This window comes from Homo sapiens, chromosome 7 (assembly GCF_000001405.40).
Source record: "Homo sapiens chromosome 7, GRCh38.p14 Primary Assembly".
Classification (NCBI taxonomy): Eukaryota; Metazoa; Chordata; class Mammalia; order Primates; family Hominidae; genus Homo; species Homo sapiens.
In genome coordinates this window covers 50405660-50952798 of record NC_000007.14, presented here as the reverse complement: position 1 = coordinate 50952798, position 547139 = coordinate 50405660, and the positions used below count along the sequence as shown (strand labels likewise).

Here is a 547139-nt window from a genome sequence, read left to right as displayed (position 1 = left end):
AAAAATCAGCTCTCTAATGTGCATGTGACTTCTCATTGCTTAACAGAGCACTTTTTAAATAGTGAAAGTTTGTAGTGAGCTTGTGAGATTATCAAAATACAAACAATAGGAAACAGTGAAGGGGATGGTGAGGGCTTTATTCAGCTGGCATCTTCTCAGGCGTGTTTGGCTGCATCTACATGGGGAGTCCTTGACAGGCCTGGATTAAGTAGCAAGTAAAAGAGGTAAATGAACAATGCTGGCATCAGTTCCTGTCACACAAAAGGCTCAAGCAGGTAGTAATGTCCAAGGCATTCCAGCTTGACCCTGAGTAAGAGAGTTTCTACCTGCACTGAAACCAAATTTGCAAAAAGAAGACTTCCCATGCATTACTTCTTTAGTCCTCAGTGTCTCTACAAGCTAAGTGGTAGTCGATGTCCCCACTTAACAGATAAGGAAATATAGAGCACACAAATACTGCCTACAACCTCATGTTGAGTAAAAGGCAAAGCTGGAAGCAAACCCAGGTCTACCCAGCCCCAAAGCCTGTGTTTTTAATTGTGAAGGACACTATTTAGAGGTTACAAAGCCTTTCACTTGCAAAAAAAAAAAAAAGGACTGTTTGCCATTAGAAACAATTTTTAACTCAGGAAAATTGTTTGCTATGGTAGAAATTCTAAATATTCACATCCAGGAATAATTTCATAGTAAAGGGCAGGGTTTCATGCCAGTTCTCTTCTTAGTAGATTTTTCTAGGAAAATTAGGTAGGGGAGTCTTTGAGAAGGATGTTCTCCCTTGCTCTCCTTATCTGTGTCTGCCCTTACCAGGTGGAACTTGGCAAATTGTGAGAAGCTGTAGAAAAGTCAGAAAATTTTTTCAGAATTCGTGTCTCTTGTCAGCACAGGCATTCCTGTGACCATATTTTTCAATTAAGGATGTCTAATTAGTACTTTTTTGCATACAAAAGTATATTTATAATTTCTATCTGGTTTTAGTCATAGTTTGGATTATTATGTATATCTACAGTTACAACTCTAAGCAATTCCAAAAACTCACGTTGAAGTCTTTGTCAGATTATTCTTTTCATTTAACCAAAACTAATTTTACCAAGTTGAGTTGATTATCAGAATTTTCTATTGTGAAATTTGCCCAAGAGTTTCTAAATTTTTATTTCATACACATTTTGAGTTGGAAAGATTTTCTCTCTCTTTCCCTCTCTCCTCCCCACCTCTTCCTGTTTAATAAATTTGTCATTGTCCTTTTCTTGCCCCTTGATGGTCCCAGTCCAAGATCCCATAGCATGCTAATGGTTCAAGACTTCTGCTGGTATTGATAATGGAGAAATCTCTGATTCAAGAGCTAGATGACAAGTTTCTTGGTTATTCCCGTGTGTGTGTTTTATGTGTGTGTTCTTCATTATTAATAGGCATACAGCTTCATAAGTCAACTTTCTCAAACCTATCACATAAACCACCCCATTGTTAAATAACTATTTTAAATTGCCACTCTACTGTCCTAAAATATAATTCATCAGTAATGCAATTTACAAATAAATGTAATTAAAAAAACATGTACATGCAGCTTTATTTCTGAGTTTTCTATTCTGTTCCATTGGCTTATATGTCTGTTTTTGTACCAATACCATGCTGTTTTGGTTATTACAGTCTTACAATATAGTTTGAAGTCAGGAATTGTGATGCCCTCACTCCTGGACTTTTTTTAATGTGAGACTTTATATTATATATTCTCTCTGATTACTCACAATTGGTCTGTTTAAGTTCTTTATTTCTTCTTGGTTCAAGCTTCGTAGGTTGTATGTAACCAGACATTTATCCATTTCATCTAGGTTTTTAAATTCATTAGCAAATAATTGTTCATAACAGTCTCTAATGAGCCTTTATATTTCTGTGGTATCAGGTGTAATTGCTCCTTTTTCATTTCTAGTTTTATTTATTTGGGTATTTTCTCTTTTTTCTTGGTTATTCTAGCTAGTGATTTGTTGGTTTTATTTTTCCAAAAAAAACACAACTTTTTGTGTCATTGATCTTTTGTTTTGCTTTTAGTCTCAATTTCATTTATTTCTTCTCTGATCTGTATTATTTGTTTCCTTCTACTAATTTGGGGTTTAGTTTGTTCTTGCTTTTCTCTAGTTCCTTGAGATGTATCATTAGGTTGTTTATTTGAAATCGTTCTACTTTTGTTGATGTAGGAGTTTATTATTCTAATCTTCCCTCTTAATACTGCTTCTATTGTATCTCCAAAGTTTTGGTAAATTGTGTTTCTATTTTCATTTATAATAATTTTTAAAAATTTCTTTCTTAATTTCTTCATTGACCCATTTGGTGTTCAGGAACATGTTGTTTAAATTCCATATATTTGTACATTTTCCAAAGTACCTCTCATTGATTTCTAGTTTTAGTCCATTGCAGTCAGAAAAGACACTCAATATGATTTCAATTCTCTTAAATGTGTTGAGACTTCTTTTGTGGCCTACCATGTGGTCAATCCTGATGAAAGATAGACCACATTTTGCAGTTGTTGAATGAAATGTTTGTAATTGTCTGTTCGGTCCATTTTGTCTACAATGCAGTTTAAATCCAACGTTTCTTTGTTGACTTTCTGTCACCTGTCTGATGCTGAGAGTGGGGTGTTCAAGTCTCCAGCTCTTATTTTATTGGAGTGTATCTCTGCCTTTAGATCTAGTAATATTTGCTTTATATATCTGGGTGCACTGCTATTAGGTGCATATATATTTACAATTGTTGTAGCCTCTTGCTGAATGAATCTTGATCATAGTGCAATGACCATCTTTGTCTCTTTTTACAGTTTTTAATTTAAAGTGTTTTATTTGATGTACATACAACTACTCCTGCTTGCTATTGGCTTCTGTTTGCATGGAATATCCTTTTGCATCCCTTCACTTTTAGTCTATGTGTCTTTTCAGCTGACATTTCTTTTAGGCAGCATATAGTTGGGTAATTTTTAAAAATCCATTCATCCAGTCTATATCTTTTAAGTAAGGAATTTATCCATTTATATTCAAGGTTATTACGATAGGTGAGGACCTAATACTGTCATTTTGTTAATTATTTTCTGCTTGTTTTGTAAATGCTTTGTTTCTTCTCTCTTAATGTTCATCATTGTGGTTTGGTGGTTTTATAGGAGTAATGTGGCTTGATGGTAGTAATATATGGCTTGATTCTTTTTCTCTTTGTGTAACTGCTCTAACAATGAGTTTTATACTTGTACATGTTTTCATGGTAATGATTATCATCTTTTTGCTTCTAGTTGTAGGATTCTCTTGAGAATTTCTTGTAAATCCTGTTTAGTGGTGATGAATTCCCTCAGTTTTTGTCTGTGAAAAACTATTTCTTCCTCATTTCTGAAGCACAGCTTTGCCAAGTATAGCAGTATTCTTGGCTGACAATTTTTTTTCTTTCATCACTTTGATTATCTCATTTTCTCCTGGCTTGTAAGGTTTCTGCAAATAACTCTTCTGTTAGTCTAATAATTATTCCCTTGTATGTGACTTGACACTTTTCTCTTGCTATTTTTAGAATTTTCTTGTCTTTGACTTGACAATTTGACCATAATATGCCTCAGGAAGGACATTTTTGGGTTGATCCACTTGAGGATTTTTCCTTTTTCTGGATCTAGACCACATCTCTCCCAAGATTTGGAAAGTTTTTAGCTATTACTTTATTAAATAGGTTTTCTATGTATTTTTTCTTATTTTATCCTTCTGAAACTCCCATATCATATTTTGGTTTTTTTGATGTTTATTTAATGGTATCTTGTAAGTCTTGTAGGCTTTCTTCACTGTTTTGCTTTTCTTTTACCTGACTAGGCACTTTCAAACTACCTATCTTCAAGTTCAGAGATTATTTCTTCTGTTTGATCAAGTATGCTATTGGAGTGCTCTATTGTATTTTTTTTATTTCATTAATTGAATTATTCAGCTGCAAGATTTCTATTTGGTGCTTTTCTATGATTTCTATTTGTTTGTTGAATTTCTCATTCATATCATAAATTGTTTTCCTGATATCATTGAGTTACCTATCTGTATTGTTTTGCATCTTGAGTTTCCTTAAGATCATTATTTTGAATTTCTTTTCTGGAATTGCATTGATTTCCTTTTAATTGGGGTTTGTTACTAGAGAGTTATTATATTCCTTTGGTGATGTCATATTTCCTCGCCTTTTCAAGTTTCTATGTCCCTTCATTGATGTCTGTGCACCTGGTGAAATAACTGAAATTCTAAAATTTCTAGAGTGGCTTTCATAGAGAAACACTTTCACCTGCAATTAGGTCTTAGTGTGCCAATTGAGAAGGTTGTGCTGACTCTGTTTTCAAGTAGGTGCAGTGGTATAGTATTTGTGCAGATTTGTTGGCTATGCTCAAGGTCAACAATAACTGTGGGTGCCTCAGTGGCCTAGGCTGTAGAGGTTTGTGGCAGCAGTGGTGGTAGCATAGGTTGTTGAGGTTCTTAATGTCATGGCTTTTGTGGTCCTCCTATTCTTATTTTTCCCACAATGGGGACTTAGCCAAGGAGATCCATCTTTGCATCAAATCTAACTTGTCCTACAAGCAGCTGTAGTGGCTCTGAGTTCCAGGTGCACGTGCGTGAAGTGATTATGGCATCAGCATCCTATGCTCTGGGTTTTGTGAATCTATTGTGGCACCTGAGTCTTGGAGAGCAGGTTTACTCTCTGTGGCAAAGTTGGATGTGGGTTGCCTAGAACATCATAGGATCTGTGATGTGGAGGCACTCCCTAGCAGCTCAGGACCAGGAAGCTCGGTTATAGCTCAGATTCTGACCCTGGGGGCAGGACACAGCACTGACATGGCTCTGGGGAGGAAGAGGTGCCTGGAGATTTAGGCCCAGAGAGCAGAGGATGCTTGCAATTTAGGAACCTGAGCCCATAGAAGTTAGTGGCAACTTGGGTCACAGGAAATGAGGCTTGCTGGAGTGGCAATGGTAGACTCTGGGATGGTGGGACTTGGCAGTGACCCAGACTCTTTGAGGCCAGGTGCAGCAGTAGCAAGGACCCCAAAATGAGAGCACAGATGTCGTTTGGGCCCTGCAGAGAAAGGACTAACGCAGCTATGAGTACTCCCCAGGAAGAAGGGTGTCTCAGCAGCTCAAACTTTAGGGGGTGAGTCCAGCTCCAGGAAAGTAGGGTACTTGAATGGTTTGGCTATAGGGCAAGGGTCTCAGCTGAGCCACTGCTCTGTTTCTCTGGGACATAGGGTACTCCATCAGCTCAGCCTTGGGATATGCAGCTGCTTAGCTCAGCCAAGGGAACCAATTCCCTATGGGGCAATGCACTGTTTCAGCTGAAGCCTGTGGGGTATGACTGCTCTGGGCTGCCCAGGCCCATTTCCCTGGGATATGGTGCACTGATTCAGCTTTGGTATTGTGGTGCATGACCACTTTGGGTGGCCAAGACACAATTTCCTGAGAGGCAGAGCACTGCTTCACCCTAGGCTCCAGGGAGGCATGACTGCTCTGGGTGGCCAAGTTATTTTCCTTGGAGGCAGGGTACCACTTCGGCTCAGGCACAGAGAGGTATAGGCAGCCACAGCACCGTTTCCCCAAGACACTAAGTATCGCTTCAGCTCGAGCACGGGAGGGCAAGGTACAGCAGTGTCTACTAGGGGTATGTGGGGATCACCAAATAGTACCCTTGGAGGTTTCAGCTTGAGTCCCATGGGGCAGGACACAGCTGCAACTTGGAGAGGTTTTCGGAGCAGCTCCGCCAGGGCACTGTTTCCTCTGGAGGCAGTGTTCAGCTTTAGCTCCAGTGCCCAGGTGCAATGGGAGTGTGCACCTTCAGCTCCAGCCTGAGGGGTTAGGGTGCATTCATGACTGGGAGGGTGAGGTGGAGCAGCTCTACCACTGCTCGGCCTCACAGGGAAGGGTGTAATTGCTGCTTGCAGCTCAGCTTGGGGATGTTGGGCCACCAACAGAGGTGCTTCAGTGGCACCTTGGCCTCAGGGATGAAAGGGTGCCATGGTCACTCACAGCTGGAGCAAGACATCCTCCAGCAGCAGTTCCGTTGCCAAGATGGTGTAGCACAGTAGCTGCATGGGACACAGGGGATGGGCAGTGTTGGCTCCTTCTCTGGGAGGAGCACAGCTGTGTGGACTCCAGGCAGCTCCCTCAGCTGAGCTTAGTGCCCGTAGTGGTGAGAGCTGTAGATATCTGATACAGTTTGGATGTTGTCCCTGCCCAAATCTCATGTGGAAATGTAAGCCCTGATGTTGGAGGTGGGGCCTTGCGGGAGGTGTTTGAGTCATGAGGACAGATCCCTCATGGCTTGGTGCTGTCCTCATGATAGTGAGTTCTCACACCATCTGGTTGTTAAAAAGCATGGCACCTCCCCCCACCTCTCTCTTGCTCCTTCTTTCGCCATGTGACATACAAGCTCCAGCTTCACCTTTGGCCATGACTAAAAGCTCCCTGAGGCCTTCCCAGAAGTTGAGCAGATGCTGGCACCATGCTTGTGTAGCCTGCAGAACCATGAGCTAATTAAACCTCTTTTCTTATAAATGACCCAGTCTCAGGTATTTCTTTATAGCAATGCAAGAACAAACTAATATAACATTCAGGGTGTTGACGGGGTTTGCTGGGATCCTCTTGCTTACTTTTTCCCTGCAGGGAGAAGATACTTCTGGGTCCCAGATGATCCCAGATGGGGCATGGGTGCTGAAGGCTGGGTGTGTCCTTCCATTCTCCATTCTGAGTTTCTGTGCTCTCACCAGGGTTTCTGTCACTCCTTTGATGTACTCTGGTGCTCTCCTCCCATTATTTTCATCAAAAAGTAATTGCTTATTCATTGTTTTAGTTGTTTTTGTGCACAAGACAAGCAGTAGGGCTTTCCAGTCTGCCATCTTGCTCTCATAATCTGAATGTCTTAGTTCCACAACTTCTAGCCTGAGGGCAGCCCCTGTCTACATGCCACAGAATGGCTAAAACTCCAGTAGAAAACCTTCATGCCAGCTTTCCTTGTTTTTTTGTTTTGTTTTGTTTTTTGTTTTTGTTTTTTTTGAGATGGAGTCTCACCCTGTTGCCCAGGCTGGAGTGCAATGGTGTGATCTTGGCTCACTGCAGCCTCTGACTCCTGGATTCAAGCTATTCTCCTGCCTCAGCCTCCAGAGTAGCTGGGATTACAGGCACACGCCACTACGCCCAGCTAATTTTTTGGTATCTTTAGTAGAGACTGGGTTTCAACACGTTGGCCAGGCTGGTCTCGAACGCCTAACCTCATGATCTGCCCTCCTTGGCCTCCCAAAGTGTTGGGAAAAAGGCGTGAGCCACCATGCCTGGCCCGTGCCAGCTTTCTAAGGAAGAACCAGAGGGTAAAATTCAGGACAACCAGGGCCGTTGGAAAGTGAGAGGGTATGTCAGAAAGGAGAGAGCCAGAGAAAGGGAGCCGCAAACCCTGTTCTGGCCAAGTCTCTGGCTGACCCTTGAAGCACATGTTCAGGACAGACTTCAAGGAGTTCAGCCAGGTCTGAAAGAACAGACCTGAGATGTGAGTTGCTTCACAAGAGATAGTTTGCAGGTTGAATTTAACGAAGTTATTTACCTTCTAAACAAAAGTCAAGTCTTTGAAGGGATATAAGAAAATTCAGGGTCTTATATGTAATAAAATTCAACATAACATTCACAATGTCCAAGCTATGATACAAAATTACTCAACATCTAAAGAATAAGAGAGAAAAGACAATCAGCAGAGAGCAGCTCAGGACGACCTAGATACTGGAATAAGTGGGTAAAGGTATTAGTTATTATAACTCTCCTCAATTACCTAAATGAAAATATGATTATAATTAATTGACTGATATGAAATCACAGCAGAGAAATAGAAATTAATTGTAAAAATAGAAATTCTAAAATGAAAAAATATAATATTTGAAATAAAAGTAAACATGGGATAAACTTTACAGCAGAATAAGAAATTACCCAAAAAAAGTCATGTAACTTTTAAATAGATTAATAGAAATTATTCAGCCTGAACATCAGAGAGGAAGAAAAGATTGAAAAGAAAATGAACACAGCCTTAGGGACTTCTGGGACAATATCTTGGAGTATTGAAGAAAAGCAGTGAAAGGATGGGCAGAACAAAATGTTTGAGAAAAAGTTTAAAAATTATAAGCCATTTCTGCACAAGAAGCACAAGAAAAGGAAACAGTGGAGATAGGATGGACACAGATTAAAAATAATCGACAGGATAAGTAATAACAGAGCACATTTGTTTGTATGGATGGAGAAAAGGAGGAAATTATTTTAATTACACTGGTGAGAACACATCAAGACAAACTACAGACAGTCAAAGTGAAAAAGAGAGGAGCACCATGATATTCTCACGAATGGGCTGGGCCTTGTTAGGAGAAAGTGTGGAAGTCACTCCCTAAGTGATGGTATGGCATGGAACAGCAAGGAGGGTGAGCACACATGCTCTTTTCCTTCCACAGCTGAAAGCAAATACAGCCTCCAGAGTAGCTGGGATCACAGGATTACAGACAACATATTTATTTTTTAAAAAATGAATAGATGGAGAGATACTTTTGCAGGTCTTGAAGAACTAAGCTGTCATGTTGTGAGTGAGCGAGGATACAGCCAACCTCTACGAGTCAAGAACAGGCCCTGGTTAACACTGAGCAAGAAAACAGGGATCTCAGTCCTACAACAGCAAGAAACTGAATTTGAATTTTTCCAATGACCGTATGAGCTGGGAAGAGGACCACAGACTCTGGAAAGGAAAGCAATCCAATCACCTCCTAGATTGCTGACTAATTAGATTGTGAGCAGAAGACTCAGCCACATGGTACCTGGACTCTTGACCCATGGAAAATAAGAGAAAATAACTGTGTAGTTTTAAGCCACTTAACAAAAAAAATTGACAATACTTTTTTGTTCCCACATAAGCTTCTCTTTTCCTAACAATCTTCTACAACATCGATGGAAATTTTATCTTATAAAAACTTTTCTGTATTATCATATTCTAAAATATCATCAATTTCTAGGTATAATAAATTTAGTCTGTTGGGACATTCAGAACAGATCAATTTTGCCGATCTGTGGGTGGCAGAAGGTCTAGTATTACTTGCTCCTCTACTTAAAGACTAGAGGGGCTTCCCCAATCATGACAACCAAAAATAGCCCCAATTTTCAAGAAGGCCCTGGCATGTGTCAACCTCTTTGAGAAGGAACAACAGTCCAGCATGTAGCAGAGGTCTCATAATTTTCTCCTTAATAAGAGAGGTCACTTCAGACCTCATCTCTGGTGGAGCAAGTCTAGCTCCCTGCAGGGATTTCCTGAATTTCCAGCCACATCAGCCCACTCTCAGACCCAACGAGCTGTCCACCCTCCACCACAGCCCTGCTCAGCACTGCCATGCTTTGCAATTCTCTGTCTGGGGTTTTGTCTATTTTTCTGGTTCATGAAAATATTTATCTTGTTTTGAATTTGAATGTTTTAGTTTTCTCTTTTTACATTTCATCTATCCTTACTAGAAATTTGGAACACAATGGGTTGTGGCAAAGCGTATATTTTACTGAGCCATCTTGACCAGATGCTCCCCTGCCCCAAACCCAAAAAAAGGATCAGCAAACTATGGCCCTCAACCAAATCTAGTAGATCATCTGCTTTTGTAAATAAAGTTTTATTGGAATATAGCCACGCCTGTGCATTTACTAATGATTATGGCAGTTCTAGAGCTACACTGGCAGAGTTCAGTAGTTGAAACATTGACTGTATGTGGCCCACAAAGCCAGATATGTTTACTCTGGTTCTTTACAAAAAATTTTTGCTGCCCCCTGACCTAAAACTCCTTTCTTATACCTGACATTCACCATTTGTGGTTCTATCTATGTGTCTTTCTTTTTCTTTCTCTCTCCCTCTGTTTCTCTTTCTCTCCCTCCTTCCTTCAACTTTATTATTAGACTTGTCAAGGATTTTTCTATTTTATTGATCTTTTCAAAGAACCTAATTATGGCTTTCTTGATCAAGCCTACCATAATTTGACTGTTCCATTTCATTACATATGTACTTTTGGCTTTGTTTTATTTTGTTGTTCATTTTCATAGCTTCTTTAGTTAAACCATTAGCTAACTTGTCTTCATTATTTTATAGTTTTGATTTCTGCCCTTTGGAGGGTATATTAAGCTTTTCTTTGTGGCATGGTAAGTTTCTATAAATATCCCATGGGTAAACTCTTTCTCTGTTGTATTATGTTCTAAAAATACATGTGATAAAAATATAAAATTTATATTTTTTCCTGATTAGATAGTTCAGATTGTAGATATAAAATTTAAAATTCTGTATTTTTACTTATTTTTATCTAACAGCTTTTGAGTTACTAGATTTCAATGTCATTGTGTTGGGTGATTAAAGTTTTATATATTTGGAGGAATATCACTTTCATCAATAGAAAATATACCTCTTTGATCCATGTAATGTTTTTTGCCTAGATTCTACTTTTATGGTTATATAACTTTAAGCTTCATTTTCTAAAACATTTGCTTTTATATCTTTGCCCATCCCCATTTTTAACCTTTCTGTGTAATTTAATTTTGATATTTGTCTTATAAAGAGCACATCATTAGACTGTTTTCACACCACATTTGTGTCTCCCTTTGTTTTATGTTTACTTCTAATATTTTCACAAACCTAAGACCACACATTTTGTTCCACATCAAGAATTGATCATAGTTGATTATTTCCTCTACTCTCCAAGAAACATAAGAATCTTATCACACTTTTCCCTTTTCCCACCCCACTTAGCTTGGGAGTATTGCTGAAATTGTCTACAATTTTAGTGCTCATGTTTTTCTACATTATGCCTTTTTCCACCTAAGAAAAATTTCTTAATAATTTTTCATCAGTGAGTGTCATGTATTGCCAAATACAGATACATACCGCTCTGGCTAGCCTGAGCCTAAGCTCCCAGGGAGCTCCCATTGCATTCGGGAAAGCTGGAGAATAAGGTTTGGGGTTCCCCTCACTTCCAAACATAATTTCCTAACTGCTGTTTCTTCCACAGTCAAATCCTCATCAGGAGAACCTGACTGGCCAATCTCCTGTCACGTGACCATACCCTGGCTGGCATTCTAGGATTTTTCCTGCATTAGATGATGGGGAAGGTGTGAGTGTAGATGGGACCTCTTCTCCAGTCTCACTGAGAAGGGGAGGTCCCACTGCCCTCCCCAAGATCACCAGGGTGGCCCACACCCCAGCCCAGCCACTCTTATCCCATCCCCCTGCGCTGTGTTCTTTGTAGAACTCACCACCCCTGAAATGCCTCACGGGAGTGTTTGTTCAGGAGACTGTCTTGCTCATTGTTGTCTTCCTGGTGCCTGACCCAGAATAAGCACACAATGGTAGCTGCCGAATAAATCAGAGTAGGCGAGTCAACAGCCAATCAGTACCCTCACTTGCCAGTCACCTGGCCAAGCATCTAGATCCACCTATGGCCCATTTAAAAACCATCGACATCCTTGCTCTGCAGAAGGGGAGGCTGCACCTTGCCGAAGCCGGCTGTGTGGAACAGCCCCCAAGACTCAGCCTCTCCTCTATCGCACCAGCTATCTCCTGTGCACAGGAGGCTTGAACATCATCTCTCTGCTTTCCTGGTGGAGGCACCAGGGCCCAGAACCATGCCACCATATCTGTGGATGAAGAGAGGAAACGGTGGGGAGGTGGGGGGTCCCTGGCATCGTGGTCAGCACATCTTTCTGAGGCCTGACACTGCTAGGCTTCACAGTGAGTCCAGAAAGAAGAATGTGGCAGGCCCATAACTAAAGTCAAAGCAAAAGGGCCCAGACTCTAGGTGCAGCAGATCCAGAAGGCACAGCCACGTGCCTCCCTCTCTGTCCCCTACTTGAAGACAGGGAGCTGCAGTCCCCATAATTCAAACCTTCCCCTTGCGTGTGCCAGAGTTCACAGCTGCAAAACACGTGCCCACATTCTTGACTCCAAAGATAAAATAACAGCCGAACGTTTTGTGTCTTTGCTATTTCAAAAGCCACAAATGCCTTGAAGGCTTCTCTTTGTCAGGGGAGGAAGCAGGCATCCCTGAACTGGTTACTAATCTGGAGGCACACTGTCCATAAAACAACAAGAGGAGAGAGGCCAAAGAATCCTGAAATAAGAAGGGGTGGCGATTGGCAGGAATCAGCAGGTTTCTCAGAGACAAAATTCCTCAACATAGAGCCCTGCTGAAGCCTGCGGGGAGCACAGGGGCTCCAAGCCCCTCCCACTCTCGCACCCCTTCAGCATCCAGGGTGCCTAATGAGGCCTCTCTTTCCAACTGCTGCTCCTAACCCCCACCTGTCTGCCCATGGACCTCCTCTGTGCACCCACCTGCTCCTGACCAAATTTACACTTCCACTAGGAAGAGAGAGGGGTCTCAGAGAGCCTAGACATGCGATTGCTCTCTCTCTCTGCAAACCTCACATATAGAAATAGAAGTGAGGCAGGACCAAAAGATGGAGAAATTTGGAACTCCCACTCAGCCATCCTTACTATGCCATTCCCTGGGACCAAATTCTGCAGCAAATCTAAATTGATGGTGGGCAAATTCAGGGAGATTTTTAAAAATGTTTTCTTTAAAAGGGGCAAGTTGGCCGGGTGCAGTGGCTCACACCTGTAATCGCAGCACTTTGGGAGGCCGAGGCGGGCAGATCACGAGGTCAGGAGATCGAGACCATCCTGGCTAACACAGTGAAACCCTGTCTCTACTAAAAATACAACAAAAAAAAAAATTAGCTGGGCATGGTGGTGGGCACCTGAAGTCCCAGCTACTCAGGAGGCTGAGGCAGAAGAATGGAGTGAACCCAGGAGGCAGAGCTTGCAGTGAGCCGAGATCATGCCACTGCACTCCAGCCTGGACAACAGAGTGAGAACCTGTGTCAAAAAAAAAAAATGACAAGTTTACCAAGTATTATTAGATAGATTCCTGAATAATGGTATGATTTACATGCAATTTTTTTGCTAATGTATTCTATAAAATGGACAATATCTATGAGACATTTTTGGGCCAAGAGCCTCCTTGGACTCTCCTGGGACTCCACCCATTGTTTCTTTTTGTTTTGTTTTGTTTTGTTTTGTTTGAGATGGAGACTCGCTCTGTCGCCAGGTTGGAGTGCAGTGGCGTGATCTCGGCTCACTGCAACCTCCACCTCCCGGGTTCAAGTGATTCTCCTGCCTCAGCCTCCTGAGTAGCTGGGACTACAGGTACATGCCACCACACTCAACTAATTTTTGTATTTTTAGTAGAGACAGGGTTTCACCATGTTGGCCAGGATGGTCTCAATCTCTTGACCTCACGATCCGCCCACCTTGGCCTCCCAAAGTGCTGGGATTACAGGCATGAGCCAGCATGCCTGGCCTCCTCCCATTCTTAATTCTGCCTTTGCTCTCTCAGGGTTTCCATCAGAGAGCACAGGTTGGCAGCTCTTTTCCCTGAAGGCTCCTGGGCCAGCCCACCTCACTCCAAAACTGCTAAACAAGGGCTCCTCTCAGCCTTGACCACATCCAGAGTCAGACGTGGCTCAGTGCTGCTCCACAGCTGCTAGCCTCCAGCTGACATGTCCCCACTCAGAGTCGAATTTCAATTCTGTGGTCGTGGAAAACAGCTGGTCTGCAGGACTCAGCAGACTGGCAGCTGGAGAAACTATTTTCAATTGCACATAGCACTAATGCCTTAAAACACCTAATTCTTATGATATGAACAAATGAGCACTCCAAGAAATGAGATGACACCACGCCCTCACATCCCTGGGACAGTGCCCTGCCAACCTCGGTTGGGCAGGGGCGCCGCCGAGGTGGGGCCATGGCTGGAAATAGAATTTCAAATTATGGTGGGCACTGCTATAAAGGGGGATAAAGACAGGGCTTGTTTTTGTAAATATTGAAGCTCAAAGAAGTGTTTTATAAAAATTAAAACTTACCTTATCTTTTAAAACAACTAATTTGTGTTTTATTCTAAAATACATAAAAGGATAAAAATACAAATCAGTAAAGAGAGAGACTAGAACAAAGCCCAGCCCTGAAACCTTCCAGTCACCTCTAAATCCCAGCAGGCAACAGGCAGATGCAGCTTTTAAAAACCACAACCTTTGGGATTTTAATTATATCCAATAGAATATGCTGAACCATCTTCAGCATCCTTCATTATTTATAATAGCAAAAAAAAAGCATTCAAAATCAAATTGCACCCTGACATTCTGTAATTTGTACTTGCATCTATCTCTAAAGTAGATTTATATTAACAATCACTACCAAACCCTGGCCTGAGCTGTGCCGTGAATCTTAAGGCAAATGTGATGGAATGCCTGTATTATCAAAACCTGGCTTTGAAGCCTACAATTGAATGTGAACTAGAAACTTTTGGCAGTTGTTAGAGACAAGATGCATAAAATCAGATATTCCTGTCAAACCATGATAATGCTCCCTAATAATTAGAAAAGGAGATGAGAACGCCTAAATTTTTCAGGTTACTGAGCATGTGTGAGAGGATGAAGACAGCATCAAAATTAAAGCGGCTACGTGTAGCTGGGAAATGTCTAATTATACCCTTGCTATCTAGCACATTGGAAAAGCCTCTGAACCCAAGTATTTCTAACCATTAAACAATGGTAGAGGAGGCTTTTTGCCAGAGCTAAAGTAAGGTGGCCACTGAGCCTGGGCCCCAGGTATCCCTGAAAACCCTGGGCTTCATCTGCTCACTTTAGCCACAAGTAGATGGACAAGAAGGGCCTGTGTCCCTGACCTGTCCACCACTGCAACCTGAAGGTGAGGACATGATCATTCCAGTTTGTCATGGGGCTCAGTGTTGACACGTGGTAAGTGAAAAGATGAACATAAGGGTTGGATGAAAGTCTGGGACATGTGGTTTTAGATCCACTTAGATCACTGTTGAGTACAGGGACCTGCCACGAGTCATTACTGAAACACTGAAGTGTGGCCTCACTGATATGAAATGGAGAGCTGGAGCTGTGAGATACTGGAAGTTGCATGGGTTACTTCCAGCCTCATTGTTCATGTTGAACAAGTACCTGCAATGGACTACACCAGCTGACAGCACACAGGATGCAGGCACTGTTCTCAACCCTTAGACACTTATTTGATACCCACAGCACACAAACAGATAGATACTCTGATGATCCCCCTTTTATAGATGAGGAAACAAAGCACAGAGGGATTAAGTAATTTACCCAAGTTACACAGCTATTAAATAGCACTGCTGGAATTTGAGCCAGCAGCCTGTGAACTTAGTGATGGCACCGTACTGCAAGTTTGCTGCTTCACAATCATTCAGGGGTGAGATTGTCACTGAGCATCCTGTATGTGCAATGTACTCTGTAAGGCCGTGGTTACGCTAGTGAACAAAACACACACATTCTTTCCCTCATGGAGCTTCCAGTCTAGCAAATGTGCAACACTAAACCTGGCAGCATCAAAAATTAATGAATAAATAAGTTAGAAGGCAATTATAGCTCCTTAAGAGGATCTTATGGCCAGGACTGAGTTTTTAGAAAAGATTTCTTGAACAAATGACACATAAGGTGAAACCTGACCCTTGTTAGGCAGGTAGAGAAGTATAGGAGGGGTGTTCTGGACACAGGAGAAGCACTTGTGAGACACTGAAGTGGGAGGCTTTAATGCCTCTGAAGGCTCTGTGAGATAGCCGTAATGACTAAAGAGCAATGAACAGGGAGAAGGCGACCCTTTGAACAAATTTCAGACTGCTTTTCTGTAGAAGTGGGAATGTTCATGACATGCAGGACCCTGTGGGCCATGTCTTAATCTCAAGAACAAAGAAGAAAGCTTCAGGAGGTTCTGAACAAGGATGTCAACCATGAAACATGAAAGAGTTTGAGACCCTAGAAATCTGCACAATGTTCCCATTATTTTGCAGATGAGAAAACTGAGGCTTCCAGAAGATATGGGAAACTCCATGGTAATTCTCATTCAGCTGGTCAAGAGCTGCCTGGATCACCCTTCAACACTGGCAGTGGATACTGGTCATTTGCCTCCCCAGCATGTCTTCCCCTTCTAATCATAATATTTTAATTTTAATTTTGAGTTCCTCTCCTGCTCCACTTCCATCCCCGCACTCTAGAAAGTCCACACTAGGAGTGCAGCATGTGACCAACCCTAAGTTAATCAAAGTATTGCAGTCCTGTAGCACGGTGATGGCTTTAGAGATAAGTCCATGACCTGAGCCTACGCAATCAGAGTGAACCTTAGAATTATTTCTTAAATCCCAAGTTAAAGATGCAGTCTAACTCTGACAGTAAATTTAAACCTAGAAGGATATGACCCTAGAGCAGATTTTCTTTCTTAAGTCACTTGGGAACACATTAATGGCAGGTTTTTACGAAATCGGAATCATGTTAACAAATAGTATAAGCACAAACATAGTATGATTTCCATTCCATCACCTGAGGAATACCTGTTTACCCTCCCATGATAAACAACTAGAAAACTGGACAAAATGTATGAAACAATTTTGTGGATATTGATCAATAAGCAGAACCTATGATAGCTGGGAGGAGAAGAAGGAAGGTAAATTCTTATAATAACCTTGGTTTTTCTGCATGGTGGATATTTTCAGACTGTGGCACAGGGAGGAAAATAAAACAGCTTGGCAATCTTGCTGAGTAGAAGAAACAGATTAAAGTTCAGGGAAGTCAAAGTAGCTAGAATTTTCAGAGCAAAGTACCAGGAAGAGGGGAGCTAAACAGACAGAGTCCACTTTTGTGGAGGTCAAACATCCCCCTAATTTGTTGTATCAATAAAAATTCAGGCACACATAAATGAAATTTCTGGAGGCCAGGCAAAGAAAAACAACTGAGGAAACAACTAGGGAGCTACAAGCCAGAAGATTTCCAGAACTCATACAGTGCTCAGTTCCCATCAGCCAGAGTAGCCAGATCTTGAGAAATATATGGACATTCAGGAGAGACTCTGAAAGGTTCCTGACTTAAAAGTGGTGGCAGAATTCAGTTAAAAAATTACTGGACATATGAAGTAGCAAAAGTACGTGTACTAGAATCAGTCAGTAGAAACAGAACCAGAAATAACCAAAAAATATGAAATTAGCAAACAAAAACCCTAAAACAGCTATTATAATTTTTAAAAATATACTCAAAGATTTAAAGGAAAACATGAACATAATTAGGAAAGAAATAGAAGATATAAGAAAGAACCAAATGGAACAGCTAAAAGGAAAAAACTACAAAATATGGAGTACAAAAATCACTAAGATTTTAAAAATTAAAAGCAAATTAAACCCTAAAGAAACAAAGACCTATCAAAAGTTACTTTTTGTGGGGTGGAAGTTTTTAAAATAACCTTTACCTACGTGGGCTGTTTTGGAAAATAAAGAAAAGACCACACTCAGCAGAGGGCTATACCCCTTAGTATAGTTCACCACTATTTTGCAGCTTATATTACATAAGTGAAAAAGAAAAAAAAGGAAATAAAGATCAATGAGCCTGAAGTCATAGCAATAGAAAGGATTGAAACTAAGGCAGAGAGTAAAAAGGAAAAAACAGGGAAGACAGAGGAGGAGGAGGGGAAGAAGGAGAAGAAAAGCTTCTGTGGCCTGTGGAACAACAGCAAATGTTCTAACAGCTGTGCTGTTGGAGTTCTAGAAACTGAGAAGAGAAAGAAAGAAACATAAAAATTAGTGAAAGAAATCATGGCCAAAACATTACCAAATTTGATGAAAACTATCCACCATAGATCCAAGAAGTTCTATCAACCCAAAGCTAGATTTAAAAAAAAAACACACATAGACACAAAATCAAAGTAAATTATAATTAAATTGATGAAATCATTGATATAAAAACCCTAAAAGCACCCAGAAAAAAATATACAGAGAAAAAAATAAAAATTTACAGATTCCTTGTCAGAAACTAATGCAAGTCAAAAGATAATAAATGTTACCATTAAAATGTTTAAAGAAGAAAAAAAATCTACCAACCTATCAATCTACCAAAGCTATACTCAGTGAAAATATATTTCAAAATTGAAATTGAACAAGATCGTCTGTAGACAAACAAAACCTGAATTTCTTTACCAGCAGAAATAAACAGCTTTTAAAAGAAGATCCTCAGATCGAGTAAAAATGATACTAGAAGAAAGTATAGTACACAAAGAAGGAAAGGGTGCTAGAAATTTTTTCTCATTTCACTTTTCTTCTTTAAAAAATTTTTTGGAAAGTTAATTAACCATTTAAAGCAGAACTTATAGCAATATCTCTTGGGATTTATAGCTAGTAGAAGTAAAACGTATAACAACATAAAAAACAGAAAGAAGGAAATAGATTATACTGCCGTAATTCTTACATCATACATGCAGTGGCATAATATTATTTAAAGGTAGACTGTGATAAGTTAAGTACATGTAACCCTTAATCAGTGGTTCTCAAACATTAGTGTAAACTAAAATCACTTGACATTTCCAGTTCAGTAGGTCTAGAGAACAGCCCAATAATTTGTGTTTGCAACAAGTCAGAGATCATCAGATTTGATGAAAAATCCAGATATTATGTTAATTATCTTGACTTAAGTATCTCACAATGTATATATATTTTTAAAACATCACATTGTACTCCATAAATAAATAACATTTTACTTATCAGTTATATATCTTTAAAAAACCTGAAAAAATCAAGATGTAAGTTATGTTACCTACAAAAACCATACTTAAATATAAAGATACAGTATGTTAAAAGCAAAAAAGATGGTAAAGGAAATGCCATTCAAACACTGACTGTAAGAAAGCTAGAGTAACTATATTTACATTCACAAGATAGATTTTAAAACTAGACATAGTATGAGGAGGCAAGCAGGGACATTACATAATGATGAGGGGTCAATTCATCAAGTCATTGAATTCTTAAATATATGCAACTAATAATAGAGTTTCAAAATACATGAAGCAAAATAATAACAGAAATTATGGGAGAAACAGTCAAATTCAGTCATGTTGGAGATTTTATCATTCTACTCTGAAGAACCAGTAGACATAATACCAGTAAGATACAGAAACATGGAAAGCACTATAAACTAAATACATTTCTTACAAAGGGTAAAGAATAAAAATGACACTGACTCCTTAACGGCAACACCAAGGACTAAAAGATCAAATTTCTCAAAATTCACTAGAATTACCCTCCTATTTATAATGAGTAATACTTGGATTAAAACTATCTCACCAAGAATAACTATCAAATACAAAGTCAATTGTGGATATGGAGATTTCTTAAAGAACTTAAAAGTAGAACTACCATTCAATCCAGCAATCCCACTACTGGGTATCTATCCACAGAAAAAGAAGTCATTGTTTGAAAAAGACATATGCACATGCATCTTTATAGCAGCTCAATTCACAATTGCAAAGATATGAAACCAACCTAAGTGCCCATCAACCAATGAGTGGATAAAGAAAATGTGGTATGTATATGCCATGGAATACTACTCAGCCATAAAATGGGATGAAATAATGTCTTTTGCAGCAACTTGGATGAAGCTGGAGGCCATTATTCTAAGTGAAGTAACTCAAGAATGGAAAACCAAATATTATGTGTTCTCATTGTTCTCATTTATAAGTGGGAGCTAAGCTATGAGGATGCAAAGGCATCAGAATGACATAATGGACTTGGGGGACTTGGAAGGGGAAGGTTGGGGCGGGGCAAGGGATAAAAGACTACATATTGGGTACAGTGTACATTGCTCAGGTGATGGGCACACCAAAATCTCAGAAATCACCACTAAAGAAATTATGCACATAACAAGAAACCACCTGCACCCCAAAACTACTAAAATAAAAAAATTGTTTTAAAAAGTCAACTATGGAAAGCACTAGAGAATAAGAAAAGGAATCAGGATTTGAAAAATCAAGATCTTTGTAAGAAGAGAAAAAGATTGAGGTAAGCCTTATTTGCTACAGTTTTCTCCTCGCAGCTCAGGGCAAAGAAGTTGAACCCAAAACTGTGTCCCAGAGCTTGCTGCAGACCCACTGAACAGGGAAGAAAAAAATCGGAGTTGAAGGCTAATAAGAAGCCCAGACTTTAGGTAGCAATTTGCTAGAAAAAAGGATATATTTTTATTTTTAAAAATGAGCTAAGATACTCTGTATGAAATCTCCTCTAAAGGCATTTGCCAACTCCTAAGCTGTATATTCTAGGGGTAAGACAGATCAAACCAGAATAATGGCTTCTAAATCTGTGCAGAGAAGTTGGAGGTCTCATAGTGCTGGGGAGAAAAAAAATCAGATTTCAGGGCCTGCTAAGAAGGAAGAACACTGGTAGACACTCTAGGATTTCAACAAAATCCAAGAAGAGCTACACTTTAGAAGTAAGGGCAATATGGAGACAGACCAGCCTGTTTCACAGTGATCTGCTCATATATTATCTGCCAGCCAGAAGAAATTAAATTGTCCTTAGAAAAGGATAACAGCTTCCAGAGCCTCAACAATTCTTTGTACACAATGTCCACTATTCAATCAAAAATTACCAGAAACAGACCTGAGATGCAATTATTTTTTATTACATGTCATTCATGCAATTAAAAATAACAATAGTTATGATTATAAAAATAGATGAAACTGGTTTTAGCAGAAAAATTACCAAAATCAAATGAAAATTCTAAAATAAAAAAGTACAAAAAATGAAAAAAACAATTCAGTAGATAGGTTTAAATATCATACTAGACACAAAAGAGAACATTATTGAAATATGTTAGATTAGTAGAAGTTTTCAGATTGGGGCATGCAGAAGAAAACCCCAGGGTAGAAATTACACACAAGATGTGTAGCACAAGATGAATAGGTCCAATGGATGTATAATTGAAATCCCATAAGGACAGGAGGGAAAGACAGGGTTAGAAGACTTGTTTAAAGCATAATTGGTCAAAAATTTTCCAAAATTGACAAAGGACATCAAGACACAGAATTAAGAATTTTGAAAAGCTCAAACAGGATAAATACAAAGCACACATGCACACACACACACATACCTTATAGTTAAAGAGAAAATCTTGCAAAGGAAAAATAATTCTTAAAAAGGAAAAAGCAGGCTGGGCATGGTGGCTCCACACCTATAATCCCAGCACTTTGGGAAGCCAAGGCGAAAGAATTGCTTGAGCTCAGGAGTTCAAGATCAGCCTGGACAACAGAGTGAACCCTGTCTCAAAAAAAAAAAAAAAAAAAGAAAAAAGAAAAAAAAGTAAGGAAGAAAAAGAAAGAAAGAAAGAAAGAAAAACAAATCTTCTATTCAGCCAGAGAGAACTAAACATCTTACTTTCAAAAAAAATGACCAAAAAAAACCTGATAGCTGAATTTTTAACAGAAACTATGGAAACCAGAAAATAAAATCTTTACAAATGTTGGAAAAATAAAATAATCCTACCAACAATTCTAAACCTAGTGAAACCATGTACACTCCAGGAAATACTAAAAGGAGACGTTCATGCAGATGGAAAATGATCTCCATGGAAGCACAGTGACACAGGAAGAAAACATCACTGCCAGAGATGGTAACTATGCTGGTAAGTACAAATGAATATTAAAGATTTTAGTAAGACTAGTAATATACTAAGTAAAATTAAAATATCTGATAAATATCAAAAAAGGTAAAAGAAGCATTGGATTGAAGTGTTATAAGATTCTTATATTTTTGCCGGAATTGCTAAAAGCACTAACTTAAGGTAGAATTAAATATGCATATTGTAATCTATGAAAACAACTAAAAGAAGACTAATAGAATTCATAGGAGTATTCAAAATAAGAGAGGAAAAAATAAATAAAATGTACATGATTAATACAAAAGAAAGAAAAATAAAAGGTAGAAAGTACAGATAAGACAAAAAATAGGAAGACGGTAGATTAAATCTAAAGATATTAGTAATTACATGAAGTATAAATGGAAAAAATGCTACTCATTAAATAATAAGATTGTCAGACTGGATTTTTAAATATCTTATAATGGTACTCAGAGACATACCTTAAACAATAAGGACACAGAAATGTTCAAAGTAAAATGATAAAAAAGGTATATTGTACAAACCCTATACCAATTGCATACAAGGCAGGCTTTAAGTTAATACACATTAAGAAATTAAAGAGGACACTAAAAGTGTAGAACAATACTAAATTTGCATGCATTTAATAGCATCAAAATATATTTTGAAAAATTACCACAACTAAAAGAACAAATCAGCAAATTCACAATCACAATTAAAGACTTTTACAAATCTTCTCTGTGACTGGATAGAACAAGCCAACAATCAGTAAGGGCACAGAAGCTCTTAACACTTGATCTATTTGAGAAACTTGATCTATTTGACATATATGGAGCACTATAGCTCCAAATTGCAAAATACACATTCTTTTCAAGGACACATAGAACATTAACTAAAATAACCATACACCAGGTCTTAGAGGATTAAAGTCATACAGTGCAGATTCTCTACTGCATTAGAATTAAGCCAGAAGTAAAAAGTAGAAAGATAACCAGGAAAATACCCAAACATTTTGCAAGAAAGCAATACTTCTTTATAACCCATGGATCAAAGAAGAAATCAAAATGAAAAATTAGAAAATATATTGAACTAAATAATAACAAAAATATGATACATCAAAACTGGTGGGATACTGCTAACATAGATTTAAAGGGACACTGATAATCTTAAATGCTATAAAAAGAACGAGTTGTTAAAAATAAGTCAGATTGATAATCAGTGATCTAACATTTATCTCAAGATGCTTGAAAAAGAAAAGCAAATTAAACTCAAAGTGGAAGGAGCCAGTACCAATAAAAGCAAGTACTAAGAGAATAGGGGGGAAAATGCATATAACAGAGAAAATCAAGAAAGTCAAAATATTTGCCAATAAGACTAATAAAATTCATAACCTCCTAGCAACATTGATCGAGAAAAAACAAATTATTAATATCTCTATGTAAAAGGTATACTGGAATTAAGATTCTGCAGGTTTTACATAAGAAGAAATATGAACAATATATTTATAATTTCTTCCAGAGCCTAGAAGAGGAGTGAATAATTAATAACTCCTTTTCTGAATCCAGGGTAATCTTGATAACAAATCCAGACCAGAGCATTACAAAAATGGCCAATCCCCTTTGTAAACAAAGTAGCAAATATCAAAGCTGCCAATATATTTAAAAGACTAATATATCATGAGTAAGTTTCTGGGAATAAAAACTTGGTTTCACATTTAAAAATCAATCATAACTTACCGCATTAACAGGGCATATGAAAAAAATATATAAACATCACAATTGATAAGATACAAATGCATTGGCTAATATTCAAGACCTATTAATAATTAGCTTTAAAAAATCAGCAAACTAGGATAAAAAGAGCTTTGTAAATCTGATAACAAGTACCTACCTACCAAAAAGAGGAGAGAAAAAACCTACAATAAACAACATATTTAATCATGAAATACTGAAAGCTTTCTCCATTACATAAGGAATGAGACAAGAATATCTACTGTGTTATGGCTCTCTAGGGAATCAGAACCAATAAAATGTATATACACATACAAACATATATCTCTATACACACACACACACACACACACACATAAATATACAGGGAGAGAGAGAGATTGTAAGGAATGAGCCCACATGACTGTGGAGGCTGGAAAGTCTGAAATCTGCAGAGCAGGCCCGCAAGCTGGAGACCAGGGAAGCGTTGACGTTACAGCTCAAGTCCAAAGGCAGTCCAGTGGCAGGGCTCCCTCTGTCTTGGAGGATCTCAGTCTTTTCTCTATTAAGATCTTCAGCTGTGAGGCCCACCCATTTTTAGGGAGGGCAAACTGCTTTACTTAAAGTCCACTGATTTACATGTTAATCACATCTAAAAAATACTGGCCAGACGCAGTGGCTCATGCCTGTAATCCCAGCACTTTGGAAGGCTGAAGTGGGTGGATCACCTGAGGTCAGGAGTTCAAGACCAGCCTGGCCAACATGGTGAAACCGCATCTCTACTAAAAATATAAAAATTCGCTGGGAAATTAAGGCAGGAGAATCGCTTGAACCTAGGAGGTGTAGGTTGCAGTGAACCGAGATCGCGCCACTGTACTCCAGCCTGGGTGACAGAGTGAGACTCTGTCTCAAAAAAACAAAACAAAACAAACAAACAAAAAAAACCTTCTCAGCAACATCTAGAGTGCTGTGTAAAAAAAAATAGGGTACACTGTGAACTAGCCAAGTTGACACATAAAATTAACAATCACAGCCACTATCCTCACTTACCTTTGGTATTTTACAAGAGGCTCTAGCCAGTGTGATCAAGGCAAAGAAAAGAAAAAGGTAAGTGAACTGGAAGAAAAGAAGTTAAACTGCAATTATTCACAAATGATGTAATGATATATGGGAATAATCCAAAATAATTCACAAACTATTAGAATTAATCCATAAATTTATTAAAGTCATTGGATATAGTACCAATATACAAAATAAGTGGTTTTTCTATATTCTAGCAATAAACAAACAGAAAGTAAAATTTTAATAGTATAAAAAAATCAGCCACCTAGGAATAAATCTAATAAAACGTGTGCAAACCTCTACACAGAAAAAGACCAAAGATTACTAAGAGGAACTAAGGACCCAAATTTAGAGGGAAATACAATCAATTCTTATTATTCACAGTAGTTATTCTGTAAAGTCACCACTAACACTGAATTAGCAAATAATGACCATCGCTCCTAGGAGAAATAAGAGTGTTAGGTTCCTGTGAGCCTCTGGTCACAGCATATTTGTCAACTGGTCAATATATAACCTTGTTTCACTTGTGCTTCTGTTTAAAGACACAGTATTTAATCTATTTCATTAATCCAGTTTATATTGAACGCAGAGCCAGTGGCAGTATAACTTGTGCCTGAATGGAACTTAACTGACAGGTCTTTTCTTCATAATGCAGATGGAGAAACACAGCCTTCTTATACTTAGAAATTCTTACAGCCTTCTTACACTTAGAAATTCTAAACATCACCTCAGCACTACACTTGGAGGCCATTTTAAACAGAAAAATTATCATTAAAAACCACAAAAATGAAAAAAGAACAAACTATGAAAAAGGACATTTGTTTACTGCGAATATGAGAGCTGGAACAAGAAGGCAGGGTGTGGCCTTGTTCTTCCTCAGCCAGGAACATGCCTGTCAGGCAACATACATTCTTCACAACTATGTGTGTTCACAGGTACCACAAAAGTGCCACAAGTATTGATTCTGAGGTTACACAAATAAATTTTAGCAAGTAGGTGAATTCAGAAATACAGAATTCATAATAAGGATCAATTCTACCTTTGAGGACTGAAAGACTAAATGAACATCAAACCATTTGATTTGATTATCCTCAAATCAATCTATATGTTCAATGAAATCTCGGTTGGTATCCTAGTACACTTTTCCAAGGAAATTGATAAGATTCCAAAATTCAGGTGGGAATGCAATTGACTAGAAAAAGCAAAGACAACCTGGAAGAAACACATTAAAGCTGGAGCATTGACACCACTGGATCACAAGACTTTTCCAGAGCTACCTTAATTACAGCATTGTGATATTAATGCACAGATAGAAAACTGTACCAATGGAAAAGGTAGAGTTCAGAAACTGATCCACACATAAATGGTCATCCAATTTACAACACATACATCATTGCAATCCACCAAAGTTGACAAAAAAGATACATAACCTAATCAAAACAGGTAAAAGATTTGTCTAGATCCTTCACAAAAGAGGATCCAAATGATCACTACCATGGAAAATCCCAAGATGGAATCTGTGTAAAAGACCTAGCCAGCTGGGCTAAGGACCTGGACATTATTTATTAGCAGGAAAACACAAAATACAATGGTGAGATACAAAATACAACCATCAGAATAAGTAAAATTTTTTAAACTGGGACAATATCTAGTGTTGGAAGAATGTAGATCAATTGGAACTGTCATAAATTGCTGATGGAAATATAAATTGAAAAAAATCAGCTCAGAAAACCATTTGGCAGCATCTATTAAAGCTGTAAAAGTACAACCTTATCACTCAGAAATTCCTCTGTTAGTTCTATACCTAATAAAAATGCCCCCAAATTCACTAAAAGACATGTACAAGAATGCCCATAACAGCACTGTTTATGGTAGCTCAAAATTGGAAACAACCCAAATGTCCATCAAAAATAGAATGGATAAATACAGTTTGGTATATTTAAGCAATGAAATGTATAGCACAGAAAAGAATAAATACAACAAAACACCATGGATGAATATTGCTGTGGTTTGAATGTGTCCCCCCACCGAATTCAAAAATTGAAAGCTAATTCATAATGTGGTAGTATTAAGAGGTGGAGGCTTCATGAATGGGATCAATGCCCTGATTAAAAAAAAAAAAAGCCTGGGGGGACGTGTTTTCCCCTCCTGCCATGTGAGTATATAGCAAGAAGGAACAAACTTTGTAGCAGAAAGCAAGCCCTCACCAGACACTGAATCTGCTGGCACCTGATCTTGGACTCCTCAGCCTTCAGAACTGTGAGCAATACATTTTGTTTGTTTATAAATTATCCAGCCTAAGGTATTTGGTATAGCAGGCCAAATGAACTAAGAGAAATATGACTAATATTTCATTGAGAGAATGAAGATAGACACAAAGAATTATGTATTACATGATTTCATTAATAAAAATGTATATTAGGTGAAACTGAATTATAGCAACATAGAATAAAGGCAATGGTTAAGGGGAGGGTAATGGCTTGAGGGGGTGGTAGGGTGGTTTCTGAGGTCCTGGTACTGTTCTAGATCTTGATTTGGGCCGTGGCCACACAAGCGTGAATGTTTGGAAAATCAAGTTCTACACTTACTTTTACTACAGTGTACTTTATTATAAATGCTTCAATAAAATATGTATTCAAAGTTTCTGAGAGAAACTATTTTTCAACCTAGAAATCTCTATCCAGCCAAACTGGCAATTATGGGTGAAAATACAAAAAACAGTTTAGGCTTTTTAAAAAAGTCTAAATGTCTAAAAATGTTTAAAATGTCTTAAAAAAATCTATATATTTTTCTCTGTAGCCTTTCTAGAAAACTGGGAGGATGTGCTTGACAAAATGATAGAGTAAATCAGGATCTGGCAAAATTTTTCCATTAATAACCAGATGGTGAATATGTTAGGCTTTGTGGCTGTACTGCCTCTGTCTCAGTGATTCAGCTTTACCACTGTGGACTGAAAGCATCCACAGACAACACACAAATAAATGGGCATGGTGGTGCCCCAATAAAATTTTATTTTCAAAGACAGATATGGGGCCACAGTATTCTGACCTTTGGGTTAAACCAGGAAAGAAGCAGGCAGGAGGGACAGGGAAGGGAGTAGGAATGAAAATACTTAGAATAATGAAAAAGAAAAATCCCAAGATAGAATCTGTGTAAAAAATCTAGCCAGCCAGGCATAGTAGCTCATGCCTATAATTCCAACACTTTGGGGAGGCTGAGGTGGGAGGATCACCTGAGGCCAGGGATTTGAGACCAGCCTGGGCCATGTAGCCACCCCATCTCTACAAAAAAAAAAAAAAAAAAAAATAGCCAGGCTTGGTGGCATGTGCCTGTAATCCCAGCTACTTGGGAGGCTGAGACAGGAGAATCAGTTTTGCTTAGTAGTTTGAGGCTGGAGTGAGCCATAACTGTGCCACTGCACTCCAGCCTGGGCAACAGAGCAAGACACTGTCTCAAAAAAAAAAAAAAATCTAGCCATCAACAAATCCATATTGGAGCAAACTAAAGGCAAACAGGACAGGAAAATTATTAACTCCAGGAAAACAAGACTTTGAAGGAATAGAAAATTATGGTATACTACATAGCTCAATCGTCCATAATATTTATAAAATCATAATAATGGGAGCACTAAATGTTTATTCAACCAAAATTATGGTGTAACTGTTGGGTAGATAGTGACATAGGAATTATGCACCTACGTAGAGGCCAGAGTGAGACTAAATCCTCATCTTTTGTTTTGGGAAGTTAATAGGTAACACCTAAAACTGAAAAGTCATTAGTAGCAATACATGCCTGTTATTTATAGATGTGGATGCAAATATCAAAAGAATTGGAGGACGGGCGCAGTAGCTCTTGCCCATAATCCCAGCACTTTGGAAAGCCAAGGCAGGCGGATCACTTGAGGTCAGGAGTTTAGTTTGAGACCAGGCTGGCCAACATGGTGAAACCCCGTCTCTACTAAAAATACAAAAATTAGCCAGGCGTGGTGGTACACGCCTGTAATCCTAGCTACTCGGGAGGCTGAGGCAGGAGAATCGCTTGAGCCTGAGAGGTGGAGGTTGCAGTGAGCCGAGATCATGCCACTGCACTCCAGCCTGGGCAACAGAGCAATACTCCATCTCAAAAAAAAAAAAAAAAAAAAAAGAATAAAAAGAATTGGTAAAGAAGTTAAAAGTTATTTCCTCTGGTGGATGAGGACATGGTAGCAGTAGAGAGAGTAAGATTATGACAGTTTTTTATAGTAAGCCTTGCAGACCTTATGAATATCTTACCGTTTAATCCTTTTTCTATTTGCCCAGAGAATTCTCATGCAACTTACGGCTGCAGCATTGACCCCAAAATAACTTTGTCACAAAATATCTCGCTTTTATTATTATTTCACATCACTCTAGCATATCGACTTTGGAAACAAAAGTTTTGGAAACAAAAGACATCACCCTATTTATAGCATTCTGTATTTAGTGGGTATTTCCATTTACAAAATATAGTAATTCTTGATCACTGAAAATGTCAAATCCTGGAAAACGTAGCATTCCTATGCATGATGTTAAGACCATTCTCAAACAATCGTTGGCCAAAGATTCATTCATTTGATGAATCTGATTTTTCCAAAATAGATGATTCTGATGATTCAAACGATTCTGATGTTAGTTCTGTTTAGAAATAACTCCAAGAACAATTTTTATATTTTACTTTCACATTGAAAATCAGTCAGATTTGCTTCAACCTCAAAGAGTGTGTTTATGTAAGATTAAATGAGTGCTGGCAGTGAGCTGCACTTTTTTTTTCTAAACGAGATCAAACCACATGCATGTATAATCTTGATAGTAATAAAAACCACACAAAAAGTAGAAACTGGATGGGTAGCCCCAGGATACGAAATCATCTGAAATCAAACTCAACATGGGTTGACACAGCTTAAAATTTCTTTGAAGTTTTATCTTAAAAATTCAGTGTTACGCCCCATTCTATTACCATGATGTTTGTGCTTCAAAAGATCTAACCCTTATGTCACAAATAGATCTAACCCCTATGTCTAACCCTCATGTCTTTCTGTAGAAACACCTGTGACTACAGAAAAGAAGTTATACCTTTCATTTTTATATTCAAATTATGAGATGGGGGCATCACACTTTTATTTCTGAGATATTCCCATTTCGAATTAATACAGAAATGGATCATTTCTTGCTATCTCCCTTCTGTATTTGCTATTCATTTATTCAAAGAATATTATGCACACACGATTCTAGGCACTGTGGATTCGTCAGTGAGTAAGATGAAGAGGGGCCTATTCTCACTGAATTACATTCATAGGGGATGGGCGTGGCCAGTGGAAAGAGAACACACAGACAAGGAAGAGCTCCTCCATCTTAAGGGAGAAGCTTAACCAAACAGGCACTCGTGTGCTCCCCTGCAGAAGCCACGTCTTTGCTGCTCTGTTGTCAAAGACCATTTATGAGGCAGTGGAGCCTCCAACACAGCTGTCCTACTGCACGAAAGCTTCCTAGTCTGCGCCCAAGAAGTGGAATCTGCTCTTCCCTGGGCTTAGAGGTGGAGGTGGAAAAAAAGCCTTCCTAATTCTCCGAGCACTACCTAGCCTGGGCTGTAATGTTGAAGGAGATTTGCTAAAGGCTGGAGGTAGAGATTTAGACACAGGATCCAATGTTCCTCACCAGAATGGCTCTATGCCATGCTGGGGGCCTCAGCTCAGTCGCCAGCACCGAGGGTTGCCTGGCACCCCGTGCTTTGGAGTCCAGGTGAGATCCAGGTAGCCACATGTAAGATGCCAACAAGGAGCCCAGCCCAGGGAATACTCTGGCAGCCCAGGCTGGCCCAGATCCACCATGTGACAAAGAACACACAAGGCCTCTGGTCCAAGCAAACCCCCATTTCTTAGAAACAAAACACAACAACAAGCACGGAGCAACAAAATTGCAATAGCAAGTAGCACACTGCCAGCCATCTCTACAAGAACGCTGAAAGTTAGAACAGCCTAGGTCTAGACTTGGAAGGGGTGGGGGCATGTTTCCATGAAATATTTCACAAACTTGAGTCATTCAAGACAGAACCTCACAGATTTTCCGGATCCATTGTGGTGGACATGCTGATTTCTCCGCAGCATCCCATCTCCATTCCTCTTGCTTTACACGATCCTGCAATTCTCAGCTGGGCAATGTTGGCCACCTTGGTCCCACCCTCAACTCCAGGGTGGCCAGGGGGATTCGTTCCTGAGTGTGATGCCATCATCCTAGACACAGGTTAGAGAAGTGTTGGAAACACAGGCGTAAGCCAACAGATGCATCGCATATTGTAAGTATCCAGTCAGAAGGGTTGGAGGAGAAGAGACTTTGTTTTCTATTTGGGGGAAGTTCTGGATGAGGCTGCGGAAGCCGTGGCCCTCAGAGCCCTGGAAGCCATCCTGCTCCCAGGAGGGAATCATCTGTGGAGAGGTTGGGGCCCAAGGAAGGCAGGGCTGAGCAAACCTCCAAGACAAAGGTGCCTCTTTGATGAACACACTGCCTCCAGATCAGCCCGTGGCTGCGGCCTCTGCTGTTCCTGGATTTTCAGTTTCATAAGCTACAAAATTGTATAAAATAAGCCAGTTTCAAATGGATTTTTGGTGACTTGTGGCAAGCATCCTAAGTGATATCTCCATGTGACATAAATCATGTGCTGTTTTTCTTTGAGTACACTCACTTTTACCTAGATCTGTCCTACTTAATAGCATTGATTTCTTGGGGTTAATGTGCAAGATACTCCTTTCCTAATGTATATAGTCATCAAAATAAAACCATTTTTTCATGCTTATCACTTCATGCCCAGTTGAACCAGCACGTCATTTTGGCAAACACTGTTTGAGTGGAAATAATCGCAAGGCCTCTAAGCCTAGTGATTGACACTTGGAGCCTGAGACACAGAATATCTGTGCAATCTTACTGCCATCTGGATGGGACCTTCTTTTAGATTTGTCACTAAAAGTTCTGCTCAAGGGGATAATGAGCCCAAAAGCTAATTCCTTTCTCCACACTAAAAGGCAGGGCTGCTCATACCTTTCACACATTTCAATCAGGCAGTTTCATGTAAAACCACAATCAAGCACCACAGGTACATGTAAAAAAGGTACTGTACCAGTTACATTGCATATCTCCCCTCCTCCAACCTTGGAGTTCAATTGATCTCTGTAGAGGCTGGCTCTCCATTTCACTCCCACGCTCCCCACCCACCCTACATGACTCACAGGAGGTAAGCAAATCTTGGCAAAGCAGGTTACACCTGCAGATAATTATCCTAGCTTATAGTGCTTCAAGTCACTTCATGCCTTGCAGCAATGACCCCCTACAAGAGATCGGGAACTCTTTATTCTTATTTTTTCATAGCAAATTTTAAACTAAGTCCCAGTTGATTAGGGATCTCGGCTAAAATCAAACATTCACTTGTATAGTGACACACGTACAAATAAAACTCAGGTCCCCTAAATCTTGGTTTTGCTCTATCTCCATCTCTCCAATATGAGTGACATGAGACAGGCACTATGTCTGTCTAATTTTTTTAACACTTTACCCTCAAGATCTTGTATGGAGCCCCCAACATACTTGGCACTCAATGAATGTGTCGTGAAGGGGAAGCGGAGGGGAGGCAGGGAGGGGAAGGGGGAAGGAAGCATTGGGGTGAAAGAGGTGAAGTGGGGGGATGTGGGGGGAAGGGAGGAGAGTGCGGAAAGGAAGGAAGGAAGGCTGTTAAAAGTTGGCATCTATTTACAGAATGAATAGCAAATCCATAGTGATTTACCTCAAAAAGTCTTCTCTCCATTTTTCCCTTCTTCCTCCTTTTCCCTTGACAGGTGAATTTTATCAAGTCTAAAATCTGGCATCAATTTGTCATTCAGTTGCTACGTTCTCTTTTCCCTCATCCCACCCTTGTTAACCACAAGAGAGGCAGTTTGGTTTTGAAGGAGCTGGAAGCATTGTATTATTCACAGAAACAATCTGGAAGCAGCAAGAGAGCCTGTCATCCAAATCTCATCAATTATAATATTTCAACATTCCTTATCATCCCAAAATCTCACCCTGTGCATCACAGACGCTTCAGCTTCCCTGTGAGCTTCCCAGGTCAGGCTGGCAGGTTGTCTGGGCAGCTGGAGTTTGAGAACATTTGTTAGTAAGACCTTTGGGTTGTGGTTTACTTGCTGTCCAAAGCTTTCAGTTACAATCCGGTCATTCTGTTTTGACCTCTGAAAATGCAAGTGTCTTTCTAGAACATGAGTGGCACCTGAATACACCTGGCATCTTGTTATGTGAGGCAAAAACCACATCCAAGAATAGGTTGAGACTATCGTTACCGTTAAAACTGCCGGACAAGCTTCTCATAGATCAAGCCACGTGGTTTTTCAGAGACCATGTTCAGGTCTTTTCACCCTTTACCACAGAATGATTCTTCTTATTCTCTCTTTTTTGTTGTTCATCACATACTCTACTGTGAAAACTGCAGGATTTCCCAACTCCTGTACTACTAATACCCTGGGGAAGACTCCCCAGGGTCGAGGTGCATATGTGACCACCAGCTTCCAACAGTCAGCAAGAGCCCACAGCCCTTTTGTCATCAGCTATAGGCTGTAAGGATGGATTCACATACTTTCCAATGATGGCATTTTGTCTAAAAATCTGTACTCAGATCTACTTGTCTATGTCATGAGTAAACATGGGAAAATCGCAAGGTGAAATCATACCAGAATGTCATTTTCTTGTGACACTAGAACCTCAGCAATGTATCTTTTATATTTCATCTTATTGACATCATCTAAGAACCAAAACGGGATTTAAGGATCAAAAGTGAGATGACTAAACACTGTGATGGTTGAGTTCGATTATGCTGATATTAATATTTAATGGAAAAGTAGACACGTTTTGTTTTATGAAACAGTAAGCCAAGTCCTGAATAGATTAACCCTGATGGTAGGATGAAGGGTGCACTTGGATTTGAGAGTCAATGACTGGGTAAAATATGGGAAGAAAGGAAATTTCTGAAGCAAACAGAACTGTATTTGCAATGGTCATGAAAACTGATTGAGAAAAAAAGTGCATATCTTTCTCCCACTGAGTGTTTGCATTTCCCTCTAGCTGACTTTCTTCAGCCTCGATATCACTGTGCTCTCTGAAGAAAAAGGCAGCAAAAGGGGCTGACCCTCCCCTGGGGCTTTGTCATTGACCGTGGCCAGAGCCCAGGGGACATGTAACAAGCAAGAATACCCAGCCCTGAGGAGGAAATGCACTCTAGGAGCCAAGGCTTCCCACTCCAGACCACACAGCAGAAGCTCAATCACCTTTGCTTCCCCTAGCCCCACCAAGATCAAGGTTCCAAGACTCTGGGGGAACTCAGGCACAGGTATCTAAAAAAAATCTCTCAAGCAACTTGAATGTTCAGCCAGGGTTAAGAACTGCTGAAGTGGAGGATGAGATTTGTTGGTCTGACCATCCATGGGACCACCCATAGCCTCAGTTTTCTCAACCACAAAATGGGATGACCATAGCAAATATCTCGTCATGGTCTCATAAAAATTAAATGGTATAATTGTGCAAAGTGCTCAAACACAGTGCCTAGCAAATATAAGTGCTCAGAAGCCACCTCCACTGGCTCAGGGAGTCTGGGGGCTTTGGGAAGGTACCCGGACTCTGGGCAGTACCAGTGTACAGATGAGCAATAGGTTGCCTCCTTTGTGAATGGGAGTCCCTTGAAACTGTCCCCAAAGCTGGGTGCTGGAGGGGCCATCGGCTTGTGCAGGTTGTGGACAACATCGGCTTGTGCAGGTTGTGGACAACATCGGCTTGTGCGAGGATGTCACCCACAGGAAAAGCTTCTGGGAGGGTGCTGTCCAGCAGTGTGTGCAGGCCTTTGCTTATCCCACAAGGTCCCAGGAGAGTCCATCCAAATGTCCTTCAGCATCTCTGGGACAGGCGCTGCTCCTCAGCCACATCTCAAGGGCTTCTTTTAACTCTGAATAAGACAAAGTTGACTGTTGGAAAGTGATTGAGCCCACGCTCCACTAATGAAGACACGACCCAGTCATCAGCTATTTGTCTCCTCTAGACGCTGCCTTGACACGCAGGGTAGAGCTGAGTCCCGCCTGGCTCCAGATGGGCCATCCCCATCTGGAGCGTTGCCCCTGCATGGAGGGCTGGGACTCACAGAGCCGTGCTGGCCTTGCTGAAACTGGGGTTGGCCACACTTTGCCAGCACAGGCCCTAGACTGTGTAGACTGGACACAGGGCCTCCCCAGTTAGCTTCTGCTGCTACAGCTTTTCTGATGGTCTTTTGGTGCAAACTCGGTGTTAGATTCCTCATTGGCCAAGGGAGCACTTTGTTGATGTGTTCTGCAACAGGGCTGCAGAAACGCGTCTTCCATCCAGGAACGGGCTCTGAAGCTCCCTGGCGGCTGCAGAGAAGGGTGCTTCCTGCGCCGTTGATATGGGAACAGCCTTGAGTGTTTTCTAATGCCCTCAGCGTTGGTGACCAATGCTCTGGGAAGTGATTCCTCATCACTCAGAGGGGTTGGTGATCTGGTGACTTCCTTTCTCCTAGGATCAGTCACCCTGCAGCAGCAAACGATGAGAACCTCAAGGCCAGCACTGATGAGTCTGCTGCTCACTAAGGTTTCAGTGTCCATATTTCACCCTTGCTTCCATGTAAATTACACAAACTTGAACCGGATCCCTGAGCTCTGGGGTTCAAGGGAGGGGGTCAATACTTATGGCTTATAAGTCTTGAGTAGTCCACTCCTCTCCTTGCTAGGAAAGATGGGGAGGAACTGATGTTCACAGGGGGCCCATATGTGCCGGGGACCTTACACTGATGACATGACTTAGTGTCCCGACATGACTTAGTGTCCCAACATACCAGAGGTGAGTGTGGCCATCTCTGTGACAGAAGGAAACTGAGGCTCAGAGAGATGATGTGACGTGTCCGGTTACATACAAGCAGGGAGTCCCTTCCATATATGGCTGGTTGGGGGGTCCCTGATCCTTCCACCTCATCACTTCCTCCATGGAGCAGTTGTATCCCATCCTCCCATTCCTCCCCACCCACCCAGGACAAAGAATAAAAATGTTACCAAAAAAGAAATCTGAAGAATTTTTAGGTGCCTTCAGAGATGAGTAATTTTGTATAATGACTATTATGGAAATGAGACCCTCAGAGACCAAATCCATCCCTGATATCTCCTGAACTAAGCCCCCAGCCCCTTCCACGGAGAGTTCCCTGCCCACATTTCTCTGCTGAGGGGCAGCATTCACTCTGCAATGCATTCTGGACCATGCTCCCCTTCCTTCTGCCTCACAACACCCACATCTAGACTAAGAGACCAGACCCATGGAGCTAACCCAGGAAGCCCAGGCAGGGTGCAGGGAATGAGACACTAAAGCACTGGTCAAAGAGATTCCCTCTTGTAGCTGTTTCCAGTTTGTGTGGCATCTCACTCATATTAACTCCTCAAAGGGCCACTGGCTCCATCTAAAACATCAAGCATAGCGCACCAAAAATTCTCTCATCTGCTTGCCTTCCTTTTCCCCTATAAAAAATAATTTATGGTTGGGCATGGAGGCTCACGCCTGTCATCCCAGCACTTTGGGAGGCCAAGGCGGGCAGAACACTTGAGGTCAGGAGTTCGAGACCAGCCTGGCCAACATGGTGAAACCTCGTCTCTACTACAGACACAAAAATTAGCTGGGTGTGGGGGCGGGCTCCTATAATCCCATCTACTAGGGAGGCTGAGGCAGGAGAATCACTTGAACCTGGGAGGTGGAGGTTGCAGTGAGTGGAGATCCAGCCACTGCACTCCAGACTGGGCGACAGAGCGAGATACCATCTCAAAAGAAAAAAAGAAAAGAAAAGAAAAGAAAAAGAATGTATGGAGCACTTGGCCTGCACTTTGTATTTTACAAGGGACTAGTGATTTTACCTACGAATAGGACATGGCTTATGACCTCAGAAGGATCACTATAGAACCAACAAGATGAACAATTTAATAATTCAGATACATTGCTACAGATGCATAGACTTGTGAACAGGGTCCCAGGAAGGAGGGTATGAAAACAAAGACATCCCAGAGGATGGAATCACAATTGTCTTGGGAGATTGTGAGACCATTTAGCTGCTTGTGTGTCCCTAATGGTGCATGGGAAAGAGTGGAATTGTAGCAACATTCAGGGCTGAAGGGTACCCGTAAGCAAGTTTCAAAATCAAGGATCTTTGATTATGTCATTAAGTCTCTGAATTAGCTAACTCTGAGGCCCTTTTATCTTCAGATCTCTTGTCATATAAGATAATAAATTCCTTATTGTTTAAACAAGTTGAGTTGAAGTTTTCTATTACAAATAGCTGAAAGAATCTAACCTTATTTGGGAAAGAAAAAAGAAACACAAATATAGAACTTCCTATCTAAGAAATGTCAATGCATAGGGACATATTTCCATATAACTTTTTGGTAAGTGCCAGAATTTTGGGACCAATTTGTGTGAAATGATTCACAGGTCCAGAGAACAATCAGGAAAAGGGAACTGGGGCTGGGAGCTAAGAGCAATGGTGTGATGGCAAGAGGCTTTTCAGACAAAGCTTGGAAGAGCTTGGTACAAATAAGTGCAAGGAAACATAGTTCTTGGATGCAAAACTGAAATGTGTGCATAAGGTGCCAAGAACACATGTTTTGCCACCAAGTTGTCTGACAGAGCCAAGAGGAGATGCTGGTGCTTGTTAGGAATAACGATGTATGTTCACCCTTGCTCTGTGCAGGGCCCTGCTGTGCATTTCACACTCGCCATCTCCATCAGCCCTCGAAACAAGGACAGGAAATGCTTGCTGCGATTGCCTCCGTTTTACTGACAGGAAAACTAAGCCTTCTAGAGTACACTTGGTCACTTGGCTAAGGAAGCATAGGTTGGTGGAGTTCTTAGGACTAGAACTCAGATGGTCTGAGCATGGATGCCACACTGTCACCTCCAGGAGATGGAACCGGATAAGTACCTACCTGGTCACCAATGCTGAGGTTGTTAGAAAACACTTAAGGCTGTTCCCATATCAAATATCCAAGTACCAGGCCCTCAGATGGGACCCAAGAAACAGGAAGCAAAAATTCTGATTCATAACACCAGAAAAATATTGAATATTTTGATGGGGGACCCCACACATAGATGAAAATGCCTCTTACTACGCATATTACCTGTATCAGAGCAAAAATGTGGACAAACCATCTCATTGGAATTCCTGGGGCAGTGTTTCTAGCATCTCTGGCAAGTAAGGAATCTTGAGAAAGTAATTTTACAGAACTGTTTGTTATCCATTTAAGATGGGAAGTATCATTTATCATCCCTTTCAGCATTCTGATTTTTTACTGCACATAATTAATATTTATGAGGACTCCTCGTCTGTTTTCTCTGGAGTTTAAGCATGTCAGTTGCAAATTCTCTCCCCATCAGGTTTTTGACTAACTTACTTTTGCTGTTGGTGATGGACTATTGTACATACATGACAAAATAAACAGAAGCCACACCTCCAGAAATGTAGTGAAAGAGTGCTATGTAGGTGGAAATTATTAGATAGATTAAACTAGGAGGAGACCTGTGGAATTATTCTGATAAAGATGCTATTACAGGTAAAACAAAGATCAACCAACCAAAGGAATTATCTGAAATAGTTGAGAACTTAACTTGCCAAGGGAATGAGACAAAATCACAGCAACAATGAGCTTGTTGTTTTAGGCCTCAGTTCAGCTTGGGAGTGTGGTCTGGTCTTATCTGGGAACGCCACACCTGATGAAGAGATGACACAGCAAACCCTTCCCTTGGCCTTCAGTTCGAAAGACAGAGAGAGAGAAGATGCTTTTAAATGCTATGCATAAGAGACCTGTGATGTTACTCAGTATGCTATTTCCACATAAAAGAGCAACGAACTTTCTATTTACCAATTTCTGACTCACTTCATCAAAGGGGCAAAAGTGGAGCAAATAAAACTGGAAAGTTGTTCTTGCCTGGTTTTCCTAACATCATATTTTCCAGTGATTCAATTCAATTCCCATGATATTGTGTCTTTGAGATTGTCCCCAGTGAAGCTCAGCATAAACACAGCTCTCAAAGTTGAGCCAAGAATGCCAGTGGAGAAACCTGCCTTTCTGATATGCGAGGCAGAAGAATCTGAATAGCGGAACATTACCTTTTAATTAGATTCAGACTCTTTTATTCATGTGCCATGCTGCGGTGAATATCAATTTCTAAGCTTTAAAATTCAAACAATAGTAAGTAGTCTACCAAAATAACACGTAACCTTTCGGGAATACCTCATTGTTTTCAGTGGACATTTTAACATCTGTGGACCCTGGTTTTGACCCTCAAGCTAATGCCACCATATAGGCAGCATAGTTATTATGATACCCGCATTACAGAGAAGGAGGCTGAGGGTCAAAAACACTAAGTAATTTTACAAATTCACACAGCAAATAAATAGCATAGCCAAGAACAGAATCCACATCTCTATTCTGGTATGTTTTCTTCTCTAAAGGACAAAGACACAGAAAAGTGTTATCAGAAATTCTAAAGCCAAAAAGAAACTGATGCTCAGAAATATATTTAGGATAGTTGGGTGGGATGTGTTTTCAGTTATGTTTAAAACAAGAAAAAGGAATAGGATGGGCAAGTTGATGGGCTGGGCTTGAAGGTGTGAATAAATGATGGAGAAGGAAGCTGTTCTGCCTCTCTTCCCTGCCCAACTTCTCAGTCAGTGACTCAGATTTTTAAACTGGGTATAAATAAAAAAAAGGGGAAATTCAAATCAAGTCCAGAGATAAAGGGAAGGTGAGCAAGTCATCTGGGCAGGGCACCTCTAAAAGATCCTTGAGCCTGTTGGTACAGCCTGAGGAACTGGAGGTACAAAATGATGTGTGGGATGAGAAGCTCTGGAATACACATTCTCAACACTAACAAAAAGAAAGGGGAAGGAACTTCTACACAGGGGCTTGGGATTGTAAAGTTCATCTGATCAAGATTCCAAAACTAATTTCCTAAGGATCGTTTATGTACTCAATAGACTCGAAATCCCTTGAGATTATTTTGTCTTCCTGGTGATGACCACAATGACTTACATATAACAGCACTCAAACATTTGCTGAGCTAACCTAAACGTAGAAAACAAGGTGGTGACCATTAGCAACCCCACGCAGCTTCACTAAGAAAGCGCAGAGAAGCCTCAGGACTTTTTGATACAATTCCTAGACTGGTAAATAGTCTGTATACTTGGATTCCAACAAGACTTTGGAACAAGGATATCATATCTCTATAGGCAAGGTTGGGAAGAATGGCTTGGGAAATGAGTCAGCTATATGGATTAAAAATGGGTTGAAAATGCATACTCCCAGGGTGAATAACTGAAAAACATAAACATGAATTCTCTAGGACCATGTCTTTAGCCCGGATTTTTTTTTCAACTTTTTATCCTTCACATTGATATGAACGTTGCAGATGATTTCTGCTCTAAATGGTGCACAAAGTTAGTTTTCAGAATTACTAGCATTTTTCATGGGATTATGTTACCTTGCTTAATTATACTCCACAACTCTTTTAAAAATATGTTGTTTTGTAAATTAAGACTTTATCTTTTAGAGCAGTTTTAGATTCACAGCAAAACTGAGCAGAAAATAGAATTCCCACACCTTCCTTCCCCCACCCAAACACAGACACCCCTGTCGTCAGCATCCCCTTGAGAATGGGACATTTGTAACAATGGATGCATCATTATCACTCAGAGTCCATAGTTTACATTGAGATTCACTCTCGATGTTGGAAATTCTATGATTTTAACAAAGTATAATGACATGTATCCACCACTGTAGTATCATACAGAATCATTCCACTCACCTGAAGTCCTGGGTGCTCTACCTATCTATCGTTTTACACCCCCAACTCCTGGCAACCCCTGATCCCTTTACCGACTCCATAGTTTGCCTTTTTCAGGATATCATTTGGTGGAATCATACAGCATTTGGCTTTTTTAGGTTGGTTCCTTTCACTTAGTCATATACATTTAAGTTTCCTCTGTCTTTTCATGGCTTGATGGTTCATTTCTTTTTAGTGCTGAATAATATTCCATTTTCTGAATGTAGCACAGTTTATTCACTCACTTATTAAAATAGATCTTGTTTACTTCCAAGGTTTGGCAGTTATGAATAAAGCTACTATAAACATCCACATGCAGATTTTTGTGTAGACCTAAGTTTTCAGTTCATTTGAGTAAATACCAAGGAACACAATTGCTGGATCTAATGGTTTTGTAAGAAACTGCCAAACTGTCTGCCAAAATGGCTGTACCCTTGTGCATTCCAGCACGCAATGAATGAGAATTCCTGTTGCTTCACATTTTTGCCAGCATTTTCTGTTGTCAGTGTTTGGGATTCAGTAGATGTGTAACGGTTTCTCATTATTTTTTTTGTGTGTGTGTTTCTTTGTCTGTTTGTTTGTTTTTTGAGACAGAGTCTCACTCTGTTACCCAGGCTGGAGTGCAGTGGTGCAATCTTGGCTCACTGAAACGTTCACCTCTCAGGTTCAAGCGATTCTTTTGACTCAGCCTCCCAGGTAGCTGAGATTACAGACATGTGCCACCACACCCAGCTAATTTTTGTATTTTTAGTACAGATAGGGTTTCACCATGTTGGTCAGGCTGGTCTTGATCTCTTGACCTCAGGTGGTCCGTCTGCCTCGGCCTCCCAAAGTGCTGGGATTACAGGTGTGAACCACCATGCCTGGCCTCATTATTGTTTTAATGTACAGTTCCCTAATGACATGTGATGTCAAGCATCTTTTCATGTGCTTATTGATCTTTAAAAAGAGAAAAAGATGAAGGACTTCTTTTATCAAATTTCAAGACTTAACTGTAGGATTCAAGATAGTGTGGCATTGATGTATTGACACATGTATAGACCAATGGAACCAAATACAGAATGCCTAGAAATAGAGCTTCACTTATATGGCCAATTGGGCTTTGACCATAAGGATAATCTTTACACAAAATGTTACTGGAACAATTGGATATCTGTATGATAATAAATTAACCTCAACATTTATTTCCACCACATTAAAAAAAAAAATACTGACCTTAAACCTAAATATAATAGCTAAGTTATAAAACTCCTAGAAGAAGTCTGGGCGTGGTGGCTCACGCCTGTAATCCCAGCACTTTGGGAGGCCGAGGCAGGCAGATCACGAGATCAGGTGCTCGAGACCATCCTAGCTAACATGGTGAAACTCCGTCTCTACTGAAAATACAAAAAAATTAGCTGGGCGTGGTGGCATGCAGGTGTAGCCCCAGCTACTCGGGAGGCTGAGGCAGGAGAATCACTTGAACCAGGAGGTGGAGGTTGCAGTGAGCCGAGGTCACATCACTGCACTCCAGCCTGGGCAATAGAGCAAGACTTCGTCTCAAAATAAATAAATAAATAAATATAAAACTCCCAGAAGAATACAGAGGAGAAAAATCATTGTGACCTTGCATTAGGCAATAATGATTTAAACAGGACACAAAAAGTCAAATCACAGAACAAAATATTAATAAAATAAACTTCATCAAAATTAAAAATTTTGCTTTAAAAAAGGAGGCAAGAAAATGAAAAGATAAGCCACAGCATGAGAGAAAATATTCAAAGAGCATGTATTTGATAAAGGATTTATATCCAGAATATATAAAGCCAACAAATACATTAAAACATATACAAGATCACTGGTTATCAGGAAAATAAAAAAGCCACAATGAGATACTGTTACACATCCATTAGAGTGGCTAAATTTTAAAAGATTGACAATATCAAGTGTTGATGAGGATGTGGAGCAAATGGAAATCTCATACGTTCTGTTTAAAACGTAAAATGACACAACAACTTTGGAAAACAGTTTAACAGTGTTTTATAAACCTAAACATATACCTATCATATCATCCAGCAAATTCCATTCCTAGATACTTATCCAAGAGATAAATGAAAACATGTCCACATCAAATATTTATACATGAATGCTTATAGCATCATCATAAACTAGGAACATCCTAAGGGTTCATCAATAAATGAATGAGTAAATTACAGTATATCACACACACACACACACACAAAATGGAATACTTGTTCACTTTTGTTTTTGTTGCCTGTGCTTCTGGTGTCATGTCCATAAGATTATTACCAAGACCAATGTCATTAAGCTCTTCCCCTATGTGTTCTTCTAGCAGTTTTACATTGTCAAGTCTTATGTTTGTCTTTAATCTATTTTAAGTTCACTCCTGTGTATGGTACAACACAAGGGTCCAATTTCATTCTTTTACATGTAGATATCCAGTTTTTCTGACAACATCTGTCAAAGAGACTATCCTTTCCCCATTGTTTATTCTTGGCAGTCTTGTCAAAGACTAGTTGACCATAAATGCATGAATTTATTTCTAGTCTCTCTATTCTGTTCTATTGGTCTATATGTCTGTCATTATGCCAGCATTGATTATTGTAGCCTTTTGATATAGTTTGAAATCAAGCTATTGTAATGCTTCTAGCTTTATTCTTCCTTCTCAAGATTGGTTTGACTAGTCTTGATCTTTTGTGGTTTCATATGAGTTCTAGATTTGTTTTTTCTATTTCTGTAAAAAATACCATTGGAATATTGATAAGGATTGCACTGATTCTGGAGACTGCTTTGGGTAATATGAACATTTTAACAATATTAAGTCTTCCAACCCATGAACACAGGATGTGTTTACTTTATTTGTGCCTTCTTTAGTGTCTTTTCTCAACAGTTTGTATTTTTCGCTATACGAGCCTTTCAGCTTCTTAGTTAAGTATATTCCTAAAGTATTTTTGGTGGTATTATAAATAAAGTTACCTTTGTAAACTTGCTTTATAGATAGTTTATTGTTAGTGTATAGAAATGTAAATGATTTCTGCATGTTGATTTTGTATCCTGCAACTTTACTGAGTTTGTTCAATAGATAAATTGATGTTGAGCTGTTAACATGTTTTTTAATGGAATCTTTAGAGTTTTCTATTATATCAGATGTTGTCTACAAACTGAAAATGTTCTAAATTGAAAAGGAAAAAAGTCTGGAAAGGCAATGTACAGAATGGGACAAAATATTTGCAAACCATATGCATAAGAGATTAATCTCCAAAATATACAAGGAACTCTTACAACTCAATAGGAAAACACTAATAACCAAATGTAAAAATGGGCTAAGAATTTGAACAGACATTTATCCAAAGAAAACGTACAAATGGCCAACAGACATATAAAAAAATGCTCAACATCACTCATCCTGAGGGAAATGCAAATCAGAACCACAATGTGATGTCACCTCATATCCATTAGTATGGCCATTATTAAAAGAAAAAGACAACAAAGATATAGAGAAACTAGAAGAACCATTGTACACTGTTGGTGGGAATGCAAAATTGTGCAACCACTGTGAAAAACAGTATGGAGCTTTCTCTAAAACTTAAAAATAGAACCACCATATGATCCAGTAATCCCACTTCTGAATATTTATTCAAAATAATTGAAGTCAGAATCTCAAAGATATATTATCACTCTTAAATTTCCACTGACAGATGAATAAAGAGAATGTGGTGTTTACATGCAAAGGAATATGACTCAGTCTTAAAAAAGAAGGGACTTCTGCCATATGTGACAACGAGGATGAACCTAGAGGTCACACTGCTAAGTGAAATAAACCAGAGACAGAAAGACAAACACTGTGTGATTCCATTTAGAGGAGGTAACTAAAATAGTCAAATTCATAGAATCAGAGTGGAATTGTGGTTATCAGAGGCTGAAAAGGGGGGGAAATGGGGAGTTACTAATCAATGGACACAAAGTTTTAGTCAAGCAAGAAGAATAAGCTCTGGAGAACTGCTGTACAACACTTTGCCTATAGTCAACAATAAAGTATTTTTTTTTAACTTTTAAGTTCAGGGGTACATGTGTAGGATGTGCAGGTTTGTTACATAGGTAAACGTATGTCATGGGTTTTTTTTTTTTTGGTACAAATTATTTCATCACCCAGGTATTAAGCCTAGTACCCATGAATTGTTTCCCCTGATCCTCTCCCTCTTCCCACCCTCAACCCTCCAAAAGGCCCCAGTGCGTGTTGTTCTCCTCTATGTGTCAGTGTATTCTCATCGTTTAGCTCCCACTTATAAGTGAGAACACGTGGTGCTTGGTTTTCTGTTCCTGTGTTAGTTTGCTAAGAATAATTGCCTTCAGCTCCATCCATGTCCCTGCAAAGGACTTGATCTCATTCCTTTTTATAGCTACATAGTATTCCATGGTGTATACATATCACATTGCCTTTGTCCAGTCTATCATTGATGGACATTTAGGTTGATTCCATATCTTTGCTATTGTGGCTAGTGCTGCAATGAGCATACACATGCATGTGTCTCTATAATAGAATGATTTATACTCCTTTGGGTGTATACCCACCAATGGGATTGCTGGATCAAATCGTATTTCTGCTTTCAGCTCTTTGAGGAATTGCTACACTGTCTTCTACTATGGTTGAACTACTTTACACTCCCACCAAAAGATTAAAAGCATTCCTTCTCCCCTACAACCTTGCCAGCTTCTGTTATTTTTTGACTTTTTATTAATAGCCCTTCTCAGTGGTGTGAGATGGTATCTCATTGTGGTTTTGACTTGCATTTCTCTAATGATCAGTGATGTTGAGCTTTTTTTCATACGCTCGTGGGCCACATGTTTGTCTTCTTTTGAGAAGTGCCTGTTCATATCATTTGCCCACTTTTTAATTGGTTTTGTGTTTTTCCTGTAAATTTGTTTAAGTTCCTTGTAGACTCCGGATATTAGACCTTTGTCAGATGCATAGTTTGCAAAAATTTTCTCCCATTCTGTAGGTTGTCTTTTCACTCTGATGATAGTGTCTTTTGCTGTGCAGAAGAGCTTTAGTTTAAATGGCTCCCATTTGTCAATTTTTGCTTTTGTTGCAATTGTTTTGGGCATCTTCATCATGAAATCTTTTCCCGTGCCTATGTCCTGAATGGTATTGCCTAGGTTTTCTTCTAGGGTTTGTTTGTTTGTTTGTTTTTGACACAGAGTCTCGCTCTGTCACCCAGGTTGGAGTGCAGTGGCGCGATCTCCCCTGACTGCAAGCTCCGCCTCCCAGGTTCATGCCTTTCTCCTGCCTCAGCCTCCCGAGTAGCTGGGACTACAGGCACCCATCACCACGCCTGGCTAATTTTTTTGTATTTTTAGTAGAGACAGGGTTTCACTGTGTTAGCCAGTATGGTCTCCATCTCCTGACCTCATGATCCACCCGCCTCAGCCTCCCAAAGTGCTGGGATTACAGGCATGAGCCACCATGCCCAGCCCCTTCTAGGGTTTTTATAGTTTTGGGTTTCACATTTAAGTCTTTAATCCATATTGTGTTGATTTTTGTATATGGTGTAAGGAAGGGGTCCAGTTTCAATTTTCTGCATATGGCTAGCCACTTATCCCAGCACCATTTATTTAATAGGGAATACTTTCTCCATTGCTTGTTTTTGTCAGGTTTGTCAAAGATCAGATAGTTGTAAGTGTGTGGTCTTATTTCTGGGTTCTCTATTCTGTTCCATTTGTTTATGTGTCTGTTCTTGTACCAATACCATGCTGTTTTGGTTACCATAGTCCTGTAGCATAGTTTGAAATTGGGTAGCATGATGCCTCCAGCTTTGTTCTTTTTGCTTAGGTTTGCTTTGGCTATTTGGGCTTTTGGGTTTTTTTGGGGGGGCATGTGGGGTTCCATACAAATTTCAAAATAGTTTTTCCTAGTACTGTGAAGAATGTCAATGATAGTTTAATGGGAATAGCATTGAATCTGTAAATTGCCCTTGGGTGGTATGATCATTTTCAAGATATTGATTCTTCCTATCCATGACCATGGAATGTTTTTCCATTTGTTTGTGTCATCTCTGATTTCATTGAGCGATGGTTTATAGTTCTCCTTTTAGAGGCCCTTCACTTCCCTTGTTAGCTGTATTCCCAGGTATAACAATAAAGTATTATACACTTAAAAATTTGTTGGCCAAGTGCAGTGGCTCATGCTTGTAATCCCAGTACTTTGGGAGGCCAAGACAGGCAGATCACTTCAGCCTGGGAGTTCGAGACCATCCTGAGAAACACAGCAAGACATTGTCTCTACAAAAAATACGAAAATTAGCAAGGCATGGTGGTATGTACCTGTAGTCCCAGCTACTCAGGAGGCTGAGGCAGGAAGATCAATTGAGCCTGGGAGGCAGAGATTGCAGTAGGTCAAGATCAGACCACTGCACTCCAGTCTGGGTGACAGAGTAAGACTCTATCTCAAAATAATAATAATAATAAATATATATACAGAGAGAAGATAGATTTCATTTTAAGTGTTCTGACCACATAAAGTATTATTTTTTTAAATGAAAAGATATATATATGTATACCCTCAGACTAAAGAATATAGAATACTACTCAGCAATAAAAACAAATTATTGATGTATGCAACAACATGGATAAATCAAAAACATTGAAAACATTATGCTACATGAAAGAAGTTAAAGGCAATAGATTACATACTATATGATTGCTAGAAAAAGCAAAGCTATTTATTTTTCATTTCAACTTTTGTTTTAGATTCAGGGGGTACATTTGCAGGTTTGTTACCCAGGTATATTGTGTGATGCTGAGGTTTGAAGTACGATGGACCCATCACCCAGGTAGTGAGCAAAGTACCTAATAGGTAGTTTTTCAACCCTTGCCTCCCTCTTTTCCTCCCTCCTCCACCCATAGTAGTCTCCAGTATCTGTTGTTCCCATATTTATGTCCATGAGTACCCAATGTTTAGCTCCCACATATAAGTGAAACCTTTGTCAGATGCATAGTTTGCAGATATTTTCTCCCATTCTGTAGGTTGTCTGTTTACTCTGTTGATAGTTTCTTTTGCTGTGCAGAAGCTCTTCAGTTTGATTAGGTCCCACTTGTCAATTTTTGTTTTCATTGCAATTGCTTTTAAGGATTAGTCATAAATTCCTTGCCAAGGCCAATGTCCGGAAGGGTATCTCCTAGGTTTTCTTCTAAGATTTCTATAGTTTTTGATCTTACATTTAAGTCTTTAATCCATTTTCCATAAATTTTTGTATAGAATGATAGATAGGTGTCAGTTTCATTCTTCTGCATATGGATAGCCAGTTATCCCAGCACCGTTGCTTATTTTTGTCAACTTTTTCAAAGATCTCTTGGATGTAGGTGTGCCGCTTTATTTCTGGATTCTGTATTCTGCTCCATTGGTCTATGTGTCTGTTGTTGTACCAGTACCATGCTGTTTTTGGTTACTGTAGCTCTGCAGCATAGTTTGAAGTTGGGGATTGTGATGCCTCTGGCTTTGTCCTTTTTGCTTAGGACTGCCTTGACTATTCGAGCTCTTTTTTTAGTTCCATATGAATTTTAGAATAGTTTTTTCTAATTCTGTGAAAAATAACATGGCTAGTTTTATAGAAATAGCATTAAATCTGTAGATTGCTTTGGGCAATATGACCACTTCAACAATATTGCTTCTTTAAATCTATGCATATGGGATATTTTTTCATTTTTTCATTTGTGATTTCTTTTTATTTTTTTATTATACTTTAAGTTTTAGGGTACATGTGCACATTGTGCAGGTTAGTTACATATGTATACATGTGCCATGCTGGTGCACTGCACCCACTAACTCGTCATCTAGCATTAGGTATATCTCCCAATGCTATCCCTCCCCCCTCCCCCCACCCCACCACAGTCCCCAGAGTGTGATATTCCCCTTCCTGTGTCCATGTGATCTCATTGTTCAATTCCCACCTATGAGTGAGAATATGTGGTGTTTGGTTTTTTGCTCTTGCGATAGTTTACTGAGAATGATGATTTCCAATTTCATCCATGTCCCTACAAAGGACACGAACTCATCATTTTTTATGGCTGCATAGTACTCCATGGTGTATATGTGCCACGTTTTCTTAATCCAGTCTATCATTGTTGCACATTTGGGTTGGTTCCAAGTCTTTGCTATTGTGAATAATGCCACAATAAACATACGTGTGCATGTGTCTTTATAGCAGCATGATTTATAGTCTTTTGGGTATATACCCAGTAATGGGATGGCTGGGTCAAATGGTATTTCTAGTTCTAGATCTCTGAGGAATCGCCACACTGACTTCCACAATGGTTGAACTAGTTTACAGTCCCACCAACAGTGTAAAAGTGTTCCTATTTCTCCACATCCTCTCCAGCACCTGTTGTTTCCTGACTTTTTAATAATTGCCATTCTAACTGGTGTGAGATGGTATCTCATAGTGTTTTTGATTTGCATTTCTCTGATGGCCAGTGATGATGAGCATTTTTTCATGTGTTTTTTGGCTGCATAAATGTCTTCTTTTGAGAGGTGTCTGTACATGTCCTTCGCCCACTTTTTGATGGGGTTGTTTGTTTTTTTCTTGTAAATTTGTTTGAGTTCATTGTAGATTCTGGATATTAGCCCTTTGTTAGATGAGTAGGTTGCGAAAATTTTCTCCCATTTTGTAGGTTGCCTGTTCACTCTGATGGTAGTTTCTTTTGCTGTGCAGAAGCTCTTTAGTTTAATTAGATCCCATTTGTCAATTTTGTCTTTTGTTGCCATTGCTTTTGGTGTTTTGGACATGAAGTCCTTGCCCATGCCTATGTCCTGAATGGTAATGCCTAGGTTTTCTTGTAGGGTTTTTATGGTTTTAGGTCTAACGTTTAAATCTTTAATCCATCTTGAATTGATTTTTGTATAAGGTGTAAGGAAGGGATCCAGTTTCAGCTTTCTATATATGGCTAGCCAGTTTTCCCAGCACCATTTATTAAATAGGGAATCCTTTCCCCATTGCTTGTTTTTCTCAGGTTTGTCAAAGATCAGATAGTTGTAGATATGCGGCGTTATTTCTGAGGGCTCTGTTCTGTTCCATTGATCTATATCTCTGTTTTGGTACCAGTACCATGCTGTTTTGGTTACTGTAGCCTTGTAGTATAGTTTGAAGTCAGGTAGCGTGATGCCTCCAGCTTTGTTCTTTTGGCTTAGGATTGACTTGGCGATGCGGGCTCTTTTTTTGTTCCTTATGAACTTTAAAGTAGTTTTTTCCAATTCTGTGAAGAAAGTCATTGGTAGCTTGATGGGGATGGCATTGAATCTGTAAATTACCTTGGGCAGTATGGCCATTTTCAAGATATTGATTCTTCCTACCCATGAGCATGGAATGTTCTTCCATTTGTTTGTATCCTCTTTTATTTCATTGAGCAGTGGTTTGTAGTTCTCCTTGAAGAGGTCCTTCACATCCCTTGTAAGTTGGATTCCTAGGTATTTTATTCTCTTTGAAGCAATCGTGAATGGGAGTTCACTCATGATTTGGCTCTCTGTTTGTCTGTTGTTGGTGTATAAGAATGCTTGTGATTTTTGTACATTGATTTTTTATCCTGAGACTTTGCTGAAGTTCCTTATCAGCTGAAGGAGATTTTGGGCTGAGACAATGGGGTTTTCTAGATATACAATCATGTCGTCTGCAAACAGGGACAATTTGACTTCCTCTTTTCCTAATTGAATACCCTTTATTTCCTTCTCCTGCCTAATTGCCCTGGCCAGAACTTCCAACACTATGTTGAATAGGAGTGGTGAGAGATGGCATCCCTGTCTTGTGCCAGTTTTCAAAGGGAATGCTTCCAGTTTTTGCCCATTCAGTATGATATTGGCTGTGGGTTTGTCATAGATAGCTCTTATTATTTTGAAATACGTCCCATCAATACCTAATTTATTGAGAGTTTTTAGCATGAAGGGTTGTTGAATTTTGTCAAAGGCCTTTTCTGCATCTATTGAGATAATCATGTGGTTTTTGTCTTTGGCTCTGTTTATATGCTGGATTACATTTATTGATTTGCGTATATTGAACCAGCCTTGCATCCCAGGGATGAAGCCCACTTGATCATGGTGGATAAGCTTTTTGATGTGCTCCTGGATTCGTTTTGCCAGTATTTTATTGAGGATTTTTGCATCAATGTTCATCAAGGATATCGGTCTAAAATTCTCTTTTTTGGTTGTGTCTCTGCCCAGCTTTGGTATCAGAATGATGCTGGCCTCATAAAATGAGTTAGGGAGGATTCCCTCTTTTTCTATTGATTGGAATAGTTTCAGAAGGAATGGTACCAGTTCCTCCTTTTACCTCTGGTAGAATTCAGCTGTGAATCCATCTGGTCCTGGACTCTTTTTGGTTGGTAAACTATTGATTATTGCCACAATTTCAGCTCCTGTTATTGGTCTATTCAGAGATTCAACTTCTTCCTGGTTTAGTCTTGGGAGAGTGTATGTGTTGAGGAATTTATCCATTTCTTCTAGATTTTCTAGTTTATTTGCATAGAGGTGTTTGTAGTATTCTCTGATGGTAGTTTGTATTTCTGTGGGATCGGTGGTGATATCACCTTTATCATTTTTTATTGTGTCTATTTGATTCTTCTCTCTTTTTTTCTTTATTAGTCTTGCTAGCGGTCTATCAATTTTGTTGATCCTTTCAAAAAAACCAGCTCCTGGATTCATTGATTTTTTGAAGGGTTTTTTGTGTCTCTATTTCCTTCAGTTCTGCTCTGATTTTAGTTATTTCTTGCCTTCTGCTAGCTTTTGAATGTGTTTGCTCTTGCTTTTCTAGTTCTTTTAATTGTGATGTTAGGGTGTCAATTTTGGATCTTTCCTGCTTTCTCTTGTGGGCATTTAGTGCTATAAATTTCCCTCTACACACTGCTTTGAATGCGTCCGAGAGATTCTGGTATGTTGTGTCTTTGTTCTCGTTGGTTTCAAAGAACATCTTTATTTCTGCCTTCATTTCGTTATGTACCCAGTAGTCATTCAGGAGCAGGTTGTTCAGTTTCCATGTAGTTGAGCGGCTTTGAGTGAGATTCTTAATCCTGAGTTCTAGTTTGATTGCACTGTGGTCTGAGAGATAGTTTGTTATAATTTCTGTTCTTTTACATTTGCTGAGGAGAGCTTTACTTCCAGGTATGTGGTCAATTTTGGAATAGGTGTGGTGTGGTGCTGAAAAAAATGTATATTCTGTAGATTTGGGGTGGAGAGTTCTGTAGATGTCTATTAGGTCCACTTGGTGCAGAGCTGAGTTCAATTCCTGGGTATCCTTGTTGACTTTCTGTCTCATTGATCTGTCTAATGTTGACAGTGGGGTGTTAAAGTCTCCCATTATTAATGTGTGGGAGTCTAAGTCTCTTTGTAGGTCACTCAGGACTTGCTTTATGAATCTGGGTGCTCCTGTATTGGGTTCATATATATTTAGGATAGTTAGCTCTTCTTGTTGAATTGATCCCTTTACCATTATGTAATGGCCTTCTTTGTCTCTTTTGATCTTTGTTGGTTAAAGTCTGTTTTATCAGAGACTAGGATTGCAACCCCTGCCTTTTTTTGTTTTCCATTTGCTTGGTAGATCTTCCTCCATCCTTTTATTTTGAGCCTATGTCTGTCTCTGCACGTGAGATGGGTTTCCTGAATACAGCACACTGATGGATCTTGACTCTTTATCCAATTTGCCAGTCTGTGTCTTTTAATTGGAGAATTTAGTCCATTTACATTTAAAGTTAATATTGTTATGTGTGAATTTGATCCTGTCATTATGATGTTAGCTGGTGATTTTGCTCGTTAGTTGATGCAGTTTCTTCCTAGTCTCGATGGTCTTTACATTTTGGCATGATTTTGCAGCAGCTGGTACCGGTTGTTCCTTTCCATGCTTAGCACTTCCTTCAGGAGCTCTTTTAGGGCAGGCCTGGTGGTGACAAAATCTCTCAGCATTTGCTTGTCTGTGAAGTATTTTATTTCTCCTTCACTTATGAAGCTTAGTTTGGCTGGATATGCAATTCTGGGTTGCAAATTCTTTTCTTTAAGAATGTTGAATATTGGCCCCCACTCTCTTCTGGCTTGTAGGGTTTCTGCCAAGAGATCCGCTGTTAGTCTGATGGGCTTCCCTTTGAGGGTAACCCGACCTTTCTCTCTGGCTGCCCTTAACATTTTTTCCTTCATTTCAACTTTGGTGAATCTGACAATTATGAGTCTTGGAGTTACTCTTCTCGAAGAGTATCTTTGTGGCGTTCTCTGTATTTCCTGAATCTGAACGTTGGCCTGCCTTGCTAGATTGGGGAAGTTCTCCTGGATAATATCCTGCAGAGTGTTTTCCAACTTGGTTCCATTCTCCCCATCACTTTCAGGTACACCAATCAGACGTAGATTTGGTCTTTTCACATAGTCCCATATTTCTTGGAGGCTTTGCTCATTCCTTTTTATTCTTTTTTCTCTAAACTTCCCTTCTCGCTTGATTTCATTCATTTCATCTTCCATTGCTGATACCCTTTCTTCCAGTTGATCGCATCGGCTCCTGAGGCTTCTGCATTCTTCACATAGTTCTCGAGCCTTGGTTTTCAGCTCCATCAGCTCCTTTAAGCACTTCTCTGTATTGGTTATTCTAGTTATACATTCTTCGAAATTTTTTTCAAAGTTTTCAACTTCTTTGCCTTTGGCTTGAATGTCCTCCCGTAGCTCAGAGTAATTTGATCGTCTGAAGCCTTCTTCTCTCAGCACGTCAAAGTCATTCTCCATCCAGCTTTGTTCCGTTGCTGGTGAGGAACTGCGTTCCTTTGGAGGAGGAGAGGCGCTCTGCATTTTAGAGTTTCCAGTTTTTCTGTTCTGTTTTTTCCCCATCTTTGTGGTTTTATCTACTTTTGGTCTTTGATGATGGTGATGTACAGATGGGTTTTCGGTGTGGATGTCCTTTCTGTTTGTTAGTTTTCCTTCTAACAGACAGGACCCTCAGCTGCAGGTCTGTTGGAATACCCTGCAGTGTGAGGTGTCAGTGTGCCCCTGCTGGGGGGTGCCTCCCAGTTAGGCTGCTCGGGGGTCAGGGGTCAGGGACGCACTTGAGGAGGCAGTCTGCCGGTTCTCAGATCTCCAGCTGCGTGCTGGGAGAACCACTGCTCTCTTCAAAGCTGTCAGACAGGGACACTTAAGTCTGCAGAGGTTACTGCTGTCTTTTCGTTTGTCTGTGCCCTGCCCCCAGAGGTGGAGCCTACAGAGGCAGGCAGGCCTCCTTGAGCTGTGGTGGGCTCCACCCAGTTCAAGCTTCCTGGCTGCTTTGTTTACCTAAGCAAGCCTGGGCAATGGCGGGCGCCCCTCCCCCAGCCTCGCTGCCGCCTTAAAGTTTGATCTCAGACTGCTGTGCTAGCAATCAGCGAGATTCCGTGGGCGTAGGACCCTCCGAGCCAGGTGTGGGATATAATCTTGTGGTTCACCGTTTTTTAAGCCGGTCTGAAAAGCGCAATATTCGGGTTGGAGTGACCCGATTTTCCAGGTGCGTCCGTCACCTCTTTCTTTGACTCGGAAAGGGAACTCCCTGGCCCCTTGCGCTTCCCAAGTGAGGCAATGCCTCGCCCTGCTTCGGCTTGCGCACGGTGCGCGCACCCACTGGCCTGCGCCCACTGTCTGGCACTCCCTAGTGAGATGAACCCGGTACCTCAGATGGAAAGGCAGAAATCACCCGTCTTCTGCGTCGCTCACACTGGGAGCTGTAGACTGGAGCTGTTCCTATTCGGCCATCTTGGCTCCTCCCCCCATTTGTGATTTCTTTCAGCAGCATTTTGTAGTTCTTGCAGAGATGTTTCACATCCTTGGTAAGATATATTCCTAGCTATTTTTTTTTGTGGTTACTGTAAATGGGATTGCATTCCTGTTTGTCACTCAGCTTGAATGCAATTGGTGTGTAGAAATGCTGCTGAAGGGCTAGGTGCAGCGGCTCATGCCTGTAATCTCAATACTTTGGGAGGCCAAGGTGGGAGGATTGCTTGAGGCCAGGAGTTTGAGACCAGCCTGGGCAACGTAGTGAAACCCCATCTCTAAAAAAATTTTTTTAAATTGGCCAGTTAGCAGGAATTTCTGACGTTAAAAAAAATTAGCCAAGCAAAGTGGTGCATCCCTTAGTCCCAGCTACTCAGGAGGGTGAGGTGGGAGGATCGCTTGAGCCCACAAGGTCAAGGCTGAAGTGAGCTGTGATCACACCACTACACTCCAGCCTGGGCAACAAAGTGAGACTCTGTCTCAAAAAAAATTTTTTTACGGATTTTTTACATTGATTTTGTATCCTGAACTTTACTGAAGTTATTTATCAATTTCAAGAGGCTTCTGGCAGAGCCTTTTGGGTTTTCTAGGCATAGAATCATATAATTAGCAAAGAGAGACAATTTGACTTCTTTTCCTTTTATTTCTTTCTGTTGCCTGATTTCTCTGGCTAGGACTTACAGAACTATGTTGAACAGGCGTGATGAGAGTGAGCATCCTCGTCTCGTTCCAGTTCTTAAGGAGAATGTTTCCATCCTTTGCCCATTCAGTATGATGATGGCTCCTATTATTTTGAAGTATGTTCCTTCAGTGCCTAGTTTGTTGAGGGTGTTTATGATTTTATGAAAAGTACTTTCTGTGTCTATTGAGAAAATCAGGTGGTTTTTGTTTTTAATTCTGTTTATGTGGCGAATCACATTCATTGATTTTGTATGTTGAACCAACCCTTGCATCACAGGAATGAAGCCTACTTGACTGTAGGTGAATTAACCTTTTTTATGTCCTGCTGGATTCAGTTTGCTAGTATTTTAGAGAGGATTTTTGTGTCTATGTTCATCAGATACTGGCCTGTAGTTTTCTTTTTTCATTGTGTCTTTGCCAGGTTTTGTTATCTGGGTGATGCTGGCTTCATAGAATGAGTTAGAGAGGAGTGCTTCCTCCTCAATTTTTTTGAATAGTTTCAGTAGGCTTGGTACCACCTCTTCTTTGTACATCTGATAGAATTAAGTTGTGAATTCATCTGATCTGGGGCTTTTTGTTGTCGTTGTTGGTAGGTTTTTTAAATTATTGATTCAATTTCAGAACTCAATATTAGTCTGTTTACGGTTTCTTATCTTCCTGATTCAGTCTTGGGAGGTTGTGTGTTTCCAGGAATTTATCCACTTCCTCTAGATTTTCTAGTTTATGTGCATAGAGATGTTCATAATCACCTCTGGGGATCTTTTGTATTTCTGTAGGATCAGTTGTAATGTTACCTTTGTCATTTCTGATAGCACTTATTTGGATCTTCTCCTTTTTTCTGTTAACCTAGCTAGTAGTCTACAGATCTTGTTTATCCTTTCAAATAATGCAATTTTGATTTCCTTGACCTTTTGTGTGGATTTGTGGGTCTCAATTTTGTTCAATCCTGCTCTGACTTCCTCTAGGATGTGATGTTAGCTTGTTAATTTGAGATCATTCAAACTTTCTGACATAGATGCTTACAGCTACAAACTTTACTTTTAACACTGCTTTTGCTGTGTCCCAGAGATTTTGGTACATTATGTCTCTGTTTTCATTTATTTCAAATATTTTTTTAATTTCTGCCTTAATTTCATTGTTTACCCAAAAGTCATTTAGGAGCAAGTTGTTTAGTTTCCATGTAATTGTGTGGTTTTGAGACACTTTCTTGGTATTGATTTCTATTTTTCTTTCACTGAGGTCTGTGAGCATGGTTGGCGTTTTGATTGTTTTGAATTTATTGAGACTTGCTTTATGGCCAAGCATGTGGTCCATCTTAGAGTATGTTCCATGTGCAAATGAAAAGAATGTGTATTATGTGGTTGTTGGGTGGAGTATTCTGTAGGTGTCTATTAGGTCCAATTGGTAAAGTGTCAAACTTAAGTCCAGAATATCTTTGTTAGTTTTCTGTCTTGTTGATCTAACTCAGTCAGTGGAGTGTTGAAGTCTCCCACTATTATTGTATGGCTAAGTCTTTTTTGCAGGTCTAGAGGTACTTGTTTTAGGAATCGAGGTGCTCTGATGTTGGGTGCACAAATGTTTACAATTGTTTTCTTGTTTAATTGAGCCCTTTATCATTATGTAATGCCCTCCTTTGTCTTGATGTTGGTTTAAAGTCTGTTCTATCAGATATAATCGCGACCCCTGCTCTTTTTTGTTTACCATTTGTGTGATAGATCTTTCTCCATCTCCTTACTTTGAGCCTATGTGTATTATTATGAGATTGGATTCTTGAAGACAGAAGATGGTTGAGTCTTGGTTTTTTGTTTTTAATGCACTTGGAAAGGCAAAACTTTAGTAACAGAAAGCAGATTAGTTGTTTCCTGAGGCTAAGAGTCTGGAAAGGAATTGACTACAAACGGACATAAGGAAATTTTCCTGGGTATTAGAAATGTTCAATATCTTGATTGTTGCCATGGTTATAAAACTGTTTACAACTGGCAAATTTTATCAAACTATACACTTACAATAAGTGATGCAAATTATGCCTAAGTAAACTGGGAAAAAGCAAGCAGTGAAAAAAAAGGTAGATATTTAAATATTCAAGATTCTTAGAAACAAAGAATATAGACATTAAAAATACAATAAATCAAAAAATAGAATAAATTCCAAAGTGGAGGCCAAAAGAGAATTAGAGAGCTGGAAGCTAGCAATGAAAAATTTACCCGGAACTTGTACTAGGGAAATAGAGACTTTATTTTACTTAAGGAACAGTTAAGGGATAAAAAGCATAGATTTAAAGGGAACAATATATTTTTTAGGAATTTCACTAAAAGCAAGTAAAGAGAATAACAGGAACTAAATATTTCATAAGATAATCACCAAGAACGGTTTAGAATTGTAGAAATACCTGATCGCTCAGACAATTTACACTGAATTCGAATAAGGGTAAATAAAAACAAAACCTCAGCCGCACATGGCTATGAAATGGCAAAACGTCAATAATAAAGAGAACATCTTCCAGCTAACACATAAAAAAGATAGATTAACACAAAAGAATAACAAATTAGTAGCAGACTTCTAATCAGCAATAATAGAATATTATCTTCAAATTGCCAAGGAAAACTAATTGTCAACTTCTAACTTTGAACATGATCATTCTTCAAATGAAAGTGCAAACTAAAGACATTGTCTGATTTAAAAGACTAAAAGTGTTTACCACCTACAGCTTACCAAAGAACAAATTAAGAACACTCTTCTCTTCAGCAGCAAAATGAAACCCAGAGGAAAAGACTGAGCTAAGGAAACACTGGTGAGCACAGAAACAGATCATTAAATTTAATTAGCCATTGACTGTGAAAAATTACTGCTTTGTGGTTTAAAATATTAAAATAAAAGTTACCATAAGAAATGAGGGTGGGAACCTCTCCCGTTCTAGAGGAAGATAAAACTAGCACTCAGAATAATGTTAGACTCTGCTGGAAAAATTTATACTGAAACATGACACCAAATATAATGGTGATCATTAAAACAAATTTTATCAAGTGAAAAATCAAAAATGACCAAGCCATATAAATATATGAGATTTTGGTGCTATATCTCCATCTCATTTAGGGGTCTGTGTACTCCACAGACTTAACTCCATCTACCCCAGGAAAATGTCATTTTTAACATGATATTTTTCCCTGGTTCCCAAATTACCACCTAAACTAATTGAAGCCTTTGAAATTTAGCTATAAACCTGGAAGATGAGATTCATTTATAATATATCTGCAGTTTGAATTTAGGTGTTGATGTTATTACATTAGAGCTACAAGTGTAACTGCCTTTTAGCTACTCACTCACCCAACTCTGGCAGAATTACTTTAAAAATTATTTTTGCTATTTTTGTTGTTGTTGTTATGTCTCTTTAGTTTTTCAGTTTCTTAATTTTTTATGACATATCACACATATAGAAGAGGGGACAGATAATAAAATTTTCAATTCAGTTATCACAAAGTGAACCTAATTATGTAAACACCACTCAGGTCAAGAAATAGAACATCACCAGAACTCAAGAAACCCTCTTGTGGCTCCTCCTTCCTCCCAAAAGCTTGCAAATACTCTTATTGCTGTAGTTTAATTTTGCCTGTTACATGGGGTGTGTGTGTGTGTGTGTGTGTGTGCGTGTGTGCAGTTTTATACTATATATTCTATGTCTGGCTTTGTTCACTTCACATTTTTGTGAGATTTGTCCATATTGCCATGTGTTTGTTTTTATTGCTATATAGTACTATATGGAGTGCCTATCGCATAAAATATCCAATCTTCTGTTGAACAATTATACATTTCTTGCTAAATATGTTAATGCATTTCTATAGGGTATTTGATTAGAAGTGGGATTTGGGAGTTTTCAAGTACACGTAGTTCAGCTTTAGTAGATAATACCAGCTTTACCAATAGTCACTCCCACCAACAATGTCTAAGAGTTCCTGTTGCTCCTCATTGTCACCAAGACTTGGGTTTGCCAGGATTTTAAATTTGGGTCATGTTAGTGGATGTAGAGTGACTTCTCATAGGGCTTTTAATTTGCATTTCTTGCGTTACTAATAAGATTATGTTCTTCTTCATATATGTATTGGTCACTTGAGCATCCTCCTTTATGAAGTGCCTCAAAGTCTCTTATGCATTTTTCTATTACATTATTTTTGTTTTTCTTATTGATGTGAAAGATTTCTTTATACATTCTAGATATAAACCCCTTTGTCAATTATACACACTGTAAATCTCTTCTTCCACCCTGTGTTATCTTGATGCTATCTTTCAATCATTTTGGACTTTTAAAAAATGTTTTCATTTGCAATAATTTCACATTTACAGCCAAGTTGCACTAGTACAAAGAATTCTCATATGCCCCATATCTAGATTCTCCAAGTGTTGATATTTTACCATATTTGCTCTACTATTTTCCATCTTTTCTGAACCACTTGAGTATATATTTAGTTAACGTCTAAATACTTGTGTGTATTTTCTGAAAACCAAGGATAATCTCTTATGTAACCATAGTACAGCTGTAAAAATAAGGAAATTTACAGGGGTACTGTACTATTATCTAATCTACAGATCTTATTCAAATTTCACCAATTGTCATAATAATGTTCTTTATAGCAATAGAAAAAGATGTTTCTGATCCTGGATCTAACTCAGAATTATCATGCTTTATGTTTAGTTACCATGTGACACGGTTTGGCTGTGTCCCCACCCAAATTTTATCTTGAATTGTAGTTCCCATAATTCCCACCTGTCATGGGGGAACCTGGTGGGAGGTAATTTAATCATGGGGGTGGTTACCCTTATGCTATTCTCGTGGTAGTGAGCTCTCATGAGATCTGATGGTTTTACAAGGGGCCCCCTTCATTCAGTTCATGAGGACATGAAATGTGAGGACATGAGATTTGTGAGGGTACAGAAGCAGAATGATATGGTTTGGCTGTGTCCCCACCCAAATCTCATCTTGAATTGTAGTTCCCATGATCCCCATGTGTTGTGGGAAGGACCCGGTAGGAGGTATTTTAATCATGGTATAGTTACCCTCATGCTATTCTCATGATGGTGAGTAAGTTCTCATGAGATCCGATGGTTTTATAAGGGGCTTCCCCCAGCTCAGTTCTCATACTTCCCCTTCCTGCCACCATGAGAAGAAGGACATGTTTGCTTCCCTTTCCACCGTGATTGTAAGTTTCCTGAGGCCTCTCCAGCCCTGTGGAACTGTGAGTCAATTAAACCCCTCTCCTTTACAAATTACCCAGTCTCCGGCAGCTCTTTATAGCAGCAGGAGAACAGATGAATACACCATGCCTCTTTAAACTCCCTTAATCTTGGTTTCTCATGTTTTATGTTTCATCACATTGACATTTTTTAAAGAAATCAAATCAATTATTTCATAGAATGTCCCTCTAGTGGATTTATCTAATGTTTTCTTATAATTTAACTCATTAATCCATTTCTAGCAGGGGAAATAAAGAAGTGATAGTATATTCTTCTCGATATATAATATCAAAGGCACAAAATATCAGTTTGTCACAATATTGGTGACCCATTCATTTTAGCCACTGATGATTCTTGCCTGAATCAATTATTACTATAATTTTTGCCAAGTGGTGATTTTTTTTATTATTATTATACTTAAAGTTCCAGGGTACATGTGCACAACGTGCAGGTTTGATACATAGGTATATATGTGCTATGTTGGTTTGCTGCATCCATCAACTCATCATTTACATTAGGTATTTCTCCCCCAGCCCCCCACCCCCTGACAGGCCCCAGTGTGTGATGTTCCCCGCCCTGTATCCAAGTGATCTCATTGTTCAATTCCCACCCATAAGTGAGAACATGCGGTGTTTGGTTTTCTGTCCCTGTGATAGTTTGCTGAGAATGATGGTTTCCAGCTTCATCCATGTCCCTGCAAAGGACATGAACTCATCATTTTTTATGGCTGCATAGTAGTCCATGGTGTATATGTGCCACATTTCCTTAATCCAGTCTATCACTGATGGACATTTGGGTTGGTTCCAAGTCTTTGCTATTGTGAGTAGTGCCACAATAAACATATGTGTGCATGTGTCTTTATAGCAGCATGATTTAGAATCATTTGAGTGTATACCAAGTAATGGGATTGCTGGGTCAAATGATAATTCTAGTTCTAGATCCTTGAGGAATTGCCACACTGTCTTCTACAATGATTGAACCAATTTACACTCCCACCAACACTGTAAAAGCTTTCCTATTTCTTCACATCCTCTCCAGCATCTGTTGTTTCCTGACTTTTTAATGATTGCCATTCTAACTGGTGTGAGATGCTATCTCATTGTGGTTTTGATTTGCTTTTCTCTGATGACCAGTGATGATGAGCATTTTTTCATGTGTCTGTTGGCTCCATAGATGTCTTCTTTTGACAAGTGTCTGTTCATATCCTTTGCCCACTTTTTGATGGGGTTGTTTGTTTTTTTCTTGTAAATTTGTGTGAGTTTTTTGTCTATATCTCTGTTTTGGTACCAGTACCATGCTGCTTTGGTTGCTGTAGCCTTGTAGTATAGTTTGAAGTCAGGTAGCATGATGCCTCCAGCTTTGTTCTTTTTGCTTAGGATTGTCTTGGCAATGTGGGCTCTTTTTTGGTTCCATATGAACTTTAAAGTAGCTTTTTCCAATTCTGTGAAGAAAGTCATTGGTAGCTTGATGGGGATGGCATTGAATCTGTAAATTAATTTGGGCAGTATGGCCATTTTCATGATATTGATTCCTCTTATCCATGAGCATGGAATATTCTTCCATTTGTTTGTGTCCTCTTTTATTTTGTTGAGCAGTGGTTTGTAGTTCTCCTTGAAGAGGTCCTTCACATCTGTTGTAAGTTGGATTCCTAGGTATTTTATTCTCTTTGTATGAATTGTGAATGGGAGTTCGCTCATGATTTGGCTCTCTGTTTGTCTGTTAATGGTGTATAGGAATGCTTGTGATTTTTTTGCACATTGATTTTGTATCCTGAGACTTTGCTGAAGTTACTTACCAGCTTGAGGAGATTTTGGGCTGAGACGATGGAGTTTTCTAAATATACAGTCATGTCATCTGCAAACAGGGACAATTTGACTTCCTCATTTTCTAATTGAATATCCTTTATTTCTTTCTCTTGCCTGATTGCCCTGGCCAGAATGCCCCATACTATGTTGAATAGGAGTGGCAAGAGAGGGCATCCTTGTCTTGTGCTGGTTTTCAAAGGGAATGCTTCTAGTTTTTGCCCATTCAGTATGATATTGGCTGTGGGTTTGTCATAAATAGCTCTTATTATTTTGAGATACATTCCATCAATACCTAGCTTATTGAGAGTTTTCAGCATTGAGGGCTGTTGAATTTTGTCAAAGGCCTTTTCTGCATCTATTGAGATACTCATGTGGTTTTTGTTGTTGGTTCTATTAATGTGATGGATTATGTGTATTGATTTGCGTATGCTGAACCAGCCTTGCATCCCAGGGATGAAGCTGAGTTGATCGTGGTGGATAAGCTTTTTGATGTGCTGGTGGATTCAGTTTGCCAGTATTTTATTGAGGATTTTCATATCAATGTTCATCAGGGATATTGGTCTAAAATTCTCTTTTTTTGTTGTGTCTCCACCAGGCTTTGGTATCAGGATGATGTTGGCCTCATAAAATGAGTTAGGGAAGATTCCCTCTTTTTCTATTGATTGGAATAGTTTCAGAAGGAATAGTAGCAGCCCCTCTTTGTACCTCTGGTAGTATTTGACTGTGAATCCATCTGGCCCTGGACATTTTTTGTTGGTAGGCTATAAATTATTGCCTCAATTTCAGAGCCTGTCATTGGTCTATTCAGAGGTTCAACTTCTTCCTGGTTCAGTATTGGGAGAGTGTATGTGTCCAGGAATTTCTCCATTTCTTCTAGATTTTCTAGTTTATTTGCATAGAGATGTTTATAGTATTCTGATGGTAGTTTGTATTTCTGTGGGATCGGTGGTGATATCACCTTTATCATTTTTTATTGTGTTTATTTGATTCTTCTCTCTTTTTTTCTTTATTAGTCTTGCTAGCGGTCTATCAATTTTGTTGATCTTTTCAAAAAACCAGTTCCTGCATTCATTGATTTTTTGAAGGGTTTTTTGTGTCCCTATCTCCTTCAGTTCTGCTCTGATCTTAGTTATTTCTTGCCTTCTGCTAGCTTTTGAATTTGTTTGCTCTTGTTTCTCTAGTTCTTTTCATTGTGATGTTAGGGTGTCTACTTTGGATCTTTCCTGCTTTCTCTTGTGGGCATTTAGTGCTATAAATTTCCCTCTACACACTACTTTAAATGTATCCCAGAGATTCTGGTATGTTGTGTCTTTGTTCTCATTGGTTTCAAAGAACATCTTTATTTCTGCCTTCATTTCGTTATTTACCCAGTAGTCATTCAGGAGCAAGTTGTTCAGTTTCCATGTAGTTGTGCGGTTTTGAGTGTTTCTTAATCCTGAGTTCTAATTTGATTGTACTGTGGTCTGAGAGACTGTTTATTGTGATGTCTGTTCTTTCACATTTGCTGAGGAGTGCTTTACTTCCAATTATGTGGTAAACTTTTGAAATAAGTACGATGTAGTGGTGAGAAGAATGTATATTCTGTTGATTTGGGGTGGAGAGTTCTGTAGATGTCTATTAGGTCTGCTTGTTGCAGAGCTGAGTTCAGGTCCTGGATATCCTTGTTAATCTTCTGTCTCCTTGATCTGTCTAATATTGACAGTGGGGTGTTAAAGTCTCCCATTATTATTGTGTGGGAGTCTAAGTCTCTTTGTAGGTCTATAAGGACTTGCTTTATGAATCTGGGTGCTCTTGTATTGGGTGCATATATATTTAGGATAATTAGCTCTTCTTGTTGAATTGATCCCTTTACCATTGTGTAATGGCCTTCTTTGTCTCTTTTGATCTTTGTTGGTTTAAAGTCTGTTTTATCAGAGACTAGGATTGCAATGCCTGCTTTTTTTTGCTTTCCATTTGCTTGGTAGATCTTCCTCCATCCCTTTATTTTGAGTCTATGTGCACCTTTGCACAAGAGATGGGTTTCCTGAATACAGCACACTGATGGGTCTTGACTCTTTATCCAATTTGCCAGTCTGTGTCTTTTAATTGGGGCATTTAGCCCATTTACTTTTAAGGTTAATATTGTTATGTGTGAATTTGATGCTGTCATTATGATGCTCGCTGATTACTTTGCCCGTTAATTGATGCAGTTTCTTCATGGCATCAATGGTCTTTACAATTTGGCATGTTTTTGCAGTGGCTGGTACCAGTTGTTTCTTTCCATGTTTAGTGCTTCCTTCAGGAGATCTTATAAGGCAGGCCTGGTGGTGACAAAACCTCTCAGCATTTGCTTGTCTGTAAAGGATTTTATTTCTCCTTCACTTATGAAGCTTAGTTTGACTGGATATGAAATTCTGGATTGAAAATTATTTTCTTTAAGAATGTTGAATATTGGGCCCCACTCTCTTCTGGCTTGTAGGGTTTCTGCTGAGAGATCTGCTGTTAGTCTGATGGGCTTCCCTTTGTGGGTAACTCGACCTTTCCCTCTGGCTGCCCTTAACAGTTTTTCCTTCATTTCAACCTTGGTGAATCTGACAATTAAGTGTCTTGGGGTTGCTCTTCTCAAGGAGTATCTTTGTGGTATTCTCTGTATTTCCCGAATTTGAATGTTGGCCTGCCTTGCTAGGTTTGGGAAGTTCTCCTGGATAATATCCTGAAGAGTGTTTTCCAGCTTGGTTCCATTCTGTCCATCATTTTCAAGTACACCAATCAAACATAGATTTGGTCTTTTCACATAGTCCCATATTTCTTGGAGGCTTTTTTCATTTCTTTTTACTCTTTTTTCTCTAACCTTGTCTTCTTGCTTTATTTCATTAATTTGATCTTCAATCACTGATATCCTTTCTTCCACTTGATTAAATCGGCTATTGAAGCTTGTGCATGTGTCACGAAGTTCTTGTGCCATGGTTTTCAGCTCCATCAGGTCATTTAAGGTCTTCTCTGCACTGTTTATTCTAGTTAGCCATTCGTCTAATCTTTTTCAAGGCTTTTAGCTTCTTTGTGATGGGTTCAAACATCCTCCTTTGCTTGGAAAAGTTTGTTATTACCGACCTTCTGAAGCGTACTTCTATCAACTTGTCAAAGTCATTCTCCATCCAGCTTTGTTCCATTGCTGGTGAGGAGCTGCAATCCTTTGGAGGAGAAGAGGTGCTCTGATTTTTAGAATTTTCAGCTTTTCTGCTCTGGTTTCTCCCCATCTTTGTGGTTTTATCTACCTTTGGTCTTTGATTTTGGTGATCTACAGATGGGGTTTTGGTGTAGATGATCTTTTTGTTGATGTTGATGCTATTCCTTTCTGATTGTTAGTTTTCCTTCTAATAGTCAGGTCCCTTAGCTGCAGGTCTGTTGGAGTTTGCTGGAGTTCCACTCCAGACGCTGTTTGCCTGGGTATCACCAGCAGAGGCTGCAGAACAGCAAATATTGCAGAACGCAAAATATTGCTGCCTGATTCTTCCTCTGGAAGCTTCGTCCCAGATGGGCTGCCGCCTATATGAGGTGTCTGTCAGACCCTACTGGGAGGTGTCTCCCAGTTAGGCTACACAGGGGTCAGGGACCCACTTGAGGAAGCAGTCTGTCCATTCTCAAAGCTCAAACGCTGTGCTGGGAGAATGACTGCTCTCTTCAGAGCTGTCAGACAGGGACTTACTTTTAAGTCTGCAGAAGTTGTTTGCTGCCTTTTGTTCAGTTATGCCCTGCCCACAGAGGTGGAGTCTAGAGGCAGTAGGCCTTGTTGAGCTGCTGTGGGCTCCGTCCAGTTCGAGCTTCCTGGCCGCTTTGTTTACCTACTCAAGCCTCAGCAATGGTGGACACCCCTCCCCCAGCCAGGCTGCCACCTCATAGATCGATCTCAGACTGCTGCACTAGCAGTGAGCAAGGGTTCCATGGGTGTGGGACCTGCCGAGCCAGGCATGGGAGAGACTCACCTTGTCTGCCAGTTGCTAAGACCTTGGTAAAAGCACAGTATTTGGGTGGGGAGTGTCCCGTTTTTCCAGGTAGTCTGTCATGGCTTCCCTTGGCTAGGAAAGGGAAATCCCCTGAACCCTCGTGCTTCCCTGGTGAGGCAATGCCCCACCCTGCTTCAGCTTGCGCTTCGTGGGCTGCACCAACTGTCCAACCAGTCCCAATGAGATGAACCAGGTACCTCAGTTGGAAATGCAGAAAACCAAGTGGTGATTTTCCAATGTCATCATCATTTATTGATTGATATTTTACAGTAATAAATATATTTTCATTCTCTGATTTATTCCTTTTTTATTCATTAGTTTCTATTAGTATGGACTTATAGAATCATCTTCTTCAACAGATGATGATCCATTGCTAACATTATTGATTTGGTTGTTCAAATTGTTCCAGGCTTTGCCAATGAAGTCCCTTAAAACTGGCTATGTATCTTTTTGAAATGTCACCCTGAATCTTTGAGCTATTTCTAACTTTCCTGAACAGTAAGATATTCTGGACTTGTGTTGTACTTTGCCAGTTCCAGTCTTGGAATGAGCTTATTTATCAAAGGAGCTCTGTTTCTTTTTGATGAATAGTATATTTAGAAATGAAGATCTTGGCACTAGGTGTGCTCATTGTTGCTGGGGTGTCATTGCTTTAGCCTGTAGTGGACAGAGCTAAAAAGTAAATACATAAAGATAAACAGGCTGATAATATGTATCATGAGTTTTTTACTGATTCTTTCAATTCCAACATCTAATTACACTTAAATAACATAGGATTCATTCCACATTTTCTTATCCATATTTATAATTGCCTTTTCCAACAGTGAGAAACCTGGTTCCCATTGTCCTCATCTATTTACTTATTGCTTAATCCTAGGATACACTAGAATGCACAGAAAGTAATTTTGGAAATGCTAACCCATGCAAAACTTCCTACCCTAAAGTTCAATCTTTCTTTATAATTTTTGTCTTTAGTCTGAAGATATAGTCAAAATATTGTATTCAAAAATTACTTGAGTTAATATTTTTCTCCTTCAATGGGGTTCTTACATATAGATAAGTCTGTTTGTCTCATTTTGTGTACTTTTCAGGTTTTCTTTTCACATCTTTATTTTATTTATTGTTTATGCAAAATATTAATATAGCTCCAAACATCTGAATTACATAAAAAGGAAGACTCAAAAAGTATAACTCTTCACTGTTCACCCCCCACCTCACCACACACATCATCTTTTCTACCCTGTTCCTCATGATCTTCTGTAAATAAACAGTTTTGCAGTTGGGAATTTATCAACTTCATCTCTATTTTCAGATTCTTTTCATAGAGAGCTGCAAAATAATCTTTTGTATTCTTAAAAACTTCTGTTTCAATATTATTTCCCCCATCATTTCATATTTTGTACATTTTTCCTTTCTCCCCCCTTGTTCTTATTTAAACTAGCTAATGCTTCATCTATTTTGTTCATTTTTTAAAAAATCAAAATTTTGATTAACTAGATGTACTGTTTTCTATTCTCTACTTCATTTAATTTATGCTTTTGTTTTTACTTTTTTCTTAGTTTTGCTCTCATGTAGTTTACTTTGTTGTTCTTTTTCTAATTTTGGAGTTGAAATTTTAATTTGTTGTTATTCTTTTATGTTTATTGGTATATTTAAGGCAACGGATTTTCCTCTAATGATCTTAAATGTATACTGTAGATTCTAATATAGAGTGTTTTTAGTATCATTAATTTTTAGAAGTTATTTGATTTCTGTTTATATTTTCCCTTTTGCCCAATAGTTATTTCATAGGAGCTTTTTTTTTTTTTTTTTTTTTTTCCAAATTTCCAGAGGTCAGGGAAAAGACCCTTTATTTTCTGATTAATTTCTAATTTTATCACCTTGTGATCAGAGAGTGTTATAATATTTATACAATACAAACATCCTGAATCTTTCTTTATAACCTAATATGTCTTCAACTTTGCTCGGTGCTGCATATATGTTTAAGAAAAGCTGTTTTCTCTTTTATAAGAATATACTGTTCATATATAAATAGAAGATCTACTTTATTGATTGTGTCATGTAGGTCTCCTATGGCCTTTTTTATTTTTTTGTTTAATCTGCCTTGTACTAAGAACGCCTATTATGTTCTCCACTCTTAGCACATTTCTATGTCTCATTGCATCTCCTGTAGTTTCTGCTTTATAAAGGTGGTTATTGTATTACTTGGTGCATAGATGTTTATAACTATTATATATTCTTTGTGAATTGTGGCTTTTAGCATTAAAAAGTGTCATTTTTAGTCAGGTATAATGTTTTTGGCTTGAATTATACTTTGCTGACATCATGATTGCAACCCCTGCATTTTTTCTGGCAGAATTTTGCCTATCTCTTTATCTTTAGTCTTTTTGTGCCACTGATTATTTTGAGGTAAGATGTGTTTTTTGTATGCCAGAGCTGTATCTTGTTTTGTGAGCCATGTTTAAAATATTTTTAATAAGTCAGTTAAGCCCATTCACATTTAGAATGACTGCTATATTTGATCTCAACTGTGTCATATTAATTTTGTTATAACTGTACTGTGTATGATATTTTCTCTTTTTGATGTGATGTTTTCCTTATGCTTTAAAAAATATTATTTTTATTTAATAACATTATTTGTAGCTTTGCACTTAAAATTTTACTGTCTAGTTTATCAGCTTTTTAATCAGTCAGTTATATGAGTCCCATCTATTAAATTTTAGCGGTCTAAAATATCAGCATTCCTTTTCAGCTTTTTAAAACTTGTTTTTTAAAAAATATTTAAAATGGATTTTTAAAATGGCTTTAATTCAGTCTTGTTTTTCCTCTTCTGTATTCTATGTGGCTTTTTAAAGATCTTACCTTGTTCTCTGCAAGTCTGGGGGTACAAACTTAAGAAAATAGCCCCACTAGAAAATGATGCTTATGTTTAGTATTTAGGAGGTATGAAGTTATAGTGCATTCTGTTTTCCTATTATGTTGAGAAAGTATGCAAGGTGTGACATTTTTGTCTTTCAAGGTGTGAAAGACAATTTTATTTGCCTTTCTTATTGATTTCTATTGTTTTTGGAGGTAGTGTGGACCACCTGGACCTTGGCTTTTCCAGATGTTCCATCTGTAAAGTTATAAAAGATGGCAGGCTATTGTCCCTGGTCCCTGGATGCTTAGCTACTCTAGTAGAGAGTTGGGGTCAGATAATCCATTTCTCCATATTACTCTGAGGCAAAATTCCATACCCCTTGAGATCATCAATACAATGACTATTCTCCTCCAGACCAGATAAGAAATGAATCCAATTTCTTAGGGACCCATATTCATAGACTGAACTATGCCACCGCTCTTAATTCACTTGTCTTGGGGATTCTCCTAATTCTCAGGAAGATGGGAGGAGACATTGTAATATCCTTACTTTTACTTCACCCATCCATGTGATTTTGTTTCTTATAAGAGCCACCATCCTCAGAAGTTCCTCTTTCGGCATTAAGAAGTCAGTTCTTAACTAGACCAATAAAATCATTCATCATTTCTAGTTAGGCAAGTGTCACATTTCAATAAAATGAAACAAGCATTTCTTTGACTTTCAAAATGATAAAATCTTTCTCACTGTGGGTACCGAAGTATAAGCAGGTGGTCCTAAAGGCTTTTCATAATCTATTCTTGCCTAACATTACACTAGATCCATTATTTCTTTAGAGTAAAAGTGTAGAATTCAGATGATTTTATGCAAATATTTTTATAATTTGGCAGAGGATTCACCCAGATTCTGTCAACTCTATTCATTCTTTCCTGCAGGTTGCAGTTCCAGAGTTCTCTGTTTGCAACTTTGGATCAATAGACAGAATATTCTTTTTGAAAGTTGGAATTCACGTGCATAAATCCCTAGAGGGGGAATAACACTCTAAGTGTGCTCAATTGTCTCTATTGTACTTTTGCTTTCATATCTGGGCCATTACAGACCCATTTGATGTACTTTAAAAGCCAGTGCAGATGGATAGAATTCATGGGATAATGAATATTCATCCTCAAAAACCAAACCAGGAATCTATGCAGTCATGATACTGTTATGCAAGCATCACCTGTCAAATAGCCCATTCATTCCATTTGCTTTTCCATGTGTAAGGAAATGCTCTGTTTCTCAGGATCTCAATCTCTCTCTTTCTGTCTCTGTCCATATCATGATCGCTCATGTTCTCTCTCCCTCACCCTCCCTTCTGATCCCCTCTTTCTTTCTCTACCTCTTTAATTTTCTCTCCCTCTGCGTATTTTAATGTAGTTTTAAGATCAGCTCAATGTTATGATAACGTTTTGTAAACGTGTGGACTTTCATAAGGATTGTAAAGCAATTTTCAGACTTTACCTTACACTTGTAAGTGGGAACTGAACAATGAGAACACATGGACACAGAGAAGGCAATAGGAAGGGCATTCTCACTTCCTGATAAGCTTTCTACATAATGAAAACAACAATGAAAAGAGACGGGGGAAATACATAGAACTTAACAAGTCACTTGAAATCAAACAAAATTTCAAAAATTTACAAATAAAATTCCATTTTTGTATTAAATAAGCTGCCTCTATTGGAAAAAAGTACGATTAGAAAGAAAATACAGAAGTCCAAAATAAGTGTTCGGCAATGTTAGCAATTTCAAAAATTATTTAAAAAGTAATAAACTATGATTTGTTTATCACATTAATGAAATGCTAATATTGTTGAAGACAGCTGGAGAAACAAGCCCTCTCACACGTGGCTAGTGGGCAGGCAAATGTCCCAGGCCACTCTGGCGGGTAAGCGGCAGCACACATCAAACAGCCAAGCCATGCTTCATAGGGCTGGACCAAGTAATTCCATTGCTAGTCTTTCATCTTAAAGAAATAATTGTGAATACGAACAAAGAATTAGCTAATAGGATGTTTATGACATATTAGTATTGACAGCAACGAATAAGTAAGCAAGTAGACAGAATAATCTAAAGCCCCCCAAAGGAAAATAAATAGCCATGCACATTGTACCTTTTTTCTACCCAGTGCCAATTCTGTTCCCCCAAGGATCCAGGTGATAACGTTCCCATCTGTCTCTGCACCAACACCAGCACCCCTGCTTAGAGATTTCCACTTGTCAACTGTCAGCCACTCTTCCATCAGCCACCATGTTCAAACCACTATTCACGAAGCCACCTCTGCTCCAGCCACAGGAAAGTAAACAAATGGGACAGCACCCTCCCGTCAGCCCCATCCCCTCAGTCACCACTGACTCTAAACTCACCCAGGCCATATGAAATTGCTTATATTCAACTGTTTTTGACCCCAAAAATCAACAGTTTCATAAGGTTCAGCCTAACGTAAAATTCCACCATTCTGTCTTCACTTCCCATTAGACATCCCTGGCTGGGTTGTCAGTACATTTGATTGACACTAATATTTTACTTCAATGGGAGGCATTCACTCTGCTGGCAACTCCTCAGCACCTAGCACGAAACCAGAAGCAAAGCGCTCAATAAATACCAGCTCCAAGATTGACAGAAGTAATTGTAAGGATCACCAAGAATGTGGACGAAGAGCCGAAAATGAGACTTGGTGTGCCAAGATCTGACCAAAAGTAGGTGCTGCTGGAGAGTAGTTGCTGGGGAATAAGGGGCAGAATTGTTCAATAAGGAGTGATGGAAGAACTAAGATGCTGGGACAAGGAATTTAGACTGGATAGACTGTTTTAACACAGGAAGAAATACAAGAAAAAAGTGTTTCATTACTTTTTGGTACAAAGTTAATGAGATTAGAGCAGAGATTCTCAGCGTAAAGATTTGGGAGTCTTTGAGAGGCTGGTGAGTGTAGGTTTGGAGAAAGCTTCAGTGTGAATGGCAATTCCCAGAAAATCTGCACAGATGGTTCATGGCTTGAAAATTATATTGCTAAGGAACCAGAAGAAAAGACTCCAAGAAACTGGGGTTCTGGTGGTGCCACTGATGTAAATGGGAAGTTTGGGGTAGGAAGGCTATTTTATAGGATTTGATGAAGCTTCCTGCTAACCCAGGTGTGAGGCTCAGTTTTCTGTGTCAACTCGGCTAGGTTCTACTACCCAGTTAAAAATCAAACACTAATCTATGTGTTAATGTGATTGTGATTGTCAGCTACAGTTTATTGACTTTAGGTAAGGGTTACCCTACACAATCTAGGAGGGCTATACCCAATCAACTGAAAGGCTTTAAGAGCAGAACCGAGGTTTCCCTGAGGCAGAGAAAAATCCCATCTGTGGACTGTGGCTTCAGTTCCTCCTGAGAGCTGTTGCCTATCCTTGTTGACGACCTGCCCTGTAGATTTCAGTCTTGTATAATACCATAAGCCACACAATAATCTCTCTATATATCCATCTATCTAATCTTCCTATCAACTATCTCTATTTATATATATTTATCATCTATCTATATCTATCATCTATCTGTATCTTCTATCATCTATCTATATCTTCTATTATCTATCATCTACCTATTATCTATAATTATCTATATCTTCTATTCTCTATCATCTATCTCTATCACTTATCTTTATCTATCATCTATTATATATCATCTATCTTTTATTATCTATCTTTATCTATCTATATCTATCCTCTATTATCTATCACCTATCTCTATCTGTCTATCATCTACCTATCACCTATCTATATCTGTCATCTAACTATCTCTATCATCTAGCAATACCTATATGTGTCTATTATCTGTCACCTATCTATATCTCTATCTATCTCTATCATCCATTCTGCTGGTTCTCTTTTCCTGGTGGAACCTTAACTGACACACCAGGTCAAGTTATTCTGGACAAATTCTCAGTCCTTCTCTTTTACCAAGGAAACACCATGTTGCTCCCCTCCCCAGATCACTGGTGGTTCTCTGCGTGATTGTAAGTGAAGCCCCTTCCCACACCCACTGCTCTGCCTGGAAAAGAATGAGCTTCTCTGTTTTATAAGACTCTCTGGAGAAGGACACAGAGCTCCTGGGATGTGGGATTCCATACCCTGCTCCCCCTATCCTTGTTTCTCAGAACCGCCTTCAGCCCATAGCCCCCCATAGCCCCCCATAGCCCATCACTCCCCACTCGCCCCCACAACCCTCACCAGCAGCCCTCACTTGCAGCCCGCTCCTCCTGCCAGATAGCTCACCAGGGCTATCACAGTTGTGCAGACAGGCCTGCACCACTGCCCTTGCCCAGCTTCCAATGTGCCCCACTGTTGTGCATCTCTCTCTTGTCTGTCTCCCAGGTTTCTAGCATTTCCTGAAGTTACTGCCTCCTTGCCTTGGGAAGAGAGGGTTGGCATTTCAGTAGCTTCTTTCTGCTTTTAGTTGGAAGGAAAGCCCCTAAACCTGTGGTTTTCAGCCCCTCCAGCACATTCAAATCACCTCTAAATCTTTTCTAAAGCGCTGATGACAGGAGCCTCCCTCAGGAACAATCCAATCAGAATTTCTGGGGATGGAGTCCTGGCACAGGAGATCTCTCAAAGCTACCTGAGCAATTTTAATGGTCACTAATATAAACACTTTTCTTTTCTTTCTTTTTTTTAATTAAATTTAATTTAATTTTAAGTTCCAGGATACATGTGCAGGTTTGTTACATAGGTAAACGTGTGCCATGGTGGTTTGCACACCTATCAACCCATCACCTAGGTATTAAGCCCCACATGCATTAGCTATTTTTCCTGATGCTCTCCCTCCCCCAAACCCTCACTCACTCCATCCTGACAGGCCCCAATGTGTGTTGTTGCCCTCCCTATGTCCATGTGTTCTCGTTGTTCAGCTCCCACCTACAAGTGAGAATATGCAATGTTTGGTTTTCTGTTCCTGCATTAGTTTGCTGAGGATAATAGCTTTGAGCTCCAGCCATGTCCCTGAAAAGGCTTTTTATGGCTGCATAATATTCTATGGTATATATGTACTACATTTTCTTTATCCAGTCTATCATCGATGGGCATTTGGGTTGATTTCATGTCTTTGTTATTGTGAATAGTGCTGCAATGAATGTCACTGTGCATGTATCTTTATAATAGAATGATTTATATTCCTTTGGGCATATACCCAGTAATGGGATTGCTGGGTCAAATGGTATTTCTGGTTCCAGGTCTTTGAGGAATCACTACACCGTCTTCCACAATGGTTGAGCTAATTTAGATTTCCACTCACAGTGTAAAAGCATTCCTGTTTCTCCACAGCCTCACCAATATCTGTTCTTTCTTGACTTTTTAATAATTGCCATTCTGACTGGCATGATATGGTATCTCATTGTGATTTTGATTTGCATTTCTCTAATGATCAGTGATGTTGAGCTTTTTTTCTTATGTTTGCTGGCCACATAAATGACTTCTTTTGAAAAGTGTCTGTTTATGTCCTTTGCCCACTTTTTCATGGGGTTGTTTGTTTTTTTCTTGTAAATTTGTTTAAGTTCCTTGTAGATTCTAGATATTAGACCTTTGTCAGATGGATAGATTGCAAACATTTTCTCCCATTATGTAGGTTGTCTGTTCACTCTGATGCTTGTTTCTTTTGCTGTGCTGAAGCTCTTTAGTTTAATTAGATCCCATTTGTCAATGTTTGCTTTTGTTGCAATTGCTTTTGACATTTTCATCATGAAATCTTTTCCTGTGCCTATGTCCTGAAGAGGGTATTGCCTAGATTTTCTTCTAGGGTTTTTATAGTTTTGGGTTTTACATTTAAGTCTTTAATCCATGTTGAGTTAATTTTTGTATAAGGTGAAAAGAAGGAGTCCAGTTTCAATGTTCTGCATATGGCCAGCCAGTTATCCCAGCACCATTTATTTAATCGAGAATCCTTTCCCCATTGCTTTTGTCAGGTTTGTTGAAGACCAGATGGTTGTAGATGTGCAGTCTTATTTCTGAGATTTCCATTCTGTTTCATTGGTCTATGCATCTGTTCTTATATCAGTACTATGCTGTTTTGGTTACCGTAGCCTTGTAGTATAGTTTGAAGTCTGGTAGTGTGATGCCTCCAGCTTTGCTCTTTTTGCTTAGGATTGTCTTGACTATACAGGCTCCTTTTTTGTTCCATATGAATTTCAAAATAGTTTTTTTCTAGTACTGTGAAGAGTGTCAATGGTAGTTTAATGAGAATAGCATTGAATCTATGAATTGCCTTGGGCGTCATGGCCATTTTCAAGATACTGATTCTTCCTATCCATGAGCATGGAATGTTTTTCCATTTGTTTGTGTCCCCTCTGATTTCTTTATTATTATTATTATTATTATTATAATACTTTAAGTTTTAGGGTACATGTACACAATGTGCAGGTTAGTTACATATGTATACATGTGCCATGCTGGTGTGCTGCACCCATTAACTCGTCATTTAGCATTAGGTATATCTCCTAATGCTATCCCTCCCCCCTTCCCCCACCCCACAACAGTCCCCAGAGTGTGATGTTCCCCTTCCTGTATCCATGTGTCCTCATTGTTCAATTCCCATCTATGAGTGAGAACATGTGATGTTTGGTTTTTTGTCCTTGCGATAGTTTGCTGAGAATGATGATTTCCAATTTCATCCATGTCCCTACAAAGGACATGAACTCATCATTTTTTATGGCTGCATAGTATTCCATGGTGTATATGTGCCACATTTTCTTAATCCAGTCTATCATTGTTGGACATTTGGGTTGGTTCCAAGTCTTTGGTATTGTGAATAGTGCCACAATAAACATACGTGTGCATGTGTCTTTATAGCAGCATGATTTATAGTCTTTTGGGTATATACCCAGTAATGGGATGGCTGGGTCAAATGGTATTTCTAGTTCTAGATCCCTGAGGAATCGCCACACTGATGTCCACAATGGTTGAACTAGTTTACAGTCCCACCAACCGTGTAAAAGTGTTCCTATTTCTCCACATCCTCTCCAGCACCTGTTGTTTCCTGACTTTTTAATGATTGCCATTCTAACTGGCGTGAGATGGTATCTCATTGTCGTTTTGATTTGCATTTCTCTGATGGCCAGTGATGGTGAACATTTTTTCATGTGTCTTTTGGCTGCATAAATGTCTTCTTTTGAGAAGTGTCTGTTCATATCCTTTGCCCACTTTTTGATGGGGTTGTTTGTTTTTTTCTCATAAATTTGTTTGAGTTCATTGTAGATTCTGGATATTAGCCCTTTGTCAGATGAGTAGGTTGCGAAAATTTTATCCCATTTTGTAGGTTGCCTGTTCACTCTGATGCAAATGGGATCTAATTAAACTAAAGAGCTTCTGCACAGCAAAAGAAATTACCATCAGAGTGTCCTCTCTGATTTCTTTGAGCAGTGGTTTGTAGTTCTCCTTGTAGAAGTCCTTCACTTCCCTTGTTAGCTGTATTCCTAGGTATTTTATTCTCTTTGTGGCAATTGTGAATGGGAGTTCATTTGTGACTTGGCTCTCTGCTTGTCTATTGTTGGTGTATAGGAATGCTTGTGAGTTTTGCCCCTTGACTTTGTATACTGAGAGTTTGCTGAAGTTGCTTATCAGCTTAAGAAGCTTTTGAGCTGAGATGATAGGGTTTTCTAGATATAGGATCATGTCATCCACAAACAGAGACACTTTGACTTCCTCTCTTCCTATTTGAATACGCTTTATTTCTTTATCTTGCCTAATTGTCCTGGCCAGAACTTCCAATACTACGTTGAATAAGAGTAGTGAGAGAAGGCATCCTTGTCTTATGCCAGTTTTCAAGGGGAATGCTTCCAGCTTTTGCCCAATCAGTATGATATTGACTCTGCGTTTGTCATAAATGCTTCTTATTATTTTGAGGTATGTTCCATCAATACTAGTTTATTAAGAGTTTTTAACATAAAGGGATGTTGAATTTTATTGAAGGCCTTCCTGCATCTATTGAGATAATCATGTCGTTTTTGTCTTCAGTTCTGTTTATGTGATGAATTACGTTTACTGATTTGTGTATGTTGAACCAGCCTTGCATCCCATGGATGAAACAGACCTGATTGTGGCAGATAAACTTTTGATGTGCTGCTGGATTCGGTTTGTCAGCATTTTATTGAGGATTTTTGCATTGATGTTCATCAAGCATATTGGCTGGAAGTATTCCTTTTTTGTTGTGTCTCTGCCAGGTTTTAGTATCAGGATGATGCTGGCCCCATAAAATGAGTTAGGGAGGAGTCCCTCCTTTTTAATTGTTTGGAGTAGTTTCAGAAGAAATAGTACCAGTTCCTCTTTGTACCTCTGGAAAAATTCAGCTATATTCTGGTAGAATTTGTCTAGTCCTGGGCTTTTTGTTGTTATTGTTGTTGTTGTTAGGCTTTTTATTAATGTCTCAATTTCAGAACTTGTTAATGGTCTATTCAGGGATTCTACTTCTTTCTGTTTCAGTCTTGGGAGGATGTATGTGTCCAGGAATGTATCCATTTCTTTTATATTTGCTAGTGTATTTGCATACAGGTATTTATAGTATTCTCTGATGGTTGTTTGTATTTCTGTGAGGTCAGTGGTGATATCCCCTTTATCATTTTTATTGTGTCTATTTGATTCTTCTCTCTTTTCTTCTTTATTAATCTAGCTGGAAGTCTATTTTATTTATTTTTTCCAAAAAAAAAAAAAACCCAGCTCCTGAATTCACTGATTTTTTTGATGGTTTTTCTCTATCTCCTTCAGTTCCACTCTGATCTTGTTTATTTCTTGTCTTCTGCTAGCTGTGGGGTTTGTTTGCTCTTGATTCTCTAGTTCTTTTAGTTGTGATGTTAGGACGTCAATTTGAGATCTTTCTAGCCTTTTGATGTGAGCATTTAGTGCTATAAATTTCCCTCTTAACACCAATTTAACTGTATCCCAGAGATTCTGGTATGTTGTCTCTTTGTTCTCATTGGTTTCGAAGAACTTCTTGATTTGTCCCTTAATTTCATTATTTACCCAGGAGTCATTCAGGAGCAGGTTGTTCAATTTCCATGTAGTTGTGTGGTTTTGAGTGAGTTTCTTAATCTTGAGTTCTAATTTGATTGCGCTGTGGTCTAAGAGGGTGTTTGTTATTATTTCAGTTCTTTTGCATTTTCTGAGGAGTATTTTACTTCCAAATATGTGATCAATTTTAGAGTAAGTGCCATGTGGCACCAAGAAGAATGTACATTCTGTTGTTTTAGGGTGGAGAGTTCTATATTTATCTATCAGTTTCACTTGATCCAGAGCTAAGTTCAAGTCCTGAATATCCTTGTTAATCTTTAGTCTTGATGATCTTTCTAATATTGATGGTGGGGTGTTAAACTCTCCCACTATTATGTGTGGGAGTTGAAGTCTCTTTGTAGGTATCTAAGAACTTGTTTTATGAATCTGGGTGCTCCTGTATTAGGTCCATTAATATTTAGGATAGTTAGCTCTTCTTGTTGAATTGAACCCTTTACCATCACATAATGCCCTTCTTTGTCTTTTTTGATCTTTGTTGTTTTGAAGTCTATTTCATCAGAAACTAGGATTGCAACCCCTGTTCTTTTCTAATTTCCACTTTCTTGGTAAATTTTCCTCCATCCCTTTATTTTGACCGTATGTGTGTCTTTGCACATGAGATAGGTCTCTTCAATACAGCATATGATACATCTTAGTTCTTCAGCTTGCAATTCTGTGTCTTTTAATTGGGGCATTTAACCCATTTACATTTAAGGTTAGTATTGTTATGTGTGAATTTGATCCCGTCATCATGATGCTAGCTGGTTATTTTGCAGACTCATTGATGTAGTTTCATCATAGTGTCATTGGTCTTTGTATTTCAGTGTGCTTTGTAGTGGCTGGTGATGGTTTTTTCTTTTCATATTTAGTGTTTCCTTCAGAAGCTCTTGCAAGGCAGCCCTGATGGTGACAAATTCCCTCAGCATTTGCTTGCTTGAAGAAGATTTTATTTCTCCTTCATTTATGAAGCTTAGTTTGGCCAGATATGAAATTCTGATTTGGAAATTCTTTTCTTTAAGAATGCTGAATATCGGCCCCCAATCTCTTCTGGCTTATAGGGTTTCTGCTGAGAGGTCTGCTGTTAGTCTGATGGGCTTCTCTTTTCAGGTGACCTGGCCTTTTTCTCTGGCTGCACTTAACATTTTTTCCTTCATTTCAACCTTGGAGAATCTGATGATTACGTGTCTTGCGGTTGATATTCTCATGGAGTATCTTACTGGGGTTCTATAGATTTCCTGAATTTGAATGTTGGCTTGTCTTGGAAGGTTGGGGAAGTTATCTTGGATGATATCCTGAAGTATGTTTTCCAACTTGGTTCCATGCTTTTCGTCTCTTTCAGGTACCCCAATCAGTCGTAGGTTCAGTCTTTTTACATAATCCTGTAGTTCTCAGAGGTTTTGTTCATTCCTTTTCATTCTTTTTTCTCTAATCTTGTCTGCCTATCTTATTTCAGCAAGACAGTCTTCAAGCTCTGAAATTCTTTCCTCCACTTGGTCTATTGGGCTATTGATACTTGTGGTTGCATTGTGAAGTTCTTGTGTTGTGTTTTTCAGCTCCATCAGGTAATTTATATTCCTCTCTCTAAACTGGTTATTCTGGTTCACAGCTACTGTAATATTTTATCATGGTTCTTAGCTTATTTGCATTGGGTTAGAACATGCTCCTTTAGCTCAGCAAAGTTCGTTATTACCCACTTTCCGAAGCCTACTTCTGTCAATTCATTCATCTCAGCCTCCACCCAGTTCTGTGCCCTTGCCGGAGAGGTGTTGTGATCATTTAGAGGAGAAGAGGCACTCTGGCTTTTTGAGTTTTCAGTGGTTTTCATTGATTCCTTCTCATCTTCATGAATTTATCTAGCTTCGATCTTTGAGGCTGCTGCCCTTTGGATGGGGTTTTGTGGAGACTTCTTTTGTTGATGCTGTTGTTGTCGTTGCTTTCTGTTTATTTGTTTTTCCTTTAACAGTCAGGCCTCTCTTCTGTAGGGCTGCTGCAGTTTGCTGGAAATCCACTCCAGACCCTATTCGCCTGGGTCCCTCCCACACCTAGAGATGTCACCAGTGGAGGCTGCAGAACAGCAAAGATGGCTGCCTGCTCTTTCTTCAGGGAGCTGCCTTCCAAAAGGGCGCCAGACCTATCCCAGTGGGAAGGCTCCCGTATAAGGTGCCTGGCAACCCCTGTTGTGGGTTCTCACTTAGTCAGGAGGCACAGAATCCAGGACCCACTTAACAAAACACTCTGGCTGCCCCTTAGCAGAGGGGGTGTGCTGCGCTGGGGGGAGTCCCGCTTGTCTGAACTCCCCAGATTCTTCAGAGCCAGCAGGGGGAAAGACTAAATCTGCTGATCTGCCGAGAGTGTGGCCCCCTCCCCACAGGAGCTCAGTCCCAGGGAGATCAGAATTCTGTCCGTAAACCCCTGGCTGGGGTAGCTGAAATTCCTGCAGGGAGGCCCCGCCCAGCGAGGAGGGCTGGGTCACAGTCCAGCCTAAAGAGGCAGTCTGGCCATGATCTGCCACAGCCACTGTGCTGTGCTGTGGGGAATTCCTCCTGGGTCCAAACTGCTCAGTCTCCCCAGAAGAAGCAGGGAATAATGGCAGACTGTAGCTGTAGTGAAGGCCACCGCCCTTCCCTCCAGGAACTTGTAGTCTTAAGCAGTCTCCAGCCTAGTGGCAGCAGAGAATTTGCACAGCTCTGTGCTTGGGACCCAAGGCCCTGGTGGCATGGGCTCATGAGGGGGATTTCCTGATCTGTGGGTTGCACAGATTTATGGAAAAAGAGTGGTTTCCCAGGTGGGGTAGCACAATCACCCAATGCTTCTCTTGGCTGAGGGTGGGGGCTCCCCTTGCCCCATATGACTACCAGGTGGGCATGGCTCCACCCTGCTTTTCCTCGCTTTCCATGAGTTGCACCAACCGCATAGTCAGTCCCAGGATTCCTCAGTTGCTGGTTCAGGATTCGCTCGCCATTTTCATTCTTCTCAGTGAGAGCCTCTGACTGCAGCTGTTTCTACTAGGCCATCTTAGCCCCTATGCTCAAGAACCACTTTTCTAAATCAAATATTTATAGTTGTGTGAAAGGAAAATAAATCTCAGACCCCAAAATCACTAAATCAAGAGGAAAGTCAAGCTGGAAACTACATCAGGCAAACCTGCCTCCCAATTTATTCCTAAGTAAGATAGCTACAAATATATATATATATTTTTTAAAGCTACATATCTCCCTCGCAATTTACCCACAAGGAAACTCATGTGGGCCTCGAGACCTTCATCCCTAAAACAGTTCTGTTGAATTTCACCCTGGCAATGTAAACTGACAGCTTATCTTCACAGATGCAGGACAGAAAGTCATCCCTCTGCTCACCTGAGACAAATGCATATCTGATTGCTTCCTCTGCCCTATTGTTTATGTGAAAATACAGATTCACCGAGCCAGGCTAAACTGTGTATTCAGGGAAAGGCTGATCAAGGACTCAAAAGAATGTGACCTGGCACTGCCCTGGCCCTGTCCCACCTTTCCAGACAGAACCAATGTACATATTACGCATATTGATTGATATTTCATGTTTCTCTAAAATGTATTCAAGCAAGCTGTACCCCAGACACCCTGGGCACATGTCGTCAGAAATTCCTGGGGCTGTGTCGTGGGCACGTCCTTAACCTTGGCAAAATAAACTTTATAAATTGATTGAGACCTCTCTCAGATATCCTGGGTTCACAGTTGGTACTAACTATTCTCTTCTACCCACATCCTTCTGATGTGTACCCGTCTGATTTCTTTGGTTGCTTATCCAAGTGACCTTAGGTTCTTGGCTGACACATTCCCCGAGCAACACACCTCTCTATGGAGACATACAAGGCGTCAATAATAGACAAATTCTCTTTGTGGAATTCTTGCCCTAGCATTTCACAGCGAGAGATGCCCTCCCGTACCTCCATCACAACAGAGGAATCTGGAGTTCTGTGGCTGCCCACCCAGTTATCATAGGGACCCCGGAAGAACTCAACTAGCTGTCTCCAAATATAGTGAAACCTGGCATGTCCAAGCCAGCCAAAAAGGAGAGACAGAAACAAAGAAATGCTTAGAATATCTTGGGCTCTGCCAGGCATTTGATGTCTCCCATGATGTTTTTAAAACTATACTTAAACATCACCCCCTACTTCTGTCTTTTCTGTTCTCCAGCAAAACAAACCCTATATTCTTAGGAGATCCAGGGTCTTTGTAGGCTTTATAAAGGTGGGTAGGCCATGTGACCTTAAGGGGGCTCCATGTTCAGAGACGTGTTGAAAATGGTTGTGTTGAATTTATACTCAAGTCTCTGCTGTGGCTGCCTCACAGTAGGCAGACCATAATATTGCCTTCCCCTCTGATCTGGTTCCAGTGCCCTTGATTTTAAACTCAAGGCTTCCTCCCTTCACTCTGGACTCTGTAACAGAAAGCACAACAGTTCTTCAGTTACACAGACCTCCATGCCACCCCTTCCAGGATGTGTGACTCCAGGAATAAACTTCAACTACTTTATCTGGATCCACTTCTCAAATTTTTCTGCCAAAATATCTCTGAGTGGATTACACAGGGAAGCCCAGGAGCAGAGTCTAAAACTACAACCATAACATGTCCCTAACTTGCATGTTTTATTGTTCACATGAATTTGGCTTTCTAGTCCATTTGCTTTCATAGAAAATTTTCATTGTAAATTATCTACCCACCAAGTAAAATTGAAGCTCTAGGAAGATATGCCATGATTATACTGGACTATGAATTCATACCTTTAGGGGGAGTATGCATGGTTGAAAAAAATTAGATAAAGCATACAGTTGGTGTATAATAAATGTTGGTTAGTTAACATAGGTAATTTAGACAGTGGTCCAGGAATGGCCCCCCATGGTTGCCCTTATGCTGTCATGTCCTTGGTGCATATCCTTCTAACAGGGGTCCATGAAACCCCTTCCAATCCACTAAGCCAGGGCCAGAGAAGAAGCCTGTTTGCTGTCCCTGTTCTAGGCCCTCATTGGTCACCACCACTTCTATGATCCAAGACAGGGTTCCTATTTCCTGCCTTCTCCCATCTGCAAAATTAGGAGGATGGATTAATTTGTTCTTTTGGCTCCAAATTTCTATCCTGTGCATAGAATAACCTTGTACGAGACTTTCAAGTTTTCTCCCTAGTGGAACTGCTTTAAAAATAGATAAGGATTATTTGTAATTAATTTCCAACTACTTCTATGTAAATAAATATCTGCAAAATGCTTAACTCTCTCAGGTAAATGTTTTTTCTGAAGTATCAATAGTCACTCATTTGCTGAAAAAATCTTTTCCCTTGGTCCCTGCAGGTGTAAATTCCTGCTCCAGTCACCTGTAGAAGTTACCTCCAGTTCCAAACCCATGAAAATTATGCTAAGGAGATATCCCTCTACCTGCATTCGTGACACATGTCATCAGCAAGTCACGACTCTGACTTCAGAAAATTCATGATCAATTTCACACTCTATCTGTTGCTGAGGAGGATTCAATTCATTTTAGGCAAAGCCCAAATGACACTGCATTTTGTCTTTTTTCCCGTTGCCGATGCAGGAGGATTTGGAAGAATAACATTTTAATGGCTTGGAAACTGTTCCCAACAGAATTATCAGAGAGAGAATTTTTCAAGGGTTGCATCACTAAATGACCAAACAAAGACACAGTGTCTGGCTACCACCCACATGACTCGACTGTGAGCCATGTTTTCATAATGATGCAGTGAGATTTAGACACACCTCTTTTATATGTGATAAAAGGAATATTAGCAAGGAAATAAACTTACCTCAGAACTAAGAAGCTATCAAAAAGTAAACCCCACTTTGTGGTTTGTTCTTAATAATAATACGTGCACAAATGTCTTGGGCACATTGAGTGCATAATACACATCACCTCATGTGACCCTCATGCAAGCCCATTGGGATGAGTCCTGTTATTGTCCTCAGTGTACAGAAGGGGAAACCACAGGCTTCAAGAGGCTGGCTAACTTGACCAGCCACCAAGATGAAAGATGGGGAGGAACCCCAGGTAAATAAGACTCCAAAGTTCCTGCTCTCTGCTGTTGATTCGAATTCAGCAAGTCTGAATTAAAAGACTAAATTAAAGAAAAGGCTGAGGTATAGAAAGTACTATAGCAATGAAATGTTGCATTTCTCTACATATAAATGATTTAACTTTATTAAAGTATAAGCTTGAAGTTTTTAGAAAGCCCTTTTAGAGAGATAAAGAGAATTTATTTGAATTAAACAGAACTGTGTTGGCTTTAAGGGCATTTACAAGAGGTTTTGTTTCTTTAATAGGTTACATATTCTGCCCCAGGGCTGTCTCCAGCTGACCAACATAGTAATGAAATCCCCTTTTCTTGTTTAAAGGACCAGAGTTGATTTATTTAAAGCTTGGGTTGTCTCCATCAGCTTCTCTAGGGGAATGAACCTCTCCTCCACCCCTCTTCTCCCTATACATCACATTTCCCTCTTGCCCATCTCAAAGAAGTGTGAACCGATTCACAACAGGATGCTCCTGGGGGCTTAAGACTGACCCTCTCTGAGCAGAGCACTTGAGTAACAGATGCATGGCAAATGTCTGTAACACTCTGAGGAACTGGCATTGAGGTTAGCATTGCAGAGACATACAAAGGCACAATCCCTTCCTGGAATAATCTGCCGCTGGGCCCAGTTTTCCCACTCACACCTTTTGTGACATAATTTTGCCTCTCATTCTGGATGACTGTGGTAGACTTGTTCATTTCTCCTCACAGACTCAGGGCTCCAGTCCCATGGAACGTTTGCTGTTCCCTGAAATCATGATGCGGATCCCCACCCCTTGCCTTTGTTGCCTCTTCTACCTGGGCTGGCTTTTCCTTTGCCTCAACTCTGTTTTGTGGGAAAAAGGCAAGTCCCTAGGAAATGGCAGATCCAGTAGATTATGGAAAAATGTAGCATCCACTCATGGAGAGTGGGAGAGAGGTCCAAAGCACCCTCAGTGAATGAGTGCATATCACAGTTATTACTAATTTGCAAATGGTGTGTGGCACACAGGCAGTATGGGTCTGCATTCCCTTTCTCTTCCAATATGGAAAAAAATGTGTGTCACGCAGGGATTTTTTTTCCACACTGGAGGAGAAAGGGAACGTAGAGCCACATTATGGAGCCCCATCTCATAGAGGAGGCTCCCAGCACCAAGGAGACAGACCTGCTGCCCAAGAAGGCAAGAGCTTCCCGGCTGCAGACCCAGAGACTCGGTTGGCCTCACTGCCTTTGCTGCATCTGCTGCCGCGGTTCCCCATCGTGTCAAGACCTAAAGCCCTGCGACCACTGCCACCCCAGCCCACTGCCATACTTAGCCAGTCAGGTATTGTGCGTCTCAGTCTCAACCGTGCTCTTTTCGAAAGAGATACATCTTAGAATCCTTCATCCAAAAAGCCTCATCTCGCCAGTCAGTTCACAGAAGCCAGGCCATCCCCTGCGCCCCTGGAAGCTGTGTTCCTGCACCCGTGCTGCCTTTTATATGAGCTTTAGGGGCCTCTACGAGGTGACTAGGTCATGGGTGGGATTCACAGTCCCTTCTGAATGGGATCATAGCCCTTATAAAGTAGGCTACACAGAGTTTGCCCCCTTTGCTTTCCGCCGCAGGACGGAAGACACGGCGCTCACTCCCGGGAAGGGCAGCAACAGGCGCCCCTTGGAAGCAGCCTTCAGCGGACACCTGAACGAATCCGAGACTTTCCGACCACCAGAAGGGCAAAAAAATAATTTTCTGTTGTTTGTAAACAACAGAGATTTTTCATAACAGTCCAAACAAACTAAAACATATATTAATAGTTTGGGGCTTATGCTAGCATATCTGGAAGCATTGACTGCTGTATAATGTTATTTCTTTTGTCATTATGTAATGCAACTGATGCAGGCATGTGTGATACAACTTAAAAGAAGACAAAACCTTGGGGTCGGGGAGAGCGTATGGTAGACTCTGCCCCCACCCTCATCCCCGCTGAGAGACTGAATATACAAATGACAATGGCCAGACCATCTATAAAAATAGAATCTGACCCACATCCCCCAGCAACCTGCCCGGGAAGCCAGCCCCAGGGCTCTAGCAACCAGCCAAAAAAGCCAAACAATAGCCAGTGCAACAATCAGTCCCAAACAGTGAGACCTCATTAATAACTGACAGCCTCCTTAATTTTTGCCCCCAGGTCCAACTTAGGACCAACCTGAGAAAGCCAAATTTGCCCAGGACGGCACCATGGGTTTTGGCTGGAGCACAGTATTGCTGTTTGCTGTGATGGGAAGTCCACAGAAGGATCTCTCTTCTCCAGGGCTACTCAGAGTGTAGTCTGCGGAATCGACGCTGGTCCAGGAACTCTTTGCTACTGTATTACACCTTCTTGGGTTGCTGTAAAGAAATACCTGAGGCTGGGTAACTTATAAAGAAAAGAGGTTTAATTGGCTCACAGTTCTGCAGGCTGTACAGGAAGCATGGCGCTGGTATCTGCTTCTGGTGCGGGCCTCAGGGAATTTACAATCGTGGCAGAAGGTGAAGGAGAAGCAGGCACGTCCCATGGCAAAAAAGGGAGCAAGAGATAGAGAGAGGAGGTGCCACACACTTTTAAACAACCAGCTCTCACGTGAACTCACTCATCACCAAGACAATGGTGCTAAGCCATTCGTGAGGGGTCCACCCCCATGATCCACTACCGCCCACCAGGCCCCACCTCCAGCACAGGAGATTACATCTCAACATGAGATTTAGAGGGGATGAATATCCAAACCATCAGTTACCAAGCTGCAATTGAGATGTATATTGACAATGTTCAGAAACTTTCAGAGCAATTGTGGCATAGTTATGGTAATTATACCTATTGAATGTATGTTGAACCTAATAATTAGAAGTTGGGATTTATCATTTGCATCTTTTTTTAGTAATTTATTTCTATTTTACTTTATAAAAAGATTAATCTGCAATGAGTCAAAAATAAAAATCAAACTGATCTTTCACTACAAAGAATTTGAGAACCCTTGTGGCTGTTCTCCTTATAGAAATGAATGGAGTCAAAGGTAGTGGATGACAGTGGGTTATCGATAGATACAATGGAAACTCCTTGCATTAATAAATAAATGTGTGAGTTGAGTGAGAAAATGAATAATTGTTTATCCAATACATATGAGGTCAGCATAATTTTGAGAGGTTAAGATACCTACCCCAAGATTCCCAATGGAAGCTCAGGCCCTTTGTGCTATAGGTTTTTCTGCAATAATACCAACGCTCTTAGGAGCTAGAAAGTTAGTCACTGTAAAACATAAACCATAAGCAATTTAGCCAGCATACTTTATCAGTAAATTGCAGTGGAAAACTAAACAAGTAAAAGGTTTGAATTATGTTTCTGGAAATAAAATAGTAACAGAAATACAGAGATATCAAAGGTATTAGTATCATGTTAGCACATAAGGCTATTTCTAATTCAAAACAACTATTTTAAAGGGAGCAATCTAGCTCCATATACTAGAACGTACCAGGGCCACTCCCTGTGGATCTGGGAAACATTCCCTCAGGATACGTCCTATTCAAAGCGCTGAGCTGGCAAGAGAATTTGTGTAGAAAGAGCGTTTGGAAAGTCCCATTGCTGTACCTGCCAATGTGCACAGGACTTTTACCAATCCTGTGTCCAATTTCAGAATCTGCTTCCTTGTTATTTCCTTAGCCAAAAAAACATTGACAAGAATAATAATGACAATTAGCATGCTGTGAGGAATACCCTGCTAAAAACGAACAGTGTCCAAGTAGCTGACTCAACATTTGCATCAACAGGCCCCCACTCATGTGATCACTGCCATCTCAGGTTCACACCTGTTTCCATCGCGAAGCACGCAGCACTCGTGGTCTGCTAAGCCTGGAGATCTCAATATTGTATCCGCCACGACATGTGATGACGCTTCCTTACAGGACCCCCTGCCTTGGGCAATATGAAGTTTTATAAAGTTATACACAATTCCAGAGGCAGCTTCTGTAACCCAGGAGTATATCACGGTATGCAGGTTAATGATGGGATGTGATGGAGGGGCTATTCTAGTTGTTTGTTAGTAAATCATCCACAAACTTTGGTGCTTTACTAGCATCAAACTTTGCCACTCTTAACAAATGAGCACGACCCACCAGCATGTTACAGCTCTGGGACTGCAAACCGTCTCTTGATTCCTTATTGCTGTGGACTGAATTGCACTCCATCCCCATGCATCCGTTGAAGCCCTAATCCCTGAGGATACTGTGTATTTGGCAGTAGGGCCTTTAGGGAGGCAATTAAGGTTAATGAGGTCATCAAGGGGGGGCCCTGATTCAATAGCACTGCAGTCCTTGTGAGAAAGGAAGAGACGCAGAGCACTCTCTCTCACTGCAGGAACCCAGAGGAAAGGCCATGGGAGGACATAGTGGTGAGAAGGGGGCATCACAGGCCAGGAAAGGAGCCCCACCAGAAACAATTTTCTGTCACCTTGACAGTGGGCTTCTAAGCCTCCAGAACTGTGAGAAGATAAGTGTCTGTTGTTTAAGTGTACCCACTTAGGGGGACTTTGTTGCAGCAGCCTCTGAGGAATGCGCACTGTTTGCTCCTATCCTCTCACAACACAGAACACTTCTGTGACCAGGTGTGTGGGGTTTTCTCCTACACACCAAGCAATTATCCAGTGGACACCAAATGGATGTCCTACAATTCAGTTCCATTCTATCTACCTGGAGACAGCATCAGATCCCATGGGAGAAGGGCTCAGTCCCATAGGGCTGTCCCCACCCCGCCCCAACCCGGCTTCAGATGCCAATCACAAGGCCCAGGCTGTGACCTGTGCTTCTGACCAACATGCTATAAATTAGTGTTCCCATGACTGCCCTCATGGGTCCAATAATTTAGGAGGATGGCTCACAGAACTCAGGGAGACACTTAACTTATGTTTACTGATTTATTATAAAGGATAAAGATAGCCACTGGAATAAAGAGGTACATGGGGCAAGGTCTGGAAGGGTCCTGAGTGCAGAAACATTTGTCCTCGTGGAGTGGGAGTCCACTATCCTCTCGGCACAGGGATGTATTCTCCAATCCAGAAGCTCCTCAAACATCATTGTTCAAGAGTTTTTATTGACCTTAATCTCCAGCTCCCCCAACTTTTTGGAAGTTGGTGGATGGGGCTGAAAGTTCCAACCCTCTATTTTTCTGATCACTTGGTCTTTTGAGTGACTGGTCCCAGCCTGAGGCTACATAGGGACCCCACCCCAAATCACCGCCTGAGCATTATGCCTTTGGCTAACACCTGAGTGTTAGCCAAAGGGGCTCATTATGAATAACAAGAGACACTCATCACTCAGGCAATTTCCAGAGTTCAAGGAGCTGTGGGACAGGAACCTGGGACAGAGACCAAACATACTTTTGATTATACCCCACAGCCGGAGCAGACTAATAGACTTATCTGCAATGATGGTGACACATTCATCAGGGCTTGGGGTGGGCGTGACACCAGAGCAATGGAACCGTAGTCTTCCAATCATTCATTTCATAACCATGCATTCTGGGCCTATTGAGTATTGGACTCTCTACAACATAAGGAAGACAGAAATTGAATAAAACTAGGAACTTTATCCTCAAGAAGCTTGCAGCCAGTGGGAGAGCCAGCTTAGGGAGCCATCAACACATGCCAGTGTAGACAAGATATTGAAAGGTGATAAAGATGCAGGGGTCTCTGTAGACCTGAGTCTCAGCTGTGATGTTTGGCACTTGGAAGCAGAATGTAATTGAAATGTCTGGCTGTTCCACAAAGTATGGTTTTCTTAGTTTCACTTTAATTATATATGTGCCCTTCTGTCCCTAAAGGGCAGAGAAGCTAATTAATGTGTCACAAGGGTAAATCAGGTAAGACATATAGACATTGAAATGACTGTCATGAAGGAAGATATTGATACTCAGAGTTTCCTAGAAGCCGGAAGCATGACACACCATGCAGGTCACATGGGGAAGAACCAGGGTCCACCAGGAGGCCAAAGGAGCTGGGGAAGTGTGGGCAGGGGCCTTTGGTGTGGTTTCCACAGGAAGGAACCAGAAAAACAAGTGGCTTAGGATTGGCTACTTTGAAATTTTTCAACAGATTCTGAGGCATAGAATCTTTTTTTTTTTTTTGAGACGGAGTCTCGCTCTGTCACCCAAACTGGAGTGCAGTGGTGCAATCTCGGCTCACTGCAGCCTCCGCCTCCTGGGTTCAAGTGATTCTCGTGCCTCAGCCTCCTGAGTAGCTGAGACTACAGGCATGTGCCACCACACCTGGCTAAGTTTTGTATTTTTAGTACAGATGGTGTTTCACCATGTTGCCCAGGCTGGTCTTGAACTCCTGACCTCAAGTGATCCACCCTGAGGCATAGATTTTAATTGCCCTTAATTGCCTGGTACCTGACCTGGGGGATGAGGACAGGTACATAGTGGACCAGAGTGTAAGAGCTCGATAAAGAAGGTCTCCATAAAGAAGATAAGGGTTCTGGCCTGGTTGGTTTGCATATGCAAGGCAGGAAGTCATTCCATCTAGCCCTGGGAAGGGTAGTTGAGAGTCACCAAAACCCCAGATGTCAAAGTATCAAAAATCTCAGAAAGAAAAGGACCTGATTAATACAGATGGCCAGTGTCCTTGGTGTGGCTTACCGTCCATCACACCCCTGCTGGCAGAGTCTATCTACATTTCAGGAAACCTGCAGGGGAGAATATTACCAAATGCTTTTTCACATCTTGGAGGATGCAAATGGACACAGTGTCATGAAAAACAGATCCCATCAACTATGTTCAGGAGCTATGAGATCATATTATTTCAGACAACTTTCAGCTAAAGAACCAGAGAGGAAACTTGGATGTCTAAACCATCAATTTTGAAAATTTTGAGGGGATTTGTGAAGGATCTTCATTTCCTTCCAGTAGATTCCACAAAACTTCATCCTTCTCTCCGTTAACAGAGTTGCACCATCTGCCTCCTAAAAGGCTACCGTGGACCCTCTACTCTTCCAGTGACTTCATGTCTATTTCTTGCATTTAATCCTCACAACCACCCATGAGGTGGAAGTCATGTTTATTTTACAGATGAGGAAATTGAAGGGAAAGGTTAAGTAATTTACCCAAGTTTACAAAGCTAGAAACCTAAGGCTCCAGGATTGGTCCCCGAGGGTCTGACTCTACCTTCCTACTTCACAGGGTCTGTCCCGCTGTTCTGATTTGATAAGGGTGTGCTCAAGCTGACACGATTTCCTCCAAGTCTTTTTCCAATGGTTCTTTATAATGCATCATGGCCATAGTGGAAGAGGAGGACTTGAACCTGTCCTATTGATCTGCACCAGCTCAGCAAGCCACAGGGCTCCCTGTTCATTGCATACTTTTATGCAGGACTGTGAGAGAATTCACCATTGGATAACAGCAATGAGCATCTACTTATCAAGTATCAGGCAATGGGCTCCGTGAATAATATGCTCGTTCGCATGATAGCAGTGGGAGGCAGATATCATCTGGTCTAATGTCTAAGAACTCATCCTTATTTCTGGTTTCTGGATACAATCCATAATACTCCTTGATGTTTCCACCCCACTCCTGTTTGAAGAGGGCATTTATATTTCTTAAGTTATTCGTGTGTGTCAGGTGCTCTCCATATATCATCTCATTAAAGCTCAAATCACCTCTGTGAAAAAGGTTGCCTAAATAAGAATGGTTGAGGAGCTTGCCTAGGGTCACACAGCTCATAAAGGTCAGATGCTGGATTCTAACCTGGAAGGGTTGGAATTCTAACCTAGAAAACCATATTCTTTCCGCAGACAAGATCATAAGCTTTAGCATGAGGTATACCTGGCTGTCTGGGGCTTGACGGCCCAACTTGTCCTTTTTGAATTTTGGTTTGCAGCTGCCCTGTGGGTCCCAGAGAGGTGTGAGTGGGCTGCCTTGGCTCTGACTGGCATTGTCAGTATGACACCACAGCTCCTTCCTCCTCAATTTCCAACACAGCATCCCTCAGTCACCTCTCATTGAAGGAAGATTATGTCAACTTCCAGGTAAGTGAGGACTTGCTGTCATCAAAGTTTGTGCTGGAAACAGTGTCCTGGAAGCCTGGGTGGGGACAAGGGAATGAGGAGTGGCTAAGATCTAGAGGAAGATATATGAACCACCGATAACATAATATCCCTTCAAAATGTCACTCCTGAAATATGAGTTCGTTGTGGGTAGAAAGAAAGCAAGATTTTATATTAATATAAACTGCTGAAGTCCTCATCTGCAGAACATTGAACCCTTACACCGCTTCTGTCTCCAGGATTGCATGCCCTCCTCGCCATGTTATGCTGGTTTGACCTGGGTTTCTGGGAAAGCAAAGGCTGAAGCCAAAGTATACATGGGATACTTGATCAGGGAGGACAAGCCCAGGCTGGCAGGAGTTGGGGAGAATAGGAGGGAGGTTGGATTGGGGGAGGACAAATAGGAGATGCATCCCCACATTGGCCACTACTCAGTATCAAGGGCCATCCTTTAAGTCTCACAGGCCACACTCAGAGTAGCCAAGCACCACTTGGTCTCAGGGGAGTCAGTGCAGGGAGATAGGAGAGAGGAAGAGAGAAGAATTTAACCTGCCAACTCCCAGCCCCAGTAGTCAAAGTTCCTAACATGGCAGTTAATATTTCAGACACATTCCCTCTGTGTGCGTGGTGTGGCAGCACCCCAAGTTCCCAGCAGTAATCCATAAGGGCAGTAAGTCCTTGCTTTCCTTGTGAGTTCACTTGAGCCGGGTGGGAGTTGACCTTTACGTTTCCACAGAGCCCTTACTTTGTCCTGTCACCCTGGGGACGCAGTTTCCCCTGGAACCAGGCCTTTTAACCAAGCAGAGCCTGTGTTGACAGGGACAGAAAGCACAGACTCCAAAAGGGGTTCCTGGAAGTGATGGGGAGAAGGATCAATCCCACTTCCACCCCTGACTTCTCAGATGCACTTACTCTAGCTGTTGGGAACGTGGCACCATATGTTGGCCATTGACTGATCTTGGCTCAGTTTTCCACAGGCCATTCACTGTTCTCATAGGCCAGTTGCTTCTGTGTGGAAAGTATATGAAGTACATGGTCAGAGCAGTGGATCCTGCGGTCACGTGCCTATTGTTGCACGTATTTTGCTATTAAATTGATTCATTGGTGTCTTCGTCTGTTTGGGTTGCTATAACAAAACACCATTGACCAGGTGGCTTATAAACAATGGAAATGTACTGGTGGCTGGGATATTCAAGGCCAAGGCACCGGTAGTTTCAGTGTCAGGTGAGACCCTGCTTCCTGGTTCACAGCCTGTCTTCCTGCTGTGTCCACATGAAGGAAGGGGCAAGGGAGCTCTCTGGGGTCTCCTTTCTAAGGCCACTGAGTCCATTTATGAAGGCTCTACCCTCATGACCTAATGACCTCTCCAATTCCCTGTCTCCACATCACCTTAGGATGAAGGTTTCAACGTGTGAATTTTCAGAGAAACCTAGACGTTCAGTCTGCAGCACTTGGTATATTCGTTTCCTGGGGCTTCCCAAACAAAGTTTCATAAATTGGATGGTTTGTAACAACCAAAATGGATTTTTTCCCAAATCTGGGGCTAAAAACCTGAAATCCACCTCTTCACAGAGTTGGTTCCCCTTGTAGGTTTCGAGGGAGATTGTTCCAAGCCTGTCTCCTCTCTGATGGTTTTAGCAATGCCCGGTATTTCTTGTCATGCAATCCCATCCCTCCAGTCTGCCATTGTCCTCCCATGGTCGTGTACCTCTCTGTGTGTCTGTGCATCTTCCCCTTGTCTTATGAGGGTTCTAGTTAAGCCGGCCCACCCTCATCCAGTATGACCTCACCTTTACTTGATTATATTTAGGAAGGTCCTATTTCCAAGTAAGGTCGCATTCACAGATACCAGGGGTTAGGCCTTCAGCATGTCTTTTGGGAGGGCACAATTCAACCTGCAACACTTGGTCTGGAAGGAAGATCATGTAAAGGATTACTCGGTCAACCTTGAGCTGGTGATGCTGGCAGAGATGGTAGGGACTAGAAAGGCAGATTCACACCCACAGTGGGTATGGTGAACATAGATGGGTGCTCCTCCATGGTGGAAGGTGTCCAATGCCATTGACCTTTCGCCAAGTGACTAGTTGGTCTCCTCAAGGCACAATGCCACTGAGGGCCCCGCATTGGCCCTTGCTACTGACAAGTTGGGTGTTCTGCTATAACTGCAGCTGGTTGAGACTTTATGATGAAGAGTTCATGCCTTTGAGCTCACACAAAGCTACTCACGTTGCTATCATGGCATCCCCATCATGGGGAGCCATAGAGCAGCAAGCATGCCTAGGAGAGATACTGGCTGGCATGGCAGTAGGAACAGTCCAGTCCAGCTGTGGTTCAGCAGCTCTTCTGGTGGCATCAACACACAGCACAAAGATGTGTGTTCAGATCCACAGGTGTACCACACAACCCCTGCCCAGCTTTCCTTGTCCCCAGTCTTCCAGTCTTGTCCCTTCCCAGTCCTGTCCAACTCATTTCTTTTCCAAGACCCAGGAGTCCACACATATCTGTACCTTAGGCCTCCTGTCTCACTGTATGAAGCAAATAATGACTTCTGCCCACCTGGAGGACTTTCCTTCATCCCTGTCTCAGGTCACCCTGGGTGGGGCTGCAATGCAGCAGTCACCCATTTCACCTACCAGCAGCATATGGCACAAGCCTGCCTTCAACCTCGGCCAGTTTAGGAAAATGCCACAGAGATGAAGCCAAGAAATAAATCACCGACTTCTGCTCATTCCTCCTCTGATCTCTAGCAGGTGTGAACCGAACTGTATTTCCGGGGGAAGGACAGTCTATTAATGTGGCCCATACTGTCCAGCCTCCTGGAGCACAGAGCAGTGGACAAACAGAGCTGAGTGTATCTTGGGGGCAAATGGAACACTCTATGCATATAAAAAACACTTGCATGTACTCCATAAATATGTAAAACATTATGTATCAATAAAAGAAAAAATCTAGCTCAAACAGTAAACACTCCTGCCACTCCTGAAACTGACATTTCCTTAAGAGGGACATCCAACTGTGACCTAAACACAATGCATCCTGTCCCCTCCCAGAAGCTGAGGTGTCCATACTCACAGAGGGTCCCTTTGACAGCTGGTAATGGCTCCCAGAGTCTCTTCCTGGAAGGCACATTGAGCCTGGCAGGCACCCAAGGGCACATGAATCTGACCTCTCTGGGGATTGCTGTCAGCTGCTGCAGATGGAAGGTGCTGCCTCTGCGGCATCTCACCACGGAGCTCCCATTCCTCAGCAACCCCCCATACCTGCTGGCCAAACTGGGGGAATAGAGACATGAGGGACTTTGACCTGAATCCCAAGTAAAATTACTCCAAAATATTTGAAAATTTGAAACAACAAATCATCCCATCTCAAAAAAAAAAAAGAAAAAAACACAAAAAAACAAACAAACAAAAACCTACCCTTTGAAGCTCAGTCTTCTTCTGTCTCCCTACACAGGAAGGTGACATAGCAGGTTCCTTACAGTCAGGGAGAAATTGGAATGGAGAGAGGGGGACTTGGTTAGGCTATCCTCCGTGCTGGTGGAGACAGCTGTGTGTCTGTGTCCTGTCTCTCCAGTAGTCAGGGAGACACTGCCCCACCAGTTTGCCCTTGGCTGGAGCCACCCTGGGTATTGAACACTAAAGCATAAATAAGGCTAAGAAAGAATTGTTAGCTTGGGGCACAGTAGGCTGTCTTTCCCAAAGATGGCTGTAACAATATTTGTCACTCCAATGCTGTCTTATTGTGTGAGTGACTTGGGCATTCCTTGCAGTGAGGGTGCATCTGTGTCTCCACCCTTTGCATCTGAGGATGCTTGTTGCTGTGTCCACCAATAGCATGAGACAGAAGTGATGAGCTGATCTTCAAGGCTTGTTCAGAGAAGTTTGTGCAGCTCTCTGGGGACCTCTGCTCCCTGGAATGCCCTTCTCTGCCCATTCCCACTCGGGACCAGAATACCACACTCTGAGAATCTGAGCCACATGAAGAGGTCACAGGTAGGTGCTCTGGTCTCAGAGGAGCACCCCCCACCCCCCACCTCAGCCATTCCGGCACAGGCTGTGGACAGTGAGTGAGGAAGCCACCTGGAAAGGGGCCCGCAGCCCTGGCTGTCTGCCTCGTCCCAGGCATTCCAGTCTTCCCAGCTAGCCCCAGTCACCAGGGAGCAGAGAAAGGCCTTCCCAGGCCCTGATTCCCGACCCATGGATTCCTGAGCATAAGGAAGTGACTATCTTATGCCACTGAGTTTGGGGTGGTTTGCATGAAGCAATAGTGGGCTCCTTTCCAGGTGGCTTCCTCACTCACTGTCCACAGCCTGTGCCGGAATGGCTGAGGTGTGGGCAGGGGGTGCTCCTCTGAGACCAGAGCACCTACCTGTGGCCCCTTCATGTGTCTCAGATTCTCAGAGTGTGGCATCCTGGTCCTGAGTGGGAATGGCCAGAGAAGGGCACTCTAGGGAGCACAGGTCCCCTCTCTCTGAAGCAACAAGTCAGGTCTTGTAGAAGCCCCTCTCCAGCTGCAGTTGTTTCTGATATCCCTGGGGTGCTGGCCACCTACAGTGGCCAAGATGAAGTCAGAGTGTGAGGTGCCTGAACTGGGAACTCATCCCTGTGTTCAAGAAACCTGCGGTGGCAGCGGGTGCCATCAATGGCATGGCCTGCAGAAGGAACTGGAGCTCTGGGGCTTGAGGGTGCCACGGAGGAGGACTGTCCTGCCTCTCACCTGGGAGAAGCTATCACTGCCTGGAAGATGCAGGCTGACCTGCTCAGAGCCCGCAGAAGTCCATAGGAACCAGGTCCCAGGGCAGCCAACTTTGTCAGCTTTGTCACTGGAGAGAAAGGGAGTGGCAAAAAAGAGAGATGGGAGCCAAGTTCTAATTCACACAGGTACCTCCACAGATCTACAGGATCTCCAAGGCTGCTTAGACCTGGCTTCGTTCCAGCCCTGGCCAGAATTTTTTAACTAGAATTTGTTTTCTAAGCACCCCAGAGATACAAAAATGAAAGGAGAAGGTCTGTAAAGGACCTGACTTGCCATATTGGAGAGGGGACCTAAAGTCACTGGCTTATCAGGCTGCATTTGCATTCATGGCCTGGTCAAGCCTGGTCCTGTGGGTCACGGCTGCATGAGTGGAACACTGGACGTCTATGTGGAAGGTCAGGCTGTGGACTCAGCTCTGCAACGGAGCAGTCTTGTGCCTATGCACTAGCCCATCATGCCATGATACCACCCAGCACAGACAAGGTTGCCTAAATGTAAGTTGAAGCCCAGTGTTTTCAAAGACTTGCTGTGAGGAGTCCTACCTCTGGCAAACCCGCTCAGTGAGTGACCTGGACTGCACCTGTCCTCTGAGCGGTAGCCTCAGACCTCCAGTGGTCCGCAGCTCTATGTGCTATCATGAGCTGCCCCAGCCTCTGGAGAAGACTCCATTCTGCTGTCCAGCCTGCCTCAGAGGCTGAGGATGGGGAAGGTGAAGGAGCATGCTCAACAGGCAAATCAGATTCTTTCTCTATGAAAAATTTGAACTAAGAGATAAGGGGGCTCAGGACAGCTTTTGATGCTAGCAGTAGCTGGAGGCTCTCGGTCCTTTGGGGCTGTGTGCGCTGATGAGGAAGAGGAGAGCTCTGCTGCAGAGTGAGGCTGGAGGCTATCACAGATAGAGCACGCAGAGCAGAGAGACTAGAGGAAGTAGCCCCAAGGACAGTGCAAGAACTGCGAAAACCACTGCTCCTGTCTCCTGATGGATTTCCACTCCCAGTTCCTGCCACTGGGAAAGGCCTGGAGACCCCTACCTGGACTTCATCAGGTACTCACCTTGTCGAGCTTGAGGGGCTTCTGTTTCTTGTGACCATCACTGTCTCCCTCAGACACCCATGTGTCAGAGCACTCAGAAACTTCTAGGCTGGGCTTCCTGATGTGTCCCAAGAATGTGCAAAACTTATTTGCTCATCATAGGAGGCTGGATCATGGACAGGAGGAAGTGAGGTGGTGGTTGTCTGCTGGGAGGATATAGCATCATTCTTTGGGCCCTGCCATTTACCTGGTGACGACAATCTTCAGAGAAATGCCTGGGCTCGGGATATCAGCAACCCTTCCTAAATCACCCCCAGGATGTTTGCTAAATATAAGGAAACCTGGCAGAACAGGTTCTCCCCATAATCCAACAATCAGTCCGTCAGGCCTAGAATCATCCTTGAGCCACAGCTCACCATTTCCCAGTTCTTTGCTTAGTATGGGAAAACAAAAGAGCACCCAGACACCCCAAAATGCAAAGTGGCAAACTAGCTAAGTTCCTGGGGTGAAAACAGCCATAGGGATAGAAGGAGATGACTGGCCTCAGTGCCGGGCAGCTCAGGGGTGTATTTTGTCATGACTGAAGGGGACTGAGAGGAGTGTGTGTGACATGGAGGGACGTGGCATCTGCTGGCGACCTGCTGTGTGCAGGAATTGTGCTTGGCACTCTGTCATTCCTGCAAATCCTCACCATACCCTGATGACGTAGGTACTACAGGAACCCCAGTTCTGGAGCTCATCTAAAACGAGAGGCAGCCAGGATATGAACCGTGTCTGTCTGCCCCAGAGCCTGTGTCTGTCCTCCTGGGCCACACTGCCTCTATCTGCCAACGGAGTGCACCCAGTCCTCACTTAGCTGTCTTGGAAGCTCCTGGGGCCAGTCAGAGCAGGGGCAACCTCCGAAAGCCTCTGCTTCCCACCTGTCTGAAGTCAAGCCTCTTGGACCATGGACAGAGAAGGCAGGTGTGCCCTGCCTGGACCTATGCTGGGGGCAGACAAATGTCCCAGCCCTGCAGGTGCCCTTGCTTCCTGTCTATCCCCTACCTCTAGGGCCTGCGCTGAACCTGACCTCCGCCCAGGACTGGCCCTTTGTTTCATCTTCACTGTTTCCACCTCTCCATCTTCCTTTTCTTCTCTCAAACATTTATTTAGCAACAGGTAATATAGCAGCAACTGTCCTCTGAAGACATGGAGGTGAACTGCCATTATCTAAAATCAGAAGGTGAAACTGACAGGAAATAGACAAAGAACAGTATAGACAAAAGAGCCAGGGGATGTGGTATAGTGTCCATGGCTGCCTTGGGCTAATCTAGAACACAACCTGTGTATTACAGAAGAATCTCCTGGTGGGGAGGAAGCCTGGTTAAAGAAATTCAGATTCCTTGGCCCTACCCAGACCATCTGCTTCAATACCTCTGAAAACTTGGGAGGATGTGGCAGCTTTACAAATATCAGAAGGACTTACCATAGGGTAGAAGGACTGGACTAGAGATTGCAATGGAACCAGGCTCTGTGGGCAGAAGGAGAAGCAGTTCTTCAACCCAGAGAGGAAAATGCAAACCCAGGCTGGACAGCCACGGTATCAGTCCAGGGGCCCTGGGGAGTGGAGCCACCACCACCGTGAGCATGGTGGAAATGCAACTTGCCTTATTGGAGTTAAGCCTTACCCACATGCTGGGGAGTAAAGGTCTGGAAAGGGAGCCACCAACCAGCCTGCCTTAGAATGGTGTGAGTAGCCATATGGGAGCATGTCAGGAAAGCCAGGAGGCCAATAGCATGTCCAGCCAGCAAAGTGACTGCAGCAGGGAGCTCAGGGAGAAGCTTTTGAGGAGCTGATGCCTCTGGTGGCGGCTGCCCCTCTGGGTCTGCACAGGTGTCTGGTTGTTAGCCTGGGGCACTCTTGGCCAGCAGCGGCTGAAGGCAGGAAGAAGAGCTGGGTGCAGAGCATAGAATGCAGGTGGGAGACACAGAGCATCCTGCATCTGTCTGTCGCCACGTCTGAGCAAGATGGCCTTCTCAGAGTCATGGCAGCCACTTCACTCCTGCCTCTCAAATATCTCACAAGTTCCTCTTTTGTTCACCCTTACCCAAAACTATCCTACTAGGGCAAGAGATTCTAGGAAATATTGTTGCAGCCTAGCCAAGTGTCCAGGGCCCATCCAGCACTCCCACTGGTGGGTTTGCAGGGGTGCAAGAACTGGCAGGAGAATTGGATTGGGAAGACAGATGAGTCAGCCTGAAGCTCTGAGCCTGACTCCAGTGAGGACCCACATTCCTTTAGGAAATTCCTGCCAGGTGGTCCTAAGGGGTGGAAGTTAAGTGAGCCACACACATGCACCCACACACACATGCACACAGACACAAACATAGAGACACACTCACACAGAGACACACATAAATACATACACACACAGAACTATATATACTCACATATACACAGGCAGAGACACACACAGACACAAACACAGAGACACACTCACACAGAGACACACATGAACACATACACACACAGACATATATATACTCACATATACACAGGCAAAGACATGCACACAGACACAAACACAGAGACACACACAGTCACACATAAAGACATACACAGAAACACACATACATAAACACACATTTATATACACACAGACACACATAAAGAGACACACATACACACAAAAACATACACTCAGACTTGCACACAGACATACAGAAACACACTCATACATAAAGACACACAGATAAACACATACACACATACACAGACACACAGAGATACATACATAAATCACACAGACTTTCACACATACAAATCGGCACACACACACACACAAACACACAGATTCACAGACACACTAAAGAGACACACACACCCATAGCCATACACACACTTACACACACAGATATACAGACTCACAGACACACACACATATACACGGACACAGACACAGTTACACACACAAATAGACACAGACACATATAGACACATATACACAAGCACATAAAGACACACATGGACACACACACTTGCACACAGACACACAGGCCGACACACTCACATGCACACCTCTGCTATCTCCCTTGCCCCTGATTTTGTAACTCCTCAGCCCTGCCCTCCTGGTTCCAGTGCCTATCTCCTTTGTCCTCCATTTCCCAACTTCAGGAATCCTACCCAAGAACCTCCTTTGCCCCGCTTTCCACCTGGAGAAGGTCTAGTTCCCGACCACACCCAGCTGGAATATTAGCTCCTGCAGGAGGCTTCCCTCAGCCACAGCTAGCAGAGCAGTCAGTGGCTCCCTGCCAGCACGGACACACTTCAGATGCACCGCCATTAGATCACAACACACAATCTCAGCCTTCATGAAACTCTTCCACCCACCTTTGGCCACCGCTCTCTGAAGGAAAAATTCACTGTATTCATCTCACCCAAGAGAGACATAGTATGTTGTTCAGTAAACGTAGATAAGTGGGTACTTTTCAGGTGATGCTTCTTCCATAGTCCTGTACATTTTAATCAGTTAATTTTAATGTCAGTCAATTATTAACAGCTGGAGTTGTTGGTGAAAGTTATGCCCTGGGAAGGAGTCATGGTGAGATGTTCACGGCTGGAAGCCTCCCCCATGACCAGAGTTTCCACCCCACCTGCTCTCTGGGGTGGGAAGCTGGGGTGGAGACAGATGGAACCACACATATAGACCGGAAAGTGGCAAGCGGCAAGCGCATGATTGAAACCTGCTTCTGCTCTGCTTCCCACCCCCCGCCCAAAAGGGAAGCCTCTCTTTGGTTTTCCATAAGGAGTGTCTGTGTTTGGTCACCAGACAACTCTTACTCATTGAAGGGTGCGTAGGAGTTGGCAGGAAAACTCCACTATGAAACTTCCTAGCTTCGTAAGGAAAATGCCTCCTCTATGAACAGAGGATCTAGTTTAGAGCTTGAAAGAGGCAATGCCAGATTTTAAGAGTAACCTCTGGTTAAATCAAAATAGAATAGGGAATGAACATTTTTTTAGCTTACAACAGACCAGACCTTAGGAATTTTAGCAACTGTTATCTAAGTTAATTTTAATAACCTTATAAATGGCCACAGTTGAGGAAGCCAAGGCCCAGGGATGTTAAATAACTTTTCTCAGGATGGCCAGGGAGAGCACAGCTCCTTTCATTCTCTACATCTCATGGCAGTTTCAAAGACTTTCAGACAAAATTATACACTTGCACGGTATAGGATGCCCAGCAGTGACCTTCTCTTTGCTACAGAGTTGGACTTAACTTGCTTAATAGAACAAATAAGAATTCTTTGAAATAATTTCTAGAAACAAAATTCTTTTTTCATTTTTTTGAGACATAGTTTCATTCTGTTGCCCAGGCTAGAGACACAATCATTTCTCACTGCAGCCTTAATGTCTTGGGCTCAAGCAATCCTCCCCTCTTGGCCTCCCAAAGTGCTGGAATTACAGGCATAAGCCACCATGCCTGGCACAGGAACAGAATTCTCAAGTGACATATTCTTGGGTTTTGCTGTCTTTCAGGTCTCAGGGACATTGACTATAAATAGAGAAGTCATTCATGAAGCAAAATGACCAAGGAGGATGCCTGGTAATTTAAATTCTTCTTGGGAAGAATGTAACAGTGTTAATTTTTTCACTTACTTATTCTTTTCCTTCTTGCCTACCATATTTTTTTCAACTTTGGGTAAAAATGTAATAAGTTGTATTGCAATTTTTAACAAGTGTTACCCACATCAATATTGAAGGGTCAGTTGCTTCACAAATTTACCAAACAATACTCTTCACCAAAACACTATTGTTGGAAAGGGACCACCTCAACTAAGAGCCCCTCAAAACCAAATCCCCAGTGGGTTACATCACCCCATAACCTCTTGTTACTCATCTTCTTCATATCCACTTGTCTTTTTACAATGTTCCACTATACTTGTTGGTATAAAGATCAGTAATCCATGGTTCTAGCCTTTGAGGGGCTTGTGAGAGAAAGACATGGCATGCCATGGACCAACTTAGTGGAGGTACAAGTGTCCCTGGAGCACAGAAAGGGAGGAACTACATCTCCCCAGGGGAGTTCCAGAAGTTGCCACAGACTGTGACCTGGGCTTTGAAGGGTGAGTAGGAGTTGGCAGGGGAAGGAGAGGGGGAGAATGTGGAAGGACTGGGAGCAGTCATGGCCTGAGGGGAGACAGGACCCCTTGGCACAGAGATGGCATCTATGGCCATGCAACTAACTCGGGAGGTCACCTGGGCAGGCTGTGTTGGCCAGAGAAGAGCAATGGGTTCCATGGATCCTAGGTCAATTCAACAGTCAGCAACCACACAGGAGAGAGGGCCTCCAGACTGAAACCTACCAACTGTGGGAATGTGAGGCTGAAGTCAAGTAAAATCAGAACGTGAAGAGGTGAGAAGGGCGCTGGGTGGGTTATCCGCATGGAGGCTGTGATCACCAAGGCCTGGGACAGGGGTAGAGGACGAGAGGAAGACAGGGAGCTGGCCCTGAAATCCTCAGGATGAGGAAGAAGGAGGGTGGTAACAACAAGGAGCATGGAGGCATGAGGGGCTAGGGGTTTTAGAGAAAAGGGAAAGAAATGGTTGAGAGACAGAAAGTGGAGCAAGGAGGACACAGCCCAAACCACTAGGCATTGGCTATGTTGAGTATGAGAAAAGAAAAGGCCTTTCTCGTGTGGGCTTCAGAGAAAGCAGAGACCTTGGAGGACAGAGAAGTTTCTGTTAGGACAGGGAGGGGATATGCAGAGAACAGGCTGAAGATAGAGGGGAATCACTGTTGGACCTGGAATTCCAGGGGTACAGTGGGAGGCCAAGGACATGCACAGGGAGCAGGGCTGGAGGATGTTGGACACCCTGCAGGGCTTGTGTTTCTGCAGGTGGCTGAGGAAGACAGGGATGGGGATGCTGGAGGATCGGTCCTGATTATGTCTTCAGGGAAAGAGGGAAATATTAAGTCCAGATGGCATGGGGCCATTCTTTCCTGCAGGGCCCCATCCTTTCACAGAGAGCTGTTCTCCCAGGCAATGAAATGCTTCTGGCACCACCAGGCTCTGCTCTCTACCAGCACAGGTGGGTCGCAATAGCCAGGGGGTGAGCTGTGCAGTGGAGTGGACCTGCAGGAGCCCAAGCCTCGAGGGGAGGATGAAGGCTTTCGGGATGAGGCATTGTCTACGCTGCATCTTCAATGTATCAGAAGGTGTTAACAAGGCGAAGAGGGTTGTAGGCAAAGGGAAGAATGCCTGCAAAAACCCAGATTCCTGAAATGCCACTCAATGATCAGTTTGACCTCACCAGCTCATGTGTGGAGAGGCGAGTGATGCATCTGGGATGCCAAGGTGAGAAGTGGTCACCTAATAATATAAGGCCCAGGGAGCTCCAAAACAGAGTTAAGAACAAGATGAACAACTCACACATCCAGTTTCTCTTTCACCATTCTCTTCCCTGTAGAGTCACATCGCATCTAAGCCCCATTGGGGAACTTATGCATTCTTGGCTTACACCTGGCAGGGCTGATAAGACTCAAAGCGGATAATTGTGTGTTGCTATGGACTGAATGTTTCCGTCCTCCACCCCCTAAAATATGCTGATGCCCTAACCCCATTGTGACGGTATGTAGAGATGGGGTCTTTGGATGAGGTCATGGGAGTGTAGCCCCTATGATGAGATCAGCACCCTTATAAGAGGCAGAAGAGACCAAAGCACAGTTTTTTTTCTCTCTCTCTCTCTCTTTCTCATTCTTTCCTCCCACCATATAAGCACCTAGCAAGAAGGTGGCCATCTACAACGAGAGCCCTCATCAAACACTGGGTCTACCAGCAGCTTGATCTTGGATTTCCCAGCCTCCAAAACTATGGTAAATATATTTCTTGTTTAAGCCACCCAGTCTATGGCATTTTGTTATGGCAGCCCAAATTGACAAAGACATGTGAATGTACTTTGTAAACCATAAAATGCTATGCATTTGTTTATTATTCATGGTTGGGTGTTTGAGTCATTTCCAGCTTGTAAATACTATATTATAAAGATTCCTGTGCAAATAGATTTTGGGTTATTTTTGAGGTCTATTTTCCACAGCATGATTGCCTGGCTAAAGACTGTGGTCTCTTTTATGGTTAGTGTTTTAGCTCCTACTTTATGGCTCTGTTTTCTTACGTTATCTCAATTGATGTCAAGTTGAATTTCAGCATATTGGTTTATCCTATTTTTACTATAAAAGTCATTTGAGGAAGGAGAGCAGGAAAAGTTGTTTGGTTTTTTTTAACCTGTAACACAAGTTCATAGAATGAGGGCTGAATATTCTGATTTAGATGAGCTTTCTCTAGAAACAATGCCACAAATGCATCCAGATGAATGTAACCATATTTACAATCTATTTAGACTCATTTAGAGCTCAGTACCTTTCTAGCTAGGTCACTTTGAACAAATTATTTAACTTCTCTAAGCCCCAGTATCCTCACTAGAAAATGGAAGAAAATACCTACTTCTTTGAGATCATTTTGAGGTGCTTTTTGATAAGACATTGTGTTGAGTTCTTAGACTGTTACTTGGCCCATAATAAGACTGCTGTAACAACTTGCTGAGGTTTTAGATTGGACTACATGAAGCATCATTTTTATACATTTAATATCAAACATCAGAGAGTTCAAATAGCTCAGCCCATTTTTTTTTCAACAAGAAGAAAGAGTTTAACTTTTCTTTCAGCAGCTCTTTGATACCATCAGAGACCCAGGCTCCTTCGAAATCACTACTCCACTACCCATAATTCTTTTTTTGCTTTTATTATTATTTGTAGTCAGCATATTATAATTGTACATATTTGCATTGTACAATGTGATATTTTGACATGTGTATACGATGCATAATGATCAAATGAGGGTAATTAACATATCCAACACCTCAAGCACTTATCATTTCCTTGTGTTGAAAACAGAAAATCTGCTCTTTTAGCTACTTAAAAATATTCAGTAAATTGTTGTTAGTCACAGTCATCCTACAGTGCTATACAACACTAGAACTGATTTCTCCTGTCTAGCTATAACTTTGTATTCATTAACTGAACTTTGTCAGCCTGTTTTTATTAATCCCAAAATAATCATCGTTTTTGTTGTCACCCACAGTCCATCTTCCCCTTCTCTTTGGCTAAGTGCACCTGAGGCTATGGAATACTCACCAAAGACCCTTGGGCAACCAACTGAAGGGCATTCACTACAAATTCTGAAGCCCTCCTGACACTGATCTTCCTGAGAATGAGTCTAAAGTCAAAGCCCTTGGCCCACATCCATTGCCCCCATCCTCTCACAATGACATTCTCCCACCTTAAAAATTGAGAATTGCATACCCCAAGGTGTCAAATCCTCCAGAACACCAAGTAAGGGGCAATCCAGAATTCTGGTGGCAGAAATCCTGCTTTGATCAAGACACCAAAAGTCTTTGAATCCACCCAAAACAAGGGCTTTGAGATAAAAGTTAACCTTTGTATCTAATAACTATTGATCAACATTTAAAATGTCCATTAATTTGACCAGTTGTGTACTAATACTAACTGTATGTATAACTCAATTCAAAAGAAAAATTTTTTAAACATTTATGGTCACCAAAATTTTTTTAAATTTCTTTTTATTTTATTTTATTTATTTTTTATTATTATTATACTTTTAAGTTTCAGGGTACATGTGCACAATGTGCAGGTTAGTTACATATGTATACATGTGCCATGCTGGTGTGCTGCACCCATTAACTCGTCATTTAGCATTAGGTATATCTCCTAATGCTATCCCTCCCCCCTCCCCCCACCCCATTAAATTTCTATTATACACATACCCAACATTAAAGATGAACTTGCTATGTTTGTTTGTTTTTGTAATAGATAATGGTGGGTATAAAATTATTTGGGTATTTGTATTCCATTTGTGTGTAGGCTGTTTTTTTTTTTTTTTTTTTTTTTTTGAGATGGAGTTTCGCTCTTGTTGCCCAGGCTGGTGTGCAATGGCACGATCTCGGCTCACCACAACCTCCATCCACTGGGTTCAATCAATTCTCCTGCCTCAGCCTCCCAAGTAGCTAGGATTACAATCATGCACCACCACACCTGGCTAATTTTGTATTTTTTTTTTAGTAGAGACAGGGTTTCTCCATGTCGGTCAGGCTAGTCCCGAACTCCTGACTATCGGGGAACCTGCCCCGATACTCACACAGGTTCTTTTCTATCTTCCCTAAGCGTTGGCTGGTTTGAGAAATAAAGGGACAGAGTACAAAAGAGAGAAATTTTAAAGCTGGGCATCCGGGGGAGACATCACATGTCGGTAGGTTGTGTGATGCCCCACAAGCCGCAAAACCAGCAAGTTTTTATTAGGAATTTTCAAAAGGGGAGGGAGTGTATGAATAGGGTGTGGGTCACAAAGATCACGTACTTCACAAGGTAATAGAATATCACAAGGCAAATGGAGGCAGGGCAAGATCACAGGACCACAGGACCGGGGCGAAATTAAAATTGCTAATGAAGTTTCGGGCACCATTGTCATTGATAACATCTTATCAGGAGACAGTGTTTTGAGAGCAACTGGTCTGACCAAAATTTATTAGGCAGTAATTTCCTCTTCCTAATAAGCCTGGGGGCGCTATGGGAGACTGGGATTTATTTCACCCCTACAGTCTCCACCATAGAAGACAGCCATACCCAGGGGGCCATCTATAGACCCACCCCAGGTGCTTATTCTCTTTCCCAGGGATGTTCCTTGCTGAGAAAAAGAATTCAGTGATATTTCTCCCATTTGCTTTTGAAAGAAGAGAAATATGGCTCTGTTCCACCCGGCTCACTGGCGGTCAGAGTTTAAGGTTGTCTCTCTTGTTCCCTGAACAATTGCTGTTATCCTGTTCTTTTTTCAAGGTGCCCAGATTTCATATTGTTTAAACACACATGCTCTACAATTTGTGCAGTTAATGCAATTATCACAGGGTCCTGAGGTGACGTACATCCTCCTCGGCTTATGAGATGACAGGAGTAAGAGATTAAAGTAAAGACAGGCATAGGAAATCAAAAGGGTATTGATTGGGGAAGTGATAAGTGTCCATGAAATCTTCACAATTTATGTTTAGAGATTGCAGTAAAGACAGGCATAAGAAATTATAAAAGTATTAATTTGGGGAACTAATAAATGTCCATGAAATCTTCACAATCCACGTTCTTCTGCCATGGCTTCAGTTGGTCCCTCTGTTTTGGGTCCCTGACTTCCCACAACACCTGACCTCAGGTGATCCGCCCGCCTCGGCCTCCCAAGGGCTGGGATTACAGGCATGAGCCACCGCGCCTGGCCATCATAGGCTGTTCTTGAATTGCTATAAAGAAATACCAGAGGCTGGGTAATTTGTAAAGAAAAAAGGTTTATTTGGCTCCTGCTTCTGCAGGCTGTACAGGAAGCATGGCACGGGCATCTGCTCAGCTTCTGGGAAGGCTTCAGGAAGCTCCCAATCATGCCAGAAGGTAAAGGGGGAGCAGGCATCTCACACGGCAGGAGCGGGAGCAAGGGAGAACGATGGGGAAGATGCCACACACTTTTAAACAACCAGATCGTGTGAGAAATCAGTATCACGAGGAGAGCGCCAAGGGGATGGTGCTAAACTATTTTTGAGAAATCCACCATCATGATCCAGTCACCTCCCACCAGGCCCCACCTCCAACACTGGGGATTACATCTCAACATGAGATTTGGCTGAGACAAATATCCAAATCATATCACCACTGTTACATTTTAAAGGAGAAATATAATTATTTTTATTTAAAATGTCCATGTTCACATATTAGTATAAAAGGCATCCTTTGCCACTGCTTAAACTTATCAAAAAATTTTAGATGTTGACTTAAAAACACACACAAAAGATAAATAGTTTCTCAAAATTCATTTTGAGGGTAAAAAATATGAAGGACCATTGTCCTAGAGAAGCTTGGCCAAAGGTGGGGACAGAGAGGAGGCAAAGCTGTCCTTTCCTTCCTTCAACATGTCCCCTGGCAGAAGCCACTGCTGGTTTGGAGGGAAGAAGTCCAGTGAGAATTCAGCAATGGGGTGAGTGATACCTGGTCTCCCAGGCTGGGGAGGGGAGCCATGAGCTCCCCCAGAGCAAATGGGCAGAGAGAATTCTGGAGTTTCCATTAAGCAGCAGATAAGACAAACAGGGAACTTTGTCCCCCTTCTACCAAGCACTCACAACCAGGGCTGTCTTCTCTTCCCTTGCGCACTTCCCACAGCCTCCCCAGACACCCTGGCTTACAGAGATCTGCTCTCACAAGCCCACACTGTTTCTCAAGTTCTCCAAAGTTTCCAGGCATCCTGTACCCACAGAAAAAAGCCTACGTCCCTTTGTTGAAATTCAAGGTCATTGGAGGCAGCTTAGCTTTCACCAGCCAAACAGATTCACTTGCCTTCTTGCTTCTGACCATGCTCACATCGTTCCTCACACTGCAGCATCCTACCTGGGAAAAGCCCTGCAGGCCCATTGAGAACACTCTCCTTTCCACAAAGCTGTCTGGATGCCCAGCTAACTGGAGTTCAGAGTCAGGCCCCAGAGAATCTTAAAAGTGCATGATCTGGCTTTCTCCGCCATCATGGTGTGGGTGGGTGACTCCATTTCTCCCCATTTCTTCTCACAAGACTTCCAGGGTCAAGCGATTCCTGGCCAAGAAACAAAAGCAAAATTGTCCCATTCCCCAATGGATTCAGATGAAAACTGGTGATAAGTCAGGTGCAACTCCAAGAGGAGACATTGGAGAAGAACCAAGCTGGGTCTGTAAGGAATTGCACATGAGATGGCACACATATTTATGCTGCATCAAGGTCATCATTGCCATGTCAAGCTGAAAATGTCACCATTATCTGGACACTTGGACATGTTTTACTGGGAATATATTTTTTTCTCTTTGTTTATATGTTCTGCACTAGTCAGATGGGTTCATTAATAAATTTGTGAGAACTTTCATTAAAAAAAAAAGTGTACATATCTGTAGGACCTGGAGAAGATGGGGACTGTCACATGAGGAGCAGGGCAGGGTGTGTGGGCTCAGGAGAGGGGTTGGAGGCAGTGCCTTAGGTGGCTCCCCGGTCGGTACTTTGAGGCCATATCTAAGGGATTCCCAAGGCGTCACTGTTGGGAAGGAAGAGACGAGTTTGTGACAGCCACTTAGCCTCCTCCAAACTTTCTCCCCAGAAACCATTCTTTTTTTTTTTTTTTTTTTTTTTTTTGAGAGGGAGTCTTGCTCTGTCACCCAGGCTGGAGTACAGTGGCGCGATCTCGGCTCGCTGCAACTTCCGCCCCCCGGGTTCGAGCGATTCTCCCACCTCAGCCTCCTGAGTAGCTGGGATTACAGACATGCTGTAATTTTTTTTTTTGTATTTTTAGTAGAGACAGGGTTTCACCATCTTGGCCAGGCTGGTCTTGAACTCCTGACCTCATAATCCACCCGCCTCAGCCTCCCAAAGTGCTGGGATTACAGGCGTGAGCCACCGCGTCCGGCCCAGAAACCATTCTTATAGGTGTCACATCATCAGACCCCAGCAAGTTCAAAGAGTTCAGCCTATTATTGTTAATCTGATGATAACCATCACGGTTGTTCTCACCACGACTTGATTATTTTCACTCCACTTCGCTACGCACATTCTGCTTACCAAGAAAACAAAGGCACTGACCTTCCCCTGGCCCCTGTTTCAACAGTCTAATGCAAGCCCTTCTTTCTCTCCCTTCCCCATCAGTTTCAGAGAAACAGGTACACTGCCCTGTCCACTGGGACCCGCAGCCCTGCCTTTGCTATACATCTCTCCTGCTGTCCCTCTGTTATTCCTTGGTTTGCCTTTATATTTAACCTTTTCCTGCCTACTCTCTTCCCTTTTTATAATGAGAAACCCTCTGAAGTCTCTCCCATTCTTTGGAAAACAAAACAACCCTTTGACTTCCAATTCCCCATCTACCAACTGTATCTCTCCTTCCCTTCTCAGCCACACCTCCAGAAGTTCCCATCTTTAGGGGCTGACTTTGCCTCCTATCCTTTCCTCTGCCCACTGTTTCTCTGGAACTGCTGGTCAGGAGCCACTAGCAGCCTCCACACGTCCCCACAGGAATTGTCCTCCTGGGATTCCCACACCGGCCTTTCGGCAACAGCTCACGCACCCCTCCTCTCCACAGCAAGACTGCCTGTCTTACTCATCACCCTACTCTTGGGCCAGTCACAGTGCCTGAAACTGTAGGTCCCAAAATATCTGTTGAGTGAATCCAGGAATGAGTGAATATGCGCCACAGCCTCTTTCTCGAGACTTCTTCCCTTGGTTTCCCCAATATCCTTTCTTTCTGGTTTTCTCTGGCCTTTTCTTCCCAGGATCCTGTGGTAAATCCCTCCTCTCCACGCTCAAGCATCTCTGGGTCTCCTTTCCAGGCCGGACAGTAGCGCACGCAGGGACTGTGCCACCAGACAGAGGGGCGGCTCAGCTCCCAGATGCAGTAGCCACGATCACTTGGGCAAGTTACAAAGCCACTCTGAGACTGCGTCCTTCCCACAAAAATGAAGGTAATCATACCTATCACAGAAGACTGTGGTAAGAAAATGAACTATTGATAATAAGTGCTTAGTACAATGCCAGGCAGGTTGTGAAGTCAATAGATGGTAATGATGATGATGGTGACAACAGTGTCCCTAGACGATCTCCTGCACTCCTGACATTTTACTTTATTTTGTTTATTTTTGAGACAAAGTCTCACTCTGTGGTTCAGGCTGGAGTGCAGTGGTGCCATCTCGGTTCACTGCAACCTCTGCCTCCTGAATTAAACTGATTCTCCTGCCTCAGCCTCCGGAGTAGCTGGGATTATAGGCACAAGCCGACACGCCCACCTAATTTTTGTATTTTTAGTAGAGACGGGGTTTCACCATGTTGGCCAGGCTGGTCTCAAACTCCTGACCTCAGATGATCCACCTACCTCAGCCTCCCAAAGTGCTGATATTACAGGTGTGAGCCACTGCACCCGGCCCACTCCTAACATTTTAGCTACTGCCTCTGGTCTGACAGCTCCCAAATATGTACCATTAGTCCTGACTTCTCTGCTAAGCTCCAGACCTACGTTCAGAATTCATAGGATGGAACTTGTTTTCCTTCTCAAAACTTGCTCTTCACCCTACACTGCCATTCTCAGTGAATTGTACCATGATCTACTCAATTCATTGCCAGAGTGAGTAGTAAGAAAGAAAGAAAGAAAGAAAAAAAACCAGAAAGTAGATTTAGTTCACTTATTGAAGAACTGACTCAAATAGCTATAAAAGACATTTTAGAGACAACTGGGAAAATTTTCATATGAACCGAATGTTCGATTATATTTAGGAATTATTGTCAATCTTCTTGCTCATGGTGGTAGGATGGTGATTATATAAGAGGTGTCCTTGTTCCTGGATGATGTAGGCTAAAAGTGTTTGAGGATAGAGTACCTTGATATCTACAATTTACTTTTAAATTGCTCTGAAAAAATGTACACATATACATATACACACATACACATACAGTGCATATTCTTACACACATGCACACATACACAAACATATACAGATATATACATATATTCTAACATACACACATATGAATGAATAAAGCAAATACGGCAAATTGTTAAAAACTGTTGTTTCTATGTGGTAAACATACAAGTGTTCATTGTAGTATAATTTCAACTTTTCTATATGTTTGAAATTTGTTATAATAAAAAGTTGGGATAAAAAGCAGAAAGGAACTGTTTGAAATGAACACCTGTGCTGTGGTTGACATATGTCCCCAGTAGACTGGAAATTTTTTCCTCATTCTAGGTATTACAATTTTAATCAAGCAGCTGAAGATCAGATTGGCCATTTTGGCAACCACATGATTAAATCTTGCTTACCTGCTGTGATCTAAACCCTAACTCTATTTTTATGCTCATGTGCTGTTCTATAATCCCACCCATGCCAGCCTGCACAAGGACAGTGGGGTGGGGACTGTAGCCCAATAACAGTTGTTCACTTTGAATGATTCTTTTCAGGTTTGTGTTACATACATTTTTTGATATTTGTAACTTCCTTATCTTTCTCCAAATCATTGGGGGAAAAGGTGAAAAGAAGGTCAGGTTTGCGGATATAGCCCTTGCCATAGTCCTAGAAACTTCATTCCAGGATTATCCTTTGGTGCTGAAACCTAAAAATCTACCTGATCATATTTCTGCTCAGAGCATCTCTCCATCTTCTCCATAGAATCTCTCTCTCTTTGTTGTTTTTGAGAATTGCAATGATACTGTTCATTTTCAGTTTCATAGCACCACTTAGGTTCTCTAGGATTCCTTCCAGATCATCCACAGAAGTTCAATGTTGTCAATTTCAAGGTCTCTCAGTCCCTGGGGATTATGTCAGGAGACTTGGATGGATTTAGAGCACTTATATCAGGGATCCCAAACTCAGATGTCTATAGGACCCAAGCATGGGTGGTGGGTGGGAGGGAGACAGTGAGGAACTGGTGACACCCATTGAAAGTTAGCGGCACCCATCCGATTTTGCCATCCAGGAAGAAGTGCCCAACATTGCCAAATTGCCTAACTTTGCAAGAAACACCAGAAATGCCAGGGTTCTTTTGTTTTTGTTTTAAAAGAAGAAACATGTGGATTTTAAAATATTTGGTTTCCACTTTAAACTTGCAATTCCATGCAGGTCCCACAAAACTCATCACAAGGATGCATCCTGAGAGCAGCTGCTTTGGAGGAAGGTTCTCCCTGACCTGCTCGTTCTTCCATGGGATTCATCTTCCCCACACCATGGTGCTGGAATGTTCTGCTTGACTTACGGCGAAAGAGTTGTCTTATTTGTTGTTGTTGTTGTTGTCATCTGGTTTTTGTGTGTGTGTCATTTTCGCCATCTGTCCTGATTGCCCTACAGGCCACAAGCCACAGACCTGCTTCATCCTTGTTCTTCTCTCCTAGCTCTTTTTGTTGCCTTAGGAGTTTCTGTAACCCCAGTACACATCAGGCCTTAGTCTTCCTAGTGCTATTGTCATAAACTCACATGCCTCTCCTATTCCCCAGAGAATATGATGCCATTTCTCTCCGTTTTATTCATGTGCTATTTAAATCTGAGCTCACCAGAGAGTTCCTTGGGCTGCCTTGCTGTTTTATTTTATTGTGTGCCCTGTCCCTGACCTTTTAAGTAATTCTGACTCAAGCACAAGCCCGCCAGGAGCCAGTAGGTGACGGCATTCGAGGCAACAGCTCAGGCCCAGCCCCTCCACCCACCTCCCTTCCGTTCTAAAACTGGCTGCTTCTTGGCTCTATTTCCACCTGAACTCTGAACTCTTATCACCTAGACCCTGGTGCGTATGTCGGGCTCCTTCAACTTACCCATCCTTCCCTATTTGAAAGCGGGCTGTCTCTGATAGACTTGGTCTTGGCTCATTCCTTTAGTGTCTGATGTGTTTGGAAGTAACTTCATACGGTCTTCCTGTTCCCAGAAGACATCAAATCCTGACCCACTCCAAGTTCCACCTGTAAGACAAGTCTCATCTCTTCCTTCTCTGCTCTGCCTGCACAGAGGAGCTAGTGGACTCATCTTATATAACCTCTCCTTTGCCTTCTTCACAGGGAACATAAGAATGAACCCCTTAGCGAGCACTTCTCAAGTGCCAAGCACATGCCTAAGTACTTTACCTGGATTGCCTCACTCAATCCCAAGCTCAGCCCTACGAGAGAAGAACCCTCACTTCTCCATTATGGGTAAGGAAATGGAGTCCCAGAGAAATGCAGTAACTTGTCTGAGGTCACACAGAGAGGACCCCGCTGAACTGAAATTTGAACCTAACTCTTGGCTCCTGTGCCATTTTTCTCTCACTGACAAAAGCTGGCTGTGGAGGCAAAGTACAACCAACCAGCCAAGAGACCAACCTAGATGCTTGGACACCAGGCTCTTGGCCCTAAAATGAACTCCAGACTCTTGCATGTGCACACACACAGGCACACACACGTACTTCTTAGAATGTCAAAGGAGCCAGGAAGAATTCTCCATATTGGAGCCCTTGAGAAACAGCTCAGGAAAGAAGGCACCGATGGCAATGAAGTCTGATTTTCAGTATGAACTCATTCTATAAACATTGACTAAGCGTCAGTGACACGTCCGGCTTTGAGCCGACAATGGGAACAAAGCAGTCAAAAGAGACACTCAGGCCTTGCCTTCATGGAACTGTCTTCCCCGTGCACTGAATGAGCTGTTGGGAAATTTTCTTCACACGCACTCACTCACATCCGCTGCACATACTCCATTCAGAGAGACCGCCTCTGGTCACAGACATCGAGGCAGAGGGAGACCACTTTAGTTCTTATTCCAACTGGATCCCTACCAAGTAGCTCCATTTTCATGGTTCTTTTTAATGATGTCCAAGAATCTTATAACCCACAGTGAGGTTATGTTTTTATAGTCTTTTATGGTCTTACTTCTATGATATCACCACATTCAATTTTGCAGTTTCTTTCTTTTAAACGTGTGCTCGGGGATCTCTGGCAGGCCTTCTATTTCTTTCATTTATTCCCAACCCTGGTCCATGAGCATACATTGAATTGTTAGTTTCCTGATACCTCATTCATATGATGATTACTTTTACAGTTTTCCAGTAAATAGCTCCTGTTACTTTTGCCCGGGTTCTGCTTCCTGCTGTCATACAGACCATTTAGCACAGGTATGGGGCTTGTATAACCTGCACCTACTTGGTTGCAATGAGCTTGGCTGCAGTTAGACTTGAGGTCTTTCCATCTGCAGCTGGACGGGCTAATAGGGCAGGTTGGGGATGGTAGCCTCTCTCTTCTCAGGACATTCATTTATTTCATTCATTCAATTTTTGTTTGCTGACTATGTGCCAGGACTACTGGGGATACAGCACTAAAAGTAGACAAAAGGTCAAATATTCCTACCCTCATGGAGTTTATTTTCAAGGCAGAAGAAATCACAGAAACAAAATGAGCAAGAGATATATGAGTAATATATAGAGTGTGTTAGCTCTATACAGTTGATGATTCCAGGTTAGCTGAGGATAAGTGCCATGATAAAAAAAAATAATAAAGCAGAAAATGGCGAGGGAGGGCTACTGAGAAGGTGGCATCTGAGTGGAGACCAGGGCAGGAAGGGGGTGACCATGCCATCATCCATGTGGGAAGTTAGAGGATGAGGAAAGAGTACATGTAGAGGCCAAGTTGTGGGCACCTACCTGGCATATGCAGGCATAGCAATGCAGAGAGGGATAGGAGATGGAGTCAGAGAGATCAAGGGGTGTAAGATCAAGGAGAGACTTACGAGCCATTGTAAAGACTTTGGTTTCCACTCAGGATAAAGGGAAATCATCAGAGAGTTTTTAGTGGACAAGGGACATGCTACACATAACAGGCCCACTCAGGTTGCTGTGCAGAGAACAGCCTAGATAGACATGAACAAGGGTGGGAGGGAGCCAGCACTCTTACCCCATCTGTGGGTTCCTTCTGTGCCTTCTGCCACAGACACCTGGAAACTGGCACATGTGATGGAGTCCCACCCACCAGGGGGTCTCTCCTGTCAATCACTGCTGGGATTTCTAGGCCAACTCCCTTCTCTTTCTCTGAGCTTGAACCTCCTGGTGCTGGACAGACCTGTCCCTAAGCAAAGCTGTGACCAGGGTCTATGGTTCACCACAGGTACGTGTCCTTAGATGGGATGGAGGGAATTTGAACATGTATCTTGTGCCAGCTTCAGCACATTCCAGGCACCTGACATATGCCATCTGATTTAATCTTCACAAAAACCTATAAAATAATCACCACAGAACAGTTGATGATTCAGGGTGGATTTTGGTATGCAAATTCCACCTCTTGACCGTCTTGTCCTCTTGGGGTCTCACTGGTCTGAAACAAGGCAAAGCGAATGATTAACTTGATCATAGAAGTTCGGCCTCCCTTGAAAGCCAATGGGACTTCACATATAAGTTTTCAGCTTAGACCTCAGGAGCTGATAGACTCAAGATGACCCATTTGGTCACAGGCTAGGCTAAGCCCTACCTCAGGGAGCTGGCCACAGGATAAAGATGAAGCCACTGATGAGTGGAAACTTGAACCCATTAAAAATGTGCCTGAAAGCATGGCAGCATGTCACTGTCATTCTTCCCTTACTTACAAGGCATGAGCAGACACAAGGAGAAGCACCTAGATTCACCTCTTGCTGGATTATTTGGGGTGAGGTAGGAGAGAACGAGGTCAGGTTGGAGGAACATGGCTGTGATGGCTTAAACTCCCACCCAGTCGAGGATAGCCTGGCCCTTCCCTTTGAGATGCTCAATTTTTGAGTGTATGTGGAGGGAGAAAGGGAGACTTCTATTGTTCCTACCCCCCATCCTTCAGGCAGCATTCACTGAAGGTCAGGACAACATGTGTCACCTGCTGGCTGATTCCTAGAGGTCTGGAGGGTCAGTCACAGCCCAATGAACTCTTCCAGCAATGGAGAGACGTTATCAGAGATCTCAGTTCTAGGCTCTGATCTCCCGCGCAGGGAAGAATGATCATGGATCATGACGGTGTGAGCATTCTGAATAAGCACTGGGAGGTGGGGCATCAGTTCACCCACAGGGTCTTGAGGTCACTGTTAAAGGCTAAATTGTGTCCCCCAAAATTCATATGTTGGAGTCCTAATCCCCAAGACCTCAGAATGTGATTGAATTATGGTAACATGAGGCCATTAGGGTGGGCCTTAACCCAATCTGACTGGTGTCCTCATAAAGAGAGAGGTTGGGACACAGACACACTCAGAAGGAAGACCATACGAGGACACAGACAGAAGGCAAGCCAAGGAGAGAGGCCTCAGGAGAAACCAATCCTGCCTGCACCTTGATCTTGGATTTCCAGCCTCCAGGACTGCAGGACAATACATTTCTGTGGTTGAAGTCCCCCAGCTGTGGTGCTTTGTTATGGCGACCAGAGCAAACAAACCCAGGCACCTTGATGCCAATGCTGGAGAATTTGGATTTCTGAGCAGCAGCCTGGCTCTAATGCCCCAAAAGAGATAAAATCTCATATCAACATGACTCAGCTATAGGGTTGTAATTGTGAGTGAATGGAGTTGTGAATATCTTTGCTCCAATTTTATTCCTGTGGCCTTGATTCTACTGCTTAATCCTATCAGCCCTGGTTTTCTCCTCTCAACCACCATGTCACACTCCGCTCCTCTCCACCACCGCAACTCCAGATTGTTCTCTCAGTCCCTCATCACTGGACGTTACACACACCATGCCATGTTTTTTCCAGAATGTGGAGATGTACCCGGCATGAGCAAAAGCCTCATTTTTATTCCATGGCTTTGGCAGAATCTCTTTATCTGGACTTCTTCTTCCACTCTCTATCATTACTGATTTGAATCCTCTTTACTCTTTTGGAATCTGCACTTCCCTATTTTCTGACTGTGTCCATATGGTCAGAACGGAAGCCCTGATCCACTCCTGATTCTGTACCCATGCCAGACATCACTGAGCAACCTGGCATCCCCAGCCATTAAGCTGATTCAGGCATGAAAATCGTTCTCGATGGTGACTCGAGGTGCCTCTGCCAACAGATCAGAATAGTTAAGAAAAGGGAAAGCTTCTCACCTTCTGTGATCAGTATGTGGGAAGAGGGCGAGTTCTCAAGAATCTTCTTCTACTTTAGCTGGGAGCACAGAACACACACACACAAGTACGTGCGCACACTCACACACTCACATGCAATGGGGAGACTTCCCTCAGCAAAAAGATGTAGGCGTCCTGCCTACTGGTCACTGGATGTGTCCACTGACCTTACACACTTCTCCATTGTGTCTGAATGGTGGAGTGAAATTCTTCTCCTCCATGGCTCCCTTCAGTAATTCCCTAATTTCCTCAGTAAAGCCTCCATTCCCTCTCCAGCCCTGTTGGCACTTAGCATTGAGATTTCCTAATGGAAACCACTCTCTTCTGTTGGAATCTCAGGGTGTAATTAGCAGTCTGGGATTTCAGTTCCCTTGCTTTCCTTAGGATGAAGGCCAAGCCATTGCCAAAAATGCTGTCACCGTCAGTGCAGCTCCTCCTGGAAGAGAGCATAGGGGGGAGTTGTTTCATGTTGACTGTCTCCTGTATATTTATTGACTGAAACATTTGAGCTGTTGCTCTTCACATTTGTAATTTTAGATCACAGATGCCTAGCATGTTTAATCATACAGCAAAGCTCACATTAATGAGGAAAATGTCACATATATTGTTATCCACCATAAAAGCTGTGAAAAAATATCTCTGCCATCTGCAATGTGCCTTCTGCTGCTGCCTCTAACAATTTTACTAGTAACAATACAAAATTAACAGCAGGGCAAACACTTAAAAATGGAAACTTATTGAACTTCCTCCTTGCTCTACAAAACCAGATAGAAGTACAGACCACCTCTCAAAGTCATGTTGTGATACCTCGCCTGGGTTCCTGCAGCAACCCGCTACTGGATCTCCCGGCAGCCAGCACCCTCCAAATACATCTTTAACGTTTCTGCCAGAATGATTTTCTAAATCTGAGATCTGGAATATCAACCACTACTTAGAAATGTGGTGACGCCTCTGTGGTCCCGCCATGCCAGCCAGAACACACTGTGACCCAGTCCCATCCTGTCCTTCGGCTTTCCCTCCCACCAGCCCCCTCTCATACCCCACCTTCCAGCCAGGCCACATTGCCAGTGACTAACTGGGCCCACCATGCCCTCTCCAGCCTCCACGCAGTCTCTGACTACAACATTGTCCCCATCCTGTGCCTGGCAATTCCTATGCATCCTGTAACATCTGCCTCAAATGTCCGCTCTTCTGGGAAGTCTTCTGTGACCTGTGCAGGCAGAATCCATTGGTCCTCGTGTCCATGAAGTGATTCGTGACTTCCTCCATCTGGAGGACTTCTCACGGGGAATCTTCATGCTCTGTTTGCCAGTGTCGTCTTCTTCCACTCTGAGCTCCTTTATCACAAGGACAGTATTTCAACCACTGTTGCCTCCCAGCCCAACACAGCCATGGCTGCTTTTGTAACTGATTTGGATGCTACAGAATCACAGTGAATGGGGCAAGATGGGTAAGGATTCTTACCCAGGAACGCGCTCTTTTGACTTTGGCAACACAAAACCTTGCCATTACGCAGGCCGTGTTTATTTCTAGGGTTTCTCTCTGTACTTTAGCCCTTTCTGCTACCAAAAGAAATAACAGCCCTGTCAGTCATAGAGCAATTGATAGTGATAAAAATTCTCCTTTTAGACAGTGAGTTCACTTGTTCTTAAGTCATTCTTTGCCACAAACTGCAGGCTCATTATATGAGGAAAATGTGGTATCTCTGAGAAGCCACACTCTTAGAAGTTTATAATTTACCTCAACTGATGACTAAGGTCTCGAGGTTTTTACTGCTTATTTGAGTGTGGTTTGGGTGGGGAAGTGATGATAAACAAAGCTTCGTCTTACTCACTGGAGCTGGTCTGGAAACCACGGAGCAATACCTGTTCTTTGGAAAGGCACCTACTGCTTGCTTGGGGGTGTGGAGAGAAAAGGAGCAGTCCTCTCAAACTTAATCTCTGCTCTGAGCAGGTGCTCACTGTCCAGGATACTCCACCCTCCTATTCTTGTGCTCCATGCCCTGTCTGCTTCTGAGTTTCAGCCAAGACTTGCAGTTGCAAAAGGCTATTCCACCTGACATGACTTTGGGCAAGAAAAAATGGAATTTTGGGCAGGATATTGGGTGATCTCCACAAACCCAAAGAAAGGACACACGTGCAGATTTCAGATAGAAGTGAAATTCGGAAACAGGGAGCAGGAAATGCAACTCGGGCTGGCTTTTGCTCCCCGCAGTCTCTCCACACCCTCTTTGGTTAAATACAACCATCCCTGAAGCCTCAAGTTCATGGTCCTCCGTTCAGACTGACCAGATTCTCTCCACCCTATTTCTGAATTTCCAGTGCTAATGTATTCCAGAATTTCTCCCAGGAATCCACATTGGACAGAAGATAGGTGAATGTCATATGCGCAGAGCCCATCCCCACAGTGGGAAAAAGTGTGGGCTTCACAGACACCCTCAACGCTGATGGCAACCCCCTGCTATCCTTTCTTTTCCCCACACCATGTGAACAGACCTCCCTCAGCACCCGTAGAAGGAACCAACCCTGCCAACCCGACACCTGGATCTTCGACTTCTCACCTCCAGAACTGCGAGACAATACATTTCTCTTGTTTGAGCCACATGGCTTGTTATGGCAGCACCGTTTGAAGGGCAGCACACTGCCCTTCAAAAAGAGGAGACAGACAAGCTGGGCAGGGCAAAGGAGATCTCCCCAACATTGTAGGAGATCAGAATGGCTTGGCCATCATTGCTGAGGCCATAACTTACCTTTAACATGGATGGCCCCTTAAGTGGAGTATGAGGCAATTCAATTGAAGAGATTTTAAGAGTACATATGTCTATACCTATATCTGTATTTATACAGTGCTCATTAGCCAATGCGACTAGTGGCTACCATATTGGACAGCACAGATACAGAACATTTTCATCATCACAGAAGGTTCTGCTGTACAATAATGCTCATGAGAAGCAAATGATGTGAAAGTCATGAGACTAGGGCTCTAGAGCCCTGGCTGGGTTCCAATCCTCCTCCTCCTCTCCAATTTCGTGTGTGTGTGTGTGTGTTTGTGTGTTTGTGTGTGTGTGTGTTTATCATACCCACGCTTACCATGGAAGTCACTTAGGAACAGAGAACCTCAAGGTCAAACTACTCTTTGCCAAGGCTTGAAATTCATGGCTGTTTTTAAGAACACTTATTTACTTGATCATTTTTATTGTTGATCTTTTAATCTACTTTTCCTAAATTTCATCTTGGTTTTTTTTATTTTAGACAGTCTTCTTTCTGTTTGGCAAAACTATTGGTTGGACACTTTTGTTGAATTTCTTCTTTGTTCAGAAATCAACAAAAAACCCCTCAGGTTCAGAACTTCTTTTCTGTTGAGCATGTGCAGTTCAAGGGTTGAAAAAGACAAGGGCTCTGTCTTCAACAGTATGGAGCTGGGCTGTCCAATATGGTAGCCAATGGTCACATGTAGCTATTTAGGTTTAGGTTTAAATTAGTTTAAATTAAGTATGGAAGTCCCCAGTCACACTGATCAAGTGCTCAGTAGCCACATGAGACTAGTGGCTACCATACTGGACAGCACAGATATAGAAGATTTGTATCCTCACAGAAGTTTCTGCTGGACAGTACTGCTCATGAGAAGCAAATGATGTGGAAGACCTAGAGCCCTGGCTGGGTTTCCGTCCTTGTCTCCAATTTCCTGATCATTCATCTTAGGCAAAACATTTGATATTTTTCACTTTTTTTCCCTCTTCCTACTAAAAGAGAAGGAAAACTAGCTTGCTTACATAATGGACGTAGTTTGTGAAATAAAAGATATGTATACAATTTAGTGCAAAAAATATTTATAGAACAATTACCGTGAGCCAGGTATCACGGTAAGTCTGCAGACCAAACACATATAACACATTCTGCTAGCCTCATGGAGCTTGCAGTCAAAGAAGACAAAAATGAGGCCAAAAATAATTATAATACAAGCAATAACAAATATGCACAAGATATTGAAACTGGACAAAATGATACAAAGGTGGAATGATTAATTTGAGGGCAGTGCAGACATTTGCAGGAAGACCTCATATAGGAAGTGTTTCTGAAAGAGAAAGTTTGGAAGATGAATTGGAGTTTGATAAGTTGCACCCGAGTTTTGTGTATGGACTGTATACAATAAAATTCAGGTCTCTCCAGGCGCTGTGGCTCATGCCTGTAATCCCAGCACTTTGGGAGGCTGAGGCAGGTGAATCACGAGGTCAGGAGTTCAAGACCATCCTGGCCAAGATGGTGAAACCCCGTAACTACTAAAACTACAAAAATTAGCCAGGCATGGTGGCTAATCCCAGCTACTCAAGAGCCTGAGGCAGAGAATTGCTTGAACCTGAGAGACAGAGGTTGCAGTGAGCCGAGATCGTGCCACTGCACTCCAGCCTGGGCGACAGAGCAAGACTCCATCTCAAAAAATAAAATAAAATAAAAAAATAAAATCCAGGTCTCTTCTTTCCTCCTCCATTTCTTTCCTCCTCCATTTTCTTTACTGTGATCACAGCTCTACATCTGAAGTGTTCAAACCTTGGGCCGGGTGCAGTGGCTCACGTCTGTAATCCCAGCACTTAGGGAAGCCGAGGAAGGCAGATCACCTGAGGTCAGAAGTTCGAGACCAGCCTGACCAACATGGTGAAACCCTGTCTCTACTAAAAATACAAAGTTAACCGGATGAGGTGGCACATGCCTGTAATCCTTGCTATTCAGAAGGCTGAGGCAGGAGAATCGCTTGAACATGGGAGGCAGAGGTTGCAGTGAGCCAAGATCATGCCATTGCACTCCAGCCTGGGCAACAAGAGTGAAACTCCATCTCAAAAAAAAAAAAGTGTTCAAACTTTGTAGCCGAGCTGAAGAACACACTATTCAAACAGTCTTATGTGAAAGCAAAATGTGTAAAATGTATAAATGCAATGTAGGGTTCCACTTTGGGCCAACATAGAGTAACAGGTATCACATTTATCCTCTTGATGAAAATAATAACAACAACAATAAAACAAGTTAAAAACACCATCAGCTTTCAAGATACTAGACACCACCTGATGCAGGACAGTGATCACCATGAGGCAGGAAGCAAACCATGCAAGCCTTAACATTGCCCCTCTCTTGAAAGAGCTCCCAGGTAACAGTGCAGAGGGAGGAACCCACATGCCAGAAGACTCCATAATTTGATGAGACAGAGCTGAGAGGTTATATGGTTCCATTTACGTGAGATGTGCAGAAGAGGCAGACTTATGGAGCCTGAAAGTAGACAACTAGTTCCATGGGCTGGGAGGAGAGGCAAGTGAGGAGTGACTGTTAATGGCATTTCTTTTTGGAGTGATAAAAATGTTGTGGACCTAGACAGTGGTTAGGGTTGCATAACTTTGTGAATACACTAAAAAATTAACTGTATTGTACACTCAATAAGGGTGAATTTTATAGTATGTGAATTGTATCTCAATAAAACATTTACAAGATATAGTATTAAAGGCCAGGGAGAAATGAAACTATATTATACAGCTATTAAGTCACCAAGGATGTATTCTGTTATTTTGTTTCTTTGTTGTTTTTATTTCATCCTCTTTAGTAGACATCACTGCTGTTCATCAATTATTTCCAGTATTTTTCACTTCCGGAGGTATGCTAGGCTTGTACCTCTCTGCCCATGTGTTAGTCAGCTCAGGCTTCCAGAATAGAATACCACAGACTGTGTGTGCCTTAAACAACAGAAATTTATTTCCTCACAGTTCTGGAGGCTGGAAGCCCAAGATCAACAAGGTGCAGGTAGTGTCATTTCTGGTGAGGGCTCTTTTCCTGGCTTATAGACGGCTGCCTTCTCACCATGTCCTCACATCCCTTTCCTCTGTCCACACACTCCTGGGGGCCCTTATTCTAAGTCATAATAACTTAACCTGTCCCGAGTAATGCAGCCTCCATAATAAATATCATTATCTTGCTTGAGTTTCTTCATGTTTATAATTTTTAAAAATCATATAACATTTCAAAGAGTTAAGGTTTCACTTAAAAAAAAAAAGACCCCATTGTGGAACACATAAATTGTTTCCCATATTTCTCTATTAAATAATCAGACTGCAAAAAACTTATGAATCTGTCTTTAAAAAAACTTTTTTAAATTCCTTAGGTTACATCCACAAGTGAGATTATTAGATCAAAAATCCCACAATTTTATGGATGTTGATTTGTATAACCTTTTACTCTATTACTTATATAAATGTACCTATTCCACTATATCTTTATGATCATTAGGTTGTAGTATTGTTTTCGCCTTATTAAAGTGATATACAGATAATCCCCAACTTACGATGGTTCAACTTAAGGTTTTTCAACTTTACAATGGTGCAAAAGTGATACACATGTAGTAGAAACTGTACTTTGAGTACTTATACAGCCATTCTTAGTTTCGCTTTCAGTACAGTACTCAATAAATCACATAAGATATTCTCCACTTTTTGTAATAGGCTTTGGATTAGATGATTTTGCCCAGGTGTAGGCTAATGTCAGTGTTCTGAGAATGTTTTAGTCTCAGCTACAATGCTCAGTAGGTTAGGTGTATTAAATGCATTTTCAACTCACTATATTTTCAACTTATGATGGATTTATTGGGAAGTAGCTCCATTGTAAGTTCAGGAGCATCTGTATTTATACTTAGATTTGTGCAAAAATTCATTAAAAATCTGTGTAATTTTGCATAAAGCATAAATCAAGGGTGATTACTAGATTCTAAAAAGTAGTCTTCTGAAGTGCTTTTAAAGTTTGATTTGTTTCAATCAGCATAATGGGTGTGTCTAGGTCAAGTGTGAGGATTATATTTTGGTGTCCATCGAAGTAGGTGGGGTGTAAATTCTATGAAGGGCCGGACTGGCAGAAAGATGTGGTCCTCATGCTAGGTACTTCATGTAGTCATATGCACAATGAGCTTAAAAAGCAATTGGAGTGTCTTGGTCCATGTAGGTGGAACATTGAAGAGTGTCAAGAAGAGCTGGATGGGAGGTGCTGTCATACAGGCAGGGCTCTCTCTCAAGGTCAGCTCTGCCTCCTGTTGTATTGGCTTCTTCTGAAGGCAAGTTCTCTCATGAAGTGGGGAAGATGGCCACCACCAGCTTCCCAGTTTAGCAGCACAGGGAAAGTGAAACTCTCCTTCCCAACATACACATAGCCACCTCAAGGGAGGCCCTCCTGGCCCTGTGGAAATGCATACCCTTTGCATCAGTCCTTCCTCCTGTGGCCCACTGGGGGTGGTGTGCTGATGGACAACCTAGGACCACAAGGGATGGGGAGATGAGTTCTTCCAGGGATGGGGGATCCTGGACAGACCAAACAATAAAAGTCCCCTGTGTCATGCATCCTCATACAATCCTATGGCTGAATTAATAACTGAATTAAGGGAAATTCCAGATCAGCCTGAAGCATCCTGTAGCATCAGAGGACATGCTTTAAAAAATAGGAACACATCAAAAGCACACAGGAGTCATCCTGAAACAGTACCCAATGGCCAAAGCTGGAACAATCCATGAGTCTATGCCAATATAAGTAAACATGTGAATAAGCAAATACATAGGGAAAAAGAGACAAATCTTTCTCACAGAAGCACCACAAGTAATACAGGGGAGCATTGATGCAGCCACTTCTCCAGGAGGTGGGGCTTCATTGCTCTCCTAGTGAGTGTGGACTGGACCTGGTGACTCACTTCCTCTAGAAGGGTATGGAAAGAGAAAAATAGCAACTTCACAATGCAGTAATCTAGCGGATGCCACCACAACCAAGGGCTCAAGGTTAACATCACCAGACTTGAGTCATGGTGAAGTCATGTGCCCCCGAGGCGAGGCAATGAGAAGGGCACTTCACCCCATGGCACTCACCCCCAAAACATAACCCCAATCGATCACAGAAAACATCAGCCGAACTCAAAGCGATGCACATCATCCAGAATGCCTGATCAGCACTCCTCCAAAGGGTGATGGTCTTGAAAAAGAAACAAAGTCCCAGAAATGGGCATAGATGGGAGGAGATTAAGGAGACAGCCTAAATGCACTGTGGGATCCCGGATGGAATCCTGGAACAGAAAAGAGGCATGAGTGAAAAAAACTGGTGAAATACAAAAAAAGTCTGGAGTTTAGTTAGTAGTATTGTGCCAGTGTTAATTTCATAGTTGTGACAAACATGCTGCGGATATGTAAGATGTTAACAATTACAGGAAACTGGATGGAGAGTATAGGGAAACTCCCTGTATTATCTTTACAGCTTTTCTCTAAATCTAAAATTATTCCAAAATAAAAAGTTTGAGAAATTAACAGTGATTACCCATTCCATACTAGGCACTGATTTAAGGGCTATGCATATATTAACTTTTAAAAATCTTAACAATAACATTGAGGTATCTGCTATTATGATTACCACGCTAATTTTATGGATGAGGCTACCAAATCTGAGAGGTTTAGCGACTATCTATAGTCACGTGGTTCTGAGTGTGTGATTAGCGCCTAGGCAGTTTGGTTCTAAAGCCTGTAATCTGCAATCTTTAACTCTACATAACAAACTTTCAAGGAAGAGTTAATATCTGCACATTGTTTTTCCTCTTGAACACCCTTACCTTAGGAGAAAAACCTGTTCTGGTCTGCACAGCTCACAGGGGGTTCCCCTCCACTTATTCCCTTTGCATACACCTTCCTAAGACACAGGCTTTCAGATTGCAAGTGTTCCTAATCCCTAATACCCAGGCCCCACAATACTGAAAATTTCCAGAAAAGAAATGGAGTCAGCTTAGAAAAGAGAATTGAGAGAGAAAGAACCAACAAAAGGGAAATAATAAAATTTAGTGGGGGAAAGTATGAAAAGCAGTGCAAACTTGATTCCCTTACCAGAGTAACTCAGGGATTGAGGAGAAATGGCTTGCTGCCTTAGGTGTTGGTTAGAGACCCCAAATCACCCACGAGAAAAGTGCAGTGGGCCTTCAGCCTCCTGCTTTCACTCACGAAAAGCACCTGTTTTCTGCTCTGATAGAGATCAGTGAATACCAGCCACTGAATGACTCTCACGTGATATGCCTTGTGCTGTTAGTTAAAGCTCGTGCTCCTGAATTCTCACAATATTGTGCGTTTTATGCCCCCGTAGAGCAGGGGTCTCAGCCCAAACATGTCCACCACCTGATTTCATAGGGCCCACGAGCTAAGAACAGTTGTTATGTGACTAAATGGTTGAAAAATACATCTATGAAGACTATTGTGTGACACGTGAAAATTAGACCGAATTCAAACTTCAGTGTTCATAACTGAAGTTTTATAAACATAGCCTTGCCCATTTATTTACATATTGTCTACGACTGCTTTGACACCAGAGAGTGTGACCATATGGCTTGCAAAGCCTGAAATATTTACTATTTACTATCTAGCCCCTTGCAGAAAATATTAGTTGAGCCCTGGTATAGACAAAGAAACTGTGGCCTGGAGAGATTGAAAGAACTCATCTATAAGGATGCAAAAGAAACTGTTTTCTGGATGAGCCCTGGGGCATAGGTGTTCCTTACGGGGCAGGCAGGGAAGGAGGCGTGGGTGAGAAGGCTGGGTGTTTGCATCGTACCCTTCTGTGCTGAGGGTTACTCTACAGTGAGCATGGACTGCTTTGATCTTCAGGGGCCGCAAGTGGTGAGGCATCCTTCAAACCCAGACAGCTCAGCAAAGCCCACCCACTGAGTAAATAGGACTCATCCCAAGACATGAGGTTGAGGACAGTCACTCAGTTTGAATTTTTTCAGATCCTGGGTCATTTTGGAATATGACTGGGAGAATAAAAACTCCAGAAAGGCAATAAACTGATAGAATTGTAAAGGCAATAAACTGATAGAATTGTAAAGTGAAGTAAATCTTAAATGCTTTTAAATAAGTGAAAAGCAACCAAATAAGTCTCAATATATTTTCCCTCCAATAGTTAAAACACAAATTTAATGCCAAAATAAATGCACATGAATAGCCAAAACTTCCTTAAGACCTCGAATTCTTAATGCTCCAGGACTGAACTTATATTCCATGTGGTATCCCAAGGACAAGGTGTGTAAGAGGCATGAAAGAAGGCTTGGAAAAGCAAGGAAAATGTCCCCACGAATTAGAGACCAGTGTCTTGATAGTAGAGGTTTCCTGGATTCGGGATGTCCCCTCCTCAAGGCCACGGTAGAGGAAACTGACTACTCATTCATTCAACAAATATTAGGTAAGGGTCTGCTCTGTTCTAGCAGTTGCTCATAGAGCAAGACTGAGACAGGCAAGGTCCCTGCTCTTCTGAAACTTACATTCTAGTGGAGGAGAAAGGGAATAAATAAGACAACAAATTTTAAAACATCATTTCAGGCAGGAGTGAGTCCATGAAGCAAGCAAGCAGAGTGATAGGACAAAGATGAGGTGTCAGGTGCACTTAGGCTGAGTGGCCCAGGAAGGCTCTCTGGGCAGAGCCCTGAAGAAGAAGATGTCAGCTGTTTGGAGACCAGGGTAGGATTATTACAGACAGAGGGAGAAGGCAAGAGAAAGGCTCAAGGGGAGAAAGAGTAAGGCCTACTCAAGAAATAGGAAGTACACATGGAGCAGTATCAGTGGGGAGGGTGCCTGAGAGGGTGTTGGGAAGGGAGGGAGAAGCCATACGAGTGGGCCTTGGAGGCAAGAACAAAGAGGTCAGTTTTCATTCTGGGTAAGATGGTGTGGTGGGTTTAACTGTGTCCCCCAAAGATAGGTTCAAGCCCTAAGCTCTGGTGCCTGTGAATGTGACCTTATTTGAAGACAGGGTCTTTGCGAATGTAATCAAGATAAAATGAGGTCATACTGGAAACAGAGGGGCCTTAAATCCAATAATGGGTGTTCTTATAAGAAGAGGGAGGACTGGGAGGCCAAGGCAGGTGGATCACGAAATTAGGAGTTCGAGACCAGCCTGGCCAATATGGTGAAACCCCCGTCTCTACTAAAAATACGAAAATTAGCCAGGTGTGGTGGCGCACACCTGTAGTCCCAGCTGCTCGGGAGGCTGAGGCAGGAGAATTGCTTGAACCCAGGAGGTGGAGATTGCAGTGAGTCGAGATCGCACCATGGCACCCCAGTTTGGGTGATAGAGCGAGACTCTGTCTCAAAAGAAAAAAGAAGAGGAGGGGACACACCAGATACACACAGGGAGAATGACAGAGACAGAGATTGAATGATGCAGCTACAGGCCAAGGAGCACAGTGGATGGAAGGGCAGGGTGGATTCTGCCCGGGAGCCTTTGGAGGGAGCGTGGCCCTTCTGATACCTTGATTTTGGACTTCCAGCCTCTGAAACCGTGAGAGAATAAAGTTCTGTTTTTTTAAGCTTCTCAGTTTGTGGCACCTCGTCATGGGAGCCCTAAGAAACTAACACAGATGGGAAGCCACCAGAGGGCTTTACCAGAGGGCATGATCTTAAACCATAACAGGTGTTGTGGCTGTCATGCTGAGAATGGAATCAAAGAGGCTGTGAAGGGGGTGATGGTCAGGGTCAACTCACAGGTCAGAAGTGGCAGCAAACCTTGTCAGGAGCTGGGCTCCCATGGCACAGCCAAAATTCTGTAAAGGCTGCCAGGCACGATGCAGTCACACACGGATGCATCCACCTACATTCTTGAGGACCAAAAATTATAGAACCCAGATTAAGGCAGGAAATTGCAAATACTGGCCCTGACATACACAAAGCTCCCTGGAGAAGAGTTTCTTCGGGACAGATGCCATGGTTTTCCATTGTTTTGCATCTCCACTGATTTTTACAGAGGGTTAAGTGCATAGTCTAGTTAGTCACCAGTTATTCTCATGCATACTCGCCTACTCATGCATACTCTAGTAAAGGCCTGCTGAGTGCTTCTGGATGGGTTGAAGAGAAAAGGTGGAGGACCGAGTCCTAGAAGCCGATCTTTTACACATGCCACCAAGACTCCATTTTCTTTCTCTTTCATGTTCTCCTTCAACCTTACTAGAATTCATCTATTGCACATATTTAAAAAGTGACTACATTTTATCCTGAAATATAGTGGTTGTCAAGAATATATGGGCTCATTCTGCCTTTTACTTGGGATGAGAAAATTTTGACTCTTTTACTTGGAATCAGTGACAATAAAGACCAACTAACAATGACTGGACTATGTTTTGATGAACTAATCAGGGATTCCATCACAATGAAAATTAAGGCCACCTGGTTAGTTTCACAGGGGTGAACAGTAGATGTTCCCATCAGGTCTTGGTATCCATTTCCCTTTAATAGCAAATTTTAAAAAGCTACTCTCGTGGTCATGATGGAGAGATTTACAGATGTTTCAATGAAAATCTTCGTTTGGAATTTATGTAGCAACGTACATATTGACTTTGTGTCACTGAGAATACCAAGATTTATTATTCTTGAAGATAAGTAATAACCTTGACTTTGCCTTGGTCAATATTTATCTCATGAGTCGATAAATCTCCTGCAATAAATGTCAACTAAATCCTAAACTTTCTGGTACTGGACTGTATTCTCTGCTCTTTTTCTTAGGGAACCAGTGGTCAAACCTGTGGAAATATTCTCAGATGTACGTTATTTTTAGTGAATTCAGACTGGTTATGACGGCGGACTTTTATCCAAATAACTTAATGTGGGTGGGAAAATTACAGACTCTGAATCTTTTTGTCTTCTTTTCAATAGTTATGACCAATGAATCTCCTCCCCAGTTCAGCTTTTTCTAAAGCTGATCCCAAGTGCTAACATCAGACACCAGCCTGATCAGGCTGAAGGAAAAGCCTGTCTGCAAATAAAGGCGATATATGACACCGGCCATTTGTGTGCCTGTCACTGCAGGCATTATCTGAGCTCCCCTTTTATATTTTAGCAGTGCATGATCTCATACTAACTTTCCATAAGCTCAAAATACTTTTTTGGTGTTGGCCGGTCAAATAGTTTGTCACTGTCTAAAGCTACAGTGTGCCCTGTGAGCAACCAAAGACAGTTGTTCTCATCTGGCTGGAAGTGAGATGATGGTTCTGTCCCCAGATGACTCAGCTTCTGCAGCCGGAAAGGACCTTTCCCTACAATGACGTTCCAGGCAATCCCCTCTCCTCCACATTCTCCACGTGGAGCACGTACCACAGTTTGTCAGCGTGCACATAACAACACGGCTGACAGTATGCTGTCTCTTTCCTTCTCCTTCAGGGAGCACACGCATAGGGGTGCCCGCTTTCCACATGATTTTTGGACCTTACCAGGTTACTGAAGCCCAAAGGAGCTGATTCACAGAGAAGATTCCTTGGCGTGACTCTCCTCATGGCCCACCCGCTGTGTCTCCTCCTGCTTCGAAGAGGCCCATTCTAATGTGTTGGCAGATGAATCTGCAGATAAAGATAGGCTTTAATAGCCAGTAGCTCTGCACCTTACCACCTGAGATTTTCCATCTAATGATAATTTTAGGAAGAATATTTTTCAGCTGTCCTACATCCACATTTTCGTCCATCAGAAGGCTTTATTGTTTTGTTTGTTTCTGTGTTTCATTTTGTTTGGAGCCAGGTTTATTTGATTTTATTTATTTGTTTGTTTTGCCAGAATTGCTAGAGAAGCTAGGGTTACTGATGAACTTCCCTGGAAAATCTAAAACACACACTTAGATTATATCAAAATGATCTCAACCAACTAATCAATCATTGAACATGGAGAGATATTCCTTAGATATGAGGATGTTTCTTTTCTAATGTTGATGTTGAGGGAGAGTAGCAAATAAAAGCAAAGATTCTAGAGCCAGACTGCCTATATGTGGATCCAGTCTCTCCCACTTACCAGCTGTGTGACTTTGGGCAAAGTTACTGTCTCTTTGTGCTTGTTTCCTCATGAGTAAAACTGGGATCATTGTAGGACTATGCATTAATTGATAATTAATTTAGTTAATATTTTAAAAGTATATAGAATAGTGCCTGGCACCTAATAAGTGCTATATTAAGTGTTTGATAAATACCTACAGTGACATCTTGCCAACAGTAATGACTTTTATTTATTAAATACCTACTCTCATGCAGCCACTTTATGCACTTTATTACATCTAATCCTCATAACCATGCTCCAAGGCATATCATTTTGAAGATGAAGAACCAGATTCAAGAGGTCAGATGGTTTGTCTGAGGTGACAGAGCAGGTGATAAGAGCTGGGATTGGAATTTGGGACTTTTGAGCCTAAAAACTGATCGCATGTTTCTTACAGCATTGCCCCTGATAGGATTTAAAAGTCACTTTTACTGAGTACTTATTATATATCTACCAATTTCACATATGTTGCTTCAAGGACTGCAACAACCCCTCTGGGTTGCTTGCTTCTATTTTCAGGCAAAGAACTGGGGCTCAGGGAAGGAAGGTACCTATGTGAGTAGTAGACCCAGGATTTGAATGCAGGTCTTTTGAGCCAAAGTTTTGCACTTTCCACATATTCCCAAAACCATAAGTATTCACATTTGTTGAACATGTACTCTGAGTAGCTTCCATGTTGTTATCCTCCCACGTTCCAGCTTTTCAATTAGAAAATCGTAAAGCCTATGGAGAAATTGAAAGAATAGAACAATGAATATCTAAATAACCTTCAACTAGTTTCAACAATTATTTTTATAACAAGAGGTTTCAAACATACAGAAAAGTTGCAAAGAAATATTAAATGAGACCAAGAAGGTCATGTTTCAATGATAAAGGGTACAACATGCACTAAGATCTAACTGTGATAAATATGTACACACTTAATAACAGCATCAAGCCGGGCGTGGTGGCTCACGCCTGTAATCCCAGCACTTTGGGAGGCCAAGGTGGTGGATCACAAGGTCAGGAGATCGAGACCATCCTGGCTAACACGGTGAAACCCCGTCTCTACTAAAAATACAAAAAAAATTAGCCAGGCGTCGTGGTGGGTGCCTGTAGTCCCAGCTACTCTGGAGGCTGAGGCAGGAGAATGGCGTGAACCCGGAAAGTGGAGCTTGCAGTGAGCCGAGATCGCGCCACTGGACTCCAGCCTGGGCGACAGAGCGAGACTCCATCTCAAAAAAATAAGTAAATAAAAATAAAAAATAACAGCATCAAAATCCATGAAGTAACTACCATAGGCGCATTAAGAGAACAAACAGAAACACATCAGGTATGAGACTTCATTTCTCTCACCTGTGAAAGATCAAATAAGGATGCAAAACATATGTAAGACTGAAACAAGGAGAGATGCTTAAAAGAGCATTGGGAGCATGGTGGAGGGCAGGGAAAGTCCTAATCCAGAGTGGCCGAGTGGGACAGTAATGAGCGAGTAAGCTTGGAAAGATGAGTATTCCAATCAAAGGGAGTGCTTAAGGACTGTACCTATTGCCTGAGAGAAGGCAATAAACTCCAAACTACTAACTGACAACATGAAAACACCAGCCCTTGGAGAAACTCCTCTCCTGCCTAAGTACAGATTCCCTTTCCCTCAACAAAGTGGCTTCTGCTTAAATAGTCAGGGTCAGATGTCTTCAGAAGTCAGGTAGATCAACATGTAAAGGACAAGGAAGCAGTTGACCGGCACTAAAGAACACAGCTCTGCCTAAAGACCATGTGGGCATTTGTTAAGCAAAGTGTAAGTCAAACAGTACACACCTGGAGACGATATTCTTTTCCAAGGGCCACAGCTTTTGTCCCCTGATTTGTACTTCAGTATTTTTTTTTTTTTTTACTTCTCCGGCCAAGGTCTGAGACAGAGATTATTTGAGATAGTTTACTACGTTGGGTAGAGAAAGAGATGTTTAAGGGGTGTAAGGTGTAGAGGTGTAATTGCATAAGGGATGTGCCAATCCCTGAACTGGATAAGGGTCCATGAGCAGAAATTCCAGGCATCTCTGGCTCCCCATAAATCCAATAAAGTGTTTTATTTGTATGTTCTAAACTATAACCTACAGCCATTAAACACACCCAAATAAAATGCAAGTACAAAATATTATATTCTATTTCAATGAATGTTATGATTTCTAAGTGTGTTGGTACCCATCGCCTTCTCTAAGCCTCACACACTCAAGATGTGAAGTATCTGCTTCATAATTCAGTCCAGATGTCAGCATCATGGCTGGGAGGAGAGTATGATGGAGACTGAATCCTCCGCCAAATATAATTCTCCACCTTTAGTGCCACTGGTGTGCTTGAGTGAGTGAACTAGTAGGGAAGTATGCCAGAGGAGGTTGCAAATCTTTGGAGGAAACCTGGCATGCGGCCACCACAAAGACAACAGCGGAAGGTGTATAGACAGCTGAGCTCATGGCATTTTTCTTGGCTACCTATGGTCTATGTAGTGCATATAAGTGACTCAAAAGTTCCCGGGTACCCGAGTAACACAGTATGCAAATGCTAAAACTATTATTGTAATGACAGAGGCCTGAGGTCATGATAAAGGTCACTACTAATAAGGACTCAAAACTGAGAAAAGGATTTCAGCTTCTGGCCAAGATAGAATAACAGGAACCAGATTTACCCTCCCATATGAAACAATTTAAAAACTAGACAAGATCCATGGAACAACAGCAGACTTCTTGTCGGAAGTATACAAACCAGAAACATTGAAACAACATCTTTTTTAAAAAAAACTCTTTATAGAGTTCCAAGTCTAATAATTTGTTTTCAGAAATAAAGGCAAATAAAAACATTTTCAGGCACTAAAAAGCTTCCAAACCATTCATTACCAGCAGAATCACAGTAAAGATGGAAATCTGTATTTATACAAAGGAATGAAGAGTATCAGGAATGATAGGTGGGCAAATATAAAATAACTTTTTCATGATTTAAAAAAATATTTTAAAAACATAATTGACTATTTAAACCAAAACAAATAAAAATGTTTTATGAGGTCTACAACATGGAGTAAGATGTATGACAAGAACAGCACAGAGGCCAAGAGGGAGAAAGAACGTCCTTGCTGTAAGGTTTGCTGTGCAAAGACACTGGACTTGGAGTTGAGGAAACATCTGAAATCATGGTTTCCTGTGGAATGTGGAGAGACTGTGGGAAAGTCAGGTAACTCTTCTGAGCCTCAGCTTTTTTCTTTTTTAAAATTGTAAATTGACAATTCATAATTGTATATAATTATGGGATAAAGAGTGACATAATGTATAAATACAATGTGGAATAATAAAATCAAGCTAGTGGCCGGGTGCGGTGGCTCACTCCTGTAATCCCAGCACTTTGGGATGCCAAAGTGGGCAGATCACCTGAGGTCAGGAGTTTGAGACCAGCTGGCCAACATGGTGAAATCCCGTCTCTACTGAAAATACAAACAAAGTAGGCAGGCATGGTGGCCGGCACCTGTAATCCCAGCTACTCGGGAGGCTGAGGCAGGAGAATTGCTTGAACCCAGGAGATGGAGATTGCAGTGAGCCAAGATCACACCACTGCACTCCAGCCTGGGTGACAGATCAAGACTCAGTCTCAAAAAAAAAAAAAAAGCTAGTTAACATATCCATCACCTTAAATACTAAACAATTTTTTGTGCTAAGAACATTTGAAATTTACTTTCAGTAATTTGGAAATGTACAAAACTCTATTATTAACTATATTCACCATGCTCTGCAATAGAACTCAAAAAAGAAGAAAAAATACTCTTCCTATTTATCTGAGATTTTGTACCCATTGATCATCATATTTCCTCCTTCTCCCACCCCCAGGCCCCGTAACCACCATTCTAGTCTCTGCTTCTTTAAGTTCAGTTGTTTTAGATTCCACATATAAGTGAGAACATGCGGTGTCTGTCTTTCTGTGGCTGACTTATTTCATTTAGCACAATGTTTTCCAATTCCATCCATGTTGTCACAAGTGACAGAATTTCCCCCTTTTTTAAAGCTAAATAGTATTCCACTGTGTGTATATGTACCACATTTTCTTTATTCATCTGTTAATGGACACTTAGATTGATTCCATAACTTGGCTATTGCAAACAGTGCTATAGCAAACACAGGGGCGCAGACATCTGTTCCACGAACTGACTTCAGATCTTTTAGGTAAATACCCAGAAGTGAGATTGCCAAATCATATGGCAATTCTATTTTTAGTTCTTTGAGGGACCTCCATATTGTTTCTCATAATGGCTGTACTCATGTACATTCCCACCAACAGTGTATGAGGGGTGCATTCCTCCACATCTTTGTCAACACTTATTATCTTTCACCTTTTTGACATTCTGACAGGTGTGAGATTATATATTATTGTGGTTTTAATATGCATTTCCCTAATGATTGTCCATGTTGAGCATTTTTTCATTATCTGTTGGCCATTTGTATGTCTTCTTTTGAGAAATGTCTATTTAGGTCCCTTGCCTATTTTTTTTTTATTTTCTTGTTATTGAGTTGCTTGAGCTCCATATATATATATTGGATATTAACCCCTTATCAGATGTATGGCTTGCAAATATTTTCTCCCAATCAGTAGGTTGTCTCCATACACTGTTGTTTCCTTTGCTGTGTAGAAGCTTTATAGTGTGATCTAAACCCATTTATTTATGCCTATGTTGCCTATACTTTGGGAGTTAACTCCAAACACTCATTTCAAAGACCAATGTTGTACAGTTTTTCCCCTATGCCGTCTAGTAGTTTTAGTGTCTCGTCTTATGTTGAAGTCTTTAGTCCATTTTGAGCTGATTTTTGTACACGGGGTGAGATTCTGTGAAAACTGGAATTCCACATGCAGAATAAGAATTTGAGACTCTGTCTCAAAAAAAAAAAGTCTCTTTTGCTCCAATTTTTTAAAGCAACAGAAATCTCTACCAATGTTATAACTTTCAGATATAAAAATCATGAATAAAATGAGAATTCGTCTGCATGTGGAATTCCAGTTTTCATGGAATGAATGAATTCTTCTGCATGTGGAATTCCAGTTTTCACAACATCACCATTTATTAGAGGCTGTCCTTTTCCTATTGCATATTTTCATGGAAACCTTTTCAAAAGTCTATTGACTATATATGCATGAGTTCATTTCTGGACTTGCTATTCTGTTCCACTGGTCAATGTATCTATTTTTTGCCAGTACCATGCTGTGTTAATTAATATAGCTTTGTAGTATAGCTTGAAATCAGGTCGTATGATACCTTCAGCTTTGTTCTTTTTGCTCATGATTGCCTTGGTATTTGGGGTTTTTTGTAGTTCCATATGAATTTTAGGATTTTTAAAAAATTCTATAAAAATAACTTTTGAGATGACTACTCTGTATTAATCTGTTCTCATACTGCTAATAAAGACATACCCAAGACTCACAGTTCCACATGGCTGGGGAGGCCTCATAATCATGGTGGAAGAGCAAGGGAGGTCTTACATAGCAGCAAGCAAGAGAGGGCTTGTGCAGGGGAATTCCCCTTTATAAAACCATCAGATCCTGTGAGACTTATTTGCTATCACATGAACAGCAAGGCAAAGACCCGCCCCTATGATTCAATTGCCTCCCCCTGGGTCCCTCCATGACATATAGTAATTGTGGGAGCTACAGTTCAAGATGCGATTTCGGTGGGGACACAGCCAAACAATATCATACTTAATGTATAGTCCATGAAGCATTTAAAACATTTCCATTGGCCAGGCGTGGTGGCTCACGCCTGTAATCCCAACACTTTGGGAGGCCAAGGCAGGCGGATCACCTGAGGTCGGGAGTTCGAGACCAGCCTGACCAACATGGAGAAACCCCATCTCTACTAAAAATACAAAAAAAATTAGCCGGGCATGGTGGCACATGCCTGTAATCCCAGCTACTCAGGAGGCTGATGCAGGAGAATCACCTGAACCCGGGAGGCGGAGGTTGCAGTGAGCCGAGATCACGCCATTGCACTCCAGCCTGGGCAACAAGAGCGAAACTCCGTCTCAAATAAATAAGTAAATAAATAAAATAAAACATTTCCAACTCAGGCCCTCCCTCAAATCTACTGAATCAGAATTTTCATTTTAACAGGTTTCCCACGTGACTCATAGGTACTGTCAATCAACGAAAATGACCAAGAAAGTCTCAATCATTTTAGGAGGTTTATTTGTCAAAGTTAAGGATGTGCTGAAAGACATGTCTATGCCTTTCTCTAAAGATGACTTTGAGAGCTTCAATATTTAAATGGGGAAGGGTGGGATATTGAGAAATACACAATTTTCATGTGAGAGGGCAGTAGGGGAAAACAGTCATTCATGCCTTTGTCTGGCTCAGTGAATCTGCATTTTTACATAAGATAATGGAAACAATAGGGCAGAGGAAACAATCAGATATGCATTTGTCTCAGGTGGGCAGAGGGATGTCTTTGAGTTCTGTCCTATGTCTCTGCACCTGTGAAGATAAGCTATCAATTTACGTTACCATGGTGAACTCTAACCGATAAGCTTTAGGGTAAAGCTCTTGGGGCCTGCAGGGAATTTCCTCGTGGCAAAATGTGAGGGAGGTATGTAGCCTTTCCTCTTTGTAGTCATCTTATTCAGGAACCAAAATGGGAGGCAGGTATGCATGACCCAGTTCCCAGCTTGACTTTTCCCTTTTGCTGAATGAGTTTGAGGTCCCAAGATTTATTTTCCTTTCACAGTACCATGAAGATTGAGAATCAATGCAATAGGACTCAGTTGACATGGTGTATAAACAGACACTTTTTAAAACTAAACACTGTATTAATGTTTTGTAATAACCAAGAAAATAGAAACTGGGCATTTCTCATTTATCATTATGATTGTATATGCAATAATTTTTCACTTTATTTTCAGCTTGAGATAATAGGCAGTTTTAAAATGAAAATTATAAAGCCTCAGGATTAACATGTTCATTGCTATTAAGAAAGTCTGGGGGCCGGGCATGGTGGCTCACAAACTGTAATCCCAGAACTTTGGGAGGCCGAGGTGGGTGGATCACATGAGGTCAGGAGTTCAACACCAGCCTGGCCATCATGATGAAACCCCGTCTCTACTAAAAACACAAAAAAATGTAAGCAGGCATGGTGGCGGGTGCCTGTAATCCCAGCTACTCTGGAGACTGAGGCAGGAGAATGGCTTGAACTTGGGAGGCAGAGATTGCAGTGAGCCAAGATCGCGCCAATGCAATCCAGCCTGGGCGACAGAGTGAAACTGTGACTCAAAAAAAAAAAAAAAAAAGGTGTCTGTTTTGCTCCAATTTTTTAAGGAACAGAAATATTTACCAATGTTACACCTTTCAAATATAAAAATCATGAATAAAATGAGGATTCAATCAACTACATCCTTGTTTCCCCAAGTTGGCTGATAATAAAAATAACTGCACTCTTTGTTGGTTTTATTCTTAAGTGTGAGTTACTTTAGTTTGAAACTGCTGTAGATTAGGGAGGGTGGAGTACAAGTAGTGTTAACCATGGGGAAGAGAAGATTCCTTGGCTGTGGCCAGAGCAGGGCCTTCCTACACCTGGAGGGAGCAGAGCAGAAGCTTCCTGCAGCTCCTGAGCTCAGAGACAGCAGTGGCTTCTCTGTGCAGGATGCTGAGTTCACTTCACGGGCTTTGTGAATTCTACAAGGCTACAGTTGATATGTAAGGCTGTCTATTTCTTTTTGTAGCATAAAACAGGAGGGGAACCCTGTGCTCCAGGAGGTTGCTGCTTCCTTTCTCATTTTGAAGGATGAACAAGTGGCCTCTGGTCACCTAAGGGTGTAGGCCTCAGGACCTGATGTCATCTTGGTTCCTGGCCAAGGCTGGGAGTTTCCTGGAATGTGGGCAGGGCCTGGGCCTTGGAGTTCCCATTACTGCATGCTACATGATGCATGGACAGGCAAATTGGGTCTGGTAAGCTTGCTGCAAGTTGGCCCTTTGGGACTGGATTTTCATTTGGGTTATCTTCTCAGGACCCTGGCTATGATTCCCTTGCCTCTGGAGGGGTGGGGGAGGTAGGGAATATTCCACAGTTTAGGGTAGGGATAAAAAATCTACTTATAACTATTGCCCCAGGTAAATGGCCTGCTTGAGTTTCTGATTCAGTAGTCTGGGTCTGGGGCTTGCACTGAGAAATTGCTTTTCCAAGGAGTTCCCAAGTAATCTTGATCCTGCTGGTTGGCAAATCTCACTTTGAAAACAACTGATCTAGGAAGTGATTAACAGTTTATAAAGCCCTTTCATGCATTCTATTGTGACTGAGTACCCCCGTTTTTCTAAGAGATTGTTTAATTATATTTTTCTTCTTTTCCTGTTTCTGTTTCCCCACTTCCTCACCTTTCCGAAATGCAAATATATAGCCTTTTACCCCCGCTCCCCCACTCCATCTCCGTAGGGAGATGCCTCCATCTCCCTAAGGGGGCAAGTTCATCTAACTATGGGCTTCAAGGTGGAACCCCTGAGAGTTAACAGTTGATTTACAAAACAAAGTATCCCCACTAGGGAGCTCTCACCCTACAGGAGGTTGCCTTGAGGGATAACAGCCTGCCCACGAATGCGCTAGCAGTCACTGGTGGCACTGGAGCTGGCATGCAGAGCTCTCTGCCCTTGCTCACTTCCTCCCCTGCCTTTTAAAAGTGGTCGCTTTCTGCTCCAAAAGTGAAGTGGCACATTTAAAGGCAGGATGCCTGTGCCTCTTCCCCTAAGCTAGTTTGAGAATAAATCACTTTCTTTATACCAGACTCTGCATGCGGTAAGCAACTAACCTGCTTATTGCTAACCTGTCTCATTGAATCCAGGTAACTAAAAAAGTATTAAGTTAAAATGGACTGGATTTCAGGAGTGCTGTGAATAATTCTGGTGGGAATACTATAAGACAGAGGGAAGGGTGAGAGTTTTGAATAGCTAATGTTCACTGAGCACTGCTTTGTTCCAGGCGCTGGGGAAACACTGGTTCAGAGAAGTTAGATAATTTGCCTGAGATTGACCAGCTGGAAATAAGAACAATTTGAACTCCAGAAGTCTGGCTCCTAGGTCCATGACCACCTTCATACCCTGGTGTTGCCTTTATTACAAATGACAATAAAATACTTGCTACTCCAAAAGTACTGGTGATAATTAAGCTTAAATTCCAGATCCTGGCACAGTCCAGCGGCTTGTAGTTTTAAAGAACAGTTTCTTTTAGTTTCAAAAAACACAGGCTCACTCAAATTTACCTTGGGTAAAGCAAGAAACGTGTAGACTAAATCTCAAAAGTTGCAGAAAGCAAATGAGCTTCATCAACCAATTCTCTCTCTCTCTCATTGTAGGCTCTTCCTTGTGTTACCTTAGCAAATCTCCATTTTCTTCTATTTTTGGGTTTCCACTGCTTATTCACATGTGATCTCATGACATTGTGTTGTCTGATACCCTCACTGTAAACTAGGTCAGTCCTACCCTATTTCCCAAATAGATGTTCTAGGCAAGAATTAGAGAGATTGGGGGATTGTTTCAATCTTGGCCATCTCACTGGTCATTCACTGGCCTCTGAATTGGCTACCTTGGCTCTGGTGACTATCAATGGCCTAATTAGCTATGGTGGTCTCATTGTATAAATCACAGCAGAGTGCAATAAGTTTGCTCATTAAATGAATTATTTCAACTTTGAAATAAAAATGTTTTGAGATATCACATATACCCTATTATAGTGAAGGCATACTTATTTCCACTAAGCCCCTTTTCTGGGTGCAACCGTGCCTTGTGCTATTTCTGCAGAGCTCAGTGTGGGGAAGGCTGCCAGGGACTCTCCCAAGGTCCAGAACAAGGGACCAAGGTCATAGCTGCCCTCCATAGCTGCTGCCACATAAACCCATTTCCTCAGGGACTGGGACAAATTGCATGGCACACCTACTATTTGTCTAGGAGTGAAAACGTAGTTTATGTAAATATCAAATGCAGTCTTAACCAATGGAATCTGCACCAGGAAATCTACCTGGAGCACTGAGGAGATAGCAATGCTGCAGGGAGATGCTGTCCTGGAAAGTCACAGATGTGTGTCAACTGTTGTCTCCTGTCCTCACAAGCAACTACAGAACCCAACAAAGTCACAGGCCTGGGGAAGTGGTCAAATTTTTCACACATCAGGACATCTCTGGCACTAAGGTAACCGTTTTGAACCAATATCATGACTGCAGTTCAGTTTGAAGCATTGGAGCCCCTCCTTAAAGCCAGACAGGTGTCAGTGCTGGTGTAAAAGGAGAGTGGGATTGAATCTGGGCCCCCAGAGCCCTGTTAGATGGGGAAGATGGACATTAAATAGCCCAGCTATGTCTGGGATGACTTCTGGGTCTTGATCTTTCTACGCCAGTTGTTCTCAAAGGCCAGCATGCCAGAACTGGTTAGGGCACAGATCTCTGGAGCACCCCCACAAAGATCTGATTTTGCAGGTCTGGGTAGGGCCCAGGAATTCACATTTCTACTAAGTTTGCAAGAGGCGTGGATGCTGCTGGGCTGAGGACAACACTTTGAGGAACAGCTCTACTCAGCGTAGCCTGGGGCAGGTTATTCTGCCTCCTGCTCAGGCGTGCAGGTGCAGTCAGTTGTGGCACCAATGACTGCAAGAAGAAAGGAGTCTGGGATGACAAGCTCCATGTGGGACATGCCATGCTTGAAGTGTGTGCAGGGGGCCCGGGGGAAAATGTCTGGAAGGTGGTTGCAAACAAGAGTCTGGAGCTCAGGGAGTAGGCTGAATTGCAGCCATTGGCACATCAGTGGAAAGGAAGGTGGCATGACTCGGGAAGAGTTACAGGGTTCGACAAGGAGGACTCATTCTCATGGTCTCACCCTCCCTCCCCCACACACACCCTGGCCATTTGTCTTCAGCACTCCGCATTCATGGCATTCCCTGGAGCACGGACAGGACCCAGATCGTGGGGACCTGTCAGGCACCTGCTTCCTGAAACTTCTCTTTGTAAGTCTTGCCTCAGTTTGTGGCCTGGTCTGGCCCTGCAGGTGTCCCTCCTGGAGGTTCCAGGCCAGCCCTGGCACCCTACCTAGAATTCCTCAGCCTTGGTTCCTGGGCAGTAAAAATGCTGGGATGGAACAAGGGGACCTGGGGGCAGGTAAGTGGTAGAACCTAGAGGAACAGGGAGGAAGAGGAGGAGGGACAGAGGATGCAGCTGGACAGAATGCAAGTCCTGTTTCTGCAGAGGGAAAAGGCCAGCTTCTGACGTGGCTGAAGACTCAATCTAAGGCCTCTTCCAGGAGGATGCTTCAAGGATCTTTTGATCAAGGATGACCACTGGAGGCCAGCACACACTAGACCACAGGTCTTGGTTTAGGTGGAGGGGAAGTAAATAATTCCATTACTCTTCAAGCCTAGGAAATTCTGAAAAGCAGCTAAAAAAAAGCAAAAGGTGACCTGTGGCCAGGGTTGGAAGCCACCACTGCAAGAGGACATGCATAGAGCAGTGAGCTGGGGATGCTGTGGACTGAGCTGTATCCCCTAAAATCCATAAGTTGAAGCCCAAACCCCAATGTGACTGTATTTGAAGATAGGGTCTAGAAGGTGGTAATTAAGGTGAAAGGAGGTCATAAGAGTAGGCCCTAATCCAACCTAACTAGTGTCCTTATAAAAGGAGATTGGGACACGGACACTCAGTGGGCAGACCCTGTAAGAACACAGGTGCATGGGCTGGGGAGAAACTAGTCCTGCCCACGCCTTGGGCAGGCTTTTTTCTCGGACTTTGGCTTCCAGAAGCATGAGAAAATAAGGGTCTATTGTTTAAGCCCCTCAGTCTGTGATATGTTCTTATGGGAGCCTGAGCTGGCTAAGACACTCCATGGGAGAGACTCCAGGTGGGTCAGTGAAGACCACATTTGTAGGCGGTGCCGTGTGGGGATCACCACTTGAGAACAAGCCTTGAGGCTTTTGTCACTGCTGCGAGATCCATGTCAGGAAGTCTTAGACCAGAAAGAGGGTGGTTTATGACCTGTGAATGTGGTTGGTCTCCCCTAAATTCAGGCTGTTAGGGGAGGCTGCCCATTGATGAGACTGCAGCTGATCCAGGGTGTAGCAGTTAAGCTTGCAGACAAATGCCTGCGACAGAAAACCCCAATATATATGTCAAAGAGGCGGGGCACCCAGACATCTGTGGATTAGTTCTCACCAGCGTTCATAGTACTGGACTGGACAAGCCTCAGCAGGCCTGCCAGGGCCACGCTCCTTCCAGGGGAAGCTGCTGTGCCCGCAGACCTGCTGCTCGGGCAGCTGTGCTTCCCTGTGGTTGCGTGGCTCTTTCATGGTAACACCCCTACTGCAAGGGTGCAAGGAAGGAGATGTGACCGGGGTGGCATGCGGATGCCAGGCCACCCAGCCCAATCCCCCTTCTTCGACGAATGGGCTCACTCTTCCAGCTGCTGCCAGTGTGAGTGGCCAGCCGTGCCCAGTGGAGTCCCTCTGCAAGGCGTGCCTGCGCTCAGGTGCCCTTGCTGGGGGCAGCCACATCCAATGGCTGACTGACAGGGGAGTGGTCATCATGAGAACCCCACCTCTTTGCCCCAATTTAGGAGATGCCAACACAGAGCTGCCCACAGGGTCAGCTGAGACTTCTGTGACAGTGTTGCCATTCAACACCATCTTCAACTCTTACTTTGTTCCTTCCCTCCCACAGGTGATCCTGAGAACACCCTCCAGTGACTGTCCTGTGCACTGATCTCCACCTCTAAGTTGGCTTCTCTCACCTCAGAGCAGACCATCTATGGGCCGACCCTATAACCAGACTTATAACCAGAGGTTTGGGGGGCCAGTAGAGGCCCATTTCACTTCTATTTTTACAGGCACCTGGTATAGAAAAATGAAAAAAAAAAGCTATATCAGGATTACAAAATTTGTGGTACATTTTCAATGTTTATATTAAATATGTTAAAACTTTTTAAAAAGTAGACAAATGTAATATGATCTTGCTATGCATGAGATAATTATAAGGCTTAATAAAAGATATGCATTCACAGTGACCACATACAGAAATGAGACCTGGTTTAAAGTAGTATGTTTAAAGTAGTATGTTTAGTGTAAAGCAGTATGTATCTTCTTTCAAACTTTCCAGGTTTCGTATGAAGTTTCATGCACATGTGTTGTAAAGTGTTAAGGCAACAGCTCCCAAAGCACACTAAGTCACATGTCTGCACCCACGGGCATCACTCTCCCAAACTGGCCAACATAACCCTAGCAAATAAGATGCAGCAGGAGCACGGAGAGCCCCTGGCCACCAGGACTTGCCCTCTCCACCTCCCTGAGACAACGTCCTGCAAGTGCAGGACGATATCCCATGGAGGAACACAGCGGATGTTCCACCTCAGGCCCCCGGCCTGCACACCCCAGCAGGCGGCCCCAGCCCCAGCCCCAGGGCAGGAAGGATCCCAGGGGAGGCCGGCAGAAGCACCGTGCTGTTAGGCCCAGTCTAAATCACTGGTCTAGAAAATTGTGAACAAATTAGATGGTGGTGGTTTTCAGTCACTAAGTTTTGGGCGTGGTTTGTAAAATCCCATTTGGAGATCAAATTTCAGTTGACCCTTGAACAACACTGGGGCTAGGAGCACTGACCCCTGCACAGTCAAAAATTCACACATAACTTTTGACTCCCCACCAACTTAACTACGAATAGCTGTTGGCTGGAAGACTTACCGACCACATAAGCAGTTGATTCACACATATTTCATTACATGTGTCATATTCTGTATTCTAACACTAAAGTAAGCTAGAGAGAAAAAGAATAACATTAAAAAGGCTGGGCGCAGTGGTTCATGCCTGTAATCCCAGCACTTTGGGAGGCCGAGCCAGGTGGATCACCTGAGGTCAGGAGTTCGAGACCAGCCTGGCCAACTTGGCGAAACCCCATCTCTACTGAAAATACAAAAATGAGCCTGGCATGGTGTCGCACACCTGTCATCCCAGCTACTTGAGAGGCTGAGACAGGAAAATCGCTTGAACCTGGGAGGTGGAGGTTATAGTGAACTGAGATCGCGCCATTGCACTCCAGCCTGGGCAACAGAGCGAGACTTCATCTCAAAAAAAATAAATAAATAAAAATTTTTAAAAATTAAAAAATAAAGTTAGAGAAAAGAAAATGTTATTATAAAACTTATAAGCAAGAGAAAATGTATTTATTCTTTGATAAGTGGAAGTGGATCATCGTAAAGGTCTTCAGCTTCGTCTTCACCTTGAGGCTGAGGAAGAGGAAGAGGAAGAGGAGGGGTTGTTCTTGGTGCCTCAGGAGTGGCAGAGGAGAATGAAAACCCATGCCTAAGTGGACCCACCCAGTTCAAACCCATGTGGCCAAAGGGTCGACTGTCAACTAAATTTGATTCCTTTCATGACCGAGCCCTCCTGCCCCATCATAGGCCCTACCCGTGCCCTGGCCTTGTGTGAAATCAGACTTAGACTAAGGAGACAGCCAGTTGAGGAATATGGACTATGGAATCTGACAGATTGAGCTTGCTGAAGGTGGAAATCAACACTGCAAGGAAATCGGCCAGTTGGTGCCGCAGGAGCCACAGCCGTCCTCATGAAAGCCAGTGATGAGGGGCAGACCACAGGGAGCAGGTGCCAGCCAGCAGACCTGGACGCAGGAGAAGGGAAGGGGGCAAGGTGTGGCGGCACCCACCAGCAACAGCGACCCCCCTGCACTCACCAGCAACAGTGACCCCCCTAGAACAGCTGCTGCCTGTCCTCCCAGAAAGATTCCCCTTAATGAGCCCTTTCTGTTCAGTTAGCTGGCATAAGTCCTTTCTTCCTCGACTCTAATAAAAGAAGAAAAGGAAACAGCAATGTTCTAGTGAGATGTGTAATGGATTTGAAAAAAAAAAAATGGCTTGCCCAGGGGCATTTCTTGCGGTGCTATTCATAGCAGCCAAAAACTGGAAAAGGGCCAAGTGCCCCACAGACATGCATGTGGAGGGTGTCAATTCATAGAAAGGGGTGCCTGGAGGCAGCTGAAACCAAAACAGAATGCGAAACTCACTTCTGGCTATTGAGATGGAAACATGTACATCATATTTATTGGGAAGTGGCAAAAGGTTATCCAAATAGTTGACATTTCATGTATTTTTAACTCTTCCTGTAAAGTTGTGAATACAAGGGAAATTTAAATTAAATGATAGCTCTTCTTTCACAGATGGCTATAAAACGAGATGCTCAGTGCCAGGCAGCCTTGCTTCCTCTTTCTCTTTCTTTGGTGTATATCCACCAAAGTCGAGTTCCCCCATCTGGCTCTAGCTAGATGATGCCACAAGGGCTGAATGGTGGACCAGAGGATATGTGTGGTGAGTCCCTGTCAGCTGAGATTAGGGTGCCCAGCTCAAAACTCACCTTGCAGGCAGCCCTGCCCAGCCCTTCAAAGGACCTGTCAACATATCAGGGTGGGAACAGGCACAGGATGTCCTGTCCCATGCACAGAGTACTTACCTAGGTGGTCCATTCCTTGGACACTGCCATCGACTGACCAGGCTGTCATTCTGAGTCTCTTCTTCCCCAGAGAAGAAAGTAACTGAGGGCCATCCCTGGTCAAGCCATTCTCCTGGCAGGATGAGCCTGATGAACCATGGGCCTGGGAGTCAGGAGGATCCCAAGCATGTATTTATGGCTCACCTGGAGGGATGGTCCCCAGAGTTTATTGCTGGTGACACCACAGATCATTCCATTACATACATACAAATTTAATCCTAAGAAGCCACCCTATGGAGTAGGTGCTGTTATTTCCCCATCTCACAGATGAGGAAAGGAGGCAGAATAGGGGTCTCACCAGTGGTCGAGCAGGAACTGAACCTACTCCAGATATTACTAAGTTCCTCCACATGATGGAGGAAGTATAATCCCTGCTGACTGAGTCTTACCATGAGCCGCTATCTTGCTAGGCACTTCAGACCCATGGTCTACTTGATTTTGCCCACAGTAGATGGTCTCTGTATGATAACTGAGAATACTGAAGCTTGGAGTCATTGGGTGGCCAGCCTATGACCCATGGCAAATAAGGGGTGTGGCTGTATTGACCCCCAAATCTGTCCTCTTTACTGTGATAGGATTTCTCAGTAGCCCTTCTGGAAGAATGATTGTGCTTCATGACATATTCCTGAAAGACCCTAACTTGAGCATTCAGTTATAGCTCTGACTCTGGGATAGTGGGGGGTCCCTGAGTAGTGTCTCTTTGGGGGCTATGAAGGCATTTTGGCATCAAGTGTTGGAGAGTTCTGCTTAAGACTTTAGACAATTGATTAAGATGCTAGGAATGAATGAGGCTGACCCTGTTCCCTAAAATGCTTTGGAAAGCAAAGTGTTAACTGTGTAAAGATTTTTTTTTCCAAAACAACACAAATAGAGCAGAGCAGAATGGTAAGTGTATCTTCCAAAACACCCATGCTGTTTCAGGCCAGAGTCTCTGGGGGGAACTATAGGGTAGGGTGAATGGTCCACAGTCTCAGTGGAGGATTTGCACCCCTTTCCAGCCCCCACTCAGAGTTTGTGGCTTCCTGATGCACCTTCCCTGGCTGGGGACACTTCCTCCCTAGAAAAGAGTAGGTTAAATAATCAAGCAGCCCTGCCTTTTTCATGAATATTGGTATACCTGATGCTGTGATGGCAAAATGAACAGCAGCTTCTGTGCAGAAAGGCAACTCCATGATACTGCTCCTCTTTATAGAGTGGTTACCCCATGTTATCATAGTGAACAATCATATTAGTCATGATGCTTTAATCCTCAAGTAAAAACAGTAGTCCATGAGCCAGGTGTCAGGGCATGTGTCTGTAGTCTCAGTTACTCAGGGGGCTGAGGTGGGAGGATTGCTTGATCCTAGGAGTTCAAGAACAGCCGGGGCAACACAGCAAGACCCTGTCTCAAAACAAAAAACAAAAAACAGTAAGGATGTTTATTGACTCTCAGAATGTGAAGTCCAGGGTGGGATGGTCTGTGATGACCTCAGATGCCCATGTTTCCTCTGCTCCCTTACGTTGAGGCCCACAGGGTCAGCTTCCTCCTCAGTGGACTATCCTTAGAGCCAGGGAGGCTGCCAGTGCACCTGAGGTTCCACACTTTCTCATTCATAGCTCGTGTCCTACATAACAAAGGAACGGAAACTCCTTTTCTAGACACCCCCAGTAAACTTCCTCCCCCTCACTCTTCTTTGGCCTGAGTTGATTCCCAGGCCCATTCCTAAGCCAACCACTATATCTCTGGGACACAGGGATGGATGACTCTGATTGCCAGGCATGGTAGAGAAGAGGCAAGCTGGCTGTCCTCACTGCGCCATGCATGACTTACTGACTCATAGTTGTGCAAACAAAACAAAATGATGTTTGTTTTATGCCACTCTATTTGGGGTGGTTTATTATGCTGCATTATATTTTAACTCATTACAGACAAAAGTAAGGTATAAAAATCCACTAAAACAACACTATTAGGTAAGAATTATCATCCTGACTCTACAGCTGAGGAAGTTGAGTTAGGGAGTCTGTGTAATTTATCCACAGTCCCACAACTAACAAGAAGGAAAGTTAGAATTTGAACCTGGGTCAAATTCCTGGTTCCAAAACATATGTCCTTAACTAGAACTGAATGAATATGGAGCCCCCAACCGAATGCTTTACTAGGGCATTGTGACAAACTTCCTCCACAGGTGATGGCCTCTATACAAAAAGTCCTCATGGAGTTTTTCAGACATGCAGACATGGAGGCTCTGAGAGACAGAGCAGCTGCTAACTGCTGCCCTCACCGACTGGTCTCTCAGAGCCCCAGCTGGAACCCTGGACTCTTGACGACCGAGACACTTAGGGCCCCTGGGCAGTTTGGAAAGTCTGTGCATCCCTCCCTGGGAAGAGTCTTTCTGGTATACATCTGCCCTTGTCATCATACAGGCCCCCAAAGAGTCTGTCCCAGCCTCTCAGAGTCCTGTTGCAGGAGCCTTTGTAAGGCCATCAATGCCAACATCTTGACTGCCTCTGGACTGCTTTGCACCTACCTGCAATGCTGCAGGTAGTCAGCATTCAATCAGTGTCTGTTAATTGAATGAGTTATCACTGATGGTCTTTAGGACTTCCCTTCCATTCCCTTCCCTTTCCCTTTCCCTTTCCCTTTCCCTTTCCCTTTCCCTTTCCCTCCCCTCCCTTTCCTTTTCTTTTCCATGGACTCTCACTCTGTTGCCCAGGCTGGAGTGCAGTGGTGCGATCTTGGCTCACTGCAGCCTCTGCCTCCCTGGTTCAAGCAATTCTTGTGTCTCAGCCTCCCAAGTAGCTGGGATTACAGGCACCCGCCACCACACCCAGCTAATTTTTGTTATTTTTAGCAGAGACGGGGTTTCGCCATGTTGGCCTGGCTGGTGTTGAACTCCTGACCTCAAATGATCCACCCACCTCAGCCTCCTCAAATGCCGGGATTACAGCTGTACTAGGCACCTGGCCTAGTACAAGCATTCTGAGTTGCATTACTTCCTTCCCCCTTATTCCTCCTCTCCTCCCTCAAAGAGTCCCTGCAGACACTGGCATTCCTCTCCTAAGGGAATACTGAAGGAGTGTCACGGGGTGCTCGGGGACTCAGGTCCTCTACAGACTTGTTTCCTAGTTCTTGCAGTGGGGCACCAACTTTTACTGTGAACAGTCTTGATCTCCTAACTCACTTCCTGCTGGATGGAAGCCCTATCTTGTTCTTTCCCAGGGACTGAATATCTGCCACTGGACTTCCATCTGTGAGCAGACCTTGCTAGCTCCTTCTGTCCACCAGGTGTCTCATCACCATGAGGGTCACTCATCTGCAGGACATCTACCTCTTTTGCACTTTTTGGATATATTGTCTGGCTGCATCATCACTGACCCAGCTCCACCCACTCTAGGGTTGGCTCTTCCCACCGCCCATTTCTGGAGCTGCCTGTCATGGTGCCATCCCCATCCTGTGGGTGTCTCTGGTCTCCAGGAGGTCAGAATTCCCAAGGTAGCATCAGAGCCAAGTAAGTCAAACTCCCTAACAGTAGGAGGGCAAGGAGGGTGGTTAAGTGTGAGATTAAAATCCCTAACTTGAATAAATAAAAGACTTTAATATCTTCCTCCCATGACCCTCCCCTTCCTCCACCTTGGATTCAGGGACACATGCTTAAATAGAAATGAGATCACATTTTAGGATCCAAAAATAAACGAGAACACCTTTCCTAAAGAGGGAGAACTTTATTATACTGAAATCTAATTGCAGACTTTTGCACAAAAGACATCCCATTAGGTCATACACTTAAATAACTGGTTACATGGAAAATAATCAAATGACAAGAAATGACAGTAGAGACAGCCAGGAATAGTGGGAAGAAGGTAGAAGGGACTGAGAGTCAGACAAAGGGGGCTTCAAATGCCAGCCCTGCCACTGATTTGTTAAGTGACCTTGAGAAGCCATGTAGCTTCCCTGAGTCTGCTTCCTTGACTATAAAACTAAGAAAACAATATTTGCCTCAAATTTATTATGAGGATTAACTGAAATACATATATAAAGTGCCTGGTACAGTGTCTAATGTAAGGTACACATTAAACATATATCACCTGTTTATGCTGAAGCAGGCACTTAGGGATGGTGCTTGTTTTGAGAATGAAGAGGGAGGAGAAGAAAGAGGAGAAGATAATAGCTAAGGGAAGAAGAAGAAAAAATACTGTTTCTCCTAGAAAAATCTGTCACATACAGTCACTCGATCTTTAAATCTGATGAGTCCTAAAAAATAATGACCCTGGGCTACACTTACATATAAATGAATGAGAAGGACTCTCTGCAAATTATTGTAAAATATAATTCTCTCCTGTGCAACTGAACATCCAGACTTGGCTAACAGAAGTGCGAGCCCAAAGTGAATGCAAACACTCACGTGATCGCCCTCCACCTGGACAGGGTTCCTCACTGCTGTAAGTACGAATTGTGGGATATCTAACAGGTTCATCTCCAGGATTAGCTGTTCTATTTTCTGTGTAGTCTCGTACCTCATGCAGGCAGATTAATCCTCTTAAAGAATGTATGCTGACTAACTGAAGCAGCTTCTGGCTTTAACATCTTAAACATTAACTTTAAGGTGCTGTCTCAAAAACATACATTCACTTCCCCTCACACACCGTGCAGGTTATGCTAATACTAAATCCCCAGTAGCTCTAAATAATTTTTACCAATTAAAAGTTTTTGTTCTTATTTTGGATTCTCCTACTAGCTCTGGAACTTTGGTTATTAAAATCATGAAGTGTACTGGGATGGAGATATATTTTATTAAGTAAAGTTTGTGCTACATTCATGGTTAATTAACTTCTAATGGGGTTAAGGTGCTGAAATGATTTTTTTTTTAAGTGGCTGGAAAGGAGCTCGTGTTTTAGAGATATAACTAGGTTTGGATGCCTAGGGATTTAGAATTGCATGCCATCCCTAGGATCCTAATTCCCAGGCTGCATTTATTTAGGAAGCTCCTTCTAAACTAGAGGGGTTCTCAGCTCTTCATTGCCAAAAAGGCCATCTGCTATTGGCCACGTCCTTTTGGTGGTCCATTTACCAGCCACCCCCATCCCTGATCCTTCTTTCTTGCTGGTAGAAGCTGCCCCCACAATACAGAAGTTAAAGATGCGTGATGCTTACATTCTCACCTTCCTTCCCGCTAGGGCACGGGCCTGAGACCATGTTCTAGATCCTGAAATGTGAGAAGAAATCTCCTAGTGGATTCTGGCATGAGGCAAGGGAGGAGAATGTCCCCTTTGTGCCCTTGGACACAGTTATCAGGGGAACTGACGCCTGGAACTGCATCTGCATTGTGATCTTGACACTACCGGGGCAAGCATTAGGCAAAGCCATGGCCCTGAGAATGACGTGGACAGAAATCCTGGACAAGGCTGGTAAGCTCTGCTCTGTTCCCTGCAGCCCAAAGCATCCTAATGGGTGCAGTGTTGTTTCAACTAAGAGGGAGACGTCTCAGCCAGAGTGCCCGGGGGAGGGTGCTGAGCTTGCTCCATGATGGAATCTTCCTGCAGCAACATGGCCATGCGCTCTCCCTGCTCTGTGCCTCCCTCCCTCTGTGCCAGGCACTGTGCTCACTGCCACAGTCTCATCTAAGCCCAGGGCCACCAGAAGGGCAGAGACTTGCTGTGATACATACGTCCTATACTCACCCCAATCTGTTCATTATTGTTCCTCCCCTCTGTCACAGCTCAACATCATCCTCACCTACCAGTCTCCCAACTGGTCTGTTGGCTCCACTGTAGCTGGATCGAGCATTCTAAAACAAAACTGGGATCACCTAACAACTTCAAATCACCCAGTGGGACAAGCAGACATCCATATGCCACAAAAAAGAACCTTCACCCTTGTTTCACACGGTCTACAAAAATCAGTTACAATTGAATTATATCTCTAAATGTAAGAGCCAAAACTATACAACTTCTGGAAGAAAACATAAAAGAAAATCACTGCAGTATTGGTCTAGGAAAGAATTTCTTAGATAGGATACAAAAAACAATCCAGGAAAGGACAAATTGATAATTTAACTTACAAAACAAAAAACTTCTGCTGGCTGGGCGCAGTGGCTCATGCCTGTAATCTCAGCACTTTGGGAGGCCGAGGCGGGCGGATCATGAGGTCAGGAGATTGAGACTATCCCAGCTAACATGGTGAAACCCCGTCTCTACTAAAAATACAAAAAATTAGCCAGGCGTGGTGGCGGGCACCTGTAGTCCCAGCTACTTGGGAGGCTGAGGCAGGAGAATGGCATGAACCTGGGAGGCGGAGCTTGCGGTGAGCCGAGATAGTGCCACTCCAGCCTGGGCGACAGTGCAAGACTGTCTCAAAAAAAATAAAAAAATAAAAAATAAAAAAATAAAAAAACTTCTGCTGTTTGAAAGGTACCATTTAAAAAGTGAAAAGAATGGAGAAAATACTGGCAAAACACATCTCTACTAAAGGATTGGTAATATAAATAACTCTCAGCACTCAATGATAAGAAAAAAACACACAAAAAGATGGGCACATGATTTGAATAGACACTATACAAAACACTGTATATGCACAGCAAATAAGCACATGAAGAAGTGCTCAACATTATTAGCCATGAAGGAAATGCAAATTAAAATCAGAATGAGATACCACTACACAACATTAGAAGCTGCCCCCACAATATCAGGATGGCAGAAATGAAAAAGACAAACAACAGCAAGTGTTGGGCAAGATGTAGAGCAACTGGAACTCTTACACATTTTTGGTGCAGACACAAATAATATACTCACTTTGAAAATAGTTTGACAGTTCCTGGTAAACATATACTGAGATATGACCTAGCGGTCTCTCTTTTAGTTATTTACCCAAGAGAAATGAAAACTTACATTTCCAGAAAAACCTTTACCCAAATACTCATAGCAGTTTTATTCATAATTGCCCAAAACTGGTACTAGCCTAAATTTTCGCCAGCCAGAGAATGGCTGAACAAGTGGATGTACACCTACCCTAATTAAAGTATCATGCTATCCAGTCACTAAACATGGATGATTCACAAGGACATTATGCCAAGTTAACTACTGTGTGATTCCATTCAGATGACAATCTTGAGAGCAACATGGCTGGGTGTGGTGACTCACACCTGTAACCCCAGCACTTTGGGAGGCTGAGGAGGGAGGATTGCTTTGAGGCCAAGAGTTCAAGACCAGCGTGGGTAACACAGGGAGATCTCCATCTCTCCAAAAAACAAAAAAAGAAAGAAAGAAAAGAAAAGCAAAACCTAAGAACTGAAAGAGGATCAGTTGCCTGGAGTAGGAAGGGGGACTGACAAGGAGCATGAGAAAACTTTTTGGGGTGAAAACTATTTGTATTAATGTCTTTACTGGTTCCATAACTATATACCTTTCCAAACTCCACAAATTGTACATTAAAAAATGATAAATTTTCTGGTCAGCAAATTATACCTAAGTAACCAGCCTGAATAAACATCTTTCTGTGAGCCTCTGTTCTGGTTGTAAAGACATTTTGATCCAAGCAACTTCAGAAAAGGAGAGTTGATATTAAGACAATATAAGGAAAATGGGGCCAGGTGTGGTGGCTCACACCTGTAATCCCAGCACTTTGGGAGGCCGAGGCAGGTGGATCACCTGAGGTTGGGAGTTCAAGACCAGCCTGATCAACATGGTGAAACCCTGTCTGTACTACATATATAAAAAATCAGCTGGGGATAGTGGCGCATGCCTGTAATCCCAGCTACTTGGGAGGCTGAGACATGAGAATTGCTTGAACCTGGGAGGTGGAGGTTGCAGTGAGCTGAGATTGCGCCACTGCAGTCTGGCCTAGGCGACAGAGCCAGACTCTGTCCCTACCCCCTCCAACCCCCCACCAAAATCAAAACAAAACAAACAAATAAACAATGACGGAAAATGGAATTCTATGGAAGTTCAAAACAATAGCTGTACCAGCCTGGGCCCAGAGAGACGGGAGGCACGACGGCATCTGTTTGGGTCTTTGTACTTTACACCATCCTTATGCTGAGCCCAACTCGCCGTTCCTCACCTGGTCTCCATTGTGCAGATCCCACCAGTACTTCAAGTTCAGAATCCCAGGTGCAGGCTTCTGATTGGTTGGGTCACCCTTCCGCCCACTGGCCCACCTACCTACAGAATGGGAATCTCTGGGCCAAGCGTCATCCCTGACCAATTTAATTGGTACTTAGGAATCAAGGAAAACCAGGGTTGTGGGGAAACTCTAGACAGAGCAGGGCTAGCTGGGGGGCACTGTGCTGGTAGGCCCCATAACAGACATATCCGGTGCTCTCATCGCCATATAAGCCTATACTTGACAAATAAGTATAAATAGTTAAATATAAATCTGACAAATAAGTCCCTTCTTACCCCTCCAGCTTGGTGTGTTATCAAAACTCTAACCCCAGACCCAGCAGCAACATTCTGTGACTAAATGCAACTACTTGGTACTGCGCCCTGAGGGAGCCAAGGTCTTTCATGGGTTTGGTCTGAGAGACACGCCTGTCCCTCAACCCCAAAGGCCTTTTCTTCAGTTCTCTTTGCCTAACTTACCATCTTTGATGTTCTAGGGTGCCATGGGGGCATGGCAACCACTGGGAAGCCTTCCTTGAATGCTGCCAGGCTCCCCACCTCTAGACTCCAGGGTGGCCTGTCCATCTCGTTTTGGAGTGTTTGGAATACTGGTGTGGATGTAGATCGTGCATCATGCAGGAGTCTATTAAAAATGGGCTGGGCGTGTTGGCTCACGCCTGTAATCCCAGCACTTTGGGAGGCCGAGGTGGGCGGATCATGAGGTCAGGAGATAGAGACCATCCTGGCTGACACAGTGAAAGCCCGTCTCTACTGAAACAATACAAAACAATTAGCTGGGGGTGGTGGCAGTCGCCTGTAGCCCCAGCTACTCAGGAGGCTGAGGCAGGAGAATGGCGTGAACCCGGAAGGCGGAGCTTGCAGTGAGCTGAGATCGCGCCACTGCACTCCAGCCTGGGTGACAGAGTGAGACTCCGTCTCAAAAAAAAAATTGCAGATGAACCCTGGAAGTGTGAACTCTCCAGAGCTTGGGTGGGCCCAGGGATGTGTAGTGCAAGCAGGCTCCTCAGGTATTCTGGGGCAGGCACTATGATTATATTATGACTATAGACTACCCCCTTCCCCTTGCAGGGGTGGGCAGGCGGCTGCTTTCCAGACATGTGCTCGCATGTCCACATGGGCCGCATGGGATGGTGGCTGGGCCGTGTGACTAGCAGTGGCTCATGAGAGCAGAGGCGAGGGCCACTGCTGCTCAAAGCAGTTAGCTGTCAGGGTGCCATTCACCCTGACTACTTTCCCTTTGTCAAGGTTACTGGCAATGTTTGAGACAGTGCCCAGGTCTCAGAGGCTCCTGAGAAATTAATTCACTGGACAGTATTCCCCAGTAATGACTATTCACTTAGTGCCCTCTCTGTCCCAGGCACTCCACCTGCTGGAAGGACACTAGTGAAGGGGCACAGAGTTGCCACAGTCACCATGCTTACAGTCAACAGGGGAAGACAGATGTTAATCAATTCATTACTAATTAAAAATTAGAGTCTATCAGATTCTCTACTTTCAGCTGAAGGAGGCTTCTAGCTCATGTTTAGATAATTGAATTTCTCACTATCACGGAATCCTGTGTCCTGACACCTAATTCCAGCTTATATGTTTCCCCTTGGGGAAGTGCTTGAACTACAAGCCTCCCTGTCTTGCCCAGTATGCTGAGCTCTCCAGGATAACGTATAGGCTGCATGGCTAGATTCCACTGTGGCTGCCACCCTGTTGAGAGGGAGCATTGTGCGTGGGCAGGGGCATCTGGAGTTTGGGGGAAGGGAAGGCTATAAGATACAATCTGTATATAGGATTGGCTCATCCAGGATCACTGCACAGAGGACAGCTGCAGCTTCTGCAGCCACAAGAGTGACAAGTTCATGAACTTGCATCAGAAAGTGTCTCTGAATGGGTTCTGCCCACTGATGTCTACAGAGAGCCAGGAAATGTAGGGAATGAGGGCCTGTCCTAGGAATTCTAGAGACCTATGCTAGCAGGAAAACACTTAAGGACATTTATCTTGATCACTTCTCTGTGAATAGTAATGTCTGAAAACCCATACATTTTGAGACAACTAAATGCAATACCTGACTCTAGACCTCAATAGTGGATCTTGTAACAGAGGGAAAGAAATACTATGGAAGACATAGTCAGATCAACTGACTATACCGGAATATGGACCTAGATTGGATACAAGTATTTTATCAATATAAATTTACGAATTTGGTGACTATTGTGGTTATGCACATAATATCTCTACTCTTAGGAAAGACACATCAATGTATTTAGGGGTAAAGGGGCCATAGTGTATGGAATTTACCCACAAGTGATTCCAAAAGAACATATGTCTATGTATCAAGGAACTTTTGAAACCTCTATCAAAGCCTCCTTGCCTATCAGGCTATCTGACTGGTGTAGGCATGGATTGCTGTTTGGACCTTCAGCAGAAGCTAGAAGGTTCAAAGCTGATGCATTTGTGAGAAGTTGGCTCAAACTGAGTTTTCTGTTCTTTAATTTTCTTTTGAGTCCTTTGTCTGCAACAGGAGTCCTCTGTGTTCCTTTCTTCTAGGAATCTAAAATCCTTTGATATCATCCTCTCTTGATTTTCATCTTACGTGTTTCTGAGCTTGGACCAATAGGCAAAAATTTAGGGAGGTCTGTTTCAGTTACAGGGAAGGATGACCTTTCCATGAGTAACATCTGTCTAAGGTGGAATAACTCCTGCTAGAAGCAGGTGCCTACGAGGGGCTTTGGTACAATACCGTACATGGCTTCCAATCCTTGCTCTGCACTTACCAGCTACTTGACTTTCAGCAAGTCACTTAACCTCTCCAAGATTCAGTTTCCCAGTCCGTACACAGTGGGACTCTAACAGTAACACCTAGAGGGCCACAGTGGGGGTTACATGCAAGGATTCATGAAGGTTTTGCACAAAGTGCACGCTCTATGAAGGCAAGATATTGTCGCAGCTGCGTTTAGAACGCCAAGACCCAGGAAAAGACATACTTATCGTTATGCTATGTGTATTAGAGTTTTGACTCGGTAGAGATATTAAGAATCACACTAACGACAATGGCTTCCGTCAATTGGGGGGTAGGGGAGTCTTTTTCGCAGTCACTTTATGTTCCCAGTATGACCTCATTTAATCCCCAGGACACCAACCCTCAGGCGGGCGTTATTAGCCCATTGTAAAGATAAGGACACCAGGCTTGGCAGCATTAAGAAAAAATGAAGGGCCTCTCACTCCACCCGCACTTCGATACTCATACGCAGATGGGGCAAACTGAGGCTCAAAGAGGTGAGGCCCCAGACCTGGCTGGCTGTGAGCAAACCCAGGTTTCCTTTTCCCAGGCCGGGTGCCTTCAGCCCACGACAGAGTACGGGGCAGCCCCAGCTCTTCCGTCCCGTCCTGCTGCGCCCAGGATAAAGGATCTGGACTGCGCAGTTAATACTTTGTGCGTTTCAAACAGTTCGCTTATAAATTGTCTTTCGGGACAGGTCCAATTTGTCCTTTCACTGGCGAAGCCTCCTGAGCCGCGGCGGTCGTGGTCCCGCGCCCGAGTCCCGAGGACAGCAGGAGGGGGGAACCCGCTCAGCAGCCCGGGGCAGGAACCTCCGGGAGCTTCTGGCCCCCCGGCCGTCCGGCCCGCGGCCCGCGCCCCCGCGCCACGCCCTGCGCCCAGGCCCCGGCTCCTCCCGCGCTGGCGGCCGCCGAGCGGTCCGGGCGGCGGCGGCGGGAGGAGGAGCAGGAAAAGTAGCCGGGGGAGGAGGCGGAGGCGGAGGCGGCGGCGGCGGCAGAGGCGGGGAGGGCGGGCGGGGCCGGGCGAGTTTAAAGCCCATCGAGGGGGTGGGGAGGTCGGGAGGAGGCAGAGAGGGAAGCGAGCTGCGGCCGGGCGGGCTCGGCGCTCGGAGACCCGGTGGAGCCCAAAGTTTCCGCGCAGCCCCTGGGTGGCGGCAGCGCCGGCGGCGCGGGGCGCCCGGGACAGTCTTGAGCGCCGGCCTCGCCCCGCGGGGACCCGCGCCCGCCGCCGGCCACGCCGAGTGTCGCCCGCAGCCACGCGGAGGCGGCGGGGAGCCGCGCGCGGCAGGTACGGAGTTGGGCGGGGAGCGCGGCGGCAAGTTACTTTGTGGTTGGCGTCCCCGCGGGGCCCGGGACGGCCAGGCGGGTCCCCGCGCCGTCATTGTCTGAGCGCTGGGCGGCCGCGGCCGGGGACGCCGGGCCCCGCGGAGGCGCGGCGGGCGGAAGGGCGTCGCCTCCGGGCCGGGGGCTCCGGCGCCCCGGGCCCGCAGCGGGCGGTGCTCGGAGGCGGGACTGGGGCTGCGGGCGCGCGGCGGAGGCGGAGGCAGCCGGGCGCCCCGCGGGGCTCTCCGCGCTGCGTTCCCGACCCCTGGGGGGAGGTGTGGAGTCCAAGCGGTGCATTCTTGAACCATCTTGTCAGACGCCGGCGGCTCGCGGGCTGTGGCGGGGGCTGCGGTCAAGGCCGCGCTCCTGGGGGCCGCCGCCTGGGAGGGTGGGCGCCCAGGCGTCCCTGCAGCCCCGGGTGCTCCGACTGCGCGGCGGGGCCGCGGCGCGCGCGCCCGGGCGTCCGGGCGTCCGGGACAGTGGTGCCAGACACTCCCAAATCCCGAGCCGGCCCAGCCTCGTACGGAGGACCTTTTTTTTGGTTCTGTTGGTGACCCGTTAGCCGCCGCTGGGGCCTAACACCAAGTTGAGGGCTCGCGGATTAGCCGCCCGCCAGCCGTGGAAATGTGATAAGAGCGGTACCGTTTGCAGAAGGAAATTTCTGATGCAACTCTTCGCCTTTGCTGATTGCCTCTCCAAACGCCTGCCTGACGACTGCCTTGGAGCATGTGCGTTATGGAAATTAGGGTATCCTTTACTTTTTATTGTGTGCGTCTTTTCTTGGGATTGGAAGAAACGCGAACTTTTTATGGTTTGCTTTCACCGAAACGTTGGGTAATGTAAGAGAGCCACAGGTGATTTTTACAGGGTCCTGGATCTTTACAATGCGTTTGAAAGAATATTTTCTTGCAAACTTGGTGCCCAGTTTCATTCAAGAGATGGGGGGGAGGGGGGAAAGACCAAAACAAGGAGAGCTCGTGAGTAAATATGCGTTATTGCACAACTTGCTCGTTGCTGCTGTTTAAAAGGCCAGGCCTAGAACACTTTGTTTCTGAAAATGCTGATTCAGCCGTTTGGAGCCCCCGAGTTTCAGAAATGGTGGTCTATTTAAAGTTTCAAGCAGTTTTACCAAGAACACATGTTGTTAGCGCAGCAACCGGAGTTGACTAGGGTTTACAACACAATGCTGGCAATATTTTAACGAGCTGACCCCGAGTTCCTCTCTTTCCAGGAGGAAAGAGTTAGAATCAAGAGTTTCTACAGCAGTGGGACTTCTGGCTGTGACAGCGGTGAAGTGTCTTTTAGGAGAGTATTTTAAGTAAAAGCACTGAAAACCAACTATGTTTCCAGGAATGATTCTAGATGTCTAGGTTTTTCTCTTAAAAATCAAAACTCTAGGATCACTGCATGTAATATTTGAGTTTTACTGGGAGCACTTGAAAGAGAAGGGCAACACAGGCCAATCCCCAGATTACAGGGAGGGAATTTGAGGACAGAGTTACACGCCCAGCAGGCATTGCTCCTGTAACTGAGAAGTGTAGCGACTGATACTTCTGTAGCATTTCACAGTTTACAAGGCACTTTCAAAAGCCTTGTTGCTTTTAATCCCCTCTACAACCTCCTGATCCCCATTTTACAGGTCTGAAAACCAAGGCTCAGGAGGTTAATTGGCATGCCCGAGGTCATACTGTCAGCAAGTGACAAAGCTGTCACTAGAACCTAAGCTTTGGATCATTTTAGTCTTGTGTTTTATTTGCAAAAGTACATCCACTTCTGAAAGGGAAATGGCGTGGGTCAGGTATGTATAGCCTGCCAGTCACACACTCGGAGAATGATGATTGCCTGGTCTGGGGGCTCCCAGCCTTCAAGGTTAATGCCATGTTACCAGAGCATTCTAGATATTTCCTTTTAGTTCACTCACTTTTTACATTTAAATACACATTTATTTTGGGAAGGAATTTTGATATCCATGAAGTCATGAGTTTTGATGTGGTAGTTATGTTTACTGTAATTAGAAAAGTTGTGTACCCCTAAAGTCATCTATTGCATATTATCTGTTTGGTCACTTTTGGGGCAGCGTTGGCCCACTCAAAATGCTTTTCATTTGTGGATCAGGAACCCAGAACTGGGCAGGTTCATGCCAGCTACTTGTCCAGAGCTTTGTATGGTGATGGCCACCAGGACTGGGACCAAGGGCAGCCCTGACCCAGTTTAAAGAGCTATGTCTGTGTCTACTCAGCCTCCAGTAGGAGAAGAGAGCAGAGTCAGACTCGAAGAGTTAGCTCAGAACTTGATTTTGGTGATCTTTCCGGGTACAGGCTATATTATGTGTAGAAATCAAACTCCAGCTTGAACACAGTCATCTATTGTGCCTTCAGCTTCATTTTAGAGCTGTAGAAATTCTTGATTGGTTTATCTGGTAAAACCGAATGCTTTAAAGGTGGCATAATTTAAGGAATGGAATCTATTTCCTTGGAATTCTGTCCGACTCTTAACTGCAAGGGGAAGAGAAACCTACGGGATCGTAGAATGTATTTGAGCTTGTATCTAGGGTTAGGTTGCCAGCCTGTCAGAGCTCAGAGCTAAATGCAGGGGATTTTGGTCCTGCTCCCTGGAGGGGAAGCCTGTGCCTTTGCACGTTTGCTCCGTAATCCCCGCGTCTGTTTCTCAGTTTATTAAACCAACGTGGCATTGTATGGCTTGTGAGGAGAACATATTTGCCTTGTCTTTCATTTGAGTAATCAGTCCTTCAAAGTTTAAATAAACTTTTTTTTTTCCTGGTAGTGGAGACTTTTCTTTTAACCTGTGCTATTTTATTTTTTATATAACTGTAGAAGTACAGAAGTGTGGGAGATTATGGAAGAAATTAAGGTCGTCCAACTACTTGGTGGGTGAGACTTGGCAGACAGGTACTTTGGAGTTCTAGGGATCACTTTCAGAGTTTGCATACTATTAGGGGTATAACTGGTCTGATCCATTCAGCCCCTGGCTGGTATTTAATTTGTGTGAATATTTTAGCTGCACACTTTTAGGGAGCTGTATCTGTTTTCACTCCTTGTTCCTCTTGGCTGGGACACCTTTGCATCAGACTCCCACCCCCAACCTGGACCACTTCTGAACTGATCTCTGAGAAATGAGCTTTCCTGCACTTTTGTCTTCTGGAGGCTTTTGTCCATGCTCCTGGTGATCACAGGGCCTGCTAACTGCAGGGAGATAAAAGCAGTCAAAGCTTAAAACCACCCGCTTACTCGTGGAAAGGCAGGCTGATGGCTCTTCTTTAATAATGGATTGAAAAATGGTGTGATTGTCCTTTGAGATGGCAACAGAAGAAGCCATTTCCTGGGGTTATCAAAAATAATCTCAGAGGTAGAAATGAGTGGTTCTGATTTTTTTGCTTTTAGGATATAGTGACTCTAAGGAGATTTTTTCTTTTCCCCTGTATTAGAATATTCATATTTTTGAACCATCTACTTTACATATGGATTTCTGGGGAGATTCTTCTAGTCTTTTCAGATCCCTAATTTGAGGGGCTTATTATTTGGGCTGGACCCAGCAACAGAGTGGACTTTTTGTTGTTAACGTCAAGCCTGAGAACGGGCGCTGGGGAGGAATAACCCCTCCCACCATATCGTTTCTTTTCTGCTCTATTTGACCAGGGCAGCAGGCACACTGCCTCAGTTGACTCCTGGTTGTACTACTTACTAGTTTGGCCAGGCTGAACAAGTGAACCAACTTGATCCGTTAAAATGGAAGCCATAGGCGTGTTTATCCCCACGGCTTGTTGGGAAGGTAGCACGAGGTGTGATGTGTGTGATTGGCACGATGCAGAGCTCATGCAGTCTTTGTGGCGATGTCTGTAGGCACTTTGCCGTCAGCCTTGTCTTAGAGCAGTTTGTGGACTTGATATCCTGCTTGCTATTAATTTATAAGGTTGGTTAGAAAGGGGACTTGGCTTTTGTATTTTTGTCTTCCAGTGCTTTGTACATGCTAGTTGCACAAAATCTTGTTTGAATTTATCTGAATGTTCTTTGAGCCACAGTCAGTGCTCAGAAGAATCCTTTTGTTGACTGTGTTTAGCGTGACAGTTTGAACTCCTCACAGGTAGAATTCTAAGAGCAAAGATAGCTGGTGTACTGCAGACTTCACTTGGCTGCAAACCATTTGAACCAGATAATAGTGAATAGCAGGTGTCAAAAATTGGTTTCCTTCAACCAGGAGCAGAAGTTGTGAAGACCCCTGCAGTGCGTAAGCTCTGATGGGCAGCAGCATTGGGTGTGGAGACAGATCTCTGGTCTCCAGGCCTGTGGAGCCTGTGGCATTTGTCTTCAGGCCCCCACGGTTGGTGTCTGGACTCTTACAGAGGCACTTATCCTAGCTGGGACTGAAATGACTGTGGACCGCTTATCCTGGTCAGGCTGATGTGCCCCTGGGATGTGGCTCCGAGCTCTATCCAGGGCTGTGCTAGTGGGCAGTCCTGCTTCTCCCTGAAGTTCTTGAAAGGTTTTGTATTAGGTAAATGGAACTGGGCATGAACAGTGGCAGTCTTGCCTATTAACATGGGTTTCCCAAAGTACTTGGCACTTTGGCGTGTGTTGGTCCTCATCATTGTGTCATTAAGGTCACTAGAGCTAATGTGGGGTTGGGGGCTGGGATCCTCATGTGCTGGGTCAGTGCAGGTGGCACTGCGTTGGGGACTGCTCTCTGTCTGGTCCTGTCTGTGAGCTGTCAGGGGTCTCACTCTGGGAGCTCCAAGGGGACGTCTGAGCAATAGAGGACCATGAGGGATAGCTGAAGACCCGCTTTCTACCTTCTCTTGTCCTTTCACATGGGAGTCGAGGGTCAGGAACCTCCAAGGCTGCTCACTGCAAGCTACCTGGGCCCCACTGAGATGGCAGGTCCCCACTTCTCTGATGTGCAGGGCCTTTAGTTTACTTATTTGATTTTTAACTTTCATCCCTGGGAGTATTTAGGCAGTGGCTTCCAGCCTTTTGTAAGTGAAGAGTTCCCTTTAGTATAAAAACCTTTATAATACCACATACCTCATAGAATAATTTTTGGATTCCCTGCTTTGAGAAGCTACCATGAATTGAGTAACTTTTAAATTCAGAAGTTTGTACCACAGCTTCCTGCCCAGGGACAGTGCCTGGTGCTGAGCCTGGGGCCCTGCTTGAGATCGCTGTTCCTAGACGGTCTTCACATCCTGTGGGAAGTTGAGCTGGCTGGGTCATGTTCAGTGCCCTCTAATTGTCCCGTATGGGCTGATTTGAGCCAGAGGGCACCTCCCCCGCCCATCTTTTCACCCTGGCCACACCACCCTGGCCCAGGACAGGCTGCAGGGGTGTTACCTGAGCTTCCAGGTGTCTGTTCTAGGGTACCGCACTCCCTCTTCTGAAGAAAATCACGTGCATCTCACAGAATCCCCTCCAGAGAGGAGAACGTTGAGTGTCTTGGCCTGCGATCCTAGTGAGGTGATGGAGCGACGCAGGAGGGATAAGTCAGGAGGGCTTCCTAGTGTCATTGTCGCCTCATCTCTCCATCACAGGTCTCCCCGGCCTTCTCCCCACCTAGGCCTGCAGGGCAGTGAGTGGACACAGGCTGTCCCTGTCCTGACCCACCGTCCCTGCCCAGGGCACTGTCCCCCTGCTGTCCTTGCCTGTCCATATCACACAGTGTTTCTGTTCTCTTCGTCTGAAGGGTCACCTGGTTTCCTAATTCCTCAACACCCAGAGCAAACTATTTTAAAATTTAGTTTGGATTTTTAAAATCAGAGTGATATGTAGACATAGGTTAAAGATGAAATAATTCCCCAGAAGTAACTTATCAGCAGATTTTTTTCTGTACGTACTTCCATATTTCTGAAGAGGTCTAGACAATAGATTGCGATTCCTGGCAACCTCCTCCTCCTCCTCCTCCTCCTCCTGCTCTCCAGAGCCCCATTTTTCATGTGATTCTTGATTTCAAACTCCATGGAAGGTGAGGATGATGCCCTTTGTCCCATCCCCACCCTACACTCACTCTTGTCTCTTCATCGTCTCTTCTGGTCCATTCAGCTCCATCAGTATGCAGTGTTGGGATGGTCCCCTAATGCTGCTCATAGCTGAGCCATGTAGTATACTGTGATAACTGTGATTTTCTCCTAGGACATTTTGTTTTCTCCTGGAGTTGTTTTTGCCTAGTTTTTAAAATGTACTTACCATTCTTCCCTCCAAACTTACAGAGTTGTGTGAATCTCTTTTCCAAGGCCTAAGGTGATCTGCAGTTTTATCTTTGGAAGCAGTTCCTTGTGTGCCTTTCTGCTTTCAGCAGGCTGGGTTGCTCTGAGGCTCCCTGCACAGCTGTTGTCTTGGAGTCTTTCTTCTCCATTGTCCCAGGAATGCCCCTTTGCCTTTCTCTTGGATCTCATGACTTTTCTTCTTGGTTTATTTCCAAAATTTGATGGAGTACTTTCTATAGAAGCTTCCAAAAAGTGGTGCACAAGATGTCAACTTTTTGAGACCTTGCATGTCTGGGAAAATGTCCATCTACTCTCACAGTTTACGGTTTGTCTGAATATGGATTTCTAAATTAAAGATAGTTTTCCCTAAAACATTTAGAGGCTTCCATTGCCTTTAGGCAGAATGGGGTTGAGAAAGAAGCTCTTCTGATTCTTGATTCTGTGTATGAAAGAGTACCAGAGTGGTTTTTTGGTTTGTTTTTTGTTTTGTTTTGTCATGTCTGGACACTTGTAGGATATTCTCTGTGCCTTTGTTCCGAAGTTCCTTGAAGATGAGTCTTGTTGGGTCTCCACTTTGTGTGTGGGGTATGTTGAGGGCCCATTGAAGCTGGAATCTCAGATCTTTCTGGTCTTGGACATGTTTTTGAATTAATCCTTTCATTTCTTTTCTTCCATTTTCCTCTTCTCTCTTTCTAGGATGGCAGTTATTTGGTTTTTAGCCACCTGGATTGGTTCTCTGTATTTTTTATCTAATAGTCTGTGTCTGTTGTGTTGTTTTTAGGTTTTGGGATATGTCCTCAATTTGACCTTTTAACTTTTCTGTTGGATTTTGTTTCTATTTTCATTTTGAATTTCTTAGGATCTCTCTCTATATATATATTTATATTCTTTTTAAAAAACAGACTTTAGAGCAGTTTCAGGTTTACAGCAAAACTGAATGGAAGGTCCAGAGATTTCCTACATGCCCTCTGCCCCACACACGCACAGCCTCTCCCACTACTGGGAATCCTGTACATTTGTTACAGTTGACTATTGACACATTATTGACATTCAAAGTGAGTATTCTTTTTTTAATGGCATAATATTCTTATTTCATAGATACGTCTATCTCATTTGTAGATATTAATTTTTAAAAACTTTTTGTGTATCGTTTCTTCTCTCCCATTTGTAAATGATTTACTTTTAATTTTTCTGTTTGTTTGTGTCCAGCTTACCCGGAAAGCAGAGCCTATGGCAAAGCCTTCTGTGCTTCTATTGTAGGAGGGTGTGCCAGCCTGGTGGAGGGAGGCTGGAAGGAGGGAACCTGGGTGCAGGGTGAGGCGGGGTGCCCGCGGTGGGCAGTGCCTAGAATTGAGTGAAGCCAATGGTTCCACATGTGGGGCTGGCTTGTGTCACGAGCTCCCAGTCCTCCAGACAGTGCTGGGAAGGGGTTGGGGTGGAGGATGTATCTCCTGTCAGTGCCCGTCACCATGGGCCAGGGTTGCATCTGGGCTACATCCCTGCAGGTGCTGGGTGTACAGGCTCTTCAGAGCCCTGGTAGGAGGAGGCTGTGCTGCAGGACATAGGGGTCCCATCAGATGCGGCTCAATAGAGCTGTGGACAGGGCCCAGGGAGGTGAGGCATAGGAAGTGTTTGTCCCATGCAATTTGGCCACATCTTTCACCTTAGAGGCTTCGCTTAGCTGTCTGGGGTCTTCCCACTTTCAAAAGGACATTGCTCAGAAGCTGACAGGAGCCCTGTGTGAGTGAGCATTTAACTGTGGCCTCTGTGGATGGACGCCTGGTTGCTTGTTGTGGGGCTCATGCTTTTGGGTCTCTTCTCAGCTCTGCAGGAGCCTCTTTCAGTTCTGTTGGAGGTGCTGCTCCAGGAGCTGCTGGGGATGGTGGTGGGATTCATATGGCAGCTAGCATGTGATCCACCAAATCTTTCTGGGACTAAAGGCATGGCTGTGTCTGCTGATCCTGGTCCAGAGACCTGTGTCCCTGCTTCCAGAAAAGAAGTCACCTAGCTGATGGAGCTGGGGAGAGGACCCGGGATGAAATGGGGCCCAGCTATTCCTGACACTTCCGATTAATCTTCTTGTTTTGGACTCTACGTTTCCCATTTCCAGAGGTGAATGGTAGTTCTCATTCCTGAGACTTTCTGGGCTTCCACTGAGTATATCATCAGGCTTCATCTCCACTTTCCAGCTTAGCCTTCATCTCTTTTGCCTTTGCTGTCAGTTACTTCTTGACCACTGGCTTTTATGCCTTTTCAAAGATTCTGTTCTTGTTCTAGTAAAGCAAAATGTGTGTCCTGTCAGCCATTCAGTGAAGGTCTGGCTTTTCAAGATTCCTTGTCCATCATTAGATCATTTCTCTCTTGCTCTTCCCACATCCAGGAACAGCTGCTTCGAACTGGGACCTCTGGCATTTTGTAATAGAGGGGAGTGTGGCAGGGAAGCCCTCTGTCCTGCACAACCTGTTGTTCTAGCCCAGGAGATGGCAGGGTGCGTGGGATGTTCAGGCAAAGGAGTTCACCATCCAGGCTGGGAGCTGCTGGGCAGGGAGGCAGAGGAACACTCGAGCCACCTTTGTGGGGTTGACTGCAGAGGTGGAAGAAGCCACTGTGTCAGACCGCAGAAAAGTCTCATATCTGGAGTCTGGAAGGAAAGCCAAGTTCTCCCAGTCAGTAACCTGCTCTGGACTTTGGATAAGTTACATAATTTCTCCACACTTTGGTTTCTCCCCGAATCTCAGGGTTTGATTCTGTGCTTCCATTTCCCATTCTGTGCCTTGCGATGTTCACTATGTGACATCTTCTCTGAGGGGTGCGCAGTTAGAGTCAAAAGCGCTAACACCTTCAATGTTTCTTGCAGTAGCCAGGCCATATGTGGTCAGCCCGGACTGTGAGAAAAGAAAGCCTTGTGTTACCCTTTGTGTTGTGTTGAAAACTGCTCTTGGCTGCTTTCAGAACCAGCCTTAACTCTGCTTTTGTTTGATCGACTTAAACATATTGGAATTTTGTGGTCATGACCACCGTGGAACCTCTCCTTTTGGAGTGCATATCTGCACTTTTTCCAGCCTCCTCCTCCAGTGACCTTCAGGGGCCTGACCTGGCCTCCGAGCAGTTGGACTAGGGTAGCTTTTCCACTCTTTGAACCCCAGACTGAGATGGGGTTTTCCCAGCGCCCTGCCCCTTAACGTGTGTGAATGCAGTATAGGATCTCAGTTTCAGAATCCATTGTCCACTGTTGACTGTTAGGTTCTTACTGCTGTCTACAATGTCTAGCTTTTCCTACCATGTTCTCTGCTAGAGGGGAGTAGAAAATCTGCTTACTGCTTACTGTGGCCTTGTAAACGGCAGTGAATATCTCCAAACGTTCTGTTTTGCTTCCATCATTGCAGGCTCGTGTGTATGTCTGTGGTGTATGTGTGTGCGGGGGTGGGGGAGTATGTGTGATGTGTGTGTGTGGTGTATGTGTGTGTGTGGTGTGTATGTATGTGTGTGGTGTGTATGTATGTGAGTGGGTGGGTGGGATGTGTGTGGTGTGTGTGTGAGGTGTGTGTGGGGTGTGTGTGTGTGTGAAGTGACTAGCACATAGCAGATGCTTGGTATGTATAGGATCTGTTCTTTCCCTCGCTGACTCTCAGTTTAAATGGGACCCTACTTTGTCCTCGTTGTTCAGTAACGTTATGCCTGTGGCTTCCAGAAAGAGCCTCTCCCTTCCTGGTTCTTGCTCTGACATTTTGGGGAGAAGGGTGAGACGAGAGTGATCCTGGAAGAGTAGAACTGGCCGGCCCTGCAGGTGGAAGGTTGCTCGAGCAGGCGGCATCTCTAGCTTGCCGCGGCCGCGATGTCCCCCGCCTGTCTGCGAATGCGGCGTAGCGGGTAGACATGGAGGGCTTTCGGCATCGTCAGAGTGGCCAGTGTGCGCGTCCTTGCCCATCAGGCGGGGGGGCTGTGGGGGAGGAGAGGAGGCAGTGGAGGGAACAAGGGGTTCTTCAGGGTTGCCATGAGAACCAGGGATCCGGGGATTGGGCAGCAGAGGGCCCCCGCCGGGCGTTGGGGCGTGGCCGCGTCACATGGGTTTGGTCCTGGGATTCCTGTTGTGCTCCAGGACCGGGCGCTGCTCCGTCGTCCTCCCGCTCCTCAGGAGCGCCCAGTCCCTCGGAGGCTGAGTATTGCAGCCGGGCGGCAGCCGGCTCCGCGGAGGGGCCCCCGGGCACCTGCGTGGTGATGGCGCTGGGAGCCCCCGGGCACGCTCGGGCGGTGGCGCGGCATCCCACCCTCGCCCGGATGGCGTCCCCAGAGGCGGCGTTGGCCCGCTTTTCGTGCTAGCGCGTTCGCCTGGCGCGCGGTGGCCCCGAGGCCCCGGGTCGGTTTTCTGCGCCGCAGGCCCCTGGCCGGGGCGGAGCCGTGGAGGACCAGCCCGGCCCGGCTCCGAGCGCTGTCCATGCGGAGCGCTGTCCACGCGCCGGGCACTGCGGGGGCCGGGCCCCGAAGCCCTACCCGGGCCGGCGGCGCACACGCAGCGACCCCGTGCGGCCAGTGCTGCCGCCCGCTCTCCAGGTACTCAGGTGGGCTCCGCCGCGGGCGCTGGGCGGTGGGCGGTGGGCGGTGGGCGCGAGCCGGGGCGGCGGGCGGATCGGCCTGCGCAGGCTGCAGAGGCCCCGGCCGCGGCGGACAGGGCCCGGGAGGGAGGCGGGGAGGTCTTGCCGCGCGGCCCCCTGCCCGCCTGCCGCGGGCTCGCTGCAGTCCGAGATCCCGAGCTTCGTTGCCGCCAGCCATAGGACAGTATTATGTAACCATTTTTAATCTTAATTGTTTAATATTATGTAACGAGTAATAACTGTACCCACGGAAACCCGTGACGACGATTCGAGCGAACCTCGCCCGCTCCTTCCTCGCCAGGTGGTGGGCAGCGGGTGTGGGAACCGGTTTGGGAAATGAGTGGATCTGGGCATCCGGGCTACTGCACCGGCTTTTTCTGTGAAAAACATAATGCTAGAGCCTGCCTGGAATTCTCTTAAACCTGGATGGCATATAGTCCGGTATAAAAAAGCTTTGAGTAAACACGTATAGTCAACGTTGCCTCTTTCTCCATGAAAACCTCTTTCTCCCTGGAAGGTGCATATCAGACAATGTGAATTGAGCAGTGAAGATGTGGGCATGGGGTTCGTGTTCTTGATGGAGTTCAAAAAATTGTGCATATGAACACGTAGGACGTCCTAGCCCTTGCTCTTTAGAAAAACAATCGGATCACCTGTTCCACACGCCAGTCGCCTCCTTGGTCGGCTGCCATTTGTCTGTTGATGGTACAGTCCCTGCCAGGGTGCTGGGGGGACCTCGTCTGCGGAGCCGGCACACAGGTGGCTATGGGCGGGGGAGACTGCAGTCTAAACCCGCAAAGCTCTCCTTCCTAGCCCAGTGAGGGGAAGCGTGGGTGTCTTTCCTCATTGTTCTTTTTAAGTCTGAAAGGCAGCGACTGCAGGGATTATGACGTGCTGGCGGCCAGGGCCTCGGGTGCTGCCTGGAGTCTCCTGCGTGTCTCTGCTCCTTTGATGTCAGCATCGGGGGTGGGAGCAGGGCCCACGCATTCCCCCTTTGGCCTGGGTGGGAACAGGGGAGGTGGTGGGCAGGGCCAGAAGGGCTTACTGGGATTTTCTTTCTCTCTGTCACTCCAGAGAAAGGTGGTAAAGAACACTTGTTTCAGTTTGAGGTGCTCGGCAGCCACGCGCTGAAGGACGGTTTTTAATTGTAGGGTGGGGTGTGAGTGCAGTGTGGTTCAGTCCCCTCCCCATCTTGTGCTACCTGCCGTTGTACCTGGACCTGTGAATCAGGGATAATAGTTACTATCTTGTAGGACTGAGAATGGTGCATACTAACTGCTGAGGAACATGGTGAATGGAGTTATGGTAATTGCACGATTGGCATGAAGGGGTGAGAGAAGTTCCAGATTGGTCGATTAAAATGTGAGTTATTTTTAGTGTCTCCTAAGGATTTCCATCACCAGTTGCTCCTCCAGCCATCATGTAATTACCACCCCAGAACTAGGCTTCCAAACTTCGAGAGAACACTGCATCTTTCGAATTTTGGAGGTTAGGCTCCAAAATTTGCATATTTAGGCCACAGCCTAAATTCACTGACACTTGTGTTCCCACAAAAGCCAGGCAGCTTCTTGGAGTATGTACTTGTGACTTAGTAAGAATGTCTTAGGAAACTCGCTTGGACTAGAATGGTTTTACCTTTCTTTCAGACTTGGGAGGCTGCATTCTGATAATTCTCAGGAGGAAGAATGTATAGGAGAGACCAGGGTTTTTAAGGTGTGACCTCTGAACCACCTACATCAGAGCTGACTGCCTCTCGGTATGTATCCCCAGGCCCCAGCTCTGAGCTACGAAACTGACTTTCTGGGCTTGGGACCTGGAATTCTTTGTCTTTGTAAAGCATGCCAGGTGATTCTTACAAGTATAAAGTCTGAGAACTGATGTGGTGTTCTGGGCCTTGTAACTACTGGGGCTTCTGGTGATTCAGTTAGAAAGTTAGCAGCTCCTGTCTGAAGGGTCAAGGGCAGAATGAGGGGAGGCCTTGAGGCAGTATGAGTCCTGTGGACCCTAGGAGGTCTGGGAGCACATGTCAAAAGAGGCCTTTATGTGGGCCTTTTGCTTCTGTCAGATTAAATAACTTGGCACATCTGGTAGTGGGCATGGCCATGCATCACGTGCAGAACTGGTGTGATGGACCATATTTTCTCATATTTCACAGAATTCACTGGCTGGGCATGATCCACAAAGTCCTAACCCATCCCAAACCCTGGAACCCTTTCCATGACGGTTTATTCTGATTTGTTCAGGAGACACATTTCTTCTGTTTTCATGTGGAATGGGCTTTGTTCCTCTCACGGCCGGCAGAGGTTAAATTAAAGGGGCCAGAAAATGCTGAGCTGTGACTAGGATTGGGGGGCCAGTAGGCATTTATTGGCCCCGTTTGCTTCTTTCTTCCCTTTTTTTCTCTGCCTCCTCGGTCAGGGGGTCCAGGACTATCTCTCCAGGGGCATTTCTGGTCTGTGGAGACTTGCCTGAAGGCAGCTGGAAGAGTCTGGGCTGAACTCTAGATGCCTCAGGCTCAAATCTCATATTAGTGAGGGAAGAAAATTCTAAATGTGTAAATGGTACCTGTAAGTCACCTACAAATAATTTTTTTCCTTTCCTGTGCAGTGTCTGGGAGCCAGCTTCTGAGTGTTGTCAAGGTAGTCCTGGTGGCTTGAGACTGGTGATGTGCCGTTGCCAACAATGGCTGTGTAATTCTGAGCAGTTGTTCAGCACTCAAGTGGGATGAGAATGGCAAGGAGTGCTCTGGGTGGCTTTTGACAAGGGACCCCGCCTGTCATTCACTCAACAGGTGTTTGAGGAGCCAGTCTGTCTCCGTCATCTGTTCCTGCCTTACTTAGATGGAAAATAATGAAATCTGTGTAGGAAGGGAGGGTGAGTAGAGGGATGGCCTGTGTTGACTGAACAATAAAATAGTGATGTTAATATATTTTGCTTATTTATTTTCTTAAAGGGAGCTGGCACGTTTCAGTTCTGATACAAGTTAAATATTAACAATGTCTGAAAATACCACAACTTAAACTTTAATATGCATGGGAATCTCCTGGGGCTGATAATAAAATGCAGCTTCTAATTTAGTTGGTCTTGGTTGGGACCTGAGGTTTTGGGTTTCTGACCAGCTCCCAGGTGTTATGCTTGCAGTTGGTCAGTGGCCCACACTTTGTGCAGTAAGGTCTTAATGCATTTCCCCCTGTGTTCACTTTAGTGTCTTTTTCTCTAGAAATTCTCTGAAGAGGACACTTTACCTGGTAAGAACTATTATTAATAATGCTATTACTTAATCTAAGAATTTTTGTACCAAGAATTTTCTAGTGATTAGCCCTACATTGTTGTAAATGACATTCTTAAATGTGTCCATACTTTATTCCAGGGGCAAATATTTGTACAGTGTCCTGCTTTGACATTTGTTTGGATTCCTGTGGATTTTATTTAGTGGTTTCTCTTTTGTTTATGATGATAGAACACTTTTAGAAAGGTTTGAAACCTTTTGAATCTTGAGCGGATTTGGAAGCCCCACCTGCCTTCTTTTAAGAATGTAGGAATTGTATCTGCTTTGAGCTTGTGCATGCTAACACCCCACTTCTTCCAAGGTCCTTGCTCAGTGCCTTCATGTCTCAGCATCACAGCCTGGAACCTGGAAGGCCTCCAAGCCATAGAAAGAAGCAATAAAGATGTCCCAGTGGGGCTTCTGGCTGGGGCCCTTGCCTGTTTCTGTCAGCGTTAGCCCGACCCTACCCTTGGAGGTAGGGTTGGGTTGTCCCATTATTTCCCTGTCAGGGTAGGTGGTATTAAAGCAGCTTTTGTCTTGCTTGCACTGTGAGTCTGTTCTGTGTATAAGGCTCCACTGTGTGGATCACCTCTACTTAATGCCACCTTTTGAAAAATTCTACCACCAAAGTTCTTCCTTGGATAGCAAAGACATTTTTGAATGTTTGTATTTGTGCCTGCCCTAGTTGATCAGTAAATGCATTGATGGGCTCCATGGGACTTTGGACCCATTCCTTTGTCATCTTTCATTAACAGTCTTCCTAGGCTGGTGGTGATGTTGGGCAACTTAATGCTTCCTGAAGGTTTTAGATACTACAGGAGCTAATAATTTATTGCCAAATAAGTGAGGAAACTTTGGATTAGATAAAGTTGGTTTCTTTATGGCACAACATTTCAGAAAATTTTGTGTGCCACAATGTATTATGACACTTTAAGAGGAAGATGGCTAGACTATGGTGGTTCCAAATTTTGGGGGGTCGGGGTGGAGTTAGAACCCCTCTTGTGCTGATTATTTCATTAGGCTAGTTTTTTCTTTCTTTAGTTCCGGGATACATGTGTAGAACGTGCAGGTTTGCTACATAGGTATACGTGTACCATGGTGGTTTGCTACATCTATCAACCTGTCATCTAGATTTTAAGCCCCCCAAGCATTAACTATTTGTCCTGATGTTTTCCCTCCCCTCAGTCCCTCTCCCCTCCCTGACAGGCCCTGGTGTGTGTTATTCCCCTCCCTGTGTCCATGTGCTCTCATTGTTTAGCTCCCACTTATGAGTGAGAACATGCAGTGTTTGGTTTTCTGTTCCTGTGTTAGTTTGTTGAGGATGATGGCTTCCAGCTTCATCCATGTCCCTGCAAAGGACATGATCTCATTCCTTTTTGTGGCTGCATAGTATTCCACGGTGTATATGTACCACATTTTCTTTATCCAGTCTATCATTAATGGGCATTTGGGTTGGTTCCATGTCTTTGCTTTTGTAAGTAGTGCTGCAATAAACATAGGTGTGCATGTATCTTTATGGGCTAGTTTTTTCATACAGTCCTCTCTTAAAAAAAAAAGCTGTATTGAGGTATAATTCACATACCATACAATTTACTCATTTAAATTTGAAGTATATAATTCAATTATAATTAGTATATTTACAGATATGTGCAATGGTGTGTGTGTGTGTGTGTGTGTGTGTGTGTATACAGATTGCTGTGGTCTGAATGTATCACCCAAAATTCATGTGTTGAAACCTAATGGCCAACGTGATGTTATTAAGAGGTGGGGCCTTTAGGAGGTGTTTAAGTCATAAGAGTGGACATAGATGGGATTAGGGCCCTTTTAAAAGGGCCTGAGGGGGAATGGGTTTGCTCTCTTCTGCTCTTCCACCATATGAGGATACAGCATTTGTTCCCCTCTGGAGGGTGTGGCAACAAGGCACCATCTTGGAAGCAGAGAGAGGCCCTCACCAGACACTGAACCCCAGTGCCTTGATCTTGGACTTCCTCTCTTCCAGAACCATGAGAAGTAAATTTCTATTATTTATAAATTACCTAACCTGTGGATTTTGTTATAGCAGCACAGACAGAAATTGATACTGAGAGTGGGTGTTGTTATAGCAAATACTTAAAAGAAAAGTGGAATTGGGTAATGGGTAGAGGATGGAACAGTTTGGAAGTGTTTGCTAGAAAAAGCCTAAATTTCTGTGAACAGAGCATTAAGAATGATTCTGGTGAGGGCCCAGAAGAAGAGGAGAGCCGTAGAGATAACCAGTGTCTTCTTAGAAACTTCTAAGTGGCTGTGATCAGAATGCTGGTAGTATTATAGACAGTAAAGCCCGTTCTGCTGTGGTCGTATATGGAAATGAATATCTTATTGGAAACTGGAGGAAAGACAGTCCTTGCTACAAAGGCGCAAAGAACTTGGCTGAATTGTGCCCATACTCTAGGGCTTTGGGGAAGGCAGAATTTAAGAGTGACAACCTAGGATATTTGGTGGAAGAAATCCGTGAGCATAGTATTCAGTATGCTGCATGACTTCTCTTAATTGCTTACAGTAAAATGTGAGAGAAATGAATTGAAAATGGAATTTATAATCCAAAGGGAAGCAGAGGCTGGGCACTATGGCTCATGCCTGTAATCCCAGCACTTTGAGAGGCCAAGGTGAGAGGATTGCTTAAGCTCAGGAGTTCAAGACCAGCCTGGGCAATATAATGAGACCTTATCTCTACTAAAAGTAAAAAAAAAAAAAAATTAGCGGAGTGTGGTGGTGTGCACTTAGCCCCAGCTACTCAAGGGGACTGAAGTGGGAAGATCACTTGAGTCTGGGAGGTCAAGGCTACAGTGAGCCATGATTCTGCTGCTGCGCTCTAGCCTGCGTGACAGAATGAGACCCTGTTTCCAAAAAAGAAAAGGAAGCAGAATTTAAGGATATGGAAAATTTTTAGCTTGCCCAGGTTGTAAAAACATGTTTGGGAGAAAACACTAAGGGTGTGGCCAAGTGACCTTTTGATAAGGAGATTAGTATGGATAGAAGGAAGCCAGATGCTATTCATCAAGATAATGGAAGAATGATCCTGAAGGCATTTCAGAGATTATCAGTGCTGCCCCTCCCATCAGAGGCCCAGAGTACCAAGGCCCAGGGAACAGAACTTATGTCAAAGGAGAGGCCTTGGGCGTCTGCAGGACCTCAGCATTCACTGCCTGGCATCACTTCTCTGCTCTCTGCATTACAGTGCAGCCCTCCTTGGATATCCCAGCTGTAGCTCAAGGGGGCTCAAGTGCAGCTAGTTCCATTGCTGTGGAAGGCACAGGGCATAAGCCTAGGTGGCATCCACATGGCGCTAAGTCTGCAAGTATGCAGAGTGCAAGAGCTGTGGATGCATGGCTACCTTCACCTAGATTTGAAAGGATGCCTCAGAGAGTCTTGGGCTCAGACAGAGAATTGCTGCAGGATAGGTCTGCTGCAGAGACTCCCTGCTAGGATAATGCCTAATAGAGCCATGGGGCAGGAGTGCCAAAAAGAGCCCCCACTAGGGCAATGTCCAGCAGAGTCTTGAGGCTGGGGGCACACTAGCGAGCTCCCACAAGGACAATGCCTAATGGAGCTGTGGGGGTGGGGCTGCCCTCGAGAGCCTGTAACTGTAGAGTTACCCGTGTGTAGTGCCAGCCTGGGAGAGCTGCAGGTACCCAACTGCAACCTGTGAGAGCTGCTATGAGGGCTGTGCCCAGCAGTTGGCTGCAGGGCTGCCCAGGTCCTTGGGAACCCAACTCCTGCCCCATTGTGTCTGGAAGGCAGGACATGGAACCAAAGATTTATTCTCCAGCCTTACCATTGATTTAATGTTTGTCCTGTTTGGTTTTGGATTTGGTTGGGAAATGTTACCTCTTTTTTCTTTCCTATTTCTCCCTTTTGTAATGGGAATGTCTGTTCTTTGTCTGTTCCACTGTTTTTTTTTGTTTTTTTTTTTTGGAGACAGGATCTCACTGTGTCATTCAGGCTGGAGTACAGTGGTGTGATCTCGGCTCACTGCAACCTCTGCCTCCTGGGCTCAAGCTATCTTCCCACTTCAGCCTGCTGAGTAGCTGGGACTACAGGCGTGTGCCATCACGCCCAGCTAGTTTTTTTTTTTGTTTTGTTTTGTTTTTGGTATTAGAGATGGGGTTTTGCCATGTTGCCCAGGCTGGTCTCGACCTCCTGGGCTCAAGAAGTCCGGCCGCCTCAACCTCCGACAGTGCTGAGATTACAGGAGTGAGCCACTGCTGAAGTCTGAAGTACTTTGCCTCAGGTTGAAACACATCTTTGAGTCTCACATGTCTGATTTAGATGAAATTTTAGACTTCAGACTTTTGAATTGATCCTGGCCTGAGATAAGACATTGGGGCTATTGGGATGGAATGAATGTATTTTGTATGTGAGAAAGACATAAATTTGGGGGACTTGGGGTGGAATGCCATGGTTTGAATGTTTGTGTCTCCTTATGGCCTTATCACTTCCCCAACGCAACTCTATTAAGAGGTATGGCTTTTGGGAAGTGATAAGGTCATGAGGGCTCCAGTCCCATGAATGGATTCTTGCCCCCATCAAAGGGCTGGAGAGAACTAGCTAGGATCCCCTTTTTGCACTTCTGCATTCTGCCATGTGAGGGCACAGCAAGAAGGCCCTCACCAGACACCAAGTGCTGGCATCTTGATCTTGAACTTCCCAGCTTCTAGAACTGTGAGAAATAGATTTTGTTCTTTATAAGTTATCCAGTCTCAAGTATTTTGTTATAACTGCAGAAATGAATAAACACACACACATACATTGTATATAGTGTTCAATTAATATATTCACAGCTATGTGCAACCGCCACCATAGTCAATTTTAGAACAAAAAGAGACCCTGCACCCTTTAGCTATCATACCCCCACTCCCTGCCATCCCATTGCTCCCCCTGCTTTCCCAACCCTAAGGAACTCTACTTTCTGTCTGCATAGATTTCCCTGTCCAGGACATTTCATGTGAATAGAATCGTCTGTGGTTTTTGTGAGTGTCTTCTTTCACTTAGCATAATGTTTTCATGGTTAATCTATGTTGTAGCATGCATTAGTACTTCATTCCTTTTTATGGCTGAATAATATTCCCTTGTATGTGTAGTCCCAGCTGCTTGGGAGGTTGAGGCAGGAGAATGGCATGAACCCGGGAGGCGGAGCTTGCAGTGAGCTGAGATCACGCCACTGCACTCCAGCCTGGGTGATAGAGCGAGACTTCGTCTCAAAATAAATAAATAAATAAACAAACAAATAAATTCCCTTGTATGTATATACTACTTTTTGTTTATTCAACTGTTGATGGACATTTATGTTTCTACCTTTTGGGTATTGTGAATAATGCTTCTGTAAACATTGGTGTATAACTATCTTTGAGTACTTGCTTTCCATGTTTTTGTATATATGTCTAGATTATAATTGCTTCATTATATGGTAATTCTATGCTTAGCTTTTTGAGGAACTGCCAAACTGTTTTCTAGAGCAGCTGCACCATTTTACATTCCCAATAATAATGCACAAGGGTTTCAGTTTCTCCACATTCTTGCCAACACTTGGCATTTTTCGTTTCCTGTCCTCTCCTCTCCTCTCCTCTCCCCTCCCCTCCCCTCCCCTCCCCTGCCTTCCCCTCCCCTGCCTTCCCCTCCCCTCCCTTCCCCTTTCTCCCCTTCCCCTTCCCTTCCCCGTCCCCTTCCCCTTCCCCTTCCCTTCCCCTTCCCTTCCCATTCCGCTTCCTCTTCCCTTGCCTTTCTTCCCCTTCCCCTTCCCCTTTCTTTCCTTATAGCTGTCCTAATAGGTGTTACATCGTTTGGCTGTGTCCCAAATCTCATCTTGAATTGTAGCTCCCATAATTTCCACATGCTATGGGAGGGACCTGGTGGGAGGTAATTGAATCACGGGGTTGGGTCTTTCCCATGCTATTCTAGTGATAGTGAATAAGTCTCATGAGATCTGATGGTTTTATAAAGGGGAGTTTCTCTGCACAAGTTCTCTTCTCTTGTCTGCCACCATGTGAGACATGCCTTTCACCTTCTGTCATGATTTTGAGGCCTCCTCAGCCACGTGGAAATATGAGTCCATTAAACTTCTTTCTTTTGTAAATTGCCCAGTTCTCTGATATGTCTTTATCAGCAGCATGAAAACGGACTAATACAAGGCATCAGATGATTGCTCATTGTGGTTTTGATTTGCTTTTTGTTACTCAGTTGTAGGAATTTATATATTCTAGATATTAATACTCTTATCAGTTATGTGATACGCAACTGTTTTGTCCTTTTCTGCAGGCTGTCTTTTCACTGTCTTCGTAGTGTCCTATGACGCACAAAAATTTTTAATTTTTGATGAAGTTCATTTATTTTATTCTTTTGTTGCCTGTGCTGTTGGTGTCATATCTGAGTAGTCATTGTCAAATCCAATGTCCATATAAAGATTTTTGCATATGTTTTCTTCTAAGAGTTTAACAGATAATTTTATTTCTTCCTTTCCAATTTGGATGGCTTTCATTTCTTTTTCTTACTTAATTGCTCTGGCTAGAGCTTCCAATACTGTGTTAAGTAGAAGTGACAAAAGCAAGAATTCTGTCTTGTTTCCACTCTTTGGGGAAAAGCTTTCACTATTTCGCCATTGAGTATGATGTTTGCTGTGGAATTTATAACAGACATTAACAGATATTTAATTCCCTTGCCTTGGTGGAATGTTTCGGGAATGATTCTGTATTCTTTGACTGTCCTGGGACTCTTGCATCGAGAATGTGGTCTAGAAGACCAGAACGAGGTGGCTGGGGAGTTGGGAGACACAAGTAACATGATTTTGTTTTATGTTATAGTGTGGCGTCAGTTCACCTTTCTTTCCAGACCTAGTGGCCATTTTGTGGTCTTGAGGGTTACAGCAAATGCCTTAGGTTTTGAGTGTCTTTCAGAGGCAAGGGGGGTTCTTATACCAAGGTTCTCACAACTTTTTTCCCTTTTTGTCTTAAAATGATTGAGACCATAGGGCCGTGGTGGTGTTGAAGGAGGTCGCCTGAATAGATCCACATCCGCATCACAATTTCACTTCGCCTCTTGTACTTCAGTACCAGGTTTAGGGGACACATGTGCCATTCAAGTGAGGTTGGCTTTGTAATGACTTTTCAGGGTGGATTTTGGCTTCCTACAGGTAAGAACTTTCTACCTTTGTAATATCCTGACTCATGAGTTGAAACAATAGATATGATGAAGGCCCATGCCCCGTTTAGAAGAGTAAGTCTCATGTTGCCAGGTCAGAAATAGATCCTCTTTCCTCTTGTTAAGCATTGTGCTGAATCCTGAGAGTGGTAATCCTGCAGCAGGCAGAGAGAGGAGGACGTTGCCCTGAAGCTGTGGGGAGGCCTGGGGTTCATTCCTACTGGGCTGCGGGTTCTGGTCTCTTCTACCAGTTTAAACAAAATGGCACAGATAGCCAAGAGCAGTATCAGTTGAGAGTAGCACGAATCTTGGGCGCTGATGTGTGCTGTTTAGTTTTGGCTCCTGTTTTAACACAGGGAGAGGGCAGATGGTGAAGCTCTGGCCACCTGTGAGTGTTGGCAACCCCAGGGGGGCAGTCCGTCCTGCTGGCTGTACTTTGAACTGGAAATACTGGACATATGACATTTTCCTTCTGACTCTCGCTGTTCGTGTGGCTTATGCAGGAGGCAGGGGAGGAACATTCTAAATGACCTGGAGCTATGCATCTTGCCAGAATCAACAAGCAGGACAAACCTTTGGGGAGAACAGTTGAGCCACTTTTCAAAGGCAGTGACCCTCTGGGACCCCCTACTTCAAACTGGCCCTGGAGGAGTAGACTGGTGGAGTGGACCGGAATGGAATGTCCTGCTGATTGTGTGGAGCAGGCTGAGTAGCACATGGTTTCTGGCCAGTGATGTTCATTTGTGTGGCCAGGTCTCAAATTCAATATTGTTTTTAAGAAAATCTTTCTGAATGAAGAAGTCTCCATGGACTCTTACTCCATAAAAACTAAGATTCTTTGCAGAGTTTCACTGGGCAGCAGTTCCATGTCTAGGGGTGGAGGTTTGGCTTCTGTCAGACTGTTCCACAGGGCACATTGAAGTCCTGGGTGCTGGGCAGGGCTGAGATTCCCAGGGGAGCACCCCCAGGGCTGGGTCCTAGGGCGCCTTGACACTGTTAAAAATTACTGAAGGCCCCAAAGAGCTGTGGTTATGTGGCTGTATATATTGAAATTTACTATTTTAGGAATTGACAGGCATTTAAAAAATATTTTTTCTCCATGTAAAAAGAATATTCACCCATTATATGTAAACATAACATCTTTTATGGAAAAAAGCTGTATTTTCAAAAACAAAAAAAATGGGAAGAGTGTCATTGTTTTGTACTTTTTAAATCCCTTTAATGTCTGCTTTAAGAGAAGGTAGTTGGATCCCCCCATCCCCCTGCCACCTGCAATCAGTCTTATGCTATTTGGCCTCTAGAAAACTCCGCTGTGCATTCGCGACGGAATGCAAGGGACAAGGACACATCGTATCTTACTATCTTGAAGATAATTTTGGCTTTACCACTCCTGGAGGTCTTGCCATAGGGGTGAGGTCACTCATACCAGGGTACCATGTGAGAGGCTACCACAGGTGGAAGCACAGGTGTGGGGATTTAGGCAGAGACCTTGGAGGCCAGGGGCTGCAACACCCCCTCACTGAATTCAGATAGATGCTTGGGAACCACCAGTTCCTCTGCTTGTTCTCTTGTGTCTGTTGTTTGAATCAGAAACTCAGCAGCTTAGGCCTCAGAGAGATCTTGAGGATACTTGGTCCGTAACTATTATGTGCCAAATGAGGGAACTTACTTCTTCAGTCTTCTAGAAAAATTTTATCCCTTTTTGTGTTAAAACGTGGATGCAGCCTGGAAGTGGTAATGCTAGATGCTGCATACCACCTTGATGGAACTAGATGAAGTGATTAGCTTCAGTCGCCTGAGTCTAGAGAGCCTGGGACCAGGCAGGGCAGCAGCATTTGAGGGACTCTTGGGAAGCTTGGCACAGCTTGAGTGTGGGGGCTGTGATGCACAAGCATAGGCAGCTGTCTCTCTGTCTCTTCCCCCAGTGTTTGTTGAGCCAGTGTGATGTGTCCTGTGTTGGCTGCCCAGGTATATACGACCGTTTCTATCCTCAGGTCACCTTTACTGGGGGGAAGACTGAAGGTTTGTAAAAGAAACTGTGATACCAACGTCATTCGATCATCCACCCGAGAGTGCCTTGGAACAAAGGAGTGTTAATCGACAGCAACGGGAGAATAAGAAGGCTGGCTTTTTTTTTTTACCTGACATGTAAAGGAGCTGAGGAGAGAAGGGTGTTGCAGAGAAAGCAGGGATCTGCATTCTCTTCCTCCCCACTGCTGTTGCAGGCTGACAGTCTTTGAGTACACACACAGATGTGGCTGTGTTGTGCCCTGTCAGAGGCCCTGTGAGTCTCACCACCTCCTGAAGCACAAAGGTCCTTAGTGTGGTGCTCAGAGACCCCTGAACCATGGGGTACAGGGTGCACAAAACTGGCCATGAGCTGACTTTGTAGAAGGGCAGCCTTGGAGGGAGGGTGAGACATTCATGACCGTGGACCCATTTTCCTCTGTCAGGAAGGATGGGGGAAGTGAAGAGGACCTGATCTATATTTGCCAAGAGAAGCTAAGCAGGTGGTTTTGGTGGATATGAAGGACAGGTTCTTTCTCGGGTCCCAGGACTCTCTTTCCTCCTGGGAAGCCCGACCTCCTGTGTGGCTCCATGGCTCTGGTCAGATTCCTGACTACTTAGCATCACAACAGTGGAGGACAATGGAATTCTAAAAAGATTCAGAGGAAACTTAGTAATGTTAACAGGAGACAGTTTGAAATTCGATTGTTGTGACTCTTTCAATGGCTCAAATTGCGGAGAGGAGGATGTGTAATGAAATGCTAAGAGTGGATTTTGATGGAGTGAAGGAAGTTTGAATTAGCTTTGATTAGAACACAGCCTCATCATGGGGACTCCATTCTCATGGGGAGTAGTGGATGCTTTAAGATGGATTCCCCTGAGTTCAGAGGTGGGCATCAGAATGATTTGCCTGCATACCAGTCGTGTCTGTGGTCCCGGGTAGCTTTCTGTTCATCAGCCCAGTGAATGGGGCTCCACTTTTCTCCCTTTGGCTTTGCCTCTGTTCCAAGAAGTAAACGTCCTGAAATAGAAAAGGAGGAGCTGTTCTTTGGCCAATGATTTGAGAATAGCTAGAACTAAAGTTACCAACTGTGGAGGGCGGTTCCCTGTGGGCCTCATCAACAGCTGAGGGCCCCCTTTCAGACACTTGTGAACAAGCTCCTCCAGAATCCTTGCATGCAGCTTTTGCAGAACTGATAAAAGCAATGGTCGGTCATGCTTGCCACAAGCTGCTTCTGTTGAGATCATCATTCTACGATCTTGACCAATGGGTGAAGTTTGGTTGCACTTTTGGCATCTTGCATTCACAGACCTACAGAAACCAGATTAGGGAGCATGTTGGAGGTGGCTCTGTAAGTGACAATGCTAAGATTGAGAACATAGTGATGACATGGTAAGTGTGTACTGAGTGAATTAATGAAAGAATACTGAATTTCAGGACTAAGGGGAAACATAGAGGTGATTATAAAGGAAGTGAAAACAGAACTCCCAGCTGACCACAATGAACCTGGGGGTTTATGAAGGCCTTATTAGGGCAATTGAAGTCTTAATTTGGGGATTGAAGGAGGTAGCAATGGAGTCTTAAACTTTTCTACCCAAGTTACAAGAGCCAGGTAAAAAGAGAATTAGTGCAGAATCTGGTATTTGAGCTTCCTGCATCGATTTTTCTAAATTATTTGCCAAATTACAGGTTGTTTACTTTCTTTAGCTAAGGCACCACTCAGGGTTTGCCTTTATCGTTGCACAGTTTGTCGCCAGGTCATGGGAGCTGAGGCTGTGTCTAGGTGGCTGCAGGCCTGAGAGGTGTCAATGATGGAGTGGAGCTGGGGGTGTTGGGAGAGGTTTGAGCGGACCCAGCTGGGCAGCACCATAGGGCTGCTGGGTAGGTATTTTTGGGAAGCAGAATGCTGAGCTCTCACTCAGAACCCCAGTGTAGGAGGCAGATGATTACCTGAGGCCCTCTGCACAGAGAAGGAACCAGCTTTGGAGAGCATCATGGGTTTCTGCTGCTTCCTCAACTGGTCTCCCCAGTTCCAGGAAGGCAGAACAGGTCATTGAGAGGCACAGCTTGGGCTTCTCGATTGCAACACAGGAGCAAAGTGGTAGATGGGTCATGTCTGTGAACGAGGTGTGAGCAGCCCAGTGTAGGACACAGTCAGGGTCCCCAACATGGCGGGCCTAGTGGCTCACTGCTGGGTCTGATTTAAGAAAGATACCTGGATAGGACGATGTAAGAACTGTCTTTGGGTCCCCAAGGATGGGTTGGGAGCTGAAATGTACCCCCTGCTGGCCAGGAGCCGCAGGGACTCTTGTAGGTATGGAGGGTATGGCATGGGGGCTGCCATACTGTGACTCAAGAGTGCGATGGGTGGATGTGGGCCTCAAAGTGGGCCAGCTCTGCCCAGACCAGAGCATTCTGCTTCCTGTGGAGCATCCCTGAAGTCCTTGTGACCGTGTGGCCAGAGAGCATGGTCTTGGGGCAGGCAGATGACAAGAGGCCGTACCAGGATGGAAGTCGTCTGCATTTGGAGGCAGGAAACAACACAGGACTCCCTGCAGTTGTTAAGTGTACTCTTAAGGTGTCCCATGCTTGCCTGCACCTGCCTGCCCTATACCTTCAGGATCCAGGTGTCCTTTTGGAACTGGAGGATCAGGAGCCAGAGGGGCCGGCAGTCTGGTACTCCTGCCTTGGGCATCTGTGCGGGCATTCTGGTATTCCTGCCTTGGACTTCCCGGCAGCCAGGCAGTGGGTACCTGGGAGGATGTTGCACCAGTCTGTGCAGGAGACCAAGAGAACTAAATACTGGAGATCATGCACACTCATTAAAAAAGAATACTGCAGAAAAGTTCGATTACATTGCTAGATAAAGTCATTTTTAATGTGTCCATACCCTGTGTCAGTTTTCAATCTTGTGCTACTGTATGATAGTGATGCATTTCAGAGCCATTAATCATTGTTTACCAACCATTCCTGTTTGTAGGAACCCTCTGTTTCCATTGTCTTTGCAAAATTCTTGATTTTCTGAGTTGAGGATTGGTTTTCCTTATTCATGTTTATATAGACATTACCCTGAAAACCTAGAACACACAGTAGTTACTTACTGAATGTACTAATGATATAGAGAATGAAAAGATATCATCATCTTTAGAATAGAATGCCAGGCCCTAGTGGGCTCTGGTGTGTGTGCTGGTGATGGGCTAATGTTGATAACTGGCTGTTTGGGGGTGGTGATAAAGCGTCCAAAGCACATTGACTGTTTCCCTACAGCTTTCTTCATTGAGGAGAGGAGAGATCTTTATCAACTGTGCACGCCTCTCCACTCCAAACTATTTACTCCTCGCACAGTTTTAACGATTACAATTACATTATGTTTCCTCCACAAGCAAGAATGTCTTTCCTCTTTACTTTTGAGGTGTATCCTTTTTTCTTTAACCCGCCCCTTTTTTTTAAAACTCCTTTAACTTTTTTTAAAACTCCTTTAAGGGAAGAAGAAAAGGAAAAGAAAGGAAGAAAAAGAAAAGAAAATAGAAGGGCAAAGTCTTTCAGTATTTCCAGAAGCTGCCTGTATAGAAAAGGGCCTGTGCAGTTAATATTCATGTGACTTGGCCTCAAGCACTTAATAGCCTCATTGTGTTTAGGTATAGAGCAGTGATTTCTCTGGAATTCCTAGAAAGGGAGGGGGAGCCCTCCACAAGGGCAGAGGGGGATCACAAGGGACCCTGAGTATAGGTTTTTGTGTGAGGAGAAGCATATAGGACCCTTGGCCTGAAACTGGATGAAAACATTCTTTCTTAGATAAATTTTAAAGTTGCATGAGTAATTTGTGATCTTTATTTTAAATAGTCGAACCCAGAAGTCTGTAGAGAGTGAAATTCTCACTTCACTTCTCATGGCCCTCCTTTGAGGTTGGTGTTCAGGGTTCTTTTGGCTCCTTTTGCTCTGCGGAATTAACTAATTACTTTTTAATTGATGCATAATAGATAAACATAGTTTCAAGGTACATGAGATAATTTAATGCATGCATGTAATTTGTAAAGGTCAAATCAGTGTACTTAATATACCCACCACCTTAAATATTTGTCTTAACTTTAGAAACATTCAAATTCTTCTCTTCTTGCTATTTTGAAGTGTACAATAGATTATTGTAGACGGTAGTCACCTTATTGATTTATTTAATTAAGTGTACTTATTTCAAGAATGAGCAGAAATAAGGCCTAGTATTATATAAATCAATAAGGTGACCATATATTTGTACTCATTAATCAACTTTTTTTTAATCCTCCATACCCCCCTACTCTTCCCTGTCTCTGGTAACCACCAATCTACTCTCTGTCTTCATGAGATCCACTTCATAGCTTGCACATGAGTGAGAACATGTCATATGTCTTTCTATGCCTGTCTTCCAGGTTAATGCATGCTGTTGCAAATGATAGAATTTCACTCCTTTTTTATGGTTGAATAGCACTCCACTGTGTGTATGTACCACCTTTTTTAAATGAGTTCATTGTTGTTGGACACTTAGATCGATTCCATATCTTGGCTATTGTGAATAATGCTGCAGTAAACACGGGTGTGCAGATATCTTTTTGATACAGATCCTTTCTTTTGGGTATATACCCAGCAGTGAAATTGCTGGATCATATGATAGTTCTATTTTTAGTTTTCTGAGGAACCTCCATATTGTTCTCCATGGGGGCTGCACTAATTTACATTCCCACCGGCAGAGTATAGGGGGTCCCCTTTGGTACATTCTCCCCAGTATCCATTATTCCCTTTTTGATAATAGTCATTTTAACTGGGGTGAGATGATATCTTATTGTGGTTTTGATTTGTATTTCCCTGATAAATATTGGTGTTGAGCATTTTTTGGATACACCTGTTGGCTCTTTGTATGTCTTCTTTTAGAGATGTCTGTTCACATGTTTTGCCCATTTTTAAATTGAGTTACTTGTTTTTTTGCTATGGAATTGTTTGAACTCCTTATACATTCTGGTTATTAATCTCTTGTCAGATGAGTAGTTTGCAAATAGTTTCTCTCATTTTCTCTGTTTGGAATTCCTGGGTGCAGACACCCACAGATATACTGCTTTCCCCTTTTTACGGCAGTGTTGCTTATTCCTGGTGCTTAGCTCTTTGCCTCCTTTATTAAACACTTGCCTTCTGTCAGTGCTGTGTGAAGCACTCTGTGGGAATTGCATCATTTCATCCTTGCATGAAGTTGGGACGGTTTTGTTCTCAGTTTACAGTTGAGGAAATTGAGGCAGAGAGTGGCTGAGCGCTTGTGCAGGCTGCCCCCACCCCAGCTGGTGGAGGCTGGGTTCTGAGCCACTTTCACAGCTGCCTCCCACAGACCAGAGCTCATGTCCCTGTGGCTCCTTTAGAGCTTTTGCGTGCCTTCCAGTGCTGCTTTCCATGCTGGAGGAGTACTGTGCTCTACTATATTTAAGTCGGCTCCTGTCCAGGCATTTTTTTCCATAAGTTCAGCAAAGATTTGAGCCACTTGGCCCTGTGCTAAGAGATGGGATACAGCAGTAGTCAGGACAGATAGAGTTCTCGGCCTCAGAGCTACCTCTTCTTGGGAAAGGGACACAAAAAAAGTTGGCAGGAAGAAGAACAGCACTAGCAAGCCTGATGTGTTCTGCAGAAGAGGCAGCCAAGGGCTGAGCTATAGACCCATGTGGAGAGGGTCTGGAGTGGGTCAGGCGGCCTGATCCCTCAGGGTGGACAGGGACAGGACAGGGTGGATGGGGAGCCTTGGTTCTCTGAGGAGGCTACCAGCAGGGGAAGGTGGAAGGCAGCTGGGGCCACAGGTGTTTGAAAAAATTCCAAATACAAGGCAGAGAGCATGCAAAGGCCATGAGGGAGGATAGAGTCTGAGAACCTGGAGGAGGCCAGGCTGGTGAGTGAGGTGACTCCAGCATGGGACAGCAGTGTCTGGGCAGCCTGGAGAGGAGGCAGGGGCCACACGCGTCAGGCCTGGCAGCTGTCGCTGAGAATTTGGGTGCATTTGAAGTACAGAGGGCAATGGTGTCACCTCATGGGCTCCCCAGAGCTAGGGCTGGTTAAGTGGGAAGCAGTGAGGATGCTTAGAGACAGGGCAGCTGAGTCCCAGTTCAGATGAGGGGCAGAGGCCTGGAGTTGGCAGCAGAGATGGAAGGGAGTGGATGACTCTCAGATGCTTCCGCAGCCAATGAGCTGGGCTAGCGGATTACATGGATGGAAGGCAGAAGAGAAAGTTAGGAATGGAGAGCTCTTGTTTCTGCCTTGTGCAGTTTGGTGGGTGCCATGAACTGGGGGAGAGGAGGGATTTGGGCAGCCACATTTAGGTTGCTTCCAGTTTTTCTGTCTTAAAGTGTGTAGTAAACATTCCGTGTGTGTGTATGCACGCGTGTGTATGCATGTGAGTCTTTCTGTAGGATAAGCTATTCCAAGAAGGATGCCTGTGCCTAAGACTAAAGTCTGAAAGCTGCTGCCCCCACTCCAGCGGGCCTCCCCATGCCTGTACAGTGTGATCCCACCTCCGGTTTAGGGGAGCCCTGTTGCTGTTCAGCCATCCTCAACTCTGGGTAGTCCCAGTCCTTTTAATTTTCAGCTATCAATTATAGCTCATGTGTTTGTATATGTCTCCCTGGCTCCTAGTGAAGTTTAGCATGTTTCACATGTCTGTTTTGCAAATTGTTTGCTTCTATCCTCTCCCCATTTTTATGTTGGGCTGCTTACATCCTATCTCTTATTTCAGTAAAGAAGAGATTAAATTCAGATTGTTGGCTGTGTGGTAATGGAAATATTTTGTCCCAAGGCTTTTTTTTTTTTTTGGAGACGGAGTCTTGCTCTGTCGCCCAGAGTGGAGTGCAGTGGCACGATCTCGGCTCGCTGCAAGCTCCGCCTCCCAGGTTCATGCCATTCTCCTGCCTCAGCCTCCTGAGTAGCTGGGACTACAGGCGTCCACCACCATGCTCAGCTAATTTTTTTGTATTTTTAGTAGAGATGGGGTTTCACCGTGTTAGCCAGGATCGTCTCCATCTCCTGACCTCATGATCCACCTGCCTCAGCCTCCCAAAGTACAGGGATTACAGGCGTGAGCCACTGCGCCCCGCCGGCTTTTTGCCTGTCTTTTGATTTGTCTATAGGGTCTTTTGCTGAACAGAAGTTAGTTTTTTCTTCATGGCTTCTAGGTTGAGAATCTTGCTTATGAAGATCTTCCTCACTCAGATTTTATAACATTTTTCTTCTGTACTATCTCTTAGTAGTTTAGTAGTTCTTGTAATGTTTAAGGCACATATGGAAGGTGAGGATATGACCGTGGGATCTTACTGAGCATAAGTTGCCAGCTATCCATGATCTTATTTTTAATTTATGTGTCATCATTCACCTCTGGCTGCATTCTCTTACTTTTATTCTGTAAATGGACATGTCTGTTCCTGTATCTGTAAATCAGCAAGCTGAGTTCCTTGAAGACAGGGCCTTCCTTGGGATGATATTGCTTTAACTTACTGAAGTGGAGGTGGAGTGTCCGTCAGCAATGTGAGGGCTTCCCTTTAAAGGAGGTGGTGCATTTCTAACCCTTCTGATCTTCTTTTGGCTTCCTCAAAAATTTTTTATTTTCTTCAAAGGATCTCGTATGTATTCTTAAGTGTGTTGTTTTGGTTGCTTCTGCTAATTAAATCATTTTCACCATTAGACTTCCTAGGTGTCTTGGAGCTGCTGTGCAGAAGGGCTGGGGAGGGTTTGTAGTTTGCTCTGGGATCGCAATCTTACTAAACGTTCAGATCGGTTCTAATTATTTTTCAGTGCATGGTCTTACATTTCATCTGTAAATAGTGACGGTGTATTAGTCTGTTCTTGCACTACTACAAAGGAATAGTTGAGACTGGGTAATTCATAAAGAAAAGAGGTTTAATTCACTCTTGATTCCGCAGGCTGGACAGGAAGCACGGCAGCATCTACTCGGCTTCTGAGGCGTCCTCAGGAAACCTACAATCAAGGTGGAAGGCGACAGGGGAAGCAGACATGTTTTATGTGGCTGGAGGAAGAGGAAGAGAAGTGGGGGGAGGTGCCACACACTTAAACAACCAGGTCTCTTGAGAACTCCATCACAACAGCACCACGAGGATGGTGCTAAACCATTCATGAAGGATCCACCACCACAGTCCAGTCACCTTCCACCAGGCTCCACCTCCAACACTGGGGGTTACAATTTGAAATGAGATTTGGTAGGGACACAGAACCAAACCATATCAGACAGTTCTTAAAAATCTTTTTCAATTTAACATTTACACCTCGTTTCTGTTTCTTCACTGTGTTTTCTAGAACCCTAGAACAGTTACATCTGATACTGCCATTGTGAGCTTTCCGGCCCTAATGTTAATGGGGATGTCATTTTTGCTTCTTCATTACCTGTGCCACTTGCCTGCTGGAAGTTTTGGATAGATGCTTTTTATCAGGTTAAGGGGGTTCCTTATTTATACCTCACCACTAAAATCTTTCATTCCTGGCATGCAGGGGATTTTAAAAGAAATTCTGTTATCTTCTATGCTTTGGATTTCAGGCTCACTCTAGTAGATTTTCTTTTCCCTAAAAGGAAATGATAAAATCTGTTCCAGCAAGTGATTGAAAGAATCAAAATGAAGAGAAACTTTACAATTATTGTAAAAGTTTTCTATTTTTTTCCTTATGGTAGAAATGATATTTTATTAAAATCACAAACCGTGTGGCAGGGATTCATACATCCAGGTATCTGTTGACTTGCATCTTCGCTCTGCCATTGATTAACTGTGTGGCCTTGGCATATAATTACCGTCTCCTAGCCTTGGTTTCTGCATCTGTAAAATGAGGTAACAGTGCTGCCTCAAAGGATTGATATCTAGTTGTTCTTAATTAAAACCCACCTATCTTTGCATGTTGTGTTTTGTGTCTCACATGCCTTTACTTCCTTCAATTTGATCTTCAAAAAGCCCTCCCATGAGAGATTGTAAAGCATTTGGTAAGATTCTGACAGGTAATAGGTTGTCAATCAAGGGTGGCTGCCATTGCCCTGAGTACAGTTATCATAGCTGTCACCACCATCTTGGGTGGCATCATCTGGAGAGTCAGGAATGGCTGTGAGCCCTGGGATTCTAGTCCCAGGGATCCTGTGTGCTCGATTGTGGAGTGAAGACACGTGCCCACTCTTGTTTCAGTGTAGCTTGTATAGCACATGGTGCCATGATAAAAATACTCATGTTCGTATTTGCAGATTTGACTCTTCTGGATGAACAGTAGCATGTATTTTTGTGCCAAGTACACACTATTTTAACTACTTTTGCTTTAGGGTGCATTTTACTAGATGATGAGTAATTCTCCCTTAATGCTCTATGATTGACCATCTTACCGCTTATTTTATTTTGTTAGTTTTAGGATTATTCCACTAGTTCTAAGAAAAAAACTGCTTGAATTTAGATAGATACATACTACATTTCATTTATAAAGTTGTTTTGGATATTTATATTACTTTTAAGAGAATTAATCCTTATGATGTTTAATCTTTCCATTTAGGAACTTAGCGTGTTTCCATTCATTTAGGTCTTTTTATATCTCCTAAGTGCTATGATATTTTATGGTTTGTATAGGATTATTCTTAGGGCTAACCTAAAATATGCATACCTATGTATATAAACTATTGTGAGTGTGGTCTTTTCTGTAGGTTTTCTGCTCAGTCGCTGTTCTGTGCATGTGTGCATGTATATTTATCCTGCCTCTCACCGCTCTGCTGGCCTTTGGCTAGTTTTAGAGCTGTGTGCTGCCTCTTTCAGGTAGGCAGCCTCTGACCTCCCTGTGCTTCTGGTCTGCATGGCCGTAGAGGGAAGCACGCTCTCTGGCTAACCCATCTTTGTGCTTGCTCGGCTGGTGGCTCCTGGAGGCCCCACACTGAGGATTATTGGGCCTGTTGGTCCTGCTTGACCCTGAAATTGAGACCTAGATGGAGTCTGGGCCTGTTTACACATTTTGGCTAAGTTTTGTTGGTTTCAGTGATGGTGGCAGTTCAGAAGCTGCTCCCGGGGTGTCCGCGCTCTGCCCCCTGGCCATTCACTGTCTCTGTGGCCCTCTCCTGGTGTCTGCTGGTGGACAGGTTAGTGAGGGAAGAAGGGCCTTCCTGGGATTGGGCAGATGACTGGGTCCCTGGCAGCTGAGTTGCTGCTGAGCCTTTCTGTATGTTTGGTGATTTGAAAGTACAGCCGCTCTGCTATTCCACAGCTTGTGCGTCTGTGGGTTCCACATCCTTGGATTCAACTAACCATGGATAAAAATATTCAGTCCCCCCATAAACAATCAAATATAACAATAAAACAATAAAATAATTCAAATAAAAACAATACAGCATAAACAATATAGCATTTACATCATGTCAGGTATTGTAATTAATCTAGAAATGTTTTAAAGTGAATGGAAGTGTGTAGGTCATATCCAAATACTACGCCATTTTATACCAGGGACTGGAGCATCCTCTGATGGATTTTGGTGTCTCTGGTGTCCTGGAACCGATCCGCCATAGGTGCTGAGAGATGATGTTGGCAGTGAGGTGGGATGGTTTCTGTTTTCGCTTCCATCTGCTGCCCGCTTCTGTGGGCCTCCTGTTCTATCATCTTCACCAGGAAAGGAGCTGTGGCTGCTGGATTTGCATTACTGAATGAAGAGGCCAGAAGATACACCTGATAAAAGTGGTGTGAAGTTTGGCATTTCTTTTCTTTTTTTTTTTTTTTTTGAGGCAGAGTCTCACTCTGTCACCCAGGCTGGAGTGCATTGGTGTGATCTCAGCTCACTGCAGCCTCGACTTCCTGGGCTCAAGCGATCCTCCCACCTAAGCCTCCTAAGTAGCTGGGACTACAGTCACCCACCACCACACCCAGCTAATTTTTAAAAGAAGATTTTTATTTGTAGAAACAGGGTCACGCTATATGCCATAACTGGTCTTGAACTCCTGAGCTCAAGCAGTCTTCTAGCCTTGGCTTCCCAAAGTGTTGGGTTTACAGGTGTGAGCCACTGTGCCTGGCCTGTATTTCATAGTTGTTGTTTCAGCTTTAAGCTGTCCACAGGTCCTGGCAATAACATTCTGAAATTTTATAATTACTTTTTAGAAATGTTCCTTTTAATTCCATTCTATTTACATATTTCTCAATTTGTCTTCATAAGCACCCTCTTACTCTGGGAAAACACAGTCATCTCTGAGTCTCTGATATCAGTACAATATGGAGTTTAATTTTTTTGTTTAACTAAAAGTATTCTGTCCCCTTCTGAGAAGGCCTAGACTTCACTCCAGAGCTCTCTGGCCGAACAGGCTGAATACCCTCGTCATGAAAGTTAGGATTTGTTGAGTGTCTAAATAGTCACTGTTATTACTCTAAATATTTAGTGTGAGAAAACTAGGCAGAAGGAAAACTTTATATTAGCTCAGGAATTTTTGGAAGATACCAAAGATACTAAACAGAAATCAAGAGGCCCTTTGTTTCTGGGATATTTTGGAAGTAAGTTAAGACATTATTTATTTTTCCCCAGGTTAGTATATTCTTTAAGATCTCAAGTTTAAGTCGTATCTAACTGGAAACTGCCTAAGAAATCTCTCCTGACTGATAGGGAAATAGCTGAGTGAGCCCTTTAGACTCTGTAACTTCTGTCCAGTGGTCCGGGTCAGCGTGTGAAGTGTGCTGGTCTACTCTCGGGGTGTTGGTGGTCTGGGTGTCGGTGCCAGATGAGGCTACTGTAAACAGAGCCGAGAGGTTGTGTTTGCAGCAGGCTTTCCCCTGTGTGTTGATGGGCGGACACTGAGGTTATTGAGGAGGCATTGTATCTTACTAACTCTTCAGTTTATCAGGTTCAAAGAGCATGTTGTCTTTGTTTTGTCAACTGTAAAGACTAATATCAACTTCCTAGAAAATAGACAAAAATGGATGAAGTGATGATGGGTTTGACAGGACAAGTATATTTCACTTTACCTCAGTGATGTATTTAATTTATCGTGCCCATGAGAAAAAGCAAACCTTTCAAGCACATGTCTTACATTTGAAGCCACATGCCTGAAGATGCCTTGGGAAGTGGTCCTGGGCATTTGAATCAGAATTGGGGAAAAGATTAGGCTCTCTAGAGATGGGACACACATCAGGATATGAGAATTAGCAGTGATTCGTATGCTGTTGTGATGGTGACCGTAAGTCCATTTCCCAGTGTTCCCATTGCCATGTCACAGACCCTCATACTTGTTTGCCCATGCACCCTTTTTTCTTATCTTTTAGTCACTTAAGCTACTAGAACTTAGAAATATTCTAGTCGACATAATCATCTTGATACTTTCCAAACTTCCAAATTCTTTGAGACGGTTAAAGCGATACCCTTAATAAAATGCTTTTGCATAGGCAGGTGATGTTCAACTTTGATCAGTCTCATAATCATGTATCACATATCTCCCCTTTTGGTCCTAAAAAGACCAGCATCCCCTTTAAACATTAGCAAGCTTCATAGCTTGCAGGTGGCTGGTGTGTTTCACACCTGAAAATGGGAGAATTATTTGGCATGTTGTAGTTAATGATGAGTATACATTTGTTTAACGTTTGCTATACGTTGAACCCTGTCCTAAGCCTTTATATGCATTAGCTCATTTAATCCTAATAAAAGCTCCGTGAGAGAGATACTATTTTCATGCTGATTTTATAGCTGGGAACACTGAACCCCAATGACTCAATAATTTGCCCAGACATCAGCCGCTAAGGGGTGGCATCTGGAGATGAACCAAGACTCTCTGGTGCCTGGATTTTTAGCAAGCATGTTCAGCGGGACCTGTTTCAAAAAACAGCCATTTGACTGGTCTTCTTATATCTGGGCCCAGGACTTCTTGATGTCAGGTAAGAGGCAGGGGCAGGTTTCATTTTCACCGTTTAACAATTAGGAAAATTTAGCTTCTGACTCTTCCATGGAGGGATCTGTTGAGATCACCCACGTTGCAGGCAGGGGACCTCCTCCAGCCCAACAGCGATAGGAGGCTCCTGGATGGCACCCTTGCTGCATGCCAGTCACACTGCTAAGCCATTCTCTGTGTATTTCATTTAAACATGTTGGAATCCAGTGGCATTCCAATGCAGTGTATTAAAATCCTCAGTGAGGTGGGTTTCATCCCCATGCTCTGCAGTGGGACCAGAGCCTGGGAAGACCAGTGAGTTGCCCAGGTCACTATAAAGTCTCCTCCGGTAGGGGTTTCAATTGGTCTCCACCCTCTTCTCCATGCCTAGAACCCACCTGTGAACTGAGGGCTCTGCGCCTTGAGCTCTCAGTTCATAGGACTTGAGTGATGAATCAAAGATCAGAGCCAGAATTGGAACCCCAGGTCTGCCTGCTCTGCACCCCTCTCGTGGAACACATGTGCTCCATGCAGAGTGCCCAGCGGAATCTCTGCTGAGAACAGTACCAGGCATTGTGGGCTGGGGCCAGGTCTGACATGGAGGCAGGTTCCTGCTGGGTGGGCCGAAGGTTGTAGCCTGGGAGGACCCTGACCTGGGCCCGAAGTGAATTCTAGGTAACTTTGCCTTGCAAGAGGGCAAAGGTCTGTGTGCTTTGTACCCCGCCTGCCTTGGAGGCAGCGTGCTTTGGAGACGCAGAGATGTGTGGGCAGTGAGCGTAGAGCCCAGTGCATCTTCCCTCTGTCCTCTGTCTCTGGGCATCATGTGACAACTAGAAACCTACATCTTACTTAGTCACGTCCTTGTTTTGTTCTTCAGAACACTCTTAAATGATCTTCTTGGAAAAAAATATTCTTTCATGTCTGTTTTAAAAGTTTTATTCCTGGGCTCAGAGTATAAGTTCATTTGTATAAATTCTACGGAAGTTCAGTGATGGCCCGTTTGACTTTCCAGCTTTGGCGCTGACCACAATGCTGAGCAGGAAGCAGCAGCTGCAGGCCCAGTGACTGGTAGCTCAGTGACCAGCAGCCCAGTGACCGGCAGCCAGGTCCTCACCTGGGTCCTCTCAGTGAAGCCAGGGTGGCCGCCCCAGCAGACAGTGCTACAGAGCCAACTCCTGACAGGTAAGCCCTATGCATGACACTAGTCACTAGTGCCTTTCTTTGCAGGAGAGTCGCCTGTTCAGTATTGATTAAGGTGGTCAGTGAATGCGTGTCACTGTAGGTAGAGGCCTGATACTAGAACCTTTATTCCAAGGTTCCCAAAGAGAGTCTCCCGTCTCTGTCCTCTCTCTCCCTCTCCTCCTTGGCTCGGCTCTGCCTGGGAACACCGGGCTGAGTCGGGTAGGGATGGGAGGACCTGGGCTGCAGCAGAGCCGGGCTGCGCACACTCTCCTCGCGGACATGCCTCTGGGCCTCACTGGTCTCCTTGTGCCCTTCCATATGGTGGGGGTGATGCTGCCTGCCTCCTGGGTCACTCTGGGCACTCCTCGTGAGCCTCAGGAGTTGGTAGCTGTTGTTCTGAAGGTGGGCTAGAACACAGTGTGGGAGGGTCTTGACCTGTGCCTTGTTGCTGATGTGTGTGTTAGTGTGCCCCTGCCTCAGTCAGTACTGAGACTGGGGACCCTGTAACTAACGGAGGACCAGGGCAGTGTTAGCACCCCTGCCTTCCTTTGGCATGTCAACCTCAGGTGGCCCTTTCTGGGAATGGACCTTCTCTTTGTCCTGGTTGGCCCTGGGTGTGGGATTCTTACAGTGCCGTTGGCAGGTCTGAGATGGTAGCTGCAGATGCAGGCAGAGAGCTGAGGCCAGAACGGCTTCAGCACACAGACCTGCCGGAGCCTTTGCCTGCAGAGTGGAGGATGCTGTTAGCTCGGGCTTCCCCGCAGTATCCCGCAGACTGGCTGGCTACACAACAGAAGTTTGTTTTCTTATAGTTCTGGAGGCTGGAAGTCTGAGGTCAAGGTGACAGCTGAGTTGGTTCCTCCTGAGGCCTCTCTCCTGGGCTTGCACATGGCTGTTTTCTCGCGGTGTCCTCACCTGCTCTTCCCTCTGGACCTGCCTGTGTTTTAATCTCCTCCTCCTGTAAGGACACCGGTTGTATTGGATTAGGGCCCACCTTTGTGACCCGGTTTTAACTTAGTGACCTCTGTAAAGGCTCTGTTTCCAAATACAGTCACATTCTGAAGTGCTGGGGGTTAGGGCTTAACATAGGAATGTTTGGGAACGCAGTTCAGCCCAGGTCAAAGGCCTGAAGGGAGGCTGGGGGACCTGGGTACTGCCGGTCACCTTCCCTCATATCCACACCCTTGGTAGGAAGTTTCTGGGCTATCTTTTCCCAAATGTCTGCCTTATGTTAGCTTTGTGTTAGATGCTGAATGACATTTTACACATCCCTTTCTAAATTCAGAAGGTGCGCATGTGGACATTTTCCTTCTCTCCAGACAGCTCACACTGCCGTTGCTTTTTTTCTGAGAGTCTGTGCCCCTGCAGAGAGAGGGTCCTGGCGCCAGTGAGGAGAGGGAGCTGGAGCCTCCTGCAGCTCCCGCCCTGGTCATGCATGAACCGTGACCTCCCCCACCTGCCACTGCCTTGCCAGGGAAGTGGGCTGTGCTGTTGGGATGGATTGTCTTTTGTAAAACAGGCCCTTCACCCTTCTCCTCACAGCATAGTTGAGTGAAGGTAGCAGACCTCCCTATCTCAGAATGGGTCAGAGAAAAAGCCACGCTTTGTGGCCAGTGATAGCTCTGCAGACCCTTCCATGCCTGAGACCCAGGGCAGGGCTCTAGGGCAGCTGGGTCCCTCGTCTTGCCTCTTGACTGCTCATTGTAGACGATGTGCAGTGCCTGAACCATCAGGCAGGTGTGCGAGCTTCAGGAAGGCAGCCCTGCGAAGCTGAATCAGGGAGTGCCGTGCTCACGGGCAGGCAGTCGCCCTCCTTGGACCCGTCTGCCCCTTTGCATTGCCCAAGATCCTTCATTGGTGACATAGATTTGTTGCGAGTGATGCTGAGATTCCTTGAGATTTGGGACGAGTTTTCTTTCTGGCAAGGCTTTACAGTGTTGAAGGGACACATCTGAAAAAGGCAAAAAGCCATCTCTCACCAGCCCCAGCGCCCACTTCCTGGATCACCTGACAGCCTTGGGCTTCCTGCCTTTTCTTACTGGTCATATAATTCAAAGGGAAATCTCCTTCCCAGCCTCTGCATTCCAATTGCCTGATTATGGACTGCTTGGCATGGACATGGCATTGAAACAAAACTTCGTTTCCCACTTAGTCTTTGAGTTTTTGGCTTGAAATCTGATGATCACTGGCAGCTTACAGAGCAGGTCCACCTGTGTGGTGGCTCCATTTGGTGGGGTGCTTCCTCTGTCCTCCAGGAGGGAGACGCTGAGTCTGTGGTCATCTGTGGTCCCACTTGACAAGTTTGAGCCCCTTGAGGGGTCAGCAGGTATTGAATGAGGCATGGTCTTCCAGGGAGTGCTCTGGGAAGTAGTTTCCAAACTTTATAAGCCATGAAACCTTTCCTTGACTTGGGACTCTCAGATGGGCTCCCTCTTGTCCAACAAGAGAATGAGTGAATGTGGGCACCCATTTGGTACCTGGCACTGTCCAGGTGCCGGGCACCATGGTCACAAGATGGCCCCAGCTCCTGCCTGCAAGGAATGTATTTTTGGTAGAAAGATATCCTGTTAAGAACTCACGTTTTGCTTGACCTAACAGTTGAAGCCCAATCCCCTGGGGTTTCAGAAAGATGCTACAAATCAAAATAATAGAGTCTGAGAAGAGCTAGTTATTGTCAGAGTAGACTTCAGTTTGCAGAGTGTCTCAGATGAGGGCACCCAGGCCTGGATGTGGTGGGGCCTGAGGTGGGAATCCCAGACCCTATAGTGACGGGCCATGGCACTAGACTTGGGGGAATCAGCTGGGCCTCAGGGCAACCCTCCCACTGTCCTTCGCTGCTCACTGCCTCTAAGAGCCAGCCCTGTTTGTTTTGGGGTCAAGGAGGGAGAGGCAGAAATACTCAAATGGTCCCAATGGTCTCAGTTTCTATTCGTTAGCTCTTGGGCCCAAAGAGACCTCTGAGCGTTTCCCTCAGGCCTGTGGTTCCTTGGGGACCATAGCTTAGCTTTCCTCTGTCCCCATTTTTGGTTACTTGTCTTGTTCTCATGGGAGAAGTTTTAGGGGTTGCCTGGGGTTCAAAGCATCACATCCCCAAACTCAGTGTTCATGCAGCAGCTTCTGCCTTGCGGGGCTCAGCCTCAAGGAAAGAGCTCTGTTCTCCTGCTCTTGGCCTGTGGAGACCGGCCCAGCTGCGATGGTACAGCTCTTGCTGGGCTCTTACTCACACAGGAGGGCAACTCTCATGGCCCTGCTCACCCTTGGAATGCAGTCAGGGGAGGGCTCATTATCATGACACCAATCTACCTTAGCGACACAGAGCTTGGCTAAGGATAGGGACCATTTCTCTGGCCCAGATGCTCTGATGCATGGTTCTTTCCCATTTATAGGACAGTTTGAACTAAAAAACTTTCAGAAACTAACCAAGAATGGTATGCCTTTCACCTTTCTCTTTCCAAGGGCAGGAAACTTCTACAGTTGTGCCACACAACCGTTTTGCTCCTCAAGGTGTCCCATAGCCTTTCCCGTAGGAAAGAGAAACTCTTAAGTACCTTGATGTTGCCTCAGCCTTCCTTTTTTGACATCCTCTCAACTTTTGGCTTCTGTAACTTGAGCCTCCCTGAATCTCCTGTTTATCCTTTTCTATTTTTGTAGCCCCTCATTTTTTCCCCCCTAATAACTTTGCTTCACTGTCCTCCCCATAGGAGAGCCCTCTCACATTCTTCTGTGGAGTTCTTATTGTCTTGTTTCTGCCTCACGTGGGGCACTTAACCTGCACACCCTGACTCTGTGGTTTTGTATGAGCTTCTCCCCACTGGATTGCGCTGGGAAGCTTGGGTCAGGCATCATTCATGCCCCTTGGCATCCTTGATCAGCCAACGAGATACCTCAACAGTATATTTAAGTAAAGTGTCTTTAAACAGAAACACATAAAAAGAGGTTACATATTGATTGGTTGATGAAAATGTGACTGGCTCATAGAAACCTAACTCTGTATTTCCCCTAGGGCCAAAGACTCACCATTCACTAATTCAGTGTTTGAGGTGACTTTAAAGCCCTTAACTATACCACAAATAAGGAGAATCACTCCACTTGTTCTTGGTCACCAAATTCCTTGCTATCCACCTGCCCCCAAATTGTTTTCATTCTTTTTTTAACCAGCTCAATTTAGATACAATACATTGAGCACAGAAAACTGCACATATTTAAAATGTGCAAACGGATGCATTTTGACATATGTGAAACCATCATCAAGTAACCAAGGTAATGAAAATATTCATCACTTCCCACACTTCCCAGTGCCCCTTTGCAGTTCTTCCTTCCCACCCTTTCACTGGTCTGTTTTCTCTCAGTATAGATTGCTTGCATTTCCTAGAGTGTTGCATAAAGGAATCAATTTATTTTATCTGGCCCCTGGCTATTTATTTTGAGATTCGTCTATCAATATTTCACTCCTTTTTAATGCTGAGTAGTGTTCCATTGTATAGATGCATCACAGTTGGCTCATTCATCCACTTCTTGATGGGCATTTGGCTTGTTTCCAGGTTTTTGCTGTTTCAGACACAGCTTCTATAGATTGCTTTCTTTCTGTATCTGAGCCTCTTTCTAGGCTTCTAGGAAAGCAGTGTCCTTCCTTTTTTCCTTCTTTTTGGATTGGATTTCTTCCTGCTGAGGTCTTGGGTGTCTGGTTTGGACATGGCTGTGGGTCTACCTGGAGTCTGAGCTCTGGCCTGATACAGAGGGGTAGGAGTGGTGAGGAGGGCAGTGTCCAAGGCAAGTCGAGGCTGGGACATGGCGTCTCTCTTGTTGGTCAGTGAGCTCTCGGTCCCTGTGGGTCAATGCCTTCATTCATTCTTGGCGAGTCTGATTTGCAGGCTTGGGGGCCAAGCAAGCCACTGTGGACCCTCAGAGCATACCCTTATTTATTGACTCCACTCACGTCCTAGGTGGGTAGAGATGATTCCTGGGAGAGCTGTCCTCAGACAGCCCAGGCTGTGATTTGGAAGGGCCCATCCATCCTTCTGACCAGTGGTGAGTTATCTGGGGACCCAGGAGATGAGTGCAGGCTTGATGCTGAGACTTAGGGTAATTCATTGCCCAGAGTGTCTGCTGTCTTTGCTCTCCTTCTAAAGTGGCTGGCATAATTAGATTGGGGACTTGCTTGTCTTTTGTGATGTACAAACTTGTCTCTTCTGGTATTGACAACAGGCTGTTTGACTTCACAGATGGGGGTGGGCGTGGGAAACCTAAGCGTGATACTCATCTATATAGTTCTGTCTGCAGTTGGTTATTGGAATTGTGGGACTGCGTTCCCTAGCACTTCTAGATGTCTTGCCCCAAGAGAGACTCTCGGCAGGCTCAACGTGTGCTGTGATCATTGGAGCTTCTATTGAACAGGATTGCCCTGAAATGGAGGGTGAATGGCAACCGTTGGATATCTCCGCGTGCGCACCTGCTTAGGTGGAAGACAAGAAACGGTGCAGGAAAGCCCCTTTCATTTTATTTATTTTGGTCTTTGTCCAGCATTCAAAGTTAACTCAACTTTTCAGAAAGGTTTTATATATGAGTGGTGAGAGCAGAGTCGACCAAGATGTTGCTTATGATCATCCTTGAAATTTATGATTAAAAAAAGAAGATAAAATTTGCAAAGAACTTGCTGCCTTGGCAGCTCCCAAGAGAATTCAGTTCCTGAGGTTGAGAGGGAGCTGGTTTTAGGGTGCTTTCCCACGGAGAGCTGCCGGAGGGCTCCTCTGTGCTTCTGTAGACAATCTGCAGGCCAGACATTCCAACTGTCTTCACGAAATAGGTTCTCCTTTTTTCTTTGCCCCCACCTGGGAGAGTGGGGCCAGCCTGGCAGCAATCTCACCAAGGGAGTAGCAGGATCAACAGGCTGTTACAGTCTGTCCTAAGTTGAAAAGAAGATTAATTTTTTTTAAGTTACAGTTTCAATTAAAGGAAGATGGAGGAATGTAATAACATGCAATAAGATTTATGATAAGTACAAACTGTGCTTGAATACCTACATTTAAAGCATTTCATGCTTTCAGAAGTAATAGAGCTGTGGGCCCAAAGACGGGATGGAGGAGAGAAGAGGGTAACATTTCAAAGGTGCCCTCTCTTTATACTGTTAATGGTTATTTTGATGGATTACTTCATAGACCAACGAGTTGATGACTGGGGGTCCAGAGTGTGCATGATTGATGTAGATGATTGCATTAGAAGATGATTACCTAGTTATTGCAGTGTTTAGAACCAATGGAAGAAAAATGCTTTGAAAATGACAAATTCCACAAATTATACAAAGTTTCTAAGAAGAACTCCTGGAGATTATTTATAGAAGCTCTGGTAATATAGGATGAGTGTGGCCAGAGTAGAAAAAAATCTACTTTTATCAAAGCAAAATTATTTAAAATTCCATCTCACAATTATACATTAAAGAATTTTATAACAATACAAATTTTGGCCAGGCATGGTGGCTCATGCCTGTAATCCCAGCACTTTGGAAGGCTGAGGTGGGTGGATCACCAGAGGTCAGGTGTTCGAGATCAGCCTGGCCAACATGATGAAACCCTGTTTCTACTAAAAATACAAAAATTAGCTGGGCATGGTGGTGAGTGCCTATAATCCCAGCTACTCTGGAGGCTGAGGCAGGAGAATCGCTTGAACCTAGGAGGTGGAGGTTGCAGTGAGCCAAGATCGCACTATTGCACTCCAGCCTGGATGACAGAGTGAGACTCCATCTCAAAAAAAAAAAACAAACAAAAAAACAAAACAAAACAAAAAAACCCAACATTTTATATAGAATTGACTAACGTGTTTGTAAACATCTAGACCATTTGAGTTTGACAAATTGTGGCATCCTCTAGATTGTAGAGTCTAGACCCATTCCACCCTTTTACAGGTGAGAGAACAAGAGTTTTTATTTAATATGTCTTTTAATGTAGCACCTCTTTATAAAGTAGAGGTTCTGATTTCTTATGGCCTTTTGGAAATAAATGTCCTGGTAGCTTTTCCCTGTTTTGAGGATTAGAGAAATTACATTTTGCACACGTGGGTCTCACTCTCTCCATGAAATTCGATTGTTTTACTTCAGAGTCTTTGTGGTCAAGATGGATATCATTGCCCTTTACCCCAACTGGTCCCTATTCCTGGAGCACTATGGGGTCCAAAGGCCTCGGTCCCCGCCACAGCAGCTAAACACTGGGGTTGCTTACATTCCTGAACTCCAGGCTCCTCCTCAGTGACACTCGGGGTATTGTTAGGAAGAATGAGAAGGAAAATGGAAGTCAGCGCTTAGCTGAGAACCTGGCCCATTATAAATGTTCCACAAAGGCTTGTTTTTACCCGACCCCATCCCTGGTACCCTGATTTTCTCCGCATTCTCCCAGCCTGTTGTGTGTGCCTTTGCCTCTGGTTTTGTTATGCTGTTTCTCCTACCTCCTTTCTCCACTCCTAATTTCCAACACTTTCCCGAGCTCAGCTCTCACATCTGCCGTGACGCTCTCCCTGGCTGTTGTGGTGCCCACTCGTGTCCATCTGCATGGCACTTGGCCTATAGCAGGTAGGTGTGCACTGTCTGATGTCCATCTCTAACACCAGCACATGGCTACTCCGTCATGGGCCACGGGGCCTCCTCCAGGGTGCTAGGCAGAGAGGAGGAAAACCCCTACCTAGGGCTTCCTTAATTAATCCGAAACCACAGGACCCCGTTAAAGATGGGGCGGGGGGTGAGTGATTACGTTCAGTTATTAGAGCAGATCCACTCCCTCCCCATCCTGAAATAACAGTGTCACCAGCATCATCAGGCGGGGATGAGAACAATCCTATCCTCTGGAATTTCCCACCTGCACGCATGCGTCCTGCCTTCTAGAATTTGCCACCTGCACGCATGTGTCCTGCCTTCTGTGATTTCCTACCTGCAGGTATGCTTCCTGCCTTCTGGAATCCCACCTGTGCATGCATCTTGCCTTCTAGAATTTCCTATCTGCACACATGCATCCTGCCCATTCATCATCTCCCACGCCTTTCCTATCTCGATGTCTGGAGACGCCCTCCTTCTACTTGCCCAGGCCCGAGGTCTCCACTCCGCTTTTCTTTCACGTGTCCCACCTGCTAGATTCAGAATGCACCACTTCTCTCCTGAGCATCCATCAAGGCCTGGGTGCAGGATTCTGCTGACTGGTTTCTCAGCTTCTCTCCTCCCAGGCGGCCTGTTTTCAGCAGAGAAGCTGGGGTCCCATGGAGCTGCCCTGCTCCATGCTTGCATGCCATTTCTCTCAGCGTTGGAGCAGAGCCCTCAACAGTGAGCGTGGTGGGTGTCTGCCCAGTCAGCTCTGGGGGTGAAATGGAGAAGCGGGGTGGAGGGAGAAAAATCCCAAAGGGTTGGAGAGAGGGTAAAACCATCTTTGAAAATGCTTCACCCCACTTTTCCTCTTGAGAGAGCTGCCTTGCTAGATTAAAGGCTCAAAGAAGCACTGGAAGAAAGGAAAACATTTGACTTTATAGAAAACCTGAACTTGTTTGACTGTAAGCGCCTTTGTTTTGTGGATTTGGAGGGAACGGTGGGGACCTGCTCTGCTTCGCGGGTTTCCTCCTCAAAAGCAGGAATCCCAGCCCCAGGCCAGGTTCAGCTACCGCGCCTGGGCTCATGGCTCAGGGATAGGTCGTGTGTCTCTCCTTAGCCTGGCTTCCTCATTGTAGTGCCCACCAGCAGCGACCATGACTGTGAGAGTGAGAAGAGACCATGATGGAAACTCCTAATGATTCAAATAAGTTTAGAGAGAATTTCGCTGCAGAAACTGGGGCTTTGGAGAGACTGCTGATTTGAGGGGTAGGAGGCAGCGGGTTTCGAACATGCTTTGTCAACACTTGCAGAGGGATGCAGAGAGAGAAAGGGCTAGAGCTAGAGGAGGACATGCTTAAGAGAAATGTCACTTTGCTTCCTCCCTTCCTTCCCTCCTGAAGTGGGAAATGCACACAAATGTTCATGGACCCAAGGGAGGGAGGACATGGGCAGGAAGAGGTCATGAATTGAGGCGAGAGCACAGAATGGCTCACGCAGGGACAGGCCAGGGGAGCCCTGGGGACTGGAGGCCCGGGGGGCAGAGACTGGGTGGTGTGCAGGCCCTGAAGTGATATGGGTGTTCTGCAGGAAGGGGTTTGGGGATGCTGCACTGAAAAGGGTGGGGATGGGAGGTTTAGGGCAGTAGGCAAAAAGCCTCTTTTGTGGAGAAAGTGAGTAGCTGAGGGTGAATGAAGATTTGCAGCACAGCAGGGAGGGTCTGCAGGTAGTTTTTGGTGATTGCCATTATCCTCTTTGGTGCTGCTGAGGAAAGGCCCTCACAGGAGTCCACACAGTTCCTGGGTCTGGCAGTGTCACCAGAGGGTGCCCGCTCCTCCCTTATTTCATTAGAATCCCGGTCTTAGGTATAAAAGAAAATAAATCACTCCTTGGTTTACAGGGTTCCATTCTGATAAACCCATCATAAGACACAAATGTCGTAAGTTGAAAATGCATTCAGTGCTGGCAACACGGTACATGGTGCCTGATTTAATGACGGTTTGACTGTTTTAATTTTAATTTTTGATCTAATAATGCTTTGTGTTTTTGGCTTTTGGATGGTGTGAAATCGACAAGTGTTCAGTAGAAACTATAACCCAATGGTAAGTTGTAAGGAGATTCTTAACTAAAAATGGGTTTACATCCTCATCAACTCATCATAAAGATGAAAAATCCTGAGTTGAACCATTGTCAAGTTGGGAACCATCTGTACAGATTATGAAGAAACCAGGCTGCCTGTGGAGCTTGTATGGTTTCACACTGCCACATCCTACTCTCAGTGGCACCCAGGACAGCGTCCTTACAGCTCAGATACTGGACTCTGGGGCCTAATTGGGAAGAGAGCAAATCCCAGGCCTTGTTCAAGATTTGCCAAAAGAATGAGATTAAGATCTGATGCCACTATCTTCAGTATTTCCTAATTTAGCCAGAGAGTTTACTTTAGCATCTAGAAAGTGTGATTAACTACTTTAGCGTTTAGAAAGAGTGATTAACTTTTTGAGGCCTTTAAAAAGTTTTCTTTAGGTAAAAAGATGTCTTCTGTGAGTTATTTGGGTTTTATTATAGGGACAAATGGTTTACCATCTAATATTGATTGGAATGACTTTGGAGCGCATTTAGTTTATAAAGTGTTTAAATCCAAGGGCTGTTTTATAGAGCATCTTTTATTTTTCGGATAAAGTTCTAGCCGTTTTCCCAACAGTTATGAAATTCACTATTTTTAGGCGGCAAAGACAGATCTGAGTGGTTTTGCTTTTCCTTCCCGTTGGCTTTATCTATTCCCAAAGGAAGACAGTGCTTCCGGACCAGTGGGGGTTATAGTTGGTAATGTGTTGTCATGGCAATTGTTCCCCTCTTTGTCTTAATTGATTTGGTGTCTTAATTTTTGTTTCTCTTTTTATAGTTTAAATGTACAAAGATCTATTCCTTGGAAGACACCCAAAGGCATTCGGTAATTTGTAAGAATTTGTAAAATTCAAGTATCAAGGATTCCAAAGGTAGAAACAAATCTTTAATGAATTTAGAAAAATATTAATATATCAGAGAACAATAAGTTCTTTTAAAAGGAACCCAATTTTAAATCTATATTTAAGTAATACGCATTGCAAATTTAAAATTACAGTTGACTCTTGAACAACATGGATTTGAACTGTGTGAGTCTATTTATATGTGGAGTTTTTTTCAGTAATTACTAGAAAATTTTTTTGAGATTTGCAACAGTTTGAAAAATCTTACAGCATAGCCGAGAAATACCAAAAAAATTAAGAAAAGGCTATGTCATGAATGCATAAAATATATGTAGAAGACTAGGCTGTTACTCTAAAATATATACAAATCATAAAAAAGTTAAAGTTTGTCAAAACTTACACAAACACAGACCATACATGGAGCCATTTGTTGACAGAAATGTAAAAAAACCCATGAAGGTGCTGTATGAAATCATCACTGCATAGAATTAACTGTAGTACATACTGCACTTAATTTCATAGTTATGAAAATTACTGTACTACTGTAATAATTCCACTGTTGCTGTGAGCTCAAATGTTGCAAGTATACGCTTTAAATGCCATGTGATGCTAATCATCTCCATGTGAGAAGCTCCCATCCCAGTAAATTGCTCATTGCATTAAAAAGTGACCTCTCGTGGGTCTTGTGTATTTTTCATGTTTAATGCAATACCGTAAACTTTGAATAACACAGGGGACCCATACTAGTGAAACTGGAAGTGCTCCCAAAGAGCTTACTTTATTCTAAGAATACAGTATGTAATAACTATATGACATACAACATGTGCGTTAATGACTTTCTGTTATTGATAAAGCTTCTAGTCAACAGTAGGTCATTAGTAGGTAAGTTTTTGGGGAGTAAAAAATTATACATGAACTTTTAACTGCATGGGATGTTCGTGCTCCAACTCCTACCTTGTTCAGTGCTCAGCTGTGTAATGTTTATTCTTCTCTCCCCATCCTTCTCCATGCCAATATTCCCAGGGTGCATAAAGGTAGGATGCTTTGATCTCTGGAGCACCTGATACTGCTCCCTCCCTGCCGTCCTTTTCTTTGACTCCAGCCTGCCGGCCTGTGATGGTTCTACGCGGTTTCTTTTCTTTTCCATGAAGTCCTGTGGTCGTGGTGTTGCAGCGCCTGCGTCCTAATCTCTACGATTGAGGCAGTACTCTGACCTGTTCCACAGTGTGTCTAGACTTCATTGTGCACATGGGTTCCTCTTCTCTGCACATGCCTACCACAGAGCAGGGGTATCCACTCTCGGTGAATGCGGCTTGAGAAGGCTGCATGTGGAGGTGGCCTTCATCACCCCACCTCTTTTCAGGGCTAGAAAATTGGTGTTTTCCTCTGGTGAGGCTTTTAGGATGGAGGGATTCGAGGACCTCCTGCCTGTGGATAGCCTAGGCTGTTTTCTGTGGTTACCTTTGCTCAAGTTTTCTGTTGACTTTCTGGGTCTCAGATCAGTTGGATCACTGCATTAACAGTCCTGCCCTGGGCATTCATGTCTGTGTGTGGACCACAGCACGGCAAAAGGGAAGACCTTCTCTCTGACACCAGTGCTAGTGGTGAGGGTGCCTAGAAAGTGAAAATTAGTTTCTGGTGTCGGCCTCTCCTGGTTCTCCTGAGTAGGATCTTGCTGTTGGGGTTCTGTGCTGTCCCCTTCAGGACTCAGGCTCTGGATTTGCGGAGAGCATATCTCAAATTAACTATGCAGCTGTGCAACAGGAGTAACTGCTGGCCAAGTTACTTGGATTCTTTCTCATCGGTTGAGTGGGGATGCTGCTAGTGTGTCTGCACAGGTTTCTTGAGGGGACTTGATGCTTCCCACAAATGACAGTAGGGATGTGGCCACCGTAAAGTGGTGCTGTGCTTCGCAGCACTGCGTGATCTGACCCACGCTTACGTTTCAAAGCCATTGAAACAGATTCAAGATCATGTATTGATTTAAAAAATTTACTCTTTTCTGTCGGGAGGCTGACCAGACTACTGAAGTGGAAGGAACTGTAGATGCTTGAATAGAATATGCCACACAAGTCTTTTTCAAACTGCTGAGAATAAAAAATCAAAGGTCATCCTCATACCTATGGTCACATATAGACCCTTGTACCTAATAATGTGCAGTTGGAAGCAATGAGGTCATGCTTTGCTGCAGATAATTAAAATAGCTCTTGAATCTGTCCCTTCTCCCCCTTCTCCCATCAATGCATTGTGGAAGAAAAGCGGAAATTGGTGTTCTAAAAGGCATTCTTTGTATTTGCATATGCCAAAAAACCCAAGAGTTATTATTTTTTTTAAAGGCAGGAAGCAGAACAGGTACAGCTTTTAGTTAGGGATCTAGTACTTAGGATTCAGTTAGGGCATTTTGAGGAACCGAGTATAGTTTTTACTTCAAGCAGTGTAGTAGCAGCAGTTTCCCCCTTCCCAGCCCCCAGGAAGTGAGATATGATTCTTCAAAGCGTTACTGAATTTTTTCCCCAATATTTTCCCCCTGCAGACATCATAGAAACCAACAGTAATTTAAAGAAAAGAGTGGTGGTGCTTACCTTTGGAAACAGCTGAGGAGCTTTTAACACTATTACCCCCCACCCCCTCCCCATCCCCGAGATTCATTTTCCTTGGTCTGGGATGCAGCCTGGGCATGCAGAGTCTTCCCCTTTCCCCCTAGTGATGTAATATGCAGTCCAGTAGTTGGGACTATGTCAGCAGTAGAATCATGCAAGGGCTTGCAGAAACACATGTTATGGGACCACACCCCCTCCACTGAGTTTCTGGTTTAGTAGGTCAGGGTCTGGGCTCCAGAATTTGTGTGTTAACAAGCACCCGGGTGATGCCCATGCTGTATGTCCGGGGACCATCATTTGAAAACCCTAGGACTTGTAGGATCCTGGTTAAGAGCATGGACTCCTGCACTGAGCTTCGTCTCCTTCATTGAGTCCCATCACCAGCCCTTGGCCTTCATCTCAGCACTTCATTTTCTTGTTGTGATCAGTGGGAATGGATGCCGTGTATGTGTGTGTGTGTGTGTGTGTGTGTGTGTGTGTGTGTGTGTGTGCGCGCGCGCGTGCGCGTGTGTTTACACATAGACAAATACATAAAAAGCACTGAGCCAAGTGCCTGTTATTAACAGGTGCTTCAGAATCTTTCTTTCCTTCCCTTGACAAATTATGGTCATTGATTGGTTCTTCCATCCAAGTCCATTCACTTTCTTTATATTGGTAGGTGGGTGGAGTTTGGGTTTTACTCAGTTTCATCTTCACTGTTTATATTTTAAGTGTTTTTACTTTAGATGATTCTGATTTGGGTTTTTTTTTTTGTAAAAATTAAAATTTCAGTAATGTTCAAAATTTATTTCTTTACTGGTGTGCATAAAAATTACTGTGTGATTAAAAATCATTGTATTTCATTGTTTAAAATTTTGTATGTTTTTTTGACTATACATTTAAGAGATTTGTCTTTTATTATATTTCTTGGATTTCAATTTTGTCATGCTTTGCTTTCCGATTTTTGACTGTATATTTCCCTCTTTCTGGTTCAAGATGGATGGGTTGGTGTTCATTTATTTTGTCTTTATAAAATATGCATTTCATGGCATGAGTTTTTCTTCTTTTATTTCTCTTGCTTCATTTTATTTGTCTTGACACATGGGGGTGTGCATTGTCCTAATTGTCTAGGACTGTATTGTATCTTTATTTCCTCCTTGAACCACTTATTTAGGCCAGAGCTTGTTTTTAATTTTCAAGTGCCTTCGTTTTTTTTTTTTTTTTTTTTTTTTAAACACATGTTCCTAATTTCTGGTTTTCTTTATTTGGATGTAGCATGGAGCCCCTTGGCACATTGGCCTACGGTCCCTGTCTCAGTGCTGGACATTTGGGGTCCTGTCTGCAGCTGCATGCAGGCTGGGAGGAGGCAGCATGTAACAGGTTTTTCCTTGGGGCCGTGTTCTGCAACTCCAGAGATCTTTGCATTTTTGTAAAATGCACTACTCTTCTTTGTGGTTTAGTATTTTTAAAAAATAATAATTTTGCAAATGTTTATAAATATTTGCAAATGCCTGTTTTTCATAAATATCAATTAATGCCTTCTCATTACTCATTCCAATTTTATTTCTTTGTCCTACATAATAGACCAACATCTGCAACAACTAGTTTTCCTCGTTTTCTCCTTGAGACTCTCATAGTGTTTGTTTTTAATGTAAACTTTTTATTGAAGTGTAAACTTTTTATTAAACTTGCTTCTAATTTTAGCTCTTTGTATTTTGATACTTTGCTGTTTGGAGGATAATACTGTTTTTATTCATTATCAATTATGCTTTTATCAATGCTTTTTAGTATTTGGATTATTGTTTCTTTGCTTTAAGTGACACTTGACTATCATTGCTACCATTGCTTTTATTTTGTTTGCATTGTGTTTGGTTTTTATATCTGTCCATTCTGTCTTTTTCTTTTCTAGCTCCCTTTTTAAAGCTTTTCTATTTGCCTTGGGTATTTTTTTTTTTCATTAGAATGGTTTTGAATATTATTTTGAAAAGGAGAATTGGATGACTGACATTTACTGCTATGTCTTCTCTCTTCTGTTGCAAATTGTTTGGGTTTCGAATGAATGTGTCTTCATCTATTTTCCCTTTGATGTTTAAAGAATTATGAGTTTCTTTTAATGTTTTTATTATGGCTTAGAATGTAAATATTGTTTTCCATTCTACATGTGATTATTTTAATATACCGTGAACATTGCTCAATTATATTTTTCTTAATAAAGAGTAGGATCTTCTGGCTTTTATGGAAGGTACAGCTTTTAAAAAAACAATTCTATGATGATTTAAGACTCAAAACGTCTTTCTAAAATTTTAAATTTTGAATTGAATTTTATTATTTAACCCAATCATCATTAATTGTACAACTTACCCTTATTAGTCAGCAGATCTTTCTTGGGTCCCTGTTACTATCTGCTGTTCTGGGTATGGCAGGGAACAAGACTGAGTTCTTGAACAAGATGGGGTTTGTGACTGTCTCAAAAGTGAAGCTGTCAGGAAGTGGTTGTTGCCATGGAGAAGATACACCAGGGCGATGAGCTAGAATGGTGTGCCACTTGAATGGGTCAGGTGTGGCAGACATGCGACTGTCATCTGAGTGACTGGCAAGTGGGGGCCAGTGTTCTGGGGGAGAGAGGAGAAATTCTGAAACACACGTTCAATGTAGATTTCCTAAGGAATGCAGTAAAATGTTCTAGTACTGTTAAATGCACATTTTGGATTTGTGGCTAAATAACAAAAGAAAGGATTCATGTGGCACAGTCACATGACTTTCCCTCCAGCCTCACACAGTTTCCGGGCTGGCTAGGTTCCTTTAAGCAGATGAGCTGTGTTTTCAAAGAGCGGGAGTCACAGGAAGAGGTGGCATAAGAGCTGTGGTGTTTGCTGGGAATGTTTCTGGCTCTCCTGAGTCAGGGAGGAGAGAAATGAGGACTGAGGGGTGAAGAGGGAATAGAAAGAGAAAGGCCAGTGGGCCAGCCTCTCTGTGCCCTGGACAGCACTTGGATGTGAAGGGGCAGGCATGGGAGGGGACGTGAGGGAGCGGGCCCTCCAACTGAAGTTGGTGACCCCGATGTTGACCACAAGCCCAAACACAGCCCTGCCCTATTTTCAAACTGTAGGTTTCAACCTGTTACCGGGTCTTGAAATCAAGTTAGTAGGTCATGAAAAGCGTTTTTAATAAATACAGTAGAACAGAAAAGGAAATATGAGAGTGGATTGCATGGGTTCTTAGCATGCACTTAGTACGTTGCCATGTGTGATGAGCCACATGCCATGCGGGATAGACAAGGTGAGCATGGATTGGTCACGGATGTGTCATTTGGTCATCTGCTTACTGGCATTGGGTTAGAAGATGTCTATTTGACTATCTTTTCAGAAGGGAGGGTAAACGCTCTACAGTTTAAATCCACCATAAACATAATTTGCAATTAGCTGCGAGGTGAGGGCCTAAGAGTATCATCTACAGTCTGCTAGACTCTAGAGTTTCAGTTAGGAACACCCAATGTACTTTTCAGAAAAAGTGTTATTGGGTGCAACATTTTTGAAGTTTATGACAGTTGTATCATTTTAATTTAACTAGTACAAGTTGCCCTAACATGGAAAAACAAAAAACAACCCATATAATCGGAAACACAAAGACGTTCAACTTCAGCTGCTGGATCCAGAAGTGTAAATATTGGCATTGTTAAGAAAAATGTTGACTTTAGAATGAGTAAACTTTTGACTCTGCTTGAACGATTTTTCTGAACTATAGTCCAATAAAGAAGTTTAAGCTTTATCATGAAGATTATTTAAATTTTCATTAATTAAAATAAACAAATTTTAATATATTATTTATAATGATAATCTTGCAAAGGAGGGTTTAACCTTCGACATTAAAAGAACAATGTGAAACCACCACAGCAAGCCAAACTTGTTAGTAGGCCCTTTTAATCAAGGGAAGCAAAAAGACAACAGATATTGATACAATTTCTTAATCATCTGACAACGGTTAATGAGAAAGTCTTTAGTTATTATAGACAGAAAGCTGCTATCTATCTACTGGCTTATAAAACTATTCCTCATTATCTGTGAATATGAATCACATATTTTGATAAATCAGCTGATGATTTAGAATCTGAACTCTTTAAAGTAGCACAGTAGATGATCCAGTTGTATAACTGTAGGATGTTCAGAAGTGAGCTTTTTATCTGGGCATGGTGGTGAACTCCTCTAGTCCCATAAGTCCCAGCTGCCTGGGAGGCTAAGGATTGCTTGATCCCATGAATTTGAGGCTGCAGCAAGCTTTGATCACACCACTGCTCTCCAGCCTGAGTGACAGAGGGAGACCGTGTCCCTTAACATTCCATGTATGTATATACCACATTTTGTTTGTCTGTTGATGAATTATCCATTAATTCATCAGTGGACACTTAGGTTGCTTCCACCTTTTGGCTATTGTGAATAGTGCTGCTATGAACATGGGTATAGAAGTACCTGAGCCTCTGCTTTTGATTAGTTTGTATTATATGCTTAGAAGTGGAGTTGCTATTATATGCTTAGAAGTGGGTCATATGTTAATTCTATGTTTAATATTTTTGAGGAATCACCATATTATTTTCAACCACAGCAACACCATTTTGCATGCCTACCAGCAATGCTCAGGGGTTCCAGTTTCTCCACATCCTCACCAATACTTGTGGTTTTATTTTTTATATCAGTCAGCCTAATGAGTGTCAGGTGGTATCTTGTTGCAGTTCTGATTTGCATTTCCCTAACGACTAGTGATGTTGAGGACCTTTTCATGTGCGTTTTGGCCATTCGTATATCTTCTTTGGAGAAAAGTCTATTCAAGCCCTTTGTGCCTTTTTAGATGAGGTTGCTTATGTCTTTTGTTGTTGAGTTGTAGGCATTCTTTATTGCATTCGTCTGTTTTTTTTGTTTCTTTGTTTGTTTGTTTGTTTTTGAGGTAGAGTTTTGCTCTTGTCGCCCAGGCTGGAGTGCAATGGCGTGATCTCAGCTCACTGCAACCTCTGCCTCTGGGTTCAAGCAATTCTCCTGCTTCAGCCTCCTGAGTAGCTGGGATTGCAGGTGCCTGCCACCATGCCCGGCTAATTTTTGTATATTTAGTAGAGATGGGGTTTCACCATGTTGGCCAGGCTGGTCTTGAACTCCTGACCTCAGGTGATCCACCTGCCTCGGCCTCCCGAAGTGTTGGGATTACAGGTGTGAGCCACCACGCCCGGCCTAGTCTGTTGTTATATTGCTATAAAGAACTACCTGAGACTAGGTAACTTATAAAGAAGAGATAAAGAAGAGAGGTTTAATTGACTCACAGTTCCGCAGGCTGTACAGGAAGCATGGCTGGGGAGGCCTCAGGGAACTTAGACTCATGGAGGAAGGTGAAGGGGAAGGAAGCACATCTTACGTGGCTGGAGCAGGAGAAAGAGTGAAGAGGGAGGTGCTACACACTTTTAAACAGCCAGATGCTATGAGACCTTTATCATGAGATAGCACTAGGGGGATGGTGTTACGCCGTTAGAAACCACCCCCATGATCCGGTCACCTCCCATCAGGCTCCATCTCCAACGCTGGGGATTACAGTTCAACATGAGATTTGGGTGGGGACACAGAGCCAAACCATATCATTTATATATTCTGGGTTTTAATCCCTTATCAGATAAATGCTTTGTAAGTATTTTTTCCCATTCTATGTGTTGTCTTTACAATCTTTTGATAGCATCCTTTGATGCACAAACATTTTGAATTTTGGTGAAACCCAGTTTATTTTTTCTTCGGCCTGCACCTTTGGTGTCATATCTGAGAAATCATTGTCATATTTAATGTCATGAAGATTTTTCCCTGTCTTTACTTCTAAGAGTTTTATAGTTTTAGCTCTTACGTTTAGGTCTTTCATACATTTTGAGTTGCTTTTTGCTTATGGTGTAAGTTTAGAGTCCAGCTTCATTTTGTTGCATGCTGATGTCCAGTTTTCCTAGGACCGTTTAAAAAAAATTGGTTATTTTTATTTTTTTGAAACAGTCTCACTGTTGCCCTGGCTGGAGTGTAGTGGCGTTAATCACAGCTCACTGCATCCTCAATTCCTGTGCTTAATTTGATCCTTCTGCCTCAGCCTCCCAATTAGCTGGGACTACAGTGCACGTGACCATGCCTGGCTAATTTTTTTAGAGGCGGTGTTTCACCATGTTGTTCAGGCTGTTCTCAAACTTCTGGGCTCAAGCAATCCACCTGTCTCTGCCTCCCAAAGTATGGGGATTACAGGCGTGAGCCACCATACTCAGCCCCCAGAACCATTCATTTATTGAAAAGCCTGTCTTTTCCTCAGCGAATGGTCTTGGCATCCTTACTGAAAATCAGTTGACCATATATGTGAGGATTTATTTCTGGGCTGTTTGTTTTATTTCATTGGTGTATGTTAGTCCTTATGTTAGTACCAGACTGTTTTGATTACTGTAGCCTGGTAGTAAGTTTTTTTGTTATTGTTCATTTTGTTTTCTTTTGTTTTTTTGAGATGAAGTCTGGCTGTGTTGCCCAGGCTGGAGTGCAGTGGCGCAATCTCGGCTCACTGCAACCTCCACCTCCCAGGTTCAAGCAATTCTCCTGCCTCAGGCTCCCAGGTAGCTGGGATTACAGGCACATACCACCACACCTGGCTAATTTTTGTAGTTTTAGTAGAGGTGAGGTTTCACCATGTTGGCCAGGCTGATCTCGAACTCTTGACCTCAAGTGATCCGCCCGCCTTGGTCTCCAAAGTGCTAGGTTTACAGGCGTGAGCCACCATGCCCAGCCGTTAGTAAGTTTTGAAATCGGGAAGTGTGAGTTCTCCGTGTTGTTCTTTTTCAAGATTGTTTTGGCTGTTCAGGTCCCTTGAGAAGCCATATGAATTTTAGGATGGCTTTTTGTTTTGTTCTGTTTTGTTTTTTTTCCTGTAGTTTACTCAAAAGGCAAACAAAAAATCTTTCATTTTATATATATCACAATATTATATAAACGTCTTTTTCAAAAGAGAAAACCAAATTTCATGTTTGTATTAGTGCATCTTTAATGCTAAAGCTACTTTTTAATAAAATTTTTTAAATCTGTCTAGTTTTAATTAGTTTTTATTAGTTTTAATGAGTTTGACCATAAGGTAAGATTTTCATAAACTTTTTAGAGTCCTTTACAGTTTTTCATTGAATAGCAGATCACTTTTTTTAAGGAAACCCTGTTACTCAGACACATGGGCCCACATTCTGGCCCTGCATCAGTGTGCTTTCATTTTCATGTTCAACCTACAGAAAAACCTAAATCATCCCCTTTCAATCTTAGCCAGCTTGCTCACAGAACTTCACAAGATCAGCCCTTCACACACCCTCAGCTCTGTTTCTGCAAAAAAAAATATCATTAGGATATTGATAGGGACTGCATTGAATTTGTAGATTGCTTTAGGTAGTATTTCATCTTAACAATATTAGTTCCTCCAACACAGCATGTCTTACCGTTTATTTATGTCTTTATTCTTTTAGCAATGTTTTAGTTTTCAGTGTACAAGTAGTTCACCTCTTTGATTACATGTATTTCTAAGTATTTTGTTATTTTTGATGCTATTGTAAATGGAATTGTTTTCTTAATTATCTATTGGATTGTTCTTAATTTATAAACACAAATGGTTTTTGCGTGTTCACTTTGTATCCTGTACCTTTGCTGAACTCATTTACTAGCTCTGATAGTTTTTTATTATGGAATCTTTAGGGTTTTTACATATAAGATTATGTCATATGTCATCTCTGAACCTTGATGATTTTAGTTCCTCCTTTCCAATTTGGATCCCTTTTATTTCTTTTTCTTGTCTCAGTGCTCTGGCGAGGACTTCCAATACTATGTTGAATAGAAGTGGTGAAAGTTGGCGTCTTTGTCTTGTTCCTGATCTCAGGGGAGAAGCTTTTCATCTTTCACCATTAAGCATGATGTTAGCTGTGGATTGGTTACATTTTATTAGAGACCAGAGATAGCCCAGCCCTCTTACTGTATCTAACTATAGTTTACTTGTCCCAAGGAAACTGTTCCACTGGGCTTATGGGACACACATTTTCCTGGCGGAGAAGCCATCTCCTTTGGCAAATACTTTCAAAGGTGATATTTAGGTAATAAAATTGGCATATTAAGTGATATTTTTGACAGTCTTAACACACATTAAGTTTGAAACTTCAGGGAGAAAATAAGAACATATTTCTATATGTCAAACACATCCAGGAATTCCAGAAGGCATATTAGTGAGGGCCAGTGAGTCTCCACGGATGAGCTGGGAGACTGGGAGATGACCACAGCAGGGAGGCGTGCGGCGTGCGTGGGGGGTGTGGGCAGCCTGGTGGGATGTGGCAGAACTGTCACCCAGCGGGCAAGGTGGCCAAGAGGACACTCCTTCCTCTCCCAGGCCCTCAGAGATGTGGGCGAAGGGGAGAGAAACAGGTCCTTGCAGTTAGGGGAGAAGGCAGAAAGAGTGTTTAGAGATGGGGCTAGGACATGGGAGGTGGTGGGGTGAGGTAGAGAGTGAGGAGTCGCACAAGAGTGTGTTTGCTGGTGTGGAAGGCAGAGGCCGCCTGGCTGCCCGCAGGAGACATCCAGGCATGGTCCTGCGATCTGGCAGCAAATGATTTGGGGCACTGATCCACCTCAACGGCTAGGGGTGACGGCCTGTCCAGTGAACCCAAACCGATATGTGTATGAAAATAAATAAATATATGTTTAAATATATAAATATTTATATTCATATGTATTCAATATATAAAGATTTATTTTAAGGAACTTGCAAGTTTGAAATCTGCAGAGCAGGCAGGCTGGAAACTCAAGCAGGAGTTTGCTACAGTCTTAAGCTAAATTCTTGTTTCTCTAGGAAATCTCAGTGTTTGCTCTCAAGGCCTTCTGTGGATTGGGTAATGCCTCTGTTAAGGGTCATTTCCTTTAAGCCAAGTAACTGTAGACATTAACCACACCTACAGAATACCTTCATGGCAATAGCCAGACTGGTGTTTGACTAAGTGACTGGGAATTAGAGCCTGGACTGTTGACGTGTAACACCAGCTACCCCGAGGACAGGCTGACTGTGAGCCGGAGAAGGCTGAGGCCTTGGGGCTGCTGATCATGGCAGAGGTGAAGGGTGGATGCGGGCACAGTTCTCACTGAGTAGGTTGGGGACGTCTGAGCCAGGTCATGGACCTGCTCCCTTCATTGTGCCAGTACTTCCACTGCTATTGACTGCTTCCTTTCAGCCCCAGCAAAGTGTTCTGGGGCGTTCTTTGGTGATTTGAGGGATTCTAGAGAAACTCTTGCAGAAAACATGGTTGGTAGTAAATTTTACAGATCTGGGATGCTTCTGTTCCTTTTAGCTGTGATGAGAATTCCCTAGTGATTTTATATTTTGGGTCTGTGTTAGTTTAGTAAGGCTGTCATAACAAAGTGCCACAGACTGGGGAGGGGGCGAGGGGACTTAAATAGCAGAAATCCATTTCCCGCAGTCTGGATATTGGAAGTCCATGATCAAAGGTATCGGCCGATTTGGTTTCTCCTGAGGCCTCTCTCCTTGGCTTGCAGATGTTCATTTTCTCAAGGTGTCCTGACATGGTCTTCTCTCTGTACAAGTCTGTGTTCTAATATTCTCTTCTTACAAAAACACCGCTTGTATTGGATTAGGGCCCACCCTCATCATCTCATTTTAACTTAGTGACGTGTTTAAAGACCCTCCTTCCAAATACAGTCACATTCTGAGGTACTAGGAGTTAGGGCTGCAGCTTAGGAACTTTGGGAGGATACAGTTCATCCCATAACAGGGTCTTGTCTTGATTTTTGTTGTTGTTATTCTGATTGTTAGAATTAATATCCCTCATTTTATTCGGTACTAGGTGCCGTGGCCCACAGGGGAGAGTATGTAATGAGTTTGTCAGGTTGGATGTCCACTGAGAATTCCGATTTGTTCTATGGCTTGTGGAGCTAGTGTTCACTCAAATGATGTTCTGTGGTCCTGTCCCCAAACACACACACACAACCCCTTCTGGGCTTCTTTGGAATTTGTCTGAATCCCTATTTGCGAAAGCTTGATGAAGTTTGCAGGGTGTTAATAGATGGTATAGGGAAGAAGGGTGAGGCAGTGCAGGAGAGTGCTGGGAATGTGTGAGTTAAATTTAGAGGGTCTGATGTCACCCTCACCACTCTGGGCACCCTTCTACCCCACAGACTTTTGACCTCACAGATGACCTCTCAGGGCACCATAGTTGGGGACCATCTCTGCATGTCAGCAAAAAGCTGGTGCCCCGAGCAAGTGTCCTTACTGAACCTACAAGCTAAGACCAAGAGCTGCCCATTCAGACATGTCACACTTGAACCAGCCATAAGTAGTGGATTTTTTTTTTTTTTTCTGGCTTGGCTTCTCACAGTCTGTCTTTATTCCAGGTGCTGCAGCGCAGTAAATGTAATTTGAAGAAGGCAGAAGGAACCCATGGCTTTAGCCGGCTGCCCAGATTCCTTTTTGCACCATCCGTACTACCAGGTATGGGCGAGCACATATATCTGATCCTGGCCCGATGGTGCTGGTCGAGGGCCAGGGCACACATGTCGCCAGCAGCCATGGATCGTTTCTGTAGCTCTCAGGTCACTAGGACACGCTGGAGCAGGGGCTGGTGACAAGTCCCATGGTGCAGAGGCCCACTGCCCTTTCTGCCTCGGTCTTCTGTGTCTTGCTTTGCCTTGTAAGATAGCGTGGTCATATTCCCGTTTGACTGTGCGTACTTTTCTAAAAGAGTTTGGTTGTAGTACAGAGTTGCCCCCTGAGAGCCGGGCTTCCGTGTTTGGAATGAAGCAAGCACTCACTGTGTTTTTCACCTTCTGGGTCGGGCCAGACACTCCTGATGACGGGTTCTGCAGTGATGGTGGTTGTCGGGACATTCACCTGGACACATGTGCTCACGCGTGAGGGAGTGGGAAGGAGAAAGGGCTTGGTGTCTTAACAGATGTTCTAGAGGGAGTCCTCTCCACAGATTGGCTCTTTCCTTTCCTGAGAGCCCTAGGTGGAATTTTGTGGGAGAACAAGTTCATTTCTGTTCCTTCACTTTCTCTAGCTCTTCTTCATGGGCTGCTAGAACAGTTTCATCTGCAAGTTCCCTTCATCTTCTGAAACAGATTTTATTTGAACTTTCACTTGGTGTAGACAGATTCATTGTTAGGGGATGGTCTTTGGTTCTTTAGATTTGATTCGCGAATCCTGGTTCATCCTTACTCGTGATTTGTCATTGGAAGTACTTACACCATCTCTCCCAGGCCTGTGACTTTTCGGCTGGAGCAGTCCTAGGTTTGGAAGTCCTTTTATATGTTCAGGCTGTGGTCAGCTTTTTGCACTTCTTTGAACTTATTTTCTCTCTTAGTCTGTGAAGTCTCTTTTTAGCTACTGTGATGAGAAATTGCCTACAGCATTATGGCTGCAAAAAGATGCCTTTGAACATTTTTTTTTTTTTTTTGGTATCTAAGTGAAGCAAGCCTTCGAAGAAAGGCTGAAGATTAGGAATACCGTTCATTCTAATCGTCGAATGTGACACAAAGCCAAAATTGGTTACAAGCCAGAAAAGAGGATTAAAACCTTAGCGAACTGCAAAGTTTGGTGGTGACCCCTGAGTCTGTGTAGTTTGTGAGCTCTGGAACAGGCATCTGCCTCTCCCTCTGCATAATTGTCTTCTTGTTCTTAAAGAGGCTGTGGTTGCCTCCCCCCATTGATTAAAGCTCTGTGCTGCACCCACAGGTCACAAGTCCAGTTCTCGTGTGGCCAGTTAGTGTTAGCTAGTTGTCCGGGCCCGACTGCACCCTTCACCCCTGCCTGCCACTTCCTACTCAGTCCCAAGAGAGTGCAGTCAGTGAGCTCAAAGAACATCCCCAAGGGAAAGTCTCTCTTGAGGTCATTTTCGTAGTGCTGTCCTCGGCTGGGTATAGAATAGGCTTTTAGGGCCAGATAATGGCCACAGAGGTTCTGTCAGCTTCCCTTCCCTTCCTGGCATTTCCAGTTTCCTGCTGGTACCTACAGAAGTGGCAGACTTACAAGCTGTGTCAGTTCCTCCCTTGATGGCCTTGTTAGGTGTTTGTAGTCACCGATGCCCCAGGCTGCTTTCCTGGAGCCAGGAAGTCAGGAAGGAAGGGTGGGCTTTCCCTGCTATGTGCTGTCATGCTTTGAGGAAATACTCATTGCTTCTCAGGGCCATTTGAAAGCACTGTCTTACTCTTTAAAAAATTTGACAGCAAGACTTGGCGGCATATGTCCCTTGTTCCTGGAAAATAAGATGACAGTTCCAGAATTTCTCAGAATATGGGATGATTTACAATGGGTTCCAGTCTTGAGCAGTCGTAATTATATTATAATAATTAGATAAATCTCCAGAGTTTTATAGAGAAAAATTTATTCTTAAAACCTTCAACATACAAATAATTTTCTAATTCTAGCTGTTCACTTGCAGCAGTGGCTTGGATTAGATAGATGGTTCAGTCCGTGAGTCACTGATGTGATTTTTAAAATATGCACAGAAGCACCAAAATTACTGTATGCATTTAATCATCCTGCTGTTGGAGGGCAGCAGTTGGGGAGGGGTTCTGGCAAGGTTGGGGATGACCCACTTCACTTTTAAGACTTAAGTTTTTCCTTTAGAATGTGACACATCATAATTCTCTGACCTTGGAGAAATCCTGCAACTTTCCCTACCGCAGTTTCCATACCGAAGTTTTGGTAGAAAAGGGTTAGTGGTATCTGGGTTGTAGCAGGGATTAGAGGAAATATGTCTAAATTACCCGGCGCCTGGTCATCCTTTAGAAGCTGAGTCAAGGGCTGTGATCTTTAATTCTTTGATAGAGCACCAGCCAGGTACCAGGCACATGTTTTGGGCTAGGGAGCCAGCTTTGAGCTCGGCAGACAGATCTTTGGGGCTCCTGGATTCCAGTGGAGGAGACAGACATGGAACAACTGGCAAGTGAGATAGCTGTGAATAATGATACTAATTCTGAAGCAAATAAAATGGGACAACGGGGGGAGAGAGGGCCGGCTGCCTTGGTCTTCGGGGGGGGCTCCGTTAGTAGGGTCCTATAGCTCATTGTCTGCCATTTTTAAAATCAAAAGGTCTGAAGCAAGAAATTTCCTCATTTATTATGCCACGGCAGAGTCCAGAGCTTTGCCGAACACAGGGTCTGCCTGGGAAGTGGGATGGGGTTTATGGAGCTCCCTCTGGGCCCTGCACATCTGTGTTCATTGATGTGGACACTGTGTTATCATTCTCCATTCCCCAAAACTCTTAATTCTTAACCATGTCCAGCCTCCAGGCTTTTGAAGAAGGAATTATGCACCTATGACAAAATTATGGTAAATAAAAGCAACATTTATTATCTTTCAGAAAAATGCAAAATAGGAAATAAAATGTGCTTGGCTACAAACTTCCGTACACAATGTTGAACTGAGCATTAGAAATGAAACAACTTGCATGTGAATTTTATGTAGGTGATTAAATTTACTGTTGAATTTCCAAAAGCAATGTTTTTATTTTCATAGTTTTCTGATTTCTGAATTAAAAACAATCATGCTTAGAAATGAGCCATCTTAGAAACTCTCCTTGCCATCCTGCCCTGCAGAGCCTCAGCTTTTGGTGGAGATAATGGCAACAGCATTAGTGCACATACACGCTGTCCAGCCCCAGGACACCACAAGATGTGTGTTGTGGTTCCATTTCAGTGCTGTGTCCCTGAAGCTTCAGGCGGGGAACCTACTCTTCTAGTGCAGGGCTTGACGAACTGCAATCTGCTTTTGCAGATAAAGTTTTATTGGAGGCTGGTCTTGGTGGCTCACGCCTGTAATCCCAGCACTTTGGGAGGCAGAGGCGGGTGGACCACTTGAGGCCAGGAGTTCGAGACCAGCTTGGCCAACATGGGGATACCCTGTCTCTATTGAAAATACAAAAATTAGTCAGGCGTGGTGGCGCACACCTGTTATCCCAGCTACTCAGGAAGCTGAGGCAGGAGAATTGCTTGAACCCAGGAGGTGGAGGTTGCAGTGAGCCAAGATCGTGCCACTGCATTCCAGCCTGGGCGACAGAGCAAGACCCGGTCTCAAAAAATAAAATTAAAGTTTTATTGGAACTTGGCCATTGGGTTTTGTATTGTCTGTGGCTGCTTCCAAGCCCCATCAGCAGAGTTGGGTAGTGTTTGACCCTTTACAGAAGAAAGTTTTTTCTGGGACACTGACTGCTAGAATGAACCTTTTTGGATGGACAGAGGCTCAAGGGGGCCTCCTTGTATCAGCTCATCTCCTCCCCATTTTCTGGGTTAGAAACAGTCCTCAGATGAGACTTCATCTGCTGATCACATACAGCTTTGGATTTTCTGTTGGGTGCCCTAGATTCCTTAATCTTTTGGCAGTGCGTGGAGGAGCTGAAAGATGACATCATCTCCGAGAGTTGATTTGGGCTCAGTTCCTGGAAATGAATTCCATTCCCAAAGTCTGTCACTGTTGTTATTATTATTATTATTTTTAGTGAAAGAGTGATTCTGTAGTTTTTCATTTTTAAGTACTACACCCCCCCCCCATACTTTGGCTAAAGAACATTTTATTAGACTACATTTTCTTTAAGAAATTTGTTGATAGTACCTGCCACTCTTAACCCTTGAGGTGGGAAGTTACGAAGATCATTTGAAATGTCTCTCTTTAAATTTTATTTGACTGTTCCAGCTGATAGGACATTTACCTAAAATGGTTTTCCAAGTCATTTAAGGTTATGATTCTGAACTTAGGAACAGCAGCTATGTTATGGAGATATTTTGTGAGGTAAAACAGGCAGTGTGTTGACTACTATTCACCTGCATGGCTTTAGGCATGGTGTTTAAATTCTCCACATTTCTTCTGTTTTCAGCGTCATTGTGAAAATTGGAAGACACTTATATAAACTTTGGCATTGTGTTTAGCACACAAAAGACCCTGTTAAATGTGAGCCACTGTTTGGATGAGCTGGTATGTGATTTTTTTGTTTTAGAGTGTAGAATTATTTTTAAGAATGTAAGTTTTTTTTTTTTAAGTGATTTGTGCGATACTTATGTAAATTTGAGATTATAATCTTTTTAAGTCTTTAAAATCATGTGAATATTCACTTAAAACAAATAGATGGCATTTGGTTTGGGAAAATACTTTTCATTGATCTGGCAAATTGCTGTTAACTGGCTTTATTTATTTAAATCCTAGGTAGTTAATTACATATTAGTAAATAGTTTACACTTTCTGTAACTAACAGAATCAGTTGAAAACTCTATTCTTTAAATGTTCTAAGTAACTTTGACTAATTTGTTTGTTCGCTTACCATTTTATGAACAGTTGATTGGCAGACCATGGCTGGGTATTAGGGTACCAGGTGAACAAGATGTCAACCCTGCCTGCAGGGAGCTCCCAGCCCTGGAGGGAGACAGACAGGTACAACAACCAACCATGGGCCACCATGACCTGGGATGCTGTCAGTGGTGTGCTTTGTGCAGACAAGTAGAGGGGAGGGTGATTAATCCCCCATCCCATGTCATTTCCTGCTAGAACTGTAAAACTAACATATTCGACAGCCTGCAAGCTGACCACTCAGAGGCTGGCAGTGGGGAAAAGATTAAGCTCTTCCTGTTTACTTCCCTTGTCTTCAGCCTTCCACCGACTCTGTGAATTGGGTACCTTCATGATACCCATTTTATAAATGAGAAAACTGAGGTTTTTACTATATGCTGGTCATCATGCTGAGGACTTTACTTGGATTTTCTCTCCTGCCAATGCTACGCGGTGGGGACCTTCATGTTCTCCCCTTTGCAGATGAGATTATCAAAGCAGAAAAAGACCATCTCTCCTACTGAGTAACAGAGGTACATTCGTCTCTGTGAAGTGTGTTTATGTTTAATGTTGGTGAGACTGAGGAGAACAAGTTTTTGTCCAAATGCCAAAATCTCCTCCTCAGAATTATTATAATAAAACATAGAATTTGTATCCTGCAATTTTGGACTTATTGAATTTCTTTGATCATGAAATGCCATAAGTCAGTTTTAACAACAGCTTTTCAGTTGAAATAAAGATTATTATGTATTGTCCCTAAATGTGTCATGTGTGCTGATCGTAAGGTGTTTGCATTTTTAAAATGTTAAAATGGGGAGTGGGGCATGTCTTAAAATCAATGAAATATGACAGATAAGTAAATAAATGGAAATAAAAATACATAAATATGTATATATTTATTCTCAGTGCTTTTCTTTTTAATGCCTAAATCTTCTCAAACATCATCATCCTCAAGTATGGGCTTAAAGTCTGATTTTTTTTGAATAATATAAACAACTATATTTATCACATATTTTCTATGTATTATTTTTGTTTTTTGTTTTTTTTGAGACAGAGTCTCACTCTGTCACCTAGGCTGGAATGCAGTGGCCCAATCTCAGCTCACTGCAACCCCCACCTCCCGGGTTCAAGCGATTGTCCTGCCTCAGCCTCCCGAGTACCTGGAATTATAGGCATGCACCATCACACCTGGCTAATTTTTGTATTTTTAGCAGAGATGGGGTTTCGCCATGTTGGCCAGGCTGGTCTTGAACTTCTGGTCTCAAGTAGTCTGCCCATCTCTGCCTCCCAAAGGTCTGGGATTATAGATAGGGGTGAGCCACTGCACCCAGCCTGTGTTATTTTTATCCTCTCTCTGGTACTGTGGCAAATATTCTGGATGTGTTATTTTTTCTATTTCTTTTTTCCAGGAAACCAGGGCTTGCAGATATTGGTAAGTTGCCCAAGGTCACACAGCTTGTAATGGGATAGATCAGGGATCAGGCGTACGGGGTCAAGCCTGAAGCCTATGTCCTTAACCATTCCACTGTCTGGTTTTTCCTTGGCACCGTGTGCTTGGCTGTGCAGATATCTATTTGATTGGGGGTGCTAGAGTTGATTATCTTTTTCATAAGATTTCATAAGCAGTGGAGGAGCAGAACACAATATTGGTCTATGACTTTGCACTGCCTTTTAGAAGGACATATCTAATCAGGGATACCTATATCCCACTTCTGTTTTCCTCCTACTTATCATGGGGGTTAAATCCCCACAGAAATATTTGTGTTCTTTTAATTTTCCATCCCATGAAAGTTCAATGTTAGTAATCAACTTTCCCTTTGCCATCTATCTGCCCAGAAGCTACTGTGAAATCACTTATCAAAGTCTTTGTTTTTGTTTTACTTATGAGACCAGATGGTTGCCTTTTCTGTTGTAAAGTGTCAAAGTTTCTACTAGACCTACAAAAACCAAAACTTACCTGCTGTGTGTGTGTCACTGTATTCGTCCACACTCACACCGCTTATAAAGAACTGCCTGGGACTGGGTAATTTATAAAGAAATGAGGTTTAATTGACTCATAGTTCCGCAGCCTGTACAGGAAGCATGGCTGGAAGGCCTCAGGAAACTTAAAATCATGGCAGAAGCAAAGGGGAAGCTGGCAAGTCTTACGTGGCTGGAGCAGGAGGAAAAGAGCACAAAAGGGGAGGTGCTACACACTTTCCAACAACCAGGTCTCGTGGCAACTTACTGTCATGAGAATAGCAAGGGGGACATCTGCCCCTGTGATCCCGTCACCTACCACCAGGCTCCTCCTCCAACCTTGGGGATGGACATGAGATTTTGGGCGGGGATACAAATGCAAACCATATCAGTCGCCATTACAGCAGGTAGGGCAGGCAGCAGGCAGGTAACCAGCAGAGCAGGCAGCAGGCACAGCTACCTTGCCGGGAGTGTTTTTCCAGGAGAGATGGCAGTATCAAGCGCACGCAGACTTGGAAAGGCATCATGGCGTACCTGGTTGGAGCATGAATCCTTGATTCAACTGTTTTCTTTGCACAGAGTCATATTACTTGATTACCAAAGGGAAGGGAACTCATGACCCTCAGGGACAGGCTGTTTATCTGTGGTCAGAAGATGGGCCTCCTGTAACATTGACTGTGCTCCCTTCTGGCCTTGTCAGTAACGCAGAGCAAATCACTTCCGTCTCTCTGCGTTTGAAGTTATGTGTCATTACCCAGCCAGCCCCCAGCTCCTTCAGGCATCCTTCCTTTGTCGGGGTTTGTGGCACTTTTTCCTGTTTCCTTTCTCCTGTCTTGCCTAGCCCTCTTCAAGGGGAAGGACCAGAACTAATCAACACTTCAGATGAGACTGACCAGCTCAGAGCTGGGCGGCTCACGCTCTCCCTTCAGGACCCATCCTCCCATCCCTCATTGTAGCACAATGTTGACTTTTTTGAAGGAAGGTCTCTTCATGCACCCACTGCTGTGTCCCAGGTCGTGTTTATTTCCAGTTCATGATAAGTAGAGACATTGAGAAAATGTGTTTAGAGATTTTATAGCAATTTGAATGTTGAACTTAAGAATAAAAATGTGGGTGTGTATCGTATTTTTGTTTTATTTTACTTTCTGGCAATTCATTGCTATGTGAGTTGTGAAGTATCCGTGCTTGACAGGTTGACAGGGACAGCAAAAACTGCTTCTTCCCCGCAGGTGGCTCCTGAAGCACTAGTCTTGGCTATCTCAGGATATCACAGTCATGCCTGTGGTTTTTCTGTCCTTGGCAGCTCCAGTTTGCAAAGTTGAAGCTTTGCGTTTATGACCCATTGTGGCCTTGGTGTGTCATTTGTGCATGGTGAGATTTCCTCAGGCGCTGCTGGAACGTGCGAGTCCACTGCCTCCAGCCAGTGGCGGATCATGGGGGACAGCATCTGTGCCCTCCCACTGTGTTGTCCACTCTTCCCTATAGGCCTGATGTGACTCCGCTGTGCTTTTGCTAACCGTCCTTAACCAGCTCCTTGCCACTGCACTAGGGCGTGAAGGTTGGAGGGTGCCTGTGGGTCCCTCTGTAGCTCTCAGTGTGACCTACCTCCCACCTTCCTATGTCTGTTTGCCTTGAGCAGCTGTTCTAGTCTTTTCTCCATCAAGAGTCTACACCGTTTTGGAGGGTCATGTGGCCAGCGGGAGGTGAGCCAGCCCAGGAGGCATGCAGGCCCCAGGTTTGAATCCCAGTACCGCTTCAGGCGTGTGAGGCTGACAGTTATACCTGCACTGTTATGAAATGAGAGCCTCCAGGGACCACCCAACTAGTGGGGCCTTAGGAAATCCCAGTTGACCAGGGGCACTTCGCTGGAACCCTGAACAGGGCCTTTGCTCCTGGGATCCAAGGGGCTGGATCGCTAAAAACCCTTCATCGTCTTCCTTTGCCCCCAGACTCTGGTTTAGCAGGCTCTGGGGTACTGGCTGAGGGGTTCATCCTTCATTTCCAGACCTCAGCTGAAACCCAGCTAATTTGTAAGATGGGACCAAACAACATTAGAACATTTCGTTCTTTGGACAATGAGGAAATGATTGGCAGTTTCTTTGTGGTTGCCCATTCTGGGAATACAGAAGTGTGTAAGACATAGCCGGGGCTTAAAGGATGTACCCAAGTAATAGAGGAAGGAGAATTGTACCTGTTGTTTAATGACTCTAAATAAGGAAACACCTGACCCCTCTGTCTGTGGACACAGAGTTGGAATTTGAGTCCTTCACTGCCAAGGACATCATTGCTTCACTGCAACTTTTCTCTTTTTTTAAAGAAAAAAAAGCTACTTGGTATTGTGAAAAAATAGCTATAAGGTTATATTTTGCTTTACTTGTCCCTTCAGAACTTCACTAAAAGAAAAGTAAATTTTATATAAATGTATTTTATTTTTCGACATTGTGAAGGTGTTAATTCCAATTAAATTGGTCTTTGAGGTCAGGTTCTTGGCATTTGCAGGGTACTTATATGGATTTTTCAGCTTTCTAAGGCGTAAATGTGGCCTTTGTAGCTTGTGCAGTATGAGGGGTGAGTGCCAGGGCATCTAGAGAAACAACTTAATCCTGAGAGCGCTATCTTTACCTAAGGTGGGTGAAATGGGATTAAAAATAACCCTACCCAAGGAGGACATTGAGGGCAGCTTCTGAGGAGAGGCTTTATGGAGAACAAGCTGTGTGTTTGGAGGCCAGGTATAAGTAATGTCGGGGAAGGAGAGGGGGCGGTACCCTGTCACCCCACCTCATCACTCTGTCACCTTGTCACCCTGGCATTCTCCCCCATAGTCCATCCCCCATCATCCGGTCACTCTGGGCCCTGTCACCCTGGCTCGCATCACTGGTTCTGTCACCTCTTCACCCTGGACTCCCCTTTCTTGAGTGCTTGTCACAGGGCTTTGAAGCTGTTGCTGCCCATGTGCCCCCATCAACTATGTTCTCCTGGCAGATGGGAATGTGCTTTCTGTGGCTTTGAAATCTTCGAACACATGGAATTTCCCACCTTGCTGCAAGCTCATGGGACTACAGATGCTCTCAGAGCTGCTCTGTCTGTGCCATCCAACATCTTTGCCCTGACACTTCTTTGGTGCCAGGCGGGGTTACCCTGGGGCCTTCCAGGGGACCTTTCTATCACCTTAGGAAGCCGCTTTGGATCTTGGAATGACCCTTGCAGGAAGTCCTTGAACGTAAGTTTATGGCCAGTCCTTGGCCTCCTGAGTGGGCATGAGAGTGGGCAGGGCAGAGGGGCTGTGGCGTGGTGCAGGTTAAGGGTTCGGGGCTCAGCTGGTGGGGGACAGCCTGGGAAGCTGGGAGCTACTGGGCCCGTGGTACACCCTGCCTCTGGGGTGCAGGAGAGACAGGAGAGGAGGGCATAGGAGGTAGCATAGTGACCGGGCCAGCCTCCTCAGCCTGTCTTTGGCCTGATCCTCCCTACCAGCAGCCTGGGCTCTCCTTTGCCACCAGTAATACTGAACTGCTCTGCTCCCTTCTCCCCGCTCCACGCGCTGTCTTCTTCTTCCGTTTCTTGGCCTGGGCCATTTCCCTGGACTTCAGCCCAGACACCTTCCCTTCCCACAGCAGTCCCTGCCACACCCCCATGGAGCCTTCTCTTGCATTCCTGCAGCCAGTCCTGGGCCTCCCTCTGCCTGACCCCTCCTTATGCTGTCGTCTGTCCTCCCCCATCCTCAGCCACCCCAGATTCTGCTTGAGGACAGAGTGGAGACCTATCACCCTTCTGTTTGGCCCCTACCCAGTGGGGAATGGGTGACATGGTGAGGTGAGACCCCGTCCCCAGCCCAGGTCAGAACACCTAATTCTCAAGCTGCAGAGCCCTACGAGGGGCAGAGACAAGAGCTAACAGACCGGGGCTTGGGCCAGCAGAGCAAGAAGGTGGTAGCAGGTGGGGTGGGCTCACTTTGTCATGAGTTGCTTCTCTTTGGCATACTCAAATGGCCAGCATTGTTCCTCTTCACTTTGGCGCTGTTATTCAGTATAGTAAGGGCTACTTGAATTCAAGCTCTGTGATCCGCGGCAGTTGATCTGATGATCACTGCGACGGCTCCTCTGTGACTCATGGGCAGGCAGCGCCTGCAGCGTGGATCTTGGAGTCGCATCCTGGGCAGAGGGAGGAGTCGCATCCTGGGCAGGACAAAGCGGGTTGGTGCAGGATCTCATCACTCTCCTCCACACAGTGTGAAACTGATGAATTATTTATTTCTGGAATTGTCCATTTAATATTTTTGGACCACAGTTGACTGTGGGTAACTGAAGCTGCAGAAAGTAAAACCAGGATAAGGGGGGGACTACTGTATTCTCCAGGAAAGTTTAAAATAGTTTCGTGTTTGGGTACCTTTACTGTGTTAAAATTGTTTGAATATGGCAAATACTGTATGTGGTGTTCATGTTAACAATTTATGAAACTTTTCAATGAAGCAGGGCGTTTCTTTTCTTTTCTTTCTGGCACCTGGATGAAGAGGGTATTTATTGCGACAATTTCCTGCACTGGATTTGGGTGCCGTGCAGCTTCTGTGATTGCTCACTCAGTTGCAGAAGAGAAAAGCTATTGGATAATATCGTGCTTTAGACAGCCAGGCAGAGAAAAATGCTATTTTAAACAAGCAGTAAATACATTGATGAAAATTTAGGAAACGGCAACTTTTTTTTTTTTTTTAATGGTGTACTTTGGCAGAGAGAGGAACCTTAAAATTATTCCTTTTATTAAAAGCATACAGAGTAATTTAAACATAAGCTTCTTTACTTACTTTCTGATTGAAGTGTCTGGTCTTTTAAGGTGGTAACTATGTTTAAATTATATTTTTATATTCCTGTACCATGCATGTTTAGTTGGGATGACTTGCTTTCACTGTTATTTTTCCTTGGGGTTTTAAGTGTTGCCATATGTGCTGGGCTCCCCGTCCGGGATGTGCCTGTCCTCTGCTCTCTGGGCCTTTTTGGCGCCTGGTGTCAGATGGGCCTCATCACCTGTGTTTGCTGCCACCGGTTATGAGTCTCGACAAAGGGGGTCACTTAGGTAGGGTTTGCGATCCAGTTTTCATCATGCAGTCAATACTGTCACTTTAGCAGTTTCCCCAGAACCTGTTAAATATTTATGTGTGTTTCAAGCAGACTCTGCGAAACTGGCTACTGGTACATTTATTATTATTATCATCTTAACTAGAAACAAAGTATTCGAAGTGACTGTGATATGAATTATTAACATTATTTTTAACTTTTGTGAGGTTTTCCTATCATTGATCTTAAAGAAGAAAGTAAATATTTAGCTTGTATTTAGTTTTTCCTCTTACTGAACTTTCTGTGACTTAGTTGATGTGTTTGTTAGTGTTTCTGGAAAAGTGGTAGGAAACCGTGTTTCTTTATCTGAAGATGGGCTTCAGCCTGCAGCTCTGCTAGGGGTTCTCTGGTGTTTGTTGAGAGGCATTCAAGTTCTGTGAAGGATTTCAGCCCCGCTCCCAGCAGCTGGAGTGGGGGGCAGAAGAATGTGTCTCCACCAGCTATTTCTAGGTGCCAGAGATCCTGCGTAGCATGCAGGAACTCGGATTTGATCACTTGATAGTATGACTTAAGAAAAAAAAAAACCTATAAAAGGAGTAAACTCACAGGAAAAACAAAACTTGTCATTCTTGGTAGGAAATTCCAAAGTGTAGTGGAAATGTAAGGAGCTGGTTGTAGCATTTATTTCATGGAGAAAGTGGCATCCGTGTAATTGTTAAAGATGGTTACTCTTTTTTTTTATTTTTTAAATTTTACTTTAAATTTTGGGATATATGTGCAGAACGTGCAGGTTTGTTACATAGGTATACATGTGCCATGGTGGTTTGCTGCACCTATCAACCCATCATCTAGGTTTTTAAGCCCCCCATGCATTAGGTATTTGTCCTAATGCTCTCCCTCCCCTCGCCCCCTACCCCCGACAGGCCCCAGTGTATGATGTGCCCCTCCCTGTGTCCACGTGTTCTCATTGTTCAACTGCCGCTTATGAGTGAGAACATGCAGTGTTTGGTTTTCTGTTCCTGTGTTAGTTTGCTGAGAATGATGGCTTCCAGCTTCAAAGGATGGTCACTCTTAAGATGAATTCCCTTTGCAGGGCCTTCTGTCTCTGCCTGCAGTGATATTCTTTTGCCTTGTTTTCCTCCTTCATGTAGGTGTCACAGGACACCTGTGGGCCTGGCCCTTCCTCCTTGCAGTCTTCACTTTTGGACCCCTTTTCAGTGAGGCCTTCCCTTGTGTTCTGTGTAAATTGCAGTCTCCGCCCCGTTTATCCAGCTCTGTTCTGTTCTTTTATTCCATAGCACTGCATTCTCAGATTATAACAAGTAAATGGTGTGTTTATTGCTCACTACTTGTTTTCTTTAGATAAAATACAAACTCCATAGGGCAGGATTGTTGCTTTAAACACTCATGTGCTGGGCATAGAGTAATTGCTTGGTAAATATTTGTTGAATGGATCAGCCTCTCTGAAGATTGACTATATTTTTCTTCTGCTTGGGTGACCAAGAGGTTGGATACTCCAAGTCTCTGAAACTCTGTGATTGGTTATCCATGACTGTGTCACCCTTGGGTAAAGATTTTGAGGGGTTCAACAAGCTTAGACATTGGACAGTAATTGCAGGACCCCTCTTGCTGCTTAAGCGCTCTTGACCCTGAGAGCTGTGAATGGCAACCTCTGCTCTCAGGGTTTCGACGGTTACAATTTCAGTATGCACGGGACTTAACGTTGGGCTCCTGGTGAACTGGGTGTTAATGTGTTTTTGAAACCTGCCCTTAATGTACAAATTACTTTGGAGTAAAGTTAGATCTGTGGTCCTCAAAAACTGAAATATTAGATGTAGAGTGCGGGTTTAAGACCCAGGCTGGAGAGTCCCTGAGTTCTATACTCTGGGATCCTCGTGTGAGAGTGAGCTCTCACTGATCTCAGTCAGTGTGCTCAGGAAGCAGCAGTGAGCAGCCTGAGCCGAGGGCGCCGCAGTGGCCGTGAGAAGAAAGTGTGGGTGGAAGTGGATGTAGAAGGCAAAATAATCAGGATCAGTAAGCAGTTCATAGGTGGATAAGGAGGAGTTGGAGGCTGACTGATTTCTGCATGGGTAACTAACCCATGCAGATGGCTGACTGGCATTCAGGGAGGTGAAGGTAATGCCAGCATTTCAGAAGAAGGACATTTCAAACCAAACTCATTTTCCCATTCCCCAAACTGGCCTCCCCTCTCTCTGTTAATTCTCCCTTGAACTGGGCACTGGGCTTCTTGATTTGAGGGAGCTTGGATCCCCTTCCCTTTCTTCCTTCCTGCTGGACACAGTTCCGCAAGCCTCCGGATCTTGCCTTGGGAATCCCCTGTCCCCTCTTTGTCCTGGCACTTAGTCAGTGGGCTGGAATTGTCTGGGCCGACTGAGTCCCTGGCCTCCTCCCTTTGCTGGGCGCCCAGGGCCCTTTGGACTCCCTGGAGTGACAGAGGAGTCTCTGCCTGGGGGGATCAGAACTGGGCCTGCTGCATGTTGAGCAGTCTGGAGTGGGGTCAAGCAAAGCATGGCCATGGCCTTGTGGTTGCGTCTCGTAGGTCCCTTCAGGAGCTGGTACCAGCACAGGGTGAACCGATCTGTGTATCTGACCATCGCTCCTCAATGGGTCCAGAGACCCCAAGAACCTCATTTCAGAGAATGAGGCCTTGGCTAAGTGGTGCTAAAAAGCAATTTCCATCTAAACACCTGGTTGATAATATGGACACAGGAGAAGATACGCTGTCTTCAGATCTACTGATAATGAACGAGGTTCCTAACTTAGGGAGAAAGTGTTTAGGTAAAGAAATGTTTTGTAGCTTCAGTGGTGGATAAGGAGGGGCCTGTTGTCATATCTGTAGATTACCTGTATCTGTGTACATTTTAAGTTTGTATTACTTGTGTTTCCACACATGGTTCAAATTTCATATTTATGTATATATACATATATATGTGACTGTGACGCATGCGCATGCACACACACACACACACTCTTCAAGCTTCTCATGTGAGTGAGTGTCTCTCCTTGCGGTGGCAGCATTAGGAGCACATGGCCTGGCAACTGCTTCCTGTGGTGGAGCCCAGTTGCCCCTGACTCCCTTGCTGTTTGTTGAAGCTGGAGCAGTAACCAGACTATTGTGCTTATAACTGCTTTTCAAGTACGTAAGAGTAGGTTCACCTCTGAGTGGAAGGAATGGTGAAGACTTTCTGTGTTTCTGTCCTTGATACCCCCTTGCAGTTGTTAGGCTGCCACAAAGTGGGAGACTGTCTCCTTGGAGTTTGAGAAGGGAGCTAGCATGTGTTTTGTGACAGGACTTTGTATACCTCATCTCACTCAGTTTTCCTACCAAACTTTTTGAAATGGGTATGATCCAAATTTGCCTACAATAAAAGTGAGGCTCAGAAACTTTGGTTGACTTATCCAGCCCGGCCAAATAGCGGGAATGCAGAAAGTGCTGGCTGCAGCCTTTATTTTCTCTGGCCCCAAACCTGAGCTCCTTCCTCCCTCCCCTCATCTGGCCTCATCATTTGGAGGTAGTTTATCGTAATCTTTTCCATCTTCCTTTTCTCTCTGTGTGCCATTCTGGATAGTTTCTATTACTATGTCTTCATAGGGTGCTCCTACCCTAGACCTCTCCAGACCACGCCAGCCGTTGGGCGAGGGAGCCTCACAGTGTGTCTTTGGAGATTGGTCACTGGGGATGGAGGGAGGGGAGAGAAGCGTGGTGTCCAATGTCTGGTTAATCCTGCCCACATATTTTTCATCTCCTGTGTTGCATTTTTCATCTGTAGGGTTGGATTTGGTCATTTTATATCTTCCACTTCTCTCCTTATCACTCATGCTTTGCTTTTCCTTCTTGAATGCACAGAGCATATTTATCTTCATCATTTTAATATATCGCCTGCTGTTTCATCTTGGACATTTCTGTATCCGTTTCTCTTGGCTGATTTCCCTTATCGTTATGGGTTTTATTTTCTTTTCATGCCTGGTACTTTTTGTTTCGATCCCAGTCATTGTAAATTTCACCTGGTTGGGTGTTGGCTACTTCTTGGGAGGGGGCTATTCTTTTAAATATTTTGGGCTTTATTCTGGAAAGAAGCTTCTTGGAAATAGTTTGACCCTTTTGAGGCTGGCTTATAAGCTTTGTTAGCTGGGCCCAGAGTCACTTTTAGTTTGGGGCTAATTTGCCCCCACTGTTGAGGCAGGACCCTTCTGAGGGCTGTCTTGTGTCCCATGCGTAAGGAAGTTTTCCATTTGGGTTGGTGGGAACACGCTTCTCTCCAGATGGCTCTGTCTCCTTCATTCTGGTGGTTCTTCCCAGTCTTGGTATTTTCCTTACATGCATGCGTCATTAATCCTCAGCTGGAGATGTGTGTGGAGAGCCCCCTCTCTTGAGCGCTCTCCTCTCTGCCTTGACCTTCCTGAGTGTTGAACTCTGTCTCCTTAGGACGATCCTAGGCTCTGCCTGGAAGGGAGATTCCCCCTCCCTGCGCTGCAGCTTGGAAGCTCTCTCCAGCCAGTGAGTGGGCACTAGTAGGGCTGCGTCATGTGGATCATGTCTCAGGAATCACTGTCCCATGCTGCCTGTTGTCAAATGTATGAAAACTGTTTCAGTTTTAGTTATTTAGGGGGAGAGGGTACATCTAATCCTTTATATTCCATATTGGCCAGAAGCTCAGAAGTCACCCATGATATTATTTTAACCGTGGTTCTAGGAGTAGATTTGCTTTGGAACATTTTTGTGGAGTGTGCAGACCCAGCTTTGGAACTCAGAAGAAGTTTAGACGTCATATGGTCCAAAAACCTGATTTTATTGGTGAGGAAATAGGCCCAGAGAGTGAAGTTATTTGCTCAGAATCATAGTTTGTCACACTGGCAGTTTGTAAACATTTGGCTCATGCCACAATAAGATTTTTCATACCTGAAGGGCGAGGTGAACTGTTTCTTATGGCCCACAGCAAGGTTGGGATCCACCAATTGTTCCTGCTGTAATGGCTGCCCGAGTTTGGTCTTACTGGGAAAAGTCACTCTTTGGCAGAGGGATTGAGTTTCCTGAGCCCTGGGATCTGTGCTGTTTATTCATTTTTATGAATAAAACGAGCTTTATCCAAAGCCTCTGGGGAGCATCACTATGAACCGCCGTCCTCTTGCCCTGCCAGCCCAGCCCTTCTGCTTGCACCTGGAAGCTGCTCCATGCCCTTCCCTGCTCCAGATCGCGCCTGCCCTTCAAAGGGCTGCCACACCTGGGAGCCCCAGGCTGGAGCTCCAGGCCAGACCTAGCTTACCTCATTCCGCCTCCAGCTTCTTGGCATTGGCTGCCATTTACCCTTGGCCCCCTGCCCTCTACCTGTGGGAGGGACTTAGAAATGAGGAAAAGCCACCACCAAGGATTCATCATATCAAACCCTGGGGCCTTTTCCTGGTCAGCCAGGACAATGAGAGTTATTTCCAAATTCTGAGATTATTGTTGAGAAAGTTCAAGGAAGAGATTTCTCTCTTCCTTCTGCTCATGGGGGAAGAATGTGGGTGTGTCATGTGCCTCCTACGGCCCTGATCTGCTAGGAGGGCAACCCTGGCTCTGTTGATCACTCTCACAGCCGCACATGGTTTGGTTCTCTGGTTTTAGTGTAGAGGTTGCTGGGGTTGTGGGACCCAGAGAGAAAACGAGAAGCTTGAAGCTGAAGAAGTTGGGTTCAGTGCAATTGCAATGGCTTTGTGCACCCCACCTGGGAGCTCAGGAGGGCTCAGGATTGCACTCCGTTTTTTGTTTTTTTTTTTGAGACAGAGTCTCGCTATGTAGCCCAGGCTGGAGTGCAGTGGTGCAATCTCGGCTCACTGCAAGCTCCGCCTCCTGGGTTCACGCCATTCCCCTGCCTTAGCCTCCTGAGTAGCTGGGACTACAGGCGCCCGCCACCACACCCGTCTAATTTTTTGTATTTTTAGTAGAGACGGGGTTTCACCGTGTTAGCCAGAATGGTCTCAGTCTCCTGACCTCGTGATCTGCATACCTTGACCTCCCAAAGTGCTGGGATTACAGGCATGAGCCACTGCTCCTGGCCTCAAGTTATATTTAAAGTATATAAATATAATTTGACTATAACTTGCATTGTCACTGATCCTCTTGTGGTACTTTAAAGATTGTGTTGTCAAAATTATTAAGTGGGTAGTTTAGAGATTCTGATCTTCTGATTTCTCAGACTGTTAAGTTACTCTAGAACTCATGATCGATTAAGGTACTGCTACATGTTGACTATTCTAACAAATTAATATTATGTTAATACATGTGGATATTTTGGTGTCTGAATAGTTGCCTTTTTGTTGAAGTTGGGGATGGAGGAAGTGGTGAGGAGGGGTGAAGGTAGGGGAGGAAGAGGTAGAGGTGATGGTAGAGGTGGTGGTGGAGGGGGAGGAGGATATAGAGATAATGAAGAGTGTGGAGGTGGATGTGTTGGTAGCAATGGAGGTGTTGGAGATGTAAGAGGTGAAGGGTGGTGGGAAGGAGCAGAGGTGATGGAATGGGTGGAAGTGGTGATGAAGGGGTAGGTAGTGGAGGAGGAGGAGGAGCTAGAGGTGAGGGTGGAGGTGGTAGAGGAAGTGGACGAGGTGGAGGTGATGGTGGAGATGGTGGAAGTGATGGTGGAGGTGGTAGAGGAGATGGAGGAGGTGGAGGTGAGGGATAGAGATGGTGGAGGAGGTGGAGGTGATGTGATAGTAGAGGAGGTGGAGGTGAGGATGGAGGAGGTGGAGGTGACAATGGAGGAGGTGGAGGTGGTGGTGGAGGAGGTGGAGGTGATGGGGGAGGTGGAGGTGATGGTGGAGGAGGTGGAGGTGATGGTGGAGATGGTAGAGGAGGTGGAGGTGAGGATGGAGATGGTGGAGGAGGTGGAGGTGATAGAGGTAGCAGAGGAGGTGGAGGTGATGGTGGAGATAGTAGAGGAGATGGTGGAGATGGTAGAGGAGTTGGTTGAAGTGCTGGAGGTGATGATGGAGGTGGTAATGAAATGATGGTGGGGGTGGTAGAGGAGATGGAGGTGGCGGTGGAGGAGGTGGAGAAGGTAGAGGAGGAGCTGATGTGGCAGGAGAAGTGATGGAGATGGAAGGAGGTGGTGGGAAGGGGTGGAGTGCTGGTGGAAATGTCGGGAGGGGAGGTAGTGACCGCAGAGGAGGAGGAGGCAGGGGCAGTAGTGGCAGTAGTAAAAATAGCAGCTGAGATTTACTGAGCCGTGCTTTCCATGTGTGATCACACTAAATCTTCAATAGTCCTTGGAGGTTATACTCACACAGGGTGGTTTAATGTCTTCCCCAAGGTCATGTAGCTACTCTTCTGTAGAAATTCTAGAGCTAGTGCTGTCCCCCTTTCGGCCAAAATGCCTCATTGATGTGGGAATACCAGATGCAAAAACAGGAACAAAACTGACTTGGCAAAGGCATTTTATTTTGGGAAAACCATTTGTCAAGATTGACAGGCTCTGGGCAGGAGGTTTCTTTGTAGGGTGATGGAAATGTTCTAAAATTAGATTGTGGTGATGGTTGTACAGATCCTTAATTATACTAACATTCATTGGTTTGTACACTTCCAACAGATGAAATTTATGTTATGTAATTTATATCTCAATAGAGCTGTTTAAAATGTAAATGATTGATAGACTCCTCCCCTTGTGAATAACCAGAATTGATGTTTCTGTGCTGAACACTGCAGAGTGGGTGGTTAAAGTGAGGCAGCTCATGCACTACTTTTGCTTTTAATTCAAGAATGGCTGCACTTGGAGGTAGTTATGTGGAAATAAGTGCCTGAATATGGAGTACAAGCCACTGATCTGTGTGTTTTTTAGGCCGTATGATTTTAGTGAAAATGTGATCATTTTTTATGTGGTGGTATTTTCCCTGCCAGGCCAGGCATTCTTACCATTTGGGAGAAAAGTTTTTTTGTACTCTGACCAGGGCTTGCCCAGATATTTTCATGTTGGCCTCAGCAGCCTGTGTGAATACAATTGTAAGTAAAGAGCATCCCCCTTGTTCCTTGATACGAGACACCTGGCTTGCTGACTTTTCTTTTTCCCCCATCTCAGGCTTTTGGTGGAAGCAGCTCTTGTTTTTGTTTAAGGATCAGTTTGACTGAAATCTCTGCTTAAAAACCTCTTGCTTCCTTTCCTCTTGCATAGACCTAAAGTGTAATATCAAAACAGGCAGTGTCACTTTGGGTGAGAAAAATGGCTCTGGCTCATTTATTATGAAGGTTATTTCCATTTGAGGGACTAGTTTTGTACACCTTGCAACTGGCAGAATAGGAGTGCTGATACTGCAGCTTTTACCAAGTTCACTAATGTTTTAGGATTTTTTTTTTCAGCCTTTTTCAGCCTTGTGGAGTTTCTGCATGTTTTAGGAATTCTCTGAGTGACAGATTTTGTAGTTACCCATAGCTCGGTTGTTAAGGACATGTTCTCTGATTCAGCCCCAATGGGTCTCACACCCACGCTTACGAGATGTGATTCGCTGGGCAAGCTGCTGTCCTCCTTTTTCCTCATCTGTAAAGATGAGGTAGCAACAGTACCCATTAGAGACAGGATTTAAGTGGGAATGTGTGTAAACTGTCTAGCACCGTACCTGGTACCCAGGAACTATAATATTAGTAGAAACCCTGCCATTTTTACATTAATATTTAATAAAAGTATAATTACATGGCTGAGGGAGGGTAGTTGTGAAATCTGTAACTACACTGTATCTGACGGCTTGTGTGTGTTCAGAGTTCTAGAGCAGGCATATGTGCAGTTGGTAGAGAGGGTATCAGGCATTGGAAGGGAACTGATGAGCTGGGTGATGCCTCCGCTTTCAAAATGCAGGTGACACAGGTAGTCACTCTTCACTCGGCTGCAATAGCTTAATAGACTTGCGGTTTGAAACATTTTACTTCTTTAAGTGCATCCTGTGTGAAATGACAAACCCCATCCCTGTTGCAGTTCACATGTTCATCTGCAGACTCAGCGCCCTTGGGTGGACTCCAGCAATGTGCCCCACCCGTCTCAGCTGATGTCCCTGGCTGGGCAGGAGGGGTTTGGGAAACTGCCTGCAGGAAGGCCCCAGGGAGCTCTGGGACCCGGATGGTGGGTCGTGTAGGATTGCGTCTTCTCCTTTGCACCAAAAATCTGAGGGTAGCTGCAGGAGAGGGTTTCAGGGGGTGGGGGAGGGCTGGGAGAGCCCCTTTTAACTGCACCCTCAGGAGCAGTTCTCATCCACTGTTCTCATCTGTTGCTTTTTTTTTTTTTTTAATTTGGTTGGCTGTTTTTGCATACCTGTAATGTTTAAAGTTGATCCCTGTTAAGCCTGTAGGTTATGATCGGGCATTCTCCCAGGTGGAAGACATTTCGAATCCCTGTCATTCTGCTCTCTGTGGCATTGGTCTTTGTTTACCTTAGTGGAGTTATTAAGTGTGCCTTCTGTGCCGTTCTCCAGGTTCTGAAAATATTGTGCACAGGGCAGGCTGAGGACACAGCCACGTGATACCCACTGTAGAGAGAGGGAGAGAGAGACCTCCTATGCAAGCTGCCGGCCCTCTGTTCCGTAGTAAGGTCAGTGCCCGCTGTCTACCGAACACTCAGTACCTTTAGTTGCTGGGCAAGCCCTTTATTTATGTTATTTTAATTTGAACCTCAGAAGTGACCTATGAAGTGGTCGTTCTGCCTCAGGAAGGTGTGGAGATACCCCGAAGGTGAGGCAGTTGCCCTGAGTCCCAAGACTAACCAGCATGTGGGGGCCTGGGATCTGAGCCAGTGTCCAGCCTGCTGTGCAGTCCTTCCATTTGTCACCTGCAGTGCCCGCCGCACTGATGATGGCACTCCTCTCATCCAGTTTTCCCGCTGCCCCTCCATCCGTGTGTTGCAGTTTTAGATAAGAAAACTGCCTGAATCGCCCAATGAACAACATACCCTGGTTCTCTGGGGCTGGTTCCTCTTGTGCATCTTGTAGTGTTTAGTTGGTACCCAGCAGAGGCAAGAGTGCATTTGATGCTCTAGTTGAAACGGAACGCCAATGACTGGTGGTAGGGGCTGCTTCCTCGCTGTTTTGTGCCCAGGCTACCTTGTGATGCTTTTTGCTGAAGCCTGGGCTTTGAAAGGTGGGTGGTGGAGCATTCTTGTCCCTCTATCCTCACAGAGAAGCAGAGGCTTCTCTCCCCAAGATCTTGGGGTGAGGCTGGGCCATGTGCTGGGGTTGTGAGGATGAGTCAAGGAGGCCCGTTTCTGGGGAGAGGGTGGGCACCAATCCATTCACCCTTGTTACTTCCTGCTTGGAATTAAAGCAGGGCTGCTGGGTAAGGTACGAGGAGGTAGACTTTTCGTTGGGGTTGTCAGAGAAAGTGCCAAAGGGATGAGCCTTGAGGATGGGTTGATGGGGTGTGCATGGTGGATGGGGTAGAGAACATTCTACATAGTGAGCACCCAGGGCCGAGTGCTGTGAGAGGCATACAGCAGTCACTTTGGAGTCAAGGAACACCAGCTGGGTTGTGGCTCCTAGAGTGCCATGGAGGTATGAGCCACGTTACATTAGGAAGGGCAGTTCACACATAGACACCTGGGTCCCCCATCATGGGCCTGACTTAGCAGCTCTGGCTGGGGCCTGGGAGCCTGCATTTCTACCATGTTCTCCAAGGTGAGGACCAGCCACACCAGGCCACCTGGTACCCTAACAGGCATGCCCACAGTCCACAGCACAGCTCACCATTTTCTTCCTCCCACGAGTCACTTTTTATGTGTACTCTTTGAAACCTCCAGCCCTTAATCCACAGAGTGAGGGAAGTTAAGCCACCTGCCTCTGTTAGCCAGGGTCTCGGCAGTCTGCAGCAGGCACCCTCCGGAGGGCGCGGGGTGGGGGTGGGGAGCAAAAAAAAAGAGTTTAATGGAGGGGTCTGGAGAAAGCAGCTGAGTTGTGGGTCCCAGCCTGAGGCCAGCAAGGAGAGGGAGTGAGGCCAGGGGGCATTTGTGCAATCCCCAAAACGTGGCTTACGGAAGGAACAGCCCAGCTGGCCTCCCGGGCCATGTTCCTGCCTGGCCTGGCTCCCTCGGCCGCCCACCACTGGGGGCCAGAGGACCAGCTGTTGGTCGATGCAGCTCAGGCAGACTCACTGCCTGGCACAGGATGGAGGAGCAGACAGAAACCATTCTCCTCACCCACTGGAGGGCTCTGTTACAGGAGATGGCTCAGCACAGGGCCTGGGACTGGGTCACCCTAGGAGAGGGAGGGCTTCTCGTGTTCATCTTTATGAAGGTGGTGTTTCTGCCCTGATCTTGCTGGATGGGCTTGTTCTGACTTTGGCAAGTTTTTCTAAAGCATGTGGATTTGGGAAAGTTCAGCATTAGTGAAGTGACCTGTGGGACTTTAATTAAGGAGCTTGGCTGCCCTCTCCCATCCTTTCACCTTCCCCTAGAGGTAGAGAGCATAGTGATTAAGGGCTCTGAGTAAAAAGCGGACTCACAGCTGGGTACTGTGGCTCACGCCTGTAATCCCAGCACTTTGGGAGGCCAAGGCAGACGGATCACGAGGTCAGGAGATCAAGACCATCCTGGCCAACATAGTGAAACCGCATCTCTACTAAAATACAAAAAATTAGCCAGGTGTGGTGGTGCGTGCCTGTAGTCCCAGCTACTCGGGAGGCTGAGGCAGGGGAATTGCTTGAACCCAGGAGGTGGAGATTGCAGTGAGCCGAGATCACGCCACTGCACTCCAGCCTGGCGACAGAGTGAGACTCTGTCTCAAAAAAAAAAAAAAAAAAAAACAGACTCACAGGGCCTCCCCCATTCCCTTCCCAGTCCTTCCCACAATGGGCGAGGCTGGGAAACAGACACACAGACAAACAAAAACTAACCTGGAGAGGAAACCAAGCTAACACAATGATAAACCTTTTATTCTTGTCCCTGTGTTCATTACCCTGCACCTGGCAGAGCGCCACTGTTTGCCTCTGAATGGTGGGTAGACATTTGCCGCTTACCTTCCAGCTCTGTCCGGATGATCTTTAGTGCCACAGTGGCTAACTTTTTCCCTGCTGCCTTTTGTGTTTTGGCTTTATTTTACAATCACCATCATTTGTCATACCATGAAATCTTTCTTGGCTTCTCAAGACAACAGACTTCATGTCTGAAGTGTCTATCTATTGAATTAAAGAAGGTACATTTCTGTTTTGACCTTGGAATTTCATAAACAAATGAGCCACTTGTTGAAATTTTGTTCTTACTGCCATACTTTGTCATGCAGGCCTGTCAGATTTTAACAGTGTTTGAGGCATAGAGTTGCAAGATAAAATATAGTATCTCCAGTTAAATTACAGATAAGCTACAAATACATTTTAAGGATAAGTCTCATGAAATATTTGCCACATACTTATACCAAAAAATTATTAGTTATTAATCCGAAATTCAAATTTAATTGGACATCCTGTATTTGTATTTGCTAAATCTGGTGACACTGTTTAGACAAGGTTGCCTTAAATTAGGTTTGCAAGTTACTTGTCTTCTAAATAGATGTCTCAGTGGAGCCTGGTTGGCACTTAAAAGAGGAGGTCTCGGGCAAAGCAGTCATCTGACAGAGGAATGGGCCTCATACCTCACAGTGCACAGGAAGCACGCAAGGGGCTTGTTAACCTGCAGGGCCTTAGGGCTCCTTGCAGGACAGGCCTGGAGCAGGGCTGTGCAGGCCCTGGGTGATCTGGAGGCTGGTCCCACCCACCCTTTGAAATACGTGGGGTAGCATGTCTTCTGAATGTAGTCTCTCAGTGCTTGTGGGATCAACCCAATAGCAACATTTGTATTAGCAGTATGTAGTAATTATTCACATACATAGCAGTAAATATTTCAGATGAGATGTTTTAATAATTTAAGCAAACTTTGAAACTGTTTTGATGTTTGCTTGGAAGAAAATGACTAAGGAATTCATATAAAAGAAGCAAGAGGGGAAATGTTCTGCTGATGAGAAAACACGTTGGCAGGCTGTGAGAATGGAAAATGTAGGATTGCCGGCCCGGGAGCGGGCAGCTCTGTGGAACCGGTGAGGAGGTGGCTGAGAAACACTTGGATGTGTGTAAGATTATAACACGTGAGCAGGGTGACCACCTCCCAAATCAGACAAAAGGAAGGCTTGGGTGCTAAGTGGGCCTGGTAGAACTGATCAACTACTTTTGGGGGGAAGGAGTCATTGTATTTTCTCTCCTTTTACTATCCTCCAAAATAAATGTCAGGAAGAGGAAAGAGTAATACATCAAGTCAGAAGAGGAATCAGAGTAAAACACAAATGAAGGTTTTTCAGTTTTCTTGATAGAAGCTGCAAATCATTTTCACGGTTAAATGATGAGCCAAAAAGATAAGGTCAATAAACTTGACTACATTGGATTATACTTTTAAGAATCAAAAGTATAATTAAATTTAAAGACATGCAAAGTGGGAAAAACATTTGCTACAAATGTGAATGAACTTACTTGCCTACTGCGTAAAAAGCTCGTCATGGGAGAAGTGGAAGCAAGTCGGTGTTCAGTAACAGAGGGTTGGGAGGCCAGCGGGCCACCAGGGATGGGTGCTCACCCAGGGCTCAGCCTGGCTTGTTTTCCATCATAAACAGATGAGCAGATTGACTCAGAGAATCCAGGTAACTGGCCCCAAACCCTTAGCTGATGAGTATCAGGGTTGTGATTCATTCATGGACATTTTTTACTGGGAACCCCTTGTGCCCTCAGGATCTAGTCTAGCTGACCTGTTAAAGGATAGCCCAAAAGAAGAAATATAAAGGTCTAATTCGCTTATGAAAAATGTTCAACCTCAGCATTATAGACCTGCATATTAAAACCACAGGGTGGGGCCACTGCTTACCTCTGGAATTAGCCAGAAAAAAATTCCAGAAAAATAAACAGTCACTGGCTGGCTTGGGTGTTATGAAACAGGCGGTTGCCTCCACTCCGGGTAGAAGGGTGAGTGTGTGAAGAAGAGTTTGACTGTGTGTATCTAGAATCTTAAAAAAGTGCACGTGGCCTCTGGCCTAGTCCTTCTACTTCTAGGGATCCTAAGCAAATAATCAGAAATGTGGACAAAGTTTTGTGCTCGAAGGTGTTTATTTGATCATTATTTATGCTGTCTGAAAGTTGAAAACAACTACAGAGTGTCTACTAGAGTAGTCTAGAATATGAAAAAAATAGTATTTACTGAAGTTTTAAAATAGTTGAAGACAGGGACAGGAAAACACAATTATTTACACAATCTCACTTCAACAGTGTCTAGTTGTGTACAACAAAGGTGCAAAGACCACGGGAATGCTATTATCCCACTGTTGTATGATTTAGGCTAATTTTCTATCTACTCTAGGTTAGATATTTATATAAAAATTTTCTTTGCATGGATTGTTGTAAAATTCAGAAAAGAGGAAAAATATTTCAGATGCCAAAGAGCAGACTGGGTGGGAAATGTTGGCCATGGAATTGCAGAAACTAGATGGGGGATGGCTGAACTTGAGGGGCTGGGGCTGGGAGGTACCACCCTCTCAGATAGCCAGGGGAGCACAGCTCCCTCCTCAGCGCCTGTTGCGGAGGTTCTTGGGGACCTTGCCCTTTCCTCCCAGACACTGTGTGCTCCAAACTGTCTTTCCCCTCTTTCTTAGTGGAAAGCTTACATTTCCAACAACCTGTATTTTCATTAGTAGGATATTGGTGAAATGAATTACACTACACTTCTACTTGGTGGGGTACACTAGAGTGCTGATGGAGATGATTGTTGGCCTGAAAAATTTCAAAAACGATATTAAAACACAATATGTGGAAGATAATTATGATTCAGTGTTTATCAGGATCATTTGTAATCCCCATGTGACTCAAATAGAGTATGCATGTTCTCTACAAATAATTCAAACATTGCACAGATGCACATGGTAGTTTTTGTTTTTGTTATTCTGATAAAAAGAGAGGTTCCGTTTTAATTTTTTGTTCATTTTTTAGCATACAAAAATATAAATTTTTATACTTAGCAAGTTTTACATCTGCGATTAAAAAATGAAAAGAAAGCTATTTCTTTTGAAAGGGGAAAAAGAGAGAAGCTGGTGAAAATGTCTCCCTTCCTTAGGGCTTTGTTCGTTTTATTTTGTTTTCTCCAGATATTCTGGAGGAAGGTGTGAACGCAACTTTGCCTCCCAGGGAACAAACATCCTCCTTCTAAGTGGTAGATGTGGGTGAGCTGACCCTGCTGGAGTCTGTCCCCTGGGCTACCCTCTGCTTCCCCCCATTGTGAGTGGTCCGTGAAGCACAGCGTTGACCAGACCTAAACCTGTTTGCTCCCAGGTCAGTGTGCACGCAGCAGAGAAGTGAGCATCCATCCCATTTCATGCGTGAGCAAGGAGGGCTCTGGGCAGAGAAACTGCTTGCTGGGAAGCATTCAGGCAGAAATTAAGAGTCACATTCCCAAGGCCTGCTGCTTGGGCACCTTGTTGAAATCAATGTGCCTTTTGAGTTTCTTGGGCAGTTTGGGCACTGCAGAGTGGTGGGAAGGAGTGTGGACTCTGTAGTTCGAGACCCAGAACAGCCGGGACCCACTGGGTGATGAGGGTTGTGAGGGTAACTCACCTTCCCATGCCTCAGTGGCCGCCTCTGTGGCGAGAGCCCCGCTTGGCAGAGGGAGCTGTGTGTGCATGTTGGCTGTCGCCAGCACCTCGCATGTTGGATGTTTCACGTGCTTCAGTTTGCAATCTGGAAGGTCTCTTTTGCATGAATAGGAGGGAATTTGCTGAAGTCAACTATGATATTTGTGACAATGTATTAATATTAGTAGTTCTGGGGCACATCTTATACTTTTGGCACAGTTCAAACCTTTCTAATTACAGTAGTGGTACATATGCATCATAAAGATGTCAAAGATTTTTATAAATCTATAAGAGAAAACAGACATCTCTCTACCCCAAGTTAGTCACTGATAATATTTCTTTCCCCACATTTGAATGTATCTTTCATTGGCTTCTGGTCCCATGCAGGTGTGTTTCTAGAATTATGGGCTTAGGATCATAATATTGCTGTTTTACATTTTGCCTGAAAGTGTTGTTCTCACACTAATGTCTAAAAAAATGCCACTGAGCTCCTTAACATTTTGTAGAGGGAACCATTTATAAAACACTCTCTAGATGTTTCTGTCCCAGGTAATAGAACGCCCAGCACTTGATTACCTGTAGTTGTTACAGAAAATGCATGTGTTCCATGGAATGTTAATTATTTCTATTCACTGCCTAAATTGGAGCAGTTGGCAATAATTCTCTTTGAATTGCTATTCAGGGAAAGCTATTTAAGCCCAAACACAGGAGTAACTTTTAACTCCTTTGCCAAACAGCTTGCACCTTTTCATGATTAGCTTCCCTTATGCAGTCTGTTTTCAACAACTATCATTGAAAATGGAAAAAGTAAGTAAGTGGAAAGGAAGTAAGGAATTGAGGAAGAAAGGAAATGCTGGGGAAGCTGGGTGTTGAAAAGAGTGGGATGCTTCTTGTGAACTCACAGCCTTTCTGCTGCGGTCCTGTTTTTTTAGGACAAGGTGGAGCAGACACCTCGCAGTCAACAAGACCCGGCAGGACCAGGACTCCCCGCACAGTCTGACCGACTTGCGAATCACCAGGGTAAGGAATGAGCAAAACACAAGAACACTCCCAGTTCTAGCTTTGCAGCAGTGCCCAGATCTGATATTCTAAAATGTTGCTCTTGACACTAATAGATTACAATTCTAACATTGGTTCTTCTTTTCTCATTAAGGACAGTGAATTCCCAAATAGAGAAAGATCCTTGGTTCTGATATCTTCATGTATTTCCTTTCAATTAGCAAACTTCAGTGAGCAAAACTTCACGATCAGTTTCATACGAGTTATCTAGGTTTCAGCCGAAAGGCAACTTGATGTCACCTATTGAAGGGTACTCCAAGGTGAATCCTCTTGATTTTGGCATTTTTATGTTTCCAATTAAGACGGTTTTGGGTGCATGTACTCTTGGTCTTTCTCTACCTTTCTGTGATTCTGTTCCTTCTATTAATATTTAATTTCTGATGAGGTCATTGTGGGAAAGGAATGAAAGGGAACTACCTTTAGAAAATTAGACTACTTAGGAAATTAGATTGAATAAATGGAAGCTTTGCCGTAGGATGAGGAGCCTGAGGATTAAATAGAATGAAATGTGCGTGTGGCACGTTGTTTGGCTTATTGGAGAGTTTAAGTACAGTAAATCACAGGTCCTAGAGCTGGTGGGAATGTGAATATTCAGATTTTCTTAAATTACTTAATGAGAAAGGTTGACTATAAAAATAAAAGCTGGGATCTGACCATGAAGTCAAAGCAATGTTTTCTCAATTGTTAGAAGATTCATAAAAGCTGTCAAGGTTTTCTGTGGCAAGCATAATTTTGGGATCATCTTTTAGAAAACTTTGAAGTGACATGATGCGGGGAAAGGGTACCAATTTGTTAGTATTGACTTCAAAGCTTAAGAAAATTTTAACGTGTTACGTTGTATGCTCACAAGTGATCTCATTTAAATGGAAATAATGTAAGCCTTGGTGTTAATGCTTATATAAAAACTTAGGTTAATACTTGAATTAGGAAACCAGAAAAAATTACACTGAAAGAACTCTTTAAGGCTTACCTTTTATCCTTTGTCTTTAAATTGTACACTCAAATATTCTACAGATACCAAAGTAGTTCAATTAAGGGACATTTGCAGCACAGAACGTGGAGCACATTCTGTGTAGAAGAGAGCTGGTTCTCTTCCCTGATGTGGAGTTACACCGTATGCAGTTGAAACTGAGTCTTGGATGTATCCCCACACCTGAAACAGGGCTTAAAGGAATGGATGAACACGTCACTATGTTGAACCCTACCTCTGCTCCGTGACCAGAGGGTTGATACCTTTAAGCACACCCTTGACATTGGCCACCTCTCAATCATTTTACATACACATAGCATGTAAAATGGGAAAGCCAAAAGGACTCAGCCTTGCTCAGACCCAGGCATGTCCACAGAGCATTGAATAGTGCTGTCTCCTCAGGGCTGTGGCTCCCAAAGCGGCATGGGTGCTGCTGGCCTAGGTCCTAGGGAATACAAAGGGCTGCGCTTTCCCTTCTCCGGCAGTGACTGGGGAAGCAGGGCCAGAGCCAGGCCCACCGTATCCAGCCGAGAGCTGTGGTGGGGCTCCCCTCTTTTCAAAAGATGCTGGAAAAGGGCCGTTGCCTGGGAGGAATTGTAGTGCATGTGAACTCATGGCCAGGCAGCCAGACAGAGTGGATGCAGCCCTGCAGCCAGAGCTAACCCAAGCAGCCTCCCAGTGCAGTGACGCAGACTGCAACCTTGCAGTCTTCCATGAGGCAGCAGCTCCAGACTGTCCCGACTTGACCACTCAGTGGGGAGGGGGAGGCAGGAAAAGAAAAACAAAACAATCCACAAACCAGCATTCCAAAAGCACATGAAGCAGTCCCATACTAAGAAATATGGTATAGCTAACAAAACCAAGAGATTACCAATTTAGCCTATATGCAACAAAAAAAAGTGTGACCATGGCTTTGAAATATGTGTTTATAATGCTCAGACAGATGCATGAAAGAATAATGTCTGTAAGACAAGGCAAGAAACTATGAAACACAACAAGACAAAATGAGGCAAGACTTGGGCACCCTGGGCAATGCCTGAAGGCAATGCAGTGTACTCCCAAGTGCAGGATGCAGGGGGAAGGATAACCATCCATCTACAATGTTATGCCAACATATCACTGACTAGGGAAGGCCAAATAAAGCTTTCTCAGGCAAAGATTGAGAAAAAAATGTGTCACTGGTAGTCTTCACCAAACGAATGATTATTATTTTATTTTTATTTTTTAAGAGACCAAGTTTTGCTCTCTCACCCAGGCCGGAGAGCAGCTCGTAGCTCACTGCAGCCTTGAACTCCTAGACTCAAGTGATCCTCCAGCCTCAGCCTCCCGAGTACCTGGGACTACAGGTGTGCGCCACTACTCCCAGCTAGTTTTAAAAATTTTGTAGAGATAGGTCCTTGCTAGGCTTCCCAGGCTTGTCTCGAACTCCCCAAGCTATCCTCCCATGTCGACCACTGGAAGTGCTTGGTTTACATGTGTGAGCTGCAGTGCCTGGCCTAGAAGAATGATGAAAAGTACTTCTTGAGGAAGACGGAATGTGGATACTAGGGAAACAGGGCACATATGGGAAAATAATATGTGATGAATAATCAATTGTGTATTTAAAAATATTAGGTGCGTCTAAAGTATTGACTGTAATTACTAAAAGAATGTGCATATAATCTATAGTTCCCAACCTAGCAGAAAAAGATATAAGGGAATATATATGAAAAACACAACAACAATCAAACAACATCAAGTAGAAAACGGAAGAAAAAACAAGATGTGAAGAGAAAAAAGATATTAAACAAAATACAAAATAAGATAGTAGGAGTAATTCCAAGTCAATTCGTGATAGTGTTAACAAACTCAAGTTAATAGACACACATAGCTCCCTCTACCCAACAGACAGAGACTCTTGATTCTTTTCTAAAACCTGTGTAACTTTTTGAAAAGTTGACGGTATATAGAAAGTTGCACTGAATTTTAAGCAATCTATTTCATGCTTGTTCTTTGACCCAGTGTGAATAAATCAGACGTCAACATAAAAAGTTGAAAACAAATCACATAAACATGCATGAGGAAACTTTAAAACACACCCACTCTTATTTTACTTATGAGTTAGAGAGGAAATTGCAATGGAAATATCGATCATTTAGAACTGAATGAAAGTGAACATAGTACAGGTGGAAAGTCATACAATGCTGCAAAGGTGGTAAGGCTAACTTTCTAAGCTTCAAAAAAAGAAAAATTGAAATTACAGAAATGAAATAGAATAAGGAATGTAGAAGGAATTAATTATAAAAATTAAAGTCAGAAATTGTTGAAACAGAGTACCAATAGGAACAAAATCAAACACCAGTCTTTGGTAAAAACGACCATAACAGCAAACCTGTAGCACAGACACTCAGGAGGGCAAAAGGTGCCCAAGAAAATCATGGTAAGAGCACGTTAGCAAGTTTTAAAAACAGCATCAAGAAAACTGTGAACGAAAAAATGGAAATCTGGGGGAAGATAGATGATTTATTGCAAAAATGTAAAAACAAAATAGACTCTTGAAGAAATATAAAATCGTAATAGAGAAACAGCTCTGGAAGAAATTGTAATCAATACTATACCTTCAAAAATACTCAAGTGGTTTGCAGATGAGTGATATTAAACTTTCAAGAAAGAAACAATTTCTCTTTTTTTTTTGAGATGGAGTCTCGCTCTGTCATCCAGGCTGGAGTGCAGTGGTGAGATCTCGGCTCACTGCAATCTCTGCCACCTGGGTTCGTGCCATTCTCCTGCCTCAGCCTCCCGAGTAGCTGGGACTACAGGTGCCCGCCACCACGCCCGGCTAATTTTTTTTGGTATTTTTTAGTAGAGACAGGGTTTCACTATGTTAGGTAGGATGGTCTCGATCTCCTGACCTCGTGATCTGCCCGCCTCGGCCTCCCAAAGTGTTGGGATTACAGGCATGAGCCACCGCGCCTGGCCCCAACAATTTCTCTTTTTAAACATGCTAAGAGTGTGTACACTCTTAAACACAGAGGACAACAGCTTACACAGAGGACGAGATCTCCAATTCATACCATGTTTGTGTATCTTTGAAACAGTACAAGAAATCAAAATTATAATACCGTTTTACATGTTAACATAGAACAAAAGGTCTAAGTAAAACACTAATGAACCAAATTCAGTACCTTATTTTAAGTGAAATGTAAATGAAACAAATGTTATGACCAAGTTGGTTTTATTATAATAGTGCAGGGGTGGTTTACTATCATAAAACAGTGAACACACTGAATATGTCAGAATTAAAGGGAAAAAAATAATCATTTCACCTGGCAGAAGAGTATTTAATACAACTCTTCACTCATTATAATACATAACAAATAATAACAAAATTTGTACTCAACTAGTACTGAAAAGAAACCTCCTTAACTTGTTAAAATTCATTTGTTAAAAACCTACAACATTGCATCATACATAATGGAAAACTGTTAGAGTCATGTTCATGAACATCTAGAATTAGACAGCAGTGCCTGCTGTCACTGGAGGTCTTAGTGTAATAAAAGAAGCAAATGAAGAAACTAAAATGTAAACATTAGAAAGGAAGACTGAAATATGTGTCTTTTTGCAAATAATTATTCAAATAGAAAATTTACACAGATATGTTAGCACTTTTAAAATGAGCAAGAATTCTCTAAGCAGATATAATGTGAGATCAACATGTAAAATGGAATAGTACTCCTGTATGCCAAGAAAAAACAATTGGGAAATGTAATATAAAAAGAAATCCCACTTATAATATTAACAAAAATTATAAGCTATCTAGGAGTATATTCAGGAAGATTACCAGGCATTATAGGATGTTTCAGAGCATGAAAACAACCTGAGTAAGTGGAGAGCTATATTATGATCATGGATCAGGAGACAGAATATAGTGCAGATGTCACATTTTCTCAAGTTTATCTTTAAATTTAATACAGTTGCAGCCAAATTCTTAACAGTTTTGTCACATGTGACTTGAAAAATGTTTCCTAACTTTAATAAGAAAGAGTGAAACTCAAGAATTTGAAGACAAATTTGAAAAACAACAAGGCGTTTGGAGGATTGATTTGCACTATCAGATAGCAATCCCTCTTATGTGGTATCACAACTAAGAAAGGATGTTGTTAGTTCAAGGCCAGACAAATAGACCAAAGGACCAGAATAGATATCCCATAAGGAGACCCACACATTTATGGAAACATACAGCACAGTGAAATCACGGCAGAACAGAGATTACAGGAACCATGACTGTTCACATGGGGTGGCAAGGAATGGAACCCTGCTGCGTATTCTACACAATAATTGGTTTCAGGCCAATTAAATAATTAAAAGTGAAAGAACAAAATGCCTTTTATTTGTTTGAATGACAAGAATTAATGAATAGTGAGAATCTTTATTCTCTTAGGCTAAGAAAGACTTTTGTGAATAAGACTTAGCACAACCATAAAGGGAAAATGGTAAATTTGACTGTATTACCATTACATATTTCTATGTAGACGTTACAGATGATATTTAACATGCTGAAAGGCGCACTTCAGCCTGGGAGAATAATTTGTAACTTCTTGCATGTACATACAAAAATGCATGTAACATGCAGAGTATTAGTATCCTGTTTATGTAAAAAAAATCCTATAAATAAAATAAGATAAACAATTACATAGAAAAACTGGCAAAGAACATGAGCAGGCAGTTTACAAAAAAGGAAAGCATGATGTGTTTGTGTCTGATTCTGGATACTCATTTCACAAGAAAAATGGAAACCAACTGAGCTGGAAATCAAGGAAGCCTGTGCTCTGAGGGCTGTTAGATGGAACAGAAAGACACAGATCCTTCTTTTAAGTGGGTCCAAGTGCAGAGTGTTCATCCTCCCTCTTGGCGTGTTCACAGCCCTGTGAGTCTGTGCAGAATGGACCTGGGGCTTGCAGCTCCCTGGCACTGGGTACAAAGGCTCCTTCCCTCCCTGGGGTGGGGTGGGGGTGGTTCAGCCCACAGCACAGCCTACAGGAGTCAGTGCCTTCCCTTTCCCATCTCTGTGCCTGACACCAAGTTCAACTTTGGGGATTCTTTTTAACGAGATGCTTTGGGACCTATGACCAAATCTAACAAACATACAGTGCGGTTCTTTCCTGCTTCCTTAATTTTCGAGGCATAATCAGATGCTGCCATCATAGGCTGTAGCTTTACATGGTATGTTTGATCCAGAGTGGCCTGGATCCTTGCATGGAACCTGATGTTTAGAATAAAAGATTAGCTGTGACTTTCCTTGACCTGTTACTGCTATCTGGCAAAGAGGATTTATTGCTCCTGTTTTATTACCTTGTTCCTAACTAATGTAAGCAGCTTATTTTTGTGTGACAGTTGCTAAAAATGCATCCCACATTTCTTAGCAGCACACAGCAGAGAGGGATGTACTTTTCTTTGAAAGGGGGTGGTTTTGCAATAGCTGGAATTACTTTTGACGATTTTGAAAAAACCTTTCTTTATTAAAAATATATAAAACAAAATTAACCATTTTAGTCGTTTGTATAAGTGTACATTAAGTGGCATTGGTCATGTGAACAGTGTTGTGCAACCATCACCATTTATCTGTTTCCAAAACTCTTATCACCCCAAACAGAAACTCTGTACCCATTAAGCAATAATTCTCCCCAGTCCCTGGTAACCTCTAATCTACTTCCTGTCACTTGATTTGCCTGTTCTTAGTACCTCATGTAAGTGGGACCATACACTATTTGTCCTTTTGTAACTGGCTTCGCTCAGCATGTCTTCAGGGTTCACCCATGTTGTAGCATGTGCCAGAATTTCCTTCCTTTTGAAGGCCAAATAATATTCCATTGTGTGGATGGACCACATTTTATTTTTCCATCATCTGTTGAGGGAGGGACACTTGGGTTGCCTCCACCTTGTGGCTGTTGGGAATAGTGCTGCTGTGAACATTGACATACAAGGGTCTGAGTTCCTGCTTTCAAATCCTTGGGGTATGTATCTAGAAGTGGAATTGCTGGATTGTAGGGTAATGCTATATTTAGTTTTTTCCTTAACAATATTTTTGAGATGTGAAGTTTTATTTTTAGAAGTTTGGCCTCTCAGTTTTAGGCAAATTTTGTCTGATTGTTGTTACTGCTCATAACCCAAGCAGAGATTCCTGGCCATGCCTCTCACCAGGAACCCAATTGAGTAAAGATGCCCAAAGGGTTGAAAAAGAGATGTTGAAGTCTGTGTACAAAAGCAGATAGAGTTGACTCTGTAGAGAGCTCCCAAAGGCTCATGAGCTTAGTGGGCCGTGTGGTGCAGTGGTAACAGCCTGAGAGGCTGCCAGTGAGTGCTGGTTTCATTTGAAACTCTGCTGTCTTGTGTACTGAGCCTCAGTTTCCTTGTCTATAACATGGGACAACAGTGCCTTCTTTGTGAAGTTGTTGTGAGAACTGGAAAGAGGCGTCTGTAAAGCACAGGATATCATGTCTGCCATGGTGTGCCCTCTTTAAGAAGTAACTCTTGCTGGTGAGTGCGAAGAAGTGGGTCTAATTCTGGAAGGCGGTTTGCTACTGTCTAACAAAAGCCTTGCAAAGGTCATACATTTAAACCCATCAATTCCAGGAATTTATTTCAATGACGTGTGCATGTGTGTGCATGTATATCCATTTCAATTCAATCAATAGCATATTCCCCTAGAATAAAGGAAATAGGGAAAGACAAGACTGATCAGATAAACATTACATACACTGATGATAGACTATTATTCTGTCTTAAAATATGTTAAATATCTAGTAATTTGAGAAGATGCTCAGATTTACTGAGTGAAAAAAACAGGGAAACAGGTTACGGTACTGTATGGTCCCAATTTTGTAGAAAGAGAAAATAAGAGCACAATATATGTTTTATATAATGATGTTTAATTTGGGTGGTGGGATTATGGGTGATTTTTATTCACCTTGTAATATTGTGCATTTAAAAATTTTGAACAAATGTAACAATTTTTCATAATGAAAATAAAAATATAATTACTATTATTTTTCATTTTATTTAAAAATACAATGACAGAACTTTGAATGTTTATTATCTAAACCTATAGCAGACAGGAAGGAACAAAAGACCCTGGAAATTCCTGTAAGTTCACCTCAGTAAGAGTTGGTTTTGGCAGCGGTATAGTATTGGAAGAGAGAGGCCAGCAAAAGGAGCCATTAGAACTCACGGAGTCCAGCAGGGTAAGTCCATTTACCTAGGAGCAAATAGCATTACACCTCATTAGCCCAGTGGACATCAATCATGCTCAGAGAGAGGACTGAAGTCAGTAAAGGTTGCGTTATATTCTTTGCCCCTGCTTAAGAAAGAAAGCAGCCAAGAGGATGACGTACGACATGTACAAGAGGGAAAATGAAAATAGGTCCTCTTGCTGGAAGGTGTGTTACTCTCACTCCCTAGAAAACTTACTGATCCAGGATAATGCCTTCCTCAAAGGTTTTGCAGTTGTCAAGAGATAGGGTGTTTTGCTATCAGTAATGTGTGGTTTTGATGTTGATACATCAGTCTGGAGCAATTTGTGGCACCACTAGTTGGAAAATGAATAGATGATGAGTTTGAAATTTGAGGAAGTTGACTTATTTCACTCTGAGTATTTTTCTTGATTTATTTCCCAAGAATATTTGTAGATCTTTGAGGACGAGGCAGTGTGTAGGCAGTGGGGAGAAGTCATGGTCTGAGCAGGTGGTGGGGGACACATCCAGTGGATCATACCCTGGGAGGATGCAGAGGTGTGTCCCAGGCACGGGGAGGGAGAGAGCCTAAAGCTCTCAGGATCTGGGGGCTTCCTAATAGCAGAGAGGTTAGGAGCTGAGAGAGGGAAGGAAGACATTCATTGTCAAGTTTTTAGAGATTGACAGTCTATCTGCTATCATGGCATTCCTCTTGGGGTGAGAAATGTGTTTTTGTTATTGGCTTATTTGCAGTTTCTCAATGTACCTATAATGTAGTTATTCTTACAATGGAAAAAAAGTAATATAAATTAAATATTTGAAATGAATGATTGTGCCATTACAGTGTACTCACCAAACTGCAGAATTTTCCTACTAACAGGTGCTCTGAGACCCCTGAGTTCAGTGCTTGGGGGAGTCTGAGGTCTCATCCCCAGGAAGACAGGCTTCAGTAATCAGTGCCAGCCTGTGGGTAGGTGAGGGATGAGTGGCTGCACACACCACAGATTCTTCATCCTGTGAGATCTCACCTAGCCTAGTTTGGGTGGAGACAGGATCTGAGAATTTAAGTTATTGGCCAGAGTCATTCAAGGTCATTCACTCTATTGAGAGATCCACTCTATGAGAGTTTGGCAGAGAGCCCAAAACTCATTTTTAGCATGTCCTTAGTCCCCTCAAATACCCCGTCACAAATCGACCCTAGCCCCCTACTCTTGTATTGGTATCAGTGGCCTCGTGATGGATTGCAGAGTTTCTGATTTTGGTGGTGTGTGTTTGTTTTTGAGACAGAGTCTCGCTCTGACACCCAGGCTAGAGTGCAGTGGCACTATCTTGGATCACTGCAACCTCCACCTCCCAGGTTCAAGCAATTCTTGTGCCTCAGCCTCCCAAGTAGCTGAGATTACAGACATGTGCCATGACACCTGGCTAATTTTTGTATTTTGGGTAGAAACGGGGTTTCGCCATGTTGGCCAGGCTGGTCTTGAATTCCTTACTTTGGGTGATCTGTCCGTGCTGGGATTACAGGCATGAGCCAGGATTGCAGAGTTTCTGACCACAGACGAAGTGGTCCCACCCACCCACTTCCCTCTATTCTCCATAACAGAAGCATTGCAGAGTCTCTGCCCAGCTTTTTTTGTCTTCTGCTTGGCCAGAGACACTTTGTTGCTCCAGCTGGCTTCTCTTCTTTGCTGACTGCAACTGCTTGGGTCTCCCTTTCTCCTTGCTGGTGTGGTTGCTTTAGCCTTGTGGGCAGGGCAGGCTATGGTCCTGCCTGAAAGTGGAGACTGCTCTTCCAGCCTCTGTGCCTTCTGTGTCTGTCTCCTCTGCATCGTGTGTACCTCGGGCGCCCCAATCCCATGCCTGCAAAGCACACACATTCATCATGCCTTTGTTCCGTCTGGAGAACAGGGCTGTGTGTGTGATTGTCGTAGTAAAGCCTCCTGAGCTGGAATCAAAACATTTTCCTTGATTGCTGGAGTCATAACCCAGGAAGTGTAAGTAGTTCATTCTCTCAGTTGGAGACATCCTACACAAACACTTAACTCCTGACTTGAGGAATGTCTTTCAGGCTCTGGAGTTCAGGGGTCCTCTCCAACCCATTACGGCTGTTTTCTGACTTTAGTTTCTTTAGCTTCTTTTCTTGGTTTTCTTTAAGCCAGAAATACTGGTTATAGGCATGCAGCTTTAATTTGTAGCAATGTATTTGGTGCAATGCTTTCCTTTCTAGTAACAGGGGAAGTGTAGAAAAAAGATTGGAGAATGGACTATTTCAGAAGCACCAATTTCTTAGTGGAGAGACTGTCAAGAGGAAAAGACCAAAATTAGAAAAGAATGCCAATTATTAGAGAAGGTAAAATAGATCAAGAAAAAATTTTGTTTTTTTTCCTCCAAGAAGCCATTCTTAGCAACATTAGGTGCCGAGGGACATAGCCTGGCTTTGGGCTGGCTGTTTTTCTGTCTTTTAGTCTCTTCCAGCAATGCTCTTTGACTGGGGGTAAGTTAGGAATCACTTTGCACTTTAGATTCTTCGTTTGCATGTACCCATCATGCATAATTATTGGCAAAAATAATGATGCTGATGATGACTTTGAGGCCTGTGCTAGAACCTCCCTGCATGTCTTATCTTCCTCATCAGAGCTACAGATGGGAAAACTGAGGCTGAGAGGTTTGATAACTTGCCCAGAAGTCACAGACAGGTGTTAACTCAGTGGTGGGATGGGAATCAAAGCCAAAGTCCATCTCAGGTTTTAATTTAGAGGAGCCACCCTGCACACACCTATATGTATAAGCTGCCTGTTGCGAGCATTATTTTATATATTGTATTTTTCCCTTTCTCCCTAGATCATAGATTTGTTGAGGGCAGTACACATGTCTTTCTTACTGTGACATATATACTGCCTGGTATATACCACAAGGTTCTACTATACTGCCTGGTCTGAAGTCATACTTCATAGATATTTAATGAATTCCTGAACTCACATGCAATTAATAGACTTGTGGACTCCAGAAAGGTCCTGAGCCCCTGCCTCTCCCCTTCTTGTGGGAAGTCCTGGTTACTCTAGGCAAGCAAAGGTAGAAACCGGTCCCTAGCGCCCTGTCTTCCTGCTGTGCCTTGCCATTCATGAGATATCGGCAGCAGTTTGGATGAGGGCATGATTGATGAGAGAACAGGAACTCAAGCAGGAAGACAGCATATTGTGTCATGATTCCTCTAATGTCCTCTTATCTAGTTCATCTTTTACTATGTTATCCACAAAAAATCTTGAAGATTTTATTCATTATATATATATGTGTGCGTGTGTGTGTGTGTGTGTACACAGTTGTCCCTTGATATCTGCAGGAACCTCCTGCAAATGCCAAAATCCAAGGATGCTCAAGGCCCTGATGTAAAATGGCATAGTATTTGCGTATAACCTACACATTTTCTCCCCTATACTTTAAATCATCTCTAGATTACTTATAATACTTAATGCAATGTAAATGCTGTGGAAATAGTTGTTACACTGAATTATTTGGAGAATAATGACAAGAGAAAAGTCTGTACATGTGCAAGTACACTCTGTTTTTCTTAATATTTTCAATCTTCAATTGGTTAAATCTGTGGATATGGGGGGCTAACTGTATCTGTGCAGAAGTAACTTTTGTTAGTATCATTTTCTCATGGTGAAACTGTGCTATTTCCAGGGGTAACTTTCTTTTTCTGAAACGCTCAGCATAGTCCTGAAAAGTAGTGAATGTTGGTCTCCGGTTGCACACTGATGCCAAAGTTGATGATAATTGTGATTTCTGTGACTGCCCCCACCCCAGACACTAAATACCTTCTATTCGGGTTGAGATGCAGAAAAGCTAGGAGAAAAATCATCTATAATCCTTTTCCCACAAAATAACTAATGCCCATATTTTATTTCTGCCTTATGGAAATGGAGTCATGCCACACCAAATAATAGCATTTGTACATGTCATTAATGATTATTCTGCAACCTACAGTTAAATTATGATAGTATAGTTTATTAGATATGTCATGATTTCTTACCTTCATCTCTGTTTCTTACATGTTTAAGTGACTTCTCCAGCTATAGTAGTAGGTTCCTAACCTATTAAGAACTTATGCTTCGTATTTTAACCCATTGAATCTACCTATCCTATGAGGTAGGCACAATTATTATCTCCATATTTATAGGGAAACTGAGGAAACTGAAGCCAGAAGTAGGGGAGTTGCCCAGATCACAGCCCTTGAGAGTGGCAGAGCTGGGATTTGAACCCAGACTGGTGGGCTCTGGCCTCTAAGCATTTCATCCCTCTACTATTCTGCTTCTAGATTAGCCCTCCTTCCTTATCCAAGTCCACCAGTATTTTCTTTCTTTTTGATTCCTCGATCGTTCAGTGGCTCAAACCAAGATTTCAACTGTAGGGATTGAGTTTTCCTTGGCCTTGAAAGCAGTAGATCGAATCCCTACAGTTGCCCCCGCTGCCTGGGACAGTGGTTTCCCTTTAATTGTGCTTATTCCTTCCTTTCCACTTTGAAGATCATTTGTCTTAATAAGGAAGATAGGAACAAAAAAGGCATTGAGGAGCCTGTGTTCTCTTTGTTTTGCCCCAGTGTGTTAGGCAAGCAGCAGACCTCTCCCTCCTGGTCCTTATTTGGAGCAGAACTGAAAAAGCCATTGTCATCCTTTGTAATTTTTCAAATCTCAGCTATTCTGGGCCTTCGCCTTCCCCATGCTCTGACAGTTCACGCCACTCTTTTGTCTGGTCCCCTTTGGCAGATAATTGGACTCCATTAATGTTTCATGTTTCCTTTAGCTGTCAGGATGCTTGCAGCTCAATAGAGGGCTTTATCCCAGCAACTCTTTCTGTTCCCCTGGTGTGTTTGCTTTTCATCCCGTTGCTCCGCAGTTTCCCTGTGTCTTTCATTCATTCGTTCATTCGTTCATTCATTTGTGAAACAAGTATCGGTTGCTCGTGTAGGCGATAGGAGGCCTGGGGCCCAGGCCCAGGGGATGCAGTGGTGAGCAGTGAGTCATTTCTGATTTAATGATCCACAACATATGGACCGTTTCCGTCCAAGGAAGTGCAAATCCTTTTTCGAAGTAGCAGAGTACAACTTAGAAAGAAATAATTCTTTCATTTCATTAAGATCAGTGATGAAAGAATACTTTTAAATTTCCCCTAGGTAGAAATGAGAATATTCTGTCTCCTAAAATCCAATGTCTGTATTATATTTTTCCACTATATTGTACTTTGCCTAAATTAACCTTTTTTTCTTTTTTTTCTGTTTTTTTTGTTTGTTTGTTTGTTTGTTTGTTTGAGACAGAGTTTCGCTCTTGTTGCCCAGGCTGGAGTGCAGTGGCACGATCTTGACTCATCGCAACCTCCACCTCCCGGGTTCAAGCGATTCTCCTGCCTCAGCCTCCTGAGCAGCTGGGACTACAAGCATGCACCACCACGCCCAGCTAATTTTGTACTTTTAGTAGAGATGGGGTATCTCCATGTTGGTCAGGCTGGTCTCAGACTCCTGACCTCAGGTGATCCTCCCGTCTTGGCCTCCCAAAGTGCTGGGATTACAGGCGTGAGCCACCGCGCCCAGCCTTTTCTTTTTTTTTTTTTCCTTTTTAACCACAATTAACCAGTACTAATCAGCCAGAGTCTAGTCATTCCAGATAAGTAGAATGCTTCCTTATTTTGGCATGAGTTATCTTTCTTATACAATTTTAAACTCTATCCCCAAAGGAAGATGTCAAACTAGAGAATTTCAGTTAGATTACAAGTAAAAAATAAAAAAAAAAACCCTCTGTCATTTGCTACAGAATGTACTAGTATTGCCTTCAGAAGCAATTTAGCAAGGTTTCCAATATCACTTTTGTTAACATGGCTAATATTATATTCCCCACTATGAATTAATCCCATCTTTAAGGAGGTCCTCAAAAATGTTAGTTTCTTACCCATGGGTAGACACTGTGTGCACATTTGCAGTCAATCCTTACAGTGATCCTCTGAGGAGCAGACATTTCAGTGGTGTTTAATGCTTGGTGTTCGAGGGCGCCCCGAGACTCAGCAAGTGTTGGAGCCAGGAGCCTGCCTTGTGGTCCCCCCATCCCCAGCTATTTCCCTTACAACCTGCATGGACTGGCCACTTAACCCCTTCAACTTTGGATTCAGCCTGACCAAGAAAGTCTTTCACGATAGTCCTGAGTTGTTCAAAGAGTGAGGGGGCAATGACAAGAGGAAGTTAGTGCCCAGCCATTAACCTTCCCATCTTTGTGGATATATTTTTAAATGCACTGAAAAATAATTGCAGCAGGCTTCTAATCTACTTGCATACCAAATGGCTGAAAGTACCTTTGCATAACTAGTGTGCTTCCTCTTGGGGACTCAGCACCCTGAATGGGGACTCCCTGCAGCACCCCAGCTACTGATGGGGGGGATCAGCTAGATTTCTGCATCATGGCAAAATGGTTTCCCCACCTTGGAGCGGACGGGGCACTCCCAGTGACTCTAGACTGTCATTACTGAGGCTAATCCACTGTGGGTATTTGAAGCAGGGAGTGGTTTCGGAGAGAGATGAAGGCAAATTGTCTGGTTGGACTCTTCCTGGCCTCCACCCTCCAGCAGGAGCAGGCTCTGTGCATGGCCAGCTCTCCTTGGTTGGGAGTACTTCCTGTCACAGACTCACAGTATGCCCCTGATAACCTCCACCCCTACTTCTGGTGCACTCTGCAGTGACCTGGAATCCATCTTTCCCTGTTCATGTGCTTGCCGACAGTTCGGTTTCTCCCAGGTCTCACTCAACATCTGCTCCACCTCTGCCCCCCCTCACCCACCCGACCCCCACCCTTGTCACTCACTGCCTGCCTCTGCACCTTCTGGCCATTCTGTGTGGTTGTCAGATTTTTTTTTTTTAAACAGTCTGGGAACACCATTGTCTTCTCTGAGAGTGGGATTCAGTGGCCTAGGAGTGAGTCCTCACTCTACTCTTTGGCGTCTTCTCACATCCTTCCTGTACACACATCACCTGGGCCAGCTGCATAGACAGCTTACCTTTCTGGAACCGCTGTTTATTTTTGCCCTCCCCGGCCTTTGTCTATGGGCTGCCCCTAGCCAGGAATGATTTAACCTCTTTTGAGTGTTTAAGTTTCTCTCATTCTTTGGTCCTGACAAAGATGACACTACCTTCTCCCTGGATGTTTCTCTTTCTCCCTCTGCCCATTAAAAGCAGCTGCTTCCTCTTTGGTATCCCCTGTGGCTTTTTACTTCTCCCCCAGACCTGTCATACTTCACTTTATTAAATTATCAAATACATGTCTGCCTTTGCAGTTTATGTTCCTTAAGCCCAGGGATCATGTTGTTTTTTGTTTTTTAAATCTGGGAAAACTGAAAGATGTTGGATTTGTAGTTAAACCAGAGGAGGAATCAAGTTTTACTCATAGCTGTGTGGTGCTGAGTGTGTGTTTTAGCCTTGCTGACCTTGGTTTTCTCATTTGTGAAATGTGGCTGATAGCATTTAGCTCATGGTTTGGCATAAGGCTACTTAGATGCCATATGTGAACATTTGGCATAGTGCTAGATTCTTGTACTGTTCCTCCCTCCCCTCCACGGTTTCTCAATCTGAACCACTCTTTTTCACCAGCATACACTGCATTGAGCAGAACAGACGAGGAATACTTGTGAAATACAATACTGAATTTGGCTTTGTTGAGTGCTAAGTGTCTATGCTTCTTGGAGATGTGAGCAGTAAGTACACGATGTGTCAGACACACTTATTTTCACCTTCCATTTGGAAATAGAAATCTTCCCAGGGCAGCGCCCAGCATCCCACCAAGCACCAACTTCTCATATTCCATTGTGGTCTCTGCTGGCAGGACAAGGTACTGAGGGGGAGACTGACCTTACATCATGGGCAGCTGCTGTGCCTTAGAAGGACAGCAGATTTGTTGTTTTGTAGACACCATGCGGAAGCAGAGAAGAAGGTAGTGACATGCAAAATGGTGTCTTCCCTACGGCAGGATCCGCAGATGCATGGAGCTGCACCCAGGGTTGAGTGGAGACATGAAAGGCTTGGGCTTATGTGGGAAGCGTGCATGCAAGAGGTGGCTGGGGTTTCTCAGAGCAGAAAAGCCCAGGGCAGACGTTGAATTCGCTGCACTTCCTGGACAGAAACACTATTGGGATGGGCAAGGCAGGATTCAAGGCAGAGGTGTGAAGGCTCGCCATAGAGGAGGGCTTGTTGAGTGTCACTCCTGGAGCCTACGGAGTCGCAGGGAGGCCTGGCATGGTCAGGTAGACTTGGTAAGGCCTGACTGCTGGGGAATGTATCCTGCCAATAGATTCCTGGGCCTGGAACAGCTCTTCTTTGGACACATGCCATCCATTTTTGGAATAAGACAATCTGGCATTTATGTACCTGGTGGGTTACCCTCTGGGCCTTTTTCCAAGAAACTAAAAGTTTGGAGATACAGCAGCCTCCAGAGAGTTTGGGAGCTCTGCCTGGCTGGCTGGCTTTCGGGAAAATTCTACCGCTTGATTGACGGAAACTGATGAATCTATTTCCCACCTACTCAACTAACGTGTACTGAGCACCTGCTGTGTGCCAGACTCAGGGTAAGGTCATGAGGCAAGGGCAGCTCCGGCCTTCTAGAAACTCAAGTTCACTGACAAAGGAAGGTATCTAAATAAAAAAATAAAACTTACATTTAGTGAGGAAAAAACTAAAGAAAATTATTAAAACGTAAGGAGGCAGTATGTGCAACTTTGGAGTTAGGCAGACTCTCCACTCTGTGTCTTGGTAGCCAAGTTTTTGGGTGCCTCAGTTTCTTCTCCTGAAATATATAAAAATGCCTGCTTGGCTGGTTTGGTAGGAAGATGAGGAAAAGCTTGAACTATGAGAATTGCCTGGCATAGTATCTGGTACCTTGCAGGTGCTCAAAAAATGGTGGCTTTTGTTTGTCATGCTGATTAATAATGTAATGTTCTATAGAGAGAAACAATAAAAATCAAAACATGAGTCTTTTCCTCTCTCATGACTCCCCACTGTGAAATCTCTCTCCCTGTGCTTGTTCCATACTTTGTTCATCAAAACCTGGAGCATCCCCTCTCCCTGGAGCATTGTTCAGAAGGCACCTCAAAAATAATTATCTTAAAAATAGTAAGCATTCATTTTGGAACTGTCTTAGTCTGTTTGAGTTGCTGTAAGAAAATGCCATCAATTGGGTGGCTTACAAACAACATAAATTTATTTCTCCCAGCTTTGGAGGCTGGGGAGTCCAAGATCAAGGTGCTCCCAGATCTGGCAACTGATGATGACTCTCCCTCTGCATCACAGATGGCGTCTTCTTGCCGTGTCCTCACATGGTGGAATGGGGAAGGGTCTCTCCAGGGCTTTATAAGGGCACGAATTCCATCATTTGGGTTCTACCCCAATGACCCAATCACCTCCCAAAGGCCCCACCTCCTAATACCTTCACTGTAGAGGTTAGGATTTCAACACATGAATTTTGGGAGAACACAGATATTCAGACCCTAACAGGAACTCTGTTCGTTTTCTGAGCCCACCCCCGGAGACTGGGAATCAGAATGCCAGGTGCATCTCAGGAACTGGTTTTCCCACCCCAGAAGTTCCTAGGTGGCCCCATGCATCTGGCGGTTTGAGGGTTACAGCTCTAGATCATCTGCCCCTTAAGGCCCATCTGGAGTGTCCTGTTTTTCTGGTTACACTGCATTTCCATCCACATTCTGGAAAACCAGCTCCTCTCTCCTGGGCATTTCAGTTTTTGGAGAACTGCCATTTCTTGGAATCGCCTGGTACTGTTCTCCTAGAATGACTTTTCTCATCCTGATGCCTTAGAATTCAGGCTCTTTTTAGAGCTGAATGCCCTCTACTTGACTGTCTTGTCTGTAAACAGAGATCTCATTTTAAAACTCTTCTCTCTGCCAAGCAGTGTGCATAACCATCCTAGGAGAATTTCTGGCCTCTGGGATACTTTTATAAACTGGGAGCGTCATGAACTCTGCCAAGAAACTCTTCATCTGAGGACGCACACTGTACTCGACTCTGCACTTCCCTTGACTTCCCACTCATCCTTCACCTCTCTTGCAGAACGCTGGGGCTTGGGATCCCTCCTTCGGGCTCCAGTACCCCTTGCCCTTGGGTGCCCACTCTTTCCTACGGGATATGTCCACCCCCTCGTCTCTCCTTTAGTTGCCACTTAACTGAAGCAGGTTTTAGCTTCTTTGTGGAGGGAATTATTTTTCCAGAAGTAGTAAAAACAGTTTCCTGTCCTTTCTTGCTATGTTATATTTAGCCTTGTAAATCCTTTTCCAAAGATCGTTGCTTAAGACGTCACTGCATCGAGGTGGCAGGGATTTGTCTCTGTTTTGTTAACATCTGTATTTCCAATACCTGAAGTGATGTAGTTAGTGTTCAGCAAATATTTGTTGAATGAAGAAAAATATCGGGTAAATGAATGGATTTTAAATTTATGGAGTTAAATCCACAGAATCATAGAGTGTTAACATTGGATGTGATGGTAAAGATTCCCCGGTGTCTAATTTACCTTTAAAAAATGGACTTTCTGAGAGAGCACAGTGCTAGTGAGTGACAGAAATTTGGACCATAACCTGGATTTTCCCTCTTCAGTTCCAGTGTTCTCGGGCTAATATTTTTAGGGTTCATGGAAAATGAGAACCTTCCAGAATGACAAGTTATTTATATAGTTTCTTGTACTTCTGCTTCTCCGTGACTTGTGATGTAATAGAAGAGTTAGGAATTGAAATAAAAAGCCTGAGAGGAAACAGATCAAATGGCTAAGGAAGACTTGGGAAAGATACAGTTAATCCTTTGCTCTTTTTGAGTAATATTTTGTGGGTATGTTTCTCTGTCACTCCCGAAGTGTCTTTTGAGTAGTACAGATAGAAATTGCTTAGCTGAATCTGTGCATATTAAATGCAGTTTTAGCTTAGGTTTTTGGTTCTTGCTGGGCAGGCTGTAATGTTTTGGTAGTGGAAAATTTGTTTTCCTGTGTTGTATAGGCTCTATGGTGCAGAGTCCAGGCAGTCATAAAGGGCCTGACGGGATCTTAGTAATGCCCAGGTGCTTCCTTGCAGCAGTGTAGCAGGATGAAACCAAGGAAAAGGAAACTTTACATGCTTTTCTAGGGGATGCTCACTGAACATTGGATGCCAGGTCTTTGATGAAATCGCTAAGATGAATTGCTTTCCTTATTTTTTTTAAATATAATTATTGTACAACTCCCTAAACCACAATTAAAAAAAAAATCTCACTGGAATCAAAGTACAGAGTGATTAATTATTACCTTACCTTTTTTTTTTTTTTTTTTTTTGGTGATGATTGAGTTGCAGTTGTCTGGCCGCCAGGCTATCTGCATTTGATTCTGAAGTTTGTCCTAGACTTTAGCCTTTGCTACCAGTTGTCCTGGGGAAATGGGTGAGGGGCTGTTGGCCCAGCTGTGTGTAAAAGGAGATAGACTTTCTACATTTTTATAAGTTTAATTTAATGAGCCTCCACTGGCGGCGGCACTTTGCATGTGTCATTAAAGATAAACAGTTTTTTAAAATCCCACCTGCCATGTTCTGCAGGATTGGTGGGGAAGCATACACATTTATACTGAAAATTCTTATTTTTCTAGGAAGAGGAATCTATGTTTAGTGTAACTTAGGAAATGACTAGCCTTGTCCTGGTCCTTTAACAAGCCAATCTGCTTGGCATCACCTGGAGGGTAACCTGGGAACAATTCAATTTAAAAACTGCGTTTGTTTTTTAATTATTATTTTTAATTGTGGTAAAATATACCTAACACAATTTACCACCCTTACCATTATTTTTTATTTTTTGTTTTTTATTTATTTTTTTTGAGATGGAGTCTCGCTCTGTCACCCAGGCTGGAATGCAGTGGCATGATCTCAGCTCACTGCAATGTCCACCTCCCGGGTTCAAGCGATTCTCCTGCCTCAGGCTCTTGAATAGCTGGGATTACAGGTGCACACCACCACACCTGGCTAATTTTTGTATTTTTAATAGAGACAGGGTTTCGCCATGTTGATCAGGCTGGTCTCGAACTCCTGACCTCAGGTGATCCACCCGCCACGGCCTCCCAAAGTGCTGGGATTACAGGCGTGAGCCACTGCTCCCAGCCCATCCTTACCATTTTTAAATGCACATTTCAATGGCATTAAGAACGTTCACATGGTTGCACAACCTTCACCACCATCCATCCATAGAACTCTATTCATCTGGCAAAAATGAAACTCTGTACCCATCAAATAAATAACACCCCATTTCCTTCCCTAGCCCCTGGCCACCACCATTCCACTATCTCTAGGAATTTGACTACTCCAGGGACCCCATGAGCAGAATCAGATAGTGTTTATCCTTTTGTGACTGGCTTATTATGTCCTCAAGGTTCTTCTGAGTTCTAGTGCGTTTCAGAGGCACCTTCCTTTTTTGTGGCTGAATAATATTCCATTGTGTGTATATGTGCCACATTTTCTTCATCTGTTCATCTGTTGAGGGGCACTTGTGCTGTTTCCGCCTTTGGGTTGTGAATAGTGCTGTTGTGAACAAGGGTGTACGATTATCTGTTGAAGTCCCTACTTTCAATTTTGGGGGGTATATACCTGCTTTTACTTTTTAAAAATAGAACAAAGAAAGAAAAACAAATTTGTATTTCTTCTAAGCTTTGAAGATATTTAATTATTGAATATGAATAAGCCCAAATTTCCCCATTGCAACATTTCAGTGTGAGCGTTGAGATTTAACAGATTTATGTTTCCCTCCCCTTTGAATTGGACCAGAAAATATATGCTGACAGTTACTAATTAATAAAAACCATTTTCTGTCATGAAATCTCATTCCTTAGGCCACCTTTCCTCTCTGATTCAAATATATTTTCCAAAGTGTAAATACTCATTTCTGATTTAAAACTTTTCAAACCACTGCTATAAAGTGACAAGCCAAAAAGTACAGAAACAAAGTAGTATATATATTGGTTTTTAACTTGTCAAATACTTAACTGGAAATACTAAAGGCCTGAAAGATAAAAAGCAAAAATGAGGGTCATCCCTTTGTTCGGGTGATGTTGAGCCGACATGATCATTGATTTTCAAATACGGTTACCAATCCTTTTCACACACTTACCCAAAAACACCAAATAGCAGATATCATGGCTCTGACCCTGCCTGAGGGCACGTTAATGACTTTTCCCACCTAAATCCCAGAGCCTGGGGAAAACGTCAGCAGAGGTGTAGGCCAAAATGAGCAGAGCCTAGCAATCTACCCAAACAGATGCCAAGGCAGGCTGCCACCTGCCAAACTCTCTTCCTCACTGGAGTGACTCACCACACTCTGGACAAAGGGGTCAGGGGCTCCTAAAATTGCTGTGTTTAGCCAACTGCTCCAGGCGTTCTGAGGTGAGCTACGATCCCTTCTCAAGAGTCTCTGGATTCCCTTATGCCCTTCAGGTCCCTTCCCAATATCTTGGTTCCCAAGGTGGCCAGTGCTGGGGGGCAACAGAAACATTGGGTTGAGTGGGTAGCAGGGCTGCCTCCAGCCAAGGAAAGCAAAGCCCCCTACCATCTCCTGCTCTGTTTCTTCTAAGGATCACCTGACACACTCAGGATTCATCAACCCGGGGCTCAGAGACTCCTCTGCTCAGCACTGACACACCCAGAGTCAGAAATTCTATTAGGTTGGCAGCCCTGGCTGGTGAAATTAAACTCCTACCAGGCGCAGAAGCAGGAAGGCTAGGGCAAAATGACTTAAAAGGGGAAGTTACACCTCACATGGAAGGCAAGGGTGCAGCCCCCGTGAAACGTGAAAAATGCAAATGGAAACTTGAAGAAAGCATGTCAAATGTTTACTTTTGCATTTTGAAGGAGCCCCATAAACTCAAATACACTCAGATGCCCAGGCAGTCTTTTCAGTGCTTCATGGCAGGCTCCGTGTGCACACAGAGGAAAGAGGCTCATAAACCAGATTATTCTGGCAACAGAATCATTTCCTGGTTGTTGCGTTGTAAGAATCCTCTCTCCTTCCACAAGGGAGATATGATTTTAGCAGCTCATTTGTAAAATACAGGTTTTTCTCTATCCACTGTTAACAGTCACATTTTCAAGGAAACAAAGAAGAAAGGGTCTGGAGAGCCTTAAGGTCGGGCGGCATCCTGGGAGCCATAAACACCATCGCCCCTCGAGTTGGGACTAAGAGGAGGCCGGAAGACTGGAGCAGCTTGCCTAAAGTCCAAAAGGGCCAGGGATGCAGCTCAGGGCTGTCTGCATATCCGATGGTAGTCTTTGGGGTAGAGCCGGAGGCTTCTCCGTGGAGGGGCTCCCCTTCTTGTCTCCCAGCCTTCTGCACCCTGCCAGGCAGCTCATGAGCTGTGCCTGCTCTGTGCCTCATCTTCGTGGTTGTAGACTGAGATTTGGCTCTCAGTCGCTTCTTAGTTGCTTTGAATCTAAATAGCAGCCATAGATACTTAAACACTCAAAGGGCGGGGTAGTGCTTTATTTAGAAAGAATGTGTATATTTAAATGTAGCTTTAAGGAGAGCAGAGGACAGATTTTATGAAAGCAGAGAATCAGTAGTCTCCATATTTTGTGTTATCTGTAGAATTGTTGAGTAGGGCCCTGGATCTGTAAGTCATATTGGGATCTTCTTGGAGGAGGGTCTGGATGGAGTTTCAAGGTAGCAGAAGACAATGCCCCTGCCCTCAGGGAATTGGATATAGGATTAAATATGCATGCAGCCTTCCTGGATACACTAGCCTGCATTTGTCTTAGGAGAAGAAAAAAAACATTCTAAGAAAAATAATTAAGAAACCACCTGTAAATAGTAATCAGGAACAAGTGAGTGTAGCCTCAGCAGACTGAGAGGATCCTTGTGATTTTAGCTTTGTCTAACTATGTTATGCCCAGGATATATGTTTATTTTTGTCCCATTTTATGTCATCACAAACTTTGAATATGCTTTGGATGGCGATTCTGCCCATGTGGCCTGTGGGTCCTGGGAGTCGGAGTGGAGACTTCTGAGTCTCCATAGGCACCAGCACTGATTGGAGCCCTGCCACTGCCCATTAGCATAGGCCACGACTCTTTTGCAGATGTGTCTGTACATAATGAAAAACCAAAAAACGTATATTCTTACAAATTGTTAAATTCATCAGTTTGTTGATATGTGTTTTCTCAATTACTAGAGACTGAAAATGGTGGTTCCCCTTGTCTTTTGTGAGCTGGGTAGAGAGGAGAGGATGCCATTTTCAACAAAGGTTGGGAGAAGGAAGTTTCTCTTATAAACACTGAAAGCCAAGAGTTATGACTGTGTAGCTCTTTCTAGGTACAAGGATATTTATATGCATTTGCTGGACAGACTAATTCTAGGGATTTTATTTTCTGCCTCAAATCCTGCCTGTGTGTAGGAACCCGTGAAATAAAGCATTGATTCCATTTGTATTTTTATTTGGAGTTGTGGTTAGGTGGTTTGCTTTTGTGTTTGCTGAATATCTTTAAATACCATAAATATGATAGAGAAGAATACTCTAACCATATAATACCTGGTTTTCTTATTCTACTTACTTATGTCCAAACTCTATATATGGGAAATTAAGTGCATGTGACTAGAATACATGAGAATAGAAGATAAATTGTTGTTCAGAAAGCTGTTTCAGTAGAAGGTTAAGTTATATTTGCACAAAGTTTTAATTGGTTAGAAGTTAACAGAAATTGCTTGCCAAGTGAACATGGTCTAGTGGAAAACACTTTTGCAGCCTGACCTTCACTTCTTTTCTAGATAGAAATGTGTAAGGACTTTGGCTTTTGCACATGTGTTAGAGACTTTTCATGTAAAGTGCCATTTATCTGTTTCTTAGGGACTGAATCTGCTTTGACTTAATGATATACCCCCACCCCAGCTGTTTATGACTTAACAGGGTATATCTTCCATATGAAAATGGGGGAAGGGGGTAGTGGAGAAAGCTCTGAAGGCATCGCACACTGATGGAAGCTTGTGTAGGTCTGTGAAGAAGGGATCGTAATGGACACGTCCTAAACACATGGTGCAAATAACATGTCCTTATGTTGCCAAATCATTTAGTAAAGTGAATCCAGTGTCATCTTTAATCCCTAAACAATGTAAAGAAGACACTAGATGGTGCTGTAAACTAAGAAATGTATTGGTGAAGGTGGTGAGATGGTGCTAGAAGTTAAATCCTCTGTCCCCGGAGTTTCTCTGTCCTCTTTGCCTTTTCCTAGTCAGCACACCTAGCCTGCTGCATGGAAGACATTTACTCGTGATGATTTATAAGCCCGATGCAAATGTGTTTCGCTGAGTTTATATCTATTTTAAAACTAAGCCAGCCTCAGTTTGCTAATGACAGTGAAACTAGATGAGATGTGAATTTGAGATCAGACAAGCTACTCAAATATTTGGGGCAAAGTTAATACCCAGTTTTGGACTGGGTTATTTAAAGAAGGAAAATAACTATTAATAACATGATTGACAGCCATGTTGTTTGACCTATATTTGTGCAGAAAATACATTCTTATAAATCCGTCTGAAGTGAAATTTTATATATAAAATTATTTTTTTCTTCACCTTTCACTATTCCTCCCAGTGGGGCAGCCCCATGGAAAATATTTTGGCGTCAAGTTAACATTAAATAGACAATCTGAATATTCACTGCGAGAAGCATTTGTTTACTTGTTTCTCCCACTTCTGTTACGTGGCAGAAGGCCTTTCACAAATGGGTGATTATTGATCCACTTGGATTCATGGGACCAGACAAGAATTTTGCAGTTGACCACACCCACAGAGGTGGCACACAGAGTCCTTACTGAGGTAGACCAGCTGACAGAATAAACGCCATAGGGATGCTTGTAAGAACTCAGTGTGATTTCAGTCGTATCTTAATGTAGTAATTAAAAAAAAAATGGTGTAGAATATGAAAAATTGTCTTCTTTTGAATCAAACCTTTAAAACCCCTGTTTGGAAGATTTAACTGTCGCTCTTCGTTAGAATTTAGTGAAGCTTACAAGTCAGAGAACCATAATTGATTTTATTATCTAAACAGATAAAATGCTAATGAACCCCACAGGACATTTTACAGTTGTTTCTAAAGTATGGCATTTAAAATTTCTAAAAAGTTTTATTTTTGCTGTAATGGCTCTGGAAAGTATGAAGGTTTGAAACATCCAGATAGAGTGGTTGGATTCAGTTTATGAAGATTATAACCTATTGAGTTACCAGATTGACCTGGCTTTGTTGAAAATATTCATGATTGAATGTATTAAAGTAGAAAATAGTTGTACAAATAATCCACCTCAGAGGAGAGTAAAAGCATTTTGAGGATATGTGTTGTGTTTATATTTTGGCATCTGTTACCTTATATTTACTTTGAATAATGACAGAATTACTTTGCATTTGACCTAATTGCAGAGCTATGACCCAGGAATGATCTGGTTGACTGACAGAAGGCTTAGCAGGAAAAGGACAGGAGACCCCGGGGGCTGCTTGCCTGGGGAGCACAGCCAAGGGGCTGTTAGGAATGCATAGAGAGAAATAACTGCACATGAAAATTCCCCAGAGGGAATGAAAACATGTTATTTTCCTAGAAGAGAACAGTCTCAGAGTAGGAACTGTACCACTGTTTTTATTTCCAAAGCAGGATTAAAAGCCTGGCATTGAATTGGCAGAGTGGCCCCACAGCACACGTGTATGTGTGTGCAAGTGTGTGCATGTGTGTGGACATGTTCGCACGTGTGCACGTGTGTGGCATTGAGACCAACCTGCATCACCCAAGACTGACTATACTTAACAGTGAACTTTGTGTTTTGGCCAGTATTGACTTTTAGATGGCCCACTGAGATAGAAATATTGAGCTGTTAATACGGTAAGTTAAGAGTGGCGCTCGTGCTAATTGTTTTGCAGAGCTTCAATTAAGCAGCTATTCCCTGTCAGCTAAATAGGAGTGTAGGAGATGAGTGGGTGCGTGATGCATACGTTCTAGAACTTTCCTGAAGCCCCAGATTCGTGGTCTCCACTATAACTTTTCCTCAAGATGGATGCAGCAGTCTCAATAAATACAGAACTGAGGTCTTGTCTTTGGCAGGCAGAGTTCTCTGGACTGCAATTTTCGCTCCAGCAGTTGGCAGTGAGGCTCTCCTCTCCCTGAGGCCACAAGCCTTCTGGGCCTCGGGTAGCTCAGGCAGGTACATGCCTGCCCCTCCAGGGGTCCTGATTTTTTGCCAACCAACTCTTCCCCACCCCACCTCACCCCAGCTATGAGCAAGAGTTCGCCTGCTGACTCTGAGTGTTCTTCCTTGTGATTAATTATTGATTATGCAGTAATTATTAATTATTGATTCAGCACTTTGTCCTTTTAATATCTGGCCAGGATTAATATTTGACCACTCACAACCTGAACCATGGCAACATCTCTCTTCTTCCCTCCTTCCACACAGATCCTGGGCACACAGGGCCCTGCTTGCTGCGTCTCAGCTGCTGATTTCACCCAGTCCGCATCTTCGGATCCATCTGACCCCTGTTTTTCTAAGGCAACCTTCCTCTTCCAGCCTGATGCTCCCCAGCCCCTGCCCTCTCCCCTGGCCCTGGTTTGAATGTGGCCTCTGTTCTTCCAGCAAGGGCTGTGCTGGCCAGGCCTCAGTGATCTCATCGCTGCCATTTCAGCAGCCTCCCTTCTGTCCTCACCCCTCCCTTCTATCTGTCTGTCTTCACCAGGATCTTGAGCGTGATCTGGCTAAACCCTGCTCCTACTGTCCCACCCACTCCAGAAGCCCAAGCACTACCCCCGGGGGTGACCCTGCCCACTCCATACCCCCTCTGCACTACCGTGGTTGCCCAGGACTTCCCTCCCTCATTGTTGTTGTTTTGTTTCCTTATGTCTTGTCTTGTTATGCCCTTTAGCCTTGAGAGATGAGGGGAGCCCTTTAAAACAAAGGCCTTCCTAACCAGAGGGCAGAGTGCCCCTCTGAAGCTTCTGTGAGGAGCACACACCTGGTAGGAGAGAATGAGGGATGCAAAGCTTATTTTCAATACCGCTTATGTGACCTTGGGCAGGTGATTTAATTCTTCCAGGCCTATTTCCTCAGCTGTTAAGCCAGGTTAATAACGATCACTTTTTGTTATTTTGTAAGAAATAGATGAAATAGGGCTAATAAATAACATCTTCCTGTTTACTGTGTGCCAAGCTGTGTTATAAAGCAGATAATAACTAACCTAGTCCTTACAACCCCCCCCCCCCCCCGGTGGGGTGGACACTATTGCTAAGCTCATGTTAGAGTTGAGGACTCTTAAGAAATAGGAAGCCCACGTCCTGGGCCCTGGGCCCAGAGCTACTAGGAGCAGGGCAGGGTGAGCAAGTTTGCAAGTGCCGGTCTCTGCTTTCCTTCCTACCAATGTAGCCTTTGGTAGGAAGAGGGTCTTGCTGTCTGTGACCCTGTGTGTTAAGTGGGTGTAACTTGCAGCTATTCTGGGAGCAGAAGAGAGGACGAATTATGTGAGCTTCCATCATTATTTGCCATGATGTCAAAAAGCGAAAAATCTAAAAATGCAGAAGAAAGGAGTCAATATTATTAGAATGTATTGGGTTACACGTACAAAACTCACTCAAATTAGCTTAAGCACAACAACAACAAAATTATTGTATGGATGCAAGAATGTTTTACCAATCTTCCCTGAGCAGGAGTGCAGCCAGGCCTTAGGAAGCACCGGAAGCTGCACAGCCCTAGCTCCTGGCTCCCTTTCCCCGTCCCACCCCAACCCCTCCCCATCTCCATGTGCTGGGTTGTAGCCCTAGGTCTCTGTTTCTCTGGAGAAACAGACCCATTAAATAGGCTGTATACAGAGAGAGACACATGTGTTTTAGGAATTGGCTCATGACACTGTGGAGGCTAGCAAGTCCAAAATCTGCAGGGCAGGCTGGCAGGCTGGACATCCAGGGAAGGGTTGCAGCTCAGGTCTGGAGGCAGAATTCCATCTTTCCCCTTGGAGGCCGGTCTTTTTCTTCTATTCAGGTCTTCAGGTGATGGGCTGAGGCACTCTCACATGAGAGAGAACAATCTGCTTTACTCAAAGTCTGTGGTTTAAATGTTAATTACATCTAAAAAATACTTTCACAGCATCTAGTCTAGTGTTTAGCTAAAACCTGGCACCATGGCCCAGCCAAGTTGGCACATAAAACCAACCATCACTGTCTCTGCGTGCTCATTCCTCCCTTTCTACAGTGCGTTTTCCGCCGCTCTCTCTCTCACTTACTCTCTGTGCCATTGTGGCTTCTCTCTCTGCATCTGCCCCATGCCTTCCTCTGTGAAGATGGGCTTCCTTCTGCACTCTGGCCAATCGAGAGGATGGGTGGGCACCCGAAGCCCTCAGGCATGTGTTGTAGTAGCAGCCACACACAAACCCCTGCCACAGTGTCAGCCCCTACTTAACCTTTCTGGGCTGGAACCAGTGTCAGTGTTGGGTGCTGCTCTGTTTCTGTCTCTTGTTTCACTTCTGGAATCCCAGGGAAGGGAGAGTCCTGATCCTGGGAGACACCTGTGATTCAGTCAGCTGAGTCCAGGCCAGTGGGGTCGTGCTATGCAGCTGTGGCTGTGTGCGGCCTACCGGAGGGGGTGGGGAGGAGAGAAGGGGGTGCTGAAGGGAGCTGAGCAGATGCTCTGAATGGCTTCTCCCTGGAGACAGGTAGAAATGCAGCCCAGCTCTAATGATTGAATTGTCTCTGGAATGTCAGTCATGATGAATACATGTAATATGCATGCTTCCATACAGTCATACTTGTCTTGGTGTTTCCCCTCTACCCCTTCCATAATATTTGAAAAATAGGATTGAGGTTTGGAACCTGATCACCAAGATGTACATTTGGGTTTGATTGCTCTCCATTGTTAAAGTTTCTTTTTTGCTCTTGCCTTTTTCTGTGCAGAGGATGATGTGGACCTGGAAGCCCTGGTGAACGATATGAATGCATCCCTGGAGAGCCTGTACTCGGCCTGCAGCATGCAGTCAGACACGGTGCCCCTCCTGCAGAATGGCCAGCATGCCCGCAGCCAGCCTCGGGCTTCAGGCCCTCCTCGGTCCATCCAGCCACAGGTGTCCCCGAGGCAGAGGGTGCAGCGCTCCCAGCCTGTGCACATCCTCGCTGTCAGGTAGGTCCAGGCCTTATGGGCAGAGCCTTCTCCAAGGATGAGAGCTGTCGGCAGGGACACTGCTCTCTGTGAGTTAAATGGTGTTGGGGGGAATAGTGTTGGTCTTGCAAAGTCAAGAGGCAGATACATTGCTTTGATGGGATAACGGATACACTGAGTGTGTGCAGTGTGCCGCCCTTGGGTTGAACTTTGTAGCCAGTTCAATTCCAGTAGTACCTTTTATTGAGTGCCTGCTATGTGCAAGGCACTGTGCTAGGTAGAGGGATATGCAGGAAAACCACCAGAGGAAAAATCTCTGGAAAGATTGGAAGAACAGCCATGGAGCTGATTGCATGCCCCAAGTCCTCACTACCCAGAGTAGGGACGGGAGGCTAGCAGCTACAGCACCCCCTGGAGCTTGTCGTGCAACCCCAGACCTCCCTCAGAGTTGCATTTTGCCACATTCCTCTGCTAATTCAGGGGTAGGCACATCTCTGTGGAAACAGGGAGGCTGGAGGGAGGAACGTGCTGGGGACGTTGAGGGAGGTTCCTGGGAGGTAGGATTTCTGAACGGATGTCAAAGGGTGATAGGAGCTCAGATAGATGGAGGCAGAGGTTTTGTGAGCAGAAGAGATGATGCAGATGGGGGCCGGTGCTGAAGCACTTTGTGTGCCTTTTTCAGGAGCCACGTGAGAAAGAGTTCTGGACAGGCGTGTGAAGGGGCTGGGTTTGGGTTTTGACACCAGCATTCTGGTTGCCAGGGGTCGTGGGGGCAGTGGTAGAGGGCAGCAGGGTTGGCAGAGCATGGCCGGTTTGGAAGTGGTCTCAGGAGCCCCCGGATGGGAGATGATTGTGCGCTGCCTGAGGATGAAGAAGGAGGGGGGATTTGAGCACGTTGCTGAGGAGGAGCAGCTGCGTTTTGCCAGCACTTGAATTTTGCCAGGGCTGTGAGGAGACAGAGAGTGTGTGGAGGGTGACTTGGATTTTGTCTCGAGTGCCTGGGAGGAGGGTGTCTAGAGAATGGTCATGTCGAAGGTGAAGGTGCTGAGAGTACCTTAGACATTCTGAATGAAGATCTTTGTAGAATCAAGCTGAGAGCCAGGGGCAGCCCTCAAGGATCCGCCTGTCTGCCCTGTCGCAGTCGGGATGGCGTGGGGCTCCGTGGGACCCTGCGTGCCTCTCTGGGCCTTTGCGGAGGATGTACAGCCATCTCTGCTGGGACTGCCCCTTGCCCTCACTGGCCTCTGTCAGGATGGGGTTCTGGTGCCTTCTGTCTCAGCACCCCATCTTCCGGGGAGCTCTGTTCATTTCCTGGGCTCTTCTTGCTTCTAGAAACTTCTGAGAGTTTTCTTTGTGGTCTGACATCTTGGGTCTTCCGCAGCCCAGATAATCACCTTGCCCCAGGTGGCAGCTGTTTCTTACGGAGGGGAGAGGGTGCAGCGGCCCTGGCGCCCGTGGTCAGCTGCCTCCCCAGCTTCCCACCCCGGCTTCCCCTCCGACTTCTCACTTTTTGTCATATTCATTGATGCTGAATGATGCCTGTCCCAGGGTTTGTTCAACTTTGCTCTTTGAAGCGTGACCCCTTGTACTTAGCTCCTGAGGAGTTAAGTCTGGTGGGAGAGCTGTTTTTCTCTTGGGAGCATCTCTTGGGAGCATCACAGTAGCCTTGGGGAGTGCCTGGGAATATGGAGGTGCAGTTGCATGGCGAAGGTGCCCGAGGGTGGGCTGGAAAGCCAGAAGGCCTGCCTCCCTGCTGGAGTAGTTGCCCAGGACCCTTGAACCTCGAGTTCTGGCTGAACTCGCCCATATGTGCCCCGGGACTACCTGCGCTAAGTCCCTGGGATGGAGGGGCAGGCTTGCTCTGTGGGACAGCAAAGCCCTCTCCCTACAGGGTCACAGGTGCTGTTCCTTGGGCCCAATGTCTTCTCTCTGGTGTCCTCTCAGATAAGTAGTTTTGTTTCTTACTTTCAGGTGGATTAAAAAAAAATGTGGAGATCAATCTGGAATCACCAAAGATTATTTTGTGAAGTGAGGCCATTTGCTGAGTGCTTACTGTGTGCAGATGCTGATGAGCTCCTCCTTGTTATCAGTGCCCTCGGAGGGAGGCAGTGTGGGTTACCCTCGCTTCCCAGCTGAGGAAACCGTGGCACAGCGGGGCGGTAACTGGGCTCACCACATCAGGTGGGAAGTGGCCATGGAGCAGGCTGCTGGGTACCAGAGGTCACGGAGCATGGTCCACGCTGCAGAGGAACTTACCGGGGGCTGCCATGCAACCCGAAGGGAGCTGGGGGGCAGGCAGGGTATGGGCAGAGGAGACACTTGGGAAGGGCAAGAAGGCTTTGCACATAGGAAAGCCGATGGGTGAGCCGATTCTGTACAGAGAAGGAACCCAGGCTTTTGAGAGTGCAAGGGCCACGCATGTGTTCTAGACAAACACAAGTGAGCCAAGGCACAGAGAAGAAGGACCTCGCCCCTCAGCTCTGCAGTTCCTGCCACCATCCCTGACATCCCTAAATCTCAGCACCCCTCTCCATAGTCACTGTCCCTTCTATTGTGAGCCTCTTTGGTGGGGATTTTTTGTCTTTGTGTGATATCCCTTAGTCTTGCCTTAGGCGATGTCTCTGAGCCGCTTTAAAGTCAACACAGGACTTTTTAAAATGCTCAAAACAACCCAATAAATAGAGAAGCTTTTGTGGACACTAAAACGTCAGATTATCTTTTTGGGGTGAAGTCACTGGCTAGAAGCCGTGGATGGGAAAGTGGCACTGGCCACCCGTTTTATCCATCTCCTCCTGTATGACAATGGCCAGACGTTTCAGTTGGACGCCTTGCCAAGGCTGAAGCTGTTATGGGAAGAGTGGGATTTGTTCACAGTAAAAATAAACTTTATGGCATGTCATCAAACCATTATAGGAACGGCTTTCCTGTATTTCGCAGCACTGATTCCCTTCATGCCATGTGAGTTCTCGTAATTTTAAATCCATGCATCATTTGCTGGTCTACGTGGGATAGTTAGCTGGATCTTCCTTTAAAAAATAGGGAAAGTTGGTAAAAGAGAAAAAGTAATACAGTCACAAAATGTGTTTCTGTAGTGGCAAATCTCCTGGGAAAGCTAACGGATTGTTGATTTTGTGAAATCGTAAAAATTGTCAAAAAAATTACTTGAGGACACAGCCTATGATGGGGGTTTCTGAGGTATGTTTAAACATGGGGAGGGATTGGAAATGCCGAGTGAAGATAATGTGAGGTTTGCTCCCCTCTCCTTGAAGGTAGGAGGCTGCAGACAGGGCCGCGTGGCCTCAGGAAGGGTGGAGGAGGCTGTGTGTCCAGGAGTGCCCTGGAGGTGTGGGCCAGAAGTTACTCTACAGAGGGGAGGTGCCAGACACTTGACATTCGCTTTGACTTTGAACTTGATTTCTCTGCTGTTCACAGTTGCTTCTGATTCGTCATACTGTGTGTGTGTTGCATAGTTGTGTGACAAGTGGGTTGTGCATTTTTCGGAGGAGGGAACAGATGCCCCTGGAGATGTGCCAGGAAAGTAGAGGTGGTGTGTGGATTCAGCGTGTGTTTCCAAGGTGTGTTTCTAATGTGGACACAGGCTTTGCGAGGACAGATACATGAAGCTATAATTTCCAGTTAATTCAGTGTCAACAACCTTTTTATATAAGTAACCATCCATTGCATAATTCAGATGAGAACACACAGCCTTTTCTTGTATTTTCATTTGATTAGATTAATGCTCATTTCAAGGACATTGAAAAACACTTGGTTCTCATGAAAATGCTCATATTCAGAAAACTTTCACACATCAGGTATTCACTGATCAAACGGATGAGGTATTTGGAGCTGATGCCATGTCAGGCACTGAATGCTGCCTGAGATGAGCACGCACCCAGGACAACAAAACTTCGGCACCCCGCCCCCCGCCCCCGATGCCTAATGAAGAAGAGAATTGATACCCAATACCCTTTGGGTCTGAGAATGACAACTTGTAATTTTTTTAAAGTTTTCGTTTTAGTAAAATACATGTAACATAAAATTTACCATATTAACTGTTTTTTTCAGGGTACAGTTCGGTAGTATTAATGCACACTCACAATGGTTGTACAATCTCCAGAACTTTCTCATCTTATGAAACTGAAACTCTGTCCCCAATAAACAGCGATTCCCCATTGCCCTCCCCTTAGTCCCCTGGCAGCCACCCTTCTATTTTCTATGGGTTTGAATACACTACCTACCTCACTGGGTGAAATCACACAGTGTCTCTGGTTTTGTGACTGGTGTGTTTGACTCTGCATAATGTCTTCAGGGTTCATCCGTGTCGTAGCCTGTGTCAGAATGTGCTTCCTTTTTCATGGCTGAGTAGTGTTCCATGGTATGGATATGCCACATATTGTTCATCCATTCATCCATCTGCAGACCCTTGGGATGCCTCTACTTTTTGGCTTTTGTGAAGGATGCCACTGTGAACGTGGGCATGCCAGTGACTCCTAGAAGCCCTGTGTCCTGCTTTCTGGGTGTATCACCACAGTGGTAAGGCTGGGTCATGTGGGGAATGGCAGCTTTTAACAGGCACTTATCCCTGCCTTCCAGGCGCCTTCAGGAGGAAGACCAGCAGTTTAGAACCTCATCTCTGCCGGCCATCCCCAATCCTTTTCCTGAACTCTGTGGCCCTGGGAGCCCCCCTGTGCTCACGCCGGGTTCTTTACCTCCGAGCCAGGCCGCCGCAAAGCAGGTGAGTGTGCCCCTGGCTGGAGCCCAGGCTGAGGGATATGCCAGATTATTGGGATCTGCACAGATGTGCCAGATTATTACTTTGGGAAGAAGGGCGGGAAGTCCTGGGATCTTCTCTCTCAGTTCTTTTCTTGTTGTCACAGTACTTGTTGTCCTATGAGGCCGATACAGTTTGGATGTTGTCCCCTCCAAATCCCATGTGGAATTGTAATCCCCAATTTTGGAGGCAGGGCCTGGTGGGAGGTGATTGGATCTTAGGGGTAGATTCCTCATGGCTTGGTGCTGTCCTCACAATAGTAAGTTCTCACGAGATCTGGTTGTTTAAAAGTGCGTGTCATCTCCTCCCCTTGCTCCCACTCCTGCTGTGCGAGACGCCAGTTCCTGCTTTGCCTTCTGGCATGATTGTAAGCTCCTAAGTCCTCATCAGAAGCCGAGCACATGCCCGCACCATGATTCTTGTACAGGCTGCAGAACCATGAACCAATTAAACCTCTTTTCATTATTGATCAAAACTCTGTTTTATCTTTATATTTTAGAAAAAGTCTCATAAAAAATGGCAAATAATAACAATGATTTGATGTTTAAAGATGAATCTTAGTTCTTTGAAAAAGTTTCACCACTGGCTCAATAATAGGTGTGAAAATGCTGGGCTCACCCGGGCACCTGGATGTCAGTACACAGGAGTTGAAGAGTTTCTGTCTTGTAGTCCTGACTTTGAATATGATCTGCCGAAAGCAGAAGAGTTTCCATTGGACCCGCAGGGCAATAACCTCCTTTTTGAACTTGTAGTTTCTACTTAAAGTAGATCCATGAAGTAGATAGGACACAACCATTGTCCCCATATGAGGAAACTGAGGCACAGAGCATTTCAGTAATGTGTCCAAGGTCAAACAGCCAACAAGTCAGCTTAGCAGAGAAACTGGCAGAGAAAGGGGTTGAAAGTTCCTCCCCACCGGTTGGCAGGGCTGTGAGCCAGGATGGGCTGCAGCCTCTGGAGGAAGACCCCTAGGGGTGGAGGTGATCATTAGAACAACTGCGCCATCTGATGTTTATGGAGTGAGGGATTTCTGTGTGCCAGGCCTTGTCGTAAGTGGTGGATATGTTTATTTTTTGTTTATTTATATGTTCATTTACTCCTCATGCCATCCCGTATGAATTAAGTACGCATGTTCCCTCTGTTCCACAGTTGAGGGAAGGGAGGCCCCTGTAAGCAGCTGAGCTGAGTGTGGCTGAGACCTGATGGTGCGGCTGAGTGTGACCCGGCCTCAGAATCGGAGCCTGTGATTGCAGCCACTGTGCTGATTGGCTTCCCGGGACTTTGACTTTCCTTCTGCTAAATGCATATTTAGAAGTCATTTTGCCCTTCTACTTGAATCATCTCTTCTCCCTACTTGCTCTCACTTCCCTACCTTTGCTGTTCTCAAGCAAGACAGGCCAGCCATCCCTTTCTCTGCAAATCTGCCTGTCCTGTGCCATGCAAGGTCTGTCCTCTTGAGAGAGAGACCTTTTTCCAATACCCGCTGGCTCCCAAGTGTGGGTCCCGTTCTGACCTCAGGCCCCCGGAGCAGGCTGCATTATGGCACTATCAAAACTTAGAAGGTGAGGTAAGTGTCCCTCATCTGGGAGCCAGCACTGGCTGGGCTTGTGCACTTTGTCACATGTCTAAAGTGCATCTGGGATGTCTACCTCGCTGGTGACCTTCTGCTTCAAATAAGGATCCAGACAAGCTGTCTGTGGGTTTTGTCACTGAGGTTGTTTACAGAGCTACCCATTCTAAAATAAGACCATGAAAATATTATCTGGCTCTCTCAGCCTTTGGCAAGAAAATTGGCCTCCACCCCCAGGGATTGTCCAAATTTGTAAGCAGAACAAGGAAACCGGGGAATTTTGCCTGCTGGTGTTTTTCTTGGGATCAGAGCTTGTTCCCCATGAGAACGTGGCATTGGTGTCTGTGTCACTCGTGTCCTCAAGCCCACAGAAACGACCAGGAAGGATGTTTCTCACTCAGAACTAGAACTACTTGTAGAAAGTCCTTGTTCTTTGTTCTTTTTTTTTTTTTCCCGACTTGCTTGAAGGGATATTTCTTTATCTGTACTTGGTGTTGACTTCTGATCTCATGAAAAGTGTGTTTTCTCAGTGCAGTCGGTAGCAAGTGCTGGACAACCTCCAGCCACTTCCCAGGGCTTTGGATCTAGGATCACGGTGGGGGATGGTGCTGGGCAAAGAGCTTTGGCTCCATTCCTTGCCCCTTGCTTGAGGAAAAGAGAAATCTGATGTTCTTCTTCCCTTCATTCAAGTCAGAGGAAGTAATGCTGAGACCAAGGTCTAGTCAAGGATTCTGAAGTAGTAGAAAAATTGACAAAGTGGACCCGATACATAAAGTGGCTTTGCTCACAGGGAAGAACTCAGTTAACGTAGGAAAAGAAGAAAGCATAACGAAATCTATGGAAGGTAATGGGATAGTGAGGTGATTGGAAACTTCCTCATTCATGTCATTATGTTCACTATTAAATAGCAGATTCATGAAGAAGGCAACGGGAGGAAAAAGTAGAGATATTTAAACTTCCATGAGAAAGGAAAAATCATTCTTGCCCAAGCTTTGTAGGCAAAGCCTTCTGAAATTCCCACACAGGCATTAGTACCTTTCTTCTGCCTCTCTCCTTTTTTTTTTTTTTTTTTTGAGACAGAGTCTCGCTCTGTCGCCCAGGCTGCTGGAGTGCAGTGGCGCAATCTCGGCTCACTGCAAGCTCTGCCTCCTGGGTTCACGCCAGTCTCCTGCCTCAGCCTCCTGAGTAGCTGGGACTACAGGCGCCCGCCACCACGCCCGGCTAATTTTTTGTATTTTTAGTAGAGACGGGGTTTCACCGTGTTAGCCAGGATGGTCTCGATCTCCTGTCCTTGTGATCCGCCCACCTCGGCCTCCCAAAGTGCTGGGATTACAGATGTGAGCCACTGCGCCTGGCCCTGCCTCTCTCCTTTTTAAGTGACTCCTTGGTAGCTCCGTAATGTGATAAGAGATCAGATGCTGGTGTCCAGAGACCCCAGGTCTGAGAGCAAGCAACTACCATGATGTGGACCTGGCGCTCCTCACAGCATGCTGAGCCCCCTGGCCCGCGTGCTGGGACAGGGTGGGAGAGTGGCAGTGGTCTCACTGCAGCATTTGTGGGCCCTCACGGATCTGAGTTCCACCTGCAGCTCTGGTGTGTCTCCTTTCTAGACATGTAAGATACAAGCTCAGTGCCCTGTAAAGGCTACGGGCCAATGGGACTTGATGAAAGGAAGGAGGGGAGGGAAAATTCTGCATGGGAGTAGTCATGGGTAGAGAAGAGCCCTCAGCCTCCTATTCAACAGCACGCGATTCCTCCAATGCCGCCTCCCTCTGAGCTCTCTGCCTTCGCTCACCTTGAGCCCCTACAACGGGCCGGGTGTTTTGCCAGACCCTGAGACCAAGAGGTTGACCGCAAAGTGGGCCCTGCTCTCGTGAGCTTAGCACGATGGTGACAGAGTGAAGAGCTATCTGAGAGGAAGCAGGATGGAGTAGTTGGTAGTCTAAGACGTGGCAGGCATGTGCCAAAAGAGAGCAGCCATTATTCTATCTAGAAGGACAGGGAGGTCTTCCCCAGCTGCCTTGCGTCCTCTCCCTGGGGATCCCAGAGCATGCAGCAGCCCCAGGCAGGCTTACCAAGTTCTTCCACGATGACTGCACCCTGGCTTCGTGACCCTGCATTGGCCAGGTTCTTCCTGAGTGCTGTGCTGAGTTTGCTAAGGGTACCCATGGGGCTTGCCTGAGTCATCTGGGTTGGCGGGAATAGCTGAGTTTCAAACCTGTGATCCTCCAGCTGTGGGGGAGACGTACACCGGCGCAAAGGGGGCTACTTCTGATCGGAGATCCACGTGCTGGGATGTCACCGTCTGACAGCCCACTCATTCCTTCCTGCCTGGCTGTCCTTCACCTGCCCTGGATTCAACTTCCTCACCCTGCCCAGGCTCTGCTTCCTCTTCTGGGTCTGGGGTCCTGCCCAGGTGCTTCTACAGAAGCAGTGCAGGGTCGGTCTCACCTCCCTGGTCCCACCCAGGCTCGTTGCTACCCCCACGTGGGGTGGCACCCGCCCTGCAGCTGCTCAGCATTTGGCCAGGGGGAGCCCTGAGAGCAGTTTGTCCAACGTGTTATGGGTTCCAAACCTGGGCCGGTCAGACCCTTGGTGGAAGCATGGAAATCTGGAGCCAGTAAACCCAGGCACTTCCACGCACCTCTGCCACTGGCTCATGGGCCCTCACTGGTGTTTGGGTGCTCATAAATAGTGTGAGATGTTTTGGAGTTGTCTTTCTAGACTTCTTGGGCTTTCTGTTTTATTTTGTTGTTGATGATGAATTTTAAAACAGCAATGTTTTGGCTTGTTAATATTTAAGCCAGAGTCTATTGGTCTTGCGTTTACCTGAGGTTGTACTCTATGGCTTCACCATTAAAGTGAGAGAGCACACAGACCTATTCCCTCACGGAAGGCAAAAACTGATGTTAGAGCAGACATCCCCCTTTGCTCTGGGAGAGTGCATAGAGGAACCGTGATGTATGGTTTTACATAGTGTCTGTTAGAGGTGACAGCAGTCCTCCTTGTCAGCAGTGAGTGACTTTCATTGGAAGGTATAGCTTCTGTGGAGATGATTCCATCATTTATTAAATGGCATTTAATTTTATTCAGTGGTTTGATTTATTTAAGTTTAATAATACCTCGTCATTGACTTACCAAAAATACAAATACATAAGAATTTCTTTCTGAGTGTTTAATTTCTTTCCTCTAAAAGGTGGTGAAATTAAATTAGTCATTGTTCAGGAAACTGGATATTTGTGGTAAAAATCAACAGGGTATTTTTAACTGCTTTGTGACTCATTTGAAAAGACAGGCTGTTGTGGTAAGGGTGATTGATATAGCAAAGACTTGTGAGCCCTGAGGCCAAGCACCATGCTCCGGCCGGAGAGGCTGGGCTCACGGTCTAGTTGGTGCCACTGGGTCTCTGTGGTGAGGCTGCCTTTGATCTTGGTGCCCTGGCAGACACTGGCTGCAGTGGTCCTCCTTTGCGTCAGACCCTCCGGGGCCTTCTGAGTTGAGGAAGCGCCATGCAGTGTGCCTGGAGCTGGCCTCGGGTGTCGGGAGGGAGGGGCACCACAGAAGGATGTGCTCCGAGACCTGGGACTTGGGCCAGGTGCCAGACAATCCTGGGTAAATACCAGAGCTGTCCCCCCTGCCCCCACAGACACACTGCAGAGGACCCTGGCAGGTGGGCTGGCCCCCCGCCACGGCCTGGTGACTGTCTCCCTCTGCTGTACTTCTTTAAGGTCCTGGGAGAGGAGAGAAAGGTGAGTGGGGTGCCATTTTCTTCCTGCAGGTGCTGGGTGAAGTTCAGAAGGCTCTGAGAGGCTGAGGGGAGCCATGTGTATAGGTACATTTGACTGTTCAGGCTGGTGGGTACGATACCCTGTAGGGGGGCTGTCCCAAAGGCCTTCTCGGTTCCTGCATTCTGATCCTGGCTGTTTGCTGTGTGAGGAGGGTGTCAGCTCAGCGACATCAGAAGTCAGGGCAGAAGTAGCTCCTCGAGGCAAGACTGAGCGTCGGTGTCCACGCTAGGGAAGAGGGGCCCTGTGTCCACAGCCACCGCCCATCAGCCGAGCATGGCCAGCAGGAGCATGGGACCAGTGTCACCAGAAAATTGGATGCTTTGAGAGAAATCAGAATTGCCACTGAAGACCTGAACTCTCCACATTTTGCACATTTCAGTGTCTGTAAGCACTGTGTGGGCTGAAGCAGACACCCTGGCAGGCAGGTCCTGGCCTGCTGGTTTCGGCTGTGGCATCCTGCGAGGTGACTCCTATGGTGTCTGCATTGTCTCCCTGCACCTGGCATGCCAGGGGCTTTCCCTGATGGGCACTGGATCTGGCGTCCACTAAGGGCTCAGCAAGCTGGGATGATGGCCCGAATCTAAAAAGGATTACATTAAATAGGCTTTCAAAATGATGTCTGCACATGCAGCTACAAAAGTATCACCAAGAGGATGGCAGCTGCAGCCACTGCTGCTTGTGAGAGAAGGGCTCAGTTAGTTAGACACGTGGCTCCAGTCAGCAGTCCAGTATGACCTTTCCTGAGTGGCTGGCTTGACCATTCTGCTCTGACAGAAATAGGTTTTCTAGAAGCTAGTGGCTTTGTTGTGTTCTTTCTTGGATGCCATTATCCCTGTGAGAAGGACCCTAGTCACATGGCACTCATCCCAAGTGGAGGGACTCGATGGTGAGAGGCTGTGGCAGGAGGCAAAGGAGAAAATGGGAAGTGGTTAAGGATCATTTGGGGCACTTGTGGCTATTTCCTACAGCACACACATGGGAGGGATGCCTCCTACTCTCTGGGTCCAGAGGCTGGAACAAGGGCCAGAGAGGTACAGGGAGGTGCCACCTACTCCTTGTGGGGGAAGGTCCCTTCACCTGTCAGCATCCCCAGGGAGGGGGCTGCCTGGGGTCCCACTTCCTGTCACTGGAATGTCCCAGCAGCATCTCACTCTGCAGCAGGAGTGGCCTTGCCCTTCCCAGGCTGTGCTGGCTTTATCTCCATGTCAGCTCTGAGGATGCACCCTGGGCCCTCTTCCCTGTCATCCTCACCCGTGGAGCAGGGACAGCGAGTGGGCCTTTGAAAGAAATGTTTTAAGTCAAGGGATAACTGAAAATGTAATGAATCAACAAATGAATCTATGTTATGGAAGAGAATTTGCAAAATTGGTAAAGGTTGAAGTAGATTCCCTTGAGAGTCTAGCTCAGGTGTCTGTAAGAGCATCACCTGAAAGCATAAGGAATAGCTTCTCTGCATTCCAGATGGACAAGGAAGAGGCTTCAGATGAATCAGGTGATGTTAGACCAAGACTCACATTTGGGTTCTAAGAGATTCTATCAGGTAGAATCTTAATTTTCCTGTTTTTTAGCATCCGTTGGTGGTTACTACACATTTAATTTTCACAGCACTTCCACATGCTGCAAGGGAGAGACTATTTTCATATGGTGAAACCAAGGTCCTGAAGCTCCACAAGGTGAAATACTTTGGCTGGAGTCACACAGCCAACTAGAGGTACAGGCAGGAAATTGTACTCAATCTAGATGAGCCCAAAGCCTTAGTCTTCTTCCTGCCCCTCCCAGACCTCTGAGGTCAGCACTCTGCTGAGTTTGGAGAAGACACTCTGAGTCTGTCCCCCCTCCTGCCTGGGGCTGAAGCATCACCCCCCAAATGCAGCACACACTGGCATTTGCTGCTGAAAGGAGATGGATTTGTGCAGGCAGTGGAGGAGCTTAGCATCCAATTCTGAATAACCCTTCATTTCTTGGAGGTATTGGCAGACTTTCATTCCACTTATCAGGGAGCCTCGGTTTCCTGATTGTGCCTCGCACATCCTGGGTCATGACCATCGGAGAGGAAGACCTCTCTGAAAAGGAGGCCCAGGGGCTTTTAAGGACAGCACCTCCACTGCCAGGAAGCTGCCCCTCCTGCCATGCACCAGCCTGGGACTGCCAGGGGCTTGGTCTTCAACTGAGAAGGTCAAGGCACCTGGGCATGGGGCCAGACTCCAACTCCACAACATTGCAGGTAATGACAGTAGTAACACCAGCTGCTGAGATGTGGGGAGTCCTTCTCCTGGCAAGCGTGGGACACTGTGCTTCACCTGCTTTCAGGATGCCTTTGGCTGCAAGAAATAAAACCAAATCTGTCTGGTCTCTATTGTAAGGAGAGTTGCTTTTGCAGAACAGGAAGTCTAGGGCCGGAGACAGCAGCCACCACAGCCTCGTCCTGTGTCACGGCACTTGTCCTCTCTCCACAACGGCAGCTGGTGAGACCAGAGTTGGGCTTGTCACCCAGAAGCAGCTGTTCCATATACGGGTGGGTAAGCCAGGTATGCAGAAATGTGAAGTGGTGGCAAGGGCAACTGAGGCAACATGTGGGGCGCACTGACCCCACAGGCCCCAGTGAGTTGGTTGTGGTGTGTGATGCCAAGAACAGATTCACATGTTGAAGAAGCAGAAACCAAGAGCAGGCAGAGAACTGACTCCTACAGTAAATGTGCAGAGGTGCTGAGACAAGAGGGCGGGGTGTCCCCAGGGGCACCCTAGAGAAGAGTGCCGGTGAAGAAAAAGTATAGTAATGCTATTAGGAACTTGTTTATTTATGAACTTAAGACAAGCTCAGTGGGCACTTTGACAGGCCACACTTTCCTTCAGCCAATAAAGATTCTCGTGCAGCTACATAATGAGTTTTTAGAGCACATTTTTCCATTTGTTATTCAAACACAATTAGTCACATAGTTTAACCCTGTTAGTAATAGGACATAAATCTTGTCTTAGCTCCAATCAGCTCTTCTCCCTCTGCTTAATTTTAAAAATTAATTTTCTGGAACCACAGTAATCACTTTGGATAAGGGTTTGTGCATACAATTATTTACTAATGATCAAAATTAGGTCTCCTGAGGCTTTAACTGCATGCAATATGTTAGACCATCTTTGCTGAGAAAAACTAGTCCTGGCCTCCCAGTGCAGGTTGTTTCACAGAATGTATTGCACGGAGAGAATGCTCTCTCCTGCAAATGTGTGTCTGCAACTGGGCCTGTCCCGAGCAGTTTGCTGGTGGGCCTTGCTGAGGATGGACTTCCTCCATCCTTTAGCCCCTTCCACCCGCTGGCAAGCCCTGTTACTCTTAGCACCTCCACAGTCTGCCCGTGTCACCTTTTCTGGTGCCTTTGGAGATCAGAAGACATTGGGGCCTGAGCCTAACTGCAGTTTACCCTGAGTGCTGGGGACCCTGAGGGGTGCTGGCTGCAGTGGGTTGGGTCTGCAGCCCCCAGGGCCTTGGCCCTGGCGGGATGGATAAGATGCTGCGCCATCACAGGATGGTCCCTTGTGGCTTCACGCACGCAAGAGTCAGCATGAGGTGCACTTCAACTCATCCCGCCATTTTCAAGTTAAAATCCTCTGTCCTCGGCCCCCCTCACACCTGCATCTCTAACTCCTTTCCTTCTGCTACTGCGTGGCTCCTGTCTCCCAACGGAAGCCACCTGCCTGTAACCATTTCCCGTCTGCACCGAGAGGCCACGGTGTGGAGGGGGAGCTCCTGCCCACGGCACTTGGAAGGTGCTGGGGCAGAACCCAGCTCCAGCGCTGATGTGTGGCAGCATCTCTGGAAACTTCCATTTCCTGCTCTGTCTGAGGAGGCGGGGCCCTGCTGATGTCTCTGTGTCTTGGAGCTCAGGACAGTCAAATCTGCACCACGGCTGCCTCCCCTCTTGCCGTGTGAACGTGGCAGGACGTCCACTCCACCCCACTTCCTGCATGGACATGGCTCCATGGCTGTGCCCTACCTCCCTTCCTGCATGAATGCAGCACCACGGCTGCACCCCCCACTTCTGTGGTTGTGGCATGATGGCTGCACCCCCACTTCCCATTTGAATGCGGCACCGCAGTTGCGCCTCCCTGCCACTTCCCCTGTGGACGCGGCATGATGGCTGCACCCCCTACTTCCCACGTGAACACGGCACCGCAGCTGTGCCCCCATGCCCCTTTACTGCATGAACGCGGCACCACTACTGTGCCCCACCCCTTTGCCACGTGATCACTGCCTTCATCAGGAGTGACCACGAGACATGTGCTCTTAAGGAACCTGAGGCCCAGGGAGGATAAAGTCATCTTCCAAGGTCATTGACAAATACATCACAAAAAGTGGGTTTAGACTCAGGACCCGAGCTTCTAGCTGTCTTCTCAGTGTGCCACAGCAGTGCCCCAGACGACAGAAATGCATTTCAGTACGCCTAAGTGAACTCTCAACTTGTCATTCAATTACTTATGAGGGGACGCGTGAATCCCTGAAACCGTGCAAGCAAAACCCACACATGTAGCAGATCCCATTGCATTGCTCACCATCATTTATGCCCTCCGGCGTGGCCACCACTGAAGGATGGATGTTCTAACCTTATGGTCCTGTAATATGCTCCTCTAGGTGAGGGGCTGTCCTGGACAGGCTCTAGACAGAGATGAGTTTGCTCTACTGTCTGCCTTCCAAGACTTGGGCTACCCGGAGAAGAGACGTGGGCACACACACTATTGCACAGCTGCTTAGCTCAGCATGGGAGATAGGTGCAGGACCCAGAGCGACCTGGGAGCAGCCCTGCGTCCAGCCTTGAGCGTTGGCAGGTTCGGGTGTCCTCGGTGACTGTGAGCATTGCATTTGAGCCAAGGCTTTAACAGCAGGGTGGCCAGGACATGTTTTTTTCAAAGGGGGGCTTGGCTAGGCTCCCTCAGCTCTCCGTGGTTTGAGTAGGGTCTAGCTTTCTGGGTTTCAGTCTTCCTCTGGCGTTGCTGAGGTGACTGAGATCTCTTCACGTTTTTTACCTCTCATTTTCTAGAATGCCAGTTACCTGAGTTGTCCTGAGGGGGAAAAAGCCATGCAGGTTCAGTAAGTTTGGGAAATTTGGCATCGTCTATCGTTTTCTTGGCAATTCTACATTTCCCGTTTGATTTTAGAGGATCTGAAAAATCTTACAGAAAAAGAAAACCTACCTATTCACTCAAGCTAAGCTAGAGCATCTGAAACATTTGTGATCACAGAAGTGCTTTAGAGACAGCACCTGTAAACTTTACACAGAACGCACTTTGGGAAAGGGTGCTAAATTGCCCATGATTATTTTTAAAATGGTGAATGTCATCCTCACTTTTTTAGACTTTTCTGGCAGCTTTGCTAAAGCGGAGGTCTCTCACAGCTCTCTAGGGACCGCAGCCCCTGCAGTCTGAGAATAATCCCGAAGGCCCGACGTGACGGCACCTGCATGTTCCCGTGTTTGCATCAGAGCAAGTGATGCAATTGCAGCGAGGCAGTCGTGACCTGGAGCAGACCACTTGTTTGGCTAAATATGACACAGGAAATCAGTGCAGGAATCTTATGTGAAATCCCAACTACTAGTGTTTCTCCGGAGTACAAATATCTTTTAAAATATAAACCTCTGAATTTGAGGGGCCTAAAACAGATATTTTACTGTAGCATTGAATACCTCTTGATATCTATAGCTGTCAAGAGCATTGGAAATGTGAGCACTTAAATTATATACGTCTTTCACAGGAAGAATCACCATAGTTTTGCCAAAAATCTAAGTCTGTGCCTTGCCCACCTGTGGCCATCTACGTGAGGCTCCTGTGGACTCAAAGGCAAGGGCAGTGTGCAGTCATTGGTTATCGGTGGCCATCAGTGCTTTCACAGAGACCGCCTATTTTGCTAGCAACAGGAAGTAATTTTCCTTGGCAAACTGATTTGCTAATTCTTGCTGCTGCTTTGACTCGAAATTTCATCAGGTAAGGGGGAACCACTAGACAATGCACTTTCCCCAATTTACCTACCTGACAGCTTCTGCCATAAATGACTGCGAGCAAACAGCCTGCTGGTTTGTGTTTGGTTTTGAGTAGGAATCCACAGTTCACCCACTGGAGAAGCCTGTTACACTCACTGAACGTGGACATTGGCGCTTTATTTATACCTGTGAGCAGCCACGGAGGGACTTTTCTTTTCTCCTGCAATAGGCGCATGTGGCAGGTCCACCCAGTTTAGGATAAAGTGTTCTAGAGTTTACAGTCGAGAAGTGTTAGGCCTCTGGGTCTTGGTTGAGACCCAAGATGAGATGGGCCATCTAGGCCACTGCCTGGACAATGGCCATCTCTTTTCCTCCATGTCTTTTCTGTTTTTCTTTCCTTAGGCTCTCGCCTCAGTCTCTTAACTGGCTGAAGGACAAGTAGTTTGAGTAATAAAAATGTAAAAAAGAAAAAAAAAAGAATTAGTGGAGGAAACCAAGTGAAAGTGTTTTGAAAATCCAAAAAATTCACAAGAGAATTTGGTAAACATCCTCCCTCTGCTGTTGGTGCCAAGTCTGGACATTTCTAGGAAAGAGAGCACAGACATAGTCCCTGTGTGGGAAGGTTTACAAGTACATACCCTCTGCTGGTGATTTTTATTTTTTGGTCCCTGAGAGAACCAAATGCTAATGACTAACATGGTTTATCTTTTACTTTGCCCTAAAATAGCATCTTCGCTGTCATCTTACAACAGAGATTCTCTAGAATCAGGGCAGTAGTTTCTAGCCCTATTTATAGAACCCTGGCATCTTCAGATTTATTTATATGAGGAAATCCCCGAAAAGATTTAAATGGGAACACCATGTACCGGCGCACATTCCTCTCTTTTTGTTCACGGGTAGTGTTTCCGCTCACACAGTCCCTGGTCTCTCTGCAGAATCCTGGAAGGGAATGAGAAGCAGTGTTGCCATGCCAGGAGCCGCGGGAACATCACAGACACTCGAGGAAGTGGGAAGCAACATTGCTTTCTTCTTCATTTAACCTTGGAGCCTAAGTGTGACTGCCCTTTTGACTCTGACCATTGAACTGGCACAAAAACAGTATTGTAACAGTATTAAAAACAAAGTCAGCTCTTTCCATCTGCCCAGAGTTTGGTCGAGTTCCTGGCCCCTCGGCATTTTATCAGGTTTTAGTAAAGGTGGATATAATTTTAGATATGTTTTCAGTTATTTAACATCTCATAAGTATTTTCTGTGTTTCTTAGTGTGGTCTTCCTAAAAAACACTCATGATAGCTGATACCTACATTGATGAGTACCGATTTGTGCCATATTTACCTACTTCACAGTGACCAGATAATTTGCATTGTCGTCCAGTGTCTGTGCTATAAATGATGCTTCACTGGGTGCCTGGAGTGCAGCTGTTGCCACATTTTGAATCCTTTCCCCAGGGTAGACCCTAGAAGTCAGATTCCTACTAAAAGGTTGAGGATGTTTTATAGCTCAGGATGTGTGTTGCTATATCTGTCTGCAAAGACCTGCTTATGTTGATTACCACATCCGGGATAGAGTGAGTTTCGGGACTTCCGAGCCCTGACCCCATTCCTGGAGCCTTTCTCCACCTCTGCATTCTCCCTAATGAGAGAGTGGCTCAGAGGCACCGCATGGTAGCACACGGTGGCTTTGGAAGCCTGCCTTCCCCAGCAGGGGTGGAACTCTGTGTCCCAGGTGGTCAGCAGCTGTTTGCAGGGACTCCAGGATTTGTGTCTTCAGAATACCGCAGACACCTTAGCAAGCCCTCTGGCTTTTCCGTGGCTATTTCTGGGTGTATAGTAATTTTATGACAAGTCAGGCCTGTGTGGCCCTGCAGTGACAGGGATGAAGGAAGAAGAGAGTCTAGTGGCGTTTGCATAGGCTACTGCATAGTCACCACATCGGGTCTCTGACCTTATGAGCTTAGAGATCTCCAGCATGTATTGTTCCAGTAGTTACACATCCTGTCTTTTTCAGCTGTGCAGCACAGCTCACTGCCGCTGCCTCCCTGACATGGTCTCAAGTCCACAGGATCGCCCTGGGACGGAGGATCAGAGTGACCGATAGCAAGCAAGGACCTTGGGTCTGCTTGTCTAAACCCCTCACATGTGTGCACATCTCACACTCTGCGCTCAGCCCGCGCCTGTCTCCTCAGGGTTCCAACTTCCCCTACCAGGACACAGTCAGGAAATAACGCCCTTACTGTCCTCTGTTCCTCTCTTGTGCCCATTCACTGATAGATTTTAGGTGGTTTCTACATGCAGGTACTGCCTGGGTGCTGGGGTCTGAGGCTGGCAGGGCAGACACAGCCTTGCCCTCTGGGAGCCCATAACCCAGTGAGAGAAACCAATGCTAATCACCTTATAGAGGCACATTATCACAGACAGTTTCCAACATGCTGCCAGGACATTCCATCATGTGGGGAGAGCTATCAGTGGGGCCGAAGATGAGGAATCCTTAAGTGCCTTGGAAGGCATACAGTGTTCCAGAAAGAGGGAATGAGGACAGTTGAGGAAGGCACAGGCACCCTGGATGGTGGCTGAGATAGTATAGAGGAGGCAGCGCCTAGGAAGCCAGGGCCTTAGGTGTCCCAGGAAGAGATTGGTCTCCAGGGCAAAGGAGGTCTCTGGCAGAGAGGGGAAAGCAGCTTTGTACTTTGCTTTGCCTGCTGCAGTGTGAAGGATGGACTGGGCTGGAGGAGGTGTGGGATAGCCGGTTGGGATGCAGGTGCAGGAGATGCTGACGTGTTATCTGGACTAGGGCAGTGGAGTGAAGTTGGACAGCTGAGTGCATCTAAGTAAAATTGGTAAGATGTGATTTATTGATTTCTCATAGTTTTCATGGTCTGTAAGACAACTTGCAGTTCTGTGTTTCCTCTGTCTTTAAATATACGTTCAACCTAACGCTCAGGTCATTTCTAGATACCATTCTCCAATAAAAGGAGCCAGGGCTGCCTGGGAGATGCTTAAAGAATGAAGGGGACATGGCATAAAGACACAGGAGCCAGCATGAAGGGCCAGGGGAAAATAATAACTTACGTGTGTGGAAACACCTGGCAGACACTCTTCCCAGGTGAGCCACACTGATGTCACCAAAAAAGGGTCAGGGCAGCATTGTGTGGCTCCTGAGCTGTGGCACCCAGGGGGACACAGCATCTCTACAGCTAATCTCAAAGGGACGTCAGCTGAACCAGAACCAAGAGACATTCTAGAGAATGACCTCGGGTTTTGAGGTCATAGAAGACCCCCACAGAAACAAAAGCCAAAAACAAAACCCAAATCTGAGGAACTAAAGAGCCAAGGCAGTCAAACGCAGCTTGGGTCCTGGACTGAATCATGAACCAAGAACAACATTGTTTTTGTTTTTTTTCCCTTTTCTAAAAGGACAGGAGTCAGACACTTGGCTAAATTTGGATGAGGTCTGTAAATTAGCTAATGGTAGTATATCAGTGTTAATTTCCTGATTTTGATCATTGTACTGTAGTTATGCGAGTGTTCTTGTTTGTAGGAAATATACACAAAGCCATCTAGCAGGAAAGGGGCGAGATGTCTGCAACCCACTCTCCTAGGTAGGTAGGGAAAGAGAATGGGAATTTGATAAAGCGAATGGGGTGAAATGTTAATATTTGGAGTACTAAGGTGAAGAATATATACAGAGAGTTTTTGTATTGCTTTTTGCACATTTTTTGTAAAAATGCTAAACAAATTATTTCAAAATAAAATTATTTCAAAATAAAATGCTAAACAAAGAAAAACCCCTGCTTAGAATCAAAAATGTGCCTCTTAACATGCACTGATGCTGCAGTGAGCTCTTTCTAGAGGAGAAACCTCACAGAAAACAGAACTGACCAGGTCATCCCACAGTAATTCTCCCTGTTGACCAGAACCTCGTCTGTTAAGGCCAGACCAGGGCAAGCTCTGCAGAGGTGCCCTTGCCTGGGACTCTGTGAGGCTTGGCAGCGGCCACCTGAAGGCAGGAGAATATTTATTGCCATCAACTGATCTGTCTCTGGTTTTTCACAACTCGGGATCAAGGCACGCTCTGAGCTGGTGCTGTTGGCCATGGGAAACACTCGCAGAGCCACCTCCCTGGGACCCCGTGGTGCCCTAGGCATCCCCAGGCATTCCCCACACTTCAGGAGAAGCTGGGGACATGCTGCTGCTTCCTTCCTTCTTTCCAAAAGCCATGGAATACTCATAATTCTGTTGGCAGAACACACTGTGCAAAGGGGGTTGTCTCTTCCATGCTCAGCTTCCTTGTGTATAAACGTCATCCGAGGGCGGGGGATTCCTGAGCCTTCAGCCCTTGAGCCTCAGCATACTGTGAAAGGTTCCCGAGAAGACGGAACACAAGGGAATAAAGACCTCATGGTCTCAAGCACAGTGACAGCCGCATGGTTACACTTCTAGCTGGATTTATATTAGTGTCTGTAATCACTTACAGTTCAAGAGGAAGATCTTGTTATCATTGTGAGCCCCTTCCAGCCTGTACTTCAGAGGTCCCTTTTTGATCTACCAACTTTACTTGGGTAGCTTCTTCATGTAGCCACCTGGGGGATGGCAGGGGTGGCTAGTCATGGACCCTGTGAACAGTGGTGAAGCGTGTGGAAGGAAAACTTAAGTCTCTTCCCGATGCATCGTTTCACCAGCCCGGGGAGGCCAGCGGCTGAAGTGGTCTCTGGCAATTTCCAAGGGGAGGAGTGTGGGAGAACTCAGAGGGCTGGGAGGGCTCTTCCTGCCTGGGGAGGGTTGTGGCTTGGAACACATGCAGGGCAGTTGTGCAGAGCCTAAGCTGCACGTGTGTACACACACCTGCACTTGTTGTGTGCTGTTTCCTATGAGATGAAAATGTCAGACCTGAAATCTCTTCCTGAGTCCCCCACTCTCTTGGCTGTCCCAGTTGCAGCGGGTGGGGCTGGCCGAGACAAACAGCTTTTAGTGCAATAGCGTCTGGAGGCTGTGGGAGATTAGTTGTACTCCTCTTGTGCAAGCCCTTATGTATGCTGTGGCTGTTCCCGGCTTCATGGGCGGTGCTGCAGCACAGCACAGACTCTTCCTGCTGTGGCTACCTCCTGCTGCCCCACCACACAGTCCTCCCTCGGAGCATGCACTGGGGCCCACGGCCTAGGGCTGACAGTGCCTAGGAAGACGGTGCCTGCCTGCTGCCCGTGCCCAGGAAGATGCCTTGCTCCTCATCGTACTGGGGCCAGCTGAAGAAGGGCACAGAGGCCAGCAGGGGGGAGTGTGAAGTGGGCCCTGGTATATTGCACTCAGCAGTTGCTCACCTCCTTTGTAACCAGTTACATGAGAGGGGACAAAAATTCTTCATTGTATTCCAGTAAGATTCTAGTAGGTACCAAGAGCATAACTAGGAACAGCTTTGGGAATGTGAATTCTGACCACAGTGAATTGTGTTGTTGAGGGCAGGAATCCAAAGAAGACTGGGCCATTGGAGGATCAAGAGTGAATTATCTCCATGCTGATAATTCTGAGTCAAACTAAACCTGGTGTGCAATAAGCCAAAGGATGAGGCAAAGAAAACGAAGGGGATGGGTAAAAAGAAACATTTTGATAGAAAAATCTGCCGTCTCAGCGAAGTCTGCGTGGTGTCTGCTTTGACCAATCTCATGCTATTAAGATTTTCAGGTATTTGATCGGAGGGCTTGGTTGTTAGCAAGCAGCGGAAGTCTCAGAATCCTTCTCCTCCCACTCTGGAATGACCTGGTCTCTGGACACATACCTGGTGCATGTGGCTTGTCTCTTTCTCTGGTGACGCTGTATGGCCATCTCCCTCAAAGGCATTGTTTGTTCTTTTATTAGCAGTCAGTTCAGTGGCCCAAGTCCCTGGAAGGCGTTCTTCTCTTATTCTGTGTCCACCCTCTTTGGTGTAATTTGGAGTTCCCCTAATAAAGGACAGGTTGCTTCTATAGAAACCGAAGTTGTTCTGTAGGTGAACAACTTTTATGCCATAGAGACTAAAGAGAACCAGATTTGCCCCTGCCATAACCGTGGCCCTGATGGGAACCTAGAAGCTTGCTGCCCAGCCCACCAGGTCTCAGGTACTTAACGGGTGTCTGCAATACTAGCAGTGTGTGCTCTCATATTCTTTTATTATAGATGGTATTCCACTTACTTTTATAGATGGAGTTCTTGTTTTAATTTAGTTTTATATTGTCTCAGCCACTGAATCAGTCAGAACCCTGATTTGGAACTAGAAATACACATTATTTACATCTAGGTTTTTGAAAATTTGAAATCCAAAATTCTACCTACAATTTCCAGAATAGATCAGGGCCCTTCCAAGTGGGGACAGTACATGGAAGCCTGAGATGAAGAGGTTAGAACAGACTGAGTGGGACCTGTGTGGCTGGGCGTCCAGTGAGGGTCGTCAGCAGGGTCCAGCCCTGCCAAGAGGTTGGGTTGGATGGAAACACAGAAGAGACCATTTGGATTTGGTCTTTCAATGCTGACAGATTACCTTCTTCAAAAGAGTGGCTTTGATGTTATAAAGCTACTGTCATGAAAACCACATGGTTTGAGTTGAAGAATGGAGAGTGAAAGTTCTGTGCACTGAAGCATGTACTCAAGAGAGTCAAATACATACAAGGTTAGAATCTTGTAAAAGTGGCATCATTGTTTAATTTAATGTGCTCCGACAACTATAAACTATTTGGATGAGCAGCTGAATTAGGGCCTTATTGCACACTGTTATGGATTGAATTATGTCCCCCTCAGAATACATAAGTTGAAGTCCTAGCCCCAGTTCCTCAGAATGTAGCTTTATGTGGAAATAATGTTGCAGATGTGATTCATCAAGATGAGGTCGTACTGGAGTAGGCTGGGCTCCTTAGCCAATATGACTGGTGTCCTTTTCTAAGGGGAAATTTGGACACAAATAGACACGGGACGAGAATGCCACATAAAGATAAAGGTGGAGATTGCAGTGATGCTTCTGTAAGCCAAGGAATGACAAAGATGCCAGCAGCCGCCAGAACCTCCAGGAGAGGCCAGAAGTGGGTTCTCCCTCCAGACCTCGGGAGGATCAGACCTGCTCGCATCTTGATCATGGATTTCTGTTCTGCGAAACTGTGAGACACTGAGTTTCTGTTAAGTCATCTAGTTCATGGCATTTTGTTATGGCAGCCATGGCAAACTAATACACATACACTGAAATATTTTTAGGTTGATTAATCTGTTAATAAAAAATCAGACCGTAGGAGGAATAGAAAAATATATAGTTGAATAATTAATTGGTCCTCAGATTAAGGAATGAAACCCTAACTATTAAAGCAATAGGTAAAATCATAGTGGAAGATTGCTGGATTTGACCATGAAGAAAATTAATGCTGTAAATCAAATGTTAAACTGTTGATAAGCTGCAAAAGAATATTTGCAATATTTACATTTGCAATATCCTAAATAAAGAGCTCTTATAAATCAGTAAGAAAAAGGTAAGTCTCCTCTCTCTATCCCTTGATTTTTTTTCTCCCAGGAGATTTTCCTACTCCCAATTTATTCACTACTTTCATGAAAAAGACAACTTGTTACTCCTTTTCTTCCCCCTTCTAACTTCTCACCTGGTGTCGTAGCCTTGGGCTTAGTAGGCAGGACCTGCTCTCAATGAGAGCCACCTGCTGTGTCTACCACCTGTTTTATCCATTCCCCATCAGCACTCACCTGCCTGTCTTCCCACCCAAACAGGGGAACACATCCTTACATCTTCCCAGGGCCACCACTCCATTTGCAGCTGCCCCCTTTATCTTCTCTAGGACGTTGAGTCTGTAGTCATTGATTTTCTTTTCCTTCCTCCATGGTCAGTTTCATCCTCATTCCAGAATCATTCCTGCCTGCATGCAGACGTGCCTTGACACATCTCATCTAAGTGAAGCCCTTCTGTGGCCACATTCCTCTCTGGCTGCTGCTTCCTTTTATGCTGCTTTTCTGCAGACCTCCCAGGACCAGCTGCTTGACTCCCTGTCTCTACTTTTCCTCTCCTGGTTTCTCCCCCACCCACCTTGGTTGGCGCTCTGTTCTACTAGGTGCCTGAAATGGGTCTCATCAAGGGGCCTTGTGGCCTGCCTCTAGTTAAGATCAGTGGCCAGTTGGGGGTGGCATCTCAGCAGCATGTGACACAGCTTTGATTCCTAGAAACTTGCTTCCCTAAGTGTTTTCGACCCCAGCTTGTGATCTCTTCATCTCTCTGCTCCTTCATCCCTTCGCTGTCTCCTGCTCTGCCAGGCTGCTTGGTGTTTGGAGGCCCGCAAGCCTCTGTCCTCAGCCTCCCCCACTCTAGTGGTCTTCTCTCTGAGAGACTGCATCTGGCCCCATGCCGTCAGATGCCATCTCTCTGCTCATGACCCAGATCTATAACCAGGACAAGTCACCACTGAAAGGTACCCTCCGTCTTCACTTGGGTCTCTAGTTGCCATGTGAAATTTAACAAAAGAAAATATAGTCGAAGCACACCAAGGCCTCCTCACCTAACTAAAAGGGGTCATTGTCCGCTCAGTTGCTGTGGCCAAGGAAGAGGAGCATATCCTTGATTCCCCCTTTGGACTCAGGTACAAATCCAGTCAACTCTCCCTCTCCAATGTGTCCCATATCCAGTGCTTCCTGTCCTCTCCACCATGCCATCTCCAGTCCCAGCCTGGGACGACACAGCAGCCTGTCTCCTGCTCACCTCACCTTGCCTCATATCATCCACAGCCCAGCAGCTCTTGTATGATTTCTAGAGAGTCATTTGAATCCCACTGTTCTCCCATCACACCCAGAATTAAATCCAAGCTCTCCCCTGTGGGGTGTACAGTCCCGTTCTCCATTCCCTCCCCCGTGTGTGTCGTCACTGTGTTCTAGCTGCCCTGGCCTTCTTGGTCCCTCACATTTGCCAGCTCAGGTCCACCTCTGTGCATTTCCCCTGTGGCGTCTCCACACAGAGGCTCTTTCCTGAGACCTTTTCTTCACTGCCACTTGGTCATCATTCAGGTGTCAGTTCAAATATCTCTTCCTCTGGGCCTTCCTGGGCTTCTTTGGAAAAGGCAGTGCCCCTGGCCAGCCTCCCTCTGACACAGCACTTGCTTGTGGTCTCCGTGTTGTTCACTGTCTCCTGAGATTATTTTGTTTGTTCTCTGTTTTACCACTAGAACGTCAGTCCCCCAGAACAGGGACAGGGTCTCTTATTCACTGCTCTGTCCACACCTCCGAGAATGGAGCCCAGCACATCCCAGGCAGACGAGTACAAGGACGATGGCCTTGTTTTTATAGAAGTTCTGGATGCTCCTCTAGGGGGATGGTCGCCCTTGCTTTGGCAGAGCCAGGATCAGAACCCAGCTCCCCAACATGGGTTTCTTACCCCCAAGTCCCGTGGCCACTCAGGAGCAGGAAGAAGAGGCAGCTGACCTTAACCAATGCATCCATCAGGAGCTAGCCCGACCACATTGAGTAGGTCTGAGGCCTGGGAGTCCCACCCAGAATATTTACTTTGTCCTCTCCTAGTGGAGCGGGAGAGCTGAGAAGATTGCTCTCAAAAGCTTCAAAGAAAAGGACCTGGGACTACTTCAAACAATAAGTCCATTGTTATGTCTCAGTGACCTTGATGACCTCCAGAAGTAGTGTTCTGGGCTCACAGCACACTGCCCTGAAGAAGGGAAACTCTGGAAGCCCAGAGGGAGTAGCTGTAGGAGGGATGTGGTCAACTGGAAAGTCCCCAGGCGTTCTATGGGAGGGGGACCTATGCTCTGCCATCCTTGGGCTGGCAGAGGACTTGGGATAAGGATTCCCAAAGGCAAAACTGAGGATGGGTCTTCCTTACCGCCTTGGGTCGAGGCTCTGCCTTCCTTTCCCTCACAGATTAAGGCAGTGGTTAAAATTACTGCTTTCAGAAGATTATCATTTTCCTTGGTTTCCTAATGCTCCTTTTTAAACCTTTTTAAAAACGTTCCAGCAGCCCAGCTTTTGTCCCCACTGTGCTATTCAATTCCACTTGTTCCCATCAGGGTGGCATCCACATGGCTAAAGCCAGCGGGGTTCTCTGTCTTCCGCTTGCCGGGCCTGCAGCAGCATGAGGGCTCCTGTCGCTCGCTGCTCTCCTTTCCACAGCTCCGTCTGGGTTTCCACCCTCTTTGCTGGACTTTCCTTCTCAGCCATCGTTGCTGGCTCTTCAGTCACTGGGCCTTGGTGCTCCGTCTCCCCTCTCTGCGCTCCCTCCCTGGACAGCCGTGGCCATTCCCTCAGCTTTCCATCTTGTCCCTATGTTGATTACTCCCCGGTTTACATTCCCATCCAAACTCTTCCTCAAGGCCCAGACTCCTGTTTCCAGCTGCCAACATGGCACCTCCATGTGGGTGCTTAAAAGACACTGCCAACGCAACAGGTCCAAAGTCAGCATCTGATCCTTCCCTCCAAACATGATACCTCCAAATTCCCATCTCAGAGCAGCAGACCAGTACCCCCATCAGAATTCCCAATTCCCTTCCTCACTCCTCTTTTGAGTTTCACGCCACCCCAGCCTGTGTACCAGAATTGGACAGCGCCTGCCTGGTCTCTGCTGTGGGACCCAGGCCTGGGCTTTACTTTCCTTGCCTGTGTCGTCATGGGAGCCTCCTGACTCAGCTGGTCCCCAGTTTCTGCCGCCTGGGAGGGAGCATCACAGTCGGCCTGTGGCATCTTTTGCTGCCTTTGAGGACCTTCTTAGCCAGCAGCCCTTTGCTGAATGTTTTTCCTTTGCCTTCTGCCATCTAACAATCTCTGAATTTTGCTTTTTGTCTATCTCCCCTACTTGAATGAAGTTCCATAAAGTCAAGGGGTTTTATTCCAGACCCGAATCCCAGCACCTTGGTGCCTGGCACGGAGAAGGTTCTCAGGGAGCATCTGCTCAGTGACTGACAGTGAGGGCACATCCGCACCCTCCCCATGTAGCTGGGCCTGAGATGGCTTGAAAAGGTTCGGCCAATCTGACTCAAATCTGAAAACATTTTTTCAAATTATAGGTTACATTTTAGGTTTAATGTTTCATTAAAGTTTGATTACCACCAAAGAAACTTTTTTCAAAAAAAGATGTTACTGGTGGAAATCCCTCTTGTAATTCTGGAGCACTAACTATTTTGATCTGCTTTTTAAGTTATAAAATGCTGAGGTTAGATGCCACATCTATATAACCAAGGTCTCTATTTAGACACTGATAGATTCTAAGTGAGTTTGTTTTGTTGTTTTGCTGAGACTGTTGTGATTTCTGTCCGAAGAGAGAATTGGACTCTTCATGCCTAAATGAGCTTTCTTCCATTAATAGGCACATTTCATCTTATGCTCCACACTTTCTGCCTCTTTTTAGTTAGTGATACTTTTATGGATGCTTGGGGTTGCCGACTTTGTGGCTGGGATGAGTGGAGGAGCCTTGAGCCTGGCTCTGCACCAGGGTTCCTATCTGGCCCCACCGGCCTTACCAGGTGGGATTGGTGCCCGTAGCAGCAGGGCTGGTTAAGTCTCAGTAGATGAGATGGAGGATTGGTTGTTGAATCATTACACCAATTGGTCCAAGAGCTACTTCCTTTTCTGGAGAAAAAGGCCTCCAGGAACATGAATGCATTAGAAGCTAGCATTTTCCCCAGAGAAGTTCACGTGAAAACTTTTTCCCACTCTACCCCCACTCATCTCTTTCCAAAGAAGCTGGTTCATTCAGTCAGGGCGTGACAATTTGCGGAATCTAGCACTACAAACAGGATTCAGAGTCAGGAGTAAGTTTGCCATGACTTATTACCATATCACCTCTATGTCCAACCAGGAGACCAAAAAAAGGAGAACCTATTTTATTTATAAAAGTAACATTCATAGTAAAAAACAAAAAGTGAAACAAATACTACAAAAAGGTATTTGGTAAACGGTGAGATTCACTTTCTTCTCAGTTTCCAACTCTAGTCTCATTCTCCAGAGGTGACACTGCGGACAGTATCTTGTGTATCTCTTCACAAAATTGATGTGCATTGTTGTGATTTCCCCTGCAGCTTCATAGTGTTGTGTTGTATGGAGGTACCGTGATAGATTTACCTCAACCCTCTTTTGATGAACAGCTCCCGGAAACAAGGGCCCCCGTGCTTTCCATTGTGTAACCTCACGTTCTAGGGTGAACGTTGCTAGGGGAAAAGACGCTACTGAGATGTTTATATACCATTTAATGGCACATAAGCTTACTTTTGTTTGCAGCTTTTTCTAATTATGAATAGAGCTGAAATGAACATTCTCGTGCATGGGTCCTTGGTCATGAATGGGGTTGTGGATGGATAGACAGATGGATAGGTTGGTTTCCAGCAGTGTCATTGCTGGAGCAGAAGTTTTATGTATTTATAAGTATGTGGGTGGGTGTAGAAAGTTCATTTTTATAAATAATGCCAAGGGCTGTATGTCACTTATAATACGATGGGAAGGCATATGACTTGGGGGCTGGCCACTGGCTAGGACTCTGCAGTTCCTCGCAATGTGGCTTTGGACCAATTCTTCTCACTGCCTAGGGCCTCGCACCACTGGGGCTCTGGTGACAGTTCCCTGGGTGGTGAGGGGACTGTGTCCAGGCAATCTATCACTTTGATTGGCTGTTTCTGTAGTTTCAAGAAACTCTAGACGATGTTTACTGAGCCTGTCTGGGAGCAAATGGACAGACCCCAAGAGGTCTGATACGACGGCGTTTGCTTTCAGATCTGCCTGGAGACCTCTTGGAGTCTGAGAACTCCGGGCGATTGGAGGATGGGGGTAAGATGTGCACAGTCAGTTTCAGGTACTTATTCTTCTTGGTGTTAGACCTTCTGAGCTGGTGCTCAGCAGATCCTTTTTGTTTGCTTGGTTTTAAAGGAGTTAGTGCCCAAATGGCAGTGTTTTTGGCTCATGTTTCTTCCCTGCCAGCCCAGCAGACATACTCCCCAGATGGCTGAAAGCTGCTGTGGGTCACTGGTGATTTTTGCATGGGTTGTGTGGTTTTTAGTACTGAAAAAGTAGCAGGCTGGGAGTCCAAGGGCTGCCAGTGAGTGTGTTCTGCTTTTTCAAAGAAATCTCCATAGTTTCTGTTTTGCCTTTCCAGTTATCAGTATTTTTGTGATTATATAATCTCATTTTGATGGTATGTAAGCTTGCTTTTTAAAAAATGAATTATGGGCAGTATAAAGATTATTAGCGTCAACTGTATTCATAGCAAATATATTTTGGAGATAAATCGGGATTTTGAGGGTGAAAATTTTATCTTCAAATACATTTTCTGGCATGTTGTAATTGAATAAAATTATAGCCCTAAATGATAGCTCCATTTATGAAATTTTTCTCATGGCTGTCATTTTCTGCGTCGTCCAGACTGGAGATGGTACTGGGGATTATAGCCCTTTTGCAGTGTTTTAGCCATCCTGTGCCTGCTGTGTCTCTCAGCTTCTCAGACTTCACCGTTTGTGAATCTGCCAGTCTTCCTTCACCAACTGGTCCGCCCATCCCATACCCAGCCCCTTCCACCTGTCTGTCATTGTTCTGTCTGTCTAGCATCTGCCCACACCTTCTTGGTCATGGGGCCTTAGCAGACAGGACAGCCCTGCTCCACTGGCCAGTGGGTGGTGGCCCAGTGGGCTGTGTAGAGGCTGATGTCCCGCTCTTGCTAGTTCGGTGCTGTGATCCAGGGTACCGCTTTCACAGCAGGCCTTACAGAGCTTACCTGAGGTTCCCTACTCAGGAAATCACAGTTAGACCTGTCCTGCTTACTGATGGTCTCAGGTGAGAGTTTTTCTGAAACGGAATGCCCATCAGTCAGTGACAGGGTTTGAAATAAGACATGAAGGAGAAGTTGTCCTGATAAAGACAGTACATTACCATAAAAGTAGACTGATGATACTGCATGCGTTTCAGGTTGCTGGGGGGCTGCTTTTGGGCTTCCAATACAAGAGGGAGGAAGAAGGCAGTGGAAGCGGGTGCTACGTCCCTTCCCTATCTGTGTCCCTGAGCTCGGCCATCACATAGCCACCAAATAAAGAGCTCGGGCATGGACTAGGGGACCCTGTGATGGTCAGCTTGTGGGACCTCACTGGGCAGGTGAACACACACCTATAGGGACCCAGTTCCAGGGCCTGGACTCAAGGAACCCCACCTGGACACCTGGGATATTTTGTTGAACCCATTGAGCTCCTAGTCTGTGATTGAGCCACACTGGCTGAGTGTTTTGGACATAAATATCCGGGATAGTGAAGACAACTGCTGAATGGAAAAGAAACAGAGATGCTCCTGGTGAAGATAGCCCTGAAACAAGGGCCCCCATGCTTTCCACTATGTAACCTCATGTTCTGGGGTGATCGTTACTATGGGAAAAGATACTACTGAGATGCTGAGTGAAGAGAGGAGAGCCGCAGGTCATTATTTTCACGCACGTATGTTTCTTTAAACTTTTATTTTGAAAAAATTTCAAATGTATAGAGAAGTTGCAGTAATAGAGCAAAGAACTCTCATATATTCTTTACCCTGATTCCCCAATTGTTAATATCTCTGCCACATTTTAAGTCATTTCCATTGTCCTGTACATATATAGAGATACATATATGCACATATATACATTTATATGTACACACACCATGATTCTTTGGACCATTTGAGACTCATTTGTAGATATCAAGTCCCTTTACTCCTAAATACCTCAGAGTCTATTGACTAAAAACAGGGTTACTCACTTACATATCATAATAAAGTTACCAAAGTCAGGATATTTACCCTTAATAAGATGCAGGGTTGAAATCTACAGACCTCGTTCAGGTTTCCCCGATTGTTCATATAAACATCCTTTATGTTATTCTTTTATTCCTGTTCAGGAACCATTTGCATTCACTTTAAGATCTCTAGTTTCCTTTAATACAGAGTGTTCCTCAGCCTTTTCACACCTGTCGTGACGGATGGGATTTCTTGAAGGGCCATTTTGGTTTGTGTGGTGTTTCCTTGGAGTCCCATCTGGTCCACAGACAGGAGGCTGTGGCCCACAGGCATGATGATGTTGGCTGGTCCAGTTTATGCTGATGTTGATATTTATGACTTGATTAGGGTGTTGTCTGTTACGTTTCTCATTAAGTCTTTCCCCAGTGTACATGGGGGATTGGTTCCAGGACCCCCTCCATGTACCCTAATCCGCTCATACTCAGTCCTGCAGTCAGCCCTTGGAACCCAAATTTACAAAAAGTTGGCCTTTCATATACACAGGTTTCAAATACCACCAAGACTCTATTTTCCACCTGCATCTGGTTGAAAAAACTATGCTTATTACTGGACCCGAATGGTTCAAACCTGTGTTGTCCAAGGGTCAAATGTATTTTCCTTTTGTAATTAAGAAGTAATTTGAAGGAAGATGATTTGAGACTGTGTCGATCCTCTGCTCTCTGCAGATGTCCATTGACTGGTGCTGTCCTGATGATGTTGTCCAGTTTGTCTATCATTCTACATTCTTGAGTAGGCATTCTGCTTGAAGGAATATCAGTTATTATTTTTTGTTCCTTATTTAGTTTCCAAATTTGCTACAATGAACACATTATATTTATAATAGAAAACTAATGTATGTATGTGTCTATGCGTGTGTGTGTGTAGGAGTATAATGATTGAGTATTCTTTATCTGAAATGCTTGGCACCAGAACTGTTTCAGAGTTCGGATTTTTTTCTGATTTTGAAATGTTTGCAGTACACTTACTAGCTGAGTATCCCAATCTGAAAATCCAAAATGCTCCAATGAGCGTTTCCGTTGAGTATCATGTCAGCACTTAAAAAGTGTCAGATTTTAGAGTTTTTTGGATTTTGTATTTTTAAATTAGCAATACTCGACCTATATGTATGTGTATATATATTTATGTGTATATATATTTATGTGTATATGTATATGTATGTATGAAGCATGTGTATATGTGCATGTGTGTATGTGTTTGTGCATGTTTGCATGTATATGTGTACGTGTTTACATATATGTAGGTGTATACGGCATATATGTGTGTGCATTTGTGTATCTGTATGCATATGTGCATGTGTTTGTATGTGTGTGTGTGTGCATGCGTGTGTGTGTGTGTGTGTGAAGTTTCCAAGCCCACATCCTCTTTGGTTGGCTGTTCTGGCCCCTTGGTTCTGAGTGCATGGCCCTTTGTCCTGCCTCTCCTGGCTGCATGCTCTGCAGTTTCCCCTGCTGGTTCCGCCTCCTGCTTAGGCCTCTGAGGCTCAAGAGGAGGGGACAGTGAGTGGAATGCAACAGGACCCAGAACAGCTAGTTAAGAAAACTCCCAGACACTCAGCAAGCTAGGTTAGAGACAGATTTTGAAGCCTCTATGTAGAGCCTCTGTCGCTGCCGCGGAACTCCTCACCTTCTCCCCACCCCGTGTTCCTCAGGTGAGCAGCAGTGAGTTCGTGCAGACTTCCTGGTACTCTGCCGCTGGCCAGGTTGAGCCTTCCCACGCCCTTGCCTCCTCGGCGCCAGTCTGCAGACACACTCTGGGCTCGCTCACGGTAAATCCTCAGGCCACTGAGCATCAGCCCAAGAGAAGGCTGTCACCACCAGCAGTCCCAGTGCCTTCTCTCGCCAGTGTCACCAGCTGACTGTCCTGCCGCAGAGATGTTGGAGCAGCAGGAGTGGACACTGTGGCCCTGCAGCTGCCCACGTGTTTGTGTTTGTGATGGTCTGCCTTGTCTGTGTGTCTGGAACTCATGGTTCCACCCCTCCCAACTTTGCACAGCTGCAGGGACCATGAGTGGCTGCAGCCTTCAGCTGCTGTCATTGTCCTTACACAGGAAAATGAGTGCCCCCAAGTGGCCTCTGGCCTGAAGAAAGTCCTTTTCCTTATCTGTTCTAAATGTACTGCCCTTCACAGCTCTCATGAATGTGTCCTTGTTACACTAGTGCCAGGGCTTTTAGGATGCCCTTCAGGGAAACTTGCATGCCCTAAGCACACTCCAGTAGAGGGAAGCCATTCAGATAGGGACATCTTGGTGCAATGTTGAATGGAAGACTTGAACAGTCACCAGCAAAACGTTTCGGCTGAGAGTGGAAGAAGCTGTAGGTTTGAATGAAGGCTACCCCCCCACCTTTTTTGATGAGTATAAAATTCAAGCATAGTAGAAGTGATGCAAGCAACTCTTTCCTAGGGTTCATTCATCGAACAGACGAACAGGTGGACAGTGCAGAGTGAGCAAGAGCAAGCAAGAGTGAGGAAGAGTGAGCAAGATGTGACTCTCTGTCCAGGAGCTTAGGAGAGGAAGAAAGACAAAAAAATTGTTCCCAGCAACGGTGGTAGGCGCTCACTGGATTGGCAGCAGGACCGCGTTCCCATGAGCCTGCGTGACTAGCCCTGGAGAGGAGATGGTGCTGTGCCTGTGTCACGTGAAAAACTGAGGCTCCAGGCACTACAGCCTGCCTTTCTGTGCTCAGCTCCATAGGGCTGGGATCCGGCAAAGCTGAGGATGGAAGGCCACAGAGGCCCTCCCCTGAGTCCATCTACAAGAAAAACAGTTCAGTGCTGTAAACAATGTACAAGGAATAGATTAGATAGAGGTGAGAGTCCCAAAGTTAATTCCAATTTAGGAAAAACTTCAGCTCATACTCCTGGATATCATGGATGAGGTCAGTGAGATATCAGAAGAAAAGGAAGATTTTAAATGTGAGATGATTTGGATGGCAAATAAGCTACAGAGAGAAGAGAGAGAATGCTGGCTCTCCTCATAGGTTTGAGAGGACAAGTGAAATTCTCTTTATGGTCAAGTTTTGTAGCAATGTCTGACTCAAGGGAAAATGCATAAATTCTAATACTAAGTAAAATACAGTCGTGGGTTACAACATCCTCTTGAAGTTCAGCACCTTCTAAAGAGAAGGGTGGAGGGGCACAGGACTAAATGCTTGGCCTTGCAGTAAACCTAATGTGGTGTCATGGTGTCTCCAGATGTACCACAGGCTTCCTCCATGATGTCACCCATCTGAAGATTACCTCGAAGGGGGCAGCCATTCCTCCAACATGTCCTTCTGTGCCTGCTGGACCTGCCTCTGTCATGACCACACAATTGAAGTAGGAATTCAGATTGTGGCACATAGCCCATTTGGGGATCTCCAGCATCCTTAGAGCCAAAAACCATACCCAACAAGGAGTCATGTGTGAAAACAGAAATCTCTAGCTGACTGTAAAGCAAGCTAACTGTGTCCCTTCTGGAATCTTAGCCCCAAAGGACAGTAGCTCCAAGAGGGCCCTGCCCCTGTTTGGGAGGAGCCCTCAGGTTGTATCTTCAGCCCAGATTAAACCTTTCTAGAGATGACCCCAGCAAGGACACTGGTACTGGGGGTCACAGCCCAGATGCCTTTCATGCCATACTTTCTTATCTTTGCTCCCCTTTAATCCACCAATGGAGATTTTTTAAAAGTGGTTTTCAATTTTATTTTTGACAAAATGATTCTATTTTATAAAAACATGTTTTTCAAAATAACAGGCTATGCATATCCATTTTAGAAAAGTTTAAAAAAATGGCAGATGAGCACATCAAAACTGATTCTTCCAAATAAGCCTGTCTACTTGGTATAAAACAAGGGTAGAGGCTACTGCTTTGAATCTTGTTGTCCACCCCCTTAGCCAGTGAGACTTGTTCACTGTGGAAAGTCCTATTAGGGTCTCTGAAAACCATGGTTGACTTTTTTTTTTTTTTTTGAGACAGAGTCTTGCTCTGGTCGCCCAAGCTGGAGTGCAGTGGCGCAATCTCGGCTCACTGCAAGCTCCGCCTCCCCGGTTCACGCCATTCTCCCGCCTCAGCCTCCCAAGTAGCTGGGACTACAGGCGCCTGCCACTACGCCCGGCTAATTTTTTGTATTTTTAGTAGAGACGGTTTCACCGTGTTAGCCAGGATGATCTCGATCTCCTGACCTTGTGATCCGCCCACTTCGGCCTCCCAAGGTGCTGGGATTACAGGCGTGAGCCACTGCGCCTGGCAAACCATGCTTGACTTTCAAGAACTCTTTAGTTATTTCTAGAACTTTATCTCCTTTAGAAAAAAGGATTTTTAAAAACAACATCTTTTTAATTTTCACTGCAAACTTGAAATCTATCAATTATAAAGCAGAATTTTAAAACGTATTTTTAAATTTTAGACTCGGGGGTGTATGTGCAGGTTTGCTACATGGATATATTGCATAATAATGAGGTTTGAGTTTCTACTGTACCCATCACCCAAATAGTGAAGATTTTACCCAACAGGTAATTTCTAAAACCCTCACCCCCTCCTTCCATCTTTCTCCATTTTGGAGTCCCCAATGTCTGTTAATTCCATCTTTATGTTTATGTGTATGCATTGTTTACCTCCAACTTCTAAGTGATAATATGTAGTATTTGCTTCTTTGTTTCTGAGTTAATTCACTTAAGATAATGGCCTCCAGCTCCACCCATGTTGCTGCAGAAGACATGATTTCATTCTTTTTTATGACTACATACTATTCTGTGGTGTATATTACCACTCTTTAAATCCAGTCTACCATTGATAGACATTTAGGTTGATTCTATGTCTTTGCCATTGTGAATAGTGCTTTGATAAACATACAGATGCATGTCTTTTTAATATAATGATGTCTTTTCCTTTGCATACATGCCCAGTAGTGGGATTACTGGGTTGAATGGTAATTCTATTTTTATTTCTTTGGGAAATCTCCATACTGTTTTCCATACAGGTTGTATTAATTTACATTCCCACCAACAGTGTATTTGGCTTTCCTTTTCTCCACACTTATGTCAACATCTTTTGTTTTGTTGACTTTTAAGTAATAGCCATTCTCCGTGGTATAAGATGATATCTCATTGTGGTTTTAATTTGCATTTCTCTGATAACTAGTGATATTGAGCATCTCTTTATGTGTTTATTGGCCGCTTGTATGTCTTCTTTTGAGAAATGTCTGTTCATGTTCTTTGCCCATTTTTTAATGGGATTGTTTGTTTTTTCTGGCTGAGTTGTTTGAGTTCGTTTTAGATTCTGGGTATTAGTCCTTTGTCATAATTTGCAAATATTTTCTCCCATTCTCTAGGTTGTCTGTTTACTGCACAGAATCTTTTAATTAAGTCCCACTTGTCTATTTTTATTCTTGTTGCATTGCTTTTGAGGGCTTAGTCATAAATTCTTTGCCTAGGCCAAACTCCAAAAGTTTTTTCCTAGGTTTTCTTCTAGGACTTTTATAGTTTCCAGTCTTACATTTAAGTCTTTAATCCATCTTGAGTTAATTTTTGTACCTGGTGAGAGACAGGGGTCCAGTTTCATTCAGACAAGGGTCCAGGTTCATTCTTCTGCTTATGGCTAAAATTTCCTGTAGATGTTTTAGTTTGTATGGATAGAGATGTTCATAGAGATAGCCAATTTTCCCAGCACTATTTATTGAATAGCATGTCTTTTTGCCATTGTTTATTTTTGTCAACTTGGTCAAAGATCAGTTGGTTGTAAGTATGTGGCTTTATTTCTGTGTTCTCTATTCCATTTCATTGATTTGTATGTCTGTTTTTTTTACCAGTACCATGCTGTTTTAGTTCCTTGAGCCATGTAATTTGAAGTCAGGTAATATAATACCTCTGGCTTTGTTCTTTTTGCTTAGAATTGCTGTGGCTATTCAAGCTCTTTTTTTTTTTTTGTTCCACATGAACTTTACAATCTTTTTTTCTAATTATGTGAAGAATGACATTGGAAATTTGATAGAAATTATGTTGAATCTGTAGACTGCTTTGGGGGCAGTATAGTCATTTTAATGATACTGATTCTTCCAATCCATGAGCATGAGATGTGTTTCCATTTGTTTGTGCCATCTATGATTCCTTTCATGAGGGTTTGTAGTTTTCCTTGTGGCAATCTTTCACCTCCTTGGTTAGATGTATTGTTACGTATTATGTGTATGTATGTTGTGTGTGTGTGTGTGGCCATTTTAAACATGATTGAGTTCTTGATTTTGTTCTCAGCTTGAATATTATTGTTGTATAGAAATGCTAATGATTTTTATATGCTGATTTTGTATTCTGAAACTTTACTGAAGTCGTTTATCAAGTCTAGGAGTCTTTCGGAAGTGTCTTTAGGGTTTTCTAAATATAAGATTAAGGCAGTGGCTCACACCTGTAATCCCAGCCCTTTGGGAGGCTGAGGTGGGTGAGTCCAGGAGTTCGAGACCAGCCTGGACAGTATAGTGAGACCTCATCTCTAAAGTACAAAAAAAATTAGCTGGGTGTGATGGCACATGCCTGTAGTCCCAGCTACTTGGGGAAGGTAAGGTGGGAGGATCACTTGAGGCCAGGAGATGGAGGTTGCAGTGAGCTGAGATCACGCCACTGCATTCCAGCAAAGTGACAGAGCCAGACCCTACCAAAAAACAAAAACAAAACAAAAAAAACACAACTCATGCCATCAAATGAACACAGAAAATTTGACTTTCTCTTCTTCAATGTGGATACCTTTTATTTCTTTCTCTTGCATGATTGCTCTGGTTAGGGCTTCCAGTGCTACGTTTAATAGTAGTGGTGAGAGTGGACATTCTTATCTTATTCCAGTTCTTAGGGGGAAATGCTTTCAACTCTTCCCTATTCAGTATGATAGTGGCTGTGGTTTTGTCCTATATGGCTCTAATTATTTTGAGGTATGTTCTTTTAGTGCCTAGTTTGTTGAGGGTTTTTTTCATGAAGGGGTGTTGTATTTTACTGAATGCTTTTTCTGCATCCATTTAGATAATCATATGGTTTTTGTTTTAGTTCTGTTGATGTGATGAATCACATTTATTGATCTGCAGATGTCAAACTATCCTTGCATCCCTGGAATTAAACCCACTTGATCATGATGTATTACCTTTTTAATGTACTGTTGGATTTGCTTTGCTAGTATTTTGTTGAGGATTTTTGCATCTATGTTTTTATAAGGGATATTGGCCTGCAGTATCCTTACTTTGTTGTGTCCTTGCCTGATTTCGGTATCAGGGTGATACTGGTTTTGTAGAATTAGTTAGGAAAGAATTTCTTCTCAAATTTTTGGAATAGTTTCAGTAAGATTGGGACCACCTCTTGTTTGTATGGCTGTTAAAATTTGGCTGTAGGGCCAGGTATGGTGGCTCACACCTGTAATCCCAGCACTTTGGGAGGCTGAGGTGGGTGGATCACCTGAGCTCATGAGTTCGAGACCAGCCTGGCCAACATGGCAAAACCCTGTCTCTACTAGAAAATACAAAAATTAGCCAGGTGTGGTGGCACGTGCCTGTAGTCCCAGCCACTTGGGAGGCTGAGGCAGAAGAATCACTTGAACCCAGGAGGCAGAGGTTGCAGTGAGCTGAGATTGCACCACTGCACTGCACTCCAGCCTGGGAGACAGAATGAGACTCTGTCTCAAAAAAAAAAAAAAAAAAAAAAAAAAAAGGAAAGGAAAAAAAAAAAAAAGCTGTGGATCCATCTGGTCCTGGGCTTTTTTTTTTTTTTATTGGAAGATTTTTATAATTACTGATTCCATTTTATTACCCCTACTTGTCTATTTAGGATTTCTGTTTCTTCCTGATTCAATCTCAGGAAGTTGGGTGTTTCCAGGAATTTATCCATTTCCTCTAGGTTTTTTAGTTTGTGTGGATAGAGATGTTCATAATAATCTGTGATGATCTTTTGTATTTCTGTGGTATCAGTTGTAATGTCACCTTTTTCATTTCTGATTGTGCTCATGTGAATCTTCTTTTGTTCTTAGGTAAACTTGCTAGCTATCAATTTTATTTATCCTTTCAAAGAACCAACTTTTGATTTCATTGATCCTTTGTGGGTTTTTTTGTTTTGTTTTGTTTTTTGGGGTCTCAATAACACTTAGTTCTGCTCTGATCTTTATTTCATTTCTTCTGCTAGCTTTGGGTTTTGTTCTTGTTTTTTTAGTTCCTTGAGGTGTGACATTGGGTTGTTAATTTGAGAACTTTCTGTCTTTTTGATATAGACATTTAACACTATAAAACTTATTTCTTAGCACTGCTTTTGCTGTATTCCAGAGGTGTTGATATGTTGTGTCTCTATTTTCATTAAAAAAATTTCTTTTTCTGCCTTAAGTTCATTGTTTACCCAAAAGTCATTCAGGAGCACGTTTTTTAGTTTCCACGTATTTGTACAGTTTTGAGAGTTCCTTATGGTATTGATTTTTAATTTTATTACACTGTGGTCCAAGAAGATACTTGATATGGTTTTGATTTTTTAAAAAATTTATTGAAATGTGCTTTATGGCAAAGCATCTGGTCAATTTTGTTTGATGTGCAGATGAGAAAAATGTATATTCTGCAGGTGCTGGGTAGCATGTTCTATAAATGTTTATTATTTCCATTTGATCAGGTCTAGCTTAAGTTCAGAGTTTCTTTGTTGACTTTCTGCCTCAGTTACCTGTCTACTGTTGTCAGTGGGGTGTTGTAGCCCCCCACTATTATGGTATTGCTGTCATTCTCTTCTTTTAGGTGTAGTTGTATTTGTTTTATGAATGTGGGTGCTTTGGTGCTTGCACACGTATTTCCAAAATTTATGTCCTCTTGTATTGAATGCATTCTTATGATATAATGCCCTTCATTGTCTCTTTTTCTAAAACTGTTGTTAGCTTAAAGTCTGTTTTATCTGATATAAGAATGGCTACTCCTGCTCACATTTGTTTTCCATTGCATGATATATATTTTTCCACCCATTTACTTTGAGTCTGTAGGTGTCTTTAGCCGTTAGGTGGGTCTCTTGTAGGCAGCAGATGGCTGGGTCTTGTTTTTTTATCCAGTTTGCCAGTCCATGTCTTTTAAATGGAACATTTAGGCCATTTATGTTCAACATTAATATTGGTATTTGAAGTGTTATTCCTGTCATAGTGTTGTTAGCTGGTTTATTTGTAGTCTCAGTTGTGTAATTGCTTTATACAGTGAGCTTTGTCTACTTATGTATGCTGTTATGATGGTGAGTATCATCCTTTTGTTTCCATTTTTATAACTCCTTTGAGAATTTTTTTGTAGGATTTGTCTAGTAGTGGCAAATTCCCTCAGCATTGGCTTATCTGGGAAAGGCTTTATTTCTCCTTCATTTTTGAAGCTTAGTTTGGCAGAATATAAAATTCTTGACTTACGTTTCTTTTTTCTTAAAGGAGGCTAAAAATAGACCCCCAGTCTCTTCTGACTTGTAAGGTTTCTGCTGAGAAGTCCACTGTTAGTCTAATGGGATTTCCATTATAGGTGATTTGACACTTCTATCTAACTGCTTTTGAAATTTGTTCTTTCATGTTGACCTTGAATTAATCTGATGACCATTCTTTGGTGAATGTGCATCTTCTGTAGTATCTCTAATGGGTTCTCTGAATTTCTTGTATCTGCATATCTACATCTCTAGCAAGTTTGGGGAAATTTTCCTGAATTATTTCCCTTAAATATGTTTCCAAACTTATTTTTTTTCTTCTCCCTCAGGAATACCTATAAGTCCTAGGTTTAAATAATCTTACATTTCTCAAAGGCTTTATTCTTTTTTAAAAAATTGTTGTTTCTTCTTATCTGGGCTAATTCAAAAGACTAGTCTTCAAGCTCTGAAATTCTTCTGCTTGGTCTACTCTATTGTTGAAGCTTTCAACTGTTTTTTGAAATTCCTTTAGTGAACTTTTCATTTCCAAAAGTTGTTGTTGTTGTTTTGTTTGTTTTTAATATATCTATCTCATCTTTCATCTCCAGAATTACTCTTCTGGTTTTTTTGTGTTGGTTTTCAACTTTCTCTTGGCTCTCATTGAGCTTCCTTACACTTCATATCTTGAATTCTTTATCTGTCATTTCAAAGTTTTCATTGTGGTTAGGAGCCATTGCTAGAGGGCTAATGTGGATGTCACAACATTGTTTCTTCATGGAGCTGGAGTTCTTGTGTTGGTTTCTTCTCATCTGTAGAAGCGGTCACTACTTATTTTTGAATTTACTTTCATTTGCTTGGTATTTTTTCTTCCCTCCCCCACCTTGAGGATGTGACTGTTCTGTATGTTGGTTAAGTTCCTTTGTCTTGGCTTCTCTGTAGTTTTAGGGGGCCAAGGCTTTTATGAATTACTTGGTTATAGATAGCTTTAGTGTAGTGGTTTTCTCAAATGCTAGTTGTTTGTAGGTTGTAGTAACAGTGTGCTGGACCAGTGGTCAGACTCACTGTCTCCTACAGAGAAATGGGGAGGTGGAGGTTTCAGGAGGCTTATCTCATCCCCCACCGCTGTATACTGTCAGCAGGAATTACTTTGAGTTATGCAGTTCACCCTACAGGCCAGTAGGTGGCGCTTGCAGTTGAGAGGCAGTTGCAATAATAGCAGTGGAATTTTTGGCCTTTGTTGATGTGGGGAAATACCAGGGTTTCCCTGGCCATGGGCGGGATTCCCAGGGATCCCGTCCTGCACTCTGCCACCACCCTGGCTGGGGGCGGCAGAGCTGGGTATGGCTGGGTCTGGCAAGCCCGTGACCAGGCTCTCCAGGGCAGGTACAAGCACCAACCTTGGCGGGGGTCTAGGGACACCTCTCAGGCCACTGGGACAACCCTCTAGTGTGCAGCACAGTTGCCTTTCCTGCGCAACAGAGTCTCTTCAGTAGGAGGAGCAACTGGGATGCTTAGCCCAGCAGGTAGCCCTGGAGACTGCCAGCTCACACTCCCCCAACCCTGTGGTTCTCCCTCCAGCATCCAGCCCTAGCAACTGGCCCAACCAGCTAGGCTTCTCCCAAGTCATCCGCACTGCCCTGAGCTCCTGGTACTCAGGACCTCAGGACTCCCTGCAACGGAAACCAAGGCTATCAGGCCACACCCTTCTGGGTCTGGTCTCACTAAGGGTGGGGCACCCGGCTCCCATGCCACCCCTTGAACCTGCGCCACACTCTTTGCTGTGTTCAGACAGTGGGGGCTCCTCCAGTATTTGAAATCAGGCCACAAGTCTCATCTCCATAGCCCTGGGCAGTGTGCTGCGTCCTGGGGAGCTGAGACCAGGCCTCAGGGTCAAGCCTCAGCTGTGGTGGGGGACACTGAACTGCTCCCAGGCTAACAACAAAACACTTCAGGTGGGACAATGCAGGCTATTAAGCACATTTTTTTTAAGTAGGTTTGAGTCACTATAATTGAACAGGATTATTATGCGTGTTCTCTTTATGGTGAGTAGAGCCATATAATCATGTGTAGTGCTTCAGTTATCCCTTATATCAAGAAATAATATCATTAATTTAAAACAGAACTAAAAATAATGGCAGAATTACATTCCTTTTTGGTGAGATTAATTTAGCCTACCCTGGTTGGTTATGCCCTAGTCTGAAGTAAATGTAATTTACCCCAAACCTCCAGGCTTCAGGGTCTGCCCAATTTGAGGCCTTCAGGGCCACATGGAATCAAAAGCCTTTTTGTGTGAAGCCTTGGAGCCCACCTGGTACACGCTGGGTAGTGGGTTGCAGTGGAGAAGAAAGGCAAGCAGAGCCAGGGCGGGGAGCCCTGGTTAGATCCTGGCTCCAGTACTTTCCACCTCTGTGACATCGGGCAAGCTTTCTGCCTTCCAGAAATAGCTCCACCTCCTGTCAAAGGGGCAGAGACATGTGCGTGGAGTTAAGGCTTCCTTTGCCTTCCTGGCACAGCAGTCTTCCTGCTTTCTCCTCAAGGCCCCTCGGAGGCCAGGTAGGGTAGGGTAGGTCACCCAGAACAGGATTTCATCCACATGCACAACCTCATATCACGTCTTCGGGACCTTTTGCCTGCTTTGATAATTTCTCTTACCCTGTGAATGCCTCCACTTGGCCCTGTGATTACAACCTGGCTTCTCCAAAACATTTACCACGAGTATTTACCAGAGTTACTAAAAACTCCATTTTACATTACATCCTAAAAGAGCTTTTGAACTAAAAAGTATGCTAGATCATAATTAAGCACTGGGATGAAACTGGTCGCAAGAGCTGCTGGCCCAGAAGCCCTCAGATGTCTCGGTTTCTGTGTGAAGGTCTCAGGGTAGGTGTGGATCTCGGGTACTGTGGGTCAGTGTGTGCACCCTGGAGGCTGGGCCGTCTGTCCAGGGACATCTTATGCTGCAGAGGGCTCGAAGAGGACAAAGAGAGTGCCCCATTTGCTATTTTTACAAGGCGATTACTGCTGAGCCTTGAGCAAAGACTCACAGCCAGTCAGGAGGTCTTTTGGATGCAGTCATGAGATTCCCTGAGCCTGTAAGTTATCCAAGAGCAAGGTCTAAGACTGTGGCAGGAAGCAAGAGTGAGGGTCTGTGCTAAGATTGACAGCAAGGAGGGGCCTGAATGACTCCCACACACACAACAACCCCGTGGGGGCCACTGAGACAAAAAACCAGGTGCCCCAGAGTGGAGTTTGGGGCCGTGGAGATATAATGATCTACCTTCAACTCCAATTGTTCTTAAACTTCTTCCTTTAAGTTTGCAAAAAAAATTAAGCTCTTGCTTTTTTGTCTATGCAGTGAATATGTAAAAAGTGACAACAGAAAGTCTGGGAACAGTGGAACCTTCTATTAGCACTTCAGGGCTTTTATAACGGGATTCAGTGCCAAGCCAGCCAGAGGCCTGGGTAGCTTTGCAAACCATTCCTCCCCCAACTAACTCTAAAAAGACAGAGTTTCATGCTGTTGACATAATTATGCCCTCTTTAATATTGCCGTTTTATTTTTAAAAACAATTTGCTATTTAGGGGCTTTTTTGCAGTAGAGAGAAAGAAATTGAGGATTTGAGGGGTGGCTTTTCTGACTGAATTGTTCCTGCTGCATCTTAACTGGTCATGAGGTTTGCTTTCTCAGAACTGAAATCCTGAGTTGGAAGCAGCTTTCAGGGTCCTGCCCCTGCACCCTTCGGTGGTTGTCCACAGGCCTTCAGCTGGAGCCTGCCTTGTTCCCAGATCCACGGTGGATCCAAGCACGTCCCAGGGAGGGCACGTGTCAGGGGCCAGGATCTTTTCAAGAGGGTATCTCATTAATCCATGTCATAGCAACACTATGAGGCTGGTGCTGCTTACAGATTTCCATTTTACAGATGAGGAAACTGAGGCACAGAGAGGCTGGATAGCTCAGCCATGTTCCCACAGCTAGTTACTGATGAAGCATGGTTATGGCCAAGTCTGTTTCTAAGTTCCTCTTTGGAACCACCACCCCAGGCCAAGATAGGTCATAACTAATGTAGAACTTCCATACATTGATTAAGCAGTGTTTTGCTTACATTACTGATTCTCAGAGCAGTTCCCCACAGCTTGGATGAGGAAAGCAAGTCTTAGATTGCTAATTACCTATCCGAGGTCACAAAGCCAGTAGGAGGCTAAGCCGGGATAGAACTCAGATAGAACTTGTGGGTCTCAGCTTCTCACCTTTCCTGGTGTTACCAGATTCTTATATTCCCTAAACAAGTCATACCTTGGAAATTAACTGCCTGTGGTAACAATCTCCGCTCTGAACTGTGAGTTGCTGCGGGACAAGGGCCTTGACCTGCTCGAGAGAACCTTCTAGGCCCACCTCGTGTGAGATGCTTGAACACTGGATGGGCCAGGGAAACCCAGGCCTGCTCCGCAGGAGACCTGAGCCCCCAGCAGTGCTCAGGTGGTTACTAAAGGGGCAGTTGGTGCTGTACAGAATGCTCCTCCTAGAACTGCCAGCTCTAAAAGACTCCGTGGTCAGTGGCTGGCAGTACCCTGTAATAGGAGCCCTCGTACCTCTTGTGTTCCTTACAAACATTCTCATCAGTAGCTCTACGCGTTGACTGGGTGGTTTGAGATGGCTGGTATACACAGGGCTTTCTTGGTGTTCTGTCTCTGGGTCTTAGCTTTGTGTGTGGTTGGAGGGCCCTGGTGAGATTGGAAGTACCAGAGAGTGCTGTGTCAGGGGCAGAGGGGCCTGTCGCTGGAGCTGGAAGGTGCCTGCCTTTGTGTCTGACTCAGTCTCCTGTCTGCCTTGCCCCCTCAGGGTCTCGCCAGCCCAGCCTCTGTGGGAATCTAAAAGGAGTGGATGTGGACGTGTGACCAAGCACATCTCAGCTTTTAATACCCGGGCTATTTATAGACCTTTGGGGGGATGGCTGTGGAACAACAGGGGTTGGGGAGAGAGTTTAAAGAAAAATGCAGCAGGGCTGAAAAAAAAAATGAGAAAACCATTGGCATGGCTGATTTGAACAAGAAAAGTGGCAAAGAGACTTGGAGAGAGATGAGACACACACTTCAACATAATTTCACTTTCCTAGAGAAGATCATGTATCCTCAGTGCAGATAAGCTCATTGAGAGACTCAGGGAAGAAGAGCATTAGGAACCCTGATTTGGGTAGCAGAAGGCATGCACTGGTCCTGAAGACATTCCCTATGATGGTTAGCATATTTATAAAGCATTGTTGGAGCTCAGTTATATTTTCCAAATTCCTGTTTTTCTTTTATGTTAATGCATTTTAATAACATTCCTACCTAGGACCCAGAGACATGTTTTCTTCACTTAAATTGTATTTCTGTAGACTTATTCAGCCATGTCAGCTGTATTTGAATATTTTGCTTGTTAGGGGGAAGTATACTTTCATTGAGTGACACATAAATTCTGGAAAAGAGATGGTGGATTTCTTGAAAAATAAATAAGAGTTGAAAACAAGTCTCTGGGTCCTGATCCAGCCCCAGCCCTGGGATTTCTTTGAGTTGGAGAAGTGGCCCGTAGGTGGCAGGCAGGGGGCAGTGACCCTACCTGAGAGTGCAGGCTCCCCTGGCTGGTCCCCCGTCTGCTGGGAGGCTAACCTGCCCTCACAGAGAAGGGCTCTTCCGCTCTCGCTGAGCCCCGCCTCTACCACCCCCACCACCCCCACCTGGGCACTCAGGCTTGAGTGACATTGACTCCTTCCTGCCCACCGGGTGACAGCTGAGGGTAGCTAGCTGTAGGAGGGTCAAGAGGGTCCCTGTAGAATGGTGTGGTCCCAGTTCCTGATTAAGGTGGGGGCCTCCCAGCCCTTCCCTCTGCTGTCAGACTCCACGCCGGCCACAGAAATCAAAGTTCAGAGCAAGTAAGCACCCCCTTCCAAACACAAGAAAAGGGGCCAGAGAGAGCGGGGAGCCTCGGAGGGAGTTTGTCAGGACAAACTAACATTCTCACCCACCCTGCAGATCCAGCTCCAAAGCTGCCACTGACACATCAGTTGCGGGACAAAGATTATTTGGAGGTTGGCAGATGGGTCTGGATTCAGAGAACGCACGTGTTTCAGCCTCTCAGCTGCCTGTGTGTGATTTCACTGCCATGGGAAAGCATTGAGCGGGGGTTTTTCTGACCAGTTGGTGTGAGAGTTGTGTTGTTGCGGTTGTTGTGGTTGGCGTCCTCACCCCCAAGTCCGGGTCTTGTCGTATGGGAGTGGGAGAGCAAGTCCGTGGGGTGATTGCATCACTGTGGCTGGATTCACTCCCTAAGGGAGCCGGTGCAAGGCAGCCTGGGAGCCCAGCGGGTGGGTGGGTGGCCTCCCTGCTGCCCGGAGACAGCCTGCCCCCCAGGGCACACGCAGGCTCCACACAGCCAGCCTGGGACAGTGGGGAGAGACGGAAACACGCTCCCTTGCAAGAGGCAGTCGCAATTTAAAATGCCATCTTGCTCCTCTGACTGCTTTTTCCGGGCTGTCGAGGTAAGGATTTGTTAAACACACCTCGTGTTCTGGGAAGGGTGCATTGCTGCAGGGTCTTGCCTGGAAGGGATAGACTCCCGTCCTCTGGACTCTACTTCTCCATCCCTTGGCCTGGAGCTGCTCGGTGTTCATGGATTTGAACAGCACCGGGCAAATGAAGCTTGCTTGTAACTTTGTAGGGGTTAGGGGCTAAAGAATCTTGTGACTATGTTTTTATTATGCCCTTCTTTTGTATTAATTCATCTCCACTCCACCCTGAGCCTCAGTGTCTGTGAGGGGTGAGGTGCTGCGGGAAAGGCTGTAGGTGCCGCTGCTGGACCCTGTGCCCTGGGAGAACAGGTCGACTCGTCAAAGGTTATGATGGGAAGAGGGAGATTTACAGGATTTGTTGTTGCTTGCTTGTTTTTTCAATTGGTTCAACTGTAAAATGTCCAACCTGGAGACCACCAGCGTATTTTAAATGAATCCTGTGAATCCTGTCACTTCTTAAGACAGGTTTGGTGGTTTAGCCGTGTGCTGTATGTTCCCATGAGTTGTCCTGGGCATTTTAAGAGTATCATGTTGTAATCCTACCTGCTCTGCCCCCAGGAGGTGGGAAAGGGGAGATAGGGAGGAAGAGTCACATCCCTGCAGCTGGTGGGGACCTGTTGGCTGCCTGGAAAAACAGTTGCCCATGTGTTGGAGCACTACTATTTTTACTTTACCTGTTTTCTTTTGTTTCAGTTTTTATTTCTTGAAAGCCCGAAGTTGTTTATCTGTAACTATCCCCTTTGTGTGTTGCAGGATGTTAAAGTCTTTAGTGAAGATGGGACAAGCAAAGTGGTGGAGATTCTAGCAGACATGACAGCCAGAGACCTGTGCCAATTGCTGGTTTACAAAAGTCACTGTGTGGATGACAACAGCTGGACACTAGTGGAGCACCACCCGCACCTAGGATTAGGTAGGGAACCATCAGAACAGGATTGGCACCTGGGGATGCTTATGTGCAATTGAATGAAGACTGCTGCTGCCAAATGCCAAATGTGTGACCGCAGTGTCCCCTGCGAAATTAGCAGGCAGTCTCTGGGTTCCCCTCGACTCTCCTGTTTCTCCTAAAATTTCACTCTCCTCCCTCCAGCCCCTTTCCCCTAGTACTTTGGGAATCTTGCCTTGGATGGTTGAGGTAATAACTTGCCAAGGGCTCAGACATGGCGAGGTTCCCTGTGGCTTGTCCAGCCTCCCCAGCTGTCAGAGCCACATGGAGCTTGCTGCACACCTGTGGGCGGGGGACAGGAGGGAGGTGCCCTTGAGGTGCTCTGGAGAGAGCTGGCCATGCACAGGATTGCAGCTGCCCTTCTGAGATCAGCTCCTCAGCTCATGGGAAGAAGGGAGCCATGGTTATAGGCAGCAAAGTGCAGAGAGGTCCGCTGGGAATTGGAGCAAATTATGAAGCACTTTGCTGTAAGTTTGAGTTGAGTCTTACATGGCATCTCTGCCTGCTGGTTAATAAGGCTTTGAACAGTGTTCATGCACGTGTATATGTGTGTGCCCATGTCATGCCTAAAAAGTAAGAGAATATTTTGTATCACAGAATATTTGAAGATATTGACTCTTTACAGAACGTATTGAGGTATTTTGTTCAGGTGGCTTATTTTAGGTAAAAAAGCTTTTCAGACTTTTGCTTAAATTCTTATCTAATAAATATAGTTCTTACAAAGTCATAGTAAAATATTCAAAACCAAAATTTTCTCTAAATCAACAGCTATATTTGTTCCATGTCTTGAAGGAGAGAAAAATAACACAGATTGGAAACTTCCCATAGTTCTAAATTTTTCTCATGAACCTTTTTTGAAAGATTAATACATTGAATTTAAACCTCTAGGTCTGGAATACTTAATTTAAACCTCTAGGTCTGGAGTAGCATCCTTCCAGGTAATATTATACAATTTAAGCCTAAATAATGCAGTGTAAATTTGAGCTGACACCACCTTAAGTCTCTGTTTTCTAATGCGCCCTGTACTTTGGAGAGACGGTATGCTTTTTGAAGGAATTGGATAGAACTCTTGCTGGTTTCTTTCCCATCTCTATCAATTGCTAAACGCATTTGTGTGACGACAGAAGCCTTCTCCTCCATTGTCACTAACAGCTTTCTCCTGCCAGGATCACTTACTAGGTCCACAGTTAGTGACCATGATGTCACAGTTGTTCCCATGGAGACTAGCTGTCCCGTCAAGCTCCAGCTTGGGACGTCCATGAGTGGATCCTACAGTGGTCTGATAAGGCTGTCAAAAGCACCTGTTGACACACAAGTAACTTGGAAATTAGACAGCAGTGGGAAACCTTCAGCATGTGTCTCTACATGTGTATATATATGTATGAAAAAATATATATATATAAAATTTTAAAAACAAGTCTGTATAGTTTGACCCAAATACAATGATTATTGTTGAAAGCCCATTCACAAGTCTCAATATTCTTTTCATTTGAAAGAACTATGAAAAGGACTTCTGCGGACATTTAGTACTTGAATATAATTGGACACACTCAGGACACATAGAAATTGGGTACAGATATACATACATAAAATTTTAACATATAAGGAATGTTTCAGAAATTTTGAATTATCTATTTCATGTGATACCCTTTGATTTCTAGACTATCATATGGTAGATAAATAAATGATGCATTAAAACTTTAACCAAATGAAGAACCATTTACTCTGAGAGAATAGGAAAAGAAATGTCCATAAGCACACAGGATTTGTAGGGTTGTGATATTTACATACCTTATTTCTTTCTCTTCTTTATAGATGGACTTAATACATTCTAGTGGGCGATGACACTTTATTGTAAAATTAAGTATAAAAGGAAAAAAAGGGAAAGGGAAACAAGTGAAATGATTAAAAAAAAAAGAGGAATATTTGTGTCAAATTTTGGGTCCTGTTTCACAAAAAAAATAAAAAATAAAAAAATAACGAACCTCACACAGCCGGGATTTGAAGATACATGAAATTCCTTAGAATATCCTTCCTCTCCTTCCTCAGTTTTCTTTCTCACCACCAGTCCCGTTCTTATTAGTTACTAGGAAACACATTTTTCTGTTGGCTGGGTTTGCAGAGGACTTTGCAAGTTTTTAGAGCTACCAGTTTCACCAGCCTATAAGGTCAGTACCCCCAGGACTCATTCCCGTTGACACAGGGTTTCTGTGTCCCCATCCCTATAACTTCTCTGAATACTGTTTTGTGACCCAACCATATCACTTAACGTTTTTTAAAAAATTAATTTAAGTTGCTGTTTAACTAAAAATCTTATTTCTGCCATGATTTGGCAGCATTCAACTATCAGAAGCTCATTAGTGAGAAAATGCAGGGCTGCAGGGTGCCTCTCAGAGAGCCTGTTGAGTATCTCAGCTTTATCCCCGTTGGAAAGGGACGCAAGGGCCGCAAGGCCAACAGGGGCTTCTTCTTTATCATGGATGGTATTCCTGGGCCCTTCTGGCCCTCCAACTCTTAGGGCACATCCCCAGGCATTGCTGTCTCCTTGTAGAGAGCACTTGCCCAGGTAATTATATGTCAGGTATTCTCACAGGGATGTGTACATACGCCAGGCTGGTGGCTGGGGCAAAAGGCAGGTAGTGCTTGCAAGTCTATAAGGCAGATACTAAGGCAGATTGTAACCCAACCCCCCCATAATTGAGGGTATAGGGCACCCAAGTTGGACAGCATTTTAAGCCTATGTAGGGCCTCCAGAATTGAAGATTCCAAAGTACAAAGTACATTATTACTGATTGAGTATCCCTAATCCAAAAATCTGAAATCTGAAATGCTCTAAAATCTGAAATGTTTTGAGTACTGTTTTGATGCTCAATGGAAATGCTCATTGAAGCATTTCTGATTTTGGGATTTTGGATTGTTCAACTGGTAACTATAATGCAAATGTTCCAAAATTTGAAAAAAAATCCAAAAACCAAAGCTTCTGGTCCCAGGCATTTAGGATAAGGGATATTCAACCTGTATAAGGATCTTAACAGCTAAAATATCAGTCCCTTAATAATATTAAACCTTTTCTATACCCAGAAGGAAGTGATGGCTTTAGAAAAAGTGAGGGTAGTTCCCAAGATAGCCTGCAGCAGGTGGTTCCCTTTCTGCGGGAGAAAAGCACCATGCGTGGGTGTCTGCAGCCTGGAGGGCATCGCTCCTCTGAGATGCTGGTCACCCTCCATTGGCAGCAACAGTGGCATCCCTGCTGTCACTCGGCAGAGTAGCCCCTCTCGCTGAGGGTGGTTTTTCCTGCCCGCTCTGTGCTGCGCTTGTGGATAAGCAGAGAACGACTCCTATGAGCAGACTGAGGTCAGGTGGCCCTTCCCAGCGTTAGCTCCTGGGGACATTCACTACTGGACGCACTTGAAAAAGTTGTTGCAAAGCCCCTTGCCCTGGTAGGTGAAGCCCTAGTGAATGATGGTCTGTTTTATGATTCCCAGTTCACTTGTCCCTTTAAATGGTCCCTTCCTATGTTAGCACTGCCCCCAGGTTCTACCTGTTGGGGATGTTTCTCAGTCTCAGTGTCTGGAGTGGAGTTCTTAGCCATGAAAACACTGTCCCTGACCCAGGCCACTCAACAGCCGACAGTAAGTCCAGCTGAGGCTGCCAGAATGGGGCAGGTTTTTTGGAAGGTGTCCCCATCCCTTCTGCCCCGAGCATGGTGAGCTGCAAGTCTCTGGAAGGTTCACCTTAGCCAGGGCAGCTTCACACATGGAGGATGCAGTGATATTAAACAGTCAGCCTGCAGACATATCAAGTAAACAAATTATATTTTAAAAGATATTTTTGGCCAGGCACAGTGGCTCATGCCTGTAGTCCCAGCACTTTGGAAGGCCAAGGCAGGAGGATCACCTGAGCCCAGGAAGTTGAGGCTGCAGAGAGCTGTGTTTGCATCACTGCACTCCAGCTGCTTGACAGAACAAGACCCTGCCTCAAAAATTAAAAAAAAAAAAAAGATAAAAGGAATTTTGAAAAATACAAATTTAAACATACAAAACTAGTATCTTGATGCCCCCTGAACTTGAAAATGGGATTGCAGATAAACCCATCCCTGGGAATGTGGGGGGCACCTGGTGCCTGGGGCTCTTGCACCCAGGCCCCAAGTAACTGTAGACATCAGGCATACTAAGGTCAGATAATCTGGGAGAGAGGCTGGAACTTACACAGAGAACACAGTAAAGAGAAGAGGGTTTCCGCCAGATCTTACAAATTTCAAGGATTTGAGGAATTCCGTTGTCCTGAGAATTAGGTTGAAACAGGAAGAGCAACAAGTCCTTTTCGGGCTGTTTACAGCTTTGTGGTTGTTCCTGGTCAGATGGGAAACACCGTGGCAGTAACTCTGGAGGTCCTGTGGCTGCCACGCTGTTGGATGCTGACAGCTGGACATGCAGAAAGGTGTGGAGGGAGAAACAGCCGGCGCCTGTTGACTCTTGCTGATTAGAGGGGGCCTTTTGCAGGCTGGTTTTATGTCCCTCTCTCCCTTTTGTATGTGAAAAGCAACAAAAGATGTCCTTTCCCCCACTAAAATTTATAAATAGAAGTCCACTTACGGCCTTATCCACACGTCAGGGCTATCTCACTGATTACTCTGTTGACAGTTTCTTAGCCTGGGAAAGCCCTGAGCTTGCTGACAGCTCTTTTCTCTCCCTTGGGTGGGCTGTGCTGAGGAATGATGGGCAGGGAGTGGCCCAAGGGCTGCAGCTCGATGTGAGGCCGAGACAGTGGGGTGCACAGCTTCCGTGCACCGGCTCTGCCATGGCCCCTCCACTGCCAACTGGCAGCACAGGTTTCTGCCGAGGAGTCACACTTTAGCTGCAAGGGTTAAGGCAAGGAAGTAAGATTCTCTTTTTTGAGTTGTCTTGATATTTAAATATTTTTTCTTGAGGAGTAGAGTAATGCCAGCATTAGTTTCAGAAATTTGAAAAATACAAATGTACTTCAAGGAATTTTTGCCCTTTCCATTTCTTGAAATTATTTTTGGAATATTATCTTGAAAAGTAGTGTTCCCATTTAACTTAGGCCATTGTAATCATATGCAGTTTATAGATAGTGATGTGATTGTTTATAATCATGCAAGGTCATTTGAAAATACATATCTTTAAATCATGGAGAAAATTAAAACTGGAGGGAAGATCTTTGAACAGATGTGCAGTCGATGGCCAACTGGAACACTGGTGCCTGGAGCATTTGTGCCAGGGGCACTCAGCTGCATCCGGAGGCTGCACAGCTCTGGATCTCTGAGAAAGGGGTCACCTGCCACGTTGTGTTCACTGACCTGCTGTGAGTGACGAAAAGGGAGTTGATGTTTTGTTTGTCTTGGGACCCACCTCTGGGGATGGTAGGCGCCCTCTGGAGTCACCAGCCTCAGAAAAGCACACTTCTGTCAGGATACACAGTCAGTTTCACAGCCCACCGGTTATCCCGAGTTCCTGGGCCCCCCTTTGCCAGGGCACCAAGCCCTCACCTGTCCACCTGGATCTGACCACCAGGGACACGTCCCCCTGTGTGTTTACACTGCCATGTGCAACTTTCCCATGATCTTTCCAGGGGAGGCGCAGGGAGACAGGAAAGTATTGTCCACAAGGATGGGCGCCTGCGTGGGTTTGGCCACCCCCTTTGGGGCTGGTGGCTGCCCCAGGCATCCTCTTTGGCTCTCCTCAGGGTTCTTTGGAGACAAAATGCCCTTCGCTTTGGAAACAGACATATCCTCCTCATTTAGGTAGCTATCACCTCCCATTTTTATTTCTCCTTATTTTGCCTGATAAAAATTTTTAGTTCTGTAAATCAACCATCAACAGGTTATTAGATTGTTGGTTTTGGTTTTGGGTTTTTGTTTTTGTTTTTTCCTGTAACTACAGAAAGACATTTTTCTCTGAATAAACATTTCAACAGAAGTCATTGATTTGTTTTCCTTCTGGAAAATCCATTTTCAATGAATGAACCTCTTTTTGGAAAGCAAACGTAACAGTTTTTGTTGCATGTTCTTGGTTTCTCTCTTTTTCTATCATGGGGAGACATGAGGGCCACGTATTGGTTCACATGTTGCTAGCAGCATTCCCTCCCAGACAGGGACAAATGGGAACTGCTCCACACTTGGTGGTGGTGCCAAGTCTGAGCTTTCTGGCAGCCACGGGGAGAAAATTCCTTTCCTTCACAAACTCTGGCTTTAAATGTGTTTTTACCAAGGAATCCTTTCCTTGTAATGTCAAAACCGGGGCCGAGCACGAATCAGCTCCAGAATTTGCTTCTGCATGCCGGTCGGGGCTCATCTGAGATGAGTGCCCATGGCGACAGTTGTTCGTTGTAGACGGAAAGTCTTTTCTGCATTCTGAGATCACTTTGACTCAGAAATGCTTTTGCCTTTAACTTCATTCCTTCCTTCCAAGATGAAACTTTCCTCAAGATTCCAGTCTGGCTGCAGGAGAGGAGGGTAGGGTCTTAGGATAACAGAACTACCCTGGTGTCAATTCCATAGCATGTTAATCTGTACCATTTTGGCATCACTTCACACTTTGACCCTGCTGTACATTTGTTCATCTTGTTTATTCCATGATTTAATAAGGTTAGTTTCCCATGGCCACCATCCTCCCATGACAGTTTCTGAGGAGGTGCCTGGGAAGGGACGTAACTGCCATGAAAGGGAGCAGTGCGGCCTCTCTGGGCACACGCTGTTCTAGAGTATGCTGAGTTCTTCCCGCTCCACTTGGAACCACTGTGTTCACACAGTGAGGGAAGCGACTTTTCCCTTTCTGGGGGACAGTGCTGCTATGTAAGATGCTGTGAAGGAGGCGTGTGCGTACGTGCATGTGTGTGTGTGTACGTGTCCACAGCGGGTGCTGGAGGATGGAGTGTGTTTTCTTCCCTGCCTTCACGTGTAATTCGGTTGACAAGAACTATTCCATGATGTGCGTGCGGGCTTCAGTGTGAAAGATGAGTATGTACGTACAGTCTTGCTGTGCATCACGGCCTCTCCCACAGTACACAGCACCATCTTTTCTGGCAACCAAGTTTGATGTCATCAAAAAGCTTCTATCTCCTTCCATCTCTGCACCTTCTTGGTCATCCCCCTCCTCCACCTCTTTCAAGTTCTTTCTCCTTTGTCTTTGAATATTGTCTCACTTGTTATAGTCTTTACAAGAGTTGAAATTTCTCAATTTAAGGGCAAAATCATTTGCTAAGAGTCTTACGGGCTCATTCCTTAACATCTGGTTGATGCCAAATTCAAAAAGTATATAAAAATAAGTATTGACCTGAATTCTTCATGCTGTATATCTTAAGACCTCTTATGCATTTGGTAATGCATTAAAGAGAGATTTAAATTTAGTTTCCTTCCTGACCTCATCTTTATTCATAATGTTTAAAGAAGAATAGAAAGTTGAACAAATCTTCCATTTGGTTGTAAAGCTACCATGAATTTCCCACCTGTTGCGTCTCACACGTGATGCTTTGCCCCTGCAGAGAGGTGCTTGGAAGACCATGAGCTGGTGGTCCAGGTGGAGAGTACCATGGCCAGTGAGAGTAAATTTCTATTCAGGAAGAATTACGCAAAATACGAGTTCTTTAAAAATCCCATGGTGAGTCTTACCTCTTCAGGTTTGGGGTTTGGGACTCTTGAAATCTTGAAGTTTATACTTGGGTTTCATAGTATCAGATTAGAAAGTGACTGAGAGGCATGGTGTAGCATATGGGTTTGAGAATCAGAGTTGTAGTTTAATGAAGCAGTCCTTGCTTGAAACCCAGTCTCATGCTTCACTAAATGTGCGTGGGACTGGCTGAAGGTAGAGGTCTCCTTCTTCACATAGACACAGTGTAAAGGGGGTTAGTCTCTAAGACAGGAGCTGGGAGAGGCTGGGTGTTTTCTGTTATTTTGAAAGTTCTCAGTTGAACTGATCAAACACTTAGCAGAAGAAAAACTCATTATTCTCTGCAAATAGCAAATATATTTTGTGATCATACGTGGAAGAATGACTAGAGAAATCAGTGCGATTGGTTGGTGTCTTGAGCTGGTCACCTTGATCTCTCTTTTCTTTCTTTGGGAGAGGCACTTGTCCTGTGAGAGGCCAGGATAGGGAGGGCACCTCCTAGCTCCTGGGGCACTCGCTGTCATCCTGAGTCATGGGTCAGAGCTGCATCAACTGGGGAGAAGACCCAGGGCCATTTCTGACTCTGATAATGTAGCTGCTTTTTTATTCCAAAGTAAGAAATTTGAAGACTGTTTTTGGGGAATGCAGCAGAACAGGCTTTTCTCGTGACTGGGCTTACCTTTTAGTTTCAGGAATTCTTTATCTCACGCTGTGCACTTGTGCCACTGGGCTGGGACGCTGGCATCGCTCTTTGCCATGGAGCATGCTGTGAGACATGAATCCCTTAGTAAACATAGTTGGTATTCCACACTAGTACCCAGCATTTCAGGAAACAAAATACAACCTTTTGAAGGAGGTGTTTCTTCTGTGTGATAGGAGAATAAAAAGGACCGCCATTTTAAATACAGGTGTATGTAATTATACTGGTAGGAATAGTTTTAAAATTGACATATCTATATGACATACCTTCCCTCACTTTGAAGCTAACCTTTTACGTATTTGTTTTTTCCCATTTTCTTAGAATTTCTTCCCAGAACAGATGGTTACTTGGTGCCAGCAGTCAAATGGCAGTCAAACCCAGCTTTTGCAGGTACTGGGCCACAATAGATCTCTGCTGAAATAGACTTTCTGAATAGAAATCCTCTTGGAACTGAATGGCAGCATTGTAAAAAACCTAAAGAGATCGCATCTTTCACCATTTATAACCTTGGCTCTTAAGCCGGAGGGGTGGTTGGGGGGAGGGTTTAGAGTAACCAGAAATTAAAAGTTTCCTTGGAAAATCTGTGTGTAGCTGGGTTCCTTCTAAGCCAAACAGGCACTTACACGATGCCCTTGCTCTGACTTAGAAGAGTCCAGTGATGCCACTGCTGAGTGTGGGCCAGGGGGTGCATGGAGAAACCCCAGTCTCAGGGCTCCCTCCCCAGCTCCTTTCTGAGCAGGGGTCCCAGGTCAGGCCACCGCCTAGCTGCTTGGAAATCTCTGCAGAAGCACAGAGTCTATAGTAAAAGATGATCGGGTTACCACAACAGACTTTTAAAAGTAACTTGCCATATATTACAAATAAAGAAACCTGCTTTAATTGTCCTGATTCATAAAGTCTGTTCTAAGAAAACCTGGTCTCTCCCCACCTCCTCTTCCAGTGGAGGGAGCCACCAGGGCCTCTGTGCCCAGCTCTCACACACACTCCTCCGGGGAAGCTGGGAGTGGGGAATGGGAATGTTACAGCTACACCCTAAAAATGTGCCTGTGTACATGTTAAAAGTGAGAGAATAAACCATTTCCTAAGGCCACCAACAAGATCCAGGTGACATTACATGTAAGAGAAACTACTAAAATGTAGTTCCTACAGAATTCTCCTCATAAGCCCTTTTTCTACGTTGTTATCACCAAATTTGTTTCAGCATCTAAAAGATAAGAGTTTCAGAGCTCTGTTCTGGTGGTGTCTTCAGAAGCCCTTCTGACCATAGCATGTGTCTGTTCTGGCGAGAGGTGTCAGCACTAAGTTACCACCTATACACAGTGAACAGTGAAATAGCAGATTCTGTTTTAATTGCCTTGACTTTGAGAGGATCCATGCGCTTTGTGAAGATGTGCAGTGATCTCTTGAGACTCAAGAAGGACTGACCCAGGTGCACCAGGGCTCTGTCCGACGTGCCTTTCCCACCTGGGGGAAAAGAGCTTTGTCCCCTCCCAGTCTAGTAGCAGGACCTGCCAGCATCACCTCCCCAACTTCGCTCCATGACCTGGCCCTTGGCCTGTCTTCCCTTTGATGAAAAGCGTAGTTTCTTGTTTTGTTTTGTTTTGATAAAGCCTTTATTCTTAAGGCTGCCTGTGGGAAGAGTTAGCTGGAACAGGGGGACATCACCAGGATGTCCTGCACCTGGGTGCATCACTTGCGGACACATGACACCTTTTATGTGACCCTTGACTGGAGGGGTGCCTGGGTAAAAGTGGCCACTACATACTCACTGTCAGTCTCCAGAGTCCCAATCACTTGGTCATGGCACTTGCTCTTGCCCTCAGTCTGATATCAGACTGGATCCTTCAGTGCACTATCTTATAGGGAAATTCATGACTCGTGTTATCACCAGTGTTGGAAAGGTCCATTTGCTTGCATATGTTTAAATACGAATTATGTTCTATGCAACACGAATTGAGATGGGATTTTAAGACTTTGGAAAGGAGAACACTCTCATTTTGATCCAAAAAGGAGTCTTTTAATAATTCAGAAAATGTCAGCTATGCTGATAACATGTCTGCTTTAATTATTTTAGATTAGCATTATGTGATTTTAAAAATTTGTTCTTCAACAGAATTTTCTGAACTCCAGTAGTTGTCCTGAAATTCAAGGGTTTTTGCATGTGAAAGAGCTGGGAAAGAAATCATGGAAAAAGCTGTATGTGTGTTTGCGGAGATCTGGCCTTTATTGCTCCACCAAGGGAACTTCAAAGGTGAGCTTTAAAAGCTACCACCACCAGCCCTAATTCTGCCACAGTCACTCCCCCCAGGTCCTCAGAGTGAACCTGGGCTTCATTTTTAAATGCACCTTAGACTCCTCCAAGCTCAGGACAACTTCTTAATAAGCTAATTGTGCAGCAGCTGAACTTGGAGTCACAGGTTTCCTGGTCTCGCTCAGAAACTAGGTAATAAATAATACAGGCCTAAGAACCCCACCTGCCTAGCCCCACCCCCACTGCGGGTTGGGAGCAGACACCCCTGGCTGCCCCATCACTTCAGAGACTGGCCTAGTTCTCATAAGTTGGGATTTAAGCTAGCTGTAAAGATGTTTGATAGACTATTGCCACCCTAATGCCAGTGTAACTTTATGTATCATAGATATTTCATGAAATAAACTGCAGGCTTGCATGTATCCCCAGTGAGAAGAAGGTGGGAGATGGAAAACAGCTGCAGGCCCTCAAAAGAGAGCTTAGGCCGGAGGCTCCTTTGCTCCCATGTACACTCTTGTCTGCTCTCTTCTTGTGCTGTCCACATATACCCTGTGGCAGGAGCCTTGTCCACCCAATACCTGGCTGAGCACTTACCATCTGAGGGCTGTGGTCTCTTTTGCTCTGGCCAGCAGAGGTGAAAGGGAGCTGGCGGGACCCCAGCACAGGTGTTGAGCATCTGGGAACCGGCTCTGGGAAGGTGTTGGGGCCGGCTCTGGGAAGTCAGCAGCTGCCGACACCTGGGCCAGAGAGAAGGGGCGTCTGCAGAGAGGGGCTTTGAACTGACACAGGGCATGGTAGCTTCCTGACCTCCCAGCTCTGCTGTGTGGCCCGCTCACTGTCCTCGTGTGTGCTGAAGTTGGGAGGGTATTTCGTAGAGCAGGAAACAGAGCTGGGCTGGAGAGTTGAGGAGGAGAAGGGTGGGACAAGCAAGCTACCAGTGGGAAAACCCAAAGTACGGTTGGACTCTGGACTCACAACAAACCAAAGGCAGACAGGCCCTGTGCTCTTAACTCTGACCTTTGGGTTATAGATTTTCTCCTGCTTTTTATCTTGAATATCCGGTCATGGGGCTTTGATTTGCCAGAAGTATCAAATACGTTCCAACAGCCTTGTGTGTCTGAGAACTGGGGAAGTGGGTGTTTTGGGTGAGACTGGGTGAATTTGGTTTTAGTTTAGCACTTATTACACCTCGCGTAATAATCATATGTAATATGTATAGTGTCATCGGGGAAAGTGCTTGTAAGTGTGCAGAGACTGCCCTCTGTCTACCAGAGGTGAACACATTTGCTCTTTGCTGTGCTTGAGACTTTAACCTGGCCAGTGTTGTCACAGGAACCCAGACACCTGCAGCTGCTGGCCGACCTGGAGGACAGCAACATCTTCTCCCTGATCGCTGGCAGGAAGCAGTACAACGCCCCTACAGACCACGGGCTCTGCATAAAGGTACCCACGAGCTGTCCACAGACGGCGCGCATGCTCAGCAGCCCACAGGAGACTGACTTCTTCTCTTGCCCAGCACTTGATTGTTGCTTCTATTGTCTTCAACAGAAACATAGTTTCACACTGGATTTATCCATTCCTGTAAAAACATTTATTGTACACTTGCTGCTATCAGTCCTTGAGTAGCTCAGAAGCTCAAGGACAAGCAGACAGGGATGGATAATGTGGCTAGTGGGCTCAGTGTTTTAGGGAGGGTGGCTTTTGGCATCAAAGGGTGGGCTGTGGCTGTAGCCCAGTACTAGTAGCTGGAAGGGGAGGTGGGGCAAGGGAGGGGACCCCCAGCCTGTCACCTGGGTTGCCTGCATGGTACTGAGTGAGCTGATGGCTTCTGTGTGGGCCTCTGGCTGTGGGGATGGTCAGACAGGAATAGACACAATGCTGCCCACCCTCTGCATGCATGTGTGTGCTGGCATGCACACACACGTGTGCACACACATCTACATGCACATACCCACACGTGCATACATACATGTATAGACATACACCTTTGTGCATACACACAGGTATAGACATACACCTTTGTGCATACACATACATTATACACACATGTACATAGACACACATACACATGTGCACACACCTATAGGCAGAGCCCACTCCTTTTCCCCTGATGAGGTTGTGGTGGTATTAATAATCATAATGGTAGATGATATTTACTGAATGCTTACTGTGCATGATATGTTCCACTGACAGTTTTACATCCATTATCTTAATCTTCACAGCCCCTTGTGGGATAGGAAGTTGGCCACATTGCCCACATCCAGTAGCCAGTGAATAGTTGTGCTTGGAGTTTGCCCTGTAGGCTGACTTATGAGCCATAGCCCAAGCCACATCCCGAGAACACACAATACGGGGAGCCCCTCCTTAGGGGAAAATTTCTTTCCAAAATATCACCTCATACCTTGCTCAGGGAATACTCTTTCGGTTATAAGTAATAGGCGTCTAATTCACACCAGCTAGAGGCCCAAGGCAGCCTCAGGCGGGGCTGGAGGTATGAGCAGCAGCTGGCACTCTCCCTTCCCACCAGCCCACACCAGCCATGCTTGCCTGTCTCTGCAAACGCAGTCTCTGCTTCTCTCATAGCACCAGCCGAGCGCAGGGTAGTCACACCTGTCCCTCAACCCCTCCAGATTCTTGGGAGGGAGAGCTGGGGTGTGTCCAGCATTGTTTCTTGAGTCTGAGGTCGGGGGTTCTTCTGGAGATGCAGGTCAGTTTATGCCTGCAACAATTCTCCTCCCTCACCAAAGGGCCCTGCCTCTGGAGGGGCACCTGTCTTCTCCCCATGGTGCCTACTTCCCCTTCTGTCTCATTCTCCAGAGCCAACATCAGTCTCCCTCTCTGGACCTTCTACTTGGGGTCTGATCTTGGGGCTGCTCAGACATCAGAATCCCTGAGCTCCTCAGGGGTTGCCCCTCTTGGCTAAGCCCTGCAGCAGCCCCTCCTCTCAGTGGCCTGGGGGCAACTTTAAGATCTCTCCTCCTGTAAGTCAGAAGGCAGGTTCTCCTCCCATAGAATCCAGTCCGTCGACAGAGTTAGATGCCTCTTCCTCTTTGTCCTATTGTGCTTACCACATTACGTTGTCCTGTGCTAGTTTGTTTTTCTGTCTCCTCTGAAGTTCCCAAAGGATGGCTTATTATTCAGCTAAGTGGTACACAACCTGGGGCCAGTCCATGGTAGGCACTTAATAAAGTCTTGTCAGGAAGGTGGATGAATGAACGCTTAACACACAGGTGTGTGTGTATCTGCTGTGCTCCTTGCTAGGGGGATCTCCAGCTGGTTGTCTCTGGTTTGTGTCAGATGCAGCCCTGCCTTGACAGAAGCTGTTTCTGACTCCCTGTGTAACACTAACAGGACTTTCTTTTACCTCCTGTAGCCAAACAAAGTCAGGAATGAAACTAAAGAGCTGAGGTTGCTCTGTGCAGAGGACGAGCAAACCAGGACGTGCTGGATGACAGCGTTCAGACTCCTCAAGGTATGTGACATCTTGCGGTTTGTGTTGAGTGCACATCTCTTCGTGGAAAATTGGCCTCTGGACTTGATGTCTATTCTGGCAGGAAAATGCTCGTAACTTTTCCGCTGTTCTGTCACAATATTTTATTTATCAAATGTAGTTAAGCATCTTTCTAAACAAGATCTCAGGAGCTTTTAACAGAGGGCCTAATATTAAACAGGGTAGAGCTAGGTTTTCCGGACTCAGTACTACTGACATTTTGGGTAGAATAATTCTTTGTCGGGGGTCTGGGGGACATCCAAGCATTGCAGGCCACTTAGATGTGTGGCATACCTGGTCTCTGCCTGCTAGATGCCAGTCGCACGCCCGGCCAGTTGAGACAACCAAAAATGTCTCTAAATGTTGCCAAATGTGCCCTGAAGCCAGAGGATGGGGAATTGCCCCTGGTTGAGACCACTAGATTAGAAGAATAGGATTCGAAAAATCAGGACCAGGGAGAAAGGAAATAGTACATGAGGTGTTAATTATTTTCACGACTGAACCAACTCTCAGGTTCCCAAAAAGCCAGGGCCATGAAGTAAACATGATGAATTATACAGTTGACTGAAGCTCCTCAGCAGAGACAGTACCTCCTGACTGTAAGTTCTAAAGGAAATTTATCACGTGGTACTGCATATAGAGTAATGCCCTTGACAGCAATTTCATGCCAGTTGCCAGAGTGATTTCATAGGGCTGTTTACTGTAGTCACTTTGGATTTCCCACAGTGTTTCTGTGCACATATACCATATCCCACATGTCTGGAATTAAGTCTACAGAGTCCTTGTGAGTTGTAAGTTAGCTGGCCCAGGTGAGCTTGGCTAAAGTCCAGGGGTCTCCATAGGAGATGTTCGTTTAGTCAACTGGAGCCAATGGATACAATGGTCTAGGGATTTCTTTACAAAAACTCCCAGCCTTCGTTGAACTGTAGTGGCCTTTGAGCTGGTCCAGAGACTCAAGGTGAAGTCAATTAAGGAGATGGAGGAACTGAAGGAAGCATAGCTCAAAACTTTCCTGGAGGTGCTGCAGATCCAATTCTGAATGTAGTCCTGTTGTCCCATCCACTTGGCAGGTAGCATTTTGCACCCAGTAATCCACAGATTCCAGAGACATTAAGGATACATCCTAGTGCCATTTTTATAGGATGCTGGGGCCCAAACCAAAAGTTCCACAGATTGGCTTCCTGTATCTCTCTCCCAGAACCTTATTTTATGTTTTCACTGATTAAAAAAAGAATTATGGAAATCAAAACTTTACAAATTCATAATGGAAGAGGAAATGTCCATGTTAATACATCATAGATCATAGACCACTCCTGTGTAAGCCGGTTTTCAGTGTAAGGGTCATCAGTGGGAACTGGTCACATAGGTGACATCCATTGAGGGCAGTATTCTGCATGGACCTCCAGAAAGAATGAGATTGCTCTTTGTGTCCTGTTGCGGAAAAATTACTAACAATTAAAAAGCAAAGTACAGAACAGTATATAGAGAGAAGGCTACATTTGTGTGAAGGGAACAGGAAAAATTGGAATATTTGTATTTGATGGTATGCTCATGAACATTGTGTGAGCTGCAGGAGAGAAGAAAGAGGTTGCTTAGTAGGGAGAGGAGATGGGAGAGGCAGCTGTGCAGATAGGGGCAGCGGCCAGGGGTGATCTTTTGAAGCTGTCTGTATATGGTTGAAATTTTAATCTGCAAATGAATCATCTGTTTTGGAAAAGGCAAAAAAAAAAGGAAATGAAAAAGGAAAGTGGTAGTATACTCCAAGAAGCTATGAATTCTATTACTTTGGGTAATATATAATAAATCCAAGTATCAGGTTCTTAACCACTGTTTCTTGGGTGTCTCTCCTTTGTTGCGCTAACATAACGAGCCACAGGAAAGGATGTGGGCAGAGTGACTAATGCAAAACGAACTGACTTTATTGTTGTCAGTGTTAACAATGATGTGTTACATAATATTAAGATTTTTTTGAGCATTTGCTATGGGCCAGGCATTCTTTATCACTTTACTGTTTGTGACAGCTCAGTGACATGCATATTATCATCCTCATTTTGTGGATGACAAAACTGAGGCCCAAGCTGTAGCTGCCACGATGTGGCAGAGCAGGGTCAGAGCCCTGACATTCTGGCCCCAGAACCCCTTTCCTCACTACCATGCTTTGCTGCCCTCCCTAGAGCCACCTGGAAGCTGCCGTGAGTTCTGAATGCATTCCTCTTGTCCCAGCCACTTTGCAGGGAAGCACTTTGCATCCAGTGATACACGGATTCTAGAGTCATTAAGGATACGTCTTAGGTACTATTCTTATAGGAGGCTGGGGAGCCAGACCTGACAGGAAGGTGGCAGTGATGGCCTCGGGGCCGGTCTCAAGTGGAGTGCAAGTGATGTGTTTCTGCCCCAAATAGCCATAGGATTGTAATGCAATCGAAACGCCATTTGAGTGTTGTCGGCACTGATTCATTGCCCACTATACAGAAATGATAACCGGGATAGAGTTAGGGACAGTGGGGAGGTAACTCTTTATGACTCCAGGGTCTCCATGTTGACATTCATTCTAAAACAAGGCATCCCGTGTGTGTGCTCTGCCTTCCTCCAGAGGAGGACACAGGACACCGGATCCCCTTTTAGAGGATAAGAGGGTCTGAGGGCTGAAGTTGACAGGGCCCTTTTACCATCTACTACAAACAGCATCTTCATATCAACCATGGAAAGGCAGAGCTGGGTTGTTATTTTGAATTAACCTAGGACCTTCTTACATCTTTACCTACACAGATACACTTTCTTGAAAAAAATGAATAAATCTTATAACTTGGGTCTACATAGGAGAAAGCTGGCATGGCTTTACTTAGCTTTTCAGAAAGATGCTCTTAGTAGCGCCAGCAGATAATCTTTTGTCTCATTTCTTCCTGTTACATTGTTTGTTAGGTAATTTCTTGGAAGCTGTAGGAGCTGTGTGAATAGTATTAAAACTTTGCAACAATTATTTATTGCCATCTTTCCTCCTCCCTCTGTCTTCTAGAAGTCTCTTAATCTACTGTAGAAACTCATCCCCAAGAGGGAGGTCTTGCCTCATCCACACAAGAGTCCCTAGTACTGATTGCTTTGGTTTTACATGACCTGACATTGAAAAGGCAATGAACGCAGCATTAAACCTTTGCAACAATTATTTATTACCATTTAATCTTTTCTGTCTACACACACCCATATATGTAAATATATACATGCAAACATGTGAATAAAATAAAATGTGTATGTTATTAGGTACCCAAAATTGAGAATATTTGTATCTTCCTGGTATGTCAATTCTAAGACATTATAAAATATGCTTTATTAGCAATGCTCCTTGCCCCAGAGTCTAATCTGGCACATATTAATTTATTTAATGATTTTTACCTCAGCTTTGCTTCATTACACAGTTTTTCTTGGACCATCTTTTTTCTACTTTTCTGGGTCCTTATGTTTAAGGAATATCTCTTATAATCACAATGTAACTATTTTACTTTGATAATCTTTATCTTTTAACCAAAATATTTACTGTGATTTAATTGTATTATTTAGTGTGATAATCATATTTGTATTTGAACCTGCCATTTGCAGTTTTTTCCAGGTTGTCCCACCTCTCTTGTATTCCTTTTCTCTTAATTTTTTAGATTTATTAAGTATATTTATGTTTTTCCCTCTGTTAACCCAATACGTACATGTACATTTACTATTTTCTCCTGGTTACCCTAGATATCACATCTTTTTTTTTTTTTTTTTTTGAGTCAGGGTCTCACCCTGCCTCCCAGGCTGGAGTACGGTGGCATGAGCTCATCTCACTGTAGCCTCAACCTCCCGGGCTCAAACCATCTTCCCACCTCAGCCTCCTGAGTAGCTGGGACTACAGGCATGCACTTCCATGCCCAGCTAATTTTTGTATTTTTTATAGAGACAGGGTTTTGCCATGTTGCCTAGGCTGGTCACAAACTCCTGGACTCAAGCAATCTGCCTGCCTTGGCCTCCCAAAGTACTGGGATTACAGGCGTGAACCACCGCGCCCGGCCTAACATGCCCCTTGAACTTATTAAAATCTTTTATAATGTAGTACATTTACTGACTGCTTTCAGGCAGGCATGAGGACCTTTCACTCCATTTGCTCCATTGTCCCTTTTGAAGGATTCTTGTCATATATATAAAACCTCTTAAGACATAATGTTATTGTTTTATATACTCTTTAATCACCTACATCTTTGCACTTTAATATTTCCTAAATTTGCATTCTTCTCTCTGGGACTAGAAGACCTCAGCTTAGCGGTTCTTTTCATGTGGGCCTGAGAAATTTTCTCACTTTTTGTTTCACTTTCATTCTTGAAGGAACGTTTCACTGGTTATAGGATGCAAGGTTAGCGGTTATTCTCTTCTGCATCTTCCCACTGCATTGTCTTCTGAATCTTATAATTTATGTAAAAACATTAGTTGTCTGTCTTCCCATTGCTTCTGTGAAAATAATGCACGTTTTCCTCTGGTTGTTTTTGACATTTTCTTTGTGTCTGTTTCTCAGCAATTTTTCCATGATATATGCTCGGAGCGGGCTTACTTATCCTACACCCTGAATCTGTAGCTTGACGTCTTTTTGTCAACTTTGGAAAGTTTTTGGCATTATCTCATCAAATATTTCCCCTGACCTGTTCTTGCTCTTCTCTTGCTGGAGTGCAGTCGTTCCTGTATTAGACCTTTGCATCATGTTCTAGGTATTTTTATCTTAGAAATGAGTATGTGCCATGAGACCTAGAGCCAGAACTGAGCTTAGATCCCATGAAAGAAGAGCTGTCCCACTTGATGACTTCACTTCCTGTTTCTGACTCTTTCTTCTTCTCCACATGGTTGGAATGTGTGATTTGGGTGTGTAGGTTGGGATGCTGGATGTGTATGAGACTTTGCAGGGCCCTGAGTCCTCATTGCCAGGATCAGAAAGTGCAGACTACTGAGCCAGTTAGGTGGCAAGCCTCAGCTAGGGAGGGCACTGGGTCTGGAACAGGTCGTGTACGTTCAAAGTCGTGACTGCGGGCAGCTTGCCTCATTCCTCTGTGCTTCAGTTCTGTGCTCTGTAACATGGGGATAATTATAGTGTACAGCTCATAAAATGGAGAGGATTAAATGAAATAACATAAAGCACTTAGACACATAGTGTCTTAGACATATTGAGCCCATAGTGGCACTCAATAAGATTACTTGCTCTTGATGTTATTATGTTTGTCACTGTCCCGCTTATTCCAAAACCAGTCAGCTCTTCCCTCCTGAGGGGCCACAGTAGCAGCAGCACTGAGGCATGCACCATATTGAATGTGAAGTTGAATGATTTGAACTGTGCAGGTCCACTTAGAGATTTTTTTATATATATTAATCTATTATATAAAGTTAAAATTTATCAAAACTGAATGCATGCAAACACAGACTGTATATGGCACCATTTGTAGTCAAGAGATGTAAACAAACAAAGATGCGGATTACCTCAGAACTGCATAAAATTAACTATAGTCCCTGCTGTATTACTCTCATAATTTTGTAGCCACCTCCTGTTGCTAGTACAGTGAACTCAGATGTTGGACATATCCATTTAGAAACCCACCTTGTGTTGCTAATTATCTCCCCATGAGCAGGTCCTCTCTCCAATAAATTGCATGTTGTAGTAAAAAAATGGGCTCATGTTTCTGGAGTATTTTTCGTTGTGTGTAGTGCAATACAGGAACTTTAAAGAACACCATGGGACCCATGTGAAATGCCACTAGTGAAGCTGGAAGTGCGCCCAAGAACAGAGAAAAGTCACGACATGACAAGAAAAACTTAAATTGCTTGATACATACTAGAGATTGAATGGTTGCCCTCCACACCACACAGATAATTCATTGTGTCAACATGTAGACTTACAGAATCGAATGCAGTACAGTCCCATAATTGTATTGTCTCTTATGATTTTCTTAATAACATTTTTTTCTCTAGCTTCCTTATAAAAATATGGTGTAGAATACATATACGAAATATATGTTAATTAACTGTTTATGTTATCATTAAGGCTTCTGGTCAACAGTAGGCCACTAGTAGGTAAGTTTTGGGGGAGTCAAAAGCTATACTCGGATTTTTTATTTCAAGGGGCGTCATTGCTCCTAATCCCTGTGTTGATCAGGGTCAGCGGCACTCAGGCTCCTGGAGGCTGGTACAGGGCATCACTCCCTGTTCCGCACTCAACATTGCCCTTTCCTGCTGTGGCGTTTGTCACATGCCGGGCCTCGGGGCTCCCGGGCCGGTGACTAACTGTGGCTTCTCCTCTCCAGTATGGAATGCTCCTTTACCAGAATTACCGAATCCCTCAGCAGAGGAAGGCCTTGCTGTCCCCGTTCTCGACGCCAGTGGTAAGTAAAGCCAGGAGCTTCAGAAGTCTAGTGCCTTTTCAGCTTCTGCATCACATGTGTTAAGGACGCCTCATTTCACACAGGGTGGGCAAGAGAAGCTCTGGAGAGTGTGTGTGCATTTCAGGGAAGCCAGTATGTCCCACGATGACGTGGGTTTTGTAGTCTCAACAGTGCAACGACAGGGAGTGAATTCCTCTGCCGTTCTTCTCCCGTCCCTGCATCTCCCCTCAGGGTTGTGTAAGTAGGTGGCTCTCTTTAAGTGCTCAAAAATGGCAGCAACAACTTCTGGCCTTGTGGGGTACTGCCTTTCCTGCCTTTCGCTTTTGTTCCTTAAACCTTGGGACCCATGGGAACTGTTGACTATTAACGCTGCATTCATTCCCTGGTGAGAATTTAGAGATTGTCATCGTTCCTCTTGTGTTCTGGGCACTCTGTTCTCAAAGGAGCAGAAGCACTTCATCTTCTCAAAATACAGTCCTGAGGGTCCTTCAGCATCTGCCCCTTTGAGATGCCAAATGGTGCCACAGAAAGGGTCCACGAGTTTTCCTGAACCCACGTCCCCGAGGGAATGACTCACTGGGGAGGCCTAGGCTCACCCTGGCTGTTGATTTCTTTGATGTGTTGGAGTGCAGGTCAGGAGCCTGTGAAGGACCACATGGTCCAAATGCTGCGGGTGCCGGGGGCCTCACCAGCAGCCTTTTTAATACTCAGGGAGGACTAGAATGTGTTTCGTTCTTAAGAAAAACTGAAGGGGCCACTGAATTTTCAGCCTGAACCGGTGAATTTCCCACCTGAAACTTGGGGAGTTCAGAGGTAGAAAGCAGGCATTCCCTGCTCCCCTTTCCTGACCGTCTTGATGATAGTTTCATGCCAAGACTCCACTCTGCCTTATTTCCCTGCATTTTAAGAACTGCGGCCTTTCCTTTTCAGCGCAGTGTCTCCGAGAACTCCCTCGTGGCAATGGATTTTTCTGGGCAAACAGGACGCGTGATAGAGAATCCGGCAGAGGCCCAGAGCGCAGCCCTGGAGGAGGGCCACGCCTGGAGGGTAAGGCCCCGGCCCTGGCCAGCCTGGAGGGGCACCCTCAAGGTGGTAGCCCCACCACGTGGTCTTCTCCCAGAGGAACAGCTCTATGCGGGTTGGCAAGAGGGGTGCCATGTTGGGTGGGGTGAGTTCTCAGCTGCAGGAAGCAGTTGGCCCTTCTAGGCCCCTTCCATGTTCCCAGCACCCAGCCTTTCCCCGCTGTCCCCTGTCCCCTGGGCTTTCATGGAAGGGACAGGAGAGGAACAGAGTTCTCTGCCCTCCGTGGCTCCTATGCAGAACTGTTCTGCTGATGAACTGGCAGTGGCTGTCTGTGGAGTGCACAGAGCCCAGGCCTGAGTGGGGCCAGCAGGTGCTCACATCAAGGTCTGCTACTAACAGCCTGGAGGCCTTGGGCCACTCCCTCACCCCTGAGGCTTAGGTTCTTAATCTCCAGGTGGGAAGACTATCACTCGGCTTCTAAGTCCTGAGACTTAAAGGCCATGTGCAAAGCAGGAGCCTGGACTCTGGCATTTTCTGTACTTCAGCCTCAGGGGATGGGAAAAAGAAGGAAGTCCCAAGCACGGGGAGTCCAGTGCCCAGTGTTTTGAGAACTGCGTGAGTTTAATAGAAAGGCTTGTGTGTTTCTCCTGCGATTTACCAGGATGTTCATGGCGTTTTCATCGTATGTCTTCAGTGTGAGAAATAAGCATGTCTACTTCGATACTGGGGCTACTAGAGATATTTCAGGGTGTTCTTAACAACTGGGAACCCTGAGCTCTTTGTTCTCAGGGGTCAGTGGGGTCTTCAGATGGGGCAAGGTCCCTTGTGAGCCCAGTCAGGCACCCCACCCAGTGGCCTGCCATGAGCTTGGACATATTGGGTGACTTGGTGTGTCTGTCTGCTGTCCTCGGTGCTAATGTGGGATTTCTTTTGCAGAAGCGAAGCACACGGATGAACATCCTAGGTAGCCAAAGTCCCCTCCACCCTTCTACCCTAAGTACAGGTAAACAGGGCACATTGCCTGATGTTTTTGTACATAAAGAAAATCAAACAGCACCCCCCTCCACTCCCCCTCAGCCTTACGAATTTGCCTGTGGCCAGAGTGCACCACACAAGCTGTAGCTGGGGGAGTCAGGGGCTCTGAGTTGATCAGAGTTGGTTGTGCTGTCAGGGAAGCCATTCTGCAGAGGCACCACCATCCTACCCTCCTCCTGTCTTCCCCCCACAGTGATTCACAGGACACAGCACTGGTTTCACGGGAGGATCTCCAGGGAGGAATCCCACAGGATCATTAAACAGCAAGGGCTCGTGGATGGGTAAGGAACCACCACTGATAAGAGCTGTCATCTGCTAAGGTTTTATTGTGCTGGGGATCTGTTCTGTTTAATTCCTCAGACATCCTTGCTGGACAGGCAGCAGTTTTGTCCTCATTTTAAAGAGGAGAAAAGGTAGGCTAGAGGTATAAGTGGTACGCAGGGCTTGCCCAGCTAGTAAGGGGCAGAAAGGGATCTAATCCATGTCTGCCCAGAGTGTATCTGTAATTATCCTTCACCTCTGTATGAAATCTGAAGAGATGGACAACACAAGTTGTTTTATCTTCATAAGGTAGTGGGCAGATGGAAAAAAAATGCTTTTGCCTACGCTTTTTGATTGTGTACTACATGAGGTTGGTTTTGCTGAGAACAAATAGCCCCAAACCTTAGTGGCTTAAAACAACAAAAATAAATTACGTATCATTGTTGGTTGAGTGGCCTTTCTCACCTGGGCCAGCTTGGCTGGGGCTGGACAGTCCAGGATAGGTTCACTCGTGTTTGGTTGTTGCTGTGAGCTGTTGCCGTGGCAATTAGTGACTGGGCATGTGTCTGCAGCAGATTACTTGAGGCTCCCAGGCATAGCAAGAGAGGTTAAACCCCACTACACATGCACGAGACTTCTCAAGATTCTCGTACCATCACATTTGCCACCATCCCGTTGACCAAAGCAAATCCCAAGACCACACTTGAATGACCCTGGGAAGGAGCCAGCCACAGTGTGGATATAGGGACAGGGACATGGGATGCAGTTACCACAGAAGGCCGACACTGCGGAGCCAGCAGTCTTCCAGAAAGAGACACAGGCTGATCATCCTCCCTGAGGAAGTAGTTACATCCATGTGGGAGCTGTCCCATACGGGGTCTGAATACTCAAAATACAGGTTCCTGGAAGCTGCTAAACTCAAAGAATGATTCTTGTGTCCTTCGTTTTACAAAAAGTTTTATTACGGAAATTTTCACATTTACATAAGTGTATAATGAAACCCCACTTACCCATCACGCAGCTTCAACCTGCTTACTTCACCTCTTCCCTTTCCTACATTCTCCTCCTCCTCCTCTTCATCTCTCTTTTCCCTTTTCTCCTCCTCTTCCTCCTCTTCTATTTTAAAGGAAATTTCAGATATCCTAAATTTTTGCCAGCAAATACATCTCAATGCCTGTCTCTAAAAAAATAAGGACCCTTTTGTTTTGATATAACTGCAATGTTATTACACTTAACTAAATAAATAAGAATTTCTTACTATCATCTAAAAGCTAATCCATGTTCAGATTTCCCCAGTTGTCACCAAAAAAACTCCTTTAAATTAAGTTGAGGTTATTTAAGGTAGGACCCACAAATGGCATTTAGATGCTATACCATATACTTCTGTCTCCTTGGATATAAAATAGTCTTTCTCATCACTCTGTTTTTCTTCTATTTTTTTAAACATCTTTTGTTTGTTAAAGAAGTGGGTCATTTGCTAATAGCATGTTTGTGGTTTATTTTAATAAGTTCCTCTGTCTCCCTGATTCCTGGGGAGTGGTGGTCATGGTGTGATCAGATGCATTTCTTCTGCCTGGTGTCTGCAGGGCAGGTACTGGGTGCTCTGCTGCCTGGAGTGGAGGAGGCCTGAAGCCTGGTTGCTGTTTAGTGGTGTCGGGTGAGCAGGGGTTCAAGTGCAGCCAGCTGGAACCTCCCCACCAAGGCTACCGTCCCCGTCCACCACATGGTTTTAGCAGCCCTTGGTGAACTTGCCCAGGTTCAGTATTTCATTAGGTGTTCCAAAATCATCATTTTCTAATTCCTTCCTATATGAGCTGAAGTTCTTTCTTGCATTAGATATTTCCTGGAAAAAGTAGGTAAATGCCTGGTTTTCCCCTTTACTTGTCAATTTTTAGAACGAGTTTGTGTTCTCCCACCTTCCACTAGAGGCAAACAAGGGGTGTTTTTGTTGTTAGTTTGGATTTTGTTTAAACTGTCACTGTGAACTTAGATTTTTGTGTTTGATTTATTTCAGTCAAAACCTCTTCTCGACGCTCACTTTGCCCCTCATTGGCCAATGGTTCCTTCAAGTTGCTTCCTGAGTTCTTTTGAGCTAGCATTAATGGTATTTGATTTTGGGGTGACAAGATGTATTAGACTCAAATGATGCATTTCTCACAGGGACCCTGATTCATTCTAATGCAAAATGGTATTTGGAGACTACAATCTTTAGATCTTTTTAGTAAACAGAGCTAGGACATGGGCTTTTTTAAAACAAAAAATAAATGTTGGGTTCACGTTGATATTGCTAATTCAAATTTGAGATTACAGGATTTTTTACTTCTTTGATTTTGTTGTTTTTTTTTTCCTCTGATGATCTCTGTTAATGGCATTAACTTAATTACTTATTACTTTATATTACATAATACAAAATACATACCTGTAATATCTTGAAAATATTAATGCTGATATTTATTCAGTAAGACACCTGAATTGCGATTTCTTTACAGTCCTTTTAATCCTTAAGGATTAATCCAGGCAGGTTACCTTAAAATACCTTGCCCAAAGTCACTTAAAGTAATTCTTCTCTATGGTTCTGTCACCAAACTGCTGGGTAAATCAGGTTTGTTTGTTTCAGTTTCTCTTTAGTGTTTGCAAGTGGATCTGATTTATTTTCTTTTTGGTTGAATGCTGCTTTGTAAATTGCATAAAACATTTTCATGGTTCCAAAGTCAGATCTATGAAATAAGGCACATGCCCTGTCCTCTCAACTCTGCCTCCCAACCCCTACACCAGATAAACAGCTTTTATTAGTGTTTGTTTATCCTTCTGTCATTTCATTGTACAAATACGAGTGAAAAGATTTTGTTTTCTGCCTCTCGTTAAGCAAATGTAGCGTGCTGCAAGTACTGCGCTGCGCAGTTCCCGCAGTCTCTGCATCCCAAGGATCGCTCCACAGCAGCGCATCGCGATGGCCCACATTTCTTTTCCACTCTTGGGTTTTCTTTTATGTACATGGAACATCATTTTTTAAAATGTCCCCTACTGAGGGATGTTCACCATGTTTCCAGGCAAATGTTATGAGACACAGTGCTGCATTGTTTCATAATTTTGCCATGTATCTTTGCCATGAGTCCTGAGAAGTGGGGCTGTGGGGTGGAAGGGCAGGGCCTATGTAATATTGTGAAGTATCACCAGAGTCCCTCAGCAGGCTTACTTCTTCATCTGAGAGTCATGCTGTCAGCCGCATCTCTCATGAAGGAGGCTGACCCTCGTTTCATGTATGGAAGGACTTCTTTGTCTTTTGGCAGTTCTACCCTGTTTACATTTTTTGTCCATTTTTCTAATCAGTTAAGTTGCAGACACTTTTGTTTTTCCCACTCCTAAATCATAAAGGGGTGCATTCATGTTGTCTTGTACTTGGATTCTTTTCCCCCCTCTCTCCTTCCTTCCCTCTGCTCCTCTTTCCTTCCTTCCTGCTCTCTGCATTCTCCCTTTCTTTCTTTTGTCCTTAGTTGGTTCATTTTTGGTCTTTGTTTGGTTTTGTTTCGATCCCAGATGCACTTGGGTTTATTTATCCTCACTGCTGGGTAGAGTATGGGTCTGATTTTATTTTGTTTCCCATGTGGCTTTACAATTGCTCCAAAACTCCTTACTCAAGATGTCAGCTTTATCACAGAGCAGTCTCTCAAAGCATTAGAAGCAACTCCTCCTCTAACTGTAAAACAGTATGTTTCTCCTCTAAAGTTTCTGGCATGCCTGAGGAGAGAAAAGCCTAACACAGAAATTTCTCTTTCTGTGACGTTTTTGAGTTAGGGGTATCTGTGTGTTCTGGGGCTTCTAATACAGTGTATACCTGCTTATACCCCTGAACCGTATCAACAGTGGGCCCAGAATGTTCTAGGGGGACCTCTGTTACCCTTGCCGTGTGTGGGAGGCAGCGCAGGCTCACTTCGGGGTAGCGTCACTCTGCTGGAGAATTGGCACTTCCACAGGAGGCTTTATTTGGTGCTGTGGCCACTAAGTGTCCTCCCCAAGGCCAGGGCAGTGAGGACGCCCATCATCCCGAGGCGAAGATGTTTCTGAACCTTGGGGGCGGGTGTGGCAGTCATATGTTTGAAGAAGCTTCCTGAGTGATTCTGGGATAAGGCCCACTCTGTCCACTTTGGATTGAAAGGGCTGCCTTGGGGTGGGGTGGATTGCAGGTCAGCACTGCTGGGCCACCTGAATTGTGTGTCAGCGTTTTGCTTCCCCCAGCCATGTTTGTCTTTCAATTTTTCTCGGATCAGAAACCCAGTTGGTGAGGCATCCGTCTTTCCAGACCTGTAAAGCGATAGAAGCATCACCTCTGTTACCTTCCGTTCCCCAAATCAGCCCGGCTGGTGCCGCCCGTCTTATTCTTCAGCAGGTGTTCCTCTCCGTCCTCCCTGGAGCCTTCCTCGTCTCCAAGGCTGTCATTTCCAGCTCCCGCCTTAGGCTGCTGGAGCGCTAACCACACACAGAAATGCAGATAATGGGATTGATTCAGGCGTTAACACAGGAACAGCTCATCTTCCTCTCAATTCTTGGGTGTAGGGAGGAGGTGTATTTGTATAACAAGGTAAATAATCCATTTCTAATCTTTACTGATCCCTGCAGAGATGATGAAGGCAAGCCAGTTTAAAGAGTTAAACAACAAAGAAAAGAAAACCACCTCGAAAAACAGCACAAGATTCTGGACAGACAGTATAACAACAGCATTTTCCATAGCTTTATTCTCAAACGGTGTATGCAGTTAGAAAGAGACATCAGAGCCTTAAATAAGCCCGTCAAGTATTCCTGAAATCCCAGGATCCAGGCAGCTCCCCTCCCATCCCCGTCCCCACCCATGCAGCTGAGCGTGTGCGCGCACATACTCGTGCTTTACCAGCCCTGCACTGAATTTGCCGCCTGCTTCCTTCCTGTCTTGCCACCCATGCCCGTCCCAGAACTGCAGGAGAAGGATCTTTTTAAGGGGAAATCTAGGTCTGTAGTCCTCTCTGCCAAACAATCCCACCCCACCCCCAACACCATGCTTATCCCCCCAGGGCATGTGGATGCCCCCCCTGCCATGCCCACACTCATGGTCCAGCCCCACTGGCCTTCCTGCTGTGCCAGGCATCGATCCCTGTGTCATCTGCCTGTGCAGTCCCTCTGTCTGCACTTCATGCCCCTCCACATGTTGGAAGGAAACCTCTTCGGCAAAATTTGAATTCTTTGAAGCTTTCCCTTCTCCCAACCGCAGAAAGAGAGGTGTTATCCCCAGGACTCACATAGCACCCTTGTAAGAGGGATACTTTCACTTTTCGTCTGCTTTTCCTGCTGAACCAGGAACTCCTCCATGACTGGCTGTGTGACCTTGGGGAAGTTGCTTAGCTTCTCTGTGTGTCACTTCCCTTATCATTGTGAAATGAAGATAACAGTATCACCATGAAGATGAATGAGTTAATACATGCATGAAACACTTTGCACGGTGTCTTGCTTGTAAACGTGGTCTAGATTGTACTCTGATCACTGTCGGGTCCTGTCACAAGGGGCTCTTCGTTCATTTATGATGGACTGGTGAGTGCACCATCCCTAGCATCGATTCTTAAGAACTTACCTGGTTCTTGCCACTGTCCATCCTGGGCCGTGTTTACAACTTCTGAGCCTGGTTAGTAGTCACTTAACATGCTTAGCTTCTCCCTGGGCATCTTTCCTATAACTGCAATCCCCTTAGAAATCACTGGATTGTGGCAGTTGGCTGATTGCAGTGATTGTTATTTCAAGCTACCTTGTATTGCGTGTGATCATGCACAAAGCTGTATATACATCAGCCATGGTCTTCTCAATGGTCCTGTAAGAGAAGAGTTATTCTGGCTGGGTGCAGTAGCTCATGCCTGTAATCCCAGCACTTTGGGAGGCCGAGGTGGGCGGGTCACCTGAGGTCAGGAATTTGAGACCAGCCTGGCTAATACCATGAAACCCCATCTCTACTAAAAATGTAAGAATTAGCTGGGTGTGGTGGCGGGCACCTGTAGTCCCAGCTACTTGGGAGGCTTAGAGGGGAGAATCGCTTGAACCTAGGAGGCGGAGGTTGCAGTGATCTGAGATTGCACCATTGCACTCCAGCCTGGGTGACAAGAGCAAAACTCCATCTCAAAAAAAAAGAGGTGTTGTTCCCCTTCTGCAGATGAAGAAATTGAGGCTGAGAAGAGAAGTTGCCCAAGATGATGAAGCTAATAAGTGACCTATCCAGGATTCCTGCTGATGCCTAAGCCATGCCATTCTCCCCGCATAGCAGTCATCTCAGATAGACAACCTTCAGGCATTCCCTATAAAGCTCAAGCCTTCCAGCAGCCTTGGGACTTCCCAGGGTGAGCCTGCCCCTCTCAGGGGTACACGTCCCTCTCGGGTAAACAGGCCTGGGCCATGCTGCCATTCACTCGTCTGTAGCTTCCCATCTGCAGAAGGAGACAGCAGATAGTTAACGGCAGAGAAAGGGACGCCCCACATTTTCCTCTAGTTAGAGCTGAAGCTCGGCAAACTTCTGGGTGTCAGAGTAACGATGTTTTATTTGGAATGACATGACTCTGACAAGTCTTTGAGGTGGGCACAGCTGCCCAGCATGCACCAGCGCTTGGGAGAAGAACTGGATCTCCTTGTCTTCTCTCTGGCGGTGCCGCGTGTTCCCCAGTGGGGTCTGAGCTTCCTCACGCCGTCCCATCTGGCCTGACCAAGCCAAACCATGGAATCCCATTCTGATCGGTGTTTCCCAAAGTATATCCTGAAGCACACAAGGCCTGCAAAGTGCTATTTTAGAAAGGGTGGGGGAGGTTTCTACATAGGTAAGATTGGAAAACTGCTAGGCAGTTACCATGAATATTCACATATTTAAGGCTCTGAGAAGTCCTGTAGTAAAATATATTTCTTTTACCTTTTCAGCATGGGATTTTCCAGTCTTATTTAACTGCTTTCCATCTTCACATTACAATCTAGACCTGGTGATTTTGCTGATGATTGTAGTTTGGTTTTGGATACATTTAAAGTGAGTTCCTTTTCAGGCCATTTCTTCTTTGTAGCTTTCATTGGATCTTTCTTCGCTTTCTGATGTATAACTATCTTTTCAGCTAACTCCAGATTTTCTCATGTAAGAGCAATGATTTTATGCCTTTTTTGTGCTATTCTAATTTAGGATTAAAAAAAAATTTTAAGGTTGTAGAAAGGTTGTAATAGTAATAGGATGAACTATACACACTTCGCCCAGATACCCTTATTAAGATTATGGCACATTTGCCTTTGTTCTTAGTTACTGTTTTTTCTTCTGAACCGTTTAGGAGTAAGTTGTGGCATGATGTCCCTTTAGTCTGAATTATTACAGTGTAAAATTTCTAAGAACAAGAACTTCTATAACCACAGTACCTTATAAAAACCAGGAAGTTAACATTGACGACGCAGTTCATTGTCTAATCTATACCCTTCTTCCTAATTGCCTCCTTTATAGCAAAAGAACATCTTCATCCTAAATCTTCTCTCCCAGCATGTATTCATAATCTTGACCTGCGTTTCGAGTAGAAGCCAATTCTTGTAGAGTGTGCCTGGGCTCAGCCTAGGCTCCTCACTCATGGTGAGATTCAGGCTATGCATTTTTGGCGGGAGCACCCCCGAAAAGTGATGTTGTGTCATCTTCAGTACATCGTCTCCGGAAGCCCTCAAGGTCAATTTGTCTCATTGCTAGTGGTGGTAATTTAGACACTTGATGAAGAAGATGCTGTCGGCCGGATTTCTCCACTGTAAAGCTATTATTTTCCCCTTTGTAGTAAATAAGTATTAACAGTACAATACTTTGATGCCATGAAAATACTCTTTTTTCTCATCCACCTTTCATCTGCTGGTTTCAGCATTTGTTGAAGATCCCCCCTCCTTCGTTAATTGTTAGTTACTACAGTAATTGCCAAAGGGTAGTTTTTGAATACATCTTGCCTTTATTTATTGGCTGACATTCTCCTCCAAGAAAGATTTTCATCTTCTCCCGTATTAATTTATTTGCTTATTTATTTTTAAATAATACTACAGACACGGATTCCGATTTCATGGGTTATGATTCATTACTTTTAAAATTCATTTTGATGCCCAGATTTAGTCATCCTGCCTCCTGTGTCTTTTTGACATGTCCTCATTATTCTTTGAGCACTTCTTGATATGCAGGCACAAAATAATCCTTTTCATCCTATAGTTTCCCTGCCCTAACCCTGTAGTCAGGCATATCCCCAAGGAGCCCAGCTTTTTTCCAATGGAGAATGACAATTCAGAATTACCGTCTTGGTGCTTGCCTGGTGTGCTGTTGCCCCTAGAGGCCACTTAAATGCCAAAGCACTGCACTGAAGCATTGTGGCTCCAAGCCTGTGTGTGTGTGTGTGTGTGTGTGTGTGTGTGTGTAAGAGAGTGTGTGTGTGTGATTAGTTCCAGATTTTAAAATATTTTAGCAATCAACTATTTTCCCTTCCCCAGGCTTTTTCTCCTCCGTGACAGCCAGAGTAATCCAAAGGCATTTGTACTCACACTGTGTCATCACCAGAAAATTAAAAATTTCCAGATCTTACCTGTAAGTATTGATGTTCTCAGACCAGTCCTTGTGGTTTGTTTTCTGGTTTCATTCTTAATGCAATTTTCAAGTTATAAACCGACAAGACCGGTAAGTATCAGACAGTTTCAAGGCTGCAGTTAAGAAACTTTCAAGAATTTCTTTACAGGTTTGTCTTTTGAAATTAGAAAAACATTTCCCTGGAAATAATCCTGAAAGTGGTGATAGGGTGTTGAGGCCCCCCTTGAGCCTGTGAGCTCTTGGTTGCAGCAGAAAGGGTACTGATGGGGAGGATCAAGGTCGCAGGAAGGGGAGGTGGAGGAGAATTAGCTGAGGGCCCACAGCTGAAAGGGTACTGATGGGAAGGATCAAGGTCACAGGAAGGGGAGGTGGAGGAGAATTAGCTGAGGTCGCAGCAGCTGTGAGCACGTGGGTCTGGAAGGCAGGAGTTGTGCAGCAGGATTGCCTGTTGGCTGCTGGAGTCTGAGGAGTCTTGTAATTTGTCCTGGTGTACACCAGGGCTATCCAAGAAGCGTTAAGTGGCCTCCCAAAGAGTAATTTTGTTTCTCCTTCCACATGGTCCTTGGATCTAAAGACCATTCTCCCTTTGAACAATTCCAAAAACTTCATTACAGAATACATTAATCAACACTACTTTTTTTGACAAAGCACTTTATGTTTGATTCGCCTGATGTTTACCTCTCACTTCAGTATGCCACAGTTCAATTCTAGTTCATGATTAGAGTGCTAGATCAGCGCCTACAAGAATTCAGTTTAGTTGAGAATACAATACACAAAATTAATAGCAGCTGTTTACATGCTGAATTGATAAATTCTGCAGGTAATGATAATGTTTGTGAAATGCATCCTGTGGAACCCAAACTCTACCAAAAGAGGCTGGCTGGACAGTTTCCTCTCAGAGATTCAATCTGCATGTCAGCAAAGAAAAAGCTCTGAGAAGGCTTAAATTAACTAAACTCACCTGTTTTACACAGTTGAACCTGGAGTTCTTCAGGCTTATCTGACCCCCAGGACTTTGTTATGATCTCAAGAATCGTGTAGTGACTGGCAGCCATGGACCATACAGGATGAGGAGGGTGTCTTGCTTAGCTTTTGTGAGCCAGGGGAAGGCAGTGTGCCACGCACTGTCTTTTCTGTGGCTGCTTGCTTCCTGCTGTGTGCTGACATCCCCACCTTACTCGTGAGGAAAATGAGGCTCATGGCTGTCAGTGGCTTTTCCTGCACCGCACTGGGGTGAGGAACAGAATCTGGGGTTGAGCCCAGCCTTCCCAGCTTCCAGCCAACCTTATATGCAAATACAGGAATTACTGTCCTAGGGAAAGTGCTGCATAGACAATCCTTTTTGTTCTTCTACTGCATTATATTATTCACACAGTTATAATTCTTTTAGCTCAAAATATAAAATGAAAAGTGATTGACATTTTAGGCTGGATGAGTAAATTAAAAAAAAAAAAGAAAGAAAGGGGGCTTTCGTGGTAGGCAGAGTGTGTAATGCCCAAATCCTACAAGTAACAAAAGAACAGCAACTTGGGACTTAGGGCATTAGGTGTGCAGCCTCTGTGTGTGAAAACTGGCTGTGGGATGTGCTGTTAGCTCTAGCAATGGTTTTAGAGTTACGAAGTGGTTCCAAGCTCATTAATTAGCCAAGCCTTAAGGCTGACCTATTCCCTGTGAACAACACGACCTCCTTTCAGCAGTGTTTTGCACTGTACTACAGTCATCCAACTGAAAACTCACTGAGTTAAAATAGGTGTTAGGAATATGATTCTCTCTGGGAGATACTGTGGCATTCCCCTGCTTTAATAAAAATAACTGCCCCATATTCAGGGACCTAGGAACGGAATTTACCTGCGTGAGCTTATTAATCCCTCATAGCCACCCAACAGTTGCTTCATCATGGAGCAGAGTAAACCCCTGGGGCCTCAGGAGTTGGCTGAGGTCGTATAGTGAGGACCCAGGTTTGTGCAGTCTTCTCGGGGCATGCTGTGTGCAGTGGGTACTTACAAGTTAACTGGTAAATGTAATTCTCATGAGCTGGGTGAACTGGGGGCAACTTCGAGCCCTTCCCCTTGACCACCTTAGGGAGCAGGGGAGCTAGCTGTCCTCAGCAGCCTCCGCAGCCCACCCAAAGTCTGTCCCTCGCTCAGGGACATGGCAGCCCCCAGCACACATCCTCTGCTCCCGTCTTTCCCGCCCCTGGTGTTTTCTAGCCTACCTTGCCCTGTGTGTCCCTCTGGAATCAAATCATGGGCAGATGTAGCTGCTGCTGGCCGTGGGCCCCGTTCTGTTCCCTGAGGTGGCAGCCTCTAACCTGGCAAGTGTTCTTGTGTCTCTCCAGTGCGAGGACGACGGGCAGACGTTCTTCAGCCTAGATGACGGGAACACCAAATTCTCTGACCTGATCCAGCTGGTTGACTTTTACCAGCTGAACAAAGGAGTCCTGCCTTGCAAACTCAAGCACCACTGCATCCGAGTGGCCTTATGACCGCAGATGTCCTCTCGGCTGAAGACTGGAGGAAGTGAACACTGGAGTGAAGAAGCGGTCTGTGCGTTGGTGAAGAACACACATCGATTCTGCACCTGGGGACCCAGAGCGAGATGGGTTTGTTCGGTGCCAGCCGACCAAGATTGACTAGTTTGTTGGACTTAAACGACGATTTGCTGCTGTGAACCCAGCAGGGTCGCCTCCCTCTGCATCGGCCAAATTGGGGAGGGCATGGAAGATCCAGCGGAAAGTTGAAAATAAACTGGAATGATCATCTTGGCTTGGGCCGCTTAGGAACAAGAACCGGAGAGAAGTGATTGGAAATGAACTCTTGCCCTGGAATAATCTTGACAATTAAAACTGATATGTTTACTTTTTTTGTATTGATCACTTTTTTGCACTCCTTCTTTGTTTTCAATATTGTATTCAGCCTATTGTAGGAGGGGGATGTGGCGTTTCAACTCATATAATACAGAAAGAGTTTTGAATGGGCAGATTTCAAACTGAATATGGGTCCCCAAATGTTCCCAGAGGGTCCTCCACACCCTCTGCCGACTACCACGGTGTGGATTCAGCTCCCAAATGACAAACCCAGCCCTTCCCAGTATACTTGAAAAGCTTTCTTGTTAAAATAAAAGGTGTCACTGTGGTAGGCATTTGGCATATTTTGTGGACTCAGTCAAGCAACCACAGTCTGTTAATCATTTCTCTATGCTCAGATGTCAGATCCTCTTGTTATTAGTGTGTCTTGTTCTGCACAGTGCAGGAGACTTTATTCCTTTGGAAAATTCACTGTTCCACAAACAGCAGGCTGAATGGCCTCGCCTCTAGATTGACGTGGGCCAGCCTCCTTGAGACACACCTGGCACCCGTCATCGGCCAGCGGTGGATGCTGCATAATCCACCTGGGTACTTCAGCCTTGCGTTTCCACAGCCTTCAGCCTGTTCTAGAACGATCACTGCCTTACCCCTGCTGCTGCAGTGGTGTGAGTCGTTTCACGGCTGATGTCCCTCGGGGGATTAAAGGATCTAAAGAGAAAATGGCACCTGGTTGTCTTCGTGCTGTGTCTCATGGGTTTCCATAGTGATAAAGACAAGGAAACGCTGCAGGGGCCACAGGCACAGGCTGATATTTAAAGATCTTTGCTTGCAGCCCTCCGTCCTGCTGAAAACCCCCATAAGCCAGTGAACACAGAGCAGCTAGAGGCTCCTCCTCTGCTGGCTTAGGGTCAGAAGTACCTCACAGTGGTTGTGGACATGGAAGAGTTTTGTCAACACAACACTTTGTCCCCGCTCCGGGAGATGAGTCAGATGGTGGCTTGAGTTGTCACTTGGTCCCCTCCGCCCCTCGGGTGGCCCCCTTTGCCACGTCCCCTTAGCTTAGTGATCAGGTGTGAGAGTGGCCATTTCCTTACCTTTGATCCCTGTAAAGCAGAAAGGACTCCTTTGACAGGCGACAAACTACTGTGGTGAGCAGAATGATTTCCTTTTTCAAGACAACACCTGCCTGGCTTCTATTAATGTGTGCTGGCCATGATATTGCCCCAAATCCGCCCCACTGAAGTGTTCCCTAAGGAACAGCATTTCTCTGCTCCTCAGTCAACCCCCGTAGCCTAGAGCAGTGTCACAAGCTTCAGTAAGGCCAGTCAGCTGGAAGTCAGTCTACCGTATAGTAACACTGTATGTCAGTCTACAGACCACACTCTAGTTGTTTTCCATGAAAGGTATACAAATGAAGAATTTTCTAGCAAAACATGTTTTTAACCATCAGTGCTCAATTGCATTTTCTTCCTTTCGCAGCCAGTCAGTCTTTCAAACTATTGACAGTAAGATAATTCTCACGTTCACACCTGGTGGCAGGCTTCACTGTAGGGACGGACATTGCAGTTACACCACGATTCCTTCCTCTTCACTGGCTCGAGGTAAACCCTTTTCAAGGAAAAACAACTCTAGGATTTCTTTTTTCTGTGTACGTAGACCAGTCCCATCAGTGTATAATCTCTCTCTCACACGCCTCTCTCCAATAGACAGCTTGTATTTGCAGTATTTCATATTTATAAATATGCGTTTATTTAAAAGGAGAACAAAAGCTTGACTCTGATTCACAGTTTTGTATGTAGCTGGTTTGACGTAGTCTTTTGTATTTTCCCTGCCGAAGTGAATTGTTGGAGAATGTAAACCGCCTCCACGTGGCGGCAGACTTCCTAAGGCCCCAGCTCGCTGGCCTCGCGCTGGGCGGCTGGGAATTCCACCTGAGAACAAGTCCCGCAAACCGGGGACGGAAGGACATTTGACTTTTATTTTTGTATTTAATTGACATGAATGTAAAGGGGACAGCTCAGGGTTGTTTTGGAGCCTGTTGACTTTGTATCTCTGCCTGTGATTTTCTTTTCTAAATGAAACTCCATGTAGCAACCAGGACGAAGTTGAGAAGGAAAACGCCAAATGCTTTGGTTATTAGAGTTTAATAGGTAAGCTCTGTTACACTAGGTGTTAGAGTTCCAGAATGTTCTTTTGTTTGCTAAACCTTGAAGAAACATGTGCCTCAGCCTAGATGTTTTGTCTTCTCTTTTCTGCACTTAATACCTGACAGTATGACCGATCTCTGCGCCTTTCTGGGGGCGGGCAAGCTGGCGGTAGATTTGTGATGTCACAGTGCAAACTGCAGTGACTGTAAATTGGCCTGGCGTGTATAAACGTTTTCAGGGAATGCAGAAGGTATTAATGAAGAGACAAAACCTTTATTCCATGTGCTTTGCTTCATTCTGTACATAGCTCTTTGGCTCGTGAACCTAATTGTAAACTTTCAGGTATTTTTGTACAAATAAGGGACTGATGTTCTGTTTCTTGTAATTAGAAATAAACATTAATACAGTGTTCTTCATTTTCTATTGCTGGTGATATCTGTTTCTAATTTTAAAACACTGGCCAATCATGAGGTCAGGAGTTCGAAGCCAGCCTGACCAATGTGGTGAAACCCCGTCTCTACTAAATATAAAAGTTAGCCAGGCATGGTGGTGCGCACCTGTAATCCCAGCTACTCAGGAGGCTGAGGCAGGAGAATCACTTGAACTTGGGAGGTGGAGGTTGCAGTGAGCCGCGATTGTGCCATTGCACTCCAGCCTGGGTGACAAAGCAAGACTCCTATCAAAACAAAACAAAAAAAAAACCCTGGCCTGTCATCCACTAAAAACATTTTGAAATGACTTAGAATACTAAAAACACACTTCTTACCACTAGCTAGACACTATCACAAGGAATCCATAGCTGTTTGGGACATGTCACACACAAGCTTGCACAGCCCTCGTGAGACACCAGGCTCTTGGCTGCTTAGTGCTCCAAGTTGGTGGCAAGACATTCTCAGCTGGCCTCTCCTCCCCCATAAAAATAACAGACCTCAGAAGGTTTCAGAAACCGTCAGATACCCACACAGGCTTCAGAAAGACCTCAAGAAACTCACATTCACCCTTGAGCCCAACTGGCATTTTTTCCACTGCAGTAAGACAATTAAAATGTCTAGAACCTAGGTTTTCTAAGCCAGCAAACAACTGACAGAGTAAGAATAGATGCCCATTATTGTTGTTTCTCCAGCCCTCGCCTGGGATGATCCTGGCTGAGCTACTGACCTGACACTTGGGCCAGACTTGCCATCTCATGCCTCTTCCCTGTCACACCCTGGTCAGCTGGAGGGCATGTGCATGTTGTCACAAGCTAGCCTGGTCTACCAGCAGGAGGGCCCCTGTGCTGTGTGGACTCTCCCGTCATTTGTTTTCAGAATCTGAATTCTCAGTTTCTGGAAGCCCACCCTCTGCTTCAACATACAAGGAGAGCCCAGGGCAGGTGGGGACCCACCGGGCCAACTGCAGTTGTTGATCGTAACACCAAAGAAGCTTGTAGGTGCAGCCACGCAGGGCCAGCCAATGGCCTCCCAAGAGCACCCCTGTGGCACAACGCGAGAATGCATCTCACTGCCTCCAGCACGTTCTTCATCGGTTTTCACAGCATTTGAGTGATGAGTAAAATTATAAAAAGGGATTTTGTTTAATGATAAAAGCCTTAGCTTCTTAAGTGTAAAAAGGTAAAATATTCAACATCTTCCGATTATAGAATGGTAAAGGCAGCGTTACCCCTTTTCATTTTGGAAGTTATACAACATTAAGAAGGGCAGGAAACAAAAATGAAAAATCCGCCTTTGACAAAATTGGGCTTCATCTGCCATCCCCAGTCATCATCCACAAGATGGGCAGCTTGGGAGGCCTGCAAAGATCAAGCAAGGGCCACGTGACAGGATGTCCATGGCTGCTGGCCTCAGCACAGCTAGCAAAGGGCACTTCAGAATGAGTGGTGTCCCTCGGGGAACTTGGGGTCCTCTGGGAACAAGGAGAAAGACACTGGGGTTGGTGGCAATTGGTGTCATTTTTTTGTTTTTTAAGACATGGTAGGCACTTTTGATCTGTAACTACATCAAAGTCTCATTTGATTTCTGGGAATGTTTTGTGAATTGCATCTAAATACATTTTTCTTTTTGTTTTTTCTTTTTAATTTGTTTTTTATTGAGGTAAAATATACATACATAATTTACCATGTTTACATTTTAAGTGTACAGTCCTTATAAATGTTTCCACTTCCCTGCCCCATCCCATTTCCCAGCCTCTGGTAGCCACCAATCTACTCTCTATCTTCATGAGATCCACTTTTTTAGCTCCCACAGAGGAGTGAGAACATGCAAAGCTTGTCTTTCTGTGCTTGGCATATTTCACTTCAAATGGTGTCTCCATTTCCGTCCATGTTGCTACATCTTTGCAAAAAGATGGAAATTGTGTGTTTGCTCCCTTTTGTCAACCTCTCCTAGCATTTGCGGAGAGGCCCTGCAGCTCTCTTGGTGTTTGAATCTGAGTTGCTGTCTTAGTCCTGTCCTCCTCCATATCCGTGATGGTGTTTCAGTAGGGTCTGTTCTCTATGCTGTTTCCTTGCACACTTCCCTGCTAGGCTGGCTTCACTTTTCTCTGACGTTTCTCTTCAGAGCTCTGCCAGCTTTCTTTATCTAGTGCCTGAGCTTTTACAGCTCCGCTTTGACCTTCGGTGATGTGATTGCTTTCTTGTTTCTTGTTTTGTTCTTTTAAGTTCGTGACATTATGTTTGGTTGCAATTTTAATCTACTCACAGCAATGTTTTTCTACAGAATGCTCTTGCTACCATTTTTCTCCTATTATTTTCTTTTATCTTGGGGTATCTACATAGAAGATCAGTGCTGGTTCTTTAAAGGAGATGAGCTCTTCTTGGACTAGCCAATAGACAGGAAGTTTAGGCAGGGAAGTCCACAAGGGCTGTGTTGGATGCTACCAGGACAAAACAAAAGTAAGGCTGAGTATGAGAGTTTCAAGAACTTGACAACGTAAGCCATTAAGATGGCCAACCAACTAACTCCTCTCACTTCCTGTGGTCACCCCACCTTCACGTCCAGCCCTTACACCACTTCCAGATGAAACTCCAGAAATGACAGCTGGTAAATTTATAATAGAACCACATTTTCTCATTGGTCATCACTGTATATTCATACGTAGGCACACAGATCCACTCTGCTCTGTATACTCACACCTGGGCACACGGATCCATTATGCCGTAACTGTATACTCACACCTGGGTACACAGATCCACTCTGCTGTAGCTGTATACTCACACGTGGGCAAACGGATCCACTCTGCCATAGCTGTATATTCACATGTGGGCAAATGGATCCACTCTGCCGTAGCTGTATACTCACACGTGGACGCAGATCCACTCTGCCGTGGCTGTGTACTCACACGTGGGCAAGCGGATCCACTCTGCCATAGCTGTATACTCACACGTGGACACAGATCCACTCTGCCGTAGCTGTGTACTCACACGTGGGCGCAGATCCACTCTGCCGTGGCTGTGTACTCACACGTGGACGCAGATCCACTCTGCCGTAGCTGTGTACTCACACGTGGGTGCAGATCCACTCTGCTGTAGCTGTGTACTCACACGTGGGTGCAGATCCACTCTGCCGTAGCTGTGTACTCACACGTGGACAAGGATCCACCCTGCTGTAGCTGTATACTCACACCTGAATACAGAGATCCACTCTGCTGTAGCTGTATACTCACATGTGGACAAGGATCTACTCTGCTGTAGCTGTATATTCACACCTGGATACACAGATCCACTCTGCTATAGCTATATACTCACATGTGGACACAGATCCACTCTGCTGTAGCTGTATATTCACATGTGGATACAGATCCCCTCTGCTGTAGCTGTATACTCACACCTGAATACACAGATCCACTCTGCTGTAGCTGTGTACTCACACGTGGACAAGGATCCACTCTGCTGTAGCTGTGTACTTACACATGGACAAGGATCCACTCTGCTGTAGCTGTGTACTCACATGTGGACAAGGATCCACTCTGCTATAGCTGTATACTCACACCTGAATACACAGATCCACTCTGCTGTAGCTGTATACTCACATGTGGACACAGATCCCCTCTGCTGTAGCTGTATACTTACGGATGTGCACACAGATCCTGTGAGAGCTGTGGCAGAGATCTCTATTGGGAGCACAGAGGTGAGCCTGAGTCCCATGGGAGATTCGTCTGGAAGGTGTGTGTGGATGAACGTGAGGGTGATTTGACCACAGGCAGGAAGAGACGATGCAGCCTACATAGGTGTGTTCTGTCCAATATAATACTAGTCACACGGGACTATTTAAACTTTAATTTTAATTATAAAGTAAAATGAGAAGTGTAGTCCTTGGTTGCACAAGCCCACATTTCTAGTTATCAGTAGCCACACGTGGCTGGTGGCTACTGTGTTGGAGCGTGCTGATCTAGAACAGGTCCATCATCAAGGGAAGTTCCATTGGAGAATTCCGGCCTAGGTGAGCGGCCATGATAGCCTAAATTACAAAGGTGGTTACTGATGATCGGAATGAGGAGGGAGTCATGTGAGAACTGGTCTTTGCGTCTGGGGGATGCGCTGAATTGGTGGAGCCCAACTCCAGATTCCAGGCTGAGGGTCCTTCCACTTGAGTGGCTCCTCTGTCTCATCCACAGATAAGACACACTCACCTCACAACCAGTGAGCAACCACCCACTTCTGCTTGCTTTCCAATTGTAACTGAATGCCCACGGCTTCGAGTCATAAATGTGTGCTGTATACAAAACTCAAATGTGTCTGTGTAGCCTCCACCTCCACAACCTCCCTAGGAAAATGATGGCATCCCAAGTGGGTATCACCCTACTCAATAAGCAGATGTCCTGGAGTGATCCAGAGGTAGAATGTGTACATTTTCTATTTCCCAAGTTAGTCACCATTACTGTGAGCATACTGTCATTTGAGCATCTCCCTGGAAAGCGGAGTATAGTTTTATTGTTTAAGTATAAAGTGTGAAATGTAAGCAACAAGTTCATCTGGTGCTTGTCTGAAGACACAGCTGCCTTTTTCTTAGTTCTTGCAGGACTAAGAATTGTCTGTGCAGGACTTCTCAAGAGACAGACCGTTTTGTCCTAGGCGATGACACTTAAAACAGGGATCATTCTGCATTTTCAGTGCTGGTTTTATAGCTCAGCCGGCTATAACATGGGACTCCTCAGGCTATATCAAACCTGCTTTTCTGGTTCTTTCCCTCCAAAATGAGTACCTTCAATATGATCAGTGCAGACACATTCCTGGCCTCAGGCCCAGAGATTCTGATTCAGTAGGTTGAGCAAGGGACAGAATGGTGCCTTTGTACCAGGCCTCCCCTGTGATTCCGTGCATCCCCCACTGGGAAAGGGAATTTTAGCAGATGCCAAGGAGTCAGGCCTGTGGCTTCCTCTGCCACACGATAGCAGCGTGACTTGGGGAATCCTCAACACAGCTGGAACAGGATGCCACTTGGTCACAGCAACAGACTCTGATCTGCCCGCTCATCAGCCACCTGGAGGGCTGTGCAAACCCACAGATCTCTGGGCCTTCCTCAGGCCTGTGGAGTAAAAACCTTTGACTTGGCAATTAAAGTGCTTTCTCACATACCACCACAGGTGAATGAGATCATCTCCAACTTTCCATGAGCTCCAGTAACTTATGATTTATGAATTTGCTTCATCTTCATCCCTCCCCAAACCATCAGAGATTTTAGTTTCTAAATGTAGTGGTGTTGGTAGTGTGGGCGGAAAGGTTGACGATTAAATTCTAAAGTGCCCAAAGCTGCCCTCAGGGGATGTGCCAGTGAACTCAGAGTGGGCATCACTGGAAAAGGCCCATGGAGGACTCAGGCCCCAGGCAGGACACGGGCAGCTTCCAGCTCAGCACCACCCACTGGTAGGCTCCATTTTTCCCCAGGGTGCTGTAGATGATGCACAGGGCTGGAGGCAGTGCAGCCCCCCATTGTCTCAGTCTCACTCCCTGCCCAAGGCCCACCAGCACCTGCTGCTCACCAAAGGGAAAGGAAGCTGGTCGATTTGGCATGTCTAGGTTTACACAGCTGTTTCATGCAAAGCCAGGCCAGCACCTGGTCTCCCACTGGCCTGGCTGGGTTTCTCCCAGTACCCTCCATCCTCTCTCCTTGCAGCTGAGGTCTGCACTGAATCATCCTTTGCAGAACCTAATAGTGGCCTTCAAAGTCACATTAAACCTATGGCCAGGTAACAGCAAAGGGACTGTGTGTCGCCACCTCTCCCTCTTGCCAACCTAAACACCCCTGGCAGGACACCCTCCAGCTCTGTCTCCTGACTCCACTCACCCCTCTGCTCATTTGCAAAATGAGACTGCCAATACCACCTCTGTCCATCTCCCAGGCCAGGCACAAGCAAGAGGGTAAGTGTGAATTCCAACTGTAATGCATCACAGCCTGGTTATGGGAAGGTTGATTTGAATTAATTTAAAAAGTAATAAGTGGATCACTTTGTCTTTGATCAGGAATCCAAGTGACTGAGGAAGTGCTGGGACAGTGAGTCTCCAGACTGAGGACTCTGTTGTCATGGTGTATTGGGGGAACCAGCCCCCAATATTTCAACATAGGTTCTTTTCTATTTTCCCTAAGTGTCGGCTGGTCTGAGAAATAAAGGGAGAGAGTACAAAAGAGAGAACTTTTAAAGCTGGGTGTCTGGGGGAGACATCACATGTCGGCAGGTTCCATGATGCCCCCTGAGCCATAAAACCAGCAAGTTTTTATTAGCAATTTTCAAAGGGAAGGGAGTGTACAAAAAGGGTGTGGGTCACAGAGATCACATGCTTCATAGGGCAATAAAAGATCACAAGGCAGAAGGTCAAGGTGAGATCACAAGGTCAGGGAGAAACTAGAATTACTAATGAAGTTCCATGTCCTGCTGTGCACACATTGTCATTGATAAACATCTTAACAGGGTTCAAGAGCAGAGTACTGGTCTGACTAGAATTTACCAAGCTAGAATTTCCCAATCCTAGCAAGCCTGCGGGCGCTGCAGGAGGCCAGGGCATGTTTCATCCCTTATCTGCAACTGCATAAGACAGACACACCAAGAGCAGCCATTTTAGAGGCCCCCCCTGGGAATGCATTCTTTTCCCAGGGCTGTTACTTATTAATATTCCTTACCAGGGAAAGAATTCAGCGATATTTCTCTTACCCATTTTCGGTAATAAGAGAAATATGGCTCTGTTCTGCCTGGCTCCCAGGCAGTCAGACCTAATGTTTATCTCTCTTGTTCCCTGAACATCACTGTTATCCTGTTCTTTTTTCAAGGTGCCCAGATTTCATATTGTTCAAACACAGATGCTTTATAACCAATGTGTGCAGTTAATGCAATCATCACAGGGTCCTTAGGCGACATACATCCTCAGCTTACAAAGATGACGGGATTAAGAGATTAAAGACAGGCATAGGAAATTATAAGAGTAGTGATTGGGGAAGTGATAAATGTCCATGAAATCTTCCCAATTTATGTTCTTCTGTCATGGCTTCAGCAGGTCCCTCCGTTCGGGGTCCCTGATTTCCCACAACATCTCTCCCTTTCTTTATATGTAAATGTGCCATGGTGTTGAAGGCTTGTTCATTCTCTCGATTTTGACGCAGGATTCTTTGACTGGTCTGGCACACTAAAGACAAGCCGATTAAACAGAGAAACATAATTCCAAAATTTACTACAGTGGAGCCCCCAGTAGACTTAATCCAAGTTATGGGGTTTAGTCCAGAAAGATTTTCTGCCACCTGATCTAATGCCTCAGCTCCAGGCACAATGGATAAATGAGCTTGAGAGACTTCAAAAATTTGTTTCTTTAATTTAGTTATGTCCAATGATAAATTATCTTCCCTATCCAGAAGGTGTCCTTTGACCATTTCCCATGAATGATCAGTCTCATTATAGGAATACAGGGTGATTTAGAAATTAGAGGTATTCCAATCGCACTGCATTTGCATGCGATGCTGAAGACTCACTACCCAATCTCCAAGCCAAATAACAGACTGAAATCATTAATTTGATTAGCCAATTTTTGACCAAAGCCTTGTTGAGAATTCCTCATTTAGGTGGAATTGGCTTGCCAATCATTAACAAAATGAGCTGTTTGAATAGATTGATGTAACGCCATTCTGGCAGTGGTGGCCATTGCAGTGACTGTAATTAGGCCCATGATCACAGCGATTAAAGTGAAAACAAATCTCTTAGATCTTTTTAGAATTTGCTGTAACACTTCATTAATTCAGTGTATCGAGGGGGAGGATTCCCAAGGTCTGGGCAAAGTTACCAGAATCCAGATTCCTTCTCGAGCTCGAACCAACATTACACTTTTCCTGGAGTGAAAATGGGAGTTAATACAAGTGTATAAATGACAATTAATACATTGGACAGTTTGATTGTTCATCCAAATTTTGATATTTTCCACTAACAGCATGTAAGGAGACTTAACACAACTCTGTATGGGAACAGTCAGGTTGGAGATAAGTAAAGCAGAATGTGTGGATCTACGTTGACACTGAGAGAGGGGAAGGGTAGTGGGGACAACAGACAGAATAGTTTCCCCTTCCCATACTCACAGTCCAGACGTGGCAATAGCCAATTTCCAAAGTTCTGGGTGTTCTGGGCTCAGAATGGGGAATATCATATGAGGCCTCGGGAGGGTGGGGGGGGTAATGCCTTTATCTTCCCATTTTAAGGGATAGAACGAGCTGAACCTCCTATGCAAAGTAGAATGATGATTCTCATTCTCCTGATAAGAAATAAAATAAATAGCCTCCAGGCATTCCCTTCTGCCAGAGGAGCAATTGTGTTTTAAATAGCTCTTTGTTGCCCAGTCTATTACTAAACCATATGAGTTATTTTTTAATATTACTGCATGTGAGTTAAGACAGTCTTCCCAAATTAAAGTTTTAGATGGGCCCTCAAAACTTTTAGGGCATGGCTTTCCTGCAGGTTTTATATTGAAAGTATGGAGTATCTCCCATTACTCCCTCTTTCATTTGTTTTAAAGGAGAAAGGGAGAGGCTGGAGACCAAATGTCCTGGTTTTTCTGTAGCTAATCTCTCCAGAAGATAAGCAGCCCAGACTTGGGTTTCTATATGGATACAACCAGGTGCATGTCCGAGGCACAGAGGGGGACATCTATAACCCATGGTAACATTAAATGCAGTGCCTTCTTCTCCTGGTTGAGTGGGGCAACGGTCATCTGTAGCTCCAGGCATCCACACACTATCGTTAGTGTAGATTTCTGCAGGAGCTTCCATCCAGGTAAGAGGTCGAATAAGTGGAGGAAAAGGTACATAAGCCCAATAAGAATAATTTTGTGTAGCAGGTAAATCAGTGTGAGAGGAAACTGGTGAGATAGAAAGTATAAGGAGGAGAGTTCATTAAATAAAACCTAGTATAAGAGAGATTCAGTGCTGAAGAAGGAAGAGAAGAACAGAGGGATGTTATTTTGAGGCTAATAGAAATGGTGAGATTTTTAGGTTTGTAAGGAGAAAAAGAAAGGTAATCAGGAGAAGTGGGATTAGTTAGATGGGTCTCCATTGCCATCAGGGAGGATTGAATCAGACCCATTTTGATTTGGCATGCCAGCTTCTGAGGAGTTGGCACAGATCTCACCACATCTGGGAGTGGTTTGTGAAGCGGACATCTTTTCCCTGTGGTTTTCATTTGAGGATCTCCTGGTGAAACACAAGCATATCCTCTTCCCCACATTAAGTAGAATCAGACAATATTTAAAGGTTTGGGGAAGCTTGTCTGTAGGACCTACATAACCAGCATTTACATTACAGGAGCCATCAGTGAACACTCTAACGGCCTCAGGAATAGGCTGATCTTTGGTTAATCAAGGGACCACCCAAGACGTCATTTTTATAAAATCAAACAATTTGTTCTTTGGATAATGATTGTCAATAACGCCAATCAAATCAGCCAAGTGAATTTGCCACAGTATGGAATGCTGAAAGGTGGCTTGAACTTCAAGCCGACTTAAAGGAACTACAATTAAATTCAGATCAAATCCGTAAATTTTAAGTATTCTACACCAAGCCTGTCCAATTAAGATGGCTATTTGGTCCAGATAAACAGACAAAGTTTTCGACAGAATGAGGAAGAAAACACCACTCTACTAAGTCATTATGTTTAACTATTAGCCCAGTAGGGGAAAGCAATGAAGCAAAAACTAGAAGCTGAAAAGGCTGAGATTGCTGTACTCTAGATAACTGGGCGGTCTGGATTCTTTCCTCTACAAATTCCAGTTCTAGTGAAGCCTTAGGGGTCAATGTCCTGGGACTGCAGAGATTGGAATCTCCCCACAGCGTAGAAAACAAGTTAGACAGCGCATAGTTCGGAATGCCTAAAGTAGGTCTTAAATAATTAATGTTACCCAAAAGTTGTTGGAAGTCATTTAAACTTTTCAAAGAATCTCTCCTAATTTGAATTTTTTCTGGTTGAAAACGTTGTTTATCGACCATCATTTCTAAATATTGAACAGGAGTGGCCTGTTGAATTTTATCCTGAGTGATGTGTAATCCAGCCTCTGTAACACAGTGGCTCATAATTTGATAACAGTCAATTAATTATTTATCAGTGGGGGCAGCAATTAAAATATCATCAATATAATGAAGAATACAGGCCTGGGGAAATTGGGCTCGAACTGGTGAAAGTACTTGCCCAACATAAAGCTGGCAGATTGTAGGGCTATTTAGCATTCCCTGAGGAAGTACTTTCCATTGATAATGAGCTGCAGGCTCCTGATTATTGATAGATGGTAGAGTAAAAGCAAATTTTTCACAATCCGATTTAAGTAAAGCAATATTTAAAAAACAAACTTTAAGATCAATAACTATGAGAGGCCAATTTTTAGTTATTAAAGCAGGGGCAGCCATGCCAGGTTGGATGGCCCCCGTAGGTTTAATTACAGCATTAATGGCTCTTAAATCGGTTACCATCTGCCACTTAACTGATTTCTTTTTTACTAGAAACACAGGAGAATTCCAGGGGGAAAGAGAAAGTTCCACATTTCCAAGTTGTAACTGTTCAGAAACCAAGTGAGTTAAAGCCTCCAGTTTTTCTTTAGAAAGCAGCCACTGCTCTATCCAAACAGGTTGTCAGATTTCCACTGCAAAGGAATAGGATCAGGAGGCATGGCAGCAGCTGCCACTAAAAAGGATAACCTAAACCAGCTCTGTCTTCTTTTACAATAATTGGGAGGGGTTTAGTTTCATGCGCGTCCATGTGAAGAGACCACCAAACAGGCTTTGTGTGAGCAACATGGCTGTTTACTTCACCTGGGTGCAGGCGGGCTGAGTCTGAAAAGAGAGTCAGCAAAGGGTGGTGGATTATCATTAGTTCTTATAGGTTTTGGTATAGGCGGTGAAGTTAAGAGCAATGTTTTGTGGGCAGGGGTGGATCTCACAAAGTACATTCTCAAGGGCGGGGAGAATTACAAGGAACCTTCTTAAGGGTGGGGGAGATTACAAAGTACCTTCTTAAGGGTGGGGGAGATTACAAAGTACATTGATCAGTTAGGATGGGGCAGAAACAAATCACAGTGGTGGAATGTCATCAGTTAAGGCTATTTTTACTGCTTTTGTGGATTGTCAGTTACTTCAGGCCATCTGGATGTATACGTGCAAGTCACAGGGGATGCGATGGCTTGGCTTGGGCTCAGAGGCCTGACATTTAGTAATCCCTTCATGTTTTGGACCGATACCAAGTCCAGGAACAAACCCCATGTTTTCCATCATGTGCTGACTGGCAGCACTGTAAGAGTTATGTGGAATATTAATTTCAGCCCCCCATTGTGCCAGTAACTCTCTTCCCCAAAGATTAATGGGGATTGGCATGATATAAGGCTGAATTGTACCCTTTTGACCATCAGGGCCAGTGCAAAGCAAGATAAATGTGCTCTCATAAACTTCTTCGGCTTTTCCAACACCTACTAGTCCCATGTTAGTGGGATGTTTAAGCCAGGAGGAAGGCCATAAACTAGAGGAAATAATAGAAACATCAGCCCCAGTATCTACTAGGCCCTCAAACTTTTTTCCTTGAATGTGTATGGTACAGGTGGGCCATTGTTTAGAAATTATATTAATCCAATAAGCGGCCTTTTGACCGCCGGAGCCCGTCCCAGGGCCAGGTGTCTTATCTCTTTTGTTTAAAATGATATTAGGTAGTAAAAGCAATTGAGCAATTGACTCACCAGCCAGAATGGAAACAGGAACCTTGGCAGTCATGATGAGTTTAATCTTGTCAGGTGAATAAGAGTTAGTGAGACCAGTGGCATAAGTATCAGAGAAACTATCAGAGCCTTTGAGCTGAGCCTGAGTAATTAGAATGCCATTAGTCCAATTTAGCTGAGCCTGCAGATGGGCCTCTGCTGACCACCAGGTACAGAATTGTAAATGCTGAGATGGGGTTAGAACAGCTTTTGCCAAAAGGTCCCAGTCTAAAGGAAGCAAAGTGACCTCCGTACGAAAAGTTTGTAATACGATTTTAACATAAGGAGAAGTAGGACCATGCTGAGTACAAGAAGAAAGGTACAGGGAAGCAGGTTGAGTGGATGGCAAAGTGACCACTTGAGGAACCGAAATGACAGGAGGGTGAGGGACTGTAGTGGATGGGGGAGGGCCTGCAGAATTACAGGTAAATTTAGTTTTTTCCTGGAGCCATTAGGTGATGCCCGGAGGCAAATGCTGCAAAGGTTTGAAGAGGGAAGAATTAGCATATCTATGGTCCCAGGATATGTGGGTCCGGGCCGCAGGAGCTATGAGTACCAGCTCTTTGTGAAAAGAAATAAGATCATCAGGCGCTGACTGCAATCCAAACTCACCGGGGTTAGACATTGAATTCTCAACATCGTCAGGTGGGGGAGGAGTAGACGAAGGAAGAGGCTGATCAGATAACGAAGGCCGTGCAGGAGAGGAGGGTTGAGGAAGAGGTGGAGGGTCAACAGATTCAGAAAATTGTGGTAACTGTAGGGGGTCACGGGATTGGTATGTCATTAATATGGCACGTACCAAGGCCCAATCACCAAAAACAGGGACGGGAACATAATTCCCTGCCGAGACCATTTCCTGGAATGTTGAACCAACATGATCCCATAGTTCTACATCTAAGGTTCCTTTTTCAGGAAACCAAGGACTGTATTCTTCCACTGCCCTGAATAGAGTGACCATATTTTCCATGGGCACTCAAACTCTTTTCATTTGTTTTAATCGGAGTTTAATATAAAAGAGATAAGTATAATTTTTAGACTCCATGTGACCCATAGTTAACCCGGACCATACACAGACTACTCACCAGTTGTTAGGGAGTCAAACATGCATTTCTGTGGACTGAACCGATGACATTTCTCTGCACCTACCAAAGGGAATTGTGTTCCCATATGCACTTAGGAAAAAAAAAAACCCACGTGGGTGCCAGATATCAGGGGAACCAGTCCCAAATATTTCAACGTAGGTTCTTTTCTATTTTCCCTAAGTGTCGGCCACTCTGAGAAATAAAGGGAAAGAGTACAAAAGAGAGGGATGGAGCCAAGATGGCTGAATAGGAACAGCTCCAGTCTACAGCTCCCAGCATGAGCGACGCAGAAGACGGGTGATTTCTGCATTTCCAACTGAGGTACCAGGTTCATCTCACTGGGGAGTGTCAGAAAGTGGGTGCAGGACAGTGGGTGCAGTGCACTGAGTGTGAGCTGAAGCAGGGCGAGGCATTGCCTCACCCAGAAAGCACAAGGGATCAGGGAATTCCCTTTCCTAGTGAAAGAAAGGGGTGACAGACAGCACCTGGAAAATCAGGTCACTCCCACCCTAATACTGCACTTTTCCAACAGTCTTAGCAAATGGCACACCAGGAGATTATATCCCGCACCTGGCTCGGAGGGTCCTACGCCCACAGAGCCTTGCTCACTGCTAGCACAGCAGTCTGAGATCAAACTGCAAGGCGGTAGTGAGGATGGGGGAGGGGCGCCCACCGTTGCTGAGGCTAGAGTAGGTAAACAAAGCAGCCAGGAAGCTTGAACTGGGTGGAGCCCACCACAGCTCAAGGAGGCCTGCCTGCCTCTGTAGACTCCACCTCTGGGGGCAGGGCATTGCCAAACAAAAGGCAGCAGAATCCTCTGCAGACTTAAATGTCCCTGTCTGACAGCTTTGAAGAGAGTAGTGGTTCTCCCAGCACGCAGCTGGAGATCTGAGAACAGACAGACTGCCTTCTCAAGTGGGTCCCTGACCCCCGAGAAGCCTAACTGGGAGGCACCCCCCAGTAGGGGCAGACTGACACCTCACACGGCCAGGTACTCCTCTGAGACAAAACTTCCAGAGGAATGATCAGGCAGCAACATTTGCTGTTCACCAATATCCGCTGTTCTGCAGCCTCCACTGCTGATACCCAGGCAAACAGGGTCTGGAGTGGACCTCCAGCAAACTCCAACAGACCTGCAGCTGAGGGTCCTGACTGTTAGAAGGAAAACTAACAAACAGAAAGGACATCCACACCAAAACCCCATCTGTATGTCACCATCATCAAAGACCAAAGGTAGATAAAACCACAAAGATGGGGAAAAAACAGAGCAGAAAAACTGGAAACTCTAAAAATCAGAGTGCCTCTCCTCCTCCAAAGGAACGCAGCTCCTCACCAGCAATGGAACAAAGCTGGACGGAGAATGACTTTGACGAGTTGAGAGAAGAAGGCTTCAGACGATCAAACTACTCCAAGCTAAAGGAGGAAGTTCGAACCCATGGAAAAGAAGTTAAAAACCTTGAAGAAAAATTAGACAAATGGCTAACTAGAATAACCAATGCAGAGAAGTCCTTAAAGGACCTGATGGAGCTGAAAACCATGGCACGAGAACTACATGATGAATGCACAAGCCTAAGTAGCCAATTTGATCAACCGGAAGAAAGGGTATCAGTGATGGAAGATCAAATGAATGAAATGAAATGAGAAGGGAAGTTTAGAGTTAAAAGAATAAAAAGAAACAAACAAAGCCTCCAAGAAATATGGGACTATGTGAAAAGACCAAATCTACGTCTGATTGGTGTACCTGAAAGTGACAGGGAGAATGGAACCAAGTTGGAAAACACTCTGCAGGATATTATCCAGGAGAACTTCCCCACTCTAGCAAGGCAGGCCAACATTCAAATTCAGGAAATACAGGGAAAACCACAAAGATACTCCTCGAGAAGAGCAACTCCAAGACACATAATTGTCAGATTCACCAAAGTTGAAACGAAGGAAAAAATGTTAAGGGCAGCCAGAGAGAAAAGTCGGGTTACCCACAAAGGGAAGCCCATCAGACTAACAGCTGATCTCTCGGCAGGAACTCTACAAGCCAGAAGAAAGTGGGGGCCAATATTCAACATCCTTAAAGAAAAGAATTTTCAACCCAGAATTTCATATCCAGCCAAACTGCACTTTGTAAGTGAAGGGGAAATAAAATCCTTTACAGACAAGCAAATACTGAGAGATTTTGTCACCACCAGGCCTGCCCTACAAGAGCTGCTGAAGGAAGCACTAAACATGGAAAGGAATAACCAATACCAGCCACTGCAAAAACATGCCAAATTGTAAAGACCATCGAGGCTAGGAAGAAACTGCATCAGCTAATGAGCAAAATAACCAGCTAATATCATAGTGACAGGATCAAATTCACACATAATAATATTAACCTTAAATGTAAATGGGCTAAATGCTCCAATTAAAAGACACAGACTGGCAAATTGGATAAAGAGTCAAGACCCATCAGTGTGCTATATTCAGGAAACCCATCTCACGTCCAGAGACACACATAGGCTCAAAATAAAGGGATGGAGGAAGATCTAACAAGCAAATGGAAAACAAAAAAAGGCAGGGGTTGCAATCCTAGTCTCAGATAAAACAGACTTTAAACCAACAAAGATCAAAAGAGACAAAGAAGGCCATTACATAATGGTAAAGGGATCAATTCAACAAGAAGAGCTAAGTATCCTAAACATATATGCACCCAATACAGGAGCACCCAGATTCATAAAGCAAGTCCTTAGAGACCTACAAAGAGACTTAGACTCCCACACAATAATAATGGGAGAATTTAACACCCCACTGTCAACATTAGACAGATCAACGAGACAGAAAGTTAACAAGGATATCCAGGAATTGAACTCAGCTCTGCACCAAGTGGAACTAATAGACATCTACAGAACTCTTCATCCCAAATCAACAGAATATACATTCTTCTCAGCACCACAGTGCACTTATTCCAAAATTGACCACATAGTTGGAAGTAAAGCACTCCTCAGCAAACGTAAAAGAACAGAAATTATAACAAACTGTCTCTCGGACCACAGTGCAATCAAACTAGAACTCAGGATTAAGAAACTCACTCAAAACTGCTCAATTACATGGAAACTGAACAACCTGCTCCTGAATGACTACTGGGTACATAACGAAATGAAGGCAGAAATAAAGATGTTCTTTGAAAGCAACGAGAACAAAGACACAGCATACCAGAATCTCTGGAACACATTCAAAGCAGTGTGTAGAGGGAAATTAATAGCACTAAATGCCCACAAGAGAAAGCAGGAAAGATTTAAAATTGACACCCTAACATCACAATTAAAAGAACTAGAGAAGCAAGAGCAAACACATTCAAAAGCTAGCAGAAGGCAAGAAATAACTAAGATCAGAGCAGAACTGAAGGAAATAGAGACACAAAAAACCCTTCAAAAAATCAGTGAATCCAGGAGCTGGTTTTTTGAAAAGATCAACAAACTTGATAGACTGCTAGCAAGACTAATAAAGGAGAAAAGAGAGAAGAATCAAATAGATGCAATAAAAAATGATAAAGGGGTATCACCACCGATCCCACAGAAATACAAACTACCATCAGAGAATACTATAAACACCTCTATGCAAATAAACTAGAAAATCTAGAAGAAATGGATAAATTCCTCGGCACATACACCCTCCCAAGACTAAATCAGGAAGAAGTTGAATCTCTGAGTAGACCAATAACAGGCTCTGATATTGAGGCAATAATTAATAGCTTACCAACCAAAAAAAGTCCAGGACCAGATGGATTCACAGCCAAATTCTACCAGAGGTAAAAGGAGGAGCTGGTACCATTCCTTCTGAAACTATTCCCATCAATAGAAAAAGAGGGAATCCTCCCTAACTCATTTTATGAGGCCAGCATCATCCTGATACCAAAGCCTGGCAGAGACACAACAAAAAAAGAGAATTTCAGACCAATATCCCTGATGAACATAGATGCAAAAATCCTCAATAAAATACTGGCAAACTGAATCCAGCAGCACATCAAAAAGCTTATCCACCATGATCAAGTGGGCTTCATCCCTGGGATGCAAGGCTGGTTCAACATATGGAAATCAATAAGCATAATCCAGCATATAAACAGAACCAATGACAAAAACCATATGATTATCTCAATAGATGCAGAAAAGGCCTTTGACAAAATTCAACAACGCTTTATGCTAAAAACTCTCAATAAATTAGGTATTGATGGGATGTATCTCAAAACAATAAGAGCTATCTATGACAAACCCACAGCCAATATCATACTGAATGGGCAAAAACTGGAAGCATTCCCTTTGAAAACTGGCACAAGACAGGGATGCCCTCTCTCACCACTCCTATTCAACATAATGTTGGAAGTTCTGGCCAGGGCAATCAGGCAGGAGAAGGAAATAAAGGGTATTCAATTAGGAAAAGAGGAAGTCAAATTGTCCCTGTTTGCAGATGACATGATTGTATATCTAGAAAACCCCATCGTCTCAGCCCAAAATCTTCTTAAGCTGATAGGCAATTTCAGCAAAATCTCAGGATACAAAATCAATGTGCAAAAATCACAAGCATTCTTATACACCAATAGCAGACAGAGAGCCAAATCATGAGTGAACTCCCATTCACAATTGCTTCAAAGACAATAAAATACCTAGGAATCCAACTTATAAGGGATGTGAAGGACCTCTTCAAGGAGAACTACAAACCACTGCTCAATGAAATAAAAGAGGATACAAAGAAATGGAAGAACATTCCATGCTCATGGGTAGGAAGAATCAATATCGTGAAAATGGCCATACTGCCCAAGGTAATTTATAGATTCAGTGCCAACCCCATCAAGCTACCAATGACTTTCTTCACAGAATTGGAAAAAACTACTTTAAAGTTCATATGGAACCAAAAAAGAGCCCGCATTGCCAAGTCAATCCTAAGCCAAAAGAACAAAGCTGGAGGCATCATGCTACCTGACTTCAAACTATACTACAAGGCTACAGTAACCAAAACAGCATGGTACTGATACCAAAACAGAGATATAGACCAATGAAACAGATCAGAGCCCTCAGAAATAATGCCACATATCTACAACCATCTGATCTTTGACAAACCTGACAAAAACAAGAAATGGGGAAAGGATTCCCTATTTAATAAATGGTGCTGGGAAAACTGGCTAGCCATATGTAGAAAGCTGAAACTGGATCCCTTCCTTACACTTATACAAAAATTAATTCAAGATGGATTACAGACTTAAACATTAGACCTAAAACCATAAAAACCCTAGAAGAAAACCTAGGCAATACCATTCAGAACATAGGCATGGGCAAGGACTTCATGTCTAAAACACCAAAAGCAATGGCAACAAAAGCCAAAATTGACAAATGGGATCTAATTAAATTAAAGAGCTTCTGCACAGTGAAAGAAACTACTATCAGAGTGAACAGGCAACCTACAGAATGGGAGAAAATTTTTGCAATCTACACATCTGACAAAGGGCTAATATCCAGAATCTACAATGAACCCAAATAAATTTACAAGAAAAAAACAAACAACCCCATCAACAAGAAGGCGAAGGATATGAACAGACACTTCTCAAAAGAAGACATTTATGCAGCCAAAAAACACATGAAAAAATGCTCATCATCACTGGCCATCAGAGAAATGCAAATCAAAACCACAGTGAGATACCATCTCACACCAGTTAGAATGGCGATCATTAAAAAGCCAGGAAACAACAGGTGCTGGAGAGAATATGGAGAAATAGGAAAACTTTTACACTGTTGGTGGGACTGTAAACTAGTTCAACCATTGTGGAAGTCAGTGTGGCGATTCATCAGGGATCTAGAACTAGAAATACCGTTTGACCCAGCAATCCCATTACTGGGTATATACCCAAAGGATTATAAATCATGCTGCTATAAAGACACATGCACATGTATGTTTATTGCATCACTATTCACAATAGCAAAGACTTGGAACCAACCCAAATGTCCAACAATGATAGACTGGATTAAGAAAATGTGGCTCATATACACCATGGAATATTATGCAGCCATAAAAAATGATGAGTTAATGTCCTTTGTAGGGACATGGATGAAGCTGGAAACCATCATTCTCAGCAAACTATCTCAAGGACAAAAAACCAAACACCGCATGTTCTCACTCACAGGTGGGAATTGAAAAATGAGAACACATGGACACAGGAAGGTGAACATCACACACCGGGGCCTGTTGTGGGGTGGGGAGAGTGGGGAGGGATAGCATTTGGAGATACACCTAATGTTAAATGACGAGTTACTGGGTGCAGCAAACCAACATGGCACATGTATACATATGTAACTAACCTGCACGTTGTGCATGGGTACCCTAAAACTTAAAGTATAATAAAAAAAAAAGAGAGACATTTTAAAGCTGGGTGTCCGGAAGCGACATCACATGTCGGCAGGTTCCATGATGCCCCCTGAGCCGTAAAACCAGCAAGTTTTTATTAGCAATTTTCAAAGGAGAGGGAGTGTACGAATAGGGTGTGGGTCACAAAAATCACATGCTTCATAGGGCAATAAAAGATCACAAGGCAGAAGGTCAAGGCGAGATCACAAGGTCAGGGAGAAACTAGAATTACTAGTGAAGTTCCATGTCCCACTGTGCATGCATTGTCATTGATAAACATCTTAACAGGGTTCAAGAGCAGAGAACTGGTCTGACTAGAATTCGCCAGGCTGGAATTTCCTAATCCTAGCAAGCCTAGGGGCACTGCAGGAGGCCAGGGCATGTTTCATCCCTTATCTGCAACTGCATAAAGCAGACAACCCCCCCAGAGCAGCCATTTTAGAGGCCCCCCTGGGAATGCATTCTTTTCCCAGGGCTGTTAATTATCAATATTCCTTACCAGGGAAAGAATTCAGTGATATTTCTCTTACCCATTTTCGGTAATAAGAGAAATATGGCTCCGTCCTGCCTGGCTCCCAGGCAGTCAGACCTAATGGTTATCTCCCTTGTTCCCGAACATTGCTGTTATCCTGTTCTTTTTTCAAGGTGCCCAGATTTCATATTGTTCAAACACACATGCTTTACGATCAGTGTGTGCAGTTAATGCAATCATCACAGGGTCCGGAGGCAACATATATCCTCAGCTTACAAAGATGACAGGGTTAAGAGATTAAAGTGAAGATAGGCATAGGAAATTATAAGAGTAGTGATTGGGGAGGTGATAAATGTCCATGAAATCTTCCCAATTTATGTTCTTCTGTCACGGCTTCAGCAGGTCCCTCCGTTCGGGGTCCCTGACTTCCCACAACATCTTTCCCTTTCTTTTTATATAAATGTGCTATGGTGATGAAGGCTTGTTCATTCTCTCGATTTTGATGCAGGATTCTTTGACTGGTCTGGCACACTAAAGACAAGTCAATTAAACAGAGAAACCTAATTCCAAATTGCACTAGGCTGTCCCCCTGAAAAGCTGAGTCTTTTTCACTACCTGGCTAGAAGGCATATGAGAAACGGAAGCAGGAAATTCACAGAAGAAAAACTATACATGACTATGGAACATTTCAATGTAATTTTTAAAATTACATAGAAAACATAGGCATAGCTAGTTGTCCATGAGTTGCCTTGTCTAGCTTTTTGTAGTCATTGATTAATCCTCACTTTCAGATTTCACAAATCTCGACCCACTTTATTTTTATAGAATGAGATCATCTCTTGATAGAGGCCTTTGCAGTCTGATCACAACCTACAGTAAGAAATGCATTCTATATTATGACCCAGTACACATATTCCTGTACATCATTGAAAGGTTCAGAAAGCAATATTTTCATCATTAGGTGCAATGTCTCCTGTTTTATATTTTATTCTGTTCTATTGCATTTTTTAAAATGCTGGTCATGAGACCTGCAAAACCCATTCCATGACCCACCAATAGTCTGAGGCCAATGATTTGAGACTTTTGAGAGAAAAACAAACTTGGAGGACTGACACTGCCCAACTTAAAGACTTACTACAGCCAGGCGCAGTGGCTCACGCCTGTAATCCCAGCACTTCGGGAGGCCGAGGTAGGTGGATCATTTGAGGTAAGGAGTTCAAGACCAGCCTGGCAACATGGTGAAACCCCATCTCTACTAAAAATACAAAAATTAGCCAGGCGTGGTGGTACATGCCTGTAATCTCAGCTACTCGGGAGGCTGAGGCACAAAAATTGCTTGAACCTAGGAAGTGGAGGTTGCAGTGCACCGAGATAGCGCCACTGCACTCCAGCCTGGGCAACAGAGCGAGACTGTGTCTCAAATAAGTAAGTAAATTAATAAGTAAATGAATAAAAGACTTACTACAAAGCTACAGTAGTTAAGAAAGTGCTATTGGTAAAAGAATAGACAGATGAATGGAACAGAATAGAGAGCTCAGAAATAGACCCACACAAATATGGTGAAATGGTCTTTGACAAAGGAGTGAAGGCAATACAATGAAGAAAGGATAGGCTCTTTGACAAATGGTTGTGGAATAAATGGACGTCCACATGCAAAAAAAAAAAAAGAATCTAGATCTAGACCTTTACTCAAAATGGTTCATAGACTTAAAGGTAACATGCAAAACTATAAAACTCCTAGAGGATGACACAAGAGAAAATCTAGTTTAGTTTGATGATGACCTTTTAGATAAATCACCAGTTTCCTCCATTAAATACAATCTATGGAGGAAAAGGACTGATGAATTGGACTTCATTAAAATAAAAAACTTCTACGCTGGAAGAAAAGAAAACAGAATTGATATTCTCACCAGCTCCTAAACAAATTGGCTTTTCCAGGAAAACTCAGTTCCCCTGACACTCCTGTCTGTGGGCTTGGCCAGAGTGTGGGCATAGCAGTAGAGCTCCTCTCTCTTCACCCATGGCCTCAGCAAAGCCCCCAGTGCCCACTTTGCTCTGGCACACAGTGGTCTCAGCAGGAAGCCCCGTCTCTTCTGCTCCCAGGAGCCACACTCAGGTGCACTGTGAATCTCTTTCACAGTCACGTCTGCACCTGCAGTCTCCCTCCTGCAACATGCACACTGTTGCGACTGACTGCAGGCCACTCTGGCATCATGAGAGATGGCCGTTGCTGCTCCTGTGGAAGAGCAGACTCACCCTCTTCCAGGAACAGCCTTGGCTGCAACCCATGCTACCTTCCCCTGCCCTGGGGCATTACAAGGTCACACGAGATCAGCCTTTCTCAACCAGGGGCAATTTTGCCACCAGGAAACATGCAATGCCTGGAGACATTCTTGGTTGTCACAACTGGGGACTACTGGCACCTAATGAGTAAAAGCCGGATGCTGCTAAACATTCTATAATGCACAGGACAGCTCCCATCACAGAGAATTATACACCCTTAATGTAATAGTGCTGGGATGGTTAATGTTATGTGTCGACTGAAGTGGGCTAAGAGATGCCCAGAGGGCCAGTAAAGCAGGATTTCTGGTTGTGTTCATGAGGGTGTTTCTGGAAGAGATTGGCATTGGAATCTCCAGAAAGTAAACAAGATCCATCCTCACCAGTGTGGGCTGGTAACATCCAGTTTGTTGAGTGCCAGAATAGAACAAAAAGGTGGATGAAGGGCAAATTCTTTCTCTTCTTGAGCTGGGATATCCATCTTCTCCTGCTCTTGGGCCTTCAAACTCAGGATGAATTACACCACCAGCTTATCTAGTTCTCCGGCCTGTAGATGGAAGACTGTGGGACTTCCCAGCCTCCATAATCACATGAGCCAATTTCTACAATAAATCTCTTCTTATATTCCTATATCCATATCCTATTATTTCCAGTTTTCTGGAGAAACCTGACTGATAAAGTGCCATGGTTGGGAAATCCTGCCCTAGATTTCTTTCTTTGGTCCTCGAAGCCTCACCCCTATTCCCCATAAATCCCACACCTGCAAGAAGAAAGGAAATGTAAAAAGAGTCCCTTCTGGGAACGGATGCTGATTCCTATGTAGATTTCTCTATTGAGAGATAACTGTTGCTCAGTAGTTGGACACTACTAGTTCACTTTTTTGAGGATTTCAAAACTGAGGTCTCTCTTCTCTATGGATGTTTTTTTTCCAGTCCTATTGCTTCAAATATCATCTAAACACTTTCAACCCATAACTTTATTTCCTGTCTGGGCCTCTTTTTCTGAGCTGTACTGGACATCTCAAATCACACGATTTGTGGATATCTGAAATTTAATTCCCAAACTGAATCCTTGGTGTCCTTCACCTCCCCACACCCAATACTGGTCCACCCCAGTCTTCTTCCTCTCAGTCTATGACCGTCATCCCCTGCCCACTGGCTTCATCACTGGGTAGTCGTTCCATCCCCTTGACTCCTCCCCTTGTCCAGCAACCTCCTAACATGCACACACACACACGCACTTATGGGGAATATTAGCACGCTTCTTCATCTCAAGCCCCCCCTCCCTCCCCCAGCCCATCTCCTAGAATGGATTCACTTGAATTCACTCCTGGTTTGCAGGAAAGTGCAGAAATCCAAGGAATGTGGTGGGAATTGGTGGTCCAACTTAAAGGGTCTAACCCTTTCACCCTTATCTCCCTCTGATCCATTTTCTACCCCAGAGCCAGAGTGATCTTAAACCATAAGTAAGCTAAGGTTACTGCTTTCTAGAAACACTTCAATGCCTTCTATTACAGTTGGGGGGATACAAATTACGTAACGTGGCTTGCAAGACTCCCCCTCCCCTACTTTGAATGGTCCTTAGGAGTTGGCCTTCTGTCAGGGCCTGGGAGATGCCGAGCTTGATCCTCAGTAACTTTGCAGAGGCTGTTCCCTCTTTGGAGCCCTTCCCTCACTCTTCCCCTTACCAAGGACAATCACTTCTTCGGTTCTCAGCTCCTGTGAGACCCCAGGCGGGAGCATTTGGGTGTGCGTCATTGGAGGGCTCACTTGCCATTCTTTCTCTTTTCCCTCTTTCCTCCAATGGCTCCTGTGGAGGTTTTGAGACTCCTCAATGTCACTCTGCTTCTCTCTCCAGTTCCAGTCCTAACAATAGGAACCCTAGGTGCCCCGCCCCAGCCTGCTCCAGTCCCCTAGGATAGAGCAAGGAGAGCTCTTCCCTGCATCTAGCCTGTGACAAATGGCTCTAGTGACAGCCCTCTCTGCCTTGTTTCCAGTCCTTTAATGAGCTGCCCGCAGCCAGCCTCACTCTCACTCTGCTCTTCACACCCACTGAGCCCCACGCTTGGAGCTGCTGGGGGTCTGCCAGAAAGACCAGCTCCTAAGATCCCTGCAGGCTGTGCCTGCTCAACTTCTCAATGTGGCTTTCTCAGCCCTGCTTTGTGCTCTCATAAAATTCTATCGACTTTGGGGTTTTTTTATAAATTTGTCCAAATTCCACTCAGAGTATTGTTTCATGCATCTCAACTATGATTTTGATGGGTTTGGGGAAGGAAGGTGAGTTCCTGGGTTCTGCTGATATCTGAACCTGGAAATCTTACCCATATTGCTGAGTGCTGCACCGGGAAGTGCAGGCTTACTTTGGGGCTGCCTTCAGGGGCAGGAGGCTGTGTGCAATGCAGGCATCACCTGGTGCAGGGCTGGAACATATCAGATGACTTAATGGGCTCCAAACTTGAAATCAGGGCTGCTTAGTAAAAGATGGGATGTATGTAGAATTACATAAGAAAGATCCAAGCTTCCAGGATTTGGAATGAAACAGTCTCTTCAGAATGTGCTCTCAGGATTCCCAGAGGCGAGCTATTTCTCAAGATTTCCTTGACCTTTGTCACCATCAGGAATTAATGTTTAACTGGCACATGTGGCTGGAAATGCAAGAAGAGGGAAACGTGTGGCTTGGAGTTTCAAGAAGAGTGACTGTCTCAGTGCCGAGTGCCTCAGCAGCTTCTCCACATGCTCTTCAGTCCCCAAAGTTGGAGAATCCCATCAAGGAGAGTAGCCCTGTAAGGAATTCGAATTTCCAGCATGTAAGTCTCTGATTTTATACCTACTCAGATTGTAGTAGTGGAAAACAGCAACATGTACCTTGACTCTCTGGCCCCATGTTACTGAACATTTGCTTAAAGGTTAACTCACTTGAGGGAGCTTGTGTGGTGCTTTCTCTTCTGCTGCAGGCTGGCAGGGGTTTTTGTTCAGTGGGGGCTGTGCACTTGGTGGCTCTCCATGCACACACAGTCACTCCAGTGACACATGTTTGATAGGTGCTGGGAATGATTTCATGACTGGCTCAGTAGCAAATGCGGGCCAGATGTGATTCTATTTTTTCCATGCACCACCAGGGATGGTGTTGGGTATTTTATTCCCCCAGCCTCTGTTTCTTCTGTAAATGAGGATTTTCTTAGTATCTACCTTGTGAGGATTAAATCCCATGATTTTATGGAGGTGATTAGTAAATGTGAACTCTGCCCTTCCCTTTATAACATCTGAGGCTCCGTCAGGGCTCTCTCCTTTTGGTGTATGTTATAGTTTACTTAGAGGTCAATTTGGTGTCTACCTATGCAGTGTGATTTGAGGAGAATTAGAAGATCTTTCCCACCAACTTGCCATGCTGAGTACAATTCCCATCTGAAAACATATGCGGATAGGAATTTCTATTGGGAGAATTGTTCGGTTATCGACTTCAAGGAGTCGAAGTTCTCCTGGTTTTAAGTCTGTTGTCGGAAGTATATAAGAATCAAAGCTTAATCGATGGAAATCATTGCTCTCCATCATGCGTGAGTTAAAACCATTACTTCTGAGTGGTCAGTTTACATTGGGCTCTGTCTAGAAGGTTTGCCTTCTTCACCTCCAGTCACATCCCCATTTCACAAGTGAGCAAACAGCCAGAGGAGGGGAGGAGGATGGCATAAGATCTTGCAGCTGGCAGAGACGAAATGTGAATGTAGCCCGTTTGCACTTGGTGCTGTCGGGCAGCCAAGCAATCCAGTGTGTAGGTCCAGGGCGACAAGCGCTGCTCCCATGGCTGGGGTAAGTCCCTCCAGCATTCAGCCTTGCTCCCTGTGCTTATCTGGATGCGGTGTAGGATGAAGATGACCCTATAGAACTCTACCCTGGAAGTCCTGGCAAAGTGGATATGTGACATTTTTGAAACCAGGGACATGTTGGTGCTGCTTAATATTTAAATCATAATTTTCAGACTCTTAAAAATTACTAAATAAGTTTGAAGAGACACAGCCATCTGCCTACAGTGCCACCCCTGAGCTTCACGCCACCCTGGTCTCCAGGAAAGGGGAGAGTCTCAGGAATATTGAATGCAGGTAAGATGTGGAAGAAGAGCGGAGTTTTCACATTTTAACAAGGTCAATTGAGTAATCAACTCAATAAATAAATAAATTATTATATAAAATGAGGGCTGGGTGCTGTGGCTCACGCCTGTAATCCCAGCATTTGGGGAGGCTAAGGCGGGCAGATCACTTGTGCTCAGGAGTTTGAGACCAGCCTGGGCAACATGGTGAGACCTCATTTCCAATAAAAATACAAAAATTAGCCAGGTGTGGTGGCATGCACCTGTAGTCCCAGCTACTTACGAGGCTGAGGCAGGATAATCACTTGAGCGTGGGAGGCGGAGGTTGCGGTGAGCCGAGATCGAGTCACTGCACTTCAGCCTGGGTGACAGAGTGAGACTCTGTCTCAAGAAATAATAATAATAATAAAATAAAATTATGAAAGTTTTACTCTGCCAAGAATATGTTGCAGTTTTAAAGATACATAGAGCCTTAAATATATAAAGAAAATCTTGGTTCAACTATGGAGAGAAATCAACAAATCCACCATCTTTACCAATTATAGTAAACTGGATGATAGATTTAGCAAACAAAACATTAGTAAACATTTAGAAAATTTCAAAGACAAAAGTAATCATCTTGCTTTATTGGACATATATGGAATCAAATACCTAAAAATTAGAAAATACACTTTCTTAAGTGTCTTAAGTGGCATTATGCAAATGTCAACATCTATCAGAGAACTGCTCTCACACCAACATGTTCTCTGACTGCAATTCAATCCAATTAATTAAATTAGAATTCAATTAAAAAATAAGCAAATATTGCTATGTATGTCTGGACTTTTTTTTTTTTTTTTTTGAGATGGAGTCTCACCCTGCCACCCAGGCTGGAGTGCAGTGGCACAGTCTCAGCTCGCTGCAACTTCCACCTCTCAAGTTCAAGCAGTTCTCCTGCCTCAGCCTCCTGAGTAGCTGGAATTACAAGTGCCTGCCACTGTGCCCAGCTCATTTTTGTATTTTTAGTAGAGGTGGGATTTCATCATGCTGGCCAGGGTGGTCTCGAACTCCTGACCTCAGGTGATGTGCCCACCTTGGCCTCCCAAAGGCTGGGATTACAGGCATGAGCCACTGGGCCCGGCAGTCTGGACATTTTTTTAATAGCTACTGAATAACTCATGTATCAAAGAAAAACAAAATAGAGATTAAATACTATTTATACATAAATGATAATAAAATATCAGCACCTCCTCATACCTGTGTCCCCCTGGTGTGTAGCCCAAGCCGTGTGCAGGGTGAAGGGCACACATCCAGGGAGCAGTGCAGCCCCAGCTCCGCCCTGTAGGAGCCCTGTGCTCAGTCACCCACTGCAGCCCCCAAGCTCCTGGCCAGTCCTCCCTGACCAGGGCTCTTTCTCATGGGTGCATTGCCAGGGGCAAGAAAGTGGGAGTCTGTGTTCCTCAGGACAGAGGAGTTTCAGCTCAAGAAGTGCCTGGCTGTCCAGCTTGACACTGTCCCCTCCCACAGACCTCCAATGCTCACGGCTGGGGCCTGCCTCTCCTCTGTGGTCATGGCTGAACTCACAGTGTTTGGGGGGATGAGCCACCTTGCTGCTGGCTTCTGGCTCCCCCTGGATGGTGACGCTTGGGCAGCTCCCATCTTGCCCTCTGTGCAGATGGGGCCTAATCTCCTTACTGCCTCCATTGTCCACATGGCTGCTGCCTGCAGGTCCCTGCACGGCTGCTGGAGGGAGCTGCTTATGCACAGGCTGAGACCAGGATCCCCTCACTTGTACCACCTGCCAGGTCCCCGCCCTGCAGCCCCTGCACTCATGGCATGTTCTGCTGCCTGGAAGGCCGCTGCCTCTGTCCCAGTTCCATGGGGATCTCTGCTCTAGAGGGGTAGCTTCTTCCTTGAAAAGATGCTGCTTAAAGTCAGAGGATGGATGGCTCTCCTTGGGGCATTTCTAGCTCTGGACTGTGCCACAAGCCCTGGATGTGGTATGTGTATGTGTGTGTATGCATGCACTTAGGTATGTGTGTGTGTGCATGTGTGTGTGGTATGCATGCATATATGCATGTGCTATTGTACGTGTGTAGTGTGTATAAACATGCATGCATGTATGCTTGTGTATGTGTGTGCATGCATAAGTGTGCATGGTGTGTGTGCATGTGTGTGTGGTCGGGGCAGGGGCACCTGCAGGCTGCTCGTCATCTGAGTGGACCCTGTTCTCCACTCTTCCTCCTCTGCAAAGCCCAGGCCCCTTTCCTAGCTTCACATGACTCTGCGTGCACCTTCAGGAGAAACGGAGTCCTGCTCCTTCTATTGCACCCATCAACCAGGAGTGGGGGGAGGGGGTGGAGGTGGGGAAGATGATCCTCCCTGTTGCTGCCCCATGGTGGGAGGAGAGACTGAGCCCAAACCATGTTTTAGATGCTGATAGGCTTAAGGGTAACAGCACAGGAGTTTGAGATGCATGCGGCTCAACACCTAATCTACATCTCACTTCACTTTCTCATCTGGGGAAGTGGGCTTGGGACCCTGAGCCTCCCGGGTATCACAGGGTCCTAATAGTCCCTCACAGAAGGAGCAGACCCAGAGTGAGCACTCCCCAAATGCCACGCCGTCCCTTCCTCACCCTTGGAGTGGAGCCTGGTCGTTCTCAAAGTTGCTGGGAGAGTCCCAGGAGCCCTGGCCCCAAATCTGCATCCTACACAGTGCCTGGGAACACAGGGCCCATTTTTTCCTTGGCCTCTCGCCAGTCCCAGCAGGCCCTGATGCTCCTCTCCATCCTGCTAGGATGGCTCTCTCCCCCTGGGGGCAGAGTGGGGGCAGGAGGTGGTGGGAGGGTGGAGGGATGCTGCTCAGTAAATAATGCAGAGCCGGCAGCTCTGATTGGCTTCGGGGAGGCAGACACTCTGTCTACATAAATGGCAATCACATCTTCTGTGCCTCTTAACTGTCACTGTGGAGAGGAGAGAGAGAGGACAGAGAGCAAGTCACTCCCGGCTGCCTGTGAGTACTGCTCTTTGTCCTCATGGCTCACGCGTCCAGCTCTCTGGATGGCCGTGACCCTGGGGTTTGGGGTGGGAGGTTTGCCGGTTGATTCTAGCTGTGCTGAATTCTCCTCCTGCAGGAGGAAGGAGGTTCGGCTGACAGGGACAGCTGAGCATTCAGTGTGTGCAGGTGACACAGGGTTTACAGGAACTTTTCAAGAAAATAGGCACCAACCTAGGTCGGCTTGCTTTTTTGTGCTATCTGCAAGCAACAGGTCAGGCAGAGAATCTGAAACTTTGGATTGCTTTTTAGGCCACATTCCTAGAGCCATGACAGCAACATAACTAAGTGAGTGGAAATTATTTTCCAGACTGGCTCATGTGCATGTAGAGACCGTGGAGGCCACACGATGGGTGGGAAAGAAGGAGGCTATGCAGCCCCACAGACTCAGGTTTGCATTCAGATGCACACCTCCCTGGCCGCCTTTCCTTCCTCAGACGTGAAGGAGAGGAGCTAATTAACAGCATCCTCCCCCAGATCATAGTAAAAACCAGGTTTGATTTTATAAAGGGGCGGGCACACAATAGGTGCTCAATAAATGAGAGCTCTATTGTGAATAAGGGAGGAAAGTGTGAGGTCACTGAAAATGCTGCTGAGTGGTCTGCTGCGCCCTCCACAGCCTGTTTTCTTCAGTTTCCAAGCGAAATTCAGGCAGGTGACATGGGTTCTTCCCACAAGCTTGTTTCTCTCTTGAAGACTCCAAGGGCGAGGCTCCTTGCGAAAATTTCTCATTCAGATAAGCAGAGTTTCCCCTCCAAAAGGTGACAATCACTGCACAAAAGCTGGTCCTCTGTTGGTTTGTCAAGGGTGCCAGAGAAAAACACTCCTTTTGCTGGGGGCACCGGAGTCCTGCTGGCAGCGTGCGGTGACCCCAGACTAGAACACAGGCATCCTGGATGGCTGACCACAGAGCAAGTTAAGGGGTGTCTGGATGGTTCTGAAGGAAACAAAATCAAGCCATTCTCAGCAGTTTCTTTTCTTCCTGTCTTCTGGGCACACGCTAGGTGGGCGTCTACACACAGCCAGTGTGAAGAAAATAATTAAAATAAATCCCCCTTAACTCCCCTTGCCACAAATTCAAAGAGATAGCCTGGGGGATCTAATTACTTTTGTTTTCTGCTCTTCAAGATGTTGATTATTCTGAAGGTTTTACTTTCAGACACTCAACTTGAGTCAGCAGTTAAGTTTAGGGAACGGCTCTAGGAAAACCACACTATGCGGGTATTTTAAAAGAAGTGTTCTGCGGCTGGGCGCAGTGGCTCACGCCTGTAATCCCAACACTTTGGGAGGCTGAGGCGAGTGGATCACCTGAGGTCGGGAGTTCAAGACCAGCCTGGCCAACATGGTGGAACCGTATCTCTACTAAAAATACAAAAATTAGACAGGCGTGGTTGTGCGTGCCTATAGTCCCAGTTACTCAGGGGGCTGAAGCAGGAGAATTGCTTGAACCCGGGAGGCGGAGGTTGCAGTGAGCTGAGATCATGCCATTGCACTGCAGCCTGGGCAACAGAGCGAGACTCTGTCTCCAAAAAAAAAAAAAAAAGAAATGTTCTGATGTTTTGTGTTTATCTGGTGCTTGTTGGCATTTCTGGAGGAAGACATTCAGGGAGCCCAGAGGCACCTCGTGGGCATATGGGACAGCGATGGGCACAGGACCTCGTAGAAAAGGTTAGAATCCCACTGTGTTGAGAGACAGCAGAGGGTCCTGGTCTTCTGGTTTGTACAGAGGCAAGTGTGAAAGCCATTTCTGAGCTGTGCGGGCTGAGAGGAGCTCCGTGCCTGCTGCATGCTTCCCTCAGCCTCTTCGCATTGCTGTAAAGGGGATCAGGCTGCTACTTTGCAGAGCTGATGTGAAGTTTAGGAGGATATAGGTAAAGGGCTTACACTGCTGCCCTGTATATGGCAACTATTCAACATTTCTTCTGCTTTGGAGGAGGTAGAGGAGAGGCACTTCTCTTGGGGCATGGAGGGCAGCAGAGTTTGTTGAGCCTCTGCCTGTTTCTGTTGGGATCAGCCCAGGTGGGTGGAGGCAGACGTGTGTCTGCGGGCTCAGCACTCCCACCCGAAGCCACATTCCCCTGTTCTCTCATGTGCAGTGAACCAGGCAGGAGCCCTGGACCACACTCTGGGTTGCAGGCACCACCTTCCCCATCCCCAGTGAGAGCCCTGTTTAGAGTCCTGTGGTCTCATCTCTGGCCATGGTGAGGACACAGGCAGCTGACAGTGGAGGTGTAAGTGGATTCCCAGGCCAAAGGTGTGTTAGGAAAATGCTGGCTTCAGAACACCAGCACCCACTCCTTCACTTACTGGCTGTGTGGCTGTGGTCAAGTTAAACAGCAATAACTCTACTGGCCTGGCAGTGTTGTGAGCGTGTTCAGTGAGATAATGTATACCACGAGCTTATCAGGAGCTTGAGCACTGCTGATTTGTTTGGTTTCTTGGACAATAGGATGTGGCAACCAAAGTTCAACAGATTCTCAGGATTTTTTCTTGGAGGGGGGCACCTCAAGTGCAGGCTTCTTAGCAACACCAGGCCCCAGGCCAGCAGCTGTTCAATATGAGGAATAGGGAAGCATTCACTGTGAATGTAGAAGTCAATATTTACCACCAAATTGGCTCATAAGGACTCCCCAAAGAGTGTACCAAAGCATACTAAATAGATTCACAGTGCAGGTGTCCTGTGTTTGTAATAGACGGTAAACCAGGACATGTCATGGGCACTGGATATTATGACTATGATGAAAAGAAGCAACCAACTAGAACATAATTCGAATTGTCTCAAGCCAATAGCAAAGGCAGATGGTTATGATCTCTTGTGAACTATTAATGTGACTGCAAGAGAAAGGGGGAAAGAATTGAGAAAAAATAAGGGAAAAAATTTGTAAGGGGGGGGGTGATTTCTGAAAAGTTTCTTCTGACATAACTCTTCAATAAAATGAAAACAAAGGAGAAAAGTTAAAATTACCTAGTAGTTATCATATAAACTTTCAAAATTAGCAACCATGAATGAAAATAATAAAATTTGAATGTTTTAAGGTTTAAAGTTAAAATGTGAATGAAGGAGCAAAGCTTACAGAGATGGAGTGTCTATGCTCAATGCCTGATGGTGGGTGACATTTCTGTATCATTCCAGTTTTTCAAAAAGAAATTGACAACACGCAAAAAGAACTGTACAACTCACATGTCTCAATTCCACTGGGGAATTAATATCTTTGAGAGACAGACCCAATAGGTGCGACCTATATGGTGATGGTGGGGTGGCATCTACTCATGACGGTGCTGCCCATAACAGCAAACAGCTAACAGGCAAAGTGGGGATGGATGGTGTCATAGGAACACGGTGAAATCCCCACTCAGCAGCCCTTAATAAGTGCAAATAGGAGCGTTATGTTAAGGAAATTCTGCACCTTGTAATTAGGCATAAAGGAAAAATGTCAAGTGAAAAAAGGATCCCCAGTCATACACACATCCTCATTCCAACTATTTGAATTGTCTACGGTCAGGACTAAAATGGAATAATATCAATCAGTTTCATGTCCTTGGCATTCTTTTTTGTCTTTGGAAGTTGCTCAAGTTATGAATTTTTCCAGCCAGCATTAACTAAGGTCACAGCATGGTTACAGAGATATGAGTGGAAGTAGCATCTTTCCATGGGAGGAAAACTGAAAACCAAGACAAACTTCTCTATGGCTCCTTTCCACGGATAATTGTTGGCCAAGAATCTACTTTGACAGAGCATTGTTTATTAAACAGGGAATGAATAAGAAACAGCTGCACAAAGCTCCTTCCTCCTTCATGTCAGCAGAGGAGCAAGGCTTTCCCCTGAATTTTGATCTTTGTTTGTTGTAGAAAATTTCTCCCTTTTCTCTTATGCTACCTCAGGAGAAGAGGCTTCTGCCTGTCTTTTGTAGCATCAATAATAATAATTGCTAGACACAGGTTTACAGTCCAAAGTGCTCTCTGCCTGCATGAGCTTGCGGCCCCATTTTATAAGTAAAGAAACAGACTCAGAGACTCCAAGACGTCAGCCAGCAGCTGCATGCCTCTTGCCGCAGAGCTATGGGCTCAAGCTGTTTTCTCTGAATGCAAATCCACCATTCTTTCTATTCTTCATGAGGAGGAGGAGGAGGAGGACTGTCCTGTGGAATTGTAGTGCTGAAAGCTTAGCTCCACTTGATTGTGGCAGTTCCATTTTCCAACGCAGACCAATCTCGCCAAGGAGGCCAGCTGGGCGGAGTGGGACTTAGGACCCAGTGCAAAGTCCCTTACAGGAGTTCCTTTCTGGACAGAAACTCCCTTGAGATGATGGATTTGATTCCTCCTGAATTTGCACAGGTGTGGAGAGTGAAATGCTATGCTTCGAGCATCTACTTTGTAATTATCTTGTACTCTCTTCATGGTTTTGTGTGGTGCCTAGGATGATGGCCATGGTACAGATTGCAAGTGGAGCTGCAATGGAGTGGACGTGTGTGTTTCTCCCAACATTCCTATGTTGAAATCCTTGCCTGCAATGTATTAGGAAATAGGAACTTTGAGAGATGATTAGGTCATGAAGTCAGAGCCCTCATGAATGGAATGAGTAACCTTATAAAAGAGACCCTAGAGAGACCCATCACCCCTTTCACCATGTGAGGACATAGAGAGAAGGCTATGTCTATGAGAAACAAGCCTCACCAGATACCAAATCTGCCGGGGCCTTAATCTTGGACTTCCAGCCTCAGAACTCTAAGAAATCATTGTCTGTTGTTTATAAGCTGCCCAGTCTATAGTACTTTTTATAGTAGCCCAAAGGGACTAAGATAGGGGGCTTGGCCACGGTCTCACCTCCAGCCAAGAGCTGCCCAAACCCTTTCTCTTTCTGGTTACCATTTGTAACGAACATGATCTATAAGCAAACAAGGCACCGTGGAAGCTGCGGTGCCCCTGTGGTCCTCAGTAGGCATTCGGGAAATCATTCCTTGCAGCCCTAGGAGAAACTGGTATTACAAGTTTCTAATCCTGAAGTTACTTAAGCCATGCTCTTTTCATCAACTGATATGCATCTGGCTACAGCTGTTAGAGATGCTCTGTACCTGTGTTTGAGTCCAGGACATTCTCTCAGGTGCCTTCAGGAGCCAGACTGCAGGAATTCAACTGTGGCCTCATCTGACTACAGCAGGTGTGGAGTCTTGGTTCAGTTGTGCAGCCTCTCTGCGCCTCGGTCTTCTCATCTGTTAAAGGGAGTAATAGTAGTCCTGACAAGGTTCTTATGAAGATTAAATACGAGAACCAGGCAAAGAGCTTAACGTGGTTCTTGGCACATGTAAGTTCATATCAATGTTAACTATTTTTTAGACCAATGAGAGAGTGCCTATTTAAACAAGAACACCCGGGTTTACATAAAAATAGTGGTACAAGTGTAAGACAGTCGCAAGTGTGTGTGCGTATGTGTGTGTGTGGTGCCCTGGCTTTATTGTGTCAATTATAAGTAGAGACACTTTGGCCTACAGGATGAAGGAAACAGGGGTTCTGCCTTGGCTTTGCTGCAACCAGCTTCACACCTGGGACAGTCCTTTCCTTCTCTGGGTCCCAGGTCCCTCCCTTTTAAAATGAGCATAGTAATAGCTCTCACCAATAAAGCATTAAAGGAGCTAAGATGTCAGCCTGTCCTGGGTCTCGTTTCCAACAGATCTCTTGTCTCCCCCACTGACTCCAAACCACACAAGCCATGCTTCTCAGGAACCCAGGACACCCGGATTGTGGTAGGGTTCTGCCAATGGGAGGTTTAGTGGGAGGCTCGAAGGCAGAGGTACCACCATCCCCGTGACACTGGCTCAGCCTCCTCCTCCATGCCTGCTGACCCGGCAAGCCTGACCTGGTGGCAGCTTTGCACGGACAGCCTGGATCCTGGTTCCAGGAGCACAGTCTCTCCCATCTCTCCATCCGAGGGATGGGAGTGCATCATATTGGCCATAGAGGTTACCTGAGCTTCCTCGGTTACCTAAGGTCACCCAGCTAATAAGCCTTGGAGATAAGACGCAAGCCGAGTTCTCTGGATCCAGAGTCCACCCTTCTCCCCCGCAGTGCCATGCTGCCTCCCAGAACACTTTATGTTGCTTTTTACCCATGTGAGGAAGTCTGTGATGTTTCTCTCTCTGTAGTTGAGAAAACTCATGTGCTAAGGGCCTCAGTGACACAGAATCTTCATGACTTTCTGAAGAATGCTGCGGGAACCTGGGGTCAATCATGTAGAATAATTGGCTTTGAGGACCACAGTCTCTGAGAAGAGCAGTTGTATGGAAAGTAGGCCTGAGCACTAACTCTGGCTCTAGTCCCTGACTGTTATCTCATCAAAGAATCTGACAAATCTGTCAGCGCTACCTAAGTCTTGTAAGCTAAAAAAACCCAGCAGTTGCAAAACAGTGGATTTCCAGTTTGTAAACAGATGAGTTTGAGAGCTGTGGAAGAGAAATACAAGTGAAGATAATGTGTCCTAGAAAGGGAGGAAGGAAGGAGCTGAGGAAGCCGGCCTCAAAAGCCTCAAAATGAGGCCACTTCTGCCCAGTTAATAATTTTATTTTTTACTTAAAGAAAATTAATAGACTTTCACGGCAGTTTCAGGTATAAAGGAAAATTGGACAGAAAGTAGAGAGTCCTCATATTTCCCCTCTCCCCCTGCCCCCCACAGTTGCCCTATTATTAATGAAAACATTTTACTGAACACTGACTCTGCAGCAGGCTCTCACCCCATCATCTCATTCATCTTCCCAGCAGCACTGGAGGGAGGTATTTGCATGCATTCTTGCTTTCACAGAGGCTGAGAAGGAGCCTCAGAAAGGGGTGGAGGTTAAAGGTAACAGAGTAACTGAAAGCAGTGACTCTTGACCTCAGGTCTGCCTGACACTTGGTGGTGTAGCTGGAGGCCACTTGTGAGCGGATTTAGATTATTCACGTACCTCCTGGCCACTGACAAAAATGCTCACGTAAAGCTTCTTAGTGGCCTGTTGTGTAACCAGAGTCTTAAGGGTTAAAGAAAGAACTTAGAGGATGTTTTTTTGAGGCAAGTTTATCAGATAGCCATTCTCCTGTGATTAAAAAGCTCTCATGGCTAGAAACTTCTTTATGGTCTTGCTTGGAAGCATTTCTCCTACTGAATATTTTTATGGTCTTTGAACCCACAGAGAAAATGTCCATCAAGAAACAAGTCAGGCTGGGTACGGTGGTTCACACCTGTAATCCCAGCACTTTGGGAGGCCAAGGCAGGCAGATCATGAGGTCAGGAGTTCAAGACCATCCTGACCAATAAGGTAAAACCCCATCTCTACTAAAAATACAAAAATTAGCCAGGTGTGGTGACGCACACCTGTAGTCCCACCTACTCAGGAGGCTGAGGCAGGAGAATCGCTTGAACCTGGGAGGCGGAGGTTGCAGTGAGCCAAGATCGTTCCACTGCATTCCAGCCTGGGCGACAGAGCAAGACTCCATCTCAAAAAAAAAAAAAAAAAAAAGAAAAGAAAGAAAAGAAAAGAAAAAAAGAAAGCAGCTAATCCAGGGGGAAATCAGCCAAATTAGTGTTGTGCCTGGATTTATAAGTATATGCTTGAGGGGGATAGTGAGCCAGAGCCTCAGGCCCAAAAGCTTACGTGTTTTCTGAGACATAAACTATGGCTCCTTTTTACTGGAATAGTGTAAAAAATGTCAACCCTATTTTTTTCATCAGGATGGAAAAGGAAAGTCAAGAGAGGCTGAACAAAGTCTCCAGTATCCCGGTGTTTGCAGCAAAATCATGTCTTGCGTGCATGAACAGGCAGTACCATGGACAGATCCACAGTGCATGGTTGCCATCCCCACTCCGGGCTTGTGAGGAATCCACTACCTCACATGCACAGTGGCGTGGATGGGCTTGCCCATGGTGCTAGGGGCCTGGGCTGCATTCTCTTCAGTGGCTGTGGCAGAGAAGTCCTAAGAGTGAAATTGCAGTGCCCAGACTGCAGGACACTTAGTCAAGTGCTGAACATGGAGGGCTAGATGTTGGGCAGGGACTGAGACAGGAGATGGCACAGGTGGAAGTGGTCAAGACTCAATGGTGGGAGGGGCTGTGGCTCCTGAGCCATAGTGTCTCCTGTGACTCTTCCTTGTGGCAAATATGTGAGGGGCTGGTGATTTGAATTGTCTCAAAGGTAGAGAGTAGAGTCCAATAGGGTATATTACAGAAACAAAATGTCTAGAGGACCAAATATCATTCATTCATTCATCATTCAGCAAATACCTACAGTGCTCTCTGTTGTCCAGGGCCCCTGACTGGTCCTGCAAATGCAAAAATAAATAAGTTGAGGACCCTGCTTGGAGAAGCCCACCATTAGCAAAGGGTGTTATTGAAATGTTGCATTACAACAAAATAACCCCACAGGTCAATCAGGAGGTCTGAGGGAGTTCAGGGGAGTCCATCTCTTCTTGAAGCGTGTGGGGCTGGAGATGAGCTCTGACTGTTGCTGATGCAAAAAGACATTGAGCCAGAAGTCCAGGGAGGCAGCCAGCTCACCGTGCACAGGCAATGCACCACAGGGGCTGCATGGAGAATAGCGCAGCATGGAGAATAGTGTGGGGTAGAGAATAGTGTGGAGAATAGTGTCGTGTGCAGCTGCTGGAACACTGGGCAGTTTATGTCAACAGAAGCTATTTCAAGGGCCTGGAGAGGCATAAGCCACAGCCTTTATCATAGGCTAAGTCTTCCAGCTAATATTTACACAGCTTGGGGGCATAAAATATCAAACAGCTACAAATGAGCACAAGATTCTCTGTGGCTTCATGCTAAGAGCCTTCTAAAAAGGTCTTTGTGGGAAATAATCTGTGAATAAATAACAGAGAATAATTTAAAATATAAGAACCAGGTCTTACTTTACACTTTGACTAGGAATATTTCTTTTGGTGTATGTGGTATGTGTCTGCTTGTTGTGTTTTTTTATTCCAGAGCCACATGCTTTGGCCTGGTGCTGTGACTTAAAGCTGATATCCCCAGAAGCTGAGCGTCTTTCTGAATCTTTCCCAGCTACCCCTTCTGAGTCTTCAGCTTGCTGCCTCACATGTGTGGCCCCCCAGGAGGGCAAATAGATATAGCTAGAATATTTGCTTCAAAAGGCATTGCTAATAGTCACACATCAGGTACAAGTCCTGAAGAAAAGATTATGAGATTTCACTACATAAAAATTGACATTCTCATAGGTCAGAATAGAATTATAAGCAAATTGGGTCCAACAAAAATGAGGAAAATGCCTGCAAAACATTTAACAGACGTAAGAGTAGAATTATTAGTATATTAGAACTCTCACAATTAAATAGGAAATATCTAACACCCTAGTGGAAAAGAATGCAGTGAGCAAGAAATTCAGTAAAAAAGTAATCCAAATGGCAAAGAAACACACGAAAAAGCTATTCAGTTTCATTAGTCAAAGTACAATGGGGCCGGGCGCGGTGGCTCACGCCTGTAATCCTAGCATTTTGGGAGGCTGAGGCGGGTGGATCACTTGAGGTCAGGAGTTAGAGACCAGCCTGGCCAACATGGTGAAACCCTGTTTCTACTAAAAATACAAAAAAAATAGCCGGGCATGGTGGCATGCGCCTGTAATCCCACCTACTCAGGAGGTCAAGGCGGGAGAATTGCTTGAACCTGGGAGGCAGAGGTTGCAGTGAGCCCAGATCACACCACTGCACTCCAGCCTAGGCGACAGAGTGAGGCCCCGTCTCAAAAAAAAAAAAAAAAAAAGTACAACGGAATCATTAAGGCTGGTTAAACTTAAAATGGATATTCAAGCCCAGTGATTGTATGGTAAAATGAGCATTCTTATACATGTTTTAGGGGAAAATTTGGCAATATATTTTCAAGACACTAAAAATATTTATCTCTAGAAGAATTTGTTCTAAATAAATTATAAAATAAGTGTTCTCCTTTTTATAAATTTTTAATGCAAAAGAAAGTGTGCAGAAACGTAAACAAGAGGTTGCACATTTTAGGATTATTTGGAAAAGCTAATAGCTGACATTTATTGAGTGCTAATTTGTTACCATTTATTTATTTAGTTGTTACACAAAGTTCTTCAAGGTATTACGGGCATACCTCTTGTGAAAGGAAAATATCTTAGGCCCTTTCAAGCTGGGAACCACTCAGGGAAAATCTGTCTCCCATTCTATTCAAGTCATCCCTTTGCTCACAGAGATAGATGCATATTTTGATTGCCTTCTTTAGAAAGACTTATCAGAAACTCAAAAGAATGCAACTAACTGTATCTCACCTACCGTGACCTGGGAGCCCACAGCGGGAGGGCCTTGCTTTGCACTGTCTCACCTTTCTGGATGGAACTAATGTACTTCTTTCAAATTGATTGATGTCTCCTGTCTCCCTAAAATGTATAAAACCAAGCTTGGCCACATGTCATAAGGACTTCCTGAGGCTGTGTCACGGGTGTGTCCTCAACCTTGGCAAAATAAACTTTCTAAATTAACTGAGACCTGTCTCAAATTTTCGGTGTTCACACCTCAGAAATATTGCAAATTCAGTTCCAGGTGACCACCATAAAGGGAGTCGCATGAATTTTTTCTCTCCAGTGCATACAAAAGTTCTGTTTACACTATACTGTAGTCTATTAAGTGTGCAATAACATTATATATAAAAAGTATATACCTTAATTTAAAAATAATGTATTGCTAAAAATGCTAACGATCATCTGATCCTTCAGCAAACATAATCTTTTTGCTGGTGCAGGGTCTTGCCTCCATGTCGATGGCTGCTGACTGGTCAGGGTGGTAGTACCTGAAAGTTATGGTAGCTGTGGCAATTCCTTAAAACAAAGTAACAATGAAGTTTGCTGCATCGATCAACTCTTCCTTTCATGAAGGATGCCTCTGTAGCATGTGATGCTGTTTGATAGCATTTTACCCCCAGTAGAACTTCTTTCAGAATTGGAGTCAGTTCTCTTAAATCTTGCTGCTGCTTTAGCAACTCAGTTTATGTAATATTCTAAATCCTTTGCTGTTGTTTCAACAATACTCACAGCCTCTTCAACAAGAATAGACTCTATCTCAAGATGTCTTTGCTCATCCATGAGAAGCAACTAATCTGTCCAATTTTATCATGAGATTGCAGCAATTCAGTCATATCTTCAGGCTCCATTTAAAATTCTAGTTCTCTATTTCCACCATATCTGCAGTGACTTCTTCCACTGAAATTTTGAAACTTGAAGTCGTCTGTGAGGATTGGAATCAACTTCTTCCACCTCCTGTTAATGTTGATATTGTGACCTCTTTCCATGAATCACAAATGTTCTTTTTTTTTTTTTTTTGAGACAGAGTCTTGCTCTGTCGCCCAGGCTGGAGTGCAGTGGTGTGATCTTGGCTTACTGCTGCAAGCTCCGCCTCCCAGGTTCATGCCATTCTGTTGCCTCAGCCTCCCGAGTAGCTGGGACTACAGGAGCCCGCCACCACACCTGGCTAATTTTTTTTGTATTTTTAGTACAGATGGGGTTTCACCGTGTTAGCCAGGATGGTCTCGATCTCCTGACCTCGTGATCCACCCGCCTTGGCCTCCCAAAGTGCTGGGATTACAGGAGTGAGCCACTGCGCCCGGCCCACAAATGTTCTTAATGGCATCTAGAATAGTAAATTCTTTCCAAAAGGTTTTTAATTTACTTTGCTGAAGTTCATCAGAGGAATGACTATCTATGGCAGATGCAGCCTTATGAAATGCATTTCTTAATAAGACTTGAAAGTCTAAATTACTCTTTGATCAATGGACTGTAGAATGGATGTCGAGTTAGCAGGAATGAAAACATTAATTTCCTTGTACATCTTGCTCTTGAGTGACCAGGTGCATTGTCAATGAGCAGTAATATTTTTGAAAGGAATCTTTCCTTCTGAGAAGTCTCTCTCAACAATAGTCTTCAAATATTCAGTAAACCATACTGTAAACAGATGTGCTGTCATCCAGGCTTTGTTGTTCCATTTATAAAGCACAGGAAGAGTAGATTTGGCATAGTTTTTAAGGGCCCTAGGATTTTCAGAATAATAAGTAAGCATAGGCTGCAACTTAAAGTCACCAGCTGTGTTACCCCCTTTGAGAGTCAGCCTGTACTTTGAAGTTTTGAAGCCGGGCATTGACTTCTCCTCTCTGGCTATGAAAGCCCTAGAGGGCTTCTTGTTCCAATAGAAGGCTATGATGTCTATATTGAAAATCTATGGTTTACCGTAGCCACCTTCATGGATTATCTTTGCTGGATCTTCTGGATAACTTGCTGCAGCTTCTCCACTGGCTCTTGCTGTTTCACCTTGCACTTCTATGTAATGGAGACAGCTTCTTTCCATAAACCTCATGAACAAAACTCTGCTAACTTCAGGCATTTTTTCTGCAACTTTCTCACCTCTTTCAGTCTTCATAGAATTGAAGACAGTTAAGACCTTACTCTGGATTACGCTTTGGCTTAAGGAAATGTTGTGGCTGGTTTGATCTTCAATTCAGACCATTAAAATACTCTCCATATCAGAAATAAGGCTATTTTGCTTAGCATTCATGTGCTCACTGGAGTTATACTTCTAATTTCCTTCAATAACTTTTCCATTGCTTTCATAGCCTGGATAACTGTTTGGCTTCACTTTTGACCTGGCTCAACTTTTGACATGCCTTCCTCACTCAGCTGAATCATTTCTAGCTTTTGATTTAAAGTGAGAGACATACTACCTACTCTTCCTGTCACTTGAATACTTAGAGGCCATTGCAGTGTTACTAACTGACCTAATTTCAATTTTGTCACATCTTAGAGAACAGGGAGGCCCAAGGAAAGGAAGAAAGACAGGCGAATAATGGGTCAGTGGTTCAGTCAGACACAAATTTATTAAGTTGACCATCATGTGGGTGTGGTCCATGCTGTCCCAAAACAATTACAATAGTAACATCAAAGATTGCCGACCATAGATCACTATAACAGATTAATAATAATGAAATGGTTTGAAATATTACAAAAGTTTCTGAAATGTAACACAGAGTCATTGAGTGAGCACATGCTTTTGGAAACATTGTGCCTATAGACTTGCTGGATTCAGGGTTGTCACAAACCTTCTATTTGTAAAAAATGCAATAAAACGGGGTGTACCTATACTATTATTGTCACGATTTTTGTTGCCAGTTAAAGAAAATGAGGTTTAGCATGGCAGCAATTTACGCTGGGTTGTACAGCTAATACATGCTGTTATAATAGCTAATACATGCGATTATGATAGCTAATACATAGAATCAGGGTGTGACTCGCAGTCCTTTCTTTGGCTCTCGGTCTCGGAGTGTTGGCCACTGGGATACACCAATGCTTCCCACTGTGTGGGTGAAAATTGGAAATAATATAAATGCTCAACAATAGAGGTACATGTTGTGAATATGGCACATTCACATTGTGAAATACTTGTGAGAAATCACACAATAGAAAAGTATTTATCGGGCAGGTGCGGTGGCTCATGCCTGCAATCCCAGCACTTTGGAAGGCCAAGGCAGACAGAACACTTGAGATCAGGAGTTCAAGACCAGCCTGACCAACATGGCGAAATCCTGTCTCTACTAAAAATACAAAAAAAAAATTAGCCAGGTGTCTGCCACCATGCCCTGTAGTCCCAGCTACTCGGGAGGCTGAGGCAGGAGAATCACTTGAACCTGGGAGGCAGAGGTTGCCGTGAGCCAAGATCGCACCACTGCACTCTAGCCTGGGTGACAGAGCAAGACTCCGTCTCAAAAAAAAACAAAAAAAAAAGAAAAAGAAAAGTATTTATCAACATGAGAAATGTACTTAGAAATTAGTAAAGAAAAACAGGCTAGCAAAAAGATCTGCAGTGTGATACCATTTGAGTTAAAAATTTGAGTCATATTAATTTGAAATACTTCCACTTGAGGTGAAAACCAAGTTTCACTGTATGTGCAAAATTAAAAAAAAACAGTCACTTCAAACTAAAAACTAATTTCAAAGCCTGCAGGCCCCAAGGAATTGTAAGCTGGCTGCTTTAGCACATGGCCTTGATGTTTTGCTGGTGAACAGGACACTCCTTGGTCGTTGGCTTAAGAAGCACAAAGGTGCAACAGAACTTCAGACAGTCATTGTGGTTGTTCTCATGCTTGTTAGTTTGGCATTTGCTGTTGCTATAATCTAGAGTCTAATCTTACGTCTCAATCACTGCCACTCAAGCACTCACTAGCTGAGAAATGCATCCTCAAACAATAGCTTTAACATGGGGGCTGGATCTAATAAGCCTTGAAATGACATAAAAACTTCTGTAACTGTTCATTTAACAGAGAACATGGAAGTAAAAATATTAGAGAGAATGCCAATGGAAGGAAAAGCACATTCTAGCAGGTTTACCTTTGTCAAAGTACCTTGACCAAACATCAGCCAAGCTCCTCTGGCCCAAGGGGGAAGAGCTTAGCCAAGTCTCCTCCTTGGCCTTCTGAGCACAACTTTGATGTCCAATCAGGCTCATGTGCTTCCACTTTTGGTATCTCATCCAGAGTTCCTTTTTCCCCTCCACCCTTGATACTTACCCAAGTTCCTCTTAGTAATTTTCCACCCAGGGACCCTCTCACCTGACCGTTGGCTGTAAGTCCCTATGTGCCCCTGTTGTTTTTGGAATTGAGTTCAGCCCCTCCCCTTTTGCAACATTCTATCCCTATTGCAGTGGTCTTGAGTAAAATCTGTCTTGTCACTTTTAACAAGTGCCTGGTGAACAATTTTTCTTTACCACCTTTAACCTCACAAAAATTGTTAAAAATCCCAGCATGGACAATGGGAAAATAGAGAAGTGCTGGAAGCTGATAGTAAGGTCATCACCATTGCTAATAACAGTGAATTTAGAGTATTCCTAAGCACTTAACTCCCATGGGAAAATTTATCTTAAATTTGTCCTGGAGCCAGCTATAAATTTGAATCCTATTTCTGCAATTACTGGTCATGTGATCTTGGGCATGTCACATTGCCTCTCTGAGCTTCCATTTCCTCATCTACAAAACTTTGGAGTATGAAAAAGATTTGAAAATGCATCCCTATGCATTTTCCTTGTGCCATCCTATGCACAAGACGTGCCTTATGGAGAAAATACATGTGTTAGAGAAGCTTCCCCAGACAGGAGTTACAGTGCTGTTGGCTGTGAGTCCATCCCTAGCATGCAATTGTCTCTCATAAATAGAAAATATTCTAGAGGCTGGGAGCGGTGGCTCATGCCTGTAATCCCAGCACTTTGAGAGGCCGAGGCTGGTGGATCACCAGAGGTCAGGAGTTTGAGACCAGCCTGGCCAATGTGGTGAAACCCCGCCTCTACTAAAAATACAAAAATTAGCTGGGCATAGTGGTGGGTGCTTATAATCCCAGCTACTCAGGAGACTGAGGCAGGAGAATCACTTGAACCCGGGAGGCAGAGGTTGCAGTGAGCCGAGATCGTGCCATTGCACTTCAGCCTGGGCGACAAGAGCAAAACTCCGTTTCAAAAAAATAAACACATAAAATAAAGTAAAATAAAAATTCTAGAAAGACATGTGCCAGAATTTTGGGTTGTGGGATTTTAGGCTTATCTTTTTCTTTGTGTTGTTCACTGTCCTGTTTTGAAAATACAATTGATTCTTATTCACATATTCCACCTATGCAAATTCTCCTACTTGCTAAAATTCATTTGTAACCCCCAATGTCAATAAATATCAATACTCATGGTGCTTTTGAGACCACTCAGGGACGTACATATGTGTAGCGTAGTGGAGAATGTGCTTGTCCGATGCGTATGTTCCCAGCTGAGGCTGAACAAAGGGACACACTACCTTCTTGCGTCAGCTCTCATAATGTAAACATGTCCTTCTCTCTGTCTATTCAGTGCCACATCCTTCACATTTTTATGTTTTTCTTCTTGGTGATTTTGCTGTTTAAAATGACCCCCAAATGTGGTGCAGAAGTGCTGTCTAGCCATCCTATGCACAAGACGTGCCTTATGGAGAAAATATATGTGTTAGAGAAGCTTCCCCAGACAGGAGTTACAGTGCTGTTGGCTGTGAGTCCAATGTTAATGAATCAATATATATTAAATAAAGTGTCTCTTAAAAACACATGAAAAGTTTATGTACTGATTTGTTGACAAAAATGTTGGGATCACGCTTCAGGAAATTGTATTTCCCCTAGAAGAAATGGTTCAGTATTCACTAATTCAGAGTTTATGGCCATGGCAACTGTTGTAGATAGAACACAGCTACCAGCAATAATGAGAATTGCCTGTATATTACTTATGCAAGGAGGGAGGAGAGCATTAGTTTTAAAAAGCAGATGGTGCGTAAAGGTGCAGTTCCATCTGTGACAGAATCAAGAGGAGAGAAGAAGACTAAGTTTGAGGGGGTGTGCTGCCCCAGGCTCTGAGCTGAGGCTCGTGTGCATTGTGTGACTGTGCCTTCATGCCCTCCTGAGAGGTCAGCATCACAGTCTTCATTTCTCAGATGAGGAGAGGGGCTCTAAGGGGCAAGCTTGTCTCTTTCAAAGGCAGGTAAGGGCAGAGGCAGGACTTGGACCAGTGTTTGTCATTAAAGTTGGAATCGATCATGAAAATAAACGTGTGCTTCTAGTCTATTGAAATAAAGCGACGTTGTGTTGTTCCCAGTTGAATAGCTGGTGAAGAGGAGAAGCAGCTTTTGCCTCAGTCCCAAATCCAGTGCCATTTCTACCTCCTACAGACATGGAGGGAAAGCGCCCCTTACTTGGGATCCAAGTGGCCTCCAGGGCATGCAGTCACTGCCCAGGTGTCCCTACCCACGGCTTGCTTGGTATCCCCGCCTTCCAGTTCAGAGGTTGCAAAATTTGCTCACTGAATCATTTTCTTTCTGCAGTTTTCACCTCTGACAGAGCCCAGACACCATGAACGCAAGTGAATTCCGAAGGAGAGGGAAGGAGATGGTGGATTACATGGCCAACTACATGGAAGGCATTGAGGGACGCCAGGTCTACCCTGACGTGGAGCCCGGGTACCTGCGGCCGCTGATCCCTGCCGCTGCCCCTCAGGAGCCAGACACGTTTGAGGACATCATCAACGACGTTGAGAAGATAATCATGCCTGGGGTAAGTGTGTATCCAAGGTCAGAAAACAGGAGGGCTAGAACTCACATAGCACCTACTTGGCTCTGAGCAATTCACATACTTTGTTTCAAGGAATCCCTATGGCAGTCAGGTTGGAGAGAAATTTTGTCATTTCTATTTTACAACTGAGGAAACTGAGGCTCAGAGAGGTTAGGTGGTCCACCTCAGGTCACACAGGTAGTACACGATGAAGTCAGGATTAAAATCCAAATCCAAGGGCAGTGAGGCTCTTTCCCCCAGGTCCCCTGAGACTCAGTCCCTGCCCAGAGACACTCGGTACATAGAGCGTGTCCTCATATACATTAGGAAGCAAGACACTGGTGGCTGCTTTCAAATAAGTCAATTGCCCCAAATAAAGCACACTTCCACCATCCTTGGGTTTAGCAATAGGTAATTAGCATATGTGGAAGAAACGTTTTCTTTAGTTTATTTGAGAGTGGGCAGTGTGGTGCTGCCCACCAAGGCAGCCCTTTTTCTCTGAAGCCAGTAGGCCTGGGGTACACAGAGGGCAGAAATCAGCGGGACTGGCTGCTGTCTCCGATACTCACTCACAGGGCAGCAGAGTTGGAGCTCAGAGAAACTTCCCTTCAGCTTTACGCTTCCACAGTAGATTTTCTCTGCCAAGGAGTTCACCTAAAAGCCTGTTGGTTAAAGTGGCTCTGGCCTAGTCAGGGTCTGGGTGGGAGTTGCAGCCCGGCCAGTTTCTAGATCACGAATGTTTATGAGGATGGCCAAACCTGCCCTTCCATGCAACAATGTGCAGAGTCCAGGCAGGGAAAATCTCCGTGGGCTCCACTGGTTGATCACTGCCGCGACCCAGCATGTCTGTGGTTGTAAGGCCTATGAGCAACGACATGTGATTTTCATAGAAGAGGGGTCTGGGACCATCAAGACCCACTCCCTCAATGTAGACAGAATGCCAAGGCCCTGTGAAGGCATAAGGTCAGACAAGGTTACAGTCCACTGATCATGGGTTGAGACTAGGCCTCAGGCCCTGGACCTCAGGGACTGGTTTCTCAGTAGCTGAGCGCCTCTCTCACCACACTGCTCACATTTCTTCTTCCAGGGGATTCTCACTTGGCATTTATGCTTTGAGCAAAGAACAGGATTCAGGTTCTTCTAGAAATTGTGCAAGTACACTAAGCTGTTCAGCATAAAACCCTTTGGGAGAGGTGTGGCTAAATGTCAGGCAGTGGGGAGTACAGGAGAGTAAGGGAGGATTTGAAGTCTTTCTGCTTCCTTCTATGGGGGCATTCACTGCGCAGAGCTGAGCTGGGAAATGCACAGGCGTTGGGCAAGGTCCCTGGGTGGGAGCTGCAGCCCACGAACTGCTGGCTGTGTGATCGCAGGAAACCAGGTGAGCTCTCGAGCCGTGAGCGGAGCAAGTGCAGGCCCAGCCATCTCAAAAGTTGCTGTGAATATCAGCGGAGAGTGAAGCAAAAGAGCACACATCTGTCCCTAATCAAGAATCGCTTCTGTCCTTTTCCAGCCCAAAGGCCACAGGAAGGGGAGAGAGACAAAGGCACATGGGCCCTCCAGGTGCGGAGGGGCTAGTCAGCCACAGGGCTGCTCTTAAACTCTCCTGGGCCCCGGGCGCTTTGTCTTTGTCGGCTCCTTCCTCCCTAGAAATATGGAAAATTATGCTTTACAAATGCATTGGCATAAAGATGAATATATTAACATCGATTTTTTTTCTTTAACCTGAAAGTTCACTGTTTTTTCCTCCTGATTACAGAAGAAATTTAAGCATTTTTTCAGCCCCTAACAGTGTCGTGGGCCTGGACCTGCTGTGCTGAAGGCATCACAGCCTGTGCAGCTCCTCTCGGCCTCTCAGCCTCATCACCAACCTCCCACACCTGAGCCCCCAAGCCTAGACTGTGTTAGCTCCCTCTCTCCACCACTCCCCAAGCCCTGGCAGACTTGGGGTGGCCGTGGTTGTTAAATAAACCTTACTGAACACTCCTAGTTCTTGGTGAGCTCTCTCAGTTGGCTGCCTTCACAATCAGAGGGGGTTGCTCATGCTACATCTTAGACAACATATATTTAACGATGAGTGCTATTGAGAAATAAATGTTTGCATCTCTTCTCAGATTGTAAGAGATATCTTACAGATATCTTAGCTTGGACTGCTATATCAAAGGACGTAGACTGGGGGCTTAAACAACATTGATTTCTCACAGTTCTAGAGACAGGAAGTCTGAGATCAAGATATTAGGTTCAGGTGAGGGCTCTCTTCCTGGTTTACAGACAGCCGTCTTCCCAGTGTGTACTCACGTAACCAAGAGGTAGCCAGCTCTCTGCCTTTTCTTATGAGGGCACTAATCCCACTGTTGGGGGGCACTAATCTTATTAAGGGGACCCCACCCTCATGCCCTAATCACCTCCCAAAGACGCTGTCCCTTAATGCCATCACTTTGGGGGTTAGGATTTCGACGCGAATGGTGTGCAGATACTCACATTCAGAGCAGAGCAGCCAAGCCCGATAGAGCATATCCTCTGCTGCTGGGATTCTGAGCCAGACCTGGAGGAAGCATCAGAGCACGTGCTTTCATTTTATCTGAAGGGATGACAGGGCCCAGGGAGGTGCAGTCAGTTGTCTGGGGTAACCCAGCAAATCAGGGTTCCTGCTGGACTTGCAGTCCAGGGGTGCTCCCAACACCATGCTATTCCCACAGGCAGGATGGACATGGAGCACCAGCAGGGGACAATGCGGAACAGGGCAATGTCTCTCAGAAACCAGTGCGTGGTCACAGCCTGAGAGGGGTCTGAATGGCAATTTCTATACCTTCTCCATGCACAGGGGCTGAGGGTTGTCCTGAGGGCTTTAGGACTTTATTCTGTTCCTTCAGGGCAGGTACTGCATTGGCAGGAACAAATTAAAGACCCAAAGACTAGGCTACACCTGCTCCTTCTCTGTCCTCCCCTGATCGTCCTCCCAGACTCCAAGATGTTTGAGGCTGGCCCCTTGTTACCATTGCTAAATGTTCCCTGCCTGGGTGTCCACCACAACCCTTGCCTCCTGGATCCTGAAACCCCCTGTCCCCAAGTATACCACCTGGAGCTGTCACTACCCCTTATGGATCTCCTCCCTGGCCCACATGAGCTTTTCCTCTGTGCCTCACCCAGGGAGTGGCAGGTGTTCACCTTATGGGCTGGAGAAAGGTGGGATGCCCCTAGCCAGGGCAAATGGCAAGGGGCAGTGGCCAGGCTGAGGGACAGCAGAGGTGAGACATCTGTGGGGTGATCCAGCTGCTTGGCTGGAGGGAAGGCCTCAGCTCCTCTAGAAGAGCCAGGGGCAGCGGGAAGACCAGATGCATGTTTGTGGCTTGACTGAAGAAACCTCGAAAATCCAGAGCTTGGTTTTTTTTTTTGTTTGTTTGTTTGTTTTTAATGGAGACTTTATTTTTTAGAGTAGTTTTAGGAAAACTAAGCTTTTGGCACAAAGAGATCAGCCTTGGGGCAGCGCCTTCACTGACGAGAGCACCGGAGCAAGAACTTGAAGCACAGTGTGGTTTTTTGAGACTTCTTTTGTTATGGAAAATGATAAGGATTTTCCACTTTATTTTGGAGATAGAACTTTTCCTTCTGAGCTAGCAAATACATTCCAGTGTCAAAAAGGGAGCTGGTTTAAAGGGAGTGGGGACAGTAAGGTGATGTGTAAATGCTCCGAAATAATGGAGGAAGGTAATGGGATGGCTGACATTTGGGGAACTGCACTCACCTAACTCTGGGTCTGGCTGCATCTGGCAGCTGGGAGCCATGGGGGTACCTGGGTCCCCCGCTCTCTTGAGGCCTGGCTTTCCTCACTCCTCAGCAGCTGCTCTGTCCTCCCATGCAGGTGACGCACTGGCACAGCCCCTACTTCTTCGCCTACTTCCCCACTGCCAGCTCGTACCCGGCCATGCTTGCGGACATGCTGTGCGGGGCCATTGGCTGCATCGGCTTCTCCTGGGTGAGGGTCCGGATGCACCTCGGGAAGGGGTCCTGGCTGTGGTGGGATCCCGGGGTGGGGACACGGTACCTATGCACAAGGGACCTGAGCAGATGGCGGTGCTGTCTGTGGGCAGACGGGCTACTGTTGCAGGGAGGAGAAAGGATTCAGCCCAGAGAGAGTGCCTCTGAGAAAGTAGCGATTGAGAACAGAGAAAGTCTCAACAACTCAAAGCCCATTCTGCACAGGCTGTGTTGGAAGCACTTGGTATGAACTAACATCATGGTCTGGGGCCCAGAGTTTCTGCAGCTCGAACCTGGGAATCTGCATTTCTCCAAGCAGCTCAGAGAATTTCTATATCCTCCAAAGCTTGAGAACCGCGACTGCCCCTGTCTCATTCCTTCTGTTCTCCACCAGGGCTGCTGCCTGGGGAGAGGCTCCAACCAGCCTATCAGATGTGTCCAGAGCCTTGGAGCAGGGGGGTCTCTGGAAAAGGGCCTAGCTCCTGCCTGCAAACCACCAGTCCCACCCTATCTGGAGGTAAAATGCCTAAAAAAGTCCCTACTCAGAAGAACGGTAGGCAGGGCTGGCTCTGCCCGTGACTCTGTGCTCCAGGCACAGATTACAGGAAAGATGCATTCCTCCCAAATGCAGAGAGCTTGGAGGTAGAGCTGCCTGCTGATGGCCAGTGTCCGAGGGCTGCTGCACCCTGGGGAGTTCCTCAAAAGCCAGGGGCTGTCCTTGGCCTTTGGGGTCCAGAGCACTCACCTTGTCTGTGGCTTGGAGCCAGGTGGACTTGTGGGCATCGGTCTATGTGGCATGCTGTGATGTGTAAAGGAGCTGTCAATTAGGAATTTGCAGCACTGAGCCACAGGGCCCAGCTGAGCCACCTCTGCTTCACCAGCCTGGCACTTGCTCTTCTCTGGGCTGGGGCACTGGAAGTTGCCGGGTGAGCAGGCATCATGGGCCCTACAGGCAGGGCTGAAGAGCCCACAGATGGGCTCTTCAGTGTCTGTGCTGCTCCTCTGCCAGGCACTGGGGCCTCCCTCTCTGCTGGGCAGGGCTGGCCTGGGCTGAGCATACCCTCTCCTAAAGAGCATTTTCTATCACTGGATATTGCAGCAGATTTCATTTAGCTCTGCTGGTCCAAATCCATTCTGTCCCACAGAGGTACTTGGCATCCATCTCTATCTGCTCATTCTGGGACAGTCTGATTGCCCTCAGGCCTTGAAGGGAGTGCCTCACTATCTCTCAGGCTGCGTTGCCTGATACCTCATCCCTAGCAGAGAGCATAGGCTCCTGGTAGAGCTGGGCTTGGCCAGGCTCAGGTAGAACCCAGCAGGATGGGGCTGACCAGAAGGGAGAATGCACTCTTCTCACTTAGATCTTACTGGTGACGCATCGGGATGTTGCTGTGCACATCTAGGCACGAGAACATCTTGGACCCCTTATGTTGGAGACTTTTATGAAGGTGGAGACTCAATCCACCTTTGGATGGGGCTCAAGACCAGCCTGTTCAGAGAGAGGGGAGAGTTCATAGAGAAAAGTCACTGGGAGTTTAAAAGACAAGATCAATGGCTTCTCGGGATGCCCAGAGGGTGACAGCTGCCCAGCGCCCACTTTCTCATTCCCTTCATTTGTGACTACGGAGGAAAGTCCACCAGTGGGCTTTCTGGACCCTTCTGTGAGTGAACAAATGAATATCCTAGCAAGCCCGCAGAGCCCATGCAGTGAGGCTCAGTGGAGTAAGGTTCATTATGGTGGCCCGTATGTTCCTTCCCAACCGCTCTCCTTGCATGATTCTAGGTCAAACAGCCTTCAGGCCTTTGAATCACATCTGAGATTGGGTGATTTTAATCTGGGCTTTAGTGGAAGGTTAAATCCCCTTGTTACTGCTGACCCCCAAATTCTGCAATGCCTGGCCCTCGGTTAATCCCTTCCCTTCCCCCACGACAGGCGGCAAGCCCAGCATGCACAGAGCTGGAGACTGTGATGATGGACTGGCTCGGGAAGATGCTGGAACTACCAAAGGCATTTTTGAATGAGAAAGCTGGAGAAGGGGGAGGAGTGATCCAGGTAAGGTGGGAGCTGTGAGGGCCACTTTTGGGATGCATGGGCTCTGCACAGGACTGTAGCCGCAGGTGGGGAAAGAGGCACTCATGCTTCTTGTTAGTTCCTCAAATTTCTCCTGGAGAATAAACAAAACCGAGCTCTTGGGAAAATGCTGGCTTTGGGATTGGCAGGATCTGGATTAGGATCCCAGTGCTGTCTTTCACTCGCTTCCCCAGGGCAGGGCACTCAGTTCCCCAGGCCCCTAGCTATGGTAGGTAGCACAGCCGCTATCTCACAGCAGGTGCGTGGAAGTAACAACTACAGCAACTATCGTTTGTGTGGGGTTCCCCATCGCCGGCCACTGTGCCTAAGCATTTTCCAGGCATTAACTCATTTAATTCTCACAACAACACTGTGCATTTTAGTACCCCTTTTTACAAGTGAAGAAACATTTTAATAGCCCTTTTTACAGGAGAGGAAACTAGGGTCCAGAACATTAGGTAGCTTGCCCCATGGCTTCCAGCTACAGACTCTGTGTGGCTCAGAGCCCGTGATATTCCTCGGAGGACAGCACAGGTGGCAGATGTGACCAGGCTTCAGAGGCTATAAATACTATTTGTCTTTGAACCAATCATTTACTTAAAGATGCTGCTGCTTCTATGCAGCAACTGAATTCATTTTCTTCATGTAACATGTATCTATTGAGAGTGACTGTGTGTCAGAGCTTACACCAGGGAACAAGATAGACAAAAGACAATCATGATGGAATTTCTATTCCACTGGGGTTGCAGGACAAATGGCACTGGGATGACTTGGACTTGATGCATTAAAAAAAAAAAAAAAAAACAACTTCCTAGCATGGAATATGAACTATATTGAACCCAGTACTCTCCCTTAATCATTTTTCTCATGTCAAGTAGATGATAGTCTCATTAGGAAAGCATTGTTAACTTTGGGAAAAAGGGGCTTCCTTTTCAGATATTGTCTTTCACAAGGCTCTGAGAATTGGTGAAGGCCCATTCAGTGGATGAGGACAGTGAGGCACACACTGGAGAACACCTTTGTGCAGAGCACATGGCCAGTGTGGCCACGCGAAACTAGCAAGCAAGTCTCTCCACTTCCAGTCCTGAGAATGAGCAACAAGACTGATAATTTTATGTATTTGTTTCTATTGATGTTGTGACAAATTTTGTGGCTCAAAATAAGACAAACTGATTATCTTACAGTTCTGTACATCAGAAGTCTGACCTGGGTCTTACTGGGCTAAAACCAAAGTTGACACCTTGGAGGCTCCAGGGGTGAATCTGCTTCCTTGCCTCTTCTGACTTCTAGAGGCTTCCAAAATTCCTTGGCTCACAGCCCCATTTCCATTTTCAAAGCCAGCTGTGTCCCATCTTTCTGACCTTTCTTTTGTAAACCCCAAATATCTGAGATGGGTCTCAGTCAACTTAGTTTATTTTGCCAAAGTTAAGGATGCGTGCCTGTGATACAGCCTCAAGAGATCCTGACTACATGTGCCCAAGGTGGTTGGGCACAGCTTGGTTGTATACATTTTAGGGGGACATGAGATGTAAGATGTACATTGGTTTGGTCTGGAAAGGTGGGACAATTCAAAGCAGGGAGGGGGCTTTCAGGTCATAGGTAGATAAGAGACAATTGGTTGCATTCTTTTGAGTTTCTGATTAGCCTTTCCAAAGGAGGCCATCAGATGTGCAGCTATCTCAGTGGGCAGAGGGGTGACTTTGAGTTCTGTCTGTCCTTCATCCAAAAGGAAATTCCTTATGAGGGAGGCATGTAGCTTTTTATCTTAGTAGCTATCTCTTTTAGGAATAGAATGGGAGGCAGGTTTGGCCTAAGCAGTTCCCAGCTTGACTTTTCCCTTTGGCTTAGTGATTTGGGGGTCCCAAGATTTATTTTCCTTTCACACTTTCCTGGTCGCATCTCCTTGTGACCACATATAAGATCGGAAAGTGGGTCTCCACTTTTAAGGACACATATGATTGGATTGGGTCCATCCAGGCAATCTGAGATAATCTCTCAAGTCAAGTTTCTTAACTTAATCACATCAGCAAAGTCACCTTTTCCCTGGAAGGGAAACAGTCACAGATTCTGGGGACCAAGACCTGAAATCTCTGGGAATGAGGGTGCATTAATGTGCCTACCACATCCAGTGTGCTTCAGAGTCATGGAGGGAACTTGCTTGTAATGCCTATTCCTAGACTCTGGGCCAAAAAATGTGAACGCTAATTCATCCGGATGACACCCAGATTCCTGAATAGGCCACATGCCGGGACTGATGACTGCCTTCTCCATGACCCACAGGCCCTGTGGCCAGGCTCAGAGTCATCCCTCCACGTGCTCCTCCTTCGCATTCTTTGGTTATCTCTTTTTCCATCAGACATAAGTGATATTAAATGGGGAGCTGAGGAAAATGAAATGTCAGGCATAGTGGCTCACGCCTGTAATCCCAGCACTTTGTGAGGCCAAGGCAGGCAGATCACCTGAGGTCAGGAGTCTGAGACCAGCCTGGCCAACATGGTGAAACCCTGTCTCTACTAAAAATACAAAAATTATCCAGGTGTGGTGGCGGGCACCTATAATCCCAGCTACTTGGGAGGAGAATTGCTTGAACCTGGGAGGCAGAGGTTGCCGTGAGCCAAGACCTTGCCATTGCACTCCAGCCTGGTTGACGAGAGGGAAACTCCATCAAGAAAAAAAAAAAAGAAAGAAAAGAAAACGTCAGCTATGTTGTAAGCAAAGCTTCAATACGTTGCTGTGAACCATACCATTCTACGTAGCAGCAACAATGACTCAGCAATGATTCAGCAAATGAATCATGCTTCAGTCCCAGCACAATTTTCTTCTGGTCAGTGAGTATGCAGCTGGAGAAGCCTCCTTGGCCAAGATCACAGCAAGGATAGGCTGTCACAGGTGCCCTTCCAGCGAGGGGAGGGAGCTACTGCACACTGTCCGCAGCCAGTGCTCTGTCAGCTGCACTTTGCCTTGGTGAGGGCCAGATGGCTTTCTGGCCTCTGGAACATCAGTCCTGATTCTCCAGGGGACAGAGGGCAGCAGCACTCAGCGACCCAGTGGGACAGCTGCGTGCCTGCAGAGGGCGTGGTTTTGATTCCAGGCAAGGGCATGCATGGTCTAACCCTTTACAAGAGGCCTCGATGTTGGTGGCCGACTTACTTTTTCTTTTAGTTTTATACACGGGACAAGGTCTACTTTTCCATTTCTTTTCCATTTGTTCCTCTCATTTTTTTTTTTTATTTTGTCTTGTTTTTAGACGAAGTCTCATTCTTGTCGCCCAGGCTGGAGTGCAGTGGCACGATCTCAGCTCACTGCAACCACTGCCTCCCGGTTCAAGCCATTCTCCTGCCTCAGCTTCCCAAGAAGCTGGGATTACAAGGCACCCATCACCATGCCTGGATAATTTTTGTATTTGTAGTAGAGACAGGGTTTTGCCATTTTGCCCAGGCTGGTCTCAAACTCCTGACCTCAGGTGATCCACCCACCTCGGCCTCCCAAAGTGCTAGGATTACAGGTGTGAGCTGTAGGAGATCGGTCAGAGTGGTGGGAGAAACTATAGGGAAAAGGAGCAGGCCTTCTGAAAGGTCAGAAGGCTCTGCAAAGCTCCATGGCAGAATAGCTGAAGGCAGCTGTTCTATAACCCTGAGGCAGAGGATAAGGAGTAGGTACAAGGGAGTGTAGGGGAATTTATCTTGGTCAAGCTTGTTTGTTAGAAGTTGTCCAGGAACTGACCTCGGAACATCCTTGCACGTGACATTCCCTGAAAGGGGAACAATAAATGTTAATTATCTACAGGTTGTGTTTGCTCCAGGTTTTCAGCATTGTGCTTGCACTCAATAAAAGCAAGCTGCTCCAGCTTCTCAGGGCTGCTCTCTGGCCACTAGAGCCAGGCAGTCACTTAGCTGCTCTTACACTGCATACCTGTGTCTGAGCACTCATTTCCTCCATCGGCCAGGGTCTGCAGGACAGATCCAGCAGTGAGCCACTGCACCCAGACTGTTCCCCTCATTTTGACCCTCCCTAGCATTTGGTGAGCCCTGCTGATTCAAGACTCAGCTCTGTGCAGTGTGGAGATTTTTCTTCTACTGTATGTTAGTTATTGTGGGCCACGTCACTCTTTTTCAGGGACTTCAATTTTCCACAGATTGGGTACCTCTTCCATGATTTCTCTCTTCCTTTCGATATTTCCCTTTTTTGTTATCTTCTATATTTTAGGAAGCTTTTCATGGTTTTCTCCACATGATTATGTGATTATGGACCTGGTGTGGTGGCTCACGCCTGTAATCCCAACACTTTGGGAGGCCAAGGCGGGTGGATCATTTGAGGTAGGAGTTTAAGACCAGCCTGGCCAACATGGTGAAATCCCATCTCTACTAAAAATACAAAACTTAGCTGGACATGGTGGCATGTGCCTGTAATCCCAGCTACTCAGGAGGTTGAGGCAGGAGAATCATTTGAACCCAGGAGGTGGATGTTGAGGTGAGCTGAGATCATGCCACTGCACTCCAGTCGGGGTGACAGAGTGAGACCCTGTCTCAAAAAAAAAAAAAAAAGTCCCCTTTCCACCTAGATACTGGACATTCATGGTAAAAATGAAAAGACACAGGAGCTTTCTTGTCATATTCCCTGTGTTATTTCAGTATCTACATGTGAATATATGTATACAGACAAAATTGAAATGATACTACGCATATGGATTTTCTGCATGGTGCTTTCCTTATCATTTTATTGTGAGCATTTCCCACTATTTAAATATTGTTTGAAAAAAGTATTACTCCATGATTTTCTATGATGCATCACAATCTATATAAATATATAAATAATACCTAAGATATTTGTGTTGCATCAAATTTTCCATTCTTATAAAAAAAATTTTGGAGGACACCCTTTAGGATGAAGTGCAACAATCTTCCAAGATGATCACCTTCCTCCTAGGACTCTCCTGGCTGTATTCATGTTTAACATTCATGCTCCCCACTAAATCCAAATGGAACAAAACAAAAATTGAAGCATTTCTAGGTCATTGCATCTTATAACAAAAACAATTTCATATTCAATTTTTTCAGCAGATGATTCCTCTAATTATATACTCCTCAAAAAAATCTTATCAATCCCTCATAATATAAGCTGTGTCTATTATAATAAGAGCTACTTTTCATTGAATAGCAATTATGAGCTTGGCTATGTTTTAGCCTATGTCTTGTGCTTTGTGTTATTGTCTTCATCCTCAAAGTATTTATGAAGATTGATTGGATTATGGACAATCTTTTTCATGGATGAGGATATTGAGTCCCAGAAAGTTAGTAGAACATGCATAGCAGCAAAAGTGAATTAAAGCCAAGGCTAGTAGGAAAGACAACCAGAGTTATGACTGTTACACCAGCTCATCCCTGACCATAGGCTTGGGTTGGTGTCCAGAGATGTGCATGCTACTATGGGCTGCATTTTCGTTTCATTAAAGACAACCTCATTTTTGAGAGACCATACAAGTCTTTAGCATTTGGGTAGGAATATTCCTGGCATCTCTCAGCCCCCGCTTTAACACAATCTTCCTGTGAGCCCAATCCACTCAGTTTTTTTCTGGATGAAAGGAAGAAATGGGATCTGTGTTTGCCACCGGAAGCTCACCCTTCTCAGCAGACAAGGCTGATTGTCTGTAATTGGTGAGGCCCCAAAGAGCACAGGAGCCTGGTGACAGCCTGTGAGCCAGCCTGCATTATTGATCCCCTCAGAGCTGTAATCACAGCTGTGGGCGTCAGCGCAGTGATGCGTGTCTGAGTCAAATGGCAAACTGTTGTTGTGAGGCTGGACAAATGTGGTCTGGGAAAATGGTCTCTTAATTGGGTTTTAAAGTTCTTGTGGAAGAAAAGACAATTTTTTGCTTCGAAAAAAACTGAAGATGAAAGGACATTTCTGCTCACGGCATCAGCAGCCAGAAGCGTCAGACCTTACCAGCATCCCCTCCTACCTCCTGAGCAGGCTTGCCATGGCAACCTTTGTCTGCTGCTATCGCACAGAGCCATCGTTCCTGCTCTGTACCACATGTCACCCTCCCCGTGCTTCTCTCCGCGAAGATCTGCTGCCAGCAAAGTGCAGAGAGCTCCACCTGACATCATGCTTGAGGCCACCAGGCCACCCTGGTGGCATCGGGGTGGTGTGGTTCTAGATGTGCTACTGACGATTTGCTCCTTCAGGCTTTTAAAACATCATTTTGTTGACTTAAGAAGGTGAATTTTCTCTTAGGACATGAACTAAGCTCCCCCATCCCCCCCCAGAGAAAAGCCATAATGAGTTGTCATGGTGATTCAGGTGATTCATGGTGACTCATTTCATTAGAATGTTCAGAGAATGAACACCTGCGTTCCAACGCTTCAAGCAGAGGGTAGAATTTAGCCGGGGAAGCTGCAGTCACGCCTGCTTGTCAAGCATCAGAACAGGGAATTGTGCCTTCCACCAGGCTTTTCATGTTACATTTCCAATGAGAATGGGTGGGACATGACAAACAAAATGTGTGTGGGGGCAGATAGGGGGACAGGAGGAAATCAGGGACAGGAATGATGGGGTACATAGGAGAAGTGTAAGTAAGGTACAATGCCTGCTCTCAGGGAGCCTGGGTTTCCTGGGATGGCTGATTTAGCTTTGCCAGCCAAAATTGGTTTCTCCCCTTCTCTCTCCTCTGGCCAAGGTTTGTAAACCTGGCCTAAAACAATGTCTAAAATCATTGCTCATGAAAATATAGCCTGAAGGAAATAAAGTACCCATTTTAGATGCTGAATTAAGAGACGCATATATCTGTATATTTGAACCCATCCATTAGTGCTACAGAAACATGAATAAATGTATTTATCTTTCAATATTACTGTCCCACCAAAGGATGTGGGTTGGCTCAAAAGAATAAGTAAAAGTAGTGTCAAGGCAAAGTCAAAATGAGAAATCAGGGTCAATGAAGAGAGCATCAAATGTTAAGAAGAGAGGTTAGCATTTCTACTTAATTATTTTATTATATATTTCTCTGTAAAAACCTATCATGTTATAAACTTTTTCAGAGTCAACAAGAACCTACCTTCTTTTATTTGCCCTTTCTAATGTCCTTTCATACTGGTCGGTAGATGGGTTTCTTCTACGACTTACTTAAGAGGGAAGGTGCTCGCTGCCCCTACCTTTCTAGGCCCATGGCACCCTAAAAAGCGCAGGCGTGGGCTCACTCCTAACCGTGCCCTACCTAGCTGCTGATTTGGGGCAAGTTAGTGAACCTCTCTGCACATCTGTTTCCCCACCTGAAGATGATAAAACACAAAAATGGGATTATTTTTACAACTTAAATGGGATAACATAGCAGGCCCTGAATCCATTAGTTTGCCAGGGGTTCCCTAACAAAATACCACTGACTGGGTGGATCGAAGAAGAATTTCTTTTCTCACAGTCCCGAAGGCTGCAAGTCCAAAATCAAAGTGTCCACAGGGTTGGTTCTCCTGGGGCCTCTCTCCTGGGCTTGCAGATGGCCACCTTCTCCCTGTGTCCTCACATGGTCTTCCCTCTGTGCACCCACATGTCTGGGGGCCACATTTCCCCTTCTTTTTATTTATTTATTTTTTTGAGACTGGGTCTCACTCTGTCGCCCAGGCTGGAGTGCAGTGTTGTAATTGCGGCTCACTGCAACCTCCGCCTCCCAGGCTCAAGTCATCCTCCCACCTCAGCCTCTCGAGTAGCTGGGACTACCAGGCACGCCACCATGCCTGGCTAATTTTTGTATTTTTATAGATACAGGGTTTCGGTATGTTGCCCAGGCTGGTCTCGAACTCCGGGGCTCAAGTGATCGACCCTCCTCTGCCTCCCAAAGTGCTGGGATTATAGGCAAATTTCATATTATCAGAAACATGTCAGATTGGATTAGAGCCCAGCCATGTGACCCCATTTTCTTTTAATTACCTCTCTAAAAAGCCTATCTCCAAATATGGTCACATCTGAGGTCCTGGGGGTTAGGGCTTCAACACATGAATTTTTGGGGACACAATTCAGCCCGTGTCATTAGGAATCAAAAGAAACCCTTTAAGGCATCTCTTAGTCTCAAGGAAAATGCACCCCTATTTTATAAACAAATGCAAATCGCTCTGTCCGAGTGAATATGAACGCAGAGTCAGGCTTGCATGCTGGTGCCCTGGGCCGTTCTCCTCTGATAGAGACAGGAGCAGTCGTCCTAGGCCAGGCTGGGGGCAGTCCATGAGGAGAAGCTCTCACAATACCTGGCGCAGGGAAGTGGTCAGAAATGTTAGCTGCTGCTGTTACACAAAATAGACCCACCAATGGCAAACTCATACCAACAGCTGAAGTGGTGGTCTCAGGTGTCAAAAATATTAGTTTTCTCCTAAGCAAAGGAGAGTGAATTTTGCCATTTCAGACTCATATTTTAAGAAAACTATGGACACAAAACAATATGTCTTCCAATAGTGTAGGTACCAATGCCTTCGCTATGTTTGGGATTTCATTTGGACCTTCTCTTGAATTTAGGGAAGTGCCAGTGAAGCCACCCTGGTGGCCCTGCTGGCCGCTCGGACCAAAGTGATCCATCGGCTGCAGGCAGCGTCCCCAGAGCTCACACAGGCCGCTATCATGGAGAAGCTGGTGGCTTACTCATCCGATCAGGTGAGTGTGTTGTGGGGGTATCAGCCAAGACTTCAAGACCCGAATGTTTGGTTTTATGTCAAATTCAAACCAAACCAAACAGCATCCTTCCAAATCTAAGAACAGTTCCTCAGGTATCACTAAATAGAGACCTGAACTACAGGGAAGGGGTGGATTCTTGGGTGGGAACTGGATAGATCAAGTTAAGAAGGAAATAAATGTGTGGAGACATCACCGCGACTGGCTCTGTCACCTTTTCTACCAGTGCGGACTTCTGTTGTGATTATCTGGCCTTCCGAGCACCATTGCAGAGAAACTAGATATGGGGATCAAAGTCCTCGGCCCTAACTGCAGCTTTGTTATTCTGTGATCTCAGGCCCCTGGGTAGCGTCAAGCAGGAGACAGTGGCGGTGGGGGCTGCAGGGCAAAAGGTGGCCGGCTTTCATGAGAATTGCCTTTCCTGAGAATCTCTGAGACAGGATGGATCTGCCACAGTGGTGATGCCTCCTGGCTGGTTTCTTTCCTCCAGGTACTGTTTACTGAGCCTGGCCACCAAGCTCCCCAAGGCTCCACAGTCAGGGGCAGGGCACAGATTTGAGCCTAGGATTTCTAAGTCCACCTCTGGGATCTACTTTCCAGGGTCTCGCCACTTATCCTTGAGTTCAAACAAATGAAAAACTTCATAAATATTGACCCAGCACTTTACCCTTGTTAGTGCCTGATACTTTAAACTTAAAAGCAAGATTCCACAGGAACAGAAACAACTCCAGGAAAAAAGGGGTCTCATGAAGGTGCAGGGGAGAGGGAGCAGTCAGGAGCAGTTCTGCCTCCTGTGCCGTTAAGAGGGACCTTGTGTTTGCAATGTTGGCTGCTCTCTGCCGATCCAGGGCCTGGTAATAACTGCATGCACACACCTGTACAAATCCAACTCTGCTGTCTTCTTTCCAGGCACACTCCTCAGTGGAAAGAGCTGGGTTAATTGGTGGAGTGAAATTAAAAGCCATCCCCTCAGATGGCAACTTCGCCATGCGTGCGTCTGCCCTGCAGGAAGCCCTGGAGAGAGACAAAGCGGCTGGCCTGATTCCTTTCTTTGTAAGTTCGGCAGCACTTGTGGCTCCTGGCCAATAAGGTGAAACTCCGTCTCTACTAAAAATACAAAAAAAAATTAGCCGGGCATGGTGGCGCATTCTTGTAATCCCAGCTACTCGGGAAGCTGAGGCAGGAGAATGGCGTGAACCCGGGAGGCGGAGGTTGCAGTGAGCCGAGATCGCGCCGCTGCACTCCAGCCTGTGTGACAGAGCAAGACTCTGTCTCAAAAAAAATTAATCTTTGAGAAACGCTTTTTACCTCCATTTTTTTTTTTGTTTTGTCAATTCAAGTCAATTCCACAGTGTAATGTGGAAGAACTGACATGGCTCAAAGTTAGCACGCAGAGCAAGGTGACAGCCAAGACATTTTGAAGGATGCAAAAAGAGTCTGCCAGTGGATCAAGGTGTACCTGCCATCTTATCCCAAAAGTCTTATCTTTCTCCGTTGCGTTCATCTCCACAGGCCATACAGGTTTGTTCCTATATGTGTTTACTGCTTCCTTCTTCCCAACAGAATGTGCGGGGAGGTAAGGTCCATTTGAATCCCTGCCTTATCCCTAGCTCCTGAAACAGTGCCTGGCACTGAACAGAAGCTCGATAAATATTTGTCAAACAAATAAAGATTTGGAAGAAAGATCATTCAGGTAGAAAGAAAGATCTCCCTTAAAATTCCCACAAACAATTTCAGTACAATTTGAATAGATTCTATTTAAATAAGGTGAATTTCTTTGAACCTATAGTGTCAATATTAAGACTCAGAATACTCTGTCTAGGGAAAAATAAATCTGTCAAAACACACTCTTTTAGGTTTCAAGAATGAAAACAATGCAGGAAACATCACTGAAAATGTTAAGATTGTATTTTACAAAAATTTCAAAACTCATGAAATAAAAAGACAAATGCTGGCAAGAACCACTTATAGCGTATGTCGTAAAGTAAATCTTAAAAAGAAGGCTTACATATCAGTAAGCAAAAAGGCAACATTCCAGTGGGAAAACATGCGAAATATATGAAGTCAGTTTCATATATAACCACAAAAAACTAAGAACACAAAACCGATTCTGATCCTCTAATAACCAAAGAAATGCAAATTAGTTGCCAAGAGAGGTATGTTAAAAATCTCACACTATGAGTGTAGATATGTCTATTTCCACTTTTATATCTGTTAAATTGTGTACATATTTTGAAGCATATTAATTTGGTGCATACACATTTAGAATTGTCATATCTCCCTGGTGAATGATCGTTTATCACTAGGAGATGCCCTTTATATCTCTAGTAATGCATTTTGTCCTGCAGCCTACTTTGTCTGACATTGCTATAATTGCATATGTTTTCTATTGGCTAATGTTTGCATGATATAGACATTTTCCATTCTACTTTCAACCTCCCTGTTCATTTATATTTAAGATGTATCCTGTGAAAGCAGCATTGATTGTTGCTATTTTAAAAATTTGTTTTTAAAATCCAGTGTGACGATTGATATTTATTTTGTTCATTTACACTCAAGGTAGTTATTGATACATTTAAATGTTATCTGCTGTCTATTTGTTTTTTATTTGGCTCAACTATTATATGATTGCTTTTCTCTATGTTCTTGCCTCTTCTTGGATTAATTATTTCATATTATTCCATTTTCTTATCTCTGCATTTTCTTATTTCCATTCGGCATCTTTTCTTTTAGTCTGTAGAATTCCCTTTAGAAATTTTTAGTGTGAATTTGATATAATGAATTATCTCAGTTTTGTTAATCTGAAAGTGTCTTTACTGTGCCTTCACTTTTGGAAGATATTTTTTCTGGGTATAGAATTCTAGAGTGTTTGGTAGCTAGTTTTATTTTTGGTACTTTGTATAAGTCCATTGAATTCTTTCTTCCATGATTTCTGTTGAGATGTCAGTTGTAATTTTAATGTTGTGATGATGAAGAACATACAAAAATATGACATTTCCTTCTGTGCCGCCAATGGAGGTGCTGCTTGCTTTTTGTCTTTGTTTTACTGTGATACAAGGATAATTTTCTTTTTATTTACTCTTCTTGGATTTCACAGAACTTCCTGAATCTGTAATTTGGTGTCTCTCCTCGGTTTTGGAAAATTCTAACCTATTATCTTCCCAAAGTTTGCCTCTCCTCATTTCCTCTCTCCTCCCATTCTGGGACTCTGATTATGTATATGTTAAATCTTTCTGCAGACTGCCATATATCTCTTATGCCCTTTTACATGTCTCACTTTCTTTTTTTTTTTAATCTCCATGCTTCATCAACTTATTTACAATTTACCAATTAATCTCTTTAGCTATGCCTAGCTGATAAATATGTCATGCTCATAATTCTAAACATTAAAAAATTTTAACTTATTTTATTTTATTTTATTTTTTTGAGACAGAGTCTCACTCTATCACCCAGGTTGGAGTGCAGTGATGCAATCTTGGCTCACTGCAACATCTGCCTCCCAGGTTCAAGTAAGTCTCCTACCTCAGCCTCCCAAGTAGCTGGGATTACAGGTGTGTACCACCACGCCTGGCTAATTTTTGTATTTCTAGTGGAGACGGGGTCTCATCATGTTGGCCAAGCTGGTCTCGAACCCCTGACTGCAGGTGATCTGCCTGCCTCGGCCTTCCAAAGTGCTGGGATTACAGGAGTGAGCCACTGTGCCTGGCCAACTTTTTATTTTGAAATAATCGTAGATTCATAGAAAATTACAAAGTTAGCACAAAGAAATTCTGCGTACTAACCCTTCACCCAATTTCCCCTAATTGTTCCAACTTTTATAACTATAGTACCATATCAAAGACAGGAGACTGACACTGGTTCATTGTGTGTGTATAGGTCTATGTCATTTATCACAAGTGTTGATTCATGCAGCCACCATGCCAATGAGAATACTGAAATCCTCTAGCACCACAAAGGTCTGCCTCTGCTACTCCCTGATAGTCACTCTCACCTTCCTGATCTCCTACCATCATCAACCCTTGGCAATCACTGATATGTTTTCTACCTCTACACTCTTGTCATTTTGAGAATGTTATATAAATGGAATTATACAATATGTGACATTTCAAGATCAGCTTTTCTCACTCAGCATAATGGCCTTGAGATCCATCCAAGTTGTTGCATGTATCAATAGTATGTTCCTTTTCGTTGCTGCACCACAGAGATTTGGTACCATGTTATCTATACTACAGTTTGTTTACCCATTCACCTGTTGAGGGGCATTGTAGTTGTTTCCATATTTTGGCTATTACAAATAATGCATCCAGGAACATTAATGTATAGGTGTTTGGGTGGACATATACTTTCATTTCTCTGGGATAAATGCCTAAGAGTGCAATTAAGGGTCCTATGGTAGTTGTTACATTTAATTTTTTTAACAAAGAAACTGACAAGGTATTTTCCAGAGTGACTGTATTATTTTACATTTCCATTATCAATGCTTGAGAAAATCAGGCTCTTTATACATCCTTACCAGCATTTGGTATTGTCACTATTTTTTATTTTATCCATTTTGATAGATATGCATTAATATGTTATCATGGTCCTAATTTGCAGTTCCCTGATAACTAATGAACATCTTTTCATGTGCTTATTCACTATCTATATGTCCTCGTCAATGACATGTGTCTTTATGTCTTTTGCCCATTTTCTAATTGGATGATGGATTGATTTTTTAAATGAATAAGCTTAATTTTGTTAGAGTTGTTTTAGGCTTACAGAAAAATAAGTAGGAAGAACATATACCTTCTTATATCCCAACCTTCATTTCCCCCATTATTAGCATCCTGCAGTAGTGTGATACATTTATTAAAATTGATTCACCAATACATAACATCCATAATTTACCTTAGGGGTCACTATTTCTATTGAATTTTCTATATGTTTTAACAAGTGTATAATGACAAGTATCTACCATTTCAGTGTTACACAGAATAGTTTCACTGCCATAAAAATCCCCTGTGCTCCACCTGTTTATCCCTCTCTCCCTCCACTTGAACCACTGGCAGCCACTAATCTTTTTGGCTGTCTCCATCATTTGTTCTTTTTTAGAATGTCATACAGATAGAATCATACAATATGTAGCCTTTTCAGATTGACTTATTTCACTAACATGTATTTAAGTTTCCTCCATGTCTTTTTGTACTAGTTTATTTCTTTTTATTGTTGAATGCTGTTTTCTGATATGAACACGCCACAATTCATTTATGCATTTATCTATTGAAGGACATCTTGTTTGCTTCCAAGTTTTGACAGTTATTAATGAAGTGCTATAAGCATTTGTGTGCAGGTTTTTGTGTGTACATAAGTTTTCAACTCATTTGGGTAAATACCAAGGATCACAATTGCTGGATCGTATGGTAAGAGTGTGCTTAAAGTTTTATAAGGAAAGGCTGAACTGTGTTTCAAAGAGACTGTACCATTTTGCATTCCCACAATGAATGTTAGTGTAGGTTTTCCAATATCTTTGTCAGCTGTTAATTTTTTTCAGTGTTTTTTATTTTATCCATTCTAATAGATGTGTAGTGGTATCTTATTGTTATTTTACTTGAAAATTCTGTAATAACATATGATGTTGAGCATTATTTCATGTGCTTATTTGCTACATGAACATCTTCTTTGGTAAGATGTCTGTTCAGGTCTTTTGCCCACTTTTTAATTGGATTGTTTCATTATTATTGAGTTTTAAGAGTTCTTTGTGTATTTTGGGTAGCAAACCTTTATCAAGATATATGTTTTGCCAATGTTTTCTGCCAGTCTTTAGCTTGTCATTTCATCCTTTAAACAATGTCTTTTGCAGAGCAGAAGTTTTAATTACAATGAAGTCCAGATTATCAATTACTTCTTTCATGGATCATGTTTTTGGTGTGGTCTCCAAAAATTCATCATCAATCCTAAGGTCATCTAGGTTTTCTCCTATATTATCTTCTCGGAAATTTATAGTTTTGTACTTTAAAACATTAAAATAGATGTAGGTCTATGATCTATTTTCAGTTAATTTTTGTGAAAGGTGTAAGGTCTATGTCTAGATTCATTTTTTGCATGTAGATGTTGATATGGTTTGGCTCTGTGTCCCAACCCGAATCCATGTGGAATTGTAATCCTCAGTGTTAGGGGAAGGACCTGGTGGAAGGTGATTGGATCATGGGGATGGATTTCTCCCTTGCTGTTCTCATGATAGTGAGTGAATTCTCATGAGATCCGGCTGTTTAAACAGTGTGTAGCACCTCTCCCTTTGCTCTCTCTTGCTGGCAATATGAAGATGTGCTTGCTTCCCCTTCACCTTCTGCCATGATTGTAAGTTTCCGGAGGCCCCCCCAGCCATGCTTCCTGTATAGCCAGTGGAACTATGAACCAATAGTTCCTTTCTTTGTAATGGAACAATAAACCTCCTTTCTTTATAAATTACCCAGTCTCAGGAAGTTCTTTATAGCAATGTGAGAATGGACTAATGCAGATGTTCAGTTGTTCCAGCACCTTTTGTTGAATACTACACTTCCTCCATTGAATTGCTTTTGTTCCTTTGTCAAAGATCAGTTGACTTCATTTGTGCGGATCTATTTCTGTTCAACTCATTTATTTGTCTCTTCCTTTGCCAATACCATATTGTCTTGATTTATAGCTTTCTACTAAGTCTTGAATTTGGGTAGTGTCATGTCAGATCTCAAACACTGTTGTTTAATATTATGTTGACTATTCTAGGTCCTTTGCCTCTTCATATAAGCATTAGAATCAGTTTAGCAAAATGCACAAAATAACTTTCTGGGACTTTATATAGGATTGCATTGAATTTACGCATTTTGTTGAAATAACTGACATCTTGATGATATTGAGACTTCCTATCCATGTATGTGAAATATGCCTACATTTATTTAGATCTTTTAAAAAATTTTCTTCATTAGAGTATTGTAGTTTTCCTCATATAAAGCTCATTCTTTTTTTTTTCTTTTTACTTTTTTTGGTGCTAATGGGAATGGTTTTTATTTTATTTTCAAATTTCATTTTTTTAATTGCTGGATGATAAGAAAACAATTAACTTTTATCTAATATTATCATTTTATCCTACAGCTTGCCATAATTGTTTACTTAGTTCTGGGAGAGTTTTGTTTTTGTTTATTCTTTGGGATTTCTACACAGATAACCATGTCATCTGCAAAGATACTTTTTTTCTTTCCTTCCAATCTGTATATCTCTTATTTCCTCTTCTTGTCTTATTGCATTAGCTGAAACTCTCAGTACAATGTTGATAGGAGTAGTAAGAACAGACATCCTTGCCTCATTCCTGATCTTCGTAGGAAAACATCTAGTTTTTCATCATCAAGTATGATGTTAAGAGTAGGTTTTTCATTCATCAAGTATGATGTTAAGAGTAGATGTCATTCATCAAGTTGAGGATGTTCTGCTCGAATCCTAGTTTGCTAGGAGTTTTTATTATGAACAAGTGTTGAATTTTGTCAAACACTTTTCTGTATCTATTTACATAATCATGAGATTCTTGTCCTTCAGCCTGTTGAAATGATAGATTATATTAATTTATTTTTCTATGTTGAATCAGCCTTCCATCCTGGAATAGATCTCACTTGGTTCTGATATATAATTTTTTTTACATTGTTGGATTCAATTTGCTAATATTTTGTTGAGAATTTTTGCATCTCTATTTATGAGAGATATTGTTCTATAGTTTTCCTTCTTGCAATGTCTTTGTAATACTGGTCTCATAGAATGAGTCAGAAAGTATTCCTTTTGCTTCTATTTTCTGTAAGTAATCCTTACTTCCTTAAATGTTTGGCAGAACTCAGCAGTGAATTCAATTGGCATGGTTTCTTTGTTTTAGAAGGTTTTTAATTATTGATCTAATTTTAAAATAGATGTAGCACCATTGAGGTTATCTCTTTCTCTTTGTCTGAGTTTTGGCAAATTGTATCCTTCAAAAAGTTGGTCTATTTTATTTAGGTTTTTGAATTTGTGGCCTTGGAATCCATTTTGTTTCTTTATTATCTTTTTAATGTCCATAGGATTAGTAATGATGGTTCTACTTTCCTTTCTGATATTAGCAATGTGTGTCTTTTTTCTTAACCTGTATAAATGTTTGAAAATTTATTTATCATTTCAAAGAGTCAGCTTTTTTCTTTATTTCCTATTTCCAATTTCATTGATTTCTGCTCTAATTCTTATTATTTCTTTTCTTTTCTTCTGCTTACATTGCATTTATTTATTTATTTATTTATTTATTTATTTATTTATTTATTTTCTGAGACAGAGTCTTACTCTGTTGCCTAGGCTGGAATGCAGTGGCACAACCTCCACCTCCCAGGTTCAAGCAATTCTCCTGCCTCAGCCTCTTGAGTATCTGGGACTACAGGCATGCATCACCATACCCAGCTAATTTTTGTATTTTTAGTAGAGATGGGATTTCACCATGTTGGTCAGGCTGGCCTTGAACTCCTGACCTCAGGTGATCCGCCTGCCTCGGCCTCCCAAAGTGCTGGGATTACAGGCATGAGCCACTGCACCTGGCCACATTGCATTTAAATTGCCTTTTTTTCTAGGTTATTAAGGTGGAAGCTTAGATTATAGATTTTAGATTTCCCTTCTTTTCTAATGTACTCATTCAGTTCTGTAAATTTCCCTTTAAGTACTGTTTCACTGCATCCCACAAATTTTGATGAGTTTTATTGTCATTTTCATTGAAGTACTTTTAAATTTTTCTTGAGACTTCTCCTTTGACCTTAAAATGTGTTGTTTGATCTCTAAGAGTTTTCGGGTCTTCCAGCTATCTTTTTATTATTGATTTCTAATTTAATTCCAATGCAGTCTGAGAGCATACTTTGTATAATGTCCATTATTTTAAATTTGTTGAGATGTATTTTATGGCTTGGAATGTGGTATATCTTGGTGAATGTTGATTGTGAGCGTGAGAAAGAAAATATATTCTGCTGTCATTGGATGAAATATTTTACAAATATTGATTTGATCCAGTTAATTGATGGTACTTTTCCATTCAATTATATCCTTACCTATTTTCTGACTGCTGGACCTGTCCATTTCTGACAAAGGGGTGACAAAGTCTCCAACTATAAGAGTGAGTTTATCTGTTTCTCCTTAGAGTTCTATCACTAATAATATAGTAACTGTGAAAAGTAGATTCTCGCCCATCTTCAGGATTTACTGGTTTTTGTTTGTTTGTTTGTTTGTTTTGGTTTTGATTGTTGTAGACTACCTCTGTGCTGAAAATTGGCCTTAGGTGTAAACTTTTTTTCCCCCATAAGTTATTAGGGTACAGGTGGTATTTGGTTACATGAGTAAATTCCTTTAGTGGTGATTTGTGAGATTTTGGTGCACCCATAAACTGAGCAGTATACACTGCACCACATTTGTAGTCTTTTATTCCTCACCCCCGCTCCCACTCTTCCCCCCAAGTCCCCAAAGCCCATTGTATCATTCTCATGCCTTTGTGTCTTCATAGCTTAGCTCCCACATATCAGTGAGAACCTACAATGTTTGGTTTTCCATTCCTGAGCTACTTCACTTAGAATGTGTCCAATCTTATCCAGGTCACTGCGAATGCTGTTAATTCATTACTTTTTATGGCTGAGTAGTATTCCATTGTATGTATATATACCACAGTTTCTTTATTTATTCGTTGATTGATGGGCATTTGGTTGGTTCCACGATTTTGCAATTGTGAATTGTGCTGCTTTAAACATGCATGTGCAAGTATCTCTTTCTAATAATGACTTATTTTCCTCTGGGTAGATACCCAGTAGTGGGATTGCTGGATCAAATGGTAGTTCTACTTTTAGTTCTTTTAGGAATCTCCACACAGATTTCCATAGTGGCTATACTAGTTTACATTCCTACCAGCAGTGTAGAAGTGTTCCTGGATCACCACATCCATGCCAACATCTAATGTTTTTGATTTTTTGATTATGGCTATTCTTGCAGGAGTAAGGTGGTATTGCATTGTGGTTTTGATTTGCATTTCCCTGATTATTAGTGATGTTGAGCATTTTTTTTATATGTTTGTTGGCCATTTGTATATCTTCTTTTGAGAATTGTCTATTCATGTCCTTAGCCCAGTTTTTGATGGGATTGTTTGTTTATCGTGTTACTGATTTGTTTGAGTTCATTGTAGATTCTAGATATTAGTCCTTTGTCAGATGTATAGATTGTGAAGATTTCCTCCCACTCTGTGGGTTGTCTGTTTACCCTGCTGACTGTTCCTTTTGCCATGCAAATGCTCTTTAGTTTAATTAGGTCCCAGCCATTTATCTCTGTTTTTATTGCATTTGCTTTTGGGTTCTTGTTCATGAAATCCTTGCCTAAGCCAATGTCTACAAGGGTTTTTCCAATGTTATCTTCTAGAATTTTTATAGTTTCAGGTCTTAGGTTTAAGTCCTCAATCCATCTTGAGTTGATTTTTGTATAAGGTGAGAGATGAGGATGCGGTTTCATTCTCCTACATGTGGCTAGCCAATTATCCCAGCAACATTAGTTGAAAAGGGTGTCCTTTCCCCCACTTTATGTTTTTGTTTGCTTTGTTGAAGATCAGTTGGTTGTAAGTATTGGATTTATTTCTGGGTTCTCTATTCTGTTCCATTGGTCTATGTGCCTATTTTTATACCAGTACCATGCTGTTCTGGTGACTATGGCCTTATAGTATAGTTTGAAATCAGGTAGTGTGATGCCTCCAGATTTGTTCTTTTTGCTTAGTCTTGCTTTGACTATGCTGGCTCTTTTTTGGTTTCATATGAATTTTAGAATTGTTTTTTTCTATTTCTGTGAAGAATGATGGTGGTATTTTGATGGGGATTGCATTGCATTTGTAGATTGCTTTTGGTAGTATGGTCATTTTCACAATATTGATTCTACCCATTAATGAGCATGGAATGTGTTTCCATTTGTTTGTGTCATCTATGATTTCTTTTTTTTTTTTTTTGAGATGGAGTCTCGCTCTGTCACCCAGGGTGGAGTGCAGTGGCATGATCTTGGCTCACTGCAACCTTCACATTTCCAGGTTCATGCCATTCTCCTGCCTCAGCCTCCTGAGTAGCTGGGACTACAGGCACTTGCCACCACGCCTGGCTAATTTTTTTGTATTTTTTAGTAGAGATGGGGTTTCACCATGTTCGCCAGCATCTTCTTGATCTCCTGAACTTGTGATCCGCCCATCTCAGCCTCCCAAAGTGCTGGGATTACAAGTGTGAGCCACCAGGCCCGGCCCCATCTATGATTTCTTTCAGCAATGTTTTGTAGTTCTCCTGGTAGAGGTCTTCAACTCCTTGGTTAGGTATATTCCTAAGGTTTTTTTTTTTTTTTTTTTTTAGCTATTATAAAAGTGTTCTTGATTTGATTCTCAGTTTGGTTGCTGTTGGTGTATAGAAGAGCTACTGACTTGTGTACATTAATCTTGTATCCAGAAACTTTGCTGAATTCTTTTATCAGTTTTAGGAGCTTTCTGGAGGAGTCTTTAGGATTTTCAAGGCAAGCAATCATATTGGCAGCAAACAGTGACAATCTGACTTCCTCTTTACTGATTTGGATGCCCTTTATTTCTTTCTCTTGTCTGATTGCTGTGGCTAGGATTTCCAGTACTATGTTGTAAAGAAGTGGTGAGAGTGGGTAACCTTGTCATGTTCCAGTTCTCAGAGGGAATGCTTTCAACTTTTCCCCATTCAGTATTATGTTGGCTGTGGGTTTGCTGTAGATGGATTTTATTATATTAAGGTATGTCCCTTTATGCCAATTTTGCTGAAAGTTTTAATCATAAAGGAATACTGGGTTTTGTCAGATGCTTTTTCTGCATCTGCATCTATTGAGATGATCATGTGATTTTTGTTTTTAATTCTCTTTCTGTGGTGTATCACATTTATTTACTTGTATACATTAAACCATCCCTGCATCCCTGGTATGAAACCCACTTGATCATGGTGGATTATCTTTATGATATATTTTTGGATTTGGTTAGCTATTATTTTGTTAAGGATTTTAGCATTTATGTTCATCAAGGATATCTGTCTGTAGTTTTCTTTTTTGGTTATGTCCTTTCCTGGTTTTGGTGTTAGGGTGATTCTGACTTCATAGAATGAATTAGGGAGGGTTTTTCTTTATCTTCTGTAATAGTGTCAAAAGGATTGGTACCAATTCTTTGAATGTCTGGTAGAATTCTGCTGTGAATCTGTCTCGTCTTGGACTTTTTTTGTTGGTAATTTTTAAATTACCACTTCAATCTCACTGCTTGTTGTTGGTCTGTTGAGGGTATCTAATTCTTCCTGATTTAAGCTAGGAGGGTTGTATTTTTCCAGGAATTTCTCCATGTCTTAAGGGTTTTCTAGTTTATGTGCATAAATGTGCTCATAGTAGCCTTGAATGATCTTTTGTATTTCAGTGGTGTTACTTGTAATATCTCCTGTTTCGTTTCTTAGTGAGGTTATTTGGATTCTCTGTCTTCTTTTCTTGGTTAATCTTGCTAATGGTCTATCAATTTTATTTAACTTTTCAAAGAAATCAGCTTTTTGTTTCATTTATCTTTTGTATTTTTTTTTTGTTTCAATTTCATTTAGTTCTGCTCTGATCTTGGTTATTTCCTTTCTTCTGCTGAGTTTGGGTTTCATTTTTTTCTTGTTTCTCTAGTTCCTTGAGGTGTGTCCTTAGAATGTCAGTTTGTGCTCTTTCAGTCTTTTCAATGAGGTGTTTAGGGCTATAAATTTTCCTCTTAGCATCCCCTTTGCTGTATCCCAGAGGTTTTGGTAGGTTGTGTCGTTACTGTTGTTCTGTTTGAAGAATTTTTAAATTTCCATCTTGATTTTGTTTTTGAGCCAGTGCTCATTCAGGTGCAGTTTATTTAATTTCCATGTATTTGCATGGTTTTGAAAGTTCCTCTTGGAGATAATTTCCAGTTTTATTCCACTGTGGTCTGAGAGAGTGCCTGATATAATTTCAGTTTTCTTAAGTTTATTGATGTTTGTTTTATGGCCTATTATATGGTCTATCTTGGAGAAAGTTCCATGCGCTGTTGAACGGAATGTGTATTCTGTGGTTGTTGGATGAAATATTCTGTATATACCTGTTAAGTCCATTTGTTCCAGGATATAGTTTAAATCCATTGTTTCTTTGTTGACTTTCTGTCTTGATGACCTGTCTAGTGCTGTCAGTGGAGTACTAAAGTCTCCCACTATTATTGTGTTGCTGTCTATCTCATTTCTTAGGTCTAGTAGTAATTGTTTGATCAATTTGGGAACTCTAGTAATAGGCACATATATATGTAGGATTACAATATTTTCCTGTTGGACAATGCCTTTTACCATTATATAACGTCCCTCTTTGTCTCTTACAACTGCTGTTGCCTTAAAGTTTGTTTTGTCTGATATAAGAATAGCTACCCCTGCTTACTTTTGGTGTCCATTTGCATGAAATGCCTTTTTCCACCCCTTAAGTTTATGTGAGTCCTTATGCGTTAGGTGAATCTCCTGAAGGCAGCAGATGGTTGGTGAGTTATTATCCATTCTGTGGATCTGTATCTTTTAGGTGGAGCATTTAGGTCATTTACATTCAATTTTGGTATTGAAATATGAGGTACCCTTGCATTCATCATGCTCTTTGTTGCCTGTGTACTTTTTTTGTTTGTTTGTTTTTTGTTTTTGCTTTTTAACTTGTATTTTTGCTTTATAGGTCCTGTGTCATTTATGCTTTAAAGAGGTTCTATTTTGATGTGTTTCCAGGATTTGTTTTAAGATTTAGAGCTCCTTTTAGCAGTTCTTGTAGTGGTGGCTTGGTAATGGTGAATTCTCTCAGCATTTGTTTGTCTGAAAAGGACTGTATCTTTCCTTCATATATGATGCTTAGTTCAGCTGGATACAAAATTCTTGGCTGACAATTGTTTTGTTTGAGGAGGCTGAAGATAGGGTCCCAATCCCTTCTGGCTTGTAGGGTTTCTGCTGAGAAATCTGCTGTTAATCTGATAGGTTTTCTTTGTAGGTAACCTGGTGCTTCTGTCTCACAGCTTTTAAGATTCTTTCTTTCATCTTAACTTTGGATAGTCTGATGTGCCTAGGTGAAGATCTTTTTGCCATGAATTTCCTAAGGGTTGTTTGTGCTTCTTGTATTTGGATGGCTGGGTCTCTAGCCAGGTCGGGGAAATTTTCCTCAATTACTCCCCCAAATATGTTTTCCAACCTTTTAGAATTCTCTTCTTCCTCGGGAACACTGATTATTCTTAGGTTCAACATAATCCCAGACTTCTTGGAGGCTTTGTTCATATTTTCTTATTCTTTTTTCTTTATCTTTGTTGGATTGCGTTAATTCAAAGACCTTGTCTTCGAGCTCTGAATTTCTTTCTTCTACTTGTTCAATTCTATTGCTGAGACTTTCCAGAGCATTTCACATTTCTAAAAGTGTGTCCAAAGTTTCAAGCTCTGAATTTCTTTCTTCTACTTGTTCAATTCTATTGCTGAGACTTTCCAGAGCATTCCACATTTCTAAAAGTGTGTCCAAAGTTTCCTGAAGTTTTGATTGCTTTTTCTTTATGCATCTATTTCCTTGAATATTTCTCCTCTTACTTCTTGTATTGTTTTGTGGATTTTCTTGCATTGGGCTCTGCCTTTCTCTGGTGCTTCCCCGATTAGCTTAATAACTAACCTTCTGAATTATTTTTCAGGTAAATCAGGGATTTTTTCTTGGTTTGGATCCATTGCTGGTGAACTAGTGTGATTTTTTTGGGGGGTGTTGAAAAGCCATGTGTTGTCATATTACCGGGGTTGGTTTCCTGGTTCTTTCTCATTTGTGTAGGCTCTGTCAGGGGGAATATCTAGGGCTGAAGACTGTTGTTCAGATTCTTTTGTCCCACAGGGTGTTCCCTTGATGTAGTACTCTCCCCTTTTTCCTATGGATGTGGCTTCCTGTGAGCTGAACTGCAGTGATTGTTGTCTCTTTTCTGGGTCTGGCCACCCAGGCAGTCTACCCAGCTCTGGGCTGGTACCAGGGGTTATCTGCACAGAGTCCTTCAGTGTGAACTATTTATGGGTCTCTCAGCCATGGATACCAGCACCTGTTCTGGTGGAGGTGAGTTGGGGAGGGGGTGCAATGGACTCCGTGAGGGTTCTTAGCGTTGGTGGTTTAATGCTCTGATTTTGTGCTGGTTGGCCTTCTGCAGGAGGTAGTGCTTTCCAGAGAGCATCAGCTGTAGTAGTATGGAGAGGGCCCAGTGGTGGGCAGGGCCCTACAACTCCCAAGATTATATGCCCTTTGTCTTTCGCTACTAGGGTGGGTAGGGACCGACCACCAGGCGGGGGTGGGGCTAGGCATGTCTGGGCTCAGGCTTTCCTTGGGTGGGTCTTGCTGCGGCTGCTGTGGGGGATGGGGGTGAGAGTCCTAGGTCACTGGAGTTGTGTACCTAGGAGGATTATGGCTGCCTCTGCTGAGTCATGCAGGTTGTCAGAGAAGTAGGGAAAGCCAGCAGTCACAGCCCTCACCCAGCTCCCACACAAACCGAAGGGCCTGTCTCCCTCCCACCGTGCCCCTGCCAAGAGCCCCAAGTCTGTTTCTGGGCATGGGCGAGAGGGGCTTAAAAACTTGCCCCAGGCTACCTACTTCCCAGCTATGAAAGAAAAGGGCTTGGTTTTTCCCCTCCCTCTGGAGCCTGCACACCGGATTTGCACCGTCCCCGAGTTCTGGCCAGGAGGCTTCTCATCCGTTCGAACTGTTACAATGTTCAGCTGGAGATTTCCTTCTCCCTGTGAAGTTTTACCCACTGCTCCTCTGGCTGCCTTCCCAATGGATCCCTGTGGTGCCAGCAGGAATGACCTGCTTGGGAACCCAGTGAGTTCCCAGTGCCTTTCTGCTGCTTCCTCTACCCCTGTATTTTGCTCGACTGTCTAAATTGACTCAGATCCAGGTAAAGTCGGAAACTTCTCCCGCAACAGACCTTCACTTTCTCTAGTGGGGGTGTGTGTTCAGGAGAGGAGGGTCTCCCTTTCCCGCTTCTGCAGCTGGGGCACTCACAGTACTTAGGGTGCCTCCTGAGACCTGCAGGAGCATTTCACTTCCTTCACAGAGTCTGTGGGTCCTCTCGGGATTGCTGGTTTGTTCTTGCAGTCAACCTGGAGCTAAAATTCACAAATGTGAGCCTCCACACGCTGCTCTGTCCAGTGCTGCAATCTCAATCTAGTCCTGCCTCCCATATGCCATGATGATTGGCCTTAGGTATAAATGTAAGGTTCTTTCAGTTATTTTCTGAGCCTGTGTCTTTTCTGGGTATGTGTGATGACTTTCTAATTTCCCCTACATAGGTGTTAGTCTTTGAATATCCAAGTCTTCACACTGTCTGTATCCTTAAAAAGGGAAAAGAGGAAAATAAGGGGGGAAAAAGGCACTGGCCCTTTTTATCCCCCAGAAGTCACTTCAGTTGGATAAGGTGGGTCTTGCAGCAATGGGCAGGGTGTACAACAATGGCCACCACCTCTTTGCACCTGTGACTGGGATCAGTAATCAACAATCAACAATCAAAGTGCAGACTCCCAATATTTGGAGGACAGTTCCCTTTTTCTCACTTTGGCTCTTGCAAGCTCTGTGCAAGCTGCTCCAGGGACACATGCTCAGCTATGTGCCATGGGCCTGGGGGTGGTGGATGGGTAGGTACTACTGTACTAGAGCTAAAATTGACCAAAATTAACTGTATTTTCCTGTCCAACCCTTATATTGAAGTTGCAAGCCTTCAATAGACCCCAGAGTTTCAAAATAATTGCATCAAACAGATTCTGCCAGTAGGTAAAAGTTTTGTTTAGCTGGGAGACAGATTTCCTGGTGCTTCCTACTCCTTCATCTCCTCTTTACCCTATATCTGTAATGCTCTTTTTTATCCCTGACAATTTTCTTTAACAATTTTCTTGATCCACTTTGTCTAAAATTAATATAGCTATTCCAGCTTTATTTTCATTGGTGTTAGCATGGTATATTTTTCTACATCGCTATACCTTTAATCTGTATCTTGACATTTAAAGTGCATTTCTTATACAGAAAATATAGTTGGGTCTTGTTTTCTTACCCATTCTGACAGTCTGTGTGCTTTATTTTATTTTTAATTATTTTAATTTTAATTTTTTATTTCAATAGGCTTTTGTGGAATAGGTGGTGTTTGGTTTTGTGGATAAGTTTTTTAGTGGTGATTTATGAGATTTTGGTGCACCCATTACCCTTTTCAATTAGTGCATTTAGACCATTGATATTTAAAATAATTATTGATGTAGTTGGATAAATATCTACAATATTTATTACCTTTTCCTATTTGCTGCTCTTATTCTTTGTTTCATTTTTGGTCTTCTATTCTTTGCCTTCTCTTGTTTTAACTGAGCATTTTATAGAATTCCATCTTTTCTTCTCTCTTAGTATGTGAATCAATTTTTTTTCTTTTTCTTTTTTTCTTTTTGAGATGGAGTCTCGCTCTGTCGCCCAGGCTGGAGTGCAGTGGCGCGATCTTGGCTCACTGCAACCTCTGCCTCCCAGATTCAAGCAATTCTCCTGCCCCAGCCTCCCAAGTAGCTGGGACTACAGGCGTGTGCCACCATGCCTGGCTAATTTTTTTGTATTTTTAGTAGAGACACGGTTTCACCGTGTTAGCCGGGATGGCCTCAATCTCCTGACCTTGTGATCTGCCTGCCTCGGCCTCCCAAAGTGTTGGCCAGGCTAGTCTCGAAATCCTGACCTCAAGTGATCCATCTGCCTTGGCCTCCCAAAGTGTTGGGGTTACAAGCATGAGCCACCATGCCTAGTCAGATTTTCTTTCTTTACATCAAATATTACAAGCATTTTTTTCAGGTCATTATATATATTATATAAAAGTATAATTTTGTTAAAAAAAGTCGCATAGTACTCTATTATATCTCTATCTTTCCCAGCTATCTCTCTCATATATACATATATGTACACACATACATATAACATAAATAAATATAAATGTAATTTATTTAATAGGAATTCACATATATGTACATATATGTATGTATTTGTATTTTATGTATTCATAAAATTCATATTTTATGAACTCCTATTAAATAAATTATATATTATTTTGTGTGTGTGTGTGTGTGTGTGTGTGTGTGTGTATAGATATATCCTAATATCCTAGCAATAAGCTAGTGTTAAACAGTTGAGTTTTTTTTTTTTTTTTTTTTTTTGAGACAGAGTCTCGCTCTTTCGCCCAGGCCGGAGTGCAGTGGCGCTATCTCGGCTCACTGCAAACTCCACCTCCCAGGTTCATGCCATCCTCCTGCCTCAGCCTCCTGAGTAGCTGGGACTACAGGCGCCCACCACCGCGCCCAGCTAATTTTTTGTATTTTTAGTAGAGACGGGGTTTTACCGTGTTAGCCAGGATGGTCTCGATCTCCTGACCTCGTGATCCGCCCGCCTTGGCCTCCCAAAGTGCTGTGATTACAGGCGTGAGCCACCGTGCCCTGCCATCTTACTTACATTTTTTTTTTTTTTTTTTTGAGATGGAGTCTCACTCTGTCACCCAGGCTGGAGTGCAGTGATGTGATCTCAGCTCACTGCAACCACTGCTACTTAGGTTCAAGTGATTCTCCTGCCTCAGCCTCCCAAATAGCTAGAATTACAGATGTGCACCACCACACCTGGCTAATTTTTGTATTTTTGGTAGAGATGAGGTTTCACCATGTTGGTCAGACTGGTCTTAAACTCCTGACCTCAAGTGATCTGCCAGCCTTGGCCTCCCAAAGTGCTGGGATTATAGGCATAAGCCACAGCACCCGGCCTACTTACATTCTTTCTTGTAGTAATTGGTGCACTTAAAAATTTTATTCATTTACTTATTTACTTATCTATAATAGCTTATGTAAACAAAGTAAATAAGTAAGATACATAAGTGGCCAGGTGCGGTGGCTCACACCTGTAATCTCAGCACTTTGGGAGGCCAAGGTGGGCGGATCATGAGGTCAGGAGATCGAGACCATCCTGGCTAACACGGTGAAACCCCTTCTCTACTGAAAATACAAAAACAAAATTAGCCGGGCATGGTGGCAGTCACCTGTAGTCCCAGCTACTTGGGAAGCTGAGATGAGAGAATGGCCTGAACCCCGGGAGGCGGAGCTTGCAGTGAGCTGAGATGGCACCACTTCACTCCAGCCTGGGCAGCAGAGTGAGACTCCGTCTCAAAAAAAAAAAGATACGTAAGTATCTTATATAAGTAAGATAAGTAAATGAGAAAATTTACTTATCAGAATTTCTTGGGAATGATTTATAGCCCTGAAATTACTTAATGAAAGAGATGGGTTTTTTTTCCCCAAGACTTTGATACATACTCTCACATTCTACTTCAAAAACATTGTACCAATTTATACCAAAAGTTTCTTTATAAAGAGTTATTAAACATAAAAGTCATGTTAAAATAGTGACTTCTACTGAAAGAAATGTAATGGTGAAATTGCTGGAAGTGCCAAGTAATACAGGCACTAAGAAATGACTCATTCATTCATTCATTCATTCATTTGCTAAGAGGAAGTAATTTACGATTTTCTTAGGAGTTTATTTACTAGAGTGTCTGTGGGTGAAATTCAGATTCCACTGGGCAAATGAGGAAATGAAAAATGTGGGAATGGATTCCTTTATAAAGAAGTTTGCCTGTGAAGGAAAGAAGAGTAAATAGTGCCATTGCTGGAGCAAGTTGGGCCGAGGGAGATGTGCTGAGAGAGAGATTTATCTGTGCATGTGAAGGAGCTGGTGGAGGAGGCAGAAGCACGAAAGAGAAGACTACACATTTCATTAAGAGAAACAAAATCAAATTTTATTTTCTTTGAGGAAGATGGAAGGACCAAATTAATATGCCTCTGTTGGAATTTTGCCCTAAAGACCAAAATTCCAGAACATTCTGCTGATAGAAGCCACAGATGTGGGCCAATTGTAGGTATCGGATCAGAGAGGAGAATCACTTTTTTGCCGTAGACTGCCCCATGCACCGGCACCGTACCAGCCCTGGAGGTGTGTGGCGAGCCATGGTCCCTTTCCTCATGGCATGGTTCTTGGTGGGGAAGACAGGTATGTTCCCATCTCCACGCCATTTGATGAGAACAATGCATATATACATGGGTAGAGGGCGCAAATAAACTTCCTAGAGGGGATTTGGAAAGCCTGTTGCTGAGAGAGAACACAGGAGCTGTGTCAGGGGATATCCAGGCAGGTACTTCTGGGCATGGTGCCTTTCTTGTTGGAGGGAAGAGGGCTGCAGCGTACAGAGATCAGAAAAGCACAGGACATTCCAGGAAATGCACCTTGTTTGTTGTCTTTAACTGGCAGCCAAAGGATTGTAAAGCTGGAGAGAGTCTGGGCCCTCATAGGAGAGGGGTTGGAGCCTGAGCCTTGTCTCACTGCCCAGCTGTGCCCTTGTGGTTATAACTGGGCATGTGCATAATGACTATATGCGTCCTTCTGGGATGTAGCCACATGGTCTTCATTATATTCTCAAAGGGGCTGTAGATCCCTTAAAATTGAAGACTTGCTGCTGAGGGCAAGGGGCACATTTGGCAGGGTTTGAACCAGAAAAGCTGAATCATTGCCCTTCCATGAACAGGCTTGGGGCTTGTAATAAAGTTTCCCCTTGTTTCTCAGGACAGCTTGCTTCCCTAATGAGCCAGCTTGATAAGGTCGGGCCACAGAGGGCGATGCCTGCGAGGCACTTACGTGAGCACAGAGGGCTAGTCGAAGGGGCAAGGATGCAGAAGAGAAGGTTGTGCTGGGCTCTGCCACTGCAGGAAGACTGTGGGCTCTTTGAGATGGAGGCCTGAACTGTCCCCTACCCCTCCTTCCCCCTGCACAAATGTGATTATGCCTCTGCAGAGCGCCTGGAATCAGGTTAGCGTCATTGAGCAATGCTGAGCTGGAGTAATCAGAGCCTGGAGCGGAGCAGGTGCTGGCTTTAAAGTGGCTTCTGAGAATTAGGACAGGCTGACTTGTAGCTCAGCCCCACGTAGACAAGCCACTTAGAACACTGTCCTTGCAGCCCCCAGGCCTCCTCCTTACCACAGCAAAGTGCTTGGGTTTGTTGGAGGGGCCTCTGGCATGGCCCAGGTGCTGAGCTCGTTAACTGATGTTCAGGGACTGGTGTCCCAGGGGTCCTGTTTGCCCAGCATGTGGCAGGACAACAAGAGCTAACCAAGCCTGGGGTCACATTTGGTCTGCTCCTGCCTATCTGGGTGTCCTGGGACAATTACCCACCTCTTGGAGCCTCACATAAGTCAACTGTAAAGTGGGAATCACGAGCATATCTAACTCATAAGGTGGTGGCAATTAAATATCATATAGGAAAGGCTGTCAGCATTAGGCCTGCTGCAGAGTTAGCCGCAAAGAACATCACCCCTATTCTCAACCTAGGCCACTGCCAGGACAAGGCCGGGTTTTATTGTTTCTGCAAAGATGTTTCATACTCAGAACAAAAAAAATCAGTAATTACATAAGAATCTAAGAATAAAGGTTTATGTTAACCAAAATCTTAAGAGAAATGCAGTATTACTGTTTGGTGAACATCACTCTAGATACTCTTCTATGCACACATTAATAGAGAGAAAATAATTTTAATAAGGGCACATTTAATAAATTTTTAATAATAGAAGTTATTGGCTGGGCATGGTGGCTCTCCCCAGTAATCCCAACACTTTGGGAGACCGAGGTGGGTGAATCACCTGAGGTCAGAAGTTAGAGACCAGCCTAGCCAACATGGTGAAACCCCGTCTCTACTAAAAATACAAAAAATTAGCTGGATGTGGTGCCTGTAATCCCAGCTACTCGGGAGACTGAGGCAGGAGAATCACTTGAACCCAGGAGGTGGAGGTTGCAGTGAGCTGAGATCGCACCACTGCACTCCAGCCTCGACAAAAAGAGTGAAACTCCATCTCAAAAAAAAAAAGTTATTGCATTTAGTTTAGTGTTTAACTGAAGAAAGTCAGATGAAACAGAAGGAATTGCTAAACTAGAGATATGTCATTTCTAAGATATGACTCTGGGAGTTGAGAAAATAAGTTTCAAGCAATATTAATATTGTTAAGTCATTCTTTTTCGCTATTCTCTTAAGGATAAAGATAAGGCATTCTAAGACTCTCATGCTCTACAAACTGAGTAGCCAGGTGTCTTAGACAAAGTGCTTTAACATTCAATTATATGTCAAGATGAAATTGCAAATAGCAGAGAAAAACAACACACTGACTTCAATTCCCACTAAATGACTTATCTTGCCAAAATGAAACAAATGCGGAGAATTATTGATGCTTGACATGAGGAGGGGACATCCAGAGGTTAAGAAAGGATGCTGACAGCACCAGGAGAAACATTGAGGTATGCAAGATGTTAGCCCGTTGGCACCTGATAGACCGGGCAGGTCTGTAAGTGCAATACGTTGCTTTGTAGGTAAGAAAAATAAAGCCCAGCCAGGTGCCAATGTGACATGGAGTTGGGCCTCCAGCCCAGGTCTCTGTGCCCCACATACATGGTTTAACTATCTGTATTCACTGTGCCTTTTTACTATCTGTGCTTCTGATGCTGTGACACCTTTGGGTCTTGCTGACCCTGGAGGGACTGCCCTTCTCAGGGAGAGGGGTTTCCTAGAGCTCTTAAAGGACTCACTTGCAAGTTCACCTTTCTTTTCTTTTCTTTTTTATTATAAGTTCTAGGGTACATGTGCACAACGTGCAGGTTTGTACATATGTATACATGTGCCAGGTTGGTGTGCTGCACCCATTAACTCGTCATTTACATTAGGTGTATCTCCTAATGCTATCCCTCCCCACTCCTGCCACCCCATGACAGGCCCCGGTGTGTGGAACTCAAACAAATTTGTAAAAAAAAAGCAAATTCACCTTTGAAATGCAAAATCATCAGTACAGAGCTCCTACCCCAGCATCTCCTCTGTGGGGCTCTCACACTCTGGGCTACTATCCTCCTGCCCTGACCACTCAAGGGCTAGGTACCAGACATCTAGGGACAGCCACTGCTCCAAATGTGACCTGGAGCAGACCAAATGCGACCCCAGAGCCCACTGAAATTATTCAAACCAGCCGATCCTAATCCTGCTCACCCTTGCCCTGCCTGGTTCTTCCTGTGGAAACCACAACACAGGCCCTTGCCGCTGTTTTTCCCCCACCCCTCTGCTGCCCAACTGATCCTCGTGCTTCCCCATGTCCCCCTCCCCTTGGGGACTGTGAGGAACAAGCTGTTTTTAATGGCAGTCATCTCCTGACTTGTTGGGCTCACCATCCTGAACAAGAAGAAAGCCTACATTTAAACAGACTGCCCCTCCTGCGCCTGAGGGTAGCCCCTTGGGGGACTGACTCCCTTGGGCATAGCTCAGTGACACAGAGAGCCCTTCCAGAGTCCAGCCAGGACCTGTTTTGGGCCCACGCCCCGGGGTTTGGCATGGAAAACTCTGGTCCCTGAGCAGGCATCGCTCTGTCTGAGAAGTACCTTGTCCAGCCCAGCCACCTGTGAGAGGAGCAGGGCAAAGCTGGTGAGACGAACCTTCTGCAGGCTGACTCTGTGCTACCTGGGCATGAACACTTTGTCTCTCTCTAAAAGGAAAAGTTGGTTTCCAGGTGAAATGCGAGGCAGTCATAGGTGAAATGGAGCCACAAAGGTCTCGAACTGGGGTTCTCACATACGAGTTTCTGACCTCTCTATCTTTATCCTCAGGACACATGGCATTGCTAAGACTTTACAGGGGGCTCAATAAAGGTCACACAAATTTAATTCTATTCCACACTCTTGTCGCATCTGCAAAGAAATTTCATTATCTAGACTGCATGACATCCATAAATCAATTAGGCCCTTTGGTTTTGTAAACATAATGTGCGTTTTGATCCTTTGGAGAGAGCTGTTTCAATTCAGCAATAGGTTTCAGCATCTATGCAATGTCCAGCAAAGTGCAAATGCTCAGCCCAACACAAAACAATGAGACAGGGTCCCTGGCTTTGGGAGCATCATGGGTCTGGAGGGAGAGACAGACATGTGTGTGGGGACAACACAGTCAGGCTGTGCCAGTGCGATCGTGGCACCACAAGGTCCTCAGAGCTCGGGAGAGGCCGCAGTGACTCCCAGCCCGTATTTTCTGGGTTGTGTGACTGACAGCACTCAATGCTTTCTCAGAACATCCCTTTTAAAATTATTTTCAATGTCAGCAGTGTTTTCTCATGACCTCCTGAGGATTTAATTAATCTTTGGGAACAGTATCATTCAGAAAGAGAAAGGCAGCGGATTAAAGCTGGTAAATGATACTCTTGCTCAAAATCCTAGTGTGACTCTTAACTGATGCCAAAGTCTGTTCTGAAAGAAGCATTCCATGAGTGCCTTGGGCAGTCTGGGCCCTGCTGGAGGGAGACTCATCTCTACTGCGCTTGCTCTGCTCTGTGCATTGCACATGGGTGTATGCACACACACACGTGCACACACACAGACACACACACACCCCCCCAAACTAGGAAAAAATCCCAGGCTTCTGCTCCATAGTAGTAACTATGTTCTTACATTCTCTATATATGTATATATATACACACACATATATATATAGAAAATAAAATATATACACTTGTGTATATTTTAATTATAACTTAATTATAAATTTAATTAGATTATAATTAAATTAAAATGTATATATGGAATATAAGAACATAGTTACACTAATGTTACATAGAACGTTAATTAAAATTTAACAAAAATATACACACATACATATATATGTATATTTAATAAAGTAGAATATAGTATATGTATATTTACTAAAGTAGAATATAGGTATCATTGTCCAGGTGGTAGATTGCTTCATGTCTGCCCCAAGGCACCCTGGAAAATCTTTTGCAACTTCCCGGTTTCTAACCTCAGAGCTTAGTTTTCTGTCTGCAAATCTGTTTCTCTTAACCTGTTATGATGCTTTCACCCAAAGATTCAATGTGCATCCATGGGCTTACGTTTCCATGTAGCAGACATTCATTGGGATCTCGGCTCATGGCCCCAGGTTGGACCATGGGGCAGCAGTTGCTTGTGTGGAGGTTACAGCGGTGACTGGCACCTGGGGAATAAAAGGCTGTCTGCTTTTTACCCTCTAGATGGTTGCCACCCTGGGGACCACAACATGCTGCTCCTTTGACAATCTCTTAGAAGTCGGTCCTATCTGTAAGTATCCGATTCCATTTTCTTTTTGGAAAATGTTCTCTGTACACGGGGAATTTAGCAAACCTTCCTCGTTGATCTCTTTCTTGTCGTTAACTTCATATTGTGATGGTTTGCCCAGCTCTTCTCGTATTTGCAATAACACAAACCTCATTAGCTTGAACTCCACAAACTCAGAATTTGGGCTAATTGGAAAAGAACTGAGCTTAGTTCTACCAACACACTATTTGTAAGAAAAAAAATCCGAGCAATATAGAAGTTATGTAAAATTGCAGGTTATGTTGGCCCTGTTGAGGAGAATAAACTCTTCAAAATCTTAGAGTAACCACCTTCATATGTGGGTCGTGCATACACCTGATATGAGAATTGTCCACACTTGAATTTAATTCTTTGGTATATCCCTTTTTCACCTTTTTTTGGAATTACTGAATGCAGTTAAGAAAATTGCTGAAGGTAGTTTAGCAAATCAACACAATGAAACTGGATTTCGCCAAGGAATAATCTGTGCTTCAGATGTTTTCCTGGTCACTCTCACCTCCTCCCTTCCTCATTCAGAGATCCTAGGTTTTCTCATTGAGACTAGGATGCTGTGTTTTCAAAAGGTGAATGTGAATGAGCAGCTCTGTTTCTAGAGTTTCACCTTTGACATGTAGCTCTGGGAACTCAGCAGGTCTTGAAGCTGCTTCTGTGGACAGAAGAACCCTCGTAGGGCAGGGACACTGGCTCAGGGGGCTCCCCCTTTCTCTGTCCCTCTAGGATGGGAATGTTCTGACCGCTCGGCTGTGAGTGGAGCTGCCCAAGTGGGGCCTTCAGATCACATACCTGTGGCCTGTGCCAGATCCCACAACAGCTACCAGGGAATTGGCTTCCTCCTTAGTCTGCACAAGCCAAGCACAGTTCTCACCTCTCCTAACCCAAGAGTCACCCATAGTCCATACTCAGAGGAGTGGACCCTCCTCTCCTGGGCGTTGGCCTCCCTTCTTGGGGTCAGCAGCTGGGGAAGGCCGGTGCTGAAGGTGCAGGTGCCTTTGTGTGAGCTAGACATGAAATTGGTGACAAGGAAGCTAGGGTGCAGCCCAGGATCCACCCCTGAATCTTACATTCTGAGCTTCATTTATGCTGTCTGTAAAGTGAAGAGAAAAACCCCACTTGTGCTCATAAAATAACAAGATTTCCCCACACGATTATTCAGAGGATAAATTAATGCAGGGAAAATGCACCATCCCAAAGGTAGAGTGCATTGCTGCACAGCAAGGAATGCAGTGCTGGGAACTACTGGGAGGTGGGTGGCATAGACTTACCCGCTCTCACAGGGTTTATGCTCCACCGTTTATGCTCTGTGGCACACAGCTGTAAGAACAACTGGCGGGAAGTGGTCGTGCACAGCCCCGGGCTGGGGAGAAGGGATAGAACTGGCTGACTCAGGACTGCAGCCACAGCATTGGCCTCATCAGCTGCAAACCTTCATCAGCTCAGCCAAGCAACTTGGAGTCCTCTGACTCAGATGTCAGGCTAAGAACTGAATGTCCTGGCCAGTAGCTGGCTGATGTAATTCCCTAGGGCTATCGGATTTAAAGGGCCGAGGTCTTCTGCTGGATAGAGCCCACATGGCCTGCTGTCCCCTGGGCCAAGTGTGGGCTGCCCGCTGGACCATGGAGATGACAGCCAGCGTGTGTCACCTGCCAGTCACAGTCCCCTGGATGGATCCAGCTCAGGCCTTCCTGCTATCTGGGGCCCCCTCTTCTTTGTAGAGGCTGGAGGCTGTGCACAGAGCTTGATTTATGATTTGTTTGGTTTGAAACACTGAGGTTGCTTTTGGGGTTGTGCAGAAGGAGCTGACATGGGTGAATGCCAAAACCCTTTCATCCATTGGCAGAATGCATAGGGGAGGTCAGTTTTGACAATTCCTTTTTTTTTCTTTATTTTTGAGATGGAGTCTTGCTCTGTGGCCCAGGCTGGAGTGGCACAATCTCAGCTCACTGCAACATCTGCCTCCTGGGTTCAAGTGATTCTCCTGCCTCAGCTTTCTGAGTAGCTGGGATCACAGGCACATGCCATCATGCCTGGCTAATTTTTGTATTTTTATTAGAGATGGGGTTTCACCATATTGGCCAGGCTGGTCTCAGACTCCTGACCTCAGATGATATGCCCGCCTCAGCCTCCCAGTGTGATGGAATTACAGGCGTAACCCACTGTGTCCGGCCAACATTTCCATTTTTATTGATGGTGTTATATTACTAACTGTTGGTGGTACCTTAACAATTAAGTCAGCACCCTTTTACCTACTTTCCCTCTCCTGCTACCATTTTCCTATCACCAGATATTTAGCATTCTCCAACTCCAAGCGGGACTGTTCTGAGATCCTGAGCTGACCTTATTCTATATATGATTAGAATAATCTAACATAATTCAGATAAGTTATTCACCCACCATCATTTGACAAAGAAAACAAATCAGAAGATGGTTTTCTTCCAATTGCTGCCTTAGGAAAGACATTTTCTTTTTATTGCATTTGAAATGATTTGCCAGTGAGGGTATTCAGATTGGTCTGCTTGGATGGATCAGTTGTCTGGCAGGTTTTACTGAGAAGATGGAATACAAAAAGTGGATAGTTGAAGTCAGTTAGGTTGCCGATGGGGAAGTGGGGAAACTGAGGACGAGGGTATGGGCTGAGTTGGGGAGGCCATCTCAAGGTGTGAGGAAGGGAATAGCACAGGGCAGGCAGCCAAAGCTGCATCCTGAGGTGCCAGCATAACTGAGAGAGGACGTGCAGCTGGAGGGGCAGCCAGGCCTGCCGCAAGTTCCTGGGAAGTCTCAGAAGGAAAGAGTCACTGACAGCAGGAAGCTGGAGGGGTGTGAGCCTGTCCCATCCCTCCCCACTGAGGCAGCCTTGCCTCAGGGCTAGGTGTGCCCCTGGTGCATGCAACTTCTCAAGCTCTGGCCGAGGGTCTCTGTGTCTGCCTGGTTCCTAGATGGGCCGTGCTATGCAGTGTGTGCTGTTAGTGGATCACATATGAGATGCAGAATGCAGAATGCAGAGGCATGCCCACAGCTCCATGCATCCCCATGGAAACCAGAGAAGCCCTTCAGAGTCCACTTCCTTTAGGGGTCTGTAAGTTCCCTTCTGCAGGAGTTGTAGGCCAACTGCAAGCTTAGAGAGAACACAGTCCTCCACAAAGCTGATAAAAGACATAAGGCGTTTCAAAGCTTTGACTCAGTTTAATCATCAGGATGAAAGCCCTCAGTTGGATTAAGGTCAAGTGTGTCCTGCGGACACGGATATCCACCCCAGGGCATGGGAGGCCAAAGGTCACAGAGCAGTGTGGACCTGAACCGAGGCTTAGGGGCTCATCACTTCCCCCAGAATCAGTCTCACCTGGTGCTTGCATAACCCCAGATGGATGCAGCAGTGAGCCAGGAAGAGCACAAGGCCTTAGGATTTGCAGAGTTTCTCCCTGAGGAGTCACTCAGTAATCATGGGATGTCCATGCCTGTAGCTCAGATCAGCGGTAAGGTTGAGAAAAACCTCAGATCACATCATAAGATAGGTGTAAATTTGAAGCTTGCTGTAGTCTGAACGTTTGTGTCCCCCGCAAAGCCCATTTGCTGAAATTCTAACCTAAGGTGATGGTATTGGAGGTGGGGCCTTCCAGTGGTAATGAGGTCAGCACAGTGGAGCCCTCCTGATTGGAACTGTGACTAATTAGTGCCCCTGAGAGTCTCACGCCTCATTGCACAATGAGCACCATGGATGGTGAGTGAACGGTGAATCCATGGATCCCTACAAATGCATATGCTGACCCTGACACCTACCCCACGGTACCCTGACACTGGTATCCACCCTGTGAGGTGAGGGTGGCTCGCGCCCTCTCTGTGGTCCTTCACCCTTCAACTCTTACTCTCCTGGGTGCCTAGGGCTGAGAGGCAGCAACCATGGAAGCCACATTTATTTCTCCCCTACTCAGTGCTGGGGTCCTGGCAAGCACATTGTAAATATTCCCTTGCTCATCCCTTGGGCCTATGGGTACTATTTCATCTCCATCTTCCTGGGAGGAGAGTGAGGCTTGGAGAAGTAGATAGGGCCCCTTGGCTGGGGAGCAACTGGAAGCAGGAGTTGAGCCCAGATCTGTCAAAATTGAGGGAGCATGCTACATCTGTGGCTCTCCCAGCTCCTGAATGAGGCAGCCCCTGCCCACAAGGCTGCTATGCATGGTTGGAAAACAGAACCCTGTTCATGAAGAAAGCAGGGGATGGTCTAAGATGGTGTAAAGTAAAGAACTTCACCTGGTGGTGGGGATGGAGTGGGGCAGGTAGAGGTCAGCGTGGACTGTGTGCAGACCTCCCCTTGGATGATGTTTGGGGGAGGACTTGAGAATGGATTAGCAAAGGGAACCAGGAAGGGAATTCCAGGTGGGTGGAAAGGGTGGTGTCACTGGAGAGAAATGCAGGTGAGTAACATGAGGCTGTCACACGATGGTCCCTTGGAGTTACACTTAGCCGCCAGGGTCAGGAGAGAAAACCAAGTGGTGCAGTGGCTTCCATTTTCCCTGGTGTGTCTGGGGCCAGCAGCACACACACTGCCCTCAGCTTTAGACCCTTTGAATGAGGGGGCCTTTTGGGGATTCAGCCATTAGTTCAGCAAATACTGTTGGCATGCTCTACCCAAGAAGGTGCTCAGACAGGGCGAGGTCAGCTGGCAGGCTCCGTGGTGAGGCATCCATCTGGGGACTCACAAGTTGATTCTGAACTTTAGGCAACAAGGAAGACATATGGCTGCACGTTGATGCAGCCTACGCAGGCAGTGCATTCATCTGCCCTGAGTTCCGGCACCTTCTGAATGGAGTGGAGGTAGGTGCACCCTTCGCTCTCCCTAAGGCTGTTTTCACAGTGCTCTGTTATTGACCTCTCCCTTCATGAGGAGCTGACGTCCAGTCTCTTGCTATTGAGGTTTGTTTCAGCCAATTATGTTTGAACCAATTCCGACTTCCTCAGAATAGGGGCTGAGAGCCTTCCCCAGCCATACAGCCTGTCCTCCTGAAATACTCCTGACACTTACAGTTCCATTTCAATCTACACAAATCCCAAACAGAAAGAATAAATGTTAGCTTATAAAACTGTGGGAAAGTAGGAACAAAATAAAATCTTAATGAACTTAAACTCAAAAGAGTAATTTAAAATACCAACCCGCAATTCCATACAATCTGGTTCAATATGACAGTCATGTTCTGCCCATACATCTGAACATGATATTCACTTTAACCAATATTGAACGAGAAGCTACCAATGCATTTAAATGCCCCTAGGCAGTCTTCTGGAAATTGTAAAGCATGATCTTTAATGCTAAGTGAAATGCCTGCTTCTTTTGAGAAGTAGCAATCAAAATTATTGACCAGCACTCCGCTTCTCCAAAAAGCAACAGAATGTAAATTGGTACAGACTTAACACAAAAAAATGACCTTATTGATATACTGTGGTGTGTTATTTCAGACTCAAGCGGGATTTCATTGTTGGTGGTGGCTCATAGGGTAGGAAGTCTCTTCTCCCCAAGAACTCAGCTTTGAATGCCATAGAGGGTCCTGAGAGGCAGTCTTTGGCAGTGTTTCCAAGAGAAGGAGGTAGCAAAGCAGGGGAGCTGTGGCACTGGCCAAGAAAGAAATGCTTTCTGCCAAGGGGCAGGAGGTGTCGTGAGACCTCACCCATGTGTGATGGCAGATGAAGGGCACAGTCCTCTGCATTAGACTCCTTGGTTTGAATCCTAGATTTATCCTTAAGACTAGCTGTGTACCCTTGGGCGAGTTAGATATCCTCCCTATCCTCCAGAAAATAGATTTCATAAGAATACATCCGGTGTGGGATTGTCGCCAGGAGTAGATGAGTTAATCATGTTTTAAGGGCTTAAAAACAGTGCCTGGCAGACAGTAAATACTGAAATTGCATTAGGTGCTTTTGTGATTTTCTACTACGTCTTAGAAAAACTTTCCCTTGACAGCTTCCTCTGCTTGCATGTCAGGTTTGCTAATCACTATTCTAATTACAACTTTGAATTCTCATAATGCTGTAATACCAGAAAAGAGGGTACCAGAGGTATAGAATACAAATGTCCCCATCTTTGGAAAGAATAATCCTCTTACTACTAATCAATGAAGTAGTATTCTGGTTTATGTCTGCATCACAATCATTCACTCATTCATTCAATAATTACTTGTTGAGTACTTAATACAACCTAGGACTTACATGATGGATCCTTGGGGGTAAATGGAGCTTCCAAAGACCTATGTACGCACTGGAGAGAGGGTATAGTATATGAGAAGTTCTCATAATGTGATGCCAGTACCCAGCTGATATAGTTCATTGCCGGTAGCTAGTTTGGTGCGTGTTTGGTGCTGGGAAACGAAGAGTAAATCTCTGTATCATATAAATGCATGGCATGATGGAGATAATCTCCATTATTTGAAACATCTGTCCTGGGACAGTTTCAAGGGAGGAAGGGCTAAGCAGTCCTCTGGGATTTATGTGCCCTCCCCACGGCTGGCCTGAGCTTGATGCTCTTTTCTAACTCTGGGTATCAGGTTTAGGGTTCGTGATCTTTTCCTACCACTGCTCTTCTTTTCCCCAAGAACTGACAACTTGAGGTTTCATCTTTCATAGAAGGGTGCCTCATTGTCAGACCACCACAGCAATGGGCTTTCCAGCCAGATCCTATCAGCAACAGACAGGATTTCATGCTGTACAATGAGTCACTGCCATTTTTCTTGCATTATTGCTCCCGACTCTTTCCATGCCCAGCTGAGGGCTGTGCGTCTCAGTGGGGCAGATAAGGAGGCTGCAATATCCTGTTGTGGCCCTGCCCTTGGAGATAAGAGCCTTTCTCTCCGGTTGGCAGGAGGAAAATATCACTGCTGGGTAATGAGAGAAGTTTAAACAGATCAGCCCCATAGGAGGGAACTCATAAGACTCCTAGCAAACAGAGCTCCTCTTTAACCTTTTGTCTCCTTTTATCAACAAATGAAACTTGCTGTAATTTCCTGTCCTTTTCTCAAAATTACTTTTATTAAAACCTAGAAGGAAATGAACCTGGGTCTCCAGAGCAGTGGAAAGTTGTCATCCACCAACCAAATGCCTCCCAGGACGCCCCCCAGGTCCCTCAAGCTTCTGCTGCCTCCTCGGTGCACATCCCTGAAACCAAGTAGACAGGAGGTGCCCTAGGGCCTTGGGAAGACTGAAAAGTTTCCCAGTAGGAGAGTCGGCCAGACTGGCGCCTCACTGCAACAGCCACCTTTATTTCGGTATCAATTATGAATCCAGCCGCATGGCCAAATCCCTGGCCATTAAGGTGGACCCTGTTCCTGTTCACCAGTCAGGTGATAAACCAGGACATGCATTTGAAAAAGAAAGCACCATTTATGACAGCTCAGGGAAAATGCAGAGTGTCCTCCTCTGCCACTCTTGGTGGTTTAAACCTCTTATTTTCTCCTTGAAAATAAGGTAGCCCCTAACACTGATGCATGCAGCCAGAGCCGGTTGTTCACAGTTTTTACCCAGGATCTTCCAGCTACGGGAGCCTGTAGCTGTTAGGAATACAATGAACTTTAAAAATAAAGGAGCTGGTCGGGGTGCAGTGGCTCACACCTGTAATCCCAGTACTTTGGGAGGCTGAGGCAAGAGGACGGCTTAAGCCCAAGAGTTCGAGATCAGCCTGGGCAACGTAATGAGACACACTGTCTCTACAAACAAAATTTTAAAAATTAGCTGTGTGTGGTGGCACACGCCTGTAGTCCCAGCTACTTAGGAAGCTAAGGCAGGAGGATCACTTGAGCTTGGGAGGTTGAGGCTGCAGTGAGCTGTGTTCATGTCCAGCCTGGGCAACAAAGTAAGACCCTGTCGCTCAAAAAAAAAAAAAGAGAGAGAAGCATTTAGGTAAATGAGGAGAATTGTTGATATGTTACAGCAATGCTGGCAAAAGAACCCATCAATTAAATGAAAACTGGGTTTACCCCTATCTACTGTAGATTAGTAATAAAATTTCCTCTTTCCCACTGTTTATCATGACACGTGTAGTCTGAGAACTTTGCTAGCTCAGCAAGTGGAAGGAACTTCAAGCATGAAGTATTCCACAGGCCAAATCAGTACAATTCCTGTACGTTGTGCTTGTGAAGGACAATTCTGATTTTTCCAAATATTCCAGTAATTTAAAATATAATATGGATACATTTTATGTCACATTAGATTATGTAAATTTGAAAATGCTTTTCATTTGGGAATATAAACTTTTAATTTTAAAATTCTTGTTCCATTTTATGAGAGTATAATCTAGATATAGCAAAACATACAAATCAACTCTAAATACATATACCCACCCCCATGTACTTACCACCCAGATCAAGAGTAGAACAATTCCAGCACTCCAGAAGACTCCCCTACCCACTACAAGTTACTACTCCCCTGGGCAACCCTACCTGGCCCCTACCACTGTGGATTAGTTGTGCCATAAACTTTTATTATCATGTATGGGGTCTTCTTTATAATTAAACATTTATAAAGAAAATGTTTTCTTTTTCTTACTCTTGTTCTTTGGCAGTTTGCAGATTCATTCAACTTTAATCCCCACAAATGGCTATTGGTGAATTTTGACTGTTCTGCCATGTGGTAAGTTTCCCTGCTCACAGATGTCAGTTGCCTGTCCGAGGTGACAGTGAAAGAAGCTGGCAGGGAAGATGCCAGAGCCAAAGGGGTGCAATAGTCACTTAGCTCACTGCTTGCTGCCTTTTCTGAACCCTTGATGGAATTATTGCTAATTCTTAGCCTCACTGGAAACTTTTATCTAGGGAATATCATTGCAACATACTGGCATAAGAAATGAGAAGCCTAAAAAGGACAATTTTTTATTTGATTTATCCAGCATTGACAGAAAACAAATGCAAGTACACACTTCTAATTCAGTAGCTTGTGTTTTCATTCTTAGATTCGTAACCAGTCTTAGTGTAATGCTAAGTTTAAGCAATCTGAGTCCAAATGCTTAAAAGTATTTGCTAAGGCCGGGCACAGTGGCTCACACCTGTAATCCCAGCCCTTTGGGAGGCCGAGGCGGGTGGATCACCTGAGGTCCGGAGTTCAAGACCAGCCTGGCCAACATGGTAAAACCCCGTGTCTACTAAAAATACAAAAAATTAGCTGGGTGTGGTAGTGCATGCCTGTAATCCCAGCTACTCAGGAGGCTGAGGCAGGAGAATCGCTTGAACCTGGGAGGCAGAGGTTGCAGTGAGCCGAGATCATGCCACTGCAATCCAGCCTTGGCGACAAGACTCTGTCTCAAAAAAAAAAGTATTCGCGAAAGAAAAATAATAGTAACCATGTTTCCTAAGAATTTCCCTGGAAATTCTTTTCTTCCTCTCTTTTTTTTTTTTCGAGACAGTGTCTCACTCTGTCGCCCGGGTTGGAGTGCAGTGGTGCGATCTTGGCTCAAAATCTTTTCTTTCTTTCTTTCTTTTTTTTGAGACAGTGTCTCATTCTGTCGCCCAGGCTGGAGTGCAGTGGTGCAATCTTGGCTCACTGCAAGCTCCGCTTCCCAGGTTCATGCCATTCTCGTGCCTCAGCCTCCCGAGTAGCTGGGACAACAGGCGCCTACCACGCCCGGCTAATTTTTTGTATTTTTAGTAGAGACGAGGTTTCACCGTGTTAGGCAGGATGGTCTCGATCTCCTGACCTCATGATCCACCCTCCTCGGCCTCCCAAAATGCTGGGATTACAGGCGTAAGCCACGGTGCCTGGCCGGAAATTCTTAATAACAGCATGATAATACCTTGGTGATATTTAGAATAAGAAAAAGAACTAAAGCATTAAAGTGGGTGATATTACACCACCTACACAATGTTTAAAGAAATAATGATGATGGGCAGTGATACAGGGACACTAGAAACTAGTTTCTCTAAAGTTTTAAAGTAAGAAGTTGATTGATTGATCATAGGGCCAGGAGGATTTGCATGAATTTTGTACAGTATGCAAAACTGCAAAATTTTCCAAATATTCAGAAGGCTTTGCAAAATTGTTCAGTATGTAATTAAGTGAATAACTTTTCACTTTCCTCCTAAGCATGAGGAAAGCAGCTTTTATACAAAACAACTAATGTCAGCTCTCAAGGTTACCAAAATACCCGTTTGACCTTTTCCTGTTTTTTTTTTTAAGGCTAACCACATTTCTAGTCCTTTACTTGTATACAAATCAAATTATTTTTTGTCAGTCTTTTTCCCCAAACTTCTGCTATATAATTTTAAAACCAGTTGGTATGTGGGCATTTCAGACTTAATTTTGTCTGAAATAAGTATTTATGAAAGACATGGCCGTTATGAATGTGAGTATTCTTTTGTATTCTTGTGGTTGTGTTTTTCTGTTTCACCCAAGGTGGAACACAGTGAGGACAGTTTGCACCGTGTGCCAGAGGTCCCTTTATTCGAGGGGTAATTTTGATTGAAATGTAAATCCGCTCTGCTGAGGTTTTTGGTCAGTGGGGAAAATCCTCTAAGGTGGCTGGAGTTCGGAAGGACCAGGCAGAGCATCCACAGGCTCTGGCGGGAACAAGTGGCTCTCCCTACATGCTTTTGTTTTGCAAGGGGCAGGCGTCCTCAGATGCCTTCCACAAAGGAAGCCCTAGAACCACCCTTGAGCAGGGCAGGGCTGATGGGCTGTCCGGAGGAGGGGTTCTCGTGCGCCCTGAGGCCGTCCTCAATGCCTGGATAGAACAGTGATATCAGCAAGGCTGTTTAGTGACTGCGGATAGGTACATCCAGGCTCCCTTCTAAGTCCCTAACCTCTCGTAGCTCTCTGGACCCCCACGACAGCCCTGTGTTGAGGGACACAGACATTGCCACGCTCTCTTTACAGATGAGGAAACTGAAGCGGTCAGGGACCAGAAATATTTTGGGTCCCTAATCTTGGAGGCAAATATTGACACACGATAAGAAGGAGTGTAATGAATGCGGCGTCCTGCCCTCAGGTCCAGACAACCAGTGCGTATGTTAAGGCTGAAGAAAACCTGCTTAGTCAGTGCGGTGGTGAGAAGGAGTTGAGCCTTTCGGGACGTGGAGTGCCTGCCGCAGAGCTGATGCCCCGAGGCTGCCGCAGACGCTGCAGAGCTGATGCCAGCAAGTTGGCGGCTGTGCGCTCATCTCTCCCGGACAACTCTTCCCCGGCGCTCGGGGTTCAGTTCAGCCACCAGCCTGTGAGGGGAAATTTGACAAAGTGGAGGTGATGTAGGGAAGAGACACAGGACACACAGGGATGAGGCCAGGCCATTTGGAAAAGGCCATTTGGAAAATTTCCTTGTAGAAGGAATTAAACGTAAGCCCTAAGACACAAGAGAGGCCTGCGGTGTCTGGAAGTCTGCCACAAGAGAAGGGTGATGGGGTTAGTTCCCATCCTCTGGAGTGGGCGACAGTGGTGGGGCAGGGTGGTTGCAATACTTGAGGAACCTCTTACCTTCCTATGGGCTTGAAAGGCTACAAAATATGTTTTTAAATTGCAATAGAGAATGTGCTCTTTCTCTCCTGAGCCGGTGCGTTCTCGACAGAACAAGAGTCAAAGAATTTGGTGAGATGCTGTGTACCTGGAAAAATCAGATCTCTCCAAAACCCAAGGTTTTGTCCCATGACACTATAAAAATGGCATGAATGTTGATAGATGAAATCTGATCTTTGAAAGATTTGTGTTTTAACACAGAAATTGCTGATCTTTACTGTTTGGGGGCACTGTGCCTGCATTAGTTGGCTAGGGCTGGCTTAACAAAGTGCCATGGACAAGCGGCTTAAACAAGAGATGATTTATCTCAGTCCTAGAGGCCAGAGGTCTGAGATAAAGCCATCAGCAGGCTGGTTTCTTCTGAGGCTTCTCTCCTGGGCTTGCAGATGGCTGTCTTCTCCCTGTCCTCACATGGTCTTCCTTCTGTTTACCTGTGTCCAAATTTTCTCTTCTTATAAGGACACCAGTCACATTGGATTAGGGCCTGTTAACCAAAAAGTATCTGAGACAGGTCTCAATCAATTCAGATGTTTTATTTTGCTAAGCTTAGGGACATTCCTGGAAGAATAAACATGGAATCACAGAAACAGGGTGTGCTTTGTGCCTTTCCCCAAAGATGATTTTGAGGCCGGCAGTATTTAAAGGGGAGGGCAAGCTGGAGGGGAAAGAGGGAGGGAATGGTCACATTACTGAATCCACGTGTTGTGAGAGAAAAGGAGCAGGTAGAGGAATAGTCAATGATATATTTGTCTCACGCCCAGTAAATCAGCTCTTTATATAAGATAAGGTGAGCATAGAGTAGCTACCTGTAGAGATATTTAACCTTTTATCTGTAGCTTTCTGCTTAGGAACAAAAGGAAGGGTATCTTCTTGCATGAAAGCATCCAGCTTATTTTTTTTCCTTTGGCATAGTAAATTGAGGCACCAAGTTTTTATTTTCCGTTCACATTTCTTCCCCTCCCCTTTTAAAAAAAGTCTTCAGAAAATGCATTTTAGAAGAAAATGCGTCTCTAGTCTTGGGGTTTTGTCTGGTCTCTTGTGACTAAGACAGTTTATTTCTAGACAGGTCCCACGTGGTTAGGAAAGCTCATTTTTAGCAGGTTGTAAAGTCTCATGACCCATGAAGGAAAAAAATAGGTGGAGGAAGAGAGAGAGAAACAAACAAACAAACAAACAAAAATAAAGGGAGAACAATCCTGGAAAACTGACATAAACCGTATTACTCTGAAGTCCCTATGTCAGTAGGCAGGTATGAAAGTGATTTACGTATATAAATAGGTTCCTGTTATTTTCTTCCAAAGTTGACGTTGTCTAGCTTCAGTTTACAGGGCTTTAAGAAAAGCATAGCTTAATATTTAGTGATTTCAAATCACGATTAAAAAGGAAAAGAAAGAAGGAAAAAAAACTGACAACATTATTTTCCAGAATTGTAGCCAGGAAAAATTTTAGAATTCAGCCCAAATTGTAGAAAATAATAAAAACAGACAAACATTAGGCAAGGCTAGACTCTAATTACAGATGTACTATAGTTTATTTTGAAACATAATTTTTCTCTTTCCAGTTCCCCAATTGTATTAAATACAAGATTATAATAGGGCCAATTTATTTGTAAAATAAGTTTTAGTTCTATTATGATTGGCTTGATTATTTGGATAAAGTGCAGCAAGAATAATCATTTGCCATATAGGTTTGCTCTCTCGCTCTTTTTGTTGTTGTTGTTTTTAAATTGGTTTTGTTGGAACCTTTTCATAAAGAATCTAAGATTTAGAGCTTTTGTTGTTGTTGTTGTTGTTGTTGAGACAGAGCCTTGCTCTGTTGTCCAGGCTGGAGTGCAGTGGCATGATCTCGGCTCAGTGGCATGATCTCAGCTCACTGCAACCTCCACCTCCCAGGTTCAAGCGAGTCTCCTGCCTCAGCCTCCTGAGCAGCTGGGACTACAGGAGCGTGCCACCACGCCTGCCTAATTTTTTGTATTTTTAGTAGAGATGGAGTTTCACCATGTTAGCCAGGATGATCTCGATCTCCTGACCTCATGATCCACCCACCTCAGCCTCCCAAAGTGCTGAAATTACAGGCATGGGCCACTGTGCCCGGCTGATTTAGACCTTTTTAAAAGCCTCAGTCCCAGTCAAGGATTTTTCTGTGCCTATAGATACCTGTATGAATTGGTTGAATTTTTCTATTTTCAAGGTCCCAAGAGAACTTGAGGTTCCTAGCCCTGTTAGAAAGTGACATTTTTTACTTACCATAGGTCAGGACCCTGTAAAGGACAAGGTATGGGGCCAGTTTTTCTAAGAGGCTTTTACTAGCTCTGTAGGTCACCCTTATTTTCTCAAGGCAATCTGAAAATGTCATTCCAATCAAAGCCTTGGTAAAATAACCAATGACAGAACAGGATCACACAGAGGCCATTGTAAAATCAGTCATTCATTTAGCCAAAGCGATAACTCAAAGATTTCACAACCTTTATTCTTTGAGAGAAGAGACTTACTTTTCTAAACAATAAACTCTAATAAAGACAGTATGAGGCCAATTAAATCTCTCTCAAATTTTATAAACAAATCTATTAAATTTTAATCATCTTGACCAAAATATATAATTTCCATAAATCATTTTATAACCTTTTATAATTTTTTAATTAAAGAATGGGTTAATGTCCCAAGAAAACCTTGTTAAACTGGCATAGGGACACAGATGCTGGTCTTGCATCAGTGTACCTTTGATATTAGTGTTTAATTTATAGAGAAACTAAGCTAATTTTATCTGTCAATATTAGCTCTTCCAATCTATGTGTCCACCTCTTCTGTGATACTCTGATAGTCCCTGGGCCTAGAGGGGTTGAATAGTTTTAATTTCTGGCCCTGTGTCTCTTGAACACAGTTTATTTTGATTGTCATCTTCTCCTGGGTCTGAAGATGAGGCTTTTAACTGCTGTCAGTGTTTAAGATTTAGCTGGACTTGGTATCTTTTTTAGACCCAGGAGTCAAAGTCCTGTAATAGTACAATGACTTTAGAAGCAATACAGAAAGTTATATGGATATAATAACCTTAATTTTTTAAATCTCAGTTTTCGTAGGACTTTAATTAGTTAGACATAGGAAGAGTGCATCCTGTGTTATAAGTTTTCTATTTCATAGAAGAATTTAGAGAATAATATAGGAAGAAAGCATTTGCTTTAGGCTGCGTGTGGTGGCTCATGCCTGTAATCCCAGCACTTTGGGAGGCCGAGGTGGGAGGATTGCTTGAGGTCAGGACTTCGAGACCAGCCTGGCCAACATGGTGAGACCTTATCTCTACTACAAATACAAAAATTAGCCAGGTGTGGTGGCACGTGTCTGTAATCCCAGCTATCCTGGAGGCTGAGGCACAAGAATTGCTGGAACCTGGGAGGCAGAGGCTGCAGTGAGCTGAGATGGTGCCACTGCACTCCAGCCTGGGTGACAGAGCAAGACTCCATCTCAAAAACAAACAAACAAACAAGCAAACAAAGAAAACCATTCAGTTTAGATCTTTAAGTTAAGATATATTTTTTAATTAGGCCACAACATCAGTCAGAACCAGAGGGGAAAAAGTTAAAGGAGCTGATAAAAAGTTGAAAGAGTTACTATCTCGGGCCCTCTTGAAGGGGAGAGAAAGCTGAAAACAGCGAGATGAAATTAAAGTTGAAATTTTGGTTTATGAAAATTAAAATGTCTTGTAATTTTATTAAGAATAAACCAGTACCTTAAGAAAATTTAGTTGTTCTAACAATTTTTTTAGTTTATTAGTGTATTTTTAATATCAAAGCCCAATTTCTAGAAAGACTATTATAAATAATTTTCTTTTAATTATGGCCAACTTGATCACATAAATATTTTTTCATAAATTCTCTTTTTATAAACCTTATTATGACTTACACAAACCATTTACTGAATACTTGGAGTTTCTGTTTTATCCCAAACATCCTCTTTTTTAAATAACCAGTGATTTTATTTTAGGACAAAAAATATATCACACAACATTTTTGTCATGTAAAATTGTTTTCCTTTTAATCTTTCTTACCAAAAATACCACTTAATATTTATAACTTTTTTTGCATCTCTTTTATTTACTGTTTCCTTTTACCTTGTTTTAGAAACGACCTTTAAGTAATCTTTGAATTAGACAAAAATTATTTCTTTTTAATAAGAAAACATTGTTTTTCAGAAAAACATTTTCCTATATTTTTTTTTAAATTGGAAATGACCCAGACATTTAAGCAATATCTATTATTTTGTTTAATGTTACTTTAGATTCTAAATTATATGTCGTTTTTTAACAAGCATTTATTCTATTATATTTATCTAATTAATTTTTTAATAGATTACTTATAAAAACTGATGGTCATCATTTAAAGTTATTTCCCTGCTAACCAATTTTATAGCCTGCGAATTTCAGGTGTTTACCTATGTAAAAAACTTAAGGTTAAATAAATGTATTTGTTTTTTCTTTTTGCCAAATAATTCAGTATTAACTGTTTGCTATTAAACCAACAATATTAAATGCCTTACTTACCAAAAGTTACACAAAGATAATTCTCTTTTGGGCTGCATTTATGGCTTTATAACCCTCATTCCAAATATTGACACCTTATAATATTTAGCAAACATAAATATAAAACTACTTGACCAATAAATCTAAACAATAATATGTGTTGACAGTACTTAAGACTTTCTAATTTTATTTGGCCAATAATTTTAAAGCCAGCTTATTTATTAAAAGTTAAGTCATGTGAACTTGAAAAGCATTTGGATTATTTACTAAATTTATGAGTACTCCTTTATTTTTAAGCCAATTTGGTACCTTGTGGCCACAACACATAACAAAATGCATGTATGTATACATAAACACACCTAAGCACACATAAACAGTCATGCAAATAAAGATCCTATAGCTTTTACTTCAGAACTCTAGCCATGATATATCAATACAGACTCATCAGTTTACAAAAAAAAAGATTAAATAGAAACAGTGGTTTTTATCTCAACACCAGTAGAAAGGTCCTCTAAACTAGAAAAATACATTTTCTTAAGCAAAAAACACATCCTCGCGTGTTTTATAAACTTTACCAAAAACACATCCTACGATACACTACTAACCCTAATTCTCCCTGAAAAATCAAGGATTACTTAATTTAATATAATATGACTTTAAGTGTTCAAATTACTGGGGACAGTTTTGAGACTAACTTTACCAAATTAATCTTACCAAAGATTACTAAAACTATATGAACTGAAAAGCCTCTGAGCTAGTTTCTATTAGTCTGATAAAAACTTACTTTTCTTTAGGCCAATTAATTAGAACTCTTTCATATAATTGGTAGCAAAATATTATTTCCACATGACATATCTGAACATATAGACATAACAGACCCAGGCAGAGGCAGATCTTATATATTTAAAATTTTTCATTTGCCTGTTTTCAAAAATGTTCTTTTTCCTACTTAAACTATTAAAGTTGTCTGGAGGGAAAGAGGGAGGGTATGGTAATCCACGTGTTGCAAGAGAAAAGGAGCAGGCAGGGGAATAGTCAATTATGTATTCATCTCCCACTCAGTAAAATAGCACTTTACAACAGATAAGATGAACTTAGAGTAGTTACCAGTGGAGATATTTAACCTTTTAGCTGTAGCTCTCTACTTAGGAACAAAAGGAAAGGCAACTCCTTGCATGACTTAGCTTTAAGCTTAATTTTTCCTTTTGGCAGAGTGAATTGGGGTGTCAGGTTTTTATTTGCCTTTCAAAGTCCCCACCATATGACCTCATTTTACTAAATCACCTCTTAAAGGCCTTATCTTCAAATACAGTCAGTCATATTCTGAGGTCCTGGGAGGTGGAGCTTCAACATGTGAATGAGGAGGAAGGGGGACATAATTTGGTCCATAACAGCGCTCACAAGAAATCACTAGTTAAAGCCATAAGCCTCATATCTAAGGATTTAAACCAGGTCAGCTTATTTTAAACTCCATAATCTTAATGATCATCTACTTACTGATTTGTTTATTTGATAGCTATGAAACTTATATTTTCATTTGATCTCACTATACCCAAACACCCACATCCCTGTTTTTTCCTCATTTTCTTACCACCAAAAACTTATTTTCTTCATTCCACAGTGGATAGTCTTCACATTGCCTTGCTGACACAGTGGCCTGTGCTGTATCTGATAGTATGCAAACCAAGAGTGCATGCACGCAAAGCAACATACGTTTTACAAATACAAATACAAACAAAAAGATGCACATAGAACCCACTGGGATCACTTCTTATGGATATAGAAGCTGGAGAATGAGAGCTGTTTTTTGGTGTAAATGAGCCAAAATCAGGGTCACTTTTGTTCAAGCTGTTATTGACTTGGTTTTCACTGTAAACACTGGAAGTAGTCTCGAATTTTAGCCCAGGATGTACAGCCTCAGAGCAAAAGACAAGTAGGTGGAACACAGCATCCCTTCCTCTAGACACCGTTACATTAAAATGGCAATCATTACAAGTACAGCAAGTATACTTCATAATGAATTCATTATTCTGTTCATAAGCTTTTTAGGGACTATATTATTATCCCATCTAAGAGGCAGGATCCACTGATCATGCTTGGTCGAGGTTGGCTTCCCCTGCCTGTTTGCGAATGGTGCCTTGTAACGTGGAGACAGGGAGTGGGGAGAGTGAGGGCTGAGAATCTCTACTCAGAGGCTTTTTCACACTGTCCAGATATCATGAAATAAAAATAAATATTTTGACAGTCTAAGAGAAGATTACAGTAACGTGATCTACCTTAACACAATAGAACACAGATAATAAGGACACTTGTAAGAACCAGAATTCACAAAAGGACAAATATTCCTCTAGATTCCTAAGAGTTTAAACTAAGCAAAAAAATCCTAAGTGGTGAATTTTTAAAGTGTCTTTTAAAATTTCACTAATTCAGTAAACAACATATAAATGGATTTTTTATTGCTTTCACTGGTTTCTTTGTATTCTTTAAAATTAGAAGTGTTTCTCTTTTGTTTAATGAAATTTTACTAATGGTTAGTCCATAATTTAACATAAACACTTTGGTTGTACTCTTTAAATACTGAAATAGACAAAATAATTGAAGTTTCTGAAACTGGCAATCATTATAAGCACAGTAAATACATTTTATAATGAAATAATTATTCTGTTCATAAGCTTCTTATTGTTCATTTGATATTCTGAATCTTTTATCTGTAAATGTGAGCCATTCTGTCCAGAGCTTATTGCCTCTTTAATATCAGATCTCCAAAGAAAGACTCAAATTCCATACACACGAAAGGCATATATTATCCACATTTAAAAGATGGCCTGTTTTTTTTTCCCAAAATGTTAAATTTTGCCACAAATTATTTTATAGTGTTTGTACACTTCTGTTGCATTGGGAGGTTTTTAAAAATTCTATTTCTCTGAAACAGTTTTAATCATTCTAGTAATCGTTGAGACTTGATTCTAGAACTTGTTTTAAAAGTCTTAGTGGATAGTTTTCTATTTATCTATTTGGATTCTTTGCACTTAGATCTGGGAACCCTTTATTATCTTGAATTTTTTATGGATGTTATTGGGACCAGGAGGTCATGTGAGTGCTCATTCAGTGAGCACTATGTAGTGTTGTAGATTTTTTAAAAAAGAAAACGTAAGGAGCCAGGCTTTCAACCCAACACAAGGGTCCTTTTCCTGATCCCCTAGGAATGTGTCTGGTTACAGAGAGAGGCTTTCCTCACCAAAAGTCTCATGCAGGTGAGGTCACCATGTGAGGTGACTTTGGTGCCACAAAAGCATGTTTCTCTGTGTGTGTGTGTGCCCATGTATGTCCTCAAGTACACATACACATCTGTTTCCATAAAATTCTTTCTCTTTATAATATCCATTAAATCTTAACAAGAAATGCAAATTTAGTACCTAAATATTGAAGAGGCGACTACCACAGGCCCATTAGAAACATGGGCCAATGAATAAAGTATAATGGGAAGCTGCAAATACTGAGAATTGAACAAAAAGAAACATGCAACCAAACTTGCCACACACAGCTAAAGCAGCACCTACAAAACAGACATCAATTGAAAAGAGGAAAGCCAGAAAATCATAAGCTAAGTATCAAAATTAAGCTAGAAAGCAGCAACAAAATAAACCTCCAAAAAGTAAAAGGAAGAAAGCAATAAGAATTAAGAAATGTAACAAAATACACAAAAAAGACCCAACAGAGAGGATCGACAAAGCCAGATGTTGGTAGTTGGCCTGCCTAATTACATAAACGATCTCTGGAAAGATAGGTCAAAAATAAAGAAAACACAGATTAACTTGTAGTAGAAAATACAATGGCACAATTACAGATACTTCAGAGATTTCCGAAAATAGTAAGGGAGCATTATGAGTAACATCATGCCAAGAATTGCCCATAAACACATATATTCAATAACTACAACAAAACATGATACCAAAACTGACTCAAGAGTAAATAGAAAACCTGAAAAATCTTATTGTTAATACAACATGTCAATAGTAAAATTTTCTTACAGCAGAAATACCCAAATTATTATTCTTTTTTTTTTTTTGAGATGGAATCTTGCTCTGTCGCCCAGGCTGGAGTGCAGTAGCGCGATCTTGGCTCACTGCAAGCTCCACCTCCCAGGTTCACACCATTCTCCTGCCTCAGCCTCCCCAGCAGCTGGGACTACAGGTGCCCGCCGCCATGCCCAGCTAATTTTTTTTGTATTTTTAGTAGAGACGGGGTTTCACTGTGCTAGCCAGGATGGTCTCGATCTCCTGACCTCGTGATCCTCCCGCCTCGGCCTCCCAAAGTGCTGGGATTACAGGTGTGAGCCACTGCACATGGCCAGAAATACCCAAATTCTTAAATAATGAGTATCCTAAACTGCAGGAAACTTATCAGTCCAATCCTAAGTATAATTCACAGAGAGCAGCAAAAGAGGCCACACTGCCTCTTATATCTTGAAGCCAGTCTAAATTTGATTCTAAAACCAGATGAGAAGCTGAGACAGAAAAGCTATAAACAATCTCACAAACTTAAATGTAAAAATTCTATGTCAAACATTAGCAAATAAAATCCAATGAGATTTTAAAAAATATAGTATACCATGTCCAAACTGTGTTTAATCTGGATATGGCAGGATGGTTTAATAGTAGAAGATTTTTAAAGTGCTAGTCACCATGTTAACAGAGAAGGAGAAAAAAAGTTATCATATTAGATGCAGAAAAAGCATTAGATAAAAGTCAACAACATTTCAGGACAAAATGTCTTAGTAAAATCGGAACAGCAGAGAACTTCTTAATCTGATAAAAGGTAACTACCAAAAAACATAGTGAACCTTTACTTAATGGTGAAATATTAGAAGCACTCCCTTTAAAATCAGAAAAAAATGAGGATTCCCATAATCTGCACTTCTATTCAACACTGGACTTTCCTAACCTCCATAATAATTTAAAAAAAAAAAGATAAAGAAGTAAACATGTAAGGATCAGTATGGAAGACATAAAACTCTCATTGTCAGATGATGTAACCTCAATAAAAAGAGAATCCTCAAAGTATTATTAATAAAAGAACCCAGCAAGATGTCTAGATACACTAACATTTTTAAGGTTGCATTTTTTTACATCTACATTAAACAGTATGTGTAATTTTTACAAAGGTAACACTCTTTATAATAGCAAGAAAAGATATGTTTACTATGAACAAACATATCCAAACCTGTTCAGATTTATATGGAGAAAATTCTATAATTTTTTGGAAGTCATTAAAGAAGTCCTAAGTAGGATGATATGTTCATAAAGAAGACTCGATATTAGACCTCAGCACAATTCTAATAAATATCCTGGCATAATATTTATATGGGCCAAGAATAGCCAAGATAATTGTGAAAAAAAATATAGTGAGGAAGTTGCCTCCTTAAATATCAACGTGTGTGTGTAAAGTAACCACGACTGAACTCATGTAGCACCAGCGCGGGCACAGATGGGTAGAGCACATTAGAAGAGAGAGCCAGAAACAGACTCCACATATTCCAATTAGGGCTTCTAATGTTTACAGAATTGTTGCAATCCAATATGACAAGATAAGCAATCTAACAGAAAAATGAACAAAAAATTCTTTATCAAGGAGGAAACAGATATGCTTAATAAATACAAAGTTACTCACCCTCCTTAGTAATCAGAAATGTAAATTGAAATCCCAGTAAAACACTATAGGTTGTTTACAATAGTCTCTTCATACTAAACGTTGACCAGGATATGGAAGAGGAGCTCGCAGACTGCAGAACTGTTGTGGAGACTGATTTGGAGCTATTGAATACGGCCGTAGATAGATGCTTTCCTCCAACCTTAACATAGCTCACCTTGTGCTATTCCATTGGCAGATGCATGGCCGACGGGCGCTGCCACTAGGGGCTCCAGGAGTATGCACAGGGATGGTCCCATGTCCACATCAGTGTAGTTTGTCTATCAATAAATGGGAAATGATAGAATGAATGGATTGGGATATGTGCATGCACTAAAATCCCAGGAGGTCATACAAATGAGTGAGCAAGAGCCCTGCGCATGAATGAATGTGAAACTCATAGGTCTATTTTGGGGTAAGAAAGCAAATTATAGAAACATGCATGGAATTATAAAATTTAAGATAATACATCTTAAGTTTATGGTACAGTATGTTTAGCAGTGTGCAAAATAATATAGATTGCTTAGGGATTTGGAGAGAAAATTTTGTAGAACTATGTAAGAGTAGGAACACAAATTCAGCCTTGTGGCCTCTTGTGTGGGACAGGGAGAGGAAGTAGGTGAGGGACAGGAATATTTAACTTTTATTAATACTTATAATTTAAGTTTTATTTCATAAGCAGGGGGTGGTGATTTATTCTTTACATCTTTTGTATGGCTTTAATTAGTGCAAAATTTTTTAAATTAAAAAACAGCTGGAAGGCCCCTGCTGAGAATGAGAAGGGAAAGTGTGATCTTTGTGGACAAAGGGCAGAGTTCTACTGATAGCCATAAATATTCACATCCCTCTTGGTCCCCTCTTTTTAAGTCTAGGCACAGAGCTTTCTCTAATGCAGAGAGACCCAAAGGACCTCCCCCCACAACCAGTGGCTCCCCATAAAATGCCTATGATGCAAGAAAATTCCTATACACACAAAAAATTAGGTGCAATTTTCTTCCACAAGTCAAAGAAAGAATATACACTAGACAGCTTATTATTCCTACTGACTTTGTCTGTCTTTAACCTTAAAACAAAAATAAAGGCTCAATGACCATTTATAGATAAATCCAGCCTCTCTCTCACCTCCTTGGTAAGCCACATCTCAGCATCCTATTTTGTGCTCACTGGGTTCTGTCTTTCAGGGACTCTCACGTTTTATTTGTTTTCAAGCCTAAGCTACTGTCAGATTAACATTTCTTCTCTAGTTTGCCCTTAGGATACTTTATTTGCTACAAAATTGCTTTGTGATGGTGTCACCACACTGCCAATGAAGCAGAGCAATGGCAATTACCGTAAAGCACAGGCCCTTCAAAGGCCAGCCCAGTGAGAGTTTGCGTCCGAGTTCTGCAGAATGACTACCAGTGTGAGTGCTCTGTGTGCAGACAGGTGAAAGAGGACCCCTGTCTGCAGCCCAGGGCATCCTGGCCTTCTCACTCATTAGCCCTTGGGATTTTCACCCCACACACACTTACTGATGCCAGCAGGGCCAGTCACTGTGCTGTCCCTGGAAAGAGAGAGAGGAGCAAATGCTAACCTCTGTGGTTTTCCCTCTTGACACCAATTCTCCAACTCTGCAGACACCAGCTGGGTGTCCTAAACTCACTCCTATTCTGACTGTAACTACCTAGAGGTAGCGTCAGACTCCACAGGGTTAAGGGCTCAGTCCCATCAGCCGGCCCCCACTTCAAATGCCAGTTACAGTGTTGGGTCTCCAGGTTACCCACAGTTCTGTCCACCGTGGCTACAAACTCAGGGGGGTTCCCATAACCCTTGCCCCAGGTTCAGTAACTTACTAGAACAACTCACAGAATTCAAAAAAGCATTTTACTTAGGTTTACAGGTTATAAAGAGTACAAACAAAGAAATGCAATGGCAAAGTACAAGTGGGGTGGTAGGTCACGTGGCTTCCATGCCCTCTCTGTGTATGCCACCATCCCAGCATCATGAAGCATTTACCAACCCAGAGCTCTCCAATCCTGCCACTTAGGAGTTTTTAACGGAGTTTCATTCAGTAGGGATGATTGCTTAAATCACTGGCCAACTCATCTCCAGCCCCCTACCCTCCCTGGAGATTGGAAGCCATCGAGGAGACCCCAGCTGCCAGCTATCTTATTAACATGCAAAATGAACCCTTATCACTAGGAGATCTCAAGGGTTTTAGGAGCTGTGTGCCAGGAACTGGTAACAAAGACCAAATATTTATTTTTTATTCTAAGACGCCCTCCCCAGGTACTTGGAGCAGAGACAGGGCCGTGCAGGCAGAGTGGTGTTCAGGGCAGGGCTGGGAGCAGGTGCCTGAGCTGAGGCAGGTGGGGAGAGGGGAGAGGTGGTCCAGTCTAGGGTACTTGGTTATCAGCCCTTTCATTTGTTCTCTAAAACCAGGGTGAAAAAGAGAACAGACTTAACGGGAGCCTTTAGACTGGACCCCACTTACCTGAAGCACAGCCATCAGGATTCAGGTAAGCTGTGAGCCTGCTTTCTGTGGACTGTTTCTGGTCTTGTTCCCCTCAGAGCTGCCCTGGAGGTCCCTGGGAGTTAGGGGAAGACCATCCATATCCAAGGAGGCTTTCACAGAGAAGACGGGGTGCTGTGCATTCCTGGATTTGCCCTTGTAGCCCACTCCCTGTGGGTTGGTTAAGAGGCTTGGGGAGGCTCCCTGGGGGAGGCTCCTGCTCTAGAAGCACTGAGAACCTGCTGGGCTCATTGCAGGAGCAGGGGCAGGTGGGCACAGCCATGGGATTTTAATATGGGCATGCATACCACCTGCAGATAAGGAAACGTCTTTAACATAATGACAGCCATAATGTCTACAAAAAGGCTTTGCATCACCTTCCACCAATACCATGAGGGGGCAAAGTAAATGAAGAAGGTTGAGTAGGGTTGGTGAGGGAAGAGAAAATAAGATGAAGCCAAGGCTCAGATCAGCACACAAAGGTGCACCTAAGTCATTTGGTCAGTAGGCCTGCTCTCTGTGCCTGGCGCTGGTGACAGCCAAGGAGGCTCAGCACCCACCTGCAACGTCTAGCAGGGAGGGGATGAGTGGGCAGTTATCGAGTGGCATCAGGGGACACAGGCTGCTCTGGGGCCACAGCACGGAATGCACAATTCTTGGCTTTTGCACTTCACCTATGTCGTCTCATTTGACTTGGGCCAGTGTATCTGGCTAATTAATGGTAGGCGTTGAACTAGAACCAAAATAAATAGAATTTTTTTGATAACTGAAAATTCTGTCACAACGCTGGTGAGGAGGTAAAGTGGTTACACTAGTCATGTAGGCTTTGAAGATGTATTCCTTATTATTAAAGATGTACATTTGGAAAATAGAGTCAACGCTGGGCCAGAAAATTCCTGTAATCCCACCACTCAAATGCAAATATTGCTAATATATTGCTGTATTTCTTACCAGTCTTGTTCAATGCATTGTTCGCTTTAACTCTGCACCACTTACCAATTACCAATATACAAGCTGCCCTTCCCACATGTACCTCATGAAGTTTTACATCTTATGAGGCACATAAGACCTATTAAGTAGTCCACAGTTCAAGTAAAACCATTGTCAGAGGAAACTACTGGCTAAGAGGTTTGTCATTTCTTTATGTTAACAGTAAAGAATTGTGCAAGGAAGCTTCTAACTGGGCCAGTTCTTTACTCGTCCATAAGGAAGCAGATTCACGGAGAAGCAGATAGGAACTTGCACTAATTAGACACCGTATCTGAATTCTTCTACTGAAAGCCTCCAGTTTTTCTTTCCTGTAGAAGTTTCTGCAATGAGGGAAATTTATAATTCTGCACCACCCAATATGGCAGCCACCAGTCCGCATGTGGCTACTGAGTGCTTGAAACGTGGCTCATCTGTTGAAGAACTAAAGTTTAATTTCCTTTAGTTTTAATTAACTTAAATTTAAACGTCAACAGCCACATGTGGCTACTAGCTACCGTATCAGATGGTGCGGTAATAGAAACTAAAAAGGTGGGCCATTCCCTCATTTTCATTCATGACAATCATCTGGTTCTTTGACAATTTTTTTTTTTTGAGACAGGGTTTGGCTCTGTCACCCAAGCTGGAATGCAGTGGTGCAACCTTGGCTCTCTGCAGCCTCCACCTCCCAGGCTCAAGTGATCCTCCCACTTCAGCCTTCCAAGTAGCTGGGACCACAGACGTACAGCACAAGGCCCAGATAATTTTTTGTATTTTTTTTTTTTTTTGGTAGAGACGGGGTTTCACCATGTTGCCAAAGCTAGTCTTGAACTCCTGAGCTCAAGCGATTTGCCTGCCTTGGCCTCTCAAAGTGCTGGGATTACAGGTGTGAGCCACCACGCCTGGCGTCGACAATTTCTTACTGAGTGCTTTCTGCATGCACTCTGTTGAGTGTTGTTGTTTCATTTGCAGTGGTTTCTGTGAATCATTGCCAGATGCTGCTATTGATGTTATGTTTGTTTAACAAGCTCCCTTACTAATGAGAGGCCATGTGTCGTAAAGGAGAGTACTGTGTATGGGTTGAGATAGGCTGTATGACTTTGGGCTTCCATCTCAGGGTCACTCATAAAACAGGGGGTGGAGGTCTTGCATCTCCTCCCAGCACTGCCATTTTTTATGCTAGTGGAGAAAATAACTATTAGGGAATGATACCAAGTGGTGACTTCAGATGTTCTTGTAAATACAATGTAGGCACTCCTGTGCAGTGGATGAAGTGCAGGGTGGGGCGTGGGTTGTATTAGGTGGACAGCTTGTCCCAGCTGAGCATGGTCAGGGCCTGCTATGGCCCTGCCACAGCCCCTGTTGACTGCGGAAGTAGGGGACACTGATGTGCCTGGTCCAGCCCACATTCGTGGATCTACTCCCAGAGCACAAGACTCCCTTTTCCACCGATCTGTGCAGCAGGACTGCAGCATGTTGTCATAATCCTCACCTGATGTCTTGTGCAGGATCACTTGTATTAATAGAAACTCCCGTCTCTGAGCCTGCATTCAGGGTTCCTTCTCCTTTATTGTCCTGGGGTTTGCTGCTTTAGGCATGAGGGGAGGCTCAAAAGCAAATCATCCATTTTTCATAACCAATGTGGAGCCAATGATTCCTGGATGTTAAAACTGACTCAGCAGATATTCACTGAGTGTCTGCTCTGTCCCAGATACTGAACTAAGATCTGCTAAGATCCACGGATACAGAGATGAATAATCCCACCAAGAGTTTCATTCTCCTTTTTAAAATATTCTAATCACTCCGTATATCACAAATTCACCTTCCCATGCATGAATGAATGAATGATGAACGATTTACGTGATCTGAATGCTAACTCTCTACTGGGCACTAGATGAAACCTCAGATGTTCATGCTATGTAACTGCAGAAAGCAAAACTAATGGGGGTCTATTGAGAGTGTAACATTTCCAATTTGTGTTTTGGGCATCCTGTTCTCGGGACACACCCTTAGAATATGTTACCCTGGGAAGTGCCGCAAAGAACACCCAGACCCAGCCTTTGGGCAGTTTTATTTCTGGCTTAGAAGACACAAGAAATTTACCTGGAAAATGAAAAGGATTAGCGTGTGATCAACAAACCTGTCTAACGATTTCTTTTTTCTTTTTCTTTCTCTTTTCTCCAGGGCTTATCACTGACTACCGGGTAAGTGGGAGATTCCACTGTAATCTCAAATGCTAGTGGAGTGCTGGGGGGCTACGCCACAGCTGTCACACATCTCCTCCCCCACTCTCATGATCAGCACGCACTGGTGGGCACCTTCTAACTGGGTCCTAACTGACAAATTAGGGGGGTCCTGCCAGGTGGCGGGCAGCTCTGCTGAACCCCTCAGTCAGAGGTCTCAGGTTAGGAGGGGGAAACCTGGACCCTGGACTTTGCTCCTGGGGAGGAGAAAGGAGCTTCTGCCCCTCATTCCTCTGGAAGGAAAAGGCCCTTCTGCCCTGGGCTGCTGTGTGCCTGGGGCTGCACTGGTGGTGGCAGTGGGAGAGTGAGGGAGGAGTCAGGGAACAGAAAAAGCTCCCAGGTGGGGCCAGTCATCTCAGCAGCCTAGTCTCAAATGCATTGGTCCTCTCTCGTTTTTATTTGAAACAAGTGTTGAATGAGGCATACTTTGAAAATGCCAGGTTGTTCTAGTGTTAGTCTGGAAAGGAATTTGGGACCAAAGGCAGTACTGCGAAGCTTATCAAAAGAATAGAACCCAAGGGGGAGGGTGAAACTCAGGGGGAACAGAGGTGTGGCCACTGAGCTGGCTGTCTTCTGCCATCAAGAGATGACCTGTGGCCAGGTGCTGTGGCTCACTCCTGTAATCCCAGCACTTTGAGAGGCTGAGGTGGGTGGATCATCTGAGGTCAGGTCTTCGAGACCAGCCTGGCCAACATGGTGAAACCCCATCTGTGCTAAAAATACAAAAATTAGCTGGGTGTGGTGGCAGGCACCTGTAATCCCAGCTACCCCGGAGGCTGAGGCAGGAGAATCATTGGAACCTGGGAGGCAGAGGTTGCAGTGAGCCGAGATCATGCCACTGCACTCCAGCCTGGGTGACAGAGTGAAACTCTGTCTCAAAAAAAAAAAAAATGACCTGTGTCCACGTGTGGTGGGCACCAGACATCATCAAAGCAGAGGCTGCCATTTCCCGACAGAGGTGTGTGTCTAAGTGCGTTTGGAGCAAACATTGTCAGCAGCCGGTGTGATAATGACCCAGCAGGGGCTTCCCCTCAAAGGCATGGGTAGCTTGCCTTCTTCCTGTGACAGCTGTGAGCCAGGAGGCAGGGGGGCAGCAGTAAACCTTCCCAAGCCATCAAGGCTGGTCCTAGGACAGTTTTGGCAAAGTTTGCCTGGGACCACCCAGCTCTACACCCAGGGAGAAAGGCCAGGGTGTGTGCACATAAGGGCACACTGGGAAGATCCATGGATGATGCCATTTAAAACTTTCATATAATCCCATTGTCAATCTGACTTATCTTTTGGAAAGTTATTATTGAAGGGAAAATATGACAATAATATTAAAAATAACCTGAGGACCAGCTCACCCTGACCTTTCATCCTCGCGCCTCTGTGGCCTGTGTTTCTGTCTCCTCCTCTGGTTCGTGGCCTTTCTCAGACTTCATGTTGCATGAGGGCCACGTGCTGTACAAACGACATTGCAGCTGGTTCTCATGGCACTGAAACTAAAATTGCAATACCTTCTCCACTCCTCCACAGCCTTAGTAAGTACAGAAAATCTACACAGAATCCCATGTTATATGGTATAATTATTTCCCTGTTATTTAACTACTTCCCTGGGAAAGTCCCTTGCTTTCCTAAATGACTATGCAGTGGGCATCTGGCACATCCAGCTTTCTGCTGAGGATGAGCTGCTTCCTGCAGCATGAGACTGAAAATGGGGTAACAGGCACGAACACTTCATGCCTTTTATTTTATTATTTTTTAATTTTGCTCTTTCCCAGCTTAGATATCATTAGAAAAAAAGGCACAACACCATCTCTGGTTCACATAAAATAACATAGGCTTTGCTAAAAACTCCGTATTGACTAACAAGTCCTCTGGGAACCAAAGTCCTTTTAGATAAACTTGGCACTGTCTTTCAAAGGCCTGGGGCACAATCCCCAGCAATGCTGGCTTATGTTACATTGCCCAAGACAAAAACCAGCCCAGCTCTGCCCGCATCTAGCAGCTCAGGGAACATGATCTCCTCAGACAGTTTCTACCGTTCACCAAGAATCACAGATCTGTACTGGCACCCGCCTGCAGGACCACGAAGGTGGCAGGGCTTGCCTGAGGCTTCCCCAGCCTGTTCTTCTGCTCCATCCAGGGCCTTCCAGTCCTCAGGGCTCACTCCTTCTTCCCAACCCTAGGTTCTTCATCCTACTCCCTCCACCACCAGTCCCTGACCCTCATGGGGTCTTTCTGTCCCCTTCTGTCTTTAGTGCTGAGCCTCACTCTCCTCAGCACCTCAGGCCCTTTCCGCACTGCTAATCCAGAAGACTTGAGCCCACCATTCACCCTGCCTTGATAGGCCAAGCATTCTTTGAAAAGCGTTTGTCCTTCTGTTACTTCAACTAGTTATCTCTACTAGTTATCTCTACTAGCTTAATGAAAGGCATTGGCCTCGGTTAAGGAAAGGTCAAGCATCAGCAACCTGTGCTCCAGCCCTACTTTCAAAGCATCCTTTGATCAGCCCCTGTACTCCCCACCCTGTTGGTCCTGCTGTGAGACCTGGGTCTCTTTCACCCCATCTCAAGGCAGCCCCTTGACTGGCACTCCCTTTCCAACCAGGAGCTATGAGCTGCTCCTGCAGCTACTCAGAGGTGAGTGAGGCCCAAAGCCACCTCCAAGACTCCCAGGCCACTGAGGGAGACAGAGGCGCAGACCACGCAGGCCCTGATGCCTGTTCTGAAACACACCTGAGACACCTCGATCCTCCAGCCTGCCCTTTGTGGCCCAAGAGGACATGCCCCAAGTCCTTAGCTAGTCCTCTGCCTGCCAGCTCTCCTCTTGCCGCTTGTGGCAGGCAATGATGCTGAGATCCCTGGCACTATGGCTGGCAGTGCATGAGTCAGGAGCCATGTGGGGACAGTCCTTGTTTGGCTGCCTGTTGCTTCTAAAGGAACCCAGGCAGATGGGAAGCACCACAGCAGCCCAGTCCCACTGGCATCCATCCACCAGGCTTGGGAGGCTCTCTGGGGTGATTGGCCTTCTGTGCTGCTGTGTTCCTAGAGAGGGCTGGAGATGGCACATCATGTGTTCACAGCCAATGTTTCATGGCTGATGAGGGGACAAACGCATGAACCTTATGAAAGATGGAATGCAGAAGGTGAAAGCTGTTCTGGAGCAGAGGGGCTTCTAAATGCGAAGCACAGGCATTAGGCCTCAGCATACCAGCCCCAGGAAGCAGGAGTGGCCATGTGGGGACAGCCCCGGGCAGCCACCGGGAAAGCACACACAAGTTGGCCGGGTGTGAGTATGGGAGCAGCCTCAGGGCCCTGGTGTGCAGAGCCCCCAGGGCACCTCTCAGCCCAGCTTTGCTCTTTCTATCCCTTGGGTGCAGGCACAAGTGTCACTGCCTCTTACTGAACCCTCTCCATCTGCCACAACCCAGGGATGTCCCTGGCCGTATTTCCCGGCATCTTCTCTTTGCTGCTATTTTAGCTACAATGCAGTGACCTCTTTCCCTCTCTGTGCTCACATGCACCTCTCAGGCTCCTCTATGATTCCCACCTTGAATGTGAATTCCAGGCAAATGTCCCCAGAGCATTTGCTTTGCTGGGCTCAGCAGGGAATGGGAAGGAATATCATAGACATTCTCATTTTGTTCAAAGAGGCTGGAAACCCAAACCTAAGGCGGTCTGGGGAGAAGATCCATCAGTCTGGGGAGAAGATCCCTGGATGGTGGGCTGCCTACTGGGCCAGTGAGAAAGTGTGGGGTGAAAAGGATGAGCAGACCCTGGTAGTTCTATCCCCCGTCAGTAGATGAGGGCACGAGGACAGAGTGTTAGTCCCAGGAGGAGGCTGTTCAGGACGCGAGGTATGGCAAGAGAGCTCTGTGTTCTTTCTGATGGTGAACGGCACACTGAAGATGTAAGACAGCACCATTTGCCTCCAGTTTGCACGGTCCTGGGTAAAGTGGGCATCATTATGCCTGTTTCATAGGGGAGGAGACAGAGGTTCAGAAAAGTTTGCTGAACCTATTGAAAGACAGGACCACGGACCTAGGTCACAAGCCACTGAGCCATGCAGCCCTGCATGCTATTTGGATGAGGAAACTGCATCTTCTGGAAGATGTTGATGGCTTATCAAAAATGGGACAAAATACAGGTTTAAAAATGATCAATTGTGGAGGAAAAAGTACCAGGAAATAGATCATTTGATGTCCGGGAAGCATCAAATATGAATTGACTTCTACATAAAGAATCCTTTCAGATGACCCATGAATGAGGGTCAAATGGGTTTTACTCCTGATTTATTTAAGTACGTCCATCAACAATCTTCCACAAAATGTGGGCTGGCCGCGCCATGCCAAGCCAGGTGCTGGGCTTGGGGCTGGGACTAAAAAGGCAAATGAGACAGAGTCCCTTTCCTCTGGGAACTTAGTCTGGCAGGAGGTGAGGCTGGGTACACAGGGGTCACAGCTGTCTACTGCAGGCACCCAGGAGCATATTGGGGGAGGGGACAGTGCATCGAATTCAGTCTCTGGAGAGAACATGACAACATTTGGAGCCACATTTGAGTGAGCATTCAATTAGATTGTGTGCATTTTCACTCCGGGACCACAGAAATTAAGTTTACCTTGGTATTCTTCCAAATGTTAGACTGAAATCTAACATTTTAATTTGTAGGAAGTTGACCAGTCGAGGAATGATTTTGGAACACAGCGCCCATGCTGAACCATGGCAGGGAAGCGTCGTTTTACTGACTGTTAGATAGTCAGTCAGCTAGTGGTGGGATAAGGGGTTCTTCTTTTAGATTTCCCAAAAGACAAGTTAGCTTAGTTCTTGAGCAGCCCAACAGCTTGCAAACAGTGCTGACCAGCAGACAACTGTGTGTGCAGGTTCGGCTCAGGCTCTGCTGCATGCTGGCTTGGTGACATTGGGCAAGTCACTCTCCATACCTGCTTTTGCTCCAAGAAAGTGGGGATCCGAACCCTTGTTTACAGTGCTGCTAGGAAGCTCAAAGGAGATAATGTGTCAACACACCGGGCAGGGCCTGGTGTGCAACTGGGGGGAACCACACTGAATGCCTGAGTCAGAGGTTGGGTCCCTGTTTCCCTTTTGACTTGAGAAGCTCCTGCAGAACCATGGCTCTGGGCCCTTGAGCTACTTCTCTTGTGTTCAGAAGCAGTTGCCACCTGTTCATTCCACCCACACTTTATTTTATTTATTTATTTATTTTGAGATGGAGTCTTACTCTATTGCCCAGGCTTGAGTGCAATAGCGCCATCTTGGCTCACTGCAACCTCCGCCTCCTGGGTCCTGCCTCAGCTTCCCAAGTAGATGGGATTACAGGCATGTGCCACCATACCAGGCTAATTTTTGTATTTTTAGTAGAGAGAGGGTTTCATCATGTTGGTCAGGCTGGTCTCAAACTCCCGACCTCAGGTGATCCACCTGCCTTGGCCTCCCAAAGTGCTGGGGTTACAGGCGTGAGCCACCGCATCCGGCCTTCACCCACACTTTAAAAAACACCTGCAAGCCCTCCTACTGGGGAGCAGTGCGGGACTCAGGACTCCGGCTAAGCAGTCCCACCCGGCAGATGGCCCAGCTGCGCTAGAGTGTCGCGCCTGGCTGCACTGTGTCACCCAGGCCCAGTAGGGAGCTGGCTCAGCTCTCCTCAGTGTCTCCTTTATAGCTGAAATAGAATATGACTGTTAAGATGACCACACAGTGCTGCTATGCTCACTTCCCAGCAGTCTCCTCGTCCCAGTCCTTCCTTACTCACTTCACCACATCTCCATCCCTCAGTGTGTGGGGGCCGGTCAACTGACTGGGTCTGGGAAAACCAGAGGAAGGACAGGGAAAGCTTCTGGAGCACCAGCATGGAGACACACATTGTGTCTTCTGATGAGGGGTCTTGGGGTCACTCCATGGTGATCAGTAGGACCAAGAGGGAACCAGTATTGCTCTAGAAAACAGTGCCAGAACATCTGGGGCAGAAGTGGCAGACAAGAGCAGGTTCTGGCTCCCTCCTTCCTCGTAGGCAAGGACATCAATGAAAATTACCCCCTTATCCCCACTGGATGGTGAGCTCACTGGGGGCAGGGCCGTGTCTTCCCTGTTTGCTCACCACGGAACCCTAGGGGACAGCCCAAGGTCTGGCCCTGCTGTGCATGCCGCAAACACCTGTTGAGTGAAAACAATGAACATCACTGGCTCCCAGGTCAACAGTCCCCATCTGTGTTCCTTTCTCTTGGAGATTTGCAAAGAAAGCCTCTGCCCACATCACCGAGGGCCCTGCCATCCAAGACAGGCCATGGCAATGGGAGCAGGTTGGCCACCAGGGAATCGGCTGCCTCCAAGAGAAATAGGCGAGCCGGTGAGCCGAAAAGGAAGCCAGCTTTTAATATCTTCCTCACTGATGGTCTGTTTCATGTTTCATTTCAGCATTGGCAGATACCACTGGGCAGAAGATTTCGCTCTTTGAAAATGTGGTTTGTATTTAGGATGTATGGAGTCAAAGGACTGCAGGCTTATATCCGCAAGGTGACTTTGTTTTTATTATTTATCACGGTAAAATTGCGGAGGTCTTTCGGGACTTTAGAAATAAATTCAAATTTTTTTTCTTTTTTTTTTTTTGAGACAGAGTTTCACTCTTGTCCCCCAGGCTGGAGTGCAATGGCACAATCTCAGCTCACTGCAACCTCTGCCTCCTGGGTTCAAGCGAATCTCCTGCCTTAGCCTCCTGAGTAGCTAGGATTACAGGCATGCGCCATCATGCCCAGCTAATTTTTGTATTTTAAGTAGAGATTGGGTTTCACCATGTTGGTCAGGCTGATCTTGAACTCCTGGCTTCAGGTGATCCACCCACCTCAGCCTCTCAAAGTGCTGGGATTACAGGTGTGAGCCACTGCACCTGGCCTTCAAATGTCTTAATAAGCAAATACATGGCAAGAGAACCAGACTGTAGTTTGGGTTGTTGAGATGAGGTTATTTATAAGATCTGTTAAGTCACTTTCGTTAAGATTGCAGGTTATCAGGTCCAGGAAGATGGTCACAGTAGAAACATCACATAGGTTGTGCTTTAGCCACATCTAGCCAAGAATGAAGTTCATTGAGCAATGGCAATTATGAGAACATAAGGACTGTGTTTTTCTCCCCCAAAATTGCCAGAATAAGATAGATATTCCCTAGTCCAGTGGTTCTCAGACATGCTTCCAGACCAGCAGTGCCGGCCTGCAGTGGGGCCCAGCAACCTCTGTTTTAACAAGCAAACCAGACACCTTCTCTATGCACTAAAATTTGAGAACCACTTATCAGCTCCAAGCCCCACTCCCCTGCTTTTTTTTTTTTTTTTTTTTTTAAAATAACAATTGGCTGGGTGTGGTGGCTCACGCATGTAATCCCGGCACTTTGGGAGGCCGAGGTGGGCAGATCATGAAGTCAGGAGTTCTAGACCAGCCTGGCCAACATAGTGAAACCTTGTCTCTACTAAAAAAAAAATACAAAAAATTAGCCAGGCATGGTGGCAGGCACCTGTAATCCCAGCTACTCGGGAGGCTGAGGCAGAAGAATCACTTGAACCTGGGAGGCAGAGGTTGCAATGAGCAGAGATTGTGCCACTGCACTAAAGCCTGAGTGACAAAGCAAGACTCCGTCTCACCAAAAAAAAAAAAAAAAAAAAAAATGAGGAAACTGAGTCCTGAATATGAGCCTGGATCTGCCTAGAGCCACCCGTTTAGCCAGCTGCAGAAGGCCTGCTGCTGTTCTGCTGGCTCTCTCTGATCCTGGTGTCCTTCCTAAGCTGTGGCCTCATCTTGATGGACAGAGGTCCCCAGGCTTCATGGGAACAAGCACACTTATGATATTCAGCCTTAGTGATGGTAACAGCCCTCCATTTTAAGTCCTGTTGCCACTTCACAACCAGGTGTGCAGGGGCAGGTGTCCCCAGCCACCTCCTCTGTGGCACAGCATATATAAACACATCCATCTGCAAGCTTCATAGAATGCCTAGGATGTGCCATGAACTGCCTACTCCCAAAGCTTCGGTGAGGACAGTTCCAGGAGCTGCCGAGCACTATGAGGACCTGTTTGGGGGCGAGAACTGGGAAAGGAGTATGTATATGAATTCCTGGGTAGGAAATCCCCCTCTACCCATTTGAGACGAATTCAGCTTTTTTGGGGAAAGAAAGCCAAAAAATAAGGGATTTATCTCCCCACAATGATGACGTCTTTAAGCTCAAGGACAACTAGTTATGATCATGCTGGCTCCTGTTTAAAACACACTCCACTTCTTTCTTAAAGGGGACCCAATCCTGCCTTAGGAGCAGAGTCCAGCGATGCTCAAAGCCTGTCTCCTTGGGCGGGAACCGGCTTTCGGGATCGCCCATGAGGCCGAGGTCTTTGGCGCTCTCTGGTGGCATGACGAGGAACCACTCGTATGACACGTGTTTTTGTCCCAGCCACCCCCTGCCCGCGAGGCGCCGCGTTTCCGCAGGTCCTCCCCAGCACCTGCAACATGGGGGCCCTGCTGTATCCGCGGGCTTAGAATGAGCAAGGCACGGGCCTACGCCACGGAGGGCTCCTTCTCCTAGGATCACATGCTGTCTGAATAGCTTCTGAGTTCTATAACTATTTGGAAGTGAAATAAGGTCAGTGTGATATTCAATGAGAGGAAGGCCGTTTCTGAATGTGACAGAGCGGACAGGATGCCCAGCTCTAGGTGGCAAACGCGGAGGAGGAGCAACAGCTGTGGCAGCCACAGAGCTGCAGCTCCATCAGGCTGCCTTAGAATCCTAGCTCAGCCAAGGCCTCCGGGTGCACCTTGGGCATGTCGCTCACCCTCTCCCAGCCTGTTTTCTTATCTCCAAAATGGGGATAATCATGATATCTTCTGTGTTGTGGGCTGTCCTGAGGATGCCGCAGTGGTGAGCGCTGGCACCTCAAGCACAGAGGAGCAACTCGATGGGCATTAGCCATTGTCTCTTCCAGAATGATCAAATACCTCCTCACGGTGTTTATTCTAACATTATAAAAGACAGTTTGGGTGGGATAAGAATAGTCCCATGAACAGAAGAAAATGACAATTGGTGTTCTGAGGACACTAGACCTGTGCTAATGTAGGGAATGAGTTTCTTAGCCTGCCTGGAAACAGCTGGTCAGTGAACGGTAAAAGCACTTGAGGAAAATTGCCAAGAGCGTCTAAATGAATTATACATGGGCAGTCTAATAAGGTTTTCTAGGTAGTTAAGTTCTGAATTAAATGGCCATGAGAAAAACAGATTTTCCCTTTCCTCTTTGAAGCATGTCCAGCTGTCCCATGAGTTTGAGTCACTGGTGCGCCAGGATCCCCGCTTTGAAATCTGTGTGGAAGTCATTCTGGGGCTTGTCTGCTTTCGGCTAAAGGTTTGTCTACATCTATTCCATTCTTCATTTTCTGTGAATGTGACAGAGGGGAAAGTGTTGTTCATTACCTCCATGCTCAAACACTGGCACTGGCTCTCCAGAGATGGCAGAGCAAAGCCTGCATTCTTTGGCCCACCGGCCTGCCCTGCCCCATGCTACACAGCCTTGTTTCCACGCACAGCGGCTGTTCCCGCTTCCTCAAGCCTGCCATGAGACTTCTAACTTACATAGCTTATTGGCCGCAGAATCTTTACCATTTTTCCTTCCTCAAGGCTCCATCCCACACCTCTGCCACTGGCCCTCCTTGGAGGACAGCGGCCTGTCCATAGCCTCACTAATCTGAGTGTCTTCTGTGGATCAACAGCATCAGCATCATCAGCATTGTCTGGGAGCTCCTTAGAAAAGCCAGTCTTGGGCCCCACCCTAGAGCTGCTGGCTGCGCACCTTTACAAGATGCCCACACAGGAGTCTGTTTGACACTGTGTTGTGGCGTGCTGTTATTTTGCTGCCTGATGCTGTGCATTCACCAGGTGAGGGCAGGCTGGCCCACACGGGTTGGGGCATAAGCCATCTCTACTGAGAATCATGATACAGTTCTCAAAAAGGCTCTAAGATGCACTGCACACATGCCCCTTGGTAATCTCCCTTGTGTACACAGAGCCAGGTGAGACCAAATGCTCTGTTTGGTTTATAAGGTTTTTTTTTTTTTTTTTTTTTTTTCTTTTTGGAGACAGAGTCTCCCACTCTGTTGCCCAGGCTGGAGTGCAGTGGTGTAATCTCGGCTCACTGCAACCTCTGCCTCCCGGGTTCAAGTGATTCTCCTGCTTCAGCCTTTTGAGTAGCTGGGATTACAGGTGTGCGCCACCACGCCCAGCTAATTTTTGTATTTTTAGAGATGGGGTTTCACCATGTTGGTCAGGCTGGTCTCGAACTTCTGACCTCGTGATCCACCCGCCTCAGCCTCTCAAAGTGCTGGGATTACAGGCGTGAGCCACTGCGCCCGGCTGAGGTAGCTTTTAATTCACAATCATTTCAAGCCTTTCCAGGAGGCTTCCTTGTTCAAATTAAAGACAGCACTCAGGAGAAGGAGCAGGCTGGGGTCAGTGTCATTGTCAAGGGGCTGCCAGTCAGAGTGTGGCACTGCCACTCCACCTACTATGTCCTTTTGCCTCACCTGACTCTTGGAGCTCTGAGGCGAGGAGGAGCTGCAGCCGTGGGAAAGCCTGCAGGTAGCAGAGCAGGAGAGGAGACTTGAGCCCTTGGAAGAGCACAAAGTGATGAGACCTGGGAGGTGCACAGAGGACCGAGAGGGCAAGACACGCTCTGGATGTTTGTGGGAGGAGCCTCAGTCCATCCATGTCCAGGATGTGTCCAGTCAACCAACCTTAGTGTTGGCATCGTGCTTATTAGACTCATCTGCTGTCAAGCAGTTGTTTTCATTCTTGTTTTTGTTGACAGTTTTCTTCTAGGACTTTTATATTCTATTTTTTTAACAGTTCTATTGAGATATAATTCACTTTGTTCATTTAAAGTTAACATTTGGGCTGGGCGTGGTGGCTCACGCCTGTAATCCCAGCATTTTGGGAGGCCGAGGAGGCCAGATCACTTGAGGTCAGGAGTTCGAGAACAGCCTGACCAACATGGTGAAACCTCGTCTCTACTACAAATACAAAAATTAGTCAGGAGTGGTGGCACATGCTTGTAATCCCAGCTACTCGGGAGGCTGAGGCAGGAGAACCACATTGAACCTGGGAGGCGGAGGTTGCAGTGAGCTGAGATTGTGCTACTGCGCTCCAGCCTGGGCGACAGAGCAAGACTCTGTCTCAAAAAAAAAGGCTACGTTTGAGTATTTTTAGTATATCTACAGAATTGTGCAGCCATCACCACAATCTAATTCTAGAACATTTTCATCCCCCTAAAAGAAACCCCACACCCAGTCATGCCACTTTCCCCATCCTCAGGGCTACTAATCTGTTTTCTGTCTCTGTAGGTTTGTCTATTCTGGACATTTGTATAAATGAAAACATACAACATATTGCCTTTTATGACTGTTTTCTTCACTTAGCATAATGTCGTCAAGGTTATGGCTTTTATTTTATTTGCATAATTTGTAGATGCCACCAAACCCATCTGTGTACTGGTTTCTGTCCATTCTTCTCTCATGCCATATAGTGAGTCCTCTCATGAAGGAAGTCCAAGGCATTTTTCAGCTGACAAATGTTTCCTTTTGTAAAACTTTGCTTGTGCCTCCAGTCTGCAAATCCAGTTTCTGGAGGAAGCGCGTTAGTCAAACACTGTGGCTCACTTTTCTGCCTCCATATCTGCCATCTTGGCCTCACTCTCTCCTGGTCTAATCCTCTCTAATCTGAATTTCAGGTCCTCTCATGCTGAATGCTTCAGTGTGTCATGTGGCTCTTTACTAAAGCAGAAGTGATGTTGCTATGGCATCACGGTCCCTCTCCCTCCATCCTCATTATGGCCAGAACTTGCTTGGTCTCCATCTGTGTGCACTCAGCCTACTTTGTTCATTGTAATTGTCCCACCTCTGCTAGGCTTCTTGCCTCTACTTCATGGAAGTACTGCCCTATCCAGTCTGTTTGAAAATGGCAAGCACATTTTTCCTAAATAATTTGCTTCCATTTTCTGTGCTCTATACTTTGCAGATGTTTGCTCTCATACTGAGTCTTTTTGGTAAAATTCCATTCCCTTGGTATGATAATTTCTTTTTTTCTCTATCCTCATCCTTGAGTCCTCATCCAGATTCACCCAGCCTTGGTGTTCACCCACGGTTTCCAAATTTCCTCTGGCCCATCACTGTCTACCTGGGCACAACAGGAGCAGGGCACTCAGGCCCATAGCTAGAGGCCAGGGGATTTGCACAGCTCTATGGCCAGGTGCCAACATCCAGCAGGTGCTCGTCTGAGGTGGTTCCATGCAGTGGATAGAACTCTCTCCTTCCCACTCATCCTCCCTGCTTCTCCACTCTGAAGACAGGGCCACGAAGTGCAGTCCTGTGAGGTTTGGGTGACTAGGATGCAGTGTCCCACATTCAGTTCCTTCTATTTAAGACTCCATGGCTTAGAAGACATGGAGTCACTGCCTGCAAACAGAAGAAGGACAGAGGAGCAAAGGGAGATGGAGGTGAAGTGTCAGAAGACCGGCTGCTATGGAAGCAGGGCCCAGGCAGGACAGCAAGGGCTTCCCATTGGCTTATTGATACCAGGCTTCCAACTCTAGTGTAGTGGGAGGGGTGGGGCCTCTGCGCCTACCCCAGGCTGGTGGGCCGTGCTTGTCTGGAGAGGCACCAGTGGTTGCTCGGTCCTGTGGTTCATGGACATTCTTCTCAGATTCTAGCACTAGCTTGACCGTTATGCTTCATTTTCTAGGTTGCTGAGACTCTTCTATGTTTCCGTGAGAATTTAGAGACTCCTCCCCTGGTGCCATCAGAAACCCCAATTCTGCTGTTTAAGCTCATATATTTGTAGATTACATATCCAGGGATCCTTATTTTCCTTAAAAAAACTTAGACCATGGAAGGGTCATCTTTTGATGGCACATCAGAATATAGAGAAATTGTCTGTGGGGAGAAGATGCATGCAGTCTTTTAGGGTGCATTACTATTATTTTGTTGAATTTTGTAACATCGTAAACGCAAGGGGGATGGTTAGTCGGCTTCTTCCTGATGTACGGTAGGGTTGCCAAGCACTGTCTTTCCTACATGACCAGTTGATTTTTGAGTCCTCAGAGACCTGAGCACAGTTCCTCTCTTTCAATCCCTCCAGGGTTCCAACAAAGTGAATGAAGCTCTTCTGCAAAGAATAAACAGTGCCAAAAAAATCCACTTGGTTCCATGTCACCTCAGGGACAAGTTTGTCCTGCGCTTTGCCATCTGTTCTCGCACGGTGGAATCTGCCCATGTGCAGCGGGCCTGGGAACACATCAAAGAGCTGGCGGCCGACGTGCTGCGAGCAGAGAGGGAGTAGGAGTGAAGCCAGCTGCAGGTAGGCTGCCCTGGGCTCATTTTCTGCCTGTCTCCTTGTCCCGTGGCAAGAGTGTCCTCCTGGAGTCCAGACCCAGCTACAGGCCCAGCCCGGCCACTCAATGCTGCCAGAGTGCATTTCCCTCACCTTAAAATAAGGAAGAGAAGGCCGGGTGCGGTGGCTCACGCCTGTAATCCCAGCACTTTGGGAGGCCAGGGTGGGCAGATCATGAGGTCAAGAGATTGAGACCATCCTGGCCAAAGTGGTGAAACCCTGTCTCTACTAAAAATACAAAAATTAGCTGGGCGTGGTGGCATGCACCTGTAATCCCAGCTATTCCAGAGGCTGAGGCAGGAGAATCGCATGAACCTGGGAGGCGGAGGTTGCCGTGAGCCGAGATCGCGCCACTGCGTTACAGCCTGGCGATAATGCAGGACTCAGTCCAAAAAAAAAAAAAAAAAAAAACAAGAAGAAGAGAAAACCATGTTAATTCTGGAGAAGTAGAAGGAATGATACATTGTAATAATTCTTTTAAAACTTAGATTTTTACTTTTTATTCTTACATCAATCTCTATAATACTTCAGGTTTCTTCAAACAGCATTTGTTGAGATAACTTACTATCATAACAAGCTCATATAAGAAACTGGTGACCTTTAGAGAACTAATGAAAACAATAAAAAGGGAATTTATTATGACTCACGACTTGCCGTCCAAATTCTTGATGGTTTGAAGAAAGGATATGTTTCGACTACCGGGCTTCTTGCAGTTGTGAGGGGTTTACCCCTCATAGTTAAACCCTGGAGACAGCATGCAGTTAATTTGTAAAAACAAAGCACACATTTTAAATAAATGCAGTGTTGGCAACATGGAGGGTATTTAAAATTATGTTTGTGGGAACCTAGACAACCTTAGAAAGCCTCTTCATTAGGTTATCTTAAGAATGTCATCCTGTTGGGGTATGTCTACCTTTTTCTGTTTATTTTCTTTTTTTTTTTTTTTTTTTTTTGTCTTTTTGTCCCATTTGGTGGAAGAATCTGTGATCCCTCCTTAGGGTCTGCTTCTCTTTCTCTCTCTCCCTATCCTTTTTGCAATGGCTCGTTCATTATAACCCGTGGGGGATTTAGAATCTGTGGATCATGTAATGCATTTCCTGATTGCCTACAATTTTTATCTTCTTTGCTGTTGATTTTAATTGTGAATATCTGAAAAAGTATAGTGCTCAACAAGTCAGAAGTTGAAAATCATGTTTGGTATATGTGATAGACCTGTCCATGGCTCCTGAAAGTTGAAGCCAAAGGGCTACCTTCTGAGTCAAAATGTGCCCTGAGAACCAGGTCCTTTCCCTGGTGCAACCAGGGCCTTCCCCTACTCATAAGCTGAGAAAGACCTGGGGTCTGAGGAAGAACTGCTGACCCAGAGCAACTCCAAAGTGGTATCTCAAGCATCTCTGGAAGGTAGTGGGGAGAGGCTTATATGTTGAAGTTATTCCATTGCTCTCAGCATAAGACTATGTGAGGGGAGGGAAAGTACCGCTGTAAGCTCTGTATGAAACAAATCCCTATCAGGCAAACGCTCCCGACTCGCATTTCTGCAACCCCACGTTTGCATCTGTCTCATAAGCATGTATCATATCAGGATCTTATTGACATACGCCCAGAAGAACATATGTGGAGAGTGTAGCTCTGAAAATTTATCAGCAAAGGTGTGTTTCCGATAGGAGTCTCAGTTCCTCTGGAGTCATTATATTTGCTGTAGATTCAAAAGGTAAAAATGAAATTCAATTTTTAAAAAGATATGTGATACAATAGTAAGTCCTAATGCATGTATGTTGTTTTGGACAGATTAGAACAATAAAAATCTTAATATCTTGATTTTACTTGTACTTATTTGAGTTTATTACACATATTCATGTGGTCATAGCTCTGAGAGAAAGTAGGAACTATTCTTATTTTACAGAGGGTAGAAAATTAGGCAGAGATTCTAGTTGACACTAATACAGTTTTCATCAGAGAAGCCAGATTGGCAATAAAAATTCCTTTATTTAAGTTCAAACTCTTTGGCATTGCACAATTGTCTCTGTTTCATTGGAGAAATTATACGTTCGTTCTTTATATTCAAATAAGAAGTACATGCAATTCTTATTCTTTATTTTTTTAATTTTTATTTATTTATTTATTTTTTTTTTTATTGATCATTCTTGGGTGTTTCTCACAGAGGGGGATTTGGCAGGGTCATAGGACAATAGTGGAGGGAGGGTCAGCAGATAAACAAGTGAACAAAGGTCTCTGGTTTTCCTATGCAGAGGACCCTGCGGCCTTCCGCAGTGTTTGTGTCCCTGGGTACTTGAGATTAGGGAGTGGTGATGACTCTTAACGAGCATGCTGCCTTCAAGCATCTGTTTAACAAAGCACATCTTGCACCACCCTTAATCCATTTAACCCTGAGTGGACACAGCACATGTTTCAGAGAGCACAGGGTTGGGGGTAGGGTCACTGATCAACAGGATCACGAGGCAGAAGAATTTTTCTTAGTACAGAACAAAATGAAAAGTCTCCTGTGTCTACCTCTTTCTACACAGACATGGCAACCATCCGATTTCTCAATCCTTTCCCCGCCTTTCCCCCCTTTCTGTTCCACAAAACCGCCATTGTCATCATGGCCCGTTCTCAATGAGCTGTTGGGTACACCTCCCAGACGGGGTGGTGGCTGGGCAGAGGGGCTCCTCACTTCCCAGTAGGGGCGGCCGGGCAGAGGCGCCCCTCACCTCCTGGACCGGGTGGCTGGCCGGACGGGGCGGCTGGCCGGGCAGGGGGCTGACCCCCCCACCTTCCTCCCGGATGGGGCGGCTGGCCGGGCGGGGGGCTGACCCTCCCACCTCCTTCCTGGACGGGGCGGCTGGCCGGGCAGAGGGGCTCCTCACTTCCCAGTAGGGGCGGCCGGGCAGAGGCGCCCCTCACCTCCCGGACGGGGCGGCAGGCTGGGCCAGGGGCTGACCCCCCACCTCCCTCCCGGACGGGGCGGCTGGCCGGGCCAGGGGCTGACCCCCCCACCTCCTTCCCGGACGGGGCGGCTGGCCAGGCAGAGGGGCTCCTCACTTCCCAGTAGGGGCGGCCGGGCAGAGGTGCCCCTCACCTCCCGGATGGGGCGGCTGGCCGGGCGGGGGGCTGACCCCCCCCACCTCCTTCCCGGACGGGGCAGCTGGCCGGGCAGAGGGGATCCTCACTTCCCAGTAGGGGCAGCCGGGCAGAGGCGCCCCTCACCTCCCAGATGGGGCGGCTGGCCGGGCAGGGGGCTGACCCCCCCACCTCCCTCCTGGATGGGGCGGCTGGCCGGGCGGGGGGCTGACCCCCCCACCTCCCTCCCGGACGGGGCGGCTGGCCGGGCCGGGGGCTGATTCCCCCACCTCCCTCCCGGACGGGGCGGCTGGCCTGGCGGGGGCTGACCCCCACCTCCCTCCCGGATGGGGTGGCTGCCGGGCAGAGACGCTCCTCACTTCCCAGACGGGGTGGTTGCCAGGCGGAGGGTCTCCTCACTTCTCAGACGGGGCAGCTGGGCAGAGACGCTCCTCACCTCCCAGACGGGGTCGCGGCCGGGTAGAGGCGCTCCTCACATCCCAGACGGGGCGGCGGGGCAGAGGCGCTCCCCACATCTCAGACAATGGGCGGCCGGGCAGAGACGCTCCTCACTTCCTAGATGGGATGGCGGCCGGGAAGAGGCGCTCCTCACTTCCTAGATAGGATGGCGGCCGGGCAGAGACGCTCCTCACTTTCCAGACTGGGTAGCCAGGCAGAGGGGCTCCTCACGTCCCAGACGATGGGCGGCCAGGCAGAGACGCTCCGCACTTCCCAACCGGGGTGGCGGCCGGGCAGAGGCTGTAATCTCGGCACTTTGGGAGGCCAAGGCAGGCGGCTGGGAGGTGGAGGTTGTAGCGAGCCGAGATCACTCCACTGCACTCCAGCCTGGGCACCATTGAGCACTGAGTGAACCAGACTCCGTCTGCAATCCCGGCACCTCGGGAGGCCGAGGCTGGCGGATCACTCGCAGTTTGGAGCTGGAGACCAGCCCGGCCAACACAGCGAAACCCCGTCTCCACCAAAAAAATACGAAAACCAGTCAGGCGTGGTGGTGCGCGCCTGCAATCGCAGGCACTCGGCAGGCTGAGGCAGGAGAATCAGGCAGGGAGGCTGCAGTGAGCCGAGATGGCAGCAGTACAGTCCAGCTTCGGCTGGGCATCAGTGGGAGACCGTGGAAAGAGAGGGAGAGGGAGACCGTGGGGAGAGGGAGAGGGGGGAGAGGGAGAGGGAAAGGGAGAGGGAGAGGGAGAGGGAGAGGGACTTCTTTATTTTTTTTAATGTAGCCATATGCTCATGCTATTTTTTTTCCCTGTAGGAATCAAAAATTGAAGAGAGATATATCTGAAAACTGGAATAAGAAGCAAATAAATATCATCCTGCCTTCATGGAACTCAGCTGTCTGTGGCTTCCCATGTCTTTCTCCAAAGTTATCCAGAGGGTTGTGATTTTGTCTGCTTAGTATCTCATCAACAAAGAAATATTATTTGCTAATTAAAAAGTTAATCTTCATGGCCATAGCTTTTATTCATTAGCTGTGATTTTTGTTGATTAAAACATTATAGATTTTCATGTTCTTGCAGTCATCAGAAGTGGTAGGAAAGCCTCACTGATATATTTTCCAGGGCAATCAATGTTCACGCAACTTGAAATTATATCTGTGGTCTTCAAATTGTCTTTTGTCATGTGGCTAAATGCCTAATAAACAATTCAAGTGAAATACTAATTGTGTCAGATGATCATCTTGTTCTATGTTGTATCAAATTTATTCTTGTGATACAGACATTCCCTCCAAAGTAGACAAAGATACAGCATCCTTGGATGTTTTTAAACGGCATTCATTTATTCAGCAAATGTTCACTGAGTGCCTAGTATATGTCAGGCACTGTTCTGGATACATTAACAATACACAGGTTTTACTTGAAGATGACTTCAACTTCTGTGGAAATAAAATTAGAACCAAGAGTCAACCTGGAGCAATGAGATCGAGGTCTCTGCTGTGATGGGAAGGATTCTCTGGCTTTCTGGGCCTTGATTTTCTGGTCCGACAAGTCTATCTGTCCTGTAGTATCATGATTGATAAGCAACTGAAGAGTACTTCTGTAAACATTAATTCCAACAAGGATATGGTATTTACTCAATCTCACTTTAAGTTCACTATCTGTATTGGGAACCATTTTGCTTTTAGAAACATGTGTTTTAATCCTAAGATTAGTTATTGTCCTTTGAAGACTACAGAACTATCAAAGGCACTGTCAGAAAGGGTCCTTGGGTTATTACCAAGTATATTTGAATTTCAAAGACCTCAGATATCTATGTGAACTAAGTGAATGATACGATCTGTTACTCAAAAATCTGGAAATATGTCAGATGCCAAGTAGTTCCCCATCTAATTTAGTCAGGTCATTTGTTCTCTACTCAACAGCAAACAAGACCTGTTCTCCATCATGATGTGGGGACAGAGGCTGTGTTTTTGGGGCCCACCAGGGGCCACCCTTGATAGGACCAGTGGAGTGTGGAGTACTCAGGTTGAGTTGAGGCTGGGATGTCTAAATTTTACAAGATTATTTTTCAGCCCGTGAGTTAAGATTGCTGCAAGGGCTCCAGTGTGAGCCACCAACATCATTGATACCAGCTCTCTGCTTTAGTGGGCTCATCCAGCCTCATCCACAAATATACTTCAGAAAGATGGCTGAGACCTGATGGGAGGGAGGAGACTGGGTGGCAGGGGCCAACGGGGATGCTGTACAGAAGCAGGGCAGGAGGCCAGCAAGTGACTGAAGATTTCCTCCCTCCGAACTGGCTGGATCCTTTTGATGGAGAGTCTAAGACATCAGCTTAGACACAGACCCAACAGAGAGAAAAGCTTGTCTGATTTCTCGCTCATTTCTAGGTAACTCATAGCAGTTCACCCCACCTCCTGACTTCTCCAGGTTCCTCCATAAAGTGGTTCTCAGATCTGAATCCCCCAGCCCTAGAAACAGGAAGAATAACTTCCTCCCAGTTTATTTAACAAGAACACACCCATAGCACTTGCTGTATGCCAGGCACTGTTACACGTGTTTTAAAGTATTAATTTAATACTTATTTTAAAATTCTACGATGCGGGCTCAATTATTATGCTCATTTTACAAGTGAGAAAACTGAGGCATTGCAAGGTTTAGTGATTTATCCCAAGGTCATATAATCAGTGACCAAGCTGGGATTGGAGCCCAGTCAGCCTGGCTCTAGAATCCATGCTCTTGCCCAGTAAACTATGCTGCAAAAGATGCCATCTGCTACCCAGGATTAACCATTTCTGAAGGTAACTGGCAGTGAAGACATTTATTCTCTTCTGGGTAAAGCCCTATCTTTGCCTACCAAGGTAAAGTCTTGGACCCTAGACCATCCCTAGGGGGCCCCTAGACCCCACATCCAATGTGGGGAAGTTTTTAAAGTTTTGGATTATTCAGACTAATCTGTGGTCAATACAGAGCATCTTTATTTAAATACATATTCAAGTTAGTGTCAAAAAGAGTGCACAAAGTGCTGCTGGCACTGGAATTAGATGTTTCCTTACTGACCTCTGGTATCTCCTGATAACAGGCCCCTCCTGCTTAGTGTTGGGAAAGTCCCAGATTGATCTAGACACAACTAACAGCTGATATGAAAGATTTGTCCTGGAATCACATGTCTCCTCTCTAAAATCCAGCAAACAGCAATACTCCCTAAACCTGGAGAATCTCATTGTTGCTGACCACATGCCCATCACCAAGGAGCCTGCAGGAAAGCCCAAGACAAAAAGGGGAGCAGGTGTCACTGGGTGGCCCCTTGATCATCATGAGGGTGTGCCACAGTTCAAAGAGAAACAAGAGAGGAGAAGACCCCAAGGGAGGGCAGTTCTAATATCCACTGACTCCACACCCGCACCCCTTAATTCAGAAATCCAACAGACATGACAAATTAGAAACTGATTCTGCTGGTATGCAATTCAGAAAGTCTACATTTGAGGAAAGATATGAACATTGACTAACGGCTTTTTTATCTAGGGATCATTTCATTGCTTTTCTAAATTATGTAAATATCCAAACGTCAAACACTATAATTTTTTTTTGCCTTTTCAACTGCATTTGATATCAAAATCTATTTCCTTAATACCTCTGGGTTACTTGCCATAACTTACACTTGTAATAAGTAGTAGAAAAAAATTAATAAGAAAGCACTGTGAGTGTAAGTTGCTTGCATAAACTGGATACATCTGGAGCTACCAATTTAGAGAAACTTGTGAATGGTTCCCCAGAGCACAGATGTGCAGTGGATGGTAGAGGAAAGAGGAAGAAGATAACAGAGCAGGCTGTATTGCAGCAGACCTTGTGAATCCCAAAGTGCTCCAATGTGGAAGTGAGATCTAGACCCCAGGATTTATGAGATGGATGTGTCCCCAGGTGTTGTGAGAGAGGAGCCAAGTCACACAGGAAGAGTTCTAAATGGAAGGGTGTCTCACAGGACAGACTCAAAGAGGACTCAGCAGCTGTCTTCACATTTTACACTCCCTTTAATTTGAAGAGTCTCCTCTCTAGCTCCAAAGACAAAGTGAAAGAGACAGATTTTCAATACAAAGAAAAACTTAGAAGTCAGCCTATCAGCAAGTGGAAGGTGTTTTCTTACAGGGCAGTGAATTCTCCATTGTAGGTGCTCAAATGGAGATAGGAAAAAACCAAGAGTTGGGACATCGGAAAGTCAGTCTTCTATGAGACTGACTTTTCAGTCCATGAGATTGGACTGAAAATTAGAAAATTCTTCAGCTTCCTTGTATATCTGAGATTCCAATGTCCTGTGAAAATAAGAGAATTTGGCTACTTTATGAAACAGCAAGGTTAAGCAGCCTAAAAACAGTAGAAAAAAACACCAACAAGGTGGGTTATTTTTTCCTTCCCAAACTCTAAGCAAGGAAACCTAAGAGGAAGAACTGGCCAGCCCAGCCATAATAACACCTGGCACCTGGGCAGTGCTTACCGTGGGCGAGGCTCCGGTCTAAATGATCTTCAGACCTCAGCTGGGTTGATTCTGAACAATTCTCAGTAGTGGCTCCTGAGCAGTGGAGCTAGGACTTGAACCCTGGAAAGCTGACTCCATAGCCCCTGCTCTTAATCACTCCACCCCTGCCGCAGTGCTGTAAGAATGCAGGGCATTCGTTTCCTGTGGCTGCTGGAACAATGGACGGCAGTCTCAGTGTCTTCAAATAACATAAACGTGTTCTCTCACAGTTCTGGAGGCAGAAACTGAAATCGAGGTGTTGGCAGGGCCATGCTGTCTACAAAGTCCAGCTGTTGGTAACCCAGACATTCCTTGGCTTGTGACAGCATCACTCCAATCTCTGCCCCCATCTTCACATGGCCTTCTTCCCTCTGTGACTCTTTTCCTTTTCTTTATAAGGACACCAATCAATCAGATGAGGGCCCACCCTAATCCAGAAGGACCTCATCTTAACTGGATTATGGCTGTAACAACCCTCTTTCCAAATAAGGCCACATTCACAGGTGCCAGGGGTTAGGGCTTCAACATATCTGTTTGGGGGATGCAATTCAACCCCTTACATACTGTACCAAACTGGAGGCACCTAGAAGTGTTGACTCCAATTGGTAGCGCAGTCCTTGAGGAAAATGACGACCCAAGCAAATGTTTCCTTCAATCTCTGCTCTACCCCGTTTCAGGTGCTATAGAAAAATTACGGGAGGGCATTGTTTTAGAGTGAGCTCCTGCACTAGGTCCCAACAGACCAAACTAAAGTGGAGTCACTCATGCTAAGTGCCATTTAACCAAGCTGAAACTTTAAGAAAGCTGGTGGTCCCCAAATAGACCAGTTTTTCTTGAAAACAAGAGTCACAGCAACCCATCAGAAAGAGTTCAGTCTGCCTGAGTCAGAGTAATAAGGAAGTCCCATTTGCTTTAACCATGACGAGAAAAGTAGTCTGAATTAAGCTGACACTAACCAATCAACCTTTAAAATAATACTGTTTCCTTGTTCCCACCTTACAAAACCACTGTTCTGCCATTCCCCAGTGGGAACTCTAATTCTATTTTATAGAATGGAGGCTACTGGATTCATGAATCATGAATAAAAGCCAATTTGATCTGTAAATAATTTTGTCTTTTGACACCAGGAGAACACCACCTCCCCCCTCACCAGCTGTGTTTATGACAATGATGCCAGAGGTAGCCTCTTCACATCCCTTTATGATTCATTCAGTATGGCCAATGAAAATCTTTTACTAAAATTGTGCACTTGCTTCACCCTGGGCTCACACATCTTACTCCTCTGCTGGAGGGCTAGAACACCATCCCCTCAATCCTGGTACTTTTTTCTTCCTTACCACTGAGTCAGGGAGCTGAGAGGTTTGGAAGTCAGTGGGAATCCACACAGAGAAAGAACTGGATTTAGATTGGGCTGTTTTCCCTCTGAGCTTTGTCCTGTTGGCTTCCCTATCTCCTCAACACCACCTGCCTCCCGCACCCACCGACACACACATCTCCAGAATGTAACTCTCCTGGCTGACAGGGAAGCACATTATTTAGGGCCGTATTATCCCCTCTGCTCAAAAACAAATGAGCTCACCGAAGTGTACACTTGCATTTATCTGAGACCATGTTTATAAAATTCATGAATATGGAAATGGGCAGCCATCTCCCAGAATCCCTCACACCAAGAGAACTGGCACTGTCTGCTGTAGGTGAAAACCTCTTCCCTTGAAGGCTCAACAACTTCTACCCAGAAGAAGAAAAGAACAGCATATTCTTTCTCATACACACACACAAACACACACACACACACACACGCACACAGTATATACCACCAGTCTGTGGTCTTGGAAGCAAAGTTTAATAATTGAATAGCTCAAGCACTAAACTCTTACATATTATTAAGATACTATCCTAATATGTCTCATTTGTCAAAGATGGAAAAGTTTTGATATGACATAAGGGTTTCAATCCCAATAGGAATATTAATGGTAACAATAAAAATAACATAGCAACACGGTTTCTGTTGAATGCCTGCCACATGCCAGCAACTGCTTTGATAATTAAAGAATTATATCTTATGTTGATTATAATCCTTATAATGGCTTCCTGGGTAAGAAAGGTTTATTACTGTTTTACATTTGAGGAGGAGACTAGGGTTCAGAGAGGGTGCAGAAGTGAGTTACACTTTTGCCAACCAGGCCAGAAGATGAAAGCCGCTGGATTGGGAAATGCTTTTGTATCAAAAGCACAAAATGAAGTGGCTAGTGTTACTTGTTGGAAAAAAATTAACTTTGGCAAGCATAAATATAATTCAGTATTTGAGCAATACTTTTAGGAGGGTAACAGAGTGGTTTATGTGAATTCTCCAAAATGCCATCATGAAAATTTTGATGATGAAAATCACCTAAAATTGCTAATTACCTGTCTTAGCCTGTCTAGGGCTACAAAGTACCATATGCTGAGTGGCTCATAAACAATAGAAATTTATTTCTCACAGTGGAGGCTGGAAGTCAGAGTGCCAGAATGGTCGAGTTCTGGTGAGGGCTCTTCCAGGTTGCTGTCAACTCTTTGCATCCTTAGGTGGTGGCAAGAGGGCTAGAAAGTTCTTTGGAGTCTCTTTTATTGTATTTTATTTTTTGGAGACAGTCTCACTCCGTCCCCCAGGCTGGAGTGCAGTGGCGCGATCTCAGTTCACTGCAACCTCCACCTCCTGGGTTCAAGCAATTCTCAGGCCTCAGCCTCCTAAGTAGCTGGGATTACAGGTGCCCACCACAACACCTGGCTAATTTTTGTATTTTTAGTAGAGACAGGGTTTTGCCATGTTGGCCAGGCTGGTCTCGAACTCCTGACCCCAGGCGATCCACCTGCCTCGGCCTCCCAAAGTGCTGGGATTACAGGCATGAGACACTGCACCCAGCCTCTGGAGTCTCTTTTATAAGGATACTTACTATTCTCATCCATGAAGTCTCCACTCTCATGACCTAATCACCTCACAAAGGCCCCGCCCCTTAAAACCATCACATTGGGCTTAGGATTTCAACATACAAATTTTGGGGGGACATAAACTTTCCATCCCTAACATTACCCAAATAGTATCTATATAGTCATTTCTAAATATACACGTATTTAGAAATTTCTAAATAGCCAGTAAACATACAACTGACTTGGCCTTGATATAACTGTTTTCATTTTCTTTTATTTTCATTCTACATGACATATTTTGGGTAATTATAAAATAATTAAAATTAGTTGATAAAGTATGGAATTAGAATAAAATAATTTTCTATTACTATCTAAGCCATGAAATGAATTAGGAGATGCTGTTTTCAGTGAAACGTCTTCTAGTTTTTAAAGTGCATTGTCCAATTCCTTTTTATTTTGTGAAGATTTTAAAAACTTAAAAAAAGTCTTCAAATTGTTTGTGCCTTGCATTTCTTTAAATCTTATGTTTAAACATCATGTGCTGCTAGTTGCTAGTCATTTTCTCTATCCCCTGCCCCAGACCCTCTCTTTCTCAGGAAAGGATATCCAGGGATCCGGGTCCCAGTTAGTCAAGGAGATATAAGAGGAAGGCTATGAGGCTTTCTGGGAAACATTTTCTTTTTCCAAGAGAGAAGTGTTCAGAGGGAAAAGGTCCTTTCTCAGTTTGGCTCCCTCTTTGTGTTTTAGATCTGGTCATGTGAGGCTGCCTGGCTTGGATTGTGAGGGCATCTCTCGACAATGAAGTGACAAGCCTGGGGAGGAAAATCCACAGGCGAGAAGGTGGCAGAATGGAGAGATGGTCCTTCATGACTTCTTTGAGTCACCAGGTCCAGATTTCCCGCCAACCTCCAGTCTTCTTGTTATGTGATCTGATATCATTATTTACTGCAGAGGCCACTGAGTGGATGCTCTTACTTGTGTCTGAAAATCCAATTCACTAAATTAATCAAAATACGGCACTCTTCTTTTGAAACCTTGCTCCAGAACAAAGTGGAAGGTAATGATGGGGTGCTTTTCAAAGTTCCAGGGAGGTGTCCCTACACAGCAGACAGCTGTCCAAAGGAATGTAGATGTTGGCTGCGGGGAGATCTGAGTTGCCAGACTCAGTCAGAACAGGTGTCCTCTCCCTTATTTTATCTTAAACATGCATGTCATTTTTGCATGCTACTCTATGCGGTTCTTTCAGCCAGGGAACATTGCTGAGCACCCGCTCACGTGCTGTATGGAGCGCAGACTGCAGGGTGCGAGGGGCGGAGGTGATGTGCTAGGCCTGAATTCAAGAGGGGGCGCAGCCACAGGCCCCGCGATGCCGGGGTGGCCTCTTGTAACGACGTTTTAACCGCTGACCTAAGTGGATCCGCTCCTCTCCCGCCGCCCGCTCCCTGCCTGCAGCACAGGATGGCGGCTGGCTTTCCCGAGTGGGCGCAGGTGAGCCACGCTTGCTCTCCCGGGTGGGCGCAGGTGAGCCATTGTTTGCTCTCCCGGGTGGGCGCAGGAGAGCCACGCTTTGCTCTCCCAGGTGAGCCGCCGCTCGCTGTCCCGGTGAGGGGAAGTGAGCCACGCTCTATGGGAATCCTTCGAATCTTCATTCAATTTCCATCGCCTCCTTGTATTTATTTGGGAGTACTTTTAAAAATGAAGCCTATGCACAATGATGTAATAAGCGTTTATAGAACACCACTGGTCGGAGCTAGGGCCTAGGTGGCGGTGCCCGGGCCCAGGTGCCGCGCCCACGCCCCGCGCGCCGAACGCACGCACGCACGCACTCACGCACTCACGCACGCACGTACGGCGCGAGTCCGAGGGCGACAGCAGCGCGCAGGCGCACGTCAGTCCCCGCGCTTTTCGGAGGCTGCCAGCGTCCCACACCAGCCGCAGGTAGGATGCGGTGACGGGAGGCGGGGCAGGGGCGCTGCTGACCCCTGTGGAGCATCAGGGTTGGGGCGTAGGGGAGAGGCGGGCGTGTGCCTCTGGAATGCTGGGGGTCGCGGGGCGGTGACTTCGCGGGAGGCCGTGGGAGGCGGGAGCCAGGCAGTGGCTGTGCCCTTTTGCTTCTGTCTTAGCGGGAGGGTGGCTGACCCGCTAGCCCAGAACCAGACTCATCCAGGATTAGGAAGCTGGGGCCCGGCGTGGACGGCAGGCTCGGGGCCAGGTCTGCGGGCGGCTTCCTTTGGCAGAGCCTGTCCGGGGGCGGGGCCGCTTACCGCAGGCATTTACTGGGCCCAGCGGGGCTCTGGGCGCCCACAGCGGGGGTCAGTCAGTTCCCCTGTGACCCAGGCAAGCTCTTAATCTCTGTGATGAGAAAGAAGGGCTCATACCTTTCAGGGGTCATCGTGAGGAATCAGAAGAAGCAGTATTTTATAGAGTATTTTCTAAGTGCTGAGTCCTCTGTCTAGTGCTTTGCAGAATTAAAATACCTTGTCAGCTCAGTGATGTTGCTGCGCTTCTTTTATAGGTGAAAACCGGCAGAAAGACATTAAGAGATTTTCCTGCAGTCACTGCTGGCAGATGATAGAGCCAGGATTTGAAAGCAGGCAGCCTGGCTCCAGACCCTGTGCTCTTAACTCCCGTTTTGCATCAAGAACAGAATCCTATGAAAGGCTTGCACAGTGCTTGGTACTGAGTAGGCACTCCGTCAGTATTTTAGTAGCTATTATTCCAAAGGACACTGTATTCTAGGTACTAAGACAATGTGAATGGAATGGAAAACAATTCCTCCCTGCAGAAGCCAACTGTCTAGGAAGACAGATAATGACATTATTAAAATAATCAGAACATTGGCAAAATAAAGAAGATTGAAATGCAGTTCATATGACAGTGCTAATTAATCATACTTTTTAGATCTAGGAAAGGCCATAAAGGTTAAATTGACTTGGAAATGGTAAACAAGACAATGGTTGTGTCACTGATCGGTGATGGCCAGTTTTTGGTTATCCTTATTTGCCATTTAAATGATTGAATTGAAAGGAAGAAGTAAGACTTGGAAGATGAATATTGAAGGAAAGGTGAAGATGGAAAAGAGAAGGGGGTTTATTCTGAGAACAGTGACTAGAACTCTGAGGTATGGTAGAAATTTCAGGATAACAGATGATAAAGGGGAATGAAGCCATGGAGAGGAAGAGAATGATAATATTAATTGTGAAAGTTTGTGTCAAGTGTTTTCTGAGTCACCTTTCTTTCAGTTTCTCATTTCTAGTATTGTATAAATGAGTTTAACATCAAAATGGTATAGTGAAAAAAAGGATGAACTGCTTGACAGAAGAGGTCAGATCTAGTTTTGACTCTAGCTTATTTAGCTTTACAGCTTTAAATAAATTACAGTGTCTTTAAAGCTCTGGATCTTAAGTTTTCTAATTGTTTTTTAAACAAAGATTTGTGAACACCTACTTACAATGTGACAAATGTCTTTGTAAGGCATTATGGGAGATAAAAGCTGCATTAAACCTGGCTGTTGTACTTACAAGTAATTTGGAAGGCAAAATTTCAAATACTTGAACCTAAAGTAGGGTTTCTTGGTTTTCATTTAATTGAAATACTGTTAGGAAACAAAAATTTTTCATAAATTTTTCTTGTGGATATGTAAGTAAATTCTATATATCTAGCAATATGATACATCTATAGTTCTGTTTAAAGGTAACAATGTGAGGAAGCTTATGCGAATAACTTGACAGAAGAAATCTAAAGTAAAAGCATTTTCCTAGTAGGCTAGCTTGTTCTCTTATTTCATTTATTGTAACAGTTTCACTTTTTAATAATTATGTGAAATTAGGAAACAGATATTCTAGGGCATTCTGTTTAGGGTGATGAACTTATTCATGAATGTTATTAAAACCATTTAAATATGCCATAGTTTAAATTTGTGATCCATGCTGTTCAATCTGTGACCTAGGATAGCAGCATCAAGGAGCATTGTGTACATGCAGAAGTGCACAGTACCTGGAGTGAAACTGCTTGTGTTCGATTTCTGATACCATTCATAACTGGCTGTGTGATCTCAAGTAAGTTCTTTAAGTCTCTCAGCCTCGGTTTGTACATTTGTGTGATAAGGATAATGATAGTTTTCAGATTATTTTCATAGTCATTGCTTGATTTGATTCTTCCAATGGTTCCTCTCACTTTGCAGATAAGAAAACTGAAGAACCAGCTGGGCGCGGTAGCTCACGCCTGTAATCCCAGCACTTTGGGAGGCTGAGGCGGGTGGATTACCTGAGGTCAGGAGTTCAAGACCAGCCTGACTAACATGGCGAAACCCCATCTCTACTAAAAATATAAAAATTATCCAGGGGTGGTGGCAGGTGCCTGTAATCCCAGCTACTTGGGAAGCTGGGGCAGGAGAAGCACTTGAACCCGCGAGGTGGAGGTTGCAGTGAGCTGAGAGCGCCACTGCCCTCCAGCAGCCTGGGTGACAGAGCGAGACACTGTCTCAAAAAAAAATAATAATAAAATAAAAATAAACCATCAGTGATAGTAAAAAGCTCACTTAAGCTCATTCACCTAGTTTTATAGATCAGACTTAAACCTCTTGTTTATTTTGTTTTGCTTTATGTATCTATAGTTCCATTGTTTTTAAAATTTAAAATTAATTTTAAACCTTATGAATGCTTTCCCTACAGATAAAATTATGTAACTAGAACAATTTAACTCATATAAATTATTATTTAATCAAGTCCTTAATTTTGAAGACTTCATATTGATATGTCTTGAATACTTGAAATCTATAGTTAACTAGATATTTCTCTTATAACCTGTCCTTATAAATCTACATTATAAATAAAAAGTCCAGTGTCCCTTCCTTCAGATTAGCAGAAGTTTCAAAATTACATTTAAAGTATTTTCTTTGTTTTCCTTCATACTGATTTTCATTTTTATTGTTTGTTATAGAACCTCTAAAATGCAGACCTCCAGCTCTAGATCTGTGCACCTGAGTGAATGGCAGAAGAATTACTTCGCAATTACATCTGGCATATGTACCGGACCGAAGGCAGATGCATACCGTGCACAGATATTACGCATTCAGTATGCATGGGCAAACTCTGAGATTTCCCAGGTCTGTGCTACCAAACTGTTCAAAAAATATGCAGAGAAATATTCTGCAATTATTGATTCTGACAATGTTGAATCTGGGTTGAATAATTATGCAGAAAACATTTTAACTTTGGCAGGATCTCAACAAACAGATAGTGACAAGTGGCAGTCTGGATTGTCAATAAATAATGTTTTCAAAATGAGTAGTGTACAGAAGATGATGCAAGCTGGCAAAAAATTCAAAGACTCTCTGTTGGAACCTGCTCTTGCATCAGTGGTAATCCATAAGGAGGCCACTGTCTTTGATCTTCCTAAATTTAGTGTTTGTGGTAGTTCTCAAGAGAGTGACTCATTACCTAACTCAGCTCATGATCGAGACCGGACCCAAGACTTCCCGGAGAGCAATCGTTTGAAACTCCTTCAGAATGCCCAGCCACCTATGGTGACTAACACTGCTAGGACTTGTCCTACATTCTCAGCACCTGTAGGTGAGTCAGCTACTGCAAAATTCCATGTCACACCATTGTTTGGAAATGTCAAAAAGGAAAATCACAGCTCTGCAAAAGAAAACATAGGACTTAATGTGTTCTTATCTAACCAGTCTTGTTTTCCTGCTGCCTGTGAAAATCCACAGAGGAAGTCTTTTTATGGTTCTGGCACCATTGATGCACTTTCCAATCCAATACTGAATAAGGCTTGTAGTAAAACAGAAGATAATGGCCCAAAGGAGGATAGCAGCCTGCCTACATTTAAAACTGCAAAAGAACAATTATGGGTAGATCAGCAAAAAAAGTACCACCAACCTCAGCGTGCATCAGGGTCTTCATATGGTGGTGTAAAAAAGTCTCTAGGAGCTAGTAGATCCCGAGGGATACTTGGAAAGTTTGTTCCTCCTATACCCAAGCAAGATGGGGGAGAGCAGAATGGAGGAATGCAATGTAAGCCTTATGGGGCAGGACCTACAGAACCAGCACATCCAGTTGATGAGCGTCTGAAGAACTTGGAGCCAAAGATGATTGAACTTATTATGAATGAGATTATGGATCATGGACCTCCAGTAAATTGGGAAGATATTGCAGGAGTAGAATTTGCTAAAGCCACCATAAAGGAAATAGTTGTGTGGCCCATGTTGAGGCCAGACATCTTTACTGGTTTAAGGGGACCCCCTAAAGGAATTTTGCTCTTTGGTCCTCCTGGGACTGGTAAAACTCTAATTGGCAAGTGCATTGCTAGTCAGTCTGGGGCAACATTCTTTAGCATCTCTGCTTCATCCTTAACTTCTAAATGGGTAGGTGAGGGGGAGAAAATGGTCCGTGCATTGTTTGCTGTTGCAAGGTGTCAGCAACCAGCTGTGATATTTATTGACGAAATTGATTCCTTGTTATCTCAACGGGGAGATGGTGAGCATGAATCTTCTAGAAGGATAAAAACAGAATTTTTAGTTCAATTAGATGGAGCAACAACATCTTCTGAAGATCGTATCCTAGTGGTGGGAGCAACAAATCGGCCACAAGAAATTGATGAGGCTGCCCGGAGAAGATTGGTGAAAAGGCTTTATATTCCCCTCCCAGAAGCTTCAGCCAGGAAACAGATAGTAATTAATCTAATGTCCAAAGAGCAGTGTTGCCTCAGTGAAGAAGAAATTGAACAGATTGTACAGCAGTCTGATGCGTTTTCAGGAGCAGACATGACACAGCTTTGCAGGGAGGCTTCTCTTGGTCCTATTCGCAGTTTACAAACTGCTGACATTGCTACCATAACACCGGATCAAGTTCGACCCATAGCTTACATTGATTTTGAAAATGCTTTTAGAACTGTGCGACCTAGTGTTTCTCCAAAAGATTTAGAGCTTTATGAAAACTGGAACAAAACTTTTGGTTGTGGAAAGTAAGTGGGATACTTGGAATCAAGGCATCTCTGTAGTACAGTCTTCTTTATTTTTTAGCATAGAAAGTTGGGGATGTGTTAATTGTATTTTTAAGAATATATTCTAAGTTCTGTACTTCAAATAATAGCACAGATTTTACATCTGATTGACATAGTGTATGTTAATGTAAGTTTTGCTTTCCAGTGATTACCTGATACGTAAGCCTATTTGAACAAAGTGAGAATGAACTTTTGTTTCTAAGAAGTCTTTATCTTGAAGCTATATAACATGAAAAGTGAGCTCAAATTTTTTTTAGTTGAAGATTACATATAAAGTTGTGTCTGATTAATATTCATCTTTTATTGAAGAAAGTGCCTTCTGATGGCCACATAATTCTTAATGTCAGCTAGTATAATGGTTTACATTTGGACAAAGTATTGCTTAGTGTTATTTAAGTAGATTTAAGATCTCAAAGCTAAAGTGCCAATTTTTACTTTCTTCAGCCAATTTGTTACCTCTTTTATGGTTTTTAATTTTTATCAGGACTAACATTTTCAGAAATAGCAAGGTGTGATCTAGTATTAGATTCACAGAACTGAAAGGTTAATTAAGAATGTTGGTTATTTTCACGGGAGCGTGTGATATTTAACATTAATATTTTATTTGACACTACAGCCTGTAATACTGCTCTCTTTCAAAAACAAGTTTTCAGATTTTTATAACAGACCCATTTTGTTTTATGAAACATGTTCATTACAGAAACATGAGAAAATAGAGATAAGTAAAAAGAATAAAAGTCACTATTATCCTACCACTTTGCGGGACACACTATTAATATTTAAGCATAGATTCTTCCAGATGTTTTGTTTTATACAGCAGTAGGATTGTGTAATGTATTCTCTCTTGTAGCCTATTCTTCAAAGCGTATCTTCACTTTCCATGTTAACATAAATGTCCTTTTATGATTGTCTAGGATTCCATGGATGGATGGAATATAATTGAGTCATCTGGTAGAGCGCATATAGGACAGGACGCTAGGTTGTTTATCTTTTGTTTATTGTAAAGGAACTATGTGGGATGCATTTGGTGATCTTTTTAAAAAATGTATAAATTTCTTGAGTAATTCCTGGATTAAAGAATATGCACTTTTTAAAGCTTTTGGCTTGCATTCTAAATTGTCCTCTTGAAAAAGTAGTTCCTGTGTAAAACTCCATCTGCACTGAATCAGAGCTATGGCAGCATTGGGCAGTAGGCAGTTTTGGTATTTGTTGGCATTCTTTTTGCATTTATTCAAAAAACTGAAGGTAGTGAACGTAGAGCAATGAACAACACAAATATCCTTGGTCTCGTGGAGGTTATATTTAAGTTCTAATGTTTTCTCTTGTGAACAGTGCAATTTGAAATGACAAATTGAAACACTTTTAGTTGTTGAATTTAGACAGTTTGTGTATATAGTTTAAATTTTTATTCTTGGTTTGCCTTCTGTTTTTATGTTAAAAGATTGTTGCAATTTTTAGTTTTTCCCTTTGTAATATGTGATTGTCTTTCATTAGAATTCATTTTTTGTTTTGTTTTGGTTATTTTGAAACAGTCTCGCTGTGTTGCCTAGGCTGGAGTGCAGTGGTGTGATCTCAGCTCACTGCAACCTCTGCCTCCTGGGTTCCAGTGATTCTTGTGCCTCAGTCTCCCTTGTAGCTGAGACCACAGGTTTGCACCACCACACCCAGCTAATTTTTGTATTTTTAATCGAGATGGGGTTTCACCATGTTGCCCAGGCTGCTCTCGAACTCCTGGCCTCAAACGATCCACCCACCTCAGCCTCCTGAAGTGTTGGGATTACAGGCATGAGCCACCACGCCTGGCCTTTTTTATTAGAATTTGGACGTTAAACTTCTTGTCTTCAGTTCTTAGTTATATCTTTTAACATCCTAAAACATTCCACAATATTCATTACTGTCTTTATCCCTTTCTATTTCTATATAAACAGCACTATAAACTTGGTTTCTTTGGTATTGATGTCAAGGAATTCTCTAGTTTTTCTTTCTTGGTGTTTAATTGCAGATCACTCCCACCTTCTTGGGTCTAGCTATTTAGATTTATCAGCATTTGCCCTCTAGCTGTTAATGTTTTATTTAGCTCTGAAATTTGGTCTTAATATTTATTATCAGTTTTTTTCAGTTACAGCTTCTGCCAGCCCTGACTTTAAGCTCCCTTGATCACCAGCCACAGGGCCACTTCTTTCTATGGAGTTTAGAAATTGTGACAAGGAGAGAAAGTCTAGTTGGTTTAGCTCATCTTGGATTAAGCAGAGCCCATGTCTCTCTTGTTAGCTCAAGAAATGGTCTTTCCTGAATTAAGGTCTACTCTGTTAAATAAGAATCTAAACCTGAAAGGAATAGTCAGGATATTTTAAAGCTGGAAAGAAAATTTGAGCTGGGGAGTCAACTGTTGTTTCTACGTTATACCACAGAGAAGCTTTCTTTGTCTCAACACTTTGTGATTTTGAGTGTTTCTGAAGCAGTTGGATAGGAAGCTTACTGAAACTTTAAGATTGCTTACTCTCGCCACATGCGATTGTCTTCATCGAATATAATAATCTTGGATTAAATTATCTCAAGTGTGGCACTGCCCTGTCTTTAGCTATTGTTTCAGAAACATGAATGCTAGCCTGATATTTAATGTCTTCAAAAATTACATTCCCTTAGTAGAAATACACATTTTACTAAACATGTCACTTGGTTATGGTATTAATGCTTAACAATTTTGATATGAATATGGTAATTCTAATTTATGATTTCAGGCCTTCTTAAATCTTTATTATACATCTAATAATAATATATGATCCTTTTGATATGTATTCATTCTGTGGTAAATTTCTAATTTTCTGAAATTTTAACTCATTTTCTCAATTCTAAAATATCTCTCAGGTGTGCCTTTCATATTGACAAGCTGGTCTTAATGGAATCATAGTCTAAAGATCATGGGCTGTGGAGCCAAATAGACCTGTTGAATTCTGGCTCTGTCATTTACTGGTGACTGTTGGTTACTTAATTATTCAATCTCAATTCTAAAGTGAGAATAGTTTATACCTGTCTTGTTGGAGAGTGAGGATTAAATAGTAAAATACAGATTTAAAAGGCCTGGTTCATGTTTTATGATTGTGCCTCTTCTTTGAATCTGCCTTGATTTTGCTCTTGTTGCTGTGAAGGATCTTTTCAGCTATTTTGTGTGGTTGTCCTAGCTCATTCTGCTTAGTGTTTGTGGTATTTGCATCATATTATTAGAGATCATATGCCATCTATCTTTAGTTTTGTGGAAAAATTCTAATTCCAAAGAAATATCTCTTAGTTATGTTTCTCCTTTTCTACACTTTAGAACTTTTTTAAAGGTCTGTCCCAGATTATTATTTTTCTCTACTCATGCTTATATGTTATTTATTGGTCTCCATTTTTACTCTCCCAGTGTTTTTTTAAGGGACACTTTACAGCCCACCTTTAGGGATCTGATTAAAAGAAAGGATTCTATCAAGGTCCATGGCAAAAGGACAGGTTGGATAAAGATAACATCTTTTTACTTCCTTCTTATATTCCTAGTTCTTGACCTTAGTTGGGGAGCTGGTGGTGAGGGAGCACATTTTAAACAGTTTAAGCAGGTGAGGCCATCTTGAAGGTTTGCCCCAGCAGCCTGGGTGAATGGAGGGAGTCTTGGGAGAATAGATAAGATGCAGTCACCACTTTTAACTCTTGCCCTTAAAAAATACTTTTACAACACGGCTTATAATGGAAAGAGCATTAAAATGGACATTAGAAAACTGCCAGTGATTCTAACCTTAGAGAGTTTGTACAGACTCCGTAAGATTTGTTTTTTTAGTGATAAAGGGAAATTGTACTGGTCATTCCTTAATAACACATCCAGATTTCTGTTATCACTTACCAAAAATTTATGAATTTGAGAATTGCTTACACAGTATCAGGTGCTGGGTACTGGGAGGTACAAAACAAAGTATAGTCAGGTAAGGGCTAACTTTATTACTAATTTGGCTCATTATAAAAACAACGGGAAAACATGAAGAGAGGGCTTTATTAAGGAGTTAAGTCAGCATAATGGACCACTTAATATATAATAACCACTTAAGAGAAAAAGAAAAATTAGGAAGTCCACATAAGGTGGCGTTTTATAAAGGCAACATGCTGTTGTTAAGGGCACTTGGGCCATTGGTGTTTTGTGACAGCTGGGCTCAGGCATCTCAACAAGCAGCGGTGTGCCTGCTGACCAACAGGGCCTGCCACGGCCAGTGAAACACAGCTATTAGAGCTCTCTCAATCCATTTCTGCTCAGAAATGTAGAGATGGCAGGGGAAACGTAGCTAAGTCCCAGGTTCCTCGGATATGGCGAGGGCAAGCACTCCCATATTATAACAACCTGTGCAGTCAGTGAGTCCAGAGCAGAGGCCTTGTCTCCTCCTTTGCTCACCTTCACTCACTGCCCTGGACTGTCAGGCCCCAGTTCTCATCCCCATGTGTGATGAAGCCATGCAGTCCCAGAGAGGGAGCCATCAGCGCTTGGTAGTCTCATGCTTTAGTGTCAGAGTTGCACCTTACCTTTGTATCCAAGAAATGCATGCAGCTCAACTTTCCCTTAAAAGGCTTCTAGGAAAAAACTACCCCAGCATTTTTTTTCCCCCAGAAGAATATATTAGCTTAATAATAAAAGGTATAGTAACAAACTTTCCATTTAAAATAGTGGCCTAAGCCACAAATTTACCTTTCCTGCCCGTATGTGCAAAATTTTCATTGAAATGAAAAAATACACACTAAGAATCAATCCAGTGTGATGTTGGAAAAGAGAGAAGGTTACCATTTTCAAATATGACAGGTGTTTCTGGAGGTCACAAGGCAAATGGTACTGGGTTGTTGGAATCCCTGAGCTAAATAATGGCTGTGAAAATGCCAGATGAGATTGGTTATCTCAGCAGTGCCTGGGCTGTACCCCTAGCTTAGGCAGCAAAATAGGCTGTGGGCCAGTGGTCTGGTATCTGAAAGGATTGCCAAGACAAGCCTTGCGGAGCTCATGCCCAACTGTTCTTGTGGAACCACTGGGAAGTGGAGTTCCCTAAATCAGGGGGAGTCATTTACAGTCGCCTGGCTTTTGTGGGCCCTGCAGCCTGAGAAGTGAGTCAGGATGGCAGGTACTTGGTTGCCACGTTAGACAGAAGCACAAGTATTTGATGAAGCAGTGGAACTTCTTGATGTAACTCACTCCTGTCTCGGTAACTTTTTACCTACTTCCACATTTTTTTAAGGGTCGACCCCCACTTCCTACAGTTTCTCTATATCCTTGCCACTGACACATGCAGGCTTACGCCAAGACATAGAGGAGGTCTTGCTCACGCCACAGTTAACACATCTCTATCCATGGCTGGGCAATATGAAAGACAATTGCTAAGGAAGCTTTCTCCTGTCAGCATACTGATCACTTTTAAAGTATAACTTAACATTACTTCCCCTTGTAAAAATCCTCCAATAGATTCCCATCTAAATGAAAATAAAATCCAAATTCCTTCCTAGAGCCAAATATCATTTCTCTTCACTCTCCTTTCTTACTTTCCTTCATCCCACTGGATCTTAAGGTGCAACAAACATGTTTCTCATATAGGAAGTGTGGTAGGCAGAATTCTGAAGATGTTCCTCCAAGAGACCCATCCCCTGCTTATTCAGTCAAATCTAGGTACTGCTGGGAAGGGACTTTGCAGAGGTAATGCGGTTACAGACCTGCAGATAGGGAGGTTATCTTGAATTATTTGTGTAGGGCCAATCTAATTTCACAAGTCCTTAAAAGCAGAGAATGTTCTCTGGCTGGTTAGAGAAGAGGAGGGCTAAAGAGGCAGAAGAAAGATGTGGCAGAGAGGATGTCCAAGATTCCGAGCATGAGAAGGATTTTCTCTGAAGTTGCAGCTCTGTGAATCAGGAGCCCATGCACGAAGGCTGGAGAGAAGTCTCTAGGAGCTGACAGGAGCCTCCAGACAATAGCCAACAAAAACCAGAGGTGTCAGTCCTAGAACTGCATAGAAGGGAATTCTGCCAGCAACCTAAATAAGCCAGGAAGCCTCACCCAGAGGTTCCAGATGAGAATCCAGGCCGGCTGACACCTTGATTTCAGTCTTATGGGACCCAGAGCAGAGAAACTGGTAGAGACTCCTATACTTCTGATGTACAGAACTGTGGGGTCATAACTGTGTGTGGTTCTAAGCTGCTAAGTTTATGGTAGTTTGTTACAGCAGCAATGTGGGGTAGGGAACATTACACTGTTCTTTGAGTGTGGAAAGCTCTTCCTTACAGCTGCTGCTTCAAGTTAGTAAAATATAATTTCTCCAGCAAGACCTCCTTTGACCACTGGGGAGATAGCCTCCACTAACTTCCAACACGTGCATGCCATCACTATCATATTATCCTACATTTTTTATTGGTAACTGTTACTAACTGAAAATACTTATGCTTACTGTCTTTGTCTCTAATCCTATTTCACACCCATTAGAAAGTTCTTTACAGCTAGGGACTTTATGTGCACTTCACAACCATGCAAGATTCATGAGACTTCTGAAAAACCCAACATCATGAGAGGCACCCAGAGAAGAAGCAGAGTGATTCCCATCAAAGAAAACCATTGATTCAGGAGACTGAGTAGAGCTTTAGAAAGTCTCGATCCCAGAAGACATGGTAGCCACCAAATTAAAATAGGCAGCTATTGTATTAGTATATTGTTACATAACAATATCACCACAAACTTAGTGACTTTAAACAACACACATTAATGACCTTGTAGTTTCTTTCAGGCTTAGCTGGGTCCTCTGCTTCAGGGACCCACAGGGCTGCAATGAAGGTGTTGGTCAGGACTGTGGTCTCATCTGAGGCTTGTTGGGGAAGGATCCACTTCTCAGCTCACATGGTGGTTGGGCAACATTCAGTTTCTTACAGATGGCTGGACAGAGGGCCTCAGTTCTTGCCATCTGTTGGCTGGAGGTTGCCCTCAGTTCCTTGCCATGTAGGCATTCCAGTGTGGCTGCTTGCTTCCTCAAAGCCGGCAGGGGAGAGAGCCTTTCCAGTAGCACAGATGTTACTATCTTCTGTAATGTAATCACACAGGCAACACTTTGTCATCTTTGCTGTATTCTGTAGGGTGAGAGCAAGACACAGGTCCTTCCCACTCTTAGGGAAGGGTATTAAAAATGACAACTACCAGGAGGTAGGGATCATGGAGCCTGCTTCAGAATCTATCACAGCTGTGAAATAAAGGCCCAGGAAACAAGAATTCTAATGGTTAAAATAAAAATCTTAGTGGAAGAACTGAATTTTTAAAATGGAAAGGGCTGAAACAAGATAGTTAAAAGGAAGAATAAGCTGTGGAATTATTTTACAATCTTCAGCAGACAGAGCTAGAGTGAGGAGTTAAGTAGTATGACAGATTCCAGGTAACTAATATCCATATAATGGGGAATCTATAGAAAGTAAAAAGGAGAGAGGTAGATGATAATTGCATTATTGAGAGCAGATAATTCTTCTGAGTGAAATACATAGTTCATATCAAAAGCATCTACTGAGTGTGTGGTGTTATATATATATGTAGGTTTTTCATCCAGGGTTCTTTGGCTCATAACTCCCACAGCCCTTACACAGTCTTGTTATAATGTTGGATGTGTTAGGCCTCAGGTAGGCCTCTGGTGTTCTGCCCTCCTTCCACTCTAATATTCTCCCACCTTTCTGATTGTGGGTCTTAAGACTCAAAATTCCAAGAGGACAGGGTTCAGAGAGCTTCCCAATAGCTGAACATGTGGAGGTTCCGGGAGAGTGGTGTGCCCAGGTAGGGCATGGAAGCTTCAAGCCTCTTCCCCCATACCTTGCCCTAGCGTTTCTTCGTCTGTATTTTTTCCAGTATAGAGCAATAAACTGGTGAACTAAGTGTTTCCCTGAGTTGTATGAACTGCTTCTGCAAATTTATTGAACCCAAAGAAGGGGTCATGGGAACTTTGAAGCTGGTTGGTCAGAAGTTCTGAAGGCCCGGACTTGGCGACTGGTGTGGAGGGGCAGTCTTGGGGACTGACCCCTCAGCCTGTGGGATCTGACACCATCTCTAGGTAAATAGTGTTGGAATTGAATTAGAGGACATGCAGCTGGTGTCTGCTGATGGGTGTATGGGGAATTAACCCATATTTGATCACAGAAGTCTTCTGTGTTGATGATTGTTGTGTGAGAGTAGAGGAAAAGTGCGGTTAGAGGGAGTTTTCTCTAAACAGTGTTAAGCAAGAATTGGGGATGGACTGAGACATACCTTGGTAAAGTCTCTGGGGAAAGAGAGCAAGAGAGCACAACCAAATAGGCAATCTATAAAAGACTAAGAATCAGAGTGTCAACTAAAGTGTCAAATAACATTAAATGCTGGAAAGTAACGGGGCTGAGTGCAGTGGCTCACGCCTGTAATCCCAACACTTTGGGAGGCCAAGGTGAGAGGATCACTAAAGGCCAGGAGTTTGAGACCAGCCTGGGCAACATAGTGAGACACCCATCTCTACAAAAAAAAAAAAAAATTAGCTGAGTATGGTGGCATATGCTTGTAATCCCAGAGACTCGGGAGGCTGAGGTAAGAGAATCACTTGAGCCTGGGAATTCAAGGCTGCAGTGAGTCATGATTGCACCACTGCATTCCAGCCTGGGTGACAGAGTGAGACCCTGTCTCTAAAAAGAAAATAATAATAATAAAACAGTGCTCACAAAGTTCTGGGGGCAAATAATTTTGAGATTAGAATTGTAGATCTAAGATGTCAAATGGGCGACTACAGTAAATTCTTGTTTAGATACAGTGGACCCCCAAATTATCATATATTCTTTCTGGGAAAGAAAGAGGAAAAGTCCCCTGAAGGATGCCTTAGGCAAATGAGAAATGAATCAGGATAAGGAAGTTAGCAAAAGGGAAGCTATAGTCCATGCCAAGCCACCATGAGCAAAGGAACCAGCAAACCCTGTGACTAATTAAGTCTAAATAATTTTTGACAATGTAGTTGCACAGTTTAATACAACTGTTAAAATGAATTCCTGAAATAAAAACATAACATTAAAAAAATGCAAAACTAAAATTCCAGAAGATTTCAACAAACGGATAAAAGATAAGAAAAATAAAGCAGCTGCTCACATTTTATTGTGTTATGTTTTGTTTGAGGGAGTTTGGCATATATTCGGGTAAGTCTTGATGTTGAGAGAAAGTATGTAGGTTCAGGCTTAGGACTGGGGCATTGAGGCTGACAGGTGGGGCCCATGGCAGGCACAGGGTGTTTGAAGTGAAGCCTGTGGGGTGGGTTGGGGTGTGTCAGGCTCTGGCCACATAACAGCAAGGGCAGAAGGCAGTCAGAAGGCCATGGGGTGAGGACATTGCAGGGAACCCTACTCAAGCCATGTGCTTTATCCACTAATATTTTTAAAATTTATGTATTTATTTTTATTTATTTTTTGAGACAGAGTCCCGCTCTGTTGCCCAGGCTGGAGTGCAGTGGTGTGATATTGGCTCACTGCAAGCTCCGCCTCCTGGGTTCACGCCATTCTCCTGCCTGTCTCCCGAGTAGTTGGGACTGCAGATGCCTGCCACCAAGCCTGGCTATTTTTTTGTATTTTTAGTAGAGACGGGGTTTCACCGTGTTAGCCAGGATGGTCTAGATCTCCTGACCTCGTCATCCGCCCGCCTCGGCCTCCCAAAGTGCTGGGATTACAGGCGTAAGCCACTGTGCCCGGCCTATTTTTTTATTTTTAGAGTATTTTTATATGGAATACTTCATGAATTTGCATGTCATCCTTGCTCAGAGGCCATGCTAATCTTCTCTGTATCATTCCAATTTTAGTATATGTACTGCCAAAATGAGCACATCCACTAATCTTTTAGAACAGTGACTAAGCAAACAATAAGATCACATTTTTTCCTAAAAGGATGATATTGTCAGGAGGCTTGGATGTTACTCTTCATAGAGGACAACAATAACAATAAGAAGTCAGGATTTTAGAGTAATATATCTATGGAGCACAGGAGTAGTTTAGTGTAATTTATCAACTGCAAGGGCTCTGAGTAGTTAGAAAAACAGGAATAATATGGTACAAAAACAAAGTAAATCCAGACTCAGAAATTCAGCCACTGCTCCCATTACTGAGCCCTATCATGAAGTTGGAACATATGATAATAACTAAATCAAAAAAAGGCAGCTACCATTTTGCCATGAAAATGACTTCAGTAGACATTTGTCTCATTAAAGAGAGGATACTCCCTCCTGTTTTCAGCAAATTACTGCTGAAATCCTTTGGACTGAATTAAACTAGGCAGACCTGGAACTGTCACAGATGTTGCCAAGACAATTATTGGAACTCCAAGAAAATGATAATTAACATATTACCTCTGAATAATGAGAACCACATATGAAATTTTAAACCTGGTAGCCATATTAAAATAGTAAAAGGAACCAGGTGAAATTAATATCCTATTTCAACATGTAATCAATATAAGAATTGTTTATGAGATACTTTATATAAATTTTTCTTCTTCGTATTGAGTCTTTGAAATCTGGTGTATATTTTGCATTTAAAGCACATCTCAGTTCCACCTCACCATAGTTCAAGCGCTCAGTCACATGAGACCAGAGGCCGCCACGTTGGACAGGGCAGATCTAGACCAGTATAGCATCCGTGACCATGTCTGTAATTAAGGCTGTTTCCCTTACAACTCTGTGCGGTATATCTGCAGGCAGCCTTTTGAACTGCAAAATAATTTAATTTTTATACCTTTAAGGTAAAAGTTGAGAATCTGGTGCTTCACAGAAACAGACTGGCTTCTGCTCCTTAAGAGCCTCACATCCTGTTACCCCAACATTGCCACAGATTTGGACACTGATCTTTAAAAACTCTTAGCCTTCATTGTTAGGCATTTTGCTGCAGTTCAGGCTCATTCCATTATCTAAACTCATGTGGTGCAAATCATACCATAAAATTATTTTCAGAGGAAAAGTTTAAAAAGTAATATTTTATTAATAGTTACAAATAATTTAGAAGTACTACATATTGAAGAGCAAAAGAACATAAGGCTATAAAAAAATAGAAAGCTTGGAATAGTGCTATTATTGATAGATGTTTTTATTGAAAAATGTCCCTGAAGTTGTTGATACTGAAGTTTGAAACTCACAAAATAATGTGTTTCTAACATTGCCTTTTAATTTACTGTTTGTGTTATGCCTGTTTAATACTTGAGGTAGATAGATGACTTTGTATTAATAAATGATCATCAGGTGTTTTACATGCTCACTTTCATTTAAATAAAAAATTAGTATTCAGTATTGCTAAAACATCTAACTAAACATATGTAACATGTGAATATACATATATTTAAATTTGTGTATATCATATAAATTAAGATCAAAACAAAACATATATATATGTATTTGTTTATGTCTAAAATGTAAGTGTAACTGTTAGTAAAATAGAAATAGGACATAGATCAGAAATAGGATATGAAGCTTCCAAATCATAAGAGAAAAAAACAAAGGAAACCCAATTCGTGAAATTGAGAAAAAAATGTTTAAAGGTGAAGAGAAACTAATAAAAGCTTAATAAAGAGAAAATTTTAAATAAGATGTCAGGAAAAAGAGGAAACATTTCAGGATTCATAACAAATGCAAAAACTTCCTTGATTAATAAGCATAGCCTCCTAAATTAGGTAAAAAGGCAAAGTTTAATTACATTATCTTTATAAAATGAAATAGAAATATTGAAAATAAGGGAATAGAAATATAAACAGGAAAGTGCCAACAAAGATCAGGAACAGGATTATTAATACCAGAAAAAAGAGGAATCAAGGTAAAAAGCAATAAACTCGATAAAGAAAAATATTTTATACTGTTAAGAAGTTTTTGCCTTTATATCCATCATAAACCTTTACACATTGAGCTAAAAGCATCCAAACAGAAAGAAAATACCAGTCACAGATGTTTACACATTGAGCTAAAAGCATAAAAATGTAAATTTAAAATTTAAAAATTATTAAAATACTAGCATAGCATTTGGAAATAGTGACATTACCCAGTGTTGGCAAATATTTGGAGAGTAGGATCCTGGCATCCACTGTTGTGGAATGTGGATAAACTTAGCCTTTTTGGAAAGGAATCTGGTAATATCCGCCAAAAGTGATTCCACTTCTAGGAATCTATACTACATAAATAAGTTCACTGAGACATTTTAATATGTAAAAAATAGATGGCTTAAATATCCATCAGTGGAAGATAGCTGAATCTGTTCTATGATCTGTGCAGTGGGTTTTAAAAATCAAGTCAATGTATGTGCACTGATAGGGCAAGAGCTCCAAGTTCTATAATTCAATGAAAAAAGCAAGGTGCGCATAGTCCATGTGCTTATATATGTAAGTAAAGGAATGTGAAAAAGCTCCAGAAGGGCATACAATGACAGTTAAGAGTGTTTACCTCTCTGGAGGTATATGTGTTGTGTGAGGGAGGAAGATTTCCATATTTGACTTCACTCACACACAATATGGTTGTTTTGCGTACAATGACTATCTACTCTTTTATAATTTAAAAAACTCAAATACTATTTTTAAAGTACTGAACATAGCTTTCTTAAATAATTAAACTTTTTTTTTTTCAACTGGCGCCATTAGGTTTGTTTGGAGAGGCAAGTGGTTAAGAATTGAAAATCCCTATTACGAATTCCTCTCAGAAAACATCATGCATGCATTGCATTTAGGAAATGGGGCTGAAAAGACAATGACCAAACAGAAAATGAATCTTTAAAAAACAGATTGAAAGTCTCCATGTTTTACACACATGTAAGATTGTATTTAGAAGTAAACCTCTCAGAATCAGAATCCTTAGCAAATAGTCATTCATCCAACTCCAAATTGAGCAAACTTATTGAAATTGCTTTAAAAAGTAGTTGTGAGGCAAATACAGATTTCATCTGCATGTTAAGAAACCAAACGTTCAGAAACCCATTTTACAAAGGAATTTTTGAGCAAGCAACATATATGCATAACATTACATCTGTGACCACAGAAGTGGATAAATTCTATTTTATCGGAGTTTGGGATGCAGAGAATGTTGAGCTCTCACATCTGGAAAAAATAGCATGACTATATACATGCTTCTGACCTGGTGGAACAATGCAACCCCCAAGTGCATGATAAGCATCTGGAGGCATAATTTCACAAAATACAGAAAATTGCTGTAAAACCAGGGCATGATTGCAATTTAAGGGAAATGGTGCAGATAAATCTATTTTAATGGATAAGCTTAGTAGATGCAAAATAAATATGTCAGCACTTCATTATTTATTCGTTTCAACTGATCTAAATTAGAGTGGAAAATGCACATAATATCCACTTTAGAATTGTACACATAGAAATGAGAAAAATATTTTTCCTAGGCCTTTTTATTGCTTTGGAAAAACTTAATCCTAGTCGAGCCTTAATTTCAAAGCCTCTCTCTGAGTCTCTTTTTCAATTCCACTGCATAATCTATTGAGCACCTTTTTGTGTCAGGCATTGCCTAAGCAGTCAAGTTGCTCGCCACTGAATGGAGTTCACAAATTCCTTTTTGTTCTGGTGAGGCTCGTTTGACATGGTAGAGTTGGTTATTTCATTCAGCATAAAATAAGTTAGGGAGACTGAACAGAGAGATCCCCACCTGGGATCACTGCCAGACAACAGGGCAGTGATGTCAGTGATGATGAGCCCAATCTGAGTACCCTGCCAAGGCTGTGATACCTTCCAACCTGGCAAGTTTTGGTTTATTGGCAGTGGTACTGAGGCAGGCTTGTCTTTCTTGCAGCCTGTGCAATAAACTTTATTACTAAGGATCTCCTAAAATTATACCCAAATTTAGGAATCAAGTCATAGATATCTAGTTTCAGAAATGAGGAATCCAATATAGTATTTCCTTTATTTAATTAAAAGTGCTAATTTATGTAAGCATAGTAGGTACTATATAATGTTCTAGAGAAAATATGACTTTTTTTAAAAAGCAGGGAAAAATCTTCCCTGGTAACATGATAAATGATGCTATCAGCTTAAGATTAGTTATTAACTTTAAACGGGAGAAAATAAATGAACAAAGATAACTTTGCGTAAGAAACAAAAACACATTTTCTGAGGTAACCATAAAATTTTGTACAGGCCCTGGGTCAAAAAATAAAACACCCCAAACTGGCTCTAAAAAGTACTAGAACTCAACAATCTCTGTGTTCCTTGTCTCTTCTTCATGTTCCCTGTGTTTTAATTAATTAATTTTTATTTATTTTTTTGAGACAAAGTCTTGTTCTGTCGCTCAGGCTGGAGTGCAGTGGCGCGATCTTGGCTCACTGCAACCTTTGCCTCCCAGGTTCAAGCGATTCTCCTGCCTCAGCCTCCCAAGTAGCTGGGACTACAGATGCCCGCCACCCATGCCCAGCTAATTTTTGTATTTTTAGTAGAGACAGGGTTTTGCCAAGTTGGCCAGACTTATCTCGAACTCCTGACCTCAGGTGATCCGCCTGCCTCGGCCTCCCAAACTGCTGGGATTACAGCCTATGTTTTATTTTTCATAAAGATAATGTTCTCTACTTTTTACTATAAAGTCAATAAAATATTTCATTGAATAAATAATAAAGCAAATAAATAACAAGTAAATAACATAATATTAAATAAATAATACTTTATTGTCTTTTTAAAATAAACAACTACAACTCAGAAAATTTATGTTTATGAAATCTCACCTTGAGACTACAGTGAAAAGTTTCCTTATGGATCTCTGCAGTATGCTTCCACCACAGATTCTTCTAAAGATTAGAGCAATCTTAATTTAAAACAGATTTAATGCATATAATAAAAGTTTAATTATTGTAATATATACTCATTGAAGAAAATCTGAAAAGTTCACAATGCAAAATGGAGAAGAAAACAGACACAATTCTACAACTCAGAATGTTCTGGTGTATTTATCTCCTAATCATCCTTTCTGTTTACACACACAAACACATAGCATAATATATTTTAATAAAGCTAGAATTACACTGTAGTTACAATCATCATTAAAACATCTCTATGTACTATATGCAGAACTCAACATTCCTAATAACTCTTCAGGGGTGCGTAGTTTTCCATTGAGTGGGTGTACCATGCTTTCTCAACTGGTCCCTGGATGTTCCACTGTTGTAGAGGACAAGATCTTTAGGTGTTGAGAAAATTCTTATAAGAACAGCAGAGAACCATATGGGCTTAAGAGAAATAAGAAGTTGATAGCCTTAACAAGACCTCCAGAAGTTTATTTTTGTTAGCACCTTAGTTCCTGGGTGTTTTCTAGGGATCAGCAGCACCCTCATCACTGGAGACCCAGCCCAGGCCCACTGCCTCAAGGATCTGCATGTTAACAAGATCCCCCTGGTAATTCCAGCGCATGTGACAGTGTGAGAAGCTCTGGCTTCATGCAACAGAGGAAAGGGTGTAACTAGAAAACTCTCAGCAATATTTCAAAATAGTACAAAAAGCAGTCTATGGGTATGATTCTTGAAATCATTTCAAGTCATAATATTGTTCACAAATACATCAGGCTAAATTTAAGAAATGGGATTTGGGGTTTGGAACAACTCAGAGTAAAGTTAGGTTGAAATAGAAGCGATAACCATCTTGGAAGTAGATTTTTTATCAGTCAAACCTTCAAATCTGTGTTTTGTGATTTCTTTCTTTCCATTTAGAAAGACTTCTCCTAGCCAGGGGTGAGATATCCTGTATATCTCTTGTATTTAAGTTCCCACCTTTTTGTCTAGATATCTTTTGTGTTTAATATGATGAGGCACTAATTGATTTTTTTCTAGTAGCGTACTGATTTTAAAGAATCATGAATTGCATAGTTATGCTTTTTCCTGTTTGTTTTTTATCTACTTGTTCTTTTGAATCAGCTCTCAAAGTGTGGTTCACAGATCTCTGTGTTCCTTAAGCCCCTTTCAGGGGATATGCAACGTTAAAACCCAGATATTACTTGCTTTCCCCTGTGTTCATATGCACAGTGATGGTGAAAAAGCAGTGGTGGGTAACACTACTGGTGCCTGAATCACCACCGTGACTCCACACTATGCTGGTAGCCAGTGTATTTCTCATTGCAACACATTCCCAGTTTTTTAAAAATTCCAGTTTTACTTAAGAATGTCCTTGATGAAGCAGTGGAAGTTGTTAGTTTTTTTTTAATAATCTCAATCCATGAGTAAACATCTGGTATTTTGTGAGACAAAATGGGAAGTAGACATAAAGCAAATCTATAGCATATCACAGTACCTGTTTTCTCGAGGCAAAGCACTTGAACAATTATTTGAATTACAAGCTAATCTAGCCACTTCTTTGATGGAACACCATTTTTACTGAAAAGAATGACAGGTACACTATGTTTATTCACACTTGTGTTTTTGGCAAAGATTTTCTTGTAAGTGAATGGCATGAGCCTGTCACTTCAAGCAGAACAACTGAATAGTTCTTCAAAATATAAAATTTAAGTTTCCAAAGAAGAATTGGAATTTTAGGAAGCTTTTCATTGTGAGCAGCTTCCCAATACTTCAGGACATTTCTGATGAGATTAGCGGTGAACAGATTTTGATGTGGCCTCTACAATCCCTGCTTCCTGGGGCTCACGCCTTTTGACAGTCCCTCTCTTGAATGGGGTGGATACTTGTGACTTTCGTCTAGACTACAGCATGCAGCAAAAGTCATCGGCTGTCAGTCCCATGATTGTGTTGTCTAAGACTTGATCTTGCTAGAACATTCACTCTCACTCTCCCGCTGGCCTTGAAGAAGCAAGCTGCTGTGTTGTGAATTGCCTGCTGTGAGAGCCACAAGGTGGGACAGCCTCTAGGAGCTGAGGGCCACATCCAGGCAGCAGGGAGCAAAACCCGGAAATTTTCAGTCATATAATCACAAACAAATGAATTCTGCCAGCCACCCGAGTAAGCTTGGAAATGGAGCCTTTCCCAGTTGATCTTCCAGAAGAGAATGCAGCCTGAATGGCACCTTGAATGCACCCTAGTAAGACTCTGAAACAGAATCCAGCCAGGCTATGTCTAGACTCCAAACACATAGACGCTGTGTGATTTTAAGCTGCTAAGTCGGTGGTAATTTGTTATGTAACACTAGATAACTAATACAGATTTTGGTATCTAGAAGTGGTTGGGGGCTGTCACAAATCCCTACAAATGGGGCAGTGGCTTTGGAAGCAGGCCATGGTCGGGGGCTGGAAGAATTTTGAGGAGTGTAATAGACAATGCCTAAAGAATCTTGGACAGACTGTTATTAGCTATGGAGACTTTGGCACTGTCATTGGGATCTCTAAAGAAAAGGAGAAGCACGTTATTAGATACTGGAAGAAGCAGAATCTTATTATATAGTGGCAAAACGCTCAATGAAACTGTCTCCTGAAATTCTGTGAAAAGCTGAACTTGTAAATGATTAACTTAGCTATATAGTGAAAGGGATTTTCAAGCAAAGTGTTGAAGGTGCTGCCTGGTTTCTTTTTGCTGCTTATAGTAAAATGTAAGGGCATAGGTATATTGACAGAATAACTGTGCATAAAACAGAACCATGACTTGAGGACTTTGAAAATTCTTTAGCATCACCAAATGGCAATGATGCCAACATGAAGAGATTTATTGTCAGGAAAATGCACTCTGGGAGAAAAGCAGAGGGTGTAACTATACAACCATTTGCCAAAATCTTAGAAGGAATATAAGCTCAGAATATTCACTCACACAAAATACCTTTCAGTGCTTCACAGACCCTCTCAATAAATTAGCGGGCCTCTGGGAAGCTTAAGGGCACTATCTGTCTTTCATGCCCAGGGGGCCAAGGTGGAGGAGGTATTATTACAAAAAGGTCTGTGGATGTGACTTGTGTCCAATGGAGTGAACCCATTAAAATCCACAGAAAGCCCATAGAATATTTGAGAAAACTGTTTCAGCAGAAACATCACAAGCTTAGACTAATGGGGACAGACAGAGTAAAACAAAAGGCCACTTCAGACTCCCAAATTCTACTGGCAGGACAAAGGCTGATAAAACTTCTCACCTGCAAATGCCTTTTAGGAAAATGGAAGGATGACCCAGAGGGCAGCGTTAAAACTCAGAAGGCAAAGCCAAGAGCCACAGGTCATTTATTCTAAGGGCTTAAAGCTTAATCAAGAAACCCAACATTCTCCTGCCTGGATTTCAGAACTGTAATGGATTGGTGACTCTTTTGTACGTCCCGGGTATGAGAATGTGTATAGCTGTTATCCTCTGCCTGTCCACCTGTGTGTACAGGGTGAGATGGGGGCAGATCATTCTTCTCTTTTGTTTCCCAGGTCCACAGATCAAGGAAGGGTGGGCCCCAGGAACTATACTTATCTGGACCTGGACTTGATGATAAGATTGTGGACTTTGTGCCGACACCTGAATGGGCAGAGACATTGGGGAACCTTGGGAAGCATGAATATCTTTTACATGTGTCATGGATGTGAATCACTGGGGGCCAGAGGGTGGACTCTGGCAGACTCTAAGGTGGTCCCTGCAAACCTTGCCTTCTGTTCATGTTTCTGTGTAATCTCCTCGCCTTGAGGGTGTTTGGAACTTGGGACTTTCTGCTAATGAACAGAATTTAGAAGTGATAGGGTCTCACTTCTGTGACTAATTTACCAAAAGACTGTAGCTTCTGGCTTGTTCATCCTCTCTTGCTCTTTCACTCACTCTGATTTGCACCTGCTGCCATAATGGGAGCTGCCCTGTGGAGAGGCCCATGTGGCAAGGAACAGAGGGAGGCCTCGGGCCCAACAATCATAAAATGAGCTTAGAAGTGAACCCTCAGCTAGCTGAGTCTTCAGATAAGACCTCAGCCCAAGCTGAGGCCTTGTGAGACACCTTGAGCCAGAAAACAAAGCTAAATGCACCTAGATTCCTGACCCACAGAAATGGTTAGATAATAAATATCTCATGTTTTAAACTACTAAGTTTTTGAATAAATTTTATGTAGCAGTAAATAGTAAGGCCAGTAAAATGATATTTCTAGCACACTTGAGTTTGTGGCCCAAAATTCAAACATACTGCCCTATTTGTGAGTTCACTGCTAACCATATGTATTTACCCCTAAAAATCTCATAGTGAAAGAAAGACATGGTTTACCTCCATAGATTCCTGAGTGTCCTTCCAATAGCTATTGTTTGTGTAAAAACTTAGAGATCCTACTGCTTATTGGAAACTTGCTAGTTCATGCACCTTTTTTTGTCTGATTAAAATATCTCCTGCCTTCTTCATCTTAAAATAATTTTTTATTTTGAAAATTTCAGACACAGAAGTTGCAAATATAAGACGGAGTTCTTTAGTACCCTTCAGCCACTTGCCCCCAGTGATAACATTGTATACAAGCATAATACATTATCAACATCATCTGATTCCTTTTTTGAATAGAAAAACAATTCTATTTAGTAGATCTATTAGTAGGCTTTCACCCTACATGGAAAGTCTTTCTTATATTGGAACTTTTCAAGAAATGTGGCTGCAGATCTATCTAGTACTATCTAGAGGGCAGGGCCCTCAGATCCCGACCCGCAAAATGAGCCTCAGTGGGAATCTATACTTGCCAACCAACATGAACATAGCAATAAAATGATCCATTCGTCAGGGCCTTGACGAGGCCTGCGCCCCAGATTGTGCTCAGCTCCCAAGCTGCTGAGAGCTTTGGGGGGTAGCAGGTGTGGGGAGCAGGTGGCTCTACCAAAATAACAGCAGCAGCAGCAACAGCAACAATGACAACAGATAAAGTAGAGTCCCAGGAAGAAGGGAGGCACTGTTATTTGAATTACATTACTAAAGTGATAATAAATGTCACTTCAATAATGTGTCCAGTGATAATAAATGCCACTTCAATAATGTGTCCGTGGACATTCTAAGCATCAGACTTCATGTGAGCATGACTGTAGTTCTTTCAGCTAAATTACGGATTCTCTTTGCTTCACATCTCTCACGATAGGCAAACAAGCTTAACCATAATTTCCAAGTTTAAAATCCTATAGAGATGTTTCACTTAAGATTAAGCATGTTTTCAATCTCACCAGCACAAACTCTGGCAAAAACACAATGAACAGTAACTGTGGCAAAGCAAAATAATTAGATACCATTAAGGAAATAATCTACTTAGAAGATGGGTGATAACAATTTTTTCAGATCCAGCTGTGGCTGTGCTGCCTAACATAGCAGCCGCTATCCACGTATGGCTATTTAACATAAATCTATTAAAATTAAATAAAATTAAAAATCTGTCCCTCAGTTGCACTGGCCACATTCAGGAGCACACGTAGCTAGCGACTTTCATACTGGGCAGTACAGATATAGAACATTTCTTTTACCACAAATAATTTTCCTGGACAGCATCAACTTGCAGGATGCAAGAATCTGAAAGGGGCTAAGAGAAAAGAAAAAATAACAAGGCACATGAAGTGAGATATGAAATGCAGCAGAGCTCTCTCAATATCATTAAATGTCAGAATGATATTTAGATGTATATTATCAGATAACTCACCAATTATCTCAGCAAAAATTTTTGAATAATCTTCCTTTCCCCACTGATATTTCTAATGCCTCCTTTATTAGTCTTAGGGGACTCTGGGCAATCCCACCCTTTGGCAACTGGAATCGTGGCCACTCGCTATGTGAACATTTTTCTTATTTGAAGGAAAGATGGACTCGGAATGCTGCCACTAGGAAAACATGGCACGATGAGCCCTGGGTGGTTCTCGTCACAAGAAGCCCTTTTGTATAGCGAAAATAATATGATCTGATACGATACATGATATGACATGCCACAGGGAAGACTGCTTGAATGACAGGTTCAGCACAGGGACTCTGTACTGCCAGCATTTGCCCACAAAAAGGACAGACTCTCCCCTTCGAGCTTCATGGGCAAGGCAAGAGGGTGGCACTGCTTCCAATTCTCCCTCAAGTGTGTGGGCTCAGGACCCTCTCATGAGATGCCAAAGCACCGTCAACACCAAGCTATGGAGTTTAACAGACTTTGTGGAAATTCTATGGTTCATAGAGATAAGTTATTTTGCATTCAATGGAAACCATAAAATGATATAGGACATAATACTGTTCCTCAAGTTAACTGACCACAGACTGGAAGGGAGTCTCCCAGAGGCCTCTGGGGACATCTCAGCCAGATGACGCCCAGCCTCAGTGTTACAGAAGGCTGCTCATCTTACAACACAGGACCTTCAGCCTCGTCCTCCTGCCTAGAGCTCAGACCCAATTGCTTCAAGCCCCCAAAGAATCCTTCACCCCACAGTAAAAGTTCTTCCCTCCCTGCTTGGGGTGACTGCAGTCCGAACAGTTTCTCCTTTCAGGAGAATCTTCCACTCCAGGAGCCAGGCAAAACCATGGGGAAGGCTGCAGAATGACTGGCCTTGAAGCTATGCACTATTTACTTTGGGGGTGGGCTGAAGATGATGGATACAGCTACCCTAGCTGCACCTGCTGTCCCCACTGCTCCCAAAGCAAAAGAAGAAGTTGACTTGAGAAATTTCAGCATCCACACAAAATACAGAAACCGCTGGCACTCTCCCACATCATCAGTCTCCACTAGCGGAAACCCTACTAGTCATCTATTACATTAATCATAATAGCTAATACTTATCGGGTGCTTACTGTGTTGCAGGCACGTGTTAAGCTCTTGATATGCATTAAAAGATTTGATCAGCACAACACTCCTATGAAGCAGGTACTATTATGGCAAAGTCTAATTTTCAGAGTTGAAACTTGACTCTGACAAACACTGGACTAGTGTCCTAGGGCTGTGGTGACAAATGACCAGCACAATAGAAATCTCTTCCCCCACAGCTCTGGAGGCCAGAAGTCCAACCTCAGGCTGTCGACAGGCCACACTCCTGTTGGTGGTTCCCAGTGCTCCTCCGCCTGCCACAGCGCCATTCCAGTCTTGGCCTCTGTCTTCACATGACCTTCTTCCCCTGAGACTCCGTATCTGTCTGTGTCACTCCCTTTTCCTATAAGGACACCAGTCTTTGGATCGAGGGCCCACCCTAAATCCAGAATGATTTCCTCGTGATATCCTTAATAACCTCTGCGAAGACCCTACTTCCAAATAAGGTCACGTTCTGAGGATCCTGGTGGATGTGAATTTTCAGGGACATTGTGCAATCCACAACACATAAAAATAGTGAGGAATCATCAGAAATTATTTAATGAGTTCATGAGGGGATCAGCAGGATGTCAAGTTGAGGAAAAGAGCACTTGAGAGGCTGAGTGTGTACATGTAGCTGGGAGGGGAATGCCGGAGCAGGTTTGCTAAGTTAGCAACAAAGCCTGTGAATGTCTTCAGGTCAATAAAGTGTCACTTTTGGGGTTATCTTCACTACTGGGCAGAAATCATTTGTATCTTTACAGGACAAATGTACATGCATATAAGCAACTTCACAGAATCTAGGGCCAAGTCAACGGCAATGCAGGTTAAACACAAATAGATTGTCCTAGAGAATTAAAGGGTCCTTGGGTGGGTCTGTTAGCCTGTGTCCCAGTATGACATTAAAAGGACACACCCAATCATTCTCTTTTCTGTTTTGGATCATTTTTCTTAACAATTTTTATCCCCATCTTACAGATGAGAGGTTTGGTTGCCTAATAATTATATCAGTGATTCAGCCAATGGATTCAAGCTCAAAACCCAAGCCTGAATTTAGAGCTAAAATCTTTGCCAAATATATTTCCTCAGCTCTTTGGTTTTGAGACTTCTTGCATTAGGTGTTCATTATTTATTTTTGTCTATAATATTCACAGAGTGAAGCAGAAGCAAAGTTCTTTGTATCATGAAATAAGAACTACTATCGCGTTTTGACTTGAGAATTAACATGAAATACACACAATATGACTCAGTTCCTGGCTTTAAAGTGAATGTATACAGGAAATCTTGCATTTTTGGATAAACATTTGAGATTTTGGCCATTTGTGAGGACCCAAATTTCAGGACAGGAAGTGCTGTTAGCTGTGCTGAGGCCTGGATTTTATGGGCATGTTGTGTGTGCTGGCCAGTCTTTCAGCCTAAAAGGGGAGCCTAGTATAAAAGATGCCATCAGCTTCTCTAATCTCTGCTCCTCATTACTCAGGATCTCAGCAGGGTGTATTTGTGGTGGTATTTGTGAAGCTGGGGATCTGTAAATCTCCCCTGGCCCAAATTGCTTGTGAATGCCGAGTGCCTATTCTATTCTGCAACATGCTTGTCCATGAATTACCAAAGATCATCAGCATGCTTTGATGTTCACATGTTTCCAAAAAGAAAACTCATGCTAGAATAGAAGAGAGCTGGAATCTTCTAATTGCAGGATGCTTACCAATTCCAGTGATTATGAGGAGGCTTGAATATCTCCAATGACAGAGGATTCAGTACCTTCCCAGGCATCTTTTAGCCATTTCTCACTGTGGAAAATTTTTCTCTAGTTTTCATCCATTGTTCCAGTTCTTCCTTGTGTGTTCACATGGAATCAGTCTCATCTCTTGGTCACAATCATTGATTAAGTAAATATTTTTTTCACATCTACCAGCTTCAGTGGAGGTACAAAAATGAGTGAGACTTGGAGCCTGCAAGGAAGTCATAGTCCAGGGAGGGTGGCAGACTGCCTGTGGAAGTGATGCGGCTCCCAGAGCCTGCTCTCCCTTCACCGAGCACCACAGTCTCGGCAGTGCTTGGTCGTGTGGGAGGATGACTGTTCCATAGGCTGGCTTCCTGGTTTATCTCTGGATCTAGGCGGATCACCTGAGAGCCAAATGTCTGGGCCAGGATTGACCTCTGTGTTACTTTTTGACATCAGGTCTTCAGGCTACCTTGAGTTGTCTAACAAGTAAAAGCCTGGAGAACCCCGTTAGGCAGTGCTTGGGGAGGGGGACGGCTGAGGACATCAACCACCTATGTCAGTGGTTCCCAGCCCTGGCTGCACCTGGGCAGCTTGGAAGCAACAGACCCTTAAGCTCCCCGAGACACCTGATGTCATTGGTTCAGCCTGGGTCCTGAGCTTTTGTATTGCAAATGCTTACCACTCAATCCTATCATGCAGGCAAGGTTGGGAATTAAAGCATTACAAATATGCAAGGTCTCTTATTTGAAGTCCCATGAAGGAAGACATTTCTCTCAGAGTAAAGTGCAGTGTACATTGTATTCTCCTAAAAGGAAAGCCATGGAAGTAGTAACGTAGCTTAGAACCCTAAATCAGGAGATGAGTTATAGATATAGATACATACACACATATAACGTGTGTATGTGTGTGTGTTTGCCTCATTTTAACCATTTGTTCTACTTTATATTAGCTCTGGTAATGATTTTTTAAAATTATATTTTCTTACATATGGGGAAAGATAGTTTTTGAGGTGTTCACTTATTTTTCCCATTTTCTTTTCTTCTTTCCCTTCCCATAACAGATAGCTAAGTCTGTAGTTTCTTTTCTGGGAGGATATTTAAGACAGGCTTCTTAAATCTAATAAAGACAATAAGATGTGAGAAAAAGGGGTGCCTGAAGAAAATATGGAGAGGACAGGGGATTCCCTTCAGACAAAAGCAATGCTTCCTTGGATTGGAGGAAGGAGAGAGAGAGAAAGAAAGGGGGTGGGGGAAAGACGGAGAGGAGAGAGATGGAGGGAGAGAGGAGGAAGAGAGAAGGGTAAGGGGCAGGGGAGAGGGGGACTGATCCACTGTCGTAGCTTTTTGGCAGTGCCCTAAGGCAACGAATGACAGGGCTTCAGAGCTGGGGCCACAATACAACAGGAAGAACCGATTTTACCTCACCAAGGGTTCCTCAGCTCAGCATGGCCCCGAGCAAAAGAGCCAGCAAGGCCAGAAGGACCAAGGAGAGGTCATCATCAGTGGACAGATGGCAGCTGGTGCAGGGGACTCTTGGATCCCAGCCCTGTGTGAGGCCCTGAGAGCTTGGCAGCCTTAGTGGGGGGGCCTGGGATTGCTGAGGTTGATTTTCTGCTATCTTAATATGACAAGGCCTGGAGGTAAAATTAACATAATTCATTAAAATAAAAAAGGAAGAAAGCCAAAATGTAACTTCTTACACACCTGCTATTGGGGACTGTTACATATTCAAAAATAATCTCAAAGAATTTCTAAACTGAAGTGAGCCATAATTCAAACATTAACTAAATACAATTAAGAGTAAAAGGCTACCCCAGATGTGCTCTGACTGGCACAACATCTGTGAGTCCAGATTGGCTGCCTACCCTGGCTTCATGGCTGTGTACCCCAGCTTCTGAGGGTTCTCCTGAGATGTTCAGGCCTTGCAGAGTCAGCTCTGAAGGCCTCCTGGGGATCTGGCAACATTCTCCGTAAAGCTCTCAAGTCAAGTGCAGTTTCAAAATGATTTCATCCCAGTCAGATACCTAAATTTTTAAAGCAGCTTTGTTGAGGTATAATTGAGACACAATAAACTCTACCTGTTTAAATTTGATAAATTTTAACAAATATATACACAGATAAAACCATCACCACAATGAAAATAAAATCCACATGCATAACCCCCAAATTCCTTTGTGTCCTTTGGAAATTCTCTTCTCCCACCTATGGCTCTTCCCCCAACCCAGGCAACTACTGAACTGCTTTCTTGACCTAGACAATAGTTTTCATCTATTAGTATTTTATATAAAGAATCTTTTTTGTCTGGCTTCTTTAATGGAACATAATTATTTTGAAGTTCATTCATGTCATTTTATGCATCAGTATTCATTCCTTTTCACTGATGAGTAGTGTCCCATTGCATTGATGTGTCATGGTTTTTATCCATCCATGTTGATCGATATTTGGGTTGTCTCTGGTTTTTGGCTATCACGAATAAAACTGGTATCAACAGTGCTGAATGATTTGCTTGAATTTAGTTGCCTATTCAAAGATACAAGTGATTCATCACAAGAGAAGTAAAGGCTTCTGGTGGAAGATGCCTTGTTTCACGGAGAGAGAACAGGAAAAGAAAAGCGTGTGGAAGAGGGGTGCGGTCTAGAGACTGTGAGGAATGCCTGTCTTCCCCTCAGTTGTGTCCTCGCCACAGTGCTGCTCCTGGACCTCCCTGTCTGAAAGCTGAGCCCAACTCACTTCTAAGTGAGTCAATTTTGATAAGTAGATGACAAGATCTAAGTAGCACTGAGGGTGTGGGAGTGAATGGGAGGCTGAGGGGCCCAGGGAAGGGAGCTGCCTTTTTCCAAGACGTCCATGTGCTGGGCCTTATGTCATTCCTATGCCATCTCATTGCATATTCGCAGCCTCCTTTTAAAGCCGAGATTATTATCGTCTAACTTCATAGGCAAACATGAGGGCTTGCAGACAGTAAATAACATGCCCAAGCCCACCTGACTCACAATTTGCAGGTCTGGAATTTGAGCCCAGGTCTCTTGGCTTCCAGGGCTGTTTTCTTTCCTCCACCCTCTCCAGGACGGCCTCTCAAGCTGTGGCACGTGCAGGTGGCAGACAGCAGCGACAGCCACGGTTAAGAGGCCAGCGGGGGAGAAAAAGTGCATTCTGAGCTGGGTTCTTAGCACATGCAGGGTTCTTACACCCCTTGTTCAGGCCTGGGCGAAGCTCAACTGAGACAGGGAGGGTCCACATGCCAGAGTAGGACAGGAGCATCCATCCAGGCCAGAAGGGTTCTGGGCCACAGAGTGATGGTCTCTGTACAGCCCCTCTGGTGTGGGAGATATCCCTGCCCTGCATGTTAGCAGGGTTTATGCAAGAATTGATGTGAGTAGGTGCAATAGCTGATTTTAAGGATAATTTTGAAGTCAAGCCCTAAGCAAAGAATCAACCTGGGTGGCAGCCCCTGTGTCTACCCTTAACTTGGTAAGTGACCTGGGCAAGTTCCCTGCTGGCCCTGGGCTCAGCTTCTCCCTCTCCCCACGAGGAGCTGGGCTAGGCCTGCAGGGGCCAGTGGTGCAGCGCCTCCTCCCTGGAAATGGCATTGGTTAACTACATCCATTCTGGCCAGCCTTGCGTTCCTTCACCACTAGGTGGAGGGCATCTCTTAGGTTTCCCCACTGCTCCCTGAAGGCCTTGGAGGCGGTCTTAGCCATCCCTCCATGAAAACCACCTTAAATTTTGACAGCTTTTTAAGGAATTCCAACTTAGATGTTAGGAAATATTCAGTCAATTCATTTGCCCAAAAGCTCAAATTTTGAGTTTCTTCACTTTCTATTTTCCTATTTCAATATATTGTACTTTTTAAAAAAACTTTTATACTAAATAAATTGAACTTTAAAAATGTTCTGGCCTGTATTTATTACTTGGGAGATTTCCAGCAGAATTGCTTTACTGATGCTTGCCTCTATGTGAAAAGTGCTTTTGATCTCTTTTAAGTGAACTGTTCTCTCTTGCTTCAACCAGACACAATGAAATAGTGGAGATGTGGGAGAGAGGTAAGGACTCGTTCTTTCAGCTGACATGTTTTTGAGAATTCTGTTACCCCCAAGGGTATTCATAAGGCCTCAGCACAGAGCAAACTATTCTCACAATCATGCCTGATAATGAATTGATCACCTTGGGCATTTACCAAGTGCTCTCTTCACATCTCTTATCTCATCGAATCCTTCCTACTCCTCTTACAATGAGCATTTTTTAGTCTCTGCTTTTATAGAAGAAGCAGGCGAGGCTATTATTGGCCATATAGATTCCCCACCTGCACCACAACATACACAAACTATCCAAGCATAGTTTGGAATTAGGAAAGGGACTTGACCTTATTTAAGTGTCCGTGAGTATAGGAGTGGTCAGACTTTCTCAAATCCTGCATCTAGCAGTAGGGACCCAGAGAAGCCTGCCTCATTCAGGTGGCTGTGTTGGCTGGCATGGTTATGGGGGCCATGCAGGGACATCCCCAGCCTTCAGATGGAACCTTCCAGAGCTGTGTCTTGCCTGTGCCTAGAGTCCAGTGGAGGCCAGCACCCCTCCACTGAAAAAAGAATCTGAAGACTTCAGCCAGGCTGACTTGCCCTGGGGTTGCTTTTCAAGTGGAGGTACAAGGACAGAATCAGCTACAGAGAGAGGGAACCTGGAAAAGCAAATGACTTCCAGAAGCCCCGGAATCTGCACAGTGTGTGAATGTGTGGAAATAGCAGCTTTCACAAGGAACATTTCTCTAACTGCAAAGGAAATTAGGCAAGCAGTTTATTTAGGAGAAGCAGAAGCAAGAGGAAAGTGATTTGCCTTTTTTTCCTCTTTTTCTCCTGAGAGGAGGATGATCCTGCAACAATCTACCAGCAGGGCGTAGTGAGTCCTTCCCTATTTGCTGGAAATCCCACCCTCCTGCTATTGCACGTCTCGGTTTCTGTTTTGTAGGTTGCTACTGGCAGGAGGGGACTGGAAGTCACAGAAACCCAAAGGGCTCAGACTCATGAGAGACAGAGTGTGGAGCTAGGAGATCCCAAGCATGTCTCGGCATACAGGGAAGAGAGCCAGCATGTCAGCCCACACCTTGAAAGGGACCAGTGTGCCTGCTTGAGAAAAAGCACATGTCCTCAGGCAAGTGACATTTCCCTCTCAGGCAGAGTGAAGGGCCAGGTCGAAAAAGAAGAAGTGAAAGTTGCTGCATGCTTCGAATACTGAAGGCAGCCTTCAGGATTTAGTACCCCAGGGAAGACTTCTTTGGGGAAGCTGGGAATGAATGGTTTACTTGGAGAGGGAATTGAATCTTTTCTGGGCACCCCCCTCACCTTGTGCCAGGCACTGTGCTAGACCTTGGGGAGCTCCAGGGAGCAAGGCAGGTACTGGCATGTCATCAGCACTTCCCGACAGAGCCTTCTACAACAATGGAAACGTCTGCTTCCACATTTGTGCTGTCCAATATGGTGGGTACAGTCACATCTGCTGATAGAACACCTGGAATATGGCTAGTACAACTGAAGGGCTGAAGTTTCAATTCTATTTCATTATAATGTAAATTGAAATAGCCATGTGTGGCTAGTAGCTACTCTGTGGAAAAGCACTATTCCACGTAGACCCTTGATGTGGGGAAAGAAAGAAACACACTGTGCTGCAGGTTCTGGCGTCATGATGTTCCTTCCAGGTGTGAAATGGTTGCTCGGTTTCTCTGAGAAGACAATCAGGAAGTAGGATCGCTGGGTGCATCTGGGAGGTGTGCCTTTCCAATGACTACATTTACTCTCTCACACACTTAGTAGAGCCTGCAGGGGTTGTGTGTACCTCGTGTGTATCAGTGACCAAGTACTCCTTAGGATGACAGAGTGTTTTCTTTTTTGGTTGCTCAGCATCATCCTGCTCTTTATGAGTTACGGCTCACATTATCAGGAGCCTGAGCTGCTCCCAGGGCACTAGGGGCTGGTGAGAGGTGTGGTATCCAGCAGCTGGGGGACCTCAGTGAGGGGTTGGCCTGGCCCCATTCTTCTCTCTAAGGTGTGGGGATAACGACTCCTCTATTCCTTTTCTCTACGTGTCGGGCCCATAAAAATCCTCATTCCATGACTGTGCTGGTGTCCACTGTGGGGAATGCTCTGTTCATCTGTGCAGTGGGAAAGCTAGTTAGCTCCTGGGTCCGGAGCCCTTCTGAAGGAAGGCCTGGCAGTGAGAAAGGCTTTCCTTTTTGGTTGACATTGGAAATGCTGGAGATGGCTGGCTGCTTCAGTGCAGCAGCTTTCTGCCCTCTCAGATCCTAGGGAAGAAAAGAAGTTGCACATTCCTCATACCCTGGTCTGCAGCCGTTCTTCATATTAAAGAATATTTAAACGAACAGAAAAGCTGCCATCAGGGATATGAAGTGAGGGATTATGACTATTTCACAAACATTTACTCCACACCTACTGTGTGCTGTTAGGTTAAGCATTAAGCCTTCTGGGGCCTGCTAATGCTGCAAGGCTTTGTTGTTACTGGCAGATTTATAAATGTGCTTTTAAAGCATGGAGATTGTCAAGAACAGGAAAGATTTAATTTTATCCCAAGATTGGGCTAAGGATTTTGTGCAGTATAGAACAGGGTCTGTGGAGGAGATTCTTTTGACATCACTGAGACTTGCTTTACCCAGGAAGGTGACATCTTGTGCTGTGTAACTGTTTGATACCTGGCTAAGACTTTGAAAATAATCACTACATATTAACAAGTAGGGTACAACGGAATCTTTTTATGTGCTATTTTTCTACCCAAAATACTCAAAATACTACTTCTCCTACTTTTTTTTTTTTTTTTTTTTTTTTTTGAGACTGAATCTCACTCTGTCACCCAGGCTAGAGTGCAGGGCCATGATCTTGTCTCACTGCAACTTCCACCTCCCGGGTTCAAGCGATTCTCGTGCCTCAGCCTCCCGAGTAGCTGGGATTACAGGCACCCGCCACCACACCCGGCTAATTTTTGTATTTTTAGTAGAGACAGGGTTTCATCATGTTGGCCAGGCTGGTCTCTAACTCCTGACCTTACGATCTGCCTGCCTAGGCCTCCCAAAGAGCTGGGATTACAGGTGTGAGCCATCACGCCCGGCCTACTTCTCCTACTGATTTTCCTTCTGAACTATCAGTCCTGTTCAGCACTTTTCCTTGTTCCATTGTTGAAAGTCAGGCGCATGCCTTTGAAGTGCATTGTCAAATCTCTATATCATGTTTCCCTTTCCCAAAACTATTCTATCCTCCCCACTGCAACCTCTCACATGCAGTATTGTAAGGGAGTTTACTACCCAAGAGAAACCATTTTGAGGATTCTTCTTCATGATTTCAAATGATTGGCTCTACATAGAAAGGTCTGTACACTGTCAAACATACAAATGAATATGACCTAAAGGCATCCAGTTGTAGGGAAATATTTGGAAAACAAAGATAATTTATTAACTTAACTGATACCTTTTCTTCTTCTCTATTTTAAAAACACAGATATGTTATTAAGATCTCATATTACTTCAATATTGGCGCATTGCACTGATTTTGTTATAGTGAATTGTGTTATCCTGGCTTCAAGGATCTGTGAACATTGTATGGTTTTGTGGACGTTACTTTTCCTGTCTGAGCCTTAGGATCCCATATTTGTAAGTGGGCACAATAACACCTTGTGAGAATGACAAAAGCACTTATATGATACCAACGCAGCAGATGCTAATGTTCCTCCTTCCTTTTTATTCAAGTCTCTAAGCATTTTACAGTGAATCTAATGCTACCTTTCATCCAGGCCTGAATGAGAAAGCACATAGAAATGGTAAGCTGGTACTTTTCATACGGTTCACACAGATGCTTAGGACCCAAATCTGTTCTGAATTATCCAGGCCCAATATCAGGTCCTGAATTTCAATGCTGAGTAGAGATGCAAGCTGAGGAGGCAGATAGTCCTGCCTCTCTGCTTCCTGCTCTAGGGAGAAAGGCCTTAGGCACCCCCTCCCTCCCTTGCAGCCTCAGCACTGAAATCCCCCAGCAGCAGATAGAGGCTCCCACCAAGCCAGTTCCACTCTCAGGGCAAGGGTAATTTCCAGAAGTCAGGAGACAGCTTGCGTGATGACCTTGGAGCAGGTTCTGGGCCACCCTGCTTCACCCTGGGATGGCGTAACTGTGGCCAAGTCACCGTGTGAGCCGAGCCTGTGCCTTCATCCATGATCCAGGGCCTGGTACTGCAGGGAACGAAGGGAGCGGCAGTGCTGGGTACATTAGCAACCCGAGGGCATCAGGTCAGGAACACGGCCAGGCCAGGGAAGAGCCAGGGACAGGCTGGCTGTGGTCCCTCCCTAGCTCTCGGTGTTCCCCCAGGACCCCATTTCCTACAGTGTTTCCCTTCCTACAGTGACATGCGTATTAATGGTAATGTTGAAGAGGGGAGGTGGAACATTTTTAGTTTAACTATATTTGTGGAAAGCTGGATTAAATAAACCATCTTCTATTCTGCCCAGGGCATTTCAAATGCTAAGGCACATTGTGGATCTCCAAAAGAGGGAAGAGTGTGTGGCTTTTCCCAAATCGTTTGCCCCATTCTCCTTTTTTGCATTATGCATAATGGGCTTTAGGAAATGTGGCTTGAGGGTGACTCCCTATGACCTTGAAAACGGCTCTCTGCTTCCTTGGCCTTAGTTTCACTACCTGAAATTGGTGCTCACACCCCTCTCCGCCCTTCCTCAGGGGGCCCATGCATTCATGACAGCCCTGCAGCTTCAAGGTCAGGACAGGGGCTCAGCTCCTGCTGCCTTCCCCAACCCTCAGAGGGCACCTCTTTGGCTGAATGGTGGACCCCTTCTCTCCAGGCGTCTGGCACTCCCCAGCCCCCAGGACACTCCTCCAGCCCAGCCACACGGCCTTGCCTTCCTTCAGCACTATTCCGTGTCCAGGCCTCTGTACCGCATTCACGCTGCCCCCTCTGCCTGAAACTGTCTGCTGCCTTTCTTTGCCCAAATAACTCCTGTCTTTCAGTTCAACTACATCCTTACTGATTTTCTGCCTGCTGGATCTGTCCATTTCTGATGGGGAATGTTGGAGTCTCCAGCTCTAGGAGTGGGTTCATTGATTTCTGTGTGGTTCTCTCCGCTTTTGCCTCATGTATGCTGGTGCTCTGTTGTTAGGCATGCACATGCTAAGGATTGTTACATCTTGTTGGAAAATTGACCCCCGTGTCATTATAGAATGCCCCCATTTACCCTGATGCCTTTGCTTGCTGTGACTCTGCTGTGTCTGAAATCAATCAGTATAGCTACTCCAGGTTTCTTTTGATAGTGTAACTATGGTATTTTTTCCTTAATTTCTTTACTTTTAATCCTTATGTGTCTTTATACTTAAAATGGATTTATTTTTTCCTTTTTTTATTTTTTTGAGACGGAGTCTCACTCTGTCGTCTAGGCTGGAGTGCAGTGGCGCGATCTCAGCTCACTGCAACCTCCACCTCCCGGGTTCAAGCGATTCTCCTGCCTCAGCCTCCTGAGTAGCTGGGATTACAGGCGTGTGCCACCATGTCTGGCTAAGTTTTGTATTTTTAGTAGAGACGGGGTTTCACCATGTTGGTCAGGCTGGTCTTGAACTCCTGACCTCGTGATCCACCCGCCTCAGCCTCCCAAAGTGCTGGGATTACAGGCATGAAAAATGGATTTCTTATAGACAACATCTAGTTGGGTCACATCTTTGGATCCACTGAAACTCTATCTTTCAACTGCTGTCCTTAGACTATTGATGTTTAAAGAGATTATGGGTACATTTGGATTCATGTTGATTACATTTGTAACTGTTCTCTATTCTATGTGTGGGCCTTTTTGTTTTGTTTTGTGTTTGTCTTCCACTCTTCTTGCCTTCTTTGCTTTGAGTATTTTGTATAATTCAATTTGTCCCCTCTCTGCCTTCTCTTTTTCAAGATTCAGCTGAGGTGCACTTGGTCCCATGGGTCCTGTGTACCTTTGGGTCCTGGGTGTCTGTGTCGGCAGCACAGAGCTTGTCTGTGGACAGTCTTGCCTGACGGTTGCCCATTTCACCCGCAGCTCCTCCAGGGTGGTGGCCTTACATTCTCAAGTCTCTGACCCTGGCTCCTGGTCCTGGGATGACAAGGTCAGGCCTAGTCAATGCTGGTGGGACAGGACAGAACTATGTATATAGGGCGGCACTTGAATGAGCATTAACACAAACACACATTCATAGTACTAAAAGCATGTTTACATTGGAAAATAAAAAGCCCCAGAAGCTTTCTTGAGGGAAATCCCCTCTCCCCCACGCCGACTGCTGCACAGCTGAACTCCTCCATGACCAAAGGGGGCTCTTCCGGCCTTCCCTGCCCCACAGCCCTTCTCTAGATTCAGCCAATTCACCTCAGGGCCAGAGGCTCTGCCTGTCCCCTGGAGGAGTTCTTTGTCCAAAAGAAGGGCCTGAATGCTAAGATGAGGAGAGTACCCTCCTGGAGCACCCAGGAAGCCCAGGGGTCAGCACGCTATTGCGTCTGGCCCTTTCTCTGGGAGTAGGGGAGGAGGGCAGTTGATGTTGGCTGTGGAGCAAGTAGAAAGATGGCCAGAGCTTCAAAGGGAAAGCCATGGGCCTCAGGCCCACGTCATTGACTGGGGCAAGATAAGACCTCAGGGAGTCCAGGGCTCTGGGAAGGAATCTCCAGCAGAAGCTTCTTTCTGTTGTTATTGGAGGCTCAGGATGTGTGAGACCAGCCTCTGCCCTCCACAGGCTCACAGTCCAATGGAGGAGGTGGACATCCCATACACTGCGGGGTGAGAGCCCTAAGACGGCTGACATGAGGGCTTGAGGAATTCAGAGACCAGATCTTGAGAAAGCTCCAAAAATTAGGTGCAATAAGTTCTGCCTTGTCCCAGAAGAACTCAGCAGGCAGCCAAGCATGGGAAGACTTCCCAGGACCAGCAGGGCCCTGTGATGCGAGGAAACCTGGGAATCGGGTGTGATTTGGAGGTTGGGAGGAGGCTGGGGGATCATCTGGGGTCACATCTCACTGAGGATGGATGCCTTCCTGAAGATGAGATCTGACCTGGGAGACCAGCTGACCAGCTTCCCTCAGCTCTTGGGGTCCCTGCCTCCATGCTTGTCAGCTTTAATTTCCCATCAGTGCACGAAAACACACAACCATTCTCCCATGGGGTGGTATGAGAGACCAACTTAAAAAAGGAATCGTGGTGCTCACAGAGGTGGGAAGTGGGTGTGGGCAGAGGGGATTTACAGAGGATTTTGCAAGGGGCAGTGCCCACTGAGGGTGGGGATCAGGGCAGTGCCCAGAGGGAGGAGGTCCCTGAAAGGGGAATCAAATTGAGGGACCCTGAAACTGCACACCCTCCTTACTGTGGGGCCCAGCCCACCCTCTACCCACAGGAAGCTGGAGGGAGAATGACAATGAGGAAGCTCGCGCAGGTGCCTGGGGAGGAACAGCACCGTGAGACGGTGGCGGAGAGGAGGCCGCAGCCACTGAGGCCTTCTGGGAACCTGGGATCACATGTGGTCGCAACCACAGAGAGAGGTCTTAGGGTGGCCTTGTTCAGGAGAGGCCCATATGCATGTGCATGGTACCTCCTCAGGCCCAGGGGGGTAGCAAAGCAGAGAGAGAAGCCAGGGCTGACTCATGGGCAGAGAAACAGAAACATTGGGACAATTCACACACTCAACGTCACAACTAGTTGGTTTGACAAAACATGGGAAAGAAGAAGTGAAATTTGTTAACTGTATCGAGATCCATGCAGTTCACTTCAGGGGACAGTTTTGGTACCAAATTATCCTTATTATGCAAATTCCCTCCCCCAGCAGGTTCCAGTTGTGCCCGGGGACCCATGGCGGGTGCATCTGCTTCCCATAGTTCCGATTCACCGAGTTGCCAGGGCCCATCTGCTCAGCCCAGGCCCAGGGCCTGCGGCCAGGGAGGAGGGGGCGTGGGCAGGGGCCAGGCTGTTGCTCCAGGACCTGCAGGGCCACTCCTGGAGCTGGAAGGTGATGCAGCCTGCCTTGAGAAGCCCAGATCCCAGACGTGGACAGGAGACAGAGTTCTAGGGATGTCTGCCTTGTTCCTGTCTTGGCCATGTCAAAAAGCAGAAAAAGCAAGGGAGTATCCCCATGAGGCTCTTACCTTTCTCCTTAGAAAAGTGCAGCCAAGAACTTGGCCTTTCCAAAGCATCGGCCTCCATGAGGCCTGGGCTGCATTGCAGGGTCCTGTCTTCTTTGCCGGCTGCTCTCCAGAGCCCATCTCTGCCCACCCTTGCAGTCCACTGTCACCCACCACTTGAAGGTCATTGCCAGCATCCTAAACACTTGACTCAGTGGTCTCATCTCTGCCCCCTTCCTTATTGCATTGGCTTTGTTGAACCTATTTGTGGGCCTCTTCTTTTGAATTAAAAAAACAATTCTGAGATGCTGTCCCCAATGAGTTTTCCTATCTGGAAAAGCCCCTCTTATTTCCTTTGCCTAATTCCTCCTGCTTCTCCTCTCCCCACGCTCCCCAGAACCATCCCCTACCCTCCACCTCTTTCCTGAGGCGACATGTACCTGTCACAGCTCCCATTATAGTAGCCTATGCCTCATGACTCCCAAATGCATTGGCCATCCATGGGGACCCGGCTGTCCCACCCATGCTTACACAAAGCCAAGTTCCCCTCCTCCAATCCTCTGCCCATTTTCCCTTTTCTCAGTAATGGCTCATATAGGCTCTGAGACTGGGTTTCACCTCCTTACCTCTCGTCAAAGCACAATAGATTTAATTATCTTAAAAAGATGTTATGCAACAAATATTTATTGAGCATCTAATATGTTCCAGGTACTCTTTTTGACACTGAGGATATGGCATTAAATAAATACAAAAAATCCCTGCTCTTGGAGCCTGCGTTCTAGTGGCAGAGTCCAGTCCTCTCTTCTCTGCTTCTCTCCTCTCCTGACTTCTGCTGGTTAGTGTCAGCATCCTTGCTGTGGGTAAAGCCTCTCTTCTGCCTGGATGGCATGGCCCCCTTCACTGTCTCCAGAGTTCTCATTGCATCACCCCCTCCCCCTCACCTCCTAAGACTCCTGGATGCCTCCCTATCCACCTGTTCAAACTCCTCCTATCCTCAGTCTACATTTCTGAATTTATCTCCTATTTTTTTCCCCTTGAGTACTCTTTCCCAGACAAACAGGGCTATTGCTGTTGGACTTCTGGTTCTGACATACAACAGATTTCATTCACATTTGTTCTGTCTTGAATGCCCTTCTTACACCCCCAATCCTCTGCTTCCAACATCAAAATCCCAATCATTCCGAAAAGCTGGGATCAGACAAGATCTCTTCCAGGAAGCCTTCTGTAATCCTCAAGTGAGAAGTGATGTTTCCTTCCACTGGGCTTTTACAGCACTTTAGAGCGCTTTTCATTGCACCTTGTTTTGTAATCACCTTTGTGCTGGGTCATTTCTCCCTGTGCTTTCTAGAGTGCAGGCACAGGAGTCAGGTGCTCAGGGACAAGTGCTGGTCCTAGTATTTCCAGCTGTGTGACCCCAGGCAGGTTACTCAGCTTTTCCAAGCTTCGAAGTCCTCATCTGCAGAACTGGAGGTGACAATGGTACTTGTAGAGACAGACAGGGAGTACACATGGCACAAGCAGGTGGTTACAGCGCCCAACCCCTGTGATGCTGTGAGCCTTGATCCCAGCACATAGCCAGGCACTGAAGGCTGAGGAGCGATGTGATGTGAGTGGGTCAAGTCATTATGTGATGTCAGGAGTGTCTCTTTTATCAAGAAGATATTGATTTACTTTATTTCCAACTTCCCAGTCTCTGCTTTGCAGCTCAAGTTATTCAACAAACCAATGAAGGATCTTAAGATTAAGAAGAGCCAGAGACAAGATGCAGTGCAGAGAGAACAGAATGGAGTCAAAAGTCAAATGTGTCAATGTGTGTTGGGGGCAGGGACACAGAGGGGGCACTGTCTAATTGGGGGAAATGTCCCTGCTCTTGTCCTTGGTCTTGAGTTTATTGGTTGTAATTGTACTCATCTTTGACTAGATACCTCTAGGCTCCCTGATATTTTTCAGAGCTCTCCCAGTCCACTGATGCTTAGCTTAGCTTGTGTTTTCAGCTCTCTGAAACATCCTTTCATTGCTCAGACTCTGTTTGGCTCTCATTTCTTTTCCTGGTCCTTCTGCCCTTCTGTTTCTAGTTCAGATTCATGCATTCTCCTTTCAGAGACCAGCTCTCCAGCAGCATCAGCCACATTGCATGCTCTGTGGGGCTGGAGGGGACCAGAGCTGTCCAAAAACCCCCAACCCCACCTCCTCACTCTGTGCCTGCCCTGGCATATGCCCTCGAGATGCCTCTGAATTCTCTGAAGTGAAAGAGCCTGCTCCCCTAGGTGGAGGTTGGGAAACTTGACATGCAATTTGTGGGTGAGTTTGGTTGAGGAGGCAGCCAAGGGAAAACCCTCTGAAAGCAGGTTTTCACCCGCATCTTTCTCCTCCCCTCCCTGGAATTCAGAAGCTATGGGATTGCCAAACCCTGTCATTCCCACGTATCAAATCCCACATCCTCCCTGGAGGAAGCACTGCCGAGATGGAACAGGAGCCAAGAGAAGAATGGGCTTGAGGGGCCTGGGCCCATCCTGCCTCTGCAGCACTGGACTCTGGGTGCTCTGTGGAGCCCTGAGATGCAGTTCTTTCACTTTACGATGGGGCACATATCATCTTCCCCAGGCTCACCCAGAACATGCCCAGCATGGTGATGGCTGAGAAGGAGGTTTGCTGCTTCGCAGACACAATTGTTTGATCTCTAAGGGGGATGTGGATGGGTCCCTGTCTCACTTGGCTGTCATGCAGCTGGAATGAGATAAGGGGGCTAGAAGGAGCTATACAAACGCCAGGTGAGGCAGGAAAGGCTGAGCAGCCACTCCCACAGCACTGAGTCCAGTGGTCCACAGACACTGAGGATTTAATCCTTCCTGTAACCCTCCAGGCTTTCAGTGAGGAGAAAACTGGGGCTCAAAGAGGTTAGACCATGTGTCCCATGTCACACAGCGTTAATGTACAGAGCAGATATTCACACCCAGGCTTCGCAGCTCCAGAGTCCCATTCCTAATCACCATGCCTTATGCACATCTTAACATGCCCAGAGGGACACCTCTAAGGCAGGGCCACCTTGTGCTCCTGGCTGAGGAAATGGCACTTGGCTTTGGAGTAGCAGGAAACCAGGGGAGATCTGTGTGCAGGGCAGTGTCAGTGATTGATCAGGTTCCTGGTTTAACACAATCACTATTGAGAAGTCAAAAGTCTAGGTAGGATTAAGGAGACTTGGGAGGTAAGGAGGCCTTTAGGAGGCTCCCATTGAAGGAGGGCCAGGGAGAGAGACTGTGTGACACTGAGGGTCACTGTGGAGACCAGTGGCAGCTGGGGCATGGCCTTCCATCTTAGTGGACCATGGAGGGCCAGGTGAACAGGCTTGGCTTCTCCATTAAGGTAAACAGGCTGAGATCCAGGGGTGATGCAGGGATGGCTGTGGACTCTATTTTCTCACTCCTGTCTCCATGTGGATGGACTTTGGTAAAACCCCTTGCTGGACCCCAGGAGGAAAGGAGTGGCCTGGACTTGAGTCTGGACGTAGGAACCGAGTGCGCTTCCTATTGCTGCACGGGGGTCTGCTGCCTATAGGGTGTAGGTTCTGGTCCCCTCTCCCTGTCCTGCAGGGCAGGGGCTCAGCCTTTGCTGGGGCCTCCTAAGTTTAATTGCTACCTGTGGCCAGGTGGGCAAGTCTGTCTAATGCAGAACGAGTGTAATGCCCGCTGGGGTCACACCGTGAAGCTGTGTCCTCTCATCTCGGTTTTATGAGTAAGAAAGCTAGTTTTTTGGTTTCCCACTTGTTGATTCTTTTATCTATAATATCTGGGTTGTTTCAAACTCAGGGGGAAAAAAAAGAGACTATTATTGGTTCCTCCCCTCCCTTCCAAAAATGGGTTTGGGCCCAGGAAGAGAGGCAAGGCTGTAACTGTCTCTAGGAGGAATGGACTGGGAGTCTGCTTAGCACGACTTGGTGGCTGGTCCCACACCTCGAGGGTGGGCTGTGTCCAGACCTCCAGCTCCAGAATGTTCAGGAGGAGGCTTCTGAAAGCTGCATTTTTAACAGCCACTCAGATGATTACAAGCTGCATTTGGGAAACAAAG

The 547139-nt window shown here is 44.0% G+C and overlaps 3 protein-coding genes, 2 long non-coding RNA genes, 1 other non-coding gene and 2 pseudogenes across 76 annotated transcripts, besides 42 other annotated features; 5 read left to right on the top strand and 3 right to left on the bottom strand.

Moving 5' to 3' along the window:
- The first annotated feature begins 17305 nt into the window (after nucleotides 1-17305).
- On the top strand, nucleotides 17306-17449 carry LOC124900241 (small nucleolar RNA SNORA4). The gene has a single exon (XR_007060656.1). It is a non-coding gene; the product is annotated as a small nucleolar RNA SNORA4 (small nucleolar RNA).
- Nucleotides 37990-38190: a silencer, noted in NCBI's record as "peak6518 fragment used in MPRA reporter construct". NCBI's record gives its function as "represses an SCP1 promoter by STARR-seq MPRAs in K562 erythroleukemia cells {active_cell/tissue: K562}" and the evidence as "EXISTENCE:reporter gene assay evidence [ECO:0000049][PMID:32103011]".
- Nucleotides 52792-53584: an enhancer, noted in NCBI's record as "NANOG-H3K27ac-H3K4me1 hESC enhancer chr7:50966912-50967704 (GRCh37/hg19 assembly coordinates)". NCBI's record gives its function as "activates a minimal SCP1, AML or CMV promoter by ChIP-STARR-seq in primed H9 embryonic stem cells {active_cell/tissue: H9 hESC(primed)}" and the evidence as "EXISTENCE:reporter gene assay evidence [ECO:0000049][PMID:30033119]".
- Nucleotides 53585-54378: an enhancer, noted in NCBI's record as "NANOG-H3K27ac-H3K4me1 hESC enhancer chr7:50966118-50966911 (GRCh37/hg19 assembly coordinates)". NCBI's record gives its function as "activates a minimal SCP1, AML or CMV promoter by ChIP-STARR-seq in primed H9 embryonic stem cells {active_cell/tissue: H9 hESC(primed)}" and the evidence as "EXISTENCE:reporter gene assay evidence [ECO:0000049][PMID:30033119]".
- Nucleotides 65104-65603: an enhancer, noted in NCBI's record as "H3K27ac hESC enhancer chr7:50954893-50955392 (GRCh37/hg19 assembly coordinates)". NCBI's record gives its function as "activates a minimal SCP1, AML or CMV promoter by ChIP-STARR-seq in primed H9 embryonic stem cells {active_cell/tissue: H9 hESC(primed)}" and the evidence as "EXISTENCE:reporter gene assay evidence [ECO:0000049][PMID:30033119]".
- Nucleotides 84449-84949: an enhancer, noted in NCBI's record as "H3K4me1 hESC enhancer chr7:50935547-50936047 (GRCh37/hg19 assembly coordinates)". NCBI's record gives its function as "activates a minimal SCP1, AML or CMV promoter by ChIP-STARR-seq in naive H9 embryonic stem cells {active_cell/tissue: H9 hESC(naive)}" and the evidence as "EXISTENCE:reporter gene assay evidence [ECO:0000049][PMID:30033119]".
- Nucleotides 98765-99265: an enhancer, noted in NCBI's record as "H3K4me1 hESC enhancer chr7:50921231-50921731 (GRCh37/hg19 assembly coordinates)". NCBI's record gives its function as "activates a minimal SCP1, AML or CMV promoter by ChIP-STARR-seq in primed H9 embryonic stem cells {active_cell/tissue: H9 hESC(primed)}" and the evidence as "EXISTENCE:reporter gene assay evidence [ECO:0000049][PMID:30033119]".
- Nucleotides 99266-99766: an enhancer, noted in NCBI's record as "H3K4me1 hESC enhancer chr7:50920730-50921230 (GRCh37/hg19 assembly coordinates)". NCBI's record gives its function as "activates a minimal SCP1, AML or CMV promoter by ChIP-STARR-seq in primed H9 embryonic stem cells {active_cell/tissue: H9 hESC(primed)}" and the evidence as "EXISTENCE:reporter gene assay evidence [ECO:0000049][PMID:30033119]".
- On the top strand, nucleotides 109017-109408 carry RPL39P23 (ribosomal protein L39 pseudogene 23; annotated as a pseudogene).
- Nucleotides 113321-114520: an enhancer, noted in NCBI's record as "CDK7 strongly-dependent group 2 enhancer chr7:50905976-50907175 (GRCh37/hg19 assembly coordinates)". NCBI's record gives its function as "activates an origin of replication core promoter dependent on BRD2, BRD4, P300/CBP, MED14 and CDK7 cofactors, with strong dependence on CDK7, by STARR-seq in HCT116 cells {active_cell/tissue: HCT116}" and the evidence as "EXISTENCE:reporter gene assay evidence [ECO:0000049][PMID:35650434]".
- Nucleotides 125201-126400: an enhancer, noted in NCBI's record as "MED14-independent group 3 enhancer chr7:50894096-50895295 (GRCh37/hg19 assembly coordinates)". NCBI's record gives its function as "activates an origin of replication core promoter dependent on BRD2, BRD4, P300/CBP and CDK7 cofactors, and independent of MED14, by STARR-seq in HCT116 cells {active_cell/tissue: HCT116}" and the evidence as "EXISTENCE:reporter gene assay evidence [ECO:0000049][PMID:35650434]".
- Nucleotides 139633-139927: an enhancer, noted in NCBI's record as "tiled region #14531; K562 Activating DNase unmatched - State 8:EnhW, and HepG2 Activating non-DNase unmatched - State 10:DNaseD". NCBI's record gives its function as "activates a minimal TATA promoter and a strong SV40 promoter by Sharpr-MPRA in K562 cells, with weaker activation in HepG2 cells {active_cell/tissue: HepG2 | K562}" and the evidence as "EXISTENCE:reporter gene assay evidence [ECO:0000049][PMID:27701403]".
- Nucleotides 144234-144741: an enhancer, noted in NCBI's record as "H3K4me1 hESC enhancer chr7:50875755-50876262 (GRCh37/hg19 assembly coordinates)". NCBI's record gives its function as "activates a minimal SCP1, AML or CMV promoter by ChIP-STARR-seq in primed H9 embryonic stem cells {active_cell/tissue: H9 hESC(primed)}" and the evidence as "EXISTENCE:reporter gene assay evidence [ECO:0000049][PMID:30033119]".
- Nucleotides 159346-362731, top strand: GRB10 (growth factor receptor bound protein 10). 42 transcript variants are annotated; one of them, XM_047420251.1, is made up of 23 exons: nucleotides 220438-220527; nucleotides 224909-225006; nucleotides 225364-225887; nucleotides 226764-226786; nucleotides 241809-241924; nucleotides 247476-247659; nucleotides 248891-248978; nucleotides 257075-257207; nucleotides 278141-278363; nucleotides 282936-283077; nucleotides 290852-290986; nucleotides 325821-325977; nucleotides 333514-333629; nucleotides 334660-334728; nucleotides 336452-336589; nucleotides 337919-338029; nucleotides 339960-340058; nucleotides 346385-346462; nucleotides 347393-347509; nucleotides 348422-348488; nucleotides 348714-348801; nucleotides 357269-357362; nucleotides 359701-362731. In XM_047420251.1, exons 9-23 carry the CDS (start codon nucleotides 278176-278178, stop codon nucleotides 359845-359847), a joined length of 1746 nt encoding a protein of 581 aa, XP_047276207.1. In that variant the 5' UTR covers nucleotides 220438-220527; nucleotides 224909-225006; nucleotides 225364-225887; nucleotides 226764-226786; nucleotides 241809-241924; nucleotides 247476-247659; nucleotides 248891-248978; nucleotides 257075-257207; nucleotides 278141-278175; the 3' UTR covers nucleotides 359848-362731. The 42 variants fall into 42 exon arrangements, with proteins under 42 accessions (XP_047276189.1, XP_016867523.1, XP_016867550.1 ...); XM_047420246.1 differs by lacking the exons at nucleotides 241809-241924; nucleotides 257075-257207 and having other exon boundaries at nucleotides 225364-225459; nucleotides 225838-225887; XM_047420235.1 differs by lacking the exons at nucleotides 247476-247659; nucleotides 257075-257207 and having other exon boundaries at nucleotides 225364-225459; nucleotides 225838-225887.
- Nucleotides 182776-183356: an enhancer, noted in NCBI's record as "OCT4-NANOG-H3K27ac hESC enhancer chr7:50837140-50837720 (GRCh37/hg19 assembly coordinates)". NCBI's record gives its function as "activates a minimal SCP1, AML or CMV promoter by ChIP-STARR-seq in primed H9 embryonic stem cells {active_cell/tissue: H9 hESC(primed)}" and the evidence as "EXISTENCE:reporter gene assay evidence [ECO:0000049][PMID:30033119]".
- Nucleotides 183357-183936: an enhancer, noted in NCBI's record as "OCT4-NANOG-H3K27ac-H3K4me1 hESC enhancer chr7:50836560-50837139 (GRCh37/hg19 assembly coordinates)". NCBI's record gives its function as "activates a minimal SCP1, AML or CMV promoter by ChIP-STARR-seq in primed H9 embryonic stem cells {active_cell/tissue: H9 hESC(primed)}" and the evidence as "EXISTENCE:reporter gene assay evidence [ECO:0000049][PMID:30033119]".
- Nucleotides 226291-226460: an enhancer, noted in NCBI's record as "experimental_99483 CRE fragment used in MPRA reporter constructs". NCBI's record gives its function as "activates a minimal promoter by MPRAs in K562 erythroleukemia cells, with activity observed for both the introgressed and non-introgressed 7:50794121 variant alleles {active_cell/tissue: K562}" and the evidence as "EXISTENCE:reporter gene assay evidence [ECO:0000049][PMID:34662402]".
- Nucleotides 237074-237589: an enhancer, noted in NCBI's record as "H3K4me1 hESC enhancer chr7:50782907-50783422 (GRCh37/hg19 assembly coordinates)". NCBI's record gives its function as "activates a minimal SCP1, AML or CMV promoter by ChIP-STARR-seq in primed H9 embryonic stem cells {active_cell/tissue: H9 hESC(primed)}" and the evidence as "EXISTENCE:reporter gene assay evidence [ECO:0000049][PMID:30033119]".
- Nucleotides 282558-283057: an enhancer, noted in NCBI's record as "H3K4me1 hESC enhancer chr7:50737439-50737938 (GRCh37/hg19 assembly coordinates)". NCBI's record gives its function as "activates a minimal SCP1, AML or CMV promoter by ChIP-STARR-seq in primed H9 embryonic stem cells {active_cell/tissue: H9 hESC(primed)}" and the evidence as "EXISTENCE:reporter gene assay evidence [ECO:0000049][PMID:30033119]".
- Nucleotides 283058-283559: an enhancer, noted in NCBI's record as "H3K4me1 hESC enhancer chr7:50736937-50737438 (GRCh37/hg19 assembly coordinates)". NCBI's record gives its function as "activates a minimal SCP1, AML or CMV promoter by ChIP-STARR-seq in primed H9 embryonic stem cells {active_cell/tissue: H9 hESC(primed)}" and the evidence as "EXISTENCE:reporter gene assay evidence [ECO:0000049][PMID:30033119]".
- Nucleotides 289451-289620: an enhancer, noted in NCBI's record as "experimental_99465 CRE fragment used in MPRA reporter constructs". NCBI's record gives its function as "activates a minimal promoter by MPRAs in K562 erythroleukemia cells, with activity observed for the introgressed 7:50730961 or rs3819431 variant allele {active_cell/tissue: K562}" and the evidence as "EXISTENCE:reporter gene assay evidence [ECO:0000049][PMID:34662402]".
- Nucleotide 289535: a transcriptional cis regulatory region, noted in NCBI's record as "Neanderthal adaptively introgressed variant 7:50730961 (GRCh37/hg19 assembly coordinates) or rs3819431 in the experimental_99465 CRE". NCBI's record gives its function as "modulates activity of the experimental_99465 enhancer by MPRAs in K562 erythroleukemia cells {active_cell/tissue: K562}" and the evidence as "EXISTENCE:reporter gene assay evidence [ECO:0000049][PMID:34662402]".
- Nucleotides 293210-293379: an enhancer, noted in NCBI's record as "experimental_99457 CRE fragment used in MPRA reporter constructs". NCBI's record gives its function as "activates a minimal promoter by MPRAs in K562 erythroleukemia cells, with activity observed for the non-introgressed 7:50727202 variant allele {active_cell/tissue: K562}" and the evidence as "EXISTENCE:reporter gene assay evidence [ECO:0000049][PMID:34662402]".
- Nucleotides 299282-299912: an enhancer, noted in NCBI's record as "H3K27ac-H3K4me1 hESC enhancer chr7:50720584-50721214 (GRCh37/hg19 assembly coordinates)". NCBI's record gives its function as "activates a minimal SCP1, AML or CMV promoter by ChIP-STARR-seq in naive H9 embryonic stem cells {active_cell/tissue: H9 hESC(naive)}" and the evidence as "EXISTENCE:reporter gene assay evidence [ECO:0000049][PMID:30033119]".
- LOC124901632 (uncharacterized) lies at nucleotides 308850-311042 on the bottom strand. Its single transcript, XR_007060323.1, has 2 exons — nucleotides 310804-311042; nucleotides 308850-309918 (listed from the first exon to the last, which is right to left on the bottom strand). It is a non-coding gene; the product is annotated as an uncharacterized LOC124901632 (long non-coding RNA).
- Nucleotides 351289-351458: an enhancer, noted in NCBI's record as "experimental_99443 CRE fragment used in MPRA reporter constructs". NCBI's record gives its function as "activates a minimal promoter by MPRAs in K562 erythroleukemia cells, with activity observed for both the introgressed and non-introgressed 7:50669123 variant alleles {active_cell/tissue: K562}" and the evidence as "EXISTENCE:reporter gene assay evidence [ECO:0000049][PMID:34662402]".
- Nucleotides 382006-382531: an enhancer, noted in NCBI's record as "OCT4-NANOG hESC enhancer chr7:50637965-50638490 (GRCh37/hg19 assembly coordinates)". NCBI's record gives its function as "activates a minimal SCP1, AML or CMV promoter by ChIP-STARR-seq in primed H9 embryonic stem cells {active_cell/tissue: H9 hESC(primed)}" and the evidence as "EXISTENCE:reporter gene assay evidence [ECO:0000049][PMID:30033119]".
- On the top strand, nucleotides 387394-494357 carry DDC (dopa decarboxylase). 10 transcript variants are annotated; one of them, XM_047419932.1, is made up of 16 exons: nucleotides 387394-387514; nucleotides 408686-408914; nucleotides 412771-412884; nucleotides 413281-413403; nucleotides 414820-414939; nucleotides 423457-423591; nucleotides 424519-424662; nucleotides 448740-448806; nucleotides 453557-453651; nucleotides 457382-457449; nucleotides 472936-473012; nucleotides 476156-476175; nucleotides 482628-482726; nucleotides 485484-485585; nucleotides 489368-489586; nucleotides 493956-494357. In XM_047419932.1, exons 2-15 carry the CDS (start codon nucleotides 408714-408716, stop codon nucleotides 489566-489568), a joined length of 1566 nt encoding a protein of 521 aa, XP_047275888.1. In that variant the 5' UTR covers nucleotides 387394-387514; nucleotides 408686-408713; the 3' UTR covers nucleotides 489569-489586; nucleotides 493956-494357. The 10 variants fall into 10 exon arrangements, with proteins under 10 accessions (XP_047275888.1, NP_001076440.2, XP_005271802.1 ...); NM_001082971.2 differs by lacking the exon at nucleotides 413281-413403; NM_000790.4 differs by lacking the exons at nucleotides 387394-387514; nucleotides 413281-413403 and adding an exon at nucleotides 391728-391785.
- On the bottom strand, nucleotides 409336-421040 carry DDC-AS1 (DDC antisense RNA 1). The gene is made up of 5 exons (NR_033845.1): nucleotides 420917-421040; nucleotides 413632-413685; nucleotides 412654-412968; nucleotides 411390-411453; nucleotides 409336-410554 (listed from the first exon to the last, which is right to left on the bottom strand). It is a non-coding gene; the product is annotated as a DDC antisense RNA 1 (long non-coding RNA).
- Nucleotides 416828-418027: an enhancer, noted in NCBI's record as "BRD4-independent group 4 enhancer chr7:50602470-50603669 (GRCh37/hg19 assembly coordinates)". NCBI's record gives its function as "activates an origin of replication core promoter dependent on BRD2, P300/CBP, MED14 and CDK7 cofactors, and independent of BRD4, by STARR-seq in HCT116 cells {active_cell/tissue: HCT116}" and the evidence as "EXISTENCE:reporter gene assay evidence [ECO:0000049][PMID:35650434]".
- Nucleotides 420391-421590: an enhancer, noted in NCBI's record as "P300/CBP strongly-dependent group 1 enhancer chr7:50598907-50600106 (GRCh37/hg19 assembly coordinates)". NCBI's record gives its function as "activates an origin of replication core promoter dependent on BRD2, BRD4, P300/CBP, MED14 and CDK7 cofactors, with strong dependence on P300/CBP, by STARR-seq in HCT116 cells {active_cell/tissue: HCT116}" and the evidence as "EXISTENCE:reporter gene assay evidence [ECO:0000049][PMID:35650434]".
- Nucleotides 421950-422119: an enhancer, noted in NCBI's record as "experimental_99425 CRE fragment used in MPRA reporter constructs". NCBI's record gives its function as "activates a minimal promoter by MPRAs in K562 erythroleukemia cells, with activity observed for the introgressed 7:50598463 variant allele {active_cell/tissue: K562}" and the evidence as "EXISTENCE:reporter gene assay evidence [ECO:0000049][PMID:34662402]".
- Nucleotides 421950-422137: a biological region, named in NCBI's record as "Neanderthal introgressed variant-containing enhancers experimental_99424 and experimental_99425".
- Nucleotides 421968-422137: an enhancer, noted in NCBI's record as "experimental_99424 CRE fragment used in MPRA reporter constructs". NCBI's record gives its function as "activates a minimal promoter by MPRAs in K562 erythroleukemia cells, with activity observed for the introgressed 7:50598445 variant allele {active_cell/tissue: K562}" and the evidence as "EXISTENCE:reporter gene assay evidence [ECO:0000049][PMID:34662402]".
- Nucleotides 438578-439212: an enhancer, noted in NCBI's record as "H3K27ac-H3K4me1 hESC enhancer chr7:50581285-50581919 (GRCh37/hg19 assembly coordinates)". NCBI's record gives its function as "activates a minimal SCP1, AML or CMV promoter by ChIP-STARR-seq in naive H9 embryonic stem cells {active_cell/tissue: H9 hESC(naive)}" and the evidence as "EXISTENCE:reporter gene assay evidence [ECO:0000049][PMID:30033119]".
- Nucleotides 449917-450416: an enhancer, noted in NCBI's record as "H3K4me1 hESC enhancer chr7:50570081-50570580 (GRCh37/hg19 assembly coordinates)". NCBI's record gives its function as "activates a minimal SCP1, AML or CMV promoter by ChIP-STARR-seq in naive H9 embryonic stem cells {active_cell/tissue: H9 hESC(naive)}" and the evidence as "EXISTENCE:reporter gene assay evidence [ECO:0000049][PMID:30033119]".
- Nucleotides 449917-450918: a biological region, named in NCBI's record as "H3K4me1 hESC enhancers GRCh37_chr7:50569579-50570080 and GRCh37_chr7:50570081-50570580".
- Nucleotides 450154-450448: an enhancer, noted in NCBI's record as "tiled region #9793; HepG2 Activating non-DNase unmatched - State 10:DNaseD, and K562 Activating DNase unmatched - State 9:DNaseU". NCBI's record gives its function as "activates a minimal TATA promoter and a strong SV40 promoter by Sharpr-MPRA in HepG2 and K562 cells {active_cell/tissue: HepG2 | K562}" and the evidence as "EXISTENCE:reporter gene assay evidence [ECO:0000049][PMID:27701403]".
- Nucleotides 450417-450918: an enhancer, noted in NCBI's record as "H3K4me1 hESC enhancer chr7:50569579-50570080 (GRCh37/hg19 assembly coordinates)". NCBI's record gives its function as "activates a minimal SCP1, AML or CMV promoter by ChIP-STARR-seq in naive H9 embryonic stem cells {active_cell/tissue: H9 hESC(naive)}" and the evidence as "EXISTENCE:reporter gene assay evidence [ECO:0000049][PMID:30033119]".
- Nucleotides 454791-456255: an enhancer, noted in NCBI's record as "VISTA enhancer hs2059". NCBI's record gives its function as "enhancer in: heart[8/9]" and the evidence as "EXISTENCE:transgenic organism evidence [ECO:0001131][PMID:17130149]".
- Nucleotides 502303-502492: a silencer, noted in NCBI's record as "silent region_18183". NCBI's record gives its function as "represses an Ori minimal core promoter by ATAC-STARR-seq in GM12878 lymphoblastoid cells {active_cell/tissue: GM12878}" and the evidence as "EXISTENCE:reporter gene assay evidence [ECO:0000049][PMID:35858748]".
- FIGNL1 (fidgetin like 1) lies at nucleotides 502449-508666 on the top strand. 21 transcript variants are annotated; one of them, NM_001346559.3, is made up of 6 exons: nucleotides 502449-502498; nucleotides 503076-503299; nucleotides 504510-504618; nucleotides 504744-504831; nucleotides 505502-505667; nucleotides 505783-508666. In NM_001346559.3, exon 6 carries the CDS (start codon nucleotides 505845-505847, stop codon nucleotides 507534-507536), a length of 1692 nt encoding a protein of 563 aa, NP_001333488.1. In that variant the 5' UTR covers nucleotides 502449-502498; nucleotides 503076-503299; nucleotides 504510-504618; nucleotides 504744-504831; nucleotides 505502-505667; nucleotides 505783-505844; the 3' UTR covers nucleotides 507537-508666. The 21 variants fall into 21 exon arrangements, with proteins under 21 accessions (NP_001333488.1, NP_001333487.1, XP_024302633.1 ...); NM_001346558.3 differs by having other exon boundaries at nucleotides 503076-503681; XM_024446865.2 differs by having other exon boundaries at nucleotides 503076-503220; nucleotides 505502-508666.
- Nucleotides 502634-502928: a silencer, noted in NCBI's record as "tiled region #9826; HepG2 Repressive DNase matched - State 1:Tss, and K562 Repressive non-DNase unmatched - State 1:Tss". NCBI's record gives its function as "represses a minimal TATA promoter and a strong SV40 promoter by Sharpr-MPRA in HepG2 and K562 cells {active_cell/tissue: HepG2 | K562}" and the evidence as "EXISTENCE:reporter gene assay evidence [ECO:0000049][PMID:27701403]".
- Nucleotides 505249-506448: an enhancer, noted in NCBI's record as "CDK7 strongly-dependent group 2 enhancer chr7:50514049-50515248 (GRCh37/hg19 assembly coordinates)". NCBI's record gives its function as "activates an origin of replication core promoter dependent on BRD2, BRD4, P300/CBP, MED14 and CDK7 cofactors, with strong dependence on CDK7, by STARR-seq in HCT116 cells {active_cell/tissue: HCT116}" and the evidence as "EXISTENCE:reporter gene assay evidence [ECO:0000049][PMID:35650434]".
- Nucleotides 517313-517419, bottom strand: RNU6-1091P (RNA, U6 small nuclear 1091, pseudogene; annotated as a pseudogene).
- Nucleotides 531392-531925: an enhancer, noted in NCBI's record as "OCT4-NANOG hESC enhancer chr7:50488572-50489105 (GRCh37/hg19 assembly coordinates)". NCBI's record gives its function as "activates a minimal SCP1, AML or CMV promoter by ChIP-STARR-seq in primed H9 embryonic stem cells {active_cell/tissue: H9 hESC(primed)}" and the evidence as "EXISTENCE:reporter gene assay evidence [ECO:0000049][PMID:30033119]".
- Nucleotides 536121-536200: an enhancer, noted in NCBI's record as "active region_26007". NCBI's record gives its function as "activates an Ori minimal core promoter by ATAC-STARR-seq in GM12878 lymphoblastoid cells {active_cell/tissue: GM12878}" and the evidence as "EXISTENCE:reporter gene assay evidence [ECO:0000049][PMID:35858748]".
- Nucleotides 541148-541227: an enhancer, noted in NCBI's record as "active region_26006". NCBI's record gives its function as "activates an Ori minimal core promoter by ATAC-STARR-seq in GM12878 lymphoblastoid cells {active_cell/tissue: GM12878}" and the evidence as "EXISTENCE:reporter gene assay evidence [ECO:0000049][PMID:35858748]".
- Nucleotides 541728-541787: an enhancer, noted in NCBI's record as "active region_26005". NCBI's record gives its function as "activates an Ori minimal core promoter by ATAC-STARR-seq in GM12878 lymphoblastoid cells {active_cell/tissue: GM12878}" and the evidence as "EXISTENCE:reporter gene assay evidence [ECO:0000049][PMID:35858748]".
- Nucleotides 542463-542963: an enhancer, noted in NCBI's record as "H3K4me1 hESC enhancer chr7:50477534-50478034 (GRCh37/hg19 assembly coordinates)". NCBI's record gives its function as "activates a minimal SCP1, AML or CMV promoter by ChIP-STARR-seq in naive H9 embryonic stem cells {active_cell/tissue: H9 hESC(naive)}" and the evidence as "EXISTENCE:reporter gene assay evidence [ECO:0000049][PMID:30033119]".

Excerpts from the sequence above, each read along its gene's own strand:
- GRB10 (XM_017012029.3), top strand. The coding sequence starts at position 170,260 with ATGCGGAGCGCTGTCCACGCGCCGGGCACTGCGGGGGCCGGGCCCCGA. Across the intron at positions 170,376-190,784 it reads TGCTGCCGCCCGCTCTCCAG|GCTGGACAGGAAGCACGGCA; the intron begins GTACTCAGGTGG and ends TTGATTCCGCAG. Across the intron at positions 336,590-337,918 it reads CCACCAAGGGAACTTCAAAG|GAACCCAGACACCTGCAGCT; the intron begins GTGAGCTTTAAA and ends GTGTTGTCACAG.
- DDC (XM_047419932.1), top strand. The coding sequence starts at position 408,714 with ATGAACGCAAGTGAATTCCGAAGGAGAGGGAAGGAGATGGTGGATTAC. Across the intron at positions 413,404-414,819 it reads CAGTCCCACCCTATCTGGAG|GCGGCAAGCCCAGCATGCAC; the intron begins GTAAAATGCCTA and ends CCCCCACGACAG. Across the intron at positions 473,013-476,155 it reads GCACAGCCATCAGGATTCAG|GGCTTATCACTGACTACCGG; the intron begins GTAAGCTGTGAG and ends TCTTTTCTCCAG.
- FIGNL1 (NM_001287495.3), top strand. The coding sequence starts at position 505,512 with ATGCAGACCTCCAGCTCTAGATCTGTGCACCTGAGTGAATGGCAGAAG.